Source organism: Molossus molossus, unplaced genomic scaffold, assembly GCF_014108415.1.
Source record: "Molossus molossus isolate mMolMol1 unplaced genomic scaffold, mMolMol1.p scaffold_m16_p_23, whole genome shotgun sequence".
NCBI classification, from domain to species: domain Eukaryota; kingdom Metazoa; phylum Chordata; class Mammalia; order Chiroptera; family Molossidae; genus Molossus; species Molossus molossus.
Window position 1 is genome coordinate 6,037,321 of NW_023425359.1, and position 576,716 is coordinate 6,614,036.

The 576,716-nt window shown below is 47.0% G+C and overlaps 2 protein-coding genes, 1 non-coding gene and 1 pseudogene across 3 annotated transcripts; 1 reads left to right on the top strand and 3 right to left on the bottom strand.

Moving 5' to 3' along the window:
* Positions 1–121,341: 121,341 nt before the first annotated feature.
* Positions 121,342–409,793, bottom strand: DISC1 (DISC1 scaffold protein). The gene is given in 14 exon segments (XM_036277622.1): positions 121,342–121,403; positions 121,406–121,480; positions 129,474–129,591; positions 147,866–148,142; positions 192,345–192,405; positions 292,515–292,703; positions 309,362–309,464; positions 314,053–314,107; positions 333,689–333,924; positions 337,263–337,377; positions 354,895–355,042; positions 390,559–390,628; positions 396,843–397,816; positions 409,712–409,793. Coding segments are annotated over 14 exon segments (2,496 nt in total). The 5' UTR covers positions 409,725–409,793.
* On the top strand, positions 186,108–186,759 carry LOC118640725 (annotated as a pseudogene).
* Positions 282,668–282,774, bottom strand: LOC118640788. The gene has a single exon (XR_004961443.1). It is a non-coding gene; the product is annotated as a U6 spliceosomal RNA (small nuclear RNA).
* A 75,575-nt stretch (positions 409,794–485,368) lies between the features above and the next one.
* Positions 485,369–517,120, bottom strand: TSNAX (translin associated factor X). The gene is made up of 6 exons (XM_036277623.1): positions 516,997–517,120; positions 516,469–516,573; positions 512,485–512,599; positions 511,237–511,367; positions 490,709–490,836; positions 485,369–487,146 (listed from the first exon to the last, which is right to left on the bottom strand). Exons 1-6 carry the CDS (start codon positions 517,010–517,012, stop codon positions 486,769–486,771), a joined length of 873 nt encoding a protein of 290 aa, XP_036133516.1. The 5' UTR covers positions 517,013–517,120; the 3' UTR covers positions 485,369–486,768.
* Positions 517,121–576,716: the final 59,596 nt, after the last annotated feature.

The window sequence follows — 576,716 nt, forward strand, 5'->3', positions numbered from 1 at the left end:
GGGGGCAGGGGGTGCCGGCTGGGGAACTTTTTGTACTGCAGCTAAATAAAACCTAAAATGTTATAGTATACATTTTTTCTAGTATCTACATTGTTTCCCTCACATACAATTTACTGATAGCTCGGGGGACTCAGATAAATGTTGCAAATGCTCTGTTTCACTGCCTGTGCAGGAAATTGGCTTCTTTGAAAGTCCCTAACTTTGCAGTATTATTTATTGGGTCATAGGTTGTCGTATTTCTATTTGGGGACAAGTGAATAATTTTACAAGCGTATATATGAGTCAGCCTATATTGAGACTATAATTTTAAAAAATAAGATGTTGCCGGGCCGAGCACTGGGCTTGCAAACAGGGGCTCTCCAGTAAGTGGGAGGGAGGGAGGTGGGCAGGCAGGGAGGAGGGGAAGGATGGGGAAGGGGACAGACAGACCCATAATAGCACTAGAGGAGGCTGGTTAATGGGATTCTTGGTGTTCCCTCTACTCATCACTGAGTCAGGGCTCAGATCTTTTCATCCATTCTAATTTCAAACGTGACAGTCAAGGCCATTGCCCACGGAGACCACGTCTGTGTATGAATTCAGTCTGGAACCATATGTTACTCCCAGAAGAAAACCACCTTTGACTGTGAGCCAATGAGCTGAGCAGGAGAAACCTATTTTTAGTCCATCTGTTTGCCCTGTGGCAGCATAAAGCAGATGGGAGGTGTTTAGAGATGAGATGCTCCAGCCTCAGTGCCCACCCCTAGCTTTTCTTCTCTTTGAGGACAGCCTAGGTCTCACCTCTACTCTCCCGCCATGAAATCTCATAGTGCTCCCTGACTGGGATCCCCAAGCTAGTGAATGACTTAATAAAGCTGTGTGTTACCCTCCTGGTATCTGTAAAACATCATCAAGAGAGTCAGTTATAGCTCTGCCACTTCCTAGCTGTGTGACTTTGCTCAAGATTCTTAACCTCTCTGAGCCTTGTTTTCATTATAAGAGGGGTCTGAGAAACCACCTTTGAAAGGTTTTCTGAGGATTAGATGAGGCATGGTTGGCTTTTTAAATAAAGATTGTTATTGTGGCTGCTATCATTTTTTAAATTAAATATACTCACAGAAAAGTAAATTTACCTGTGAAATAGGCACTTAGATTAAGATTATATAAATAAAACCAATGCCCCCAGGAGCCCCCCTTTCTTCCCAGGCACTAAGCACTATTCTGCCCTTCAATAGCAAGGATTAGCTTTTGAACTTTATAAAATGGAATGAAATCGGGCATTCTCGCTCTCACTCAGCAAAGCCTGTGAGATCAGCATGTGCTGCACACAGCTGTAGTGGCTCCTTCTCATGCCATATACCATTGTATGGTGCGATTCGCTGTTTAACTGGAACCAAGGTTCAGCTGTCTGCCGCCACAAAAGTCAAACTCATGAGACAGGTGCTAGTATAAAAAAAAGGAAAGAGGTTTATTCGAGTGCCAGCATCTCAAGAAGATGTGGAGTCTTGTTCAAAGGCCGTCTCAGCATCTCAGTGCAGGCAGGGCTTTTATAGGGAGGGAGGGGAGAAGCAGAACAACGAGCGCAGGGGGAGGGGTTGTGGACGTGCTGGTACAGATGTGGATATTTAATGTCAGCATACTGGAACTGGTCACTGCTAGCCAAATCTCTGCTGCTGGATGCTCTGCATCAACCAAAATCATGGTCAAGGCTATTTCTGGTACAAGCAGGAACCAAAACTGCTGATGTCTGTAACATGCTTATGTGAGTTCCTTTTATCAGTCTGTTAGCACATTTTATTCTAATTCCATCTCATGGTTAGTCAGAGTAGCAGGGGAAAGTTTTTATTTCCTGTTACACAATCTGTCCTTTCTACTTATGGACATTAGGATGGCTTTCATTGTGGGGATATGACTTGGTTCTACCACAAATATTCTTGTACAGGTATTTTAGTGAACACATGTTCAGCATATACTCAGAGGAGGAACAGCTGGGTGGCTGGACAGGTTCCTCTCAGTAAATGTGCTGTTAATATTAGCAGGCAGAAAACACTCCACTTCTCATGCATTACACACTCCAGCATTGATTTTGAGAAATTGTTTACTAATTGATCCAGATACTAAACAAAATGTGTGTTTCAGGAGCTAAGGAAAGAAGTGGATTTTAATAATTGGACTAGAAAATACACGCTTTACTCACGAGCCATCTCAGATGATGCAGTAGAAAAGAGTTTGGCAACTGAAGGCAACTGAAGGCCTGTGGGCCCAGTGCAGTGTGCTGGCTGCTGTTGTAAATAAAGTTTCATTGGAACCCAGCCACACCCATTGTAAATAAAGTTTTATTGGAACACAACCACACCCGTTCACTGGTGCACTGTCTGCGGCTGCTTTTTCTTTCTTTTTCTTTTTTTTTTAATTTTTTATTTATTAATTTGTTTTTGTTATAGATGTTTCTCATTTTTTCCCCATTGACACCCTCCTACCCTACCCTCCCCCACCTCATCCCCAGCTTTGTTATCTATGTTCATTGGTCATGCATATATGCATGTAAGTTCTGTGGTTTATCTCTTCCCCCACAAACCCCTCCCTCGTCTGAGGCTTGTCAGCCTCTACCCCACCTCCATGTCTCTTGGTTAATTTTGTTCAGCAGTTTCTTTAGTTCATTATATTCCACAAATAAGTGAGATCATGTGATATTTGTCATTCTCTGCTTGGCGTGTTTTGCTTAACATAATACTCTCCAGGTCCTTCCATGCTATCTCAAAGGATAAGAGATCTTTCTTTCTTTCTTACAGCTGCCTAGTACTCCATTGTGTACATGTACCACAGCTTTTAAATCCACTCATCTACTGATGGACACTTGGGTTGTTTCCAGATCTTAGCTATTGTAAATAGTGCTGCTATGGACATAGAGGTACATATATTCTTCCTGATTGGTGTTTCAGGTTTCTTAGGGTATATTCCTAGAAGTGGGATCACTGGGTCAAATGGCAGTTCAATTTTTAACTTTTTGAGGTAACACCATAGTGTTTTCCATAGTGGCTGCACCAGTCTGCATTCCCACCAGCAATGTACTAGAGTACATTTTCTCCACACCCTCACCAACACTTGTTGTTTGATGATTTGTTGATGGCAGCCATTCTGACAGGTGTGAGGTGATACCTCATAGTTGTTTTAATTTGGAACTCTCTGGTGATTAGTGATGTTGAGCATTTCTTCACATGTCTCTTGGCCATTTGTATGTCCTTTTTGGAGAGGTGTCTATTTAGTTCCTCTGCCCATTTTTTTAATTGGGTTCTTTGTCTTCCTTTTGTTGAGCTGTATGAGCACTCTATATATTTTGGAAATTAACCCCTTACCTGATGCATCATTGGTGATTATGGTCTCTCATATAGTGGGATCCCTTTCCGTTTTGATGGTTGTTTCTTTTGCTGTGCAGAAGTTTTTTAGTTTGATTTAGTCCCATGTGTTCATTTTCTCCTTTGTTTCTGTTGCCTTAGGTGTTGTATCAGTAAAATTCTGCTGCGTATGATGTCTGAGATTTTGTTGCGTACATTTTCTTACAAAATTTTTATGGATTCACGAGCTACATTTAAGTCTTTTATCCATTTTGAGTTTATTCTCATGTATGGTGTAAGTTGAGGTTCTAGCTTTATTTTTTTGCAGGTAGCTGTCCAGTTTTCCCAACATCATTTATTTAAGAGACTGTCTTGACTCCACTGTATGCTCTTGCCACCTTTGTCAAGTATTAATTGAGCATATTGTCTTGTGTCAATGTCTGGGTTCTCTATTCTGTTCCATTGATCTATCTGCCTGTTCTTGTGCCAGTACCAGGCTGTTTTGATTACAGTGGCTTTGTAGTATACCCTGAAATCTCATAATGTGATCCCACCTACTTTGTTCTTCTTTTTCAAGATTGCTGTGGCTATTTGGGGTCTTTTTTAGTTCCATACAAACTTTTGGAGTGTTTGTTCTAGTTCTGTGAAGTATGTTGTTCGTATTTTGATGGGGATTGCATTGAATCTATAAATTGCTTTGGGTAGTATGGACATTTTAATGATGTTAATTTTTCCAATCCATGAACAAAGTATATGCTTCCACTTTTTTATATCTTCCTCTATTTCTTTTTTCAATGACCTGTAGTTTTCTGTGAAGAGAATCTTTACTTCTTTGGTTAAGTTTATTCTTAGGTATCTTTTTTTTTTTTTCTGCAATGGTAAATGGGATTGTCTTTTTAGTTTCTCTTTCTGTGATTTCATCATTGGTGTATAAGAATGCTGTCAATTTCTTGATGTTAATTTTGTATCCTGCTACTTTGCCAAATTCATTTATTAAGTCTAGTAGATTTTTGATGAAGTCTTTAGGGTTTTCTATATACAATATCATGTTATCTGCAAATAATGAGTTTCACTCCCTCTTTTCCAGTTTTGATCCCCTTTATTTTTTCTTCCTGTCTAATTGCTGTGGCTAAGACTTCCAGTACTATGTTAAATAAGAGTGGCAAAAGTGGGCATCCTTGTCTTGTTCCTGTTCTTAAGGGGGAAGCTTTTAGTTTTTGCCCATTGAGCATGATGTTGGCTGTAGGTCTTTCTTATATGGCCTTTATTATGTCGAGATATGTTCCCTCTATTCCCACATTGCTGAGCGTTTTTATCAGAAATGGGTGCTGGATATTGTCAAATGCTTTTTTCAGCATCTATTGATATGATCATATGATTTTTATCTTTCCTTTTGTTTATGTGGTGTATCACACTTATTGATTTGCGAATATTGTACCATCTTTGCATCCCTGGGATGAAACCCACTTGGTCATGATGAATAATTTTTTTAATGTATTACTGGATCTGATTTGCTAATATTTTGTTAAGGATTTTGGCATCCGTGTTCATCAGGGATATTGGCCTGTAGTTTTCGTTCTTTGTAGTGTCTTTATCCGGTTTTAGAATTAGGGTTATTCTGGCCTCATAAAATGAGTTTGGAAGTGTTCCATCTTCTTGGATTTTTTGGAATAGTTTGAGGAGACTGGGTATTAGATTTTCTTTGAATGTTCGGTAAAACTCCCCTGTGAAGCCATCTGGGCCTGGGTTTTTGTTTGCTGGGAGTTTCTTTTTTCTTTTTTTAATCCTCACCTGAGGACATTTTTCCATTTTTTGTTCAGATAGAGTGGAAGGGAGGGAGGGGGGGAGAGAGAGAGAGAAAGAGAGAGAGAGAGAGAGAGAGAGAGAGAGAAACATCGATGTGAAAGGGACACATCAAGTGGCTACCACCCGCATGACCCAACCAGGGCCAGGGACAAACTGCAACAAAGGTACATGCCCTTAGCGGGAACTGAACCCAGGTCTCTCTGGACCATAGGCTGACGCTCCAGCCATTGAGCTAAACTGGCCAGGGCAAGTTTCTTGATTATATCTTCAATTTCCTTTGTTGTTATTGGTCTGTTCAAGTTTTCTGTCTCTTCCTGGTTCAGTTTTGGGAGGCTGTGTTTCTAGAAATTTGTCCATTTCTCCTAGATTGTCCAATTTGTTGGCGTATAAGTGTTCATAGTATGTTTCAATGATCCTTTGTATTTCTGTGGTGTCAGTTGTTACTTCTTCTCTTTCATTTCTGATTTTGTTTATTTGGTTTCTCTCTTTTTGTTTCTTGGTGAGTCTGGCTAAAGGTCCATCAATCTTGTTTATCTTTTCAAAGAATCAGCTTTGTGTTTCATTGATTTTTTAAATTGTTTTTTTAGTCTCTGTGTCGTTTATTTCTGCTCTGACCTCTACTATTTCTTTCCTCCTACTAGGTCTGGGTTTTGCTTTTTGTTTACATTCTAATTCTTTGAGTTGTAGGGTTAGAAAGTCAATTAGGAATTTTTCTTGTTTCTTGAGGTAGGCCTCTAGTGCTATGAACTTCCCTCTCAGGACTGCTTTCGCTGTGTCCTATAGATTTTGTGTTGTTGTGTGCTTGTTTTCATTGGTTTACAGGAAGTTTTTAATTTCTTCCTTAATCTTGTTAGTAATCCATTTGTTGTTTAATAACATGCTATTTAGCCTCTAAGTGTTTGAATGTTTTTGTGTGTTTTTATTGTAATTGAGTTCTAGTTTCATGCCACTGTGTTCTGAGAAGATGCTTGATATGATTTCAATTTTCTTGAATTTGTAGAGACTTGCTTTGTGTCCTAACATGTGGTCTATCTTTGAGAATGACCCATGTGCGCTTGAGAAGAATGTATATTCTGCAGCTTTGTGGTGAAATGTTCTGTAAATATCAATGAAGTCCAACTGATCTAGTTTGTCTTGTAAGGATTTTATATCCTTGTTAATTTTTTGTCTAGAAGATCTATCCAGTGGAGTCAGTGGTGTATTAAAGTCACTCCTCACCCACTATGATTGTGTAGCTATTGATCTCTCCCTTGAAGTCCTCCAGAAGTTTTTAAATATATTTTGGTGCTCCTGTATTTGGTGTGTATATGTTTATCAGGTTTATATCCTCTTGTTGGATTGCTCCTTTTAATATTATGTAGTGACCTTCTCTGTCTCTTATTATGGCCCTTGTTTTGAAGTCTATCTTGTCAGATATGAATATTGCTACACCAACTTTTTTTTCATTTCCATTTGCTTGGAAATTTTTTTTTCCATCCCTTTACTTTCATCCTGTGTGAGTCTTTTGTTGTGATGTGGGTCTCTTGTGGACATCATATATATTGGTCATGTTTTCTTATCCAATCAGCTACCCTATGTCTTTTGATTAAAGCATTTAAGCCATTTACATTTAAGGTAATTATTGACAGATAGTTATTAGTTGCCATTTTAATTTTATGCCTGTGCTTCTCTCTCTCTTTCTTTCTCTCTCTCTCTCTCTCTCTGTTTCTTCTTCTCTTACAAAAGTCCCTTCAGCATTTCTTGCAGTGCTGGTTTGGTGGTGGTAAATTTCTTTAGCTTTATTTTTAATCTGTGAAGCTCTTTATTTCTCCTTCAGTTTTGAATGATAGCCTTGCTGGATAGAGTAGTCTTGGGTTCAGAGCCATGCCTTGCATTACTTTGTACATTTCATGCCACTCCCTTTTGGCCTGCATCATTTCTATTGAGAAATCAGCTGACAGTCTAATGGGAGCTCCCTTGTAGATAACTTTTTGTCTCTCTCTTGCTTCTTTTAAGATTCTTTCTTTGGACGCGGAAAAGGGATACAGACTGACAATCCCCTAAATGGTAAATGGGGGGGGGGGGGGATAAACCACAGCACTTATATGCATGTATGCATGAACAGTGGACATGGACAACAAACTGGGGAAAGGGCAGGGAGGGAGGGGGAGGGGGGAATTAGTGGGGGAAAAAGGAGAAACATCTGTAACAAAAATTTATTAATGAAAAAAAAAGAGTCTTTCTTTGTCTTTAATGTTTGCCATTTTTATTATGATGTGTCTAGCTGTGGGTCTTCTGGGGTTCATCTTGCTTGGGACTCTCTGTGTTTCCTGAACTTGTGTGACTTTTTTCTTCACCAGTTTAGGGAAGTTTACTGTCATTATTTCTTCAAACAGGTTCTCTATTCCTCTCTCTGATTCTTCTCCTTCTGGTATCCCTATAATGCGAATGTTGTTATGTTTTGTATGTCCCACAGCTCCCTTAAACTTTCCTCCTGCTTTTTAATTTTGTTTTCCATTTGCTGCTCTATTTGAGTGTTTTTCTCTACCTTGTCTTCTAAGTCGCTGATTCAGTCTTCAGCTTCTTCTAATCTACTATTAAACCCTTCTAAGGTATTTTTCATAACAGCTATGTCATTCTTTATTTCCTCTTGATTTTTATGCATAGCTTCTACTTCTTTTTTTAAGCTGAAGTAATTCCCAGTGAGCTCTTCTTAATTCTTATTAAGTTGCTTGTAGTTCTCACCAAATTGTTTGAGCACCCTTTAAATCATTGCTTTGAATTCTTTATCTGACCAGTTGCTGTCTTCCATTTTCTGTAGTTCCTTTTCTGGTGATTCCCTTTTTTCTTTCCTTTGGGTGTTGTTTGTCTCCTCATGTCTCCCCGTGTATGCAGCTCAACGTATATCAAATAAGGCTACTGTGCCTCCCAGACTGTTTTGTTGTGTGTCGCCTCTTTTTTGCTGTGGATCCTGGAGAATTGACTACTGGGGGCTGGTATTGGTGTGTCCTGGTAGGGTCTGCTGCTGGATCACTTGGGCCCCTCTGGAGCTGTGTTCCTAGCTGGTAGCTGGTACCACCTGTAGCTGGATAGCTCAGGCCCTGTTGGAACCGCACTCCCTGCCCGTACCATGGGTAGCTGGATTGCACAGTCCCTTTGGAGACCCGGTTCTATGCCTATCTTGTGGGCTGTTGGGTCGCATAGGCCTCTCTGGTGCCTCAGCACCCCGCAGGTCCCAAGGGCAGCTGGATCGCACCGGGTCCTCTTAAGTCCTGGCTTCCCACCACTCTTGTGGGCCGCTGGGTCACACAGGCCTCTGTAGAGCCCCAGATCCTGCTGCTGGCAGCTGGGGAGTGCTGCTGCCCCGTGGGTTTTTGGGGATGGGTCTCAGCTGCTGGTCTGTGCTTCTGTTGCCTGGGATGAATGTCTGCTCCCCAGCTTCTGTTGTGGGGGTATATCTCAACTCTGATTGGGCTGCTACTGTGGGGGATGGTGCTGGGCTCCCAGCTGTCCGTGGCTTCTACAACCGGCACCTTGGGAGCTCCACTACTGTGCACCGGTCTGTGTTGACAGAGTGTCCACTTGTCCGATGGTGCCAGGTGCGCTAGTGGGCTCAGGTTGCTGGGCCCTGGCCGCTCCCACTGCCTCCTCCCAGGGAAGACCCGGGATCTTCCAAAATGGTGGGACCTTCCCGCGGCGCAGAGAGAAGCACCCTGAAGGGCCGCGGTAGCCGGCTGCTCCGTGCACAGCACAGGGACCTTCTGCTCCAAGGCTCTGCACTGCTCGGGTTTGGTCGTCCACCTTCGCGTCCACTCACACTCTCTCACACACTCACCCTCCCTCCGGTCCTGCCTGCTGCCATCTTTTTTTTTTCCGGCTGTTTTTTCACTACATGGGCAGAGCCAAGTCATTGTAATGGAAACTATGTGACCCACAGAGCCTAAATTATTTACTGTCTGGATATTTAAAGAAAAAGTTTGTTGAATCCTGATGTAAAGAATGTTTAAAGGCAGAAGGAAGGTCATATTGAACGCTCCCCATGCTCTGGTCAAAGTCCTTAAATCTGTGCCTACTCGTTATTTCTCACCATTAGGCAAGTGCTCTGTGCTTTGTCCAAAGGTACAATGATCATATATATCTCCCCCCCGACCCCGTGTTTTTGTTTTATTTTCCAGTTCTATTGAGATACAATTGACATACATCAAGTCTAAGGTGTCCAGCGCAATGGCTTGACCATTGACCAACATGGGAGATTAGGGGTGGCAACCCCTATGCAGTCGAAAATCTGCACATTACTCTCAACTTCCCCCGAACTTAGTTATCCCTTGGTATGCACAGGGAATTGGTTCCAGGACCCCCTTCAGATTCCAAAATTAGTGGATGCTCAAGTCCCTTTGAAGGAATAGTGTAGATCAATGCACACAGTCGGCCCTCTGCATCTGTAGACTCCCAACAGCAAATCAAAAACAGAGCAAGTATTTACTGGGGGAGAAAAATCTGCATCGAAGTGGACCCACATAGTTCAAACCCATATTGTTCCAGGATCAACTGTGTTGTAAAGTGATTACCGCAGTAAGTTTAGTTAGCATCCAATATCTCACACAATAAGAAGAGAAAGAAAAAAATTTCAACGTGATGAGAACTCAACAACTTTCACAGACCATATATATCTGTGCCAGAAAACAAGGTTAAACAGGACCAAAACATTGTTATAGAAAAATATATCCAATATGGCAGTCAGAAAGGGAGTTGGTCAGCTGTATGACTTTGAGCCAGAAAACAAGGCTGAGAGGTCCCTACTGGCAAGGTGCTGCCCTCTCCTTGCTGGGGGAGGGCAGCCTGGTCCAGGCACACAGGTGGCCCCTCTGCAGGTGGCATCCCCATGGGGGGAGGGTTGAGTCAGGCAGTCTCAGATCAGTGACTTTAGCATTTCAAGTCACCCAAACCCCCCTGCTCCTCAGAGTCCACACTCACAGCAAAATATTCTGATTTTAATTTGGTTTCCCATGTAAATTTGCCCAGAGGTTTAACTGAACAGAAAACATGAGTATCCAATTTGCCTGATAGATTTATTTCTCATTATGAATGAATAAATCAATGCTCTGTTTTCTACAAAATCATTGTCTACTGTAAATGAGAACCTTGGTTCTTGTTTTACATTCCATGAGACCAGGGCCAGTATAGGGCATACCCCTATCTTCTGGCCCAAACATCCTCATTTACTTGTTTGCATGCATGCCTACGGTCTGAGCGGTGGTTTTCATAACCACAGATATTGAACGCACCTTCCTTTTCCACCCTATCCTGTTCTTCCTCCTCTGTGTCTATTGAATCTAGGTCTTAAATAATCACCTGATGAAAAATGTACCTTCCCAAACTGTATTGCAGTCAAAATACTCACCGCAAATGGCCATTGTCCTTTCAACCGACTGCTTGGCAGGAGTGGCAGCCTCCACTTTACTGTCAGGTTTGTGCTCCAAATCCAGAGGGTAGTGGCATCGCATAACCCTTTTACCTTTGGAACGTCTGAGCTATATACATATAAAGTATGCACAGAATAGGACAAGCCAAAGTTTATTGTTTCTCAAAGTTTATTCTTGAAAATACCTTCTATATTTCCTGAAGAGGGTCATGTCACTCTTGATGGTGGCGTGTAATTCTACTTCATGCGTATAATTCAGACCCTTGACATGGTGTCATAGGCCAAGTTCCCTAGAAGCAGCACCTGAGACAGAAACGCAGGCCGTGATTTATTGAGGATGTGTCTGGGAAAGGCTGGGGAGAGCAGGACGGGCAGAGGAAGAAGTTAAGCAAGGATAGAGTCCTGGCTGGAGTCTGTCACCAGCCTGATCCCAAAGGCATCTCGGGAGCAGGAACTGCATCATAAGACTGATCCCACCTTGAGCAAGATGCTTGGTCTTCAGTGTCCTGCTCGTCCGTCAGTCCATCATCACCTCTGGGATGAGGGCAGAGTCAGGGGAGGAGGGTGTGATCTCCCAGGCTGGGGGTTCCCATCCGTCCAAAGCCCATTCTTTGCAGAAGGGGCAGCTTGGAGCCATTAGCAGGCAACTCTCAGAGCAGTTGCGGGATGGATACACAGTCAGTAAAGGGATGTGGATGGGGCCAAAACAGCTCCCCCTACAGGGGGGAACCATAATCTATGAGAGGGAATGTGGGTCAAGTCTGTGATAACATTTTGGAAGTCACACTATCATGTACTACAGAATAAAGAACCACAGCAACGAAAGGGCATTATCTCAGAGAGGTTTTGTTTTTAGAATAATTGAGAACTGATTGGTCACAAGCTGGATTGTATGTTTAGAATGGAAGGAAAAGTCTTTCAAGGAAACAAAATATATGTTTATACATATTTGTGTGTGTGTGCTCACGCGCACATAAAACAAAATCAAAAACAGAAAGAAACCTTTCCTTTGCTGCATTTAAATTTACTAAAAATGTGTCCTTGTTTTTCCAGTAAAATGTGCCTCTTGTAGACATGAGACTTGTACACAGGAGAATTAAACAAAGGCAGGGGGATTAAAATGATGTCCCACATCCATTTTGGGGGTGATGACCTATAAGAATTTATTAGGAGAACCAACTCTGGATCCACAGTGTCCATACCCATGGGCTGGGCTCATTTTTTGGTCAGGAATTTTATTAATGTTCTTAAGGAAAAAAATCAACATTGATATTATGCTTACATTAAAATTTTCTCTTTCACTATGTCTGTAAGCATTGCCGTTATAAGTACATAGACTTCTGCCTACTGTAGTAGCCACACCACATAGAGTGATTGAAATTGAAATAGAAATTAAAGTAAATTAAGAATTGGGGTGGTCAGTCATGTGAACTACATTTAAAGTGCTCACGAGTCACAGGTGGCCGGTGACCACCAGATTGGAGAGCTCAGAGGCAGGACATTTATACCATGGCAGAAAAACACTATTAAATGGTGCTGATATTAACACTCAAAGTCCTTTGATGGATAAAGATTTTAAAAGTATAACGTGTAGATAACTGTGCTTCCAAATGTCTTATCTTAAACATTTGGAGTTATTATGATTGTTGTTGCTGCTAGATTTGTTAAAAAGATAGATAGATAGGTAAATAAGAAGCGTATGGACTTTGAGCTGGGCAGCTCTGGGTTCAAATCAACTACTATCCATTGCCTGGGCAAGTTAGCTAACATCTCCAGGTCTCAATTTCTGCAACCATAAAGTAGGGAGAATACATTTACTTTGAAAGGACTTCGTGAGGATTCAATGAGTCAGTGCATCTAAGAAGTCCAGCCTGGTGTTCGGCACATAGAAGGGACCCTGTGGTAATTACTATTGTTTTATAATAAAAGTTTGCTCCCTCCAAACAAGTTTTTATAAAACTTCAAGCTGGCAACGTTCAACTGTCCTCGTTTATTTTGATAAACGTTTTAATGACCCCATTTGCACTTGTCTGAAGTTATTTTTAAGTGAATTGTTTTGGCAAAGGCAAAGGAATTGATTTCCTTCTTTATCCTTCTCTTCTTGGTTCAGCCTCTAAGATCCTTCACTGAAAAGGAATCAGAAGAAATTAAATGTACCCTAATTTTAGTATTCAGTATTGGGAGGCAGTATTAAAGACCCACAGCGGTTACAGACCTGGACCAGAGCCCACCCTATTACAGTGAAGAGACTAATTTCTCTCGGCGGGTCCTTGAGAATCATTGCTAGAAGAGGCTTTTGAGATGCTTTTTAAAAATCAGAAGAAAACTCATCCGCAAATGAGTTCACTCAGGAGTGCCAATTAGTCTCATGCTTAATCTGCACAAGCTGACAAGCATCTCGGCGCAGAGTGCACAGCCGCCCTGGGGTCCCACGCTCCTCTCTCCACGGGCCAAAGCCCAGGGACCGGCCCAGCTTCAGTTCCGGACTCTGCCTCCTTCGGCTGAAAACTCATTAAGGGCCATTGTGAAACAAAGGGACCTTATGACTTTGATTAAATTCAGCTTTAAATCCTAGCTCTATCTCTCTCCACGTACATATACCTCCCAGAGACCTCACCTTTCCTGGGATAATCAGCAGCCCCCGAGGCAGCAGGTGACCGTAGCCCAGACTTGACTGATGATCCCAGGTAGGACCTCTGCAGGCTACAGATAACATCTTGACTTAAGTTAGGTTTCAGCTCCTGAGCCCTAAGGAAGAATGAATCCAGACAGAGGGACACCAGAACAGACCTCAGAGCTGACCTCAAGACCTGAAGAGGTGATTTATTTATTTAATTTATTTTAAAAAATTATCCCTTTATTGATCTTAGAGAGAGAGGAAGGGAGATGGAGAGAGAGATAGAAACATCGATGAGAGAGAACATTGCCTGGACGCCTCCTGCATGCCCCCCACTGGGGATTGGCCCACAACCTGGGCACGTGCCCTGCCCGGGAATCGAATCAGTGACCTCTTGGTGCATGGGTCGACACTCAATCACTGAGCCACACCAGTCGGGCTGAAGAGATGATTTATTACCTTCACCTCACCTCCGACCAATCAGCTCCCAGCACAACCTCGAACCCCTAACCCAGGTGTCTTGTGACTTTTTCCTACATAACCTGTAACCTACACACATCAGGAAGTCAAGTTTTTAGCATTAGCTCCCTGTCTGCGGATTGGCCAGTTCAATATAAAACTATTTTTCTTTCTAGTCTGCAAACTTCTGCTCATACGTTTCTTTGGACCAGTGTACACAGCTGACCGCCTCGGAAACACTGGTGTCCCAGTAACCACTTCCTTAACTGTTCAAGATCCTGTGGGTGGAGTCAACGCAACTTGGAAAAGAGAACAAGGCAGGTCCCAGGAGGTGAATTTGATACCTTTGTGATTAACTAGTTATCACCCACGGGAAGGAGCCAAGGGAAGGCCAGACTTTACAGGCTTGTCCTTGGGCAGCCTCACCAGGAAGCTACAACTTTACACTCCCCAGGGGTCCAATAAAGGGAAGACAGATGCATGCCCAGTAAAGGTGGGCAACAGAGGGAAGGTGCTTGCTGTCAGTCACACCTGACAACAAAGGTCATTGGCCAGAATGGGTGTGGCCACTGCAAGGGCCTGCAGACCTGGGATGTTTATCCCTTGAACAAAGGAATCCCCTCTCTTGTGCTCAGGGGACCTTGGGGCTCTGTGGGCGCATGCTCTCTTGGTTCTCTTGCATTTTCCCCTGTGCCCACGGCCATGCGGACCCCACACTCAGACTAACCGTCTGCAGCTGGCCTGATGCTGAGCTGGACCTGACTCCAAAATGGGAAGGAAACTCTGGACACTGGCTTTGTTTCTAATTCTACCGAAGCCCCAGCTACACTTCTATGACTGGGCAAAGGGAAATGGGACTCTGGAAACCCAGGGATATAATTCCATGCAAAGGAAAATCACTCCTTCTCCCATGCAAGTCTCAGAAAATTCTTTTCCGTGAGATACCATAAGGACTCGGCCCCCAACACCCAGTGAGGAAAAGGACCCCCCACTTCATCTGATAACAAACATTTTGCACGTTTGCCAGGGATTGAAATGCTGTGATTTAGAGAACCAAACAAAATTCTCTTGGGGTACCAAGAAGCTTGGAAAGTGCCCTAATCCAGCTCTCCAGGAGCAACACGGAGAGCGCATCGCGTGCTACCAGTAAGGCAAGTCCAGCTCCTCCTCCTTCTTTTCCCTTGTTTCAGTGCATGAATCCAACTTGTCCTTACTGCTGCCCTGCCCCCACCCCCGCCCCAGTTTTGAATCAACAAATTTACACATAAGAGTTTTCCAACCTACAACCAGCCCACCCAACCTGAACACCTCAGAAAGACGTTCCTGGTCATCAAAAGGTGGTCTTTTGTCTTAACACATCATGCTAGAGGGTGACATGAGGACAAATTTGAACACATATACATGTGTGTGTAGGGGGCTTCCTTTTTCCTTTTTTTTTTTCTTTCTTTTTGTTTTTTGCCTGTGGGCAGAGCTGAGTTCAGCGCTCAGGAACGGAGATTTCCTTTCAGGGCAGAAAGTCCACTTTGGGCATTTCAGGTACAGATGCAGTCGCTCCCCCCCAGCGCTGGCCCTAGAGAAGAGGAGACCAGGTCCTCCCCACCGGAGAGATGGCCCCCACCAGGTGTGACAGCCCAGCAGCAGCTAGGCTGACCCTCCAGCAGCGAGCACCGAGTCTCAGAGCCTGCTGCTCCCTCCCTGGGCGATGGTATGCAGCAGAATAAGGAAGTGTGTGCGTGTGCGTGTGTGTGTGCACAGGTGACTTTATGTAGAGAGGCCAGGGCAGCCCCTCGGGAGGTAACATTTGAGGGGAGACCTGGAGAAGTGGCAGCCCTGCCACATTCCGGGGAAGGGCAGGAGGGGATGTGTGTGGGACCTGAGAGGGAGCCTGCTCAGTGGGGTCCAGAAGGGACAGGGGCGGTGACTAGTGTGAGGAAGCAAATCCTGCCAGGGCTCTGCAGCGTTGGTCCCCTTTAAGGCGACGGCAGAGCTACAGCAGTGGGGGTGGGGCACCGTGGCAACGCCAAAGGCATGAACTTACATCTGCCGTTAGCAAGCCCTCTCTGCACGCATACTTCATTTGTCACCGCAGCACCCCCTGCTCAGAGCAGTAAAGGTCATGCCATTTGTTCAAGGTCACATGGCCAGGATGTCATTGGATTTGAACTCATATCTGTGACCCCAGGACCAGTGCTCCTGGTGCAGATGCGGGCAGCCAGCCCAGGACACCGGAGGAGCTGGGCTGGGCCCCCATGTCCCCGCCTGCCGCATGCTCCTTGGCCGCTGCTGACAGTTGGCACACAGCTGGTGCTGGCTGGTGCCCTTGTTCGGCTCTGCCATCTGGCATTCCACCCTTCCTGCTCACCACCCTCTCTTCTGCCTGGTGGCTGTGCCTGCTGCTCCTGCTGGCAGGGCCCCGGTGGCCGAGGGTGGGCTTCCAGGTCCCGGGCACTGGCCCCGGCGGGCCGAGTGGTTCTGTTCTCCTGGCAGCCTGTCCTCCTCGGTCTTTGTCCCAAGGCCCCCACGGCCCTCCTGTCGCCGACTCCCGCTGCCAATCACAAAAGGAGTTCCTGCTGCCCAGGACAGTCACCCAGCGGGATATCAGGCCGTACACATGTGGGCATGCCCACTTCTCTGAGACCACTGACCACCCCTGCCTGCCACCTGCCATTGGCATCCCAACCACCACCCTCCACAGTTCCAGGAGCCAACCTAACCGGGTGTGAGCACATCTCCCGGAGTCCTTGACAGGGCATTAAATCCTGCATTCGGGGAGTGTTGCCATGTAGATAAACTCTCTCTAATCCAATTCTATATTCTCCCTTTGATTCAGAACCTTCAAAATCCAATCGTTGACCCACTGGTTCTGGGGAGCATGTCAGCCGTGTCCTAGAGCTGCTTTGAACAAAGTTCCTCCTTGTCTTAGCAGGACCAGCATTCCTGTGGGGTTACACTGTGACTTATCCCTAGTCATTGATCTGGTGGCCAGGAGGTGAGGTGGGGAAGATCCTGGGAGAGGACGTGTCGCCCGGCAAGAGGAGTGACCTACATCTGTCAGTCCAACAACCCAGGGAACTGGGGATTCAACATTTTCAAGTGCATCAGCCCAAATATCTTTATCCACCCACTGTCTCAGGGTGTAATCTTTCCCACTTAGTGTCCCGATTTTGGTAGAGTAGATCAGTCCAGCAAAAGTTAAACTTTCTCTGAACTTTCTATTCTTCGTATTAAAACCTGGAGGGGGTTCTAATCTGCTTGTACCCTGTAGCTACTGGAGATAATAGCCTCTTTCTGGGCTGTGGGCTTTCATTCATAGCCTTTAACTGATTAATCACTGTTGACCTTTTATGATCTTTCCTCAAAGTTTCAATTTATTGTTCTATAATTATTATTTCACCCCATATTTTTCAAACACTTAAAATATTATACTTGCCCTGGCCGGTTTGGCTCAGCGGTTAGAGCATTGGCCTGTGGTCCAGAGAGACCCGGTTTCAGTTCCTGCTAAGGGCATGTACCTTGGTTGTAGTTTGTCCCCGGCCCTGGTTGGGTTGTGTGGGTGGCAGCCACTCGATGTGTCCTGTTCACGTCGATGTTTCTCTCTCTCTCTCTCTCCCTCTATCTGAACAAAAAATGGAAAAATGTCCTCGGGTGAGGATATATAAAAAAAAAAAATAGTAAACTTGCTAATGTATTTTCTTCTGCTGATAGCTTATTTAACCAGCAATTAAATTTTTAATAATTGCACTGCCACCTTGGGCCAGGGGCTAATCACACTTCACCTACCAACAGTGATGGGGCCCTTCCTGTGAGCTGACCAGCATCCCACCTGAGCCTCTGCTTCCTCAAACCCTTGCCCTGGCTGCAGGTGGGTCCTCCAAGAAGCAGACTCTGAGATGTAAATTAATATGCAAAACCTTTCCTGGGAAGGGCCTTTTGGGTCAACACCTGTGGGAAAGTGAAGGAAGCAGGACTGGGCAGAGGGAGAAGTTGTTCTCTGAAACGCCCCAGGTGTTCTGAAATGCAAAACAGGGCTTTATCCAGCCGCGTGGAGATTTGCGAAATTGAACTGGCTCTTAATAACATCCTGAGTTGGGAGGAGTGAGCTGGATCTTTATATCCTTGCACTGATCAGTCATTGAATGTAGGCTGCTTTGAGAAGCAAACATGACCTTGGGCAAGGTGGTTGCCTTCAGCAGAGGATAGCTCATGAGGACAGCTGATAATATCTAAGAACTCTGAATTTCCAAGGACTCGGAGGATTTTCTGCTGACAACACTCTCAATAGCTGATATAAAAGTCCTTCAGTACTGAATGAAGATCTTGGGGGTGCAGCAAGCAGCCTCATGCGACCAACGAGAGATATTTGCGTGCAATTTCAAAGACGTAAAATACACCATTATTCTTCAGTAGCAGCTGCTGCACAGGCATGTAAGCACTGACAAATGGTAGATGTTAGTTTTGGCCAGTGGTCCTCGGAGGTTTCATGAGAATTGCCTAGTTGTTGCTGCGGGTAGCTAAGATCATCAAGGAAGACCTCCTATGACTGCTTCACCTCTGTAGTCACAGCAGGACCTTCTTGGACTTCACGTTTTCAAAAATTCCTACAATATGAGCCTCTAATTTCTCATACTAGGTGCCTCCTGCCGAAAATTTCTAAAATGATTCCTATTTTTCTGACCCAACACTTACTAGTACAGTTGTGTCATGAAGAATTATACCTAAAGTAAGAACATGGGAACTCTTCTTAGTAATCTCTCCAATAATCAATTAATAAAGATATTGAGCACCTAACATCTTTCTAACACCTCTGATAGGTACTGAGCACTAGGACCAGCTAAGAATGCATTTGGAGGGTTTTAAAAAGATAATCAAATAGAAGTACTGACAGTTGGTAAACCATCTTTGGGGTTAGGGGGTGGAGGATACTGGTGTCAGAGAATTGAAAACGTGTGAGTCAGAGAATTGAAAACGTGTGAGTCAGAGTGGCTATGGAACAGGTTCTTGCAATAGCTAAGGTTTGAAATTGTCCTGAAAGGAAAACAACTAACAGGAAAAAAAAAGTTTCAGCATCTTTGAATGTAGCACACGGGCCATTCATTACCTGGCCACTGCTCACCTCTGCGGCCTTTCCTTCTCCCGTGTCTCAATTTGATCATCCACTAGGACCAAGCTGCCCACGGTTCCCCTGCGTATGTCAACGGCTTCTCCTGTCTTTTTTCTTTGCCCACGCTGTCACCTCTGCTCGGTGACTTCTCTCTTCACTCATTAAAACTGAGTTTGGATAGCAGTGAAAATGGCAGAGTGAAGCCCCTTGAAAAGTCTCTCCTCCGTGAAATCAATGACAACACAAGCAAAATTCTAAGAATGACCATTTTCAGAACTCTTGAACTTAAACAATTGCAGCAACCCAGGGAGCATATAGCAGGGAAAATAGCTGACTCTCCGTGAGAACAGAGACTGCATGTCATTTTAATTTGCCCTAATCCCATCCTCTCTTCCCAGCTCCATAGTGGTCTTAAAACTAAAAAGCCACAACCAGGTGAAAAAACAAAACAAAACAGAAACCTCGAAGCCACTAGTGGGGACTGAATAGGGGAAGTTTAGAGATTAAGTAGCTTGTCAGCAGACGAGGCTAAAGATTTTGTTGGGGACCAGAATCTAAAAGACTTTACATGCTTTGTTATTAAATTTGCATTTTTATCCTGAAAGTAATGGAGAGTAATGCTAAGATTGTGGTCTTAAGGCTTTATTCCAAGATCATTGTTATTATTTGACCTGTCTTGTAGTTCCCTAGAGAGCCTAATGCAAACAGATTTTTTCCCCAGGGTCCAGGGTGGAGGGAAAAACATCTGCTGAAAACCATCAGAGGTAATTTTTTAGTGTTTTGGCTGCATAAGGCAGTGAATAACAGTTGGGGCAAATCATAGGTTAATCAAAAAGCTTAAAAAGAAAATGTGGGGAATGAGATGTTCGTAAAGGTTTTGAAGAGCTCAGATGTAGTCCTGGGACTCTAGTCCATGTCCATGTGCAGGGCTGTAAGCATGCCCCCAAAAGAACTGACAAGGTTCTACACTCTCAGCTCTGGCTGACCTGGACACTCTGTATAAGCAGGAAGTGAAGACTAAGACAGAGTTTTAAGATGTCTGGGTGAGGAAGGAATGAGCCAGCATACACACAGGATGCCCCAGTAAAATTTACTGATTCCATGCATTTGAGAAAATCTCTGTCCAATCATGAGCTAACCTCTAAGCTAACAGAGTAGAGACTTCAGGGTCTGCCCACAACAAAGAATGTAGACTTTACTGAATTACTTCAGAAAAATCACTAACAAACAGGAACACAGCAACAATCCTGAGAAGTGGGAAGAACCTGATTCCCAGAGTTGTCACATCTTATTTGAATGTCCTATTTCCCACAATGACAAAAATGCAAGACACTCAGAGAAACAAGAAAGTATGACCCATAAACAGCAGTCAATAAAACTGTCCATGAGGAAACCCAGACACTGAAATTACTAGACAAAGACTTTAAATATGTTCAAAAACCTAAAGAAACCATATCCATAGAACTAAAGGAAAGTATGAGAACAATGTCTCACCAAGTAGAAATTATCAATAAAGAAATGAAAATTATTTTAAAAAAATACTAAATAGAAATTCTCAAAGTGAAAAGTGTAATAACTGAAATGGAAAATTTACTAGAGAGCTTTAACAAGAGATTTGAGCAGCCATAAGAAATAGTCAGCAAACTTGAAGATAGAACAATTTAAATCATCCAGTCTGAGAAACAGAAAGACAAAAATGAAGAAATACACGTGAATAGTGCCTACAGACCCGTGAGATGCCATCAAGGGACAAACTCAGCATTGCCATAGTGATCCCACAATTCCATTTCCAGGTATATACCCAAATGAACTGAAAACAGGTACTCAAAAATGTTTGTGAAATGTCCAAAATAGGCAAATTAATACATGCAGAAAGGTAGATTAGTAGTTGCCAGGGCTGGTGAGAGTTGAAAATGGGGAATGTCCTGGACAGTTTGGCTCAGCAGTTAGAGTGTTGACCCACAGACCAATGAGTTGTGGGTTTGATTCCAGTCAAGAGCATGTACCTTGGCTGCGGTTTGTCCCCCGCCCAGGTCAGGCCATGCGAGAGGCACCCAGTCAATGTTTCCCTCTCTCCCTCTCTCTCTCTCTCTCTCCCTCCCTCCCTCCCACTGTATCGGATGATAAATGGAAAAATATACTCAGGTGAGGATTTAAAAAAAAAGGAAAGAAAAGGAAATGAGGAGTAACTGCTAATGGGTAAAGGGTTTCTGAGGGGTGATGAAATGTTCTGGTGGTGATGGTTGCACAACCTTGTAAATCTACGAAGTATCACTGACTTTTACATTACAAAAGGGTAAATATTATGGTATACAAATTATATTTCAATAACAATTGAAATTAGTTAAAAATTATATAATCATCACTTTTCCCGGAAATTTTCCTCCTTATCTTCCATCTGTCCAGGTTAAATTTAGTATCCTTTTCTGTGCTCTCACAATATCTTATAACTGATTTGATCATTATACACATTATTTTGACAAATCTTATTCTCCTGTAATAGATTATCAGCTTTTTGAGGGCAAAACATGGTTCTCATGTATCTTGTAATTGCCAAGAGTTACTACAGTGTCTAGAACATTACAGGAGGCCAGTAGATAACGAGAGGATAAACAAAGAGAATAAACTTTCAAAGAGCAAAGAATCCTGTCCTGAAGAATTCTTGCTTGTTTTAAATTGGGTTCCTTGGAAAAACAGACTCTGAGTGGGGATTTGCATAAGGGAAATTTTCTGGGGAGTGGCCTTAATTTGGATGGATGTGGGGAGCCCGGGAAGGAGAACTGTGGAGAGGTCGTGCACCCTCAGGGTAACTTCAGCAGAGCCTCAGCCAGTCCCTGGGGAACTGGCTGACTTTTCAGAGTTGCCTGGCCTTCGGGGCCAGTTGTCTGTGCCCTCCTGCTCCGGCCATCCCTTGGGAGGCCTGACCCTGGGCCAAGCAGTTCTGGCTGTCAGCCTCCAACCGTCCAGCAGCTCAGGGAATGAGCGAATGCCTCAGGTCTAAAGAGAGATCTGGGCACCCGAGTATCTGACACACTGCTCGGCCATGATACGGTGTGGCCCCCCATGCTGAGTCAGCGTGGGATCCCCAGAGGGAGGCAGGATGAGAGGCAGAGCACAAGAGGGGAGGAGACCAGCCATGAACCCCTCCTCCCAGCATGCTCCTGCTCATGCCCTGCGTGGCTCCGAGTTCATCTTCCCGAGGCCTGTGTCTTCTTCCTGGCAGCATGGTCTTTCTTTTTTTTTTCCTCACCCAAGGGCATTTTTCCATTTTTTGTTCAGGTAGAGTGGGAGGGAGAGAGAGGAACAGAGAGAGAGAGAGAAACATCGATGTGAAAGGGACACATCGAGTGGCTGCCACCCGCACAACCGACCAGGGCCGGGGACAAACTGCAACCGAGGTACGTGCCCTTAGCGGGAACCGAACCCGGGTCTCTCAGGACCGCAGGCCGACGCTCTAACCGCTGAGCCAAACCGGCCAGGGCTGGCAGCATGGTCTTTCTACCTAAACCCTGGACAAGTGCTCATGTGCTGGGATAGCGCGGGAATGAGGTCAAAGTTGAACACACTGTGGCCAGGAAGAAAACCGAGGACCTGTGTTTGCCTGGGAGCCCAGCCACACTGCTTCCGCCACCAAAGCCACCCAGGATCTCCTATACTTCTGTGGAAAAGTACAAAACAGGTCTAATTGCCTCTCCAAACTACCGAGAAACTGACCAACCGGATTTTGAGTTAGTTGGACCCTGATAATGGTTTCACATCAGGTGGACACTTTTGCTATTTTTTCTGATGGCAGTCAATGAGAAATCATGGAAGAAAAATAGGTTGTTTCTCACCATGTACCAAATGGGTTAAGTGGCTCTTCAGGAAGAAGAAGTGAGTCAGCCGTCGGCAGTCCATCACTGTGAATGCCGTGGAGAAACCGAGTCTCTGGGGGTGAGGGGATGGGTGCTAACCTCTGCATTCAAGTCAGTGGCTTCTCAGAGAGAAGCTGGAGGGGGCGCCCCCAGCATCACAGGGGAGGCAGGGCTCATGTAGTTTAAAAAAATCATATCATCCTTGCTCAGCGTGGAAGGTTTTGTATAGAATTCTTGTCTGTTGCTGATACACAGAAAATAGTATGAAAAAGTGTTAAGGGACAAAGAATATAAAGAACAGTTGGGAAGTCGCTTTGGGAACAAATGGCTGTCTGATGTTAGCTACTCATCAGACGTTTTTGTCTCTATCACCTACCTTCGGCATAAAAGTACGCTGGCTCTTTCAAAGGCCTTCCGTGAAGGAATGCAGCTACCTCCTGCTCTGCGTGAGAATCCCCAAACCACCGGGCACAGCAGGACGCAGCAGGCTCTGGAGGACGGCTGAGGTTTTCTCTTACGTTAAATCACCTGGATTTCAGTGACAACTGCCGTTGGACGTGGACATATCACCGAAGGACATGAATTCTTGTCATCTCAGACTCCAACGATGCCCCAACTTTTCTTTAAAACTCAGAGTAAGGAATGAAGTAAACAGCTCCTTTCACCAGGACAGATTCCCCTCGGGCAGGTAAAGAGATAACATCTTCTCAGGACTGTTATTTGATGTTTCTGTGACTCAATTACAGCTCACCCTGGGGATCAGCGCTGTGACTGACAGCCCCGCAAAGCCAGAGCTCACACTCGGGGAGGGAAGGGGTCCAGATGAAAGCAGATTCACTCAGACCTCCAGCAGCAGCTGAGACATGACAAAGCTCTATGAACAAGACCATCTTCTTGGGTCAGCCGCTGTGAGGAGGATGGATTTCAGGAGCAATTAATAGTCTGCAGGTTAACTCCTTACTTATGGACAAGGAACACTAAAATAATTTTCGTTGTCTATTTACTCAGTGTGTGCATGCTTATTTTTACATATGTATTAAGTATATATTATATATTACATATATATAATAAATAATATCTCTTAATGAAATAAATGTCTTTTGTCCACCAATAAGATGTTTCTTGCTAAGTTTTTGAGAAATGACCTTAGTAAATTTTATGCTACCAAATACACATTAAGATATTGATGAACAAAATAGGTTGAGAGGTTCCATGAAACCATGGAACAGACTGACAGATGTCAGAGGGAAGGGGGGAGGGGTCAGGAAGAGATTAACCGAAGAACTTAATGCACAGCCCAAGGACACAGACAACAGTGCAGCGAAGACCTGGAACCAGGTGGATGGGGCAAAGGGGGAAAATGGGGAACATCTATAATACTCTCAACAATTAAAAAAAAAAGATATTTATAACTAAAATGTTCTTTCCAAAAGCTGAGCTAGTATCTCCCAGGCTTGTCTGAAGGCCGAGAGCAGGGTCGGCGCCTGTGGACATTCTGAAACGTTTGAAGAAAAATCATGCTAGTTGTAGAAACATAACAAGGAATAGTACTAACTTCGTGTTCTGTTTAGAGGTAAAACGTTGTAAGACCCAACAGACACTGAAGATCCTTAGGTACTCAGAGGAGGGGTAACGAATTGACCACGTCAGCTCAGAAAGGCACAAAGCCCTAAAAGACAAAGTTATGTTGGGTATTATTCTTTTTAACCCTGAAATGTTTGGTGGAAGGAGATGATTGTGAAGAAAAAGGGACAGAGGCCCTCAACCAGAGCAATTCATTGCCAAAAAGCATATATAAGAGTTCTTTCTTTTAATGCTTTGAAAAAAACACACCCACTTAAATATGATTGCCTAATAGTTTAATTAAACTTTTTATCTTGAGATCATTATAGACTCACATACAGTTGGTAGAAATGTAATAGACAGATCATGTGTACCCTTCAACCAGTTTCGTACAATGGTGACAACTTGTGAAATAGTAGTATCATATCACAACCAGAATCCCGACACTGATACACCAGCTGCTCATATGCATATTCAGTTTCACATGTGTGTATTTATGTCTATGCAGTTGTATCAAGTGTAGGTTTGTATATCCACTGCCATAAGTAAGATACAGAAATGTTCAGTTGTCACAAGGGTCCCGCCTGTGGCCTGTTTATAATCCCACCTTCCTCCCACACCACCCGTATCCCTAGCCCAGGACAACCACTAATCTGTTTTCCATTTCTAAAATGTTGTCAATTCAAAAATGTTGCATAAGTAGTATGCAGAATGTAACGTTGTGGGGTTGGAGATTCAGCTAGGTTGTTGTGTATCCACAGTGCTTTTATTTTCTTTGCTGAGTAGTATTCCATGGTGTGGATTTCTAAATATTTAACTAGCCCTGCATACATGAAACAAATCCTACTTGATCATAGTGTATAATTCTTTTTATGCATGGTTGGAATCAATTGGCTAGTATTTTATTGTGGGTTTCAGCACCTATATTAATGAGAAATATTGATTGGTCTCTGGTTTGTTTGTTTGTTTGTACTTTTTAGTCTAGTATTTGTAGTAACACTAACCTCATAAATAAGTTAGGAAATTTACCCTCCTTTTCTCTTTTGTGGAATATATTGGGAAAAATTGGCATTAGTTATTCTTTATTCTTCTACCAGAATCTTTGGTAATATTCTCTAATGAAACCATCTGGGCCTGTAGATTTCTTTTTCAAGAGCTTTTCGATTAAAAATCCAATTTCTTGCCCTGGTCGGTTTGGCTCAGTGGTTAGAGCGTCGGCCTGCGGTCCTGAGAGACCTGGGTTCAGTTCCCGCTAAGGGCGTGTACCTCGGTTGCAGTTTGTCCCCGGCCCTGGTCGGTTGTGCCGGTGGCAGCCACTCGATGTGTTCCTTTCGCATCGATGTTTCTCTCTCTCTCTCTGTCCCTCTCTCTCCCTCCCACTCTACCTGAACAAAAAAAATGGAAAAATATCCTCGGGTGAGGATTAAAAAAAAAAAAAAAAAAAAATCCAATTTCTTTCATGGCCATGTAACTGTTTATTTTCTCACGGGTGAGATTTGATGGTATATGGTCATTGTGGAATTGATTCACTCCTTCTAAGTTGCTGAATCCACAAGTGTCAATTTGTCCCCAGAGTTTCCCTATTACACTCCCAATGGCTGCAGGATCTGTGGTGATATTCTATTCCATCCCATCCCAATATTAGTGTTGTGTACCTCCTCTCTTAATCTTTGTAAGTCTTAGTAACAGTTTATCAATTTTATCAATGTTTTCAAATAAGCAACATTTATTTTATTGAATTCCTCAGTAGAGGAAAACAATAATTTTTCTGTTATGAAGAACATTTATTTGCACTCTTACCCTCATTATTTCATTTCTTCCGTTTGTTTTGAGCTTATTTTGGTCTGCTTTTTCAATTTTCCTGAGGTAAGAACTTAGATTATTGATTTGAGACCTCTCCTTATTTCTAATATAAGCATTTAATGCTATAAATTTCCATCTTTGCACTGTTTTAATTGATTCCCACAAATTTGCTATATTGTATTTTCATTTTCATTTAATTATCTGTATTTGTTATTTCCTTTGCGAATACTTGCTTGGCCCCTGAATTGTAGAAGTATGTGTTGTTTCATTTCCGTATGTTTAAAGGTTTTTCTGTTGTCTTTCTCATATGATTTCTAGTTTGAATCCCTTATAATCAGAGAACAACTCTGTGATTTCAATGCTTTTAAATTTATTGAAGAGAAGTTTGTTGTATGGATCATTTTGGTAATTTTCTGTGGGTACTTGGAAAAAACATGTATTCTGCTGTTTGGGGGTAGAGTGTTCTATACATGTCAATCACATCCTGTTGGCTGATTATGGTGATTGGATCTATATCCTTGTTGATTTTCTAACTAATAGTTCTAATGCTTTCGAGAGGGCAGTGTTGAAGTCCCCAAGGATAATTGTCATTTGTCTGTTTCTCTTTTCAGCTGTATCGGTTTTTGCTGCATCTCTTTTGAGAATGTGTTGTTCGGGGCATACACGTTCAGCATCATTATGTCTTCCTAGTGGAGAGATCATTTTGTCCCTCTTTGTCTCCAGTAACTGTCTCTGAAGTGGAATGTATCTGATGTTAATCTAGGAGCTTTGGGTTTGTTTTGTTAATGTTTGCATGCTTTTTCCACCCCCCTACGGTCAGCCTGCCTACGCCATTGAAGTTGACCTCAGACAAGTCACTGAATACCTGTTTTAAAAAACAAGGCACAGCCCTGGCTGGTGTGACTCAGTGGTTAGAACGTCAGCCTGCACACCGAAGGGTCTTGGGCTCAATTCCCAGTCAAGGGCACGTACCTTGGTTGCAGGTTCGATCCCCAGCCCTGGTCGAGGCACGTGCAGGAGGCAACCAATCCATGTGTCTCTCTCACATCGATGTTTCTCTCTCTCCCTTCCTCTCTGTTCCCCTTCCTTCCCTCCCTCCACTCTCTCTAAAAATCAATGGAGAAAATATCCTCAGGTGAAGATTAATAAAAACAAGCAAACAAATGAAAAAAACAACAGGACCAAAACGGAGGTGCTTGAGTTAGCCCTACATCACCAATTATAGTTCTGGCTCCCCAGACATGGACTTTAACCATCAGTGAGAAATCCCCTCAGCCGGAGGCAGGTGATCTGCCGACAGACCTGCCATCCTCTAGAGGAAAGTCATCTTGCAACGAGCAACCCTCATGTGCATCTAGTGTAACTTCCTGTCCCGCCCTCTGGCTATGACAGTCAGTCATTTTGTCTGTCGTGTGGAGCCCTTTCCAGCTGCTAGATCTAATGCTGCCCATTCAAATAGTTTTGCTCAACTAAACTCTAAAAATGTTTAATATGCCTCATTTTATCTTTTAACACACCTCTAACCTCAGTTTCCTCATCCAAAAGAAGGATATGAACAGCATATGCCTTATAGGGCTGCTCTAAGGATTAAATGAGTAAAATGTATGTGAAGTCCTTAGAACAGTGCCTGGCCCCTAGTGGGCACTGCCAGTTATTATCATATTCTCTCTCTCTCTTGACTCTGGCTAATTTCTCATCATCTTCTCTACTACCCAGTCTGGTGTCCAAACATCCTTCTAAGGGTTCCATAACCTCTTTCACCTCCGTTCATGACACCACAATATCATCTCTCAATTTCAGCTCCTTCCTGGCTCTACTTTGTCTAAGAAGGGATCTGATACACAGCCGGTGGGAAGTAACCACCCTTGTTATGAGCCTTAATCATATTTCACATTTATCCAAGGTGCTGGGCACACTTCTGTTGTCTGATCTGCCAGATTTGGAGGCAAGGCTGTAGCCAGGTCTCCCCATGCTTCTCAGGTCCTGCCCCCAAGGATGTGTACATACTATGCAGTATGAATAAACCCACATGGTACTGGGACAGCTAATGGCAGGGGTCGCAACTCTGCTCACCTTCCTGGCACACTCACCACTGTTGCATGTGTGGCGTAGATGGCCTAGCCGATAGCTAGGACCTGTCACACGGGGCCTCTGACTGTGCTGGGGTCGTGAAACAAAAGAGGAACTCTGTCGGAGTGAGCAATCCCATCAGAAGGCTCTGTCGTTCCAAGGACATGACACAAACCCATCTTAAGCTGGTTGCTAGGGTCCAAAGTCCAGACCCGTTGCCAGACGTTCTTGGGGATCAAAGTTCAGTAGGGAAATTTAATGAAGCTCCAGGTAAGGTGTGACTCTTCTCGCGCCAGAATGCCCCCCGGGCCATGCTGCGGTAATCTGGGACTTTAGCAGGGGAGATGGTATTTGTTGGCAGGCTATAGGTTTTTTTCTGTGTTTAGGCATATTTTTTTCTGCAGCCAATGCCAATCCAAGAATGTTATCAGGCCATCAGTTTGACTTTGGTTGAGTGCAGTGTGAGCCAGGTGGTGGCGGGCTGCCGCGTTGTGCCATTACCCGGCCCAGGGGAGACTGGAGGAGGGCAGGGCTCACTTCGACACGGAGCTATGGGACTTTGCGCCCTCGAAACTGTGACTCATGCAGAGCCGAGACCAGCCTAAATACCAATAAAACGACCTCCCTTTAAACTCCAAGCTAAGTAGCTAACAAGCCCTCTTCGCCTTGTTGGTGATGTCAGAGTGTTTTCTTGCTCTCGTGAAAACTGCACCTAGAATATTCCATGTTAATGAAATTTCACTTCATTTTCCAGTATCCACATACTGACTGCCCATGTGCATGTCCCTTAGGGGCTTCTGATGGAAATGAACCACAAGGCTTCACCTGGAGGACCGCCGCAGAGGGAGCTGCTCCTTGACTGAGGTGCCCACAGGGGACCCCGCTTGTTCTCGGGGTCACCACGTTCCAAGTCTAGTGTCTCAATTCAGACAGAATTGACCAGTGAAGAGGGCCCAACACATTGCTATTGAAAGACCAGTTTATTAACGTGGGTGGGAGGTCAGCCTGGGCACTGATGCTGGTCACTCATCTGTGACTCACTGCCTTTCCGGGCAGGACACAAATTATGGGTCGAAAGTTGAAATATGTGCAAAGGAGTAAAAATACTTGGAAATTACCGAAGGAATATGTGTTCCAATGTCTGACACACATGTAACAGTTTTCCGTTTCTGTGTGTCTTTCCTGTTGTGCTGTGATACCCTCCGGCCCGGGGCTTGCTCAGCTCTGGTCCCTTGTGCCCCAAACAGAATAATCATTCACTGCAGAGCCGTGCCGTCCTGGAGAAGGGCACAGCTGTGTGGGTCAGTGGTCCCGGCCGACTAGTCCTGGCGAGCTCTCCTGCTGGGTATTTGTTTTCATTTTGGAAAATGTCAAGGTATTTAACTTGACCCATAATGATAAAATGCCTACAAAGTATCTTCCCCAGCACGCAGCCAGCACTGGCCAAGCTCCGCAACAGTGTGTAGAGACCTTCATCTGGTGCCGAGGTAGGTAGGTGTGGGCAGTGGTGAGGATGAGCTGGGAATGTGACCACAGTTATAAATGAGGTCTCCAGATGCATGGTCCAGGGTCCCCATCCCTCCTCCCGATGCTGTGTGGGCCCAAAGGGCCTGTTATTCTGTCTTCTTTTCCATTAAACCAACAAGAAAACTTAGTGATTGCAAAAGGGCGAAGAAGAGAGCTCATGGGGAGAGAACCCTTGACCACTCAGGTGCACCCTCAGACTGCTTGAGGTGTGGCAGGAATGATTGGTGTTACTCTTGGGATGGATCCGAACATCTCCTGTAAAGGAGTGTTAAAGGCATGAGAGAGCCACGGGGCAAGCTGACGCACCAACCGCAAGTTGCAGCTAAAATGAACCGTTCCTGGTAAGTCTGAGTCAGCAGGATGAATCAATGGGCCCTGGCACAGCCCTTCCACAGTGTCCCCCGGGCAGTGGAGGTGGCAGATGTGGGGACCACATCCAGAGCAAAACACCATCAGCAAGGCCTTAGGTCCACTGCGCGGGCAGTTCTGCCAGTATTCCCAGCACCGCGCCCACGGAGGAGACGGAATTCACCAGCGCACCCCTCATCTCGCGTGGGGGGCGAGCAGAGGGAAGAGGGACCACGACAGCATTAGGGAAGGCGTCACGAGGAGGGGTCGTGGAGGTCACGCGGACGTGGACTTGCACAGCAGGAGGAGTCCTGCGCGGCCACCCTGTCCGTCCTCTTCCGCTGGCCAACCCTTCATGTCCTACATGTCCGCGAGAGGCACAGACCCGAGATGAGCTTCCTGACCTTGACCCATGTCCCAACCAGATGTCCAGAAGTTAATGTGTTACATGCTGAGGGTGCCTTAGGCTGGGCACTAGGACTCGATTATTTTTTTCAGGAAACCCTATTTGAGAAATGTCTTCTTTTTCAAGTGTCAGGAATGTTAGGAACATTCATTTAAGGAAAAATCAACATCTCAGATCTCAGGGGCCCAGCAGGGATGGTGAGGTTGAAAGAAGCCATTTCAAACACACGCGTGTGGGCATTGGAATCCTGCAGACCTGAGTGGGGAGAGAGCAGCCTCTTGAGATGTGGAAGCAACAAGCTCAATGCCTCCGCCATCGCAGGGAAGCTGCCGCCCTCCCGGGATGTCGCCGTGGCAGATGCGCCTGGCCCGACTCACTGCATGCTGCCACCCAGTCCACCTCACGCAGCCCTCTACTCCTGCCCTGCTGTCAGCGGAAATGTGGGTCTCCTGGCCTACCTCCCTGGGCCGTGTGCAGCGCTGCACGCATGCCTCACGCAGAAGGTGAGCGCACTGGTGATGAAGCCTTGAGATGAAATGTGAGGCCTGGGGAGTCGTGAAGCAGCTTTGTCAATCACGTCTGCCATCCCCAGCCCCCCACGCCCGGGGCGCCCGGCCTGGCTGCACGCAGGATGCATCCGCTCAGCTCAGATGACGGCCCTCGAGGGAGTGCACCGCCGTCACGCCCTCCTTCTCCCGCAGGCGACACGAAGGACCTGAAGCAGCGATTTCTTCCCCAGCAACGCACCGTGGATAAAACCGTTCCTGTCTTTATGAGCCTCAAATCCAGTTGGAAAATATTTAATAACCAACACAGCAGCGTGGAAAGGGAAGAGGTCAGAGCTGGAATGTGGAGTCAGCCTCCCAGCTCCACCCTGACAAACCGGTGACCGTGAACGGGCCACTTACCCGTGTAGCTCCTGTAATGATGGGTCACACCACACACGCGGGGAGTCCTTGCTTGTTAAAGATGGGAAGTTATGTGTTTAAAATGATCAACACAGTGCTCACATCATAGCAGACAGCAGCAAATGCTAGAGGCATCTCGTCGGTTCTTCCAATGCCTAGCACACAGTGTGTGCATACAAGTGTTAGTCACCTTGCGGAACAATGTGAGTGCCACACAGAGCCATGAGCAGCGACACAAGATGGCGCAGAACGAGGTGGCCGAACCCTCCTCTCCTTCAGGAGCCAGCCTCCAAAATCAAAGCAGAAACACCCACAAAGGTTCGAGGGAGCCGGTCCGTGTCTCGGGTCCGTGGCGCACGCTAGCCCAGCATTGCTGTGACCTGGAGTGACTGTCCAGGGACCGTGCTGCACACGACCCTTTGTAAGTGGTTTGCGGGATGCCCGGGAAGGTCCGGGGCAGGAACCCAGTATTCCTCCCCATTTCTGCCCTCACCCTCACCTGGTCTTTCCTTCACAAGGGCTCGCTTTGGGCTTAGACTGATGGCGCCGGTTTCCTCACCAAGAGCTCTGACTCAGAAACCTCAGCCACTCAGAAGCGAAACAGGAGACAGCACTCACACCTCCGGAGGGACCATCGCAGTTGACTCTGATTCTGGCAACTCCGGACCTTCGCCCCATGAGGGGGGACTGGAAACTCTCCACCCCCCGTGTCCGAGAAGAGCTGGCGCCGACCTGGGCAGGGACGTGGCAGGAAGTGGGCCAGACAGGCCGTGTGGCTCCAGAGACCCTGGGCGGCGCTGGGGGCAAGTCCCAGCAGGCGGTCAGAATCGGGGGTTGTCGCCTGGTGCCAGGGACACCCGCAGACAGCAGGGCTCAATGCCAACGAGATCTCTCCCCGAGAGGCAAACCCTCGGTCCCCAGAGAGGAGGTGCAGGGAGACAGGAAGGTGAACTCCCAGGGTGGGCACACTGAGGAATGAGCAGATTATCAAGGAAGAAACCCGAGCACCAGAAACAAAGTGAGACCACGTCCCAGAGCCCTGGCCTGAGATGGGAACTAGCCATGGAAATAAAAGCGAAGACTTGTTGGTTGAACTAAGGTCCTGGTCAGAATAGGCCCAGAAGCAAAATGAAGGTAAGGCTGAGTCACCCCAGGAGCAGAACCAGTGAGGACGTGACCCCAGCCGCAGCTGGGAGAGGCGGGAGAGGCAGGGACCAGGCAGGCAGCCCCTGTGGCGGCTCTGGACACGCCCAGCGCATTGCACTGCCCCGCCCAGGAATCCAGCCGCAGCAGACCCACAGCCAGGGACGTCTGTGGGCTGCCGGTCACCTCTAGACTGGGGAGCAGGCGGAGAATCAAAGACTTCTCCCACAGGGGACAAGCCCAGAGGTTACGGGCGTGGCCGCCTTCGCCTGCAGGGGCTTCTTCTGTGGTCTGAGTGTCAGAAGGACCCTAAACCTGAACTTTGATCAAATTAACTGAACGTTTGAACCGGTGCCTCTTTCTCTCCTAACTGAAAGCCAGGAAACTCAGGGACTCTACCGGCTCTGGCAAGTGTGGCCTCGGGGCACGCCACCAGAGTCAACCTAGACAGGAACAGTCAGCCACCTGGCCTGAACCGGGAGCTCTGGGGTGGGGTTCCGGGAGCAACGTCTGAACCACGATCCAGGGGCTTCTAACCCGCGCTCAGGGCCGAGTTCTGCTCAGGGAGCAGGCAGATCTCAAGCCACAACCCTGGGTGGGTCTGTGTCTTCCTTTCCTCCACCCAGGCCTGGGCTCCGCAGGGCTGCCCCAGGGCTGAGCCTCAGGCAGGGGCGTGGCATTCTGCGTTTTTTCTGCTTTATCTGCCAAGAAGACCATCCCAGGAGCCTGCGAAGTACCCTCCTCCACCTCTGTTCCCTCCCACCTCTGCATCACCTGGGGAGCAGACGGGAGGAAATCATCCCAGCCTTACTCTGCGTTAAGTGCAGCTGAAAACATTTCCCCCAGATCCACCTGTGCACGCGAGGAGCATAAGTGCCACCGTTGCCACGTCCGCCCACTTCCCAGCTCACGTCCCCCTCGGGCTGCTGCCAGCACAGGTGTTAGAGATGAGGACCATGGCGCTGCACTGGGGAGGCCGATGTCCATGAGTTCGAGGGAGGTGCCCTGCTACTCCCTCATGCTTTAGGAACAAAACGAGCACAGAGAGAAAGCGGGCAGGGGTGTGACATCCTGTGTGTCATCCCTGTGTCCCGGCACCTGGCCCAATGCTTGGCACACGGGGAGTGGAGGCAGGGGGGCTCCATAACCGTGCCAGGTGGAGGAGGGGGAGCTGGGTCTGGATCCCACAGCCGCATTGGCGGGGTGTAGGTTACAAGGTGAACCTTCCGTCCAGGATCACAGCATGAGGAGTACTCCTACCAGCTACGGTCCGAGGGGATTCACTGGAGGCTGCAAGGGAGCCCACAGAAGCCTAGGGCAGGGCACACAGCAGGCCCCATAAGGGGATGGGTTCAGAACCAGGAGATTCGGGAACAGAGCTTTCTCAGCCCACCCTCTCCAGCGCGGCTGGGCTCATCTGCACAATCTGTCCCACCTTTGTGGCGTGTCTGTGTCCCTGCGAACAGAATGGCCTCACTTCTCTCCGTGTGGCTCAAACATGGCTGCCCCAGCCTCAACATTGTCCCTTCAGATTTAAGGCACCAGAGGGAATTATGAGAGTCCCTTGGTCTTAATTCCAAGTTCTAGGGAAGAATATGATAGGCCCGTCTTAGTGGGGGTGGGGAGTGCAGTGTCCAACCAGGTCTGACCACAGGCAGATTTCTTTTCCTCCATCCCTCCAGCTGGGGTGCAGAGGGCTCAGTGAAAGGGGGTGTGGTCGATTCTGTAAGAAGGGGGCCAGCAGTCAGAGGGGCCGCCTGCCTGAGGGAGTGAGCGGTGTCACATGGACGTGACTCTCAGTGCAGCCTCTAGCCCGGCTGTCACGGGCGCCACTCTGCAGATACACAGATATTATTAATGCAGATACATATATGGAATACGTTTTTACAAAGAAACTCGAATAATGTCTAAGAAATGCATGTGGTACCCTTACCAGGAGACCATCGATGACCAGTGAGTGCTGGTTTCTGCTGATTCCAGACCACTGGGGCAGCTGCCCGGCTTGCGTCCGCACGGCCAGAGCCCAGAGGTGGCCAGGCTGAGCCGGATGAGCGGGGAGTGGATGGAGGCTGGTTCCAGCCACCCTCCCCCACGCACAGCCGCGGTGGCCATGTGGTGTGCCCTCCACGCCCTCTGAGTTCCATGTTTTATGAATGACACCTTCCAAGACTCGCTGGTGCACCTGGGGCCGCCTGCCTCGCAGACACGCCGAGGAAGGGGCTGCACACTGAGCGGGTCCAGATGGCACTGGCTGCCCTCCACCGGCACCTGCTCCGTGCCAAGCCAGCAAGTGCGGGGGTCTGACGTCACGGCGGTAAGACTAGCGGGCGTCTCAGCTCCCCGTGGATCCCGACCCGGCCTTGCCCTCCATGATGCCACGTTCAGCGACAGGGCTAACGGGGCCCTGGCACCTACATTCCTGGGGCTCGCGGCCTTTACTCACCCCCGCCCCCGCCCCTTGCCCAGATTGGAAATTTCCACAGGAAAAGCATGACTTCTAGTGGGCGTGGGACTCTCAAGGCCTCTGAAGCCTCGGCGTCCGAACTGCGCGCTCGGCCCAGGTCCTGCTTCCTGTCGGCTCCACCGCAGGCGGGTTGTGTCAGGTGCTCAGCGCCAGGCCCTGCAGCCAGGTTCTGACCCCACAGACTTCAGAGCGTCCCTGTGCCCACTCTGTGCTTTGGCCACAACTTCCCAGTCATGAACAGACATGGAGCCTGTGGAGGCGGAGAGAGGAAGCACACCTGAGTGGTCCCGGTGACCCTGCGGAGCCCGGCAGACCTGATTTCCCACCGGTCTTCCTGCCCACTGGCCGCAGGATCTTGGCTAAGGCACCCCACTTCTCTGCTGTAGCTGGGATAATGCCAACTGCTGTAACACACAAACAGAACCTCGGTAGCTTGGCACAGCTACTTCTCACCTCCATGGGCACCCCACCGCAGTGCTCCTGGCTGGAGCACAGCGTCCCCCGCACCCTGATTTGGGGACGCAGCCACCATCCATCTTGTGGCCCCACCATCCTCTAGGCCAGGGCCTGAGTTCTCAGCGTCCGGTGAACAGATGGGGAGAGCGGAGGTGGTACGCGCCAATGCCAGGGCGTTGGGGATGTAGTCCCGGCCTGGCAGCCGCTTCTCAGCAACCGCAGAACTCTCCTGCAAGCTTTGGCGGCAGCCAGCGGTCTGCCACCCTCTCTGGGCCACAGTTTCTTCATTAGTAAACGGAGGATGATGGGAATGATACCTGACTCCCATGGTTGATGGTCACACAATGATATTAGCTGCTATTGTTAATATTAGCAACGAGACTTTGTTATTATTTACCAAAGTTGAAGGCTGCACCTCGGGCTGGGTTCTGGATTCAGAAGCAATTCAGGTGCAAAGCCCCAGGCAGGTCCTTCACCCTACTGCCCTGTTCCCTGCGTTTTCACCCACGTGTGCCGCTGCTCTGGTACCCCAAACCCTGCCAGCCTTACCTCTAAATCTGCCCAGACAGAGCACCGCCCTCGGGCCAGAGCCTGTACCACATGGGTAGCCAGTTCCTTGAACTGTCTGAACTCAACGTGAATTCAAATGTGAAATGTTTTGTTTTTCTAATCACTCCCTCCTACACTCCTTCCCATCACTTAATGCCATTTGGGGCCGACTGCATAACATTTGTGTCACTTTCCGGGACCAAAGCTGTCCACGCAGTTGAGTGATCCTTCCTCCCTCGGGGCTGCCGGCAGCCACCCTTGAGCAGGGGCACTGGTGCTGAGAGGGAACTGGGTCTAGTCTCCCCGCCTCCTCCTTTCTGGCTTCTGGGGCTCTCACCTTTGGGATTCATTCGGGAAGGAAGGATTTGGAAAGAGCCCAGTCTCCCTGTGTATCTGGCAGGTGCCACCTCTCTGGCTGGATGGCTTACCAGAGTGACAAGGGGGCAGGTGCTGGCTCTCTTGGGGACACTGGAGAGTGGACCAAACCAGCAGCTTTCTGCAGTAGCCACATGGCCCAAGGGACCCTCACCCTGACCACCCCACCCATGCCTCCTGTCTGCCCAGCCCGTTAGCCCTGTCTCCTCCCCACGTGCTCACCGGGGACTTCTGCTGCCTACTCAGTGTTCAGCCAGCTGGGGAAGGTCCACCTCCTCTTCTGCCACCCCCGTCTCCAGGAGGGGCTCCCTTGTGCACCCCTCCCTTGGTAGGAAGGAGGCAGATCACCGTGGGGAACTGGATGTCACAAAGGACATGGTTAGGTGAACCCCTCAGGGCAGGGCTACCTGGGACCCCGGAGCCACCCTGGAAAAGCACAGGAAGCAAAGCAAGTCCGTCCTGGCACCCAGCCCCCCTTGAAGCAGGCTTGGCTGCTGCCCAGAGCCTGACTTGGCCCTCGTTGACCTTTCCTGACCTTCCCTCTGGCCTCCCAGCCAGATTTGGGTACTGGTTCCAATTCTTATCTGAAACCAGGGCCAGACAGGCATGTGGGCACCCCAGGCGGGCTCATCATTTGGCCTCCCTTCAAGATAAAGCACTTTAAATATTTGTTCAATAAAAAATTGTAGGGCCGAGGAGAGAGCAATTTTCTGCTAATGATCATAGAAAAACAGATTTCCTCTGTCATTCACTTCTACTGGCCAAAGAAGTGATGTTCTGAAAAATAAAAAGCCAGATATCTGGTAAAACACATCTCATTGTTTCTGTTAATTCTCCTTTCCGGCTCTCCTGCAGTCTCTCAAAGGAGGTAATCCTTAGCAGGCGTGAACAAGAGTTTAAGATTTGGATTAGAAAACGAAACTCAAACGAAACTCATTCTTAATCCATAGATCACTGTGTTTTCTCCGTCTTCAAAGCGTCAGTGGACGGTGACTATCGGCTTGCGGGTGACCGTGAGCCCGCAGAGCGCAGCAGTCGGCCGGGGTAAGAGGTGTGTTTAGTTTCTTCTTTCTTTTCCTTTAATTTTGTTATTATTTTGTTTGCTTGTTGATTTTTTTTCTTTATTGATTTGAGAGAGCGGAAGGGAGCGGGAGATAGATAGAAACATCGATGAGAGAGAACATCAACAGGCTGCCTCCTGCATGCTCCCCACTGGGAATCAGGCCCACAACCTGGACATGTGCCCTGACCAGGAATCGAACCGGTAACCTCTCAGTGCATGGGTCGACGCTCAACCACTGAGCCACACCAGCCGGGCTGCTTGTTGATTTTCAAATGTCCAGTTTACCCCACTTTGGGCAGAGTGAGAGCCTCTTACACCTGCACAGCGAGGTGAGGTGAGGGGGGCTTGGGGGACCTGGGGCAGCCAGGTTGATTCTGGAGAGGGTTTTGCTCCTGGCTGCAGCTGCTCTACAGTGACCCGCCTCTGCTCCAGTGACCGCCTCCACCTCTGACTCTCTGGTCCCACCCGGGGCGCAGGGCTCTCTCTCCTCCAGTTCCTGGGCAGCTGCACACAGTCAGCCACACTTCCCCTGAAGAGTTCCTGAGCCAAATCCTGTCTCTTTAAGAGCTAAAGCAGAAACAGAGCTGTTCACCTGCATTCAAACTTGCTGAGTCCGGATTCAAGCCCAGCCCCTTACTGGCTGTGTGGCCTTGGCAAGGAACTGAGCCTCTCTGAGTCTTGCCAGCTGCCCTGGGGATGTGGCCCTGACCTGCCAGGTTGCCCAGAGGTCCCGTGAAGGGTCCGGCCCCGGGCTCTTTCCTGAGAGTGATCTCACAGTTCCTTACCTTGCATGTGAAGACCCAGGCTGGTCATTAACGTCTACAATGGGAAGGTCACCCAGATGTCAGTTCTGGTTTCTCCTTCCCATGTCGTGGTCCCTTTAGGTGGGATTGTTGATGGGGACCCTGTCCTGAGCGCTCCAACCAGAATCCCATCTCCTCCTGTGTCCGCATCACACCCAAACACCCTGGACTTCAGACACACACTCCTGAGCTTGAAGCAATGTCTGAACCCTATTGATCTCGGGCAAATTGCAGGAGTGTCGTCTATGGCACTGGGTTTTGTGGGGACCGGATGAGGGGCTGGATCTGGAGGACACCCAGGGAACCAAGCCAGGATCTCTGACCCTCAGGAGCAAACCAGGCCGCCCGGGCTTCTGTGCCAGAGAAACAGGAAGCTGCCCTGGAGCCAGTGCTGAGACATGGGGGTCGGGTGGGGTAGGGGGTGTGGGGGGGAGACTTGGAGGCAAGGGTGGCCCCTCCCTACCCTGAGAGGGCTGGAGGCTTGTGGTGAAGGAGGGGAGCAGCCCTGCAGGAAGCCCCTCCCAGCCGAGGAGCAGAGCTGAAGATACGGGGTCACTTGACTCCCTCCGTCTGCATCTGCGTCTGTGTCTGCGGTGTAAGTCTCTCCAGGGTGCCCCCGCTCTGTCTCCCTCCCCCGCTCTGTCTCCCTCCCCCGCTCTGTCTCCCTCCCCCGCTCTGTCTCCCTCCCCCGCTCTGTCTCCCTCCCCCGCTCTGTCTCCCTCCCCCGCTCTGTCTCCCTCCCCCGCTCTGTCTCCCTCCCCCCGCTCTGTCTCCCTCCCCCGCTCTGTCTCCCTCCCCCGCTCTGTCTCCCTCCCCCGCTCTGACTCCCTCCCCCGCTCTGACTCCCTCCCCCGCTCTGACTCCCTCCACCGCTCTGACTCCCTCCACCGCTCTGACTCCCTCCACCGCTCTGACTCCCTCCACCGCTCTGACTCCCTCCACCGCTCTGACTCCCTCCACCGCTCTGACTCCCTCCACCGCTCTGACTCCCTCCACCGCTCTGTCTCCCTCCACCGCTCTGTCTCCCTCCACCGCTCTGTCTCCCTCCACCGCTCTGTCTCCCTCCACCGCTCTGTCTCCCTCCACCGCTCTGTCTCCCTCCACCTCTGTCTCCCTCCACCGCTCTGTCTCCCTCCACCGCTCTGTCTCCCTCCACCGCTCTGTCTCCCTCCACCGCTCTGTCTCCCTCCACCGCTCTGTCTCCCTCCACCGCTCTGTCTCCCTCCACCGCTCTGTCTCCCTCCCCCGCTCTGTCTCCCTCCACCGCTCTGTCTCCCTCCCCTGCTCTGTCTCCCTCCACCGCTCTGTCTCCCTCCACCGCTCTGTCTCCCTCCACCGCTCTGTCTCCCTCCACCGCTCTGACTCCCTCCACCGCTCTGACTCCCTCCACCGCTCTGACTCCCTCCACCGCTCTGACTCCCTCCACCGCTCTGACTCCCTCCACCGCTCTGACTCCCTCCACCGCTCTGACTCCCTCCCCCGCTCTGACTCCCTCCCCCGCTCTGACTCCCTCCCCCGCTCCTCTTTGCAGTCACTTCCGTGTGAGAATCCTCTCCCTTCCCGGCTCCCCCGCCACATCTGGCCTCATACCGATGCTTGCTTTGTTTCTTTGAACTTATTTTATTAAGAAAATTAAGAATCCACTATCTGACTACAGCTATTCCGGGGAGGCAGGGGCACCATTATTTCTCTAAGAAGCATTTAAGGAAGCTCAGAGCCATTAGCAGCATCGCCATGGGCTTGTTAACCTGTTCTGGGAGCATCTAAGTTCACCTCCCTACACCGCCTCCACAGAGCAGTGGTGACAGAGTAGAGGGACGGCCCCTGAGGCACAGGGCCCCGGGAGGGCAGACCGGAGCAAGATGTCGTGTGGAAAGTCCTGAGGCCCGCAGGGGCCGAACCCGAGGGAAGGAGCAAAGGCTGAGGGCGGAGCTGATCTGTGTCCCTCAGTTTTGCTTTAGGGACACCCACAATGAAACTGGGCCTCGTCACCAGGCCTGGGCTAGAGGGCAGGACAGACCAGCGCCCATGCTGCCCAGGCTCGCTGACTCGCTGAAGAGGCGCGGTGAGGACATCTGGTCAACGCCACCTGCCATTTGTTCCAGGACCAGGCTGGGCTGACTCCCCTCTGCTGCCCCGAGACTGTGGCCTGGGGCCAACCACAGGTTCACCTTCCTCTCAACAGAACAGGTCGGAAGCAGGTATGTATGTACCAGATTTCAAACCAAAACAGAGCAACTCCACCTGTAAGAGAAGCCCAGACTGACGATGGAAATGATTGTGTCAAAACATCACAATTGTGCAGAGGAGAGAAAACGTCAAGACCCTCCAAATAAGCTGTGATGGGGAGCCGTTCCGTACAGGTCTCTGGTCCGGGAGGCCCGTGCTCGGAATTGAGGGACAGGAAGGAAATGGGAACAGAGCGATGTCCTGTGTGACTTGTAATGAAGCTGTGCAGATAATGCTCGGGAGAAGCCCAGAACGAGAGGCCCCCCCCGTGCACGAGGGGGCCGGGGGAGTGGAATGGCCGCTAATCCATCAGGCTGGGCACGAAATTCGTGCTGGGTCTGAGATGGCCAAGATATTGAACTCATTCCTCAAAACCGTCTTCAGCGGTACAGACGAAAGGAGAGGAGACGGTGGGGGAGGAGGGTGATGGAAACCTTTTGAAAATCACGACTGGCAGAAGCAGACACGGAGCCCTTGGGACATCTAAGGACCACGCTGGACAAGAGACAGGCTCTTTGGGGACGGTGGGGAATGGAGTGGCATCTCCTGGATTCTTTTAAACAGTGCCTTTAATAACAGTTGTTATTGTCCGTTTAAATAAATAAGGTCAGAGGAGTTCTGACAGTAGATGTCCCACGTTCTTGGTGGGAACACGATGAGGAGAGAGCAAGAGGGAGTCCAAAGAAACAGTGAGCCTGTTGGTCAAGTCTGACGTCAATTACCAGGGAAAATCACTACGCGGATTTTATCTAAACACTCAGAAGGCTAAAACACCTTTACATTTATTTGAATCAAGTTGTGATTAAAAAATTGGTTCCCCACTGCCCTCCCCACCCCTAATGCCAAATTGGTGCCCTCTGGATGTCCTTGGATTTTCGGTGTTCCTGTGTCCGCATGGTTCACAGACCACAGGTTAGAAGAACCCAGAACAGCCGTGCTGGACAGAACCAGGAGATAGGCCACGCCCCGTCCTAGACCTGCTCCGATCAATGCGAGAGAGACACACTGATGGGTTGCCTCCTGCATGACTCAGCCACGGGCCAGGGATAGAACCTGCATCCAGGTACGCACCCCTGACTGGGAATCAAACCCTCGACCCTTCAGTCTGCGGGCCAACGCTCAAACTGCTGAGCCAAACCCACCAGGGTCAAAGTCACGGTTTTATGGAGTTCCTTTCACCCCCTTGTCTTCCCTGTACGCAGCCATAGCCATTGCTCTGTGTCCCCCGCCCGGCCCCACCATGCACTCCCTTCACATCCCTGCACAGTCCCCTGGGCTGGGCCTCTCTCCAGCCTTGTCCTCCCGGGGCCAAGGTGCTGCGGGGACGAACTAAATTGTGCCACCTGTCAGGATTAGCAAGGCTGCTGAAGTGACAGGTTTCAATCGAGAGAAATCAATCGTTCCGGGTGCTAATCTCGGCTCTGCGGCGAGTTAATAAAGATGGTTTAGGGCCACCGCGCCTGCTGGTTGTCTCTGAAATCACGTAGAGACTATTGCCTATGAGAATGGTCGATCCTGTCCAGACGACAGTCATTCTGTAGCTGGAGCCAGGGCAAAGCTTGTGACTTTCTAGCAAGGGCCACGTGCGCATGTATCAGGGACACAAAGAGGAAACCTGACTTCGCATCTCTGTTAGGCCGACCATGAAGACCTCTGTTACGGTCTCAGTTATCTCATTGACCGATCTTTCAAAGGGAGAGGTATATTGAAATAATCTCATTGGTGTAAACCCTTACACATTATCACCCAGAATTACTGCGTTAGGTACGATATTCATTTGGCTATAAATTATGGAGTTAATTTTGCTAAAACAATTAGGTGTGCATGTAAAATCTATACAGGCAGTGTAGCTTATGTACTGATGAAAATGATTATATGTAAGGGATGTACTCTTAAAAAGTCTTATGTAAATATAAATGTGTGCACTTTTAAATACACTAAGGGATCCTGCTTTTTAAAGAAAACCTATATTAATGCCTATTTACAAGTAAGACTCCATAAAATGATTAAGCACTCCTAAATTTAAAATCTATTTATAGTAGTTTACTTGAACATGCACACACATGCCACAACTGTGTACATATGTGTGCAAACGTGTATGTAATTCATATGTGATAAGTACATATACTAAATCCACTGGTAAATTCCTCTGCTGGGTCTTGCTTTTCTAAAACCCCTGCCCTAACCTGCAGGTACGGGCTATGCGGTCCTGCTGAAGGCAGGGTAGGCCCAGAACCTTCCACCGGAACGATGCTCCCTGGGGCCCGTCATGCAAATACCTCAGCACTGCTCCCAAAAGCAGGTAATTACTAAGAAACAGGACCTTTTGGAAACTGAGTCTTTTTTCATTTTCTTCCCTACAAATTGGTTTTCTTATTTTGCTTCTGATTTCGTCTGGGACCAGAGGACCGGAGCAGAGCACTTCAGATGGAAATGTTTCTGGTCGGTAATCTCATAGATCTGACTGCAACTTCCTGCCCAGCTTCGGGAACGGGCCTTGCAGATCCTTTTAGTCCCGTTATTTATTTTCTGGGCTTATTGTGTTTGTAGGTCACCGACTGTTACTTTACTGCTGTTTTTATGAGCAAGTCCAAAAACTTCCAGTTTTAAAAATGTGAAACAATTACGTCTGTAACTCCTGGGCGGGCTGCAACTACCATATAAGAATGTGTTTTAGGAACATTCTTCACATAGAATTAAGGAGTTTAATTTACAGAAAATACTACATGAGAATCACAGAGTCAGTAACAGATGGGGGAGAATAGTTCCTTTTTCAATTTATTTCTTTTTTGACTTCTTGCTAATATCTTGACAACACTTTGGTTTTTCTCTGCACGAGGAGTCTCTGGGATCTTGAAAGATTCTGTCTTCCCACTAAATTAAATTACTCCCCCTGCATGTTATTTCTTGTTGATGACCACGAAAGGCCATCCTTGGTGACGCTGACCACTGCCTGCGACGTCTGCTAGCTCTCTGCCCTCTGCCTGCACACACCCTCCATACGGGTCATCACAACTTCTGACAGCCCACTTCCTAGAGCTGCCGATGATATGATACTCAGGAAGCTCTTATATTATATGCCCTGATTCAAGATCTGTAAAATATAATCCCGACGTTTGTAAGAAATGAAGCTCAAAGTTACAACGGAAGCAGGAGAGGCAGGAGCGCAGGGAAGAGGCGCGTAGCTACTGCTGTAACCACGGCGAGGTCAGCTTGCTCGGCACCTCTCTCTGCAGCTACATCAGAGAACGAGCACCGACAGCCGCCCCCCACAGGCCCCTTAAACCAGCCCTGGGACAAGCCTGGGTCACAGTCCCCGGAGCAGGAAGGGAACCGTTTCACCTCCTCACTCGGACACTGACAGAGGCCCCCCGACGGCTGCTAATCCAGCGCTCTGAATGCAGGGCAGAAAGCTCATCAGGTTTTTGCTCATTGTTATCGAGCTGGCGCGTTTATTTGTATGACAGTTAAAATGTTAATGATATACAAAACGGATGGCATTTGAGGAATTTATAAATCGTCTCATTTATATTTCATAGGCACTGAGTTTTGGTCCTTTCTCGCCAACCGCCCCCCTTGCTCTGATGATGTGGTAAGAAGACGGGGAGAAGCCCGCACGACCCGTTGTTCCTATTTTAGATACATTTACTGACTGTCCTCTGATGCGCATCGCACTGGCCCCAGGTTCTTGCACCAAAAAGATGGCTCAGGATGGAGAATGTGACAGGCTTAGAGAGAAAGCCGAGTTAGGAGGTGAGAGTCTCAGGTTCGAATCCTGGCCCTGCCATTAACTAGGTCTGTGACTCTGGACAAAGTCATCTCAGTTTCCCCCTTTAGCAAACGAGGGGACAGGACTCTCCAGTCTCCAAGCCCCCTTGCGGCTCTAACATTTTCTGTCCTCATGACATGGAGGTTCTAATAGCAGGTAAATGAAAGAACCAGTTGTGGCAAATGTCACCGATGTCATTCTGCAGGATCGGGGACAGCTGAGCAAGAGAGCCCTCTGGCCACAGTGGGAATAACTTGGGGACAAGTTAAATGAAGAAGACTCACAAATAGAGAAAAACTAGCATTATTCTCAAGGGAGCCAAGGTTTTGATGGGGACATCGGTACCGAGCAGCAAACCTAGACTGTGGCACAAGGGCCCAGCGGGCGACCGGGCAGCGCGAGCGGGTCGAGCAGGGGTTTTCAGGCTTGGGAGGCGACACCAGGAGCACAGACTGAACCCAAGATGGAGTGTGCAGGCCTCCCTCCTCTTACGCAGTCACAGGTTGGTGACATTGGCCCGGGCACTGCTTTTTCTCCCACTTATAGTTGATATGCAGTATTTTTTTTTCCTCACTGAGGACATTTTTTTTGATATTTTTGTTCAGATAGAGTAGGAGGGAAAGAGAGAGAAACATCGACGTGAAAGGGACACATCGAGTAGTTGCCACCCGCACAACCGACCAGGGCCGGGGACAAACTGCAACCGAGGTACACGCCCTTAGCGGGAACCGAACCCGGGTCTCTCAGGACTGCAGGCCGACACTCTAACCGCTGAGCCAAACCGGCCAGGGCGACATGCAGTATTATATTAGTTTTAGGTGTACAGCATCGTGATTAGACATTTATATAACTTACAAAGTGACCCCCCGGTAACTCTGGTACCCATGTGACACCCCGCATAGTTATTGCAGTATTATTGAGTGTATTCCCCACGCTGTACTTCACAGCCGTGTGGCTACCGCATCGCCTCAGAATAGAACGGCAGGTGCCCTACAGTAATGCCTTGTATTTCGATGTCTAACACGGCGGTGCACCAGGCCTTTCGGGACCATCTTCTGAGCAGTGTGGCAGCCTTGGTGGTGAGTCAGCTTCCCCATCTCACCCGGTCGTCCTTGATGGAGGGCACACATCCAGCAATTAGACTTTTGAGGGAAAGATCAATTATTCAATAAATCATGTTAAGATTTGGAAGAGAACAGGCTAAGCATTCGGGAAAGGTTAGATTTCCTACTTCATATCATATGCCCAAATAAATGTCACTTCTAGGCCTGCCCCTCTATGCCAGGCGCGTGACGCCCCCCTGGTCCCTTTCTCTCGGCTGCTGACCAGAGACAGAGGACCCAGCAGAGGACCTCAAGGCCCTGGGAAACCACAAGGTAGACAAGGTAGAAATAGTCAGAGTGGAACAAGCTCGCTGTCGCCACCCACGCGCCACTGTGTTCTCCTGAGGGATGAAACCTCGCGTGGAAGCGCTGAGCACCAGGCTGCTAGGTCTTCCGTGCGTGCCGTCCTTTGTGCTCGGAGAGCAGGAAGCAGGGATTGCTCAGTATGCAATTGTTGAGTGAATGCATTAACGGGAAAAGACAAACTGTGAAACAATACAGACTATAGAATTCTATTTTCCAAATACATACACAGTAGAAAACCTTGAGGGCATGTACCAAAATATTACAGCCTCTGGTTGGTTAAGATCATGTGTGCTTTTGACTTTATTATTTCGCTTATCTATATTTTCAACATTTTCTATCACAATCATGTATTTCTTTTCTAAAAGGACAGTTGACTTTTAAATGGGAGTCTGTGCATGAAGGCTCAAGGTCAGCTCACTTTCGAAGTAAAAGTAGTAACAATGGCCCCAGAATAGTGCTATGAGCTAACTTCATCTAGTGCGTGCCGTGTGCACCGGTGTGCTCCATGCGCTGGCGTGCCCCGTGCATCACTGTGCCCCGTGCGCCAGTGTGCCCCGTGTGTCAGCATGCCCCATGCATCGGTGTGCCCTGTGCATCACTGTGCCCCATGCATCACTGTGCTCCATGCGCCAGCGTGCCGCGTGCGTCAGCATTACCCATGTGTCAATGTGCCCCGTGTGTCGGCGTGCCTGTGCTCTGGCGTGCCCCATGCGTCAGTGTGCCCCGCATATCACTGTGCTCTGTGCACCAGCGTGCTGCGTGCGTCAGCATTCCCTGTGTGTCACTGTGCCCTGTGCGTCGGTATGCCCCGCGCATCACTGTGCTCTGTGCTCCGTGCGCCAACGTGCCGCGTGCGTCAGCATGCCCCATGCATCACTGTGCCCTCTGTGTCGGTGTGCCCCGTGCTTCACAGGTGGTGTTCCACGTAGGTGTCGCCACAGCCGATGTGGTGGCTACGACTGTTGTCTCCCTAGTGGTGCCTGAGGGCAACAACTCTGAGGTCACAGTCCTGGAATAACCTGCCTTCCCAGAATGGCACTGACTTGACCTCAGTCCGTGGCCTGGCGACTTTTTTGACTTTTTCTTTAATTGTGGTAAAATATACATAATAGAGAAATCTACCATTTAACCATTTAAAGTATATAATTCAGAAACAGCAAGTACACTCACATAGTTAACCATCACCACTGTCATCTCTGAAAATGTTTTCACCTTCCCAATCCGAGGCTCTGTCCCCACTAAGCACCGACTCCCCTCTCTTCCCTACCCACGGGCCGCCACCACTTACTGTCTCCATACACCTGACTCCTCTAGCTACTTCTCTGCAGTGGAATTGTACAGTATTTGTCCTTTAGTGTATGACCTGTTTAATTAACATAATGTCCTTAAATTTCATCCATGTACGGGGAATTTCCTTCCTTTTTAAGACTGAGTTACATTTCGTGGTATGGATACAGCAACGTGTGCAGTCACCCACCTGCCGGTGGACATGTCTACCTTTCGGCTCCTGTGAATAAAGTTGCTGTGAACATGGACGTGGAAATACCTCTTCGGGTCCCTGCTTTCTGTTCTTTTGAGGACATATCCAGAGCTGGTGTTGCTACGTTTAACGCGTTCAGGACCCCCTGCCGTTTCCCACCGTGGCTGCAGCGAGGCCCAGGGCTCAGAGAAAGCCAGTCGGTGCCTCTGCTTCCGTCCCTGCTCCGAGCCCCTGTCTTAACTCTTCGGTGCCCACTGCTTTCCTTCACCCTTGGCGAGGACAGGGGACACCGGGTATTAAGTAGCTGCAGGTGCTCAATGACAAATTTAAGGGAAGATGCTTTGTGATTCCTTCCCTTCCAACGTGAAGGGGCTGAGACCCTGTGGGTCCCTGAGATGCATGAGAAGGCAGTCAGGTCGGGATTCTAGCCGAGTCCATGGATCACCTAGGAAAAGTCACAAGCTCAGTTTCTTTTCTATAAAATGCCTTTTCTTTTTGGTTCCCAGGGCCAGGCTCCGAGTTGATTACTCTAGGCATAAGCATGCTTAGACAAGAACGAACTGTTATGCAGAAATAGTAGGTTTTGGTGGGACATATTGTGAGCAAGGAATAGCGTCTCACTGTTGGGGGAATACTCCTGAAGGCGGATTGAGGCCATTAGGGGACAGCTTGGGCGAGTCATGACATACCCGAGGCGACTTCTGTGCCCAAGTGCTGTCTCTCCTTCTGCAGGAGGGTCGTCCCTTTCTCTTGCACATTACCAGACTCTTTTGCTTAAAAGATTAAACCTTAGAGGTGACACTTGCAAAGTAGCTGAATCAGGAAAAACAACCACACAGGAATTAGGAACCAGGAAAACCCTGCCTCCATTGTGTCCACCGGGAGGCAGATTTCTTCTGGCCTCCTTTCCCGGCTTCTAAGAACAGCAGTTACACTCTGTCACCCAGGGACTGGCCATCCCGGGCACATGAGCGTCCAGGCAGCCTTTCTCCGCTGTTGGGGATGATGAATTTGCATGAGGTTAGGGGCTGGGCACCCCAATAACCTCAAAAAATAGACCCTGGAGACTCCCCGCAGACTTCCCAACCCCAGCCCCAAGGGACATGGCTGGGTTTAGGATTTCTCTTACAGATGTTTATTTTTCAGATTTACTCAAACCGATCGTTGGAATGTGCAGCTGCCTGAACTGTGAGCACCTTCCAGGCTGGATGCAAACCAGACCACGGCCTAATCCGCCACCTTGGGTCTCCACCAACAAAGACACGGACGGAGCAGTAGCCTGGCCCCGGGTCTTACAGCCTTCTCCGCATTGTTAGGATTTCCCACCTTTCTGTAAGTGACCTGCGGGCTCTTGCCCCGCCCCCAGCCGGCCTTCTCTCTGCTCCAGGAACAGAAGGGAGAAGTTGGCAGTAGGTGGAAGCTAATGACCTGCAGAAACCCGGCATTCCCAGTGACCTGCCTTGAACTCCTCACTCCTCTGCTGGAAACGTTCACCGACTTCTGATTTCTGTAGATGACAATGTCCTGAAGACTGAGCCTGGATTTGAGGCATTATTACTTTTGGGTTTTAATTGACATTTTAGCCACGCCCCCAGCCTCCCACCGCTTTCCTATTGGGCTTGACAATGAGGTTCTCCAGGGGAGAGTGCTCCTGCCTGCTCATCTTTGTAGCGTATAATAGATGCCAAGCAAGTGCTTGCTGGGAAAAGAAGCGAACCCTCCTCATGATCTCAAATTCAGTCCAGGTGGCTTTTGGAGAGCATCCGGAAGTGGACATGGAATGGTAAGCAGGGACTTAAGAAATCTGAGGACCCGCCTTCCTGAACCAGAATGACCCCCTTAGTTTTACTATGTGGAATAGAGGCCTGTGGTCTCAGGTGGTGATACTTTTGCACCAGCCAAGGAGGAGAGAATCTGGCTTCTACACGCTAATGAGTCCTCCCTTCAAGTCAGAGGCCCTTGCCCATCCTATTCAACTCCGCTGTTGCTTTGTTACCAAACAAAGAGGTTCATCTGTGCATGTGCTTCAGCGCCCAATCAGACTCCAACAGGAGTTTGCAGCCGAGAGAGTAAAGGTTCATTAAGGAAATTGTGCCACGCCCAGAGTCACAGGTGAGCTTGTGCTCAAAGGCTCCTGATGGCTTCCAAGGGACGGGTTATATAGGGGACCAAGGGAGTCAGGGTCAAGATTAGGGTCGTGGGCTCTATTGATTGGTCGGCACTCCATAGGCAGTAGTGGATCATCGCATCTGGTCCTGATGTAAGCCATGGCGTCTCTCTGTCTAGTTTTGCAAGCATGTAATCAGTGGGGTCTTTCTGCTTTTCTGGGTCTGGAGCTGAAACACAAGTGAGGCCTAGCTGTTATCTCTGGCTGGACTCTGTCTCTGTGATCCACAGATCCAAGGCTTTGTTCCTAAGATGCTGACCAGACCCTCATCATCCTGAGGGCCTAATGATAAGGGAGTGGATGTGCAAGGGAGAAGGAGGTGGGTGAGTCGGGGTGTTGGATGAGGCCGGTCTGAACCAAAGGAAAGAACTGAGAAAAGGTCAGATGACAGGAATGACGCTTTCATGCCATGACAGCTTCGCAGCGATGCGGCTCCCGTCTGCAGGTGGTCCTGCTGCAGACACAGCCGAGGCTGAGCCTTGAAATCCATTTCATTTTCTTTGCATCTCTCTGAGCTCAAGCGACTGAACACTGATGTCATTGCTGTGTATAGTTTATAATCTTGATGCCACGGATGGCATGCATGTTGTAAAACAGACCCATGTACCTGTAACAGTGCATCCATTTAATTTAGATGCTAAATGCAGAATGAATAATGTGATAAACATGGTGGTGAATGATTAACAGAAACCCCTAATTTCCTGCAATTGTTCAAGAAGGAAATTACAGGAAAATATTAATGCTTCTCATAATGATTGCATCACTTGGGGTAAGCAGAAAGCCACAATTTCCTCTTAGGATATCATTTGTCCCAATGCAATATAGTGAAATTGAAGTCCTATACTCTGAAAGCTATTACAGGCAAGAGACAGAAGCCCTATTCGTTATATAACTTGTCTGTGGCCTCAAAGGTAACTAGTGGGAGGACAGCGTTGACACATTTTAGAGAAAAATATTTAGAGAATAGATTTTCTCCACTGGTTCATATGTCAGGAAAGATCTTGGAAACGAAAAGAACAGTTTTTCTGACGGTCTTTAATGTGGTACCTCGCGGCACATCTCTCTTACCCGCCTCTCCCAGGCTGATTTCTTGTGTGACGCTACCAGCACGCTCTGTGTGACATCCTCAAAGAGTCTAGAACTAAGACCAGGGTTGCAGACTTTGTGGGAACTGTTCATTAGGAGGAAGAGAAAGATCAGGTACCTAGGAGAGCTTCCCAGTTTCTGTCCCATCGAGTGCCCTGTAGACTGTTTTCTGTGTCACACCGAGCTCTGCTGATGAGGCTGCTTCTAGATGGGGCTGCTGATTCTGTGGGTCCAGCTGCCCCAGGGTCCACCTGGCAACCCCAGGTGCTCAGCAAATCGATGCCTGAGCACACCGTACCTGTTCCTGAAACACCATCTGGATAGCGTGGGTCTATGTGAGGTTCGGCCAAGCAAAGTTCCCCAGCAAGGGGCCAGTTCTGAGGGTCACCTGAGACCCCGCTCCTTGAAGCACATGCGGTAGGAACATATTTCCTGTTCCCTCGTGTTCACCTTTAGTGATCAGAAATTGAATTAAGGCCTAAGCGTAATCTTTACTTCACCAGAGCTGAGCAGCTGAATAGCCTCTGAGGTCACATACAGAACACATTCTAGGCTGAGTAGATTTAAATATTTCATTATTCACAGTGACCTTGGGTATGTCTGAATGACAGCCAGGGGAGAGCACAAACAGTTAACCCTGTAGGGGAGACTTGTTCAAGGAGCTGCCACCAAAAGGCTTGTTTCATCCTCTTGGTCCCTCTGGCAAGCTATGTCTTTAAGCATTTTCTTTTAAAAAATTTTTTTTCTTTATTGATTTTAGAGAGAGAGGAAAGGAGAGGGAGAGGGAGATAGAAACATCGATGAAAGAGAACATCGACTGGCCGCCTCCTGCTTGGCCCCCTGGGGATTGGGCCCACAACCTGGGCATGTGCCCTGACCAGGAACCGAACTGGCGACCTTTTGGTGCGTGGGTCAATGCTCAACCACCGAGCCACACTGGCCGGGCTCTTCAAGCATTTTCATAGCTGAGTCTAGACAAAAGAGGCCAGGGAGGTATTGGGGATTTCCTCTGACCTGTCCTAAAAGAGACAGCATGGCCCACAGCCCCTAATAGGCGCTCTAGAAATGTAGCTTCCCTGCCTTCCTTTCTGTCTGTCTCTTTATATAGTTCATGTTTTTCCAGGAAAACGTGTCTCTGGTCTTAGGGTCCTTGGTGATCTGAGAAAGTGTGTAGCCATGAAATAGGTCAGGTGGGACAAGTAGGAAAAATTGTACATAAGAACTGAGACCTTGTTGAGGGCTCACTGCATGCAGTCTAGGGACTGCACATGCTCCTGAAAGGCTGTGACCCTGTACTCAGTCTCCACTCAGCTGCACCCTGTGTACACAGGTCAGAAGCTAAACCGTATGTGCCAACTTCCTTGCAGGCAGGGTGCTGCGTGTGAGCTGGGATCTAATTCGCAGATGCTCCAGGTGTGCCTAGGAAATGGCCCGGAGCGATGCATGCGAAGGTGTGGTGGAGCCCGCAGGCCTGCCAGGCTGGCGTGGTGGCGGCTGCTGTGCCCTGTGCAGGGCTGCGGCGGTGGGAGCTGACGGCAGCTGTTTCTGCAGGTCAGTCCTGCAGCACGATGGGCATTTCCCAGCCAAGCCTGGCTGTCTGGCACTCCCAGCAACGCTCAAAGCTAATAACAAACTGATTTACCATTTGCTTATGTTGGCTAAAGTTTACCTGGTTTTCTTCTGTTTAAAACCCTAATTAGCACTGTAATTCCTATCACAAGTGGTGGTAGGTGATAGAGCCTCGAGAAAATGGGGGCGCGGGCTTGGTTTTTCTGAGGGCGGAGCAGTGATACAGTGTCCATGGGTTACAGTGGTGTAATGTGTACTGAAATGCTTGACCTTGTTCATGGGAGATGAAGAGCCACTGAAGGCAGCCCCCGGCTCTGGACCAACGTGAAGGTCGTGAGAAGAATGTTAGAACCGTGAGACAGAGCTACTTCCGTTATGGTCCTCTGTTATTTTACCTCTATGAGTCTAGCAGACCGGGAGTAGAGGATGGGGGTGGGGGGGAGAGGGTAGGAGAAACAGGTGAAAAAACAGACGTTCTGAGAGTTTAAGAGATTTATCCACAGCCCAAAAAGTGTGTAAGTGATAGATACTAAGTTAAAACACAAATTTATAAATTCGAATCGTATGCTCTTTTCACTGCATCACAATTAATTTCTTGGTTGTGTCCATCTGAAATGAAGAGCTCATTGGAGGGAAGGATGTGCCATAGACTAGTCCACGGGCAAGAGGTAGCTCGGCGCTGGGATGATCTGGCCACACTGACTGTGTGACAGCTCATGAAAGAGTAATAAACTCAAGATTTTAAACTCTTAGTTCAAGGCATGGTTTGAGATCCAGAGACTCAAGAACGTTCTTTCTCCATCTAGGCATCAAATTGGTCATTAATCTTTAAAAATGATTTTGAAATTTATTTCAGAGAGAAGGGACAGAGAAAGAGAGACACATCGATGTGAGAGAGAGACATCAACCAGCTGCCTCCTGCACGCACCCCGACTGGGGACTGAATCCGAAACCTGGGTGTGTACCCTGACTGGGAACCAAATCCGCCACCTCTTGGTGTATAGGACGATGCTCTAACCAACTGAACCAAAATAACTGGCCAGTACTCTTGAAAAGTGCCGAGATCGTGACAAAGAGACTGAAGGACTACATTCCAGAGTAAAGGCAACTAAGGAAAAGCGACAACTGAATGCAATGCGTGATCAAATCCTAGATTAGAAAAATCTCGCAGGACAACTGGTGAAGTCTGAATAAATCTGTAGATTAGACGGCACTGTTGAGTCAAGTAAAATATTAACATTAGGGGAATCTAGGTGAAGGCTATACCAAAAATTCTTTTAACTATTTTGTCAACTTTTTTCCTGAATCTGAAATCATTTTAAATCAAAAGCTAAAATATTAACAATATTTTAAAGACATATCTAGAAAAGGCTACACGAGAGCAGCCGCACGCCTGGACGGGAAGCATGCTGTCGGCGTGGTGGATGGCTGCCCCACATGCCAGGGGCCATCCAGCTCAGAGCTGTGAGCCGCTGGGACTGACCCTCCCTGCTCCTGCCCTGCAGGCCCCGTGTATTAGCAGGGAAGGGTCAGGCCCTGAATGGTCACAGCAGGAGCCGAGGCGGGGCTTTCCAGAAGGTTCTTACATATCCCAAGGATACATGCGCCAGGGGGTACTTACATTAGAAAAGACAGTACTATTTTGTTCGAAATGTACTTTTCAAAGTTTTGTATGGCAGGCATTTTCGTACCATCTCCAGCTCCCAGAAAACTGCTCGTGGTATAATGTACGTTGAGGTTATAATGAAATACACAATCAATGTAGCTATTTTGATGAGTCATTAGCTGTTCATTTTTATTTTTTGCAGCTTGGCTGCTATGGTCTAAATGCTTGGTAATATCTGAAGTAAAGATATTTAGAAATCAGGCATAGGTTAGATTTACATTATGAAGAATAAGCACTTTTTTCAGCATGAGAAGATGTTTTCTGAGTTTAAACACCTGTAACAAAATGCAAAATTAGTGAAATGGTAAAGTCTTTATCAAACCCGTAAGTGGAAGGAAGTTTAAGGCCTCATAATCTGCCAATGAGATCCAGCACAGAGCCAGACTCATGATATATTTTCAAATAAATTAAAAATAATTTACTGTTTGTTTACTCTCAAAGTTCATTGGTTTTGGAATAGTTGCCTATACAATGACTTTTTATTGATGTTGCTTTTTGGTTTTACATCTGTCTTGGTTCGTACGTCCCTTTTGGAACAAATATGTAAGTCATCATCAGTAAGGGTCAGTCTTCAATGAACACTCACTTATTTTTAAATCTAAGAGCCCAACAGTCTAATCTTTTACTTTTGATAGTTTTCTGTTATGGGGACCTCCAGGAAGGGACCCATTGGGGAGGTCCTGCTTCTCTGACCTCTCCTTGAACTCTCCCGGAAGGGGCCAGGGTTCCAGACATCCCCTCTTCCTCCAGCATGTCTAAACATACTAAGACTATCATTTTTTACCTTGTAAAAAGGGGCCCTTTGCCACACTGAGTAGATTTAACAAGGTCTACAAGCCAACTATTAATCTGTAGGATATACACAGGATGTTTAAGCTATTTTTGTATATGATAAGCCATACAGCTGATATACCATGTGTATTTACTCATACAAATGTACACTACGCATGCAATTCTGGGTGTTTATATGCATACAAATAGAAATACAGCGGTGGAAGCTTGCAAGGGTGAAACAGACACTTCACTGCAATCACATCTTAGCTGATGTTATGAGTAGTCCAATCTCTGACATTCCTAAGCGCTTCACTTAGAACAAAGGTGCATAATACATTCGAGTGAATGATACATTTTACATGTTGGAGATTGGCACTGTGGAATAGCGGAATATTGGACTTGAATTTAAAATATACGAATGCTAATCTTAGCTCTACCACTTTGTGAGGAGTCATCTAACTTTTCTGAGACTCCATTTTCTTTCTTTATAAAGTGAACTAAATGTGCCTATCTTCCCAGTTTGAGTGGTTTAAGTAGGAGATGAATGTAGCCGCTCTCTGTAAATATTAAGTTGCTCTATTCAGGCGTTCCTCAAGCATGTTTTGAGTGTCTCTGCATGAAATGCTGGAGATACAGCTGGGAAAGGTCAGAAGTGGCCCTGCCCTGGTGAACTAGACCTCCTAGTGGAAGACAGATGTTGGACCACAAGCCTTCCCAAGTACACCTGGCTGGCCTGGGGTCAGAGGAAGCTTTCTTGGGTTGGAGCATACTGAGCTGAGTAGGAATTAGAGGTGGACGTGGGAGGAGGGAGAAAAGGATTGCGGGCCAGGGGAGCAGTTTGTCCAAGGGCCTGGTTGGTGCCTTGCCCTCCATGCTCATGGCAACAATAACACATTTATCCTAAATGCAATGGGAAGCCATTGAGTATTTGTAGGGGCAGGGGTTTTAGGTTAACAGAAAACTTGAGCAGAAAGTATGGACTTTCTATAACCCCCACAACACACACTCGTGGCCTTCCCCACTGCCCCACCCCCACCAGAGCAGTACATTTGTTACAGCTGATGAACTTACATCGACACATCATCACCCAAAGTCTACGGTGTACGGTAGGTGAGGGCTCACTCTTGCTGTTGTACATTCCATGGGCTTTGTATCCATGGCATGTATCCATCATTATAGCATCATGCAAAGTAGTTCCAGGGTCGTAAGAGTGGTTTAAATAAGGGGAGACACATGATCAAAGCCTCATTTTAACAAGATCTTTCCGATGGCAGGGTGGAGAGTGGAGAAGGCCAAGAGTCCATGTAGGAAGTTGATCTAAAACAGAGAAACTGGAAATGCATGTTTACAATGTTGGAGGTCCATGAACATGAGAAGAAATCAAGACGCATGAGAGTCAGGTGGGTACAGAGCCCCCGGGACGCAGGAGGCAGGCTCCCCTGGGAGGCATGGGGAGCCCCAGGCAGAGTTGGACCTTCCTCCACCCGAAGTTGCATGAGCACTGTGCCCACAAAGTTCACCCAGAGCTCACAGGCCACAGAACTTCTCCCAGGGACCAGCCCGCATGCCCAAGCACCGGGGCATCCGAGCCCCTCATGCCTACCAGGCCGTTCAGTGCTACGACTGCGTCTCGTCAACATGTCCTCTTGTGTTGACTTTTAAGGCGGATGAAGCATTTGGAAAGCCCCTCAGCTTTCCTTAGGTTTGACTTTCCCACCTCACCCCCCAGATGAAGAAAACCGCCTTAGGACTGTTTCCCTCTGTGTGCTGCAGCCCTCACAGAAAGCAAGGGGGCAGAGCCAACCTGAAGGACGTAGGTCACGTTCCGCCGAGGGGGGGAAGGATACAGTCCCAAGACTGCGATCATTTTCAGCTCAAATTTCAGATCCTGTAAGAAAACCCCCAAGTGGGGCAGATGGGAGCACGGAACAAACTCAGAGCCTCAGAATCATCGGAAGAGTCGCCAGAACGCCATGCCCGTTGCCGGGGTCTGTTCATCTCCAGAAATAACACATTCAGTTATTAATTGTGCAAAACTCGGCTTTTGACAAGTATGTTTGAGTGACGGCAAACCCTTTCTTCAGTCGACCCCTCATTAGCTTTCCAAAAACTTGAACAAATGCCCAACGGACCTTCCTTCCTTCCTCATTTTGGTTCTCCCTTCTGTCCATCTTTCTTTTCTTATGTTTTTTTAAACATAGGGTATTTAAATATATTTTTTTTTCCTACTTGAAAATATTCGGCTTCTATTTTCTCATCCAAAGTATTCCCAAAATGGGCTACAAGAGATTATGCAGAGACGCCAAGCGGTGAGGTCTAGAGAGCTTGAGGGCATCGTCGGGATGAAGACAATTTCTCCTCACCCCCCACTGCCACACTTCAGACTAAAAGATCTCTCTCTCTCTCTCTCTTTTTTTTTATATTGGGATAGAGGGGAGAAGAGAGAGAGAAACATCGATGTGAGAGAGACACATCGACTGACTGCCACCCACACGACCCCAACCGGGGCTGGGGACCAACTGCAACCATGGTACGTGCCCTTAGCAGGAACCAAACCCGGGACTCTGGTCCGCAGGCCGATGTTCTGACCTCTGAGCCAAACCAGCCAGGGCCAGACTGAAAGATTTCTAACTCTTCCTTTTTCTTCTTTAGGTGGTGATATTGGGAAGGGAGGTGGGGGCATTTTGAAATAGAGGAGCTAGAAAGGAAAGAAAATATTTTTAAAGATTTGCTTTAATAGCAAAATGTATAGGACACGAATTGCAGATAGGTTCTGGGGACCAACTGCTTGCTTCAAATCCTGCCTCCTCCAATTGTCAACCGTGTGATCCCAGGGACATCACTGACCTTCTCTGTGCCTCAGTTTACTCAAGACGGATAGTATTTCTGCCTCATCTGGTTACTGTGAGGATTGCTGAGGGTTCAATGAGGGTAGTGCAGGTAAAGTGCTTAGGACAGCGCCAGGCACATATAGAAAGAGCACCCTCGGTCCTGCTGGGAGGGGAGCTGGGCTGACCACCTGCGTGAACTGGCCGGGGTAGCAGAGGGCAGAATGGATCCGGGAGCTGTGTCCTCTGTCTCCAAATCCTGCATGAGAGGGACCCTCTCTGAGAGAGAAGCTTCAATTCAGAACCCTGCACATCTCCGCAACTTGGAACACCTTTTACACCCAAAATTGAAATGCGTTTTCTACCAAAGTTTCCTTTAATTAAAAATATCATACAGCACATTTCCCCAGCAGGTGACAAGTGATTTACTGTATTCATGGAGTCAGAAGATTATGTGGTTAAAACCTTTAAATGGCTTTGTAAGTGGAAAGCGACTACTCATTAGATGAGCAGATACATCACTTGTAACTCCTTCTCTGTAACTCACTCATTAACCACTGTTCCAGCAATCTCCAAGAATTATTTTTTAATTTGCATCTGGGAAACAATACACAGAGAAAAGAGGAAACCATGTTAACGTGCCAATGACTACAAAGAGTGTGACGCTAGACCACCCCGATGCAGTCACCAGCCGTGCGTGCGCCAGGGAGAGGCTGACAAGGTGCTCCCAAGAAACAATCGGTACAATCAATTTAACCTGACATTTATCTTGTCTTGATAATCATTGAGTCATTAATCTTCTCCGTGTCAAGGCATTGTCATTATTGGACCCAGTTCAATGAGTATCCATGGCAATAACTGGAGCAGAGTGCACGTGGGTGAGAAGACTTTGCAGCCAGACACAGCATCGCCCAACGAGCTCCCAGGAAATGTAGAGTGAAACCAGCGAGCAGAAGGGGAGACATGGGAAGCTGTGGTGCCCTATTCCCTTGAGTGCTCCCCACCTATCAGTCTTGGTTCTTGCTTTCTTTCTAAAGCTGTAAGATGAGGACGACCTTTGCTAAAACAAACACAGGCAGGCTGAGCAAGGCTTATAGCAAAGCAGGGACACCCAACATAGGAAATCAGTATTTTTGGAACAAAATCTGATTCAGGATATTCAAATATAAACCTCCTCAAAGTCTCAAATAGCCAGAATTGTGTTCAAATTCTTACACTGCGTTTTAATTACAGTGTGGGGGAGGGGATAGGGTGGTTTGTCACCCTATATATTTTTTTACTAGTATTTATTTTAAGAAAATTAAAACGTGCCAAAAAAGTTGCAAGAATATTTCAATGAAACCCATATAGTTTTTATCTAGAGTTACTCATTAGCACGTTGCCACATTTTCTTTATCGCTCTCTCTTATTACCATTGTCATCATTATTATTACTACAATTTTCTCTTGGTGGACCATTTGAAATAATTTGCAGATATCATGGTCTTTCACTTTAAATATTCAACATGTATTTCTTTTTTAAAATTTTTTATTGAATTTTAAGTTTAAAAAAATTTTTTATTTAAAAAAAGTTTTTCTTTTTTCTTTATTGACTTTAGAGAGAGAGGAAGTGAGAGAGGGAGAGAGAGATAAACATCCATGAGAGAGAACATTGATTGGCCACCTCCTGCATGTCCCCCACTGGGGATCAGGCCCACAACCTGGGCATGTGTCCTGACCAGGAATCAAACTGGCCACCTCTTGGTGCATGGGTCAACGCTCAACCGCTGAGCCACACCGGCCGGACTTTATTGAATTTATTAGGGTGATATTGGTTAGTAAATGTATAGGTTTTAGGGGTACAGTTTTATAATAGCTCATCTGTATGTTATCACCACCCAAAGTCAAGTCTCCTTCCATCACCATTTATTCCCCCTTTACCCTCTTCTACCTCCCCCCACCCCCTGCCCTTTGGCAATCACCATGCTGCTATTTGTACCCATGAGTTGTTGTTTTTTTTGCTTAATCCCTTCACCATTTTTACCCAGCCCCCCCAAACCTCCTCCCCTCTAACAGCTGTCAGTCTGTTTCCTGTATCTATGAGTCTGTTCATTGCAGCATTATTTACAATAATCAAGATTTGGAAGCAGCCCAACTGCCTACCAGTAAATGAGTGGATAAAAAAGCTGTGCTACATTTACTCGATGGAATACTGCTTGGCCATACAAAGGAAGGAAATCCTACCTCCTGTGATAGCAGCATGGATGGACCTGGAGAATATTATGCTAAGTGAAATAAGCCAGTCAGAGAAAGACAAATATCCTATGATCTCACTTATATGTGGAATCTTATGAACAAAATAACAAACAAACAAAATAGGAACAGCACCTTATTTTGGGAGGGTAGAACCCACGAAGGCTTAGCACGGCCCTGCAGAGAATAAAAGAACGCCAGAACGGACGGGGGAGGACCAAACGATGCCAAGGTTTAGGTGGTACTTCGGAGATTATTATTACTCCAAAAGGACATTAAGCATGCCTGAGCATACCTTAATAAACCTCCGATGGTATCACATTTAATGGGAAGATCCCACTGGATAATATTCTGGGTGATATTATAAGTTGGATCCTCTAGAGCAGTGGTTCTCAACCTTCCTGACGCCGTGACCCTTCAGTCCAGTTCCTCATGTTGTGCTGACCCCCAACCATAACATTATTTTTGTTGTTACTTCATAACTGTAATTTTGCTACTGTTATGAATCACCATCGGAAATTTGTGTTTTCCAATGGTCGTAGGTGACCCCTGTGAAAGGGTTGTTCGACCCCCAAAGGGGTCACGGCCCACAGGTTGAGAACCGCTGCTCGAAAGACTTGACATCTAATCAAAGGTCATCCCATCCTTCCCTTCTAGGCCCCCAGATGCTGCCTTTTACCCACAGGTACATGGCAGCTGGGCCATTCCTCCTGTCCTTGGGTCGCCCAAAGAGGTGAGTGTATTTCAGGGCACCCAGTCTAAAGCAGTGGGCACCCAACTTTTCTGATTATGCAGCCCTATTAGTAAAATATGTCTGAGCATGGGCCTCCCATGTACACATACAAACAAATATACTACATTATGCACATTTGCTCAAAAATAGACAATGTAACAATAAAATAAAGATCAAACGAACCATTTTCACTCACCCGCCGTTTGGGTTATGTTCCCGAGCTGGGCAGAGACTGTGGAGCCGCAGATTTGGGAGAGCTGTTGGGCTGGACCTGGGCTCTGCGGAGTCCCCGCGTGCTGGGCCAGGCTGCCTGAAGCCAGCCCTGGGGAAGCAGGGTCAGCACCGAGCGCTGGGACTGAGGGCAGGTGGCCACCAGTGGAGCAAGGCCTGAGACAGGGTGCATTTGATGGGGACTGGTGTCCTCACAGACAATGGCGGTGTGGAGGGGAGACACAATGCTCAGAAAGACGGTCACACCACTACAGGAAATCGCTGCTCACTGCTCACCCTGTACCACCAGTTGCTCTTGAAAAGCATTTCCTGTCTCCTGGCCAGCCTGTTGCCGCCACATTGTGTGTGGATGTGTGTGCCCATGTGCCTGTTCTGCTTTCAGTGACAGTGATGTCATTGCCAAATGTTCTCCCAATTTGGAACACTCATCTTTTTGTAAGTGAAAAATCTCAAATTCATCATTCAACTTTATAGCTCCAATGTGTTTGCCCTGGGATGACTTATGAACCACTAAGTGGTACAAATTTTTTTCATGGTCATTCCCCCATCTCATTACAAACCATTACAATGATTCTCTTTTGGAAAATACTATCTGTACGACTATGATGAAGATTCTCTCCTTGCCCAAACTCTAGCCAGGGTCCTCTGAGCCTTCTTCTCAGTTAGGCCTCAATCTTGGCCCATAAAGACATGAACAAACACCAGCACAGTTTCTAAGAGCTCAAGGCCACGTCCCTGGAATGACCTTCGCCCCCTGACAGTGCCGGCTGAGAAAATTCAAGGCTTCCAGAGAATTCACCGCTTGTTGCAGCTGACACACGAGGACAAGGCCCCAGCTCCCAGCCTCTGTGAGAAATGCCAGTTAGCAAACCCAGATGGTTCCAAACGGGCCAACTCCCCACCCCCACCCCTCTCTTGATTCTCCCCTGACTCTCCCAGCCCCCACTGTCGCCATCCTGTTCCCTCACTGAACACCAGTCACCTCTGCACAAATCTAAGCGGAGTTCAGGTCCCTCTTTCAATAGTGTATTACTGATTGAGTCTGTCCTTACTGTGTCCACTAGTGTCCAGCTTTGCTTCTCTTTGCCACTATTTAAACTAAAAAATAGATGAACTGCAGCAGATGACAAGACAGAAAAAAATAAGTAACCCGAGAGGTTGGTGTTATCAGTCCACAGGGGACTCCGGGGAAAGGTCACTGCCTCCTGGAGACCGCGTCAAGATGCCAATGTCCATCTACATATTAAACAGCAGTGAAGCTTAATTTCCTTCTTAATATCATTAGATAAAAAAATCAATGAGACGACCTTCTAGCATTTTCCTGCTGCACTCCGGGACACCTGCCCATCCCCCGCGCACCCTCCATACTTTCGGGACCACTTTTGTGCAGGGCGGCTGGGTTAACGTTCATGCCCCACGGCCCACACCGCACGGAGATGGGTTCCATATGGGGTGATTCAGACTTTCCCCATTCAGTCCAGCCCAGAAATGCCAGGCGTTCCCATGGGCAGGGCATCATTAGTACAGCTGGCGTTCCCATCTGACAAGCGAGGGTTTCTTGGGCCCACTGGCACTATGCCCAGGAGATGAAAAACACAAGAAAGGCAGATTCAAGCCACTCTTGTCTTCTTAAATTAAGCAATTCATATTTGTAGGAACTGAGAGCTATTTTTCATAGCACTGGTTAGGGGGCAGCTGTTTCCAAAATGGCCCCCACAATTCTAAGCAGCCGTGACTCATGCTCGGGGGACAAGGTCCTGGGCCTGGAAATTCCAGCAGGAGCCCTAATGTCACGCTCCATGCTCGGGGCTCACAGCGTCCCCTGTGAAGGCCAGAGGAGCTGGGCAAACTCCACAGAGGGAAACAGAGGCAGTATTCAGCTGGGTGCCGGTCAACACGCCTGTGTCCCTGGTGTCCTGTGCCCAGCCGAGTGACGGGAACCGCTGAGCTCATGGAGTGTGTCCCCTGTGGTCTGGGCAGAATCACGTCTCCAGGGGTTGTTTTCTGTCACGTATTTGTTTTCACATTGGTTTGTATTACTTTTTTCTTTTTTTCTTTCTATTATGTAAATATATTTTAAAGTCATAAAGCATATGTAAATTTTTTTGAAATTTTTATTGATTTTTTTTTTAGCAAGAGAGAAAGAGAAATATTGATGTGAGAGAAATATCAGCCAATTAATTGCCTTATGTACACACCCTGAACGGTGATCAAACCAGAAACCTAGGCTGTGCCCTGACCAGGTGCATGGGGTAGCTCTCCACCACTGAGCCACACTGGCCAGGGCAATTTTTTGTTTTTTTTTTTAATTTTTTTTTAAGTATTTTTTCTTGCTGTGGCCCATTTGGCTCAGCGGTTAGAGCGTCGGCCCGCAGACCGGAGAGTCCTCGGTTTGGTTCCCGCTAAGGGCATGTCCCTCGGTTGCAGTTTGTCCCTGTCCCTGGTTGGGGTCATGTGGGTGGCAACCACTCAATGTGTCTCTCTCACATCCATGTTTGTCTCTCTCTTCCTCCCTTTCTCCCTCCTGCTCTATCTGAAGATAAATGCAAAAATGTCCTCAGATGAGGGGGAAAAAATTATTTTTTCCTTTTCCTATTTCAGATAAAAAATGTTTAAATACTGAAAAAGCATGGAAAATGAAAAGTAAAGGTCTCCCAACTAACACCTTCCTCACTCACATTTTTCAGTTATTGCTTCTTTAGATTGTCTTATTTCACTTTTTATGTGAGTTCATTAGGCCCCAGTTAAGACAAATTGGGGTAGCTATTATCATTTTGTTAGATATGCTTCTAGAAGTGTCCCAAACATACACATGTAGACACATACATCCACATATTCTGGATTCAGTGGGGTGGTGCTCTGCACACGAATTTGCATTTTCTATTTTGCACACTTAACTTTGCGGATGGGCTCAGCTGCCTCTGTGGTCGCACAACCTTTGTTTCAGGGAAGCACCATCATTTATTTAATTGCCTCCCTGTTAATGGAAATTTCAGTTGCTCCAGGTTTTCACTATGACAATAAACATTCTCACACTTAGCAATCTGAGCAAACTAGTCAATTTCTAGCCATGAGATCATTAGTGTGTGAATTGCAAATTGACTGAATATCACCCAAATGCATTTGGAGAAAATTTCACTTTAAAAGTCCCTCCAATCATCATCCCTGTTAGGATTCAGAATTATGTGTAATGTACTTTTAAATTTTTTGAATTGTGGTTAAGTACACACAAAATTTGCCAACGTAACCATTTTTAATGTAGAGAGTTCTGTGGCATTAAGTACATTCCCCTTGCTGTGCTATCATCATCTCCATCCATCCCAGGAATCTTTTCATCTTTCAAAAATGAAACTGTTCCTCCAACACTAACTCCTCATCTTCCTCCCTCAGACCCTGGCACCCACCCTTGTACTTTTTGTCTCTGTGAATTTGACTCCTCCAGGAACTTCATATGTGTGGCAGTCCTTTTGTCACTGGCTTATTTCACTTAGCATGGTGTCTTCAAGGTTCATCCACATTGTGGCCTGTATCAGAGTTTCTTTTCTTTTTGAAGGCCGAGTAATATTCCGTTGTATGTATATACAACATTTGGTGTATCCATTCATCGTTTTGTGGACACTTGTTTAATATATTCTAAGACTTGCTTAGTTTTACATTTTCTGGTACCTCAACTTCACATTTTCTGATTTTAAATGGAGACATTTGAGATAAACATTTACAACATAAGCTTAGGTCTGTGGTCCCCTGTTCCCCCTGACAGGTGAGGAGACACCTGAGCTCTGCCTGTTCCCCATACAAATATCTTTGGAAAACACCTCAACATGAGAGATGCTGGCACCTCCGTCCTCACCAAACCAGAGGATTCCAGCTTCACCCCGGGCCCACATGGTGACACAGTGCCCATCACCTGTTAGAGGAGCCCATTGAGGCATTGCTAACATTCAAAAAGATGTCCTCAAACAGTGTAATTATTCTGGTATTGTATTTTTGTGCACTAATTTTTAATTTTCACAAACTGCCGAGAAATTTACGAAATGTAGTCAGAACATTTGCAATCAAATGTTGAGCCCATGGCCTGGCCTCCAAGATGCTGTGGCTTAAGCTTCCACATGGCTTTGTCAGGTTAGATTTGGGGAGCTCATCTTGTCGAAATTCCTGTGGGGTTTTGTCCGAATAACTTTAATTTTTTAAAATAAAACATTCCCTCCCAAATAGTTATAGGACCTAGAATCTTGACGGAAACCAATAGATTTAACTTTTAAATGAAGCAAATTTAATTGTTAGATGTAACGGAATAGACACGGAGCATGATTTGCAGGGCACTCGGGCCGAGAGCAGTGGGCCTGAGCGCAGCACAGGGCGGTCAGATGGGTGTGAACCCCCACGTCTCCCTTCACGAGCCTGGCACTCTCCAAGTCTTGACTTTAGATGCTCTCCCTCCAGTTCTTCCAACGTGCAGACTTCGGCTGCGTCTTAGCAAGAAGGAAGCAGTGTTTGTTGTCTTAAACCTCCAGCGTCCTGTGCTTGCTCGCGCTTGGATGCAGGTGTCTGCCCCGCTCTTTCATCTCAGACCTTGCTGAGGATGTGTGCTCGCCAGGGGACCAGGCACAACAGAGCCAAATGGAAGGACTTCTTCCAGGGGAGCACAAGGAAAACTGACCACGGTGGGGCTCTTCATTAGCCACCACTCCCAACGGCTGTAGCTAGAAATAGCCGATTTGGGAAGCAAGAGCCCAGGCAAGGGGAGAGGTGGGCCTGACGGTGCAGCAGGGCAGCCCGGTGACAGAGTCATGGCTGAGGTCCTGGGAGGGAGAGCGTGGCCGATCTAGGCTGCTGGCACAGTCGTCATCGCCTGCCTCCCCAACGTCCTTTCTCCCAAGAGAATAGAAGGGGATTGCATTCGGCCCATGCCCGCCCCCTTGGCACGCAGAGCCTTCCAGATGCTTGCCAGTCCACGGACTTGTGTTTGGCCAATTAGAGGGAAGGAAGGCTCCACATGGTGGGCTTTTCAGACCTGACCTTGCAGGAACTCACACCCACTGCAGGACAGAAGCACGTGGGCCTGCTGTAGTGACCGACCTGCTGGGACAATGTCCCTCATGTCCCTCTGTGTGGATGCTCAGAGACCAAGCGGCAGTAACAGACACCTGCTTCATGGTGATAATTTTTCCGTAAGTTGTTTTGCCGGGATTTTATATGCATCTCAGAAGAATATTGTATCATAGTTTGTATTCTGGTGCTTTGACACCTGGTGCCTGACGACTCTGACCGGACTGTCCCTCCCAGGGTTAGGTAATTCCTGGACCAAGCAACAAGTGGCCTGGGAGCAAGCCTTTCAAACCAAACCATCAATCCACATCCACACTCCAGCCACCTCCTTTACTGGGCCACAATTCCCTTGCTGTAATCACTCCGGGGCCAGGTACCAGACAACCTGGGACAACCCCTACACCCTGAGGCCTCGGAAATACCCACACCAGCCAATCCGGAGCCTGCTGACCCTGCCCGGTCTGTTTCTTCCCCAGGAAACCACAATAAGGCTCCCGCCCACGCTGTCCCCTTGCTCCTCGGCTTCATGACCGACCCTGGTGCTTCCCCATGTGGCCCCACATGTACAGCGTGTCCCCTCCTCCTGGGAACTCTGAGTAACACACTGTCTTTTCAATGGCAACCATCTCTAGATCTGCAACTTAAAGTTTATTAATACATCATATTCTAAAATAAATATCAGCCAAAGTATGTCCCTGAGGACCACGGAAGTGTTCCCACAGAGCTGGGTCGTCTCAGCACGCAGTAGGTTTAAAGTCTGGGCCTCCAGAGGCCAATGCTGGGAGAGGAAAACAGGCAATAAGCTGGGCCAGCACACAGAGGCCCAGGCCTAGCTGGTCTGCACATCGGCCTCCAGCCCTGTGAGGGGCGCTGTCCTTGCTTCAGGGCCTTGTGCTGTTCATGGGGTCCGACCTGCTCCCGATGGCCCTGGGCTCCCAAGCAAAATATTCTGAAAGGCACTGATTATTATTATTAATAAAAAGGCTGTATTATTATTTCCAAATTTATTTTTATGAGTTTGTTGTTTGGTTTACTATTATTGCTACAGGATCGTTAAGAGACCGTGGGCACCCTGTGATGTTTGCCACGGCTTCTTGCGTGGGACCTTCAGGCTGACAGCTCTTCAGAGATTGTCTTTCCTTCTGCCCTCTTTTACTGTTTCTAACATTTTTTAATTTTAAAAACTTTACAAATGTGAGTAAAGTACAGAAAATCCTAAAATAGACATATGTGTACCGGCTTCCCAAATTAGCAATTATTTGTCATGTTTGTTTAGTCGTTTTTTAAAAAGTAAAAGAAAAAAAACATATACAAGTAAAACTAGACTCCATTCCTCTTCCTAAAACGACCCAATGTTATCAATTTGATATATGTTTTTCTAGCCCACTTTTTATAGCTTTACATGTATATACATGAATCCCTGATCAAGGTAAATATTGTGCTTTAAACCTTTACACAAATGGGTTCATGCTCTAAGCAGTATCCTACAACTGGTTTAGTTTAGTTTTTTTTTTTTAATCCTCATCCGAGGATATTTTTCTATTTATCTTCAAATAGAGTGAAAGGGAGGGAGAGAGAGGGAGAAAGAGAGAGAAACATCTACATGAGAGGGACACATTGACTGGTTGCCTCTCGCACGACCTGACCAGGGCCGGGGACAAACCACAACAGTGGTATGTGCCCTTGACCGGAATCGAACCCGAGACTCATTGGTCTGCTGGCCGATGCTCTAACTGCTGAGCCAAACCAGCCAGAGCAACTAGTTTACTTTTTAAAGATCTACCCATCTATGCCCTGGCTGGGTGGCTGAGTTGGTTGCAGCATCGTCCCATACACCAAAAGGTTGCGGGTTTGATTCCTGGTCAGGGCACATACCTAGGTTGCGGGTTTGATCCCCAGTAGAGACATATACAGGAAGCTACTGATTGATGTTTCTCACATTGATGCCTCTCTCTCTTTCAAAGCAATAAACATATCCTCGGGTGAGGATAAAAAATTAAAATAAAATAAAAAGATCTACCTATATATATAATATTTTTCAGGGTTTTTAATGACTGTTTTGTCTTCCATCACATGGATTACCACATTTATTTAGACAATCCCCAGGGATTCTGCACTTGTGTCAGGCAGACCTGCCAGGGTTTCTCCTGGTGTATTCACAGAGCTAGAGGTTGCTGGGTCTGGAATTCTGCACATTTTACATTTACACAGATACCAGCAAATTTCTCTGCAAAGAGGTTGTGCTGACCATTTCTTTCTCCACAAATTTGCTGCAAATAAAGGCCTTTGTAGCCGTCTGTTAGGCTTCCAACGCTTTAAGAAAAGTAAGAGAAAAGCAGATGCATTTGTTAAACTCCAAAATTTTAAATAAAGACACAAAACATTGACAGGTTATTATCACAACCTTTGATTATGTAAGACTTATGTCAAGACACAGAGCCTGTAAGGTTTGACATTGTGTAAAAGCTTGGCACCCACACCACTGCCTCCAACTTTTATCCACAACCATTACTAAAGTTTCGTTTTCCATCATTTTTGCTTTAAGGGGAAATCTTTACTTTCCATCCCCTATGTCACATCTAGCACTTACAGGACACGCCTCTTGCAACTATACACAGCTCTTTGGACATTTACTCCTGGAAGATTCTGCCAGCACCTCATCTCATTGCGTCGGCCACTCTGGGCTCGGAGACAGGCCATCTGCCTCTGTCCTGCACAGCTGGGTCCACTCCTCGTCCCTCCCCTCAAATTGCCCTTTGAGTCTTTCTAGTTCATTCTTGTCCTCACGGTCAAGGCAAATTCTAAGGGAAACATGGGACTTTTGCCTATATAATTTTTTCACTCTTAAGTTAAATTATTTTTTCTCCTTATAGTGGAAGATTTCAAAATTTGAAGTAACCAAAATCTATACATTTTAAAAATAGGGCTTTTTTCACCTAAAAATTTTTAACAAATCATAATTTACCCACATTTGTTTGTCCTTTTTAGTCTTTAAGTGATCAATGAAAAAATTAATAGATTTGAAATTGTTCCAGTACCTACAACTTATTATATAGGAAATCCACTGAGCATTCTAACATGTATACTTGGCACAGCAGGCTCAAATGTGTGCTGAAAGACGCTGTGGGTATGGTATACCATGGCCAAGAAAAGGCATCCCAAAACAATAGTATTCGTTATTTTAGCTCCTGACTACTCAAGGAAACAGGCATAATATTTGGAGTAAATTAGACAATGACATTTTGGGATATATATGTCTACATCAATTATATGAAACCTGAGAGCTTATATTAAAAAGTAGATCTTTGGGAAACAGCCCAAGTGTCCATCAATAGATGAGTGGATAAAAAAGCTGTGGTACATGTACACAATGGAATACTATGCAGCTGTAAGAAAGTAAGATCTCTCATCCTTTGAGACAACATGGAGGGACCTGGAGAGTACTATGCTAAGTGAAATAAACCAATCAGAGAAAGACAAATATAACATGATCTCACTTATTTGTGCAATATAATGAATAAAATAAGGTGATGAACAAAATACATCCAGAGACATGGAAGTAGGGTTCAGACTGTCAAACTACAGAGGAGGGGACAGAGGAGGAGGGAAGAGGTAAACCAAATAACTTATGCATATAAGCATAACTAATGGACATAGACAACAATGCTGGTGGGGGAGTGGGGACAGGAGGAAGGTGTCAATGGGGGGAAAAGGAGAAACATCTGTAACAAAAATAAATTAATTAAAATTTTTTCAAAAAGTAGATCTTCATAACAAAGGCTAAAAGACTTTGAGCTATAAATCTCTCTTTTAAAAATAGTTTTCTTTTAATATATTTACAATTGGGATGATCAACTTTTTTGCTTTGCCAGGACTGAAGAGTTCTCGGGACACAGGATTTCTAGTTTTAAAACTGTGAAAGTTACAGGCAACCCAGGATGAATTGGTTAATCTATTTACATAATTAACAAATACAGTTTAAAATTTAACTGCTGCCAAGATCAGAGAAAGCTCAACCAGGAGGTAAGGGAAGAGATTAGCTGGTTATGGGGATCTCATGGAGACACTCAGCAGTCTAGTTGTAAGGCCTAAATCAAGATCAGAAAGAGGGGGCAGAATTAGTTAAGATGAAGAGGGAATGAGAATTGAGATCAGACATGAGCCAGGTGTGCCCAAGATGTTGGCAAGAATCTCAGTGGTCAAAGACAGCGTCAAACACTTCCATATCAAGACTTCTCTCTGTTTTTTCTTCTTCTTTCTTTCTTCTCTTTCTTAAGAACATACTCTCATCCAGCTTGAATGGTTAAACTAGGTGGACTGACATGGCAAAGAAAAATAGCTAGGCAATTATACACTAGAGTTAGGTTGATATGATGCATTATACTGGCTCATTCTTAGAAGTTGAGAACTTATTTCCTGTTGTTTTCTATAAGACTCTGACTAATTTTTCAAGATCTCAGATTTATTGTGGTAGGGATAGCCAAGAGCTTTAACAATAATTGGCAATTTCTTACATTTGCCTAACACTTTGAACTTTTCAAGCTACCTCTATTTTTTTTCTAGTATTTGTTCGAAAGCTCCAGGAATTACATACACTATTATCAATACTTCATTTTTGTAGGTGAAGAAAATAAAGAGGGATGATGATAAACCTATTAAAATCTCAGGGTTATAAAGAGAAGAGCCTGTGCAGAATCTACGTTTTCTAATTTCTCCTCCTAAATTAGTCTATGCACTTGTTAGAATACAGAAGAGATATTTTTCATCTGAGAAAACCTAGAGACTATTTATTTCAATGGTTTCAAACTTTTAAAGTTGCAGAATCGTATTGTCCTACATGGAACTTAAATATTTAAAACATTCAAAAGTGAAGCATCTCTGATGGGTACAGGGTGCCTGGAAATCCCTCCATTCCACCTTTCTGCTCATGAACTTCTTCCAACATCCTTGGACCTCAGTTTGGAAACCACTGATGAGGTCCATTTCATTTATTTGCCAGACAAGAAAACAACCAGAGAGAGGTCCCTAGGATGTGCCTCAGCTGACCCAGTTGGCTGAAGAAAGAACTGGAGTGAGGCTCTGTGGCTCTATCATAGCTGGAGTTTTTAATATTTTTCCATATCTAAGCAATAATAATGAACTGTGTTCTTGTTGTTTAAATTCTTTTATTTTCCTGGTTTCATTTGTTTATATTTCTGCTTTTTAAAAATTTTTGTAGAGTAAAGGTCAGAATGTCTAACCTTACAGAAATTAAAAGGATTTAAGTGAAAACTATGCACAAACATACACCAATAAATTAGATAACTTAGATGAAGTGGTCAGGATCTTAGAAACACATAAATTATCAAAACTGACCCAAGATAAAATAGAAAATCTGAACAGGCCAGAAACAAATACAGAGATTGAATTAGTAATAATAATAAAAACTTCCAACAAAGACAAGTTCATGACCAGATGGTTTCACTGGTGAACTCTACCAAGTATTTAAAGAAGAATTAACACCAATCCTTCTATAACTTTTCCAAGAAATGGAAGAGGAGGAAACACTTTCTGACTCATTCTCTGAAGCCAACATGAACCTGCTACCAAAGCCAGGAAAAGGAAATTATAGATATCTTTGGTGAATATCGATGCAAACTCTTCAACAAAATACTATCAAACCAAACCCAGCAGTGTATTAAAAGGATTATTCATCATGTCAAGAGGTGTTTATCCCAGGAATGCAAGGGTGGCTCAACCAAAGAAAACCAATCAATGTAATATAGCACATTAATAGAATAAAAGGAGGAAATATAGTTAATGCAGGGAAAAAAAGCAATTGATAAATCTAACAGTTATTCATCATAAAGACACTTATAAAATGAGGAATAGAAGGGAACTGTCTCAACATGATAAAAGGTATTTATGAAAAACCTACAGCTAACATCACATGCAATGTTTAATGACTAAAACTTTTCCCTCAAGACCAGGAACAAGACAATTTCTAAACAGAAAAATTAGGCAAGAAAAAAATAAATAAATACAAGACATCCAAATTGGAATGGAAAATAAATAAAACTATCTCTTTTTATAGATGACATAATCCTATATTTAGAAATTCCCAAAGAATACACGCATACACACACCAAAAAAAGCTACTGCAGCTAATAAATGAGTTCAGCATAGTTTCAGGACAAAACATCAACACACAAAAATCAGCTGTTTTTCTGTTTATCTGTAATGAATGATCTGAAAAGAAAATTAAGAAAAAATTGTATTTGTAATAGGTAGAAAAAGAATTACTACATCAAAATAAATTTAACCACGGAGGTGAAAGACATACAATGAAAACTACAAAATATTACTGAAATTTAAAAAGACCTAAATAAATAAAAGGATGTCCTGTGTTCATGAAAGCCTTAATATTTTCAAGATGTAATATTACACAAAGATGTCAATATTAGAGTCAATGCAATAATATCAAAATTCCAACTGCATTTTCCATGGAACTGGAAAAAATTATCCTCAAATTCATATGGAATTTAAAGGGGTTTGGATTAATCAAAACATTTTTGCAAAAGAACAAAATTGTAGAACTTACATTTCCTGGTTTCCAGACTTACTACAGAGAGTCCAGAAATAAACACATGTATCTATGACCATTTGTTTCTCAATAAGTGTGCCAAACCATTCAATGGTGACAAAGAATAATCTCTTCAACAATGATACTTGGACAACTGCTTATCTACATACAAGAGAGTGAATTTGAATTTCTGCCTTAGGCCATTTTTAACATCTTAACTGTAAATTGATCAATAACCTAAACATAAGAGCTAATACCACAAAGCTCTTAGAAGAAAACATATGGTTAAGTCTTCATGATATTGGATTTGGCAATGAATTCTTAAGTATGGCACCCAAAACATAACCTACAAAAGAAAAACTAGCTAAATTGAACTTTATTAAAATGAAAAACTTTTGTGACATCAAGAAAGTGAAAAGGCAACCTACGGAATGGGAGAAATTATTGCAAATCACTTATCTGATACGGGTTTAATATTCAGAATGTCTAAAGAACTCCTACAACTCAACAGCAAAAAGACAACCCAATTAAGAAAACAGACAATGGACTCAAGTAGACATTTTTCCAAAGAAAATATACAAACGGTTAATAAGTACACACACAAAAATATTCAACATTATTCATTGGATCTGCAACTCAAAACCACATTGAGGTTACCACATCATACCAGCTAGGATGACTATAGTAACAAATGGATAAATGGATGGATGGATGGATAGATAGATGATAGATAGATAGATAGATAGATAGATAGATAGATAGATAGATAGAAAATAATGAGTGTTGACAAAAATGTGGAGAAGTTGAAACCCTCATATATTGCTGATGGAAATATAAAATAGTGCAGCTGCTATGGAAAACAATTTGGTGTGTCCTCAAAAAGTTAAATATAGGATTACCATATGACTCCACAATTCCATCCCAAAGAATTGAAAACCGTTCCTTAAACAAGTACAACTTCAGCGTCCACATTTCACTGTCGATTTCTATTATAGAAGCCATTGAAAAGGAGGATCTAATTCTCAATTCAATCCAACTCCACTCTAATCCCATTCATAAATATTCACCGTGTGCTGACGATAGTTTGACATCACGTGGGATACAGACATAATAAGGAAAACGTCCCTACTCGAAAAGAACTCAAAGGCGCGTGCCCAGACAGTGAGTCAACATGAATAGCAACCTAGAAGACACAGGCAGAGACAGAGGCAGGATACACAGAAGAAAACTGTTGATTCAATCAGGAAAAGGAGGAATCCCAGAGAAGGCCCTTTCTGAGCTGGGTTTTTCGGGATAAGTCAGACTTCATGGAAGGACGAAGACACGGGGCTCACTGGGGGGAAGGGCGCGGTGAAAAGCCAGGACACAGGGCCGGAACACAGCAGGCCGTTCAGGAGACTCGGAGTAGTTCTGGAAAAGGTCTCGTTCACCTGGTTCAAACCCATCGCTGGCCCTCAGCTGTCACCTACCCTCCACTGTAGGTGTGTCTCCCTCCTTGGCATAGTTTACCCACAGCCATTCCCATCTATTCACGGTTCGGGACAAATACAGGCCCAGGGCTCCTGGTGTGGGGCTGGACAGACTGGGAAAAGCTTCACATTCTATTTTTGCGGCTAAGCCAAGATGAAAAGTGTTTCCCAGCAAGATACTATTATTATTCTTGGACAGCTGTCTATTTTTAAAATTTGGGCCAGATCATATCTCTTGCTTTGGAGTTAGGTCAAGTAAGATCATTCTACTTCCCACCACACTTTATTTTTAAAACCTCCGTCTGCATTGAATTTGAACTTGAGCAGGATCTGTGTCTGAGATTATCTTGTCACAGTTGGCAAGACTCTCGTGCCCTCGCTCTTGATGTTGGTTGGCCTGTAGGGTTTACTGGCAGGTTTAAAAGCGAACTTTTGGGCCTTTTCATCTTTATATGTTCTTGTCACAGCAACTCGATGTTTTGGGGAGAAAGAAGGGAGTTAAAAAAAAAAAGGTTCTGCAAAGAAAAAAAAGATGAACAGGCTATTCATCTCCATATGCTTAGCCTGATATTAAATAAATATCTATTTGGGGCAGGGGGAAGAATTACATTATGAACAGAAACATCTCAGCCATCTGTCTGAAGCCCTTCCAACTTAATTACGTCACACTGTGGCTGGAGGCTGGCTGTTGAGCCAAATATTTGGCAGAGAGGGTGATGCCCTCCTGGGATGTCACAGCCCATCCACAGCTTCCTGCCTCATTACCACTTACCAGTTTCATCTTGACGATCACGATAGTAGAGAAACCATTGCTTTCACGGGATAACAGTCTCTGACTTTGTACGTTAAATTAGCATTTGAGGATGTCTCCAACTCACAGCCTGTGTAGGTTCCAAGATATCTTTTTTAAGATAATGGGAACCAAATTCAACCTGAAAAAAAGACCCAGAAAAAGTTTAGAGAGATCTCCTACGACTGCAAATAGCCGTTAGACTAGGGGTTCTCGTCCTGCCGGCCCCAGGCAGCCCCAGCTGGTCCGTGAACGGGCCTTTCCCTCGGCCTGCCTGGGAGAAGAGTTGGCGTCTGGATTGTGTGGATTCCCATCCACCCGTTAGGACAGGAAGAGGGCCAGCCCCTTGGTGTTCTCCCCCGGAAGTGACATCCACTTTCTCTGTGCACCGTCCAGTTTCTGGTTACGCTTCCCCCCTTCTGTGTAGTCTGCTGGGCTAACCGGCCCCAGAAACTCAAAAAGGAGCATCCTCGGCCTTCATCAGAGTCACCGCTCCAGCCCGACAGGCAGGCCAGCCGAGGTCATCTATCTGATCATCTTCCCCTCCTTGAGGACAACTGAACATAGCTGAAGTGTGTCTCCCAGGTGACAGTTCTTGTTCTGGGTCGACAGAAGCATGGGGCAGAATTTCAGCCCCTGCGGAAGCCCCACAACCCAGACCATTAGGTCACCCTGGTATTAGTGCTTTTTCTCCCTTTCATGGGCACAGACCCAGCTGGTGTGGCGTGGATGACAGTGTCTTTCCTTCCCACACCCTTGCTAGGGTTCTGGCTCTTCGCCCACAGTGCTCTGCAGCAGACTGGAGTGTCTCATGGCTGGGACCAGGGGTGACAAATTGTTCAGATGGCCAAGTGGTGAGAGAGCCGGGGCGTGTCTGGACAGGGCTCCTCCTGTCCACTCCTCTGGGTCTCGGTGCCAACACCTGACTCCACGGGCAGCTGCAGCAGACCAGAGCCGGCATTCGCTGCAGATGGGTGACCACACTGACCCACTGCCGGGAGGAGGCGCAGTCCTGTGGGCACAGCTGGCCGGTGATGGCCAAGGGTAGTGGCATTCCCCTCTTAGGAGTGACGCCATGGCACTCAGGCCCGAGGGAAGAGGTCAGAGCTGCGGGCCGACCCCCACTCGAGGTGAGTTGGTGGGGTTGGGGCGGTGCTGAGTTTCACGCAGCCCTGTCTCCTTTCATGCTCTGAGCCCATGTGGGACCCAGATGTACGTGACCAAAGGGAGTTGCTCTCCTAGAGGCTTTGGGGAGACAGGAAATGACTTCAGATCGCAGCGTGGTGTTGGTACGCACCCTTCAGCGCCCATGACCGCGGGACGGCTGCCCTGGGACTCGACTCGGAGCAGAGGTCGTCAAGGAGCTGAGCTGGCGCCAGTCCGACAGGGAGCAGAGAGGAGAGACTGAGCCCATCCGAGGGCCTGATGGAGGGCACACAGGAGAAGTGGGAAAGAACCGAGGGCTGGACTGGCTGAGACCGTCGGTTTGGGCAGCTGTTTGTATGATCAACTCATTGGGAAGACAGAGAACTATTTTAATGTACTCGAGAGAACTCAGCTGGCACGCAGGCTCGCCGGTCATTTTCTCCCACTGTGAGCAGTGCCGACAATGGGAACTAAGACTCACGGCGACAAGCATTTCCTCAGAAACCCACTGCCACGGGGTCTGTTTCTACTGACTTCCACGTGCACCGTCTCGTTTCCTCTGCATCCAGCCCCACCCGGGGCGCACGAGATGCTCAGGCTGCTGGGAAAGGCACGGAGGGCAGGGGCTGAGAATCGGCGAGACCTGGCTTCAGACCTCCACTGGCCACTTAGGGCAAACTACTCACTCCTGACTGTCCTCAGTTTCCTCATCTGTGAAATGGGGAAAATCAACGTGGGCCCACGTTTTGGCAGCAAGGCTTAAAAGAGGCACGCATCAGCACCCAACGACCAGTGGCTGTTCGTTTCTAAGCCCGTTCACGCTGGAGGAAGTTTATCAGTGTCACCTACGGCTCTGTTCTCCAAGCTGAAGTTGCTTATTGAGATGTTGTCCTCAAGCCTGCGAGTTAAAACAGAACGTGCAGACGCTTCCGTGTGATGGAACGCACGGTGGCCTGGAGCGGAGAGACCTGACTGTCCCGGGGTGTTTATTGAATTAATTGAGATAATTCACACAGAGTGCTTCACACGACGTCTAGTACGTCAAACACACACTGTAAGTGTTATTTCCTTTTTCTCCACGTTCAGTGGTTAAAAGTCATCTGGCTCTGCCATCTCCATCCATATATATTCACAGGCGTGTGTATAGTCTCAGCATGCCCACTGCCACGTCTAATCTAAGACACACCTTCTCAGCCTGGATTGCTGACTGTAGCCTCCTAACCAGGGTGCCTGTTGGTTTCCTGACCCCCTAGGGTCTAAACCTCACTAAGCGATCAGCATTACACTTTATTTTTATTTTTTTTATCCTCACCCGAGGATATTTTTGTATTTTTTGTTCAGACAGAGCGGGAGGGAGAGAGAGGAACAGAGAGAGAGAGAGAGAAACATCGATGTGAAAGGAACACATCGAGTGGCTGCCACCCGCACGACCAACCAGGGCCGGGGACAAACTGTGACCGAAGTACGTGCCCTTAGCGGGAACCGAACCCGGGTCTCTCTGTACCGCAGGCCGACGCTCTAACCGCTGAGCCAAACCGGCCAGGGCTCAGCATTACACTTTAAAACCTAATTCTAACCATGCCATGCCTCTGTCTAGGGCATTTAAAGGTCCCCTCTTCACTGAGAGTAAAAGCAAATTTCCTGAAAATCTACAAGGTCCAGCCTAAATCCACCTCCTCCCCTCCACTCCCGTCTCCACCCAACACCCCTCTGTCTCTGGCCACACCTCCTGCCCCTCCCTCTGCTTACTCTGCCTGAACCCTGGCTCCGGGGGCTCCTCAGCCTGCTCCATGGCAGGACTCGGCATCCCCGACCCCTCTCCTGGTCACCTCTTACCCACATCTACCTGGCTCATTCCACACCTCCTTCATACCCTTGCTCAAATGTCACTTTGCGAAGAGCCCTACCTCACTACCCTCCTAGAATAGTACCTGCCTGAGCTTACAGCGCTCTGATCCCCCTTAACCTGCTCTGTCCCCACTGCGCTCACCGCTAACCTTCCATGTCATGTACTGACCACGTGTGTTGTGTGTCTCCCCGGTGAAATGTCGGCTCCACAGGACAGAGACTTTGTGGTGTTCACTGCTGTGTCCTAAGTGACTGAATACCACACAGGAGTCACCCTATACATATTTGTTGAGTAGATGAATACGTGGTCTTTGGAAAGTTTCAACCTTCGAGAGTCTAACATTCCTCCTTTTACACACAGGTGATGGGGAGGAACGTAAACTGTGACCCCACAGACGCCTTTCATCTCTGGAAGTCACTTAACATTCCTTTATGCATCAATTCATGCCTTTATTAAGGAAACATTAATTGAGCATATACTAAATGCAAAAAACGCCCCAAAAGTAAATGAAATAGATGCTCTAATATCGAGAAATTCCCAGTTTGGTGAGAAAAGCAGACTTGTAAACTAGTAAGTGAAGGACGTTGAAGTAGGTGTTATAGGATCCAGAGAAATGAGTCCCTAACCCTTTAAGAATGAGATATGGGTCCTGGCCAGTTTCGCTCAGTGGTTAGAGCATCGGCCTGTGGTCCAGAGAGACCTGGGTTCAGTTCCCACTAAGGGCATGTACCTCGGTTGCAGTTTGTCCCCGGCCCTGGCTGAGTTGTGCGGGTGGCAACCACTCGATGTGTCCCTTTCATGTCGATGTTTCTCTCTCTCTCTCCCTCCCACTCTATCTGAACAAAATATCAAAAAATGTCCTTGGGTGAGAATAAAAAAAATTAAAAAAAAGAATGAGATATGGGGGGTGAAAGGTCAGGGATGGGGTGAAGAGAAGAATCCATTTGAAAAGACTTAATAGAGGAAATTCATCAGTTGAGATTGGAAGGATGGGTTTGAATCCACAGAGTGACAAAGAGGGATGATGTTCTGGGCAAGGGTGGCAGAGAGGCCCCTGGAGGAGTGGGAAGGGGGGCACAGGGAAGGAGGGAGCTAAGGCCACTCCTGGGAGCCCCTGATTTGATTTTAAGCAGGTCAGTAATGTGATCACACTTAAACTGCCAACAACTGAGTGGAAACCACTCAGTGTACGTAAAGGTCTCAATTCTAATGGTCAAGCATCAAACGCTTCCCAAAGGTCACATGCTAAATATATCATTTTGTAACCTGCTTTTCTTTCAGTTAGTGTATTATAAATATTTTCTCATGTCAATCTGTATAGAAAAAGTCCATTCCCACGCTTAACGGTGGCACTGTATTCCATTCTCTGGCACACCTGATGGATTTAACAGATCCCCTAGGTCATATGAAGGCACCATGATTTTTTAAAGCATTTATATCTATATTTATCATTTTCACTATAATTGCATTGGAGTATAGTCTAAGACAGCCTGTAACTTGACAATAACTCCTTGTGGCATGTACCATTGACTCCACTTAATATGGGAAACCAAGGTTCAGTGGAGTAACTGCTCGCTTAAAGCAATATTGCTACCCAAGGCCAGGCCGACTGCACTCAGGCTCCGCCCGTCGGATTAACCTTGTGCGCACGTGCTCATGGGTCTTGTGGCTGGAAAGTGATTCACAGTCAAATAATTTATTCCCAGCCCAAAGTTCTAGCAGGTGGACAAGGCTCTTCATAAGTAAGGATTCAGACCTCTTGCCTCGGCCTCCTTGAGAGCAATTCTGCCCTAAACTCGGAGCCGGTGACGGGCCTAGAGCGCAGCCTCCCTGACCCGTCGCAGATGGCACTCCAGCCTGCACAGGCGTGGGAACCTCGTGGATTCCCTGCAGACTTTCCCCCCGTCCTGCCTGCTGCGCGGAGGTGTGTCTGAAAGTAGTGCCCACTGGTTGTCTGAAGCAGAAACTCAGAACTGGAAGCTTCATCTCAAGGAGAGCAGGAATGTATCAGCAGCCTGACCTCTGTCCCTGATCCTCTGGCCTGGGGAGACGGTGCGGGGTGCGGTCCTCCCAGCACGCCCCTCCACAGGACCCTGACTTCTGAGCGCCTTCCCCAGGCTCTGTGCCCTCTGCCTGCCCACCCCCTTACCACCCACAGAGTGCCTCCCAATGAATTATTCCGTCTGATCTCCATCAAAAGCATGGATTTAAAATCTGTCGCCAGATGACATCATACTTGAAATGTGGGAGGAAAAGGTCAATATTCATCTACTAAACGTCTAGCGACCAGCTTGACTGATCGTTTTCACTGACTTGACCAGATCGATAGGCTGTTAAGTCACCCCGTTGACACTGATTGAATCAATGTGGTTTGACTGAGGGGGACGAAGGCAGCTGACAGCAGCCACCCGGGGAAGCAGCCACACCCGAGTGCTCCTTGTGGTCCTGGAGTCCTGGTGCCACCTCAGCTAACCCTGGGGGGCAGGCACTTACTACCCCCACTCACCCACAAGGAAACAGGGTTCGAGAGCTATGCATCTTGTCCGAGATCGCTGAGATAGTGACAGGCCCGAATCTGAGCGAGTGCTGAACCCTATGCTCCGCTGCTATTGCCAATGGCCAGAGAAACACTGCGGGACCCGGCCCCTGGGAGGCACCTGGCTCCCTGTCCCCACCTGCCCTGCAGCTGAAGGGCCGACAGGAAGCCAGCGCCCACACCCGGCCCCTGTACCAGTCACCGAATCACCAGCCTCCCGGCCGGGCTGCACAGAGCTCCTTCCATTCCCTAGCGACAAAAGTGTCTGGAAGTCGCACACAAAGCGACAGTGGCGTATTATTTATTTATTTTTCTGCATTTTTATCCTTCAATGCTTTGAGGTGAGAGGTGGGGAAGAGAAGAGGCTAAGCCTCGGAAAACTCAATCCGCTGGGCGCCCCACGAGCAAGGCTCTGCCCGGCGTGTGCGTGCGGAGATACTTATTTCCTGGCCGGCGTCGGAATCATTTAAGCTCCGCGCTTTGCACTTGAAAGGATCTTCAAAGGGTGACATCCTCTCAGAAGGCCGGACTTCAAGCTCCTTTCCGCCTGCTGCTTCTCAGCATCACGAAGGGTCAGGTGGATTATCCTCGCTGCCCTGGCCGCCCTGCGTCGTGTGTTCAGCCCCTGCCCCACATCAAACCGTCTCCGCGTCTGGTAGGTTCCGCAGAAGGGGAAAAAAAGGTGTTGAAAATTCTAAGTGATTGAAAATTTTTATTTACTTCTTTTTGCTCGTTGCTTTTATTTCAATAGCCACAGCTGGAGTTTCCCTGCCAGGGCCGTTCCTCCTGGTCTCTAATGTCCCCAGACAGTTGTCTCTCTTCCATCCCCCACAAAGTGACCTTCGAGGAGGAGAAGGAAGGAGAACAACCACAAAGCAGCTGAGGGGGATCAAATCACTTTCTCGGGAAAAAAGGAGATCTAATGCCACTTCCAGTCACTGCGAAGTCAGCGACAGGCAAAGGGCCACGCCTCTTACGGTAAGGACGAGATCCAGAGCCTGGGAGGACTGTCCCTGGGCGTGTGCTTCGAAGTGTGACAGTGAAGGAAGAAAGGCCGCCCTGCCCCTTTACAGGACACGCTCGATGGGACGCCCTTGCCTTCAGCCCTGCGCCAGGACCAGGGCCGCGTGGAGGGCAGCCGGTGGGGGGTGCGGGGGGCTGTTAGCGCCCCCGAGAGAAGGGCGTGGACACAGCCCAGCGGGTGCTCAGCTGGCCCCTCGCCACCGGCGGAAAGTATTTGCAAGGCGAGAGGGCTCAAAGAATGTTAAGAGTTTGACAGGTGAAATCTCAAAAAATAAAAGAATCGACGTTACCACCATGGAAAAATAAACATTCTGTTGCCCTTGTTCGTGCTTATTGGGAGGCTCTGCTTTGCATCTGTTTACTTGTGTGCTGGGGCTGAGGGGGGCTGGGGGACATACAAGCCTTCCGATGCCTCACACAGCGAGAGGGCAGTCTCGCCTGGACTCTCCCGCGACCTGCCACCGCCGAGGGGCTCCGGGCAAGCCTGTCCCTCTCTCAGTCTCCGTTTGCTTCTTTGCTGTTGGACAGATTTGGTGGGGTCAGGGGGATGAGGTGGGGTGCAGATGAGCTTTAAACTTAAAAGTATGAGATCTCAGTTAGTGTTGCTTTTGTACGCTCCTCTGAGAAAGATTGCTGAGACACGCTGTAGACCGGTCAGAGAAAGAGCCATGTTCCAGGGACACAGCCAGTGGGAAACGTTTTCCTCTACAACCAGGAAACCATCTTAACTTCAGAAAGAGGAGGTTTGGTTGGAGTTTGGAGTCCACAGAAGCATCAGATGGGAACAGAATGGCTCTAACCTTAGAAGCAATTCCTAGAATCTCTTAACACTTCTCGTTAGAGGTGTGGGGATGGTATTTAAATGTTCCCAGCGCTGAGCCGACTTCATTGTAGTTTCAGGTCTAGAAAACAAAAGAACACTTGGAAAGAAAACACAGACCCACGGATGATTGTCTCAAGTACTGTGCTTACGGCCGGAGGCATTGCCTCGGAGGCTCTGGGTCCCACAGCTCCTGCACCAGAGAGGACGCCAATGACACGCAGCCCCCACCGCATCCCAGAGGGACCCTCTCCTCGTGGGCTGTATTCATATATCTTGTGCTGCAGACTGTGAAGTCTTCATCTCAAAAGATACATGATTTCCAGTATTTTACACACAATAGAAATGTATGCCACCCACTTCCTGCCCACATATTTAACCTTGGGGAAAAGTCATCCCACTATCCACACTCGTCCAGCAAGCCAAGGAGTCCGTACAACAGTCAAGAACCCACGAAGGGGCTCAGTACATGTCAGCTCTCTTTTGTTGTTATTTAAGCATTAATGAGAATAAAGTAAAACCGTGCTAGCTGCTGCCACTGGTCATAAAGCCCTTCGATGAACACAGGCCCTGTCGCAGTAGCAAGAAAGCCAGGGTCTTTCAGCCTGTGGTCCGCACTCACTGCCTCTCCGAACTGAGCGCTCCGCCGTGGACAGCCTGTGTCCCGACCTCCTCAGTCCGTCCTATTGTCCTGAAAGCTAGGATGTGCGGACACCAACGTCCCTCCGGCACAGGAGCACCGGCTACTGTGTTCGTCCATCCTGAGCAGAGTTTTCGTCTTTCAAGAGTTCCCCAAAGAAGGCACTGTTACTGCAGCTCCCAGTTCACACTGAAGGGGCGGATGCTGTCTGACTCATTCAAGGCCACAGGGTTACTATTTGTGGGGATGAATGTCCACCCTTTGTCTCTGCATCTCCACTGCTCTCTCCAAAATCTTTTTTTTTTATCCTCACCCGAGGATACTTTTTTCCCATTTATCTTTGGATAGAGTTGGGGAGAGTAACATTGATGTGAAAGAGACACATGATTGGTTGCCTCCTGCATGACCCTGAGCAGGACCAGGGATGAACCGCAACCCAGGTAGGTGCCCTTGACCAGAATCGAACCTGTGACTCTTTGGTCCGTGGGCCGACACTCTAACCGCTGAGCCAAACCTGCCAGGCTCTCCAAAATCCTGTATGCTCGCTTCTTAGTTCCTCCTCCCACCGATCGATCAGGCATCCCCCCGGCGCCTTGCGAGGAGGACGCAGAAAAAGGCAGGGTCCAGAGTCAGGCGCAGGGGCCCTGGAGCGGCCCTGCATGTGTCCTGGACATGACGTCACACAGAGGGGCTTCGCCGTTTATAGGTGCGGAACGAAGTTGTCCGTGAAGGTGCTGCGACACGTGGCTATCCACGTGAGCTGAACTAAATCAGATTTCCTACCACACACCACACCATTCCAGGTCCACTGCAGACCAAATATGACACCCGTGACTTGAGACTTTTGAAGAAGAGATTGGGATACAGAGCGAGATATTGTCTCGATGGCTTTTTTGTTCTTTTCCAGGCATGGCGGTGCAGGTCCCGGGAAGGACGACACTACCATGAATCCCACCAGTGGCCCACGCAGCCACGCCAGGGAGGCAGCAGGCATCTCCGCCAGGGCCCAGTTTTCTGGGACCTTCTTCCTGCTCCCTTGAGGTTTGCAGAATCTGGGAGCTGGACGGGCTCCCTTGCAGTTCACTCCCCTGGGGACGGAGGGCAGCGGACTCTGGGGATCACGGTCCGAATCCTGGTGGTAGTTTCTGCTTTGCCCTTGTGTTTTACAATGTGCTCTTAGATCTACAACATAAAAGTCAGCGGGACCCTCGGTGCCCCCGAGGAGCTGGATAACAGGGCCTCCCAGTGTTCTCGCCCTCTCCAGGGGCTTCCGTTCTCGTGGCTTCGCTGGGCTCTGCTTCCAGCACTGACTGCAGCAGGCATTTCTGCAGCTCAGGTCTGGAACCCTCGCTCCTGCTCCGTTTTCACAAGCGAGCCTCCTCGCTGGCCCGCCCAGAGCAGTCAGGCGTTGAGTCAGGAACTGAGGTTGGGAATGAAAAGAGGTTGGCATCACACAACAATACTTCAGAGAAAGTTCTCGGTGCCCTGGGCCCCCCCCCATCTCCGTGAGGTGCACACCCTCCTATCCAGTCCACATCTCCAATCGTCTTGCACACTCCTCACTTCCCACCTCCACCTCTCCTGCATTCAGTCCATCCATTCATTCAGAGGATTTTAAAAGAGCAATTTTAGGTTCACAGCAAAACTGAGCAAAAAGTACAGAGATTTCCCACACACCCCTTGCCCCCACGCATGCGCAGCCTCCCCTATTATCAACAGCCCCCTCCAGAGTGATCCACCTGTTACAGAGGATGGACCCACAGGGACACATCATTGTCACCCAGAGTCCATAGCTTCCCTCAGAGCACACTCTTGGCATCGCCCATTCTGTGTGTTTTTCGTTTTGTTTTTTTTTGGTACGTGCTCCCAGCCACTAGGGCCTAGTGGAAACTGAACCCGGGGCTCTCTGGTCCATAGGCAGACGCTCCAACCGCTGCGCCAAACTGGCCAGGGCCATTCTGTGTTTTGACCGGCAATGACACGTGTCCACCATTATCGTATCGTACGGAGTAGCTTCCCAGCCCCAGAAGTCCTCTGTGTCTCCTGCTCATGCCTCCCGTCCTCTAACCCCAGCCACCACCGACCTTTTTACTGTCCCCATTGCTTTGCCTTTTCAGAATTTCCTCGAGTTGGAATCACACAGTACGTAACCTTTTCAGACTGGCTTCTTTCATTTCGCAATATGTATTTAAGGTTCCTCCACGTCTTCTCATGGCTTGATGGCTCATTTCTTTATCACCAAATAACATTCCATTGTCTGACGGACCAGTGTATTGATCCGTTCACCCACGGAAGGACATCGTGGCTGCTCCCAAGTTGTGGCCGTTACAGATAAAAGCTGCTGCAAACATCCTTGTAGTTCACGTCCTCTCTAGAAGCACACTGTCAGGCGGCCCCCAGCCCTTGTGCACACACAGCCCCTCTCTCTGCCCCTGCTGGAGGGAGCCCACGTTGTGTCCTGAGAGTCCACTCCCTCCCTCAGGGTGGGCTCTTCAGTGAGTCCCCTCCCCTCCCCTGCGGTGGATGCTGAAGTCGTCGTTCAGACAATTCTCTGTCACCACGTCACACACTAGTCCTCACGAACCGCCCTCGTGCCTGGCTCATACGTGGGGAGACAAAGGCTCGGGGGCTGGAGAAAGGCCCTCTGACGACAGCGTGGGTTCTGGCACCTGGGGGCCTGCACAGACACCCCGGGGCGCTCCCTGCCCAGATTCCCTCGGATTCTCTGCACAGCTGCATGCTCCCAACCCGGCTTTTCTGCTCTGAAGCTCCAGCAGCGGTGACTTCAGGGGGCCCCACCGAACCCCAGCGCAGCCTTGACCTGCAGAGGCCTACGGCGCCGCGGGGGCTCAGGGTTTCCTCCCTGCCCAGCGCAGCCGTGGACGGGGACTCTGTGCAGAGTACTTTGATGAGGGAAAACGTCGAGGTGTCATTTACCGGCTGGAGCTCCCCAAGGGCTCAGGTGGAAGCCATCCGCGTCGGCTCTCCCCACCCTGCGATTTCTCCCGGGAACAGTTTGCTAATAAAGCGGCCCCATGGCGAAGTGTCGTCTGCAGGCCTGCTTCTGGAGGGTCTGGCCTAAGAAGAAAGGGCCCACTGTGTCCCTCCTGCCCGAGGCCCGGGCAGAGAAACAAGGCTGGCAGTGTGGGCAGCCGAGGGAAAGCCTTTGCATTTGGGCCCCTGGCCCCTGTGGGCATCGACAGGCCTGCCACACGGACAGAGCCGCTCGTCAGCAGGCCTCCTACGTCCCTCTTGAGACGGGCAGAAACACGGATGACTGGGACGCGAGCCAGCCAAGGAAAACCTGGGCGCTGTGGGGTCCGGCAGTCAGACAGACAGCAGCGAACCGGCTTTGGAAGAAATGGGCTCATAGGGGGAAGAGGTAATAACTTCAAGATAATATAATCCCTGGGGATTCAGTAAGTTACGACATCCATAAAATGAAGAAAGGGGTCTTAACATTTAACATAAAAATGACTGCTAAAATAAGAAAACTTCAGTACAAAATGTGGAAGATAGAGTCAAGTACTCTGCCAGAATGTACACCCAAAAGAAATGGGACAAGTTAGCGATGGAGAGATTTATAGATGGCCCAGCACTCTCTTGCTAGCAGTTCCAGAGAACAGTCACTGTCAAGAAAATAATACCAGGAAGTCCTTAAGCAGGAGAGATACACAGACCTCCCAAACAAAGCCCCACAAATGAAGACCCACCTCTGGAAACATCGTTGTGAAATTCCACTATGCAAGGGACAAAGATAAGATCACAGAAGCCTTGAGAAAGAGAGAGGGAAAAAATGTGTCCGCACTTGCAGGGAAATGGGAATCAAGTTGACATTTACTGCAAGGTATTGGACAGAATCCGATTGGCATTGAAAAGTACAGGAAAACAACAATAACAAACTGTATAAGAAAGACATGGTCCAACATGGTGTAACTGTCAGCACATCATGAACCACAGAGAAAGAGGGTCCATTTGAACACCCTTTGGCATTAGAAGGGCAGATGTGCACATGAAACTGCGTGAACACTTTCACAGAGCAACTGACATTCAGAAGCCCAGACCAATGTTCCAGGACAGAGTCTCTGCTACAAGAGGACTCAGGAGGCTGGAGAGCTGGGCTCTCATTGCAAGTGACTCATTATTCTGCAATTTCCTTACACAGGCCCCTCGTAGCATTTAAAACATACCCCGCTAGCTGCACTGCAGGGTTAAGGGTAGTACATATTTCACGCCTGGTGCTAAGAGCTAAGTGAAAGGCAGGTTTCCTGTCCTCTTCTGTGTCCAGCTTCTTGGGAACAACGATAAAGGAGATGTGTTGTCCTCCCCAAGGCCATCAGGATGGCGAAGAGCTAATGAGTAAGAGGTCGGGAGGGAAAGTGCATCTCAGGCTAGAAATGAGCTGCAGATCAGCTGCGCATCCCCACAAGGACATTCTCTTATCATCGTCAATCAGGAGAGTAGAGGTTTTCATGTTTTTAATTCATTCATTCCACCAAAATGTAACGAGCAGTTACTAGGTGCCAGCTTTGTTAATAGACACCGGATATTAAGTGATGAACAAGACAAAATCCATTGCTCTAGGGAGATTAAATGAGAAAAACAATATCATTATCTCAAGAATATGGCGAAAGTGTTAGAATTCAAAACTCATTCATTATAAAAATGCTTTGCAAACTAAAAAGAGAAGAGAACTGTCTCACCATGATAAAGTCTACCTATCAAAACCTATAAAAACATCATGCAGAACAGCTGGACTTTGGGCTCAGCAAGACAGGCCCCCTTTATCAATACTTCTGTCAAGCATGGTCCTTGGAAGTCTGCCTGCTACAGTTAGAAAAGAAAAAGAAATAGGAAGCACGAATTAAAAAGGTAGGAAAAAAATATTGTCCTTATGTTCAGGAAAATGTCTACATGATAATCTAAAGAAATATTAGCCAATTTATTGAAATTATTATAGGCGTGCAGTTACACAGTTAGATACAAATAGTCACCTGTCACAGAGCAGGGGACCCTAAAGCTGACTTAAACATACATTGAAACATGATGTAAGATAAAGGTGGCATTACAATTTAAGGGTAAAGAATGAGTTTTTCAAAAACGGTGTTAAGACAATTGGTTATCCATGTGGACAAAAATAAATTTAGATTTCCTGTCTCACACTATGTGATTCTAAATATATTAGAGACCAAATAGGAAACATAAAACTTTAAACTTTTGAAGAAAATACAGGAGACAGTTTTGTCGCTTCTGAGTAAGACAGTGTTTCTTAAAACAAAATAGAAAAAACAAAAATAGATATTTGATCACATTAAAGAGTTAAAATTTATTGACATTAAAAAGCTTCATAATTAAGGTGAAAAGATAAGTCAAACTCTGTAAGAAAACACTGCAAGTCATACAACTGGCAAATAATTCATATTTTAGATGCATATGCATGTCCATAGTATGCATATATATACACATAACTTAAAATACATACATAAAATTCAAGATATACAAAATATATTAGTATTTAAGACATAAAATCAGTTTAAGATGTGTGTGTGTGTGTGTGTGTGTGTGTGTGTGTGTGTATAATAAAAGATGAACAAACCTAATAGAAGAAAATCAAGTTCTTCTCACAGGAGGTAGAAACCAAGAATTCTCCGGAACACAGACCGACGCTCTAACCGCTGAGCCAAACTGGCCAGGGCGAAACCAAGAATTCTCATGCAAGTGGACCTGTAAGTTGGTGCAACCCTACTTTGGAGAATAATTTGGCAGTATCTAGCGCACCAGTCTGAGTTTCCTAGAGAGAGATAAGGAGAGAGGGAGGGAGGGACCAAGATTTACTCTGAAGAATTGGATCATGTGACTACAGAGGCTGAGAAGTTCAAGATCTGCAGTAGACAAGCTGAAGGCCCCAGAGAGTGATGGTTAGTTTTGGTCCAAGTCTGAAGGCCTTAAAATCAGAAAAGCTGATGATGTAAGTTCTAGACTGAAAGGAGAAGATTATACCCCAGCACAAAGACAGTCAGACACAGAGAGAATTCCTTCTTACCCAGTCCCCTGCTCCAGTCAGGCCTTCAGAGGAGTGGAGGGGCCCACCCACATCAAGGAGGGCATCTGCTCTCCTTGGTCCACTGGTTCAGATGTCAGTCTCCTGTGCAGACTTCCTCGCAGACACTCCCACAACCACGTTTGACCGAATATCCAAGCACCGCTGGCCGAATCAAGTTGACACGTAAAATCAACCACCACAAGTCAATCCTTTCTCTATTTGGTACCACACTTAATCTCCAAATAAATACAAGGTTATACTTCCACCTCACATGATACAACTGTCCTACATACAACTGGAATCATACTAACCCCTGTCTCAGAAGAGGAGGCAAAGACCTTGAGTGATTTTTACTTTCATCCTTGATATTCCATAACAAATACTATGACATAAAGTTAATGCATTTTATGTTACAAGATAACAGGTTAGGAGAGGAAAGAATAGAAAGACATTTGCTTATATATAGATACATACACGCACATATTCATAACAAAATAAGAAGGAAAACGCATGACAATTACAGTCCTCATTTCTGTGACATTGTCCGGTATTTATAACTAACTTCTTCCACTATCCATTCTGTATCTCTCTGCCTCCAGCAAGCACCTCAGCTGGTCCTAGTGACTTGCCTGGTGGCTGACCCAACCTTCCTTCCTGAAGGGTCTGGGCCATTAGTTACCTTGCCTGGGTTGAGTTGTTGTCGTTTCCATTGACCTTAACCACGGGGCACGTTAATGCTAAGAAACACCCTACAGGATCTCCTGTGTTCCAGACATACTCTTCCTCGCCTCTGTTGTGGAACTAGCAGTCCAATGTTCCCGTGGCAGTCAGGATCAGTCACCCCAGCCAGCACAGTAACCCCCTTCTTTACCTGTTGATTCAGATGCATAAGGACCCCAAAGTGGCCGGGTGACAGTCCTAACTTTCAGCTCAGAGGAACTGTGCCTCCTTGATGGATGCTTTCCTCCCTTTGGAGCTAAGACGTCCAACTCAGCAGGGCATGAGGTCATAGACAGGAAGCAGAAACATTTTGCTAGTGGGTCACAAGGGGTAATTGTGAATAATGCCCTTCCATTTCCAATCCTTGATTCTTGGACCCACAAATCTTGGCTATGGGAGAAATAACTATATATATTAGATACTAATTCAGAGACCCTAGAGCCTTCGGGAGGACCCTGCTTCCGCCTCGCCAGGTATTGCCACCTCACTAGCACCAAAACCGAGTCTCCAAAAGCCCATTCTTTCAAACCAGCTGCTTCAAGATGGTCAGGAACATGGTGAGACCAGTAAATTTCATGAGTATGGGCAAATTGCTGCAAACCTTTTGCCATGAATTGATTTTCTTAATCAGAAGCAGTGGTGTGTGGAATGCCATTAGAGAAGATAAGACATTCTGTAAGTCCATAGACGGTAGGACCGGCAGAAGCTCTGTGTGGAGGAAAGGCAAATCTGTCCTTGGGTAAGTGTCTATTTCAGTGAGAAAATGTTCTCCCTTTCGTGATAGAAGCAGTCCAATATTATCAACCTGCCATCAGGTAGCTGGCTGATCACCCTAGAGAATGATGCCACATTGAGGACTCGGTGTTGATCTCGGCTGCTGGCAGATTGGGCACTCAACAGTGGCTGCAGCCAGGTCTGTCTTGGTAAGTGGAAGTCCATATTACTGAGCCCACGGTGACCTCCATCCCTACCTGTAGTCACTTTGCTCATACTGAATTAGAACTCATCCTAATGACCTCATTTTAATTTAATCACCATCTGAAAGACTCTATCTCTAAATATGATCACATTCTGGGATATGTGAATTCAACATGAATCTGGGGGATGCAAGTCAGCTCACAACACCTGCTTAGACTGTGAACTCCTCAACCATGGAGACTGAATCCAGTCCGTGGGCCTGGCACACACAGAACTCACGGTACAGTCTCAGTAGATATCTGCTGAATTGAAATGTCATTAGACATTTCATACACTTTTACTTTGGGCAAAGTAACACTACTTCTTTTATCCTTCCCTGTTGCTTCTCTTTATCCATTCAGTTTCTCCGGATCAAGAGTCCAGTATCCTTACTTTGAGGGAGGGGATGCCAAAGCAGCAAACTCACACAGGAAAAATCCCAAAACACATGATTTGTACTTGTACTATTTTAGGGGAAATACAATATTACAGGATTAAAACATTAAATTATAAAGAATTTTCATAGTTTCACTTACTATAATTTTTTCAATAATAATTATAACTCAGCTGGAAAATGTTATAATGAGATTTGCTTTAATGAAAAGTACGAGTACAAGGTAATTAGCCTATCTCTGGTTTGTTTAAAGTTTTGGTTTTTTTTTAAGATTGTTCTCCTAATGCATAGGCATTTTTCTTAAACATGTAAATAGTATGTGCTTAACAAAGCTTGGCTTTGTCCTTAGAGCTTTAACTAGGACATTGCCAGTTATTTCATATCCGGACACACAGCGGGGTTAGAGACTCTGCCACGCAACACCCTGCAACAGAAATGACGATTACTGTAACACGGCGCAACCCCATTGAAGCAGGACCCCGGGTCCTACTTTGGGTGACATCCAGCAATGCTAGTCCTTACTGGTAGCCTGGGGCTTTGGAAGAGGATAGAAATAAAAGAGGGATGGACAGTACAAAGAGAACTGCAAATAGGATTGAATGAAAGAATGGCGTGAAAGAGACTTGGAGCGGAGACACGGAATGAAAGGAAAGAATGGAGAAAGTGGTGAGGAGAGAGGGCAGCAGGGGAGAAGCAGATAATTGAAAAACTTCGATAAAGGTGTCCAATTGTCTCCAGCACTAGGGCCTCGATCTGTCTCTTTGTGACGGAAATGACTCTGCAGAACGCTCTTTGTAGTGAAATCCCAACATAGCAGCCACTGCAATGCCCCACCAGAAATACTCTTTTGAGATAACAGTTTATTGGACTACAGAACCCGCTAATCCCCTCACATCTGGCGGAAAATGGCCTCAAAAGACAGTGCGCAGTCTGCCGTTTCCATGTGAGCTCGGTGCACGGAGCATCTCGCAAGGAGAGGATGCTGTGCGCCTGCGCTGTGCGGCCGCTCGCGGGGGGATTAGGCAGTGCCCGTCCCTTCAAGCCAGGCCAGCGGCTCTTCGGAGTTGCTGGCATTAGAAAAACAGCAAGACTGTCCCACAGATAATCCCCGAATCATGACAAATAATACATCTACCTGCTGACAGCTCTAAGAAAACCTCCCCTGGGGGAGAGGAAGGATGTGGGGTGCAGAGCCGGTGGGCACAGCCACCGATGCAAAACTGGTCTCGGATCCACTTTTGGTCTCTCCTTGGACCACGGGACTGTGCCCCGAGCCCTCTTTACCAGCGGGAACGTTTAAAGCAGCTGAAATCAGTACGTGGCTGGGCAGTTGCTACCTTTGAAAAATCTTGGAAGTAATAGGACATCAAAATGGTCTTTAAAATTTTATCTTCAGCATGAAGCTTCTGGTCAGGGTGGGGAATATAAAACGCCAACCGACTTGGTTGAGTAACGGAAATTGATGATCACTCGATGTCACCCTTAGGAACAATGGGTGCTGGCCCGCAGGTGGGAGAATGGACTCTGGGTCAACCAGATGCAGGCGACTTCCTGCGGCTTACTTAGCCCGGGAGTGACCAGGTGGGCACAGGGTGCTGGCTTATGCACACCAGACCTGAGTCCCGCCCTTCTGGGATTTCTCTGGAATCCCCTGACACAAGTTTGGGGTTGGAATGGGAAACTGGAAAGGGGTACTGTACATTTTTTTACCTTTCTGGATCTTCTTACGAATCGAATGTTTGTCATGAGGTCCTACAGGTAATTCTTACCTGTTTCCCTTCTTAAACAATTCTTATTTTTCTAAATGTTTCTTAGACTAAGTTTACAACTCTATCACAGCCATCTGCAAGTCTCTAATTCAAAGAAAAGGAAACTCCAACTTTTTTCCTTCAGGCGGAGTCCTCCTCCACTGCCCCCCCTTCTCTCCAAAGCACCCCAGACTTAAAGAGTCTCTTTAAGTCCTCTTTTCAAATATTTCTGTCATCAACCTCCTCGATCTGTCTCTTTGTGACAAAAATGACTCTGGTTGCCTGAAAAGGCGCCTTTGAAATATTTTCTGTTCGCAAAAAATTAAAACCTCCCCCCTCCTTTGAGTGGAGTGGAATCTCCCGGAGGATGAAGTATATTCAAGCAACTAATTTGATTTCATGGGCACACCGCAGACCCCCGCCTCTCTGTGCTGTGGTTTGAACCATGCAGATTTAGGCAACCCTCTGTTCCAAATGCTGCTCCGAGAGCGACTCCAAGTTCCAGGCAGCAATCAAAATCTCCAGTTTTCTGTAAAATTCTGGTAAATAAAAATTCCTTCAGTGAGGGAAATGAGAATCTCCGAAGTTTATAAATATTGTCAAGGCTGACAAACGCTGACCCTGGACCCCAGATATACGTGGTATACTCGTCCTGTGGGGAAACAGAAGAAAGTGATTGCTTTTATCTGTTATTTTATAATGTTCATTCACTCTTCCAAGACTATTATTTGCAAGTTATAAAAAGTTCCTGAACTTCCAATAAATATTATGAGCATTTTCTTACTTATTGGAAAAAATAATCTTACAGATTTCTCTGAAGTTGCCAATTTTTTGTATACACACATGAAGAACAGTATTGAAATTAAGTCCATGAAGGTGGATTTATGTAGCCCACCTCCCTGCACACAGAGGCGCTGCACAGCTATTCTCCTCTGTTATTCTCTGTTATGGCACAAGACAGGTGTGAATAGAGCCTTAACGTCTGCTGTGGATGTCAGGGGTCCGGAGAGTACATTGGTCAATCCTGGAAAATAGCCATAGAGCACCCGTCCTGGGAAGAGAGGGGAAGGATGTCTGCACCGGCGGCCTCTGGGCTCTCCTGGAAGGAATCCCTGTGCCTTTCATCTGGTTGCTCTCAGAAGCTGTCCCACGTGGGTGGTAGCCCAAGTCGGGGAGGGCACTGCGAGGCTTGCTTTGGTGCGAGAGCTGACGATGCTGAGAGTCTTCTGTGCCAACTGAGCCACGCAGGGTTGGGGCCCCTGGGAGGCAATAGCTCGCTGAGGGCCTCTTGTCCAGCAGTCTAGTCCAGGAGCAGGGAATGAAGAGACCTTGGAGTTTCCTGTGCCACCTGGCCTCCTGCCTTGGCTTAGCACTTGCCCAGGCAGTGTCTCCACAGACAGGGAGCCCTGCGGCCTTAAACCTGTGCGGCCGCATTTCAGGAAAGTCGTCAATGCTGTGTGTTGGAAGGGCAAGTACAGGGACGTGGTGGAGGCAGTGAGGAAGAAGGCAGGTGATGCGGAGGAGAGGCAGGGACAATGGCGAACGTGTGGACAGACCTGCTAACAGTCAGTCCCCACTTGTGGGCAGTCTAGGGCTCTGAGAACCCGGGAAACAGAGCCGGGCCTGCGGTAGACCCGGTTTTTGATGGCAAATGTGCAGGGGGGTGAAGTCACTGAAATAGGACGTGGCTGTATGAAATACAGTGCATCCCTTCAGCAGCACACCGTGCCAGCCTTGAAGATGGTGACAGCAGATATCTCCATTTATCGGCATGGGAACATTTTTCAGGATATATTGTTAAAAAGAAAGTTACAAAAACATGATCTTGCTTATGCTTAGCAAAAGCCTTCAAAGTATGTAGATGTTAAAATTTACTACTAAATAATGGATTTTTTTCATTTTGTTTATCACACTTTCCAATTTTCCTATTATGAACAAAGATTGATTTTGTACTTTAAAATATTTAAATTTACTTTAAAATATGGCATCTCCTTGTCATTACCTATAAGTTACTTATAAGACATTTAATAAGAATTATCCTACTATCAGATGCTTAAAAGAAAACTGGTTATGGATTGGCATAAAAATCTGAAATGTGGGAAAGAAAGATTGCTGAGAGGGGTATAAGACCCAATAGTGGGGTGAGAAACCTCTGCCCTCCACCCCTACCACTTGGCAGAAAAATGTGGCCCATGATTCTGAGTTGAGCTAATGTTAATAACTACTTAGACAATGAACTGCTTCTAAATAGTTACTTCATGCACGCACAATTTACGTAAATCCAACATTAATGCAAACTTACGAAGTTTCTTCCACAGTCTGTACTATTCTCTAAATAGCAAAGTTGCTTAACTCATGCTCTACAAAATTTGATTTGGAGCATTAATGCTGATCCCTGCATTGATTATTCTGCCTGTTTTCTTTAGGATCCATTGTCTTCCTGGAACTTTGTAATATTACCCATAACTGTACAACCTTTGTTAAAAGGCAGTGCTCTCCAGAGCCATTATTGGAAACAATAGTAGGGAATGATTAAATAATTCCGAGGGGTACTGAAAGCCACAGGGACTGGTAACGCAGAACACTGTGTATTTACATGGAAAGTAGCACAGAGCACTCTGGTGTGGGTGTGTGAATGTTTGCATTGAAATCGGGTGTTAAGAACAAATCTCGCTAACACATTTTTTCAGATTGCATGGTCCTATAAATGGGTTCCATCCAGCACCACCTTCCACTGAGCCTCACACACATGTTTTCCTCTTAGTCCCTGGCTGGTTTTAACTCCTAACATATTCTCTTCATTTCTTTTAAAAGAACAGTTTATTGATTTTGAGAGAGTAAGGAAGTGGGGAGAGAGAGAGAGAAACATCAATGTGAGGACACAACATCAATCTTCTGCCTCCTGCACGCACCCTACCAGGATCGAGCCTGCAGCCCAGGCATGCGCCCTTGACAGGGAATCAAACTGGCAACCTCCTAGTGTATGGGACAGTGCCCAACAAACTGAGCCACACTGACCAGGGCGCTCTAATATTCTTTAAGGATTTATATCTTCCTTTCTACATGCTTCCCTTTTCCCTACTTCCTTACTTTGAATTCTGAATAAAAAGAAAGCAAATAAATAAACACAACAGCAACAAATTTGCAGATGTGTGACTGGTCCCCGATAAATTCACATTCAGCAGTACACCTGGTCTCTATCTGGTATTTGTCCTTCTCAAAATCTCCTTGGTTTTAATGGTCCAACCTTAAATATCCACATGCTTTATTCTTAGGAGTGAAATTTTTTAATTCTTCCTTTTTATTACCTGACAATGTTTTTGAAAATTCAGAACCCTGAATCTCTTCAGTTCAAATGAGAGAAATATTTTTGTACCTTTGATAGACATTGCAAATTTTTTCTAAAATGATTGTAACGTAAGCCATAATGAGTAACTAAGAGAATATCCCTCATGTCATTTATAAATTTATAACTGAAAAATATATTGAAAAGCCTGTTTTTAGACATTGGACAACAGGCAGCACAGGTCTGTGATTTACTAGAAAGGGAAAACCTGAAGTGAACCCCACAATCACCTAAACTTTCTTCTGGGGGGCACTTTTCTAGACAGTGGTAAATAAGAAAAAGCCCAAAGAGAGTAGTGATTCACTGAGCTCTGAAGACAGACATTGGATTCGGGGCGCTGAGGCAGCTGGAATTTGCAGAGCAGAGAACAAGAGAGAAGGGAGTGGGGGAAAGAATGAGCTGCAGAAACCTGAAGCTTCGGCTAAGTACTGAACTTTCATGTACAGCGCAAGAAACTACTAGTTCTGGCAAATAACAACCTCTGAAGACAGGACAACTACTGGAGAAAGAGCATCTACCTGAAAGATACCTGAGTTTACACTCCGACCAGTGTAGACACCTCACTGAATACTCTGAACTTTCAATCGGGATCTATACAAGACAATGCTGTCAAATTAGCCTAGAGAAGAAACTAATTTAGACTCACACTAACAAAGTTTTTAAAACACTATTTTATACGATGAAGCTTATCTGCAAAATAAATTAACAGCCTTCCAGAACAAAAGCTAATAGTCTATTAAGGAATATAACTAAATCTAGAAACCAAACAACAAAGCCCCTATGATCTCCAAAATATAACAACAACAATAAAAATATGTATGTGAAAAATAAACAGAATAATTTGATAATGAAAATTATCCTGAAATGACAGAGATGATATGTGTGTGTATATACACACACACATATAAATACACACACACATGTATATGTAATTAGCTCTTATTTTAAAATCACCATTCCAAATATGTTAAAGGATTTAAATAAAAACAAAAGGACTTTCAATAGGAAAATGGAACCTATAAAAATGGAAATTTTAGGCCCTGGCCAGTTTGGCTCAGCAGTTGAGCATCGCCCTGCAGGCCAGAGAGTCCCAGGTTCGATTCCTGCTAGGGGCATGTACCACAGGGGAAAAAAAAATGGAAATTTTAGGCCTGGCCAGTGTGGCTCAGTTTGTTGGAATGTAATCCTGTATACAGAAAGGTTGTAGGTTCAATCCCTGGTCATCAGAGCACATATGGAAGGCAATCAATTGATGTTTCTTACAACGTTTCTCTCTCTTTCTCTTTCCCTCCCCCCTCTCTAAAATCAATAAGCACATCCTTTAGTGAGGATTTTCTTTAAAGGAAGTTTTATAACTGGATAATACAATATTTTTTTTTTGTTTGTTTGTTTGTTTTTTTTTATCCTCACCAGAGGACATTTTTCCATTTTTTGTTCAGGTAGAGTGGGAGGGAGAGAGAGGAACAGAGAGAGAGAGAGAAACATCGATGCGAAAGGAACACATCGAGTGGCTGCCACCCACACAACCGACCAGGGCCGGGGACAAACTGCAACCGAGGTACGCGCCCTTAGCGGGAACCGAACCCGGGTCTCTCAGGACCGCAGGCCGACGCTCTAACCGCTGAGCCAAACCGGCCAGGGCAATACAATATTTTTAAAAAAATTTTAAATCACTTTATGAGCCTAATAGCAGATTAGATACAGTGGAAGGAAAAAAAGAGTGAATTTAAATCCAGGACTAAGAAAACTATCCAAACTAAAGCACAATGTGGAAAAAAAAAAAAGTACATCACTAAATTGTAGGATAATAGAAATTGAGTTAAAATACAATTAGAGTGCAGAAATAGAGGAGAGAGACACGAGAGAAAAACTATTTGAAGAGGTAATGATTGTATATTTTCCAATTTTGATAGATTTAGAAGAAGGTTAAAAAAACCCAAGCAAGATAAAAATAAATCAACACTAAAGTACATCATAGTTAAGCTGATGAAAACCAATGATAAAAATAGTGCTAAAAGCAACCAGAGGGGGGAAAAGACACATTACACACATTTGAGAAACAATAAGAAATACTGCTGACTTTTCATCAGAAATAGAAGTCGGAAGACAATGGAATGAGCTATTTCCATCATAAGAAAAAAACTTTCAGCCTAGAAACCCAACATAAATAGCTTTAAATATTTTTCAAAAATGAAAGCAACCACACCAAGATGTAGTGGATGCATTTCTTTCACTAACTTTTCATGCACACACACGTGCACGTGCACTCACACACACACACACACATAAGGAAACTATGAAAGGTAGAGAAGAAAATAGATCAGCTAGAGAGACCTCAGGACCCAAGAAATGACATGAGGTGAGTTCTTGGTTTTCTTTTTGCCTTATATATTCCAGGTTGAAAAAGAAGTAATCAGTAGGAAAGACTATCTCAAGGTGAAGAGGTGGGGCAAAGGAAGATTCCAAGATTCCCTGGAGAAAGGAGGCTTTCTGCTATCAGTTAAAAGTAGGGAAGATTTGGGTTTTGTCAAGCTATGTCCATAAAGTTGCACATATATATATATGTACGTATGGATATAACTATGTGTGTATGTTTATGTGTATGTGTATTTACCTACACATAAGACAGAGAGAGAAAGAAAATATTTAGTTTCTCCATAGCTTCTTTATAAGTGTATCTACCAAAATGTTAAGAGTATCCCTGGATAATAGGAATTCAGGTTTGGCTTTGTCCTCCTTTTTTCCTCTGAATTTTTTAAAGACTATACAGTGAACAAGTATTACTTTAATAAGAAGGATACATAATTAGAATTTCAAAATTATTGATTGGAAAAATGAGCCTTCAGGGATGAGTATGTTTTAAGTCAGGAGACTGTTAGGAGTGAAGAGACGTTCCCTGTGTGGGAGGAGATCCAGCTTCTGTAGGAAAAAATCTCTACCTAGGAAAGCCCGGCAATGACACAGGACCAATAGCTCCATGTCAGCACATTATTTTATTTTACTTTTTCATTTTGACTCTGGCTGTAAGCCCTCAATTTATCGACTTCAGTGAAGATTCAGTCTCACAAATTTTTCAGGGACCCCTCCCACTTGTGCCTTCCCTGGGGTTTTATAAAAGCCTCATGGAAACTGGAGAAGGGCTTCTGGGTTCAGGCTTTGGAGACCACACTGCCAGTACTAGGTGGCAGGGTGATGCGAAGCTGAGAGGGGGACCCTCTGCTCATGCCCCGCCCCCACCTCGTGCGGCTTCCTGGCACCTACAGCAACCATTCACCTTGAAGCTCTCCCACCTCCAGGTGAGAGATCTTTCAGCATTTCCAAAGGAAACTGGGAATCTCTGATTCAGGGAAAATCTCCCCAATATCCTCAGGTTGGTGACAAACTTTTTACATGCACTGTGGCTGTCAACTTGCCCAGGGGGTGAGCTGGCCAGAACCCAGCTCCCTGGCCCAGCGACCCTTCCTGTGAGGGTGAAGTAGGCAATCCCACGTTCTCTCCTTTTTGCTGATAACTCAAAAACGCAAAAATGACTGCACAACTATTAATTTTTTAGTATCTCATCTTGTCGAAAAGAGTGTAGGAGCCCGCAGTGTTATTTGAGGTACCAGGGACCACAATATCATCTCTAATATGATACCTTACAGACTTTACAAGGTTGCTGTGAGGATCAAATGAGTTAAAAGATGCCAAAGAGCTCTCGGTTCACAAACACAATGTACAAAGTTGGGTCGTACCCGGTGGGAGAAGAGAACAGACCGGGACTGGCCAATGCTTTGCTGTCTTGGCTGCAGGCACTGCCATTGGTTAGAGCCACTCCTGGTTTCTTCTTATTGAAAACACTGCTTGTGACAGTGAGCACTGCCAGCTCATGTAGCTGGGCAGGAAAAAGACAGTCCCCTTCCATGTCAAGTAGCTGTGGAAGAATTGGAAGAACTGTACATAAATGGACACAAATCATAGGTTGCATTACCCAGAAAGAACGAACTAGCGTATGCAGCAGTATCATGCTTTGTGGATGAGAACGAAATCATATCTACCATTCTCGTGTCATTACAGGAAGGTCAGGCAGCCAGAGTCATCATCCTAGAGCGAAGTGCACGCGTGCAGAGAGGTGGCCTTGTATCCATATCTTAGCCCTCTGGTGCTTGGACAGGTAAAAGCAAAGGAACTGAAGATATCATGAGGAGAGATGCTGAGCGTCACATGCACAGACACTGTGTGTTTCCCAGCTCTTCTTTGCTGTTCTGCAAACATTATTTATTCATGATAACAGGTAATTAGCTTGTGCCCATCAGGGCCAGGGCAACAGATGTGAAATGAGGAAAATGTGACTGTGTGTGTGCGCGCACATGAAATATGGATGGGCGTCAATAAAAGCTTCACAAATCACATTGAGAGTACATTATGTGTTTTACAAAGCTTCAGTATTTTCTGAGCATTTTCTTATTTGTTCTTTCATAAATTTTGCATTTTGATGAGCAGCATAGGTCTGTGGGATTGAGCAAGAGGATACAGGTATCTGAGGTCTCAGGTCACAAGCACTACCTAAAGGAGTCGAGACTCTCTTGAAACAGACATCAGACCCGGGACCTCCCTCCTGTTGCTTCTCCCACAATCCATTGCAGCCCCATACCTCCCCGGAAGGGCTGGGCACCACTCTCTGAGACAGGCGGCCAAGGATGGACAGCATTCCAGAGGGCAAGGAGCAGGGCAGGCTGGATGAAGCCACTAACATCAGAAAAGGCATGAAGTGCCACATCGAACTTTCCAGAAGGGTGCAGGTGGCAGGTGCCAGCCCACCTCTTCAAGGACTAGCACTAATGGCACTTACTGGAAATCTGCCTATTGTACAAAAATCTGCTTTGTGCAAAACAGGCCAGCCGGAGTCACCTTACACCCTCCTCTTCACCTTGCCCCTTCCACAAACACAGCCAGACACACACAGACACACTCACAGAGATGCCCACGTGCAAACACCTTCAGGCCGTATGTCCTCCCCAAGATTCACCTGGTGTGGCCAGCTGGCCAGCTCTCAGGAGGGCGAGTCAGAATAGCACAGAGCAGATGCCAGCCCCAGGAAAAATGCTGAAGGAGAACACAGAAGGGCGTGCTGAGCCAGAGAGGGAGGAGGAAGGTGCCTCAGAAACTGCAGGAGCAATCACGAAGTGACACCTGCTCGGGTCCCACCCCAGCTCTCAGCCGGAGACCTCAGAGGGCTTTACCAGCACCACCGGAGGCGGGCCGCCACTTCCGCTGGGCCGTGGGAATGCATTAGGGAAAAGAGCTGGATGAGATAAACCACAGAACTTATGTGCATGTGTGCATGAACAATGGACAGGGACAACGAAGCTGGGGACAGGGCGGGGAGGGAGGGGGGAGTCAGTAGCAGGAAAAGGAAAAACATCTGTAACAAAAATAAATTAATTAATTATAAAGAAAGAAAAGAACCGGATGCAGTTGACGAAGGGCAATGAGTCATCCTGATGGGGAAAGGACCCAGAGCCCTTGCTCTGAGCCCTCTCCATTAGACTGGTTCAAACAGCTGGGGGGTCCAGACTGCACAGTGACCCCAAGTGTCCCTCCCCCAGTGACAGGTGGCAGGACCCTACCTTCCATTAGTAATGAATCACTTGCCATAGGAAGGGAGGTCTCTAGTCAGACTTTGTCCTCAGTCCTGTCCTGCTAATGATGTCTAACAATTTTATGAAAACAAAGGCAACCTGATTATTAAATTTGCAGCTACCAAAAGCTAGGGAAGAGGGCTCCTTTCTTGGATAACAAAATTGATGGACCCCAAAGCTAACATGATAAAACCTAAAAGGAATCAATAGACATCCTAGACTTGGTTTCAGCACATCAACTGCACTGGTGGATGACAGAAGAAACCAATAAATCAATCTCTGTGAAAGGACCTGGAGTGTTGAGTTGACTCCAAAGTTCATGAGAAAACTTCTAGGGAAGGTAATGCGACTAAAGGCACACTCATGGACATGTGTGGCATGTAGTCATAGAAAACTGCTGCAGTGACATTGGAAGTCCTCTGAGCCACCCTCTTCATTACATGATGAGACTGAAGTCTTTAGACGTTGCATGGAGTAGATAAAAGGGATATAAGATGTTTTGACATCTCCAGCATTAGATGCTGGTGGTCTTGGGTTCCAACTTGTATCAGTGGGAAGTCACTGCGTGAGAACTGATTCTGAGACGGATCTGAACCCTGTCCAGGCTGGGAGAAGGAGGACCGTGGTAGTGGAATGATTCTGCCATGGTCTGGAGAGGGAGCCACGGGGACTGAGGCAGACCGGTTACACCCACCCCTCCACCACGTGGCGCTCTCCTTTCCAGGAGTGCTGCGCAGTCTCCCGCTGTGAGCACCTGCCACCTCTGCCTCAGCAGCTCTGCCTGGTCCACACCCAGGGCAGCCTGAGTGCCTTCGAGTAAATCCCTCTGACAGATGGGAGCTGAATGGTAAGTATCTCCACCTTCTGCACCCCTCGGGGAGGAATATGCTGAGGTGGCTCCGCACTCTCTCCAGAGGTGGCCAGCAGGATCCAGTCTCAGTGGCCCACACAGTAACCTGCTCAGCAGTGCACCCTTGGCCAGATTCCTCTAATCTCCCACCTCCCCCCCACACCCCACCCTCCATCCCCGACAGGTGCTTCCTGGCATCACCTTCCAAATAAACAACTTGCTTTCAAATCCTCACCTCGGGATCTGCTTCTGGGGGAGCTGACCTTCTGGAAGTTTGCCGTCCTGACAGAACGAGGAAAGCAATATTCGCCCTGCACCAGCTCTGTGACCCAGGAAGTGCTGGGCACCAGCGCACTGGCAGACTAGGACGGACCTGAGGGCAGAGACCAGGATGGGGGGCCTGTTGTCTCTCAGCCAATAAGGAAGAGCTCAGATAAAAGGGTGTTGAATCTGAAAAATGGAGAGGGCAGGTCCTCCATGAGCTGGAGGTGGTTTGGCACTGGGTTATACCACCGACTCTGGTTTCACAGTCCTTGGCACACAGGTCGGGTCTGCCACCTACTTGATATGTGACCTCGGATAGGTTTTATTATGGGTTTGTTTGTTTTTTTTTTTTTTGCTTCTTTAAACCTCAGTATCCTTATCTATAATGTAAGAATTATATTACTGTCTACCTCTTTAGTGTGACTTTGTGAATTAAATGTGATAATGCCTGACTCACAGCAAGTATAAAATAAACACTAACTTTATATAAGAAAAATAAGATGTCCTTGTTGGTTCTTGAAGGCAATGCTAGAGCCAGTGTTACAATATTAAAGGCAGTCAGATTGTTAAGTAAATGATCAAGAGTGATCATCAATTTTAAATCATACTAATAATTTGTGTTGTCTGGTGATGAGATGGGCTTCTCTCTGAGTGGCCAGGAGGAGGTGAGGGTTGGTTTAGGATAGATGACCTCTACTGGCCAAGATTCTAACTGTCCCTGCCTGCTCCCACCCCTGACCCACGACCTTCCTTGTGCCGACTCTCTTTGTGACCTCCTCTTTTTTCCATTCACGGCTCTGAGTTGTTTTAAATCCCCAGGAACTCCTCTGTATTCCTTCCTTGTGAGCACATCTCTGCAAATGCCCGTCTCGAGAAGCTAACTTGGTGCCATCTGGAAACGCACTTCCTTCCTCGCCAGCCCGACACAAGTCGCTCAGCAGCACAGTTTCGGGAGAACATATGGCGGACGGAAGCCACCCCTGAGGGACTTGGAGAGGAGCTGAAAGAGGACTTTCTTTCTCCACTGATCTGGTCGGAAACAAAATGTTCATGAACAACTTTGTGGCTTGAACAAACCAGTGTCAGGTATCACCCCAGAGTGGGACCCAGCCCGTCAGGATTGTGTCATCAACAAGGAGTTGCCTCCCTTCCCTATCCTCCATGCAGTCTACCTTCATCACACACCCCACCCCCACCGCAGGAGGAAGGGGTTATATATCTTCAGCCTGGTTATCAATCTACGGAGACCAGTGAGGGACTATATCCTGCCAAGAGTTAATCCAGCTCGAGGTCATTGCAAAATTGCACCTGATCTATGTGTAGCCCAAGATTGGCCACTGTAGATGTCTCTGTGGTTGGAAAAGGCATTGCATTGGAAACCGTTTCTGGTGCATCAGGAGAACGTTGGCAGAGGCTGGAAGTAGAGAGTGGACAAGGCTGAATTGATATTCCTCTGCATGACCATTATCTCCATTGAGGGCAAGGGACTTTTGGAGGTGATGTTGCATTGAAGAAAATGCTTCTCTTTCTTACTGTGGATTTAAATTGTGGACTCTGAGATGTGAGCCTGTGTGTTTTGTCTAGTAGCTGGCCACTGGACGGTCACAGGAAAAATGAGACATGTGTGCACCTCACAGCAGGTAAGAGACCTCATCAGGAGGCAGAATTAAACTTGAAGTGACAAAGCCAAGTATTTTTCTGAACGTTTTGCCATCCCCACCACCGCCCATGGTTGTATATTCACTGAATAGTTCAAAACCTGAGAGTAGATTGCACTGTTATCCTGGGGGTGGAAGGCAGTGGAATCCTACTCCTGTGAGAAGGTAGAGGAATTTTTTCCAAAAGAGGGGTGCAATTTGTGATAGTTAAGAGCGAGGAAAGTGGCTATCTTTCTAAGAAAAGGAAAGAGGGAAGATTTTAATACAGAGGGCAGCCCCATAAAAATGGTAACTTTTTTATCTTCTCTCTTAGACTCCAGGAATAGTCATTATTAGCATCCAGGATAACTTTTAGCTGTCATTCCCACTTGTTATTCCTAACCCAACACTTGCACATGCTCAAACTTGCACAAGTGAAGTCACAGGACTTACTAAAGAGCAGTAAAGGAAAATGTGTCCTTCCCCATCAGCATGTGGCAGAGTTGGTCACCACTCCCAGAGCTCTGGTGATATCCAGTATTTCTATCCAGAAACACGGTATACTTTTCCAATTGTTTAACTCTATATCTATGTCTTTCAGGAGAGTTTCCAAGTTTTCTTCACATAAGTCTTAGACATTTCTTGTTAAAATGTATACATATTTTATGTCTTATCACTATTGTAAATGAAGTCTTTGTTTTCATTATATCTTCTAATTGGTGTTGTACTCTGTTCTATTCTATTCTATTCTATTCTATTCTATTCTATTCTATTCTATTCTATTCCTCTGTATCCTATTTCTGTATATAAAGACTATACAATTTCTCAGTTATTTTTATGTTTAGGAAGTATCTACTTCTATTTTTTAGGTTTTTAATCATAAATGAGTGTGAATTTTGTCAAATGTCTTTTCAGCATATATGGAGGTCATATAATTTTTCCTTCAGATCTTGCAATATGATGAATTACATTAATGGATTTAAAGATATTTAACCATCCTTGCATTCCAGGAATAAGTTCTACTTGCTAATAATGTATTATTATGTATTCTTAGAACTATTCTGTAGTCATATATTTTTATGGAAAGAAATATTAAAATTTTACTATGTGAATTTATCCAAACAGTAACATAATTAAAAAGAAAATTAATTAAATGATAATGCCCAGTATGTTTCTCTCTTTATGTGCTAAGCCTTTATAATTTCACAAGATTACTTCCAGTGGGTCTTGAGTAATTTCAGCCAGCCCTACAAGCAACCTAGAATTTAGATTATTAAATTTTGAAGATTTGAGCATATTCAATTAACCTGAGAAATCTTTAACTATATAGTTCCCTCATTGTATGGTAGCAATATAGCTGTTTTTTGACAAACACTGTTTAAGTTATTAATATCCAAGGGGGCCTTTGGAAACCTGTATTTTCAATCCCAAAAGTATTTCTTTTCCTTTGAGAAGAGTCTTTTATTTTAATCTTTTCATAAATCTAATGCATGAATTAGAATATTTCTATTTCTTTGTATGTCTCTTAGAAAATGCACTTTACTTTTTAATTTTTCTGTTATTATGTTGGTTCTTTAGCTGGTTTGTTTCCTTCTCCTCTTCTTCCTTCTTCATATGCTACTGTGGTTGGTTATTTTATATTTTACAAATATTTACTCCCCACTTTGCTGTATTTACTGCCCACCTCTATGGAATCTGTGTGCCTCTAATGAAAGGAGTAATCAACCCACCCACCGATGGGGGACTTGGCCTTGTGATGTACTATGTGACCAATGGGCTGCAAGCAGAAACTTTCAGAGTTGTTGCAAGTTTCTTAAGTTATACAACCACCCAAGTGGTGTTACCTTCTTAGGAAGCCTTTTACTTTTTCTAGTGATACTTCTATAATGCAAAACATTTTTAAAATTCCTCTTTTGGAATTGCCTTCAGAATCAGTTTTTAAAATCTTTAATAATGTCAGCTCTTCATTTTTTTTGGAGGCATACTTTCTCTTTGAGAAAATCTAAAGTCAACCACAGCCCAGTACATTTTAATGGTTAAGAGCATGAGCTTAGTTCAGAGTAAACATGTATTCAAATCACAGCTCTGCTCTTTAGTTTCTGGGGCAGCCCACTCAGAGCAGTCATTTGTGAGTGGGAGCAATAACGGTGCTGGGTATTTGTGGTAAGTAGTATCATTCCCATCTCTTTACTGTGTCACCAGAAAGAACTACATCTCCCAGGCTGCCTCCAGGCATCTTGAATGGAATAAAATGTTCCCATGTGAAATCTGGACAGGGAGGCTGAACCTATATTACTTCTCTGGTGGTGGGCAACAGCACACACACGTGTGTGCCCGGGCATTGTGAGGTTTTGCGGTGGTCTCCAGGTATTCCCTCTACAATCATTCACCTTTTGACGTAGGTTGTTTTGACATTAGGAGCTTTCCTGTAGTTTCCTAACATGAACAGTAGCAGCAATAGCGATTTCTTGATTCTCTGAACCATGGTGATGAACCTGAAAGCTAGTGGTGACCTTACATAAGTTTTTTTCCTCTAGCCCTTCTAATTGCTAATGTCTTATATTTAATCTCAAACGGCTTAGAATACTTAACAAGGTTCTGTTTTTCTGACTGAATGCTGATTCATCATAAAATTGCTGAGTAAATTAAATGATATGATGTATTTTAAATGCTTAAGATGTTGTCCCAAAAGATGCCAGAGGTATTACTATTAGGAAGGTGATATAAATGGGCACTATGCCGGTAAGTCAAAAAAAGGGGTGAATCTCTAGGTGAGTTAGTATCCTTACGTAGTATAGAAATTGGCTATGAAGACCATTCGAAAAGAAGAAATAGGCTCACTAAAGGAAGACTATCACTCCTGGAAATATGACCTTTTAAAGAACAAAAGTCACTTGGACGGATACATTGGTCGTTATCTACTTCATTACTTTTTAATCATGCTTCTGCTCAGATTTCCCTTCCATGCTACGGAGCATGAGGGCTGTGGACAGGGGCAGAAAAGTATCTCCTACCGCCACCATTCCTACCACTTTTTATCCTCTGCCTCAAGCCCAGGCACAGGGGAGAACTGCGTTGACCAGCATCATTTTATATCTTCCATGACAATCCCCTGAGACTCAACAGCACCAGACAAAATCCAACCATCACTTGCACTGTGGGAAAGAATATACCTGACTCATATCTGATGTGTATTCAGGCTTCTTAGACAGTGAGGAAAAGAACTGGGGGACAGAGCTGGCCCTATGAAGGGTAGATTAAGCTCTGTTATATCTATAAATAGGGAGCACCAGAGATGTCTGGGATTTACGAACTAAAGTGCCGAAAGGGAGGAGAAATATGTAGAATAAAGGAGGAACCTAATTATAAACTTCGAGGAGGCTATAACCTTGTTGAAGACGGATCCTGCTGCCCAGCGCCAGTTAAACACCCGCTCCTACTGTTCGAAGGGTTGCCTACAGTAATCTGGGCAGGTGAGTCACCAGCTGTTGATGTTCTGTTCCACCTAAATATTATCAATATGCAACAGGAAGAGATGATGATTTGCCTGTGCATAAGCTAAAAGTTGTTCTGCTTTCGTCATAAGACAACATGAAAAGAGAACAAAGGTTTCTCTTTTCTGCTAACAATGCTTTTTTTCTGGTATCTGGACAAGGAAATCCAGTATAGCCTCCTTATATATAGCGATCTAAAAGTTTAAGTTTTTGCCTGGCCTATGTGGCTCAGTGGTTGAGTGTCGAAACATGTACCAAGGGGTCACCGGTTTGATTCCCAGTCAGGGCACATGCCCAGGTTGTGGGCCAATTTCCCAATGGGGGGCATGCAGGAGGCAGCCAATCGAAGTTTCTCTAAAATCAATAAAGAAAAAAAGTTTTTTTAAATAAATAAATAAAAGTTTAAATTTTCACATCTGTAGAAATGGGATAACAGTAACTACCTTGCAAGGTTGTTGCTAGGATTAAGATTATTGATGCAAATCACTTGGGAGGTCACTGACCTTAAGTTCCGTGCCATGTTGCTACTGTTTTTCTCATTAAAAATCCTTGCAAGGGTTGGTATTTCCTGCAGTCTCCCATGACTTCTCTCTCTTTTAAATATTCCTCTATTACTTGGTTTCACACAGTTCTATGGCTTTAAATACCATCGATGACTCCCCAACCCAATTTAACCTCTTTCTGCCTACTCAACATCTCCACTTGCATGTCTAATAAACATCTCAACTCAACACGGTGAAGCTACTGATACCCTATCACCTTCCCCACATCCCTCCCCCAACACATACACGCACACATACCTGCACACACACACACCCCATACTCTCTCTCCCCCTAAGCCTTCTCTATCTCAGTAAATGACATTACCATTTACTCACTTGATCACGCCCAAAATTCAGGGTTCATGATTGCTTTACTCTCCTCAAACTCTTGACACATGAGTATAAGTTAGATGAGCGAGGACCAGGATTTAAGGCTAGGAGCACCGCCATGAGCAAAGGCCCATGTGAAAACAGATGGGAAGCGGGGAATGGTGAGTAACTGAAAGGGCAATTGGAAGAAGGTGGTTCCAAATGAATTTGGAAGGATAGTTTGGTTATAGACAATGATCATCCTTGTATAAAAACGTCATTCTTTGGGCAACAGCAAATTATTGAAGGAATTTGAGTGCAATCTAACCATTGGTTTAGGAAGATAACTTTGACCATGAATTTAAATTATGATAAATTAGAGAAAGAAAAACCAATTAGAAACCTATAGCAATAGTTCAAGTAGGTATGATGAGAATCTGAGCTAGACAGTAGAGAGAATATGAGAGATAAAAACTCACAATGCTGCCCAGCAGGTGTGGCTCAGTGGTTGAGCATCGACCTATGCACCAAGAGGTCACTGGTTCGATTTCAGGTCAGGGCAAAGCCCAGGTTGTGGGCACAATCCCCAGTGGGAGGTATGTAGGATGTTCTCAAGTGGGAGGCCAGTTGATGTTCTCTCTCATTGATGTTTCTCTCTCTCTCCCTCTCTCTCTCTAAAAAATCAATAAAGAGCCCTGGCCAGTTTGCTCAGTAGATAGAGCGTCGGCCCCCAGACCGGAGAGTCCTGAGTTCAGTTCCCATTAAGGGCATGTACCTCGGTTGCAGTTTGTCCCCGCCCCAGTTGGGGTCATATGGGTGGCAACCACTCGATGTGTCTCTCTCGCATCGATGTTTCTCTCTCTCTTCCTCCCTCTCTCCTTCCCACTCTATCTGAAGATAAATGCAAAAATGTCCTGGGTGAGGATTAAAAAATAATCAATAAAGAAAAGGAAAAAATAATTAATTAGTAAAAAAAACTCTCATTGCTAAAAGCAGTAAGACCCCTGATTGGATGTCAGATGAAGGAGAAGGAGGAACAGAAGGAAAATTCGAGGGTTCCAGGCAGTGTTTCTTGGAAGATGGAAATGCCAGGAGCTGAGGTCAAGACCAGTGGATGGGCCCTGGACAGTCTGGCTCAGCGGTAGAGTATCGGCCTGAGGACTAATGAGTTGTGGGTTCGATTCTGGTCAGGGTGACGTACTTCGGTTGCAGTTCATCCCCGGCCCTGGTCAGGGTCATGCAGGAGGCAACCAGTCGATGTGTCCCTCTCACGTTGATGTTTCTCTCCCTCCCTCCCCCACTCTATCTGAAGATAAAAATGGAAAAAGAGTATCCTTGGGTGAGGATGTAAAAAATTTAAAAAATACAAAATAAATAAAAAGAACAGTGAATGGTCAGCAGGTTTTTAGAAGGAAAAAAAAAATGAAGTTGTTTTTAGACATGTTGAATTTAAGATACTTGTAATGTAGGGATGGAAATTTCCAGCAGAATCTGCAGCCCAGAAGGAAGGGCAGAACCAGGAAATTATTCGAGGAAACTGACCATTTTGAGAAGTCGCGGTAAAGATTATGTTACATTTGTTGCAGCAGATGAAACTGCCCAGCGGGTAAGACCCGAGGACCAGGCCTTGTCGTACCGTCCTTTGATCCCAGAACAATCATGCAGAAAGGCTGATGGGAAAGACCACCAGGTGCACGGAACCCAAGAGAGAAGGCGGGTCAACCAGGAAGGGGCTCATTTCAGCACTGGACGCGGCTACCAAATGTAGAGGAGAATGAGGGCAGAGAAAATGCTGCTGGTTTTGGCAGATCGTCTGCGAGGAGAGTTTTCAGAATGGGGTGGGAACAGAAGCCACACCCCCAGGCTACATGAATGACAGGAGAGTGCGATGAAGACAAATGCTACAGCACTGAGTCCTTGTCAACCATCACAGGTGTGCCCACGGCCAGGTTTAGTGCTCTCATCGCTGTACGGGCACTGTGAGTGCCCCCCAGCCCGTCCCTGCGTACATCCACTTGTTACTGGCACATGCAATAGGCCCGTGATGACAGTTCTGTTCGGCTTCCCATCAAACCTAAGCATACATTTCACCCCACAGTGCTGCTCGGATGACAGCAGAATCACAAGGCTGTCCCAGGAAATGTCTGGGGAGCAAAAGCCTTCATTCTGTGTGCCTTGCAAAATGATTTTTCTAATTTGGAAATCTTTTTTGGTAGTTCAAGAAAATCCTTTACTTCCTGTACAGGAGAGAGGGGTCCCTGTCACTGAGGGAAAACATCACCATGGTGGAGTCAGTCAGTCTCTTGAAAGCATAACGACATGAAAAATAAGGACCAGGCCGGTTGAGAGAGATTGCTGCAATCTTCTTAGTGGCTAAGATTTCAGATTTGCCATAGCTATCATAAATGGATATTTTAACAAGAAAGAGGTTTAGCAAGCGAGAGAAAGGGAGGTGGGGGTGGGGAGAGTAAGTCAACGCTTGAGTGTAGGCCCCCATCTTCCCCAACTGAGTCATTTTCAATGTACCCGTGGCTACTCCAACATGGCCTCCGGGGCCACTTGCTTTAGGTCAATTCTTCCACCGGCCTGTGCCCCGCCCGCCTCTGGAACTCTGCGGTGGGCTCAGAACATAGCATGGGTTCTGGGAGGGGGCAGGGAGGCCTGATGCCACCACTGCCTTCCCCCCGGCCTGCCGCTTGCCACAGGGACAGAAACATGAAAGAGACACTGGACACTAAGTAAGCAACTTCACTGTGACTTCGTAGACGAGCTGAGACTCTCCCTCACAGCGTGTTTAGAGACATACCCGTGGCACATCTGTCTCGTCACATGAAAGGGCTCAGGACTTTCCCAGCATCAAATATCCAGATGCCTTTACCACGTTCCCTCGCACTTAAGCATTTCCCCAGGAATACCAGCTCCTCGAGCCTGGAAGAGACGCCCTGAAAAGTCGACACCCCACCTAGAAAGACACCACTTGGCACACGCTATGTTCCCAATTTTCCTTGAGTGAGAAGTAACACATCAGATGTGGCTTTCTGTGCGTAGGCGGGGCATGCCCCAGCACAGTTTTGATCATTTTCTTGTTCTTTCACAGGTTAAAACATATCAGGTGCTTCCCACTGGCTCCTGATTATTTTCCTGTTATCTCCTGTGCTTTGTAAGAGCGCATCGCTTCATCGTCATTATTTTTCTTTATTGATTTTGGAGAGAGAAGGAGAAGGAGAGAGAGACTGAAACATCGATGAGAGAGAACATCGATTGGCCGCCTCCTACATGCCCCCCACTGGGGATCGGGCCCACCACCTGGGCGTGTGCCCTGACGGGGAATCGAACTGGGACCTCCTGGTGCATGGGTCAACGCTCAGCCACAGCCACACAGGCCGGGCATCTTCATGTTTTTAAACATCCTGATACCCCCACAAGTGCCTCTGTCCACCGTGTTACCCACTCCTCTCCAGTCCTGCCCGTGTCCCTGTCTAGTTCCTACTCACCCTACTTGCAACACACAGAGCTCTCTGGACTGACACCAAGCGCCAGATGCTTCCATCACAGTGAAGAAAGGCTGCGCCGAGTTTTTTGTTTACAGAGAAGCAGAGGAACGTCTCCAGGCCCAGCTCCCAGCTTTGTGGGTGTTACCCTTGTGCTGGGAGCTGGCTTCCCCATTGGAAGTGAAGACAGGCCCAGTCCTGGCCTGGTCTCAACACCCGCACATGAGGGGCTTTAGAAGAACAGAGTTCACCTGAGCACTCCAGCGACCAGGGACTGTCTCTTTCCCTTTCTCCTCCACAGCTAAACGAGGAGAGAGAGAGAGAAAGAGAGAGAGAGAGAGAGAGAGAGAGAAACAATAAAGCCCCACGTGGAAAGTACTGGAATAAAATTAGGAGAGTAGGTCATTGAAGTTGGATGGAGGTGAAAGAGAAAGGCAAACCCAGGGACGGGACTGAAAGGCACCGCTGGGCTATGTTATTTAAGGGAACACACTCACAAGGTGTAGTAAGTCCCAGAAGGCCAGTGACGGTACACAGACAACGGTGATGTATTATAAGCCTCCAACTTGCTCACAGATTAGCGCCTAATGATTCCACCGCTAAAAGAAAGATCACCATGTCACATGATAGAAGTGGTCATTATCGCTAAACAGCAATCATATTACAACACATAAACCTATCAAATTAGCATGCACACCTTAATTTTACACAATGTTGTATGTCCAATATATTTCAATTTTAAAATGTTGAAATGCACCTCGGGAAGGGGACCAAAGCGGGGGGTAACCCATGGATCTGAAATCTACATTCCCACCTTGCTTAGGAGCTAAGGCTGTGAAATGGGTGGGTACCAATGTGGAGGGACTGCTCTGGTTAATAGTCATCTCAAGCCAAACTCAGGTTGGTGTGCAATTCTGCACATTGGGGAGGATGCAAGAAGAACCTTGGATGGTTATGAGTGTCTACCCCTCGGCTACACCGGCTGAGTGGATTAAATGCATGTTATGTAAAGCAGTTCCTATTTCCACCTCATATGTTCTCCCATGTGTCTGAGACCACCATGAAGTTCAGGGAAGAGGGTGATCCAAGCCATACATTGAAAACACTTTTTTTAATATACCACCACCACCAATTTCCAAGGACATCCCAGGAGTATTCTTTAGGATGGCACAGTGGTCCTGCCTGGTTACATCCCTCTCAGCTTGATTCTCTTCACTTCCTCTAACACCCCCCTCATTTTTCAATGCCTGCATATGTTGCTTTAGTTTTTTAAAGTCTTTCATATCCATTGACTTCTTTCGGCTCTTCCACAATCTGGAGAGGCAGGCTTTGCTATCCACTTCATTCTGCAGGTGTTCAAGGATCAAGGAGACAGATGGTCCACACACCCGACGAGTGGAAACAATTTCAGTTTAGATCTTGGTCTTTAAACCCTGATCTGCACGACCCCACGTTCTGGAGACAGGGCGGCATGGGCAGAGACCAAGAGACTAACGGCAGCAGTGTCGATGGAGCTCGCTGAATTACGGCTGCCGAGCCGACGCTGCTCCGCGTGAGCCGTGGGAGCGTCCACCTGTGAGTACCTGGCATGGTTACTGAGGATGCATTCCCGACGGGGACGGTCACCACGAAATCCATCAGGCGGTCAGGACCTGGGGGGACGTCCCCCCGCAGAGGAGCGGGCTACGTGCAGGGCTGGCTCCTGTCCTCAGTTCTCTCCCTAGCGGGTTCCATTTCAGCCGTGGCTGTTTCTTACCTTGGCTCTGCATCCTCGCGCCTGGGAGCTTGGCCTAGAGACAGAACTCAAGGGAAAGAAAACGCTGCCTACGTGAAGATGCCCTTGCAGCTTTCTCTCTAACAGGAAATACTGGAAGGATTTGATGCCCAGTTACAGAGCAATGTCTAAGTTACGTTCGATCAGTGTAATGGGTAAATATTATGCAGCAATAAATACAATGTAGCAGAATGGAAAATACCACAATATTAAACATAAATAGCAGAATAAAAAACATACTGGCTGTAGTTTCTGTTTTTTGTATGGTCAAAGGCTGGAAAAATTAAGGTAATGGGTTATACATGAATCTTCTTATAGTTTATTTTAAATGTTGTTCTCCCAAATAAGAATCATATAGGAAACACAAAATAATAAGTAACTATCGGTCAACATTAGCTGAACTGCTGTTGTGGGTCTGTGTGTATGTTTGTGTGTCTGTATATATGTTTGTACGTGTGCCTGTGTGTATGTTAGTGTTTGTGCATATGTGTGTTTGTGTGTGTGTGTCTGTGTGTGTGTTTGTGCACATCTCTGTGTGTTTGTGTGCATGCCTGTGTGTGTTTGTGTGTACATCTGTGTATGTCTGTGTGTGTTTGTGGGCATGTCTTTGTGTGCTTGTGTCTGTGTATGTCTGTACATGTCTTTGTGTGTTTGTGTGTGTCTGTGTGTGTTTGTGCCCATCTGTGTTTGTGTGCAAGTCTTTGTGTTTGTGCGTGTCTGTATACATCTGTGTGTGTGCGTGTCTGTGTGTGTGTACATATGTGCATGTGTATGTGTGTGTATAGTCTAATAACTCATCATGTAGGTTTAAAGAGTCCTGAGAGTCAACATGCAACATTCTCATCACTTGCTGAATGGCTCCACTATGCTCTGTGCTCACACCCAGCATCTGCAGGAAGAGCACTCTTCACAGCAGGACTTCCATCGACGTTTCCTGAGGGAACCAACAGAGACCATGGGAAGGGATCACATCTGACGGACAGGAGCTTTGTTTCAAACAGACACTTTTCATACTCATGAAAGGGGGCGGGAATGTCAGAAAGTTCCTTTGTGTTGTAGAAATAACAAGGGAGAGCTACTTTCTTTTCTTTATTTTTTTTATTAATTTTTTTGTTGTTGTTGTTACAGATGTTTCTCCTTTTTTACCCCATTGACACCCTCCTCCCCATCCCCCCCTGCCCCGTCCCCGGCTTGTTGTCCATGTCCATTGGTCATGCGTACATGCATATAAGTTCTGTGGTTTATCTCTTCCCACCCCCCCACCCCCTCTTCTGAGGGATGTCAGTCTGTGCCCTACTTCCATGTGTCTGGGTCTACTGTATTCCTCAGACTGTTATGTTCATTATATTTCGTATATAAGTGAGATCATGTGGTATTTGTCTTTTCTGTTTGGCTTGTGTCGCTTAGGATAATACTTTCCAGATCCCTCCATGTCGTCTCAAAGGATGAGAGATCTTTCTTTCTTACAGCTACATAGTACTCCATTGTGTAATATGTACCACAGCTTTTTTATCCATTCATCTACTGATGGACACTTGGGCTGTTTCCAGATCTTAGCGATTGTAAATAGTGCTGCTATGAACATGGGGGTACATATATTCTTCCTGATTGGTGTTTCAGGCTTCTTAAGGTATATTCCTAGAAGCGGGATCACTGGGTCAAATGGAAGTTCAATTTTTAATTTTTTGAGATAACACCATATTGTTTTCCACAGTGGCTGCACCAGTCTGCATTCCCACCAGCAGTGTACTAGAGTCCCCTTTTCTCCACACCCTCGCCAACACTTGTTTGATGATTTGTTGATGGCGGCCATTCTGACAGGTGTGAGGTGATACCTCATTGTTGTTTTAATTTGCATCTCTCTGATGATTAGTGATGTTGAGCATTTCTTCATATGTCTGGAAGAGCTACTTTCTGATCACCTTCACACTGCTGTCTGCCGTGCCTCCTGTCCCCAGTGTGAAGATGTGTGTCACGTGTACATTTAAAAGCATAATTAATTGAAGAGAACGCAGATTGCGTAAGTATTCCTAAGGGACAGTGGGGACAGGTGTGACTGCATTTCCCCACTCCCCACTCTGCCCACACAACCAACACAGGTGTCCCTTTGTTCTCGTGGTCGAAGGAAGGGGGCGTCCTCAGACTCCCTCCCCAGGGCAAGAACTGGGGTTCCAGAGAGGGCTGAATTTTGGTACTAAACCACTGGACATAATTGTTCAAGAAACATCTTTAAAATGATAATAATTACAATGACAATGGTAATTGCTTTCCTTCAAATCACTTGATCATAATATGTCCTCGTTGTCTAGGCCCCTCTGAGCCAGCACCGTGCTGGGCACGCGGTGGTGCTGGGCAGGGAATGGACCCTGCCTCGGCCGCCTGGACCCCTGGCCTCTGACTTGCCCGCCCCGGGCCCCACTCCCAGTTTCCATGATGGTGGTTTTCCTTAAAGAAATCAATTTATTTTATTTTTTGAATATGTAAATATAAGCACCTGATACAGAATTTTTAAAAGCGGCCGAGTGTTCAGGAAAAGCAGGTCTCCTTGCCAGCCCTGTCCCCTGGTCACCTGGGTCCCGTTCCAGTCCTCTCTGCAGCCACAAGCACGTGTGGGTAGAAAGACTTCCTAAGCAACCTCAAAGCATTCCATAGTGTAAATGTATCCTAGAAGTCGATTATTGATGGAAACTTAAATTGTTTCCCCTTTCTGCTCTTACAATGTTGAAACAATAAACGGAGGCATAGTATACATCTTAAGAGTTTATTTGAGCAAAAGTCCATTCAAACAAGGCAGAGCCAAACCAGAGGTGGTTGGGCGGGGCCACTGACAGAAGCCGGGGACTTTCCTAGAGAAAAGGCAGAAGCACAGCAAGGACACGACCGACTGGCTGTGGCTGGGAGCCTGGCCGGCCATTTGGGAGCAGCTGCCCTTAGGTTCCGACTTTGTCCCCTGGAGGCATTTTCAGGCTCAGCTTCTGCTTTGCTCCCTGGCGTTCGTACCACCCCAGTCGAAGGGCCTCCTTGTGTAATTAACTTAACAGGACAAACGCGCCTCAGCAGTTCTGCACACATGTGAGCACATCTGTGGTTCCCGTCACCAGACGAGGAATCGCTAGAAGGAATGAAGTGGAGAAAGGACACTGGACATATCGAGACATCTGTGACTCAGGGGGATCAGGTACTGTTTACACATTAACTGACAGAGACTTGACAGTTGACGATGACTTCCCATCCAAACACCTGATGTGTCTTTCTATTTATTAAACTCTTCTCTTATCTCCTTTATCTTAAATTTTTCTTCACCTAAGACTTATGCATTTTAAATTTAATTTTATTCCTAACGATTTTTATTTAAAATGGGGCCTTTTCTTATATTTTATCTTCTGGTTACTGTTTGTATATTAAAACCTGTTGATTTTGGTATACTAATTGTGTGAATTGGGTAAAGAATGCTGTTAATTCTCTTAGGTTTTCTAGCCCACAGGTATGTCACCTGTAAATACTAACGACCTCCTCCTTTCCAAATTGTAACCTTCATTTATTTTTCTTGCCTAACTGATTTAGCCCGTATCTCCAGTAAATATTTCCAGTGTTTAGTGGGCACCTTTGGCTTTTCCCCATATAACTGGTAATGTCATTTTCAATTTCCTCAATCAAGGGATCTGGAATAGAAAATTACATTGTTTTCTGATCGGTAGATATCTGAAAGAAAACGCATACGTCATTTTAAAGCATTGCTTTATTAGAGATGTTTGTGTGATATAAGTTACTGTACAATTAATCATCCTGTAACAAAAGATTAGAAGAATAAACCTGATAAATTTTTTTCTATTATGCTCCAGAAGACAATAAATGTCAGTGATGCACTAGGACTCTATAACCGTTTTAATTTCATGTAACAAAAGAGTCGACTTCGTGAAGTAATAAATCATCTGACAAAATCCAAAGATTAGGTAAGGTGAGGATATTCAAAATCAGAATATTAAATTGCATGTACAGGAAGGCACTGACCAAGGAGTACAGTGTCGCTGTCCTGAATGGTTTCTGGAACACATCAATTGGATGGGGATTTTCAAGAAAATCTGTCCAGCGTCAGGCCGGGGTGGCTGCTGCTGGCGTGGCTTGTGGTGGATGGAGATGAATGGTTAGGACGGCAGCGCGGAGGCTGATGGCTGAAGCCTGTCTGAGCCGAGACGCATGGCCCAGAGCAGCGGGGCCCACGGGGAGGTGGGAAGCCTCGGTTCCCCAGGCTCAGTTTCTCTGACTCCCGAGGCAGGCCCCAAGGTGGCCGTGCGTTAAGTAAACAAGTAAGCTCCGTGGTGTGCAGTCCCCAGAGACGCTGAAGGCACTTGATGAAGAGCACCGGCTAAGAGCATCTGTCACTCTTGCTCCGCCGCTGACCAGCTCTGTGTCTTGGGGAATGTCCATTGGTCTCCTAAGGCTCAGTTTCATCATCTACAAGCACTTACTTCCTAAGGTTGACATGAGAATTAAAGGACATAATGATTACCAAGGTCTCAGGACAATCCCCGGGCACACCTGTGAGCCCTTACACACTCCCCGGGCACACCTGTGAACCCTTACACACTCCTCACGCACAACTGTGAGCCCTTACACACTCCCCGGGCACACCTGTGAGCCCTTACACAATCCTCACGCACACCTGTGAGCCCTTACACACTCCCCGGGGACACCTGTGAGCCCTTACACACTCCCTGGGCACACCTGTGAACCCTTACACAATCCTCATGCACACCTGTGAGCCCTTACACACTCCTCGGGGACACCTGTGAGCCCTTACACAATCCTCATGCACACCTGTGAGCCCTTACACACTCCTCGGGCACACCTGTGAACCCTTACACAATCCTCCTGCACACCTGTGAGCATTTACACGTTCCTGTGGTGGGGAAACCAGCCTAACTATGGAGGAAGGAAAGTTTCCAATCTTGCAGACCTATTTGGTTTGGGGAAGGACCGTTTTCATCTTGCAATTTCAGGAAGTTGGCACGGACTGGGATCGCTGCAGGCTTAAATTTTTATTGTTCGTGTCTTATTGCTTTTATTTATTTATTTATTTATTTATTTATTTATTTATTTATTTATTTTTATCCTCACCAAGAACATTTTTCCATTTTTTGTTCAGATAGAGTGGGAGGGAGAGAGAGAGAGAGAAACATCAACGTGAAAGGGACACATCGAGTGGCTGGCACCCTCATGACCACCAGGGCCGGGGACAAACCACAACCAAGGTACATGCCCTTAGCGGGAACCGAACCCGGGTCTCTCTGGACCACAGGCCGACGCTCTAACCGCTGAGCCAAACTGGCCAGGGCTCTTGCTGCTTCTAAATGCAAGCACTTAGCCCAGCTGGTGTGGCTGAGCATCGACCCAGGCACCAAGAGGTCGCTGGTTTGAATCCCAGTTAGGGCACATGCCCAGGTGGGGGGCATGCAGGAGGCAGCCAATGGATGTTCTCTCTCATCGATGTTTCTCTCTTTCTCTCTCTAAAATCAATAAAGAAAAATTATAAATTCAAGCACTTATTTATTTTTGTTGTCCTGACAAAAACTCCTGTATATTTTGGGTTGGGATACATGTTCTTGGGTGCTCCAGGGTCACAATGGCCAAAGAGAGGGGGCTGGCCCTGAGAAGGCCGTGTGGCCAGAGGAATCCCCGGGCCTCAGCTGGCTCCGGGCTGACGTGTGACCAGCAAGACTGGAGACTGGTTGCAGCAAGTGGTTAAAGCAGCATCCGCCTGTGATGAGACTTGAAGGTGGTCAGGCCCCTCAGCAAGACAAGGAGCACACTGCCCGCCGGAGGGACCGGGCACGCTCAGGGCAGTCCAGCCTCAGAATGTTCGAATACTCATGACCTCACAGAGAGTCAGTGGCTTCTGAGTAATGCAGAACACTTGAGTTACGGACTGTTAAGCTGTGTCTGGGGGGCTTTTTAAAATGACACGTGTCGCCCTGGCCGGTTTTGCTCAGTAGTTAGAGCGTCAGCCTGTGGACCAGAGGGTCCTGGGTTTGGTTCCCGCTACGGGCGCGTACTTCAGTTGCAGTTTGTCCCCCGCCCCACTGGGGTCGTGTGGGTGGCAACCAGTCAATGTGTCTCTCTCTGTCCTCCTTCCTCTCTCTCTCCCACTTTATCTAAAGATAAATGCAAAAATGTCATCAAGTGAGGATAAAAAAATAAATTAAATAAAATAAAATGACATGTCAAAGTAAGAATTCATTGTTGGCAATGTGGTCAGTCCCAACTCTTCCCAAGTTCTGTTTCCCTGGAATGAGCTTGAGGAGTCAAGGACTCCTAGTGCCATGGGACTAGCACATAATAATTTTTAGATGTAATTATATACAATTCAGGAATTTGGTCCATCAGCTGGAAAACCAAGAATTCCTGGAATTAATTTTACTTATTAAAATGTGTAGAATATTTTCGCAAATGCCCAGGAAAACACTGTAGGCAACACAATGCACGAATTCACAGACTGTCCCTGGAGCCGGGCCAGCGGGGCTCTGCGGGCCTCGCCTGGCTGAGGACAGAGCGTGCCCAGCACGGAGGCCAACACAGGCCAGCGGCCTTCTGCAGATGACAGCAGGACTCAGGAAATGACGCACATGGCCTCGTGCCCATGGAGCCTCCTGAGGGCAGGGGCTCACACACCTGTGAGTATGAATGGGCACAGAAGAGTTAAAAGAACGATGCAGCGCTGGTCTCACCACGCAGTGGCAAGTGGTTACTACGTCTGTGTTCTGGAAAGTCTGAGTTTGGTCTGAGGGAGACCAGTACTGGGGCACGACCTCCAGAGTGCAGCTGCAACCCCTGGTCCATGGGGCTATTCGGGTTGAGAGGACAGAGACTCTATGCTATAAACTTGGGAAGTGTGCGGTCAAACAAAGTCAAGGGGTCTCCTCCCTGGGATCCCTCACAGGGGAAGATGCTAACTTGCTCTGTGCTATCCGAGCAGAAACCATGCAGCGGCACATTTCCCAAGTGTCCTCAGCCCGCAGAAGCGTCTGAGCACCCCACTGCCTCCCTGAGCACCCCACTGCCTCCCTGAGTAACCCACTGCCTCCCTGAGCACCCCACTGCCTCCCTGAGCACCCCACTGCCTCCCTGAGCACCTCACTGCCTCCCTGAGCACCCCTCTGCCTCCCTGAGCACCCCTCTGCCTCCCTGAGCACCCAACTGCCTCCCTGAGCACCCCACTGCCTCCCTGAGCACCCCGCTGCCTCCCTGAGCACCTCGCTGCCTTCCTGAGCACCCTGCTGCCTCCCTGAGCACCCCGCTGCCTCCCTGAGCACCTCGCTGCCTCCCTGAGCACCGCACTCTCAGACTGAGCACCGCACCACCTGAGTACAAATATTATACAGTCACCTGACCCAGTCACACTGCCTGCTCCCTTCCTGTCTCCTGTTGGAGGATTTGAGTGTCCCGACGAAATGTCAGGAGTCGGGTGCTGCCACACATCACTGATAGGCTGTTAGATGAAAAAAATTTTTTGGACTTTTTCACATGAATTCTGAGCTTTTCATGAATCACAGAAGAAGGTGAAAAGCTGTTAATTTCAGATTCTGGGGTAATTAGCTCCCTCACAGAATGCCCCAATGGGACAGGCTAGTCGCCATGGTGGGAGACATAGCCCTGTTTGGTTTTCTTTTCGTAGGGTCTTCAAGCAGGAGACATTTTAATTGCCACAGAAGGCAGGATGATAGAGGGAAAGAGCTGCTGTTCCAGGAGAATTCACCCCTCTCTGTCCAATGGGCGCTGAGATGAAAAGATTTTCAAATCGTATGCAGGATGCTCCCACTGACAACCCAGTCAAGGGGCCTCTGAGTGACATTTAGAAGGAAATTCAGCTGAAGCCCCCCCCCACCCACACACACACCCCCCCACCTGCGGACCTTGCCTCAGCCTCGGGAGAGCGGACGTGGCCCCGCTTCGGGCTGGCAGACCCGGAGGCTCTGTCTCCGTCACTGATGCGGGCGCGAGGTGAGAGCGCCCCGAGCACTCGTAGAGATGACGCGATCACTCACCCTCCTTCCCGGTGCTACTCGCCTCAGGCCTGTGCTCCCCGGACCCCAGCTGCCACACCGGAAGCTGACTCGGCTCGCTCTCCGCCTCCTTTGCTGGCTGGAGCTGCAGGATCATGGCCTGCAGAGTCCCCTTCACCATCTGGAGCTCCCTCCTGAGACACTGTGCACGTGGTTAAGGAGCATGAGGGGGAGGTGGCGGCCCTCTGCGGCCTCCAGGAGAGCATGCGTGCCTGCTGGGAGCAGATGGGCCTGTCATCTAATTGCAGTTTCAAGTTCTTCCAAATCAGAGGAATTAAATATTAATACAAATCTTACACTTCTTTTAAGAGCAAGTGCAATTTCTACAAGGCCTGGGGTTATTAACTATCTCAAGTGAGGTCTCCAAAAGGAAAAGGAAGAGTCAGCTCTTGGACCCAGACAGATGGCCAGCTGGGATGCTCCATGGCACGTGGTCTGTGAGACGCTGCTTCCTGCTAAGCCCAAGCCAGGGCAGGGAAACTGTCACAGCGAAGTGCTCTGACGGCACAGAGGCCAGAAGGCTGGGACCAGAGCCTCCTCAGTGTGGGGTTAGGGGGTTGGAAGATGGACGTTTTTCAACCTTGTGTTAAGCACTCTCAACCTTGTGTTAATGCATTCTCGGCATCCTAGCCTAAAGGGGGGACCTGGCCTGCCCAGGTGTATTGGGTGCTTCATTTGCATGTGAATAAGTGGTCGTTATCTTTTGGCTTCAAGGTCTCTTCCCATAAAAAGCAAGAGACAAAGCTAGGGTGTATGTCTGCAGTAATACCATCTCAAGGAAATAATTTACTTAAATCTACTTGTGACCTGGGGGTACCAATCTGCAGATAAATGGGACTGCGTCCAGAGAAATGGAGCATTTGCTACCTTGCAACAGCGTGTGCTTGTAGTTTCATTGCGTTGCACTGATCCCGGCAGGCCAAGGGACGGCACTCAAGAAATCCAGGATTTGGGGTCCAGACTCAATGTCACGAGTTACGGTCCCTGCTGGCCATCAGCCAGCCGTGTCAGCTTGTGTAAACCACTTTGAACCTCAGTTATCTCATGAAAAACTGACTTCTCAAGCCCTGTCACTTCCAATCTGCTGTCCTGTGTTCTTCAATTCCCAGGTGCTTGTACAGTAGCTGCTCAGACACTGGGGATTTCAGAGTGTGGGAGCTTGCTTTTTCTGGGTTTGTTTTCCTTAGACTGTTGGGTTCTTAGCTTCCTGCCCTGTAAAGTTGTTACTCACATAGAGAAAACAATTTCAGAGAACTTAGCAAAGAATTATGTAGAATAAATCAGTCAGTTATTCTCTTAAGAAATGGGCTGTCTTCTGGGTGTTTACCCCCAGGAACATTTAACCAGTGGGGGCTTTTCTGTCTACCCCTGGGGACCCTGTGCTCCTTCCTGATGTACCTCCAGTCAGAACAACTCCAAGATAAACATAGGACGAGAGATGGGTTGAGTCCTTTTCATTTAACTAGCAAACTAATTGAACCTCATCCAACAGGAAAAAAGGGAAAACAGAGAGATATGTTGACACCATTTAAACACCATTAAATCATCACATGAGGTCAGACCACTTGAATATTACCCGATCAGATAAGGAGAAAACACAAAGCTTGGGAAAGGTAGCTCGCAGAGCCCCTACCTCTCACAGGCTGTCTATGCCACCGTGTCCTTTTATTTAAAGAAAACGTCAATGCACTGTCGAGAGAAAAAGACAACCTCATGATGTACAAAGCTTTCTCTTTCTTAAAAATAATAAGAAGCAGTAGAGGATCCTGGGAATTATGCAAATGAATGTCTCCTAAGCAAAAAAAAATGCTGAACCCCCCTGAAAGGCATCTGGCAGCTTTCCATCTTCTCGGAGCTTCACCAGACTTCACCATTTGTGTAACTGACGTGCATTGACTATGACGGCTCACTCCTGACACTTGAACTTGAGGTGAATGAGGGTGGGGTTAAGGGGATGCAAGGAGAAATAATCTGATATTTTTTTAAAGTCCTCGTTTTCCCCCATTTCTCTGGACAGCTCTGCTACGCTTTAGTAAAAACACACATGACTGTGTATAAGCAAGAGCATAAGTGGTCCCAGACCAAACACCAGGCTGCAGTTTAATCACTAAGTTATGCTACATTTACACAGAGCGAGCACAGAGAAGCAGTTTATGACCCTGACGAACTCCTCTGATTTAATTACCTTTGATATGCAGCCTGGGACTACACACCCCTCTTTGTAATATGCTAAATGATGACAAAGATTTTGAGAGAGAGAAACTGAACCAAAATGAGATGCTTCTTAAAGAACTCGTCAAAATTCTGGTACCAGTAGAACACACTGCATAGATTTTTAAAAGGAGAAGCCACAAAACGAACAGGTTCAGTCAGGTCACTAGCATATCGCAGCCCCCACACAACAATCTCCACCGACACGCAGAGGAGTCGGAAGACGAAGATCCCAGGAACGGTCACCTGCTCTGCGAAGCTGCCAATCACTCACTGCTTTAATGGTCTCACTTGTAAAATGTGGAGACTTGCATCTTCATATAGGACTAGGGCTCAAAGCAATATCTTTCTCTTGTGAGCACACAGTGCCTTTTGTGAGGCCTGTGACGTGAGGTTAATTTACAAATGCAGCAGATTAGCCAGCACCTTCGGCTCTCACGCGGGCTAGACTTCAGAACTCCTGGAGACCTCCTTTAGTGAGCCTAGGAGGTAATAAGCATCAAAATGATGAAAATAACCAACCTGCCTTATGGGTCCTTACTAAGCTTGAGTTCCAAAACAGTTTGAATGTACTGAAATGGAAAAGAATCAGAATAAAATGGGGAAAGGGAGAAGACCAAAAAATGTTGCAAAACAATTTGTATGAAAAGGAACCCAATTATGCAAAGAAAAAAGAAAAGAAAAGAACTAAGCCATTCCTAGCCAGAAAAGCACCTTAGAAAAGCACAGAGGTGAGTTTGCGGTACTGACATCAGGAGGGAGACGTAGCCTTTTCCATACTTCTGTGATGTTCACATGCCTACTCTCGCGCTCAAGTCAACGTGTTTCTAAAAGAAACCACTCGAAACATTTTGCCACAAGTAATTGGGGAACGGAAAGCACAGACATCCTCATTCTTCCCTTCACTCGTTCAAGCATTCAAACATTATCTGAGCTCCGACGGTGTGCTGGGAGGTGATCAGGACGTGGGACCTGCCGTGGTGGGGCTTCGGGGCCAGTGAGCAGAAAGTGTGCACACAGCATGTACACAGACCGGGAGACAAGAGCCCGGGCGCACGGAGCAGGGCGCCACAGTCACTCGTCTGCTTTCTTCGTTAGGAGATTAAAGGGGCCACAGCGGAAGCATGGATTGGAGCGATGCTGTGGCGAGAATCTCACAAGGAAAGATCCGGGTTTGGCCCCCAGCAGTGGCAGGGGTGGTGGTGAGAGGGGTTTGGATTCTGGGTGTTTGGAAGACAGAGCCAACAGCACAGGTGACGGACTGGTTACAGAAGGGACAAGGAAAAGGCGTCGAGAACGACTCCCAGATTTTGTTCTAAGCAATGAACTGGAAAAACAGACTTGCAATTTATCTAGGAGAAGGAGGCGGGGCATGAGTCGGGTTTTTTGAGTGTGGGGAGGAATCTGATTTGGGACATGCCAGGCTGGAAAAGCCTACGTCAGCCAAGTGGAGATGTTGAGCGGGAAGCTGACATGAACCTGAGTTTGGGGAGAGATCCAGGCTCCAGAAAGGTGCTAGAGGTCATATGGAAAAATACAATTTGAAAAATATTTTCACACATTCTCCCTGTATCCCATTTGATACACTTTACCAAAATCCTAAGGCTATGAAGCAGTACAGTAGGACTGGAATTTCTGTTATTTCAATAAACTCATCATTGAAGCCTATTGACATACTTGGCCTTGATTTTTGTCAAGGAGCTGAGCAAATACAGTAGCTCCACATTGGAATTCTACGTGTACATGATAGAGGTGCTCACCACTTTCAAGAACAAGCACGGGTCTCAGAAGAGCCGACTGATCCCTGGTATCCCGTGCCATGGAAACCTCTCGAGCTGAGTATAATGTTCCCTGAAACAAATATGCCACCAGACGTCTGTGGCATCTGAGAAAATGGGCACGTCACCTACAGTAATGGTGCAAGGACTAGAATGCCAGCATCTTTAAAGCAACTTTGGAACCCAAGGCCGTTCTTCCCCACTGCAGGACAGACTAATGCAGTGATACTGTGCGAACTGTGTGTATAATTAGTTAAGGGGTAAGACAGCAAAATACGTCTTACGGGAATCTCCAGGAGCCTGGAGGTGAAGCGACGTTGTCATTTAGGGCAGCCATTTGCAAAGACCCTCAAATTCCTTCAAAGGGGTCTTTTGTTCATGTATGAAAACAACTGAGTGTTTTACTGTCAGCTGGGTTTTCAAGTAATTGTTTTAAGAGGTGAGTCAAAAGTAGGTCTTCAGTCCATCTGACCTGGTTTGTTTCAAAGAGAGATAAGAGCAGTCCTTCGAAACTGCTTCTTATTTGCTAAATTATTTCTTCATATCAACAGCGACTCCTCCTCAGCCACTGTGGCCTACAGTACTGGGACACTGACCTTCATGCAAAGCCAAAGGTGAGGTGCTCAGATGCTCAAGAGCAAAGACGGGCGCCTTGCCCACACACACCCCACTTCACGGGTTCGGTGCTTGCACAGGGCACTCTTTGTGGTCCACACCCTCCCCCAGCTTCCTCTTCTCCTCCGTTGTAGGGCTCCACCTCTTCCTCTCCCCGCCCCACTCTCTTCAGTGGGAGCCAAACAAGAGCCATGGCCCCCAGACCTGCACCAGCCCAGCGCTCACCTGCCTTAAACAACAACCTCCTAGGGTCTCGGTTTTCTCATCTACAAAACTGGAGCGTGGAGAGCCATTGTCCTTGTGATTGCTCTTCCAGCTCTCAGCTCTAGAAGCAGAAACATTCCCCAGGACACAGGGCAACTGCCCCAAACTGTTCTTTGGTCTGTTCAAGCTACAAATTAGAAAGTTGGACCAAACAAGGGTTCTGAGGAGGAGGCATGTCTGCGCGGGCTCCCGGATGCGTTCGCAGTAGTTGCCCGATACCAGGCATCACCACGGGTCCACTGGGCACTGCACCCTCCAAACAAGCAGAGAGAGCAGATCCCATGCGGGTTCCCCAGCGTGGCTGTGAATAGGGCTGCAAACAGAAGCAGTGAGTCCACCTCTTCTGTGACTCAGAAGCAGGCAGAGCTGCCCTGGGGGCCTTCAAACATTCCACAAGTGTCCCAGTCCTGGGTGGCTTCTTTTCCTTTGAAAGTGTGTTGTACAATCAAAGGCGAAACAGTGAGGGAAACCCCTGCTGAAAAATCCACCAAACCTGCGTGTTTCAGTTCAAGCGTTCTGAACACGATGGAACCATTACAGACACTCAAAATGTTTTTTGAAACCTAACTGCTGATTAGGACCCAAAATGACTGTGAAATTGTCCTGGAGACTCAGAGGGATGCTCCTGGAAATTGGGCTTGACAGGCAGCGAGGGCACGGCCCCCATCCTGTCCTCGGACACCAGGCGTGCGTCACCACCCCCACTCCAGCTCCTCCAGCTCGTGGTGCAGACTGTCTAGGCACTGGTCACGGCGGCTCACAGGCTGTGTCGCTATCTGGTCGGACTACATGTACTGTCCTGAGGCTGCCAGGATGATGGAGACATGGCCTGCTTCCCTGTCCTCTGTCTTCGTGACGGCCACCGCGTGTCTGGGCTCTGCCACAGCGCTCAGCAGCATCAGACACAAATGCTGCCCACTGCGTGGTCCTCTCCTGGGAATGGAAGCATTTCTTTCGAGCACCCTCAGCTCGGTGTCTGATCAGGAATGGATGCAAACCAGTCAGCATCTGGCCAGGGGATCCCAGCAGCCTCTCTGGATCTCTAGGTAAATTCTAATCTGAAACAAGTCCTGTCTCCGCGGAATCTCATAAATGCCTGTCTCAGGACATCCGTTCCCGTCGGGGTGCTGCTGAGTTCAGAGTTACCTCCCTTGTGTTTACTCTTGTCGGTGACGTGGGGCAAACCAGCGCTCCAGAGAAGAGTCCGGGTTGAAATCCAGACTATAGTCTAGATTTTATCGGGCGGGGATTGACTTCAGTACCTAAACCAGCCCTTCTCTGCTGGAAGACTCTGCCACCGGTTGGAAACGGCCTAGGACAGCCATGTAATTGCTACGCCTCAGTTTTCTCAACTGTCCGGTAGGAATAATAACCCCATCTATCCACATCATTTTAGCAGAATTAAATGGCTTTTTCATATGAGCCATTGTGCAGCTACTGATCAATTCTTTAAGCATGTGCTACAAAATAGTTGAATCGGTTTACCGTAAGACCCCTTATGGGATGTGGTGTGAGCTTGGACCTGGATGCTGAGAGGTGAGGCAGAATCGTTTTCTACCTAAAACCAAGCACTTACCACATATAACAACTATGTTAAACATACTTTCTGAATATAACCTCATTTAGCCCCATGGAAACCTCAGGGGTACACGTTATATCTGATATAACAGATGAAAGCTGATGCCCACAGGGGCCTAGAAATCATCGTGATCCTCCTGCTACTGGATCTGGACTGGACAGGCTGTGGGGAAGCGGAGAACTTTGTTTACACGCAGCTTTGTCCCCTCTCAGGCCCCACACCGCCACCCAACCCTGTTCAGGGGAAAACCCAATGCCTGGGAATCACACTAACCTTCTAGAGAATTTCTGAGAAAGAGAACAGCGCAGGTCCTGACTGCAGCTCTCAGGGCTGCCGCCTGACCCGTCAAGCCTGGGGGGCATCCCTCTGAGGAAAGTCCCCACCTGCTGGCATCCAGCCCTCCGCCCACCCTGGTGCCCCGCACGTGCTGACCCCAGATGCCCAGCCACAGACAGGCACTTGCTGAGGGCCATGCCCCCTTCAAAGTGCTCAAATCTCTGTTCCATGAACGTGGAATAAATAAAAATTACTCTACTGTTTCTTTGGCCAACTTGCTAATAATAGCTTAAATACCAGTTTGGAAGGGGCAGGAAATTACGAAGAATAAAATGTCTACTTTTAAAATCTACCTTGAACAATGTGAAAATAATAGCTGATTAAGTCAAAGGACTTTCCTGCTAAGTTTATTTAATAAGCAAGGTCAAACATGTAACGTTATAATGAGGAAGGAAACAGCGATGGATCCAACATTGAACTGTAGGTCTGAATACTTATGGTTAAGATTCATCCCTGGCAGTGCAAGGCTACTCACACACACACACACACACACACACACACTCAAGATAAAGCACGGTGAGAACTGGAACACTGAAGAGTAAGGTAGCGATGAGAAGCAAAGACCAAAATAATTACATTTCCCAAAAACACATCTCATAAAAGGCGTGTGCTGGATAGAAAGGATGAAAGAACAGAGAGGTGCTCGTCTGAGGGGTCAGCCTGTGAGCAGGTAACTGAAAAGACAGGGAAGGGCTACATGTCCCTTCATCCACCTGTGCACCAGCCTGCCCACCCTCAGAGGAACTAACAGCGACCAAAGGCACCCACAGACCCACACAGGACACATGCTTCACACGGGCACAGTCCTCGACCGACAGATGTCTCCTGCCATCTCGCCCACCGGCGGCTAACTCTGATGACAGTATCTGCAGATGTGACTATTTAGACTTGTGCAAGAAATTACCCAGAGACCATGCCAAATTCTGTGAGTTTACTACTCTGCTGCCTGTTACATGGAGAACCAAAGGGTAATCAGACCTGGATCTGGGTTTCTTGGCTTGGAAAAGCCCCTAGAAAATGGAGCCAGGAAGACCAGCAACCGCCTGAGCCCCATAAACCCAGCTTGACAACGCTGAATACTGCATTCTGCTCTGGTCTCAATGTGAGCACGTCTGAACTTTGTGGCTAATTTTCAGTGGTCAGGCTTAACAATCAAATGTGCGAAGTTACCTACCTCAAACCAGAGAGAGAGCATGGCAGGGTCTGATCTCAGACGCCTGAGGTGTGCTGAACTGTGCACGCCAGCAGCAGGCATCTGCTTCCAACTGCTGAGGCCTGGACCGCTGGCTGTTTGTTAAGACTCGCTTTTACCAACAACCTGGCAGGTGTTGGACCTGCACGACAGAAAGGATATGGATGAGATCCTCATCGTGACTGTGGATCGCCACGTGAAGCTGGTCTTCCAAGTACAGTAACTTCTTGCCTATGGCTTCGCATTTTTCTCCAAGTTCAGCAGAAAGGATGTAAGACTCCTGGCCAAAGGGGGAGTAAAAAAAAAGACAACATGTAAGCTACAGATTTTTTTTCAGGGCCACGAACGCATCTGTGATTCACCCAGTGGCACATAAAGGGAAGGCTTCCCAGCAGAGCGCCCGCAGCCTCTGCCCCACGAGAGCCGTACACAGCCTCTGTCTTCCCCGGAGGTCGTTGTTGGGAAAACATGGCTCCAGAGGGTACCCCTTATCTGGTCTTTTCTAAGTGCTGTTTCCAGTATGTCAATTCCTAAAGTGGATTTATCCTCAGGGATCCTGAGTCTTCCAGCTACATCCACAGGCAAACTGACAATATATCAGGAATTCTAACCAAAGGGGGCTGGGGCAAGTCACGGGGCAGCGAGCCTGTAAGAACAGAGACATTCCTGTAAGGGGACAGGAGTGTACTGGACGTTTGTTTACACACTGGTCACAGTCCCTGAAAGCTAGAACATTACAGAAACTTTCGATGCCATTGGGTATATATATATAGGTGTTAATTTTCTCTCCACTTCACTGGAGTGTAGCCCCCTAAGAGCCAGGATGATAACTGTCAAGCCCCGTAGAGCAGGGATGATGATGTCTTGCTCGCTGCTAGGTCCAGAGCTCCTGGCACAATGCCAGACACATGGCAGTCACGTGGTATTCAGTGATTCCATGAATGAAGAGCCAAGTCTTGGAATTCACTCCTTCTCCAATGTTTCCCCTTTAAATGCACATCCCAGACGTGAGCCAGAAGAGTGCCTTCTCTGGGTCAGCTTCCTGCAAAAGCCACCACAGAGCAGAGGCCCCTCCATGGGCTGGCACCAGGCCGCACACTTCAGTCATTTAAGTATTTAAGTGCAACCAAACCATGCCAGTTGGACTGACCACACTGTTCTCCGTCGCACTGTGCTTCCTGATGGTGCCCTTGCCTCCTTTCTTCTCTGAAACCCAGCCTCTCCTTCAGGGCCCCGGACTCCGCCTCCACCTTGCAGCGCAGCAATTCAGATGTGTGCCAGGTTCCCACGAGCGACCGTAAACCCCCTGTGGGCAGGGCCAAGGTCATTCATTTGTCCCAGGGCCTCGAGTATAAGGCCTGGCATACGGAAGGTCACAGATTTTTAAAAGAAAAGAATCAACAAGGTCAAGAAAATGAGGAAAGAACATAGGGACTCAGAATCAAGGGAAAGAAGAAAAGCACATTACGCTTAGGGAGAGCAGCCAGACAGAGACATATCATATGATGTCACTTGTATGTGAAATCTAAAAGAGCTGAACGTGTAGAATTAGAGTAAAGGGTGGTCAGCAGGGCAGGGGCGGGGGCGGATGTCACTGAAGGGAACAGACTTGCACCTGGGAAGTGAACAGCCCTGCAGCTCTAATGCACAGCACAGTGACTGTAGTCGACACGACTACATTATAAACTTCAAAAACACTAAGAAACCAGATCCAAGTGTTCTCACCAGAAAAAAACAAATGTAAGTATGTGTCATGATAGAGGTGCTAGCTGCAGCAGTGATCATATTGCAATATACCAGTGTATCACATCAACATGTTATACACCTTAAACTCATACAATGTTATATGTCAATTATATCGCAGTGAAAAATATGATAAATAATAAATAAATAAGCAGCAAAAAGTGAGCTCAGAATTTAAACTTAACCAAACATAAAAGCAGCATTTTCCTAACTAGTAGTCAAGACTGAGAAGCTACACTAAAAATAATTATGCATAAGGAAAATAATTAAGATATATGTTCACTCTGGCTGGGTGGTTTAGTTGGTTGGAACATCGTCCCATACACCAAAAGGTTGCAGGTTCAATTCCCAATCAGGGCACATACCTAGGTTATGGGTTTGATCCCCAGTTGGAGCGTGTATGGGAGGCAACCGATCAATGTTTCTCTCTCACATCAATGTTTCTGTCTCTCTCTCTCCCTTCCTCTCTCTCTCTCAAATCAACAGAAACATGTCCTCGGGTGAGAATTAAAAAACAGAGATATATAGTCAAATTATATTACAGAGTTACTGCAAAAGCTATAATTACTAGCCAACAATAACAACAAAACACCCAGCTGCAGTGATATTTACTGTTAAAAACTCCTTGGAGATCATAAGTTATATAATATTATAATTGGAGCCTATGAATAACCATTAAATCCAGATATATAATTTAACGTTCACTCCAGTAACTCCAGAATGCTTTAAAGTTTATATCCCAAATGACCAACCATATTAGAATAAAACAGTGCTAATGGGAACTATACATAAGTATGATAAATAATGGAGACATTTAATATACTGCAAGTAAATGTACATACAAGAGAAAAGAAATCTAGTTATAACACACAACTTCAAGGACAAGTAGACAGAATTAAACACGCAGGCGTGTGAAGCATGAAGGCTTGCTCATCACTGGCCACAGCGGTGATGATGAGAAGACAGCAAGCAGGTAAAGATCATGCATGCAGATACATGTTACTGATCCTAAAAGTAGTAACATTATCACTCAATGCTGAATTTGCAGAGTGGACAAATTATACAGAAGCTGAGACCATGCACAACGAGCAACACCACGGTCGTGCTTGGAATAACTGAGACACTCAGGAAAGAACATCTGGAGAGAAGTGATGGACAGTGGCGACACAAGTCACACATGAAGGAGAGAAATCCAGTACTAGTGGGAAAACACATACGACTGAGAATACACTTACAGACAGAAAAAACAGACTCAGAACACAGAACCACGAAATTTAAAACACTCTTAAATGGAATCAAATGACTCGATCCTCATTTTAAGGCAAAAACAAATATAAATCAAAGCTGAATTAAATCATTTAAAATATGGCTTTACATTTCTCCCCAAACATGCAATCCCTGCCTATTTTTCTTTTAAATTATGTACCAATTGTGTGAGTTTGGGAAAGTAATTTCAGAGTACATGGTCTGAATTTTAAATTTTAAATAGTTTATATCCTATGATTCAATAATTCTGCTTCCTGGAATAACTCAAAAAAAGTATATATTTAAATTGAAATAATTTTTATTAAGTCTTTTATTATAAAAAAAAGTTTACTATGTGCATTAAATAAAAATATAATATTTTAATAATACAAAAGTAATTGTATTAAAATTATTGGAAAGAGGAAATAAGTGTCCAGCAATAAAGAATATGGTTAAAATAAATTCTGGTATATGTGTTTCATATTCAGCCATTAAAATCATTTTTAATACAAGAATATTTAATAATGAGGAAATATTCAAATAGGCAAAGCACTAAAATATTAACAATTATTACTTTGAGTGACAGTATTATAGCAAATTTTTATTTTCTTCTCTATCCTTTGTTGTATTTTCCACATCTCTAAAGCATAATGAAGAAAAAGTTACTACAACAGTAACTCAAACCTTAATGAAAAAGTATGGAAAAAATACACCTGAGTATTTCTTAAAATAATATTAAAGGCTAATAGAAGTAGGGTTCAGACTGAAAAACCTCAGAGGGGTGGGAGGGGGCAGGGAGAGATAAACCAAAGCACTTACTTGCATGTGTGCCAACCATGGACACAGACAACAGTGCTGGGAGGGGGCGGGATAGGGAGGAGGGTGTCAATGGGGGAAAAAGGAGAAACATCTGTAACAAAAATAAATTAATTTTAAAAAATAATAAAAATAATATTAAAGGTTAAAAAGACACAGAGGCAGAGGACAGATGGAGGTCTGAGGTTCCATGACCAGTCAGAAGCCCCGACTGGTGTTCGCTCACAGGGGAATGTTCTCCGGGCTGAGGATGTCTGTCAGGCTCCTGAGCAAACCATGGCCTGACAGCTTCTGACCCTGCAGGAGGGGATCCTGGGGGTGGCCAGGGCATCATTCGAGGAGTTTGTGACTTTACCAAAAGGCTCCCACTAGGAATCCTGGGAACAGAACTGGTGTACAACCCAACCCGAGAAGTGACCGCTGCGGAGAGGGCAGATTTACAAGTTTCTGTGAGCCTGATGAAAACCGAGCAGAGGACAGGGTGGGACCGGAGTCAGGGTGATCACCTGGACAAAGCTGCAGAGGTCCTGCCTGTAACCCCCAAACTTGGAGAGCCAGGCGAAACTTCTTTGTCTACCTCCTTGCTGTGCCCAGGTATGGCAGAGGTTATGTGTGGCCTTCGGGGACCTTGCCTGTCTGCCTTCATCTTCTCTCTGCTGAACCTGGGTGTGCCTTTGGGGATCTTCAATGCACATGACACACAAACAACGAGCCTGACTTCCAAAGCCAGATCGTAACAGGTGTCTTCTCAGACCATGTTGTGAGGAAGCCTAAGCCACATAGGCAGGCCACATGTTGTGACTAGTTGTGAGCCCCAGCTAAAGCCCCAGCCAACAACCAGACTTGGGAGGGGCTGAGCTCCAGCTGACTGCAGGTTCCACCTTCAAGTCATCCCCCTAACACCCTGCCACTGCAGAGACAGCCCGCCTCACAGTGCCCCTCCAAGTCCCTTACCCACAGACCCACACATACAAGAAATGGTGGTTCAAATCACTAAGCTGGGGTGATTTGTTGTGTAGCTATAGTAGCTAAAACAGTGGGCTAAATGGTTCTGCCCTGCACAGGATGCTACAGGGTGGACAGGACTGTGGACAATGCTGGCTGGAAGTGCACCCTCACTGGTGCCTCCTACATACTGACTTCCAACACTGGCTAGTTGTTGATGCCCACTAAAGTGCTGATGCCCAGATCTGTCTCAGGGTGGGGAGCACCTGTGCATGCTGGGAACTGCAGCTGTGAGGCTGAGAGGTGCAAAAAACAGGCTTCCTTGAGCAGCCGCTCACACTGGTCGCCGGTCCCCAGCTCCCTGGCCCCTGGTGGAATGTGCAGGCTACTAAACAGTGCTGAGCAACATGCTTGCTCTCCATATGAGCAGCAGGGCCTCACTTCCTTCCAGCCTTGGGAGAAATGGCTCTTCCTACAGTGGCCACTCAGCACAGCGAGGTGCCCCCATCCCAAGGCAGAAGGGCAAGAGATGAGTGGATTTCTGCCTCAGGATCTCACACTCATCTTGGGGCACTCTCGTACATGGCACGAAGGACACATCGCTGCACTGGTAGGTGGTGTGTCCTCCCAGGAATGTGAGTGTGCAAGTGTTCCAGTCACCCCCACACACCCAGCGGGCTCCGCTGCCCAGTTTCTGTCTGTCTGGCTTGGAGAAGCTTTCTCAACGTGTGCTTTTAGGCAGGTGGGTTTTAGGTTTTACTCTGCAGAGATCCTGGGCTTTACTGTCAGCTCTGCCCCAGTTTCTAATTTTGTCCGTTTAATTTGTCTAAGACTTGGTGGGAAGTAACAGAAATAGCAGCTATTGAAGAGGTTTGGGTTGCTTGTTTGTCTTTTAAGAAAAGGAAGCTTCTTTGCAAAGTTGCCCTCAGCGGAGCTTTGGAAGCCCCGGCACTTTTGTTTAAGCCCCGGTAGTAACCTGAAGTCTGGTGTACGGTTCAAGGGCCCCGTTTGGGGTTAACTGCACGAGAAGTGGAGCCCCTCACCTTGACACCACCCTGCTGCCCAGGACATCGAAGGCAAGCATTTATAGAGTGCCATCTCAGTCAGGGCTGCTGAGAACAACACATGGTCTGCCCTGAGGATCTTAATACCTAGGAGCAGAGAGGGTTGGAGCTGGCAGGGGCTCAGGTACCATTTGGTTTAATTCCTCCATTTACACACATAGGATCTCAAAGAGTCCGGTGACTTGCCAGAGGTCACACAGTGAGAAACTGGCAGGCTGGGGTCTAAGATGCAGGTGTCCCCTCATCTGGGCAGTTCTTTCCTCTGGATCTGGGGGAACACAGAGAGGGACTTTGTTGGGAGGACCCAAGGTGGGGCGAGGGGACTACAAAGGGGTGACAAAGAAATCAGAAGCATGTTGCACCCGAAGACACCACCTCTCTTCCTTCCACCTTGGGAACCCTGCAAACTGGGCTCTGATTTCCGGAGGGCTCAGCCTCATTGTGGGAGGATCTCCCTCCAGGACTCAGATTGGGATCAACTGGAGATGGTGACATCAGCCAGGACAGCCTGGGATGTGATGGTGAGCTGGGGCCTTCTTTGGTCCACGTGTCCCTAAAACACAGGCTAGAAGCAGAGGGAAACAGGTGAGTCAGGGGGACAGGGAGAATTTCTTCTTCTGAATGAGAATCTGAGGACCGTGAAAATTCCAAAGGCACGTTCTCTGAACCACGTCCCGTGGCTCTTCAGGCTTTGGGCTCCTCTCAGTGTGAAATCTGTCATGTTTGCTTCCGTTTGTATTATTAAATTAAATGTGGCAAAAAAAGAACGAACCTGCATGACTGACACTTGATAATTAAAATACCACCCAGTACAAAGTCTCTGGCATTCCTGGCTGAAATAGGGTTTTGGGGGATTCGCATTTCTGAATGGATCAAATACAGGGTGGTTGGCATCTCAAAGTGTCTTTGCAGACAGGGCAGCCCATGTGGCATTGTTAGCAGCCCTGAGGTGGCACTCTGTAAATGCTTGCCTTCGATGTCCTGGGCAGCAGGGTGGTGTCAAGGTGAGGGGCTCCACTTCTCATGCAGTTAACCCCAAACGGGGCCCTTGAACCGTACACCAGACTTCAGGTCACTACCGGGGCTTAAACAAAAGTGCCGGGGCTTCCAAAGCTCCGCTGAGGACAACTTTGCAAACTCACCAGCGATTTGTCCCATCGGGCGGTCATTTCAGCAATTCAAATTATGATTTTTTTCTTTCTATACCTCCACCCCACCACTTAGCCCTAAGTGTCACTATTTTCTTCCTGGGTCTGAATGAAAGAAGCTGCTCCAGGTCATTGGCCTCATTGCTGAGCCTCTCCCCTGCTCGGCCTGCTCATTTCTCTTCACAACCCTACAGACTCCACTTCCTCCGGGAATGCTCAGGACCCCGGGTCTCCTGTCCCACCTACCTCCAGGTGAGAGCTGCTTCTGCAGCGCGCGTTCTCTGCAGCCTAGCACCTCCCAGGGGCCACCTCCCTGCTGGTCCCCCCACTGCACGGTGGCAGAAGGGTATCCTGCCCCCCTCTGCGCCAGTGACTAGCATGCTGCCCAGCTGTTACGAGGGGCTCAGTAATTGTTGAAATAATGAATGGAGAGCCTTCTTTGTCACCGAGTATTGAGGAAGCTGCGCTGTTTCTCAAACTGCATCACCCGAAGCTTCCTCTTCCAGGCTGCTCTACCCGAAGCTCCTCTTCTGGGCCGCACCACCCGGGGCTCCTCTTCCGGGCCGGGCCACCCGAGGCTCCTCTTCCGGGCTGCTCTACCCGAAGCTCCTCTTCTGGGCCGCACCACCCGAGGCTCCTCTTCCGGGCCGGGCCACCCGAGGCTCCTCTTCCAGGCTTGTCTACCCGAAGCTCCTCTTCCGGGCCGCGCCACCCGAGGCTCCTCTTCCGGGCCGCGCCGCCCTAGGCTCCTCTTCCGGGCCGCAAGACCCGAGGCTCCTCTTCCGGGCCGCGCCACCCGAGGCTCCTCTTCCGGGCCGGGCCACCCGAGGCTCCTCTTCCAGGCTTGTCTACCCGAAGCTCCTCTTCCGGGCCGCGCCGCCCGAGGCTCCTCTTCCGGGCCGCGCCGCCCGAGGCTCCTCTTCCGGGCCGCGCCGCCCGAGGCTCCTCTTCCGGGCCGCGCCGCCCGAGGCTCCTCTTCCGGGCCGCAAGACCCGAGGCTCCTCTTCCGGGCCGCAAGACCCGAGGCTCCTCTTCCGGGCCGCAAGACCCGAGGCTCCTCTTCCGGGCCGCGCCGCCCGAGGCTCCTCTTCCGGGCCGCAAGACCCGAGGCTCCTCTTCCGGGCCGCAAGACCCGAGGCTCCTCTTCCGGGCCGCGCCACCCGAGGCTCCTCTTCCGGGCCGCGCCACCCGAGGCTCCTCTTCCAGGCTTGTCTACCCGAAGCTCCTCTTCCGGGCCGCGCCGCCCGAGGCTCCTCTTCCGGGCCGCAATACCCGAGGCTCCTCTTCCGGGCCGCGCCGCCCGAGGCTCCTCTTCCGGGCCGCGCCGCCCGAGGCTCCTCTTCCGGGCCGCAAGACCCGAGGCTCCTCTTCCGGGCCGCGCCACCCGAGGCTCCTCTTCCGGGCCGCGCCACCCGAGGCTCCTCTTCCGGGCCGCGCCGCCCGAGGCTCCTCTTCCGGGCCGCAAGACCCGAGGCTCCTCTTCCGGGCCGCAAGACCCGAGGCTCCTCTTCCGGGCCGCGCCACCCGAGGCTCCTCTTCCGGGCCGCAAGACCCGAGGCTCCTCTTCCGGGCCGCAAGACCCGAGGCTCCTCTTCCGGGCCGCTCTACCCGAGGCTCCTCTTCCGGGCCGCGCCGCCCGAGGCTCCTCTTCCGGGCCGGGCCACCCGAGGCTCCTCTTCCGGGCCGCAAGACCCGAGGCTCCTCTTCCGGGCCGGGCCACCCGAGGCTCCTCTTCCGGGCTGCTCTACCCGAAGCTCCTCTTCTGGGCCGCAAGACCCGAGGCTCCTCTTCCGGGCCGCTCTACCCGAGGCTCCTCTTCCGGGCCGCGCCGCCCGAGGCTCCTCTTCCGGGCCGCGCCGCCCGGGGCTCCTCTTCCGGGCCGCGCCGCCCGGGGCTCCTCTTCCGGGCCGCGCCGCCCGGGGCTCCTCTTCCGGGCCGCGCCGCCCGAGGCTCCTCTTCCGGGCCGCGCCGCCCGAGGCTCCTCTTCCGGGCCGCGCCGCCCGAGGCTCCTCTTCCGAGCCGCTCCACCCGAGCTCCTCTTGCCAGAGTGAAGAGCCGGCGGAGAGAGCGGTCCTTTTCCTTCCGTGCCGATGGCAGAATGGCTTTGCCTGGGGTGATTCCCTGATTCCCTGCGCTGCACCGGCCACAGCACTTCCACACAAACACGCCCTTTATCAGTCTCAGGAAACCCCCATCTTCCCTCCTGTCCCTTCACGCGGTTGTGATACGGTAGCGCCAACTCGGCCGACAGTATTTCAAATATAATTTGCTTAACTCATTTCATGATCAAAACCTGTAGACTCGGCTGGCGGGGCAGACATTCCCAGCTGTGCTGAATTAGAGCTGATGTCGAATTTCTGTCCTACTCACCAGACCCGGGAAGCTTGATTTAAAACAGAAAGCGGGATTTCCTTTGTTGTGCAGGCTTTTCCCATTAAAATGACTTTCTAGAAACATTTATCTATAAAAGTTTATACTCAGATCAAAAACGCACTCAGTCACTTGCCGGAGCAGATCCTGAAAACTCGCGCTCTGGTGAAGACAGTCACAAACCCCGCAGCTGGCACCCAAGGACTTTCTACTTAGCGATCGTTCTCACGAACACGGCCTTGCCGATGGAATTCGGAAAATATCAACATTTAAAGTTTTAAAACTGGAGCTCACAATCAAAAGGGTAGGAAATACTATAATAAAAATAATTGTTTTGATACAAGCAAGCATCCAGTAGCACTATCTCATCAAATGATATATGAGTGATGAGAAAATCATATTAATAATTTTTTTCTGAATATAAAACACATTTGGAATAGGAGACTGTTTAGGTTAAACCGCTAGTTAACTGGTTACTGCTGTAGCCGCCAACTCAACTTAGGAAAGGCTTCCACACCCAACAGCGCGTGCATTTCAGAAATGTCATCATCGCCCAGTGGTGTGGCTCAGTGGACTGAGCATCGTCCCGTGGACTGAGAGGTCCGGGTCCGATTCCCGGTCAGGGCACATGCCTGGGTTATGGGCTAGATCCCCAGTAGGGGGCGTGCTGGAGGCAGCCAGTAGATGTTTCTCTCTCACATTGACATTTCTATCTCTCTCTTCCTTCCTCTCTCTCTAAAAAATCAATAAAAACATTTAAAAATTTAAAAAAGAAATGTCATCATCAGTGGTGACCTGCCACAGATCTGAGCAGATGGGCTACAGCTTGGGTTAAGTCACTGAATGAAGAATACGAAAGCCCTGCCCTGGCCAGTTTGGCTCAGCGGTTAGAGCGTCAGCCTGCGGTCCAGAGAGACCCGGGTTCGGTTCCCGCTAAGGGCACGTACTTCGGTTGCAGTTTGTCCCCGGCCCTGGTTGGTCGTGCGGGTGGCAGCCACTCGATGTGTCCCTTTCACATCGATGTTTCTCTCTCTCTCTCCCTCCCACTCTATCTGTACAAAAAATGGAAAAATATCCTCAGGTGAGGATAAAAAAAAAGAATACGAAAGCCCTGGCTGGTGTGGCTCAGTTGGTTGGGCATCGTCCTATACACTGAGAGGTCACAGGTTCCATTCCAGGTCAAGGCACATGCCCAGGTTGCAGGCTCGATCCCCAGTAGGGGGTGTGCAAAAGGCAGCCTATTGATGTTTCTCTCTCATCAATGTTTCTTTCTCGTGCGCTCTAAAATCAATAAAAACATATATGTGTGTGTGTGTGTGTGTGTGTATTAAAAGAATATTAAAATAGTTTATTTTTCAAATTCTGTCAAAAATATCTCTAAAGAGAGGCAGTATGACCTGTGAAATGGTATCAAGTAATAACACAGGAAAACCTCCTAACTGGGGAAGTGTTCCTTGCTATGATTTAAAATTACTCTGGAAGCCATGGCTGGTCCGGCTCAACAGTTAGAGCAATGGCCCATGGACCAACGAGCTGCAGGTTCGAGTCAGGTCAAGGGCACATCCTAGTCAGGGTCATGCAGGAGGCAACAATCAATGTGTCTCTCTCACATCGATTTTTTTTTTTTTTCTTTCTCTCCCTCCCACTCTATCTGAAGATAAACGGAAAAATATCCTTGGGTGAGGATTTAAAAAAAAATTACTCTGGGAAATCAAGTCCTCTGAGGCCTGCAGTTCCCATGGGAAGTGCACTGTGCCGGACGATGCTCTGAAGCCATCATTACCCCTACCCTTGCTGGGATCCGCAGGCGGGAGGAGCCCCACCTGGGAAACCCTGCCTTCCACTCTCTTACCCAGATCCCCATTTTCCTGGGCTATGTAACAAGGCATCAGAAATTGCTGCCTATACAAATGCTTAGCAGAGCCTGCAAAAGTCACGTAACAAAGTTACGTAGCAAAGAAAGCACAGGTGACAGAGCAGTCTTCCCTATGGTTGTCAAGCCGTCTGCATTTATGGATTGCTGAGCCACAGCAGTATTTAAGTTAAAAAAAACAAAAAGTCAAACCCCTGCACCGCAAACGTACAGTACTTACAAACCGAAAATGCAATTCAAACCTCATGATGTTTGTGCTGTTGTTACATTTCACTCCCTCCCCAGTAGCTTGAGGTAAACCAGATGTGATTACCGCCATCCGCGCGCTTAGCTGATGCATTAAATCAAGCCTGTGCTTAGTTCGGTATTAAAAGCACAGCCTTAAATATGTTCCTTTGGGCTGTTTTCCAAAGTATTTGCTTGGCAAATACATTCCAGGAATGCTATATGGTTTTCTTTTCTTTTCTTTTTTTTTTTATCTTCCACATAAGGACTATTTACCTCGGATAGAGTCCCGCCCATACCACAAAGAATATCTTTCAAATCTATTTGAAATAGATTTTATAAGGGCCAGCTCGCCACATGAACACTGAATTCTACAGTCATGTGTGAATACCAGCAAGCAGAGAGGCACAGATTAGGACACTAAAGGTACATCGTTATTACTCTATATAATGCAAGTATTCATCCAAACATCTAAATTACAGGGCTACACCCTGTGTAAGTGGTATTTCTTTTAAGAGCATCCAGATGTTATAAGTGGCAAGGAAAGCATCTGAACTATTCAGCCATCTTTAGGTTGGAGCGAACAGGGAACTGTCTCCAAGTGTCTGCAGGCTCATTTAGAGAAGGCACCATCAAGTTCTAAACAGAACCGCCAAAAATATGACAGCCCAGCCAGTGGTTGAGCACTGACCCATGCACCAAGAGGTCACTATTCGATTCCTGGTCAGGACACATACCCAGGTTGTGGGCCCAATCCCCAGTGGGGGATATGCAGGAGGTGGTCAATCAATGTTCTCGCTCATCGATGTTTCTCTCTCTCTCTCCCTCTTCCTTCCTCTCTCTCTCTAAAATCAATAAAGTAGAAAATATACATATGATAAAAAAGAAGCTGCCCAATAATTCACAGATGTTAACTGGCCTGTGGCTTCCAGCCGTACTTTATATGCCACGCTCATTGGCAAGAATTTGGACTGCTGTCCTTACTTCAGATGAAAATCAGAGCTGCATGAGGCCAAACTCTGTCGGAGCCTCTGAGGCCAAATCTGTTTGTAAGTGACATTCACGCATCAGCATGCGCCCTCATGTCCTCTACTTCACACACGGATTTTGAGTCCGGGGATGGCGACGTCACACCCTTTTGTAGGAGAAAATGGAAACAACACAGTGGCAGGTTCTGAGTAGGGGAATGTGCTCTGCCCACTGCCTGGCCCTAGAAAAGACTGAACTACAAGGAGTAATGAGAATCCAATGCCAACTTTCATCTGTGTTCATTTTAGATTTATTTTAAATTTCTAAATGATTTTTGTAAAGTATGCAACTACGAGACCACTAGAACTACTGTTGTTCAGTGCCGGCATTTGACCTGGCTCTGGGTGTGACCCTCTGCAGGCTGAGCCTGCTTTACACCCCCCATAGGAATGCCCAGAGCGCCAGGAAGTGCCAACGACCAGCCTGTGGGGCAGGAAGTTCCTGACCCAACGCCCTGGCCCCCTGAGGGGAGGAGGTCAGACGCAGCCTGTGTGTGACAAGGGGACAGGGTGGCAGTTCATTTTCCAGAAACTCGAAACCTGGATTAAAAGCCTCTCGCAGGAAACCACCCCACAGGCCTTAGACAAGCCTCCCATGTTACAAATGCCATCAGTTAGTCCTGCCACCGGGACCATCCTCCACGTGCATCAGTGAGTGACGAGGAATTTCCACAATGAAAGCGTCTCTCGGAGCCCAAGGCTGTTTTCTCCAGCACTGGCTTATTTTTAATTAATGGAAGAAAGTCGTTCCAGAATTTTCCAAAAGGAGGCAGGTCAGCGGAGCCGACTTCCTTTCCTTGAGCAGGTGAGGGACAAGCTGACTTTAATTAACAGAGGGAAGCAGCAGGAGGCGCTGAGAGTGGGAGCTACACCCACCCACCCCTGTCTTTGTCTCTGCTCCCACCCTGTGTCTCTGCTCCCGCCCTGACTCAAGGGCCAAGGCCAGGCAGGGCCAGGGACCTGTGAGCACTTCTGTTCCTATCCGATGAGCTGTGTTTGTTTCCAAATCCACTTCAGCCAGTTGTACTTAAAATCCTAATTACATAATTTAAATAAATGTAAAACAATGAAATATTAGTGTAAGAAGAGAATTCTTGTCTCCACATAAACTACATTGAACGCTTTGGAAAAACTTAAGAGAGGAACAGAAAGAGAGAGAGGATTGCTTTGAAAGTGCTCTTAAAAAGTCCAGTCCTGCCCTGGCCAGTGTGGCCCAGCGGTTAGAGCGTCGGCCTGCAGTCCAGAGAGACCCGGGTTCGGTTCCCACTAAGGGCATGTACCTCTGTTGCAGTTTGTCCCTGGCCCTGGTTGGGTCGTGCGGGAGGCGGTCACTCGATGTGTCCCTTTTATGTTGATGTTTCTCTCTCTCTTCCTCTCTCTCCCTCCCACTCTATCTAAAATAAATAAATAAATAAAAGTCCAGTCCTCCTAAAGAAACTGAACTGGAAATCATACGAGACACACCATTGCCGAGTCTGGCAGGAGGGCCTGCGGAGGCCAGCGCACCTCTGCGAACCAAGAGCCCCGGTCCTATAGCAAATGATTAGTAAACAATCGTGTGTCTTCAGTCTTAAGAAGTTTAAAATGCACATGTATCATTTTCTGTGATTCTCTGGTTTTTTAATTAATCAACCAATTACCAATCCTGGCTGCATCCTGATTGCTTCTGCTGGTTTACTCTTGTGCTTGCAATACAGTTGGGTTTGCCCACAAAACTCTAAATTGCAGGAAGGTAGAACTTCTCCTCTTGCCTGGGCCCTCTGCTTTCTCCCCAAAGGCATTTGATAAACGCAGCGGATAGGTAAGGGGGCACTTCCCCTGTCTCTCGAACTCGCACATCGTGTGGCTCAGGACCCGCTCTTATTACCCCCCCTCGCGGGTGGAGCGGAGCCGTGAGCGCTGAAGTGAGCAGGGCGTGGGGAAGAGAAGCAGCAAGGCTGCACCTGCCTTCGGACCAGCACAGGCGTTTCTGGGATGAGAAATCAGGCTCAGACGGTGACACACGTCTTCACCACAGACGCCTAGACACCGACAACGATTTGTGGAGACCTACGTGATATAATGAAAGAAAGAGACACTGCCTGGTTGTGTCTTGCTGCTAATTCTTTTCATTACAGACATCTTCCCACACTGGCTGCTCAGATACCCCAGGGATGGTTCCACATGGCCGCACCTAGTTTGGCCTCTTTCAGCCTCTTCGGTGGCAGTATGACTGGGAAAGGGGGCAGCTGGGTGACCAGTCAGAGCAGAGTGATGCTGTCCAGGGAACTCCGTGGAAGGGAGCCCACTCTGTAGTGCAAGCAGAAAGCACCCCAGCAGGCGGGCTGCAGACAGGAAGGAAAGGATGACGCAGGTATTATGGCCGCAGCTTCCAGCACAAAAGAGCAACTTCACAGCGGAGGAAGCTGGCCCCGTGCAGTCTGTAACGTCTGTCAGCCAGGGCCCACGGCTGCTGGTTGCTTCCAGAAGCCAGGAAAGGCTGCAAGTGAGCTTCAATGAAACCGAGAAAGAGGGGGCTCTAACAATCGAGGAGGCCCTGCTAAGACTGGCCCTTGGCTGATTTCCTCCATCACCAAGCCCAAAGCAAATGACTGCCTCAGTGTGCCCAGCTGTAAAATGGGGGAAATGGTGCCAAGCAGCCTGGCAGGACCAGAAACACAGAGGAAACTTTGATGAATGACAAAACACTTGTTCCAACAAAGTGCAAGCAAAATGAACCACGTGGGCCAGATAAGCACAGGGAAGGCTTCAGCAATCCATCTCCCTGGGGACCTCTGTAAGTCAGCAATTTTTCATGGAAGATTTGGGTTCAAAAGAAATTGACTGCCTTCAGGGCATCTTGCTTCAATAGAGAAAGCTGTGTGGGACCGCCAGACCCAGCGGGGATTCCACAGCAAAACCAACTCGGAGCGGCAAAGCAAACAGACACTTGCTCCACAGGCTAAGCACGCAAGTACCCAGCCTTCAGCGACTCCCTACCGAACCCAGGCAGGGAAACCAAATCCCTTCCTAGCAACCCCCGTGGTTGTCGTTTCTCTGTGCCTTCGGTGGCGTAAAATCCTCCGTCCAGATACAAACAAGATGTTTCCTTTATTAAACCTGTTTTCTCAGCTCCCTTCCACCACTGAATTGCCCATTCCTGCTTCCCGACCAAGGAGCCAGGACGTTTAATTTTAAAACGGTCTTAGAGATATTTGTGACGGCCAGAAAGTGATAAGCACAGTTTAACAGAACATCTTTTCACCTTCTAGCCTGTGTGTGGCTCCGGTTTAGATGCAATATGAGATCGTTTTCATTATCCTCATATTTGGTTTGTTTTCCGGTGTCTTTAGCAGCCGAGGAAATGCAGCTGCTGTGTGGCCCCGGCACCTGGGCTCCGTCCAGGTGTTTTACTGTCTTCTGAGAGCCCTGGGCAAAGTGCCACCGACTCAGAATCCACAGCCTTGCTTTGTTCCTGTTGTTAATCCTCACCCAAGATGTTTTTTCCATTGATTTTTAGAGAGTGGCAGGGAGGGAGAAAAGGAGAGAGAGAAAAAACAAACAAACATCTATATGAGAGAGACACATTGATCTGTTGCCTCCCTCATAACCCCAACCAGGGCCTGGGATTGAACCTGCAACCCAGAGACGTGCCCTTGACAGGAATCGAACCTTCGGTGCATGGGCCGAGGCTCCACCCACTGAGCGACACAGGCCAGGGCCACCGCCTTGCTTTTAAATAGACAGATGTTATTTTAAAGATTTCAGTCACTTCTTTGAAGTTATATGCAGTATATTAGACTGATGTAAAGTTACAGGTTTAGATCCATGGACAGTCAAGGTACAGAACAGTTCCATCACACGTGTTCCAAATTCCCTCCCCCAGCACCAGTTCCTGGCAACAACTGATCTGTTTTCTGTTCCCATATTTTGCCCTGCCCAGGAAATAGCTGCCATGTTAACATCCTCGCCACTCACACATACGAAGGATGCCACCTCTCGGAACGTAAGCCCAGGAGAGCACGGGGGCAGGCAGGGCACAGGGCGGGCGAAGGCTCTGAAAGCCAGCAAAAGCTTTCCGGTTCCCTCTGCCCTCTCTGCCCCCAAGAAAATAGCAAAACCTACAGAAAGTGCCCAGCATTCACGTGGTGCAGAGGAGCTGAGGGGCGGGGGAGGTCCCGGGGCTCTGAGAAGCAGCCATCAGGGCCTCCTCCTCACCAGAAACCTCAAGACAAGGCTCTACTGTTTATTCTCCTTGACTCTGAATGTCCTTCTTTTAGGCAAAACTAGCTCTGTTTTCTTATAGCCAGATTGGCAGGTGTGAATAATCTTGTGGGGGAAGAATAATCATCCTATACCTGGGGAAGTTATCTACCAGAGAGCCTGGAGGGACACATGAGAAAGGAAGGGGGAAGGAACAGAGGAGGGAGGGAGGGAGGAAGGAAGGAAGGAAGGAAGGAAGGAAGGAAGGAAGGAAGGAAGGGAGGGAGGGAGGGAGGGAGGGAGGGAGGGAGGGAGGGAACTCCTTCCACAAGGTCAAATCTGCTTAACCAATGCTGACCTCCAGAGAGGCCAAGGTCCCAACAGTCCCCCTCACGCACCTGGCCTGGCCCCTGCCTGTCCTGGCACAGAACCCCTGGGAGCCCACTTTAGAGAGTCAGTCTGCCTTCAAAGCCTCAGCCCCAGGGCCCACAGTTCCTTCCACCCAGGGCTCCCCTCCCCCTGCTCCCTCCACACCAGAATATGCTTTCCAGCCGGCCAACTGCAACAGATGGCAAAGTTTCAGCAACTACCGAGGGCTCTGGCGGCCGGGCTTGCAGGGAGGGCCCACCTGCAGGCCTGGCCCACAAAGGCTGAGATTATCTGGAGCTCAGCTCAGAGTCCGACTCTGAGGCCAGCGGGACCGCGGAGGGACAACAGCCGTCTTTCTCGTAAGTTATTCAGTTCAAGTAGATGGTCAGTGTGGGCTTTCCCAGCAGTCCAGAGGCCGCTGGAGCGGCTGCTCACAGAGGCCGGGGCCTGCACGCGGGACCGGAGGCCCGCGGGGGCGGGGCGCGCTCTCCCCACTGCACAGTGAGTCACGGAAAAGACCCAGTGAGAGGCCCATCCAGCATCAAATGAGAGGCGTAAACATGAAGTGACACGTCCCTCCAGCTTCACCACGCTTTAATTTCCTTTTAATATTCAGAACACCTGGGAACCTGGCCAGAAAAAAGAGCTCCAACACCTCCTGTCAGGGCACTGAAATTGGAAAAAATTCCTGGATCCCTTTTCATCAAAGGAATATTGTTAGGGTTAGAGGGGAAAGTGAGGGGGAGGGGACAGATGAACCAGGGAGGGCAGTGGAGTGACAGGGAGGGGGAGGGAAAGGAGGGAGAAGAGAGGAGGGAGGGGGAGGAGGGAGGGGGAGGGGGGAGGGAGAGGGGGGAGGGGGGAGGGAGAGGGGGGAGGGAGGGGAGGGAGAGGGGGGAGGGAGGGGAGGGAGGGGAGGGTTGCAAGCTCTTCTCTGTTAATCCCGGTCAGCCTTGGGGTAAAATGTTAAATAAATCCACAATTTAATTATATATATATAATAATATATATTATATATATATAGAAATACACAGTCATAAGCCAAGTAAGTATTAGAATTTTTTTAAATGAATAAAGCAGATTACCAATATCCATTATAATCCCTGTTTTGCGAAAAACAATTACTGGGGTATATACAAATATGTGAATGTTTGACTCTCATAAAAAATGATATGTTGTAAGACATAGATTCTAAAGACGTAATTAAATATAACACATACAGTACATATAATAGCTATATGTCACATATGACACATATAGTATATGTTACATATAGTAATTATATATTAGACTATATATTCTACCTGTGGCCATAAAAGTAAAATAAAATAGGACTAAATATGCCAAAAGTTTTTCTTTTGTTCTATATTTTAAATGTCTTCGAAATTCTACATTATTTTATAATCATATTCAAGAGTTATTGAAACTTTACAAAGTTTGTGTGGTTCTGTGGGAAGCCCTCCCAATATTTACTGCTGTCATTTGGGTGTGGTCGCAAAGCACCCCTCAGAGTGGAGCCCTGCTGAGGCTAGGGGGATGGACAGACCTCTTTCTGTTCGCTGCCAGAACAGTGCGGAGAGGGAGCCAGGTGAACCTTCCACTCTTCAAATGCCTGCAAAGGGGTCCTCCTCTCATCTTCACAATGGGGTCTGGGGGAGACACCTGGAGCAGTTGTACAGGCAGCGCCCCCCAAGTCATCCACCTGCTTCTCATCATCTGCAGACAGGCTGCTCCTCGCCTCCTGGAGCTGCAGGCTCTGGATAAGCAGCTGACAAGCCTCCAAGTCAGCTGCCCACACTTTTCCAAGCAGCGGACACTTACAGCTAAGACAAAAGGGAAACAAAGGCATAAACGTCAATTCAGTGATGTTTCATCATCCCAGGTCAATGGTTTGTTCACGTGGCTAAAGTTAGCTAGTCATCCTCCAGTTATCAACTGCATTTTACATGGTGATGGATTATTTCGACCAGAAATTTCAGAGGAGCCAAATTGGTATAGCATCAAGTATAAGACCTTCCTAGCTACTTGGTCTGCAAAGGCATCCAAGATCCTATGTATTTTTCCAGACTCCCAGAGGCTCAATACAAAACAGCCCCTGCTCACGTCTGCTTCAGCCCTGCTTACTTTCCTTGAGTCCCCAGACCTGCCCAACCCTCCCTGGCTAAGTACTTTTTAATGTATTGTTTCATCTGCCTAGATTGTGCCTCCCCCACTATTCTATCAACACACAATCACCCAGGTAATGTGAATGAATGAAGCAGTGCAGGGGTAATATAAACCATGACAACAGATATCCAGCCTCAGTGGCAGAAAGCAACAGAGAGGAGTAGACTCCAGCTACTAGGAAAGACTTATCTCTTTACTGGGAGCCATTCATCAGCTCAAGCCAATTAAACCTATGAGTAAGGAAAAATTTGATTTTCCATGGTAAGACAAAAATCTTGGATTTTAAGTGAAAATATGTATTTTTTTTCTTCCATCTATTCAGCTTCATGCTGGATATTTTCAATACATCTATCTTCCATTTAATAATCCTTTCCTCTACTGTGTCTAATCTGCTATTCAATTTATCGACTATGTTCTAAATTTTACTTTATTTTTCAGTTCTATAATTTTGTATATTCTTTTACATATTTCAATTTTCTGCTTAACTTATCCATCATATCCTCCATCTTCTTGAACATTTTTATCATCATTATTTTAAAGCCTGTGTCTATAATAATGAACTCAGAACGAAAAATAAAGAATGAGACAAACAATATTAGGGGAGATATTAGTTAAGAATTTTCAAATGTTGACAAGGGAAATCAAACTACATGTCCAGGAAGCATTGCAATCTCAAGGCAGAAAAATTCAAAGGAAAAAAACACACCGAGGTCTGTCACAGTGAAACTGCTCAACATCAAAGACAGATCACAACTCCTAAAGGCAGCCAGAAGAAAAAAGACATTTACTTTGAAGGAACAATAATATGGGTGGCATAGATAAAACATCTTTAAAATGCTGAAAGAAAATGACTGCTAATCTGTAAATTATACAATTACTTTTCATTTCCTTCTAAAGTAAAAATAAAGATAGATGAGTGAAAACTACAAGAATTCCTTGGCAGTGCATCCATATAGAAGATTCCAGCCGCAGGCTGAGATGGGAACAATGGGAAGAGTAAGTATGTGGGTAAACCTAAGGGAAGATCGATGCATAAAAATAACAGGAATGATCATTTCTTTGGTAGTCTAAAATGTATACAGAATTATGACAATCGGGACAAAGGGAAGGAAGGAAAGAAGAGAATTAAAACAGTCCCAGGTCCTTGTGTTGTCCAGAAAGCAGCAGAAGTACTAAGTTAGATTAGACTTTCAAAAAATTAGACTTATACTGAACCTTTATGGTAGTCAAAAAACAGAGATGTTCCTTAAAAGACTGTATAGCCCAGCCAGTGTGGCTCACTGGTTGAGCGCTGACCCATGCACCAAGAGGGGGCCAGTTCGATTCCCAGTCAGGGCACATGCCCAGGTTGGGGGCCCAATCCCTAGTAGGGGGCATGCAGGAGGTGTCTAGTCGATGTTCTCTCTCACTGATGTTTCTCTCTCTCTCTCCCTCTGCCTTCCTCTCTCTCTAAAATCAATAAAGAAAAAATATTTTAAAAGACTATATAACTGACAAGCTAATATGAGGGAAATTGTTTTTAAATTAAAAATGCTAAGTATTGCCCAGCCAATGTAGCTCAGTGGACTGAGCGTTGTCCCATGGACTGAGAGGTCCCGGTTCAATTCCCAGTCAGGGCACATACCCAGGACTGCAGGCTCAATCCCCAGTAGGGGGTGTGCAGGCAGTAACCAATCAATGTTTCTCTCTCTCACTGATGTTTTTATCTCTCCATTCCTCTCGCTAAAAAAATCAATAAAAATATATTTTAAAAAATAAAATAAAATAAAAATACTTAAGTATTGCTTTAATGAAAGGCATAAAAAAGTGGGAATAAACACAGACTGGGAAAACCGTAAAATAGAAATATTTATATCCAAATATATTAGGAATTATGTTAACTATACATAAATACTGTAAAGAGCAAAAATCTTAGACTAGAATAAAAACATCAAAATCAACTATATGTCGCTTATAACAGACATATATTAAATATATGGATACAAACGGGTTACAAGGAAAGAAATGGAAATAATACGTCATGAAAGCATTATGAGAAATAAAATGTAGTGGGAACTGACAGTCTTTTCAACATATGTACCATGTCAACTGGATACCACTGCAGGAAAAAGATAAAATCATGATTACTGGCTCACACTACACAAATATTAGTTTCAGGGGGATTGTAGAACAAAATATGAAAGATAAAACGTCCCGAAGATAAACAGGGTAATATCTTTAGACTCTGCAATGTGCAAAGATCTCTTAGGAAATAAAAAGTACTAAACTATAAAGGAAACAAATTATAAATTTGATTTCATTAATAGTAAAAATGTATACTCATCAAAAACCACCACCGAGGAGTAAAATGCTAAGCCACAAAGTGGGAGAAGTTGTTTGTCATACATGTAACCAACAAAGGACTGATCCCAGAATATAGACAGGACTCCTCTAAATCAGTGAGACAGAAAACCCAATTTTTAAAAAGGAGAAAGACTTGCGTAGGCATTTCACAAAAGGGGCATCTAAGTTGGCCAATAAGTAACTTATGAAAAGGTGCCCAACACCTTTAGTCATCACGAAAATGAATGTTAAGCCACAGTGGTGGGCACATCTACAAGATGACTAAAATCAAAAGCCTAACATACCAAGTGTTGGAAAAGATGCAAAGCTACTAGTGCTCTCATATCTCGCTGATAGCATGAACTAAAATGTCTTTGAAATCTCTGACAATTGTACTAACGTCAAAAATATGTCAATCCTATGATGCAGCAACGCGACTCCTAGGTATACACTCGGTGACATGCACATATAGTCAGTTCTCCTTATTCACGATGGTTGTGTCTAAAAGTCACCACGAGCCCTGGATGACCAAATACTGAACAATTGCTCCCAAGGAGAATACAGGATCTCCTCGAGGCCCTGGTCACAACATTTCATCAACCCATCAACATCCAGCCTGTTTTATGTGTGTTCTGTTTAAAGACACCAGAATCGTGTATATTGCTGAGTCATTAACACGGAGTTCATGGCCACAGGGCCATGCTCGCGCCTGAACCAGCGTCTCTAACACGCACGTTCCTCCTCCACGTGGCACGTCGCCGCCTCTTGCACTTAGGAGCAAGACAGCACTTCCGCACTACGTCTGGGAGATTTTAAGTCACAAAATCACCAAGAATAAAAAGCATTACAATGCAAAACACCCCACAAACCACGGCACATAGATAGCAAAAGGGCACTTGTTTACAGGGTGAGAACTATTGCAAGAAGGCAGGGCCTCGCCTCGTTCGACTTCAGCTGAGAACAGGCACATCAGGTGACAATTTTAGCCACTGCACACATCCATGAATGGCAAGGAGACCTCTGCAGGTGCTGACTTGGGGGTTACACACAAATCCTAGTGAGCAGGCAACTCCCAACAACAGAATCCACAAACAGTGACGATCGACTGCATATGTGATCACACAACCTTTTCCGTAACAGCCAATACCTGGGAGGGAAAACCAATCTCCAGAAACAGAAAGATGGGTGAATTATGACACAGTCATTCAGTGGAATATCACTCTGCAAAGATGAACGAATTAGTACCATCTACACCAATAGGGATGAAGCTCATAAACACATTTGGGCCCAGACAGAAAGACAAACAGGAGGCACTATAATTCCACTTATTTTATATTTTAAAATATTCAAAACTAGCCCTGGCCTGTGTGGCGCAGTTGGTTGGGCATCGTCCCATGCACCACAGAGTTGTCAGTTCGATTCCTGCTCAGGGCACATGCCCGGTTTCCAGCTCCACACCCCCGTCAGGGGCATGCAAGAGGCAGACCACTGATGTTTGGCTCTCACGTCAATGTTTCTCTCTTTCTCCCTCACCCTTCCTCTCTAAAAATAAATTTTAGCCCTGGCCAGTTTTGCTCAGTGGTTAGAGCATCGGCCTGAGGTCCAGAGAAACCTGGGTTCAGTTCCCACTAAGGGCATGTACCTCGGTTGCAGTTTGTCCCCGGCCCTGGTTGGTCGTGCGGGTGGCAGCCACTCGATGTGTCCCTTTCACATCGATGCTTCTCTCTCTCTCTCTCTTCCTCTCCCTCCCTCCCACTCTACCTGAACAAAAAAAAAAATGGAAAAATGTCCTCAGGTGAGCATAAAAAAAAAATCTATTTTAAAAATCTTTACAAATAAAATAAAATATGCAAAACTAATCCGTGTTGTTTGACATGAGGATAGTGGCTGCCTTGGGGGAAGGGAGGTGATGGCAGAGAGAGGCATAAGGAGGGCCGTGAATGGACTGGAAGTGTTTTATTTCTCAATGGTGGTGTTTGTGCCAATGCCCATTTTAGGAGAATTCATGGTGTGTGCGCTTTCTGGCTATGCTATATATCAGTTTAAAATAATGAGAAGAGAGAAAGAGAGGAGACAGGTTTTCAGAGCCATGTCCTGGGAGAGGGGTCAGGGGTGTGGGACTCATGAGAAGCGATCAATAGTCCTTAGGAAGACTGGCCTGGCCCTTTCCCAGCGTCCTCGTCTCAGCCAGTCTTGCTGTTGGCGTCTTGTCTGAGGTTGGGTTTCTCCAGCAGGATGCTTCACAGCTGCTCTGATGTTCTGTGAGATGTTTTCTTCAAACCCGCTCCTTGTCTATTCCTTTCGTAGGTTCCCCATCCTTATACTGACTTTTGTTGAAGGAAATATTTCATTGAAACTTCTGTATCTTTCATTTTCAGTCTACACAGTCTTCTATTTCTTCTTGTGTCCAATTTAACACTTTCTATCCTTTATAGAAATAAATCCATTTTCTCATGGCCTATGTATGTGTTGTAATGTTTGTTCATCATTTTTAAAATTATTTTTAAAAATCACCTGTGTCCACAGACATTCCTCCTTTTCATACTGTGTTTTATTTGTTTACCTCTTTTCTGATTTATCTTGTTCAGTCTTATCAGAAGTTTGCTGTCCTACTAATCTTTTCAAAGAACCAATATTTGCTTTGTTAATCTTTGATACTGATTTTTTTCTCTGTTTCCTTGATTTCTGATCTTACCTTTAGATGTCCTTTCTCCTCATTACTTTGGAATTATTATCTTTTTATTTACTTCTTTTGTTAAACACACTCATTTATTTTCTTTTATTTTGCTCTCTTGCTATTTTAATTTTCTGATACATGTATTTAAAACTCTAAATTTTTGTCAGAGTAATAGTTTAATCATGTCTAATATTTTTGTTTATTATAAAATGTTTGTTTTTAAATTACTAAATATTTTAAATATACAGAAAAACATTAAAAGTAATTTAACAAACACTTGTATACTTACCATCAAACTTACAAACTTTTAATCTTTTATAATTAAATCAGATTTATTTCCAGAACTTACAACATTATTGTCCCACAAATTTCATCTAGTGATGCTTTCGTTGTCTTTCCTCGTGATTACCTCTTTAACACAAAGGCTATTCGGTAGTGTTCTGCAATTTCTAGACAGAAGAGAGTTTTTCAGCTTTCTCTTTGTTAGGTTAATATCTAATTTTATTGCCTACTGGTTAAGAATATACTTTATAAAATTAATCGAGATGCCCTGCATCACCTAGTACTTGACTGATCTGGGTAAATGTTCCCCACGTGTCCAAAAGGAATGAGTGTCCGTTTGGAAAGTGATAGTGTATTGTTAACATTTTTATATTTGCTTTTTCTTGTCTGCTTCATCTACCAGTGTCTGAGATGAGTGTTTGAAATTTCCAGCTACAATTCCTAATTCATCTGTTTCCTCCCACAGTTCTATTGGTTCTTTTATGTATTTCCTTTTATCATGTTAGACACATACGCTCCAATCATTAAATTTTCTACTGTTCTTTGCAGTATATGATGATTATCTTGGCAGATATATTTTAGCCTTAAAATCTATTTTGTCTGATATTATAATTGCTATTCCAACATCCTTTTAGTTTAATTTTTCCTGGCTTTTATTTTTACCACCCTTTATGTTAAACTTTTTAAGATACTCTTTTGGAAAAATGAATCCAATACGAAACATTTGCTAAATTTTATTAAAGTCCTTTCTAGGATATTATCTTTGATATTGTTGGCTTTAACTCATGTATTTACAATTACTATAGCTATTGTCTAATTGGTACTATTTGTCTGGTTTATTACAACTAAGATTTTTAATCGTTGAACAGTTTTGTCTTTATTTTTTTCCTACCTTCCTTTTTCTTTTTATTAAATTCACATACAGTTGTGAGAAATAATACAGAGATTACATGTACCTTTTACCCAGTTTCCCATGATGGTAACATTTTGTAAAAATACAGTACATCACAACCAGAGACCTGACATGGATTCAATCCACTGATCTTATTCAAATTTCCCCTCTTGTGTGTGTGTGAGGGGTGGGCGAACCTATGCAATCTTATCATGTATCCGCCACCACACAAAATACAGCACAATTCCACCTCCATGAGGATCCCTAGGTCCCATTTTGTAACCACGCCCACCTACTTCCCACCTTGACCCAATTCCTAGCCTCTGGAAACCACTAAATCTGTTCTTCATTCTAAAATGTCATTTCAAAAATGTTATATAAATGAAATCATAAAGTATGCCCCTTGGGGGATTGGTTCTTTTCATTCCACATAGTTCCCGGGAGACTTACTTACCAACAGTCTGTCCCTTTGTATTGCTCACTAGTATTCCATACTACTGACCCCAGTTTGTTTCACCAGATGTCCACAGAAAGACATCTATGATGTTCCCTGTTTGGGGGTATTATGAATAAAGCTATGAACATTTGTGTGCAGGTTTTTGCATGAAATTAAATTTTTATTTCTCTGTAATGTCCAAGAGTACAATTGCTGGGATGTATGGTAATTGCACATTTAGTTTTGTAAGAAACTGCGGTACTGTTCTCCGAAGTAACCACACCATTTTATATTCCCACATCCAACGTATGAGTGACCCAGTTTCTTTACAAATATTTGTTGCTATTCCAAAATTGTTTAACCATTCTGGTAGTGGCGCAGTGATAGCTCATTGTGGTTTTAAGTCACTCTTCCCTCACGTGTAATAATGTTGATTATCTTTTCAAGTGCTTATTTGTCATCTGTATGTCCTCTTCAGTGAGAGGTCTGTTCATGTCTTTGGCCTATTTTCTAGTTGTATTTTTTCTTTACCATTTAGTTTTGAGAATTTTTCATATATTCTAGACCAGCAGTTCTCAACCTGTGGGTCGCAACCCCTTTGGGGGTTGAACGACCCTTTCACAGGGGTCGCCTAAGACATAACAGTAGCAAAATTACAGTTATGAAATAGCAACGAAAATAATTTTATGGTTGGAGGTCACCACAACATGAGGAACTGTATTAAAGGGTCGCAGCATTAGGAAGGTTGAGAACCACTGTCTAGACACTAGTCCTCTGTTGGATATGTGGTTTGCAAGTATTTTCTCCCAGTCCGTAGCTTGTCTTTTCATCCTCTTCACATGGGATTTTGCAGAGCGAAAAATTGTTTACTTTAATGAAGTACAATTTATCAATTGTTCTTTTTAATGAATCATGGTTTTTTGTCACGTCTTAGAAATCTTTGCATAGCTTTAGATATACTCCTATATTTATTGCTAAAGTTTTTTACTCTATGTTTTACATTTAAGTCCATGATCCATTTAAGTTAATTTTTGTATAAAGTGTGAGATTTAGGTTGAGATTGATTGTTTTTTGTCTATGAATGTTCAGCCACTCTAGCACTGTGTGTTAAAAACTCTATCCTTCCTCTACTGAATTGCTTTTACAACTTTGTCAAAAATCACTTGATACATTCATGAGGACCTATATTTTTAGGATTCTAATTTACTTATAATTTTTTGTATCATATCTCTTTGAATAGTTTTCATACTAGTTCTCTGTGTATTATAATGTGTATGTGTGATTTATTACAGTCTTTCGGCACCAACATTTTACTGCTTCAAGTATATGTGCAAACCTGACTTCCAGTTAGCTCTCTCTACCTCCCCCACTTTTAAATATCATTGTCTTACGTATCCAATGGTGTTTGTTTCTATCACCAAATGTTTTATAAAAATCACATGGAAAGGAATAGCCAACTACATTTCTGCTCTTTCCATTGTTCTGTCTTTCTTCCTGAAAGTCCAACATTCTTCCTTTAATCATTTCCTTTCTGTTTCAAGAACCTCCTCTAGCTAATCTTTAATCTACTGTTATCAAGTGCATTTTGTTCCCACCGCTTGAGAATATCTTTATTTCTCCTTCATTCTTGAAGGATAGTTTTGCTGGATATAGAATTCCAGGTTGATTGTTTTCTTTCATCACTTGAAAAATGTGCCACAACTTTTTCAGGCTTTCATGTTTTCAGACAACAAATTCACTAATATTAAAATTGATGTTCCCCAACAGGTAATCTATCATTTCTTTCTGAGTACTTTCAAGGCTTTTCTTTGTCTTTTACATTTTCATAAATGTTATTCTGGTATGTTTTAGTGTTAATTTTTTAAAATTTTATTCTAGTGGGGATTAGATAAACTTCTTGAATCTGTAGGTTGGTATCTTTCACCAAATTTGAAAGTTTTTAGCCATTATTTCTTCAAATAATCTTTCAATCCCACTCTCTCTTTTCCTTCTTGGACTCAACGATATGTGTTAGATCTTCTGTTATTGGCCTACAGGTCTCTGAGCCTCTGTTCACTTTTTTCAGTCTATTTTCTCTTGTTCAGATTGGGTAAATTCTATTCATCTGTTCTCAAGTTTATGATTCTACCCTCTGTCATCCTCACTCTACTACTGACTCCCACCAGTGACATTTTTATTTCTATTATTGTAATTTCAGTTCTATAATTTCAACTTGGTTCTTTTTTTATAACTTCTGTGTCTTATCTGACATTTTCTTAATTTTTTTTAATTTGTTTCAACAGAATTTTAATTGCTTACTGAAGTATTTTTATGATGGCTGCTTTAGAATTCTTGTCTCATTATTCCAACATCTGATTCTACTCCATGTTGGGATCAGTTGATTGCTTTTTCTCATTCCAGCTGTGGTTTCCTTGGTTTTTAGTATGATGAGTGATTCTCAGTTGTGTCCTGGACATTTCTGGCTATTACGTTAGAAGAGTCTGAGTCCTATTTAAATGTTTTATTTTAGAAGGCAATATCCTTGTTTTGATGTATCACATAGGTCCTGTACTACTTTTATGGACTATGGTTCCAATGACATTTTAATTGTAAAGCCTTTGAAGAGCATTTGTTTATTTGTTTGAAGTAGGGGATATTTTATTTGTTTGGTTTGGTTTTTGTCTGCTTGATATATGTGTTCCTATACGGGCATCTGCTGGTCCTAGCTAGACTGCCTGAGGGGCAAAGGAATTTCCCTAGGCCAGCCCTGTGGGTGTCTCTGGGAGAAGAGGGTAGTCTTGGGCCAGCAGGGAAGAACACTCCCCTGAGCGCTTGTTGTTAGCAGGTTACCTTTGTAGGTGGTGCCAGGCTCATCTGGAGCTGTCTGAATGACGCTCATTAGACCCTGGAGAGGAATGAGCCTACCTGGGCTGCACCTTAGCAAACTTTCGCCTCCCTATCTCACTACCCCCATCCTGCATCCAAGCTGATATGTTTGTATATATTTTGAGGCTCTATTTTAGTTCTGGATTTTTACTAACGTGTGTTTTTATTTTATTTGTAAGCTCTCTGTTTCATCAACAATAAAATTGATGGAGGCTCTTTCATGCACTGTCTCATAACCTGTCCTCCTAGACTTATTTTCATCTCATTGAACACTTCCTTTAAGAATGATTCAGAGAAGATCTGCATGGCAAGCCTTTTAAGAACTCATAGGTTTGAGAACATCTTTATTTCACACTCAAATACTAAATAATAGTTGAGCTTAATATTCTGGCTTTAAGACTTTGAAAATATAATTTCACGGACTTCTTGCATTCTGGTGTTATTTAAAAGTCGGAGATCAGTCTGATTCTTATACTTTTACAGTTGATCTTCTCTTAGTATTTTCTTTTCATCTTTGCTATATATAAGTTTTAATTGCAACCTATTAACCTCCTCGTTCCTAGCCTGTTTTGTAGTCTATTAAGCCTGTCTGTATAAGGTCATATATCTTTTCCTTTTTCTAGACAATTTTCAGCCAGTAGTCTCTTAAATATTTACTCTCTCTCCTCTGTTGTTTGCTTTCCTTCAGGATTCTTTTCATATGGACATCGATCAAATAACTCTGCTCTGCACAATGCTTCAGTTATCTTGTGTTTCCTTCTCTCTGTCCATTCCTGATGCCCTCAGAGTTTGTTTTTGTTTTTTGACATGATTTTGTGTCTCACTGGTTCTGCAGCTGAATCCATTTGGCTATTCAACCCATTTACTGAGACTTCTTTTTTTTTTTTTCATTTTTATATGTTGCATTCTCTGAATTTCCATTGTTTTACTTCATGTCTCCAATCCCCTCCCTATCATCAGGGAATATTTGATATGTTTATTAAACATCTTCTGTCTAACTCACTAATTATGCCTTATCGTGTATGAGTCCTTCAGCTTGTCCATGTTCTTTTATAGCAGTGGCCCTCCTAGGAAGTCTCTCTTATTTTCCGTGAGTTCATATTTCCTTAGGCATATTAAGTACTTTGGCTGATGAGGGGACTTTGGAGAAGGGATAATGTCAGGCCCTAACATGTGCCCACACTAATGGGTTTAGGTGGTGGGAGGTGGGGAACCATTTTGGGGAAGAGGTCTCTGGTGAAATCATCTGTATGTCTGTGCTGACAGGAATACACAGACTCCCTCAGTGGTAACGAGCTACCCCTCAGGGGACATCTGGGTGCCACCCCCTCCCACAGCAGTGCGCTTGTGATGCTGGTTTTTCAGTCCTGTCTCCCTGACTCACTGGCCAGCAGGTGCTTGTCTGTTTCCAAGAGCAATGTGGTGGACACTCACCCTCCCAGGCAAGGCAGGCAGAAGAAAGGGGCTCCACTTTGTCATCTCTTCCTTCCCAATGGGACCAAATCACCTTCCATTACCTGGGGGATTCCCCGCTGTCACACAGACCCATGAGCATCTCTCCGACTTCTAATGGTATGTGCAGGGCTGAATTCCAGGGCAACAGGCCACAGCCCAGCTCTCATAACTTTCCGAAGGAAAAAGAGTTTGCTGCTTCTGTAAACAATTCTCTACACTGCAGCGATCTGCAGCCTGTACCTTTGTGTCCATTCACTATTTGGCGAAAGATAGAATGTGTAGTCTGAGTGGGAGTCGGGTTTCTCCCAAAGTATCTCTTAGAATGCATGTGTCAGCATGTGGAAGCCAGTTTTAGAGACACCTGCTGAGTGGTGAGCAATCATGGAGGTGTGAAATTGCAATGCTTCATTGGTGGCCATAGATAATTTCATTACGCTTTAGACTTTTAAAACCTTGTTGAGTCCATTTGTACTAAAGAGAGTAGTGGTTAATTTCAAATCTTGAGAGGCTTTGTTTTTCTGCCCAGGACAATAATCAGGTCCTTAGTATCAATCCTTAAATGAATGCCTCACAGCTACTTGAGCATGTGAGACCTTTGGGGATGTTTACACAACCAGTCATGAGGCAATTTCAGTGTTTGGGGGAAAGTTCTTGAGTTGAGACTGAGATTCATCATCTCTGTTCCTCCTCCTAGCTAGAAGTAAAATGAGGTCTAAGAGATCATCAGACTGAGCTTGAACCTCATGGAACATGTGTGTTATTCACCGGGAATGATGGCGGGGGGCAGGGGTTGGGGAGGAAGTTTGGAGGCCAGCTTCCACCCACTTTAGGAATGAAAATACTAAATTCTAACTCAGCTACTATAATTTCAGCTCTTGTAAGAAAACGCTCTTCCCTGACTTATTAATATTTTCAGTTCAAGGGCATTAGCATTTTACCTCTCTCTTTAGAAACTTGGAAGAGAACCAGGTTCTTTTATAGAATCATGAGGGAGCAAAATATGAAACCAATATGTGAATGTCCAAAAGTGTTAAGCTTTTAACTGCGAATTGCTTAAATACCAATAGTCCTCTGTTTCTTAAATAGTTTCAGTCCTTGAGCAACAATGACTTAATCTCCAATTCAAAAAAAAAAGTGTTGATATTAGAAATAAATATGTTCCTTTGTCTTCTATTTTCCAGGAAATAAAAATGAACACAGTTCTCCACTGAGCAGAGCTCTGGACATTTTGGCCTCCTTTCCCAAGTGCCATCTGATGACACGACAAGAGGAAAGGTGGTATGGGAAACAGTGTCAGTCTAGGACCCTGTAGTAGACACTACTGTTTGCTGAGCCAGCATCCCTCCCTCTTCTTGTCCTTCCAAAGGATAGTATTCAAGAGGGACTCTCTTTGGGACCTACTGAATGGTTACTGCTCCCTAGCTCTCCAGGTAGATTGGGATTAGATGAGATCAACCAACCTGTGACACTTCACTGGACAAGCCTTTATAGTCCAGGACTGGCCACCCCAAATAGCTGGACTAAACTCAATCAGACCATGTCTTGTGGTCCATTCTGGGGTGGTGCTAGACAGGAGTAGTTTTTACTTTCTCCCAAAAGCAACAAAGAAACCACTGCATCTATCTTATGGCCCTAATGGAGCCAGCCTGCTGACAAAGCTGATGTATTTTGCACAGAAATGGCTGAAAAGAGAAATGGAAGGAATCTGGGTTTTTTATGACAAGTCTGAGTTGCTGAACCAACCAATTCAGGTGTCCATCCTACTGTTGATTAAGCCAGAGCTGGTATTCCTATTAATTGTGGCTGAACCAGGGCTGATTCAACCAATGTCAGATGACTTTGAATCTACTATAAAGATTGATGACCTCTGGAAAATACAGTAAGTCTTCATTTAACATCATGGTAGCTTCTAAGACTTGAAGTGAAACGACACCAGAGGCTAATTTATATAAACAAGGGTTAAGTTCCCACAGCATCTCATCAGCATTATAATAAAATGATGTTGAACAAAACAATGTTATTCAAGAACCTGCTGTACTTGATCTGAGTTTGAGATTCTACATTTGCAATGTAATATCCCTTATGTCTATCTCAGGGAATGAATTGTAAAAAGGAAGATATAAAATGATATGTATAAGATGTAAAAGAACAGTAGTAGAAAAAGTACATAACTCCTCAAATCTTAAGTAGTTGGAGGCGATAATAAAATGAAAATCAGTCTTAAATTGCATGTAGGCCATATTAGTAGATGATGTTCTTGTTATTACATAAGAAACACAGATTGGGTAAGACCAGTGACTGGTTGCATCCAAGATTCAATCTGCCAATGATAATAAAAGGTATTTTGCAGAAGGGTAATACAGTTCTTTCTCTTCCTCCAGTTCCTCCTCTTTCTCCTCCTCCTCATCCCAGTCACCACCACCGTCAACATCACTATCATTAACAGTTATTGGTCAGGAGCTGTTCTAAAAGTTATTAATCCCCAGAACAATCTTATGAAGTAGATAACGTTGCTACATTGTAGCAATTTTAAACATAAACCCAAATTCTTTGACATTCCTATAATCAAGAGGTGGCATCTAAGTCTCCACTTGAATCTGGGCTGGCTTAGAGACTCTCTTGTAACCAGTGGATGACAGAAGGAGCAACGCCCCATGACTTCCAAGGCCGGGTCAGACAAGGTCATGCAGCATCCACCAGGTGTTTGGGCATTTGCTCTGAGGGAAGCCAGCTGCTACACAAGAAGTCTGTCCATCCTGACATCATCATGCTGCAGAGACTACATGCAGTCACATGGCCAATGGCACCAGCTGCACTGAGCTGACAGCCACCAGCAGCTGCCAGCCATAGGATGACTCAAATTGCCCATCCAGCCCAGCTGAGCTGACACGACCACAACCTCAGCCTCATGACTGCAGCCCCAAGCAAGAACTGCTTACCCAGCCCTTCCAGAGATATGACCCACAAAACTGAAAAGGTGACTTTACTGGGACAGATTTCGATTTTACAGATGAGAAAATGAAAACGTCCTCCGAAACCGAAGGTGTGACCTGACCGTGAGCCTGCTCAGCTCCCCTTTTCCCCAAGGATCCGCCTGTCACCTCTGGTGGCAGAAGTCCTCTTCAGCTTGGCAGCCCAAGTCAAACTCTAAGGAACAAAGTACTTTTTCACCCCCTGCCTCACACAGGAGGAAACACACAGCTGAAGAACAGAGAAATAATTAGATAATTATCTGAAATAAGTATTGAACACTCAATTTTAGGACGCAAAGTCAAAGTCATCAAGGATCCCCATCAAACCGGTCCCTCTTCTTAATTTATCTGTCTTACATTCATGGCCTTTGTATCTGCCCCATCCCGATTTGTTTGGTGTTCTCGCCCCATTAGAATCCAGTCCTTGAGAGCAGGAGCCCTGTCATGCCAACCACTCTATTCCCAGCACTGAGCACAATGTGACACATTCCAGAGCCCTCAACATGAGTTCACTGAGTGAACTGAATGAAGGCCAGAAATTGTGGTCACTTTTACCATCTCTCTTTCCCTCCACCCTCACACCCAACCACGGATCATACATTGAGAATGATGTTCAGGTCTATGTTTCCCCTTTTCAGTTGGTACCTCAAATTAAACATTTCATTTCTTCACCCGTGAAAAGCCACAGTTAATGAAGGGCCTTTCTGCTCTCATGTATTTCACTTTTCCAAGCTATCCCACCCATTAATGCTCCAAAAATGTTAGGGGCTCCCAACACTTGTCAAATGGAAAGCAAAGTCCTTCAAGGCTTTTCCCAAGATGAACTCAGTCCTGCTCTGGACCCCTCCCCCATCGCTCTACTGTGTGTCCCAGATGCCAGAAAAGGGGACCACTCCATCTTCCAGGACAAACGCAAAATGTCTAATTACAGATAACTACTTCCCATCCTTTGCTTCTGCAAACCCCTACCCATTAAAAGCCAACCAGTTCATCAAGGCCCATCTCAAATGTCACTTTAATGAGAACTCTTCCCTGATCCCCACACCATAAAGGTCTCCTTCCTCTGAACCCACATGGCATTTTGTAGAGCTCTTAAAATAGTTATTACCTTCTGGTCATGTCTGGGTTTTGTCTTTCTTCTTCTATATGTACTTAATAAGGCTTGAAAATATTTCATACTCCTCTTTTAATCCTATGAAGATTATAGTCCTGCAAGTACTAACCATGAATAAGAGCTCCATGAGTATTTAGTTAACTGAATACATTTACAGGGAAGTTACATTTAAAGGACTCCTCCAATTTGAGGCAAAGAAAACAATTACGTTAAAAAGTATTCATCCTAATAAAGGTTAACAGAGGAAAGCTTTCCTGATAAGTGATCCCAGTGGACTGACCACATTAAAAATTAACGTCTCGGGGGAGGGGTGGTCTCACTCCGCCACGCTGCCCTGCTCCTAAGCTCGCCAATGACTAAAGGGGAATTTCAGATCATTGGACTGCATCATGAAGTGGGGAAAACCTTTCTCAGCAAGGCACGAAACCTGCACATCGAAAAGGGGGAAAAAGTGATAAATCTGGAGACACATAAACCTCCGCTTCCACATGGCTACTTGCTATAAATAAAAGTCAAAATCCAAACAACCTTTTAGGAAAAAATATTTCTAATATGCAGCATAGTTCACAAGTCAAATCCCTAAACCTGCCAAGAGTTTTAAAATTCAATTTAAAATAAAGAAAGAAAGCACGCATCCCATGATGGGCAGAAGAAGAGACACAAATGGCCTGTGAACATCTGGAGCGATACTGACCACATGCAAGGTAAAGATGTGCGAACTGGGCAGTGGAGTCTCCAAGGTTCGCGTACACTCAGCACCCTTTGTTAGGAGAGTCATTGGCATTCTTCGTCGGTACCGAAAACACCTGTGCTCCCTGAGTAGCTCCTCCACTTCCAAGCATTTACCCTACAGATCTCTTCAAGGAGGAAAAGAGATGTGAGAAAGAATGGTAATCGCATCATGAGAACAAGTGGGACCAGCCAAATGTACCATGATGTACCTACCATGCAACCAAATGCTACGGAAGGCTGAGCCACAGCTCTTAAGATGGAAAGACCTCCAAGAAAAATAAGTTTAAATTAAGGTGAAAAATAGAAAAAGCACAGAACAAATAAATATTCTATTGTGATTTCATTAATTTTTTTTAAAAAATCACAAAAGAGCAGGCATGTGTACCCACAGAAGCTCGTGCACAGCATTTCTGAAAGGGTGGACCTGACACTGTTTCCTCAGGGTGGGGGATGGACTACTGGCTTCTGCTGTACATTTTACCCCTTTCTGATGTTTTTTGTTTTATTGTTTTCACGAATAAACTCCATGAGTCCTTTACTTTTATAACAAGAAAGAAATTTTTTTAAAATGTAAATGTGTCCACTGCTTTTCCTTTTACCATTTTGTCAGAATTTTCAGTCCTTACCCTGTGTGCTAAACGCCCCCCTCCCCTCTGCACAAAGGCCTTGTCCCGGGTTGTGGGGCCTCTTTTTGATCAGTGCAACTGGAAGTCCGGAAACGGCTTCCTAATCCAAGCTCTTCAGAAGTACACGAGCGACATTAGCCCCGGGAGCTACAGGATAAATGGAAGCACGTGCCCACGTGGGGGAGGGGGGCAGCCAAGAATTTTAAGGAGGAGTGGGAAGACCACAGAGCACTCGCCCCGTAAATCCCCTCCCTGCTTATCTCCCGGGTGCATTCCAGCAGCTCAGCGCGGAATGAAAGGGCAGACCCATGGGTGAAACACATTATCTTGCTACCTCTCGGAACGCGTGGCTTTCAGGCGAGCTCGCTAAGCAAGACAGTGGGATGGAAGACAGACCTGCCGAAGAGCTCAGAGCCCAGGCATTTTATCTCACACGAGCGCCGGCCACAGAGTTACGGAGACAAGGATTCCGTGCAGCTAAGCAGACATGTATCTGGCTGTTGGGAAAAAATATATGTAGACAAGGCCCCAAACAACTTTGTGTTCTAGGGAGAAGAGTGAAAGCTGCTTAGGTAGAGGCCTGCTGGCCATCCGTGTGTACCAGCCCGTGAGGCCAGCTCAGGGTGGGAACCGCCAGGAATGAGGTGGGACCGGAGTCAGGGGGCAGCCACCGTGGAGTGCTGTCTTTTTAAGCATCTTAGATGTGCTTTCCCTGGGGCCTGGTATTTCCTACCCACAACCTGCGCAAGGGTAACATCACCTCCAAACGGACCATAATCATGGCTCAGGAGGCCTCTGTTTCTAACGTTAAAAAGGAGAGCCCGTCCTGGCCAGGTGGCTCAGTTGCGTCAAGTGTCGTCCCTGCACCAAACAGCTGTGGGTTCGATCCCTGGTCAGGGCCCATATGAGAGTCAACCAATTAATGTTTTTCTCTAACATCAATGTCTCTCTCTCTCTCTCTCTCTCTCTCTCTCTCTCCCTTCCTTGCTCTCTAAAAGATCAATAAAAACAAATCTTCAGGTAAGGATTAAAAAAATAAAATTAAAATAAAAGGAGGAGCCCAGCCAGGGACCTGCAGTGCCATCAGGCTGTGTCCTCTGCTGAGCTCCGAGGCCGAGGAATCTCCAGTGCCCAAAGCCAAGCCGTGACCCGCGTCCACCTCTGCACAGGGAGCTCAAACACAACTTCCTTACGTGTGACGGGCCACGGGGACGAGGAGAAGAAACCAGGGCTCTGCCCACTCGCCCACTGAGCTGGGGCGGCACGGGGCGGGGAGCGGGATGGCAGAGGTAGGGAGCAGTGCACACCAGCCACATCTGTCCCTGCCCGAGCAGCCCTGACCCTCATCCACCCGGCCCCAGCATTCCTGCGGTGTAGACGCCACCCCAGGTGGACAGTGGTTGGGAGGGGCGGGGGCACGGAGCGGCTACCGGGCTGCATGAGCACTTGGTCTCCGTCGCTGGTGACCAGGCTCTCTCTGTAATGAGTGGCAGGCCCCTCCCAGAGAGAAGGGGACACCTTGTGAGTGGTGTCATCAGATTCCCATAAAATGTGAGAGTAGAACCAGCCGAGAAAATGTCGGTTTCTCTTTCCCCCATGACCCAGCAGCCCCACGTTTTACACGCACAGTGACTGAGCACGGATACTGTTCACGGGTGAAGGAAAGATGGGGGACCAGTGTGGGGGGAAAAATAGGGCCTCCTGTCTCCTAGGCAGCTGGGTTGCCAGTTCTATCCTCCACCAGGAGTGGGGAACGTCCGGCCCGCGGGCCGTGTAAGGCCCTGGAAATCAACACCAGCCTCTCCAGATTAGCCTCACCAAACAGCAGGCTCATCTTTAAGTTGATAATTTTGTATGGCGCGAGAATGTTATAAATATCCAAATGGCCCCTGGCAGAAAAAAGGTTCCCCACCCCTGCCAGAGGGAGGCTTCACCGCCTGGAGCCTGACACAGGAGCCGGGGGGTGGGGCGGGGCCCAGCTCTGCTGTGCAACCCTGGGCAAGTGACTTAACCTCCCTGTGCACTGTCTCCTCGGACGAAGTCCTGATGGATGGCGAGGACTACAGACGTGCGACACCTGAGCTCGTAGCGCGGTGCCTGTCCCGCAGCAGCACCTGAGGGTGAGCCATTTTACTTCTACCCTTTCCTCACTTCTGATCAGGTAGTTTCAACTTGATCTTCCCAAGTCCACGGTCGGCCACAGTCGTCAGCCCCACAGCCCTGTCCCAGGCACTGTCCTGTTTATCTGGAAGCTCAGCTCCCCTTGACCCCCTGCAAAAGTTGGCTTCTCCTCCCTTGTGGCTCCACAGCACACTGTCCACCTGTTTTGACATGTGTCATTCACTGTAATCGTCCTATTGCTCCCTACCGAGGCAAGGACTCTTCAAGGTCAGAGCCTGCCCCGGGTAAGCCAGTCAGTGAGGGAGGGGATTCTAGGGTTTGCTTCAGCCTGCCTGCGGCTTCACCGAGGGTGGGAGGGGCAGGGCCGGGGTGAGCATCCAGCAGGCCGTGTGGATGGAGGGGGGAGGCAGAGAGCAGGACGAGCAGGTCCCCTCCTCTCATGAGCCCAGAGTGAGGGGGAAGAATCTGAGCACTGAGCAGCTGGCTGCTCTCTCCACAAGGTCGTTCAAAGTCACGTGGTCCCCCTGTCCCTAAACTGAGGAAGGAGGGAGTAATCAAGTGAGAAAAATGACAGCAAGGACTGGGAACCAGAGCGCAGAGATGACGGCGGAGAGGCTGGCAGGTGACTGTCCCCGAGGTTCATGCTCCCTAAATGTAAGAGATCCTGACATCAAAATGAATACGCGCCCTCTGAGTCCCGGTCTGAGGGGCTCACCGAAGTCCACAAAATCTTGTCTAGGTATATTTTCATGGGAATAGGTCCACAGATTTCATGAGACTCTAAAAAAGGCTTGTGATTTAAAAAAAGAAAAGACAAAAGTGATTAATGTGCACACGAGGCACTCGGGGATCTCGTTAACGTGCAGGCCTGGTTCCTCAGCCAGGTGGGGGCCTGGGACTGCACGTGGACCACATCCAGGTGTTGTCCATGCTGCCGGTCTCAAGTCCACCTGGGGCAGCAGGACCAGGCAGGCCCGAAACCCACAGCCTCTGTATGGCCAAGTCCCTGCACACACGGATTCAGGGTAACACAAATTGCAGGAATTTCTGTACATGTGACAAGTCACACACGACACGAGACAAGCTCAGGAAGGTGTTCCTGGCCCTTCTAAGATCACTCTGAAGTTTAGGGCCAACTCCTCACTAATAGGGAGACAGGGAGGACTGCCTCCCATCACTGCCACGAAGACAATCTGAGGCTCAGGTGTCTGGGCCCTTCCTGTTTGTTCAGAAGAATACTGAGCCAAGAAAGACTTGTGCCTCAACCTGGCTTTCACCCACCCCCTCTGGGGAACTGGCTGGAAAAGCAAGGGTAACCAAGTGAACGCACTCTGTGTACAGAGAATTTACATGGTGCTGAGAATTTATGGGATAGAAGATCAGATTAAACCTTCACAGCAAACGGAAGGCCTGGAGACAGCAGGCAGCGTATTCCGGGCACAGCGCATCCCAGCCGGGGTGTCTTCCCCCACGGGGCAGGGAGACGGGGCCGGTGTTCCTGGGTACACTGCGCACCCAGCCGGGGTGTCCTCCCCCATGGGGCAGGAAGACGGGGCCCGTGTTCCCGGGTACACTGCACACCCAGCCGGGGTGTCCTCCCCCACGGGGCGGTGAGACGGGGCCTGTGTTCCTGGGCACACTGCACACCCAGCCGGGGTGTCCTCCCCCACGGGGCAGGAAGATGGGGCCCGTGTTCCCGGGTACACTGCGCACCCAGCCAGGGTGTCCTCCCCCACGGGGCAGGTAGATGGGGCCCGTGTTCCCGGGTACACTGCGCACCCAGCTGGGGTGTCCTCCCCCACGGGGCGGTGAGACGGGGCCCGTGTTCCCGGGCACACTGCACACCCAGCCGGGGTGTCCTCCCCCACCGGGGCAGGGAGATTGAGCCCGTGTTCCGCACCCAGCCGGGGTGTCCTCCCCCAGGGGGCAGGGAGATGGGGCCGTGTTCCCGGGCACACTGCGCACCCAGCCGGGGTGTCCTCCCCCACGGGGCAGGAAGACGGGGCCCATGTTCCGGGCACACTGCACACCCAGCAGGGGTGTCCTCCCCCACCAGGGCAGGGAGATTGAGGCCCGTGTTCCGCCCCAGCCGGGTGTCTCCCCCAGGGGGCAGGGAGATTGAGCCCGTGTTCCCGGGCACACTGCGCACCCAGCCGGGGTGTCCTCCCCCACGGGCAGGAAGACGGGGCCCGTGTTCCCGGGTACACTGCGCACCCAGCCGGGGTGTCCTCCCCCACGGGGCAGGGAGACGGGGCCCGTGTTCCCGGGCACACTGCGCACCCAGCCGGGGTGTCCTCCCCCACGGGGCAGGAAGATGGGGCCCGTGTTCCCGGGTACACTGCGCACCCAGCCAGGGTGTCCTCCCCCACGGGGCAGGTAGATGGGGCCCGTGTTCCCGGGTACACTGCGCACCCAGCTGGGGTGTCCTCCCCCACGGGGCGGTGAGACGGGGCCCGTGTTCCCGGGCACACTGCACACCCAGCCGGGGTGTCCTCCCCCACCGGGGCAGGGAGATTGAGCCCGTGTTCCGCACCCAGCCGGGGTGTCCTCCCCCAGGGGGCAGGGAGATGGGGCCGTGTTCCCGGGCACACTGCGCACCCAGCCGGGGTGTCCTCCCCCACGGGGCAGGAAGACGGGGCCCATGTTCCCGGGCACACTGCACACCCAGCCGGGGTGTCCTCCCCCACCAGGGCAGGGAGATTGAGCCCGTGTTCCGCACCCAGCCGGGGTGTCCTCCCCCAGGGGGCAGGGAGATGGGGCCCATGTTCCCGGGCACACTGCGCACCCAGCCGGGGTGTCCTCCCCCACGGGCAGGAAGACGGGGCCCGTGTTCCCGGGTACACTGCGCACCCAGCCGGAGTGTCCTCCTCCACGGGGCAGGGAGACGGGGCCCGTGTTCCCGGGCACACTGCGCACCCAGCCGGGGTGTCCTCCCCCACGGGGCAGGAAGACAGGGCCCGTGTTCCCGGGCACACTGCGCACCCAGCCGGGGAGTCTTCCCCCATGGGGCAGGGAGATGGCTCCCCCATTCTGAAATCGGGTCCTGGGAGGGGGCGCCTGCAGCTGAATTGTGCCTCCACAGCTCTAGCCCCGACACAAAGTATCATGCAGGCTGAGATCCAAATTGAAGTCTAAAAATAGTGCAATAAAATGATTTCCTTCTTTCCCTCCCTGGAAGAGCAGCCCGGCTGACACGACATCCGCAGGGCACCGATGGCTTCTCCGAATGTCCGTGGAAAGAGCGATTACACAACTGTCCTTTCTCGCCAGCAAACTGTCTGCCCCAGAAACAAGCAGGGGAAGGCAATTACACTGTTGCTGAAAACCAATAATGGATATTTGATTATGATTATTAATGGGGAAAAAGAAGACAGACCGCTGAGCAGCAACCAACCACTCAGCGCATCTGCAGGAGGCTCCGAGAGGGGGATTAATTTTTTGTTTTCTTTTCTGCCCTCTGCCAGTCATTTGAATGTGACACAAAGTTCAAGCACAGCCTGTCACATCCTTATCAATATTCAATGCCGCTGCACCGTGGTCACATTATCTCCCCTGGAGGCCCCAGTGACAGGCTCCGTGCTGCGGAGTTGTTTTCCGTTGCCTCTAAATGGGAGGCGGACGTTGCAGGGAACTGACTTGTCAGTTGCAGAAAAAATTAACTAATTTTCAAGACATCAGGAAGACATCTTGTAGCAAATATTTACGTCCCTGTTTCTTTCCTGCTGAGAGTGAACAGCATCTGTAACCTGGAGAACGCTGGATTTACAATGCCTGAGAACAAAGGAATGTTGCAACTCGTTCTAAAGAAAACAACGCCATCAATTCCTCTTGCCCCTGGTGGAAACACTGCAGCTTGAAGCGCATTTGTCATAAAAGCATAAACAGGACCGCGAGGCATGTAGGTGGAGAGCAGAGAATGTGATTTCTCTGACTTTATTCCACACCCTGAAACCCAGTTCCTCCGTACTGCCTGCCCAGCCACTGAATTTCCCATGACTGTTTGCCAAGGTCCACATACCCAGGCGGCTTCACCAGGAGCGGGCTATTAGCGGCTGGAGAGCCCCAGAGGGGACGGCTGGGAGCCGGGGGGCTGAATTCAAAGATGCTGGGCAAAGAGAGTGGCGTGCGTCACCCTCTCTGTGCCCGGCAGGTTCTAGGTACTTTCACCCAGCGTTTTGTTCTGCTGTACCCGTCCCCTCTGCGGTGTGATCATTCTGAAGCTCTCCACCTGACAGAGGAGGACACTGGCTCCAGAGACTCCGGCGTTTACTCAGTGACCCAGCTAGCTAGCTGGTGGAACTGAGTTTGAATCCCACTCTGATGACAAAACCCCTGAGTTGATGGCACCAGATTTTCACTCATTTTATGAGAAATATTTAGTCGTCTTCTCCATTTGGGAAACACAATTTCCAATTCTATACTTAAACCAAACAAAACACTTAGGTTGACTGGTCCCAATACACAGCACGAGACCTCCAAAGCCATCCTTACCTGATCATTTTTTTTTTTTTTTTGGTAGGTCTTGTTCATTTTTGTGCAAATGTAGGAACATTTCTCTTGAGATGACAGAAACAACAGCAGTTGTTGTAAATGGTAACAGACGTTCATTATTAAGTGCAAAACTGAACATCTCCCTGGGCTGCCTGTTACAAAAACAGAGGTTACAACTGCACACACACACACACACACAAACACACACGCAGGCATGCACGAATATGTCATGACACACTTTATGGCTAATCTCTGTTATTCTTCCCAGGACTCTAATCTTCAGCCTTTTTCAATAACAACAACAATAACAGAAATAGTGGCAGCAAACATTTACTGAGCATGTGCCATGTCATTTAATCTACATAATGGCCCCTCACGGAGGGCACTATATTGTTTATGGACAGCAAAACTGAAATTTAGAGAGATTCAATCATTAGCCCAAGGTCACAATATTAGAAAGTACAGCCAAGGCCAGGCTTGGGTCATTGGACCCCAGAACCTACTCCCAGACTGCGTGTTTCATTTTCCTCCAATTCCCATCAGCCCAGGTCCTCCCCATAATTGGCTGGACTCTGACCTAGAAAGTCTTCTTTTCTCCTGCTGTCCTGTCATCCTGCGCAAATGTGACCTTGTCTCAACCAGAACTGGTTGCCACTTCCCACCTTGCCTCAGATACCCCAGAAGTAGTCACATCTCAGCCTTGAGACAGTGAGCTCCTCCCCCTTTACCCACAGTCCCCAGCTCCGTGTCCGGTGCTCGAACATGATCCATATAGAATGGCCAAAGCCCATCCACTTGGTCCATGTTTTTGTCCCCCCTCCAAAATAACCTTTGGGCCTAAAGCAACACTGTCCCCCAAGTAACCATTTGAAAAGATAATAAGAAGGTATGTATTATGACTACTGGACTGAAAATCAAAAACATTGTTAGATTGTTAAAATGGACGTCAGTATATTAGCGTATCTGCACCGATAGAAATGCCTTCCTTCTACGGGTGTCACGGTGCCCTTCCCTGTCTCTCCTGCTCTCTGCCTTGGTGCGCTCTCCAGAACATTCTAGGCTTCAGCCTGATCAGTGCCCCTTGCATAGCTACTCCTTTGATCTCCAATAAATGCTTGTCGCCTCTCTCTTTGGCCTTTGTTTTTTACATTCTCATCCATGTATTCTATTCTAATTTATGTTTCCTGGTACATTTGGACCTGATTTGAAAAGTAACTAAAATTTCTGAATTTATAACATATATGAAATAGAGGTGGCTGGCGTCATCACAGAAAGGTTGGCTGCAGCGTTCGTTTAAGCCCTTTAGTTTCCTGACAGCTGTATCTGTCTGTTCGAAGGTCAGCAATGACGTGGCAGAGCCCGGCAGGCAGATCAGTCAGACTGCCCCCGTTTGGGCCTTCACTGCGGCCAAGTGACTGCACTTCTCTCTGTCTCAGTTGCCTCGTCTGTAAAGTGGGGATAATGACAGTTTTCACCTCACTGGATTGTGAAAGTAAAATGAGTTCAAACACATAAGCGCTGAGAACAATGCCTGGACGTGATGGATGCCACTACCAGTACTTGTCCTCTCCCACCCCTCCCCTCCCGTACAAGGCCCTCTGGACCAGGGCCCTGTCTCTACATGCCCCTCAGCTCCAAACTTATCCCTCATTGCCTGCTCTGCAAAAATGTAGCTGGGCTCTTTCAATATTTTTCCTTTGCCAGTTGGCACAATGTTTCGTCAGTGGAGGAAGCTGGAGAGACACTGCCGGAGGAGGGTTTTCTTCCTGGTTCCAGGGCGCTACGTGCAGGCCACTGAAAAGCCGTGTCTTCTCCAGCTCCTGCCCCCCAGGATGCACAGCCTCCCCAGCACCCAGCTCCTGAAGCACGCGTGACTCCCAGAGCCCCCAACTCCTGCAGCAACCTGTGAATGTCACTTTAGATGGCAAAGGGGACTCTAGGGGTGATTAAGTTAAGGGCTTTGGGTTGGGGAGGTTACCTCGGCTTATCTGATGGGCCCAATGATGTAATCACAATAGTCCTTGTGAGAGGAAGGCGGATGGGTGAGAAGCAGAGAAAGCAATGTGATCACAGAAGCAGAGATCGGAAGGCCATGCTTTGAGGGTGGGGGAGGGGCCGCAAGCCGAGGAATGCAGGTGGCCACTAGCAGCTGAACTGGTATAAGCAGATTGTCCCCTCAGAGCCTCCAGGGGGACCCAGCCCTGCCAACTCCTTGCGGTTAGCCCAGTGACACGGATTATGGACTTCTGAGATGTCAGAAGGGAATGAATTTGTGTTGTTTCCACTGCTAAATTTGTGTCAATTGTTTCGGCAGCGCTAGGAAACCATTCTGCGGGGAAGTGGACAGGAGCCCAGCTGAAATCAGTTTGGCCATGTGTTGGAAATTGCTGAATTTGTGTGCTGTGTACCTGGGGTTCATTATAACTTCCCTGGTTTTGTATATGTTTGAAATTTTCCATCATAATTAGGGTTTTATTTCTTACGAGGGGGATTTAAATAAAAAATTCCATTTTTAAGATACAGTTTCAGGTTTCATACATCTGACCTAAACCCAACTCCAAAATGTTGTGCCAACGTTAGTCTCACAGAAGGGGCCTCTCAGGGAGGTGGAGGCGGACTAGCCCACCCAGAATACTCCCGTGGGACCTGGGGCAAGGTGCTGGATCCCGCTGAGCTCAGGTGCCTTTTATATTCCGGTTAATTCCACAGGCCTGCATCTCATGGGGTTGTCAGGCGGCTTAGTGAAATGACGCATGTGGTCAATGTTCTGACCCACAGTCTCTCTTAATAAAGGTTCGCTGGTGGTATTATCATTGCAGTCACTCCCAGCGTTCCAAGAAACATTTCAAAAAATCTCAAATCAGTCTCTACCGTGATTACTGCAGTTCTCTGAACTGTATTTGTGACAAGTATTTTGAATGTAGTTAGATCACCACTGTTCTGTTTTTAAAACGTCTTTTGTTTGATTGTTTTGTTTCGATGGTCTCCTGAGATCAGGGGCCACTGACAGGTATCGGGGGGGCTCTGGAGAAACCCTCTCCTGAAAAGGGCTGCTGGCCTCTCTGCTTCCAAATCCTCTGTGGCCCTTTGCCCACATGAGTGCCTAACATTTCTGGTTCATTCTGCAACATGGAGCTAAGAACCAGAACTCTCATTACCCTGCATACCTGAAGGGAGGCCTTCTATTCCTGTCCCGATGTCACATCGTCCTCTGAAGCAGCCGCAACAAAGGTCAGGCCTGCTCCTCCATGGACACGTTCTCAGTAGCCTGTCTGAGCCCAGCTCCTTTTCTGTCTTCTGCTAACTAGCGACAAGAGGCCCCTTCGGGGGCTTAAAGCCTGAGTCAAGACTGGCGCCCAGAGGCTATAAAATAATCAGCATTTTTTAAAAACACCCTTTTGCCTACACTGTGATGCCTCACGTTCATTTAGGGCCCTGAGTCACACATGCAGTTGGGACAGGACTCACAGGCCCATTTAAACACTTGGCACCAAAATAGTTAGGACATTTGCTCCAGAAACTGGAAAGAAGGAATCAGTGTCCCCCGTGGCTGGCCTCATCTCTCAGCGGTCAGAGAACTGATAGGGGCGCCCCGTGCAGAGCCAAGGACGGTTATTTAGAAACTTGATACGTACACTAATGAGTCAAAGCTAGAATATTTTTCAAGTTACTCCATAGGCTTTTGAATTTATTGAAGAAAATTACTACATAGATTGTTATTATTGGTTCATTTTATTATAATGCTAGACTAGACTTCCAGGACCTAGCAGAAAAATTACTGGTTGATAAAACAAAGTGTGACTATGAGTTTAAATCAATGTCACCACCTTTCGAGGTCCCTAGGTCCTCCTTGGGCTTCTTGTTATGGTTATGGAATTTAAGAGAACAGAACTGTTACTGGACACACAAAAAGATGCTCCCGGACAGCCCCCGAGTCGGAGAGAGAGCTGTCCCCTCCTCAGCTCTCGTCAGTCTCATAGGAAAGACTGCAAACAAGTGGCACCAGACAGCAGCGTTGTAGCAAAGAAAGCACATTTATTAAAGAAGCAAATTCATTAAAAATACACTTGGCATAAAGTACAAGCGGGCACCCAACTAGTTCGAGCACACACCCGGTGGGAGCTCAGGGGGTTTTATACCCTTCTGTCTATAGGTTTCAAGTTTCCTCTGCCAAGTGGCTTGGGTAGCAGATTAGGTTTCAAAGTCCCCGTTCACTTTGTTGTGGCTTACCTTGGAATGTTTGTACATACACCTGGTCATCTTGTTTGGCAAGTCCTAAGACACTGACTTCTTTGTTCAGTGGGTGAGATAAAACTCTCCCTTTTTTCCTTCTCCCTTCGCCCTCCTGCCTTAGCAGTTCCAGGGTGATTTAAGCTATGTATTCTCTGGCTGGGGAGGAGAGGTATTAACCATTTGCTCTCAAGTGTCCTTGGTTGGGGAAGATCTTACAATCTGCCGGCTGCAAGCTGCCCACACTATTTGGCCTTGTTCAATTTTCTTGTCTCAGTTTCTCTATTCCACTGGCCCAGAAATAATCTCAGCTTCTTACTATCATGTCACAGAAGCATCCACCAAACTGCAGATACAAGTCTCTCCCTAAAATTCACGTGGCTTTTAGGAGGCAGGTGAAGCAATGTCTGTTAGCAGGTCTTCATTAGGCTCATTTTTCACATCCTTTGAGGACCTGAACATAGGGATAATATTTATTTTCATGACTTAAGACAAAAGACCAATAGTCCTGGCCAGGTGGCTCAGTTGGTTGGAGTTGTCTTGTGCATCAAGAGGTGGCAGGTTCCATTCCCAGTCAGGGCACATACCTAAGTTGCTGGTTCAATCCCCAGTTAAGGTGCATACGGGAAGCAACTGCTCAGTGTTTTTCTCTCTCACATCAATGTTTCTCTCTTTCTCTCTCTCTCTTCCTCTCTCTAAAAAAATCAATAAAAACATATCCTTGGATGAGGGCTAAAAAAAAAAAAAAGACCAGTCCTGGCAGGTGCTCGGTGGTTAGAGCTTTGGCCTGCAGACTGAAGGGTCTTGGGTTCAATTCCTGGTCAAGGGTAAGTACCTGGGTTGTAGGTTCGACCCCAGCCCTGGTCAGAGTATGTGGGAGGCAACCAATCGATGTGTCTGCCTCACATCAATATTTCTCTCTCTCCCTCCCTCCCTTCCACTGTATCTAAAAAAATCAATGGAAAAATATCCTCGATGAGGATTAACCAAAAAAAGACCAATAAAATGGTCCAATAATCGATGACCAATAATGGTGATTTTACAGGCTGTTAAGTTTACGTGGCTGTCAGGGTTTCAGTGTCATCATATCGTTGCTGTTGAATCAAACTCTGATGACATGCAGAGGCTGAGCATACAGAGCTGCTGGCTTGGGCCACTCTGAGACCACGGAGGCCACCCAGGGACCCAGACACAGGGCCTCTGATCACGGGTCCTTCCTGCTGTCACTGCACCGGACCCTGCTTGCTCTGTGAGCTTGAGGGGTACAGCTGCAGAAAATGCCGCATTGCACATAGGAAGAAACGGTCGCTACTGGCTCAGAACCGCGGGAACAGCCACAGCTTCGAGGGCGGGAACGTCAGCCTGGGCGGGAGAGGCGGTGCCTACAGGAACTTGCCTGCCCAGGACTGCACAGCGGGCTGTCCCAGCGTTGAGCTGTTGAGCCCCGAAAGTACTGAGCATTGTCCAAGTGTCTCATGGTTCCTGTTATTCAGACAACTACTATTTTAAAACGGCTGCCTGGCATCGACCCGACTGTGACAGTCTGGTTGGTGAGAAAACGCTGCCTGAACTGTTCTGGGCACGGGGAGGGCAGCCGAAGGGCGGGAAAGTGTGCGTGAAAAACCATCAACACAGACCTGAACCCAGGACCTGAGGAGGCAGGGGGGCTGCCTGGGGGCTTGGGGGTTGTCGGGGATGCCCATAACAGCCTCCAAGATGCCGTCCCATGTGGAAACCGGGTCCGGGTCCCCATCCGGGCGATCTGAAGGGTCTGGAGGGCACGGGTAGCCATCCCTGGCTGAAATTACTCCCAGACCAGCAGCCCTGCACCAGGAATTGCTGCTTCTAGACCTCTGAATAAAGGCACGGCCATCCCCCAAGCGTTTGTTTATTCGTCCTTGAAACAGCAGGACACTGACCCCCAAAACTACACTTGAGCAGGACCCAACACGAGAGCGCTGGGGCAGGCTGAGGATGCCGAGGAGACGCACGAGGAAGGGACCGAGCCCAGCGTCAGGCCGACACAGGCGAGGGCCTGTAACCGACACATGTCCCCGAGCTCTGGGGCCGCTCCTCTGTCTGCCCCACACCTGCTGGGCAGTTTCATTCCCTTCCCACTCCTGGGCTCAGGCAGTGCTGACCTCAGCATGGACCGTGGGAGCCACAGGCGGGCACACCATGCTCTTCAGCCACCTTCACGGCCCTCCTGGCACGAGGTCCTGTCCCGTTACCAAGAGTCACACTTGGGGAGGAACCCTCGCTCGGTAGCCAGGTGACCATTCGCTTCCCCAAGGTCATGTCTCGGGATTTGAATCTCTGGATGCTGTCCCACTGAACCGAGCGGAGAAGCCTTCCTCTTAGACTCAAGGAGCTTGAGACAGAAACCAGCCTGCTACTGCCCCCTCTGCTACCCAGGGTCTAAAGGCTGACAACCCCGAGAACAAAGACGGGACCAAATTCCTGCTGAAATCGCGAAGCGACACCTGACGGAACCCTCTGGCAGAAGGGACTCAGTCACTTACAGGTGTACAGACATACTCCAGGCGGCCCCCTGCCCCTGGACAAGCAGGAGGGCAAGACAACGAGCAGAGGAAACCCCTCTGCCCTGCGTCCCCAGTTAGCCGTACAAACCAGCACCCTGGCTGAACACTCGGCATTCGGTGACTACAAGAGTTGACCAACACCATCATCAAGACAAACGCAAGTTCCACTGAACAGCAATAAATTAAGAACATTCTGGAGACAGAATGTCAATTAAGGGACAGGCGGGCGCTCACTTCCACAGTGAGATGCAGAGCACAGCTGCCGCCGAACCACGGCTTCGAACAGGGCGTTCCGCTCGCCACAGCCGTCACTCAGGCAACTGCTTCGCGTAATTGTCGCAGGTCACCATCTTCGTGATGCTCTCCTCCTCCTCAGTCCACTAGACAATTTTATTGTTTCTTCTGGGAACTTCATTTTCTAAGAAGCGAACTAAAAGGCCCTGTTTTTGTGATGAATGGGAGCAAGAGAATTATCTTTTGAGGCTTAGCATACAATACAATCCCAGAAAATTCTCCCAGCTCAAGAAATGTCACCTTTACATCAGCAGCAACAGAAGGAAAAAAACCTGTTTTCTGCCTGAGGCTACTGTGATAAGGGATTTAGAACCCATCCTGGTGGGGGCTGCCTTGTAGCTAATGCCCCACAGCTGGTGTGTGATTCAGGCAGGGGGGTGCGGGGCGGGGGGTGCAGGGCGGTGGGTGCGGAGTGGGGGTGGGGGGCCGAAGGAGCAAACCGAACCAGAGAAAATGCTGTGTGTAATATTTCGTCTGGCCTGTACTCGCCAAGGCTGCTGCAGAACCACCATCTCACTTTTCACGAGATGAGGACATTGAGCAGAGTCCTGAAAACGACGACTCACCGTAAGCGACTGTCTAAGTTCCATGAGGATTTTCACTTGTATTAACCCGGCATCGGAGGTTAACAGGTTCCTACCATGTTAGCAAATTAAACTATCATGCCATCTTGACAACACTTCCTTGAATTGTTGAAGCGTCTTCTCATTTTAATTAATGACAAATTGGATATCTACCTAGGGTTTCCATTGATACAGCAATTAATTTTTCTTTAAGATTTCTCGACTCCCTCCCAAAATGCATCAAAGACACTCAAGCAACATGGTTTCTCTTGAGTTTGTAAAAGTCATCTTGATACCGTTGTGATTTAATCCCGTTATTAATAACTGGAAAGGAGCAAAGGGAAGAATAGACACGTGCCCAGTAAAGTCTGAAAGAAACAGGGAATGTACTTGCCTGTCAATCACACCTGGGAACAGGTCGTTGGCCAGAGTAGGCGTGGCCACTGCAAGCACAGGAAAATTTGAGCTACTTAAACTCCTAAACAAAGGAGTTGTCTCTCTTGTGCGCTGGGCCCCTGGCTCTCTCATTGCAGGGGGCACTCTTCCCTGCATTTGCCCACATGGCTCACGGCCATGTGGACCCCACACAGTGGACTGATGGAATGGAACTAGCCCGATGCTGTGTCGGACCCAACTCCACCACGGAACGGAAACTCTGGACACTGGCTCTGCTTCTAGCTCTGCTGAGTCCCCAGCTGCACCTCTGCCAGGACTGGTTTAGAGCAAATGGAACTTTGCAAACCCGGGGATGTAATTCTGCACAAATAAAGCTTTCTACCACATCTCATCCTCCCGTGGAGGCCTCTGAAAATACGGATTCCAGCAGCACCCCAAGGACCCCACTCTCAGTAGCAACACAGAAGGGCAATTCGCGCAATTCTCCAATAACAATCTTAGTTTGGATGTTTCCTATTGACCAGTAATCTTTGCCTTTGTAGAAGTGTGGCAGGTGCCTTGAAATGCACACACCCTGAAGCACACAGGCACATGCAGGGACAGTGGGCACACGGGCTCATGGAGCATACCTCCGCCTGACTGCCCTTACTTAGTTCAGCCTCACCAAGTGGTCGCCACCGAACATCTTTGGGCCACTATGCTAAACAGAATAGAGAAAGAGAGGCCACTGGGCGTTTTCCCAAGACCCAGGCCCACTTAAATGGTGGCTGACTTCTTTATTGATCTTGGGGGACAGAATGATCATATCACAACTTTAAACAGACAAACCTGGGGTTGCACAAACCATGGTGGAGTCGGCTACCACAGCCTTCTCTTTGAAATGAGCTTCAATCTCCCGTCTGTTTTCTGTTCTGTTAACCAAAATCCTGGTCTTTTTTTTTTTTTATCTTTGTCAGGCTACCTTTGAAATACACCACCCATGTCCAACAAAGTGTTGAAGTATCAATGACAAAGAAAATGATGACAGGTGACTGAGACCTCCTGGTCGCATGTATTTTGACCTTTTAGTCCTGAGCCAGCGACCAGCACAATGTCTTCCCCCTGAATCACACGGCTGTGCCACCAGACTCTCCTGCTGCCCTTGATTCTGGGGAGAAGACCCCTCTCCTCTGGGAAGGGGCTCATCAGACAAGCCCGAAGGCTTTCCATCCAAGCCTCTTCTTCCCTCTGCCCACCCTTCTCTCCAGGGAACATTTTCTCTTTCTCAAAGGAAAATATCAGAGGGAGAGAAGCAAGTTTATTGGAACTACTTTCCCCAAAAAATGTTCTCTCTGAGACTGAAGTGATTTTATTCTGGGCTCCACAGAGGGTCCAGATGAGGGACCTCGGAGCTCCGTGAGTCACACACGAGATGATAAATCTTCCCAGCACCCGAGCTCAACAACTCCACAATCCGGCCAGATTGGTTCTGAAGCCAGAATTCGGCTCTCGGAACCCAGCCATTGGTCATAGAAACCACGGGAGGCTCTCCACCTTGTCACAGCCATTAACAAGAAGTCAATTACCTCATTTCTTCCCCTTCCCACCCTCTGCAGGGGTTGCTAACAGCTGGCCAAAGGGCAGGCAGCAGGACCCAAGTGTTTAGATAATCAACACAGTTTGCAGCCCCTAAATGGAGGCAAACATCTCTCCTCTTCCCCAAAAACCAGGAAGATGAGGGATTCTCTCTGGATTTGTAAAATAAAGGTGTTTTTCTAATGTAGATTTTTTTCTTTCGTAATGTTCATGGTTTCATAGCTGCTAAGGGAATAATGGCCAGCATTTATTAAGCCCTATTGTATATGAGAAACATTCTTTATCTTACTCTATTATTGGCCCATTTTAATGAAGGAAATTTCAGTCTTGACGAGATTTCTAAACCTGGTAACAGCCCACAGCTTGGAAGTGGCCAAACGCGAATCTAGACAACCTGATTCCGGGGCCTGCACTTTATTTTTATTTCTGTATTTATCCTCACCTGAGAATATGTTCCCATTAATTTTTAGATAGAGTGGAAGGGAGGGAATGGGAGAGAGAGAGAGAAAAATATTGATGTGAGAGAGACATATCAATCTGTTGCCTCCTGCACCACCCCGACAGGGCTAGGGATCGAACCTGCAACTCAGGTATGTGCCCTTGACCCAGAAGCAAACCAGCCCCTTCGGTGTACGGGCTGATGGTCTAGCCACGGAGCCACACCAGCCAGAGCCAGAGACCACACTTTAAATGTAAATGTCTCAGGTTCTCCACAATCATTAGGAGAGATATCAACTTTTTGTTTGAGGGTTGCTGGGTTTTTAATAGTAACACCCCAGGAGGAGGGGGACCCTTCATACTCATTCCTGCCTCTGGGTGCCACTGTTCAGATGTCCAGACAGTGGTGTAAATCAGATGTGGCGGCCAGGTGGGGCGGGATGGGGGGGGGGGGGGGGCAGCTTCTTTTCTTGCCCTGAAGGCAAACCTTGCATGATGGGGGCATCGGGGTTCTAGAAGCAAGATCTCTGTTTTCTCTTTCCCGAGAAATGAATGCAGGTCTTTTTAAATTATCTGAGTGCCCTGGACACTAAATTCATCATAACTGAACAATTCAGGGGAAAATGTTATTTCCGAGTAAATTTCATTACTGGAGTTCTTATAGAATGGAAAAAATCAGAATGAATTGTAGGGCAAATGTAAGCCTACAACATTTATTATAAATGAAATCATGTACGTACACATTTAAAAACGTTACTTAGGCCCTGGTCGGTTAGGTTCTGCGGTTAGAGCGTTGACCTGTGGTCCAGAGAGACCCAGGTTCGGTTCCCGCTAAGGGCATGTACCGCGGCTGCAGTTTGTCCCCGGCCCTGGTTGGGTCATGTAGGAGGCAGCCACTTGATGTGTCCCTTTCACGTCGACGTTTCTCTCTCTCTCTATCTCTTCCTCTCTCTCCCTCCCACTCTATCTGAACAAAAAATGAAAAAATGTCCTCAGGTGAGGAAAAAAAAAAACCCAAATGTTACTTAGTTTTATATATATCAAGTCCTCCTTGGTTCAGTGTCTAGAAGGGCACCCTGCTGTGGTGTGAGTCAGTCTCATAGAAATGTCACCAAGATTTTCCCTTCTTTTTACCTTGTTTTCCTTCTTTTTTCTACCCTTTTACAATCCATGCCATCTTGTTCCATTTTATGTATTATTTTCTGTATGTATGTGTATTTGTGTATTTAAGCATTCTGATTTTAAGTATACTTAAGGTTTTCTGGTTTGAGATGAAATAAGGTTAAAAATTAAATGGAATAAATCAATGATTACATATTAGATTAACGGTTATATAGATCATTGTAAAATTAAATGCTTTACATTTTCTTATCAGTTTGAAGTTCAGAATAACAAGGTAGTTTAGATCACTGTTTCTCCTGGAAAATTATACAATGTAGCCAAACTGCTTCGCTATTGGAAAGTGGGCAAACCTAACCATGGGTAGTTTCCTGAAAGCTTCCGTGTGTATGATGTGTAGACTAGACTTATTTGGTTTTAGAATGAAATGTGGGCTTGCTAAAAATAGCTCTATCTATCAGCCCACGGATGAAGTCACAAGTATTTCCCGTGTGTGAGGACTGAGCCCTGAGCAGACGCATGAAGTGAGAAGGCAGAACTCGGACAGATGAAAAGGAAACATGTCCCACGGCACATCAAAGGGCAGGAGAGGTGAACGGCAGACAAGACAGGAGCCGGCAGAGGGGAAATCACTGCGGGCCACATGACCTTCAGCGGACTGTGAAGGGCAGAGGGACCGTGAACCAGATAAGGGTGAGAACAGTCATGCATTTCTCAGTTTCTGTATCCTTCACGTCTCCTTCTGCCAGCGAGAGAGACAGAGACAGACAGACAGAGCTGCAGACAGACAGAGAGCAAACAGCCCCCAGCAGGGACGCAGGAGGGTTGCTCCAAATCAAGGAAGCGAAAGAAGCTGAGATCCTCTGTCCTTCTGAGAAGCAGAAGCAACACAAAAGGGTCAAGGCCATGAAGAAGCCGTGACAGGGGCACTGAGCGAGCGCTCCGTGCAGAAGTGAGGTCTCAGGGAGCAGAACGATGTTCGATCACATGATAAGGGAGAGGAGGAAGGCCTGTGTCAGCAACAAAGCAATATAGTAAAAACACGAAAAACGGATGGCATTGCCCACGTGCGGCCGCTCCCCTTGCCTTTGCGTTCCCACGACAGCCAGTCGCTCTGCTGGCCGCCACTTACATTCATTTCCCTCAACTGCTTTGAAACAGCTTCAGTGCGGGTTGCCAATGGACTGTTCCAGGTGCACAGGAACTTCAAAATCACCGTGCATAATTTGGAATAAAGAGCATGTGTGGGATCTCAAAGAATTCCAGGCACTGTTAGGGAGCAGGTGAGCAGCTCCACGCGACCGGGAAGCCAGCAGCACCCGTGAGCCTGGAACGCGCCCCTCGGATTCGGCTACTAAGGGCCATGCGCCTGAATAAGGCTCAGAATTCTTGCCTGAAGTCACCAGAAGCTACATTTTATTTTATTTATTTATTTTTTTTATCCTCACCCTAGGACATTTTTCCATTTTTTGTTCAGATAGAGTGGGAGGGGCAGAGAGGAACAGAGAGAGAGAGAAACGTCGATGTGAAGGGACACATCGAGTGGCTGCCACCCGCACGACCGACCAGGGCCGGGGACAAACTGCAACTGAGGTACGTGCCCTTAGCGGGAACCGAATCCGGGTCTCTCAGGACCGCAGGCTGACGCTCTAACTGCTGAGCCAAACCGGCCAGGGCCAGAAGCTACATTTTAAATTCCCCCTCCTCTGCCTTTTTTTTTTAGATTTTTTAATTGATTTTTAGAGAGAGAGGAAAGGAGAGGGAGGGAGAGAGAAACATGGATGTGAAAGTGAGACATTGATTGGCTGCCTCCTGGGGATGAAGCCCGCAAACCAGGCATGTGCCCTGACCGGGAATCGAACCAGCAACCCTTCGGTGCATCCGACGACGCCCAACCACCTGAGCCACACTGGCCAGGGCTCTCCGCTGCCTTTTGTAACCTTGTCCTTTCTGTCTCCGGGCTCTGCCTCTCTCTCACCTCCCAGGTGTAGTCCCAGTCGCAGAAGTAAACAGCCCCTTTTCACCTTTGTGGACGTGAAGACAAGGACAGCTGCTGGAGGAGTGGTCGTGCGCCCAGTGCGATATCTGATTGGCTTAGAGATCACTAGATGCGTGTTATGTCCAGCACGGTCTCCACTCTTCTGTTAACCACGTGTGCACTCACCAGTGAGAAAATTACGCGCATGCCCTCTAACAGTGATTTCATAAATTGTGTACAGTACTACTATGTACATACAAAACATTTCTAAAGACAAAATGTAAATGAGTGAAATGAAAAAGTAAAACAGAAATTCTAAAACGTTCTGCCGCTACCCTCGGGACCATCTGTGCACAGCTGCTTTGAGAACAAGTGCACCAGAAACCCCACTGCCACGGAGTTCCCAGCCTCACGACCCTGGGCAGCTGGTCATCAACACTTGTGTTTGGCCATGACTGGCGGCTCTGGGAGCCTGGGGTGAGGGTGCAGACCGCGGTCCCTCTCCGGGCCCTGTTCTGCGTGCAGAGCTGCCTGACCCTCAGCAGCAGGTCCTTGAGCACAGGGACATGGCCTTGGCCCTCTCTCTGTCCTCAGCTCTCACTGGGCACCTTAGACAGAAGGTCAGTACAACCTGCCCAGGGAGTCCTTGCCCTCCAGGCCGCAGGCTCATGTTCAGGGTTTGCCGACCTCTGCGGTGATGGCAGAGCTGTCCAGGCAGAGGGCGGAGGTTTCAGGGCACAGGCGGAAGCCGCAGGGTCCTGCCCTCCCCGCTCAGCCTGTTGCCACCCTGGGTGCCCACCAGCAGCAGCAGTGCCCCTTGCTACCATTTCCCATCAGACTACCCACACTGAAATTTCAAGATAATTAGAAACTAAACATTAATTATTTTTAAAAAGAATCAAATCACCTTTAGAAAAATATATCAGTTCCTAATTTCAAAGTAAATTTCAGCTAAAACCATTGATTTCTTGATAGTTCCTTCTAAAGCTAAGAAGGACCTCTAAGGAGCTAGCTACTTCCATATTTAAAACAGATTTTAATGATTTTTCTGTTTTCTGATTATTAAAGTATGAGGTACACTAAAAAACAAAAACAAAACACCTTCCCGGGCGATGTGGCTCAGTGGTTGGGCATTGATTCATACACCAAGAGGTCACCGGTTCGATTCCCAGTCAGGGCACATGCCCAGGTTGTGGGCCAAATTCCTAGTGGGGGGCATGCAGGAGGTGGCCAATCAATGCTGTCTCTGATCGATGTTTCTCTCTCTCTCCCCCCTCCCTTCCTCTCTCTCTAAAAAATAAATAAATAAATAAATAAAACCTTGAGAAACACAGAAGAGTACTAAGAAACAAAGATAACCTAGAATCCATTAAACTGCACCTACATATTGCAGCAAAGTTTTTATATTCAACTTCAGGGGGAGAGAAAGAAGAAGGGGTAGAATGAAAACATGCTAGAAAGAAGAGAACTGTTCCCATTAGTCATGCATACAAGAGATTCCATGCGTTTAAATGGAACCACCACAGCCTTAGGGTGAGGGGCTGGGCGCCCACATGAGTTTGCCATTGGACAACAATGAATGTCTGCTATGCAACATCTAGAGATATAAGATGTAACATATAATCAACAAGAAGTATAACCCCAAAACATCAGCCACGGTCCACATTAGTTATGGAAATCTAGCAAGAAAACAGACAAATCGGAGATTTGCAACAAGAGAACAAAGAATTACAGACATCCCTGAAAGAACATCAGTCTGCCTGGGAACTTGTAATGAGCGAGGGTCGTGAGCGAATGTTTAGATTGCTAATGGCTGGCAAAAGATGACCCGGATATAATAACGAAGTTCAAAGAGCAGCACTCCGAGGAATCACAAGCACGTGTTGACCAGACGCCTGAAATGGCAGCAGTAATGAGGAAAGTCATTGAAATTAATGAGCTACAGGGATGTAAGGAACAGGAAAGAATATCTCAACGTGAACAAGGAAACAAAGGCTTGAGAGAGATCCTTCAGATAACCTGAGAATCATTTTCAAACCTTAGAAAAGACGATGTCAGAAAGTACGTCTCTGTCGGCATTAGTGACCAGTAGAGACCTGAGTCTGAGGAAGAGAGGAAGAGTCTGTGAGCGATCCCTGGGGCTGGCCCCCTAAAGGGAATGAATGAACAGAAAAATCCATTCAAGCTTCCCTTTTTTCCTACGATAGGTACAGTGCACTGGCAATGACGACTTTAAGAGATAGCAACAAAAAGTTCATGATCATAGACGTTATTCCAAAATATAACTGAAAAGTGGAAACAAGACTGTTCATTGCTGAACAAACTGGAGATTTTCACCATGCCTGCTGAACACCTCGAGAACTTTCAGTGGTGGCGTTGGCTTTCGGACGATGCTTGGATAAACAGGAATACGCCCAGTGAATGTTTGAGAATTCATAAAATTATCCCCATTCTAAAATACAAATGTTGCCACAGTTTGGTGAGTAGAAGATAATCATACTAAATGTTATCCTCCCTCTTTGGTGTTTAAGTTAACACATAGTTTATGTTCCATGAGACTTTAGCTTTAATGGTTGCCTATCTACCTTCCCATTAATTTTTAAAAAGTATACTATTTACAAGGTGTATGAATATTTCTTTGACTTTTTCGAAAAGACAGCTAACAGAGAATATGTAGCAACTGAGAAAACAGAAATGAAAACAAGGTTCGGCCGTAAGGGAAAATGAGCCAGGCCAAAGTGTCACACCAACTATTACCTCTGGAAACAGTAAACCGAAGGGTAAGAAAGAGGGGAGAGCGACTTGTTTCCCGTTTTTCATGTACCCCAGACTGGGTGGCAAGACAAGTGGATTTCCGGGGCACTGCATCTTCTCAAGCAGCCTGGACTCTTTGAATATAATAGCTGCGAATAAAGTTTCAAGATACAATTGCTATTTGTCCATTCATTCTTGCATTAACTATAATCTCACTGACGGTTTACCACATGCCAAGCAGTGAGCCTGGAATACAAAGCAGGTAAGGCACGGAGCTCCCAGTCCAACGGGATCCGAGGGAACACAGGGCAACGAGTTGCCACCGGGGCCCCCACTGTGGTCCCACAAAGAGGCAGAGGGCTCGGAGGGAAGGCGCGTCGTGAGGACGAGCGCACCAGGGCCGGGTGGGCAAGGGCTCCACAAAGACCTGCTTGGGCGGGGAAGGGGCAACTGAAAGCATTGGCCAGGCTGGAGCACGGGCACTGGGTGAAGCTGGGCATTACAGCCATGGGGCTGGAGCATAGGTGGAGCCACCTGATGGAGAGCCCGGCGCCTCCCTGGAGAAAGACGGGCATTTACGCTGGACGCACAGGGAGACGGAAGGGGAGCGAGGCAGTAATCAGTCTCCCTGGTTGTAGAGGTGAGTGGGCTGAAATGGTGCGAGGCCAGAGGAGGCTGTTGATTGTGTAATGAGCCATAGCTAAGGGGCAGGAGGGATGCCCCGAAACAAGCAGGGGAAGGCCACAAACAATCTCTCTCCTCGGTAGAGGGCGAACAGGAACATACTACATTGCAGCTAACTTACAACTCCAATACCGTTATAAGCCCACTGTCTTCCTGAGAACAGGCGCCCCTGCCCGAGTTTTGCTGTTTCTCTGCCTCTCACTGCCCGAGAAGCGGTGAGCCAGATCCCCCAGTGGAGAGCGAGTGTCCCTCCTGCTGGGCCAGATGCCCCCAGTGGAGAGCGAGTGTCCCTCCTGCTGGGCCAGATCCCCCAGTGGAGAGCGAGTGTCCCTCCTGCTGGGCCAGATGCCCCCAGTGGAGAGCGAGTGTGCCTCCTGCTGGGCCAGATCCCCCCAGTGGAGAGCGAGTGTCCCTCCTGCTGGGCCAGATCCCCCCAGTGGAGAGCGAGTGTCCCTCCTTCTGGGCCAGATCCCCCCAGGGGAGAGCGGGTGTCCCTCCTTCTGGGCCAGATCCCCCCAGTGGAGAGCGAGTGTCCCTCCTTCTGGGCCAGATCCCCCCAGGGGAGAGCGAGTGTCCCTCCTTCTGGGCCATTCAGTTCACTGTTGCTAAGAGGGAATTTTCAAAATAAACAGAATAATTATGAAATATGTTTATTTTCAATTATGTTTGTGTATTTACACATGTGTATATATACCTGCATGTCTATATGTCTAGATTTATTCTCACACACATTTTATGAAATAAAGAGTTTATGGATGTAACTTATCAATTCATAATTTTGCTATTCATCTATTCAGTTATGCTTGACTGAACAGGTATCCTGAATATGTAAAATAATGTAACTGAGACACTTTTAAGTGCATCAAATATTTGACAGCTTTAACATTATTTGATAGCAAATAAAATCATGATTTTCAAAATACAGGTTTTGAAAGGAAAACACCTTTCTTCATTTTTATGATCATTCAGATTTAGAAGGGAATTTTTATAGATAGATATAAAATTCACATTATTAAAAGGCAAATCTATGTTGAAATATGTACTAAAAGCCCCCTTTCTATTTGCCCACCTTTCATTTTGTACTTTGCAGGACGTCCTTCGGAACGGCCGACAGCGTCAGGTGACTCTAACTCTTTCTTTTACTCTCCTGATGAAGAGTAGGGTGTGGAACCGCCCCGGCTTGTCTCGGAATCCGGGTCTGCAGGTCTCGGTGTACCGAGACAGTGGACTCTTCAGTTAGATTAGTCTCCACAGGCATGAGTGGCCCTGATGGCCCAGTGTGCCCTCTGCCGCATCCCGGCGGGGCCTGAGCAATCTGTTCCGCTCTCCAAACCCCTGTGAGGCCGAGAGATGCTATCACAGTCGAGTCAACTGCGGCGGTTTTCCTCAGCGCCCATCACCTTGCGCTAGTCAACGTCTTGCACTATTAACTGAGCAGCCGTGATGACGCACACGGTACCAGCTGCTAAAACAGTGTTTGTGTTTTGAGATGTTGATTCTCTTGGAAAGAACTGCGACCGTGATGGGGTCGCTCCTCAGGCCTGGTGGGGGGACGGACGGTCCCAGGAGGGAGTCCTGACTCTCACCACACTTTCCACAGCATCCGGGCTGGCCTCCTGCGCTGAGGACCCGGAGGACGACCTGCACACACCTGAGCTCACCTGCCCGCGGTCTGCTCTCTGCCTGCTGCCCGAGGGGTCACAGGGCCCGGCTGCGTTTTCTCCTCTCCATCCCGGCGTGCCTGCGATACTGGTCCACACCAAGCGGAGCCCGGCTGCCCTCACTTGGCCTAGCAATGCAGAGCCCTTGGGAAGAAGGCTGTAGGGTGGGCCAGCTACTGCCCTGATCACCCTGGTCTCTGAGACTGCTGAGGGCCCTCATAACAAGTGTCTACGAGTCGCGCATCCGTGTGGCTGGAGAGGCAGGAGGGAGGCAGGAAGTGCTGGCAGAGGAGACCGGGGACTATAAGTTAGTTGTGTTCACTCCTTCATTCACTCAAACATTCATTCTGCAAATACTCGTTGGGCATCCCAACACTGCCCTGCACTGTCAGACCACTGAGGCCACAGTCTGGACGGGACAGCCATCACCTTCAATGCCCGGCAGGAAGCCCTGGCAGAGCGAGAAGAACCATGCGCTGCAAGCACAGTCCTCAGTCTTGGGGAGTCGTGGAGGGCTTCAAGGAGGAGACATCCCAGACTTGAAGGAGGGAGAAGGCTGCTGAGAGGGAGGGGAGGGGAGAGAGAGCGCACGCAGGTGCATGCCAGTCATGGGGAAGGAGACCCTCCCGCAGGTTCCTTCAGATTTCCAAATAATGGGGTGAACCATGTGAAATTGCCATTTTTCTATGTCAACAACGGTCTAATATCGGAACTCTCACACGGTTCGACCTAACACTTTCCTGGGTAATCTCTCTTTCCCAGTTCCCCTTCTAAATTAGTTTCTCTCCAGGAGAAACACGTGGCGTGGGGAAACACAAGAGAAGAGGACCCCTGGTGCAGGCGGTGACGGACGGCACCGAAGGACACACAGAGGCCACAGGAAGAATGCCACGAGCCCAGGAAGGTGCTCAGGCTGCACCTCGGGGCGGCGGGGATGTGCAATGGCCAGGTTTGCATTCTAAGATGCTCACTGCAGACCACCTGGAGAAAGGGCCACCCTGGAGACAGAAAACCATGGAAAAGCGGCCGCTCCAGTTCCTCGGTGAGAGAAGACAGACCACACTGGCATGGCGGATGTAGGTGCGGGGACACCGAGAGGCCAGGTTGGCAGGACTCAGTAACTGACTCTAACCAGGATGAGGAAAGGGAATGGGTGTGTCCGTGGTGGAGGGTGGAGGACCAGGCACATGACGGCTGATCACGGGGCTGGACGCCCGGCAGCAGGAGCTGGGAGGGACGAGGATGAGTCCTCATCTTCACATCAGTTAAGATGACATGATAAGAACAGCGAGGACCAGAAGAAGCAGGAGGCCAAAGGAACCAATGTGGGCTGGCTGCCAACTATGCGCGTGATTCAAGGTCAATGTTTAATAAAACCCAAACACCGACCCTAAGGCTGTGCCCTTCCTTCACTCTTAGAGCAAAAGAAGCTGAAGGTGAACATTTACCTGAAGTTTGGCAGGTGTTAACACCCATGCTCTTAGAACGGCAACCTGCTGCCGCATAACCTGAAGGGACACAGGGATGTACTGTGCTTATGGCTCAAGACTGGCATTCACAGCAGCGATCAGGAGGGACATGCAGAAACCTGCCTTGGGACAGGAGCGGAGGAGGCAGACTCAGAGCAGCACACCTGACCAGGTGAGCATCCTACTTTCTAAGGAGGAGAGGCATCTCCTTAGAGGGTGCCGCTTACCCACAGGCCCTCCTGCCCCAACACTCTCTACTGCCCGCCTTCGGATAGCCTCCCCACGTCCGGGGCACTGGGGCAGGGGCTATCCGCCGGCCGTCAGAAGAACCTGCTCTCCAAGCGTCAGAGTAAACCCTATGGCACCGTGCTAGCCCTGCGGAGCAGAGCCACCTAGCAAGGCAGCCCCTCTGAGCATCTCTGCAGGGAGAAGCAGCACTTCAGCCCGGGGCGTCGTCTTAAAAAAGGTCTAAGGCGTAGCCTATTTAAAAGAGTTATTTAATAATCTCCAAAATAGTAGCAGAACGTCTCCATAAAGCGAGATGGGTCCCCGGGCAGCAGCACATTTTCCATGCTCAGACTTGTTTCCTTAATGAGGAACAGATCCTGGTGGCTGGGGTCTGTTTCACGAGTACACGTCCACAAAACCAGAAACATCTCGGCAGGCCTCAGTGTCCCTGACGCTTCTCAAATTTGAATCCCTAATTGGGTTAAAATGTTTCTGAAAAGCAACCCGGAATCTTCACGCTGGTTTTGAATCAGGATGCAAAACAGAACCTGAGATGTGCATTCTTTATGGTCGAAGCTGGGGCAAAACCCGCAACACACCCCTGCAAGTACGAAAAAGAGAACAACAGACCAAGGCCTGGGGCTTGAATCTGACAAACCAGAGAAGGGTCTTCTTTTCATGGAACATGAGAATGATCTGTGTTCTCCCCCACACTTTCAAGCACGCTAGCCTATTTACGCTTTACGAGAGGAGAAGCGGGGGGGATGGATGTCTGTGGGACACCCGCTTCTTCCGTCACAAGATTCAAAGGACCCCTTTCGCTGCGTTCCTTGGCTAGTTCATCACAGAGGCTGGCCGGCCTCTTTCTTCGCTCTCACCAGATGCCGTTTGGATACAGCATCCAGATGTGCACGGGCCATGAAACGGGGCCACTGGCCTTACCTGCGCAGCTTCTCCTCGAGCACATCCCTGTACTGCACGGCGTTCTCCCTCACACTGGTTTCTGCAAAACAAAAACCCGAAGTTGATGCAAAGACTGAACAAAACCCAGAACTACTCAACTGAAAGCCAAACGCCACCAGATCTTGGTCAAACCGCTAATAATAACAACATCCTGTGTTTGGAAAACACTTGAAGCCGTCGGAGCGGCTGCGTGAAGTGAAGCCCGAGGCCCCCGTGTCCCTGCAGGAGTCCAAGCTGGAGCAGGGTCTGCAGAGCAAGGCCGCCCCCCTTGCCCTGTGGTTCAGAAGGCAGCTCACCAGGGACGGCATGGACCCCCTATGCTCTATTCCTCTCCCCTTGCCCAGCGGGTGGCCAAGCACCTGGCTGTGGAGTACAGGAAGAGAACAGGAGCGAGGGACAACTCCCCTCCTACGGATGAACCAGAGGACCCTCTCCAGTGCAAACAAGGGGTCGATCGCAGACCCTCTCACTGGAAGACAGACAGGAACGGGTCCTGCCAGTGAGTGGACATCAACTCTCAGCCTCCGAAGCTGCGAGACCAGCTCCCACCGGAGAAGAGCTCAGTGCCTCGAAGTCACAGATGCTGAAGGAAGGAGCGGTTGTGACGAGACCAAAGAGGCCCTTCGCCAATCAGAGAAAACTTGGTGGGTTTCGGCAAGCTCAGATGCCCTGTTTCCTCCTCCTGGCAACAACGGGCTTCCCCTCCAGGTGATCACCAACGCATGGTCAGTGTGAGTGCCCAGGAGAGCCGGCGGCAGCAGAGAGGTCCCCATCAGGTCATTGCCATTACTGATGTTGTTGCCATTTCTGTAATTACTATTATCATTGCTATTATGTACTTATCATGACTTCTATCCCACTGATTCTCAAAGATAATTGATGCTGAAGGGCTCATTACCACTCTGAAGTTGGGGTACATAGCACAAGCCACGCTGCCCAGAGTCTCTGCCTGGGGGGCTCTCAGGACCCTATTTCAGTCAACAAGCGTGTGATGGGGTGTGAGACTCTCACACTGACTTCTCACTTTTGTGCACACATTTTCTATAAATCTTCATCATTACCAGTAATCCAAAAATGTCCCTATGAGTCTGGTGAAAAAGATTACCAAGCTACCAAGCAATACTGTTTTCAGTGCAAACACGGAAGACGGGAGAATGTCCTGTGGAAGCAGGTCTAACGAGGTCTCAGGGCCTCCTGTCCCTTGTTTGCATAATAAGAGGACAGCAGTGTTGTCAGGATGATCTTCCAGGGAATGCAGCTCCCAGGCAGACCGGGACTGAGTGAAGCCGTGGTCCCTGGGAACGTCAGCCCCACCATCCTCAGTGAATGAGGACCATGTCGTGATCCCTGGGAACGTCAGCCCCACCATCCTCAGTGAATGAGGACCATGTCGTGATCCCTGGGAACGTCAGTCCCACCATCCTCAGTGAATGAGGACCATGTCGTGATCCCTGGGAACATCAGCCCCACCATCCTCAGTGAATGAGGACCAAGCCGTGATCCCTGGGAACATCAGCCCCACCATCCTCAGTGAATGAGGACCAAGCCGTGATCCCTGGGAACGTCAGCCCCACCATCCTCAGTGAATGAGGACCAAGCCGTGATCCCTGGGAACGTCAGTCCCACCATCCTCAGTGAATGAGGACCAAGCTGTGAAGACGGACAGTAAGGTCTCAAGTTTGAAAATGGAAGCAAGGGGAACTCATCAGTTCAGCATTAATCACAAATTTTGTCAAACACTGGCCATTTTATTGTTATTTTCTAGAAAAAAAAGGTAAGTACCAAGTGAAGCCTGACCTCATTTTACAAATATGAGTCATCACGTTTCAAAGCTTATTATTCAGGAATCAACAGAGACAAAATTAACTCTCATTAGAAACCCTTTTGAGAAGAAAGATGTGAAAGACAAAGGAAAATTTTTAGGTTCCAAGAAATGTTTGAGCATGTGAAACATTATCCTTCTGTTTGTGTTCATGGAAGAACTTCTGCTCATTGGGTGACTGAACCATACACGGAGATGCCGTGGTCACACTGAGCTACCGAAGACGGGGGAAGTCAACAACACAGGACAATGGACTTGCCGTTGGATGGTCCTGACAGGTGGGACGGAATACGATTCTGTAGCGCTACAGAGTCGACTTTCACACTGAAGGTCAAGATGGAAACACCAGCGCGAGCCCCTGCTGGTTCCAAAAGGTCCTTGGCTGTCCCATTGGAAATCCAGTGTGAGGAAATGTATGATACCAAGAACGCGTCAATTCAGCTAGAAGTACCTATGAGTCAGGTATGTGCTAGACATCAAGTGTGCAGCAGCCCTATTATTGCCCCCATTTTACAGCTGGCAAAACAGAGGGTCGGCAAAGACACACAGCTAGCGAGGGCAGTGCCAGAGCCCACTGTGACACAACACGTAACTTCAATTTTAAACAACGTAACAGGAGCTCAGGTAACGCACACTGAATAAATGCACGTGAAATTTCAGCCAGCAACAGCATGTAGCAGGTGTTCGAGGACACGGAGTTCAGGAGACTGCAAACTGCACTGTAGAAAGTCAGAGTTACAAAGCGCTCTGGCAACTGCAAAGAGCAGCCACCAACAGATGAAAACCAAACTGTAGGGAAGCTGCAGGGAGGCATGCTAATAACATCAGCATAAGATAAACGACCACTGTGTAATAAATATATATACATCTCTCATGAATAGATATACACATATACCTAATATGTGTGTGTATAAAGGGTAAGGCCACGGTGATTTCAAAGCAGGATGCAATGAGAAAATGATTAATAATCTACGAAGGCTTATTTTCATATTGGTTCATTTCTAATAAGATGCCAAATTCACATGGTTTTACAAACATGTTTTTATGTGTATCTGTCATCTGTACATTTATTGCCAGCATTTTTCTGCTGCCACTATGTGTGGTGGTCATTTAGGTAGAATTCTCCAGAGAGGGTTCCCAAGTTCAACAGGACACAGTCCATCCCAGGCTTTAGACTCATCACTATAAATCCTCTGGGGTCGGAACCAAAACAATACACCATCACTGAATGAGCAATGAATCACTTCTCATTGGGGACATCATTCAGTGTGTGGCTCTGTCTTTCCCTCTGAGGTTGATAAGAGATTTTCAGAGAGAAGAAAAACGAGCAGATGTGGGTCCTGCATCCCTAATGAGATGAACAGTTACAAAGAGCAGGTTTCTCTTCAGGAGGGTCACTGATTCCCATGCTTACATTCATCTAACGTTTCTGAAATACCCACCATGTGCCAGGTTGTGCATGAGGGCCCTGGGGCCGCAGAGATGCCCTTAGCCTGGAGAAAACCAGGTTTGGTGACAGACAGCCACATAGACGAATGAGCAATCAGAGCGAGGAGGTCAGGTCAATGCTAGAACTTAAAGCAGCAGTCCTTCTGGGAACATTGTGGCAAGAGATTCGGCCCAGCTTGACGGGGTTAAAAAATGCCTCCCGAGGAAATGACTGAAGTGAAGATCTTAGAGGATTTTCCATGCTGGCTGAAGCCAGAGGAGGCATGGATAATCCAAAACAGCACTTGCACATAAAATCAGATTTGTGTTTTAGAATATCAGGCATTTAATGTCATCTCATTTTACCTTCCCAATAATTTCCAAATCATTTTTCCCTCAGCTTACGTGAAGATTATTCGATACAGGGTGTGATCCCACACCCTCATAAGACAGGGTCGCTGCAGGAAGCGGCTAATCCAACAGCACAGGCTCTGAGCTGCCATCACCACTCAGAAGTGGGGGTAGAGATTCACCCCTTCGTCCAGATGTTCTCCTCTGGGCCATGTGCACAAGAACGCTGCGCTACAGGAACTTCACGTTGTCACAGGCACAAAAGGGCAGGGAGCAGGAGAGCTTTTCAAAGGACTGTCCAGGAAGAAAGTAAAACTAATTATGCTGGACTACGTTTACACTCCCGCTTCCACCGTTTTGCCCTGCGTGACGGTGTGCGGCTGCGGCTGCCTCGGAGAGCCCGCCCCGTGGCCCTTGAACCCGGAGCACGTCTCAGGGACTTGTCGGTGCTGATCCCCCTTTCAGTGGAGACTGTGCTTGCTTAGCTGGGAAGAGAAAGTGGGCAGGAAGAAGGAAGGATCAATGAGCAGATAAGCTCCACCAGGTTTAAAAACGCTTAGTCTATCATGAGTGCTTCTGCTATGTAACAGATCCAGCCCAGGTTCCCTGCCACCTGCTGTGCTCGTCACCAGTTAATTGGGCAGCATCTGATACAGTGATTCTCACTTTCCCAGTCCAGACCTGCTCCTACATGCAATTTCCCTGTGCCCTTGAAGCATGCAGCCTAATAAATCAGCACTTTTGATGACAAAGAAAAACTGAGCACACGCGGTATGGAGAGCAGATGAGAAAAGAAGCCAACACAATTGGTTCCGCGCAGCCTCACACCACAGCCCCCCACTCACAGGTCCCGGCCAGCCAAGCGCTCCCACTGATTGTAAGCGGCTACCTGGCTACCTCTGCCGGCGCTCCCTGCTGACAGCGCGGAGCTGAGGTTTGCGTTTCTGCTTTCTAGCACATGTCACTGAAAGAGCTGTGATCCGGAGTTTCATTTACAATAGTTTAAAAATTCATAAAATGTCTATATGTCTTGCCTTGGAGTGTGCATTTGAGAATATACACTCTCTTTGATTTTTTCTCCTTACTTCCTCAAACACATTCATACACACATGCCCACATGTGTGCACCTGTCACGCACATGTACACATGGTACACATCAACATGCATGTACATGACACACATATACACATGCCACACCTGCACACGTGTATACATGTCACACATACTGCACCCTCATACACATGCACATGTGAGCCCACATGTACCCACATGCACACACCACATAATGCACATACCACACACAAGCACATATACACATATGTACATGCCACACACATGAAAACATACCACACATGCCCATCACACATGCACAACTGTACATATGCCACACATGAGCACACATACCCACAAGCACACATACCCACACCACATAATGCACATGTCACACACGTACATACATGCAAGTGCCACACACACATCATACATGCATGTCACACACCTGTGCATCTGTACACACAACACATGTCACACATGTACACACACCACACAGGCACGCATATGATATACATGCACATATGAGCACATGTACCCACCTACACACACCACATAACACACATACCACACATGAGCACACATACTTGTTGCGCACCCACACCACGTGCACATGTCACACATGTGCACACCTGGAAACACACCACACCTATACATATACCACACATGAACATATGTACACATGCACATGTACTATACACACATACATGACTTACTTCTCTTCATACTTTTTTATAGAACAGAAGTAGAATTTGGGGCTTCATTTTTAAAATGAATACTATTTTTGTAACCAATTTGTGTTAAAAAAAGAAAAAAGCTCAGGCTGGTGTGACTGAGTTGGTTGGAGCACAGTCCCATGCACTGAAGGGTTGTAAATTTGATTCCTGGTCAGCTTTAAAAAAAATCCCAAACCCACACTGACCTTCCTACGCTAAAGACAGTGCGCTCATAGCAGGAGCCACAGGGACTTGCACGCATGCGCATCACCTCATTCAGCCCTCGTGGTGACGCACCCAGCCCCTCTCGAGGACAGGAGGCAGAGGCTGAGGCTGCGGGAAGTGAGTTCAAGGTGGAGGGGAGCTTTAGACGCAGTTCCGTTTTATGCCAAAGTCTGTTTCCCCAAACACGCAGTTCTGCTGCCCAGTCGCTATGAAACACAATTCATGAATGTCACTGCAGAAACTCCATATTCCACAGAAGGAAAGAATGTATTTAGCCTCTAATGCAGCTCTGTGTAACTGTTAAGGTTTGAAACCGGAGTCCGCTGGTCTCAAAAGCATCGAGGCCTGACTGTCTGTCTGAGCGACTGCTCTTGGAAGAGAGATCTGGGAACACCGGCAGGAACAGGCAGAACCTGCTCAGGGTCAACCTTTTTAAGCTTCTCAAATGCCCAACGACATGGTGCTTTCGTACTGGAGGTGCCTTCCCCCCAGCAGCCTTAGGTAATAACTAAGCAGCCAGCCCAGCAAAGGACTGCTCCTTGCACCCCAGGTGGCCTTAGGGAGGGCACAGAAAGATGAGAACCTCACCAGCTGCCCCGCTGGCCAGTCCGACAGCACATCACACCTCCAGCAGAGGAGTCATCTGCCCAACAGCCTCGCTCTGGGGTGCTAACCCTCCCACCCTGCCCCTGTCCTCTGCCATCACATCCAGCCTTCATCTGAGCGGAGCCTGTTCTGCGCTCAGGGGCACGGATATGAGCAATCAGGCCCCTTGCCCTGGGGTCCTCCAATGTGCACACACAGGAGTCTCTTCCACCTCCAGCACCAACACTGGAAAATGAGGCCACGGTTCAGGCACAGTATGAGGATGAAGCTGACGTCAGAGGTCAACAGAAGAGAGGGAAGGAGAGAGTCCTGACAACTTCAGGGTCTCAGCCCGGAGTCACTGCCACCCACCCTGCCTCTGGGGTGTTGACTGGAGTCAATAAGTATCTTTTCAAGAGTCCTGGACATGCGCCCCTGCCTGGAACACCCACCTCAAAGGCCCTGCCTCTCCACCCACCGAGATGCTCCCTGGACAAGAGTCTGCTGTCTAGCCCTGTGCCCTGGCCCGTGGTGTTCTCTCCTCTTCTGCGTTCTCTCCTTACAGACCGTCTGGCAGCCGCCAAGGTCACGTAGGGCATGGCTTATCCTCTCTGCTGCATCATGGATTCTACCTTCTGAACCCTTAGCGCCCAGCACAATCCTGGGCTCAGAGAAGGTGGCCAGGCGCCCAATGCATCCTGCCACACCAGTCCCAGGCCAGGTACTACGCCAGCCTCCAGGGAAGCCACCATGAAGGAGACATGGTTTATGTTCTTAAGGAACTAGCAACCTAATGAGACAGAAATTAGAGCAGATTATCAGGACACCAAGTAACTGAGGTGGTGGTCTCCTGATCTGTTGGCACCCCCACACCTGAACAGTAATAAAATCTACATTTTAAAACCTCAAGTTAGGACAACAGGGCTTTCTAGGTTTAGCCATTTACCAGACTGATGTAGACCATTAAATAATCAGATACCGGTATCAGTGCCGTGAGCTGTGTGTCTGCCCAGCCCGCGTGTATTAGCGATGAGCCTGCTCTCTCCAGCTTTCACAGTTAATTCTACAACGGAAAGGGGAAGAGAAAGAGACAAGCCTTATCAGCTACGAACAGGACATCATCAAAGAGCTGGGTGTCAGCCTTATCAAAACAGCCGACAGGGAACACAATCCCTGATCTTTCACAGACGGGCAACAGTGTGTCAGGAGACTCGCAAAGGCGCCTTCCTGGGAGGAATGTCGGCGGGCGGAGGGGCGGCAGGTGCTCAGCACGAGGGGCAAATAGTTGGGGGCCCACCCTGGCTGCACCTCTGAGGGTCTGACACAGTCCCTGAGCCGAGGGTTGGCACGTCCGGCCACGGTCGTCTCTATGTCCACATAGCAGAGCTGGAGGTGCAGAAGGCTGAAGAGGGATGGAAGCTACTGCGGCTGTCTTCTCCAGGACACTCAGCGGCCCCCCAACAGGGAGGAGCCTGTGCCCCCCAACCTTTTCACTCTGGCTCTTCTCGTTGGCAAGAGAGCCCAAAACACCTGCTTCACACCTGCACTGGCCTCCCTTTGCCAGACCTCTCCACGAAGCTGCCGGTGCGGTGTGGCCATCGTCACTGGCCTCCACATCCATGGCCTCACTGTCACCATCAGCTCGTGCCCATCCTCTGCCCAGCACCCCGCTCCCCCACTCCTTGCTGGGCTGATTTCTTATCCAGTAAGCCCCAGCTCAAATGTTCCCTCCTCAGAGGGTGCTTACCCTACACCTATTGGCTGCCTGCCACCCGATTATTTTCTCTCTGATCTTTGCCTCTGCAGGCCTTATAGCATCTTGTAATTATCTTATTTGTGGGTTTATTCACCTGTTACTGCTGCTTTTTCTGCTTTTATTTTCCTGTCTCTCCCATTCAAATTCAAGTTTCAGGAGGATCGCACCCTGTGGTGGGTTTTCTGCAGCGCTCGTTAGATTATTTATCCACTTTCCTACAGACTGTGTCTGATTTTGCTTTTGCAGTCTCTCCCTGCAGAGAATGGCACGTGGGCAAACAGACTGGCCCTGAGCACAGGCGTGGGCACCTGGGCGTCCCAGGGGAGGTGTGAGGGCTAGCCACACACAGTGCGTCAGGGACACCGGGTCACTGGCGCCCTACTGGTTCATCTGTAGTGTGAACACTCTGCACCTCCCAGATGCAAGCAACCCTCCAACTCACACCCCAGGTGTGTGCTGCAGCTCCATGTGGCATCAGCAGGTTTTGTACCAACTAAGAGCAGAGATGCAGGACGGGGGGAGCCCCTCAGGGCCACCTGTGCACATGGGGGCCCGTGAGAGCAGTGTACGTAAGTCAGCTGATGCGTAAAACAGCCACACAGAGCTAACACCCGTGTCTTCGATTCCCACCTGCCATCTGCAGTGGGCACGGTGGAGACAGGGGCATGTCGGCTGGAGGCAGAAAGAAAAATGTGGAAACTCCCTACCATGACCCAGGGTGCAAGCTGGCCACGGCCCCTCGTGGCAGCTGAGAACGTATCCCCGCAGTGTGGAGGCTGACTCACGCTTTCGGTCTTCGGCTTGGAAATCGTATTTGGGGCAAAGGCAACGCGAACACTGAATGCACTGAACAAGGTGCAGTGTCTCCCCCAGCGCAGTGTCCTCCTCTGCCGCCCTCCCTCCCAAACACACCCTGACAGCACAAGATCCAGGAAAATTTAAAAATAGCCCAACATGGGTTTCAAATAGAGGAGCTAAATGAGTGCGATTTTCTATGCCTTTCATTTTAAATTAGGCGCTAAACGTCCAGAAGCGTAACATGCCAGTGTGGAGGATGGGACATTCAAAACCTAATTCTCAGAACTTGGGTCCTCAGGCAGAGCGGTGGAAATGCATTTGCACATATAATTGCACCTTCAAATCAATACTGGCAGAGCAGTGCCCCCCTGGCTGGTGAGATCGCCCGGCTGGGCTAACCAAGCTCAGAGTCAGCTCCCTCGCTGGTGGTACTGACGGAGTCCCTGCCAGGCCCCGGCTGGTGTGCCTGGCGCCACAGTGGACAATGCTCTCCAGGCCCGGGCCTCGGGAACCTGTGAGCCAGTGAGGGAAGGAGAGAGGCCAAGACCAGCAGCCAGGAGCACAAAGACAGGTGACCCACTCCACGGAGATGTCCTGGGGCCGGGGACAACCAAGCTGAAATGTGAATACCGGCTAGGGAGCAAGGTGTGAGCAGGCCGGGAACCACAGGCTCCGAAGGAGACTGAGCAAGGGGGAGGGGGGGCCGGACAGAGTCCCAGGAATGAAGCTTTGGGAAGATGGGCGAAGAAGGAGGAGGGCAACGCAGACAGACAGGCGGTGGTCAGAGCAGCAGGACCCCAGAAGGGCGGCGTCTATGGCAGCAAACGCAGAACTGTGTTCCCGAGTGGTCAGCAGGCCTGGGTGCCTGCAAGACGGAGGGATGGAAGGGTGCCTGGGTCTCGCAACAGAGAGGAACGTCCGTGATCTCCAACTGCCTACACGCGCACACACGCACACACACACACTCAGAAAGTCCTTCCACGTCCGTGATCTCCAACTGCCTACACACGCACACACACACACACACACACACACGCATACACTCAGTCCTTCCATGTCAGTGATCTCCAACTGCCCTCACACACACACACGCACACTCAGAAAGTCCTTCCACGTCAGTGATCTCCAACTGCCTACACACGCACACACACACACACACGCACACACTCAGTCCTTCCACGTCAGTGATCTCCAACTGCCCTCACACACACACACACACACACACTCAGAAAGTCCTTCTACGTCAGTGATCTCCAACTGCCTTCACACACACAACACACACACACACTCAGAAAGTCCTTCCACGTCAGTGATCTCGAACTGCCTACACACGCACACACACGCACACACACACTCAGGAAGTCCTTCCACGCAGCTCCTGCCAGGCTGCTGTGCTCCCGGGCCCCTCCCAGCTCCCCCAGCCTGTTGGCACCAGGTTCCCCTCTGGTCCCAAGGCCTCTTCTGCCCTCAGTCTCTCCTGACATGCTGCAGTCCCCCATCTCCGCCCAGAACCAGCCAGCAACGTTGTGTGGCCGATCGACTTTTCAACGTCATTGCTCTGGCTAAGGGTCAGGACCTCATCAATCGAACAGACACGAGCCTCGTTTTGAAATATCAGTGCCATTTTCATTCACACGCACAGTCTCTGTCCCGTGGAACAGGATGCTGGCTCCATGGGCAGACGCAGCAGAGGGGAGCCCTTCCCACCAAACCCGCCCCTGGTAGGTGAGCACCAAATGCAGACAGAAAGTCTATCCTCCAACAGCCCCAGTTTCTTGGTATTTGTTTTAAGTATTTAAAATGCATTAGGCTTGACAGTAAAATGGTTAATAACTTAATGTCCTTGACATTTAGGAGAAGGTAGGTATAAAATTATTGGCTTAAAAGGATCCCAGTGAAACCATTTCTCCTGACAAGATCATAAACTGCACTTTCCCAGCGAGGTGCGTCCCACCAGCTCAGCGCGTCCCACCCGCTCAGCGCGTCCCACCCGCTCAGCGCGGTAATGACCGGCTGAGGTCGATGGGAGACGAGCTGCGTGGCCGCGATCCCAGGGCGTCCCGTTGCTCGTGGCGACGTGTTCTGTCCTCAGATCCAGAGAGAATGAGCCCTTTCTCCTTATCACAGGCCGCGCTGGAAGGAGGACGGCCACCCCTTCGACCAAAACGGGAAAGACAAACTCGGAAGTCTAAGCCTTATTTCTGATTTTCTACATCAAGTCAGAAGTCTCCCTGACCATCTCGGGATCCCATTAAGAGTTTTACACAGAATTTGTTTTATGGGATTGTGAAAATACATTCATTTTGTTTAACTATCAGAAAATAATGTGGGTGGAACTTCTGTTGGCTTGTTGTCAGCTGTTGTGGTCCAGGGACCCCAGTGCCCCCCAGCGGCCGAGTTCTCTGAGCCGTCCGTCAGCCTCTGCAAGACCAGCCCTGCCAGTTTCTCACCAAACCGTTGGATTGTGCAATTCGTTTACCATCTACCTTCCGCCAATAAAACCACTGACACACTCACTCAAAGTGAGTCCTAAATGTCAAGGACATTAAGTTATTAACCATTTTACTGTGAAGCCTAATGCATTTTAAATACTTAAAACAAATACCAGGAAGCTGGGGCTGTTGGAGGATAGACTTTCTGTCTGCATTTGGTGCTCACCTACCAGGGGCGGGTTTGGTGGGAAGGGCTCCCCCTGCTGCGTCTGCACACGAAGCTGTCACCCACTGCTTTCCCTGGTGCAGCTAGTGGTCAGAGGACAAGATCTCCCCTTGTAACCAGGCGGCCTCCTGTGCCCAGACACGCGTCACTGGGCTCCCGGGCCGAGCCCTCTGCTCTCCCCCCGGGGTCCCTTCAGCAGTGAGTGGCAAGCCTCGCTCTGGGGGGCTGCAGAGCTGAGGTGTGGGCCAGAGTGGCCGGATGCTTCGAGGTCACGGGCAGTCTGAAAAGGGCCCGTCTGTGCCAAAGTGGAGCAGAGGGCGCTGGGCTGAGACCAACCTCGCAACTTCCATATGTTCAACTGGGCGTGTTCCATGTGATTCTTGTAGGCAATAAATGCTGGAAAATTCTATTTTGCATGCATGTTCCATTAAATGCTGTGCACTGTACACTTTAGACACACAAAATAGCAAAGAGATGTGTGCGTGTGTGTGTGTGTGAGAGAGAGAGAGAGAGAGACCTTGAGTACCTTTTAGTATGGGCAACTGAAGAGATTTTCAAGGGCAATTTTTAATGTGCGTGATTTCTGCTGTTAAGTGCTCCCTTTAGAACCCAACCTCCATGTGGTAAAAGTGGATCGACGAACAGCAGGCTACGGGGGTGCTCGCGGTCTGAGCGGCGCCTCGGTGGCTCCTCCCCGACGGGTCTCTGAAGTCCTCTCATCGAGCAACCCGCATCCACGCGAAGGGTGATGTGAGAGAGACATGCCCCGTCTTCAGGCTACACCCTCCTGCTTTGGAAAATCCGGGGTCTGAGTTTTGAGAACGACTTTAATAAAATGTAGTGCTCCCCCCCCCCCCCCGACCTCTCTTTATGCATTTATTTTCTTCGTATTCGTGACGCTGTTGAAAAACATCTGCATTAGAAAAGAAAGTCGGGGGAACCACCCAGCATTGTTCCCACATGGCCTGGCTCCCCCAGACAATGCCATTTGCACAGGAAACACCCAAGACCCGCTATGGTCCCCGAGGCCGGGCTCGGCGCACCCCACAAAGTGCAGAGCACAGGCTGGCTCATGTGCTGTATGAAGACGTCCTGAACTCTCTCCAACAGTCCTTCCTTGTCCCGTCTGGCTCGAGCTCCTCCCTGAGTGAGCACAGACCCAGCCACAGTGAATCCTGCAGCCGCTCCCACAGGAGCAGAGGCCGGGATGCATCCTTCCCGCGGGGGATGCGGGTCCCGGGCAGGGCCCCCCTCAGGCAGGGGAGGCCTGGGACCCCTCACTGCCGGGAACCCTGGGATCCCCTCCTCAGAAACCGAAGTCAAGCTTCAGTTGTGAAACTGACCCATTTTCCCTCTGAGCAAAATAAAGAACTTCGCGTTTTCAGCAACTTTACGAAAGAGATCATTCACATAAATTACCTAGCAATAATTTAGAAGCTTTTCACCTGATTGGGAAGCAACAAATCAAATACACATCTTACAACGATGAAGACGTGTATTTTCCGTTTAATTACCACTGACACTTTTTCACCTTATAATTTTAATATTACCTCTGGGATTTGTGTTACTTTTTAAAAAACCATTCTCTTTTTCTTTCATTTGTCTGCTATGCGGTGTCCGTGAAAACCCAGCAGACACTAGAGAGCTCTGGCCTTGGCCCCAAGGTGAGCACTGTCGCCATGAGCAGGGCCTCGGGCACTGGGCACACAGCTGAAAACTACCCCATAAAACCCAGTGCTGAGTGGCCGAGACTCCCACCACTTCTAACAGGGGTTTGTTTCCATCTCTAACCGAGCAAGGTCTCATTAGACGCTGCTGATAGGAGAGGAAGGGGATGGGGCAGATTGCGGTCCCTGGACCAGAGGGGTGCCCGACTGCCTGGGTGGCACTCACTGCTACTGCTACACACTGCGGCTCGTCCTCGCCCTCCTTCCTCTCCCCTTCCTCTCGTCCATCTCTGTCCTCCACGTTTCCTTCCAGAGATATGAAAAGATCCATCTCAGCCATGTCGAAGCTTGAACATGTGTGTGAACATTGGCTTCCTGCCTCCAGCCTCCTCCTCAAGTCTTTTCCCAACCAGAACACTGGGGTCCGGACAGCTGACCCTAGAGAGGGACGAGGGTGGCTCTTCCCGGTGGTGACGTCCCTGACCCACACGCACCCAGCTCTGGGGAGGGCTGCAGGCCAGGCCGAGGAGGGCACTCTGGCCAGAGAGAGAACTGCTTCATTTTGTCCCCAATTTTTTATTTGTAATGACATCCTACGTAATTTATGACATCAAGTTGTTGTCACTGTCTTAGTCCATTAGGGCTGCGGCGACAAAAATACGATAGACTGGGTGGTTTATGAACAACAGAAACTTCCCTCTCACAGTTCAGGAGTCTGGGGACATCAAGAAGCTGCAGGGTCAGTGTCTGACGAGGGCTCTCGTCCTGGTCCTTCCACTGTGGCCTCCTTTATAAGGGCACTAATGCCATTCACGGGGCTGCGCCCTCGGGCCCCCTCTCAATGCCATCACATTGGGCACTAGGATTTAACGTATGAATTGGGGGGGACACAAGCATTCAGTCTACAGCACCCGTCAATATGCTTAACGAAATGTATTTAATGCAAAAGAAGCCAGATTTAAAAGAGCTCGGAGAATTTTTTCTAGAAATTCATGAATTACCTTATAAAACTCAGAGATGCCAAAAACCATGAATGAGAATGAAATGTTCTAAGATAATGTCGCTGCCTTGTCATAGTCGGAACAGCAGATGCCTTTCCCAGGATGGCTTTCGAGACACAATAGAGGCTGGAATAATTTATTCTGTGCGGGGCCATTTTTAGCCTTATTATTGTAGTTACGTACATGTTTTTGCTCTCAAAGCAAGAACTCAAAGCCCTTCCTGTAATTGAAAGTGTAGTATACGTGGTTACAAGCAGGACTTTGAACTCAGGCTAACTTGGTGACTCTGCAACCCACCGGCTCAGTCAACCTGGGCAAGCGAATGAGGGCCTCCGCGTCACTTCCTGCTCTGAAATCCGGACAGTACTTGAACTTCCTTCGCAAGGTGGCTGTCAGGAGTCAGTAATTGTTAACTTTCGTCATTTCCTGAAATTGCCATTATCTATTATCATCACTTTCACCTTTCACATCATGATGGTGACAGAGGAGTGGCCAGGGACACTGGCCTCCATTTCACACATTGTTAAATTCAGTTTTCTGATACGAGTATAAATTGGGCTTAATGTTTAAAGAAGTGTCACAACTTGACTCTAGGATTGAGAATCAGAAGCATGTGACTTCACAGGTTGTGAGAAGAATAGAAACTTTGAATTATAATGTAATTATAGTAAATAAATATTAAATACATCTAGGACAGGATAAATTATTATTCACTTCAGGATTCCATCGCCTGTCGCCCACTGAGCTTAGGACGCTGAACAGACATAAGCGATAGTTTCCTGGAGAGAGTTGCCGTGCTAGAAACATGGCAACTATACATTTGATGGCTCCAGGACTCCGCGCAACGAGCTACAGTGTCAACGGTGCCACCGGATGGAGTGAGGTGGTGCCACCGAGGCCCCGAGAAAGAGCAGAGGCTTGAGATCAAAGTAGGATTCAAACCTAGCCCCTGCCATGGACTCAGGCATGTTCCTGAGTCTCACACCCACTTCCTAACATGTAAAAATGAGAAAAAAAATTATTTCTATATGTGAGGTTACTGTGAGAATTAGAAATAATAAACATGAAGGGCCTCGGAGTTCGTTCAACAGGTGCTCAATACAGAGCAGCTGCTCATGTCACCATAGCTAATGACTGTCATTCTATTAGTTCTAATACTAAATGTGGGGCAGACATTAGTCTTAGTTGAGATCCGTAGTTTCCAAGTGTTTTTAAATAATAGCCTTTCTTACAAGTATCTTTCCTCTTACCATCCGATAATGAGATGATCCTGATTATTCAGCTCTAAGAGAATACAAGAGGCTTGTTTTCATTTGGTAAGTTACTTTGCAAGGTTACCACTTCCCAGTAAGGTGACCACTCTGCGTAACTCCAAGGTCAACATCCTCTAACACCGTGCATGCCCCTGCCACTGGTGATTAATAGGCACTGTGCTTGCAATTCAGGACATCGCCTCCAGGTGTCGGTGTTGAGCAACAATCACAGGGTACGCCAGAGCCAGGAGCAATAGCGACACAGGTTGATGCTGAAACTGAGCCATACAGCTAGCTGGCCCCTGCTGGGCGGTAGGGTCACTCTGCGTCAGAACAGCACAGACATCCTGTTGCTCTGGAAACATTTCTTAGCAAACTTTGGTTCATTCATTCCTCACTGAATCAACAGATATTTATTGACTGTGCCAGGAACTGCTGGGTCAAGGTAGAGGTCTGTAAGCAAACCGTCCTAGTCACTATATCATGAGCTCGTCCCTAAGGCACCTTCTGCAGATCTGCATGCAACACAAATGCATCAGATCAGAGGACTGCGTGGCTCACCCACTCCACCTGAGACCGGGATGCTTCCTGAATGGCTCTGAACATCTTGCAGAATCCAGGCCGGTTCTGGCTCCGGTCACGTGAGGTGCCACTAGGAACGCAGGACTACCTTAAATTGGGCAGGGGTGGTCTGGCTCCACTCTGGCCAACAGAAAACAGCCTCAATGTCCTGGGGGTCCTCCCAGGACCAAACTTGACCCCAGGACCCAGCCAAAGTGGGTCTGAGGCATAGACTAGTTTGGGAACCAATATTCAAAGTAGACCAGAAGCAGAATAACTTAAAGGGGAAGCACCTTGCCTGACTCGAGTTTATCAGCTGAGAGGCAGAAGGTGAAGGCTGGCTGCTCCAGTGCACACAGGGAACTGAGAGTAGACCCCTGGAGTGGGGCCGGGTTCCTGGGCCTCCATCCAGACCTCTGCTCACCAGTGGGCACCAGCCCTGCAATCCCCTATGTCCAGTTCCCAAGGTGCCAGCAGTACGCATGACATCATCCTGTTTTCCTCTGGCCAAGCAACCGCGAGCAGCAGCCCCGAGTCCCCGAATCCATCAGCGCCTGTCTCTGCAGACGGGTCCCTTCTCTCTCCACAGCTCAAAAGACATTTTCCCAGGGATGTGCTGTTATAAATGGTGGTTAGGATCTCAGACCAGCTACCAAAACCTATTGAAGGGTGAGTGCTGATTCAGAGACTCAGCCTGGCTGAAATCCCAGCTGGGACTTCCCGGCTGTGGGATTCTGAGTGACAAATTGAGTCTCTCTGAGCCTCAGACTCATTGTCTAAAACAGCATCAGAATGACGGCAGCAGCCTCACGGCGTCGTGGTGAAGACTAAGCTTGCTGGACACCTGCAACCACTCGGCCCTGCCCTCAAACACCCAGATGTGTTAGAGCAGAACCACTGTGCAGCGGCCAGAGGGCGACGGGCCTGGGGCCCCGTGGGCTCCCACCCGTGACCGTGAGCAGCCACTCACCTTCTCTGGCCTCACGTCCCCAGTCTGGAAACTGGACCAATTAAATTGTGTGATCTCTGAGGTCCCTCCAATTCAAAACCACAGAAAATTTAGGAACACATGGTCGGTGTTTTTCTGAAACTAATCACTATGTTGTACATCTGAAACCAACACAATGTTGTACGTTAACTATAATTTTAAAATAAATTTTAAAAATTTTGTTTTCTTTTTCCATGATGGTCACGGTGAGAACTGTTGCTCTCTCATCCCCTGGCTTGTGCCCGTCCCAGGAGTTTCTGGACAACTCTCCCTCCAGGCTTCGTTCCAGAGCCTGCAGCTGGCCCACAGCCCCCGTCACCCGGACTCCTGGCACCCTGGTAGCAGCCAGCTCTGAGCCGCAGTGCCCGCCACCTCCTTACCAAGTGCCACTTACATATGATAAACCTGGGGGAGATCAGAAGCAACACTCCTTTAAGGGGGGAAAAAGGGTGGCATGCCCTCTTTAAAAAACACTTTCTCCTGCCATCTCAAGGGGAAACTAGGCTTCCCCTTCATTTGTTTCTTTCTTTCCATCTGGTTTGTAAGCCCCTGGAGGCCCCTTTTTGCTCCCCAGACTCCTGGAGCCCCACGGGGCTTCGTCTGGACTGTGGTCCAGATCACCGGAGGAGTCACCTGCAGGTTTGGGGGCGGCCCCGCCCTGAGCGAGGGGTCCGATGGCGTGCACACTGTAGCGCCCCCTTCTGGAAGCCGGTGGTGCTGCGCAGCGCTGGGCCACGGGGGCTCACTAAGCCTGGGAAATAGAACAACACAGCGCCAGACTACTAGACGACAGCATGAATGATTTAAGCCATTTTCGAAGTCTCGGGGTTAAAAATACATTCTTTTGGCTGTGAGATTGTGTATTGTGATCGAGACGACTTGGGGACAGGATTTCCATATTTTGTCAGGAGTGGGGGAGGCACCGGAGAGGAAGGACGGAGAGAACAATACCGCTCCTGGGGTTGGCTCTGTGAGCGGCTGCAGACCCAGGAGGGCAGGCCCTCCGTGCTGAGGACACCTACGCAGAGCGACCGCAGAATGTCTCCGAATGCCACCGTCCCTCACACTGTCTCCCGGAGGCTTTGTGTGGCCCTCACGCCCCGCTGTGCATGAGCTGCCCCTCGGCTTCCAGACCTGAGGGCAGGGTGGAGCCTCACTGTTCCCTCTCACAGCCTTCACTCAACAGGCGCTTCCCCGACTTACCCCAACAAGCACAGGGCGCAGTGCTAGTGAGATGACAGGAGACATTTCCTCGCAAGAACGTGCCCTAAACCAGACCACATGCTCCCGTGCAGGGCCGCTCGGTGCAGACCCACCAGGAAACCCCGCCAGGGAGGCCCTAGGTCCACGTAGGCAAGGCAGTCCCCGCGTCGGAGGTAAAGAACGGAGTGAGCTGGAAGGGGCAGGACCTGGAGCTCTACCCTCGAATGTCCATGAGACAGGAAACCAGACAGCAAGAAGCTTTGGGAGGAAGTACAGTCTCCTCAACAAAGCACATTGCCAAAGGCCCAGCCTGGAAACAAGGTCCTGGCTGCTTGGCCGTTCTTCCTGTTCCTGCAGAAATCCACCTCCACCACTCTCGCCACATTTCATTAGGGCTGCGCACTCTGTCATGTGTCCTCTGCATCGCTCACCCCCTTCGTATTGAGTGTTTGGTGCAGAATGGTTACCCCTCTACGGGGCCCAAGGAAGGGCAGCCTGGGAGCAGGCGTGTCGGCGATCAGGCAGGTGAGGGGACATTTCCAAGAAGCCTGGGGCAGAACTACAAGACACAGGACAGGGATGCCCAAGTGTGATGCGGATTTGATATCCAGAATGTGATAAGGTTCCAACTACCTCCACTACCCTGGGTAGGAAGCAGGTCACAGGAAGCTGAAGCGTCAGGTCACGCAGAGATACATCCACAGTGACAATGACCCAGCCATGCATTTGATTTTCCTGACCTGTGCGTGTGCACACCTGCCTCGTGCTCCGATCAGCTCTGGACTTGGACCTGTAGCCACAAAGGGCTACCAACAGAGACCATGTGGCCCATGGCAGTGGGCAGAAATCCAGACAGGCCTGAGCATGCTGAGCTTCCCATCCTCGGGAGTTGTCCCCTGCAGCTGGGAAACGGCTAGTAAGGACGCAGTCCACATGCGACCACGTCCCCGAAGGCTGTGTGCTTAAAGTTACAGAAACCACTGCAGCAAAACCATTCACCACTAATGATACTGGTAAAAGCGACGGTACTTCAAAACCATTGTCGGACTCACTGGAATTCCAGGTCCAACTTCCAGGAAACCCGTGTACTTCTGAGAAAGCACGTGAAGTGTGGAAGACAATGTTTTGCCCTCAGGAAAGCCTCCTCCTCAGAGCAGCCTTCCTTAAAGGAGGTCACGGAGGGAGCACGGGAACTGATTCACACGTGAACCCTCCCTTCGCCAAGCTCCCCATCCTTAGATTTAGGGAGGACGCATCTCTGTCCTGCCTTAACCCAGGAGCTTGCTCCGTCCTTTGTTCCCTCGGCGTCTCTCCAGCTGCATGTCAAAGTTCTTCTCCCTCCCGGCCCGATCTCTTCACACTTGGACCAAAAGGCAGCCCCTAAATCTGGGTCAAGTGCAATGTGCGAGCCTGAGACCGGTCACCACGTTGACCGAAGCTGTGCGGCACAACAGCCGCCTCTCCAGGCCCAGCTGACCTGGCCGGTCACCACGACCCAGCTGACCTGGCCGGTCACCACGACCCAGCTGACCTGCACCACGAGTACACAAGCTGTCGGGAGAAGGAATGCATGGCTAAGACATGTCCAGTAAGAGCCCCCGCCTGGTCATAACCGGTGCTCTGAGTCTTGATCCGACATTGTGAATTTCATTGTCCTGACTCTGTAGATGGATGATGGACCATAACCTACTTTTGATACGGGTTTGGGTTATGGAGACGTGCTGTTGATCCAAAGGTATGAAGCTGCCTATTCCTCATATTGCACCTGTTGTGGAGCCTGTCGCAAACAGGGCACGGAGAACAATTTCACTGTCCGTGAGTGAGGGGACAGCACCCCCAGGGCTGGAGTGCTCCTGGAAGGGGACCAGAGGACTCCCTGCAGGGACACACAGTCAGAGTGCTGTAGTCACCACAGTGGCTGCCGTGACAGCCAGCATTCACCGAGTCCCCGCAGGGGCAGGTGTGACCCCATGCCACAACCACAGGAATGCACCGCCTCACAGCTCCAGCAGCCAGAAGGTCCAATCAGCGTGGCAGGACTGGTCCCCTCTGGGGCCCTGAGGGGAGGCGGTCCCGTGCCTCTGTCCTAGCTTCCGTGGGAGCCAGCAGCCCCTGGCCCCGTGGCTGGCAGATGCATCTCTCCAATCTCTGCCTCCATCTTCCCACGGTGCTCTCCTCAGAGTCTCTGTGCCTCCAACCCTCCTCTCCTTTCTCCTTTCTCTTAAAAGAACACCAGTCATTGGATTCACAGCCCACCCTATAGTCAGGGTGAGCTCATGTCAAGATTCTTGAATTAATTATATTGCAAAGACCCTGGTTCCCAGTAGCGTGTTTTTGGGAGGGACATAAGTCACCCCTTACAGGTGTAATCGGAGGGACTTGCCTATGCTGTCTCACTGGTGGAGGAACCCTCGGAGGTCATCTTGTCCTCCACGCCCGTGCCCGGTGAACACTCGCCGCAGTATCCCCAACAGCAGCTGCTCAGTCCATGAGCGGGAACTCTCGACTCTGAGGGCGGCCATGCCGCTCCCGTGGTCCCAAAGATTTCCCTGGTGCACAAGGTCACCACGAGGTGGCAATTCCTATCATCAGCATTTTTTAGGTGAAGAAACTGAAGCCAGGGCAGCACGTGACTTGGCTAAGGTCACACGCATAGTGAGCCAGGCTCTAGGTCTCACATACTCGACTAGAACCACTCTGATTCTGCGTCGAGCGTGCTGTTCCCAACAGCTCTGAAGGCCCTCGGTATCCCACAAACATGACCTCACAGTGCCAGGGTAACCTTGCCATTCACGATGCCCTCCCTATCTCCCCTTGTCCCTAAGCCAAATGCTGGACCAACCGGTGCCAGGACAATACTCCAAGCAAAAGAATCATTAAAAAAATCGATTTTGCATGATAAACGGGATTCTCTGCAGGACCACACCACCTTCATTTCGCCTGCACAGGTGTGTGCACACCCAGTCCCTGCTCCCTGCTGAGCATCTCACCGACATTCAGCAATCTGCAGAGAAACACTTCCATCCTGTACCTGGTCTGCAGAGAAACACTTCCGTCCTGTACCTGGTCTGTAGAGAAACACTTCCCTCCTGTACCTGGTCTGCAGAGAAGCACTTCCGTCCTGCACCTGGTCTGCAGAGAAACACTTCCCTCCTGTACCTGGTCTGCAGAGAAACACTTCCGTCCTGCACCTGGTCTGCAGAGAAGCACTTCCGTCCTGTACCTGGTCTGCAGAGAAACACTTTCGTCCTGCACCTGGTCTGCAGAGAAACACTTCCGTCCTGCACCTGGTCTGCAGAGAAACACTTCCGTCCTGCACCTGGTCTGCAGAGAAACACTTCCGTCCTGCACCTGGTCTGCAGAGAAACACTTCCGTCCTGCACCTGGTCTGCAGAGAAACACTTCCGTCCTATACCTGTCTGCAGAGAAACACTTCCGTCCTACACCTGGTCTGCAGAGAAACACTTCCGTCCCGCACCCGGTCTGCAGAGAAACACTTCCGTCCTGTACCCGGTCTGCAGAGAAACACTTCTGTCCTGCACCTGGTCTGCAGAGAAACACTTCCGTCCTGTACCTGGTGGTCTGCAGAGAAACACTTCCATCCTGTACCTGGTCTGCAGAGAAACACTTCCGTCCTGTACCTGGTGGTCTGCAGAGAAACACTTCCGTCCTGTACCTGGTCTGCAGAGAAACACTTCCGTCCTGTACCTGGTCTGCAGAGAAACACTTCCGTCCTATACCTGTCTGCAGAGAAACACTTCCGTCCTGTACCTGGTCTGCAGAGAAACACTTCCGTCCTGCACCTGGTCTGCAGAGAAACACTTCCGTCCTATACCTGCAATGCTCAAATGCCCCTCCTTGGCAAGAAGGTTCCTTGCTTCCTGCCCCAATGTGTGAGCACACACGCAGCCTCCCAGTGTGTGCAGCTGTGGGCTCTGCCTCGGGGGTCGGACCACGTGTGGGTGGTCCTCCCTGGGACAGATAGACAGCAAGGGAGGCGGGACTTTCCTTCCCCCTTCTTCTCCTTTGACTATTGCCCTCACTCACTGGGGGGGGAAGTTCATCTTTTTCACTTTGCTGTATTGATGTGACGAGCTCCTTCAATTCATGATTAAACCATTACAGAGGTTTCAGGGGAAATAAAGAGACACTGGAATACGTGGCCCTTAAGCCCATAATACAGAGACACAGCAGGGCTGGTCCAATGAATACAAGCTTTATAACTTCAGGAACGAGGCGGGCACTGTGTTCCCACCGGCCTTCTCCCGTGGAAAGTGTTTGGCCGGAGGTGAAGCCATTCGGGGTAGAATTCCCTTTTCTAGTCTCAGGGAGTTGCGGTCTCCATCTGACACCCAGCAAAGCCACCACAGGAGGATCCTGGAAGCTAACTGCCAGCTTCCTTTCTGCAGAATGTAACCCTGGAAACGGGTTGACCAAAGCCACGCCCAGCAGAGATGCTGCTCCGGACAGGAGCCCCGAGAAGCGGCCTGGACGCGCTCCCTGAGTGAGTCTGAAGGGTGGGCACGTGTGGGAAGCGTTCAGCAGAGGGAAGCATCCAGGGCACTGGTGTCTGTTTGCAGCAGCCAGTGACTAACTGTTTCTTTCTAGGCCCCAAAGCAAAACGTTGTAGAAGAAAAAAAAAAGAGGGGGCTGCAATTCAACCCAGAGCTAAAAGTGGGACACCTCTGAACACCTGCTGAGCAGGTGAGCTGGGAGAAAGGTGTGCGTCCTCAGGACAGCAGATGTACACAACCCCAGGGCCACGTCCAAGGTCTCCCCACCTGCAGGGAAGTAAGAGGTCACCAGCTAAGTTCTTATTTGAGTTAGCACAGGTCAATTAAAACCATTTTGGCATACGTGAAAAACAAATACTGCATTTTCTCAAGTTGGGGATGGGAGGCTTGAGTCCTGGGTGCTGCTCAGACGAGATTCTTTGATTGGATTTCTGAGCTGGTGGGACACGCAGCGTCTGCCCTGGAGAAGCACCCTTCCTAGGGGCTGGCTCAGCAGAACCCAGGAGGGAGGGCCCGCCAGGGCCGTCCTGGCTGACCTGGCGGGCTCGGCAGGCACCACTTCCTGTCTCAGCGCCCCCCACGGGTCACTTCTGCACCTGAGTCCCACCCAGAAGCACCACCCACAGGCAGCCGTGTAGCCCAGTGGTTAGGATGACTACTCAGCCTGCAGTCAGGATGCCCCAACACCCATCCCGACTCTGCCACTCATGAGACTCACTTCCAGGTAAACTGAACTTCTCTGTGCCTCACGTGTACCACCTGTGACAGGGAATTATAACGGCAAAGCCTCGGGGCTCATTGTGAGAATTAAATACACTACGTGCAAAAACGTTAGGCTTGTACACAGAACACGGTAGCACTTAACAAACGATAGCAGGAAGCACAGCCTTCGTGCCGTCCAGTCCACACCCCAGCACCACAGAGGAGCTCCTGCCGTGCCCTGGGCGCCCCTGAACTACTTCCTTTACCTCTCGTTGACCCCACTGAGGAAGACATTTGTGTCACTCTTCCTCACAGAGGAGGAAGCAGGCTGAGGGTAAGTGACCCCCAGGAGGGTGGCAGAGCAGGGCTCACCGAGTCCCGTGTCTCGGGCGACGTTCTAGACAGCCACGTGTGACTGACCCCGTCAAGTAGCAGCAGTCTATCACATGGCTTTCTCTGGGTGGTAGAAAAAGCAAAACGGGAAAAAATAAATCATCTGAAATGGGAACAAGTGGCCAGTGAGGATCCCAACTTGTACCTTTAAGTCAACTTTTTGAAGACTCCAGTCATGATATTATTTTCTCCACAAACACCTTAATGAACATTAACTTACCAGAATAACATGGGAGAGAAGCAGATCAAAGATAGGTTGATGCCTCCATCACCTTTCCCAAATTAAGAACAAGTGGCCGTTGCCTCACACAGCTGGGGAATGTGGACATTACAGTGCCACATGGTCCTGTGTGGGCTTCACCGTGCTGGACGCCCCAGGACTTCACATGCATGTTGTGTGTGACCATCCCAGAGACCACCGCCGTTCATGCTGCCCAAGCCTAGAGCCCGACTCTCAGCCAGGCTACCCAATAAAATAAAATACAGGATGATTCCCAGTTAGTTTGAAAATCAGATAAACAATGAATAATGTTTAATATAAGTATAATCTAAAACTGCATGGGACATAACTTATACTAAAAAAAAAAAAAATCATTCACCCTGGCCGGTTTGGCTCAGTAGTTAGAGCGTCAGCTCACGAACCAAAGAGTCATGGGTTTGATTCCGGTCAAGGGCACATACACACCTCAATTGCGGTTCGGTCCCTGGCCCTGGTCAGGGTCAGGCAGGTGGCGACCAGTTGATGTGTCTTTCTTACATCGATGTTTCTCTCTCTCTCTCTCCCTCCCTCTCTCCTGCTCTATCTGAAGATAAGTGGGAAAATATCCTTGGGTGAGGATTAGGAAAAAAATCATTCATAAACCCAGACGTTCCCAGCAGCATTCATTACAATGCCCATAGTTGGAAACAACCCAAATGTCCATTGACAGATGAGTGGATAAACTGTGATATATCTAACAATGGAACATTATACAGTGCTTAAAAAGGAAGGAAATGCCGACACCTGCTACAACATGGGTGAACCTGGAGGACATTCTGCTGCGTGAAAAAGCCAGTCACAAAGGACAAATACTGTATGATTCCACTTACATGAGCCACCCAGAGTGGTCGAGTTCATGGAGCCTGAAAGGAGAACAGGGGCGCGGGGGCGGGGCAGGAGGACTGGCGGAGCGGGGAGCTGGGGTGTAAGAGTTTCAGTTCCAGAGGATGAAGAGGTTCTGAAGATGGGAGGTGGTGATGGTCGCACAGCGAATGTATTTCATGCCCCTGAGCCATATGCTTCAAAAAGGTTAAAATGGCAAATGCTGTTATGTATATTTAACCACAATAAAAACATGTACAGTTTGCCTACCCCTGTTCGACGGGGGGCCCTGCGGCTTTGTTTCCTGACTCTGGCAGCCCTACCCCTGGGGGCTTTCAGCACAGTCTGGGGTCTGGAGACATCTTTGATTGTCAAGACCAGGAAGGCTGGTGGTACTGCACCTAACAGGGGCAGGCCGGGGTGCCGACCAGCACCCTGCAGTGCACTGGACAGCCCCCAACCACAAACATGACCTGGTCCAAAAAGTCAACCAGCCAAGGCTGAGAAACCCAGCCCTAGAGGACTCGAGGAAATTTATACTTCAGCCATTGATCGTAGACAAGGATTCCTTCGGGACCATAAAAGCACACAAATCTCGTTTGTCTGAAGACACATCTAAAAATTATCTGTACTCATCTTGCACATTCTTCTGATACACAAGATTCTGTTTTGAGGGAGACTGCAATAGCTATTGCCCCTCGCCCAAACAGACACCCCCCTGCAGCGTTCCGACTCCTCCCGCGGAGGACGGAGATCTATCCCAGCAGCAAATGCTTGGTGAGGCGCTTTCGCCACAAAAATAAAACCAGGAGGTTAGCTAAGGATGAATTTAACCCAAATGCACATAGCTAAGTTCCATGCAGTAGCCAGAAAGACAGGCACTTGGACCACTGTGACAAAACCCCCAACTGAAGAGCTCTGTGCTGGGGAGCCTCGCTCTCCCCTTGGGACCTTAAACTCACTTGCTGAACCTTTTAAACTTAACAAGAGAAGGAAATCCACCGAGATCCTGAATACGAGCACGGGGAAGTCTTCACATTTTTCACCATCACCAATGTGAACGCGATGGATGGCGTTTTATTAATGCTGAATTCAGATCAAAGACAAAGTAGCAGCTTGTTGTCAAGCTGTCTTAAGAACAACAGCAGCACAAGATTAGTGCCACTTAGCTGTGTATAAATTACATTGATGATCCATCATGAAAATCAATTGGTGGGGGAACACATGGCATTTCCTGCTTCTTAAAGACCATGGAGATTCATCCATCAACCAAGACTTTCAGTGCGAGCAAAGGGTCAATCTGATGTCAGACACGTTGAGCACTCAGGAGTGGAAAACCACCAATTCTTTAAAATCGGGAGGCTTGGGGGAAGTTAGACGGAAAAAACTCTGCGTCAAGAAGGGAAGGTAGAAAACATAAGTCAGAAGGAAATCTACAACAAAAGTAGGTCCCGATGGGACGGCTGCAGACACGCTTCCGGAGGCAGCGCCAGGACCGGGCTCCGTGCGGACTTCGCTTGTTCCCTCCTCTCTGCGCCCATCTCTCTCCTTCCCCAGATTTCGCTTCCTTCCTGCGGGCCTGGGTCTCGCAGCCCTTGTGAAACCCATTACACATTCCAAGGAAACTTCAGCGCAAAGAGAAATATTTCTCCTAACTGAGGGTCTTAAAGGATACTTGTAGGTGAAATACGCACTCTAAAGCCATCCTCGATTTGAAGTGTTGAATTTCAAAATAACACCAGTCTGTACCAGTTACTCACATGTACACACCTGCACACACCTGCACGCACAGGAGCTCAGCTGGGGCGAGGATCCCACTGACCGGGAATTCTACCACCAACAAGCTCTGCGTACCTGGACCACCACCCGGGAGAAGCTCATCTGAAGGGTTTCCAGGGGCCCAGCAGGAGGTCAGAGCACTGACCTTTGTCCACAGGTCACCACTCAACCCAGAGGCCATTCTCTGTCACCACCCAGTTCTTCACGGTCTGAGCCTAGAGGCGAAAACACAGTAAAATAGGAAAGAGCTGAGATGGGCAGGAACGTCGCGAGGCAAACGCAGCCCGGAGCCTGGACAGGGAGAAGGGGACACGCAGAGAAGAGCAGCTCAGAGCACAGCAGTCCCGGCCACGTGCTCTCCACCGCCCAGGAGGATGCTGTGCAGACAAAGCCGCGAGTCTGCAGTCTGATGTCCCTGCTCCAATGCCATTTTCTGCCGATACAAGTTTAAGCACAAATAATTTACCCTCTGAATCTCAGCCTTTTTATCATAAAATGAAGATACTCACACTGCCCTTTCCTGACCTTCCTGTTGAGTCTGAAAACAGTCTAAGAATTAAAGTGATAATCTATACAGTCAATAGCATTCGTTACTAATAGTGCACATACTATAAACCTGAAATCATTAAGAAGAGGTCTGTGTCCGAGAGGCACAGTTTTTACAGCCATGCAGAAGGGAGAAGGGTCGGTCCCCTCTCCTCGAACATCGAGGGTTGACCTCTGTGCTCCTCGCCACCCCACCGCCACCCCACGCCAGCCCCTCCTGGCTTCCCCTGGCTCGCAGATGCGGGAGGAGAGAGCCTGCCTAGAAGATCGGACGAGGAAGGAACATACCCGTTCCTGGTTCTCTCACTTCCTGTGCAACCTCAGGAAAGCGAGCAGAGCTCCCACTTAGCCCCGGTTCTCCTCTCCACAAACGCCTGCGGACACGATCCTAAATGTGCAGCATCCTTGTGGGGCCCACGACGCTACACTCACCACCTTGGAAGCTCGGAAACACCCCCAAACGTGGGAGATCACTGTGACTCGTGGTCTCGAGCCGTAACAGCCACCCACACCTGGATGTTCTTTATGAAAAGTGCGATGTATTCAGCTCAGTAGAACAGAAGCCTTTAAACAAGCAGAATTGTCAGTGAAGCTTCCTGAAAAAGATGGGGTGATTGTTGATCAGGCAGATCGGAGAGAGTTCATGATGTGGAGGAACATGTGGACCCTAATATTTCCAACCCTTGGAGTTTTCTTAATCTTCGCTTTGACAATGTATTTGCATTTTAACATTAGGATAATTCCCTATGGCTTTTCCATTTCTATTTCTCTGTCACACCCAACAGAGGGTGTGGATAACACAGCTGAGCAAAGGCATCATTGGCACAATGGAATCAGTCTACAAAGACAAACCCTGTGGGGTGCCGGAGGGTGTACTCCCCTTGCAGAGAGCAGGTACACAGAAACTGGCCTACAGCCCAGTGCTCGCCAGGTAGGCGTCCCCTGGGAATCAACCTGTCTGGCGACATTCAGCCGCCAGAGCCAAGCTGAAATCATCCTCCACCGAATTTGCATCACTAATAAGACCGATGGATTAAATACAGCTCTGGCAGGTTTTCCAGACACAGACAAAGACTGTGGGTGTCCAGAGAAAAAAATGTAGTATCAGAGAAGAGGCCTCCGGTAGGTCACAGGAGACAGGCTGTGCAAACACTATTCAGGAGAAATGGTGGAGATCTGAGACCTAAGAACTCAGAATCTGGTAAGAAACCAGACCTGTTGATGTTGTGATGCCCCTTTGGAGAATCAGGTAATTTCCATTTAAGATATGGCTCCTCTTTTCTACCTCAGCTAATTTTGTATCTCCACAGAGGTTCTAAATTGTTTGGTGAAGAAGAACTATTCTTTTTTGTTGTTATTGTTAATCCTCACCTGAGGATATTTTCCTATTGATTTTTAGAATGAGTGAAAGGGAGGGAGGGAAGGAAGGAGAGAGGGAGAGGAGAGAGAGAGAGAGAAACATCGATGTGAGAGACACATTGATTGGTTGCCTCCTGAACGTACCCTGACGAGGGCTGGGGATTGTACCTGCAACCCAGGTACCTGCCCTTGACCGAGAATCAAACCCAAGACCCTTAGGTGCACTGGCTGACACTCTAACCACTGAGCACACCAGCCAGGGCAGAGAAAAGCTATTCTTGTTTGTTGTTGTTAATAATTTTTCTTTATTGATTTTTAGAGAGAGAGGAAGGGAGAGGGAGAGAGATAGAGACATTAATGAGAGAGAACATTGATTAGCCACCTCCTGCATGCCCCCACTGGGGATTGGGCCCAACCTGGGCACGTGCCCTGACCAGGAACCAAACCCGAGATATCTTGGCGCATGGGTCAATGCTCAGCCACTGAGCCACACCAGCTGAGCAAAAGAAGAGCTATTATTTATAACCCTAAGAAAACCACTGTTAATCCCTGCCCAGACTGTTTTCAGTGGTACAGTCCATCCATGGGCTGCTGGGAGGGGCCAGCGCAGAGTCACGCCAACCAGGTCCCCTGGGATCTGTGGCCTGGTGGTCCCTGCAGTGACCTTCAGATGGAGCAGCTGAGAGGAACTGTGCTTGGGCAGAGACTGCTAAGTGCCTCCCAATACCTATTCTCTTCTCCATCCACAGAACAGAAATTTGAACTGAGCTTCCTGGAACACAGCTGTTGGCCTCCCTTGCAGCTACATGTGGCCATGTGACCAAAACCTGGACAAAGGGCTATAAGTGGAAGTGTCATTGGGCAGCTTCCAGGAACCTTCCTTGAAGAACATCATGTGTGTGCCCCTTATGCTTGTCCCTACCTCCATCCTGCCACCTAAATCACCAAGTTCTCCCGGCCATGAGGTAGAAGCCAGCAGGCTGGGTCCCACGAGGCGCCAGCCTGGCATTGCCTCCCTGTGCTTTCATGTAAGAGAAAAGAAATCATGTCTACTTTAAGCAACTATAAGTAATGATTATCTGGGATTTTCTGTAACAGCCAAACCTAATGCTAACTAACAAAATGTCGAAAGCACATAGAATAGAAGAGACAGCTTGAGGTGGGTATTTTGTCAATGGAACACGTTGCCTCTTTAGGCAGGAGAATCTAACTAACCTTACTAGAGAGAACTAAGTGGTTTGCACCTGCCAACTCCCCGCTGCCTTACTGTGCCACCTCTCATTACCGGTCTTCTGCAGCCACACTAGGCTCCGCCCGCCGGGACAGCATACACAGCTCTCATGCTGCGGCCTTGGGTGGCATTTCTCTCCACCGGACAGGCCTCTCCTTTTGTCTCTGCCAGTACGCATACTGATCACTTCTTTAACTATCAGGATAGAGGGTAGTGCATCTGTAGTAACTTGTTTTCATCTACTACTGTCCCATCCTTGGGCAGACACCCCTCATCCTGTGGTAAGGCAGAAAAAACGAGCCTGCCTCCTGTCCCCTATAATCACAGGGGTGGGCATGCCACCAGAGACGAAGCAGAGTCCTCCCTGAGAGTGACATACAGGAACTGGAAGACGTGGTGGCGATGATGGCAGGGGATGCCAGTTGGAGGCTGCCACAGGCCGCCCTGATGGCCATTGTCCCTGTCACGTGGCATGCATGTCCGCAAAAGCAGCCAAGCAGAGACGTGACGAGGCTACCAGTTACCTGCCCAGTGGCTGTTCTCCCCATCATAGCCAAACTCTTGTTGGGGATGGCAATGTGCTTAGCTAAAATTAAATAAACTAAAAACAAAATGAAACAAAAGAGATAGTATCAAGCAGATTTCAGCTTCTCTGTCAAATGGGGTCACTGGAAGGCACAACAGTGGCCCAATGGGTCAGAAGCATGGAACTCATGCTTGTGACAAAGCTGCTTACTAGAGAAGTAGACTCATCTGGAGGCACATTTTGCCCATTGTCTTCTCTCTGCCTGGAACACAGATGTAATGCTGGAGCAAGGGCAGCCATATTGCGAACATGAGGAGACAAGCAATGCTAGGGATGGCTGAGAGGAAAGACAGAAGGATCTGGTCTTAGGAAGTCACCATGGCAGCCCTGGGCTGCCTGCTTTCAGGCTTCTTGCTGCAAGAGAAAATAAGTCCTCAAGTTCATTTGTACTCCTGTGTGGAGGTGTCTGTCATTTCTAGCTGTATGAAATTTGTAAGTGATAAAGAATTTGTTACCTGGAAGTAGGAGGTTACAAAAAAACAGAACCAAAATGAGAAACTGGCCAAGTAGAAAAGATGGAGCTATGTGTCGTGTGGCGGAAAAATGGTGACGAAACCTACTGTCCCCTGGAAAGGCTGCTTGTCAAAAGAAGCTGTGATACTGGGGAGCACAGCAGGAAAAATCAGAGTGCTGGTTCTCCGGCTCCTCCTTGACACACGGGAGATGAGCTCAGATGACTGCGGGCCAGGCCGAGGGCCAGGACACGGTGAGGAGCTGGGGCCTGAACTCCTACAGCCCTGAGAGGTCGCCTTCAAGTCCACGCCCAGAGGCCTTGCAGGCTCACGGGGTGCCCGGCCTGCCCCGCGGAGAAGGGAGGAAGGAAGCGCAGCCCACCGGCCGCCCTGCTGCGGGAGCCTACAGCACACTTGACTGACAGCCCATGACTTGACGGCTTTCATGGAGAACAGGCCAATTTTTCTCTGTCCCAAAGTGAAGCATTAATAAGCACTAGCCATTAAATGGGAGCCTCAACAAGACATAAAACCGGTGCCCCCCCCCCCCCAGCCAAGGGGGCAAGCTGCTGGCAAAGATGCGTACCACCCAGAGCGACAGACAAAGCACTGGATAAGAGGCTCTTCAGCGTCAAAACTCCGTCCGGACAAGGTGTGTGAAGGCAGGTGTCACTCAGGGACTGGAAGGAAAGCACATGCGGCCCTCTCGGTTTTCTCTTTCCATGCAGGGAGGCAGGCCCAGTTCATAAACATGACCCAGCATCTGCCCGAACATGACACAGCATCTGCACGAACATAACACAGCATCTCACCAAACATGACCCAGCATCTCCCCGAACATGACCCAGCATCTGCCCGAACATGACACAGCATCTGCCTGAACATGACACAGCATCTGCCCGAACATGACCCAGCATCTCCCCGAACATGACCCAGCATCTGCCCGAACATGACACAGCATCTGCCCGAACATGACACAGCATCTGTCCGAACATGACACAGCATCTCCCCGAACATGACACAGCATCTGCCAGAAGCCGGTAGAAAAGCAGCATCACGGGGGCGTCTGGCTCGAGCAGCCTTGAGAAGCCCCTGAACCCTTTAGGAAGCTTCAGGAGGCCCCGCCCACCCCAGGGCTCAACTCAGGCTCTGGGGTGGGGAGGAAAGGGGGGCCAGAGTCCTGTTTGCTTTGTCCTTTTTGTCTTGTTTACACAAGGTCCGCATGTTGGCATGATCTCACCCACACCCCACTTGGGAAAAGCACCAGGCGCCTGGACGCTGTGAGGTCTCAACACTCACGCACTAGTGAGAGGAGTTAGAAGTGGCCACAGTGCTAACCTCACAACAGGCCAAGTAACCGGGCGCTGTGCCTGTGTCTCCGTCCCTGCTTCCCAGACCAAGATGCATGCCCCTCAACACATTCCCCTGACACAACCACAAGTTTCAGAAAAGCTGTAACTATAACACAAAGAACTTTTCCCCTGAACCATTTGAGAGCTGCTGACCCGAGGCCCCTTCATTCCTGAACGCTACCATGATGTCTCCTGCAAACAAGGACCTAAGCTACCTACGCACAAGGCAGTGCCAAAGTCGTGAAATTAACACTGATCAGTTACTGCCATCCAAGTCTCAGGTTTCGCTATTTCCCTGAAAGTCCCAATAATGTCGCTCATAACAAAGGACTCCCACCCCTGGGAATCACAGGCTGCGCCGAGTCCCACGCCCCTTCGGTTTCCTTCCGAATGGAATGGCTCCTCCGTCTTCCTGGACTTTCAGACCTTGGCACTTGGGAGGACGACGGGCCATTGATCTCCTAGAACGTCCCTCCATTTGAGTGAGTCTCCTGTTTCCTCGTGGTAAATCAGGTCTGCGCCCTTGGTAGGCTTATCACAAATCTGAGGACATGCTCTGCTCACTGCTTCCTACCAGGTGGCACAGGATGTCCATCCAGGCGCGATGGCCATTCGCTTGGATCATGTGATTGTGCTGGGTCTGCCAGATTCTGCACCCAAAACTACTCTTTACATCTTTGCATTTCACCAGTATTCAGAGAAATGTGACTGAAACTACGTACCTATCCCATTCCTCATGAAATGTTCAGTGTATTGATTTGTGTATATGCACACTCACTCTTTTCTATTTTATTCGTGGGTTTTAATCGCCTGATACCATCTTCATTTATTTTGATGCTCAAATCATGCCCAGTTGGCCAGCAGAGCCTACCCAGGCTGACTTCTGGATCCTTCTGCGACGCCCCACCATTCTCAAACTCTCCCTTGCTTTCCGGCCCCAACGTGTTGTGCCTCCCCGGCCGTAGTCAGCAACTGCTCTGAACAGCCCTGGTCCGCTCAGGGTCAAGTGGCGCTGAGAAGCCAGGAGCTGGATCTGGTGTGGCTCTGGGTGTCCGTCTCCAGACTCCCTCAGTGGCAGAGCTGGAAGATGTACGCATGCACGGAAGCACATGTGCACACACATTTGCCTTGTATTTCTGCACCTATGTACACACTCAAATGATAACCCTGCTTTTACTCCACCACCATGAGGTTCCTTCTAGTTCTCGTCACTCTGAGAGACAAAATAAACATGGAACACCTAAGAACACTGTTAAAGCAATACACTGCCTGATTAAATGCACAGCAGTTTGGAAAATAACTGTGCGGTGACCAGGAGCAAAGGGACCCGGAGATGGTGGCATCATCACACTTGGGTCAGAAGGGCTGCTCGGTCAGTGTCTGCCGTGCGCCGCACAAACCTGATCCCACTTCAGGGCCACAGAGCTCTGCGGGCGGCAGGCTGTCCAGGCAGCAGGTCCTCCGCATGGAGAGCACTGAGGTTAGGGACTTGCCCCAGGGAGGCTATTAGGTAGTGGCAGCACTTCCTGGGAAGCAGGATCCTGGGCAGGATCCTGGGTCTAACCAGCTACAGCCCACACCTGTCCTGCATCGTCCTGCCACCTGAACAGATTTTAAGACCCTTATGGGCAAGCAAAATCAGTGAAATAGAGTTTTTTCCAAATTCAGTGTACTCAGTTGTGAAAAATGCCATGTACGTAGCACTTTCCATTCTACTAATCATCCACCTATACCAAAGCCAACCACATTCTGAAGTTAGATTTTATCCGATAGGCAGCTTGAGACCGGCCAGCCGTTTGCAGGAGCTGCTCACGGTATGAATTAATACGCTCCACTGTAGTAATAAAATGTGAGAACTATCTGTGGTAGTTACTGCCAGTTGGTTCACTCACACCGCCCCCATCGCCCCTGCAGCAGAGAGCTAAAGGGAAAAAGTACATTTTCCACATCCCGTCACCAGTGAGGTTCTGCCTGTGGGGACATCCACCCTGCCCCACACCTGTGTGAGGCTAAGAGGGTAGCCGCCCCCACTATCCCAGCAGAATGGCCTGAGGTGTCAGGTATTTCTGAAGCTGCTGGGGCCTAATATGCTCTGCCCCATGACAGGCTCTGTGAGGTTCAACCAGCAGGGGACAGCAGTGTTCTACCGGCCATTGCATGGGGAGCTTGGGCATTTGGATATGTCACTTCTGGTTGTGAAGTATCTATGTTTGGTTCTCGAGGTGCCAGAAATCTTGTAGCTAACCAATATCCTCTAAGAAACCTTTGTTAATGAGCTAGAGTACACTGTTGCCTGATCTAAGAAAATGTATCTATTTTTTAAATTCTGCAACTTACACACTTTGATAAATGAAACTAGAATTGCTCTGAATATCATCAATAATTACTGTAGACGTCCGAAAATGACCAGGTTCCTGGTCTAATCTCCCTGTCCTGCAACTCGCATCCCAAGAGACCAGGAAAAACACTCAGGAACTCTTTATTTATTTTTTTAATGAGTAATTACTTCATTTTTTAAATTCATCTTTATTGTTGAAGGTATTACAGATGTCTCCCCTTTTTTCCCCATTGACACCCTCCTCTCCAATCCCGCCTCCTTCCTAGCCTCCCCACACTATTGTCGGTGTCCACTGGTTATGCATATAACCAATGCATAGTTCTTTGGTTTATCTCATCCCGCCCTCCTTCCCCTCTTCCCTTTGAGGTTCATCAGTCTAACAACCAATTTCTACCTCTTTTTTTTTTTTTAATCCTCCCGAGGACAATTTTCCATTTTTTGTTCAGACAGAGTAGGAGGGAGGGAAGGAGGGTGGGAGGGAGGGGGGGAGAGAGAGAGAGAGAGAGAGAGAGAGAGAGAGAAACATCGACGTGAAAGGGACACATCGAGTGGCTGCCACCCGCACGACCAACCAGGGCTGGGGACAAACTACAACCGAGGTACGTGCCCTTAGCGGGAACCGAACCCGGGTCTCTCTGGACCGCAGGCCGACGTTCTAACCGCTGAGCCAAACCGGCCAGGGCCCAATTTCTACTTCTTAATTCCTTTATCTTTTTCACCCATCCCTCCAGCCCCCACCCATGTGGCAAGCAACAAAAAGTTCTCTGTATCTATGAGTCTATTTCTGTTCTGCTTGCTCATTTTGTTTGTAGATTTGATTGTTGATAGATATGTATTAACTGCCATTTTATTGTTCATATTTTTGTTCTTCTCCTTCAAAAAGACCCTTCAGCATTTCATATAATATGTGGTTTGGTGGTGATGAACTCCTTTAGCTTTTTCTTGTCTGGCAAACTCTTGATATGTCCATCGATTCTAAATGATAGCTTTGCAGGATAGAGTAATCTTGGTTGTAGGTTGTTGCTTTTCATCACCTTGAATATCTCTTGTAACTCCTTTCTGACCTGCAAAGTTTCTTTTGAGAAATCAGCTGACAGTCTTATAGGGGCTCCCTTGTAGGTAACTAACTGCTTTTTTCTTGCTGCTTTTAAGATTCTCTCTTTGTATTTAACCTTTGGCATTTTGATGATGATGTGTCTTGATGTGGACTTCTTTGGGTTCATCTTGTTTGGGATTCTCTGTGCTTCCTGGACTTGTATGTCTGTTTCCTTCACCAAATTAGGAAAGTTTTCTGTCATTGTTTCAAATAGGTTTTCAATTTCTTGTTCTTTCTTTTCTCCTTCTGGCACCCCTATGATGCAAATGTTGGTACACTTGAAGTTGTCCCAGAGGCTCTTTACACTATCCTCATTTTTTTGGATTCTTTTTTCTTTTTGCCGTTGGTTGGGTGTTTCCTGCTTCCTTATATTCCAAATCGATGGTTTGCTTCTTGGTTTTACCTACTCTACTATTGATTCCCTATAAATTATTCTTTATTTCAGTTAGTGCATCCTTCATTTCTGACTGGTCCTTTTTGATGTTGTTGATGTTCTCACTAAGTTCCTTGAACGTCTCACCAAGTTCCTTGAGCAACCTTATAATCAGTTTGAACTCTGCATCTGATTGATTGCTTTCTCCATTTTGTTTAAAACTTTTTCTGGAGTTTTGTTCTTTTCTTTCATTTGGGACATGTTTCTTTGTCTCCTCATTTTGGCTGCTTCCCTGTGATTGTTTCTATGTATTAGGTAGAGTTGCTGTGTCTCCTAGGCTTCTTAGGGTGGCCTATTATTGTAGGTGTCCTGTAGAATCCAGTGGCATAGCCTCCCCGATCACCTCAGCTGGGCCCTCGAGGTGCACCCCTAGTGTGGACTGTACACCCTTCTGTTGTAATTAAGTCTTGATTGCTGTTGGCATGTCAATGAGAGGGGTTTGCTCAGGCTGATCAGCTGTAAGGACTGGCTGTGCCCACTGACCACTGGCCTCTGACTCCCTTGGAGAATCAGCTGTGTAGGAGCCCACCACACAGAACAAGACTTGCTTCAGCAGGGCTCTGGTACCCACTGAGTCCGCTCATGGAGTGTGTCACTGGTGCGGGTGGTTGGGTGGTGCTATTTCAAGGTGGTCTGAAGCTGTCCACTGGGTGTGCTGGCTCTGGGGCAAGGTCAGCCATTGCCTGTGTCCTATTCAGGGCCACCAGCATAAGCTACAAAGTAATCTGCAGATGGCTGTTTCAAGAACTCTTTAAAAATGCACAAAATAAAGTCTGGCACAAACTATTTTTTCCATTTTTGGAGACAAGTGAGTGACTCATTGCAAAACTTAATGAATAAGCCATTGACTCCATTCCTAAGAAATTAGCAAAAAGATGTGGCTTTATTAGGAAAAGAATGAATCACAAAGCCATAATTCTTTACCTGGTCTTAGACCTTGGACAAGTCATTGGGCAAACGAATGTGTGTCTCTGAGGAGCTCCCAATCTTGTTTCTAAAGGACATAAATGAAAGGTCTTCCGTTACTGAAGCAATGAGCCAATTAAAAGTATTATTTGTAGCCTTCTGATGTTACCTGACTGCACCCTCTGGTGCTGGAGATAAGATTCAATTCCAGCAGACCAGCGAAGGTATTTTTCCTGAACAGGGAATGTGGGTCAGCCTGCCTATGGACAAACAGAATGCTAGCTGCTGATAGCCATCTCCTGTTGTAATAAATAAAATCATTTGATTTTCATTGCACAGCCTCAGAAACTTACTCTAGCAACAAAGTCTTTATCTGAGACATACTAAAATCACTTGTATATTTCTGTGTGAGTCACAAAAATCCAATAAATCTAGTCTTATGTATTATGTGTCTATTTTGGGAAGCAGGGGAATGGTAGAATGTATAAAATAACAGAACAGAAAGCTCTGTTTGGTGACCGTGTACAAACCTATTTAATACCACTACATGTACAAAAAGTAATTTTATCAGCAATTACTGGAAAATATGACAAATTCAACAGAAAATAATAATCAACTACTCATGCTTAGATGCTAAAAATACACAGGTGGCTGTGATTTCTACCTCTAATTTCAGCACTAATGATGATTAAAATATATGTATAAAGAAATCAAACCCAGGCTTTGACAGGGAAGGGAGCAAAGCTCTATTAAATACGATTGCTGAGAGAGGGTTTCATCCTCAGAAGGAGTCAGACCACCCAACACCAGATGCAGCAAAAGCTCCATTCGGTCAAAGAAACGACAGTGGCAGAAACTCGAGCATGGCTGACTTAATTCAAGACCCCCGTGCGGGGCAGAGAGCCCTCCGTGCCGCCCACAGCCTGCCTGGTGAATGCCAGTCCCCTCTAAGCTGTACATCCTCTCTGCAGTCATGCAGATCCCTCCGGCAGAACTGCGCCCTCCCCTTCCTGCCCCACGCCGTGTGCTGTGGCCTGCGGGTCTCCATCCACTCCAGTCAGTGAGGCCAGAAGGGTGGGGACCGCTTCTCAATCGCCCACAGAACCTGCCAGAAGGCCGACACCTCACGGTCAGTGCTCAGAAACTCTACTGAACTGCCAAACTGGACTGTAGACAGCACTTCAGCTCCCAGCCGAGAAACTTCACATAACTGATAAATTGCAGGTATGGTATTGACTGAACAGCTCGACGTGGGACGTGATGTCCGGGCTTCGCGCAGGGAGTTCTTCAATCCCTCGTGTCGCCTCGAGGAAGCAGCTCGGACATGGGGAACCACACACTGGGACCCAGCCGGGCTGGCCTGGGGCACGCCTGCGTCCCAGCTCTGCTGCAGGTCACGCGTGCCCAGGCCACTCACACGGCCTCTGTCCCTCCGTACAAGACCGGAATGACTATACTTACTGCGCCCGCCCACTTTCTACAAGGGCATCAGGAAGACGAATGAAATCCACCATTCTTTGAAGAAGAGAAAACAGTAAAATGCATAAAATAAAATGGAAAAAAAAAAACTAGCAGTTTTCTTTTCCAAGAGTTTTAGAAATGGCATGTAATTTGCATCTCCCGAAGGAAGATTTCTCAGTAGAAGCTGTACCCTGACCACTGAACAGGCAGCTTTAAAATAGACAGACTTCTCTACCAATTATTTAAACACTGTGTCTCTAATAGAAAAGTCTGTCCTGGACCTCAAATTCAGGAGAAATGTAGGGAATGTCTGCAATGCCGAAGTCATGACCATTCCCTAAATGTCCCCTGTCCAGTTAGACGCCAGATCACACCACACAAGTAAGTGCGTGAAAAGTGGTGGTGGGACGTAGCTGTTCATAGGCACCCCTGGTACAACAAACACACCACAGGAAGAAGGAATATAAAACAAAACTTTAAAAATTAGAAGAAAATATTTGTGTGATATTAAGGTAGAGAAGAAGTTATTAAACAAGAAATAGAAACAAACCCAAAAGAAAAAGATAAGGTCATCTCATTGAAGACTTAAAATTCTGTATGACAAAGACACTGATTGGAGCGGGGGAGCAGACTACCCACAAAGCAGGAAAGGGAACATTAGTATATTTGTAATATTTCCTTAATTAAAAAAAAAAACTGAAAAAATAAAAACAGGTTGACTTGAATCAAATGTGGTAAAATGTTAACATCTGCAATAAATGGTTGATGGCTGTATGACTTTCCATACCTTTCTATAGTTTTGAAATATTTCATATTAAAAGTTAAACAGTAGCCCTGGCTGGTTTTCTCGGTGGTTAGAACGTCAGCCCACAGACCAGAGAGACCCGGGTTCGGTTCCCGCTAAGGGCATGGACCTCGGTTGTAGTTTGTCCCCGGCCCCGGTTGGGGTCGTGTGAGTGGCAGCCACTCGATGTGTCTCTCTCACATTGATGTTTCTCTCTTCCTCCCTTCCTCCCTCCTGCTCTATCTGAAGATAAATGCAAAAAATGTCCTCAGATGAGGATTAAAAAAAAAAGTTAACCAGTAACTGTAATATTGGATACGCACACAATCATGGAGCGAGCTCTCTGAGCACTAGTACCTCTTTCCACAGTCCCTTTCCTGTCTGCACCCAGCACGTCCAGCTTTCCCTTTGTGACTTCACCATGCTCAAACTCGAACTCTCGCACTGGTGTGTACATACTTGCACGCACTTTCCAGCTCTTATCTCGTATCAGTTTCTCCTGGCATAAAGGTCCATGGGGGACGTCAGGTCTTCGTGGTATTTTTGGATCACATGTACCTTCGGTGGTAGGACGCATTCATTGTTCACACGTTTTCCTTCCCTCCTCCCTCACTCTTCTCCACAGGCAGAGTGTGGCCATCTCGCCTCTGAGCCAGGCCAGGAGACTTGTCCTTGCCAACGGAACACTAGTGGTCCTAACGGACACCGCAGCCCACCAGACGCTTTAAACGTGCGGGCACGATTTGACTTGCTCTCTGCCGCTTCTCTCCACTGTGAGAACAACACGCCCCAGGCAGCTGGTCTCCATGAAGAACTGTCAGGCGATCTGACCCACACGCACCTACTGAGCAGATCCACAGATAACCCCCGTGACCATGAGTAAGAAGTGTAAACAACCGAGATCTGAGGATTTTGTTATACTGCATCATCAAATCAATTGCTGACTGATACAATCTTTGTATTAAAGGATCGTTTCAAGATCATTGCATTTCCTCAACTCTGTTATTTTAGGTGGAGGATTTTAAGGATTGCAAGCTCAACTAAAATGGTCCTTTTCTTGTCCCATTTAAAGCTTTCTAGACTAGTGAACATTACTGCCACACACACGTGACACAAGGTCTTTCAAACCTGGGTTCAAGTTTTCATAAACTTACTGCTATGAACCTCCCGCAGTCTTCCCTATCTTGTGCTTTTAATTCCTGAGTGTGTCACACGCTTAAACATTAATGTAATTAGGCGTGTCAACCATTTACATGGGACATTCCCTGCTCAGAACTCTTTCTGCCTTTATCCAATCAAACTCCTTTATTTATTCATTAAGATCCGAATCAGATCTGATTTTTCATATGTGGTTTGTCCACCCTTATGGCCCAGAAAGCAAGATGATCCCTCCATTGGAGAAAACTCTCCCTGTGGTTCTCTAGTTACCTGTATTGATACCCAGTTACCCCAGAGGGCTCTGTGAGAATGGAAACTAAGTCTCACTTGTTTTAATACCCAGCACAGATTGCGTAGTAGATGACCATCATCACCGTCTTTTCGAACATCTGGAGTCCTAACCTTTTTTTTTTTTAATCCTCATCTGAGGACACTTTTCCACTTTTTGTTCAGATAGAGCGGGAGGGAGGGAGAGGAAGAGAGAGAGAGAGAGAGAGAGAGAGAGAGAGAGAGAGAAACATCGATGTGAAAGGGACACATCGAGTGGCTGCCTCCCCGGGGACAAACTGCAACTGAGGTACGTGCCCTTAGCGGGAACCGAACCCCGGTCTCTCTGGACCACAGGTTGATGCTCTAACCGCTGAGCCAAACCGGCCAGGGCCCTAATCTTTTTACAGATGTTCTCACAAGAAACCTCTGAGCTTAGTATCATTGCCTTTGCTTTACAGCACGGGGACCAAGGCACTGGAGAGTTAGCCGCTCACTCCCGGACACTGTCTGCAGGTGAGGGAGCCAGTGACCTCACGCCACACCCCATGCCTTGACCCCACACGTGCTGCCACCCACGGAAATGTCCTCAAATCTGTAGATGGACCGGCGAGTCTCTGTTTCATGTTTAACATGAGAAACCATTTCTAATGGAATTAATCTCATTGGGGAATCCTTTGGAAAAGAGGCAGAAAGTGACTACAAATGAAATCACTTTTGTTGAACCACGCGGCCCTGCTTCTTGTTTCTGACATCTGCCTCCTCCGCCCGGGGCATCGGCGCACCCACCCTTGCACGGTCATCCCCAGGTGTGTCCATCTCCCCCACGTCAGCCTTGCTTTCTGTGTGAAGGAACGAGGCCCAGATGCCCTGAGGAGAGGCGAGGGAAGGTCTCTCTCTACGGGGGGCTTCCCTGGGGACGCATTTGGAACCCGGAGCCAGAAACATTCATGCAGCTTAGCAACTCGCCTGCATGAACCGCCTGCAGGAAACCCTTTGGAAGATCCGTGTGAAGCCTCCGCGGAGCTGAGCCCGCACTGCAGAGGGGCGTCGTGACCTCTCTGCACAGTCCACGTGGCTCTGTGGTGCTCTACCGCCCAGAAGCGATGCCCTTCTGCTGGGAAGGGTGGCCTGGTGGATGTAACATCGTTTTGTGAAATGTTCTCTTGACCCATTTTTGAGGCCCTGGCTTGAGCAGCCAATGGCACCCACACCCCAAGCACCTCCTTCGTCAGACTCACACTCAGGGCACCCCCGGCTGCCCTCGCCACCCCAGGCCAGGTGCCAGCCAGACAAGCAGGCACAGCCCCTGTGTCCTACCGCCCTGAAACCACTCAGACGAAGCCTACTGGCCCTGCACTCCTGTTCTCCCCGCAGAAACCACAGCAAAGGCTCTGGGCCAGGTGTCCCCTCCCCCTCTGCCTCCCGGCTGACCCTGGTGCTCCTTGTGTGGCCCCTCCTGATCTGTCAATCTTCGTGAAGGCAGGCCCCGCCCCCAGGCAGTGGACAGGTACAGGGCGGTGCTGAGAACACCCATGCGCATCGCCCCCTTTGCCTCCCACAGACTCCGGGGCACCTGCCGAACAGACAACGAGAGACGGGCGGGGGCATGTACTCCCACCGTCTGTCGTGGGAGAGAAAGACGAGCTTTGCTTGCTATCAAAATAGTTTAAAACACTGAACACAGCACCCAAAGGAGAAAAGAACAAATGCACTCAGTGGAGAGAATACATGCGCCCCCAGGGGTGACAACAGATGGGAGATTTGTCTGAATTACAAAGATATAGCATCATTTTTCCGTCTTTTTTATTATGGTAAAATATACACAACATAAAATTTACCATTTTATCTACTTTTAGTGTGGGGCTCAGTAGCATTGAGTGAGTTTACATTGTTGCACAACCATCCCCACCATCATCTGCAGAACTTTTTCTCATGGCTTCAAACTGAAACTCGTGCCCATTAAACCCTGACTCCCCCTCCCGGCCAACACACATCAATCTACTGCCTGTCGCTGAGAACTTGGCCCTCCTAAGTACCTCATACAAGTGGAAGGATACACAGTGTCATTTATAAGGAACTCCAAGTACTCTGCGGTATTCCTTACAAAATAAAAGCTGACATGCCTTCTCTCTCTCGGCTTTTTTTTTTTTTTATCCTCGCCTGAGGTATAGTTTTATTTTGATTTTATAGAGTGGAAGGGAGAGGGAGAGAGAGAAAAAGAAGTATCGATGTGAGAGAGAAACTGACCAGTAATCGAACCTGCCAGCGTTCGGTGCACGGGACGATGCTGCAACCACTGAGCCACACCAGCCAGGGCTCTCTAGACTTTCCTTCTTGCTTTCTGGAGGAGAATCTGTGCCTGGTGAATACTGTGTAGACAGTTCCGTTCTTGTGTATGCTCAGTACGTAACTTCATGGGGACTTCACTGCAAAAGAAACCCCACCCGACGTGGCCGCATCGCCTCGCTTTCTGCTTCACTCACAGGTGCAGAGTTAGACACACTCAGCTTGCAGTCCAGCTCTGTGCAACAGAAAAGCAACCGTAAACGTGAGGCACACCTTGAAAAATCCACGAGAGGAAATCAAATTCTCAGCACATCAAGGAGGAAAACACTCCCTAAGCAAATTCTGGAGTCTAGGAGAAATAATGTCTCATGACAACAGTTCCAAAACTGTTTGTTCCAGAACAGCAAGTATGGAACAAACCACAGCTCGCTTAGTGACAACCAATCGCCTGCGAGCACAGCCTGGACTCGGGGCTACACATGATAGCAGCATAAGCAGCAGCGTTCTTCTAAAAAGCTCGTGGGAAAGTAATTTGCAAAAGGAGCGTCGATATTTCTGAGTCAAAGTCGTCCCTATGGCTCCTGTGCTGTCTTCTATGTGCCCCCCCCCCCCCCCAGCTGCAGAGAGACGTTAGGGTGCCAGCTGGGGAGAAAGTGGAAGAAGATGAGGGCGAAGGCCCGGAATGAAGCAGGTGCATGTGTGGTGGAGGAACCCCAGGGAGAACTCGGGGCTGTGGCTTCCTCGGGTGCTGAGCCCAGCCCCTTGGCCTCTGAGGGCCCCGCCTCCCAGCTGTGGGGCAGGGCGGTGCTTCCTAAGGTTCCAGGCACAGGGAGAGGGTCTCCTCCCCAACAAGGAAAGCTCATCACCGGTCAGCAAACACTGCCCAGGGCCCTTGAACCGGCAGTGAGCTTTGACGATTTACCACGAACGGGGACCTGGAAATGACACCCTACGTACAAAACACTTTGCTCTCTGGCTTCGGTTCCTCTCCCTGCCCCTCACTTGGTGCATTCCGCTGCGGCCACAAATGCTCTGTGCCACCCAAGCTTCCGCCTCGGTCTCTGCGGCAGGCCCCGTCCCACACACAGGTGGCTTGCCCTGCCCAGGTGCCCTGCTCAGGTGCCCACGCCGTCCCTGCACATGAGCACACAGAGGCTGGGAGAGACACAACGACCAGCAGAGGCCGGCCTGGAGCCTGGAGGCCTCCACTACGGGAGCCCACGAGGCTGCACCGACACTGCCCCTGCGGCAGGCGCGTGCTCAGTCACCAGGAGCAGGGCCCGCCCGAGCCAGGCAGAGTCTCACGCTCTGCAGCGTGGAGCTGCTCAGCCTCCCCGAGGACCCCACGCAGCAAACTGGTCGCCACTGGACTTGTTTTCTGAACCAAACTCATCACACAGCTGGACCAGGAGGAAAGAAAACATCCACAGCCCCTGAGTGGGCCCCAGGGCAGGGCTGTCAGCAGCTCAGTAGGTTGGGACACTGTGGGAGACACTCCTCCGGGACTCCCGGGCCAAGGCAAGGCTGGCTCTGCGAGGGCCGGCACCTCCCGTACAGAGGAGCCCCCCGATCTCTCGTCCTCGGCCCGGCACTCGCACCCCCCACACCCCGGCCGCCGTCCCATCTGCTGGCAGCCTCGGGAGCGCTCACCTTTCAGATACTTTGCTCTTCTGGACTCACCACCTCCTATCCACCCTCCACCTGGTTCATCGCCGCAGCCCGTCTCTTCCCTGTAAACGTCAGCACGGCGCTAGATATGAGTGATGCATGACATTGTGAAATGGACACCGTGGACCCGTCGTCCAGTTTATAAAACAAAAGTTTACTGAAACTGATGCAGCCCCTCCGTGTCCTACTGCCAGCCCGCAGGTGCCGTTCCAGGTGCCGTTCCCAGGTGACATTCCCAGGTGCTCACCATTCCCAGGTGCTGTCCCCGCTGATGTATGCATCCTTACCACACACGTTGTTCTGTGTTTTGTTTTGTTTTGATCCTCACCAGGGGGTATTTTTCCATTGAATTTTAGACAGAGTGGAAGGTGGAAGAGAGGGAGGGAGGGGAAGAGAGAGAAACATCGATGGGAGAGAGACACATCGATTGGTTGCCTCCCGCACGATCCCAACCAGGGCCAGGGACCGAACCTGCAACCCAAGTACGTGCCCTTGACCAGATAGAACTCTCAATCCTATGGTCCGAGGGTTGATGCTCTAACCACTGAGAAAACCAGCCAGGGCTTGTTTCGTGTTTTTAAACTAAAGAAGTGGTGTTGTGCTGTATGCGTTCTCCTGGGACTGGTTTTGCTCACTGACACTGTTGTCGATTGAGACTTATCCATGTTGATAAGTGTGGCTCTGGTCCTTCCCTTTCACAACGGTGCAGTATCTTGCTCTGCACTTCACCTATTCATAAAAGAAATACGCCAACAACAAAGCAAGGAGTAGTTCACCTTCACGCACAAAGGACCAAAAAAGTGGCATGGACAGACGGCGGCCAAGCCTGCTTCATTTTCCCCATTCCCTCACACTGATTCGAGATACATAATTCATTTAAATGCTAAGTAAATTCACTTGCATTTATTTCTAGAGCGATTACTTACAAATAACCCTATGTCTTAAATAACAGAAATGGGTCTTTGTAGTAGGACACAGAAAAACTGGTCTACTGCCAGGTAACAGCTACTCGCTCCCACAGGTTCGATGGCATGACTCGCAACATCCAAGTCGGCGAGGAAAGTTGTGGGGAGAAACGCATCCATGTAACGGGTGTTCCCGGGCCCAGATATTCCAGAACAGGAGCTGCCTAGGACTTAGCAAGTCCATCTGCCGTGAGACAGTGATCCAGCCCGCACCTTATGTCTGCCTCTCCATCATCTAGGGGAAGAGAAGTCACCCTAGATAGCCTGGTGCCAGGGGGAACTGAGGTTGGCGTGTGACAAAGTCAAGGCGCCGAGAGGCGGGGAACGAGCCGCGGAAGGAGCCAGCACTGCGAAGACAGCCGGCCATCTGTCCTCAGAAGCCGCCTCGGGAAGCCACCAGCTGTCTGACATTGGGGAAAGTAGAGTAGGAACTTGCATTTTAAATAAAATGATATTAGGAGGCGTATAGGTCTGTTCTGTTTTGCCTGTTTCCGAATCATGTCCAATATCTGGATCCTGTTCTACTGGCTTTTGGAGTGAAGCACTGGTATTTTAAATCACTGCAAAAATTTTAGCCAAGGGGAATAAATTGCCACTTGAGAAATCCATATTCTTTGTGTCCCATAAGGCACGTGTCTAGACGGGCACGAGCAAACGGGACTGGCCCAGCCGCGGCGCCGAGCGCCCAGGGAAGCGGGGGAGGGAAGCTGTCCTCGGGCTCGCGCTCTTCCCTCAAGACACGGACACGCAAGTTCTTTCCTGTAACCAACCTCACCTGGCACCTTTCACCTGCAGAAATCACCCAAGGGATCTGAAGACAGCCCACAAAGGGAGCTTTGCCAGCACTCACGAAGCAAAGTCGCTGAGGCGCCCTCACAGCCGCAGGGACAATGGCCCCGAGCGCGACAAGCTGGACTTTGTAGCCGAGCTCCCACAGCCCTACCCTGGTCTCTCCTCCTCCGCACCATAGACACGACTGAGGAGGAAATTCCTTCTCGGGGCCCGCTCGTTGATAAAATGCCTGTCCACAGACCGACACAGATGTCCTCGTTCAAGAAGGATCCGGAAAATGGTGAAACAGACCACATGCGTAATCCCCGGCCGTCCACACACAGAAGCACGAGAAGGCACTAGTTTAGGCTTTTGAAAGTGGGTGCCTCGAACCCGTCCTGCGACCCCTCGCCCCCCGCCGGCTGGGTGTGGACCGACCGGTCAGGCCCGGACGTCTGGCTTCACGTGCTCAGACAGACAGTGCCTATCACAGGACCGTGGCAGGAACTCACTCCCCACTCTACTTCTCCCCGCAATCGTTCAAATGTGCTAAAAATATAAACTGTAATTCAGCTGGTGAGACTTCTGTGGGCCTGTCACCGTGACAGGGCTGGACGGGAGGGGCAGAGAGAGCGCAGTTACCCCTTCCCCGGGGCAAACAACCCCATCACGAGCCTTCCTTCAGCCCCAGCAGACGTGAGGCATGAAAGAGCCCACCTGTCAGTTCTTCACAGGTTTCAGTAAAAGTCTCTGAGGCAGCATTTCTATTTTAACTCAGAGGTAAGCTTTATGAGACTTTTACAGCCAGCTGGTGTCAGACTGTTGGTTTGCTAACTAGGAGTCAACGAAGATGCTGTTTCAGGTGAGCTGCCAACTGTTCAAAGCCACTCCTGTGGCCCGGCTGCCATGGGCCAGACAGGCCACACAGGTGGGGACTCTGGCAGCGAGGGGAGCAGAGAGGGGCCTCCCTTCACACCCCTTCTCGAGCCCCACGTTCCTGTCTCAGGCACCCCCTCCCCAGCTTGATTCCTGCTGGAATCAGGACCCCGCAGGGACACATCCAAGAGCTGCATCCGATTTCTGTTACCGTATTTGTTACAATAGCATGACGCAGGTTGTCAGACACCGACAAGGGTCATGTTAGACACGAAGGGCCCTGGGAAACACAGGTTCTCTCACCTCGGAGGTTATTGACACGGAGCAGGGGTGTCAGACCCAGAGAAGCTGTCGTTTCAGGCATCGCCGCCTGCGCAGTGTCGGGCAGTGTCCGCGGACCGCAGCCTCCCAGCCCAGGGAGATGCTCCTCCCGTCGAACTTGGACGCGGAGTCCAGCACTGCCTGCCCTGGCCCTGCCAACCTTCCGAGACAGGGGACCTCAGGTGTTGCCACTCACCTGGCTGGGCCTCTGCTTGGCATCCTGAGCTGCATGATGACAGGGGCACGTGCTGGTGTCACCAAGCTTCCAGGCCTGGCGCTCAGGCAACCGCAGCCCAGGCCTGGAGACATGAGCCCCGGGTTCGAGCTCTGGGTCTACACACGGGTTTCCTTTCCTCACCGTGGAGATACCGGGAGCACCTCGTGCGCTGCCAGCGTCCATGCTGCTCATCAGTGCACTTGGGGAGCACCCAGTGCCCTCCCTGTGGCCTGGGTTCACCCCCCCTCCACAGTAAGAACAAGACCTGCCGAATTCTGGAGATCACACGCAAGGTGGCCAAGCCTGGACTCGTCACACTTCCCCAGGGTCTGACCTTTCCCTCTGTCCTACCCGAGTCCATGGTGCCATCACCAAGAAGAAAGCCAGAGAGCGGAGTCACCCCACCTGCCCCTCCCCACTGTGGAATCCGTCCTCAGAGCGTATGGAGTCTTCTTTCCCGGGGTCCCTTGCATGTGTGCACTTGCCTTTTCCCCTCCTTAGGTTGGGCCCCTCCGTTCCCATCAGGCCCCTGGCTTGTGTCATAAGGGGGCTCCCCTCCTGCAGCCTTGCCCCCTCTACCCTGCACGGGGCTGACTGCTCTGATTCTGATGACGTGACCCTTACCAAAACCAGCAGCAGCTCTTCAACCCTTCGGAACGACGTCCAAGTTCCCTGGCTTGGCGTACAGACTCATTTGGGACCTGGCCCTTGGCCCCTGCATGCCTCCCCCTCTGCCCACCCCATATCCACTCCACCAGCTCCCCCATGAGGCCCTGTGTGATGGCCCGTGCTGTCCCTGAACCAGGCCACGCTTTCCCTACTGGCTGCCTGGGCGCCACTCACCACCAGGACGTGAGCTCCCGAGGCAAGGGTGGAGTGGGATGTCTCTTTGGTCCATTGCTCTATGTCCCGTACCTAGAACAGTATCTACTTGTTAGCAGATAGCTCATGAGCATTGTTGAAAGAATGAACATATTAAGACTCAGTGTGAGCACCTTTTCCTCTTGGGAGCATTTGCTGGTTCCTCTTCTTATTCTCAAAACACAAATCTGTCTTCCTTCGTTCGTGTCTCCTTCTGCCGCCACCCTGCAAGTGCCTGTCGCAGAGCGCCTCTGTGCTGTGTCCGAACGCCACTTCCTGGGGGTCCTGTTTGCTCTGGGGCTTCCTGTCTTCGCCTCTCTCCCTCCCCCCCTCGTCCTCCTTCCTCCTGTCTCCTGCATGGCTGATACCAGCAGCCAGGTACTGGCCCTGCATCTGTGTGTGACAAGCGCCTCTGTGGCTTGTCATTAGCACAGTGACAAGCACATACCGGGTGCGCAACAGTAGCTTTGCAATTGTTCGTATGGAAAATAACACAATAAATAATGATACACAAATAAACTGTTTCGAGTACTCACAACTGTAAACCTACTTTCCCTACACCCTGTATACAAACTATCCATCATTGTAGGCCTTTCCACACTCGCACCTGGTTAAAGAATCTCTTTTCCTAGCTAATTCATGGGCCTAATGTTACCAAGGACATGTTTAAACACACACCAGCCAATCCAATTTGGTACAAATCTGATGAGGGACAGTGATTGAACCTTTGTCACCCAGAAGCATAAAGCCACCTCGCTGTGTAGACGACAAATGACATACAAATTACAACGCGCAGGATCTACAGCGAGACAGGATGTGTTCAATTACATTTCCTATTTAATATCTTTGGTTTATTCATCGATGCCTGAGGCGCTGTAAGGAGAACGTGAGACAGACGGACTGATGAGCTCAGTGCGGAGTAAACTGCTTGGAGTCGGAGAACGGACACCTCAAACACATCTTCTCTGAAAGGTACACACATTTAATTCCAGTCGAGTCCAACCGTGAATGAGTGAGACAGAATCAGGGAAATTCTGGGGATCACTTAGTTTGAGATGACAGGAAGCATCGAGTGTGCCGACCTGAAAGAAAGATGCTCCTTTATCTGGTCATTTCTCACGGATCCGGGAGTCTTTAGCAATTATCTCGTTCCCCAGCTGTGGGGACCCTGATGACCAGCCTGCAAATAAGTCTGAGACTGAGTTGGGGGGACGAGCACATTCACCCAAAAGGTAACTATTAAAAATTACTGCGCCAATATTTGCTCTGTCCGGATAAATTGAATATGTGAAATCGGAGAGAATAGTCCTGCTGTGTCCACCGTGGCCTGAGCCTGCAGCAGGAAGGGGACAGGCCAGCAGGTCGGGGCTTGCTGAGTCTGCTGACCATGTGACCTGAACATGTGTCCTGAGGCCCAGGTTGCTCATTGATTCAAGGAGGTAAAAATAACGCCTGCTTTCACGGGATGGTGGTGAGGGTTAAATGTGAATTTGCAAGGATGTGAGTTAAAGAACCTGGTACAAATAAATGGGGGCGATTATTATTGTCATGGTTTTGCTTCAAAGTTTCTGGTGTTGGGGGCTCATATGAGAAGAAAATTTTCACTGACTAGCTTGGTTGCCAGGATGAGACACAAAATGGGAAGCAGTTAGGGTCTGCTGGCCGTGTCCACAGGGGGGGACAGGGAAGCTATGCCCTGGAAGCGGGAGCCTGGCTGAGAGGGCGTTACAGGTCAGACTGAGTCCCCCTAGAAAGACATGTTGGAGTCCTTAACCCAGGACCTCAGAATGGGACCTTATAGGAGACAGGGTCTTTAAAGAGGTACTCAAGTTAAAACGAGGTCGTGCGGGTGGGCCCTGATCCCATAGGACTGGGGTCCTTATTAAAGGAGATGGGGACACAGACTCACATGATTGGGAAGAGCACGTGAGGACACGGGGAAATACGGCCATGACAAGCCAAGGACCGAGGCCTCGGAAGGAGCCCGCCCTGCTGACACATTGACCTCGGACTTCCAGCCTCCAGAATTTTGAGGCAAGAATTCCCGTCAGTGAAACCCCCACCCTCACCCCCACCCCATCCCCATCTGTGGAACTTTGTTAAGGTGGCCCCAGGAAACTAAAACGAGGGCAAACAGGTCTCCCACCAGGAAACTCCGCCCTGCCTGATGATCTTCAACTAGAAATAAAAGCAAGAGAGAAAATCACTTTTAACTACTCAAAACTTTCATTTGAACAAATGCTCTCAAACTGAGAAATAACAGAGTTGAATTGAGTCTTGCCCCCTCATCCCAGGTGCCTACCCTCCCCCACGCTGCTGCAACAACTCTCGAAGTTCCATGTCCCCGAGCCGGGCCCTGTGTCTAACTGGCTCCTTGATTCTCTAATGCGCCTCAGTCAATGTGCCCAAAACTAGAAAATCGGTCCACACCTCCCATCCAGGCCAATCACCAGAGTTCAAACACTGCCATGTCATGCTCCACGCTCCCTCACCCAATAAGTCCCCTGGGACTACCAACCCCCCCCCCCCATCTCTCCTGAATCCCCAGATTTCTGCCCATCCCAGCTGACTTCACCCTTTCCTTGGGAGCATGCAGTGAGTGGGAAGGGGCATGGGGGCTTCTGGGGTGCTAATAACATCCTGTTTGCCTAGCCGGTATAGCTCAGTGGTTAAGGGTTGACCCATGCACCAAGAGGTCGCAGGTTCGATTCCTGGTCAAGGCACATGCCCAGGTTGTGGGCCAAATCCCCAGTAGGGGGCATGCAGAAGGCAGTCAATAGATGTTCTAGCTCTCTCTCCCTTCCTCTCTCTCTAAAATCAATTAAAAAATAAAATAATAATAATAACGTCCTGTTGCCCTGGCCAGTTTGGCTCAGCGGTTAGAGCGTCGGCCTGCGGTCCAGAGAGACCCGGGTTCAGTTCCTGCTAAGGGCATGTTTGTCCCCGGTCCTGGCTGGTCGTGCGGGTGGCAGCCACTCGATGTGTCCCTTTCATATCGATGTTTCTCTCTCTCTGTTCCTCTCTCTCCCTCCCACTCTGTCTGAACAAAAAGTGGAAAAATGTCCTTGGGTGAGAATAAAAAATAAAATAATAAAATAATAACGTCCTGTTTATTGACCTGGGTGCTGGTCACATGGTGTGCGCACTGTAACAACCCATAAGCTGGCCGGTACGGGCACTTTTCTGTATGCATGTGTGATGGACTAAACATCTGTGTCTCTCCCAAATCTACACGTTGAAACTACCCCCTTTGAGATGGTGTTAGGAGGTGGGGCCTCTGGGAGGTGAGCGGGATGAGATGAGGTCATGAGAGCACAGCCTCCGTGAATGGACTAGCACGTTTATACGCGTGGAGGGAGCTTTAGCTGCTTACCGCCCTCTGCCCAGGGAGGACACACCATAAGTGGGCAGCCAGCAAGCAGGAAGGCCCTCACCACACCTGGGCGGAGCTGGCACCCGGAGCTCACTCAGACTCCCAGCCTCAAGAACAGTGAAAAGAGAAATGTCTGTAGTTTACAAGCCACCGGCTGCTACTCTGCACGGCCACTGGGTGGCGCTCCTGGGCGCGCGCTACACTTGAGCTGAAAAACTGTGAAGAACAAACAACGCTGATGACTTTCCACTGCTCTTTATACAAAGACCCGAGTTCTCAACCTGCTTCCAGGACCATCGTGCTTTGGTTCCTGCTGTTGAACCCAGGGCTCCCCATGCTCCCCCGCACCAGGCTCAGGGGTACTGGCCTCACTGATCTTGCCACCAAAGCCCACTGGCCCTGGGGTCTGGCACAGGCTGCTCATTCCATGGCCCCAGCTGCTCGGTCCTCCTTTTCCCTGTTATCCTCACTCATCCTTCAGATCTTAACTCGCCCTCCGTTCTCTGGAGAGATCTTCCCTGGGCCCCTGGCCTGGGCCCAGATGGGTCAGTGCCCGTGTACACTCTTGAACATCCCTTCATGTCACTGGTGACATTTTATAATTACATGTTTGCGTCTCCGGCTCACGTCTGTCTCCCCCACTAGACTTAAGCGCCACGCAGTCAGAGTGTGTATCTGTCTGAATCTGTAACACCAAGCCCCGCACCTGCCTTGGAGTATTATGCTCAATAAATATTTATGGGCTGGAGAATGAGCCATTTCTTTGCATCAGATATCTCAAAAGACAACGCTCCAAAGTTATTAAGAAGTTTCCTTCTTAACAGCTCATCCCTTCCTATTGCAATCTGAGTTCATTTCCTCTCATCTTGCCCTCATTGAATATGAATCAAAATACTCACCACTGAATTTCCAGTCTGACATCTCTGAAGTTGGCTATGAAGTCACTTCTGATTTCCATGTATTCAGCAGAAATAAGCTGATCATGCAGATCAGCCACTCGCTCCGACTCTCATTGTGTTTTTGGTCCAAAGGAAGCTCGGGGAAGTTATGAGGACGTTTCCCCAGTGACGGTGCACAGCTGTTCACAGAGCCATGGGAACACACCCGAAATTGCATTAATCTAACCTAACATCCACCAAACACCAACCAGGCGAGGAGCTGCCAGCCCAGAGCACTCGAGCAACGTGGTCAGAGCGACCCAGCTACCAAGAACCAGAGACAGAACTAAACACAAGAGGCCTCACTTGAGCATCTTAACCTTTATCTGTGAAAATGCAGTAATGCTTATCATCTTCCCTCCACCAGGAAATGAGCTGAAAAGTACAAAACTTCGGAAGGGCAGGGCGGACCCTGGGCGTGGCGTCCCCTCCAGGGCCCACACGCTGGCGGTCAGGCCCCTCCCCACCTCTTCCCACCATCTCTGTGCGAAACAAACTGGACTCACGAGGAAATGCCGGGAGACATCTTCATATGGGTGCTGGGAAATCACGCGCAACGGGAGATTGTTTTAGAATGTAAAAGGAAATATTAGAACCAAAATCATATGTCACAACTAATTTCGTAACTAATTGCTTATCTGGGGTACAAGCAGCTCGCCTCAGAATCTGCACTCATCTCAGACTACGCAGTGATCCCAACAATAGGCGGTCTGGGAAGCGAGCTGGGTAGGTGAGCACGTGAACGAGGAGTCTCCCCTGCAGGCCTCCGCAGCCTCGTCGAGACGGTGCTCCTGTCATCTGGATTGGTTTAAAATAAAACTCAGTCGGTTGTTGTGTTTTTTTTAAGAACAGATGGAAAGGAGAACACAAAGGCGAGCAGTGTGCAAACACCAGCAGAATTTCAAACAGTCGTGGGCAAAGAAATGGAAAATAAACATAAGTCCAGGAAATAGCTACAACTGCAGTCCCAGAAAGACGTCTCCAAACTATTATGCAGACATTTCACAATGAAGAGTCTCTGCTGCTCCATCTTCAGCCAACACATCAGACTGTGGGTCTGTCCGGGACCCAGACAGCAGGACATCAGGCGACAGGCAGGACCAGCACACAGAGCCAGGCTTGCGGGGGCTTTCCAAGAGCCAGCTCAACATAAGGGGCTAGGAGTGATAAGAAATTGTTCTCAAGCAAATGAAGAGAAATGACCTTACAGCCGGGACCAGCATGACACTTTTTTCTCCATTACTTAGGGGATTTTTTAAAAGAATGAAAGAAAGCCAGTGTTAACGAGAGTCAAATGCCTCCATAATTGAATAGAGTAGATGATCAAGTACCAGAGCAAAATTCTCATTTCTGAGACCTGGAGACTGATCTGCCCAACAATACCATCTGCATATGAGCCTCAGTGAGCTGTCTCCAGGGCCAGAGAAGGGCTGCCACCCCCTAACATCCCACATATGCCCGCACAGCTCAGGTGAGGGCCTCAGTGCCATCCCACAGGAAACCCAGAGGGAGCCTGGGTTTCCCCTCAGTGGAGAGACAGTGCATCCTGGACCTCTGAGAGGGACCTATTGCAATCAATCAGCGCCTCTCCTTTTGGGTGACAACAGGTGGCGAAGGAGAGGGAGATAGCAAAGAGAAGTTAGCAGACACTGGGCGCAAGGTTTGGCCAGAGTGCCAGGGAGCAGCCCTGGAAGCAATTCAGAGTTGCTCTCACTCCCCAGATCCCACACACCACACACCACACACATGCACACATGCAACACACATGCATGCATGTAACACACACCACACACGTGCAACGCACATACATGTGTGCAACGCATACGCCACACTCGTGCACACATGTGACATGCATGCACACCACACATACACATAAACACACCACACATAAACACATGCAACACACCACACACACATGCACACACCACACAAGCACACACCACAAATACACATACACACTACACACACATGCACATACCACACAAGCATATACACACCACACATACACATACACACACCATACACACATGCACACACCACACACATGCACATACCACACAAGCATACACACCACTCACATGTACACACCACACATACACACACCATACACACACCATACACGCATGCACACACCATGCACACATGCACATACCACACAAGCATACACACCACACATGTGCACACACCACACACGTGCACACACGCATACGCACACTCGCTTCACTTCCTCTTCCAGCCCTGCCCCTCTTCTCACTGCCTCATCATCTACTCTCGGTCTCTCTGGCCGTGCCCTTGTCTTCCCCGCCCCGCTGAACTCCAGCCTGTGGGCGACCGTCACAGGCCCCAGGGGTCCTGCTGTCACTCAGGTCTGAGGATGAACAAAGTCCCGCACTCCGAATGCAGAGCCAGTCTGAAAAGTTGTAGTCCAGGCTGCCCGCCGGGGCCAGGCCCCTCTGCCCTGTTCTCCGGGAAGGTGGACTCCCAAGGCTGACCCAGCTACACTAATAAGATGATATTTAAATAATTAGAAATGGAGATTCATTAAGACCAGGCCTGTGATTAATGGTAAAAAGTGAGTGGTCTGAGCGACAGAGAAGTCTTGCAAGGCTGTGCTCATGTGGTCTAGGTTCACGCACTTGACATTTAAAAAGCTGCTCCTAGGAAGAGGGTGGTTCAGGAGGGAGGCATCTTTCAACCATGAGCTGTTAGTAGCAAAAGTCCTGTGACTGTGTTGTAATTGGTACTCCTGGCTGAATGCTGGACTTCAGACCAGGAGTGACATGCAGGACAACGACAAGGTCAGATCCCCTGTAGCCCCAAATTTCAAGTCCAAGAAGCCACACGTACCCTCCGTTCAGGGCCGGCCAAGCCCGCGTGAACCTGGGTGGCGTTTGCTCTGCTAGGGCAGGGCTGGGCCCGCGAGCACAGACCTGCTCCGCCCGTGGCTGGTTAAGGTGCCAGGGTCACAGGACAAACACATCTGACCAACTGATACAGAAGAGGGTGGCATCTGGTGGCCAGTCCTGCAGCAAAGGTCTGGTATGAACCATGTGAAGAACTGGTCTCAGTAAAGGACAAATTAGGAAGCAGGCTCCCCTCTCCTGGACGCCACCCTGAGGGCAAAGGCTAGGGACCCAGTGGCGAAGCCGGGCAGAGGCAACCTGAGCCAGGCAGCAGGCTCCTCTCCAGCCTCACTCACTCCCTAGGCGAGAGCCCTTGACAGTGGCCGCCAGTACAGTGGTATGTGACATGCCTTGTTCAAGAGACCACAGTTGAGGTCTTTCCCACTCCCAGTGAGCACATGGTTGGGCCCCCAAAGCAAGGGACAGGAAGAGAAAAATCACCCCATAACAGTAAGAGACTGGTAGACTGCATGTCAGTGCTGATTTAGGCATCTGGGACCAGTTCACTAAGCACATGCCCCCAGAAATAGGACTATTTCAGACCCTGCCCCAGACAGAGAGAACACCAGGCCGATCCTCATGGCCGCGGGGCCTGGGCCAGAGCAAACTTCAGGCGCTGCGCGGGCTGGGGGCAGACAGGGACGGACTGATGACGGAAGGGACACTGCCGGCGTGCACTGAGTCACAAAGGCTACGACACGCCATTCTCCAGATCAGAGTCCTATTCTACACCAGCGTGCCCCAGGAGGCCAAGGCCACCTGCTACGGTTGCAGGTAGTACATGACACCAGTCAAGTTCTCGTCAGTCACCGAGTTAGCATTCAACCCCAACAACAAGGATTCAGAAATGAAACAAGAAAGCCAGGGCATCTGGGGGGAGACCAGCAAGAGGAGGAGGGGGTGGCCCCCAAGGGCTGTCAACGTGGGGTGTTGTCTAACCGGCTCATGAATCGTGGTGTACGGACATTCAATCTGGACTCGGAATGCTATGTCTGCATTACCTAAAAACAAACTCTCTGCAAAGCACACACAGCCCGATCCAAAGGGAGTCTGTGACTCTAGACCTGCAGGCGCCACCCAGCAAGACAGAGGGGATGGCAAGGCCCTGGGCCGGCTGGCCGGGGTCAGGTGGGTTCCGAGCCCTGAGGGGCAGCCCGGCCCCACCCAGCTCCCCACGTACCTCCCCAGCTGCAATCTTCTACACAGGGTAACCTCGCTCAACTTGAGGGTCAGCTTTATTCTTCGAAACTGGGTTAGAGCACAACTGAAGTCACAATATTCCAAAAGTAAGGTAACTTTGAGAAAAGCATGTATTTTTTATTTTTTTGTTTGTTTGTTTGTTTTTTGTTTTGTTTTTTTTGTTTTTTTTTTTATTTATTTATTTATTTATTTATTTATTTTGTTACAGATATTTTACCTTTTTACCCCATTGGCCCCCCCCTCCCCACCCCCACCCCAACTTCACCCTGTCCCCGGCTTAGTTGTCCATTTCCATTGGTCATGCATACATGCATATAAGTTCTGTGCTTTATCTCTTCCCACTCCCCCACCCCCCATCCCCTCTTTTGAGGGATGTCAGTCTGTGCCCTACTTCCATGTGTCTGGGTCTACTGTATTCCTCAGACTGTTATGTTCATTATATTCCGTATATAAGTGAGATCATGTGGTATTTGTCTTTTTCTGCTTGGCTTCTTTCACTTAGGATAATACTTTCCAGGTCCCTCCATGTCGTCTCAAAGGATAAGAGATCTTTCTTTCTTACCGCTGCATAGTATTCCATTGTGTATATGTACCACAACTTTTTGATCCATTCGTCTACTGGTGGACACTTGGGCTGTTTCCAGATCTTAGCTATTGTAAATAGTGCTGCTATGAACATGGGGGTACATATATTCTTCCTGATTGGTGTTTCAGGCTTCTTAGGGTATATTCCCAGCAGTGGGATCACTGGGTCGAATGGAAGTTCAATTTTTAATTTTTTGAGGTAGCACCATATTGTTTTCCATAGCGGCTGCACCAGTCTGCATTCCCACCAGCAGTGTATTAGAGTCCCCTTTTCTCCACACCCTCGCCAACACTTGTTGTTTGATGATTTGTTGATGGCGGCCATTCTGACAGGTGTGAGGTGATACCTCATAGTTGTTTTAATTTGCATCTCTCTGATGATTAGTGATGTTGAGCATTTCTTCATATGTCTCTTGGCCATTTGTATGTCCTGTTTGGAGAGGTGTCTATTCAGCTCCTCTGCCCATTTTTTAATTGGGTTCTTTGTCTTCCTTTTGTGGAGTTGTATGAGCACTCTGTATATACTGGAAATTAACCCCTTATCTGATACATCATTGGCAATGATGTTCTCCCATACAGTGGGTTGCCTTTCCATTTTGATGACTGTTTCTTTTGCTGTGCAGAAGCTTTTTAGTTTGATGTAGTCCCATGTGTTCATTTTCTCCTTTATTTCTGTTGCCTTAGGTGATGTATCAGTGAAAATTCTGCTCCGTATGATGTCCGAAATTTTGTTGCCTACATTTTCTTCTAGAATTTTTATGGATTCACGGGTCACATTTAAGTCTTTTATCCATTTCGAGTTTATTTTTGTGTATGGTGTAAGTTGATGGTCTAGTTTCATTTTTTTGCATGTAGCTGTCCAATTTTCCCAACACCATTTATTGAAGAGGCTGTCTTTACTCCACTGTATGCTCTTGCCACCTTTGTCAAATATTAATTGAGCGTATTGCCTTGGGTCCATTTCTGGGTTTTCCGTTCTGTTCCACTGGTCTATATGCCTGTTCTTGTGCCAGTACCAGGCTGTTTTGGTTACAGTCGCTTTGTAGTATAACCTGATATCTGGTATTGTGATCCCTCCAACTTTGTTCTTCTTTTTCAAGATTGCTGTGGCTATTCGGGGTCTTTTTTGGTTCCATATGAACTTTTGAAGTATTTGTTCTAGTTCTGTGAAATATGTCGTTGGTATTTTGATGGGGATTGCATTGAATCTATAGATTGCTTTGGGTAGTATGGACATTTTAATGATGTTAATTCTTCCAATCCATGAACAGGGTATGTGCTTCCACTTTTTTATATCTTCCTCTATTTCTTTTTTCAATGACCTGTAGTTTTCTGCAAATAGGTCCTTTACTTCTTTGGTTAAGTTTATTCCTAGGTATCGTAATTTTTTTGGAGCGATGGTAAATGGGATTGTTTTTCAGTTTCTCTTTCTGTGAGTTCATCATTGATGTACAAGAATGCCGTCGATTTCTTGACGTTAATTTTGTATCCTGCTACTTTGCCAAATTCACTTATTAAGTCTAATAGATTTTTGATGGAGTCTTTAGGGTTTTCTATGTACAATATCATGTCATCTGCAAATAATGACAGTTTCACTTCCTCCTTTCCAATTTGGATCCCTTTTATTTTTTCTTCATGTCTGATTGCTGTGGCTAAGACTTCCAGTACAATGTTAAATAAGAGTGGCGAAAGTGGACATCCCTGTCTTGTTCCTGTTCTTAATGGAAATGTTTTTAGTTTCTGTCCATTGAGTATGATGTTGGCTGTAGGTCTTTCATATATGGCCTTTATTATGTTGAGACATGATCCCTCTATTCCTACATTGCTGAGCGTTTTTATCAGAAATGGATGCTGGATTTTGTCGAATGCTTTTTCAGCATCTATTGATGTGATCATGTGGTTTTTATTCTTCATTTTGTTTATGTGGTGTATCACGTTTATTGATTTGCGAATATTGTACCAGCCTTGCATCCCTGGAATGAATCCCACTTGGTCATGGTGAATAATTTTTTTGATGTATTTCTGGATCCGATTTGCTAGTATTTTGTTCAGGATTTTGGCATCTATGTTCATCAGGGATATTGGCCTGTAGTTTTCTTTCTTCGTAGTGTCTTTTTCTGGTTTTGGAATTAGAATTATGCTGGCCTCATAGAACGTGTTTGGAAGTCTTCCTTCTTCTTGAATTTTTTGAAATAGTTTGAGGAGAATGGGTGTTAGTTCTTTTTTGAATGTTCGGTAAAACTCCCCCGTGAAACCATCTGGGCCTGGGCTTTTGTTTGCTGGGAGAGTCTTGATTACCTCTTCAATTTCCTTAGTTGTTATTGGTCTGTTCAAGTTTTCTATATCTTCCGGGAATAGTTTTGGGAGACTGTGTGTTTCTAGAAATTTGTCCATTTCGCTGAGATTGTCGAATTTGTTGCCATATAGTTGTTCATAGTAGTTGTTAACGATCTTTTGTATTTCCGTGGTGTTGGTTGTTACTTCTCCTCTTTCATTTCTGATTTTGTGTATTTGGGTTCTCTCTCTTTGTTTCTTGGTGAGTCTAGCTAAGGGTCCATCAATCTTGTTTATCTTTTCGAAAAACCAGCTCTTTGTTTCATTGATCCTTTGAATTGTTTTTTTGGTCTCTATGTCATTTATTTCTGCTCTGATCTTTACTATTTCCTTCCTTCTACTTGCTCTGGGGTTTTCTTTTTGTTTGCTTTCTAATTCTTTAAGTTGTGAGGTTAGACAGTCAATTAGAAATTTTTCTTGTTTTTTGAGGTAGGCCTGTAGTGCTATGAACTTCCCTCTCAGAACTGCTTTCGTTGCATCCCATAGATTTTGTGTTGTTGTGTGTTCATTTTCATTGGTTTCCAGGAAGTTTTTAATTTCTTCCTTGATCTCCTCGGTGACCCATTCATTGTTTAATAACATGCTATTTAGCCTCCATGTGTTGAAATGTCTTTGCATGTTCTTTGTGCAATTGATTTCTAGTTTCATGCCATTGTGATCTGAGAAGATGCTTGATATGATTTCAATCTTCTTGAACTTGTAGAGATTTAGTTTGTGTCCTATCATGTGGTCTATCTTGAGAATGTCCCATGTGCACTTGAGAAGAATGTGTATTCTGTAGTTTTGGGGTGTAATTCTCTGTAGATATCTATTAAATCCATTTGGTCTAGTGCTTCATTTAGAGTCTCTGTTTCCTTGCTAATTTTTTGCCTAGAGGATCTATCCAGTGCTGTCAACGGGGTGTTGAAGTCCCCTGCTATGATTGTATTGTTGTCGATTTCTCCTTGGAAGTCCTCCAGAAGATTTTTAATATATTTTGGTGCTCCTATATTGGGTGCATATATGTTTATCAAGGTTATATCTTCCTGTTGGATAGATCCTTTCAATATTATGTAGTGGCCGTCTTTGTCTCTAGTTATGGTCTTCATTTTGAAATCTATTTTATCAGATGTGAGAATTGCTACCCCAGCTTTTTTTTGCTTTCCATTTGCTTGGAAAATTTTTTTCCATCCCTTCACTTTCAACCTATGTGAGTCTTTTGTTGAGAGGTGGGTCTCTTGTAAACAACATATAGATGAGTCATGCTTTCTTATCCAATCAGCTACTCTGTGTCTCTTTATGGGAGCAATCAATCCATTTACGTTTAAGGTGATTATTGATATGTACTTATTTATTGCCATTTTTGTTTAGTGTGGTTCTATTTTTCTTCCCATTTCTACTGCTAATTACAGCAGTCCTTTTAACATTTCTTGCAGTGCTGGTTTGGTGCTAATGTATTCCCTTAGCTTTTTTTTGTCTGGGAAGCTCTTTATTTGATCTTCTATTTTGAATGATAGCCTTGCTGGGTAGAGTAGTCTTGGATTCAGATTCTTGTTTTTCATGACTTTGATTACTTCATGCCATTCTCTTCTGGCCTGTAGTGTTTCTTGTGAGAAGTCAGCTGAGAGCCTTATGGGGTTCCCTTTGTAGGTAACCTGTTGCTTATCTCTTGCTGCTTTTAGGATTCTCTCTTTGTCTTTAATTTGTGGCATTTTAATTACTATGTGTCTTGGTGTGGGCCTGTTTGGGTTCTTCTTACTTGGGACTCTCTGTGCTTCTTGAACTTGAATGCCTTCTTCCTTCACCAAATTAGGGAAGTTTTCTCTCACTATTTTTTTGAATATATTCTCTATCCCTTGCTCCTTTTCTTCTTCTTCGGGGACTCCTATGATGCGAATATTATTACGTTTCCAGTTGTCCCATAGTTCTCTTAAGCTGTCTTCCTGTTTTTAATAGTTTTTTCCTTTTGTTTTTCTGATTGGTTGATTTTTTCTACCCTGTCTTCTAATTCACTGATCCGGTCCTCAGCTTCCCCTACTCTGCTTTTTAAACCTTCCAATGTGTTTTTCATTTCGGATATGTCATTTTTTATCTCTTCTTGTTGGTTTTTAATTTCCATTTGGCTTATTTTCAGTGTCTCTATGTCCTTACTCATGCTGTTCAGCTTCCTCAAGATCATGGCTCTGAATTCTAGCTCTGTTAACATGCCTAATTGCTCCACATTGATCTCATCTTCGGTGGAGGTGTCTTGCTCTTTCATTTGGCTTCTGTTTCTGTGTTTCACCATTTTAGCTATCACTGTGGGCTTTGGAGCCTGTCAAGTTCTCCCTGTGGGTGTTGGTGTTCTGCTGTTTGTGGCTCCCTCTCCTGTGTTTAGATGAGCGAGGGAGGACCCGCGTTGAACACCACTGTCAAGTCTTACTTTCCCGGTTAAAGTTGCCAGCCCAGGAAAGATAGTGTTATCCTCTAGCTTTTTGCCTGGAGGCTAGCAGTCTAGGTTACTTGATGAGTTTTGGGTTGTCAGTTGATTGAAAAACTCCCTCTGGTGCTCAGCCAAGGGGCTTTCACGAGGGTGGGGTAGATGCTGGTCGTTAGTGAGCCTCAATTAACACTTCAATGGCCCACAGGGTCGGGTTGGATCTCCGAGGGAGGGGCTGCTGCCTCTCCTCAGAGCCCTGGGAAGGAGCAATGTGGCCACCGTCCTGAGTGGCTGCACTCAGCCAAAGCTCTGAGCGCCCTCCAAACCCCGAGTGTCCCGACACAGTTCCAGTCCAGTCTGCCCTCCCTCCGCCGGAGCCCAAGGTGAGTGGCTGTGGCTGTTTCAGCCTCTGTCCCGGCTGTGCTGTGGGGCCGCCTGGGAGTGTGACCCGAGGGCGCTGCTCCCAGCTGAGGCCGCTGCCGAGCTGCCGACCGTGGGCCCCCAGCCCCGTCTCGCGCCTTCGCAAGCCTACCGGGATGGAGTCGGTGTCCCTCGTTGTATGGTCCTCGCAAGCTGCTTTTCTGTTGCTTTTTCCCGTCGATTTGTCTGTGTTATAGTTGTAATTCCAGTTTGGTTCTGGGAGATGGTCTGTGTAGCTCCGTTCACTCCGCCGCCATTTTTCGGTTCTCAGCATGTATTTTTAAAAACAGAATCCAAACCAATGTTTACAATAAGTCATTTCACTGAAAACACATCCATCATTCTTCCCAAGTTTCTGCGGCCTTTGCAGGGAGCTGCCCATCCCCCAGCTTCGAACACACAAGCCCATCCTGGGAGCGGCCGAGCCCGAGTCATGTGGGACAGAGGGAGCCAGCACCCTGCACACGGGGTCAGGACAAATCACAGACACCGGGCCCTCGGGGCGTCAGGTCACACACCTGCACAGGGCGGCCAGCGACTGAGCACAGGCCAGTTAGACCCAATCCAGCGCCGAGAAGGTCACAGGATATATTACAGGGAAAAGAAGGGGAAACAGTGTCTGTAAGAACTTTCTGCCCAGCAGGTTGAACATTCTTTAACATTGTAATGGCCTGTCGCTGGTGCTGGGCAACACACTGGATGCCCAAGGAGCCCCACGCACTCATCAGCCTGGCTCCTGCCCGGGGAGGAAGAGGGCAGTCCGGCCCCCTTAGTGAGCATTGTGCACGTCTTTGCTGCCTTGGTGTCCCACCCTGGGAACGATGGTCCCACAGCAAACACTGCCCTGGCTCCAGGTGTTCAGACCTTCTCGGTGGCTGCTTCCTCACGCTCCTCTTGCTTCCTGCCACCTCTCAGAAACCCACTTGTCCCCGGGCTCCCAAAACCTCAGCCTCCTACACCCATTGCTCAGAAACTCAAGTGGCGCCCCCTAGAGCTGGCTCCTTTTCTAACTTCTCCTATTTGAAATTCAGCCTTGTGTTCAGCTCCTCCGACAGGGACGAAGACGCTGGCTCTTCCCCAGGGACAAAGGACAGTGAGCGCTTTTATCCAGAACAAAATGGTGATGGCTGAATAAGGCAGGACCCTTCTCAGAAACCAAGGTCCAAACCATTCCACTTCCAGATCATTTCGAGGAGACTCGAACACAGAAAACTTCCAGGCCTGTAGTTTCCATGACTGTCCAGGGCCAGCCTGATCTTTTTCACTCCACACTAGAGACAACTAGCGATTCTGCCTCTGGGTTAAGAAGTGTCTGTGGAAACGAGACAGACTCGCCTGTGCCGTGCCCAGGTGCAGCCATCTGTTTCCATCACGGTTTTCCACTCGCCCACTCACTCACCCATTCCTTCCAGAAACCCGGTACTTCTGAGTCTCCTGCATCCTAGACGGTATCTCGTCAAGACCAGCCCCTCTGCCAGCCTGAGGAGCTTCCCGTCACGGCCCCACAAGATCGCTCCCTCCTCCATTCGGAGCGTGGGCGGCGCACGGGGTCAGCCCTGGTTCCTACAAGCCCACCACACCACTTCCGTTTGCCAGTTTCGAACAATGTGTAACCACCGACTCTTTCTAAAGGCCCTGGGTTTGATGTCATGCTATTATCTTCTCCAACTCTCTTGCAAAGAACATTTTTTTTCAAAAAAATTCAAGTTCGATTAGGTCACCAGCTGCTTGGAGGATGCTTTTCCAAAGGCTGGCCTGAACCCCGCCCAGGAGCCCCCAGGAGTGTCAGCTGGGGGCTCGGTACTGCCCGACAGGACCCAGCAGCCCTGAGCAGGAATGAAGAAAGGGATAAACAAGGAAAAAAAGGAGGAGAAAGGGGATGCAAGAGGGAAAGAGGAATAAAGAAAATGATGGAAAAGGAGAGAGAGAAACGAGGGAGACGGCAGAGGCTCTTCAGAGAGAAGAGTTGAGTGGGGCCAGGACTACCTTGACCAACCCCAGGTCCCACACACACGCAGGTGGATTTTTCAAAAGTGGAGAGACTACTTTTTATTCCTCCACAGATAGGGTCCTCTCGGGTTTTCCCCTTGTCTGCCAGCCCGCTAAGTGGGAGCTTTCAAGTTCACTCAGTACCAGAACACTCGGTGCTCACAAGGGGGGTCAGCGGCAGCTGCGGGGGGACTGGAGGCGGCCGCTCCCCCCAGCACCGGGCTTTGGAGCGTTGTGCACTTTGCAGAGACCCGCTGAATGATTCGAGCCTTTGTGGATTAAAAGGTCTGTGTCCTTTCGTTAAGCCAAACACATGGCTCTGATTGTTTGCGACCATGATTTCCAGTTCATCCCTTTATAATCACTTGCAAAGCCTTAAATGTTATTTCCTAAACAAACAGAAGTGTATGGGAAGATGTTTCAACCTATGGCCACAGGATCGACGAACAGCAGGAGAGGGAAGCTGCTGGTCGATGGGAAACACCCAGTAACACCTGGTACTTTTTCAAGGCTCCAAGAAGAAGTCCTTCCGTCCTGCACACTCAGGAGGGACGGCCAGCAGCCCAGCCAATCAGAAGCATCGATCTAGCTGATGGGGACTCTCTGGCGGCTGGGGTAGGTGCTCTGGCTGCTCCTGGGTACTTCTGAGCACTGGCTACCCTATAGAGGGACCACTCTAATTATTTCTTAAACATAGTTCCAAAGGGCCCTTCACCACCTCAGCACGTAGCCACGGGGAGTCGGTCACGGGGAGTCGGCCACGGAGCAGCCCCAGCTCGTCTGTGCAGCTTATTGTCCCCTGAAGCAGAAGAGGTTGACCAGGTGACTATTAAACAATTACTTTCCTTAAATCTGTCTCCAGTCCCACAGGATGACAGCGTGACAGCTAACCATACATGTGGACAAGTAACTGAAAGATAAAGAAGATTTAAATGAAATAGTCCTCATTATCGCACTCAGTTCTCCCCACTGCTAAGAAGATAGCCATCGGAGCCTTCCGCAGGCGGGGGTTCAGAGCCCCCACACACACACACACACACACACACACCACCCGTCTAACAGCCGAGATTGAGGGCAGGCCTCAGACAGGTGCTGTTAAGAAAGAGTTTGGCCCTGGCCGGTTTGGCTTAGCGGTTAGAGCGTCGGCCTGCGGTCCTGAGAGACCCAGGTTCGGTTCCCGCTAAGAGCACGTACCTCGGTTGCAGTTTGTCCCCGGCCCTGGTCGGTTGTGCGGGTGGCAACCACTCGATGTGTCCCTTTCACATCGATGTTTCTCTCTCTCTCTCTGTTCCTCTCTCTCCCTCCCACTCTACCTGAACAAAAAATGAAAAAATGTCCTCGGGTGAGGATAAAATAAAAAATAAAAAATAAAAAATAAAAGAAAGAGTTTGACTGTGCTGGTTAACGTGTTATTTTTGCAGGAATGATGGCTGGCGGGCCCCAGTTGGCCCCAGGTGATAAATGAAGTCTCAGAAAGGCCGTGTTTCTCTGAAGTTCGGCCCAGGAAGTGGTGACCTCCTACGGCACAGAGGATGCGCAGACGGAAAGCTTTGCCAGGGCGCCCTCCAGTGTACAAAGCACCACAGTGACGCTCTTCCCTAACCCCTGCTGTTTTAGAAACCCTCTGATTACTTTAATTACCGGTTAGTTGCACCCTTCCATCAAGGTTAGAAGGAGAAGCCATGCAGTGTACCAGGGCAAAAGCATAGAGACATGCTGTTTGTCTTTTTCTTCCTAGTGTGACATCGTTTCTTTTTAATGTTCTTTCAACTTAGTAGTAGCTGAGACCTGGGCTCTGGAGTTAAACCCTCTGGGTTCAAGTCACAGTTTTCGGGCTGGCTGGCTGTCCTCGGGCCAGTCACGGACTTCTCTGTGTCCAGCACCCACCGTCCAAGGGGCCTGTGGTGGTAAATCCAAATGCCGGAACCTTGTCATAAACGTTAGCTGCTGGTCATTATTGTCATCGTTGGCACTATTTTTTTAAATCAGAGAATTTTTAATTTGTGCTTGAAATGGCACCAGAGATGACGAAATCCAACTTCCTCATGTGGCAGGTGGGAAAGCTTTAGTCTGAAAGAGCAAAGGGACCGGTGCACGGCAGGGCTGAGACAACACGCAGTTCTGGTTCGACAGATCCAAGTCCGTGGCTCCCTTGGCTCTGAGGAGCAGGGCACGGCCTCCGGGACGCTGAAGGGGCAGTAGGAGCCTCATGCAAATGCAGTGGGAGGGCTGGCACAGGAGCAATGGCAAATCCCCGTCCACTGTTATTAGGATGCTATCAAGGATGAAATCTCTAACCCTGGACTGAGAGAACAGGATGATGTGAACTAGTGAACCTAGAGATGCTGGCCAGCCTCCCACACTTCCCAGGAACCCTAAAATGACCACGCACAGAACAATGTAAATCTAGTGTTTACAAGTCTGTTTCCTGAGTGCCAGGTTCCCACCCCGCCACGTCTTCTGAGAGAGCATCCGCCTCCAGTGACCAGGGTTCTGGAGGGCCCGGTACACACATGGACGAGGGCACGCTGGCTGGCGGCTGGCAGCGCCAGTGAACGGCTCTGTTCCTCTTGCCTTTAAAGAAGAGCCTGCATCACAAAGCCCAGACGTTGTGTGATTCCATTGACACGGAGCACCTAGAATATGCAAACTCACCAGAGGCTGGGGATGTGTTCTTATTTCATGTAAATGTCCAATATTGCCAAGGAAATACATGCTAGTCCGCACACTGGTTAGTTCTTACACTTTTAACTCTCAAACTGCTGATTACTTTATTAGGCTGAAGATTATTTTATCTTCAAGTAAGACTCATAATACAACAAAAACTTAGGCAATGCTAACATATAAACAAACAAGTGTAAACACAATTACTGGTCAGTGTATCTGGTGATCGTGGGCAAATATAAAGGACAGTTGTTAATAAGTAATCCTAGAAAATTCTCTTCCAAAGCAAAGACAAGTGGACTTTGAGTATGAAATACTGGCATATGGCAATTACCAGATTCACCACATCAGCATGTTTGTACGAAAAAAGCTCTGGAGCCCTGGCGGGTTTGGCTCAGCGGTTAGAGCGTCGGCCTGCGGTCTGGAGAGACCCGGGTTCGGTTCCCGCTAAGGGCATGTACCTTGGCTGCAGTTTGTCCCCGGCCCTGGTTGGTTCGTGTGGGTGGCGGCCATTCGATGTGTCCCTTTCACATCGATGTTTCTCTCTCTTCCTCTCTCTCCTTCCCGCTCTATCTGAGTAAAAAATGGAAAAATGTCCTCAGATGAGGATAAAAAAAAAAAGAAAAAAGCTCTGGAGCCCAGCCCGTGTGGCTCAGTGGTTGAGCGTTGACCCATGCACCAAGAGGTTGCTGGTTCGATTTCTGATCAGGGCACATGCCCAAGTTGTGGGCCAAATCCCCATTGGATGGCCAATCAATGTTCTCTCTCATTGATGTTTCTATTTCTCCCTCTCTGAAAGAAAGAAAGAAAGAAAGAAAGAAAGAAAGAAGAAAGAAGAAAGAAAGAAAGAGCTTTGGAGTAGAGATGGAAGACCAGGTCCTCATCGCAGCTCACCCAGTGCCTGGCTGTAGGACCGTGGCAAGCAGCCTGACTTCTCTGGGCCTCAGCTTGCCCCTCCATACAATGGGCTTGCTCAGCGATCTCCCAAGGCTTTCAATCATCACTCCGTGATCTGGGCAAAAGCTGGTGCTGAGACTACCGAGGCCTGGTGCAGGGTACTATCCACAGCAACAGAATTGAAAAACTTCCAGAAAGGTACAGTTGTACCCAGTGAAAATAGTATGCACCAAATTTAAAACACTGCATGTTCTTTGGTGGAGTTATCTGAAATGCAGAATGAAAGGCTGAACATAGGGTTTCACGCATCAAAACAAGGAAGTGGGAGGAACAATGCACAAGGGGTTTTAGATATTCTTACCACCCACCGTTCTTTTTAGACACTCCTGCACACAGCCCAGCACCAAAGACAGTGTCACATCCCATCAGGTTTTCTGGTGACAACTCCCATGCTCAGAAAACAGAGGCAACTCTGACAGACTATCTAAATGGAAGACCAAGATTTTCCTAAAATCCAGACTAGACATAGGGGAGCCTAACCTGAGAGGAGAAATGAACACCTTCTCAAATTTCTTCCTGCTTTCATCTCCAAATTTCCCCTCAGAAGTGAGATTAATGAAAAATTACAAGTATCCCTTTTAAGTATGCTGAGTTGCATATTTTCTATTGTTAATTCTGCATAATGAAAACTCTGTTTAAGCTCAGATGTTCATAGGGTGTATGAAAAAGATCTTCATTAAAAGTATCTAGAGTGCCCTGGCCGGTTTGGCTCAGCAGTTAGAGCATCGGCCCACAGACCAAAGGGTCACAGGTTCGATTCCTGGTCAAGGGTACGTACCTGGGTTGTAGGTTCGATCCCCAGCCCCAGTCAGGGTCATGCAGGAGGCAACCAATCTATGTGTCTCTCTCACACTGATGTTTTTTTCTCTCTCTCTCTGCTTCCCCTCTTTCTACTCTATCTAGAAATCAATGGAAAAATATCCTCGGGTGAGGATTAACAAAAAAAATAAAATCTCCCTCGACAGTGTCAGCCACTTTGTATGGACAGGCACTGGGGAAGAACCCCCATGCAACAGCAAGGGGCATTTTCTCTTCCGGGGACACAGTGATTTCCACAAGGAAAGCCTGAACACCTCCTTTGATTCTGAGCCTCCCTTCGTGGGCTCCTGATCTAGAGTGCTCTGTCCCTCCCACCGCGCCTCGGGGGACTGGGGACAGACCAGACACTGGCAGCAGCAGCCTTTCATTCTTACAGAGAGTAGAAACAAGGGACTCATTACCCTACTTTCTTAAAAAGTTCAGGACAGAAAAAACAGATAACTAGTCTAAAGGGTCTGGTATTAGAAAGAAGCTGTGCTCTGTCTCTTGACAGGTTTATGAGTCTGATTTACACAAAGGGTCTGGAAAAAAACCACATCGTCTTATTAAAAGTAATGGTTCAGATTTATCTGAATTTGACATGAAACTATACTTTCTTTAAAAGGACATTTTAGAAACCATGTCAATCATAAGGGAATCATTAGTCCAATGCTCTCGTGGCAATGAGGCTGCCCGCCCGGAGGGGACATCATGACGAACTCCGTGCACTGCTACTCGGTGCCTCGGCACCAGCTAATGAAGACATGTTTGTCATCCGTTATCCCTCATCAAGACGGAGACCAGCTTCATCCTACGAAAACCATGTGTCTTCTGGAGTCAGTTCAAATACTCGCTGTCGCTCACCTACGATGAGAAGTGGGCAGGTTTCACCTGCACAGCCTCAGTTTCAGCAAAGTGAAAACATCAGTGCCTTCCTTCAAGGTGAGAAGCAAACTAAATAATAGGTATAAAGTACTCCCAACCGAGCTGGGCTCGCCCGGAGTCCCCAGTAAACGGCAGGGGCCCCCCTCACTGTCCACACTGCAAGCCATCTTGAATGATCGGTTCAGGATATGCAAATATTGCCACGCTCGATGTCGTTGCTTTTCTCCCTAAACTTGGTGTTTTTCCAAAGGCAACAAAGATGCCCAAATGCCTCCTGGGTCCCTTGAAGAGGCTCAGAGACATTTATTAAATCACTTATGAGAAAAGAGGAACGAAGTCCTCCTGGTGCTGCTCCGATACATCACCCCAGGGTTGCCTGAATACTGTCCGTAAGTGATAGAAGATTATCAAGCACTCTTACCCAAAACACTCTGTTTGAAAACAAAAACGATACCCAAAGATCAGAGGGGAAAATTCACCAAGCCTTTTTACAAGTAGGCTATTATCATTCTTGAAGGATAGTCTCAAATAAGTAAAAATGAATAATCTACTAAAACGAAGGAAAACCAAATAGTCGTGTCTTAAGGACACCTCTGGAGCTGGAGGACGCGCCGCTCAGGGATTCTCACGAGGGACGCAGCCGAACTGGGTGACAAGAGCGCGAGGAGCCTGAGCTCAGAGGCAGAAGCCCGGCCCGGCCCTGCCTAATGCTGTCGTCTGAGCTCTTCCTATTCCTTTCGATCTTTGGGTCTCTGATTCCTCCATGCACAACCACTTCCACTGCAGGCTTACTCTGTGAATCAGAAATTAAATCACTATTATAAAGCTTTTCATAATCTTTAAGGTCATATAAGTGTTACCAGCTATGGTGTTTGGAGCCAACTCGTCACCTAGCCAGAGAGCCAACGGACACATTGTCAAGAATGTTTCAAGCTATTTGTCGGCCGTCGGTAGCCCGAAACGCAGCGCGCCTGTCCCCGGGTCTTCCTGACACCTCCACTTGTCCCCAGAGTCAGCTAAGCCTTCCGCCCTGCGGCATCGCTTTTCTTTTAGCTCCATTTTATGCTGACTTCATCATTTTTTGTTTGTCATATCAAATTCTCTTTTGGCTCCTTCTGAAAGCCGATTCCTATGTACTCTTTCTTCCCTCTTTTGCATTTTTATTGAGTTTTTTTTTTTTTTCCTTTTTAAGAAAACATGAAACACTACGAGATGATGGAGAGCCCTGGGTCAGGAAGCCCGAGGTCTCCCAGCAACGGAGTCAGTCAACGACTGCGACGGGGGCGCGGCTGAGCTCCTCGTCGGGGCTCCCCTGCCTTCTGCCCGCCACGGTCTCAACAGTAAACGCGTCTCCCTCGGAGCTCGGAGCACGCGTGGGGCTGCCCGGCAGGACGCTGCCTGCTCCGCAGCCGCGGGGCCTGAGCGCAGGAGGCCAGGTCGGTGCTTCGTCCTGGTTTTGGGCAGACGTCGTACGTCTGTACCAGACACTAGGACATGGGAGGGGCAAAATGCAGCGGTGCCTTTAAGAATTTGTCAAAAACAACGACAGGAAAGATCCTTAAAGAACCCAACAATTCTAGGTCATTGTTTGCCCATGTTAGTCATTAATTCAGAGCCTCACAAAAGATACTGCCCAGGTCCTTGCAGAATATCTAGAACACACTGTTACTTTTGCTGGGAGGAAGCAGGCCCCGGAGTATTTGAACGGCAGGGCCCACACCCTCAGCTGGCGGGAGGCCTGGGACAAACCCATCATGATTCCCAGGCCGGCGGCCACCCCACAGGGCAGGGGGGTTGACACCTGGAGTCCCCTTTCCCAGAAGTGAATTCAATGACAATAATCCAAAGAATCAAATTTAAATTGTTTAAATCAGTTAAACAGATCTGAGTTTTCCCACAGTAGAACGGCCAGCATGACCGTTTTATTTGTTCAACAAATGACTTTGGAAATTGAGAAACGGTTAAGAGCAGCATTTTCATTTCTGAGCCGGACTTGTGCTTGACAAGCTGAGTGACAAGGAGTCTCTAGGTGACGAGGGGAAGGTCCAAGAGGACATGTGAAGGGAAACACCCCGTCTTCAGTTCCCCACGGAGCAGAACCTGCACCGTCTGTCACCGCGTCACCTCTGCACGAGGACCCCGCAGCCTTGGTGGGCAGGTGCTGCACCAGGCCATGCTCGGAGCTCAGGAGAATTAACCTGGGGCAGGAACGTGGGAAGACACCAAAGCCTGGAACAAACCGGGCTTGCAGGAGCTAAAAAACATATGGATACATTCGTTGTGAAAATAAGTAAGTCCGATTTCCACAAAGTTGTTTGAGCAACTTAGACTTCCAAGCGGCTTTTGCATTATCCGCTTCCTTTCCGTGGGTAGCCCCGAGAAGCAGAGGGGTGCAGAACAGAGAAAGACGATGTTAACTGTTCTCATGCCCCCAGAGCTGCCACCAGCTTCCTCCCCCTTCGCTGCACCCAGTGTCTGCCCTGCCTCTACCATCCCACGTGACAGTGTTCATTACGCTTCCACACACGGGGACACGTAAACACGCAACCCTGCTAGGGGCTCGTGAAGGTCGCCCACCTCCCAGCCGGGAACCCCAGCAGCTGATCACCTGCTTCAGCTCACATGGCTTGACACGCATCTGTATGAATTCACGATCCTCGACTCCTTCAGCACACGCGCCAAGCCAAAAACAAAGCTGTAGGTGCAACAGCAGCCTGTTGGGAGAACTTCAGCCGAAGCTTCACCCCCGTTACAGCCAGGGGTGAGGGGCGGGAGCAGGAGCAGGAAGAGCACTGAGAACCTGCCGCAGCAGTACTCTCTCCAAAATACATTCAGATGCACACTCTGTATGCCACATAGAGAAGTATGCATAGTAGTATATGTAATACACATGTAATTTACATATTATATTACACGCAGGAGTGTACATGGATTTAGTAGGTATATATGCTAAGATTTAGAAATATATTTCACAACTTATCAGGTATTTTAGTAAAAGTTTATGCATTTTATGTTAATACATCTATTATACACACACACACACACACACACACACACACATATTTTTTTTCTATCAATCCTCATCTGAGGATATTTTTCCACTGATTTTTTTTAGATAGATTGGGAGGGATGGAGAGAGAGAGAGAGAGAGAGGAACATCAATGTGAGAGAGACACATCAACTGATTGCCTCCTGCACGACCCCAACCCAGGCCAGGGATCAAACATGCAACCAAGGTACATACCCTTGACTGGGACTCGAACTCGAGGTTCTTTGGTCTGCAGTCTGACGCTCTAACCATTTAGCAGACCGGCCAGGGCTACATCTGTTATATTTTATATCATAATACACATTACCTCCGTTATCCCTCACAGTGACTCTACCAGGATCTGTCCTCATTTTATAACTGAGAAATCTGAGGCTCACAGAGAAAGCAGTTAAATGACTTTTACCCCGAGCCACCAGGAAGAGGCCAGTCAGGATTAACACTCAGTCCTGCAGAAGCTGGGCTCACTTTGTATGTTTACATCTAAGTCTGTGGGCTGGTTGCTGGCCCTCGGGTGACTGTCTCCTGTGAGCACCATTGCCCCAGGCCACCCCAACACGTGGGTCAGTGACTTGGCTTTTTCTGGGATGTTGCTACCCTCATCCCAGTCCTTTGCAATAGCAGATTATGTTGTCAATTTAACTGTAAAGGAGGTTGATGCGGGGCCTCACTGGGCTCCCCACACTTCAAGCCCAACCGTAAATTACGGGATTCAGGCATGAAGACAGAGCCGCTCCTGTATTTTGGCCCCAGCTCCAGGCCAGAGCCCCCTGGAGCCTGTACACAGCCCACCTGCCCTGAGTGACAAGTCCTTCGCACTCAGTCACCTTAAAATAAGAGGCGTGTGCCTGCTCCCTCACTCTCTCGGTCTAGAGGCCTTCCGATGCTAGTACTTGATTATGTTGTATCTGAGAAATAGTTTCCTCTCCAGTCCTGTAGCCAAGGACAGCAGTCTAAACGCCCAGAGAACGCTGAAGCCAGGTACCAGCAAAGATATCTGGCGCAGGCTTCACGACCCCCAAACGGCAATACTTGTAAAAGCAGAAAAGAACGGAGTTAATTTGTTTCTGTTTAAAAATCAAGCCCAGAGGGAAATCTCCACCCAACTGCAGCCTAACCTTTCAGAGTTGCTATAGGTCAAATGTTGGGCCCAAAACCAAAACTATCTGGCATAATCCCTTGTCATTTACCATGGGATTGCAGAGTAGAGAAACTTAAACGATTGAGTTACAGTTCTCTCTCCCTTTCACCCAGAAAGAGAAAGTCCCGGCTTCTTTCTACCCATCATCACGGACAGTCTGGCAAACAGCTTCGCTCCTGACTTCATCCCCCGCGGGAACCGGCGGCTGTTTCCGTGGTCACCAAGCTGGTGGGCTAGATGCGTCTGTTGCTAATGCCCGAGAGGCGAGAGGAAATCTACATTGAAACATACATCTACCTGGTTAAATGCTGAAGCCTGCGCAGTTAGCACAGGCAGCCGCTCTTGCCAGTCCTACCACTGACTTAGACCGTTTCCCCAGATGTCAGTCCTGGAATGCTTTACAAAATGTCAGAAAATGAATGAAGACACTGGCCGTCTTCTCATCAGAGCTAATGTGTACAAGGAAGGCGCGTGGGACAGCTACGTTTCCACGCTCGGTGCGCCCCTGCGGCATCATGCCTGGGCCCGGGTCTCCGACTTTCCCTTTACTTATGCCAAGGAAAGTGAACCCACCGGCTTCTGGAGGCTTCCAAATCCAAAACCTAAAAGAAAAAAGCTCAGAAATAAGGACTCGGAATAACTGAATAAATGATCAATCCCAAATGTAACCTTCGCTATTGTAAAATGAGATAGCCCTAGCCTATTACAGAAGAAAGACCAAATCATTGGAATATTTTTGGTCGGTCAAGCGTTGGGAGCTTCTAGCACTTTCTAAGCCTCGGTTTACACTGGTGTGAGCAGGACTGACCACCCTCCCTCTGAGCACACTGCTTCCACCCATGGAAGGTTCTGGGCAGCCACACACCCTAGAGCAGTGGTTCTCAACCCTCCTGATGCTGCGACCCTGTAATACAGCTCCTCATGCTGTGGCGACCCCCAACCATAACAAGGTTTTTGTTGCTACTTCATAACTGTAATTTTGCTGCTGTTATGTCTTAGCTGACCCCTGCGAAAGCGTTTGGGGGTCGCGGCCTGAGAGGGAGAGCGCCCTCCCCGCGCCCCCCTGACAAAGGGGAGCAGCCGCCCTGGGCCCTTCATAAGCCTGTCCTCTGCCCTTCCAACTGCCCTCTCCAGGCTTCTCCCGGGCTAGCACTTGGTTCTTCCCTCTTCAAAGGCCGTGTCTCGATTTTATATTCTCAGCCTTTTACAAACGGGGGCTCAGAGGACTGGGGGACTTCATGCGCCTCAAACCCTGGTCTAAAGGAGCCGTGACCCTCATGCCTGCCTGAGGGAGGCCAGCGCCCCCATGGGCACCCCCTTCCCCGCATCCTTTGAACCCTGTGAACGGGCATGACGCTCTCTCCTTTCAGGCTGAGCTCCCTCGGAGGAGCAACGGGGACATCCCCGCCCATTCCGAACGAGGTTCCCCAGGCCGGGCTGTGACACGGATGTCCCCAGCTGCCTGCTGCCCAGGGCTGACCGTCTCAGTCCGCTCCCCAGCGTGGGGACCTTCCTGGACGGTACAAGACGCTCAGGAGCCAAGCGTAGGGCCTGTGTGTTCAGTTTCTCAAAGACGTCGTGTGGGGGGAAAGAAGTGAATTGCCCACTCAGAAGACATGTGGGTGTAACAGTAGACAGCCAGCCGCACAAGTGGACTCTTAGGCACTTAAAGTCATCTTAGAAAAATACAGCTTGGAATATACTGAGAGGCTCCAGTAACCCAAAAGGCTGCAGAGAGGTGCGTATTCCCCGCAGACTACTAAGAGGACGGGCTGAACGCGTGGAAGGCACAGAGGGCGCCCCGTAAGTCACACCCTGTGGAAAGTGAGGGAGCACGCAGACCTCACCAGAGTGCCGGGGAGCAGTCCTGCCTTTGCCGTGGCCCCCACACACTGCCAGTGCTGTCCTCCCAGGAGGGTGTCTGAGATGACCAGGCAGCACAGACAGCTGAAGGACACCTACAATCAAAGCGATGAGCTATTTGTGGTTCCCACTCCTACTGATGACTGGTCAACACTCAGCAAAAAGCCAGGGCTTCAACTTCTCCCCCCAAAAAGGATATCAGAACAATTTCAAATAAAAAAATAAACCAAACATACTCCTTTTAATTAGAAATTTCCCTTGCCCGGCCGGTGTGGCTCACTGGTTGAGCATCAACCCATGCACCAAGAGGTCACTGGTTCAATTCCCAGACAGGGCACATGCCCAGGCTGTGGGCTCGATCCCCAGTGGGGGGCATGCAGGAGGCGGCCAATCGATGTTTCTATCTCTCTCTCCCTCTCCCTTCTTCTCTCTCTAAAATCAATAAATAAATTTTTTTTTAATTTTACAAAAAAATAAGTTTCCCTACTTTTGCCATGTTTAAAATCAGATATATTATTCTTTTGCAATTTCAAAAAAAATTCTCTGGTCTTTTTTAGCGCATTTCTTAGCAGTGACAATGTACTTTGCTTTCATATAATACCAAGATCTGCACCGTTTACTTTTCCACCCGACACGGTCCACACGGTTGTTTCGGACCAGCCCCTGTCAGGGTGAAAGCAGAGACTGTCCTGTACTCTGCACAGGCTGCGAGGCTTCACCCCCACAGGGACAGACGAGAGAAGTGTGTGGCTTACTGGAATCTGAAACAATGCGAGCCCCGACTTGTTTGGGGTGTGCTTCTCAGACAGGTGGTCTTTCAAAGGGAACAGGGTGACTCAATGGAAAGCTCTGGCATCTTTCCTGCCTCCCTAGGGGCTGTCTGTCATAGGGTCATTCCTGATGCCGCTGTCTCTCCCCTAGTTAGCCATCGGTGACGCCAGTGGGGACAGAAGAAACACAGCAGCAAGGAAGGCCCTCCGTTGCCTCAAAGCACCGGTGGTCATCCGGGTTCCTCTCCCCCTGGCCCTCCTGGACCCGTCCCGGCTGACTCCGCTCTTGGCACTCTGCCAGTCTGCCCCATGCTGGGCCTGCCCTACCCCCCCACACACACACACATACACACGGGCATTTGCTCTTTCGTAGAAAATATCACAAATCCAAATTCATCAAGATTGGGAGACTTTGATCAGAAGAGCCAGAGGTTTGGTGACCACCAAACACCATGAGCTCTGGGGTGGGTATTTTAGGTACAGCGCCTACCCCCTGCTTCCCCAATGCTTTTCAGTTCAAACCGCATCACCGAACAACGACTGTCATAGGAACTAGAACGGAACATAAGGCCTGCAGTCCGTGAGACCATGAAATCAGTACCCGAGACCAACGGGGCGTGGTGGTGAAACAGAACACTATGCTGAGGATCAAAAAGGTAACTGCAAGCTCCTCGTTAACTACATGCTTGACTTCACGCACACACATGCTCACACGCACACTCGTGCATACACACTCACACATACACACTCGCACACCTGCACACTCACACGCGTACACACACCAGATGAGCATCCTGGGCTTCTGTTTAACCTCTCCGAGCATTAGTCTCCTCTTCTGTAAAATCAGGACAATGACTCCAGACAAAGTAGAAGGAGCATCAAAGACCTGTAAGCAGTATGTGCTCAACAATAATACTTATTGATATTATTTAATAATATCCGATTTTAATAAAATATTAAAATAATAATAACAATACCCTGATAATATCAGTTGATACCTAGACTAGGTTCCTCAGGAGTCGTAACTAAAAGCCAAACGGGGTTAAGTCACCTGTTAAAAGTTACATGTGTCATTTTTGGACCAAGTAGGATATGAACCCCAGGTTTTTTGACGGCCAGTCAACTTACAAGATCATCTCTGATCCTGAGGCCGACCCCAGCACACATGCAAGGCCCCGGTCCGCAAAAGCAGGTGCCCGGGGGCTGGTGGAAACACCCGCGGGCCCAGATGCCCTCCTGGGCCCAGATGCCCTGCTGAGTCAGAAGCGGCATTTTAACAAGCTCACCAGCTGCTTCTCACACTGCAGTTTGAGAAGCTCTGACCTGGGGGACTTTCAAAAGATGTCAGCTCTTATCACTTAAATACTCACTCATTCGTTCATCCTCTCGCTCCGCAAACATTGCAGCAAGCCTGCCACAGGTAAGACCTGCGGGCGGCAGACAGGTATCCCTGCAACACGCAGTACCGCCCCCTGCCTGTCGGGATGCTGCCGATGTGTGACCTAGGACACCAGGCGTATATGTAAGGGACAGGGTTTGAGAAATGGGACACGTGTACATGTCTCCCAGTCACACCTACGTACAAAAATGCCCTCTGCTGGTTAAAATAATCGGGCTCGCAGAACGGCCACTTGGCTGAGGCAGGCCCGTCCAGGATGGGCCATGGGCCAGCTGCCTCCCCAGCTGAGACCCTCCGAGAAAAGAGCCTTGGACTCAGGACCCCCCGACTGTGCCCAGCTTTCTTAGACTCGTCCTAAGTTGCCTGACTGGATTCATTCATTCGGCGAATGTTTGAGTGACACTATCTGCCGGGAACAGCTTCTATTCTGGGACTACGTCGGTGACAAGGTACATGAGGCCCTATGAGCCAGCGACAAGCACTCTGCCCAGAACTGAGACGGTGATGTGATCCGGTGTCGGGAGGCGGTCGGGAGGCCTCTGGGAGGGAGGATTTAACCCGAGGCCCAAGTGGCACAATGACAGACCGTGTAAAACAGGGGAAACCATTTCCGAATGAGGGGAAGCCTGACAGTACGAACAGCTTGATGCATCCGGGCACGGGAGCCATAAAGAAGGTTCTGGGCAAGTGAGAGGGAGAGAGAAACACAGGGTGCAGTCTACAGCCTGGGCCGCCAAGGTAAGGACGTGGATTATTCCCGTATGTGACCGGAAGTTCCTGGAGTGTTAAGCAATGCTCTTATTTTAATTTCTCTTACTACAAAATGTAGTATTAAGTGATCTGTTGTGGCCTGAGTTATGCCCTCCATCCCCACTCATGTGTGAAATCCTAACCTCCATGCCTTGGAATGTGATTATATTTAGAGACAGGGTCTTCAAAGAGGAAATTAAGGTTAAATGAGGTCATTAGAGTGGGCCCTAATCCCATATGACTGGTGTCCTTATAAGAAGAGGAGAGAGGCCCTGGTCTGTTTGGCTCAGTAGTTGGAGCGTTGGCCTGCGGACCAAAGGGTTGTGGGTTCCATTCCCAGCCAAGGGCACGTAGCTGGGTTGCAGGTGTGATCCCTGGCCCCAGGGGGGTTGTGTGGGAGGCAACCAATCGATGCGTCTCTCTCACATGGATGCTTCTTTCCCTCTCTCTCTCTCTCTCTCTCTCTCTTTCTTTATCTCTCCCTCCCTCCCTCCTTTCCATTCTATCTAAAGAGCAATGAAAAAATATCCTCAGGTGAGGATTAAAAAAGAACAAGAGGAGGAGAGGGGCCAGGAGGCTCCCCGAGGACAGCTCCTGCGAGGGCACAGGGAGGAGGGGCCTCGGGGAAGCGGCCTGCCGACACCGCGACCTCACACTTCCAGCCTCCGGATCTGTCAGAAACCTGCCGTTCCTGTCATCTTGATTCTGATGGCCACCACCCACCCGGGCCAGACCGGGAACGTGACCTCCAGTGCCAACCCCTCCCTCCGTATCGCCCTGCCGCTCCCAGCTCTAAGTTCCACCTCCGCAGTCTCGCACCCCTCTCTGTCCTCACGACCGCTGTCCTGGTGCCGGCCCCCTCCTGTCTCTCCAGCCCGGACCCACTGTGGACTCTGCAGCCAGACCCGGGCAGTCTCTTTAATTTGTCCTGTTTTGTTTTCTTAATGCTGATCTGATCAAATCAGCCTCTGCTTACATCTGTTCAAGTGCCCTTACGATAATCCCCACACTCCTTACGGGGTGTACAAGTCCGTGTACCACGGGACGCCGGTGGGACTCTGGAGCTGGAGCTCCCGCCCCTCCAGCTCACGCAGCAGCAGCGGCAGGAACTCCTCACGGTGCCCACGGGCCCACGGGAAGCGAGCTCCTTCTCCCCTCCAAGCCTCGCTCTTCCTTCTGCCTCAGCTGTGCTTTCCACACGGCTGTCCGTTTGAACCCTTGCATGCCCTAAGTCGCCGTTTAGATACCGTTTATTCCAGAGCCTGCCCTGTCCAGAGCCCACCTCTGTTTTCTGATGGCATCACCCACAACTGCTCCATCTCAAGAGCTGGGCACACAGTGGCCCTCGAGGAAATCAGATGAAAGCAAAGGCAGATTGACTACGACTCTAACAACATGTGCCTCGGGGCCCCTCACCTCCATGGGCCCCTTCCAAGCCCTGTAACTGATTTTGACTCGGAATTTTATATGTGGTTTCTTAAGCAAGACCTACCTCCAGCTGTGTGAGCTTCGGCCCACACGACCTGACTGCCGCTGGTTACGAGAGCAAATGAAGCGGACCGAGTCACAGACACGAAGCCGCCCCATTCCAGTCCCACTTCGTGACGTGGCACAACCCGAATGCGGACGTGCGTGTGTCCGACCAGCCTACACACTGAGAATGTCCGCCCCTCACTGCAGGCCTCAGTTCCCCCACTCGGGAAGGAGGGCGTAGATTTCAGTGGATTTTATAAGGAAGAATTCGCACGGCATCTCTAAGAGCACCTGCCCTGGAGTCGGGACACGATGGTTCTGCAGTAGCACCGGTGGATGAATCAACTCTGAAACACACATCACCAGTGCCATCGGTTCCCAACTCAGCCCGTGGAGGTGGGTCTGACTCAGCCTTGTCCAAGGCCCTGCTCCACAAAGCAGACCCTGGGGGCAGCGCAGAGCACGACCTCCAAACGCTGACACAAAGGCTGAGAAACAGGTATTCAAACAATGTTCATCTTTTTGACGGTTTCTCAACAATTCCCTCTTTTTCTCTCTAGGGAGTCATCTCCTCCCCTCTGCTCAGCTACAGCGCTGCCTTGGGTTACACCCCAACGATGTCTAAGGAGCCTAAGGCAAAGCTGCACAGTGAACAAGGTTGTCTCTGGTGTCGCCATAAAAACCCTCTCGGGAGGCCACGGTTCTCTGAAAAGATGCCACATTTAACTAGCCAATAGCACAGGTTAAGACGCTGGGATAAAATATTCAATAGGCATCCCCCTCTCTGGGATGAAACACTCAGAAAGTCATTTAAAGGTTTGCCCGTTTGTAACATTTGAACAGCAGGACATAAAGAGCAACACACGCTGAGCAGTCCGCAGGATTACTGGGGTGCAGTCCCCCCTCCAACCTCTCAAGAGGCGGCGTGCACTGCTGTGCCAAGAGCCTCAAGAGGGACGCAAGCCTGGCTCGTGCCAGCCTCCACTGCTGGGTGCTATGGGGCCCTGGTCAAACCACATGAGTCCTCGTCATAGTAACCATAGCAAGTGATAACAGAACAACAGAGATAATAACAACATCAACCCCATGGGTTGTTGGAAGATTAAAAGAGATAAAACAGGTAACACAAGCAGTAAATGAACTATAAATTTTCGAGTTCTTTTAAACTTTTTAAAAATTTGCATATAGTAAAATTTACTGGCTTTTTTCCCCTTTTTGTGTACAATTCCACAGTTTTAACCTATGATGGACTGATTCTTGTTACCAACACCATAAACAGGTGGAATTCCAACAACCCCAAAAATTCCCTTGTGCTGCCCCTTTGTAGCCAGACGCTCCCCAGTCCTATAACCTGGTCCCCAGGGGTCTGTCTTCTCAGAGGGTCATATAAATGCATTCCTACAGAAGAAAGCCTTGGAGTCTGGCTTCTCTGAGTTCCACATAATGCGTTTGAGATGCGTCCAAGTTGTGTGTATTAACAGCTTGTTCCTTTTCATTGCTGAGTAGTGTTCCATAGTATGGATATACCACATTGGTCTGCTGAAAACATTGGGCTTTTCTTCCTATTTATCTAAGCACGGTGAACTTTTTTCTCTCCACTGGTATAGCAGGGCTATTAAAATGTTTTATTCCTCTCTTCCTATCACTCACTACTGAGAAAGACCATTTTTAATAGTAAAAATAATGAAAATCAATTCATTGGCACAGAAGGCACCTTAGGGGATGTGGACTCACTCTTTGCCTCTGGCAAATCTGACAAAATCATTGCGGACGCTGGTGACGGCTCAGCTTCCAGGCGGAGAAGGCCTGGGAAAGGCAGCTCCCCGCGTCTGCATTCCATCAGTATATGTGGACTGAACAGATCAATTTTTTAAAGTGAGGCTTTTAATAGCATCAAATGGCAACAATCAGATGTTTCATGGGCCACGGAATCTTCTCCAGTATTCTCTCAAGTAAAGAATTTGACAATATGGAGACCATGTGTGTGCACTGATGTATCCAAAACTTCATCTCTTCGCCATCCATTAATAAATGCTTATAAATTCTGAAAGCTTGAATAAAGGCGTTTTAAGCTCTCATAATTCAGAGCAAACGGCTTGGGGAACAAAAGAAAGAGCAAAAGAGACATGGGGGGGTGAGAAAGAAAGAAGAAAGGGGGGGAGGGAGAAAGGAAGGAAGGGAGGAAGGGAGGGAAAATGAAGGAGTATTCATACGTGGAAATATATTAGTATCTCAACTCTGCAACCTAATTTGCCATCCCCAAGCCAGATTAGGAATCATTTTCCGTCCAGCCAGTGTGGCTCAGTGGTTGAGCATCGATCCTTGCACCAAGAGGTTGATGGTTTGATTCCCCATCAGGGCACATGCCCAGGTTGTGGGCCAAATCCCCGGGGGAGGGAAATGTGCAGGAGGCAGCCAATTGATGTTCTCGCTCATTGAAGTTTCTACCTCTCTCTCCCTCTCTCCCTTCCTCTCTCTCTAAAATCAATAAAGAAAAAATATTTTAAAAAAGAATCTTTCCCCTAGCATCGGCTCCTGTGACCATTCCTCCAATGGCTTGCTTCAGGTTCCCAAGAATTACCTGCTGTTTCTAACGAAGACTGATCCCTCGATGAGCGCCACTGAAGCCCCATTATCCTGACTCGTGGCCACTTCTCCCCTTCTCCCCATCCTTCCATCAAGACCATATGTGGAGAATTAAATACAATACTGTTCCCATGCTTAAATTCAGACCATCATTTTTTTTTAACTAAGGCAGAAAAAAGATCACAAACTATGTCTTGATGTCAAATTTGTATATCCAATGTTTTAGGGACTCCATCACACCATGCTTCATGGGAGGAAAAATGACCTCACACAACTGAGTCACTGAGGACAACATGCTCTAGAAGTTTCCATTTCTATGTCGTATATCTCCTAAGGCTGAACAACAGGCATGTGCGTGTTTGGTCATTAGGTGTAAATAGCTACCCTTTGGGAGAAGAAATCTCATGTCTTCCCTTGTATTTGCACACAAGTGTCCCAATACACTTCACACTGACAGCCATGAGCTGGTTTCTATATCTAATGGAGCTTGGCAAGACAAGATGACCTTTCTAATTGTCATTATGAGAAGCACAATTGCAAGTGACTTTGAAACATATGGTAAACTTCATTATGCTAAAATATAATAGCTTCTACTTTGGGGCTCATGATGAATATTAATGGCAGGGCTTCTGAGAAAAATGTGCTCCAAATTTTATATTGTATAAAACCCTTTCAATACCAAAGAAAGCATGTATTTATAGTCTTCAGGCTTCTTCATAGATGCTGCTAAATATTCCATTAAACAAGGCAAAATGGAATGAATAATCATGGAACATTAAGAGAGGGAGAATGATCGCCTTCACGGTATCAAGCCAAGCTCCAGACAGGGCAAGAATAAAACTACATTAACTATAAACACGAGTACAAGGAGACGCAGAACGTTCGGACAGGAGTGTCCCTGGGGTCTGCGGCCAGAGGGCCCCTGACCTGGAGCTCAGGGGAAGCCACTCCTCAGAGGTGTGCGGGAGGCCGCACATCCTCCACCCAGAGCTCGTGGGGACCTGGGAAGTTTGGGGGTTGAGGGAGCGGGCAGGGCAAAGCTGGGAAGGAATGTAGGGAGGAGGCGCCAGCGTGACTAAGGGTGACATTCCAAAGGTGGAGGGAAAGAGCCAGAAAAGGACAAGGACGTGCAAGCTGATTGATAGGGAGCAGCAAGAAGCCTGGGAAGACACAGAGGGAGTGGTGAGAGGATCTCGTACCCAACAGCTGCAACGGACAAGGAGGTGCCTCCGGAGCCCGAATCACAGTGAGTATTGTGCAGACGCACCGTCAGTGGGAAGCGATCTTTGACTTAATACCCGGCGCTGCTCACTGTCTTGGAGAGAAGGGGTGGGGGAGGGGGGCAGGGGGGGCTGCGGCAAACCCAACTGCTCTCCAGGAAAAGCTGGTGACAGTTTATAAGGTCCTCAGGGCTGGCACTCTTCCAGGAGAGGGATGGCCTTTATCATGTTCTGTCATTTACTCTCTCCCCAAACTACAGCTTCGGGGTCACACACCTTCAACAGGGCAGCCACTGGCTTTGGGAGAAGAACATTCCTATGGGAATGTCTTCATGAGCTGTTCTCTAAAGGATCCATGGAAGAAAATTGGAAAAGTTTTTTTAAATGCTGAAGAGTGAAGTATTAAACATGCAGAAAAAGTAAAGCAATGGGCATGAAACTACACACCTCTCTCGGCTTCTGCACTTTAATGACTGTGAAAATGTAAATTACTACCTTCCGAGGTTCACTATTAAAGCTGGCTTCTTTTATTGCGGTCCCACCTGTCACGCATCCAAAGGCCAGGCCCACGGAGCAGTCACGCACAGAGTGGAAACAGGCTTCTACTCAAGACCTGTCCGTGCTGCTGTTTCTTAAGGCATTTGTACCCGAATGTATTAAGAAGTTTCAAAATTCACTCTGAACTGCTCTCAAAGTGTTATCATTATTTATAAAGACTCCTTTTTGTGGTCTACTATTAATCAGGATAATGGGTTAAGTTCACACACAAATAGGAAAAAAAGAGAATAATTATATTATATAAAGATGAAAAAATAATCAAGTTCTCCCCCCCCTCAAAAAAAAAATGAAAAAAGGCCCTGGCCGGTTTGGCTCAGCGGTTAGAGCGTCGGCCTGCGGTCCTGAGAGACCCGGGTTCGGTTCCCGCTAAGGGCATGTACCTCGGTTGCAGTTTGTCCCTGGCCCTGGTTGGGTTGTGTGGGTGGCAGCCACTCGATGTGTCCCTTTCACATCGATGTTTCTCTCTCTCTCTCTCCCTCCCACTCTATCTGAACAAAATATCAAAAAAAAAAAAAATGTCCTCGGTTGAGGATAAAAAAAAAATGAAAAAAGGACATGGGTAATACACAATGAAAAAAATTATAAAGGCACAAAACTTAGCAAATTCAACCTCACTATTAGTCAAATGCATGCAAAAGTGAGGCATGAATTAAAACCACGTTATTACTTTTATAATACTAATAATTTTGGAAGAAATACTATCGAGTATTAGAAAGGCTGGATTGGTAGTAGCAATTAAACTGGTGTAATCCTTTTGAAAATCAATTTACAGCACGTACCAAGCCACACAAATGATTATGCCCTTAGGCCCAGTAAATCCAATCTGCCTTTTTTTTCCCCCAGAAAGAAATTCATAAAATGGTCATTAAATACATCAAAATAAGGGGTTAGCTACATACCTTGTGGTACACTGACCCTGGGACTATGATAAAGATCATAGGTAAGAAGTTGGAACGCTGTGTTACAGGGAAGCTAAGCGCCTGCGTGCGTGTGGCCGGGGCCACACAGGTGTGAGTCACCGCCCAGCTCCCCGCGGCCCCTCTGCAGCTCACCGAGCCTGTTGCAGCCGCTGCAGAACGGGGAGGCTGAACCCATCCCAGCCGACAGCTGTGAGGACTGAGGGGTGCAACCCCTTCACTACTGCCACGTGGGGCAGAGAGGCAAGGTCCGGTTGTGCCCACACTCTGAGCACAAGTGTGGAAAAGTCCTCAGGGGCTCTAGGCGGAGAGGCACACTAAAAACAAAAGCAGGGGCTCTGGTCGAGAAGTGGCAGAGGACCTAAATAGTGGACTTTTTTAAAAAAATTTTTTAAATATTTGTTTTTGTTACAAATGTTTCTCATTTTTCCCCCATTGACACCCTCTTCCCCTTCCCCGCCGCCCCATCCCCAGCTTTGTTGTCTATGTTCATTGGTCATGCATACATGCTTATAAGTTCTGTGGTTTATCTCTTCCCCCACAAATCCCCCCCCCCCCCGGAGGTTTGTCAGCCTTTACCCCACCTCCATGTCTCTGGGTTAATTTTGTTCAGCAGTTTGTTTAGTTCATTATATTCCACAAATAAGTGAGATCATGTGACATTTGTCTTTCTCTGCTTGGTTTGTTTCACTTAGCATAATACTCTCCAGGTACTTTCATGCCATCTCAAAGGATAAGTGATCTTTCTTTCTTAGAGCTGCATAGTACTCCATTGTGTATATGTACCACAGCTTTTTAATCCACTCATCTACTGATGGACACTTGGGTTGTTTCCAGATCTTAGCTATTGTAAATAGTGCTGCTATCAACATAGGGGTACATATATTCTTTCTGATTGGTGTTTCAGGTTTCTTAGGCTATATTCCTAGAAGTCGGACCACTGCGTCAAATGGCAGTTCAATTTTTAACTTTTTGAGTCAACACCATAGTGTTTTCCATAGTGGCTGCACCAGTCTGCTTTCCCACCAGCAGTGTACTAGAGTCCCCTTTTCTCCACACCCTCGCCAACACTTGTTTGATGATTTGTTGATGGCGGCCATTCTGACAGGTGTGAGGTGATACCTCATAGTTGTTTTAATTTGCATCTCTCTGATGATTAGTGATGTTGAGCATTTCTTCATATGTCTTTTGGCCATTTGTATGTCCTTTTTGGAGAGGTGTCTAGTTAGGTCCTCTGCCCATTTTTTAATTGGGTTCTTTGTCTTCTTTTTGTTGAGCTGTGTGAGCACTCTATGTATTTTGGAAATTACCCCTTGTCTGATGCATCATTGGCGATTATGGTTCCCCATACAGTGGGATCCCTTTCCGTTTTGATGGTTGTTTCTTTTGCTTTGCAGAAGCTTTTTAGTTTGATGTAGTCCCATGTGTTCATTTTCATTTGTTTCTGTTGCCTTAGGTGTTGTATCAGTGAAAATTCTGGTGTGTATGATGTCTGAGATTTTGTTGCCTACATATTCTTCTAGAATTTTTATGGAATCACGAGTTACATTTAAGTCTTTTATCCATTTTGAGTTTATTCTCGTGTGTGGTGTAAGGTGGTGTTCTAGCTTCATTTTTTTGCATATAGCTGTCCAATTTTCCCAACACCATTTATTGAAGAGACTGTCTTGACTCCACTGTATGCTCTTGCCACCTTTGTCAAGTATTAATTGAGCATATTGTCTTGGGTCAATTTCTGGGTTCTCTGTTCTGTTCCATTGATCTATCTGCCTGTTCTTGTGCCAGTACCAGGCTGTGTTGATTACAGTGGCTTTGTAGTATACCATGAAATCTGGTATTGTGATCCCTCCTAGTTTGTTCTTCTTTTTCAAGATTGCTGTGGCTATTCGGGTTCTTTTTTTGGTTCCATATAAACTTTTGGAGTGTTTGTTCTAGTTCTGTGAAGTATGTCGTTGGTATTTTGATGGGGATTGCATTGAATCTATAGATTGCTTTGGGTAGTATGGACATTATAATGATGTTAATTCTTCCAATCCATGAACAAGGTATGCGCTTCTACTTTTTATATCTTCCTCTATTTCTTTTTTCAATGACCTGTAGTTTTCTGTGAAGAGGTCCTCTACTTCTTTGGTTAAGTTTATTCCTAGGTATCTTAATTTTTTTTTGCTGCAATGGTAAATGGGATTGTCTTTTTAGTTTCTCTTTCTGTGATTTCATCATTGGTGTATAAGAATGCTGTCGATTTCTTGACGTTAATTTTGTATCCTGCTACTTTGCCAAATTCATTTATTAAGTCCAGTAGATCTTTGATGAAGTCTTTAGGGTTTTCTATATACAATATCATGTCATCTGCAAATAATGACAGTTTCACTTCCTCCTTTCCAATTTGGATCCCCTTTATTTTATTTTATTTTTTTCACATCTAATTGCTGTGGCTAAGACTTCCAGCACTATGTTAAATAAGAGTGGCAAAAGTGGGCATCCCTGTCTTGTTCCCGTTCTTAAGGGGAATGCTTTTGGTTTTTGCCCATTGAGTATGATGTTGGCTGTAGGTTTTTCATATGTGGCCTTTATTATGTTGAGATATAATTCCTCTATTCGCACATTGCTGATGTTTTTATCAGAAATGAGTGCTGGATTTTGTCGAATGCTTTTTCAGCTTCTATTGATATGATCATATGGTTTTTATCTTTCCTTTTGTTTATGGTTTATGTGGTGTATCACATTTATTGATTTGCAAAATTGTACCATCCTTGCATGCCTGGGATGAAACCCACTTGGTCATGACAAATAATATTTTTGATGTATTGCTGGGTCCGATTTGCTAGTATTTTGTTAAGAATTTTGGCATCTGTTTTCATCAGGGATACTGGCCTGTAGTTTTCTTTCTTTGTAGTGTTTTCATCCGGTTTTGAAATTAGGATTATGCTGGCCTCATTAAATGAATTTGGAAGTGTTCTGTCTTCTTGGATTTTTTGGAATAGTTTGAGAAGAATGGGTATTAGATCTTCTTTGAATGTTTGGTAAAACTCCCCTGTGAAGCCATCTGGGCCTGGGCTTTTGTTTGCTGGGAATTTCTTGATTACATCTTTAATTTTCTTTGTTGTCATTGGTCTGTTCAAGTTTTCTATCTCTTCCTGGTTCAGTTTTGGGAGGTTGTGATTTTCTAGAAATTTGTCCATTTCTCCTAGATTGTCAAATTTGTTGGCGCATAAGTGTTCATAGTATGTTTTGATGATCCTTTGTATCTCTGTGGTGTCAGTTATTACTTCTCCCCTTTTATTTCTGATTTTGTTTATTTGGTTTCTCCCTTTTTGTTTCTTGGTGAGTCTGGCTAAAGGTCCATCGATCTTGTTTATCTTTTCAAAGAACCAGCTTTTTGTTTCACTGATCTTTTGAAATTTTTTTAGTCTCTATGTCATTTATTTCTACTCTGACCTTTATTTCCTTCCTCCTACTAGGTCTGGGTTTTTCTTTTTGTTTACTTTCTAGTTCTTTAAGTTGTAGGGTAAGATAGTCAATTAGGAATTCTTCTTTTTTCTTGAGGTAGGCCTGTAGTGTTATGAACTTCCCTCTCAGGACTGCTTTCACTGTGTCCCATAGATTTTGTGTTGTTGTGTGTTTGTTTTCATTGGTTTCCAGGAAGTTTTTAATTTCTTCCTTGATTTCATTAGTAACCCATTCATTGTTTAATAACATGCTATTTAGCCTCCAAGTGTTTGAATTTGTTGTGTGTTTTTATCGTAATTGAGTTCTAGTTTCATGCCACTGTGCTCTGAGAAGATGCTTGATATGACTTCAATTTTCATGAATTTGTAGAGACTTGCTTTGTGTCCTAACATGTGGTCTATCTTTGAGAATGACCCATGTGCACTTGAGATGAATGTATATTCTGTAGCTTTGGGGTGAAATGTTCTGTAAATATCAATTAGGTCCAACTGATCTAGTTTGTCTTGTAAGGATTTTATGTCCTTATCATGTCCTTATTAATTTTTTGTCTAGAAGATCTATCCAGCAATGTCAGTGGTGTGTTAAGGTCACCCACTATGATTGTGTTGCTATTGATCTCTCCTTTGAAGTTCTCCAGAAGTTTTTTAATATATTTTGGTGCTCCCGTATTTGGTGCATATATGTCTACCAGGGTTATATCCTCTTGTTGGATTGCTCCTTTTAATATTATGTAGTGACCTTCTCTGTCTCTTATTATGGCCCCTGTTTTGAAGTCTATCTTGTCAGATATGAGTATTGCTACACCAGCTTTTTTTCCATTTTCATTTGCTTGTAAAATTTTTTTCTATCCCTTTGCTTTCATCCTGTGTGAGTCTTTTGTTGTGAGGCAGGTCTCTAGTAGACAGCATATATATGAGTCATGTTTTCTTATCCAATAGCTACCCTATGTCTTTTGATTAGAGCATTTAAGCCATTTACATTTAAGGTAATTAATAGATATTTATTAGTTGCCATTTCAATTTTATGCCTGTGCTCCTCTCTCTCTCTCTCTCTCTCTCTCTCTCTCTCTCTCTCTCTCTCTGTCTCTCTCTCTCTTTCTCTTCTTCTTACAACAGTCCCTTCAGCATTTCCTGCAGTGCTGGTTTGGTGGTGGTAATTTCCTTTAGCTTTTTTTTATCCATGAAGCTCTTTATTTCTCCTTCAATTTTGAATGATAAAAAAATATGGAACGCTTCACAAAGGTGCGTGTCATCCTTGAGCAGGCACCATGCTAATCTTCTCTGTATTATTCCAATTTTAGTGTATGTGCTGCCGAAGCGAGCACTAGTGGACTTTTTTTTAATCCTCACCCAAGGATATTTGTCCATTTATCCTCAGATAGAGTGGGAGGGAAGGAGAGAGAGACAGAGAGAGACATTGATTGGATGCCTCCCACAAGACCCTACCAGGGCCAAGGACCGAGCTGTAGCCAAGGTATGTGCCCTTGACCGGAATCAAACCCGAGACTCTTTAGTCTTCAGGCCAATGCCAATGCTCTAACCATTGAGCAACACTGGCCAGGGCTCTAGTGAACATTTTTTGTTTTAAAAATGGGTTTTATTCTTGTGATAAATATGATCTCTTTTATGGAATAAATTAAAAATTGGGGGGAAAATACTAGAGCAAGTTTAGGAATTTTATAAGCTTCAACTTCAGAGGATTCTTGTATAATCTAAAGGAAACATCACTTTGCCTCCACAGGTTGACACGTTCTCAGGATCCCAGACCACTGGGGAATTCCAGTGTTTGGTGGGCTTCGAAGAGCAGACATGGAGGTTGGTATCCAGCTCCTACTATTCCTCAGTCTCTAAAAAATAAAATGAGGTGGCCCTGGCCCGTGTAGCTCAGCTGGTTGGGCATCGTCCCGTGCACCAAAAGGTTGCAGGTTTGATTCGCTGTCAGGGCACATGCCCAGGTTGTGGGATTGATCCCTGGTGGGAGGCGTGCCCGAGGCAGCCAATCATTGTTCTGTTCTCACATCAATCTTTCTCTTTCCCTCTCCCTTCCTCTCTCTCTAAAAACCAAAAAAGAAATGTTTTTAATTAAAAAATAAATGGGCCCTGGCAAGTTTGCTCAGCGGTTAGAGCATCTGCCGCAGTCCACAGAAATCTGGGTTCGGTTCCCGCTAAGGGCACGTACCTCGGTTGCAGTTTGTCCCCGGCCCTGGATGGGGTTGTGCAGGAGGCAGCCACTCGATGTGCCCCTTTCACGTCGATGTTTCTCTCTCTCTCTGTTCCTCTCTCTCCCTCCCACTCTATCTGAACAGAAAAGAAAAAATGTCCTCGGGTGAGGATAAAATTAAATTTAAATAAATAAATAAATAAATAAATAAATAAATAAATAAATAAATAAATGGGGTTGGGTGAAGGCCAAACTATAATTATCCATCTCGTCAATACAGTTGGGACATGTTGACCAAAGTCAAATGCTGGGACAGAGAGTTAAAAAGAAGCTCAAGATTTCAGTCACATTGTCTGAACTAAACCAGGGCTTCCTTTATTAAGTACTGTGTACCCTGAAATCATAAAATAATTGCATTAGTTCTTTCTTGAGGAAGAGTGATATAATATTTAGGGATACATGAAGTATAACACATAGGACAAGAGATATGGTCAAAATACGCTAAAATAACCAAAATTTTGGCAAATAAAAACAGAATAACAAATTTTGGGTTTAATTATATCTGAAAGCAAAGTACGCAGTCCTCTGTCAATGAATTACAAAGACTTCAAAAAGCATAATGTTAAAAGAAAAATAAAATGGCATTCTATAACTACGTGCGCACATCTAGTGTATGCATTTTTAATGATGTCAAGTCAGTAGATCTTGAGGCCACTCTTGATGCCATGCTACAAAGGTTAAATTGTTGTGCAGTGGCTTAGGATTGTCCACCCTACAGTGATCCAACCCTCCCCAATTATATAAAAATCTGGGGGAAAGTGGGCGGGGCAGGATGGCCGTCCCAAACGCAAAGGTACATGGACCCCAGGGTAGCAAAGCAGTCAGGACAGGAAAGCATTTACCATCATGCTCTCCCCCCCTCCACAAGAGTAAGAACCCCTGAAAAGTCAAATGAACAAATGATGATCTCTCAGAAAAGCAGTGTCTCTCTTGGGTTGCTAAACATATGGCAGCTTCAAAGAAGAGGAAGTGCACAGCGCACATGGCAGGAAGCCATAATTCACGGCAATGCCAAAGAGGAAACAAGGTATTTCTTACCAAATTAATCACTGGAAAACTGACAGCATAATAGATGTCATAGTTAGCACCAACAAAATGAACTCTGTGAAAACCTCACAAAATTGGACTCAGTTAAAAAAATCCATCTTCGTTCTTCAAAGCTCTGAATTATAGAATATTTTAAATGGTGTTTTATTTGAAGTTCAAAAATTCACTCAATAGAAGCTTAGAAAGGTGGCCATCACATTTTGCCAGTTGAATTTGTTGTAATCAATAGGATGACGTGTTAGTAAACTCTTACAGGCAAAAAGGGTTGCAGGAATCCGCTCCTAGAAACTGCAGAGTGTACCGGTCTGCTCGCTGATGGCTGTGCTTACAGGACCTCAGAGGAAATCATTGCATGTAAGCATTTCAGAACAGGAAGCATTATTATCAACGGGTCTTTGAAATAATATCAAAAAGTTATTTAAAGTTAACCAATAGATATCTAATTCAATCGCCATAGTTCAACTTTTTTCTCATGTGTTACAGTATGCTAAATCCCTCTTAGTCATCCTTCAACAATTAAAGATTTGGGTTTTAACAAAGAAAAACGTGCGATTATCATAAAGGTAATAGAACTTCCTACCAAATTAAATGATCTATCTGGTCTAATAAAATTGCAAATAGTGGATCTTCATTTCAGGCACCAAAATATAAAGAGTGTACTTAGAAATTTCAAAAATAAATAAAACCTGTGTTTTCAGGACACTCAACATCAATCAGAGATTAATTTTAGCAGGCTTCTGTTTCATACCCCTGGCTCTGTGAGCACCGTATTTAGGTTGGCGTGGTGAGGTGAAGGGATGGGTAGAGAAGCTCATGTTAGGACTCAAGTTCATAAAGAACATAAAACAATGGAAAGGGTAAAATTCCAGGGGAAAAAAAGATTCAAATCCTGACTCCAACCCCTCACGTCCATGTGACTTTGGACAAGGTGCCAATCCTCTCTAAGCCTCAGCATCCTCACCTGTAGAAAGGAGACACACAAAGTGTCCGAAGGATTTGGGCACTACAGGTATGGCCAGGCCTAGCTCCGTGCCTGGCTGGAGTGGGCGATTAAGAACAAACAGGAAAGCAGTCAACATCTGTTGCCGAAGAGAAAGTGACAGCGTGCAGGGATCCTTCCTTCCTTTCAAAGAACACATTCGGTCCATTATAGCCACAGCTGATCTTGGCGCACAGCAAGACGCCCGAGGATACATGCTCAATATATATAATAAAGAGCAAAGGGAGAAGAAATCTTAAAATAACTTTTTAAACCTATAAGGATCTATATAAAAGATAATATGAATAAGAGCATTAAGTTCTACTAATTCCAGTTAAGTTCTAATAATAATAACAATACATTTTCAAATAATAACATAGTGCTGAAGTTGTTAGCTGAGATGGTTCTGCTCTCATCCAGGAACATTTCAAAACAGAGGAGGGCCCTGGCCAGTTTGGCTCAGCGGTTAGAGCATCGGCCTGTGGACCAGAGACACCCAGGTTCGGTTCCCGCTAAGGGCTCGTACCTCAGTTGCAGTTTGTCCCCGGACCGGGGCTGGGGTCGTGTGAGTGGCAGCCAGTTGATGTGTCTCTCTCACATCAATGTTTCTCTCTCTCTCTTCCTCCCTCTCTCCCTCCCGCTCTATCCGAAGGTAAATGCAGAAATGTCCTCGTGTGAGGATAAAAAAAACCCCACAAAACAGGACCCAGCGTTGTTCTCGCTCTCCTCCCCTCCTCCTTTTCCCTCTTCTCTCTCTCCCTCTTCCTCTTCCTCTCTCCCTCTCCCACGCCTTTCTTTCCTCAAGGTGTATACCTTTCTCAAGGCATGTACCTTTGCTTGCTTTCTCCTAATCTCTAAGGGCCCTTCTTTCGCCTCTGTAACTTGCTTCCTGAGTCCACACAGCCCAGCTGGCTCACTTCTTCCAAGACTCACTTCTACCTCTGTGACTTTCTAAATAAACTTTTGCTTGTATTTGAATTCCTTGGCTATGAATTCTTTTCTTAGCCAAACTCAAGGACCGAGGTCTAACATCTGGCGCTGATCACTGTTGACACCAATATAGGCTTTTTACACTGTTGTGGAGATGTCTCCCAAAAGAACTGTCACAATTATTTAATAAAAGGGAAAGGAAAGTAATTGCAAATTTCAGGCTTAGGAATTCATAGGCAAAGTGGCTGAAGAAAAATAGCTATACTAGTGATGCAAGGGTACAACTGTAAAGAAGAAAGAAAAGAAAAAAAAAGGAGAGAAATTAAAAATGCAAATACATATTTAACTGAGATCCTAATAAAATAATAAATAAACTGATTAATAAATCAAAAATAAATGCTTAGAGATGTGAAAACCATGCCCATGGTAAAACCTGACAAAAAAGAATCTTGAAGTTTTTAAGAAGAAGTTTTCCTCCAAAAGTTTGTATTACATATATTTTTAATATGAACAAAGATTTCCAACTTAGGAAGGTAGACACAGATATTTCCCTATAACACTCTATGTTCCCCACAAACAGAACCTGGTTCTAAGACAAAGAGTTTGGTCCTGTGGTCAAGGGCAGCCAAGTTTTCCACAGTCAAAGCTCAGAGGAAGAGGGGACTTTGCTGATTCTGCAGCACATGACCTTGAGCCACTCCTTCCGGTTCGTCTTCTAATCGTTTCAGACCACCGGGCGTGAGCCCGAGTTCTTACCGATTCACGCCCACGGTGTGGCCCATGAACACACTGCTTCTGAAATGCTGGGAAAACTTGGAATGACTCTTTGGAGAGTCTGCTGAAAAGCTATTTTTTTGTGGAAAAAAACATGTACATACCTACAGATCTGAAATCTGTGTTCAGTCCGTCCATCATGAACCCTACTTCTGAAGGTATCCCCTAATTTTTTCTCCTAGAGACGGCTGGTAACAGCCATAGGAAAGGCACATCTGCAGGGTATGAGGACTTTCCACTGTACTCTCAAAAATAAAATAAAATAGCGTAAGAATTGAACACCACTCCACAGTCCTGAAAACCTGGTGCTTCCGGCTGCTTCCAAGGAGGACAGCTGATGCTCCAACTGCCTTTTCTGTTCTGGCTTCTGGGAAGCTCATCGTGACATCATATTCTCAACCAACATAATTAACACTTGTCCTCGGCATTTTCTTCTGTCTCAACTTTTTTTATTTGTTAAATTTGGTATTTTTAATATATATATTTCCAGTTCTTCATTTCCTCTACCCACAAAAAAAAAAAAAAAAAAAAAAAGACATGCAGAATTTATTCTTCTGGTCTAATTTTTTCATTTTTCTCGGAAATCACTTTTATTTATTGATTTTAGAGAGAGAGGAAGGGAGAGGGAGAGAGAGATAGAAACATCAATGAGAGAGAACACTGACTGGCCGCCTCCTGCATACCCCTCACTGGGGATCAGGCCCACAACCTGGGCATGTGTCCTGACCGGGAGTCGAACCAGTGACCTCCTAGTGCATGGGTCGATGCTCAACCACTGACCCACACCAGCTGGGCTTGGAAATCACTTTTAAATACATCTGATAAATGTGGAAAGAGAATTACTGCCTAGATATGCAGACTTGTAAAGCACAGGGTCTCTAAACCAAAAGCATTTTCTTACCAGTATGACATGAATTCATTTTTGAGAAGTTTCGCCTCTGCAATTCAGAATTCAAGACACTCATCTCTCTCTGGAGGACGCTTACTGTTATTAGCTATTTCAAGCTAAAAAATTATGAAGTCGTCCAAGTAAGAGCAGGATTGTATTCGTGTGGATCTATGGACTTTCTAATCTAAAGCAAGAGGTGGGAACGAGCCCCGAACCATAATTCACAAGTTGACTCCTCTCCAACTTGATTGCTCCTGAACCGCCCCTCTGCCTGCTGCTTCCTCCTCCCTCATCGAAAGGCAAATGAGTTTAAGCTGGACGCGGCCAGCCGTCACTCCCAGAAAAAACGAAATCCTGCCATTTGAGATTTGCACTGACAACCCCTTAATGTTTTTTAAGCCTCTTCCGCTCCGTTCCTGACAGCTCACTGGGCCAGAGCCCCAGCGGGTTTTGAGTACATCAACAGTATTTTTCTAGGAGGGCAGCTGGCAGAAAGTGGGAAAATGCATTGACATGCTAATGATGCCCTATTTAAAATTCTAGCCCTGATTATTCTGATTAAATCTCTCCCCTTGATGTTGCTTCCTGTATATCTGAGTTACAGTGTGAAATCCGCAATATTAATAAAGTACAATACGGAGTCCAACAGGGATGGGAAAACAGTCCTGTAAATCTCAGTTTGTCTTTTTTTCTGAAAAGCAGATGTAGCAAACTAAAAATGTTACTGACTCTTTTCATCCACCCTCCCTTAAAAGAAAAAAGTTGACATCCACAATAATTAAAGGCTCACAGTCAATTTCCCTCAGCATTCAGGGGCTGAAAGATAGATTCCGTTTTGCATTCCATCTCACTGCACCTAAAACCGCTCAGAATTCAAACGTGTCCCCCTGAAGTCGTAAGAACAGCTGGTAGGAATTAAAGCACCCCCTTTCTCCCCTCTTCACAGAGAAGGGTGTCCCTGGGACAGAAGTCAATGGATTCAATGACGATTTCTGTCTCCCTTTGCCCACAAGTACTTTGGCATATTTGGGTCCCTTTTCATCACACTGTTCTGTCTGCTGACACCCCAGTCTGAATATCTGCCTCAGATGACTCAAGCATCTTCCATGAAAGAATATCAAACTTGTCACTGCTCTTAATAAATTGGAAAATGAACTTTAAAAAAATTTTTTTAAAGAAGATCCGAGGTGTAGGTCTGTAACAAGAATAAAGGAATACTAGCCCCAGTAAATAAACAAATATTTATGGTATATTGACTGTTTCTAAAGACACCATGCTAGACATCGCAATGATGCCAATAAAACAGAGGAACAAAGCTTTGACCTCAATGAATGGACAAACTAACCAGAGACACAAGACTTAATATATTGTCAGAGATCCAGAAAGCAAGTTCATCGATGATGAGTCATTACAGGTACACTTCCTGTCACTAAGACTGCTTCCTTTGTACCTGAGCTACACCGAAAAATCCCCGAGACTGCAAATCACCCCTCTGCTACAGAAACATCCCTGTGACTGGGTCAGCCGTCTTGGACCGAACGTCACATGTCGAGGGGCACAGGTGAATGAAATAGAAGAGTCTGGGGCCCTGTCTGCCCCAGAGTGGCTCGTCTAACCCGGATGGCCTTTTTCTCCAGAAAGCTGCATTTTGCAGCCATTGCTGGAAATCAAAATCTGTTTTCAAGCATATCACATACACCTCATTTCTGAAAGTCTTTTTTAAAGATGCTTTACGTAAGAGTAAAAAGAGTCAGCTCGTGCTACATACGTGCATATGCATCTTCCTATGTGTTTCTCTACATTTCAACTTTTTAAAATGTATGTTTTTATTGATTTGTTTTTTTAGAGAGAGAGAGACAAACATTGATTGGCTGCCTCCTGCACGCCTTCTACTGGGGATCAACCTGGGCATATGCCTTGACCGGGAATTGAACCAGGACCTCTCAGTCCATTGGACGATGCTCAACCACTGAGTCACACTGGTTGGGCTACATTTCAACTTGACCATAGAGCTCCCTCCGAATTTTTCACTCTCAAAATCCAACAAATGACAGCATATGGACTTTGGCCCACTTCTATTGCTTTCCAATAGATACAAACTTTAACTAAGGAATTCATTAGACATTTATGTATTTGCCCCACACACTCTCACCCACCCAAGAGTATTACTTTGGTTCACCCACAGCCAAGTCACCTCAGACTGGTTAAAGATTAGCCTCGGGCCACGGCACAAGGAAGGGTAGCCGAACCAGCAAAATCTACGGCCGAGGCACAGAGCGCTCGAAACAGCGAGGAGCCATCTGCGACGCGGTACCACCCATGGTAACACCCTCTCGTTCCATTTGTTTATGTTTTATTCATCACTTTCAAAATACTCAGTGAAGTGACAATGATGAGATTCAAAAAGAACTGTAAGCTCTTTTTTTTTTTTTTAAAGAGATATTAATGGCTTTCATGAGCTCAACTGTTCAAATTAAGATGCTGCTGTATTAAATGTGTCTGATTTGGTCACATCTCTATTCTTAGATATAGTAGATTCCCCATTCTGTGCCAAAAATCGTGTGGGGACAATATGATACATTTTGTAGTTATCACTGTTTATTGACTTTTAAAAGTCGATTGCAAAAATTCACTTAAAACATACAATGTTTATTACCATGTAACCTAAACCACACGGAGCGGCTGCTGTTCCTCAGGACTGTCGTCATACACCAAGGCTCTCGTTACATATTTGGCAAAAACAGGGCTTGGGGAACAAAGCAGCGCGAAGTTGAGCCAATTCAGGGGTGTCCGTCGTTAAAAAGACACGGTGACAACTGAACATCTAACTCTGTGAAGAAACCTCTCTCTGTGCAATTTAGTCAGCCTTTAAAACAAATGTGTTCAGAAAACCACACACCTAATTTCTGCTAGCTGGTTTCAAATCTGCCTACCTAACAGCCCCAGTCTTTTCTCACTTCTTTTGAAATTAGCATACTTTGTAAATATGATCACTATCAGTATATGTGTCTCTCACTTTCCTAGAAAACAGGATTTATGTAGGGACCATGATGAGGCTATGTGTGACCTCTGCCCTTCCAAAACTTGGGAGTTCCTAGGGGAAGTGAATGGATGGACACACACACACACACACCCTTGATAAGTGACCTCATTTAATCTGTACCACTTTATCCTCCTATGAGATAGATATTATTCTTCTCGTTTTACTGGTAAAGAAACAGGTTCCAGCATCTAACATATTTAATTAATTTATTCATTTATTTTAATCCTCACCCGAGGATTTTTTTTTTCCCCATTTATCTTCCGATAGAGTGGGAGGGAGAAAGAGAGACACCGACTGGTTGCCTCCGCATGACCCCGACCAGAGCCAGGAACGGAACCGCAGCCGAGGAACGTGCCCTCGCCCGGAATCAAACCCATGACCCTTTGGTCAGCAGGCTGACACTCTAACCGTGAAGCCAAACTGGCCAGGGCTAATATATTTTAAATCTGAATTTACTTATGATTTTGTTCTGCATATTAGAAATGAATCATCTGCCCTGGCCAGTTTGGCTCTGCGGTTGGAGTGTCAGCCTGCAGACCAGAGTCCTGGGTTTGGTTCCTGCTAGGGGCATATACCGAAAAAAAAAAAAGAAAAGAAACTGAATCATCATAAATTCTTTACTTTTTCTAAGAAGTACGTTTTTCACTCTATCAGTTTGGAGTGAACTGGCATCTTCTGAGACTATCCCCAGGAGCAAACCTCAGGTGACCTCAGTTCATCTTGACGGGGGCGGGGAAGGGACAGAATCGAACCCCGGACAGGCAGCTACCGGGAAGCAGCGCTCAGAAAGGCTCACCGGGGGCACAGGAACCCCAGGTCTTCTCTCGGTTCCCCCAGCCGGCCTGCCCCTCTCTGACTGTCAAGCCAGGGAGCAGAGCCTGGGAACAAAAGGAAGACAACCGTGAGACAGAACGTTCTCGAGCCCGGTGCCAAGGGAGAGCTCGCGGGCCGTCATCACGAGGCCATTAGCAAGTCCGAGGAGGGAAGGGGGAGAGGACAGAAAAAGAAAGGACTTCACATGATCGCACAACACAGGCTGCCAAGTGGCCTGCCCTTTGCCCAGGCTCCTCCAGGGAGGCGCGGGCCCCAGGCCACCCTGCAGTGGCGCGACCCCAGGCGACCTCAGGGCCACACAGCCGTGCATCTCCCAAGTGCGCCCCAGGCCCCCGCGGGGCTCCTTACCGTGGGCCGCCTCCCCACGGCGCAGTTCCCGCCGCAGCCGGCCGTAGTCCTCTCGCACCCTCCCCAGCTTCGCCACGTTCCGGGAGCTCAGCGCCGCCAGCTGGTGCAGCAGCTCCTCCAGCCCCGCCCTCTCGCCGGCCAGCGAGCCCATCTCCGCTGAGAGCTCCTTGGCTGTTCCGAAGTGGTTTCCTGCAGCACATGGCGGAGAGAAGGAGGGAGACCAGCTTTAGTGTCCCCCCCTCACCCCAAGGAAGGTGTAACAGCAAAGGGGGCGCATGAACCCTGCGGTGAAGGGACCGACCCTGAGGTGAAGGGGACGACCCTGTGGTGAAGGGACCGACACTACGGTGAGGGGACCAACACTACAGTGAGGGGACGGACCCTGCGGTGAAGGGACCGGCCCTGCGGTGAAGAGGACGACCCTGCGGTGAAGGGACCGGCCCTGCGGTGAGGGGACCGACCCTGCGGTGAAGGGACCGGCCCTGCGGTGAAGAGGACGACCCTGCGGTGAAGGGACAGACCCTGCGGTGAAGGGGACGACCCTGCGGTGAAGGGACAAGACCCTGCGGTGAAGGGGACAACCCTGCGGTGAGGGGACCGACCCTGCGGTGAAGAGGACGACCCTGCGGTGAAGGGACCGGCCCTGCGGTGAGGGGACTGGCCCTGCGGTGAAGGGGACGACCCTGCGGTGAAGGGACCGGCCCTGCGGTGAAGGGACCGGCCCTGCGGTGAAGAGGACGACCCTGCGGTGAAGGGACCGGCCCTGCGGTGAGGGGACCGGCCCTGCGGTGAAGGGGACCGGCCCTGCGGTGAAGGGACCGACCCCGCGGTGAAGGGGATGAGTTCTGCAGCTGCGTCAGCGGCACTGCGTCTCCTGCGGAGGAAGCTGGAACACTGACCACCCTCCTTAAGCTGGAAAAACCACCAGTCTCTTCATAGCCTTATTCTTGTGACTGTTTTAAGGGTTCTCATGGCCAAGTCAAGTCCTTGTGGAACAGGATGACACAAAAATGTCCCAGTAAATTCCAGGGAAGCCACACGGTGTCAGGACATTCACATTCCCAAACATCAAGGAAGTGAAATACTGCTGTAGGGACTGGGCCCGGCAGTCAGGATAGACCTAATTCAAGTCCTGGTCCCCCTGTGACTCTGAATTACACACTGAATGACCTTGAGCAAAGAATGTATCGTATGTAATTTCTGGGCAAACGTCTTCTAAAATATGATTGCACCTGCTTCAAAAGTGGCTGCAAGAATAAACATGAAATTCTGTAAAGCACTGGCCCTGGTCGGTTTGGCTCAGTGGTTGGAGCGTTGGCTTGCAGACCAGAGAGTCCCGGTCAAGAAGGAAGGAAGGAAGGAAGGGAGGGAGGGAGGGAGGGAGGGAGGGAGGGAGGGAGGGATTCTGTAAAGCACTGAGCAAAATATATAGCACACTGAGCTTAGCAAAGTTGCAGAATACAAAGTCAATATACAGTAGTCAATTGTATTTCTAAATATCGGCAGCAAACACTTGGTAGATGAATTTTTTTACACATATGTATGAGATATGTTTAAAGTCAAAATACTTGGGGATAAATGTAAAGAAACATGTACCAGATGTCTACACAGAAAACCATTTTTAAAACTTCTGAGAGGAATTAAAGGAGACAAATAATTATGAAGATATACTATGTATGCCTACATTGGAAACTGACTATTGTTGAGATTTCCATTTTCCTCAAATTGATCTATTGATTCAATACAATTCTAATCAAAATCTCATGTGGGTCTTTTGTAGAAATTGACAAGCTTATTCTAAAATGTAAAAGAATATGCAAACACTTAGTTCAACCAAAACAGTCCTTGGAAGGTCGAACAAAGTTAAGGAACCTAAAACATTTGAATTCGAACTAACACTGAAGTTTCAGCAAGTCGGGACAGAATGGCGCTGGCATGTAGCTAGACAGACAAACAGGTCAATGGAAGAGAACGGACAGTCCAGAGGCAGACCACACTCACACGGTCGATTTTCCATCAAAGTGCCAAAGCAAGTCAATGAGGAACAGAAAGTATTTTCAACAAATGATTCTGGAACACGAGCTAGCTGAATGGGGGAAAACATCAACCTTCATCCACACCTCAAACCATACACAAAATTTAATTAGAGATGGGTCACAGACCTAACTGCAGAAGCAAAAACTATAAAGCTCCCGGGAGAAAATACAGAATACCTTTCTGACTTGGGAGTAGGCACAAATTTTGGACAGGGCACAGAAAACACTAACTGTAAAAGAAAAAAATGAATAAATGGACTTCATCAAAATTTTAAAACCTCGACTTATCAAAAAATACTATTAAAAAAATGAATAGGCAAGTCGGAGAAACCATCCGCAATACACATATCTGACAAAGGACTTGAATCCTACGACTCAATCAAAACACAAATAACCCTACTGGAAATGGGCAAATGATTTAACAGGCACTTTACAAAGTGAGATACACAAATGGCTGATAAGCATGTGAAAAAGTGTTGGTGATCAGTAGTCACCAGAAAATGCAAATTAAAACCGCAGAGTCCACCGCAAAACCGTTCAAATGGCTGGAATCCACTGGACTGAAACTGCGGGGCAAGGACGTGGTGCTCCCAGCTGTCACGTGGAGTGTCAACTGGTGCGACTTCGAGCAAAGCCCTGCAGCTGCTCTGAAGTGAAACACACCCCTATCCCGGGATCCATCCATTCCACGCCCGGTGTTTACTCCTGAGAAATGCAAACATGTCATCAGACGCTGTGCTCCACGTTCACAGCGGCTCCACTCACGACAGCTGCAAACCGGAAGCAGCCCCTGTGCCCAGCAAGATGAGTGCCCAGCAGTGACATCCACCCAGGGGCAGCTGCTCGGCGAGGAAAGGCACCACCTCTCAGACACACGGTGATTCGGAACCATCTCCAAAAAAGCGGCACAAAAGAGTGCACACCACACGATTCCGCTGGTACAAGTCCAAGAACAGGCAACGCTGACCCATGGGGAAGATACAGGCAGAGCTGATGGCGAAGGGTGGGGGTGGAGTGTGCTGAGTGGGAAGGGGGCACAGGGTGAGGTTTCTGGGGTAATGAAAATATCTCCATAGGATTGCTGATACCACAGGTGTCAAAATTCACAGACCTAGACACTCAAGATTTGGGCATTTTACCGAATGGAAACCACACCTCTATAAAAAAAAAAAAAAGGAAAAATACAGGGTTGGGCACAAGTATGGTTAAGTTATTTTATGGAAAATAATACAATAATTAATAAATAATAATACAAGAGTGAACTCTGTGTTTTGTGTACTCACAACTGTAAACCCACGCTTGCCCCGCCCTATATATTAGGGAAAATGTAAATGTGAAAATCATAGCATGCATGCATAAATACACCACACTAATGAGTGCTCCATTAGCAACAGTTACTGTTATGGGAGGGTTCCATCACGTTTCCTAGGAATTTATAACCATCATCACAATAACAGCTACAAACCTTTTTTCCTTTAAATCTCACCACAACCTGGGAGGGAGGTAATGCCTTATATTATCTATTCTAAGATGCACTTTTTTTTACACATGTTTACATCTCTGATCCGGGGCTGTGTCTTACAATCACTATTAGCCAGGAGGCAGTCCGGATGAACATGTCAGCATGTGACTGTCATTCTTGGTGGCCTGGCTGACCACGGCAAACCCCTGGTGTTTCCATATACAAACCACTTAAGGGCCATTCCAGTCCTGGGTGTTGCTGAAAACCTTCTCTTGGCACAGGCTTGTAAGGTCAGGGAAGCACAAGCATCTAAAACTTGAAGAACAGTGGCAGGGCCTTGGCAGAAAATCCTGCAGAAAACAGCAGTTTGTTCTTGGAGGGAAAATGGCATTACCAGCAGCTTCACGGGAGGGCGGGGACAAAACCTGGAGTCTCGACTACTTTGATTGGGAATGGATTTCACAACTCAGACTCTGAATAGAGAGACATTTCAGGGAACTTTACCCCGTTCACTTTCTTTGTATTTTCCTTTTGAAAGAGTGACGCTATGTGATTTTTTTAAAGCCTACATACATCTAAAAACGATTTCAGTAAGTATAAAACAGAAGTCTAAGCCACGGAGCGCGCTGTGTCCTGTGGACCTGACAGCACTCTCTTTCTTGGTAGGACATAAAATAACAGGGTGTGTTTTACAGGCACTGGACACATGTTGTCTCTACAGCTGAGAAAACTGAAATCTAGAGCATTAAATATCTTGCTGAAGCTTCCACAGGAATAAAACAGGGCAAGCTTCCAACTCAAGCAGGACTCCTGAACCCTCCGCCCCAGTGCTGAGCTGTGCCGTTCACCTCTTCACTGCGATGGTTTCATAGGCATCTTTCAACCTGATACAAACACGGGAAACGCTGCACATGTCTTCCCACTTCAAAGGTGCTCTGAACACCCAGCACACGTTGCTGTCACTGACACCCACCGTTTCCACTTCCAGGATAGATAAATATCTTTTGAGATGCTATTTATTGCCTATCACATTGTGGGAAAATACAGAAAAGAACAAGACACAGCCCAGCTCCCAGGAGGTTACCATTAAATAAAGAGGATGAAATTATTGTAAGAGCCCTGGCCAGTGGGCTCAATGGTTAGAGCATTGGCCTTAGCAACGAAGGGTCATGGGTTCAATTACCGGTCCAGGGCATGTACCTGGGTTGCAGGTTCGATCCCTGGCCCTGGTTGGGGTGTGTACAGAAGACAACAAATTGAATTGTCTCTCTCATCAATTTCTTTCCATCCCCACCCCCACTCCCTCCCGCCCTTCCACGCTTTCTAAAAACCAATGGAAAGATAGCCTCAGGTGAGGATTAACAAAAAAGGGGGGATTATTTTTATTTTAAGAAATAGGCAAATATGTACTAGGAGAGCTCAAGAAGAGAGAATGCTCCAGAAGGGGAGATGGAGGCAGGCTCCATGAGGAAAGAATGTAAGGTTTGCAACAGAGAAATGGGAAACCTGGTCAGAGAGCAAAGAGCCTTGTCTTCAGCAGATGGCAGGAGGCGTGTGACTGAGGCGGAGCCCACACTGGCAGAAGTGGAGCCCATGCCAGAGCGCCCCAGTGCCAGAGTGCCCCAGTGCCAGAGCGCCCCAGTGCCAGAGCACCCCAGTGCCAGAGCGCCCCAGTGCCAGAGCGCCCCAACGCCAGAGCGCCCCAGTGCCAGAGCGCCCCAGTGCCAGAGCGCCCCAACGCCAGAGCGCCCCAGTGCCAGAGCGCCCCAGTGCCAGAGCGCCCCAATGCCAAGCCGATAAGGACAGCAGACTGGACTTCCACAAGCTTCACACTGTAAATAGAAAGACAATCAAAACGTTCCCTGGATCTGCGACTTCTATCCTGAACATGACCAAGTTCGGCTCTGTGGGTGGAGCCCCCAGTGGAGGGACCCGCATGCTTTCAGGGAGCCTGTGGGGGGACCAGCCCCCGGGTGTGACTACCTCTGGGAAGAGCAGACACAGCATAATGTCCTGCCTTCAAATGTCCCTCTTCAGCCTCGGCCTTGCTGTTGGACCCCGTTTTCAAGCAAGAGATTTAACAAACAGTCAGGTGGGCATCAACCAGGCAAAATACACCAGTGTGCTATCTCCTCCTGAGACCGGTTCGGAGATGAAACACCTCTGTAAACAAATGGGAAGGCCCACACAGAGGCGAGCACAGAGGGTTTCTGGAAACACGTTCTCAGACCCATCTGCAGCTCCATGCAAGCCCTCGGGACCAGGGCCCTCAATCAGACACGAACGGCCATTAAATCCTGGGTCCCCTGCTGGAGCCTCAGGAATATGGCTTGGGAAACTGTACTGTGATACATGCAGAATGAATCAAATTCCCAAAAAGGCAGTTAATATCCAAATGCAAGCCATAGAAATGCTACACCACCCCCAGCTAATATTTCCTTTCATTCTGGCCTCAGTCCCAAGCCCATGAGGTGAAGCTCGCTGATTGCTGAAACTGGCCAAGAACTCTGTGATGGAAATTCAGAGAAGTGTAAATGCTGATTCCTGAAGAGAATCCATCAGTGACCCGGTGACCCCAATCTCTGTAACTCTAATGGGCCCTTCCCTGCATGCCACAGGGGACTGGTGTGGAGAGAGCGCCGTGCCTTCACCGCCACGCGACACAGATGCATCTCGGCAGCAGGGGGCGCACGCGGACGCCGCACAGCTGCTTTCAAAGCCCCTGTCAAAATATTTTATTCTACAAATAACACAATTAAAGAGCTCTAGGCATGTGCTGAAGTCGAAGCTGATTTTACCCACTCTGCTCATTCTAACTTTATCCTTAGCATGTCCGAGTTTAAATATTTACCCCACACACACACACACTTCATCATATCTAGAGTCATTTTATTGAGGACATTATTAGAGAGCCTTATTTTATAGATTACAGGGCTCTTAGTATATAAATTGTTTCACTTAGTCTTCGCAACAATCCAGGAAGAGGGTCTTCTAATGGCTGTTTGGTTTCCAGTTGAAGAAACTGAGACCCAGAAAGAGAGCACCCCAAGGTCACAGGCTTTGGAAATCCCGTGTGAAATTACACTTGAACTTGGTTCTTCCAACCTCGTGTTAGGTGCTTGTTCCGCCAAGTACAGCTCCGTAAATGACTTGGCCAAGTGGCCATGAGTCGTCTGGAAAGGGAGGGAGCACAAAGGGGCTTGGGGGTCCTGTGCTCAGATGGGCTGTTCCACCTGTCGTGCCCCGGTATCATTGTGCCTTCATATAGCGGGACCCCCCCAACACACACACACACACACACACACACACACACACACACACACGAGTACTTGCCTGGACCAAAAGACGTTTCTGTGTGTAATGATCCTCCTAAAATTATCCACTTTTACCTACCCAAATGTGAGCTACACTTCTTTACTGGGAGAAAAAATAAAATAAAGCTAGTACTGAAAATCGTCAAACACCAAAAATAATAATAGAGTCCTGCATCTTTTTTCCAGTTCATGACACCAGATTGTTAGGCACACCAAGCTCAAGTCTGTGTGGTTAGGCAAGAGGACCGGTCATCCAGAGCCTAAGGTAACAAATGAGCACCAGCCTCTGCCCACCCTCGCCTCACCCCACCCTCCACGGGACCTCCTGCCCTGGGGTTAGCCATTGCCTATCAGTTTTATGTCTTCTTTCAGTCACCACGATTTCCTGAGACAGCGAAAAGCATTTTCTGCGGGCAGAACCATGACTATTTTTGTAGAGAAAACATTTCAGACCATCACTTATTTCATAGAGAAGATAAGGGGGAATAATGCTGGGAACATGGGGTTATACATAAAACATAGACTGCTTCTCACCGCTTGAGAGAATGTGGTGCCTGGTGAGAGACTAAATATACAAACACAAATGTTTGTTTGTGTTTGATCATAGGCAGAAATAAGACTCTGACCCACAACCTGCCCAGGAAGCCAGCCTGCTGGACGTCAGACTTAGAGGAAGCCAGGCCGCTGTCTCCAGTAACAACCCAGGAAGCCAAACGTCACTTCGGTAACCATTGGTCCAAAACGGCCATGACTGATTAACAACCGACAGCTTCCCTAATTTTTGTCCCTGCTTCCAATTTAGGACCAATCAGAGAAAGTCAAACATGCTCCCCTAGCCAATCTCATAGGATGCTCTGGTCAGCCGCCTCCAGCTTCCCCAGGCCGACAGCCCCATCAGCACACCTGGGCCCTTCCGTTGGTCCACGGCAAACTTGCCCTCTCCTCTGCCTTAGTCTCCACTAAGATGCAAGTGACAACGGCTGGCTGCCTGCTGCTGAGGGTTCTGAATACCAGCCCTTGCTTCTTCTCGCGTGGTGGGTCTTCCTTTATTTCCTCATTGGATACACAGCATCTGTGAAAAAAATACTTACTGGGCCCTGGCCGGTTTGGCTCAGCGGTTAGAGCGTCGGCCTGCGGTCCGGAGAGACCCGGGTTCGGTTCCCGCTAAGGGCATGTACCTCGGTTGCAGTTTGTCCCCGGCCCTGGTTGGTCGTGCGGGTGGCGGCCACTCGATGTGTCCCTTTCGCATCGATGTTTCTCTCTCTCTCTCTCCCTCCTGCTCTATCTGAACAAAGAATGAAAAAGTGTCCTCGGGTGAGGATAAAAAAATAAATAAAAAAAATACTTACTGGGCCTCCAGCCATTGACCTAAATCATGGACCTTTTAAGAGAGAAGGAAACATTTTGTGCTATCTAAAAATATCTAGTTTATTTCTAGAATGTTCTTATTTCCCCCAAAATTATAAGCTAAAAAAGAAGATATCAAGCTGCCATTTAGACATTTGTCTGCAACTAATGCATTTTAGGTGTAAATAATTTTTATTCTCTATAAAGCAAAAGTCAAATTGGATAGAGCCATCTTTTTTAAAAATTTTCTTGGAGTGCCAAAGACGTCTTGATAATGTTATTTAAGAACGAATGGTTAATATGCATGTATGTGTAACCAATGGACATAGACAACAATGTGGGGGTGGGGGACGGGGAGGCGGGATTGGGAGGAGAGTGTCTAAGGAGGGAAAGTAGAAACATCTGTAACAAAAATTAATTAATAAAGAAAAAAGAATAAATGGTAACATAAATTCAATAAACAAAATGAAAAGACAACCTACTGAGTGAAACAAGATATTTGCCAATGACGCATCAGATAAGGGGTTAAGATCCAAAATATATAAAGAACTCCTACAACTTAACACCAAAAAACACACACACAAAATCCAATTAAAAATGGGGAGAGGAGCCAGGCCAGTGTGGCTCAGTGGTTGAGTGTCAACCCATGCACCAAGAGGTCGCCGGTTCGATTTTTGGTCAGAGCACATGCCCAGGTTGTGGGCCTGATCCCCAGTGGGGGGCATGCAGGAGGCAGCTAACTGATGTTCCCTCTCATCGATGTTTCTATCTCTCTCTGCCTCTCCCTTCCTCCTTCTCTCTTTCACTAAAATCAGTAAAGAAAAAAATAAAATAAAAATTTAAAATGTGGGCAGAGGACCTGAATAGACATTTCTCAAAAAAAGACATAGAGATGGCCAATAGATATATGTAAAGATGCTCAACATCACTAATCATCAGAGAAATGCAAATTAAAACCAGGATTAGATATCACCTCACACCTGTCAGAATGGCTATCATCAATAAATCAACAAACAGACTGACAACCCTCAGAAGAGGGGGTGGTGGGGGGAGGATAGAGATAAACCACAAAACTTATATGCATGTACGCATAACCAATGGACATGGACAACAAAGCCGGGTATGGGGTGGGGGGATGGGAAAGAGGGTGTCAATGGGGAAAAAAAGGAGAAACATCTGTAACAAAAATAAATTAATAAAACCATTATTTTTAAAAAGTAAATAAAAATAAATCAACAAACAAGTGTTGGCAAGGATGCGGAAAAAAGGGAGCCCCCGTGCACTGCCGGTGGGGCTGCAAATTCGTGTGGCCACTATGGAAAACAGTATGGCAGGTCCTCAAAAAATATAAATAGAACTACCTCATGACCCAACAATTCTACTTCTGAGTATTTATCTGAAGAAATCTAAAACACTAATCTAAAAAGATATATGCACCCTTGTGTTCACTGAAGCATTATTTACAATTGCCAAGATAAGGAAGCAACTAGGTGTCCACCAGCAGACAATCTGATACAGAAGAGGTGGGGCATATACACAATGGAATATTACTAGGCCATGAAAAGAATGAAATCTTACCATTTGCAACAACATGATGAACCTAGAGGGTATCATGCTAAGTGAAGTAAGTCAGACAGGGAAAGACAAATACCGTACAACTTCACTTATATGTGGAACCCAAAGAACAAAATAAATGAACAAACAAAATAGAAACAGACTCATAAATGCAGAGAACAAACTGATGGTTGCCGGACGTGAAGGGGCTTGGGGGCTGGGTGAAAGGGGTAGAAGCATTGAGAAGTCCAAATAGGCAGTTACGAAACAGTCGAAAGGATGTAAAGTACAACATAAGAAATACAGTCAATGCCCTGGCCGGTTTGGCTCAGCGGTTAGAGCGTCCGCCTGCGGTACAGAGAGACCCGGGTTCGGTTCCCGCTAAGGGCACGTACCTCGGTTGCAGTTTGTCCCCAGCCCTGGTTGGTCGTGAGGGTGGCAGCCACTCGATGTGTCCCTTCACATCGATGTTTCTCTCTCTCTCTCTTCCTCTCTCTCCCTCCTGCTCTATCTGAACAAAAAATGGAAAAATGTCCTCAGGTGCGGATAAAAAAAGAAAAGAAATACAGTCAATAATGTTGTCATAACTGTGTATGGTGCCAGGTGGGTGCTAGACTTGCTGGAGGGTCACTTCGTAAGTCTAACCATAAATGTCTAACCACTCAGTTGTACACCTGAAACTACTGTACTATTGAACGTCAACTGTAATTGAAAAATAAAAAAAAGAATAAATGATTATCTGAACGGTTTATTTTCTGAAAAGAGATAACAGGAGGCAGGTGGGAAAGCAAATGTACCACAAACTGAGGGGAATCCCAAAGGAAGTGTGGAAATAAATTCTGGGTATCAGCAACCTATTAATGAGGCCCCCTTAAGAATGTATTCTTATCGACTGTCTCCTGAGTGCCAGACATTAGGCAAAGCCCAAGAAAAACATAGCAGACTACTCAGCAGATGGACCGGATCAGTAACAGTGGTGATCCCGGCGGGGAAGAAGGGCTGAGCCGGAACGGCGGTGTCAGTACCAGCAACGCCAGACGCCGGCACCCAAGAGCCCACCCTGGGCCCGGGGGGCGGGTGGGTGGTCGGAGCACAGCAGGCCCCTTCCAGGCAAAGGCTGTGATACTGGTCAGGTTACAGAGCTCAGAGGGAGGTACAGCCCAGCCACGGGACTGGGGTCCCAGCCAGGACTGCATCTCAGCAACAGTCAAGACAGAATCCCAGACAGAAGGCCAGCGACAGGAGGAAGGGTGTGCTGCTGAGTCACAAGCGTGGGTGACCACCACGTAAATGTGTCCTGTTTCTTGGCAGGAAAAGTCCTGGGACTGGAGGAGGGCCGAGGAGGCCACAGCTGTGAGTGGGAGAACATGGCATGCAGAGAAGACAGCCAGACTGAGCTCGGCACACTCACCGCTAGAGGTCAGGCAAGGCTGGGCGGGGCCCAGGACAGTCCTAGAGGAGACAGGCCCATACTTCTGATGTTGACATCCTAACCACAAGCCCGTGTCAGCCATGCCCGCCACACACTCTCTGGAAGGTGCTGAGCACATCCCCTCACTCTGCCCCCAGAGGGCCACCAGCTTAGTGAGGGACAAAGCAATCACACCTGGGGCAGAGGGGAGAGCTTCCGGGGAGAGCAGCCAAGCGCTGAGGGGCCCTGTCGAGGCTGGGTTCCCCTGCATGGAGCACCTTTTGAGACCTTTGCTCTCACTACCTTTCCAGGCGGCCAGTTCACCAAGGTGGGCACGGGGCTGCCTTCTGTGAAAAAGGCCTCTAACCTCGACCCAGCAGAACTGCGCCCAGACCCGAGGGCCAGGGCCCGCTCCAGGCCTCCAGGAGACACTCTTCGCCTGGCTCATCGACTAGGCGGAATCCAGCCATGACAGTGACCAGGCCTCCGGGGCTAAAGTGAATAAGCGGCCTGGGGAGAGGACTCAGCAGGGCCCTATGCCTTTGAACTCGGCCCTGAAACCAGACAGCAGAGGCGTCCTCGCCGTCAAGGGGGCGTCCACTCCAGTGCAGGGGCAGCAGACTGCAGACGTGGGGACAAAGCCACCTTGTGATCAGGGATGTGGATGCCAAGCCCTTCTGCTGCAGGTACACTACCGGGAGCCTTCCGCAGTGACTGACAGCTGGCCAAGGTCCCCTCCTGGCCACATCTCCTACCACCCATTTCGAAAACTAAGTCCTAAGATGGCACGGCGGTTCCGTCCTGTTTGCTGTCACTCTCCGAACACGTGGTCTGGGGACATCAGCTGCTGTGTCATGAGTGGCCTGTGGCACGGTCCCTGTGAGGGGGGACAGGGGCCTCTGCCAACAGCACTGAAGGAGCTTGGAAGCAGACCATCCAGCCCTATCGAGCCTCCAGAGGATGGCAGCCCCGCCTGACCTGGTGGCAGTGGGCTCGCGAGACCCTGAGTAGAACCACCCTAAGCTGCCTCTGGACTCCTGACCCTCGGAAACGGTGTATGAATTTGGGTGTGACGGTCACACACGATCAGGGACGCATGCCAGTTTCTGAGTCTCAGCCTCCAGAAATAAGAAACTTCATGCCCGTCTCCTGGGGCGCGCACTCTCGGAACCTGGCTTCAAGGAAGGTGAGCTGCCACAGAGGCTCACAGGACAGGGACCAACGGACTGCCACCCTGCCGGTCACGTATGCAGGTGATCTAGGACGTGGATTGTCCAGCCCCAGTCGGGCCACCCTACCTGTCCCTGCCGAGGTGCACCTTCACCGGCAAAAGAAACGGCTGGTGATGTTCTGAGTCCCTGAGTCCTGGGCGGTCTGCTGGGCCGCAATCAGTGACGCGAACAGCTCTGGTGTCTGAGAGTGAAGTGCTGCTGCAACTGACCCTAAAATCCGAGGCACTGACGCCGGAACCCAGTAGAGACGCGACAGGCCTCAGCGTAGGCTGCAAGGGAAGCCAGAAAAATACCACTGGAGCTGGAAGAAAGAGGACCCTTGGATGGAGTGACAGCAAGTCCGTCCACCAGGTAACAGAGAAGAGTTCTTGATGAAGTTCATCGCAGCGCCAAGGAGATTCTGGGCAGAATACAGAAGGGCCCCGGCTTCTGCACTGCCTGTGACAGAGCGCAAGCCAAGAGAGGGGACTTAAGACTGCTGTGCTAATATAAGGAAGCTAGGGCTTGCAAAGCAAAACTGTTTCTTAGTCCTCGTCTCCGAGACAGCAAATGATTGTCAAAGCAAGAAAAGGCCTCAGTCCACTGACGGGAGACTTCGGGCCCTCTGCTGTCCTCCACCAGCCTCTCCGCTCACGGGGGCTTCCGAGGGGCTCCAGGGTGCTGCCTTCAGCATTCACAAGACAGCCCAGCACGGGAAAGGCTCCTCTGGAAAGGCCGGTCCCTGTGGCTGTGTCTAGCGCACTGAGGGTCTGCCGTTCTGAAGGTACTAAAACAGGCCCATCGGGGTCCCGAGAAGCACCCCCTCCTCCCACTGGCCCTCCCTGCTGCGGAGCGCACCTTGAAGGACAGAAATCATGTTATTTGCAGAAGTTGCCAAAAAATGATGAGGACCCTGCCATCACCCCAACCCCTGGGGACACAGCCACTGACTGGAAGGCCCGTTCACCAAGGGCCTAAACAGCAATCCGGAATCGGGGGTCCAGAGGGGAGTTCCCAGCCCAGTTATTCAGGCCTCACCCATTTTCTCAGCTGATCAACGAACTAAACTGAACACCCAGACCCCAGGTGCAACAACACTCCATCCTAAGAATGTTCCCTGGGATTCCAACATGGATTATTCACATCTGAAAGAGAGCTCGCTCTGCTGTCTGAGGACGCGTTTCCTCCCTGGGGCTTAACACAGACGCATCCACCTGGCTTCCCAGGAAAGACGTATTGATTAAGAAAGGCAAAGCCCCAACTCAGAAGCAAGACTGTTCACTCTGCTCTCTCTCAGCCGATGGGGCCATAACTCCAGGAAATGGCATTTGGAGCCGTTAGGAGCCCAGCCCCACGCTCCGTTCTGATGTTCTCCTGGTTGTAAATAATCCACGTGGCTGCGCCAGGAGCCAAATTGCTCGTTAGCTGCCGACATTACTTGTTTAATGATCTGAAGAGCAGAAGCTGCCAATTATTGTAGCCCTTCTTAAATCCATTTGAAACCCATACATGTAATTATTTATACCTTCTTGTTAAATTTTTATGATTCTTCTGAAGCTGATGAGCTATCCATATCTCACACCTGGACTCCATCCCGAACTGCCACCTCGGTAACAGAGTGAACTTGACCACAGGGCGTGCCCCAGGGCCTCTGCTCCCTATCTGTCCCTGAGACCCCAATCTCGCACCAACTCAACATAGCTGTTGTAAAAATAAAGTAAAGCCATACAGCGAAATGTTTAAAAGCACTATTCAAATGAGAGGGTGAGACACTGTATTCAGAAACATGTTTTCAACCTACTAATTAATGGAGTAATGTATCCCTAAATAACTACCAGATTAAGGAGGGATTGTGATCTACTGCGAATCTCCAAATATCTATAATCTATGACTAGATGGTTAAACTGGGTGCATCAGCTTGTTTCATATTATCGTTCCTCCGCCTACAGGAGGGGTTGATCACACCCAATAATCCTCACTGAGCGTCTGCAGGTATGCACTGCCATGGAAACACCGGCTGGAATGATGGTACAGAGCACGTCTAGTCTTCAACTCTTAAAGAATAGGAAGTGGGCTTCCGGTCAAGACAGCAGCATAGGTAAACGCGGTATCCATCCTCCCACAACCACATCAAAGTTACAACTAAACTATAGAACAACCATCATTCAAAACTGCCTGAAATCGAGCTGAATGGAAGTCCTACAACTACGGAATTAAAGCAGCAGCCACATCCAGACTGGTAGGAGGGCGGAAGCGAATGGGCTGGTCCCACACCCACGTGTGGTGGATAAAAATCAGGAGGACACCTCGGCTGGGAAGGTCCTCCCTGAGGACTCAGGGGTCCCCGTCCCACACCAGGTGCCCTGCTCAGGGTTCCAGTGCCGGGAAGAGAATCCCCATCACTTCTGGATAGAAAAACCAGCGGGAACTGAGGCTCAGGGAGGCTGAGTCTACTGGAGCCCCAGGCAACTCCTTAAAGGGCCCGCGCACGGACTTATCGGACTCTCTCCTTCTAAGCTTGGAGGGGAGGCAGCTCGAGGGGCACCAGAGACATACAGGGAAGAACTGAGCTGTTTGGCACTGGAGCGAGGGCTGGAGAGGGGGCTTTCTCCAGGACAAACTTGCTGTCAGAGGCCTTTGTTCCTTTGGTGAGCCCTTCCCTGGGGCGGAAGACAGCCGCCATATCTGGGACTCCAGCAACCTGGCTCACACTGGTTGCCCCGCCCTGGTGATTCCCTGAGGCCCTGCCCCACCCAACTTTCAGGCCCACCCAAGCTGTTGCCAGTTGCTTAACCATTGGATTGGCCTGTCTTGGATCCTGCTTCAGGTTTTTCCTAAATTCTTTCAAACAAGCAGCATCTGGTCTCAGCTAGCCCCATACCGCTCGTTAAGTAATACACAGAAATAAACACAGGGAGGCAGTCAAAATGAGGAGACAAAGAAACAGGTCCCAAATGAAAGAACAGAACAAAACCCCAGGAAAAGAACTAAGTGAAATGGAGATAAGCAACCTAACAGATGCTGAGTTCAAAATACTGCTTATAAGGATGCTCAATGAACTTAGTGAGAACCTCAGTGAACTTAGGGAGGGCCTCAAGAGCATAAAAAAGGACCAGTCAGAAATGATGGAGGCACAGTCAGAAATGAAGGAGGCACTAACTGAAATAAAGAATAATTTACACAGATTCAATAGTAGAGTAGGTAAAGCCAAGAAGCAAACCATTGATTTGGAATATAAGGAAGCAAAAAATGCCCAATCAGAACAGCAAAAAGAACAAAGAATCCCAAAAAATGAGGATAGTGTAAGGAGCCTCTGGGACAACTTCAAGCGTGCCAACATTCACATCTTGGGGGTGCCAGAAGGAGAAGAGAGAGAACAAGAAATCGAAAACCTGTTTGAAACAATAATGGCAGAAAACTTTCCTAACTTTCCTAACTTGGTGAAGGAAACAGACATATAAGTCCAGGAAGCACAGAGAGTCCCAAATAAGATGAACCCCAAGAGGTCCACACCAAGACACATCATCATCAAAATCCAAAAGGTTCAAGACAAAGAGAGAATCTTAAAAGCAGCAAGAGAAAAGCAGCTAGTTACCTACAAGAAAGTTCCCATAAGGCTGTCAGCTGATTTCTCAAAAGAAACTTTGCAGGCCAGAAGGGAGTGGCAAGAAATATTCAGAGTGTTGAAAAGCAAGAACCTACAACCAAGATTACTCTATCCTGCAAAGCTGTCATTTAGAATCGATGGCCATATAAAGAGTTTCCCAGACAAGAAAAAGCTAAAGGAGTTCATCACCACCAAACCATTATTATAGGAAATGATGAAGGGTCTTTTTGAAAAAAAATAAATAAAATATATGAACAAACAAAATGGCAATGAATACATATCTATCAACAATGGAATCTACAAACAAAATGAACAGGTAGAACAGAAACATTCTCATAGATACAGAGAACATTTTGTTGGTTGCCAGATCGGAGGGGGGTTGGGGGAATGGGTGGAAAAGGTGAAGGGATTAAGAAGCACAAACTCATTGCTAGACTGACAAACCTCAAAGGAAAAGGGGTTGGGGGGTGGGAAGAAATAAACCGAAGAACTTATATGCATAACCAATGGACACAGACAATAGTGTGAGAAAAGGCAGGAGGGGGGTGGGAGTGGGGAGGAGGGGGTCAATGGGGGAAAAACGAGGAACATCTGTAATACATTCTACATCTAACAATAAAGATTTTAAAAAAAAATTTTAAATAAATAAATAGGAAGTGGAAGTCCAAAATACGAACCTACACAAATAACTTGCTTTCCACCATGTGTGCACATGCATGTTCAGTCTTACCCATCCCTCCATAAGGAGACCATGCTGCCCATGTCACCCCATGGGTTTTAGCGAGACTCCCCAGAAAAGCTCTGCCATATGAGTGTGTGACCTCAGTCACAGGCAGAATGCCCATCCAGGATGGTGATTGTCATCGTCCACTTTTACCGCCTCCATGTCTCCTGTTTCCAGTTACCTGACACGGCAAGCATTTTGGCTTCAAGCAACGCCAGGAGCTGGGTTTCAATCTCGGTAACTTGCGTCCTCAGAGCGCTGCAGAGTCTCTCCGTCCTGCACACCTAGAGGGGGAGAAACAGCCCTGAATTGTTGGGTAAAAATCAGAAGCCAACAGAGTGGCCGCCAGAGACTTCTGGGTCTATAAGTAACTGAAGGGGGTGATGAAGAGTAACTGAAGGAGAGTTCTTAGGAAGGAAGGGAGGGAGGGGGGAGGGAGGAGGGGGAGGAAGGAAGGGAGGGAAGAAAGGAGGGAGGGAGAAAGGGAGGAAGGAAAAGGAGTGAGGGAGGGAAGGAGTGAGGGAGGGAGGGAGGAAGGGAAGGGAGGAAGGAAAGGGAGGGAGGGAAGGAGGGTAGGGAAAATAAAGCAAGCATTGGCATATTTTAAGCATTAAACCCCTATACCTTTCAGAACACCCTCACACAAAACTGACATGAGCTAACACAACAGTACAACCACAGATTAAAATACCGTCGCCACTCTGCCTAGCCCCTCCACAGGGCCTTTGCACCTACTCCCTCCTTCTGAAATACTCTCGTGAGGTGGCTCAGCCTACTCACAGCCTCAGGGCTCTGCTCAGGCACCCCCGGGAAGAAAACCCTGGCTGGTCACCTACATAAAGCAACACCTCCCCTCCTCCCTTTCTGCCTTTACCCTGCTTCATGTTTTTCCACAGCGTCCTCTCCAGCTGACACACTGTTTGTTCTTATTCCTTTGTTCTTCTATTGTCTCTCTCTGCTGGGATATAAGCTCTGTGTGAGCAGGGACTGTGTTCTGCGTCTGGCATGTCGCAGGCAGTAAAGGAAGGAGCCCAGCCTCGAGATCAAGGGCCGCGTGGCAGGCTGAACAGAACCCTGGTAGGCGCTGTCTGGTGAAGCTTGGAAGGCCAGCATTTGCTGGCAAGTCATATTTGAAAAACAGACAAGTAGATCTCAACGAGATTTGCAGGTTCGATCATTTATTTTTCAGGATACTCCAAACATTACTACGTTTTTCTTTGCTTTTTCAAAAACAGTAAAAATTTTAGATCTCAGCCTGCCTGGTCTGGTTGAGCATCGACCCATGCACCAAGAGGTCACCAGTTCAATTCCTGGTCAGGGCACATGCCGGGGTTGTGGGCCTGATCCCCAGTGGGGGGCGTGCAGGAGGCAGCCAATGGATGTTCTCTATCATTGATGTTTCTATCTCTCTCCCTCTCCCTTCCTCTCTCTCTAAAATCAATAAAGAAAAAAAAAAATCTGTTTTTAAATTTTAAATCTCAGGTTTTTTTTCCAAATGTCTTATCTTTTATTTTGTTTGAAACCAAAACATCGTAAATTTTTCTTTTCTATGTAATGCAAAAACTTCATGTGCAATTAATATCAATACTCAGATTAATGAGCTACTTAGAAAAACTTCCAGTTCAACAAAAGCATGCATAGTTGAATAACTGTGGACATTCAGGGGTGATCCACAAAGGTTGTTACCCGGAAGCATCCCTCTTTTCTTGCTAAAAATCTAAGATTCCATTGAACAATTAAAATTAACCCATTTTGGTTCAAAGAGCCCAGAGAAAATATAAAATCTAATTTCTCCAAAAGAATCTAGATCTTGCTAGATATCATCAACTTAAAAGGTTTCACTTGTCTCAGACTTAATTGAGATTGTTCTTAGAATCAAAGCAGACCTCGCCACCCGATCTAAAACATTACACCATTTATTCCATGATCTTAAACATGTTCTTCTTCCACTAAACAGCTGGAATCCCCCAAACTGCTTTATAAAACTCACTCTCTAGAAAGCGGCAGCGTAATAGCCTCTACAGCAAAGCTTATACCAGCAGTCTGAGCACCCACATGTCCAAAGTGATTACATCCAAGACCCTCTAAACTCTAGAGTCTACATAGTCCTGGGATTTGTTGGGATGTCAGAACTGGAGTTAAAAGAAAGATGCTCTGAGCGAAGTCTCGGGCTGCTCCACGCCCAGTGACTGGACCTCCCTTCCATTCATCTAACAAAGTCATCCAAGTCCGAGGGCGTTTCTGTTAACTCCGTAACACCAGCCATAATTCTTGTATCTCGTCCAATGTATGGCCAATATTTCTGAGTTTAGTTAACAGTATCTGTGAATCATAATTGGGTCAATTTGTCCTTTGTTGAGCAAATCTATCTTTCAAGCTGTCACTATTAATAAGAAATAACCTCTCTCAACCTTTCTCAATCGCAAACAACATTCTTTCAGGCACTGCTGGGTATAATCGAACAGCGACCCATCTCCAGATGTCCCATTTCTTTGCAACTGTTTCTTCCATCTCATTTATCCCTTAATTCCCTTTGCTTTGGGTAACACATAAGAGTCGAAGAAATGCAGAGAGTGGATGGAAGGTCGGTCTCTCTTTGCGAGAGGAATCAAAGTGTCAGATCCATGACTCTAATACACTAAGTCAAGAATACACTGCCAAACTATGCTTTTTACCTCAAGGTCACCAGTCAGTCAAAGAAAGTTTTGTGAGACTGGGTAGTTTTTTTTTTAATCATCACCTGAGGATATTTTTCCATTTTATTTTCAGATAGAGTGGGAGGGCGAGGGAGAGAGAGAGAGAAAAACATCGACTGGTTGCCTCCTACATGACCCCGACCAGGGCCAGGGCCAAACCGCAACCAAAGCATGTGCCCCAGACCAGAATCGAACCCAAGACTCATTGGTCTGTGGGTTGACGCTCTAATCACTGAGCCAAACCAGCCAAGGCTGGGTAGCTTTAATTCTCTGTAGACTAATATATGCTCCCCACCACACACAGATTTGCCCACATACATACCCACCTTCGCACACACACACACACCCAAAAAATATGCATCCCCCTTTTATTTCCAAATAAAATGGATCCTGAGGAACTCAGTATCAATGGAGCTTTTACATTTACATTTTTAAATATTAGACATGAGTTTCTTAATCTTGTGGTAAAGCAAAATCGACGTTTTCCATAGATGCACTGGAGAAGGTATGCAGACAAAGCCAACCACGTCTGGCATTGTGGCAAGTCCAGCAGCTTGAACAGGAGCTAGAGATTATCCCCAAATCCCAAAATCGTGTGCATATGTGCATATGTGTGTGTATACAATGTGTCATATGAAACACTTATAAACACCATCTGTGTTATGTCGTAGGCACACCTGCAAACTCACGTCTGAGGCCCAGACCCATTCGTCTCGCACACACACTGCTACTCAGCAAACCCGGACCGAGAGCCCTCCTTTTAATTCTACACAGAAATCCGAACACACTGACAGGTTCACATGTACGGCTGAGAATACAGGAGAAGGGATACTGCCACACCTCCCATCCTCACCTCCCTGGGACCCTCCTGGAGGTCACAGTGGCAGATTTGATAGGGCCATGCGTACTAGTGGGTGACCTCACAGTGACACGCGGCAGAACCTCAGGTCTGCCGTCTAGCACGTCCCCTCCTGCGTCACGTAACAACCTGGTGAAGCCAGTCAGCCTCCCTCAGGCCTGCAGAGGGGCCAGAAGGTCTCAGCCCCACTCAGTAGGGGAGCCGGAGTTCTGCCTGGGGACAGGTGGGCTCGCCTGCCCCCCTTGGGGCGCACATTCCAGGAAGTTCTCTGGAAGCCCAGCAGGTTCTCCCTGGGCCCCCACGCCCTCTTGTGGACAAAACACCCTGGCAGGGAGCTCTCCTTGCTGCATAATAGCTCATCAAACGGCTACTGTGTGGAGAGATTTTAGCAAAATCACTGAATGCTGTTCTCAGAAATGAATTAAACACAAAAACTGGGAGAAGGGCCAGAGTAACCGGAGATTTTTTCCAACAACACAGCTCCGATCTTGGCTTAGTGCGTGACCCACGAGACCCTTGGCAGGTCCTCCTGGGCTGTTGCCCTGGGCACTGGGAACAAGACCCCTTCCAGGCCAGTGGCTCTCTCTGCTTCTCTCTGCTCAGAAACCTGTTCTCTTCACATTTTGACCATCTTATAACCAGCCCTGGCTCCCAGACCCAACACGAATAATCCGTGGTTTACACCCAGTTCTGCCCATGCTGAGTGCTAATCTGCAGGGTAGTTGCTCCTACTTCAGTTTGTCGGGGTGTCACTGTCTCCACAGGGAAGGGCTCTGCTCTGTAAACCCGGCTTGTCCTACCAACCCGGACACAGCTATCGAAGTGACTTGACTACCTTTCCCAGGGCGTGGAGGACGACGGCCTGTCTCGGCACAAACCGAGCCGCATCTGAAGTATAAATGGAAGATAAACTAGGCAATATGACTGCAGCCGATTTGAAGTCAGGGGAGCAACCTGAACTCCGCCCTCCTGGGAGGGAACGGAATTCCCTGCCCAGTGAACCCCACCCCGACAGCCCTGCAGAGCAAGGGCAGGCATTGGCGGGGCAGGATGGGGGTCACTGTCCCTCTCCAGCAACGACCGACTGCTCCTCCTGAGGCGGAGGCCGAGGCGGCCCATTCAAGGACCAGGAGCCGGGCCGCACCCGCAGCCGGGCCTGCACCCCGCAGCCGCCCCCGGCTCCGCTGGCCCCGCGGCCGGGCCGGCTCTGCGAAGTCCGAGTTTCTCCCAGGACCCAGGCCCTCTGAGCCCAGAGAAATGAAGTCAAAAGAAAACGTCAGCGGTCTCTGTAGAAAGCGGGCATAGGAAGGCACTTACCTTCGCAGCGATTTCTTTAAGTGACAAGTTGAGGGGCTTTATCCTTTCCTGGAGGCTAGAAGAATTAGAGAGAGGACATTGGTCTTCTTGGTGTCACAGTTCAATCCCACCCCATATGAAAACTCCAGAGACCTGCCCTCCATCGGCCCAACGCTGAGGACAGCAGGGAAGACGATGCTAAATCAGGTCCCTTTGACTATGGACTTAATATGCTGCTGGGAAGCAGATTGTCCCTCCCTAATGATGCTCTACTTAGGCCAATATTCAAATCTGTTATCGTGTCCATGGGGCACATCCACTGACAGGGTGAAGAACAGCCCAGATGTGCTCCTGGCGACAGAGGATTAAAATTTACATTCCTGTAACTACTTCCAAAAACCAGGGTCTACACAGGCTGGCATTTCACAGGCAGGTAGTCAACTTGATCCATCTGGGTACCCTGTGCCATTCCACAAATTGGTACTGAGCACCTGCTGTGTTCAGCAGTGAGGTGGAGCACGCAGGAGGTATATGTATTTAAAGTGCATCTAAAATAGAATTCCCTTGCTCTTTAGGCTCCTCCCTGCCTCTGTTTTCCCTTAGCACTATTCACCTTGACACGTTCATTTATTCTTGTAATTTCCCCCCCTCCCCCATGGAATATAACTTCCACAATCGCAGCAACTGTCTGTTGTATTCATGCCTGTGTCCTCAGTGCTTAAAACGATGCCTGCAGCTCGGAAGCAGGCACTCAGCCAATATCTGCAGAATGAAGGAGTGAGTGAACGAGTGACTCGTATTCTCAGCATTATCTAGCGGAGAGGAGGACATGCAGATGATCAAGTATAACACAAAGCAAGATGAAAACATTACTATTAGGAAACAGAACCCGATGCTAGAATCAAACTGTTACACAATAACTGTCACAGGCAGAATATTGTTCCCAGATGAGCTATGGAGACAACTTGTATAGCAGTTTAGAAACGAGGGGGTTTGTGGGAAAGCTACTGAAAGAGTTGGAAGGAACTGGGCCTCAAAAAAAGGAGGAAGAATGACATTTCAGGGAGGAGAAGAATCTGACTGGACCGAATGGTGCACAGAGGTGAGTTGTGAGAGAGAGAGTGAAGAGGGATTGAGTGTTTCGCACAGAGAGGGAGGTGGAGGATAGGAATAAGAGGTCTTTATGCATCTGTAATGTTTATTAATCCAGGAAAATAAACGGGGAAATGCTAATGTTTGTTTAATCTCAGTGGGAGAGAAATGAGTATCTGCTATATTTCTCACTGTTTGGAATATTTACAATTAAAATCATTGTTAAAGGAACATCAGAAACAACCTATAGTTAGCACTGAAGGCCAGCTAAGGATTTCTGAGCTTCATGCACGGTCAGTGGGAAATCATTCCATTTCTGAGCAGGAGCGCCACAAGACAAAAATGGGTTTTTCTGGAAAATTAACTGGGCAGCACAGAGGGATGATTTAGGGAGGAAACACCCGTGCGACAAACCAGCAGGCGCCTTCAGCAAAAACCAGACTGTGAGGCCCAAGGGCCTGCAGACGCTGGAGGAAGTCAGGAAGGGAAGGAAGGAGGGCCTTTGATTACGATGATGCTGCAAAGCAGCGACGGCACCTGATCTGGGGCGTTCACTCATCCGTTCCTCCACCAGTTCAGTGATTCTTCCGATTTCTCCTGGGCACCTAGTAAGTTAGGGGCAGGGAGCATAAACACGTGGTTCTGGCCCTCCACAACTGCCAGGCGGGACTCAAAATGGGAAAAAAGTTACCGGTACTAGAAGAGCAGTGGTCACCTGCTCCAATGGTGAGCTGCAGAGGGGAGGTGGGGTTTTCTAGGGTAAGTGTGCGCGGTCAGCATATGGCAGGACCGCAAAGAACAGATTGCTGTTCTTCACCTGTAAGAACTGGTTTTGAATGTCAACACCTCCACCGATCTGTGATTTCTGCGCACAAGCAACCTCGTTTCCATTGCAAATCCCCCGGAACTGGTGTGGGTCCCTCTAGCCAACATGATCCTCGCTGTGGACGTACAGCCTACAGAGGAAGGTGGGTCCCTGTCGAACGAGGTCAGCCAGATGCAGGGGGAGGGAGCTGAGGAACAGCAGAGCAGGTGGCAGGAGATTTTTCTGAATTCAGGAGTCACAATGTGACAAAAGCCAGTGAGCTGGGACAGTGGGAACGGCAGGTGGAATCCCACCCGGAGAATTCTAGACGCCGGCTGGATGGAGACTGGATCTTTTGCAGGGACATAAGTCTGAATGGCTGCTAACAGGAGAGCAGGGTGCAGACCAAGCCACTTGAGATGTTGGGACCGAAGGACAGAGATGTCAAAGGTGGGCCTGGACCAGTCCTGCCTCTGATTCTAGCAGCAGCTCTGTGCTGCTGACATCTGTTCACCAGGCCCATGGGAGTCCATCCAACTAATAACCTCAGCAATGGGTCACCACAACAGTGATCCTGGGAGCATCTCATGCATCTTATAAATAGGTGCTCCCAGCCACACGCAAAGACTAGTTCTCCCATTAACAAGACAGATGGGTAGTGGGTCCATTTATGACCCTGGGAACTTAGCTGAGCAACACGGCAGCAGCTTTCGCTAATTCCCAACGGGCCAAGCACCACCCTCCGGGCTGAACGCAGCTCATGGGCCTTGGTTCAGCTCTGGCCTTTCCCAGGGAGAAAATCAGTCTCCTCTCAGAGATGCGTGGGGAAGCGGGAAGGCAGTGATGCAGATAATTGAATGTGTTGTTTTAGATTTGATCTGATTTATATTTAATTTATTTAATTTATGCTATATTACTTTTTGCAGTAGATTTACCTGCCTAATTATGTTTTGCTCAGGCTAATATTAACATTAGCTGCATCCCTGGGGTAGACACGGAATGAAAGCGACGGGGGGCAGAAGAATATGAATAATCGACACACCACGCTGGTGGTTTTCAAGCTATTTTTAGCAGCAGAACTCTTTTAAACAAAATTGTACACAGAACTGTAATGTATAAAATAGATAACAGGGGATCTGTTCTGACTGGTGTGGGGTGTCTGGCCTAGGGCAAAATGATGTCTGTCACGCGGGCCCCAAACACCCAGTTGCTACCTCCGTCACGCTGTGATCCCCGAACCATGATTCCAGGAGCAGAAATACAAATTGAAAACCACCAAATTAGACGAGTTAAATGTTTATACACAAGAGTTATATGTACTTCAATGATCAGAACTGATGCCTGTGTTTCTTTCAAGCCTGCATACTGTTATGACAAATAACTGTCATCTCAGATCAAATTACACTGTACCCTAGAAACACATAAATTGTCTCCCCAAATTAGCAGATAATGTTTCAACATATACACCAGACCTAATTGACTCAAATAAGCATCTTAATTCAAAGTAGCTACACTCAGAGTAATAGTGTCAAATATTTATTGAGCACTTACTATGTACCGGGCATGCTTCTACATTCCTTACACATTTTTAAAACTCTCATAACTATAAATATCTAGATTTTGAGACAAGAAAACTCAATCAAAGAGGAATTTAAGGCCTTGGCTGGGTGGCTCAGTTGGTTGGAGCACTGTCCTCTACACCAAAAGGTTTCAGGTTTTATTCCCAGTCAGGGCACATACCTACATTGCAGGTTCAATGCCCAGTCAGGACGCATATGAGAGGCAACTGATCAATGTTTCTCTCTCACATCAATGTTCCTCTCTCTCTCTCTCTAAGTTAATAAAAATAAAAAGATTTAAGTGACTTTCCCAGGGTTAACCAGTTGGTAAGTGGGTAAGTGATAACCAAGCAGTCTAGCTATCTGTTCTCTGAACACTAAACTAACCCACCTGTCCTGGAAACTGTGTACTTACCTGAAGTATCCTGTTGTCCAGACTAATTTTTTAAATTTTATTTTTAAATTATGTAAAGTTTATAATATAAGAAATATTACTTGTAAATGCACATTATTCTTTACTCACCAAATGGTGTTAAAATCATATGAACAAAATTCACCCTCAATAGACGAAGCCTGGGGCAAGTTGAGACAGTGGATGAGAACCTGCTGCGGGGACCAGGGGCGGCAGGTGGGCCCGGACTGGCAGCGGGGAGGGAACCGGCGCAGAGGGGTCCAGTCAAGGTCGCCTGTGCCCCCCTCAGCTCGCCGTGTTGGCGTCCTCAGAATGGGACCTTATTCGGAGATGACGGCTTTGTAGTAGCAATGTTGAACCGGTGAGCTACAAGAACTTTCAACACATGCAAAAACCTGACTATTTAGTCAGGGGCACTGACCTCTTTTCCTTTAGATTGTCAAGTAAGAAAATGACAGCAGCCAACACAACAATAGCTGTCCGGTGTGAACGAGTCAAAATTACACCTATGGTTTTGTCAGATGGCAAAAAAATCTAGTTTTTGATGTGCCGCAGAATTTTAGCAATCTGTGTATGTGCACCATGCAATGAAAACGATTGAAAATCACTGCTTTATAAAAGTATCAAGTTAAAGTGAGGTTACAGATGAGCCCTACTCCAATATGACCAGTGTCCTTATGAAAAGGGGGATATGGACACACATACAGGGAAGACGATCTGAAGAGTCTGAGGGGAGACAGCCGAGGAGGGGCCTGGAACAGACCCCTCCCTCACGGCCCCCAAAAGCAATCAGCCCCGCCCACACCTTGATCCTGGACTTCCAGCCTCCAGAGCTGTGAGGACATAAACTGTGATGCTGAAGTCACCCTGTCTGTGGCACTTGGCTAGAGCAGCCCTAAGCGAACTCACGTAGGTGGGATTTTCTGTTTTTAACAGAACGACTATTAAATTGTATGTGTTATTAAGATCCCACATGCTGACGCTCCAGGGTCCGAGAAACAGTGACTGCTCTCGGTGGCCGCCGCCAGACAACAAAGGACACGATGGCTCTTTTGTTTGCTCCAGAGGAACAGCTGGTTTCATCTTCAACCCCCAGGGGACACCGAGTGCTGCTGCAGCAACAGGTCCCTGCGGAACGGGAATGGTGTCGTCTGTCTCGAGCTAAGGATTCTGGGGGTGGTGATGAGAAAATGTCACGTGAGAATGGCTTTGATTTTTTTTTTTTTCCTAATGATTTGGGACCATTGGGTTAGCGCAGGAGTTCATGAATGCCTTAGCTTCGGGTTATGGAGGAAAAGGGACCCCCTTAATTATTCCTCAATATCACAGGAAGAATGCTACCACGGATGTCAAAAATATCAGCAATAAAAACTCAATTTAGGGAGGAACAGCTTGCCTTCCAGCAATAATTCCAAGTGAAAATGGACTGAAATCAATCAGTAACTAATCTGAAGAGGACAAGCCAAGACTTGGTCAAGAGCCAGACGAGACATTTACTAGGAGAATGTCAGCCAGACAATGGGGGTGCAGTGACTTGGGGTGAGAAAAGCTCTGAGGAGGAACAGCCCAACCAAGCAACCACCTCTCCACCAGGCTGGCCCAGGCCAGGGGCACCGTCCCCGGAAAACTGCCATGGCCTCTGCACGCCTGCTTTTGCTCTCACCCCTCGACAGTCTGCTCTCACCCTCGACGGTCTGCTCTCACCCCTCGACGGTCTGCTCTCACCCTCGACGGTCTGCTCTCACCCCCGACGGTCTGCTCTCACCCCCGACGGTCTGCTCTCACCCCTCGACAGTCTGCTCTCACCCTCGACGGTCTGCTCTCACCCCCGACGGTCTGCTCTCACCCCCGACGGTCTGCTCTCACCCCTCGACAGTCTGCTCTCACCCCCGACGGTCTGCTCTCACCCCTCGACCGAATGCTCTCACCCCCGACGGTCTGCTCTCAAGCGCATCTGGTAAAACGTCACCGCTCGGCTCTCCTAACACCCAAGTGAAGCCGAGTCCACAAGGGCCCGGGTGCCCATGTCCCACCACACCTCTGACCTCCTGTCCGAATGCCGTCCTCAACTCACCCACTCCGCCCTGCCACTGTGGCCGCCTGACAGCCCCTGGGTCTGCCTGGGTGCCGTCCCCTGGGACACTCTGGGCCAGCTCCTGCAAATCCTCGCTCTAAATTACCTCTTGGGGAGCCCAGCCTGACTGCTCCATTTAAAACTGCACATGTCTGCCCTGGCCGGTTTGGCTCAGCAGTTAGAGCGTCGGCCTGGGGTCCTGAGAGACCCGGGTTCGGTTCCTGCTAAGGGCACGTACCTCGGTTGCAGTTTGTCTCCGGCCCTGGTCGGTCGTGCAGGTGGCAGCCACTCGATGTGTCCCTTCACGTCGATGTTTCTCTCTCTCTCTCTCTCTCTGTTCCTCTCTCTCCCTCCCACTCTATCTGAACAAAAAATGGAAAAATGTCCTCAGATGAGGATAAAATAAATAAATAAATAAAACTGCACATGTCACATCCTCTCCTGTGTTCCCCCCCATAGCATTCACTACCTACTAACCTACCACCTAATTTACTCACTAGTTATGGTTACTGTCTAGTTCTGTCTCCTCCCCCTGGACGGAGAGCTCCAGGGGCAAGGATCTTCCATGGACAAGGCCCTGGTGCACAGTGGGCACTTAGTTAATATTTGACTGATGACTGATGCTCGCCTTCCTGTCTTCTTTCTAAGGAAGAGGTGGGGCAGAGTGGGAACATCCTCACCTCTATTCAAGACTCGCTCAAACCACAGGATGGAGAGAGGCTCCATCTCTGCTCCCGTGTCCCACCACTGCCCAGCACGGGTGGGGATTCAAGGCCACGGCTGCTCTTGACCATCACGCTATCGGTGGAGCTTCATGTGCGAGAGAGAAAGGTTAAACTCAGTCTGCTCAGTAAGATCTCCCCTCTTTTGAAAGTCCACCTCTTAGAAGTCTTCCTCCCTTTGCCTTATTTATTTTGAATGATTTCTTTCCGCAGACGGTGTATGGGTTGAACTGCGTCCCTATGAAATTCACACATTGAAGTCCTCGTCCACACATCTCAGAACGTGGCCTTATTTGGAAACAGGGTCGTTGCCAGTGTAATGGTTCAGACGAGGCTGTTAGAGTGGGCCCTGCTCCCCACTCTCAAGGTGAAGCATCTGTGGGGCCAGAGATGCATTCCCACCCAGAGCAAGTGCAGGCAGCCAAGGCAAAGTGCCTTCCCGAAGCGCTGCGAGCCTGCCTCCGGCCAGGGCGTCCCTCCCAAGGGTGGCACACTGCAGCAGGCACACCTCCAGGCCCAAGCAGTGGCCATTTTGCAGGCGTGGATATTTCTTGGACCAGGTGTCCACATGCAAAATCCATCACAGTGCAGGGCCGAGCCTGGATGGGAAGACAAGGGCAAGAGTCCACCTGGTCCTCTTCCTCTGGGCTACAAATAGGCCTGGATGTATTACACTGTGTTCCTGTCTTAGGAAACTACCTCTCCCTGCATGGCCGTCAGTGTCCTTGCACTTTCTCCTGTTACCACTCGCCCAGCCACAAGCACCCTCAGCACTAGCCCCGGCCCTCTGCATTAGACCCCCACAGGATGCCACACACCTGCCCAAAGATGAGCAAGCCTCCGAAGGGCAAATGAGCTCCGCTGCACAAGAATGTTAAGGACACTCAGAGGGTCCCCCCATCCCCCCACCAACTCTCTGCAAGACTTCGAACGAGTCACCTGCTGCAGCTGTGTCCTCACCTGCAAAGTGAGCAGGGTGGACCAGGTTATTTCGAAGAACCTTCCAGTCCTGCCATCCAAGGTTCATTTTCTAATATTAATTTACTTGTAGAGGTTTAGAGACTCTAAAAAACACATAGTTATAGAAAGTGCCAGATAATGTCAGTGACAGAGGCAGAAAGGCCAGATCGCTGTCACTTTTACTGGGCAAGGCGAGAGGTTTTCAGCCTCCAGGACCGAGTTGCGCAGAAGCCACATTCTGCTGGCAGCTGCTTCCGGCCTGTGTGTGCATGGCCTTATGCTAGAGTCCCTGTGTGTACATGGCCTTATGCTAAAGTCCCTGTGTGTACATGGCCTTATGCTAAAGTCCCTGTGTGTGCATGGCCTTATGCTAGAGTCCCTGTGTGTACATGGCCTTATGCTAAAGTCCCTGTGTGTGCATGGCCTTATGCTAAAGTCCCTGTGTGTGCATGGCCTTATGCTAAAGTCCCTGTGTGTGCATGGCCTTATGCTAAAGTCCCTGTGTGTACATGGCCTTATGCTAAAGTCCCTGTGTGTACATGGCCTTATGCTAAAGTCCCTGTGTGTACATGGCCTTATGCTAAAGTCCCATGGGGGGGGGGGGGGTATGGGAAAGGAAAGATACCAATTCCGTCTCCAAATAGCCTTCTCCTTGCCCTCCCTCCATTCCCAATTCCATCCTGTGTCTTGTTTAGTAAAAATAAGTTTAAGAATGAGAAACTGTTACTGCAGCAAAATAGAAATGACATAAAGGGCAAAATGACAGCTACCCGAGCAGAAGCACCACTTGGGTCTTGAATTAAAAAAAAATACAAGACTATGCTGACATTAACAACCTTGCCAATTACTGCTCAGTCCTCTAACCTTCTGTCCGGAGCAAGTAGTTAAGGAAATGACAGTAAAAACAGCTTTAGGAAATGCAAGATTTTAACTCCTTGGCTTTTTTCCTTCCTTGGACCCTTCTCTCCTCACAGCTGATAATGTCACATGTCACCAGTGGGACATACACGGGGCAGAGACAACAAAGACGCCAAGAACTCCTCCAGGCTTCGACGGCCCTGTAGAGGCTCCATAAGGCACATAGAGTCGTCAGGAGCGAGCACTCTGCAGGGCGGTAGGAGCCAGGGAGCTGGGGAGCTGAGACTTTACTCCTGGGACAGCAAAGCTCCAGCACCTCCGATGGCCGTCCTGGCCACCTCAGCCCGGCGTGGAATCTCGGTCCAGCTGGGTGGCGGGACAGGAGCTTAACAGCCTGACAAGCACACACACACACACATCTTGCTAGCTCCTCTTTTGAGGATCTTGGGGAGAACGAAGTGTAATGATTTAATAAATCATTCATACAGATATCCATACCTTTATCAGAGTAAGGAAATATTTTAGGGTAATCTGAAGCACAAGAATTTGTCACGAGGGTGAAGTAAATATATTTGACCTCTTCCTCGGGCCCAATCAAAGCAGATAAAATGAAGGAACCAAAGCAAAATGGGCCAGAGAAATACGGAGACTTCGCGTCTTTGAATCTTTCTCCGGATATGATCACATTAGTGATGCAGATCCCCACTGAGTCTGCCTCCGAATTTCAGGAAGCCTGGGTCTAAACTTAGGGTACCACATTTTCTTACTTTGCAGTCTGTGTAGGAAAGTCCAGTTTCTCCAACTAACTCAGCAAACTGAGGCTGACGTCGTATTTTGTAAGACCACAAACTGTTTTAAATGAACACATCTATGTAAGTCCTGTCAGTACTAAAGAGGATAGCAAAGAAAGCAAGGAAGGACAAAGAGACTTCCTGCGGAAGAGGTGCTGAAGATGCCGAACAGAGAGAAGAGCCACGATCCTGAATTTACAAGATTTGCAGAATTTTCCCAATTTCCTGATACACGTCAGAGCACAGGTGCACACACACGTGTACACACACACCCTCGCTCCACGCCATCTCTTGCCACTTCCCGTCCCCTCTGGGAAACCGCCTGATGGTCCAGTCACAGCGGATTCTGAAGTCCAGTCCCATCGAAAATCACAGGTCTGATTTCACGCGGGTGACCCGGCAATCGGCTTATTCCAACACTCCTCGTGTTCGTTCAGCCAGATCTTTCTCACTGCCTCTCAAATACTCTTACTCCAAACTGAAGCTATAATTTATATGCCAGAAACATTCTGACTTCAGACATTTGTTCTATAAGAGATTTTAGTTGCCAAATAAAGCAGTGAGCACAGGGGTCAAAGTATGGACGGCCTTGTGTTCAGGTCATACTCCTCCCCTGTCCTCCCCTCCCCCAGGTTATTTAATGAGACCTTTTTACAAACAATAAGAAATAAATTATTGACCTCTTATTTTTTAAAGACTGGCAAATAGCCCTGGCCAGTTTGGCTCACCGGTTAGAGAACGGGCCAAGAACCAAAGGGCCTCAGGTTCAATTCCCGGTCAGGGGGATGTACCTCAGTTGTGGGTTTGGTCCCAGCTTTGGTTGGGGTCAGGGTCATGCAGGAGGCAACAAATCGATATGTCTCTCTCACATTGATGTCTGTCCCTCTCTCTTCCTCCTTCCATCCCTCCCACTCTACCTGGAAAAATCAATGGAAAAATATCCTCGGGTGAAGATTAAAAAACAAAAAGACTGATGAACATAACCAAGTGAGCTCCGCATTCTCAATTACTGTCATAGGGAAATGTACTTAAACTTTCAAAGAAGATCTTGATTCTTGGGCTCCAGAGTTTCTCTCCACAAGACTTCTGTGAGTTCAATGCTGCAAATACTATAATCCAAGGAGTACATGTTCCTGCCTCTGGGTTTATTTTGCTAAGTGATCCAAAGGCAACTTCCCATTTCCTAATTCGGACAAGTAATGTCCCGTTGCTCCTAGGGTGCTTTAAAGAAATACCCTGAACCGCCTGCATTTCCATTTAATACTATGTTTTTTAATGTATGTTGTTTCTCCTAAATTTCTAAGCATGTGTGCTTTCCATAACTGAAGTTTACCCAAAGGTTTTTCTGTTCTGGGTTCACATGGTTTTCTTTTTTGGTTGCTGTTTGTTTGTTTGTTTGTTTGTTTTTTATCTTTATCGTTGACTATATTACAGATGTTCCTCATTTTCCCCCCATTGACTCCCTCCTCCCCACTCCCGGCCCCCTCCCGCCTTTTCCCACACTGTTGTCTCTGTCCATTGGTTATGCATATAAGTTCTTTGGTTTATTTCTTCCCTCCCCCCAACCCCCTTCCCTTTGAGGTTTGTCAGTCTAGAAACCAATTTGTACTTCTTAATCCCTTCACCTTTTTCACCCATTCCCCCAACTCCCCTCCCATCTGGCGACCAACAAAATGTTCTCTGTATCTATGAGAATGTTTCTGTTCTGCCTGTTAATTTTGTTTCTAGATTCAGTTGTCGATGGATATGTATTCATTGCCATTTTGTTTGTTCATATATTTTATCTTTTTCTTCAAAAAGACCCTTCATCATTTCATATACTAATGGTTTGGTGGTGATGAACTCCTTTAACTTTTCCTTGTCTGGGAAACTTTATATGGCCATCGATTCTAAATGACAGCTTTGCAGGATAGAGTAATCTTGGTTGTAGGTTCTTGCTTTTCATCACTCTGAATATTTCTTGCCACTCCCTTCTGGCCTGCAAAGTTTCTTTTGAGAAATCAGCTGACAGCCTTATGGGAACTCCCTTGTAGGTAACTAGCTGCTTTTCTCTTGCTGCTTTTAAGATTCTCTCTTTGTCTTGAACCTTTTGCATTTTGATGATGATGTGTCTTGGTGTGGACCTCTTGGGATTCATCTTATTTGGGACTCTCTGTGCTTCCTGGACTTGTATGTCTGTTTCCTTCACCAAGTCAGGGAAGTTTTCTGCCATTATTGTTTCAAATAGGTTTTCAATTTCTTGTTCTCACTCTTCTCCTTCTGGCACCCCCAAGATGTGAATGTTGGCACACTTGAAGTTTTCCCAGAGGCTCCTTACACTATCCTCATTTTTTGGGATTCTTTGTTCTTTTTGCTGTTCTGATTGGATGTTTTTTGCTTCCTTATATTCCAAATCGATGGTTTGCTTCTTGGCTTTACCTTCTCTACTATTGAATCTGTGTAAATTATTCTTTATTTCAGTTAGTGCCTCCTTCATTTCTGACTGTGCATTCTTCATTTCTGACTGGTCCTTTTTTATGCTCTTGAGGCCCTCACTAAGTTCACTGAGGTTCTCACTAAGTTCATTGAGCATCCTTATAAGCAGTATTTTGAACTCAGCATCTGTTAGGTTGCTTATCTCCATTTCACTTAGTTCTTTTCCTGGGATTTTATTTTGTTCTTTCATTTGGGACCTGTTTCTTTGTCTCCTCATTTTGACTGCCTCTCTGTGTTTCTGTTTATTACTTAATGAGAGGTATAAAGCTATCTGAAACCAGATGCTGCTTGTTTGAAAGAATTTAGGAAAACCTGAAGCAGGATCCAAGACAGGCCAATCCAATGGTTAAGCAACTGGCAACAGCTTGGGTGGGCCTGAAAGTTGGGTGGGGCGGGGCCTCAGGGAATCACCAGGGCGGGGCTACCAGTGTGAGCCAGGTTGCTGGAGTCCCAGATATGGCGGCTGTCTGCCGACCCAGGGAAGGGCTCGCCAAAGGAACAAAGGCCTCTGACAGCACGTCTGACCAGGAGAAATCTCCCTCTCCAGCCCTCGCTCCAGTGCCAAACAGCTCAGTTCTTCCCTGTGTGTCTCTGGCGCCCCTCGAGCTGCCTCCCCTCCAAGCTTAGAGGAAGTGAGTCCCATAAGTTTGTGCACGGGCCCTTTAAGAGGAGCTGCCTGGGGCTCCAGCCGCCTCAGCCTCCCTGAGCCTCAGTTCCCACTGGTTTTCCAGCCAGAAGTGATGGGGATTCTCTTCCTGGCAGTGCAACCCTGAGCGGGGCACCTGGTGTGGGACGGGGACCCCCTCAGTCCTCAGGGAGGACCTTCCCAGCCGAGGCGTCTCCTGATTTTTATCCACCACACGTGGGTGTGGGACCAGCCCGTCCCCCCCGCCCTCCTACCAGTCTCGATGCTGCTGCTCCTTTAATTCCATAGTCGTAGGACTTCCATTCAGCTCGATTTTGAATGATGGTTGTTCTGTAGTTTAATTGTAACTTTGATTTTCATATATATAATTTAAAATTTCCCAGTAGCAACATTAAAAAGTATAGAGAAATAGGTGACATTAATTTAAAGAACATATTTAATCTAATATACCCCTAATATTATTTCAGCAAGTAGTAGTATAAAAATTACTGACGAGACGGTTTGCATTTTTTCTCGACATCCAATGTGTTTCACATTCAGAGCCCATCTAACTCGCACTCGCCACCTTTCAAGGGCTCAGTTGTCACGTGCCGGCTCACCGCGTAGTGGAGGTTTTCCAAAGACTCGTAAGGGTTTCTGAAGCCCCGCTCACCACCCGCCGCGTGGCTGAGAACAAGCACATGCGCCGCCAGAGCAGAGCGGAGCCTCCCTCTCTCAGTCCCCTCCAAAATCCGCTGGCAAATCTGCAGTCAGATTCCTGCAACTGGGGAATGTTATCAATCCGTTTCCTAAAATGTTTCAATGAATAAAGATTTACGCATTTTATTGGATAAAGGTTGCAAAAATAGACCACTGGCGAACAACATAGATGAGCAGCAGGAAAAAATGCAGTTGACTGAACAAGTAACTGAATGAGGAATTCAAACACCAATATCCGTATGACTCAGAAAGGAGGTACACAGTCGTGAGGATGGTGGCAGCCACGATGAACACCTTTGCAAAAACAACCCTCCCGTAGAAGGCTGGGCGCCCCCTTGGAGCATCGAACCAGAGGTTCTGGCTCGGGTCAGCCAGCAGCCTGGGAATCAGCACAGGCGCAGGGGTCACCTGTTAACAGTGGGAAGAAGCTCACTCGGAACAGCTGACTCGCCAGCAAGCGGTGGGCTGGCACTTCCAACCTGGGGCTATTCCCTGCACCCCTTGAAAAGGGCCCCAGTGAGCAGAACTGAACTACCTTCTACTGGACCAGCTTTCGCCCTTGAGATCAAGGTCTGAAGAACTGTTTCGTCTGGTGTCTTAAATTAACATCTGAGAAGTTAAAGCAGGAGCAGTAACCTACAACCTGCAAACAGTAAACGTTCTTGGGATATGTCAGAATCAGAACATTTGATGAAAGGGAAGGAAGGCTTGTCGAAGATACCCAGATTACAGAGAAATTACGTGCAGAATACTTCTCAAGGTGATAATGATGGAAAATAAAAATTGAAACGGATCAGAAGAAAAATTAAAATAGGCCACATGCATTCATGGATGCCAAGAGCTGACGCAGCTGTGGTGTGAGAACAGCTACAATCATGTTAAGATGATTATCACCCATCTTTGAGAATCCATGGGGCTCTGGTTGAGAACAATTAATCTGATCCCTAAATTATGACAGAGGAATGGATGAGTCTACAATTTATAAGCCTCCCAAGAAAAACTACCTATATAATAATAATAGACCCATGTTGCAATCTCCTTGAAGAAAACAGAACAGAGAATTTGTAAAATATTAAAATACAGTATTTAAAAATGCATCGCCATTTTTTCACCCTCGTTTGTTCTGTATTTTTTATTAATTTTTTTTATCCTCACCCGAGGGCATTTTTCCATTTTTGTTCAGATAGAGGGGGAGGGAGAGAGAGGAAAAGAGAGAGAAACATCAACGTGAAAGGGACACATCGAGTGACTGCCACCCGCACGACCCAACCAGGGCCGGGACAAACTGCAACCAAGGTATGTGCCCTTAGCAGGAACCGAACCCGGGTCTCTCAGGACCACAGGCCGACGCTCTAACCGCTGAGCCTAACTTGCCAGGGCTGTTCTGTATTTTTTAAATCCTAGTAAATGTAAAACAAAATAAAGTTTTTATTCTGAATCTCTAAGTAAGATATTCCTCCCTTGAATTTCTCAGATACACTCAACAAAAAATAGAAGTCAGGGTTCTGTTTTCTTGGAGTGAGTGGTACCTGTGCCCAGACTGGTGGGAGCTTCTAATGCCTTCCTTCTTTTCCAGCCCCTCCCTTCTTTTACAGCCCCTCCCCTTCTTTTACAGCCCCTCCCCTTCTTTTACAGCCCCTCCCTTCTTTTACAGCCCCTCCCCTTCTTTTACAGCCCCGCCCTTCTTTTACAGCCCCTCCCTTCTTTTCCAGCCCCTCCCCTTCTTTTCCAGCCCCGCCCTTCTTTCCCAGGCTGTGGCTGGCAGACCCCTCTCTTTGCCTGCAGTGATGATTTTCCAGAGGGGAAGGAGGCAAATTGTGCAACAGTGAGTCGAGGTCCAAACTAGGCTCGGCAGCTGCATCTCGAGTTGCGGTCCAGCTCTGTGTCCTAGTGACATGCTAGCCACCAGCAATGACTCACTTAGAAAAGGAAGCCCTGTGCCACAGCCCCGGGTGGTCAGTCGGCCCAAGGAACTTTGCAGGGGAACTTATTTTGAGGCAATTAGGAACAGAATTACGATTATTTTCTCAAAGCAGTTTTATTTTAACCTGTTCTACAAAATCTGAAAATGCCGACTATTCTAGATCCAGAAGGGATCTTCAGCATCATCTAGTTCAAACCGTCACGTCATGAACTCCAGTTCCTCTGGCACTAGCCAAGCCCCTTCACTTTCTCCTCCTCCCGCATGCTTTCCGGGGAACCCTGGCGGACCTCTCTGACTCGAACCAGCTGCCTGCTTGGTCTCCCCAGGCTGCCTGTGTTTAGAGACCTGTTTGCTCTGAACCTCTCGAGCAGGCAATCTTGCACATCACTGAGCTGAGTAAATCAGCATCAGCTTCTCCCAGACAGCACCCTGCTTTGATAGCTGGCCTCTAGGAGTAATCGTGATGGGTGATGATAATAATAGTTATGATGTTGTGTGGTGTTGCTTCAGATTTTGTAATAATACTAGTCCCTGCAACCTGTCTTCATAAACTTCAAGTTTTTGCTGTTTCACAATTTGTCTGGATGCCTCCATCTGGCCTAAGAAGACACTATTCTGAAAACAGAAACAAAGGCAGCTACTGATGCACATGAGATACACTCTTCTGCGCGGGGCACCTGCGGGATATACGTCCCACATCAGCATTGTCAAAAAGCTATCCAATACCTCAAAGCAAAAACTGAGTTAATGGGATCATGTACAACGAGTTAAAAATATGAGACCAAGCAATCTCTTAGACTCCACATCAGCTTTTTTCAAATACTCCATTTCTCCAGTCCATGCCACAGCTGATCAGCTCGGAGAAGATGTGTCTTTCTTCTCGCATGAAAAACTCACATAACAGTGGTGGTTTTTCCAACTGATAACAGTGGCAGAGACCAGCACCGTGTCCCACCTCCCTACAAAGGAAGCTGACCAATTAAAACTTGCACCTACACACCTCAATCTGCCCCAAGGCAGGGAGGCACTTTCCTGTGTCACAAAGTAAAGGTCATGCCAAGGGTCACCTCTCGCAGGGTCACCCAGATCACAGGGATGCCTCGGGGTGCTCACTCTCCAGCCACTCGCAACTCCACTGGGTACTGGGAGAGCTCTGCGCACAGGGAGAATCCACGGGGAACGCACCTCAGCGACCTCACCACCAGGGGAAGGCCACACGTCGAACGAGCCATCTGATTGCCCATGGTTCTTTTTATCTTTGAACCACACCGATATTGTGCAACTCTTAATCCTTCTGCTCCTAAGACTTCTCCTGCACAAAGTACTCATGGGATCTGAGTTACTGGGACACCCCGGTTTGCCTAAGGTCATCTCAGCACAAAAGTGACAGCCTGCTCTTGACCTGGACTCTGTAATGTCACTAGGAGCATGTGGATTTAGGGATGAGGGTTCCTCCCCAGGGGGCCCCCAGACAGCATGGCCTCATGTTCAAGGGCCATCCTCAACATCCGATTTCCCTGACAGTATCATAAAATCTGATCTCCCCAAACTGACAAGTCTTTCAAGAGCCCATGAAATTGATTAGAGCACTGGATCACTGGGCGAAAGTCACACTTCATTCCTGCACCTCATCCTGCTGAAAGGTGAGCTGAAGAACACGGGCAGAATCGCAGACAGAGGTGAGGAGACCCGAGTGCAGGGCAGCGTCGCATGCGCCGAGCAGAAACAACGTCCCGGCTCTCTGGGTGGACACCGCCTTTTATTGGTTCAGACCCAAAGGCAACCGCAGACGACTACATGAAGGTCTCTCATAACCTGCCTCACCAGGGGAACTGCTGAGCTATTGTTTCCTCATCTATAAAATGAGAATAACAATAAAGTGCAGCTTAGGGAATAGAGTCAATAACATTGTAATAACTGTTTGCTGCCAGGTGGGTCCTGGAAATATCAAGGGATCACTTTGTAAAGTTCATAATTGTCTAACCGCGATGCTGTACAACTGAAACGAATACAAAGTAATATTGAATATAAACTGGAATTGGAAAAAATTTAAAAATTATGAAAGCTTAAAAAATAAAGTGAAAATAACAAAAAATGCCTGCCTGCACACTGGGCTGCTCTGCACGCCGGGGGCTCCCGTGGGAAAACACTCCTTCTGTTCCCTGCACCCTCCGCACAGGTACCGGCCACACCTGCAGGACGCCTCCCAGGGATGCAGCTCAACACCGCGGCTTTGAGAAACGCTGTGCGAGCTCCAAGCCAAGCAGGCCCTGAGGTCTCCCTCAGAGAGCTTGTGGGAGAGACTGGGGGGCGGGACTACAAAACTCTGGGCTATTAAAAGCATCAGGAAAGTTAAGTGGGGCACATCTGGATGGTGGGGCCAAAAAAGGGGGCTCTTCAAGCCTCATAGGTAAGTATTTGCATTTGTAAATACAAAAATAAATTTACATGTATATTTCATCTTATACATTATATATAATGTATAGCATAGTATAATGCATATATATTATCACATATATCATTTGTGGTGTGCATATTGCATAGATGTGTGTGCGTGTGTGTGCAGAATGACTTCCACAGGACCACAAGGGAAGTGGGGGTAGGAAAGATCCCCAGAGGCCAAGGCAATAGCACAAGTTCACAAGCATGCAGGAGGGCAGGACAAGCCAAGTTCAGTGGTTCATTTCCTTTGGCTGAAATTTGGCAACACCCCAATCTCTTCCTGTTCTCCAAAGGCAGGAGCCATGGAATTAGATTTCTGCAAGGAAGTCTTAGTGCTGGCAGGGGAATGGGAAGAAGTCCTAAGCAACTCCCCGGAACAGCATCTGTGGCTCGCTTTTATGGGCCAGGGAGGCTGTGATACATGGGGAGGAGGAAGCAGTTATCCATCAGTCTACAACACATTGGGACAAGCAGTGGGAAGGCCTTCAGGACACTGAAGTCCCCATAATAAAAATGACAAGCAGTGCCCTGGCCAGTTTGGCTCAGAGGTTAGAGCATCGACCTGCGGTCCAGAGAGACATGGGTTCGGTTCCTACCTCCGTCGCAGTTTGTCCCCGGCCCTGGTTGGGTTATGTGGGAGGTAGCCACTCGATGTGTCCCTTTCACGTCGATGTTTCTCTCTCTCTCTCTCTCTCTCTCTCTCTCTCTCTCTCTCTCTCCCCCCCCCCCCCCTCCCTCCCTCCCTCTCTTTCCCTCCTACTCTATCTGAACAAAAAATAGAATAATGTTCTCGGGTGAGGATTAAGAAAAAAAAGACAAGCAGTAAGCATAGCACAGTGCTAGCTATTATCCAGGCACTGTTATAACATGTTTATATATATATGAACTCGGTTCATCCACATTGCAGCCCTATAAGGTGGGTAGTAGTATCATCATCTCATATCCCAAATAGTAAGTGGCTCCAAGCTGATAAATAGTTGAAAGAGGATTCAAGCCTAGAGAGTCAGAGGGCAGAGTCCACGTTCCCAACCAGGACAGGTGGTGGGTCTGCTAAGTATTTCGGTCAGCATACTAACCAGCAGAACACTCCCCCTCTCCAGGCTCTGCAGCCACGCCCCTGCAGTCCTGACCCCCCACCCACCCCCCACCCCCACCCCACCTCGAGCACTTGGGCGTGGCTCACCTTCTGTCTACCACGTGTCAGTGTGGGTCTGTCTTTCCCCAAAATTAGATTATGATCTCCTGAATGGGAGGAGGTGGAAATGTATCTTGTAGCAGGCCCAGCACTCAGAACATAGGGGCAATTCTCACTCCATATTATGTGGACAAGAAACAAGGCTTCACATTAATGACCAGGAGTGTAAGTGTCAGTTTTGTCTCTTATTCATTGGGATTTGGGCAAAGTATTAATCTTCTTAAACTTCCTTTCCTCCATTTGTAAAATGGAGATGGTAATAGAAGCATTCATAGAGTAAAGCTTAGCACCGTGCCTGGCACACAGTGAGCCCCCAATAAATGTCAGCGCTCACTAATCGTCATGCATCCTTCCCGATGAAAGCGCTGTCATTGCTGGGTCTCCTCCTCCTATTTTTTTTTCAGTCCTCACCCGAGGATATTTTTCTATTTATCATCAGGTAGAGTGAGAGGGAGGGAGAGAGAAAGGGAGAGAGAGAAACATTGATGTGAGAGGGACACATTGACTGCCTCCCTCATGACCCGACCAGGGCCAGGGATGAACCACAACTAAGGTACATGCCCTTGACCAGAATCAAACCCATGACTCTGGTCCACAGGCCAATGCTCTAACCGCTGAGCCAAACCGGCCAGGTTGGGTCTCCTCCTCTTAATGGCTAGCCCCTCCCTGGGCAAGGAGACTGTTCGCCTCTCTCCAGAAGACTGTCCTCAGCAAAGTTGGCATCAGAATGTCTACCCAACTCAGCTCCACTAGAGCTCAAAGGCTTTGGAAATGGGAAGGTGTACATAATGCAATGGAGAGGGATACTAGCACTCAGTGGGCTGGGTGGCCAGGATGTAAAATATCTCGCATGCTCAGGACTGCCCCACACAATGAAGACTTTTCCTGCTCAAAATACTGATAGTGATTCCACTGAAAAAATATACGAGGGATTGCAGACAAAACTGAACCCATAAAGAGGTCAAGGTGAGCAGTTCAAAATCAGTTAGGAAATCGCCAGTACCTCCTTATGGTTTCGGGTGGTCCTGCAGGGAGAGGAATCTGGCTGGCTAAGGCCAGGGTGTCCTGCGCGGCCTCGCGGACCTCCTGCAGCTCGCCCAGGGACAGCCTGCCCATCAGGGGGCTCAGGTCACAGCCCTGCCACAGGAGGAGCTGCTGGTGCGCAGCTATCTCCCTTCTCAGCTGTTGATCCTTGGCCGCCAGCACAGACATCCTGGCTTGGAGGGCTTCGATTTCTTTCTGCAGAGAAAGGAGAGACCAGATTTCATAAATTAGTCTTGCTCGTGGCAGACGGCTCAGCTGAGCACGAGACCTTTAAATGCGAGTCGGGCCCTGGCCAGTTTGGCTCAGTGGTTAGAGCGTTGGCTTGCAGTCCGGAGAGACCCAGGTTCGGTTCCCGCTAAGGGCATGTACCTCGGTTGCAGTTTGTCCCCGGCCCTGGTTGGTCGTGCGGGTGGCAGCCACTCGATGTGTCCCTTTCACGTCGATGTTTCTCTCTCTCTCTCTCTCTCCCTCCCACTCTATCTGTACAAAAAATGGAAAAATGTCCTCGGGCGAGGATAATAAATAAATAAATAAATAAATAAATAAATAAATAAATAAATAAAAATAAAGGCGAGTCGGCCACCTGCGCGGGAGCTGGGGGGTCCCCTCCTGAAGCAGGCAGACTTGGGGGGGTTACTGAACTGGAAAAAGCATGCCAGCTTTATATTTCTGATTCATTGGCATGAAGAAAAGCATTCCCTCCCGAGCATTAAATAACCATGGAGGGTGAGCAACAATTTGACTTGGAAGAACCCAGCAAATCTATGATTTGCTTCAAGGGGAAGAGCCAGAACATAGGGCCGTGAACACTGTGTACTTGAAATACAAACTAAGCAGGTGCTCAAGTCACAAATCAAAAAAGAGAAGCAAACAACCTTGGTTGGTCTGTCCCCAACATGAAAATGCAGTGTGTAGAGAAAGAGGGAAAAACATGACTTCTTGAATCTACAGGATGGAAAGAGGGAGACGCTGCAGATAGTATTACACCATCTAAGGTTCATAAAAATATTAAATGCATTTAATTTCCACTAATATAGCGAACTAAAATGCAAAGCCTTCATAGAGTGCTATCCAATCTTGAGGTCAATGACTAAAATGAGCAGCAGGTAACTGAACTCACTGTGAGCCCAGTATGACCGCAGGTGACCATCTCCCTGCCCATGGGGTCTGAACTCCAAATAAGACCCATTTAATTCACATCCTCCCATGTTCCGTGCACTGATTACCAGCTGATAACAGCACAGCTCTAATCCTGGGCGGGGGGGTCTCCCCATCTCCCACCCATGTTCTCTCAACCCCAAGGTCAGATCACCTACACCTTCTACCTCCTGACCCTACTTCCCACGGTGGAGTGGGGAGACTGAGGAACTACGGAGGATCCACCACGGAGACGCACTAGGAAGAAAGTGACAGTACTATTGACGCCTCCCAGCGAACCTCCACTTCCACCTTTGACTACCTGTACCCTATTCTTTTCTTTCCCTTTTTCCATTTTATAAACTGTGGTGAAATACATGTAACATAAAATTTACCATCTTAACCATTTCTAAGTGTCCAGTTCAATACAATTCACATTGGTGCATAACCATCACCACCATCCACCCACAGGACTCTTTTTATCTTGCAAAACTGAAACTCTGTGCCCATTAACCACTAACTCCCCATTACCCCTCCTCCAACCCCTGGGAAGCACCATTCTACTTTTTCTCCACGAATCTGACCCCCTAGGGACCTCATATAATGGAATTATTAGACAGTACTGGTCTGTTTCTGACTGGCCTGCTTCACTTAGCAAAATGTCCTCAAGGTGCATCCATGTAGCATGCGTCAGAATGTCCTTCCCCCTAAGGCTGAGCAACCGTCCATTGCCATCGTCTATTATCCGTGTATCTGTCCATGGACACGTGGGTTGCTTCTGCCTTTGACTATCGTGAGCACTGCGGCTATGAACATGCCTCGTGGAGCCCCCGTTTGAATTCTTTGGGGTGTATACCGAGCTGCTGGCTCACATGGTGATTCTATTTTCCCTTTTTTGCAGAACCACAGACTGTTTTCATCAGTGCCCAACTCCCTATTCTTAACTCAGAAGTCAAAGTGGTTCCCCGTCCCATCAGAGAAAAGCCCAAGCCCCTACAAAGGCCCACAAGACCCGAGGAGGCCTCTTTATCTCTGAGCCCTCTATTCTCCCCACCTGGCCTCCTAGCTGCCATGACACGCCCGAGGCTCATGCCCACCGCAGCTTCCACGCGGGGTTCCCCTGCCGGGTACATGCTCACTGGGATTTCCGCAAGGCCTGTGCCTCTCCTCCTTCCCGCCTTGGCTGCAATCTTCTTTCTCAAAGAGCAGACCCCAGCCCTCCCCCACCCCATCACCTGGTCTGCACATTGTGGCTCCTGCTTCCTACAAAATGCTAGGTGTAAAAGTAGGCATTTATATGTTTGCATCTGGCACACAGTAGGCACACATCTGGCACACACTGAATGAATGCCTGCTGAGCAGTGCTGATCCACCTTCCCCCCGAGTTCTGCTGAGAACGCTCTCTTCAAACACTGAGTACCCTGGGCTAAAATTCCTTCTGGATACTCTGACAGCATCTGGAATTGTGCTGACCTGTCGCTGGCGAATAAACCAAACACCCAGATCCACACTGCCAGCTGCCCCAGCGTTGCAGTGATGCTCCCTGAGTGTGGAAGTGCTCAGGCTGTTGGGAATATTTCCTCATTGCGATGACTTCTGCTTCCTTTGCCCCCTTGCTATTGTAGGCACCTGGACGGGCAAACTCAGACCACAGGAATCCTCTGTGGTCCAGTAACTCAAACTCCCGTGAACTTGTGTAAGGTCATTCCGCTGCTTAGAGCCTAAGCCGGGGTTTGGAGCTCTTGCCAGAAGTCAGGTCGCCTCCAATCCACGTTTCCTCCCTGCTCCCTATTTCGGCCTCAAGGTCTCCGGGCTCCAGCAGGTGGAGACTCAGCTTCAAGCATCCTTGCCTCTGGGGGCACCTACCAACTTCCGGAGCTCCTGACTGCCCCCCACTTTAGCTCAGTACTATGGCTAGATCTCCAGCCCGTGGGTGATCCATCCATTGTTCGGGGCCACCCAGAGCTCCCGAGTGACACCAGCCGGTCATTCCCAGACGCACCTGCCTTGCCTGGTTCATACTTACAACTCCACCTCCTAACAACTGCTCCTCACAGTCCAACTCGACAGGAATTTCATAAATGATTTTGTTCTGCCTGGAAAAGAACCTTCTAAAGGTCAAAATGATAAGAGGTGACAAATTGGCCTGGCAGGCAGGGAAGCACATGCAAAGGTAATGAGGGGTATGAAGCGGGCACAAGGCTGCTGAGCGGCAACCCCTCGTTAGGACGGCGACTCCGACAAGCCCGGCTGTCACCTCCAGCGTGTCTCCTCCTCGTGCTCACGGCGGACAGCCACCGCCGATCACTCCTCACCCGAAGAACCACTTCGCTACATTTGGCCTAAATGGAGGAGAAAAAGGCTTCCTATTTCTCGAATAGTCTTCCCCTGCTTACCTGCAATTGCTGCTTTTCTTGCAGAAGCCAGTCTTGCCTGCCAAGGGACACGCGCAGGTGGTCCTGAGCAGTGGACTCCGTTCCGGGCAGGGCCTGGGTGTCCTCACTGCCCGCCCTTAAAAGAATTGAACAAGCATGTTGGTGCAGATACGGGGAAGCTGAAACCCTCAAGAATGTTAAGGGAGAGAAATTTCACAAAGTGGCCCCCATGTTCTCTGTGGCTGTGGCTGTTCTCATCCTTAGGAGGGTCAGAGGGGCGAGGGCCCCAATGTAAGTTTCTGTTCTAATTGCTGCGTGTTCTGTGTTTGCTTGTTCGCATGGGCTGCGTGCTCTCCCTGGGCCTGCGCCGCCCCTCGGCCGCCCCAGCCACAGGCTCTGTGCTGATGGTCCACAACACGCCGGATTTTAAGGATTTAGTAAGAAAACAAAGAGTGCAAAATATCTCATTGATGATATTTTTATGTTCATTACATGTTGGAATAACAATATTTTGACATATTGAGTTGAATTAAATATATTTTTAAATTCACTTTACAGGCTTTCTCTTTTTTTTTTTTTTAACTTAGCTACTAGATCATTTAAAACCATGTTTGTGGCCCGGCCAGTGTGGCTCAGTGGTTGGGAGTAGAATCATGCACCAAGCGGTCGCTGGTTCGATTCCTGGTCAGGGCACATGCCCAGGTTGTGGGCCAAATCCCCGGTGGGGGGCACGCAGGAGGCGGCCAATCATCGATGTTTCTCTCTCCTTCTCCGTTCCTCTCTAAAATCAATAAAGAAAAAAATTGTTTTTAATAAAATAAAATAAATCATGTTTGTGACTTGCATTATATATTACTGGACAGCCCTGCCCTGACCATCCAGACAGGGCCAGGTCCCAGGGCTGACCTGGGTGGTGGAGATTAAAAAGAGGCATGACTGATTTGCAGATGCTGGGGTCATAGCTTCTGACCTGTCAGAAAAACTGTCAAAGCCATTTAAAATCTGTTTGGCTCTTTCTCTTATTCTCTCAGGAGTTGGCACACCTTGCGAAAGCCACACTGTGAAGCGCGGTGCCCCTGCAGTCCAAGGCGGGAGATTTGCTTTGCAGAATTTCTGCAGGTAATTATCATCCAAGGATGACAAATTCATCCTTCGAATATTTGATTTCTAATTCCATGCAGCTGGACAAAAAAAATAAAAGAATCTGTACTCTAAACAAAACTATGTCAACAAGTCAAGGAAACCATGTGTAAGAAAACACCATAACTAAAGTTAAAAGGCAAACGCTAAGCTGGGAAAGTATTGTCACTAATGTGACAGAAAAAGAGAAATCTTGCTAATTTCAAGAGCTCTATCAAATCAAGAAGAAAGAGATGAGCACATCAGAAATTCAGATAAAGGAATTACTCTACAAAGGTTCATTTATAATCCTTTTTGTCATCAAAAATGGTTTTAAGTGTAAATTCAAGCAAAATAAAATATCATTTTTACCTAACAAACTCGCAAAAGTTTTCATAAACCATAACTCCTTGGTGAAGATAGAAAATAAGAATTAGACTTAAGCCCTGGTTGGTTTGGTTCAGCAGTTAGACCATCAGCCCTGAGACTGAAGAGTTGCTGGTTTGATTCGTAGTCAAGGGCACGTACCTCGGTTAGGGTCATGCAGGAGGCAACCAATCAATGTGTCTCTCTCATATCGATGTTTCTCTCTCTCCCTCTCCCTCCCTGCCTCCCACTCTACCAAAAAAAAAAATCAATGGAAAGCCCGGCTGGTGTGGCTCAGTGGTTGAGCATCGACCCATGCACCAAGAGGTCGCCGGTTCGATTCCCAATCAGGGCACATGCCCAGGTTGTGGGCCCAATCCCCAGTGGGGGGCATGCAGGAGGCGGCCAATCGATGTTCTCTCTCATCAATGTTTCTATCTCTCTCTCTCCCTCTCCCTTCCTCTTTCTCTAAAAATCAATAAATAAAGAAAAAAAATTTTTAAATAAAAAAAATCAACGGAAAAATATCCTCGGGTGAGTATTTAAAAAATAAAAAATAATAAAGAATTAGACTTAAAAGATAATACAATGTAAATAATCATAGATGGTCACAAAGATTAGATACAAAAATACCACATTTTTTTTTCGTAGTGGCCAGAAACTGAAAACTCTATGCTTTGGGCCCAAAATGAGGACGAGAGCAGTGAATCGTAGTACAGCCACCTGGAAGGGGGCAGCACAGGCTCTAAACTTGGGTCAAAGAAGTTATAAATGCATGGAAAATGCTCACTATATACTGTTATTTTTTAAAATATTTTAACTGATTTTTAGAGAGGAAGGGGGAGAGAGAGAGAAAAACGTCCATGTGAGAGGTGACCGTTGATTGCCGCCTCGCCCCCCACTGGGGATGGAGCCCCCAGCCCAGGCACGTGCCCTGACCAGGAATCGAGCCAGCAACCCTTCAGTGCACAGGACGACACCCAACCAACTGAGCCACACCAGCCAGAGCTATTTTTAAAGCAGGTGATATAGTAACGTGTATGTTATGAACCAACTATTATAAAAATAATATGTATATAAAATAAAAGATAGGAAAATCTCCACCAAGTCTATCAGTTCTTATCTCTGAGTGATGGGATGACTTCTTTTGGCCAACCTTTTATATTCTACGTCTTCTGAGCATGTACTGTTTTTATAACTAATAAAATTGTTTTCTACCCCAGATACTAAGTAGCTACAAGATTTACTTAAAGATACATAGGCAGCCTGTCTGTAGCTCTCAGATAAATAAACATGACTGTGTTGGAAATAAACCCCATCCATACGCCGATGGTCAAGGGCATCTTCTCTGCAGAGAAGCAGGTGTCTATAGCTTCTGACAGTCTGAGGCACGAGCTAAACCTGTGCCCTCCTCCCCCCCGAGCTCCGGCCACACTGCCAGACACCGGCTGCCACACACACATGGACCTCAGAGCTCAGCAGCAGACGCACTGCGCTGCACGCTCTCATTTGTACATTTGCAGGGTCTCACCACCTCCAAATTTCTTAGGGAAAAAATGAGAAACTGACCCTAATATAGGTTGTGCTTTGTTCATCTCCTTTCACTTCTAACCCATTTCCTTCATTCATTAAAAAAAAAGGAAACACGTTATTAAGTTCACCTACTATGTACCGTGGGCTGGGCGTGGGTGCTGGGGACACCGCCGTCAACAGGTGTGCGTCCTGCACGGAGCAGGGGACAAACACACCGACAGGAAGAGACGGCCGTGGATAACGCTGCACCAGGGCTCAAACCACCACTGCGGAGGCTGAGAGGTGGAAGCCCCCTCCCGTGCCCTTCGTCCTCGCGTGGCACTTAAACACCAGTGAGCCCACCACGCAGTGAAGCTGCCCTGGTATTTTCAGAAACCATCGTAGGAAATGTCATTTAGCTTTTCTGAAGTAGAACAGCGGCTACAGAAAAAGGAGCCTGGCTCATATTCCTGGGTTTCTCTGAATCATCTTTAAAAATGCTTACTAATTGTAACATACCACACAATTTAGAAATTTATTTTAAGACCCGTTACTCTGTTCCATATGCTTCAAGGCAAGTAATAATAGTACTAGTAAAATTTTAAACTGATGACCTCGCATGAACTGGAAATTTACTATACACCAGACGCTATCATTTTCTCACGCTCACTTCTCACGGCAGACCTCGGGGTGAGCTGTCACCCCCACAGTTACATTGGGGAGGCCGTGTCGGGGAGGCTCAGCACTTCTCACAGCAGACCTCGGGGTGAGCTGTCACCCCCACAGTTACACTGGGGAGGCCGTGTTGGGGAGGCTCAGCACTTCTCACAGCAGACCTCGGGGTGAGCTGTCACCCCTACAGTTATCACTGGGGAGGCCATGTCGGGGAGGCTCAGCACTTGTCACAGCAGACCTCGGGGTGAGCTGTCACCCCCACGGTTATCACTGGGGAGGCCGTGTCGGGGAGGCTCAGCACTTCTCACGGCAGACCTCGGGGTGAGCTGTCACCCCCACGGTTATCACTGGGGAGGCCGTGTCGGGGAGGCTCAGCACTTCTCACGGCAGACCTCGGGGTGAGCTGTCACCCCCACGGTTATCACTGGGGAGGCCGTGTCGGGGAGGCTCAGCACTTCTCACGGCAGACCTCGGGGTGAGCTGTCACCCCCACAGTTACACTGGGGAGGCCGTGTCGGGGAGGCTCAGCACTTCTCACGGCAGACCTCGGGGTGAGCTGTCACCCCCACAGTTATCACTGGGGAGGCCGTGTCGGGGAGACCCAGCACTTTTCACGGCAGACCTCGGGGTGAGCTGTCACCCCCGCAGTTACACTGGGGAGGCCGTGTCGGGGAGGCTCAGGACTTGCTCCAGGTCAGCAGGACAAGGTGAGGGGCAGTAATGCATTTGGCTGATCCCGCAGCCATTTAGGTCTCTGCAAGAGCATACACTTTCCTCCTGGCTTCAGTCGTGTACACCCACACCCGCGAAGTCCCTTGCTCTCTGTCCAACAGGGGCAGCTGAGATCCAGGCAGGGCCCGGCGCCCACCAGAGGCAGACAACCACAGCTCCAGCCGTCCTTCCCCCTCTTCGTCTGTGAGTCCTTGGACTTGCCAAACCCTCCCGATCCTCACCCGCCTCGTTTTGAAGATGACGATGAGGGTGATGATAATGGCTTCCCTGTATGGCTCATCGTGGGAATCAAACTTATTCAACAAATGACCACTGAACCCCTACTGTGTGCAGGCCCTGCTGTCACAGAACGCTTGCTGCCTACTGTCCCTCGTGTCTCAGTGTCTGCACCAGGACATGAGCACTGTGCTCATGGTCAGTGGACACACGGTCCTATGCAGGGTGACAAAAATTAAAATAAAAATGGACCTGCCTTATGTCCCAGAGATTCCACTTCTGGGTATTTGTCTGAAGAAATCCAAAACACAAATTTGCAAGGATAAATGCACCCCTAGGTTCATTGCAGCATTATGTACAATAGCTAAGCTAGGGAAGCAACCCAGTGCCCTTCAATAGACGAGTAGATTAAAAGGCTGTGGTATATTCATACAATGGAATATTGCTCAGTCATGAAAAAAGAATGAAACCGTACCATTTTCAAGAGCATGGTTGGACCTAGAGGGTACTATGCTAAGTGAAATAAGTCAGACAGAGAAACACAAACACCATATAATTTCACTTATATGTGGAATCTAAAAATAAAACAAAACAAAAGAACAAACTAAACAGAAACAACTCATAGATACAGACAGCAAGTGATGGTTGCCAGAGGGGAAGGGGTTGGAGGCTGGTTGAAAAGGTGAAGGGATAGCCCTGGCCAGTTTTGCTCAGTGGTTAGAGCGTCAGCCTGTGGTCCACAGAGGTCTGGGTTTGGTTCCTGCTAAGGGCATGTACCTTGGCTGCAGTTTGTCCCCGGCCCTGGTTGGGTCATGCAGGTGGCAGCCACTCGATGTGTCCCTTTCATGTCGATGTTTCTCTCTCTCCCTCCTGCTCTATCTGAACAAAAAATGGAAAAGTGTCCTCGGGTGAGGATAAAAAAAAAGAAAGAAAGAAAAGGTGAAGGGATAGAGAAGTACAAATTGGCCGTTACAAATAGTCATGGGGATGTCACGTGCAGCTTTGGAAATATAGGTAATAATACTGTAAAAACTATGCATGGTGCCAGGTGGGTACTGGAAACATGGGGGGATCACTCTGTAAAGTATATGACGGTCTCACCACATGCTATACACCTGAAACTAATACATAATAATATTGAATAAAAAATAAATATACTTTTGATTTTAAAAAAAGATGGACTGCCCTGGCCGGTTTGGCTCAGCGGTTAGAGCGTTGGCCCGTGGTCCAGAGAGACCTGGGTTCGGTTCCCGCTAAAAACACGTACCTCGGTTGCAGTTTGTCCCCAGCCCTGGTCGGTTGTGCAGGTGGCAGCCACTCGATGTGTTCCTTTCACATCGATGTTTCTCTCTCTCTCTCTCTCTCTCTCTGTTCCTCTCTCTCCCTCCCACTCTACCTGAACAAAGAATGGAAAAATGTCCTCCGGTGAAGATAAAAAAAAGATGGACTGGTTCTGCAGATCTTTAGGTGTATCAGGAGAGGACGTCTCTGGAACAGAACCATCATCATCTACTGACGTCCGTGGGAATTGGACGTCCTTCCTCCTCCGGGCCCCCGAGTCTCGCTTGTTCACACAGCCCCTCGCTCCAGACCATGAGCCTCGGAGGAGAGAGGCTGTGCCCTCTCACAGTGTCACCCCAGTGCCCAGCACTGAGGAGAGCCTCGGCAAATGTTTGTTGACTGATTTAATGAGTCCGTGTCCTAGAAAATCCAGAACGCGTTTATATTCAGCTCTCTGCTGCATGAGATCACTTCTTTGCAAGTTTATTTCCCAGTTTGCTCTGCTTATGCAAATATTAAGTTTCCTGAATTTCCTAAACAGATACCATCTGGGTCGGGATGGGAGCTATGAAGGAAATCAACATCTAATTGAAATTAGCTAAGAGGAGCTACAGGTGGGTAACTGGGAATTCTCCCTATTATGGTTAATCACATTCATTACTCAATCCATCAGGAAGGCCCCTGTGATTAACCGAAACTCCTCTCTCTGTCTCCCAGGCTTTGACTCGGGTACACAGCGCCGTGCACAGCCAGCTGAGCGACGCCTCAGGACACGCAGCAGCTCAGTAATGAGGCAAGGGACCAGTTTCCACCTTTCAGACCTCAGTCCTCTGAGCCACTCCTCTTCCTTCCACAGTGTTGTTCCCTTCACATTACTATTCTCCACGTGCAATCCCCAAGGTCAGTGCACATGAGCGCCACCCGCCGGGCCGCTGTAAGCTCATCAGTATGTAAAACAAGCACGTCCCTGGGGTGAAATTAAAGCAGGAGGGTGGGATGTTAGAAGCACTCAGGGCGTCAGGGACTCCGGGTGTCTCAGACCCCAGGTGGCACTCAGGCCCCCATCTGGGGCTGCCCACTGCTGAAAAAATCTTGGCCTTTCTACTTTTGTCTTCTCGCCCAATTACTTAAGGAAAGATAACACCTGTTTGTAAAACAAGGCGGGACACCCCAGAAAGTGGCTGAGCTCCAGACTGCACAGGGGGACGTGCTCCATCCCGGGACAGCACTCACCACGGGGCTTTTGCGAGCTCAGTAGCACCGAGAAAAGACTGAAACACCAACTGGGTGTCCGCGTTTCTTGAGCCCAGTGGTTAATGAGCATGCGCCTATAATGAACCCACACCGCCACCTCCTCCAGGGAGCCCTCCAGTGCCCATCCTTTGCTCAGAGGGCCACCTGTGGAAGCATCTGGAGAATGCCAACCGGGCAGAGCAGAGGCCAGATAATCCACCTGCCAGGACACCCAGGCAAAATGGCTCGTGGCATTTGCTGTGGTTGTTGTACAGTTGTGTGTAAGAGCAAGGGCCCTTTCCCAGACAAGAGCGCCGGGCTTCGCCGCGCGAGAAAAACTGCTGTGTGCGCCAAGGCCGGGCTGGTGGAATCCCGTCAAGGACCCAAGTGGCGAGGCCAGTGGCTCACATCACAGTGGAGCAAACCTCAGCTGGACGACTGTCCCGGCAGCAGGAGCTGAGAGCGGCCCGTCTGAACACCTGTGCTTGGCTGCTCCCTGCTGGTGGCCATTCTGCCGGGTTAATGTCACGTGCTCACGTGTGTCCACCTCTCCCTCCCTGGGAAGACGGTGATCAAGAAGCGGTTTGCGCTGGTCATACGATCACAAGCGTGTGCTTTACGTCTAGAAGCCGCTTCCTCATCCAACGGTCAGAAATCATGAGGCCACTCTGATAGCACAAATGAATACTGTAAAATTGCCAGGCATGATACAGGTCACTGTCTAGTTTTTCGTATATATATAGGATTGGGTCTAAAAAGTAAGGAGAATGGAATAAAGTCATATTCTTTAGGAGACTGAACATCATTGTTTTATACACAGAAGTGGCCCCGCTGCCAGGGGAACACACACATGTGTATTTGGGTCTGTAACAGCTACGCCCAGCCGTGTGGCTTCAGGACAGACTTCAGCTGAACTTGAGCAAAGGGTGTCACATGGAAGACTTTATCTGGAAACTTCTCTTTATAATCTCTTAATTCGAAAACAAGTCTGGAGGAGTCCTTGGGGTTCACCTCCGCTCATTTCTCTCCGTTTCTTTTCCTCCCTTTGCTTCTAGGGGTGACGACAAGGGTCAGCAGTGGGTCTCCGGGGACCAGGACACAGGACTCCTCACCGCAAGCTCCGAGTCAGAAACTTATCCAGGATGTTGGTAATAATGACCATTTTTATGCCGAATCGTAATACAGCCCTCTCGTTTTTATCTCTGGTAAAAATGTGTAACATTATTTTCTAGTCTTTATGCAGTGTACCTTCATTCCACCCGTGAACTTACAGCTGATTGCCACTATTCTGTGGGGTGATGCTCCCAACATGACAACCACATGGAAATGAGGAACCACATGTTTCGAAGGGAGTACAGGAAGAATCAATCAGAGAAAGAATGACTCAGTCCAAGAGCATCACAAGCTACAACATTTATCTCTTCTGTTCCCGTCGGAACGAAAGTATGTGCACAGAAATATCTGGACAGGCAAACCAGAGGTCCACTTGATAAGTCCCACTGGTCAACCCACTGGAAACCCGTGTACACCTTTGTTTTTAAACTAAGCGGTATTATGTTTACTTGTGTTTTAAGCTGTCCATTGGGAAAAGAGCTTTAATAAAGGACATTTTGCACACGCACGTGAACACACACAATTTAAGTTGTAAATATGACCAATGTTAGTGTATATATTGGTGAAGGTCCAATGGGAAAACACATAGGACATATAGTCAGAGAAATGCAAAGTATTAATGAGAACATTATAGTTGTATATGTAAAAGTAAGCCCAACGCCTCTCGGGAGAAAGGGAGAAATAACTGACTGTTGACCGGGGCAGGAGCCTCTCTGTTCTCGTCTGATCACTGCTGAGACGGGACAGCGAGGTGGGATCTTCCGGTTGCTCCAGAATTAGACACTAAAACTGAAGGACACGGGCCTAAATGCCCCCCGTTCCAGATCCCCAACTGTGGGGTAGGGGTGCACAAGCAGTGCTACCACAAAACACCCCCTCAACACTACACCCACACCCACACCCACTGGCCGTGCAGGAAATAGAATCTTCATGAGTGGTTTTCCCACCCCTTCCCCCAGCCCCACGGGGGGGGACGCGCAGAGAGGAAATCCACTCTCCATTCAAACCAAAAGAAAGAGCCTGCCGGTGTGGCTCAGTGGTTGAGCCTCAACCCAGGCACCAAGAGGTCGCCAGTTTGATGTCCAGTCAGGGCACATGCCCTGGTTGTGGGCCTGATCCCCAGAGGGGGGCATGCAGGAGGCGGTCAATCGATGTTCCTTCTCATCGATGTTTCTATCTCTCTCTCCCTCTCCCTTCCTTTCTCTCTAAAATCAATAAAGGGGAAAAAAAATTTTTTTAAGAAGAAGGAAGGAAGGGAGGGAGGGAGGGAAAGAAGGAAATCCACTAGACTTGGTCATGAAGACGGAGCGTGCCCTGCTAGACGAAGCTGGCATCTACGTTTGGGTTCTCCTCCTTTTTTTTTTATCCTCACCCGAGGATATTTTTCCATTTTTTGTACAGATAGAGTGGGAGGGGGAGAGAGAGAGAAACATTGACGTGAAGGGACACATCGAGTGGCTGCCACCCGCACGACCAACCAGGGCCGGGGACAAACCGCAACCAAAGTACGTGCCCTTAGTGGGAACCGAACCCGGTTCTCTCCGGACCGCAGGCCGACGCTTTAACCGCTGAGCCAAACTGGCCAGGGCTACATTTGGGTTCTCTTACTAGCAAGTCTGAGACAAGGCTCTGAGTTGGGGCTGTGTTTTGGAGACACGATTCCCACAAAACAAAGAGTCAGGAGTGAGAAACAGGAAAAGCCAATGGTGTATTACTGAAGGATCATCACCTGGTGCCTGGGGCTCCACCCTACTAGGAACCTTCTGGACAAAGGAATGGGAGAGCCAGGAAGGGCAGAGAGGGCTTGTCACAGGGCAGCTTGAATGCCCACCATTCACTGGGGCAAAGATATGTGTGCTTCCCATGAATCAAATGAACATCACAAAAGTCATCCTCACAACAAGTGTGCTGTTGGGCAAGGGGACCCACAGAAAGGGGCTGAGTCTGAGTTCAGTGTGAAAAGTGATGGCTGCCCAGGTGGGGCAGAGGAGGCTTCACTCTCGCCAGGATCTGGGCAGCAGGAGGCTCCGTGGTGCCAAATCAGGAATTTACTCATCAGTCCCAGAAGAGAACAGGTGTGTCAACACCCATGTACTGGCGGTTCCCAGCCTCCAGTAGCCAGGGTGACCAACAAGGAGAGAATTATAGACACTGGACAAGGAGAGATTTTTCTGTTGTTGTTAATCCTCACCCAAGGATATTTTTTTCCATTAATTTTTAAGAGAGAAAGGGAAGGGGGGAGAGAGAGAAACACTGATGTGAGAGAGACACATCAATTGGTTGCCTCCTGCACAACCCTAACTGGGGCTGGGGATTGAACCTGCAACACGGGTACGTGCTCTTGACCAGGAATCAACCCCAAGACCCTCTGGTTCACAGATGGATGCTCTAACCACAGAGAAACACCAGCCAGAGCAGGACAGGGAAAGATTTGCAATGAGTGTATCGATTATCCAAACTGGGCTGGATGAATGAACATCGTAACTGAAAACGACCCAGACATTTCTGTTATCCACCCAAGATATCATAAGAAGTGGGAGAGACGAATTCGACAGAACACGGAGACTAAAGAAGAGAAAAACCATGCTACATTTGACCCACTAGTCGAGGCACCCCAGTGACCCACTTACATTACTGAGAGTACCCGTATCTGCTATTAAAGGAGCCTGCTTAACCTCCGGAGGCAGCGGCTAAAACTCCCTGGGCTGCTGGGAGGACCTGAGAAAATCGGGTATGATTCACAATTCTCCACAAGCCTCAGAGAATTAAACTGTGCTTTTTAGAAAATTGAATTACCAGGAGACATATGAAAAAATGCTCAGCATCACTAATCATCAGAGAGATGCAAATTAAAATGACTACCTCACACCTGTCAGAATGGCTGCCATCAACAAATCATCAAACAAGTGGTGGCAGAGGTGTGGAGAAAAGGGGACTCTAGCACACTGCTGGTGGGAATGCAGACTGGTGCAGCCACTATGGAAAACAACGTGGTGTTTCCTCAAAAAATTAAAAATGAAACTGCCATTTGACCCAGTGACCCCACTTCTAGGAATATATCCTAAGAAGCCTGAAACACCAATCAGGAAGAATATATGTACCCCTATATAGTATATAGCAGCACTATATACAATAGCTAAGATCTGGAAACAACCCAAGTGCCCATCAGTGATGAGTGGATGAAAAAGCGGTGGTACATTTACACAATGGAACACTATGCAGCTGTAAGAAAGAAAGATCTCTTACCCTTTGAGACGACATGGAGGGACTTGGAGATTATTATGCTAAGTGAAATAAGTCAGTCAGAAAAAGACAAGTATCACATGATCTTACTTGTTTGTGGAACATAATGAACAAAATAAGCTGTCCACCAAGAGATCCAGAGTCATGGAAGTAGGGAACAGACTGACAGACCTCAGAGGGAAGGGGGTGGAAGGGGAGGGAAGAGATAAACACAAACCAATCGACAGGGACACTGGGCTGGGGAAGGCAGGAGGAGGGTGGCAGCAAGAATGAGGGGGTCATGGGGGAAAAGGGGGGGCATCTGTAATACTTTCAACAATAAAAAAAAGTTGGATTAAACAGGGATTATTACAAAAAAAGTGTCAGTAAAAATGAAAACTGAAGCACCTGATCATACCTGGGTGTTCACATTTCCTTCAATCTTATTCTAAACAAAGACCACTGAAGAGTGGGCAGATCTGCGCGTGCCCGAAACTGCATGAGCCCCAAAACTGCACGCAGCCGCCTATACGTTTATATACAGTGGCTTGGTGACAGATGTCTGCAGCTTCAACCAGGTTCTCAAATACTTGATCCCAGAAGGTTAGGAGACACTTATTTGTGTCATTAATTAGTTGAAAATTTTCCAAGTCGATACAACTATCTTATTTCCACAAAGAAAGAAGGTACCAATCATTGGAAAACATTGTTTCCCCCTTGACTCAGAGAAACCTTTCTGCTCAGACTCTGGGCTGATGTGAGCGCCAGCCCCGCACCATGCCCCCTTGCGGCCTCTTTGAAAACTGTAGCCACGGCCCCTGGTTTAGGGGAGACCTGAAAGTCCAGATAATCCTGTTGATGACAAATGTCACAGGCTAGATGGGTATTTGGCATATTGAAGACAATGTTTAAATTATTAATAACCATGTAATGTTAATGTGCATGAGAAAATTTAGGAAAGAAGTTGATTTCAGCTTATTATTTTCTAAGTGTGTTAAGAATAAGACAGGTGGATTTGCAAAAGCCAAGCTAATACATAAATAACTGGAGTTCGGCGAACAGTGAGCTAATTCAACCCTCTCGTTTTCTGATGAGGGGAATGGAGTGTGCAGACGTTAGGAACTACACCCGGTCATTATAGGGGCCAGTGGAAGAGATAAGCCCAGAACTCAGGTTTCCATACCTACAGTCCAGGGCTCTGTCTAGATGCTGTGACCCTGCTTCTTGCTGGGGGCGTCAGAAGAAAGGCTGAAGAAGCGTTTTCTCTCGGGCCACTGAACCACATTCGAGTGAAGCTTCTCTCTCTCTCAATGGACATTCACATACATCTTTGTCAGCCTATATATAGGTCCCGAGATATGTGTCGCACGCACTCATTCCATGGATATTCGTGGAATACTTTTTATGGGCCAGCCACTATCCTAGTCTCTAGGCAGAAAAAGGCAAATACAACACAGCCTTGCCCTCAAGGATCTTATAGTCTTTCAGAGCAGACAGATACTCGAGGAAAGAGGTTTGCTTAAGACCCAAGGCAGGGTGAGGTCATCCGAGGTGCTCCGATAACCCGCGGGGGAGGCGGTGTGACCTCTGGGCAGCGAGAGCAGCAGACCCTGCGCAAGATCAGAGAACCAGAAGCAGTCAGAGCCTTTAGGTCACAGCCGACGCGTCGATCTGTGTGGGCTGCAGGTGTTGAGTTAATTCCGCACTGCTGGGACGCTGGGCAGGAGCTGGACGGGAAGTTGTGGATGTCATGCTGAGCAGCATAGATTCTATCCTGAAATCAGCGAGCCAGTGCGGGTGGCATGTTGCTTCCACTGGGGGCACCGTGGAAGACGGTGAGAGGGAGGCATCTGGGAATCGGGAGTGCCAGGGAGGAGACCTCGCGATCTTCCAGACTACACGCTTTAGCGAACCAAGGCATTGCCACGAGGGTGAGCAAAGTGAGTGGCAATGAGACAGAGGCAGACAACAGAAGCAACAGGACGTGGTGACCAGTGAAGCCGGGGGCCGAGGCAGAGGGGAGCCAAGGATGCCACAGTGTTCTTGCTTGGGTAACTGGGTCTCGGGTGGCGCAAGTCACTGAGGTTGAGGATGTGGAAGAAGAGGCTGATTAGGGAGAAAGACAATGAATTGTAGTAAATAGTTTTAAATGATAGTAACTTTTCAGGGTAAAAAGAGAGTGAAGTTAGTAAGGGCCACGAAGATATTCAAGAGAGAGCTAAATTATAGGCCAGGACTCTGGAGACAAATAGGGGATAGGAATGTAAAAATGAGGGAAATCGGGACATTGGTGACACCTGGGGCATGGCAGTATCTGAGACACCCAGAAAGAGCACAGGAAGTGGGACGAGGACCGGCGGGAACCGAAGCAGAGGAACATCAGTACCAGGGAGAGAGGAACAGGAGCTCATGGGACTCAGAGGAATGGCCAGCAACACAGCAAGCCGACGGGAAAGGGTGCGTCACGAAAGCCAAGGGAGAGACAGTGAGTGATTGAAAGTTCCAGACAATGCAGTGATGCACAGAATAATTTTAAATGCCTTTTACTTGGAACAACTAGCAAATCATTGCTGACTCCGGTGGTGAGAGAGGGTACAGTCAGACCACGGTGGGCTCAAACAGTGAGTGGGAGTGAAACCCAGGGCCCAGGTCACTCCTGTGAGGACAGGAGGGAGGATAAGAGTGAACGAGGTAGGCCGACCGTGTCTATTGGCTCGTAAGTGGTTAATAAAGCCCTCTCTTTTTATGGGGACCCATTAGGTTGAACCCTACATTGCTGCTATCTTTATAGGGCACAAAATGTCAACAGAAGGAATGTCAGATGAGGTGACCTGATTGGGTGGGAATGCGTGATCTCGCCGTTACTTTAATCCGTCCTGTTCTGTGAGAAGCAGCCGAGACCATCACAAAGCATCTCTCCAACCGAATCACATGCAGGCTGCAGGGACCACTGACAAGCCCAGGACTCGAGCCACGCGGCCTGGCTTGGGCCCAGGCTCAGCACCACCGCTGGGGGTCTTCACAGGTCCCTTGACCCCTCTGGGCCTAGTTTCCTCATCTTTAAATACAAATATAGATATAGATGACAATAATGTAGCTCTCCATATACATACAGATAGCAATATATAAAAAGTACACCCCCTAGAATTGTCTTGAGGATTAAATGAGTTACTTCCTATTCACTGAGGGAAGACTGGATAAGTAAAATGTGGCCCATCCACATATTGGAACATTATTCAGCCTTAAGAAGAAAGGAAGGAAATCCTTATACAGTCGTCCCTCACCACTTCACGCTTCGACTTGCGCGGCTTCCCTCTATCGTGGTTTTTTCAAATATATTCATTAAAAAGTTGATCGAGCCCTGGCCGGTTTGGCTCAGCGGTTAGAGCGTCCGCCTGTGGTCCGGAGAGGCCCGGGTTCGGTTCCCGCTAAGGGCATGTACCTCTGTTGCAGTTTGTCCCCGACCCTGGTTGGTCGTGCGGGTGGCAGCCACTCGGTGTGTCCCTTTCACATCGATGTTTCCCTCTCTCTCTCTTCCTCTCTCTCCCTCCCACTCTGTCTGTACAAAAAATGGAAAAATGTCCTCGGATGAGGATTAAAAAAAAAAAAAAAAAGTTGATCGAGACAGTGAAAATGATACAGCGCGTGCTCGGTTGTCTGAGTCAATTGTACATCCCTGCATTACAATTAAAATGAAAATCACTGCGTGTATGGACTGTAGGCCTATGTATTCGAGCACCCCAGGAATCCCTCAGCGCCAAGGGCAACCGCTAGAGTCTGGAGCAGATTAACCGCGATAAACAAGGGACGACTGTACCTGCTATCACATGAGTGAACCTTGAGGACATGATGCTGAGTGAAGTCAGCCAGTCACAAAAGGACACATACTGTGTGACTCCACTTACAGGAGATACCTAGAGTTGTCCAATTCAGAGACAGAAGTAGATCGCTGTTGCCAACGGCTGGGGCCGGGAGGGAGAGTTAGTGTTTAATGAGGACGGTTCGGTTTGGGAAGTTCTGGAGATGTATGGTGGTGATGGCCAAACAACAATGAGGTACTTAATGCCACTGAACTCTACACTTAATATGGTTAAAATGGTAAATGGTATGTATATTTTATCACAATAAAAAATTTTAATTAGGTTACTGTTAAAAGCACTTAGTAACTGTTATATAATTTCCAAAATATATAGAGTACTCATACAACTCAACAAAAGGGAGACGGAATCTAATTAAAAAATGGGCAAAGGACCTAAGTAGACACCTCTCCAAACAGGACATACAAATGGCCAAGAGACATATGAAGAAATGCTCAATATCACTAATCATCAGAGAGATGCAAATGAAAACAACAATGAGGTACCGCCTCACACCAGCCAGAATGGCTGCCATTAACAAATCATCAAACAATAAGTGTTGGCGAGGGTGTGGAGAAAAGGAGACTCCAGTACACTGCCAGTGGGAATGCAGACTGGTGCAGCCACTATGGAAAACAGTATGGTGTTTCCTCAAAAAAATTAAAAATTGAATTGCCATTTGACCCAGTGATTCTATTTCTAGGAATATATCCTAAGAAGCCTGAAACACCAATCAGAAAGAATATATGTACCCATATGTTCATAGCAACTCTATTTACAGTTGCCAAGATCTGGAAACAGCTCAAGTGTCCATCAATAGATGAGTGGATAAAAAAGCTGTGGTATATATACACAACAGAATACTATGCAGCTGTAAAAAAGAAAGCTCTCTTATCCTTTGAGACAACATGAAGGGACCTCGGGTGTATTATGCTAAGTGAAATAAACCAATCAGAGAAAGACAAATACCACATGATCTCACTCATTTGTGGAATATAATGAACAAGGTACGCTGATGAACAAAATAGACCAGAGACATAGAAAGGAGTATGGTTCAGACTGACAAACCTCAGAGTAGGGGCGGGGGGGATGGATGAGATGAACCAAAGAACTTATATGCATATATGCATAATCAATGAACATAGGCAACAATGCTAGGGGGGTGGGGGAGGCAGAATGGGGAGGAGGGGCTCTGGAGGGGAGGAGAAACATCTGTAACACAAATAAATTAATAAAAATTGAAAAAAAAAAAAAAAAGAAAGAACCCAAAGAACAAATGAAAGAGGGAATTAAGCAGAGTCACACTGGGAAGGGCCCGGGGAGGAAGGGGGAGGAAGCAAGGTGGTACCTGCAGAGACATGAGAAGAGCAGAGCTGGGGCAGCGGAGCGCACCTGCTCTTCGCGAAGACCATGTAAAGGTTCGCCCAGCAGACATTTATAGGGAAGCACCTACCAGGTGCCACTCCCTCTGCTCCAGCAAAACTGCAGGGCAAGCCCGTGAGAAAACAACTGGCCTCACAGTGAAGACGGGCTACGGGGAGATGCCAAGATGCTCCAGACGTTGGACACCACGCACGCCCACTAGGAACGGCCCGTCTTGCGGTCGGCAGGGCCGACGGGAAATCTGGGATAAATGCAATTGCCGTGCCGTGCCCACCCCAAGCAGACGCTCGCCCGCACGGGGACTGGGCCACAGCACTCCTCGGCACAGCCTGTTCTCTGCAGCCTTCCCCAGGAAGGAGGACACGGGCGGCAATAAGAGAGCAGTTCCTCGGACTTTCCAACCAAGCCAGCGCCTGGGACCCCTGCCCGCGAGCGGCCCAGCCGCCTAGGGTGGAAACCAGGAGGTCGAACCTCGCCAGGGGGTTCAAGCGTGCAGCCAGGATGAGGGCCACTGGATCAGAAATGGCGACTGCTCTCTGCCACCGATCCCAGGAGACCCTCGGGGAGCAGGAGGAGAAGGGTGGTTTCCACTCCTGTCAGCGGGACTGTCCGTGGATGCTAACACATGACAGAAGGCTGAGCTGCCCTCGACCGGAGGAAACCTACCCCCACCTTCCCAGAAGGTTGGCTTCCGGGGAAGCTTAACCCCCAGGCCCAGCTGTGCACGTCCAGGGCCTCTCCCTGTCCATTAGCAGAAAGGGCTGCTTAGGGGACCAGGCCCCACGCGGGTCCCTCACTCTGGAAGGAACCTCCACCTGTCCAACCAACAAAAGGGTGCTTCCCCCAAAGGGCAGCTGAGGGTCTCTGCAGCTAAGCCCCTGCAGCTTTTCAGGACCTGGGAGCTGAGAGGGCGGGGCGGGGGGGAGGGCGTCCCCAGCACTCACCGCGGAGCAGCTTGGCGCAGCGCAGCCTCGGCCTGTGCTGCCACGTGCATCAGAAGGCTGCTGAGGGCCGGCTGCCTCGAAGGGAGCTGGAAGTGCAGGCTGCTTTGCTCTTCCTCCAGGTCTTCCAGCCTTTGCTTCAACGTCTCAGCTAGAAACCCAAAACGAGAGGGAGGAACACAGGACCATGAAACTCAGACATCCAGCCTCTCTTAGCTCCGCTCCCAGTCGAAGTCCACCGTGATAACGCCACACAACGGTCATACAAAGGTCATAGGTTGCTAGGCAAGAGATTTCATCTCTCAGTTGGTGCTTTAAGAATCTCCTATCTTGCCCAGCCGGTGTGTCTCAGTGGACTGAGTGTCATTTCATGGACTGAGAGGTTCGGTTCGATTCCCGGTCAGGGCACATGCCAGGGTTGCGCGTTCCATCCCCATAAGGGGCGTGCAGGAGGCAGCCGATCGATGTCTCTCTCTCACATCGATGTTTCTATCTCTAAAAAATCAATAAAGTTACATTTATTTTTAAAAAGAATCTCCTGTCTTTCTACTCACAATACAGCCCTCTTGCCTTTAATTTTTCTAACAATTAGAGGCTATCATTTATATCATGGTCATTATGATTATCATCACATAGAAGGATATTTAATATCAAATATTTTTAAAACCATGATGATTGTTTGGGAGAAAATCTGCTCATTTTAATGAGTTCTATATAATCAGCTGTTACGGAAAAATCAGTGCTCCAGTGTTGATTTTAAGAATGATTCCTTAGAAATTGCCCATCAAGATAAAACCTGTCAGCCCTGGCTGGTTTGGCTCAGCGGTTAGAGCGTCGGCCTGCAGTCCAGAGACCCGGGTTCAGTTCCCGCTAAGGGCACGTACCTCGGTTGCAGTTTGTCCCTGGTCCCGGATGGCGTCGTGTGGGTGGCAACTACTAGATGTGCCTCTTTCACATCGATGTTTCTCTCTCTCTCTTCCTCCCTCTCTCCCTCCCGCTCTATCTGAAGATGAATGCAAAAATGTCCTTGGTTGAGGGTAAAAAAAATAAAAAGATCCTTTAATAAAAAATAAAAAAAAGATAAAACCTGTCAGAGTTACTAGTCACAGAAACAGTGTTCAAATCCCATCATGTTACAGGCAACCATGCATCCTCTTCTATTATAAAGTAGGAAAGTCTCCTAGGACAAGGTATAAATACAGAATCACTGCAAAACAATTTCTCTTTTAAAAAATCAACTACAGAAATTGGAATCCCCTGAAATGAGAACTTAGCTTCATAATCAAACACCTGAAGAATTGGAAAGTTTCCCATAAAGCCATTTTGCAGAAATGTAAGGACTGTGTTTATAAATACCACCCATCAGAGCTTCCGTGCTGGTGGCCCTGGCCAGGAGGGGCTGTGAACCCCTGATACCTTGTGCCCTTGGGTAGTAGATGGGCCCTAGGACTGCCCAGGACCCCAGGCAGTCCCCTCTGGCTGTGAGCGCCTACTGCTCGCCCCGGGATGCAACGCAAACACTACCCTTCCCCTGTGTGCAGTCCCCTCTGGCTGTGAGCACCTACTGCTCGCCCCGGGATGCAACGCAAACACTACCCTTCCCCTGTGTGCAGTCCCCTCTGGCTGTGAGCACCTACTGCTCGCCCCGGGATGCAACGCAAACACTACCCTTCCCCTGTGTGCAGTCCCCTCTGGCTGTGAGCGCCTACTGCTCACCCGGGGATGCAACACAAACACTACCCTTCCCCTGTGAGCAGTCCCCTCTGGCTGTGAGCGCCTACTGCTGGCCCCGGGATGCAATGCAAACACTACCCTTCCCCTGTGTGCAGTCCCCTCTGGCTGTGAGCACTTACTGCTGGCCCCGGGATGCAGTGCAAACATTACCCTTCCCCTGTGTGCAGTCCCCTCTGGCTGTGAGCACTTACTGCTGGCCCCGGGATGCAATGCAAACACTACCCTTCCCCTGTGTGCAGTCCCCTCTGGCTGTGAGCGCCTACTGCTCGCCCCGGGATGCAACGCAAACACTACCCTTCCCCTGTGTGCAGTCCCCTCTGGCTGTGAGCGCCTACTGCTCGCCCCGGGATGCAACGCAAACACTACCCTTCCCCTGTGAGCAGTCCCCTCTGGCTGTGAGCGCCTACTGCTGGCCCCGGGATGCAACGCAAACACTACCCTTCCCCTGTGAGCAGTCCCCTCTGGCTGTGAGCGCCTACTGCTCGCCCCGGGATGCAATGCAAACACTACCCTTCCCCTGTGTGCAGTCCCCTCTGGCTGTGAGCGCCTACTGCTGGCCCCGGGATGCAGTGCAAACACTACCCTTCCCCTGTGTGCAGTCCCCTCTGGCTGTGAGCGCCTACTGCTGGCCCCGGGATGCAGTGCAAACACTACCCTTCCCCTGTGTGCAGTCCCCTCTGGCTGTGAGCACCTACTGCTGGCCCCGGGATGCAATGCAAACACTACCCTTCCCCTGTGTGCAGTCCCCTCTGGCTGTGAGCGCCTACTGCTGGCCCCGGGATGCAGTGCAAACATTACCCTTCCCCTGTGTGCAGTCCCCTCTGGCTGTGAGCACTTACTGCTGGCCCCAGGATGCAGTGCAAACATTACCCTTCCCCTGTGTGCAGTCCCCTCTGGCTGGGAGCGCCTACTGCTGGCCCCGGGATGCAACACAAACACTACCCTTCCCCTGTGTGCAGTCCCCTCTGGCTGTGAGCGCCTACTGCTGGCCCCGGGATGCAACGCAAACACTACCCTTCCCCTGTGTGCAGTCCCCTCTGGCTGTGAGCGCCTACTGCTGGCCCCAGGATGCAACGCAAACACTACCCTTCCCCTGTGTGCCTCAGTGAGAGGGTGTTTTGGAGGGTGTTTTGGAGGCTCCACCTACATCACGAAGACTCCTTTGTACTTCCGCAGCCCTGCAGCCATTGTCCAGGTAAGCCCTTTCTAGAAGACTCAATTTTGGATTAAAACACTGTTTTCAACAAGCTTATTATTTTGAAAACTCTTTGAACCAAGCCCTGTATCATATACCAGCAGAGGTCAATGCTAATCACAGTGACCCTTCTCTCGGGCTGGCCCATTCCCGAGACACACCCTTGGGCGAAGGAGAGGCTGTGCCCAGGTGTTGTGGGCAGCAAATCTGGGTCTCTGGAGATGTCACCTGAGAACCTCCCATTGATGCACCCTGTGTCTTGGGACTGATAGCCAAAACCTGCCAAGAGGCTGTGCTGATGCCGGAAAGGGGCGTGCACTTAACTACTGTTCGAGACCAAGTCACCGGTAACTGCAGACCCTCGGTCCCTGCTTCAGAGGGACAGCGGGCGAATTCAGACACCGCTCCTACAAAGCAGTGTCTGGCCTGACCGGGCTTCTACGGTGATGCCGAAAGGTTCCCTAACACCAAGCTTCAAAGGCTCTGTAAATTTTAATTAATTTAGGTATTTATTTATTTAATTGTTTAGTTACTTACCTCTTCCTTATTATATAACATCAAAAGATCAGTGCCCAGCAGTAAAGCCCTCACCTTGTGTGCGCTAAGATAAATGGATGCAGTCATAACGCAGTGATTAGGAGAAAACGGAGTCTGTACCTCAGCTCCGCCAGGTCCAGCCGTCTGACCTTCAAGTTAACCTTTCTAAGCTTCGGTTCCTGGTCTGGAGAAATGGGGCTGTCTATGGTGTCTACATCATAAGATTTTCTGAGGATTAAGTGAGATCATCTATGCAAAGCATTTAGCACCATGCCTGGCACCTAGCACGTGCCCAGGACGACTGGCTCTTACCAGGTGACCGTTAGCCCCTGGCCTGTGAGTGTTCACAGGGAAGTTACACCCAGCTGGCCTCCCTCTGCCACCGGCCACATTCCCAGCTACACCCTCCCACCGCCAGGGGAAAGTCCTCAGAGAACACAGCTGACCCAGCAAAACAAAACCCTGGACATGGAACGTCGTCTGCCACCAATCACAGTCACAGGAAACCCCAAGGGAAACCCACACTCTCCCAGGAAACACCTGCGACTACTACGTTCCAGGGGCCACACCTTGAAAAGTGCCACGACCTCCAGCTGTTTCTAGTTCGTGGTTAGAAAAGCGCACTTGGGTGGCCACCAGCGATGTCACAGCTCCCATCGCCCCTCGTTGTGAAGTGTCTCCTCCTCCAGCCTCCGGGATGACTGTCAGCGGCTGGGGCTCCACTCACGCCAGCATCACCCCTGGTTGGTACCTTCCACAGGTTCCCCAAGGTACACCCCATCACCAGGTAGGTGGTCCAGGCAGAGGGGAACCCCCGGAGCGTCTGAGCAGTGCAGAGACATGACAGACTCACGTCCAACAGGAAAACCCACCTGCCCTGCTGGGACCAGTCCCAGGTCACAGCAGTGCCCCGGCCACACCTAAGGGAGGCCACCCACAAGTGAAAGTGGGGGCGGGGTGAGGGGTGCTCTGGGTTGGGGTGCTCTGACAGAGTGGACACAGGGCACAAGAGAAGAGAGAAGTCGAGTGTGACTGCAGTGTTTTCTGCCTGAGCTCCCAGAAAAATGAAGTTAGCAGGAGCCGAGCTGGGACGCCTGCTGTTCCCTCTCCTGGAAACTCCCAGGCAAGTCCTACTCTTCCTTCAGATCAGGCCGCTCCTGGGGCCCTGCCCATCCTCCAGGGGTCCCTGGTCTCTAAGCCCCCTGAGCACACCTGGGCTTCTCCTTGCACAGGTGCCTCACGCTTGTGTCCACTTGTTCAAGGCCCCTGTGTCTGTGAGAGGGACAGTGTCTCCATGCCTGTCGCTGTTTAAGGACCTGCACAGGATGCCACCTGACTCAGAGTGAGCACGCACAGCATACTCTGAAGTTCAGATGCCCTCATTGTGTTTGTTTCGTTTCATAGGCCACTTTACATCTTTCTCATGAGCAACCCCATGAATATAAAAACACAGAACTCATCGAGATGAAATCAAATCTAAGCTGGAGGAGACTAAAGAGACATGGCGACAGTACCCGATGTGTGTTCCTGCACCGGAGAGGAGGTAAGGGCAGTGCTGGGGTGGACAATGATGTGCGCATGGCCTACAGCCCGGCTGGGGTGGGCAGTGACGTGCGCATGGCCTACAGCCCAGCTGGGGTGGCCAGTGACGTGCGCATGGCCTACAGCCCAGCTGGGGTGGCCAGTGACGTGCGCATGGCCTACAGCCCGGCTGGGGTGGGCAGTGACGTGCGCATGGCCTACAGCCCGGCTGGGGTGGCCAGTGACGTGCGCATGGCCTACAGCCCGGCTGGGGTGGCCAGTGACGTGCGCATGGTCTACAGCCCGGCTGGGGTGGCCAGTGACGTGCGCATGGCCTACAGCCCGGCTGGGGTGGGCAGTGACGTGCGCATGGTCTACAGCCCGGCTGGGGTGGGCAGTGACGTGCGCATGGCCTACAGCCCGGCTGGGGTGGTATCAATGTCCACGGCCTGCTGGGAGAGGGGCAGGTGGGGCCTGTGCGAGCGTCCTTGTTTGGGGACATGCACAGTGGGGTGCTTAGGGCTGGCGGGGCATCGGTCTGCAGCTGCTCTCAAGTGTCCAGAAAAGGGCTTAATGATAACACACATCTGTATCCAGTGGGAAATTATTTCAAAACAAATTGTTTTTAAAAGTTATAAGGAAATCAGCACAGCTATTAAGTGCTCTATTTTTGACATGTGGGTCCCTTTATTCTTGTGAATCCTATTGTTCTTTCTGGCCCAGGGGTTGAGAAAAACTTGCTTTCTCTGGCTTTTCCTGCCTCTCTCTCCTTTTTTTAAATAAGTTTTTATTGATTTCACAGAGACGAAGGCAGAGGGAGCAACAGATAAAGACTTCGATGAGCTGCCTCCCTCATGCCCCCACCGGGGATCGAGCCCAAAACCCAGGTGTGTGCCCTGGCGGGATTCGAACCAGGACCTCTCGGTGCACAAACCTCATCAAGCCCTCTGGGACACTATGAACCTGATTTCGGTTTACAGACAGAACTGCAGAGACAGCTGCATAGCACATCCTGAAGCAAGGTGGCTGGCTGCTCATTTGACTGAAGAACAGCAGTCATATTAGAAATTCTGATTGCATTTTGTAAACATAGTGATTAGTAAAAACAAACGAATAAACTCAAAGTTTAAAATGGAAGATATTACCAAGCACTAAGCATGATTATGAATTGGACAATACATTCTCACTATACTACATATTCAGTTTATGTATCCAATATGCTTTGCCTCTAGGACCCCAGCAATAAAAATGCTCATTCCATTTTAGATCAAGTAAGTGTATTTTTTTATTTTACTATTACACACTTATTAAAGTGTAATTAGAGGGTCAGTGCTCATCTGTTTTTCCTTAGCACATCAGTTCTGAGTGCCTGGTACTTGGGATACAACATAGAAACAATGGGAAAAAAAGCACTTTCTGCAGCTACGAATAAATAAGCATTTACAGAGCAGCAAGAAGTCTTCATACATAAAGACATCCTGCTAAATAGATTGGTTCCTGCCACCTTGCTCTGTCTGTGGGATGACAATAAATGGTGTGAACAGCCCGGCAGCGTGGCTCAGTAGATTGAGCATCATCCCATGGACTGACAGGGCCCAGTTCGATTCCCAGTTAGGGCACATGGCCGGGTTGTGGGCTCGGTCCCCAGTGGGGGCTGTGCAGGAGGCAGCCGATCGATGTTTCTCTCTCACATGGAAGCTTTTATCTCTCTCTCCCTTCCTTTGTCTCTAAATATATATATATATATATATATATATATATATATATATATATATATACACATATATATGTGTATATATATATAATATATACATATAAAATAATAAAAAAATTTTAAATAAATGGTGTGACCTGCATTCCCGGCCAGTCTGCATTCTAAGGAGGCCCTCTAATAGGAAGAAGCAATCAATGTCTTCGTAAGTCACTTTCCTTTGGTTTTTACATAATGGCCAAGATGTGCTATTCCCTGGGAGCTGAATATTCTAATAATTCCGCATTACTATGCACATCATGTGAAGATGACCAGTTTACAAAGAGTCAGTCTGCGATAAAATGTAGTTCAAACTAACGTGAGCACAACCGAGGCCACTTTGACATATCAGAACAGCGGACTTCGTCGGATGCATTACCATAAAAATCAGCCACTATTGAGATGCCGAAGGTGTCGAGCACAGTACTCATCTCTGAGCATCTGCGCGCCTGACACTATGTCTGCATTATTTCCGAGCTCCACAACCACATGTGGAGTGGGAATAAAAATGCAGAAACCAAAGGACAGAGAATTGAAATAATTTGCCCAAGGCCCCTGAATGAGTAAGGAGCAAAGTCAGAATCTGAACCTGCACTTTTTCGGGTGCCAGACTCTGGGCTTGTTCTGTGATGTTCCCCAGGAGCCCTCCCGCTGCCTTCTTCTCCCTATTCCTTTGGCTGGGCCCCTGGAGACTGTGGGGTCAGCCGGGCAGGCACTGAGCAGTATGTCCCTCTGCCTTGCCCATGTCTAGCCAGTGCTAGGCACGCAACAGGTACGGGGTAAATGCTGGCTAAAGAAGTGGATGACTGTTTCTGTTTGGATGAGGTACCCTGTAGACACCATTTCACGAGCCCTGCTATGTGCCAATCATTTTATCCTCCCAATGACCTCATGAGGGAGACACAGCTATGCCCACTTCGCAGATCAAAAGACTGAGGCCCATGGTAAGTTTAAGAGATTTTTCTAGGTTAGTCACACAGCTATGTGGAATCAGAAATAAACCAAGGTCTGTCTGACTCCAAAACCTGTGTCCTCCAAGGAAGATCACCTGGTGTACACCGTATCCTGAAACACACACAAGCCTATTGGTGCACGTGCCACTTCACCCACCTCCCCCTCACACAGCGCGCTCAGCAGCCAAAACAAACTCGCAGACGCTCGCAAAAGTGAAACGGCCTCTAATCCAATTCCAGGGCAATGGTTAAATAAATAAATGGTGATATAACCAAAGACAATTAGAAAAACTGTAGGGAAAGATTTTAATATGACAAGAAAAAAAAACAGAATATAAAATTATATGTAAATATTATCTGTACTTAATAGTTATAAATGTGTTTTGAAACAAGAACAAAGCCCTGGCTGGTGTGGTGCAGTAGATAGAGTGTCAGCCTGAACACTGAAGGGTTGCGGGTTCATTTACTGGTCAAGGGCACATACCTGGGCTGTAGGTTCAATCAAGCCCTGGCCCCAGTCGGGACACATGTGGGAGGCAACCAATTGATGTGTCTCTCTCACATTGATGTTTCTCTCTCTCTCTCTCTCTCTCTCTCTCTCTCTCTCTCTCTCTCTCTCTTCCTCCCTCCCTTCCACTCTCTCTAAAAAAAAAAAAAATCAATGAAAAAATATCCTCAAGTGAGGATTAACAAAAAGAAGAAAAAACAACCCAAGCAGAACTAAGAGTTTTGGTAACCGGTCACTGGGATTATGGGTGATGTTTCTCAATTTCTTGTCTTATAAAATTAGCTGTTAAATCTTGAGCTGTTTATTATTTAGAAACGTATTATATTTTTAAGTAGCATACTGGTTACTTATGCTACTCTTTGATTTCTGCATAATAATGGAGATTTAGTTTCCTCTAATTCTTAATGCTAAACTGCTTAGGGTAAGCTTGGTTTCCCTGGGTCCTGGAGATTTTCAGTGTACAACAAAGAGGATTTCTAGAAATGTCGTCTTTTAAGCTCACCAGTGTGCAGAAGGAAGACTGAGAAATCACTTCGGTTATGGTAGAAAAGGGAAAACAAACCCTGCGGAGGTAAAAACTCCATCAGACAAGCAGTAATATAATGATGATACTTGCCCTCTCAGCACACAGCCTATCACCTTGCTCTGTGTGTTTGCTGATTTTACTTTGAAATATTTCAGTAGAATATTTGCTCTGAAGCATCTGTTTGTTCTTCCTCAACATGAATTTACCAAGCAAAATAAATTGTGATTGATCAAAATAGTAAAAGTGATGAAATTTTCAGGTACCTCCCGAGGCCTTGGATGTGTCCTATGCCCAGCAAGCTGTGTGTGTGTGCGTGTGCGTGCGTGTGTGTGTGTGTGTGTGAGAGAGAGAGAGAGAGAGAGAGAGAGAGAGAGAGAGAGAGAGACTGTCCACACACGTGCTACCAATAGGCTTGCAAACAATGCATAAACTTGCAAAAAACATACACACCATAAAACACAAAATTCCTCAGAATCATGAGCTTCTGAAAGGATGATTAGTTATGAGTCATTCCAAAGTATTATTTGCAACGACTCTTAAAACTAAACTGGTAAGAAAATGTTTCTTTCATCAAATGTCAATCACCAAATATCCTAGGGAAGTAACTGGTCAACTTTGGCTACTTTTTAGAAAGGCCTTGGTGATCCATGGTCACTGTTCAGAATGTGGGGTGACTGAACCTCCACAGGCAACTAGAGGTTGTCCTCTTCTTTTCAAGGACCACGGATTGTGCCCTGCTGGCGCCTCTACCACTTCCAACATTACACCCAACACCACCCCACCCCCAGCACCACCACTGCCCCCACCACCACCAGCACAGCCTCCTCCCCACCAGCACCAACACCACCAGCTCCACCCAACACCTCCTCCACCACCAGCACCACCAGCACTACCAGCACCACCTCCTCCACCACCAGCACCACCTCCTCCATTACCAGGACCAACACAAGCACGACCTCCACCACCAGCACCACCACCACCACCCATGCCACCACCTCCGTCCCCACTGATATCACCCTACTCATTATATTAGGGTAGAGGGACCCACCCAGCTTTCCAGTTGAAAACACTTACCCAAGAAGGAGGAACATTCTTTAGATCATTTCCAAAGAGCTACAATTCAGAGAACCCAGAAGAAGGGACAAGAGAGGAAAAGCCACTCCACAGGACAGGAAAACATTCAGAGAGGGTACACACCAAAATGCCGACAGCGGCTATCTCTGCAGCATGAGAATAAAGGTGATTTTTCTCCTCTTTTATTTATATTTGTAAACTTTCTAAATGTTTTCACAATGATCATGTATTGCTTTAGTAATTAGTTAAACAAAAAGTCCATGTTTCGAAATAAAAGGACTTTTATTGGCCTGTACATTCAGGCAAGTAGTGGTCCTACCTGGGGTCAACCAGCACAGATTTTGAGTCAAACACAGGTGGGTGTGATTTTTTTATTTAAAAATGTATAAACTCTGAAAGGGAAACTTATTTAAAATGTAATGGCAGACCCTCCTACGTGAAACAATTTTGTATGCCATGTTCTTTGCTTTAATTGGATTTAGATATATGATCAGTCATAACAAAATGGGTTAATCAGTTGGGCAATTACTAACTCACTTAGCAATCCAGATGCATGGCTGACAAAAGGACCAGCTCCGTAGGCTGCGTGTGGAAGTGTATCAGGTGCAGTCCAGTTAAGAGAGAAATTAAAAGAACAATTCTTTCTAGCAGACTGCCTATACCAACAAGGCAACGGGACACTGCTGGCAAACAACAAGGTAACTTAAAGTGGTCCCTGGGCCTTTTCCACATCAGCAGGACCCGTGCAGAATGGCGCTACTGAACATCCATGGTGAGTTTCTCCTTCACGGACTCCCATCCTCTCTCCACGTATGGTGAGGGGGTGGGGCCACTCAGTAGATCGACGTGCCTTTCAGACATGGAACGCACGCTTGGCACTGAGGTATTGTTTAGAAACCATACAAATGGAAGAATCCCCACGCCTAGTCATTATTGCTCTCCGTTGGTAATAGTGCCACGCGGTTTTCACTATATAACCAGACATGCCTTCAATTAGGTCCCATGGATAGACTTTTCCTGAGTAATTTGCTCTACTGGTGTTTTCAGTAAAAATTAGCTGGACACATATGCTTGTCGGTGCTCAAAAACCACAGGCTCTCTCGTCCTCTCACTTTGTTTTATTTGTTGATCCTCACCCGAGGATGTTTGCCATTGGTTTTTAGAGAGAGTAGAAGGGAGGGAGGAAGGGGGAGAGAGAAACTGACAAGAGAAACACATCAACTGGTTGCCTCCCACAACAGGGGCCACGGATCAAATCTGCAACCCAGGTACATGCTCTTGACCAGGAATCGAACCCGAGACCCTTTGGTCCGAGAGCCGATGCTGTAACCACTGAGCCACACCGGCCAAGGCTCCCTCCCTCTTTCAATAGTCATCCCTGGGACCTGTGCTCTTTTACGACATGATTGTTCTGTAGAACATCTTTTAACATACAGAGTGGGGCAAAAATAGGTTTACAGTTCATATGGCAAATCATACAATAATTAATAAATAAGAACATAAGAATAAATTCTGTTTCACATACTCACAGTGATAAACCTACTTTCCCCCACCTCTGTATTCATCTCTAATGAAATTCGGGATCTTAGGAGTGCACTGTGAGCAACCACTATCATCGTTATTTTTTTAAATGTATAATGCGAACCTCATTGATGCATCTGTCCTTTTCTGCAATGGGCAGACAGGACCCACCAGTGGGGTGCTCAGTGCCAACAGTGGGTGATACTAAACTTGTCTCAGGCTAATGACATGGCACCATGAACAGCTTAAATTCTTTGGCATAAAGGGATCTCAGTAAAATTGCGTATTTCAAAAAACTAAGAAGATTAAGTAAATTATTTCCACTAGCCTGAGCCATTGCAATTAGGATGGAATCCAATCAGAAGAAATAAAGCATGCTAGAATATTGGTTCCTTGGAGCAAAGTAGAATGAAGCTGTTTGCTTTTGGCTGAAGCACCACAGCACAAATAAAACAGTGACCTTCAATTCAAAGGTGATGCTAATAGAGAGACATCACAAAACAGCAGCCATTGACATGAATGAGTGATAAGGAGCAAGGCCTCAGCATGCTGTGAACCCACCCGAGCACTGCCTCGCACACGGGTTTAGAAGGCTCTGCAGGACTAGTTTCAGAAGAATCTTCCCAGAGTCCTGAGATACCATGCAGAGTAGAGCAATCAAACTGGAGTGAGTGGGGGCATTTTCCCTGGGCAGGAATGCAACCGTAACAAAAAGCAATGCAAGACGCACCTCGAGTCCTTTGTGGAATCGAATGAATTCCCCATGCGGTTCCATGTGTCATGAAGTCACAGCCCGGCCATGGGGCCCTTCAGCGGTTAAGCAGAACTCCAAGGACAGAGTTCCAAACCCCTGAGCTGCAACAGGAGTGACCGCTTGGTGACCCTTACTGGGTAGAGCCGTCCAACTCCTAGACCCAGATGGGCACCCCAGCCGGGTGCTGTCCAGCAGCAGGGGCACAGCTGCAGGCTCCTAAAGGCAGAAGCCGGTGTCGCCTTGCTGATGGCTGTCTCCCCAGAGCCAGGGCGCGTCTGCGGTGAAAGGTGCGTAGGGCCATGTGCACACTCTCAAAAGAAGTCTCGGCTTTATAACCCTTAAAACCAGAATCTTAAAGAAAAACATCACAGATTGTATAAAATGTTATCCTGAAGACAAATATCTAAGAATGCATAAAGTAATCAAGCAGCCTGGCTGGTGGGGCTCAGTGGTTGAGCATCGACCCATGCACCAAGAGGTCACGGGTTCAATTCCCAGTCGGGGCACATGCCCAGGTTGTGGGCCCGATCCCCAGGGGGGGGCATGCAGGAGGCGGCCAATCAATGTTCTCTCTCATCAATGTTTCTATTTTTCTCTTCCTCTCCGTTGCTCTCTCTCTCTAAAAAGCAATTAAAAAAATTTTTTTTAATAATGTAAAAAAAAAAAATTTTTTTCTTTATTGGTTTTCCAGAGAGGAAATGAGAGCAGAGAGACAGAAACATTGATGAGAGAGAACACTGACTGGCCACCTCCTGCATGCCCCGACTGGGGATCGGACCCACAACCTGGGCAGGTGTCCTGACCGGGAATTGAACTGGCGACCTCTTGGGGCATGGGTCGACGCTCAACCATTGAGCCACACTGGCCGGACAAAAAAAACAATTTAAATAATAAGCAAACAATGTAAATGACGATGTTGGGATTCCTCTCTCTGTGTATGTAAGGTCCTCTAACATAAGAAGAAAATCACAGTTTTTTAAATGACTGGTTTGCTTAAGGATCAGGAGACGCAGATGTTAGTCCTGGATTCACCGGGACTGACTTCATAATCCTGGGACTGGCTAACGTCTCTAAGGCTCACTTTCCTCATCTAACAGATGAGAATAATGACACTAGTCCAGCGGTGCCACGGGACTGTGAAACGATAAGACAGTAAGTGGTCTTGAGAAACGCACGTGGCAGAATTGTGTTTATAAAAAGTAAACACGATTCAAAGAGGGTGCTGCGGCGGCCCTGGCGTGTTCATTCAGATTTAAGTCAACTCCGGGGCGTCTCTGAGTTCAGCACACAGTCCACAGGCCAGACACCTGGAGGGCTGTCGGATTCAGAGCCTGTGGCCAGTCTTCTCGGGGCCTCCTCGTCATCATGTAAAGTGTACAGCAGCGCCCTGTCCCACCTCCAGGCTCGCTCCCGGTGCTCCGATCGCTCGTGCAGGTGGCACAGGCCACCTCCGGTTTCCCAGGGACTGGTGGTGGTGGACCACCTGCACGTCATGAAGCCCTTTGAGAACACCACAGCGACTCTAGCACATTCCATCCCTGCAGCAATACCAGCACCAGAAACCCACAGGTGTGCAATACAAACCCACAGGGAACAGACCGCTGTTCCTGAAGAAAGGAACAAGGTGCCTTAAGACTCGGCAGGATGGAGACTGATTTCCACCACAATCTTTTGCTATGTGCTCACCCATTCTAACCATTACACTGTACACCTACAGCTAATAATATTGTATGCCAACGATAATTTTAACTCTTCTTAAAACCTCGGGTTTACACGGGAAGACCCCCAACAGAGGGCCCGGCAGTGTCCCTGCCGGGGGCAGGTATCTGGAGCCCACTGCGGCCACGGCCTAGAACCCATGCTCCAGCGCCAGTTTCACCAGGCACAGAGCTTCTACCTGCATCGCCACCTGCTTTGCCCCGGGTCCTCGCTCAGCTGGTTCATGACACGGAGAACCAGACACTACTTGGAGACGTGCCGTCTCAGGCCACAGGCACTCAGCACCACCTCCCCCTTCCGAGCCGGGCTGCTGGGGCCGGGCCCTGCCGGCCAGCCACCGTTCTGACTTTGCCACCGGCTGGGGCCAGGCTCTGCCAACAGAGGCCATGAAAGAGAGGCTGGTCCTTCCTGCTCCCCACTGGGGCCTCCCTGTCCTTCCTGCCGCATGCTGGCAATGGAGGCTGCAGCAGTTCATTCCAGCAGCCCCCCGACTCCAGCCCGCCCCCTTTCCAGCCTCATCCCCTCGAAGACACCAGCTCCGAGGCCAGTGCCACCTCCTCGGCAGTACGGACACAGGAATCCAGAGCTCAGGCTGTGCCAACCTGACTTTCCCCCACATGGGAAAATACCACGGTGATTCTCGGATGTGCTCTGTGGACGCAGAATCTGAGAATTACTGGGGTCAATAACCAAGAGAAAACCTCCGTCCCCTGGACCGCGGCCCCTCCACAGGGCCGATCCTGGGGACTTCCTTGTGGCTGGCACAGACCTGCGCTGGCTGCCATCCCATCTCTACACCACTGCAGCCCTCTCTGCGGTCACTCAGGAGCTGTGGTCACTCACCCAGCAGCAACCGGGGTGGGGGGCCCGGAGCCAAAACAGGCCATTAGAACATGACCCACTGCTTCCAGAAACAGAGGGTGACCCCAGAGGTAGTGAGGACTCTCTCTGTGGTGACCTGTGGTGAAGGACATTCATGAAGGAGGACCAATTCTGTGCAGAAAACCAACTGTATCCAGCGAAACAGCACTTGGCCGTTGCATTTGCACAAGAAAGCGATCGGCACTTGGCACGCGGCGACACCTTGACAACTAGCCTATCCCAGCGAGAGTGAGACTGGAGAGCACTAAACAACCATCACGCCTTTTCTTTCGGGGAGAGCTGGACGTGCTCAGATTGATGCCAGCAGTGCAGGGGCGAAGGCCACAGCTAAAACAAAAACAAGGGGTGGCTCCTCTGCTAGGCCACCTCTTGCAGCCAGCTACCCCGCCACAGGGAAGGGATCAGGGAAAGTCTACCTGCTGCCCGTGCACAGAAGACTAAAGAGGAGAGGAGGGAAGACGATCTTTGGGGGAAACAGAGCGCGAGGACGGCACGGCATGGACGCCTTCGGGGCGGGAGGCAGAGCATCGAAGCTGTTTCTCCCTCCCAGCCCAGTGCCTCGGGAGAACCGCCGGAACATGGAAATGTCTGCGAGAAGGGAACTGACTCTTGTCTGGGGGTAAGTGTTTGCAGAGTCCTAGAACCGACAGGCACTCTGGGGTCCCCTTCAATGTGGTCAGAATCCTCGGGGACACTCTCTCCTGCAGCCCAGCTATGTCCTGAAGACTCGGGGGGTTCTGGGTTTCCCATGGACCCGGGCGGGCAGGCAGGGGCCTGGCATCCCAGGACACAGCCCCATGCCCAGGGTGAGCCAGCAGAGCGTTCAAACCGTCTCAAGGACCAGAGCAGTATTTCCCAAGATGCTGTTCCAACCCGTCAGTAGGCACTAAAACCAATTTTTTTTTTTATCCTCATCCAAGGATATTTTTCCATATATCTTCAGGTAGAGTGGGAGGAAGAGAGGAAGAGAGAGACACATCGATTGGTTGCCTCCTGCATGACCCTGACCAAGGATGGGGACCAAACCGAAACCGAGGTATGTGCCCTTAATCAGAATCGAACCCACAACTCTTTGGCCCGTGGGCTGACGCTCTAACTGCTGAGCCAAACCAGCCAGGGCCACTAATACCAATTAAAGGATGGAGACCAACGCTCATTTCTCCTGAACTAGAATAGAAAGGACATGAGGTCAGAGCAGGCTGCATGTTCCATGTGTACACAGCAGCGATTTTCAACCTTTTTCATCGCACGACGCACAAATGACTAAAATTCTGTGGCACGCCAAAAAAATAGGTCATTTTTACTGATCTGACAAAGAAACAGGTATAAATTTGATTCATTCACACCGGACAACCATTGTTGTCTTAGCTGTTGTCATTTTTGTATTTGACCATCTAAGCCACAGCGGTTCTCAACCTGTGGGTCGCGATCTCTTTGGGGGTCAAATGACCCTTTCACAGGGGTCGCCTAAGACCATCGGAAAACACATACTTCCACTGGTCTTAGGAACCTGTATCCATCTCCAGGCGGGTCGCCCACACGCAGACACGCCCACAGACAACATGAGGAGCTGTGTTAAAGGGTCTGACATTAGGAAGGTTGAGAACCACTAAAGGGAAAAGTGGTCAGCGCCTCCGACTAAACAGGCAGCTGTCACGTGTTTTAGCAGTTCTTGCGAGACACCGGTGCAGGTCGCCGATGCATAGCTGTAGTATATTTTACTGTGGCCACTGTCAGGGACGTCAGTTGTCCAGACATTAGCACGGACTACTGCACACCCCCCACCAGGCACTTGAGGCTCCTCGGATGTCACCCACCCCACAACCCCCGAAAGAGGGAGGCATGAGGGCAGGAGAGCATGAAACAGCCCTTCTTGCCCTTCCCCAGCCCAGCAGGTCCCAGGGGAGGGCTGGAGTCCGACAAGAATGACTCTGAGCAATGTCTGATTGATGAGACAGAAATCCCCAGCGCACTATAAACTGTGAAGTAATAAACCAGAATGGGATCGATGTCTTTAAGTGTCTGCTCAGGACCGACGATCAGAGAAGTCTGATATAATAGACATGTTGTAAGAAATATAACCTTGGATATAAGTGTGAGACTGCACAGAAGGAATGACTCTCACGTCAACTGGGCCAGAAATACATTCCATAAAAAGACTAAGTCCACGGCCAGTGCGTCTGCTTCCTCGGAGCAGTTCGGGGCGAGAAGGGGAAGGCTGTCATCGGGTTACGAAGCTGAACTTGCAGGGCCGGCGACTTCCTGCCGGTGCTCCGCCTGCGGTCAGCACACTCTGCCACCAAGGGGGGAATTCATGCTTAGATGCCCCATCACTGACATTAATGCTAGCCTATTTTTCTATTCACTTCTGGGTGGGGTTTCTTCCCTACAAAAATCTAATTTTTCAAACACAGATGTTGAACAATATAGTGGGAGAAGTCTGAGGGTGGGCTCACGACAGCATCTGTTATCCTGAAAGAAGGGGGGGGGGATTTTGAGAGACAGAAGCAAGAAGCCACCCTTATCCTAAATGAGCATTTTCTTCCACCTGAATGGCTGGCTCTGCGCACATAAATTTAGGGCGATTCACTCACAGGAGTCTGGTTTGGGTGCTGCGGCTTGCACAGCGGACCCCGAGCAACTGGTTCCAGCTGCCAGGAAGACAGTGAGCACCTCTAAGTGCAATGGACGCAGAATAACAGCCCTGCCTGCAAAGCGCAGTGCAGCTCACGCTGCCAACCGCACACGCACAGGCTCATCAGGAGCGCGTGTGCCCTGCGGACGGCGAGAAGCATCTGTTTACAGCAGAGCACGCCTAGCGCTCCCGTCCTCCCTGGCCGTCCTCCCTGGCCGGGGCCCGATCCGAGTCAAACGCAGTGTCCTCAGAGCCTGAGCACCTCTAGCCACTGTGTTTTGGACACTCGAAAGTCAAGCTTCCATTAAATATGAAAAGGAAGCCTGGATTGAGACGAAATCTCTTCCTTCCTCTCCACAAAGTGTCAGCGTTTGAGAGGTTTCATTTTCAAGCCCCGATAGCGTGCTTTTCAAGTATTTTTGTTTCCTTCTTGGGTTCGTTTGATTTGCTTTGTTTTTTAGCGATGGCATCCTTTTTGAGACGTAGTCTCCAGGAGGACTAACACTAATAAAGGCCGAGGCTCCCTGGTTCTCCGCATGGTTCTCTTCCAGGCTCCCCGCGGCACCCCAAGACCCCGCGGAACACAGTCTGAAAATCAGTCTTCCAGCATTCTAAAGAAGATACACGCATTCAAACTGTTCAGGAGCCGAAGTATTGCCACCCCCAACTTGCCAAGTGTTTGTTGCTGTCCCAAGTTCACATGAAGTGCGTGAACATTTCATTGGTTAAGGTCTTCAAGAGAAACAGAAGGTTTATATCTCTATCCACTGTTTTGAGGGAGACAGATATTCAGAGATGCAAGTGAATTTCTCATTCCATAAATATTCATTTCAGCCAGATTTACTTGCTTATAACACTAAGCCGCCCAGCCAGTGTGGCTTAGTGGTTGAGCGTCGACCCATGAACCAAGAGGTCGTTGGTTCGATTCCCGGTCAGGGCACATGCCCAAGTTGTGGGCCCGAGTCCCGAGGGGGGCATGCAGGACGCGGCCAGTTGATGTTCTCTCTCATCGATGTTTCCCTCTCTCTCTCTCTCCCCCTCTTCCTTCCTTTCTCTTTCTCTAATATCAATAAAGAAAAGAAGGGGAAAAAAAGAACTCTATCAAGCCTCCTCATTTAACAAAAAAAAACCCACTAAGCCAAATCCTCAGCTATGGTCCCGGGGGTTCTATGAGATTTCTAACTTCCCAAAGCATTTCTTAAATTTCCTCCGAATTTTTTCTCTTAAAAACTTTTTTCTTTTCATTTTTTTCATTTGTATGGTAGAAAAGATTAAAAAGCAGAAACCATTATCCACACCCCCGCGCAGAGGGAGGCCCGGCAAACGGGCCGGCGTAGGTACGGACTGTTCCCTTTGCACCTCACACGGGCTGCAAGGCCGGCGGGCAGACCTTACTGTGCCCCCCTAGCAGATGAAGATGGGGTTTCTCACGTCACAACGCAGCTGGCTCCGGGAAAAGACCCAGAATGAAATGCACCCTTTCCCATGTTTAATTTTCCCGATCGGGACCAAGAGTTGCATCCACTCCAAACAACCCTGCCGATCTCTTCAGCTTCCTGCACCGGTGAGGCGGGCGCTGTGGCCATCTGTGCGGCTGGTCCCAACCTGGGCTGCAACCCGAGTCAGCTGATCCTCGGGAGCACGTTCCCCACCCACCCTGCCAAGCTGAACCCTCACTTACAACCCCCCCCTCCCAGAACCCCACTGCCCAGCTGCCTGGGGAAGGAGAACCCTTCGAAGCTCACAGTTAGCCTCGAGGGAAAACCACTGCAGGGTAAAACGGAAGGGAAGCAGGAACATCTCGGGAAAGGCGAAATGTCGCACCGGGAACACGGATGAAAGCATCTCGCGGTGTGCGGGCAGGAGAGGGACAGGGCCAGCAAAGACGGCACCCAGGAAGGACGCCGCGTTGTCCACGCAGAGTAACCGAGTTCATGCACTGAAAACTCATTACAAACAAATCTCACTGAGAAACTCACTCCCAGAGGAACTAATTACATTAAACGTTCCGGCAGTGACTTACGTCGTGGTCATTTCTAGGCCACCCTTGGGGACATGAAAGTCACCACATTCCACAGCTCAGGGGCTGCGCCAGAGCCTGTCTCCTCCCAGACAATAAGCGTCTGTCGGGTCAGTGTTCTATCAAGCCTGTCAATTGTAACTTATTTTGTGCTGGGAGACAAGCTGGCACACTGTAGAAAGGTCAAATGGAAAACGGTCCCTTCTGCTACATCACTGTCATCAACTAATAAAGGTCATTCCACCCAGTACATTGCCGTGACTGAAAATAACTTTGTTTGTCTACTGTGAAATATTAAAACGTCCCTCCGCTGTGAGCTTTCTGATTTCTATCCCCTCTCTAGAGGCATCAGACTGGCACGCCAAGGTATTCGAGCTGCTGCTATGACAACAATCTGTTTGTAAACAAATCTGAATAGAAAACACAAAGACAGCAGGTTTACAGGATTACTTACATAGACTCATAACAGCTCGGTGTTTTACTGGTGATGATCATTGTAGCACTGACGGTCAGCATTCTGTATAACAAACATTTCACATTCACCATCTCACTTCATTCTCAAAACAACTCTATTAGCCCATTTTATAGATGGGAAAATGGACGCTTGGAAAGAGTGAGTCATTTGTCCAAACTTAGACAACTAGTGAATGACAGAGCCAGACTTTGCCATCGAGGTTTTAACGAGGGGGACCTGAAAGGCATGAATACTGTAGGATTCTATTGTTAGTAGAATTACCAACAGTTAATAACATGGTAACAGTGATTAAGCATTCTCATTTGTAGATGAGATGTAGTTTGAAGTTTACTTGTTCATCCAAAACTATGCCTTGAGAGTGTGCTTTGGCCAGGAGCTATGCTGGGTGTTGGAGATACAGTTAAAATTAGACAGGGTCTCTTTCTTTCCTCTGAGCAGCCAACAGCTGTATTAAAACATAATATGGCCCGGCCAGTGTGGCTCAGTGGATTGAGCATCATCCCATGGACTGAGAGGTCCCGGTTCGACTCCCTGTCAGGGCACATGCCTGGGTATCGGGCTCCATCCCCAGCAGGGGGCGTGCAGGAGGCAGCTGATTAATGTTTCTCTCTCCCTCCCTTCCACTCTATCTAAAATCAGTGGGAAAATATCCTCAGCAAGGATTAACAACAACAACAAACATAATACGCATGAGGACAGGGAGACGTGTGTCCCCCATGGAAGGGACTCTGGAACCGTCCTGATGGCCAAGTAGGGTCTGAGGTGGAGAAGGAGGCAGTGAGCACAGGCAGAGGAGAAAACCGTACAGGAACGACATGCCGGCGCCGGGGACTTCAGAGGACTAGAGAGAAAGTTACTGGCTGGAAAAGAAGCGGCAAGAAATGAAGTTGGAAGTACGCACAGGACACAAGGACCGAAAGGCGTTCGTTCCATTGTAGGGTCCGGACACTTTCAGCAATTAGAAGAGAGGTGGTCTCTCTCCACTGCTTTATTTTACAACTGCACTCGGTCCCTGGGAATACGTGCCCCTTGACCTCCCCTCACTGACAAACAAGGCCAAAAGGCCAATGCAGGACCCACATCATGGCTCCGTGAGGCCAGGACAGCTGGGGAGCCGGCTCAAAACTATGTCAACACTCCTGGTCCCGACCGCAGCCACCAGGACCCAGGTAGAGTGAACAATTCCTCCTGTAACTTCTACCCACAACCCATGAGCTGCCCTTCGGTCCTGCAGGGTGTCTGCCTCCTTCCAATTGAAGACCTTGGTCAACCTGCAAATGTTTATATACAGCCAGGGTTTTTGTTTCCAAGTCTTACAGGAAACATTCAAATTTCCCTAGATAACTTTTTTTCAAACAGTGGGTCACGAGTCATCTCCCAAAGACAGGCCTGCAGAGGGGCTGCTGTAAAACACGGCGATCTCAGGGCAGGACAGTGGGCGGGGCGCCGCGGGGTGGGGGTGGGGGGGCAGTGCTTGTTAAATCTGGGAAAGCAGCCACTCGAGGTTTCCTCTGGGGTGACTCTCTGTCAACCAGAATGTGTTGGCAGTATATTCGCTGTCAATTTTTTATTAGACAGGATGCAAGATTTAATTAAGTGCCTGGACAGTTTATAAAAACAAATTAGCTGTCCAATGATGCATACCACACACAAGGAGCCCCGGAGCGGCAGCGGCACCGTGTCATTGCCATTACGCAGAGGAAGTGGCCACCACGTTTGTGAATGACAGTTTCGAATGGATGGATGAAACAGTTGTCTGGAAATGCACCTCCACCCTCTCTGCCCATGAGGGCACAGGCCACAGAGCAGCAGACACACACAGAAACATGACCAGAACAGAGAATCCACCTGCCCAATCTCTTTTTCTTTGCTCTTGTTTTTAGCATCCCATTTTTGTCTTGTTTTCTTCCTTTTCCATTTTTTCCCTCTACCCTCCAAATCAGGATAACCAATTCTTTCAGAGCCCAAGCAGAGTTTCCATTTCATTTGCTCAGTGCCATCCAATGTCATGCAACAGAGAAGGAGGCGGAGAACGAGAGGCTCAAGGTCATGACATTTAGACCACAGAGAAGACAAACAGCTTACCATAGGAAGAAGTGCAGCATAGCCAAGCTTCAAATGCTTCATTATAATTGTGCATGTTTTAATATATATTGCTTTACCTTATTTCTGAAATGTTTGCAGCTTGAAAGAAATCAGGCTACGTGCAAATGAGCATCCTACAAACAGGAGCCAGGACACTCAGGCTTATTTTCTGCGTGGTGACTGCTGGCGGGAGGTCGCCTAGAAGCAGCCGCACTTCACACAGCGCTTTCTAACGTGTGGTACTCAGGGTGGGGGAGGGTGGGGCTGGGCAAAGAAAGAAAAGGAAACAAAGAACACTTCACTACCTGTGCACAGGCACCACACAGACCCCACTCGCACAGTTCCCCTTCCTCCACACAGCAGGACAGATACTATTACCCCGTTTGTCTAGGAGCAGACTGGTGCTCAAGGACAGGTGACGGGACAGGAGGGCACCACCACACACGCGGTCTCCTCCCCACTCTGCCGGCTGGGCCGTCTCCACCCAGAGGTGCAGTGTTGGTTCGTAAACATGTCACAGCTCATCGTATGTAAATTGCACCTCAACCAACAACACAGAGAACATTAAAAGTAAATATGTAAACACTTGTCTGATTTTCCACAGCTCACAGAGGTGTTTTGAAGGACTGACTATACCAGGTTGAATAAGAGTTCATTATTTCTAATTGTCACTTCACGCAGACATAGAAGAGTTCGTCATCAATCGGTCAATTCGGGGACAGGACGCAGGCCGATCAGCACCACGTCTGCACGCACGATACGCAGCTGGTGCATGGGACTGTCCCAGTCTAGCACACAGGGCCGCCACACACTGCCACGTCGGGCAAACCCAGCATCCTTTGCTTCCTGGAAAGGACCAGCATGTCTCTGGAAGACTGCTCTGTGACAGCAGTCTGGGGAGGCTGAGTCCTAACTCACCTCGCTTCCCACTGTCGGCAGAGGGCCTAGACACAGCAGGTTTCGATCAGTGTCTCCCGACCAAATGAACTGTCTCGTGTTTTCACTGTAATCTTGTGTGTTGTTAACATCCCTGGTTTGCGCTCAGTCGTTCTTAACTACTTCCCGTGTGTGTTTCACTAGGCAGGAAGTGTGCCACCAGCGCCCCCTCCTCTCACAGCAGACGTGCTCCTCCACCTGGACACCCAGGGGAACGCGCCTGGCCAGTGACAGGCCCTGTGGTGCAGTAATTGGCCCAAGGAGCTAGCGTCGGACCCTAGCCCGCCATGAAATTCCCATGCTGGAGCCAAGGAGGGAGCCCCCTTCGTCTCTGGTTACAGTACTGTTAACACCAAAGTCCTGAATTGCCACGGTGATCATTGTGAAACATTCCTCCTTCAAAAAGTGATCTAATTCCTTTCCCCTTGAACGTGGACTTCGATGACTTGCTTCAAACAAATAGGATGTGGTAGCATTAACACTACCTAATTTTTGAGATGAGGTCATAAAAGACAAGTTTCCTCCAGCGTTCTTGTTCTCTCGTCCCTCTTCCCTCTCCTTTCGCTCTCTCGGGTCACCATCACCCTGTGAGGAGCCCGACCAGCCCGGGGACGGCCACACACATGTGTTGCAGAGCAGCCTCGGCTGAGCCCCAGCTGCAGCAGCCAGTGCTGCGTCCACACGAGACGAGCCTTCGGAGGACGCGGCCTCACTCCTGGAGCTGCCCCCACGGAGCAAAGAAGGGCTCTCTCTGCTGAGATGCCCCAGACCACAGATTTTCAAGCACAATAAACGAGTCATTTTGATAAGCCACTCAGCTCGAGGGTGGTTTGTTGCACAGCAGTGTGACAGGAAGACATTCTGGTGCCAGAGTGAGGTGCTGCCACGACAAAGCCCACCACGTGTGGCAGAGATCGTGGACGGGGCGGCACGTCGAAGTCGGAAGGGCCACAGAGACGATTAGGAGAAACACGACTGATCCTGGGGAGGGCGCAGGTGCAGACTCACAGGAAAGAGGAACTGTTATCAGAAGCTGAAAGAAAGGACCCATGTTCAGCAGCTAAAAGTCTGGAAACACTGTCACCCAAGATGACATGGAAAATAGAAAATGCACCTATGGACCTGGGGGTCTGGCTGAGACTTCCAGGCAGGGTACAGAGGGGGCCACCTCGCTTCTTCTCGCCACCCATAGGATAGTGCACGGAGACAGACACATGCTGAAGAAATCATGGTTACTATAAAGGAGCCAGGGCTGCTGGGCTGGAAGTTATAACTCTTCCCAGCCTCTCCAGACGACAAGTGATGCTGAGATTAAGAAACGGCTTCCCGGCAAAGATCCAGTCCAGAGCACTGGCAGGAAAATATGGTCAAAAGATGAAGCCAAGGACAAAGTTGCAAACCTGCTGTAAGATCTCGGATGGATCCCAGGCCCTTTCAGAGTCAGCCAGCACCGTGAGACGGAACACGGTCCTCCGCCTCCCCACGCCTTCCGGGGAGCCTGAGGAACAGCTCATCTTGAAGAGACTTGCAGGTATAGCTTTTGTGTGATGGACGCCATTATAAATCAATTCATATGAAACCCAATATGTTTTTCAAAGAATTATGCCAAATTGAAAAATAACACAGAAAATACAAAATGTAAAAAGGCATCTGGACCCCCAAACTCATATGGGTGAAAAGTAGGCTGACAATCGTACTTGGCTACGAACGGAGGCTTCTTATGGACAAGGAAGGATGACAGTGTGGAATCAAGAGCCCAGACAGCCGAGCTAAGTGCCACTAAAAGCATTTCCAGGCGCTAAAGCTAAGCGCTAACAAGCACCGGACAGTGGGCGCTCGGCCGCATTTCAGGATGTTGTGGACCCGTGGCTACAGCGTGCCTCCCGCTTCAACCTCTTTTTTTTTTTAATAATATTTTTTTTGTTATTGATCTTTAGAGAGAGAGATAGAAACATCGATTGGCCTTCATGTCCCCACTGGGGATCGGGCCTTCAACCCGGGCATGTGCCCTGACCGGGAATCGAACCAGCGACCTTTTGGTGCATGGTCGTCGCTCAACCACTGAGCCACACGGGCCGGGCCCACTTCCCCTCATTTTGAACAAGTATCTCTAGTAGTTATCCTAAACCTGTGTCACATCTTCTGTGGGGACTGTGGGTTGACAGCCTGCCGCTCTCGTACGCAGGTGTTCACATCAGAGAAACTACTCAAGAGGCTGTGCCCAAAGCATCCCACCTGAGGGCCTGGTCCGCACCTGACTCAGGCGGGACGTGCCCAGACGTAGGCCTGAGCGGGCGGCCACAACCAGAGGCTCCGAGGGGCTGGCGGGTGAGTATATTTGGCATGTGGGAAGAACGTAAAAACACATGAGAATAGAAAGCAGTCTGTGGTGGTTTTAAAAAATTCTCACAAATGTTTTAGACACTCCTCCTGTCAACAGACGGAGTCTAATTCCCCTGCACTTGCCTATGGGCACCTCACTCCTAACAAACAGAACACGGCAGGGGGACACGGCCTGGCTTCCAGCTCAGGCCTCAGTGAGTGGTCGTTTCTGCCTGGCTCGCTCTCAGGACGCCATCGCCTTACTCTGCAGAAGCCAAGCAGCCGCATGGAGAGGCCGCAGGTATGTCTTCCGGCCACGGTGCCAGCCCACGCCAGCCCAGCACCAGCCCGGTACCAGCCCAGCACCAGCCCGGTACCAGCCCAGTACCAGCAGACGGCATCAGCCACCAGACGCGTGAGTAAGTGACTGCAGGTGATTCCAACCCCGCCTCAAGCTGCCCCAGTTGATGCCTGGAGTGAGGATGAGCTGCACCCACGTGGCTCAGCCCAAATTTCAGGTTGATGAGCATAATACAGGTTGCCATTGTTTTTCTTGAACAGCTTTGTTGAGTATAATGTATATACCATACAATTTACCCATTTAAAGTGAGAGAAAAACATCAATCAGCTACCTCCTGCGCCCTATGGGGGATCAAGCCTGCAACCTGGACTTGTGCCCTGACTGGGAATTGAACTGGGACCTCTCAGTCCATGGGATGATGCTCAATCCACTGAACCACACTGGCCGGGTTACATTATAATTTTTAAATTTGTGGGAATATATATAACAAAATTTGCCATTTTGACAATCTTTAAGTGTACAATTTGATGGCATTAAATATACTCATAATGTGGTGCACTTTTCATTTCCAAACTTTTCATCTTCTCAAACAGAAACTGTGTGACCATTAGGCAATAACTCTCCATTCTCCCCTGCCTCCTGCCCCTATTCCTTCTAATCTACTTTCTGTTTCTGAATTTGCCTAATCTAGGTATTTCATATAACTGGAATCTCACAATATTTGTCCTGGTGTGTCTGGGTTATTTCACTTAATGTTCTCAAGATTTGTCCATGCTGTAGCAGGTATCAAAACTTCATTCCTTTTTATGGCTGAGTAATATTCCATTGTATGTGTATACCACAGTTCGTTTATCCATTCATCTACTGATGAACATTCATATTGTTTCCACCTTCTGGCTAATGTGAACAATGCTGCGATCTGCCATACAAACATCTGGGGCCCTGCTTTCAATTCCTTTGGAACATACTTAAAGGGAATACAGTCAATAATATTGTGATAAGTTTACATGGTGACAGATAATTACAAAATTTAGTGAGGTAATCAGATTGCAAGGTATAAAAATTTTGAATCATTCTATTGTACACCTGAAACTAATGTAACCAATATAAGATTGTACATCAACTATACTTAATAAAAATATAAATTTAATTTTAAAAAGTAAAATTGCTTGGTAATAAGGTTTAGCTTCTTAAGGAACTGCCAAATTGTTTTCTATAGCACTGTACCATTTTACACTCCTACAGCAAAAGGATCCTCACATCCAAAATAATAATGTTGCATCCTCACCATCACTTATTTTACAATTTTTGGTAAAAGCTATCCTATTGGGTGTGAAGTGGTATCTCATTATGCTTTTGATTTGCTTTTCCTCTATAACTAATGATGTTGAGCATCATTTCATGTGTTCATTGGCCATGTATATATCTTCTTTGGAGATATGTCTATTGAAGTCCTTTGTTCATTTTTAAATTGGTTTGTTCATCTTTTCCTCATTGAATTATATATTCTGGGTATTAAACCCTTATCAGATATATGAATTCCATGTACTTTCTCCCATTCTTTCAGTTGTCTTTTCACTTTCTTGGTAACGTCCTTTGATAGACAAAAGTTTTTAATTTTGATGAAGTACAATTTACCTATTTCTCTGTTTGTTACCTGGGTTTTTGGTGTCATATCTAAGAATCCATTGCCAGATCCAAAGCCATGAAAATTCACCCCCAGTGTTTTCTTCTAAGAGTTTTGTGGTTTTCACCAAAGTCATTAAAGCATTTTGAATTAATTTTTGTATATGATGTGAGGTAGGGATCCAACATTATTATTTTGGATGTGCACATCCAGCTGTCCCAGCACCACCTGTTGAAGTGACTCCTCTTTCCTCCATCGAATGGACTTGACACCCTGTCAGAAATCAAGGGGCCTTGAGCATATGGGTGTATTTCTGAACTCAGCTCTTCTGCTTTGGTCTATCGCTCCATCCTCATGCCAGTACCACATTGTTGTGATTGCTGGAGCTTTACAGTAAGTTTTTAAATCAGGAAGTGCTAGTCCTCCAATTTCTTTTTTTTCAAGATTGTTTTAGCTATTCTTACCCTTTGCAGTGTCATATGAATTTCAGGATCAGATTTTCTTTAAAAAAAAAATGGCATTGCAAATTTTGACAGTGATTGAGTTGAATTTGTAGATTGCTTTGGCAATAGTACTGACACTTATAATATCAAATCTTCCTGTTCATAAACACAGACTGTCTTTCCATTTACTTTGGGCTTCGTTAATTTCTTTCAGCAATGTTTTGTAATTTTCAGTGTAAAAAGTCCTCACTTACTTGGTTAAATGTATTCCCAATTATTTTACTATTTTAGATGCTACTGTAAATGAAATTGCTTTCTTAATTTTGTTTTTGGATTATTCATTGCAGGTGTATAGAAAGACCATTGATTTTTGTGTATTGATCTTATACCCTGAAATACTGTAGAATTTATTTATTAGCTCTCACAGTTTCTCATGGGTTCTTTGGGATTTTCTATATGTGAAATCATGTCATCTGCAAATACTGTAGGGATAATTTAGGAGGGGCCTACTTGCTCTGGCTAGAACTTCCAGTACAATATTGAATAGCAATGGTGAAAGTAGGCATCCTTGTCTCATTTATGATCGTAAGAGGAACAGATGATGTTAGCTATAGATTTTTCATAAATAGCCTTTATCATATTAAAAAGGTTCAATTCTACTCCTAGTTTTTGCAGTTTTTATTATGAAAGGTGTTGGAATCTTGTCAAATGGCTTTTCTGAATCAATTGAGATGATAATGTCTGGTTTTTTCCCTTCATTCTATTAATATGAAGCATTATATTGATTTATTTTCTTATACTGAACCACCTTGATATCAGGATAAATTTACTTGGTCATAAGACCCACTAGCTCATGATGTACAGTCCTTTTAATGTGCTGTTGAATAGGTTTCCTAGTATTTCGTTGGATATTTTTATATCTTTATTTATAAGGGATACCTGTCTATAATTTTCTTTCTTGTGATGTCTTCATCTAGCTTTGGTATCAGGATAATGCTAGCCTCACAGAATGAGTTAGGAAGTGTTCACTCCTTTTCCTTTTTATTGTAAGAGTTTGAGAAAAAAGTCATTAAATTCCTCTTAAATACTTGATAGGATTCACCTGTGAAGCCATCTGGTCCTGGACCTTCCTTTATTGGGAGGTTTTGATAACTAATTCTTTCTCTTGTTCTTGAGTGAGTTTAGGTGATTTGTGTTGTTCTAGAATTTCCCCACTTCATCTTGGTTATCTAATTTGTTGACATAAAATTGTTCATAGCATTCTTGTGCAATCATTTTTATTTCTGTTTGTAGTAATGTCCTCACTTTCATTTTTTATTATTTCCACCTTCTCTCCTTTTTGTCAAATTTGTTGATATTTTCAAAGAACTAAATTTTGGTTTTATTGAATCTCTATTGGTTTTCTATTCTCTACTTTATTTATCTCTGCTCTAATCTTTGTTATTCTCTTTCTTCTGCTAGTTTTGGGTCTAGTTTGTTCTTTTTTTCTAGTTCCTCAATGTGTGAATTTAGGTTATTGACTTGAGAACTTTCTTAATGTAGATACTTATAGCTATAAATTTCCCTCTGAGTCCTGCCTTTGCTGCATTCCACATGTTCTGAGATGTGTTTTCCTTTTCATTTATCTCTAAAATTTTCCTTGAATTACCAGGAGAAAAAATATATATATATTTTTTAAAAGCAAAAAAGAGGAAACACACAAAGACACCAAAAACAAGCAAGCAAACATACTTCTCTCCCAAGTCTTTGCAGACTGGTCATATGCTGGGGCAACTCCACACTTAGCCAGGCTGGCACTGAACCCACTGATCAGTCTGAGGTAAAAGCTGAGGGTCTTCTCTGCTCTTTTCTGAGCATATGTCTCACCTTGAGCATACAAGTAGTTTTCTGAATTTCATATACATGGGTGATTTTGAATGTCCTCATTTCTCAAAGAATCTCCGCAGTTTCAGCTCCAGGCTTTAGGCAGTCTGTTGTCTCTCTCCGCCAGTAACCTTTGCCCCAAGTGTCGCAGTGTGTTAGTTCACCTTGCAGTGTTCTCAAGCAATGCCTGCCCCTTTCCGGCCTATGTTCCGAGTTAGCCAAAACACAGACAAGTGCCTCGTGTCAGTAGCTCAGGAAGCCCCGACAAGTTAGAACAGACACACACAATAACTTGCACATAAGGTCCCCTCTACTTCTCCTGGAATCGGGAACCAAAGACACACTGTGAACGTGAGCTGCCTCTTCAAGATCACTGCTGTCCTCACAGGGAATATAGTTAGTAATATTGTAATGACCGTGACTGTGTCGGATGGCTACTACATTGATAGGGGTCATCACTTGTCAGGTATTTACAGTCCTCCCTGCCACTTCGTGCTTCGACTTTCGCGGCTTCACCCTATCACAGTTTTTTCAAGTACATTCATTAAAAAGTTGATTGAGACAGTGAAAATGATACAGTGCGTGCTCGGTTGTCTGAGTCAAATATACACCCCTGTATTACAATTAAAATTAAAATTACTGTACATATGGACTGTAGGCCTATGTATTTGAGCACTCTGGGAATTCTTTTTTTTATCCTCACCCAAGGACATTTTTCCATTTTTTGTTCAGACAGAGTGGGAGGGAGAGAGAGGAAGAGAGAGAGAAAGAGAAACATCGATGTGAAAGGACACATCGAGTGGCTGCTACCCGCACGACCACCCAGGGCCAGGGACAAACTGTAACTGAGATACTCGCCCTTAGCGGGAACCAAACCCGGGTCTCTCTGGACCACAGGCCGACACTCAAACCGCTGAGCCAAACCGGCCAGGGCACCCTGGGAATCCTTCAACACCAGGTGCAACCGCTAGAGTCTGGAACGGATTAACCACGATAAATGAGGGATGACTGTATATGTCTAATTACTAGGTTGTACACCTGAAACTAATATAATTGGTGTGTCAACTGTAATTAAAACGTAAATTTAAAAAAGAAAAAAAATTCACTGCTGTCCTAGGAAGAAAGTGGGACAAGGACAAATAAAAATGCCACAAAGCTCTCCTACCATTTCCAAGTTGCCTTTTTCTTGGTTCAGTGCTTGCTTGGTCGCTAAAAACCTTGAGCTGTTTTCCAGAATTCTGAAATTTTTGGTTCTGGCAAATTCTGCTAGTTTTTTCATATTTCCGCTGGGGAACAAATGATTGGAGTTGCTTACTCTGCAATTTTCCTGGTGTCACGCTGACATCGTTTTAAGTACTAAGCTTTGTGGTGGTTTGTTATGCAGCGTATTCGTTTACTGTGGCTGCTGTAACAAATAACAACGAACTTTGCGGCCTAAAACAACACACATTTATTCTCTCACAGTTTTGGAGGCGAGAAGTCTGAACTCAGTTTCATTGGGCTGAAATCAGGTGTTAGGAGGGCTCTACTCCCCCTGGGGGCTCTTGGGGAGACTCTGCCCCTTGCTTCTTCCAACTTCCCATGGCTGCCGGCTTTCCTTGGCATGTGGCCACAGTGCTCCATTTCTGCTTCTGGGGTCACATCACCTCCTCCTATTATTATCTAATCTCCCTCTGTCTCTCCCATAGGACACATGTGATGGCATTTAGCCCCCCCCCCCCCGATAATCAAGGATAATCTCATCTCAAGATCCTCAATTTAATCACATCTACAAAGACCCTTTTCCAAATAAGTTAATGTGTGCAAATTCCAGGGATTAGGATTTGGATATCTGGTGGGGGAGGGGAGCATTTTTGCAGCCTTCTGCATGCAGCAGTAGATAAGGGGAACATGTGGTTTGAGAGAACACATCAAACTACAGAGAGAAAAGTGAGGGTCCTGGCACTCTTGAGCCCCTGACTCCAGCTGCCCATCACCATCCCACCAAATAGTAAGACAGTAAGTCTTCTTTTCTCCTGGTACCAGTTTAAATTTCTCCCTCTTGAAAGTAGAGAGCCCTCATACCAAAAAAAAAAGAAAAAGAAAAAATCAATTCTAACGTTAACTGAAATTTCACGCCTTTATATTTTATCCCAAATAAACTAATATTCCTTGGGGGTGGGTTAGCTATCTTTTACACTTTTTTTTTTTTTTTTTTTAGTCCACCGTGGTATGGTAAACCTGGCAAAAATTCAATAAATACTTGGTCTTGTGAAAGGGTACCACGATGTGCTGGCCCAGAGCCGGGTTCTGCTCGGAAGTTGTGGGGTTGCAGACAAAACAAGGTGCTTTGCAGCCAGAATCGTCTGTGGGCAGAGAAAGGAGTGCTCAACACACTCGCTCAGGTTACAGAATGTGCCTTTTGCTCTGGCCAGTTTGGCTCAGCGGTTGAGCGTTGGCCTGCGGACCAGAGATTCCCGGGTTCCGTGAGTTCCCGCTAGGGGCACATACCACCAAAAAAAAAAAAAGAAAAAAAAGAAAAAAGTTTCTTTTACTTTCTACTTTTCTATCAGACATCTATAGGTGAGCACAGAGTGGTCAAGCCAGGTTCATCGACCCCCTGTGGACACACCTGCCCTGAAACCATCAGGCCTCTTGTCACGGGCTGTGGCAGCCCACAGGTCCATATGCAGAAGCCTCAGCTCCCGGTATCTCAGAACGTGACTGCATTTGGAGATGGGATCTTAAAGGAGTTATTAAGTTAAAACGAGGTCACAAGGGTGAGCCTTCATCCAATATAACTGGTGTCCTTATAAGAGGAGGTCAGGACACAGACAAATACAGAGAGGAGACCATGTGAAACACAGGAGAAGACAGCCGTCTACACGCCAAGGACAGAGCCTCAGAAGGAACCAACCCTGCTGATCTCCAACTTCCAGCCTCCAGAACTGTAAGGAAATGAATTTCTGTTGTTTGAGCCGCCCAGCGCATGGTGCCTGGTTACGGCAGCCCGAGTGACTAACGTGCCCCTCCTGGTAAGAGAAATCAACTGTTTGTACCAACGATAGATAGTTGGGACCTCAAATGATTATGGTTGGAAGATTCGATCCTGTTGAGGCTTTTGCTCCTGATCACAGACACACCCTTCCAGTTCCGTCATCTATTCCTCAATCTGTGGAAAGAGAAATCCTTGGGAACGTTTAAGAAAGCAAATGAAATTGGTGGTATTTCTAAAGTCCTGAGTGCCTTCCCAGAAAAGGTGATCATTCCACCCCCGTGAGCTGGCCCCAGACGACCTAAGTCACTGCTCTGTCCTGCATGGCCACCTGCAGGGCGGCTGGGCTCCTTCCCTCAGGTGGGCTCGCTCTCCTGGGGTCCCGGCCACTCAGCCACAACGAGAGGGCGCAGGAACGCACAAACCCGTGAGAACAGCTTCCGAATCAGTCTTCCGTGCACCAGAGGGCCTTCCTGCTCACCGCCCCGCCCTACCAGCCGGAGTGTGCCGCCGGAGAACCTGGCCACTCGCAGTGCACAGGCAGATACACGGAGAGCAGGACGCCACGTCCACCACGGGCTCGGCTACCTGCTGACCTCATCAGGAGGTGCATCTGAACTCCAACTATGCCCCGAGTTAGGGAGCAGGGGAGGAGAAAGAGGATGTCTGTCCTCGCCTAGGTGCCTGGTAGTCAGCAGCACATCTAACCCTGGAGCTGCCAGGTGTCCTCAGGAACAAGGCCCCCGACAGCACCCCGCACGATCCCCGCGTAACAGACCCATTTCCTCACAGCCATGGAAGGAACGCAGGGGAACTGACAGGGGAACACGCTGTGACATGGTCAAGGGGGGACATCCACTCAGCTATGCTCGTGCCTCCAACGCTCCAGGAGATTGAATCAGTCCTTGACCTTAATACCAAGATGGAGCTGAGGGGCACCCCGCTGGGAACACCAAGGCAAGGTGCCACTCCGAAGCCACGTTTTGTGCTACAGACCAAAGGGACGTATGTCACATGCAGATAAACATCTGAGCCCGTTCGCCAAGCTCCAGTCTGCGGTAGGGGACACCCCACCCTTGGCACTCTTTCCACAATGCTCGTTTGTATGTATCACTCATCTCCCAACTGTTCACTTTTTACCTCAAATAAGAGGAGGCAGACACAACTTTTATAAGAATAACGCCAAAGATTAAGATTGAATAGTACACACCCAGCCAGTGGGACTCAGTGGTTGAGCGTCCATCCATGCACCAGGAGGTCGCCGGTTTGATTCCCGGTCAGGGCACACGCCCAGGTTGTGGGTCAGATCCCCAGTGGGGGGCATGCAGGAGGCGACCAATCAATGTTCTCTCTCGTCGATGTTTCTATCTCTCCCTCTCCCTCTCTCTTTCTAAAAAAAAAAAAATCAATAAAGAAAAAAAATAAAATGAGTAAATAGTACAAGTGCTAATTTCCTAATACCCTACTTTTCAAGTGAAAGTGCCATCCATTCCCTCGGTGCACCTCAGTGCAGAGCCTTCATCCCTTCTTCTTCTGGTCGTTACATAAGCAAGAGTTTCCAGAATCCAGGAACTTCCTAGGTAGGTTCTGCCCCCAAGCCTCCTACAAAACTCAGGTTCCACACTGGGATACCAGGTGCTTTGGACCGAGTGAGAACAGAAGGCAAAGCAGGTGGATGGCCAGACCTCGTGGCAAAGAAAATGAATCTGTGTAATAGTGGAAAACTTTAAAACTAAGTTTAATTGTCTTTCAGCAGGTGCACCGTGGTCCAGGAATGGCTCATTTACTCTCTGTCTGTAGCTGTGCCAGGGCTGAGGGGGCACTTCTCCTGCCTGACTCGAATTTCTCTCACACCTCATCCTCCACCTAGCACCATCCGAACAAGACAGCTATAGAAAGAGTGGGAGAGTCAAAGAGTTCCACCTCCATTCCCACTCTCCCTCACCTTCCGCACACCCTGTCACTTTTCAAACCTCACCTCAGTGGGACATGTAATGAGAACACCAGACAGCATTGGGTCTGGGTATTTCTTAGAAGAGGATCTGCAACCTCCTCTTGGAAATCACTCACCCCCTTCAGTAGGGCCCCCACTGCAATGGTCTGTGAAGTATTCCTGGGGAATAGCAGAGTAGGGCTAACCCCAAGGCTAACCAGCTTCCAGAATAAGACTTAGTCTACATCCCATGTCTAGACCAATCTTGGGTGGGACAAACTTGGTTATCACAGGAATAGCTATTAAGGTCACAGTGTCTGGGGGAAACTGAAAGTTATTTTATGCTCTCTCTGTTCCCCTCATCCAGCAGAAATGGGAGTGAAATCTCACCATCAGCATCCAAAGTCCTAAGATTCTTCCCCAGCCAACCACACCTGAAATCCTTCCTTTGACCCAGTCTACCCTGTGCCTGTCCACCCTCATCTGTGTCCGCTCCGACTCCTATTTTGGTCCCTCACTATAACTGGTTTTTCTGCCTTCTCACCAACTTTTCCACATTCGAGTCTCGTGTTGTTAATTCTCCTTTCTAGCTTCGATGTTTGGGGCCATTTCATGGAAATGACAGATTTGCCCCTGCAGCACAGCCGGGCACTTGCAAACTCCCCCCATTCCCTGCCTCTGGTCCGGAGGGTCTGAGAGCTCAGTGAGGGATATATTACAGCATCATCAGGCCAGAGGCTCGCCTGCCTTGCCTTTCTATCCTTGCCACATTGCCTAGTGCAAAATAGGAGTTCAACAAATATGCTTTGGTGAATATATCACACCTTAGGCAGGCAGGTGATAACTTAAAATAACTTTTATTGTTCGAGTGCTCATGTTTCCAAACAATCAATAAAGTTACACTTATAACCCAAAGGATTAATGCTCAGAAAATGTTTTGGTTTTTTTTGGTTTTTTTAATCCTCACCCAGGGACATTTTTCCATTTTTGGTTCAGATAGAGTGGGAGGGAGAGAGAGAGAGAGAGAGAAAAACATTGATGTGAAAGGGACACATCGAGTGGTTGCCACCCGCACAACCCAGCCAGGGCCGGGGACAAACTGCAACCGAGGTACGTGCCCTTAGCGGGAACCAAACCCGAGTCTCTCTGGACCGTAGGCCGACGCTCTAACCGCTGAGCCAAACCGGCCAGGGCTCATAAAATGTTTTGAAATCCAAAATATAATAGTGCTGTAACCTAACCCACTGCCACCGAGAGATGATCAGGGAGGTGACTGCACTGTCCCTCTGTGGCAGAAGAAAGGTCTGAGCAAGGAGGGAGGGAGAAAGGGGACATAATGGGGAAAAGAAGAAACATTCCATAAAGAAAGTCAGACTCACCCTTATCATAATCATCATCCTCAACCGCTTTTTCTTGAAGTTTCTGAAGCTTTATTCTTAAGGAGTTTACCTGTGTTGTTTTGGAGGGGAAAAAATGAAAAGCAAATTACAATAGCATTCAAGCAAACTTATTCTTGTAAAGCTAAACGCATTCAGAAACTATTTCACAACTGAACTTCTTTATTCTCCTTTAAAAAGGAACCATAAATGTACATTTTGCCAATGCCAGATGAATTCGTTGCACACACACACACACACACACACACAGTTATATAAAGGGAAAGTGTAATTTGAGCATAAAAGCCACAGAGTTAAAATGTTATTTTAAACAACAACAAAAAAATCACACTGCACCCTTATCTACATGAAAAATGTATGATAAAAAGGAATACAAATGTCCTGACCTGACCTAACAGTCTCTGTTCTAAAAAAGCAGATTAAAATGAGGCGGGAAACACACCACAGCTGGAAGAGACGCCCAGAGAGCGTGGACTTGGACGCACCGCGGTGCTGCAGGCTGGCCGGCAGGGACAGCTAGGACCTCAGAGAGCCCTGCAGGGCGTCCTAAGACTCACAGGCATCCCATTAGAGAAAAGGGCATGGTCGCATTTAACCCGCATGGACTCAGTGATCCCATCAGTTGTCAGAGAATTACCAATAGTTCACGTGTAATTGTTTTCCTTCTCAACAGGAGGCCCGGAGACTTTTTTTGGAGATAGACTATTGGCCTATCAATGAACGGATTGGGGTTGGTTCCCTGAAAAACACCGTCTTCCCATCCTTTGCCCCGCGCACACTACATCTCAACACCTAGTTCAGGTGTGCCCCTCCAGCCCGCGGTGCATGTCCCTCTGTACTGCCACTGTGACCTGCGCTGGCCTCTGTGCAAAGACTCTGCTTAACAAATATTTACTGGGTGTCTCTCGGGTGTCAAGCACTGTTTGAGGTGCTGAGATACAGCACAAAATTCTCAGCCCTCCAGACTTAGATTCTCGTGTAGGACGACAAAACAACAAAGATAATTAGTAAGTTTCATGGAGCCTTAAAAAGTGATTCGTGCTATAAAAGAAGAAATATGTAGCCCCAAGGGGATCAGGAATGGTGGTAGACAGTGGGGCCGCGATTTTAAACAAGATCTCACTGAGAAGGTGACATTTGAGCAAGATTTAAACATGGAAAGGGAGCAAACCTTGAGGCTCTCCAGCAGAGCAAAGCCGGGGCACAGGCTCTGGGCAGAGCGGTCCTGGCACTGCCGGCTAAGAGCAGGAAGGCCCTGGGCCTCCCGGGGAGTGACTGACGGGGACAGTGTTGGGGGTGAGATAGGGAGGCGGTGAGAAATGCATCTGAAGAGACGTGAAGACCATTCAAACTTCTGACTTTACTCTGAGCGTCCCTGGGGGCTGACTTATGTTTGAACAACTTCCTTCTGGCTGCTGTGGTCAAGGGCAAAGGAGGGAGGGAGGAGGCCATGGGAATAACCCAGGAAGGAGGTGACGGAAGCTGACAATACAGCGGGAGCAGAGAAGTCGGTGAGAAGTGACCTGTTTCTGGTTATATTCAGAAAATGGCTGGTTGGTCTGGCTGGTGTGCTCAGTGGTTGAACGTCGTCCCTGCACCAAGAGGTCACTGGTTCGATTCCCGGTCAGGGCACGTGCCCAGGTTGTGGACCCGATCCCAGTTGGAGGGCATATAGGAGGCGGCCAGTCTATGTTCTCTCTCATCGATGTTTCTATCTCTTTCTCCCTCTCACTTCCTTTCTCTCTAAAATATCAATAAAGGGCCCTGGCCGGTTTGGCTCAGCGGTTAGAGCGTTGGCCTGCGGTCCACAGAGACCGGGTTCGGTTTCCGCTAAGGGCACGTACCTCGGTTGCAGTTTGTCCCCGGCCCTGGTTGGGTCATGTGGGTGGCAGCCACTCGATGTGTCCCTTTCACATCGATGCTTCTCTTGCTCTCTCTTTCTCTCCTACTCTATCTGAATAAAATGTGGGAAAATGTCCTCGGGTGAGGATTAAAAAAAAAATCAATAAAGGAAATAAAGAGTAAAAAAAGAAAGAAAGAAAATGGCTGGTTGAAGATAAAACCAACAGGATTTGCTAATTGATCACGTGGGAGTGAGAACGAGGCAGGAAGATGCCAGGTTTTTGGTGCCCTTGAGCATCTGGAGGGCAAGAACTATTTCTGTATCCACGCAGAAAAGGCAGCGCTCACGGTGACCTGGTTCTCCACTGCTCTGGACACACGGAGGGACTCACTCCCTTCCTGGGTCTGGTCAATGAGTGTGAGTGGAAGGGACAGAGGCCCCTTCTGCACTGAAGCATTTAATTGCTCTTATAGTACGCTTCGTGTTCTCCACCTTGGCTCAGTGACTGAGGGGCCATATGATCAGAGGGTGCAGGCTGGGTCTTGAGTGACTCGAGGGAGCAGAGCCCCCAACCACCTCTGCGGAACACGAAGCATAAGCAAGAAGCATGCTTCTGTGATGTTAAGCCTCTGATACTGTGTTGCTGTCTGTTACTAACCCACTCTGACTAACAATCTCCAAAGGCAGGCACAAGGTGTAGCAGTTGTCAGCACGTACATTCTAAATGAATGAAAGAATGATCACGTTGAGCCTTTGCCCTTGAAGCGCTCACATGACAAGTGCAAACCCTACCAGCCCCTCCGTCCTATATGTTAGTTGGAGGACAGGCCACGTTGGCCACACCTCATCCAAGTGACAGCATCACTGAACACTTGCCAGAGCTGGGACAAAAGAACCACAGGAAAGAAAAGCCAAAGAACATTTCATTTACAGCCAATGCCCACCTCACCTTCCCCCTCTCATCCAACTCTCTCTGTCGGACCTGAATTGATGCCCTGGGAAGCACAGCCACCGGCGGGCATGGCTTACCCAGTGACACAGCCCGTGGGAGGCAGCAGTTTCTCGCCTCTCCTCCAGCTGCCACAGCCCGAGGGGGCCCAACCTGCAGGGCACTGCCCACTTCCTCCTCCGCACACCCAGGTAGCATCCCCTTTCACTGCCGTTTTCTCAGCCCCACCCAAGCCCTGGCGGGGTCCCTGCGTGGCCATTTTTCAATCACATAAAATCACATATAAGTGACTCTCACTGGTAGTAGTTATGTTCCATAAAGTCACCAGGAACACTCGACTAGCAAATACCGAACCATCGCTTCCAGGGGGACGTGCAGGGTTAGGCTCCCGAGAGCCTGGAGTCACAACATTTCTGTCAACCGATCATATAGAGTACATCACTGTGTTTTATGCATGTTTCAGATTAAAGTTGTTTTATGGAACATACACAGCTGATTCACCAACACCACTCGCACGGCGACACGACGAGGCACACCTGGACACAGCCCCTCGTGTTTCCCCCACAGGGCACAGCACAGCCACTGTGACTTAGGGGCACTGTAAACAGCGGAGTCACCAACAAAACACACACAGCATATGAAAACACGGCACTAAGAGACCACAAAAAGGACCCCTGTTTACGGGATGAGAGCTGAAACAAGCCCGCAGAAGGTCACCTTTGAGACCTCGGCTGGGAGCGTGCACGCTGGGGAGACAGCATCAGGTCCCAAATTTTCAGCCATCTGGGCATGTCCACAGTGACCAGAAAAGCCTTCTGAGACAGACTTTGGAGTTACCATAAATTGTATCAAGTAAGCGAATTCGCAAATATAGAAACCGCGAACACTGAGGACTATTTTAAAAGATGCTAAAACTCAAATTCCTGAGATTTGCATTTTTACTTAAGGAGAAGGGAGAGGGGGTTAAGTAATATTCTAATATTCTAAAGAGTTAGAATATAATATCTAAAAGGCCCCCACACAGTAGAATCCCAGTAGATCCTTTTTCAAAGGATCCTTAGCCAACCCCTTTCCCCCCATCATGAAGGCCTCCCCAGGGGCCCAAATCAGCAACCTGGGGCCTCAGTGCCAACTAGTAAAAGCAGCACCTCCCAAGTGACTCCCCTCGCCATGGTCAGCTCCAGCTGCCAGAGGCTTCTTCCTCCTACAAGATCTATGCTCTGGACTGAGTTCTCCCATTACCCCATCACACTGAAGAAACTTCATTCCTCTTCATGCAACAGACATCAAATCATTGAAAATGTACCATGTTTTCCCTTGTCCAGGTATTCCATTATCACAAGCAAAGATACTTAAACTACAGATAAATTGTGTCCCGATCCCATCAAGTGGCATTCGACTGGCGTCTGAGTATGGGTTGGGCTGGGGGGAGGGGTGGTCTTGTGAGACCTTAGCCTGTGGGACCTGATGCTATCTCCAGGTGAACAGTGTCAGAACTGAATTAAGGTACAGGATGCCCAGGTGGTTCTGGGGAACTGCTGGTGTGGGGAACCCTGCCCCCACTTGTAACTGGTGACCGGACCCCCTTTAGTGCCTTTGTGCTTTGTGTGGCTGCCTTTCAGATTCTCTTCTTGTGCCTTAGTCAGTCAACCCCAAAAATCTGCCTGGTAGAATCTGTGGCCCATCTTATCAAGATGATCTACTTCATTGAAAACCGAATGAAGCCAGAGCCTGCTGAGGGCCAGGAAGCATGTGAGGCAACAAACCCAAAACCGTCTCAGGAGGTGGCCTGCAGGTCCGGAGCTCGTGGTCAAGTGCGAAACTTGGACCCACAAACAGAGTATTACTGGGTGTGGTGAGTGCGGTGATGGGGCACGTCCGACGTGCTTTGGGAACAAAATGGAAGGAGGGAGTCGTTTGGTCTGGAGCGGGGAGGAAATGTCGCACAAGGAAGCGGCTTTGGAGCCACACCAGACGGGACACATAGGAGCTTGGCAGGTGGGAAAGTGCAGGAAGGAAATTCCAGGCGGAGGGAAAACTGCGAGCAAAGGTCTGAGGCACAGCTGTCCCTGGAGTTTTTCGAACAGGAAGCAGCACCAGATGGGTGGCAGGAGGAAGGCCCCCGGGGCAGGCTGCGGGGCTGGGAAAGGCCTCCACTGTCAGATAAGGAACCCGTTCGCTATCCCGCTATCCCGCTATCCCGAGGAGCAACGAGCCACCGAAGGTTTTAAACCAAGGATAACACTGACCCACCACTGCGTGGGAAGATACCTCTGCTGGTCATGCAGAGGATGAACTGGAGGAAGGTAATAGTCAAGAATCTCTTGCAAAACCCAGGTGAAAGATAACAGGAGACTGAACCAGGGCCGTGGCCGTGGCCATGGCGAGGCCACGGGAGGTGCGGGAGCTGTAGGACTAAGAGGGCTTGGAGACGGACGCCATGTGGGGAGGGGTGAAGACAGCTACAGTTTCTCTAAGAAGCTGGATGGATGGAGTCTATTATTTCAAATCAACAAATATTTATTGAGGGGGGCCCTTTAAAACAGGTGCGGTGGGAAAGGCAATGACGTCCGTTTTGGACTCATCTAACTCAAGGATTCCACACATTACCTGGGGACAGAGACCTGCATGTCTGGCCTGGCTTTGCTCTCTCCCTGGGTTATAAACCAGAAGGCTGGGCTGAGGTCCCCGAGGGCCAGAGCATCAGGCCACAGGTAAAGAATTGAAAGTAAATGAGGTACTTCCACCAAATACCTGATGAGTGGGTGCCCTACTTCCCTGCTCACGTGTACATATGCACACACACGCACACACACGCACACACAGACGTATGCATACAGCACAGTCTTGCTAGGGTAAGCCACACAGCCCAGGGGTCAGCCACCAGCACCTCTGCCTGGGTTTCCCTGGGACTCCGGGTGGGAGCACCCTGCCTGCTGGCAGCGGCTCTCAGGCACCTGGGTGGACAGCACCAGCGCGGTCACGACGCGGGGCCTCGCAGCACGCACTCTCACCACAGAACGATCCTGTGCAGTGCTGTCATCTTTCCTAAGGGACCTGAGGGCCCGAGGGGTCTGGTGACCGGAAACAACCCTGGCAGGGGTTCCCTGCAGGAGGCCGGGGCCCAGCACAGGCCCCGCACCGCCAGCTCCGGCCCTTCCGCCTGTTTCCCGGTTCCAAGCAGAGCCGGCTGCACTAACCAGGCACCTAGGCCGGAACAGCGGGGGAGCCCGCAGCCCAAAGGGGAGCAAATCTGAGCATCTAAATGACAGGGCAGATGAAGGGAGAACAGACTGTGCTCAAACGGGAGGAGGAGAAGCCGAAGCGCAGCAACGTCCTCCTGCAGCCGGCCACCGAGGGGCTGCTGAGCTCGGGGGAAGTCGGTCAACCCCAGAACCACTGTCTCCTGCCCTCCGCCCAGAGCTAATCTGAGCCTGGGGCACTGGGGGGCCCAGAGGTGGGGGAGACACCGACCTCCAGCTGCCTGCGGTTGCTGAGCAGACAGTCCTGCAGCAGGGGCTCACATTTCCTGAGCAGCAGGTCCCAGTGGAGCGCAGCCCCCTCGAACCTTGAGGGGTCCGAGGAGCAGGAGGAGGCAGCGTCTGTGTCCAACCCGGAAAGCGGCTCACACTCCAGCCCGGGGCTGGCCCCTGCGGTCTGGGCAGAGTCGGCAGGGCCCTGAGCGGCCTGGAGACTGAAGGAGGTAGAGAAAAGTCTGGGGTCCTGGAGGGGCCTGTCCAAGCCGGCAGCTTTGGCCTCCATGGCCTCCGGCTCTCTGGATGGCGGGCAGCCTTCGGCTTCTCCACGTTCCCCGGCAGAGCTGAGTGAGAGCTGGATGAAGCTGAAGCTGGAGGTAACGGCCTCCTGAGAGCTGGCAGGGGCGGAGGGGACCTTGGGGCCACTTCCAGGGCTGCAGCTGGTGCCGCTCACCTCCTCTGGGGCCAGACAGCGCTTCGTCCAGGTGGCCTTGGCTCCTTCAGTGCAGGTGGCCTCCTGCCGAGGGCCCGGGGCCTCCGAACTGTCCATGGGTGGGAGCTCCCCCTGACACCCAGTGTCCCCAGGGCTGCACCACCTGGTCAGCCTGTTGGGCGGTTTGCTGCCAGCTCTGAACTGAACCCCACAGAACCCCGAGGTCCCTCTGGCCGAGGTCAGAGCTGAGCCTAGGTGGCCCACACAGGTTAGAGCCGAGGCTGCCGTGCTCCTGGGAGGAGGGCTGCCAACCGAGGGGCCTCGCCACTGGCCTCCGGGGTCAAGGCCACGCTGTCCAGCCCTGGACCCAGAGTGGCGGGACTCGGCACCACATGCCCCTCCCTGGGCCCAGAACGAAGTGCCCACAGCGGGGGAGGGGAACCTGATCTCGGGCCCGGCTTCGCTTCTCATGTAGCCGGGTTTCCGTGCCAGCCGCCTCCTCCGAAAAGACACTGCAGGTGGCAAGCAATCCTGGCTGCCTGGGAAGGAAGAAAACAGCACATTAAACACTCAGATCTCACGGGCTCAGCGGGAACTGTGTCTGGAGAACATCCCTAGGTTTAGAGGTCATCTCTGGGCGCATCGGAGATGCTGGCTCAGGAGTCAGGGGTCACCCCAGTACAGAAACTTGGATGATGCCTGGGAAGCAGTAGAAACAGCACAGCGCTCAGCTCTGTTCAGCCGAGCAGCTGGCGCTGCCGTGAGTCATGCCAACACGTCAGCTTGCACACGGGAGCCACAACCTTGGTAGGTCCTCGGGACCCTGCAGCATCTTGCCCGTTGGTCTTTCAGGCACATCAGCACTTTCAGCCGGCGTCAGCCCAGAAAGCAAATGGCTGGAGACCAAACGCCAGCACACTCCTCGGAACGAGAGCCAACCACTCACCCAGCTACTCGGTGAACAATACGGGAGTGTTCGCTGCCTGAGCCGGCCACGTCCGTGCGTGCCAGGGGACCATGGACAGCTGGCGGGGACACGGGTTATGCCCATCAGTTCATCTCACACTGTAGACGACAGGAGGGCTGCTTGAGGCATCCCCCTCCCGGGTGTGCAACAGGAATAGAAACAATAAAAAAGGCTCACACCTCACAGAAGCAGGATGGTATAGTGCCCTGGCAGTGCCATTGCTGGCTGTGTGACCTTCCACAAGCCACTTAACCTCTCTGTGCCTCAGTTTGCTTACCAGTAAAATGGAGATAGTAACAGTACCTCTCTCATAGGGTGGTTGTGAGCATTAAATTAAATGAAGTACTATACATTGATGGAGTGCCTGGCACATGTAATAAGTGTGATAAAAATGCTGGTTATTCTTTTTACATTGCATAGCCATGTTACTCACAACATGTTTTCATCCACATGTATTTATTTTGGTCCCCACCGAAATCATGTGAATCAACCAGACCAGGAAAATAACTTCCCTTTTATAGTTAAGGGAACTGAGGCTCAGAGAAACTGACATTCAGAAACACCTGCGCCTGGCCAAGGGACAAGTGCCCAAGTCTCCCGAGTGCACTGGTCCCGGGGCACGCTCCCCGTGGGCCCTGCCGCACCTCCAATCGGACGGGATGGAAGGCGTAAGACTAGGCAGGCCAAGAAGTGGGACAAAGCTTTGCTCCAGGCCCACACACCTTGCTCTGCCTCCCGGAGCACCGCTGCTCCCAGGACCTTTGTCATGGTAACCAGAGCGCTAGGCATTTAGGATCCCACTGGGTTACCATCATGGCACACACCAGTCTCTGTGGAATGCGTGTCACTGATAATCCCTGCGGGAATGAGCACCATGACCCATGGGTCACCTATTCCCTCATTCTGAGCATCTGAAGACGAGAGTCTAAGACATGTTCACCCAACTGAGCATGTTCTTGCCGACTGAGCATGCCAACTGCAGCGATGCCAGGAAGGGCTAATGCCACTAGTGCACAGAGTTCCAGCAGCGAAGGATGGAATGAAGGATGGGCTACAAGGAGGCAGAAGAGGAAGTCAGGGTGAAGGGAGGGATGGAGGCATTCACACTACAACCCCAGGAGCTGGTACCATTTTCATTTTTTAAATAATAAAATTAAAGTTCAGAAGGTTTTAATTTTCCCCAGAACTCCCAGGTCATAGATGGCCAAAACATGTTTTGCTCGTCACTGAACAGTGAACCAGCACAATACCCTGCATTTAAGTTGCTTGATAAATGGTGAATGAATGCATGGAAGCTTGGGTGAATGATGGAAAGATGCCTGGATGGATGGATGGATGGACGGATGGATGGATGGATGGGTGGATGGGTGGATGGGTGGATGGTGGATGGGCGGATGGGCAGATGGGTGGATGGGTGGATGGGTGAGTGGATGGGTGGATGGGTGGATGGGTGGATGGGTGGGTGGATGAGTAGATGGGTGGATGGGTGGATGGGTGGAAGGGAAGGAGGGAGGGAGAAAGGAAGGACAACTGAGGCCTGTCTGATTCCAAATCACCTACTCTTTCTATAGCCTTTGCCTCCAAGTATATCACTTAGGAAATAACTTGAAGTGACAAGAAGTGAGAAGAAAGTTTTATTTTTATTTTTTCTTCAGGACAGAGGCCACAAAGAGCTCGAATCAGTAGAAAAGGACATGATGAACATGTACAGAAGGAATCATTAATAGGCCAAATTGGACCACCCATTAGGATGGCTACTATCAAAACAAAACAAAACAAAAAATGGTCCATCCCTGCCTCGTGGGTGTGTTTAAAATCCAAGCCTTAAAGAGGAAGGACATTCTGACACCTGCTGCAACGTGGACCTTAGGCTAAATATATTAAGCCAAATGCTGTATGATTCCACTCGTATGAGTTCCCTAGAGGAGTCCGATGCACAGAGACACAAACCTAGTAGAGGGTGGTTGCCGGGGTGATGGGTCATGGGTACGGAGTGCAGTTTGGGGAGACGAGGCCCTGCAGACGGACGTGGCGATGGCTGCACAGCAGTGTGAATGTGCTCACTGTCTCTGAGCTGTCCACTTAGACATGGTGAAGACATGGTCAAGTCTATGTTATATGTATTTTACCACAGTTAAAACTTTTAAAAATTTTAAGAGACCAAACTGGGTCACCACGTTCTCCACCGTTTCCCTCGGAGGTTACTGTCTGAGGATGTCCCCTGTATGGTAGATCCTGGCCACAGGACAGTCTACACAGGGCAGGGGCTCAGGGGGGGGGAGGGGACCAGTCCAAGGACTAACTCTCATTTGCCCTGTAAAACTGGCAAAATAATTTTAAAGAACAATAATCCAAAAGGAAGTAGAAAGAATATTCAATTCTGACTTCTATTACCAAAGGAAAATAATCAGCAATATTGCATCCTGAGAAAGGGGTCCTGTGAAATCTACATTATCTTTTGGCTTAAAAAGACTTTAATTAACTATTTTTTAAAGCAAGTGCCAGTTGTTCAAATAAACCTTCCAGAGCTGAGAGAGCAATGCTAAGTGGAAAATGCCTGGGGGTGGGGGGAGCACTTGGGCCTGAGCACCTCTTCCAAAGTCCGTCGATCAAGGGTTCTGAACACCCCGCGCTGGGTTCCAGCTGCTGCCTGAGGCCGTCTCCATGGACCATGTTCTTCCCCGGGTTCGGATAAGATGCCTCCAGGCGGGAGCTGCATGAGAGGGCTCCGCTCCGCACCCACTTGGGGCTCAGACCTCCTGCACCCTGGCGTGGGCCTCCCCAGACGGTGGCCTGAGAAGCAGAGATGCCCCCACTCTCAGTCCTGACCCCCAGGGGAGGGCAGAGGGGCTCACAGAGCCAGATCTGGAGGGCACTTCCGGAATGAGCTAGAAGGATTAGATGAAACCCATGTTGGACAGACGGCCACTCTGAAACCTCTAGGAAGGACCCCTTTTTTCATTTTTTTTTCATTTTTATTTTTTGACGAAGTTTATGATGTCCCCTCTGACCAGAATCAATGCTCACTTATATATCCTGCCTGAAACCCTGACTCGTGGGCGTGTTTAAAATCCAAGTCCTGCCAGGGCCCCTGCAGTTAAGAAAGGGTTTGAGCCCTGGCCGGTTTTTTTTGGTACCAAAAAAAAAAGGGGGTTTGATCAGCCAGACTTTGAGAAGATCCCCTCCTGTCACCTAAGGCTCAGGGCAGGAAGTAGATGGTGGCAAAGCCGGGGAGCCAGCTGTGCCCTCTGTTCTCTGTGGTTCTCTCTGCCCATCTGGCCCCAGAACGTCTGCCCAGAGAGAGACCCTCTGGTGGTGTTCTCTCCCCACCACAGCCTCCTCCACCACGGCCCCCCTCCACCACGCCTCCCCATCCACCACGGCCCCACCACGGCCCCCCCTCCACCACGGCCCCCCCTCCACCACGGCCCCCCTCCACCACGGCCCCCCCTCCACCACGGCCCCCCTCCACCACGGCCCCCCCTCCACCACGGCCCCCCTCCACCACGGCCCCCCACCACAGCCCCCTCCACCACGGCCCCCCCTCCACACCTCCCTCTCACAACACCCCCACCACGGCCCCTCCATAGCCCCCCCTCCACCATGGCCCCCCTCCACCATGGCCCCCCTCCACCACGGCCCCCCACCACCACGGCCCCCCTCCACTACGGCCCCCCTCCACCACAGCCCCCTCCACCACGGCCCCCCCTCCACACCTCCCTCTCACCACACCCCCACCACGGCCCCTCCATGGCCCCCCCTCCACCACGGCCCCCCTCCACCACGGCCCCCCTCTACCACAGATTCTAGGAAGGGAGCACTTCCTCTCCACCTCAGAGACCTTCTGGTCCCTGGTATGGAGGATCCTCATCTCCACCATCTGGCCCATGAGTTCTGAGATTAAAGGATAGTGAGAGAAAGATCTCAGAATAGACCCAGACGTCAGAGTGAGGCAGGGAACGGGAGGGAAGGGTAGACAATCGGAGCCAAACAACCTGAGCAACTTATAGTCACTAGTCCATCCAGATCTTATCTTCCTACCCAAGGACACTCGAGAGCAAATGGTTCACACCTCTCCTCCCCAACCAGAGATCAAATAGCGTAAATCACCCTGGTCAGGGAGACAAATAACAGAGACCCAGTTGGTGCCATCTGTGCCAGCCAAACCCAAGGACAGATGGAGTCAGGGGGACAAGTGACAACAAACCCGGTTGGAACCAAACGAACCCAAGCTGGAGGGAAAGGTGAGCAGCAACTGCACCTGGCCCCTGTCCGTGCTCACTTGGAGCATCGGTACCTGAAGAGCACACCTGGGAGCTGATGCCGCTGTGCTGAGACCTGCCCGGGCCTCCCCTGGGGCTCCTGCCTGCAGAAAAGAGAACCCTCGAAACGAGGCGCCAGCACACGCTCCCTGGAGCAGGCCCATGCTCTCCTCTTCCCGGTGCGGACCTTTCTCCGAAACTCCAAGGGTCCCCGCAAGACTTGCACCCAGCGGAGCAGTGGCGGCTGGTCCCGGGCTAGCCCTGAACCTCCCTCCGAGGCCCCCTTTGCGCGGACCTCAGGAGCTGAAAGCAGCCCCACCTCGGCCCCCTCTGTCGCTGGGACGCCTGCTTCCCAGGGACTCGCTCCTTCCCGTGATGTTTCTAGAGCCGAAACCGCTCTCCTAGGTGCTCTACTGCTGCTTCTTCCACCCAAGCCCTTCCTTCGCTTCACTGTCCTCAGCCTTGATAGACGCTCTCTCAAGCCATCTAAGTCTTCCCTGCACCAAGTAGAGAACCCACACACCACAGGCCGGCCTGAGTCAGACCCACTCGGGCTGGTCCCTTTCCGGTAACAAAAGGGCCCCTGTATACAGTCTGGAGAGGTTGCCCGGAATATCTGCTCACTGCACTTACAGGGAAAATTGGGGGAAACAATGTGAACCAGCCAGGTCAGCAAGAATCCTGTCTGCCCTGCCGGTCAAGCTCCCCCTTCATCCACCCAAATCCTTCCCGTCCTTCGGCCCCAGGTCCCCTCCCAGCAGCTGCCTGGTCCTGGTCACCAGTCCACGGGCTTCGCTGATCATCCTCGTCACTCCTTTCCCTCTATTTACTGACACCAGCACTGCTAGTTATTTCCTTTGGTGTATAGAATTGTTCCCAACTTATGCTCTAAATAAGCTTCCTCGGCTCCTTTATAATCCCCCCAAAATTTCTAGTATACAGAGAAGGCATTGCAATACACATTGGCCAAATAATACTCATACTACACATGCTCAGATGGGAGATCTAAAACATGCAATTTAGCCTGGCTGGTGTGGGTCAGTGTCGACCCTGCACCAAGAGGTCGCCAGTTCGATTCCGGGTCAGGGCACATGCCCAGGTTGTGGGCCCAGTCCCCAGTGGGGGGCGTGCAGGAGGCAACCAGTCGATGTTCTCTCTCATCAATGTTTCTCTCTCTCTCTCCCTCTCCCTTCCTCTCTCTTTCTAAAAATCAATAAAGAAAACAATTTTTTTAATTAAAAATAACTAAATAAATGAAATATACAATTTAAGAAAACATGCTACTCGTGGATTTACTTGGACGATCTTAAAACTAGACCCAAAGTGAAAATCTACACAAAATGCCCCGTGGACGTGGCTGCCCTGTGCCCCAAGGGCTCTGACACTCGGAGAAAAGCAGGTGGGCGTCCTTAAGGGGGCTCAGGGCCACTGCGGAGAACGTGGGGCGCAGGCAGGGCAGGTCACGTACAAAGCCCTCACGAACACGCCAGTATAAACCTACAGTGATGCATAAGTGAGTCTACTCTTCATGGAAGGAGTTTTAATCCTATCTGTCAGGGCCGGGGCATAAGACTTTTAGAAAACGTTCAGGTTTGCCAAAGCTTCCGAATCATGAAGAAACCACCCATCCCAGTGGATTTTCTCAGAGTCTCAGGTGCTGCCCTGAGCACGGATGCTCCTCGCCCGCTGTCGTCTCCCATCCTCCCGGAGAGCACCCGAGGCCTGGGAAGTGCCTTTGGGCCCTGGGACCGCAGCTCGTGAGCAGGGCAAGTGCTCGTGGGGAAGAATCAACCTTTACTGTGTTTCCATGTTAACTGTGCAATCCATTTCAATAAAGCAACTCCTCACTGAACACCAGCTGCTGCGGGGGCTGCAGACACGAGCAAGACACCACCCCTGCCCCCAACACTGCTTATTTGCAGGGGACGTAAGTCATGCACATAAAAACTGTCACAAGGTGGGAGATACCACTTCAATCACAGAGGAGGAGGAGTTCAACCTGAAATTAAACTAATGGGGTAAGCCAGTCAGCTGGTTGGTTAACCTGCCGGCTCTCTGCCCAGCAGAGCTGAAGACTCCATGAGGACTCCCCAGCTGATGTACCACCCCCAACACCACCTCATGGATTGAGGGGAAGAAGGGTGGTAACTCGGGGCCATTCTCTGGAACACGGGACAATGCTAACAAGTCATTTTGGCTCAAGAACTCCCCATCAGGCCCACACTTTCTTTGGTCTGCACTGTATTCTGAGACCCCGTCCTGCACAGCTCCCCTGTCTGTTTCTGTCCCCCATTTGTCCCTCACAATTTCGCTCCGTCAGCCTCTTCCGTGTCTCATTTGGCCTTGGCGTCTGCCTCTCCGAAGACCCAACCCCTGTCCTGGACAGAGCAGTGAGCCAGCACAGGTGGCCCTGCCACCCGGGGGTTGACCTTCTTTGGGAGAGCAGAGACAGTAATCAAGACAGAAATACTGATGGGGTGATGAAGGACAGATTCGTGGGACCAAGCCACATATGATGGGGCACCCTTCTTTGTTCATCAGGTCTGGGAGTGACTTTCTGCTGAGATCCCACAGGTGAGTGGGAGTTATAAAAGGTCACGAGGGAAGTTGGTGGGAAGAACCTGAGAGAGGAAGGAACAAGGCCAGCTGGAGGAGCAGCTTGGAGGACACGGGGGATGGGCAGGGGACAGGATGCAGCCAGACCCTGCAGTCACACTACATGCAGCCCAGACCAGCACCACTCTAAAGTGTGTGAACGGTTGTCACCCACTGTCCTCAGCTTAGCTCTCCAGCTGAGATGGTGAGGCTGGACCAGTGATTCCCAAAGCTGGCTGCACATTACAGTCACTGGGGTGTCTTCTAAAATTCTGAAGTCCAGCCCTGCCGGAGAGGCTCAGTAGACTGAGCATCGTCCCATGGATTGAGAGGTCCCGGTTCAATTCCTGGTCAGGGCACGTGCCCAGGTTGCAGGCTCAATCCCCAGTAGGGGGCGTGCAGGAGGCAGCTGATCGATGTTTCTCTCTTACATCAATGTTTCTATCTCTCTCTCCCTTCCTCTCTCTCTCTAAAAAATCAATAAAATCTTATTTAAAATTCCAAAGTCCAGGTCACACCCCAGACAGGTGAAATCACAATGTTGGGGCACAGGATTCAGGCCCAGGGGCCTCTTGAAGCTCCCCAAGTGGTCCCGGTGGACAGCCAGGGCTGGAAAGAATCAACCTCCGCAGTGTCTTGGAATTCAAAGGATCATAAACTCGCCCTGGCTGGTGTGGGTCAATGGTTAGAGCATCAGCCTGTGCACCGAAGGGCCATAGGTTTGATTCCTGGTCAAGCCTGGGTGCATGCAGGAGGCAACCAATCGATGTATCTCTCACATCAAAGTTTCTCTTTCTCCCCCAACCCCCTTCCTCCCTTCCACTCTCTCTAAAAATCAATGGAAAAAACATCCTCGGGTGAGGATTAACAAAAAACTAAACTAAACAAAAAAAACATCACAAACTTGACGCTCAAGACACTGCAGAGGTTGATTCTCTGCAGAATCTTTCTCCTTAACTTTTTTTGTTTCTTGAAATGTGGTTTTAGCTCTTAACTGCTACACGTGGACACAATGTGGTCTGTATCTAAAATTCATCCCCATACATCTGTTCTAGATCTTCTCCCCAAAACTGGGTTTCCACGTTCAACCGGACACGGAGTCCTGGGCCCCACAGTGTGACCTCCCAGGAGGCAGGCAGGAGGCCAGCAATGCTGTGCTTGGTCTCACTTCCCTGATCCATGGGAAGGAGAACTCAGCCCACGTGGCTCGACATGCAGCCCACTGTGCTATGACTTGCAGTGTGGGGTCCTGGGACAAAGAAGGAACGAACACTGGAGAAATCCAAGTACGATCTGCAGTTTGGTTCATTGCACCAATGCTGTTAGCACTAGCAGAGCTGGGTGAAGGGAAAGAACTCCGTTACCTTTGCCACTTTTCCATAAATCTTAAGCATTCCAAAATGGAAGTTTACTTTAAAAATGTGTACACACACAGGTGCACACACGATTTATGGACCTGTACTTTGCAGCAGGAACAGGTACAGGCTCCGGAAACAGAATGCCTGAGTTTAAAAGTTAGCTCTGCTACTTTGAGTGAACGCTGGGGACTTGGGTGTCTCTCTGCTGCCTGCATTGTCCGCTCTGTAAAACGGGACCCCACCGCATGGAACTGCGGGGAGGCCAGACAACGGGATGGATTTCACCGCTCTGTCCCACGCCTGGCACAGAGCAACCATTCAAAACTGTTTTTATTTTCAATTCAGGAATAAAGACAAGACTATCATCCTGAAGCAAAGGCACCTGGATACGGCCCAGAGTTCAAGGCGAAGGTAACCCAGAGCCGCCCCAGCTGAGACTGGAAGCAGTTTTCTGTACTGAGACTTCTGGGAGCCAGTGGGGATCTACACACACACACACACACACACACACACAGCACACAGGCACACACACACATATACACATATCACACATACACGCACAGCACATATGCACACATACATACACACAGCACACAGGCACACATATACACACAGCACTCATGCAAACAGAGCATCCAGCGCCGTGTCACATGACACTCTACCTATGCTCTCTTGTTGACCAATCCCCGAGCAACTCTCTCTGCTCCAAGATTCTGTTCTCTGTCCTTTTCATGCCTGAAGCTCCTTCCTGCAGTTGAAGCAAGTAGTTGAGGAGTTTGGCAGCAAGAGATTCATAAACCACAGGAAAGGATTTGCTCATAAATCACTAAACAGCCTCTCTCCACTGTGCTATTAATTCTCATAAATGATTGTCTTTCGCTTTCCATGTAAAGAGCTACTCGAAAATCGGATCGCCATCTGAACACCCCCCAAGAGTGCTGCTAGCTACAGATGGGTGTCTCTAATGAATTTTTTAACTGCTGCCCTAATAAAATATGGATGAACCAGAAGGAGCCCTCTCTGTAGCTGTTATTTCCAAACAACCAAACAACTTAAGTTTCTGCCCTCGTTTTTACAGCAAAGAGCTGCCAGCGCTCACATCCCCCCACAAAAGACAGCTTTGCTCATGCCCATCCGTCTGCAAAGTTCACAGCTACCTTTTTAATGCCATGTTTTATGCACGGGCTTATTTCCTGCTTTCTAGAGGCCTTGCTTTGCATGCCAAAATGAGACGTGTTTGTTAAAAAAAAAAGAAAAAACTGATCCCAAATTGTCAGCACTTCGCACGTAAGTAGTACCCTAGAGACTGGAGCATCTCTCAGGAAGCCCCGACTCTGCACTAAATTTTTATAGTCCTCAGAATTTAAGCCCACATCAAAGGTTTGCGCCACTCGAAACGACTGACTTTAAAAATGAAACAATTACAGCGTTGCAAATGTCGTGCCCGGTGGCCCTACTAGAAAACAAGAAGAAATGCGCTATTTCCTTCCACATTTCAGTATTGGAACTTGGTGCACTGCTGTGAGGGAATAAGAAAGAACTCGTACATAATTCCTGTACTCGCTGCTGTGTGCACGGGGGTGGGAGCCGGGCGTGGCCTGTAACTTAACTGGGTCTGACATGTAAGGAAACAGTTTATAAGAGGTTACAATTGTCTTCTGTCTACCCTTGAGGTTTCTTCTTCCATAAAACCTCTCCGGTATCACTTCACATTGAGACACCACATAGCTGCCAAGTTTCAAGACGGCATGTCTGCATCCAGCAAGCTCAAACCTTTCTGACTGACTCAAACACCATTAGCATTGGGAGCTGGTGATAACGAGGCAGGGGCTGGACTGAAGTTAACCTTTGCACTACCTCCGAATAAAGGATTTGTTTAAGCATGAATGCTTGATGAAGTGTACAGTGGGGAGTACTTCGGATGTTTTAAGAGAGCAAACTGTATTCAAGTCTCCATTTACATTCGAACAGCGCAGACTGTTTACAAAGACCCGGTCTCTCCTCCCGGACAGTGTCCCGTCACGGGGAGTCTCCTGGACAAGACAGGGCACCGTCGGCTGAGACGTGCCCCCGGAGCTCTGGTGCGCGCCCATCGGAGGTGCACTCTGCGAGTGTCAGTGTTACCACGCGGTGGAAAGCAACGAAGCCCCTTTTGAACGCTTTAGTTCCCAAAGCGGCATCTTTTATGATTTTTAAATTATTTAAATGAGGTGCCACCATCTCCACCAGGCACTACTACCAGATGAGTCTTGTGTACTCTCTCACATCAGGGCCATCTGCCAGAGCAGGCAACCAGCCAGAGGTGCTGGCTGCTGCCCTGAGGGCTAGAATTCAGACGGTGGTGGTGACACATTCTTAGATGTCACTGCCGGGCACAGACCAGCGCTGAGCTAGGTCACCCACCCACCAGGGGGATGTCGCCCACGCTGCTCCCTGCCATGCTCACCAGGGAGGTGAGTGAGCAGCACTGAGGGATAGCATCCCCCAGGGGGCAGCACCGGACAGTAAGCTGTGACACTGCCTGGCTTCACAGAGCTCGAGTCACCCATGTGAACGGGTCTCCACAGCCACCCATCCGTTAGAAAAGACACTGGTGCTCACATCCCAGGGTGTAAACCTGCCTCCGCCCACTTTGAGGTCAAGTGCACTTTCTCTGAGCTGTGGTTCCCTCAGCCGGGAATGTTAATGACCCTTCCTTGCAAGGTGGTCCCTGGAAAGCCTGTGCTCTGAGCCCTTGTCCACACCGCCTGCTCTCGGCAGTGCCACCGTCTCCTAGCTGCCGACAGGCTGACGCCAGCCAGTCCCAGAGCAAACGTGTCCACAACGAAGAGCACCTGCCGGGCGAGCAAGCTGGAGCTCCCCCGCCGCTCACCCCCTTTCCTGGGCCAAGGACAGTGTACAGTAGACAGCCTCCTCCTATCTGAGCTCCAGGCTGGCCAGCCCTCTCCTTCCAGTCCTGCCTTCCTGAGTGACACCGAAGTCACCCTGGAGCACAGGATGTTCGCAGACAAGCCCCGAGTTACCCGTACAGATGACTCATCTCATCTGCCACGTGAGGTTTACCAGTTCAACATTCAGGGGCAGGGTCTGGTCACAAAACGAAGGGCTGGATCTTGATTCTGTCCACCCCGTCCAAGCGATCCTGAGCAAGTGACGGCCTGTCCGTGCATCCGTCTGCGCACGTAAACAACAGGCATGATCCCCATACCCTGAAGAACTGTTCTCAGGACACACTAAACCACCCACATGTACCTTCAAAAGCCATCAGAGCTTGTGACAAGTGGTGATATGGTCTCAGCAAATGTATGCTTCTTTCCCCAGGTCCTTCCGGGCACCTGAGTCATCACTGTGTTCTGACAGCATCTTGGGATTTTCTGGACAGTCTTTAACAAGAGGGCGGAGCTGTTCACCGTCTCCCTTCCTCTCTCTGTGTACGGGGGCGGGGCGGGGGGTCTGATAATCTATTATAGTAACATTATTCAACAGTCAGCTTCAGAGTCGGTTTTATTTGGGGTTTTTCTACTTTCCTAAGAAGACAGAAGACAATAAAGAGAAATTAAATGGGGGTGGGGAGGACATAAAGGCAAAGAAGTCTAGGGAAATTTCCAAACTATCAGAAAAAATATCAACCTGTAAGCAGTTTCTGACAAATGTAAGAAACTCGTGAAAATTTTAGCAGCTCTCTAGTTCCCTAGGGCGACAGACATCCTCTCCGTGTGGCTGCCTGGACCAGGACTGCTTCCCTCGTGAGCACTTGTTCTAGGTGAGCAGTCAAGGGAAAAGGAACATGAATTTCACATCCTCTGAAAACTCACAATCAGGGTCCACCCCTCTCCATTTACCTTTTCTTTCTTTAGCTATTTTTCTCACATTCCAGTAACAGCCAGAGGCCTATTTATTCTTTAAAGATTTGTAATAGCTACAATAGACTAGGTAAGTCTGTTTCTGCTGGGATGGGCTTTGAAACGTTGAGTTAGCTCTGGCTAACAGAACAGCACTTCCTTTGTACATGGCCTGTTTCGAAATAAACGAGACCGTCCTGGGTAACAAGTTGGCTTTAACTCACTTATTATATGGAGAAATGACTGGGGAATTGCTGTGTGGCCTCTGAGGAGTCTGGGAGAACAGGAGTCACGTCCACAAACTGGAAACGCACCGCCACCCTCCCACGTGGTACAAACGGAAGCTGGTCGCTCCTGCAAGCTGACGTCAGGGGCTGCACACCAGCCACCATGACTCGGACAGCAGTCGGGCTTCGGACGATACATCACAGGGCTATTTGTGAACACGACAAACGGAAGAGCCTAAGTGGGTTTACTGAAAATAAATCATGTCAAATTAACTTTAACTTAAACGGGAAATAAAAAAAGGGAGAAGGACAATAGCATTTACTGAGAACTCTACTCTGTGGCCGGCATGGGTAAGTCAGGGGGAAGGTGGTGGAGAGAATGTCTGGACCTCAGCCCTGGCCGGTCTGGCTCAGTGGTTAGAGTGCCGGCCTGAGGACCAAAGGGTCTTGCATTCAATTAGTGGTCAAGGGCACATACCTGGGTTGCAGGTTTGATCCCCCACCCTGGCCGGGCACATTCAGGAGGCAACCAATCAATGTGTCTCTCTCACATTGATATTTCTCTCTCTCTCTCTCTCCCCCTCCCTCCCTTCCACTCTCTCTATAGAAAAAATCCACTCTCTCAATGGAAAAAATATCACCAAGTGAGGATTAACAACAAAAGAAAAGAATATCCGGACTTCACCTGAAGGATCTGAGGAGGCCTCTCCCCACCACCTCGTGTGCAAATAGAGGTGGACACCGGTCAAGCAGGACAAACAGGTGGGTTTGCAGCAGGCGAATGGCACACAGCGTCAGGCCAACGTCCTGAACCTTGAATGCATGGCTGACTGGAGGGAGGGTCCCAGCCCCCCAACCAGGGCTCCTTCCTTGTCCTGGGCACTTCAGTATAATAGATGACAGTATCCAAACCTCAAAATATCCCCAAAGGGATGAGACTCATATACAACTGTGAAACATTATGACCAAGGAAAAATAATCCAACGAAACAATGGGAAGAAGAGGGAGAGGCCTCTACGTACCTCAGGCAACTACCAGGATCGGGGAAACCCAGAGTCACACTGAGGGCAAGGGGTCCAGGGAGGGCCCTTCAGGATGAAGATAAGACAAAGGCAGAGCAAGACCTGAGCCAAGATCTCTGCAGGATGCGGGCGGGCACAGGCCCCAGGGCAGATCTCCACACAGCATCCTGCAGGGAGACCTACAGCTGAGCGAATAAGCATGCCTGCACGGAGGAAAACGTGTAAAGAGCACACATGTCTGAGTATAAGATGAACTATTTTCTTGGGGTCAAAAACCAGCCTACAACCATTTTCACATGAAATTCTCCTTCGCACCCAGACCCCCATCTCTGGAAACGAGCTCAGCACGGCAGAGGCCTCAGAGCAAAGCCACACTGAGCATGCGCCCGGACAAGGCTGGGAGACGCAGCAGGGGGGGGACCCCAAGACCCAGCAGTCATCCCAGGGGCAACAGACGTGTCATTTTCACACCAAGACTGTGCCACGCTGCGTGGTCCCAGTGGCCTAGTGACCAATAAGCAGGACGCACAGATGCACGACTCCACGGGAGCCCACAGCTGTGTGCAGGGTGGCACAGGCTCAGCTTTCCTCACCAATAGCATCTTTCAAAGAGCGGCAGGCTTTTCCCATACTTACAATTAGAAATCCCTAGTCAGCTTTGCTTTAAATCCACCAATCCAGAGATTATGCTCGTGGGCACATTTTCAATTATACAACTAATCTTGGGAGAGGGCCACACAGGCTTAAAATCAGGAATGAGTTTGGAAGGGGGCTGTGGAAACAAGGGGACATGAGGGCCACCACACAAATGCTCCGTCTAAAGGTGAGTTTCTAGGTTAGTTTTGGTCTGCTTTCTGTCATCAGCCTTTGTTAGAATACTGGCTATAAGTTCATCGAACTGCGTTCCCAAGCAGAACTACATGCACGTGGCCACAACGGGACAAGGTAATTCCTTCGGAGCTGAGCACAGGGCTGGGTACGCTCCAGCCCCAGGAAGCTCCCCAGTGCACTGCGAGATCTGCTCTGAGGACGCACAGACCACGGATCTGAGGTGCACCTGCTCTGACCCAGCTGATGAGGGAACGTAACCATCACTCGTGGGCTGCCACTCAGGTAGCTGTGCTGGAGTGTGGTCTGGGGATGGCCTGCAGCCAAATCTCCCAGGAGGCCTATGAAGTGCAGATTTCTGAGCCCTTCCCCAGCCCTCCCAAACCAGAACTCCTGTGGCAGGAAGACAGAGAACACTGCTCTTCACAAGGGCCCTGAATTCGCGCAGCAAGTACTTCTGAGATGCCAAGGGAGGTGGTCTGAAAGGCAGAAATTTCCAAAGGACATGTACACAGATAAACAGAAGGAAAATTACACAGACTGAGTGCAAAGAGGTCCCAAAGCAACAAGGAAAATGTCAAAAGGACTATAGGCCAGAACACACCTGGGCGAGAACATCAGGCTAGACGAGACTGACCAGTCAGGGCACAGGGCTAAGAGATAAGAGAGAAGGAGAGGCAGAATACCACAGCTCAAATTTTCAGCCTTCACCTCTGTTAAAGAAAATGATCTTCAGGTTGGAAAGGATAGTGGTAGCATAACTTAGGAGAAACTGAAGCCCCGAGAGGCAAAAAGATAGAACGAGAACACCTAGCCACTTCAACTAAGTTTGTGTCCCCAAATGAGGTCTGATAAATTATGATCCAGGACTGAAGGAACTCGGGGACAGAATCACAAAAATGCACTCAGTGAGCTTTGAGAAAACAGGGACCTTCCAAAGACCAGAGATTGGCACGTGTCCTGGTTTCAAGAAGAGGAAAAGTAGTCAGCCAGAGATATACGCTGGATACAATCCTAAATGAACGCTTAGACCAACATGTTATAAGCAACGGCAGACATCTCCAAGGCAGGCAAACTCTGGGGCAAGAGAATAAAGGCAAGTTAGCCACACTTCTGTGACGCTGCTGAAATGGACAAGCTAAGAAGGTGGGGAGGGAACCACAGACGATGCCCGACGGCACGCCACCTAGATCTAACAGGCCGTTATAACATGCCTGTTTATTATTTGTGCCCGGCACTGTTCTCAACATTTTACAATGATTAGTTTGTGTCCTTCTCAGAACAGCCCTATGGCCAGCCTCTTTCTACAGATGAGGATAACTAGGTCATCGAGGAGCTGAGTAGCTTGCAACCTCACATGGCTGCTAACGGGCAAAGCAGGAATTAAAATCCAGGCGGTGTGCTCCGGAGCCATGCTTTTAACACTACACCGCTTCTCAAAACTACAGGGAATATCTGCCCGATACAGGGTGCTGTGGATGAAATTACAGCAACACCAAAATCAATACGTCGCCCGCTGCCCCTCGTCTTGAGAGGGAAAGAAGTGTTCTTCCAAAGTACCTCGCTCAGAAGAATGCAGAGCGCACATGAGTTAGGAGGAAGGTGGCTGTGGCCAACTGCTAACCTGAGGAACATTTTCGGAAAACAATTGCCTAGGAAGATTTCCCACAGGCCAGCTAGTGCCTGCCTGGGTCTTGATTCAGTTCATTCATAAAACGAAGCCATCTCAGAAGCAGCAAGTACAGCTCCAGCTGAGAAAAATGACCAAATGCAAGGGAAAAGGGAAAGGAAAAACAGTTAAGGAGATGATGATATACATTCAGGGCAACAAACACAGGGACAATAGGTGTCCCTCAAGAAGAAGAAAGAAATAGGGAACCAAAGATAGAAGAAAACATCTATGGAACGAAAATTTTTTAAAAATCTAAACCTACGGATAAAAGGTACACACACCATCCAGGAAAACACTTGAAATACTACGACCAACACCAGGATGTCCTGGTAAAATCAGTGAGCTCCAAAGAAGAAGAACGAATCCTATGGAATCTTAGAGAAACCCAGGTCACACACACAAAGGGCACGGTTCAAGCTGTCTTCCAAAGTGCATTCAGTGCCAAGTGACAATGCCTGTACAGTTTGGGAGTGGAGGTGAGGGCACTCAAGAATTTCATACCCAGCCAAGTCGTCAAACATTATGATGATAACAAACAGTCATTATCTAACACTCGTTCACTTGGAGACTTTAACAACCACGGGCCTTCATGACATAAACCAAGCGATAAATCAAGGCCCAGGACTCAGGAACGTCAAGGCCCTTACGAAAGGACTCCGGGGAGGCAGGGGATCTTCCAAGTAATGCACTAAGGCTAAACAACCCTGAAAATCATAAATACACACTAGAATAGACATGTTCTCAGGATGACTGTATAAAATAGTAGTATAGCTAATGGGAACAATCCTTTTGGACATTTGTAAAGCACCTTCCTGGCTTTTCAATGCCTTTTCCCAGCAATCTCTCTTCTAATCAACCAACCTCAGAGATGAGAAGCCTTCCGGCGCAGAGGAGCAAGCCGCAAAGACCTCTTGCAGACCTTCCAACGAGAATCTTAAAACTCGTTCTAGCGTCACCACCGGATATGAATGGTTCCATTTCGTTTTGCTGACATGTGCAGCTAAGGGCATAAATCACTCCCGAAGCTCGACCCAGTTGCTCCTCCGAACAATGCCAGGCATCACCCTCCCTGTGGGTCCTCTTTCTATGTCGTCCCTAGTAATCTCCTTTGGTCCTGACTTCTCTTTCTCATCTGATTTGGGGAATCAGAACCAGGACTGCTTCTGAACACAAAGTGTGCAGGGAGCTTCCCCAGGAGAGAAACCAACGGACCCGCCCAGGGGCCGCACACGCCGAACACAGGAGCCATGGGGAGGGAGAGGCTTGAAGAAGGAAAAGCTTAAGGGGAACAGGAGCATTGTTTGCAGATATTGAAAAATCTGCCATGGGAAAATGGTATGATCTCTGCCATCAAGGGCTGCACTCTGATCACTGGCCCATCTCTCAAGGGCCGTGGACAGCCATGTGTCCCAACCATCAGCCAGCCCCCCCCCCCCCCACCTCATGGTGCTTGCTACAGCAGAGCACCACCTGTAATAACATTTTCTTCATACTTTTGCTTAAGCCGGGCTTGATCTTTTTTTAATTAATTTATTTTTTAATTTTTTTAAATTGATTTTTAGAGAGAGAGGAAGGGAAAGGGAGAGATAAATAGAAACATCAATGACAGAGAAACATTGATCGGCTGCCTCCTGCATGCCCCCTACCGGGGATCAAGCCTGCAACCTAGGCATGTGCCCTGACCTGGAATTGAACCAGCGACCTTGCGGTGCATGAGTCGATGTTCAGCCACTGAGCCACACAGGAGGTGCAGCAATTTGCTCTAACTCAGCAAGGAGGAAGCACTGCCCAGGGAAGTTAAAATGGCAATTACCCTGCACGTTAACACAACAGTGGATCATACGAGCAGAATAAGTTCCCAGTAGCACATCAGACACAGGAGGGATGAGAAAAGGTCACTGAAGCCCTGATTCTGACATTTAAAGACAGGTACAGTCCAAAGGGGTCAGGCTGCAAAGCTCAAGTGTGCAAATTAACAATTTCTTCCCACACCCCTTGGCAACCTTTGGACTGTCCCAGATTTATGCAAACCAGAATGAGACCTCAGTGGTCCTCTTGGGTACCTTAAAGTTAATGGAAATAATCTCACCAACTGCTTTCCTCCTCCTTTGGGGGAGGCACTAAGTCCCACTTGTTCCGCAAGGACTTCCTCCCGGATATGAGCTGTGCCAGGCCATCAGGGCAGGGAGCCAGCTGTTCTACCCACTTGGGGGGACTGCATTTAGCTGCACGATTTGAAATATTTGCCTGGAAATGTGTAAAGAACGAAATACAAATGCCAGGAAGCCCAGAGGGTTGGGGCGCAGCCGTTTTGAATTTGGAAGAACGATTCCATCCCTGAGAAGTCGCTCTAAGCTCAGCCCCTCCTCCTCGGAAGCGAGCCCCGAGCGCTCCTCTCCTGATGCTCAGGTTCCCAGGCATCCCTGGGAGCCCGTGGGAACTGAGCTGGGATGAAAGCCTTGCACTTCCCCTAAGAGCATTTGACTTTACCCTTCAAAGCAGTGTCACCGTGTCATGGATTCAAATGGTCGAAAGACCTTATGCCAGCTGAAGATTATGTAGGGAGGGGGTGGGCACAGAGAATGGGCAGAGGCCTACCCTGTGTCTTTTACATTACACTAATTGTAAAAAAATAAAATAAAATAAAAAGTATAATTTCTATGTAATGCTAAGAAAATGAGGTTAGACATTTGCTAAGAGTTTCTTAGCTGACACTGACTGGCATATTTTATTTATGCACCAATGAAAAGTTTCCTTAGCCCTTTAATTAGATTAGCTCTAGAATTTGCCATCTATCTCGCAGAATTCCATCTGTCTCCCCTTATTAGCCCAGTCTTTAAATCTTTCCCTGGAGAGATTAATCCAGTACGTTTTTTTCCTCTCGGAGCCAAAAACTACATGATCCAAGATGGCAGACATTCTACAAACTATAAGAACAATTCATAATGTCTTTTGCTTTCATATGATGTGAAAAGCTTAGAGGTTGCAGTTAGCAATGAACTCAACCTGAGTGGCCTGTATGATCTGGGCACTAAAAATATGAGCATTATTGCCCTGGCTGGTTTGGCTCAGCGGTTGGAGCATCAGCCTTAGGACCAAAGAGTCCCGGGTTCAATTCCGGCCAAGGGTAAGTACCTCGGTTGCAGTTCGTCCCCGGCCCTGGTTGTGGTCCTGTGGGAGGCAGCCAATCAATGTGTCTCTCTCACATCAATGTTTCTCTCTCTCTCTTTCCCACTCTATCTGAAGATAAATGGGGGGAAAGTATCCTCAGGTGAGGATTAAAAAAAAAAAATTGAGCATTATCTTGGCTTGCACTGAAGAGACCTGACATTAAGACTGAGGGAGGGAGGAGATTCTGCTCCCTGTTCTAAGACCACACAGTAGACACCCTTTCCTTCCTGGCACCGCCTCTTAGAGAGAACAGGCAGGAAGGCCATTATCATGGCCTCCAATGTCGTGCTAAGCAGAAGCCAGAATCTTCCCTGCCCACAAAGAGTGACCACCCGACTGGTGACGCAGAGCCCTGGAAATGACTTGGAATGACGACAGAGGGAGGAGACATGTGAAGGGAAGAGGGATTTTCGAGAACTAGCTCAGAAATCATCAAGAGGGTAAGGATAGCAGAAAACTTCTCTATTGCTTCCGTAACAACCTACCACAAACGTAATAACCTACTGCAGCGCACATTTATTATCTTACAGTTCCGGACGTCAGGAGTCCCAAACGGGGGTCACTGGGCTAGAATCAAGGTTTCAGCCGCGTTACTTTCCTTATGGAGGCTCTATGGGACAATCTGTTTTCTTGATTTTTCCAGCTTTTAGAAACTGCCCAAATTTCTTCCTCCACCTTCAAAACCAGCAGCTTTGATCTTCAGGTCTCTCTCTGACTGACCTCTGCCCCCCCTCTTTACCTATAAGGACCCTGTGTGGACACGGCCCATTGGTAAAATCCAAGACAGCCTCCTCACTGCAAGAGCCTTAACTTAAGCACCTTTGCCAAGTCCCTTTGCCACGTGAGGGTGCACAGCACAGGCGCCAGGGACTGGGAGGGGCCCCCGTCGAAGGGCCACTCTTCTGCCTGGTACACTATCGTTGGGGTCGGGGAGAAACACCAAGATCGCAGGCAAAATGAAGACGTTACAAGATTGAACAGTTAGCATTTGTGGATCCTTAAAATAATAATAAGCAGTGGAGCCAGGGGTTCAAATTCCAGCTCTCCCACTCATAAAGTGGGTCCCTTTCACAAGTTATCTAGTATCTCTGAGCCTGTTTCTCATCAGAAAAAATAAGGATAAGAATAGACACACACACACACGCACACACACGCCCTTAGGCTGCTGTGATGGTGAAGAGAGAACAGCAGCACAGGACCTGACTCTCAGTAGAGGCACAGTTAAAGGACCCCAGATCTAAAAAAAAAAAAAAAAGGAAACCAAGGCTCACAAAATTAAGTAACTTAGCCACGTCTGCCCAACATAACTGATGCTTCCATTGGCTAATCCTTAGGGTTAAGATCACTGTTTGGACCTAATTTAAAGAGCTATCTATTGGTTCAGTAGAAAAATAAAATTTGACATCCAGGTTACAGTGACTGAGAGGAGCATTAGCCCCCAAGGAACTCAAGATCTGGTTGGAGAAATCAAACAAATAGACAAAATAAACAATACGTGTGACGTGCGAAATGGGTAGCACAGACGATACATGCAACAGGCCAAGGGTAAGTGACGCGAGTCATTAATCTGGGCTCGTTAAAGAAAGGCTTCCAAGAGGGGACCGATTTGAAGGAAAGAGGCTTTTCAGGCAGGAGGGGAGGAGTTGATACAACCAAGGGAAGGATGCTCATCACCACATTGTAGGGGAGCGTAGGGGAGAATTCCCATGCAGCGTAGGGACTTGAATGCCAGCAGGTGTCCACATCGAGTGACGTGGGAATCAGGAAGGAGGCTGGACCAGCCTGCACACTACCTTACACAGGCATTTCATTGTTTCTCCATCAGTGTTGGCTTCATATATTTTGGCTTCTGGTATTTGGTACCTATATGTTTATAATTGTCATATCTTCTTGGACAGCTGAAGTTTTATCAATATATACTGTCCCTGTTTCTTGAAACAGTTTTTTATTTAAAGTCTATTTTGTCTGATATTAGTATACCTACCAGCTCTCTCTTTGGGCTACTATTTGCGTGGAATGTCTTTCTCCACCTTTTCACTTTCAGCCTATGTGTGTCCTTTAGAGTTAAAGCTTTTTTAAAAAAACATTTTTCTAAACAATTTTATTCATCTTCAGACAGAGTGAGAGGGAAAGAGGGAGGAAGACAGAGAGAGAAACATTGATGTGAGAGAGACACATCGAGTGGTTGCCACCCACACAACCCCAACCAGGATCAGGGACAAACTGCCACCGAGGTACGTGCCCTTAGCGGGAACTGAACCCAGGACTCTCTGGTCTGCGGGCTGACACTCTAACCGCTGAGCCAAACCGGCCAGGGCTAAAGTAAGTCTCTTATGACAGCATGTAGTTGGATCATGTTTTTGTTGTTGTTGTTGTTGTTTTTCATCTATTCTGCCAATCTATGCCTTTTGATTGAGAATTTTAATCCCTTTACATTTATAGTAATTACTGATAGAGAAAGACTTACTTCTGCCATTGCACTGTTTATTTTCTGCATGTCATAGCTTTACTGTCCCTCATTTCCTCCTCTATTGCCTTCCTTTGTAGCTAGTTTATTTTTTTTTATAGTGGCACATTTGGTTCCTTCCCATTTCCTTCTGTGTATATTTTAGATATTTTTTGTGGCTACCATGAAGTTTACATGTAATATCCTGCATACACAGCTAAGTGACAGTTCCCAGCCTCCTTTGCAGCTTGTGTGACTAATCCTGGCCAATGGAGTGTGGGCAGGAGCGGTGTCTGCCACTTCCAGTTCTGACCCATGAAAACCCTCCACGGAATCCTCTCTGTTCTCCACTTTCTGCTGGCTAAGGCCAGGGCACGTGTAGGAGGCACATGCTTAAAGTGGCAGGACCTTTGTCCATCTGAGTCCCCGAGTGGCCATGTGAGGCTGAGCACCTGCACTTCAAGGTAACCACCAGGAAATGGGGGTTGAGTCTGAACTCTATTTTCCTAGGAAAGTAATCAAATTCTAAGGTTATAAGCCACTGATATCTCAGAATATCTGTTAAAGCATTAACACCACCTTAAATACAAGAACTTAATAAAAATTAACAAGATCTAAAGGGTGACAGCTATAATCCTGCCAACCAATATAACAGGATGAGTAAATCGTGGTACAAGCATGGGGTTCTCTGCAACCATTAGAAATATTGATGTAGCCCGGCCGGTGTGGCTCAGTGGTTGAGCATCGACCCAGGCACCAAGAGGTCACTGGTTCAATTCCCAGTCAGGGCACATGCCCAGGCTGTGGGCCCGATCCCCAGTGGGGGACATGCAGAAGGTGGCCAATTGATGTTCTCTCTCATTGATGTTTCAATCTCTCTCTCCCTCTCCTTTCCTCTCTAAAAAGAAAAAAAAAAAAGAAATATTGATGTAGAACAGCATTGGATGACTTGAAAACACTTCTGTGCTATACTAATGAGTAGGAAAAATCAGCTTAGACAACAAGATGCAACATAATCCCACAACTGCGTAACACAGACTCTGAGAACCTGCTGGAAGGCTCTCACCACAGAATTAATGTGAGGAACTGGGACTCTAGTGATCGTTTCTTCTTCAACCATGTATTTTTCAGGGTTGATTTTTTAAATAATGACTGTGTTTTGTTTTTATATAAAATCAAAAACTATATTGGAACATTAACTGTATTATTTATCCTCCAGTTGACCCTGTAATGTCCCTGTCATTTCCCTTAAGAGATCCTCTGTATTGCCTCCTTCGAGATGGAATTTCCACTCTTCTCCAGGCCTATAGCTTGTCTGCATTTTTCGCCGTACATGTATTTCCATCAGTTTACAAGAGGCGACCAGATGGAACTTCCCAGTCTCCGCCCTCCCCAATCCCAGGACATGGGCCAGCCTGGTAAGCTCACCGCTGTCCCCAGGAGAGGTGGGGCCAGTGTAGCGCTGGGCCTGGCCTACAGGCCCGGGGTTGACTCGAACCAGGAATAAAACAGCAAGGAAGCGAAGCCGGGCTGGGAAATCTTTCTCACGCCCACATGTCCACTGGTGTGTCTGTCACTGAGCTAATGACCTTCTTCCCTGCCTGGGGTGAAGAATGACCCTCGGCCTACACTGACCTCTCGCGATTAGGATCGTGGAAGAGGCATCCATGCTGATTCTCACCACAGGGGTTTAGGTCATGGGGGACACTGCCTTTGTTAAATGGCTGCCATAAAAAATACAGGGCTTTGAGTCGAGGTGTGAGCCAGGTGAACTAGATTTTTAGGAAAATTAATCTGACCACAAAGTCCACTGCAATTAGAAAGAGGCTAGAACCTGAACATCCATCTTAAAGTCTACCACAGCCGTCCTGAGGCGTGTGATGAAGGTGGGAACTGAAGGGACAGAGCCATGCACTCTGGGACCCTGGGGAGCCTCCCCAGCCCCTGAGCACCCACAAGATCCACAGACTCCACACACGAAGTGCAGGAAGACTGAGACCACTCCAGGTACAAGAAACACTGGACACTGAACACAGGAGTTGGGCTGTGAGCTGCAGCCCCTCCGAGGAGGTCAGTGTGCTCACCGTCTCCGTGAAGATGGTCTCGGCCAAGGCGCACCTGGTGCGGTCGCCCCTTGGGCGTGCCCTCCCGCGGCGGGTGTACAGTGGCCTCGGACCCCTGCAGCAGCGCCGCCAGGCTCAGGTCTGCCCGCTGCTCCGCACTGGGCAGCCGCCGCTGTGGCAGGGTGAGCTGTGACTGTGTGGCTTTGCTGGGGGCTTTTTTTTGTACAGAAATGTTTATTTTACTTTATTTTGTTAATCCTCACCCGAGGATATTTTTTCTACTGATTTTTAGAGAGAGTGGAAAGGAGGGAATGGGGGGGAGAGAAAGAAACATCAATGTGAGAGAGACACATCAACCGGTTGCCTCCTGTACACACCCCAGCCGGAGCCGGGGATTGAACCTGCAACCCCAGTATGTGCCTTTGACCGGAAATCGAACCTGCGACCCTTCAGTGTGTGGGCCATAGCTCCGTCCCGAGCCACCCGGCCGGGGCTGTGGTGGGGTCTTGGCTGTGGCCTGACACACTGCCGTGGCCCCTCTGGACCTAGGGGGATGCATACGCTGTGGACCCCAGAAGTACAGGGCTCGTCGAATGGATTCACCATTGCACTGAAGAGTGAGCGTTCGTGGTTTGGCTAAAGGTTGGGCTCCAACTTTCATTGGCTACTCTACGCAAGGGGTCTGCAAGTTTGGTTTCATGATGTCTTCAAAGTCTTGTGGAGCAACGTGCTCGGAGGGGACGGTGTGGGCACGCGTCGCTGTGCTTGGCCACCTTGCCCGTGTGGACTTCCTTGCTGGCATCGCCCTGGCGCCTATGGAAGCTGCCAAGGTTCAGGTCCAAACCCAACCAGGTTAGGCCAAGACTCTGAGGGATGCAGCTCCCGAAATGTGTAAGGAAGAGGCATGAAAGCATCCTACAGGGGAACGCTCCCCTCTGGGCGAGACAGCGCGTGCAGCGTGCTGAAGCGCGCGGGCTTTGAACACGCTGTGGAAGCGTCGCAAGGAGTGTGTTCCTGGGTCCCCAGGTGGATGCTCAAGGGCCGGGCAGCTGGTTGTGACACTGCGGCAGGTTACAGACTGGAGCATGGTCCCTGCCCTGCTGACTCTGGTGTCTGAGCTGAACAGAGAGCAAGGTCCTCCAGAGACTGCTCTGCAGGGGTTCCCCTGAGACTCCGGGAAGGTCTGCTGGGGCTCCCTCGCCACCCCTGCCCGAGATGCCAGTCTCTAAGGAGAAGCCTGGGTGAACTCAGTAGCTAGATCCAAGCAAACATGGCCTGAATGTGCTTGTTGGTCAGTGTTGAGGACAGTGGTAAAGGGACTCTTCTGTGTCTCAGTGTAGGAAACAGTCTCTCCTGACATAACTGCTGTAGTACTGTTGCCTAAGGCATGCGTTTCGAATTTGCTGTTGAAATAAACCCAACCGTTCATGAAAAGAAAACCAGGAGATGGTCACAAAGGCATAGAGAGAAGTGGCGAGAACAAAGGCAGAGGAGAGGGAGGAGCTCAGGGGAAAGGGGAGAACAGCGAGGGGCGGTGTGAACGCAGAGTCCCCGAGTCCCACCGTGGGCTGCTCAGCGGGAGAGCCGTGTGCGCTGGTCCTGGAACCCGGAAAGGGCCACCGGTCAGAGCTGCTGCAGTCCCCACATCGCCCACCCTCGCCTGCAGCTGCCCCACAGTAAAACCCAGAACCAGGGGCTCTCCTCCTCCTCCCCCGCCAGGACTCCTACTGGCGTAATCTAACAGGGAGGGAGCTGGCAGGGAGCCGGGCTGTGTCATTTTCAGACTCCCAGCCCCAGCAGTAAAGAGCAAACACAGAGGTGGGTGAGGACCAAGAGCCCATGCCCAGCACCCAGCCCACCCTCTTATCCTGTGCTAACAAATGTCCCCTCCGGAGCACATGTGCAGGGCAGTGGTGAGGAGGGGGCCTGGAAGGCAGGGAGTAGAGCCCTCGGCCGCAAGGCAAATCCTAGAGAAAATGTAGAACTGAGCAAATAGTATAATCACTCCTCGGCTCATATCGGCGAAATGCCGAGCGGCAGCCAGGTAAAGGGAGCCACTCACTCGGTCCAGAAGGCTCTGTCTGCTGCACTAATAACAGCACCTTCCTCTCGTTGACAGGGTGTTGCTAGGACATATGGTGCAGCTGGGCAAAGCTGTTTTTAATTGTTGAAAGTATTACAGATGTCCTCCCTTCCTCCCCCTTGACCCCCCGTCTCCCCACTCCCACTCCCTCCTTAGGCAAAGTTTTTAAAGGCATCCCCTTCTGGGGTGATGAACTATGAAAAGACGTGCCCTAGGAAAGGTAAATTAGAAAAGGCGACCCCTGTGAGCTGATAAGTTAGAGGTATGCGTTCCTCAGTGCCAGGACCCAGCCTGACGTCAGCCCTACTCACCCTTGGCCGGTTCTCTCAGCGGGACACCACCTGTTTTAATACACTACTATTTTCTAAGCCCTTTGCAGTAGTATCTCATGTAATCCGCACAACAGTCCCATGAAGTAAGATTACTGCCTAGCTTAGAGAGAAACCGAATGGCTCTCTGCTTGTCATATACCTAACAAGTGACAGAATTTCCGGTAGAGACGTGAAATCTAGTTACAGCCCCTCAGTAATCACGCCGAGCGCCTACGACCAGGCAGGTGCTACACCTTTACTCATATGACCAGTCGGTTCAGAGAGTCGCAGCCATTATTCCCTTTAACTCCCGAGGCAAGTGGGCACCAGGGCCCAGGGGGAGCGCCCAGCCTGCGTGCCAGTACACAGGGCATTAACTTGGCCCCAGCCCCGTGACCACACCCTTTCTTCTCTTCCTGTTGGAGTTCCTGCCTCTCTCCCGGGAGGCCAGCACGGTCAGAGCCGCTGGGACAATGAGACCGCACAGGCCTATTTGAAGCTGGGGTTCCCTGGGGTTTGCTGCTGAGACAAAAAGCCTCTTTGACTCTGGCTCCTTTGGGCTCCAGGGAACAAGTGGGCATTATCTTTGCACGGAAGGGGCTCTGACTCCCACACTCACTGCAGACAATGTAGAAAGAACACCCAAAGGATTAGCCAGCTGGCCTGCCAAGTCCCCAGCCTCACAGTTCTCCCTCCGTGAAAACAGCTCGCAAGTGACAGCTCCAAACATGCCCGGGGAGCCTGAGGTGCGGCGGGCAAGCGGGCGGCCGGGTCCCCTCGGACCCAGTGTGCACGCGGGTTGGCTTCACTTTATCGTGGTTTTATTAAGTCGCTGTGAACAGTGACTATTTCCTCCCGGCAGCCAAAGTACCTGAGAAGCCGAGAGACAAGCCTCTGCTGAGCACGGATGACAGGCTGCCGCCTTCTCCCGAGCTTAGAATGCCCCCTTCGGGCGCGAGTGATACCAGCAGGAGCGGCGGATCCTTTCCTGCGACAGAGGCAGGCTCAGAGGAGAGACAGAGACAGAGCTGAGCAGTGTCGCGCTGGCTGTCATGGGCCCTGAGTGTCCTAGTGCTGCTGGTGCTGAGAGCTAAGAGCTTACCTTTCACACAGATGAAAATTAATGAAGACAGAGCCAAAGTTCAATCGCGCCGTGGAAAGGCAAAGACTGTCTTGGTCTAGACCAGAACCGCCTTCACAGACCCACGCTCTGCTATGCGACCTTCAGGCTCCGAGGTCCAGGTGACATCAGCCCTCAGCCTGAGGCGCTCTCAGCACCAGCAGCACTAGGACACTCAGGGCCCAGACAGCAACACCTGTGCCAAAGGAGTCACTCACCTTGACTGCGGTGGTGGACACTTAGTATGGCACCTAGGCAGTTCCAGCCCTCTCCCCTGCAGGGAGCAATGACCTCACGCTCCCTCCAGACCAGCAGTGTCCCTGGCGCCCCGGAAGGGTGCAGGGCAGGGAGTCATTTGCCTTCAGGCTGCAAAATGTGACAAAGGATTAATCCAAGAGAAGCATCAAAACCAGTGAGAGGGAGTCTACACCCTTGGCCCTCCCAAAGGGCTCAGCAAAGCACGTGTCAGATCAACAATCAAAAACCAGGGAGCCCTGGCCGGTTTGGCTCAGCGGTTAGAGCGTCGGCCTGCGGTCCAGAGAGAGCCGGGTTCAGTTCCCGCTAAGGGCACGTACCTCGGTTGTGGTTTGTCCCCGGCCCTGGTTGGGTCGTGTGGGTGGCAGCCACACGATGTGTCTCTTTCACATCCATGTTTCTCTCTCTCTCTCTCTTCCTCTCTCTCCTTCCCACTCTATCTGAACAAAAAATGGAAAAAATGTCCTCGGATGAGGATTAAAAAAAAAAGAAAACCAGGGAGGCCCGACTGGTGTGGCTCAGTGGTTGAGCACTGACTCATGCACCAAGAAGTCACTGGTTCCATTCCTGGTCAGGGCACGTGCACAGGTTGTGGGCCTGATCCCCCGTGGGAGGCATGCAGGAGGCAGCCAATCGATGTTCTCTCTCATCGACGTTTCTGCAGAGGAGCCAGGCTGCACACCTGCTCCAGATGTGCTGAAGCTGGACTAACACTTCTTGTGTCCTTCTGCTCAACCCTTACACAGCACTGGGCTTGGTGGCAACAGCCAATCTTAGAAACGGCAGAGACAACACAATAGCAATGAGGCTAGGACTTGGAAATGGAGGAGGAGGAAAAGAGGGGAAAGGGGAGGAAAGGCAAAACAACACGTTTGATTAAGTACAAGTCTGCAATGCATCACATGATTCCCAAATCCCAAAGCCTGTCTGAGAACCACAGCCCTCCGGCAGTCTGCCCCCACTGAACCTCACGTATACGGAAGCAAACGACTGGGGCTGTTTATCTCGCTGAGTCACAGGAAAGAGCATCTCTTTGGCTGCAGAAACACTAGGGTGATTCAGATCAGGGATCACAGTCCTGGATTAGGGTGTGAGGGACAAACTATCTGGCAAACTGAGATTGTAGGCCAAACTGATGTTAGAGACAGTATCAGCAAGTTTGTAATAAAAGCAACTCTTTACACATAAATATTATAAATTATGATGAGCTCTTACATAAATGCTTGTATTAGACAATTGACCACAATTCCACATTGAGGGCTGACGTGATCATCCCTGTTTCCACAAGGAGGATACTGAGGTCCAGAGAGACTAAAAGACTTGCCCAATGTCCTGACCCCCAGTCCAATGTCCTATCCATCTGGCCACTCAGCCAATCATGGTTAGCCATCATTTATCCACAACAATGACATGTAAACTGAAGTATTTTTATCACAATTCAAATGAAATTTTCCTTTGCAATGTATCAAAAAATGCAACGAAGAACTAACCCACTAGAAGCATCTGTCTGGTGTTTTAGGCACTCACATCACATCATGCTAAGAGACGATGTCATGGGTAACAGAATGTGGGAGGTGCTGGTGACAGTGTCAAGGGTTGGCCTGGGGGTGCTGCAGCCCCCCACCTCCTTCACCGTCCTCTAAAGCCACTCCAAATTGAAATCGTGACAATGTGCCCTGATATGGACAGCTAACATTTTTCTCTTATGAAACGTGTGACTGGCAGTTCCACCAGGAAATGTGCCACCTACGTCGACCTTGAACATGCAGTCTATGTAGAGAGCCTGCCTGCCTTCGAACGCTGCTGTGAGCCCAGGGCCCAGCCTCCCTCTTCTAACCCGGCTGCGGCCTGAGCTGCTCCAGGGAGCGTTTCAGGAGCCACCGAGGGAGGGAAGCCGTTCTCCTTCGTGCTTGTGGCTATATCACACACTATTTTAGCTATTTACTTTTCTAATATATCTTTATTGTTGAAAGTATTACAGATGTCCCCTCTTTTTTCCCCCACTGACCCTCTCCTCCCTGCTCCCCCTCCTGCCTTCCCCACACTATTGTCTGTGTCCGTTGGTAATGCACATACACATATAAGCTATTTGGTTTATCTCTCACCAGCCACCCCCTCCTTCCCTCAGAGGTTTGTCAGTCAGTCTAAAACCAATTTATACTTCACCTTTTTCGTCCAACCCCCCTCCCATCTGTCAACCAACAAAACGTGCTCTGTATCTATGAGAATGTTTCTCTTCTGCTTGTTCGTTTTGTTTGTAGATTCCATCATTGATGGATATGTATTCATTGCCATTTTATTGTTCATATTTTTGATCTGCTGCTTCTTCAATCCTTCAACATTTCATATAATAACGGTTTGGTAGTAATGAACTCCTTTAGCTTTTTCTTGTCTGGGAAACTCTTCATATGACCATCGATTCTAAATGACAGCTTTGCAGGATAGAGTAATCTTGGTTGTAGGTCCTTACTTTTCATCACTTTGAATATTTCTTGCCACTCCCTTCTGGCCTGCAGTTTCTTTTGAGAAATCAGCTGACAGTCTTATGGGAACTCCCTTGTAGGTAACTAACTGCTTTTCTCTTGCTGCTTTTAAGATTCTCTCTTTGTCTTTAACCTTTTGCATTTTAATTATGATGTGTCTTGGTGTGGGCCTCTTTGGGTTCATCTTGTTTGGGACTCTCTGTGCTTCCTAGACTTGTATGTCTTTTTCCTTCATCAAGTTAAGGAAGTTTCCTGTCATTATTTTTTTCAAGTAGGTTTTCCATTTCTCATTGACTCTCTTCTCCTTCTGGTACTCCCATGATGTGAATGTTGGTACGTTTGAAGTTGTCCCACAGGCTCCTTACACTGTCCTCATCTTTTTGGATTCTTTTTCCCTTTTGCTGTTCAGATTGGTTGTTTTCTGCTTCCTTATATTCCAAATAGATGGTTTGCTTCTCAGCTTCATCTACCCTACTATTCATTCCCTATAAATTATTCTTTATTTCAGTTAGTGCTTCCTTCATTTCTGACTGGTCCTTTTTTATGCTCTTGAGGTCCTAAGTTCCTTGAGCATCCTTATAACCAGTGTTTTGCACCCTGCATCTAGTAGATTGTTTATCTCCATTTTGTTTAGTTCTTTTCCTAGAGTTGTGTTGGTTCTTTTATTTGGGACATGTGTCTTTGTCACCTCATTTTGGCTGCCTCCCTGTGTGTTTCTATGTATTATGTAGAGCTACTACATCTCCTAGGCTTTGTAGGGTGGTCTATTGTAATTGTGTCCTGTAGTGTCCAGTGGCACAGCCGCCATGGTCACCCCAGTGGGGCACTCGAGGTGCACCCCCTGTGTGGACTGTACACCTTTCTGTTATAGAGTCTCGATTGCTGTTGGCACGTCAATGGGAGGGATTCACTCAGGCTGATCAGCTGCAAGGACTGGCTCTGACCACCTTAGAAGATCAGCTGTGCAGGGGCCCACCACACAGGGCAAGATTTACTACACAGGGCTCTGGTACCCACTGAGTCCACTCTTTGTGAAGGTGTCACTTGTGGAGGTGGTTGGGTGGTAGTGCTTTAATGTGGTCTGAAGCTGTCCACTGGGTGTGCTGGCTCTGGGTCAAGGTCAGCCACTGCCTGTGTTCTACCCCAGGGCCACCAGGCATAAGCTACAATGCTGTCTGCCAATGGCTGCTTCTTGTGCTGAGCTTAAAGGTATCCAGGCAAGGCCAAGCTATGAACCAAGGCTGGCTGCTGCTAATGCTGGGCCTGTGGCCACTTAGCAAGAGGTAAGGGTCTTGCTGAGGCCACATGCTGCTTATCTGAGAGATTTTAGGAAGATCTGAAGCATGAGCCCAGAGAGGCCATTCCTATGGTAAAGCCACTGGAAACAGCTTGGGTAGGCCCGAAAGTTGGGTGGTGCAGGGCCTCAGGAAATCACCAGGGCAGGGCAAACAGTGGGAGCCAGGTTGCTGGAGTCCCAGATATGGTGCCTTTCTGCCAGCCCTGTAAGGAAGGGCTCACCAAAGAAACAATGGCCTCCGCCAGCACGTCTGTCTGGGAGAAAGTTGCCTCTCCAGCTCTCGCCCTGATTCCAAACAATTCATTTCTTCCCCATATGTCTCTGGTGCCTTTCAAGCTGCCTCCCCTAAGCTGAAGCCCAGAGGGAGCGGGAGTAAGTCCACGTGCCGGCCCTTTAAGAGGAGCTGCCTGGGGCTCCTGCAGCCTCAGCCTCAGTTCCCGCTGGTTTTATAGCCAGAAGTTATGGGGATTCTCTTCCAGGCCCTGGAACCCTGAGCTGGGGGGCCTGATGTGGGAAGGAGATTCCTTGCTCCTCAGGGAGGACCTTCATAGCCGAGGTGTCCTCCTGATTTTATCTGCACACGTGGGTATGGGACCAGCCCGTCCGCACCTCTGCCCCTCCACGTGGCTGCTTCTTTAATTCTGTAGTTGCAGGACTTCCATTCAGCTCAATTTCAGGCGGTTCTGAATGATGGTTGTTCTATAGTTTAGTTGTCATTTTGATGTGGTTGTGGGAGGAGGCCAGTACCATGTCATTTATTTTTAATTGATTTTTCCCTTTTTTTTGTTTGTTTGTTTGTTTTTAGGGAGAGGGAAACATTGATGTGAGAGAAACAGTCTTTCCAACCAACAGAACCACACGGGCCAGGACTATTACACGTTATTTTAAACCGGTGCAATTCAATAAGTCTTATTCCTGCTGCGGGCCTAACACAAATGAGGAGAAGATAAACAAGACAAGGCCTGACCTCAAGAAATTCAGCCCAGACGAAGGCGAAGGCATATCCAGAACAGGGTGCTTCTCTCCACTGAATCTGTCTGACTCACCCCTTTCCTGGCTCTGTAATGATTAATAATTATTCATTTTATGGGGAAATTCTCCTAATTTGGATAGGATATTGGTTTTGTAATTTGTTTGTTGTTGTTTTTTAAAGGATCTTTTGTTCATTAAAAAGCAGAATGCAATTTTAAAAGCAGTATCAATATAAATGTATCCCAAGATCAGCCTGAGCAAAGTAACCCCTTAGGACATCTCATTTTATTTCCAATGAGCCTTATCTGCCTCAGCAAATGGGGAAAACAGGGGTACTAATACCTTTTCTTATATATCACCTTGTGCTTTTCAAAAAAAAAGTTTTAAAAGCATTTATATGCAATGAATATTTGAATGAATGTTCAATCCCAAATCATAAAGTCAAGAAAATACAACAGTTGCATTAAAATACTAAAATTTGTCAATTTTCCCATTTAAATTACTATTTAAGTGAAGAAAGACTCACAAAAGCTGCCTGGTTGGGGAGCAGTTCCAAACTCATACTACAAGAACTCATACCCCAAGGCTGACTAGCTGGCTGGGTAGAGAATGAGGTCATGAGTGTTGATCAGTGTCCAAAGCTCCCCTTGGTCACAGCCCAGACAGCTGCAGGGCCCCTCCCCCGCCTGGGAACCGAGCACCCTGAACTGCAGAGCTGCCTGGAAGAGAATGTTGGTGAAATTAAGCAAATACACCACCACAGCCAGGAAACTGACCCGAGTGTCTACAGGTGCAGAACTAGTATCTCTCCTCCTGGGTGAGGAGCAGCATGTTTTATGTACAAGCGTGGAAATCAATACTTGAATAAATTATCTTGAAAGTTAGTATACCTAGGAGTCAACACTGAAGTATAAATTATAAGTTAAAGAATTACTTTTTTCTTCTTCTACCTATCCACCCATCCATCCTATAAAATATTCACAGAGCACCTACTGGGTGCGAGTTCCTTCTAAATGATCTTGGTGTGTCCCCGGGGGCCAATCTTTCTAATGAAACAACATCCCAGAACTTCGTAAGAGTTCATTCTCTTTTCTCCACTGAACTACGGCTTCCAGGAGATATAGATAACATTACACATTTTTTTTAAATCTTAAAAAGCTACCGCAGTATCTGGCAACGCGTGCATCTCAATGAACATTTGAACTAACATGAACTTATAGAACTCTTTGGTTTCAAAAGACATAAAAATAACAGATGTGGTTAATCTACCCACTGGATTACTCAATCTAAAATATAATGAAGAGTTTAGTTTAACTTGTTGACAGTGGAGTAAACCAAGAGTCTACGACACAGATGAGGGTCAGGAGACAGCTTCCCTGAGCTGAAGGTGTTTATACAGGAGGGAAATTGGTTAAATGCATAACCAACTGTCACAGAAGAAGAGGGAAAGAAGAGAGGATTGCAGAGGGGCCAGGGAAGCTGGGCGGTCATACTGGCCAGGTCTTAAATGAAGGATGACATTCTGACGTGTAGAGATGGGGCAAAGAAGACAGAGGCCACCCTTCTTGGTGGACAGAATGACGTGTGCATTCACGAGCCAGCGTGTCCCCTGTAGGGAATTAGGGTTCAGTTTAGGGAAGGCTGGAAAGGAATGCTAAGAATGTGCTTGCAGGACAAGGCCCTGCACACAGGACCAGTGACCTCGTCAGATCTGAGCTCTGAGAACTGTCCTGGAGCCAGCGGCTGGCCTGGCTGGACGGAGGCACCGAGCAGAGAAATACTGGCACAATGCACATCGGAGCCGGAAGGACAGGAAAGCCTGGTGCCTTCTGAGAAGCGTCCTAGGAGTGGCTGTCAAGCTCTCAGACCACTTGGAAGGAACGTCAGCCTCTGTTAGCTCTTCCGGGTAGGCCAGATGGTCCATGAGGACAACCCAGTCCATCTTTCAACACCCTGCTGTGCGCACCACAGTGCCGTGTATACAGTAGGCGCTAAAAAATGTTCTTTTTTTTTTTATCCTCACCTGAGAATATTTTTACATTTATCTTCAGACAGAGTGGGAGGGAGAGAGAAAAACATCGATGTGAGAAAGACACACTGATTGGTTGCCTCTCGCACGACCCCAACCAGGGCCGGGGCCAAACCGCCACCAAGGTACATGCCCTTGGCCAGAATCGAACCTGGGACTCTTTGGTCTGCAGGCCGACGCTCTAACTGCTGAGCCAAACTGGCCAGGGCTAAAAAATGTTCTTGAACAAAAGGAATAAATAGAATGGAATGATTAAATGGATAAGTTTGATGTTTCTAAAAGAGAATTCTTGAACCAAAGAGAAGCAAAATGATTCATAAGAGTCAAGGTAACTTAGGCCCCAAATCTACTGTTTGAATTGAATGCAAATTGTCGTCTACCCAAGGACTGTCCTCTGCCAAGGACAGCGTCACCCATCGCTAGGCCTGGCCTAGGACTGTAATGAAAAGCATTAGGGAAAGATTAAGAACATACTGAGTTGTTCAGAGAGTAGATCTTAAACGTGCTCATCTGAAGTAAACTTTTTGTAACTATGTAAAGTGACAGATGTTAACTAGACTTCTGGTGACCATTTCACAATATATTCGAATATGAATCATTATGTTAAACAACTGGAATTAATATAATGGTACTGTCAAGTACACCTCAATTTTAAAAATCGTACTAAAGTACAAGAACTCTTTTCATCAAAGGATCTGTAATCACAAAATAGCTTCCCCAATTCTAAGTTTCCGATGTATTAGAAACAAGAACCCCACTTATATTTACTCCTGTTCTCATTCGACCACGGTGAAGTAGCCCTCCTTTTCCCGTCAGTATTTGAATAAGATGTCATTTATAAGTGCTTCTCCTATGTCAAAAATAACATATGCCAAACAATTATGCCAAATCATCCTGTTAACCCATTCACAAATTAGGAGACAACAGGTATGTAAAGGAAAGTTAGGTTGTGGTGCATGTCCCAAAACTAAATTTAAACTCAGATTTCACATTCAGAACACCATCCACTCACGAAAACTCGGTATCTCACCTCTCAGCCTGTGAAAGCAATTAGTCTCCATGCAGGGCCACCTGTCAAAGGCACGTGTCTGTTCCTGGCCGATTTGTTCGCCTGGGTGAACGTGATCATGTGATCCTGTTAATGATTAATATCAACCCTTGATATGTGTGACCCGGGAGTTCAAGTACCTGCTGCATTCGGCAGCTGACACCCTGGCTAAAACAGGGTGCTCTTGAAACAGAACCACCTGGGTCGGGGGAGGCGGCACAGTGTGAAGCCCCAGTGAGCAGGGTCAGGACATTTACATAGTAGCTCAGATCCTGGACAATGCCAGCCCTCCAGGACAGACATCACAGAATCCCAGAAGGGGTCCCACACCGGGTCCAGTGCAGCCCCCACGCAAACTCCCCCACTGCGTCCTCACAGGATCACCCCACGCTAACTTAAATGCTCCCAATGACAAAAAAAAAACTCGCTGCTTTTCAAGGAGGCCTAGTCGACTGATGGACAAGTTTTCTTTTCAGCAAGTTTTTCTCTGAGTTACATCAAAAATTGATAAGTACCAGTGCGCGGCTCTAATTCGGGCAGCGGGCACTCCATAAATGTTGACCCAGTGAACAGGGACCGACTGAACAAACGGACTCTCAGAGATCAACTGGCCACCTGACAAAAGTAACTGCTTGAAATTTAAAATTTTTAAGAGCCATGATGGCTCCAAACAATATTATTCAAATTCACTTTGTTTCTTAAGCAGGATGAGTCATTCAGAACCGTGGGCAGCTCCAAGAGGAGAGGACGCAGGTCCCCGCGCGCACTCGGCTCCCACACCTGGAAAACAAGTGGCCAGACCCGGGCTCCCGCTGCCATTCATGCTGAGGACGTGCGCGCTCCTCGAGTCTGCTGCACCTCAAGTTTACCGTCTTAATTGCATTTCTTTGAAAATTCAAACCCACCTGCAAGTAAAGGGTAAAAGTCCTACCATGGCAGGAGAATGTTGGGGCTGAACATATTTGCCCGCCTATATTCGGGATGGGCACAGAGCGACGTGGCTGGGAAATTAACCTGAAGTTGCCACGGGAAAGGTAATCTTTTTATTTTAATTACTTCATTTGGGACCCGTTCTCCTGCACCTATGCCTACCGTTACATGAACCAAATACACCCAGACCTCCGAGGTTTTGCGGGTTCAGTTCCAGACCACCGCAATAAAGCGAGTCATAGTTGCAATCTTTCTGCTGGCCGAGGGTCTTGCCTCCAGTTTGTGAAAAACGCGCCACCTCTGAAGAGCAACAAGGCCCAGCACTGTGGACCAGGTGTACGGGCATGCAGTGCTCAGCGGCTGCACCTGATGGGCACACTCGATGCCTTGGCTGCCAGCGGATCTACCGAAGCCGAATCCAGCAACAAGGTCTGTGGTTCTGTTTATAACACCCGACCAGACCAGCGGCCGGAAAGATAAGAGGAAGCCCCGCTATCTCCACCATCTATTTCTGAGCAATGACAGCACACAAGTGGCCACAAGGAAGGAGGGTGGGGTAAAGGAAGTGGATACAAAACCAGTGGTGATGTCAGCAGTTGACCACCCCCTGTGGGCTCCTGACTGCCTTCCAAAGCCAAATATCAATACTGTCATTCAATGGGCAGACACAGTCTTCCTTCCCCGCTTCCGCTTGGTGTGAAAAAACAGAAGCTGATTTGCAAGGTCTGTGCTCAAATAAGTAGCTGCTAAACTCTGGTTTCAAAAGAAAAAGGCTCTGGCTGGTTTGGTTCAGTGGCTAGAGCATCGGCCTGTGGACCAAATAGTCGCAGGTTCAATTCCAGTCAAGGGCACGTACCTTAGTTGTGGTTCATCCCCGGCCCTGTTTAGAGTCATGCAGGAGGCAACCAATCGATGTGTCTCTCTCACATCAATGTCTCTTTCTCTCTCTCTCTCTCCCCACTCCCTCCCACTCTATCTGAAGATAAAGGATGGTCCAAGCATCTGTGGCAGATATCTAAAAAATGGCATAAGTGTTGCATAAAAGTTTTTACCGCCAAGTCATCAAAGTCAAGAACAAACTACTGAAGACCCCCAAAGGCTAAGTCTTGCATTACTAAACGGTGCTGGCTGAACAATGGCTGGTCTGGTGTCCCGGGCATCTCTGGCTTGATTTGCGTGAGCACTCAGCATATAAACTGAATTATTAATAATCATTATAAAAAGAATGATTCTCATTCTGGTCTAATGACCCTAATCTAAAATGTTACCTGTTTTTATACTCAAATCTTTGTTCTGTGCTGGTCTTTAGATCTTATATCTCCCTTGTACCCTCTTTGCTCTGAAGGTACTTCATTAAACTTTGACTAAAACCACAATAAAATTCAAACATCAATAATGTACTCTCTAATCCTCCTCCAATTAAACTTTTAAGATTTGTTTTAAAAAGGAAAAGTTTTAATGAACATAATAAGACTTTTTGCTTCTTTTCCTCTAAATCAATGCACTGATGTTTGAGCAATGAGCAAGTATTAGTTTTGACATTTAACAAAAACAAGAATAGTCTGCATCCCATTTCTGAAATGAGAACACACCTGTGACAGGCACCCACACTAGAGTTCTGATCCTGGCTCTACCCTGGAACTCAGAAAAGAAAGGTAACCCTGAACCTCAGCTCTGTACAGGGACAATGGCTTATATATGCCTACCTCACAAAGGTTTGGGGAGAATGTCATCAAAGGATTCACAACAGAGTGGCTGGCACCTTGTGAGCTCTAAAAAATTACCTATGTTAATATTCCCTCCAGTGGCCAGTCCTGGTGTCTGAGTGAGTCCCAGGGCCCAGCAAAGGGACCAAGTTTCCAGAGCCCTGACGACAAGGATTAACACCCCAAAATATGGACTCATTCTGCACTGCGCCTTCACTGGCCGCGCAGCTGCCCAGAAGGAAGGCGGCATCTCAGACACCTGGCAAACAAACGTAGTACTGCCTCGGGCACTGAGTGCTTCTCTACAAGTGAGTTGGGGAGCAGCTTCATGAGCCAGCGGGAGGCGGCGGTCCCTCTCTGAGAGATTCCGGGAAAGAATCTGGAGGCCATGAAGGAGGCCTTGGTCCCGGCAGAGGAAGCAGCTGCAGAGCGCACTCGGAAGCTGGAGGAACAGCAGAAGCAACGCTTGAAGAAGAGAAAGGAACGCTGGCTGCAACTGCTCTCCCGTCTTCCGAGGACAGCAGCGCCCGGCGGAGTGTGAGGACGCAAGTGAAAGACCCACAGAGGACCAAGCAAAGCTCCCGGAGGCTCCTCGGAATGAAAGACCTGCTTGTCTCTATCCAAACCCAAGAGAAAGAATTTTTCCAAGGAGGGGCTGGTCGGTAGTGATCTTGAAGAGACGGCTGGCAGTGGACGTCTTCCCACGAGGAAATCTTTCCCCAAAGAGGAACCAGTTAGTGACCGTGAAGAGGCAGGAAACAGGAGTATCCCCCAAAAAGAGGAAATTCCCTTCCCAGCTGTGGACCCAAAGAGGCTGCTGGCAGCGAGAACAGCAGCTCCAAGGAACAGAAAAGGCTTCAAAAGCCGCCCAGGAAGGTTGGAATGGCAGTGCCCTGGTGGCAGAACCACCCACAGGACATTTCCCGATCCCTCCCACATATCCCAACAAAAACAAATTCACAAGAGAAAAATATATATTCCCTGCAGGTAGCAGTGAGGTCTCAGATCTTCTTCAAGGTGCTTTCGCAGCTTTTACTTCTTTTGATCCTCAGGCAGCTCGATGAGCATTTCAAGCATAATGACTGTTCCTTTTTTCTTGTATCTGTTTTGTTCATCGATGAGGAAACTGCGGCTCAAGGTCACAGAGCTCAGAAAGCAGACCCTGCCTCTTCTGCTCAGTGACACACATTCTCGGCTGAACCTCAAAAGACTTCCTGAATGCAATAAAATGAAACCTCTTTCAAAATACTCTGCTATTCATACGTTAATCAAAGCAAACTAGTATTTGCACATCGCTCCAAATTATTTAGGTTTTGCTTGCTAAAAATAGCAACTAAGGTTATTTAGAGCTCACGGTCTCTCTCAGGTGCTGGACATCCATGAACACATTTAAATCCTGTAACGACCCTATGAAACAGGAACTGCCATTGTCCCCATCTAACAAATGCGGAAACTGGGGGAGGACTAAGTCCAGGATTGAGATTGCAGGCAGACCGCCCCAAGCCCCTATCTTAGGAATCTGGCATTATCCAAATCGCATTTGTACAGCCCGCCATTCGTTCTGCCAAGCGCTTCTAGGCACAGCAGATCTGTGGCACAGGGAGGCCGGCGAGCCGTGTTCTCCGGTACACAGAGGACACCGAGGCCCGACGGCAAGGGGTGTGTCTAAAGTCGCCGGCAAGAGCAGGACTGGAGGGGCAGGGCCGCAGGAGCGTGAGCATTCCCTCGCCCCACAGCCATTCTCCGCCCAAAGTCTCAAATTCTTTGCATGTATTTTAAGTGCGAGATGGTAAGAGACGCCCTCGTCCTTCTGAAAACCGACCGCCAATTCATGGCCTCAAGTGTCAACACTGAGGGTCCTGGGTGTGACCCGGGCTCTGTCTGTCTGTGCTCGGCGGCGGGCGTCACTGTCGCCAAGTCGGAAGCCTGGGGTGAACCTGTGTGCACAGCAGCCCCTTGGGGAGGTGGCAGCACCCCTTCCTCACCCACCGCAACCCCCTCCCACCAGGCCGTGGCGGGGTGGAACCCGGGCCTCGGCGACAAGGGCGAGGCGCGTGTCCCTGCCCCGCGAATGGAGAGCGGGGCGCACGGCGACGGCTGGGGACCGGCCCGCACCCCGGCACGCCCCTGCCGCCCTCGTGCCCCCGGGACGGCCATGGGGGCGGGTCGGACGTCCGCTGTTTCGAAATCGGCCGCTCGCCCGGTCTCAGCTCGGTCCTCGGGGAAGGACCGGCCCGGCCGGGCGAGCGCTGGCCGCCCCAGCCCCGACTCCTGTCCCTGCCCGGCGCGCCAAGCGTCCTGCCTCAGTTTCCCTCGCCTCCGGAGGGCGCACGGAGCCCGACTAGTTAGCGGCGCAGCCCCGACCTCCACGGTTTCCTGCAGCCCCGCGGACAGCGCCCCTACCTGCGCGGGGGCCCCCGCCGCCACCGGCCGGAGCGCCCTGGGGCCCCCCGCCCTGCATGCGCCTCGCCGGCTCCTGCAGCTGTGCGGCGGTGGGCGGCTCCAGCCCCAGGCCCGCGCGGGGGAGCACGCGCGAGCGGGACGGGAAGTGGGGAGGGGGCTGCGGGGCGGGCTCCTTCCGGCGCCCCGGCCGGGCTGGCGGCTTCCTCTCCAGCCCTGGCCCCTCGCACACGCACACGCGCGCACTCGCACACACACGCACACGCGTGCACACACATACACACGCGCACACGCGCGGCAGGGGCGGGGCCGGCGGGCCTACAGCCTGCTTCCGACCTTTGAAAGTTTGCTTTTCACTCTGGCTCGTTTCTGGAGGGTGCGGGAGGGGAAGCGTGGTGGGAACCGGTGCTCGGGGCAGGAGGCTGGGCGGCCTTCCGGACAGTTCCCCAGGGTGCCTCCCAGATGTGTGGTTGGGGAGGTGACCAGAGGGTGGGTGGAGATGGAGGGGAGGAGAGGGACTTTAGTCAGGTGGGAGAAACTGGGGACAACACTGGGAAAGAGATGGGCGGGTGCATTTCAAAAGTGAAACAGGAACCCAACTTGCTGAACCTCTGGCATCACCGAACTGGTCCCAGAGTCCCCTCCCCACGTAGGGGAGCTGTCCCGGGTCGCAGCCTGTGCTCCATCCTTAGCTCCTAGGCTGCTGACTCTCCTTCACCCCTTCTCTTTGGTTCATGCAAGAAGGTTACTGGAGCACCCGCATGTAGCACCTGATAAACACGTGCATATAAAACTTCACAACAGCCCTGGCTGGTTTGGCTCAGCAGTTAGAGCGTCGGTCTGAGGTCCTGAGAGACCCGGGTTCGGTTCCCGCTAAGGGCATGTACCTCGGTTGCAGTTTGTCCCCGGCCCTGGTCGGTTGTACGGGTGGCAGCCACTCGATGTGTCCCTTTCACATCGATGTTTCTCTCTCTCTCTCTGTTCCTCTCTCCCCCCCCCCTTACTCTACCTGAACAAAAAATGGAAAAATGTCCTCGGGTGAGGATAAAAAATAAATAAATAAAAATACACATATTTAAAAAAAACAAAAAAAAAAAACTTCACAACAACATACAGTAGACCCAGAGGCTCGGCACAAAACACGTGCAGAGTTCAGGGGGTTGTGAGGAAGAAAAGTCAGGAAGACTTTCTAGACGAACGGGAAGAATCTTGCTGGCACTAGAGGAGGACGAGGGTCCTTCAAAGGATGAGAACCTTGTAAGTGAAAACACACAGATGTGTTTAAGTCAGTGTGGCACCCTGGCCAGTTTGGCTCAGTGGTCAACGGAACCTCGGTTGCGGTTCGTCCTGGCCCTGGTCAAGCGGGAAGCAACCAGTAGACACATCAATGTTTTCTCTCTCTCCCTCCCTCCCTATCTAAAGATGAATGGAAAAATATCCTCAGATGAGGATGAAAAATAAAATAAAAGTCAGTGTGTCGTGGGACAAAGTGAACATGAACATGGATATTAATGATGTGGTAAATGGCAGAAGGAACATAAAATGGGTCAGGCTGGTATTGACCACTAAGCAGAGGTGTGGATTCAGTGCTGTGGTCTGGAGATTAGAAAGAGCTCCTACCAGTGTTTGGTCGGTTGATTGAAACATGGAGCAAAAGGTGACCTACAAGACCTGGAGAGTATCACATTAATCGAAATCAGTCAGTCAGAGCAAGACAGGTATCGCATGAGCTCACTTATTTGTGGAATATAAATGAGCAAAAGAAGCTGACAAGCCCAGCCGGTGTGGCTCACTGGACGGGGCATGGCCACATGGACTGAGAGATCCAGGTTCGATTCCCGGTCAGGGCACATGCCTGGGCTGTAGGCTTGATCCCGGGGGGGGGGGGGGGGGGGGGGGGGGGAGACAGTGCAGGAGGCAACTGATGGATGTTTCTCTCTCACATCGATGTTTCTATCTCTCTCTTCCTTCCTCTCTAAAAAATCAATAACAACATTTTTAAAAAGAAAAGAAGAAGAAGAAGCTGACAAACAAAATAGATCCAGAGACATGGAAGTAGGGAATAGACTGATGAAACTCAGAGGGATGGGAGATGGGGGGGCGGGGAGATAAACCAAAGAACTTACATGCATATATGCACAACCACTGGACACAGACAACAGGGCAGGGGGGGGCAGGGAGGAAGGGGTCAATGGAGGAAAAAGGAGGGACATCTTTAACACTTTCAACAATAAAGAAAATAAAATGAAGACAAAGGAAAAAATAAAAGAGGTCACCGGCCCTAATGAAGTGGAAATGGCAGACCGCGGTGGTACACTGTACAGGAAGCATCAGAGGCTTGGGGAGACGGGAACATTACGGTGGATGCATCGTGTGAGGCCTTTCTACCCCCTCCAGGAGGCCCAGAGCACACACTGTTCATCGTGACTCTGAGAAATAACTTTGTGGCCAGCATTTTCGTCACTCTTCTCTGTAGGTCAGAAATCACAGCGGGAACTGTGACCACTGGGATCCTTAAATGTAATAGGGATAATTGGTTCCCAGGGAGACAGGAGCCAAATGGTGGCAATGAATGGCCAGCGGCAAGGTGGGGGTGGTTTCTGTAATGGATGACAGAGTCAAAGCAGACAGATTAGTGACTTCCGCAGACCTACAGCATTGGCTACTTAATCACTGTGTTCCTAGAAGTCAAATAGATGGAAAGTCTACTAAATTCTTACTTGATCTGTGTAAGCAGAGAAGTTCTAGGTTGAGTGAACAAAAGCCTAACTTGAATTACCGACACAGAGACTCAGCCCTGTAATCAATTTCCAGTCTTAAGTCAGTTTACAGACCAAGAATTCTTTAAATGAAGGAGATGTTGGTCTCCCCAAGGAGAGACACAGCCAAAAATGTACACCGTTAATCTTTCTTCCAGAGGGATAACTGGCCTTTTACTTAGTAATGGGGATTGTGCATTACTGAACACTAGGAATTACTGGACACTAGCTCTGAACTGACATGAATTCCAAGAGATGCAAAACATCACTGTGGTCCACTAGGAGTCAGAGTAGGGGCTTGTGGAGGTCAGGTGATCATTGATCATCAGAATTTTAACTCAGATCATCTCTCAGCGGGTTCCTGCATCCATCCTGTGGTTATTTCCCCAGTTCCAGAATTCATAGTCAGGTAGACATACCCAGCACCTGGCAGAGTCCCCACCATGGTTCCCTGACCTGTGGAGTGAGAGCTATTGTGGTGGGACAGCCCAGTGGAGGCCACTACCACTGTCCCCACCTAGGAAAAGAGGTGACCAAAGCAGTGCTGCATTCCAGGAGGCACCGAAGAGATTGGTGCTACTGGCAAGCATTTGAAAGACGCAGAGTGGTGGTTCCCAGCACATCCCACCCAGCTTGCCTGTGTGGCCTACGCGGAAAACAGATGGATCTCCGAGGAGGACAGTGGATTAGCATAAACTTGACCAGATGGTAATTCCAACTGCAGCCGCAGTACCAGGTGTAGTTTCATTGTTTAAGCAAATTGACACCTCCCCGAGTACCCAATACGCAGCTATTGATCCGGCAAATGATTTTCTCCATCCCTGTCAGTAAAGACCAACAAAAGCAGCAAGACCAGCAAGACACCTTCACTGTCCTATATCAAGGGCACATCCACTCTTCAGCCTTACATCATATTCTAGTCAAGCAAGACCTGTTGCCACCTTCCCTTCCAGTGGTCCAACGCATTAATGACATTATGCTGATTTGAACTGGTCGGCAGGGAGTAGTAATTACTCCAGATTCATTGATGAGACAATTGATGTCAGAGGGTGGGAAATAAACCTGACAAAAATTTAGGGGCCTTCCATGTCCGTGGATCTCCCAGAGGTTGAGTGGTGTGGGCAGCCCTTCCAAGGGGACAGATAAGCCCTTGTGTTTGTCCTTTCCTGCAGCCGAAAGAGGGGGCACAGCACCTAATCGTCCTCCTTGGGTTTTCGCAGCAACACATTCCTCATCTGGGTGTACTGCTCTCCCACATGCCAGGTGACCTGGAAAGCTGCTGGTTGGGGTAGTGCCCAGAACAAGAGAAGGCTCTGCAACAAGTCCAGGCCGCCTGCAAACTGCCCGGCCGCCTGGGCCATATGACCCAGCAGGCCAATGGTGCCTGAAGGTCGGGGCAGGAGAGGCGCTGAGAGAGGCTTTGTCCGGCCCTACAGTGAATCACATCACAGGCCCTTAATATTCTGGAGCAAAACCCCTGTGGGCAACTACTCTCACATTGAGAAACAGCTTTAACTTACTATTGGGACTTGTAAAGACTGAACAAACCTTTTTTTTTTAAATCCTCACCTGCGGATATTTTTCCATTTATCTTTAGATAGAGTGGGAGGGAGGGAGAGAGACAGAGAAACATCGATGTGAGAGAGACATCAATCGGTTGCCTCCCACATGACCTTGACCGAGGCCAGGGACCGAGCAACAACCGAGGTACGTGCCCCTGACTGGAATCAAACCCAAGACTCTGGTTCGCGGGCCGACGCTCTAACCGCTGAGCCATACCAGCCAGGGCCTGAATGAACCTTCAACCATGAGCCACCGATTACCACGCAACCTGAGCTGCCCATCACGAACTGGGTGCGTCTGACCCACAGCCGAAATGTTAGGTATGCATTTTGTTCTTACTGGAATTCCACGGCTGATACAGATTTCCCTCCACTACATACAGTGCGTCTGGTGAAACTGCCATCCACGGACTCACAATGTTCTTATCCACGCACAGCGCTTCTGATCAGGGAACTCATTTCACAGTGAATGAAGTGTGGGAGTGGACCCATGCTCACAGAACTCTCTGGTCTTACCCTGTTCCCTACTAGCCTGAAGCAACTGGCTTGACAGAACAATGGAGCAGCCTTCTGCGGACTCAGTTACAGGGCCAGCCAGGGGGCAATACCTCGCAGGGCTGGGCCAAGGCTCAGGAGGCGCCACGTGCATTCTCTGAATCACTGTGCAGTCTATGGGGTTGTTTCTCCCATAGTCAGGATTCACGGGTCCAGGAACCGAGGGACGGAAATGGGAGTGGACCACTCATTATTAGCCCTCGTGATCCACCAGCAAAACTTTTCCTTCCTGTTCCCACAATTTTATGTTCCACTGGCCTACAGGTGTTAGTTCCCGAGGGAGGAATACTTCCACCAAGAAACACAACAATGATCTCATTTAACCAGAAGCTCAGATGCACCCCACAGAGGAAGTAGACAGCACGAGGCATCCACCGTCCACAGAATTCTCCGCCAGCCTCTTTCGGAGTCCTACTCCACCCACCGGGCGTGCGCAGCCTCCAGGCTTCCTGCAAACCCAGCGGATCCGCTCAGCCTTTCTGGTTAAAGACCCTTCTCGGATTCTTCCGCTCCCCTTCGTAGACTTTTGCTTCTCCAGCATCCCCCACAATAGTGTAAGGTCTGATTTTTATAATATATTCCTAATTCCACAACACTCATAGTGGTTCTGCTGTTCCGATTGAACCCTCACTTACAAACCTGATTCCAAATCTCTATGAGTAAAACAGAAGTCTTCCTTTAATTCTATGGCAACTTCCTCATTCCAACACAATGCAGTATTAATTAGGATACTTTTCATTGCAGCTAAGTAAAACCAATATACTTTAACTTTAGTAAAAATCATTTTACCCTGGCCGGTTTAGCTCAGTGGTTAGAGCGTCGACCTGCGGTCCTGAGAGACCCGGGTTCGGTTCCCGCTAAGGGCATGTACCTCGGTTGCAGTTTGTCCCCGGCCCTGGTCGGTTGTGCGGGTGGCAGCCACTCGATGTGTCCCTTTTTTTTTTTTTTTTTTTTTTTTTTTTTTAATCCTCACCCGAGGACATTTTTCCATTTTTTGCACAGATAGAGTGGGAGGGAGAGAGCGGGAGAGAGAGAGAGGGAAACATCGACGTGAAAGGGACACATCGAGTGGCTGCCACCCGCACGACCAACCAGGGCCGGGGACAAACTGCAACCGAAGTACGTGCCCTTAGCAGGAACCGAACCCGGGTCTCTCCGGACCGCAGGCGGATGCTCTAACCGCTGAGCCAAACCGGCCAGGGCTCGATGTGTCCCTTTCACATCGATGTTTCTCTCTCTCTCTCTCTCTCTCTGTTCCTCTCTCTGCCCCCCACTCTACCTGAACGAAGAATGGAAAAATGTCCTCGGGTGAGGATAAAAAAAAAAAATCATTTTGGTGAGGATACAGGGGAAATTTCATGAAGTCTAAAGGCATCATCGAGCTGGCCCTCTGGAAATATAGGAGCCAACTCCTGAAAAGCCAGCAGGACCTTGGCGATTCCTCTCCTCCCTGCCTCTTTCTGCACATCTGCTCCCACCTGCTCCCAAGTTCACACATGTCTAAGTCAGCCACCAGGAGAGCCTCCTGCAGCAATTCTAACTCCCCAGGAGGGAGACCCTGATTGGCCCAGAGTCGATCAGGAGCCCGCCTCTCATGCTATCAAGTGTAGCCAGGGCAGCGGGGCCATATAGTGCATAGGAGAAACACAGCCCCCTGGAAACCACCCCTGAACACCGGAGTGAGGGGCAGTCAGTGGACCACTGCAAGCTGGACCGCCACCCCCAGATATGTCTGCTTTAAATGTCATGGTGAGGGTTGGGCACCAAGTACTCTGCTACTTATGAGCCAAAAACTGACACCTTAGCTCCCCTCTGCTTTTAATATCATTTCTCTCCTGGCTGTTACCCAGAAGTGTTGGCCATGGACTTCATTTCTGAATATTGCAATGTGTAAAAGGTGCCTACAGGAAAGATAACAGAGTCAATGGAGCAGAGATCATTGTTCTAGGAATATTGTTTTACTTAAATTTTTGGCAAGCTCTTCCTTGTGATGCTTCCAAAATCTTCATGAGAGCAGACATGGGCAACGTCACGGAGGCTGGTGCATCGAGGCCATAGCCTGGGATCCCTCGTCACCAGCAGACTCAGCAGTAGGTCTGCGACATTGAAATCATGTGTATCTACAGATGGCACCTACGTAGAGGATAAACATTAAGTAACGTGGATGTCCATGTGCAGCTAGGAGCTCAGAGGAAAAAATGTATAATTCTGGTGAATACCAAAAATTATGTTGGAGAATATGAGAATCTCTTAGAGGTTTAGTAATATTAGCTAATGTTTACTGGGCACTTAGTACAAGGTCAGACATCATTTTATACAATTTAAACTTGTTAAACATTTCACTTTTGCAACAACCCATTATCTCACCCCTTTTTAGACTGGATAACCGAGGCACAGAGAGGTTAGAACCTAGCCAAGTGGCAGAGGAGGGATTTGAGCCAGGCAATCTGGTTAGAGCCCACATTTCTAACCACAATGATATAGAGCCCACATTTCTAACCACAATGATATACAGTCTGTCATTAGACCAAAAAAAAAAAGGCGTTTTCCGATGCCTGGCTACAAACTATCTCTCCCTTCACATAATGAGACTTACGCTTGGTAAGAAGTCATTCATACTACTGCATTTCCACACATAATATTCCCCCACACCTTCCATTAGTGTCAAGTAAGAGAAAACAGAATATGACCATCATGCCTTCTATACAATTAACGTAACTTTGCATCTCCCCTTCCAAGTTGTATGCTCTTTGAGAGCAAATGTCATGCCTTGTTCATCCCTGCATCCTCGGCCCGAGATTTATCAGAATGAATGTTCTAAACTGGGACTCCAATCCTTGACAGGCTACTTGATTTATTTCTCAATTCTGCAAAGTCATGGCAATGATAGCTAGGCACGAGAATTCCCATCACGTTACATAGCTAGAGCTAAAAAGGAAATATTCTCATTGAGAACAATAACAAGGCTTAAACAATTCTGGGAAATTTAATTGTCTGAAGATCTTTTCTTTTAACAAAATAAACTTGAATGAATTGGAGAAAAGAAATCTGTCTTAAACCCAGGAAATAACATTAGACAACATGAAGACTCTCATTTGTTAATGCCTGGAAATAGGAAGCTGGTTCAGGTTCAAATACCATCAGATAATGGTCATGCCAACGGATGTTATCATAGTTTTAAGCTAAATATATATTAGAAACAACCTTCCTTTTGCAGTGAAGATACTGTCTGAAGGCTCGAATGGTGAGATAATACACGGGAATGTGTGGGCCTTCATCCCAGACATGCGAGCCGGAGCTCATCTTTACCTGCCGATGGCCAGTGCCAGCCAGAGATTTGGCACTCAGAGGAGTTTACAGCCTCAAATGCTCAAAGCCATTGAAGAAGCGTGCCTTAAGTTTATTCTGCATTAAGATCCATCACTCGGCTCTTGCTGAGTAGCTCAGTTGGTTAGATCATTGTCCTGATACGCCAAGGTTGAGGGTTCGATCCCCGGTCAGGGCACATACAAGAATCAACCAGTGAATGCATAAATAAATGGAACAATAGATCTCTCTCTCTCTCTCTCTCTCCCTCCCTCTCTCAAGTCAATAAAAAAAGGCTCACCGCTCAATGTATGTTTTGACCGTTCTTGCCTGGGTCTGCCCCAGCAATGTAGGGATGCTAATCCCACTGAGAAGAATTTCTTCACCCAGAGATTCAGTCACAGTTACATTTTTCACTGTGGGAGAGCCAATACGTGTTCCTCCCACTGCTGCTTGCTGCTTTGAAAAAACAGGCTTTGTTCTCCATAGAAAGTCAGTATTTACACTCATCCCAACGTCAGCAAGAAAGAGACACGTGTTCCCTCTCACAGACTCGCGTTAGTCCAGTGGTTTCACCCTTCCGCCTTATCACCTTCCCCTCATCTCTCCGTCTTTCATGTTGACTGTCTCCTGTGACCCTGGCAGATAACACTTTGCTGTTCTCACTGTCCTCATCATACACCTGAGCCACCATTAATCACCATAACAATAAGGGACAACCTTATTTGTCATTGAAAAGCTCAGCACCCTCGGGTCTCCTCTTCTGATTGTCAGTGAGGAAGAGAACTCTGGCCAACCTCCGCGACGCCGTCCTGCTCCGATGCTCTTACAGCTGACTTCCCTGTTGTCTGAGCCGCGTACGTCCCTGGCTCACCTCTCCCTACTGGGAGAAAGGTGGCCCCCCAAACTGACACACATGCCACCAGCAGGGACTTGTAAACACCCCCGTTGAACAGAGTCACATTTGTGGAGAACGCAGCTCAGCAAAGGTCAGGGAGCCATGTGGGCAGTTCCAGTGGACAAGGTCACGAGGAGTCTCAGGAATAAGTCCCTGGAGGTCAGCCACCCCCAAAATGTTTTCCCAGGTAACCCTTCCTCTCCGTGTGCTTCAGAGTCGAGAAAATGTGTTCTTTAATCTGCCCTGCCAACACTATCAGGGGTCACATCTCCGTAAGACTGCTCCTGGGGCCCTGGCCGGTTTTGCTCAGTGGTTAGAGTGTCGGCCCGAGGACCAAAGAGTCGTGGGTTTGATTCCGGTCAAGGGCATGTACATCGGTTGCAGTCGTCCCGGCCCTGGTCAGGGTTGTGCGGGAGGCAACCAGTCGATGTGTCCCTCTCGCATCGATGTTTTTCTCTCTCCCTCTCTCTCTCCTTCCCTCTCTTTCTCCCTCCCTTCCTCCACTCTATCTGAAAATAAATGGAAAAATATCCTCTGGTGAGGATTTTTTTTTTTTATCCTCACCCGAGGATATTTTTCCATTTTTTGTACAGATAGAGTGGGAGGGAGAGAGAGGAAGGGAGAGAGAGAGAGAAACATCGATGTGAAGGGACACATCGAGTGGCTGCCACCCGCACGACCAACCAGGGCTGGGGACAAACTGCAACCGAAGTACGTGCCCTTAGCGGGAACCAAACCCGGGTCTCTCTGTACCGCAGGCCGACGCTCTAACCGCTGAGCCAAACTGGCCAGGGCTCTGGTGAGGATTTAAAAAAAAAAAAAAAAAAAAGACTGCTCCTCAGGAAGAAAGACTCACCATTTAACCAGTTTGAAATTTGAACCCGAAAGTCAATTGAAGAGTCTTTTTCCACTAATATGGGTGTATTTTGGGGTGTAGACTTTTATTTCCTAGTTCTTTCTTTAAAAACAAGAAGGAAAACAGATGAGTGGTTTTGGAATGTCAGATTTCACAAACTGTTGGTAAAAAAAAAAATTTTAAATAAGAGGGTCAGATATACAATATGACTAACATTTCATTTTGCCAAGTAAATTTAATATTTTTAAACTTTCACCAACATGTTTCACCACTTTTTCATAAAGTAAAGCCTTTTAACCTCAAAACATAGAAAAGATATGATATCAGAATAAAGACCATGCCCTTAAACAAAATGAAATTTTGCTTTTGAAAATTCATCGCTTTGTTCTTTTTGTTTGTTTTTCCTCATTTTGCCTTGACTCAGTGAAACTCCCAGGGTAGGTAGGACGGTGGGCTCTCCGGGCCACCAGACAGCCTCTGGGCCCTGGAAGGCAGCCGGGCTTGTGTGCGTGTGTGTGTGTGTGTGTGTGTGCATGTGTGTGTGTGCATGTGTATGTGTGCATGTGTATGTGTGTGTGTGTGTGTGTGTGTGTGTGTGCGTGCGTGTGTGTGTGTGTGCAGCAGTTTGCAGCCATCGACCCCCGAAAACAGTTAGGCTTCATGTTATGAAACTGTCTGCCCATTTGCCAGGTATAGACCTGTTCGTAAGGTTTTGAACTTTGATCTGGGCTTTCAGAGGGCAAGACTGGAACACAGCTGGGAATTAGAACGAACCTACTAGTAGCATGGAGCAGTCACCACAGACTTCTAGGCCGCCACACCCCAGGCCCGCGTGGGGGTGCCCTGCGCGCCCTCTGAAGCTGGGCGTGGCCATGGGACTTGCCCTGGAGGTGGACTGTGCGCAGAGGGATGTGTGTCCGCTGTGTCGCATCCAGGTAGAAGCTCTGGAAATCTGATCCGTGACTTTTCTGTGATGCCACGCTGGTACATGTCTTGAGATGGAGCTCCTGTCGGCCTTGACCAAGGGGAGACCCCTGAGTAACTCTGTGACTAGAGTCCCCCTGTAAACCACCATAGAACATAAAGCACGAGCAAAAAATAAAGAGACGTCCATGCATAAAGCTGTTGAGACTTGGATATCATTTGTTGCCAGGGGCCAGCCTATCTCATAGCGATGAGTGCACCGAGGTGCCCCCAGTCCTGAAAACCCGTTACCTAGATGGAAACACCGCGTCTCAGATCGTGGGTTTCAGAACTGAGAGCTCTCTCCAGACGGTCCCCACAGTGCTCACGTTCTTCAACTGTGCGGGTTCCCCAAGTTCTCACCAAACTTGTTCTAATATCTGCAAGCCATTTCTCCAGGGATGTAAGCGAAGGTGTGGTCATCACAAGAGCCCTGGCCACATTGGCTCAGCAGTCAGAGAGTCAGCCTGCGGTCCAGAGAGACCCCGGCTTCGGTTCCCGCTAAGGGCATGCGCTTCGGTTGCAGTTTGTCCCCCCGGGCTCTGGTTGGGTCATGTGGGTGGCAACCACTCAATGTGTCCCTTTCACATCAATGTTTCTCTCTCTCTCTCTCCCTCCCACTCTATCTGAACAAAACATGGAAAAATGTCCTCGGGTGAGGATATTAAAAAAAAAAGAGCTCACAAGAATGGTCTCATGACAGCGTTGGGAGGGGCAGGTTTCACAGGGCAGAGCCTCCCAGGCCCTCCTTGCTCTGGGTTGGAATGAGAGGGTTAACATAACTTCCGGTCTGGTATCACTGTTTTATGGGACTTCACGCAGATGGCCTAGAAAAGGTAGGGAAGGCCTTTTTTCTTTCATCATCCCGCTTCCTGGATAGAGGACGTGCCTGGAGAAGCTGCCTTGGACCCTGAAGACGAGTCATGGCTCAGGAACGGCAGAGCAGGGCAGTGGGACTCGGCTGGTTCCAGACTGTTCTCCTCGGGCATCAGGTCTTCTCTCTCTTGCACAGGGCTAGGAGAGGTGGCTGAGCACATTCCCTTCGGTCTCTCCGGGGGAGCTTGAGGACATGGTTACCCACCCCTCTCTTCCCAGGGGGTTGGCATATCCAAGTCTCCCTCCTGCCACCACCGAGGGTGTGATTCCCCCCCCCCCACCTTCAGAGCAGAAAGAAAAGTCCATCCTGTTAATCTCACCCTGACTCCAGTTAGCTTTTTGTGCTTTCTCAAAGGCCAACTAGTCGTTCAAGTCCCGCAGGCTTCTAGGCGAGACCCAGAGCTGGAAAGAAAGCGTGTGTAGTGAGTACATGTGGTCCGTAGGGAGGCTTAGAGGTCTGAAAATCGCCCAAATGAAATTAAAACCTTGGGGCAACCCTGGCCAGTTTGGTTCAGCAGTTAGAGCATTGGCCCGCGGACCAGAGTCTCGGGGTCAATTCCGGTCAAGGACACATTCGGTTGCAGTTCAGTCCCTGGCCCTGGTCAGGATCCTGCAGGAGGCAACCCATCGATGTATCTCTCTCATGTCGATATTTCTCTGTCTCTCTCTCTCTCTCTAACCCTCCCTCTCACTCTATCTGAAAATAAATGGAATATCCTCGGGTGAGGATTTAAAAAATAATAATAATAAAAACTTGAGGCAATATTAAGCAACTTCCAGTTTTAATCTGTTAGGACTGATTTAGCCTCTGGGCTCTTAACCCTTCAAAACATAATTCGACTGGCAAGCACACCTTCCCGAGGGCTGGAGGTGCGGAGGCTCTCGCAAGGACTTCCCTGGGGGAGGGGCTGAGGAGGGGAGGGACTCTGAGGCCACCTTATGGTGCAACTGTCCTGGGGACCCGCAGTGTGGACCAAGTCCCCAGGAGGAGAAGCACGGTGACTATAGACTAGTGATGATCGCTGGGAATAGCTTCCAGTTTCGCCAAAGATTTTCCCTGCTCCTGAGTGACCCTCCCCACCCATCAGTGGGGTGTACCTTGGAGACTGACAGTCAGCTTTATAACTACCCTAGTGCACACAGAACTGCCAACTCTGCAGCTGCCTGCACCCTATAAAAACAACTGAGTGTGCATTCCACAGCCAGGTGGACACAAATGACTGTGTGAAAGACTCCTTCCATGCATGCATATGTGCATGCCTCCTACACAATTTATCTGACGTGCTTGACAGGTGGTAGCCGTCAATCATTGCCAGTTTCTACTTTCCCTTTGCCTGTTCTGCTGCTATTCATTCCACTACCCGAACCTTGAAATAAGATGGTCCAGTGGAAGTTTACATAAAGAGTTATAAGGAGACTTCACCATTATCAGCAAAACATTTCAACCCATTCGTTCTCCAAAGGGAGTCATCCCTAAAAATCAAAACCATCCATGGTCTGCAAGTGACTTACCAGGAAATGACACTGAACGGGCCAGTGCGGTTGGAGGCTGGAGGGCTGTGGCTAGATTTTACTGCTGCTTTTTTTTTTTTAGAGAGAGTATCACTTCATTCCTGTAGCATCTGCCAGGAGCCACTCGAGGGCCCTGTGCACCTGCAGAAGCCTGAACAAAGTGCAGGCTCATTGACAGTCCCAGCTGCTCCTCTGGCCCACGGCCAAGGCCAGGGGCTCCTGTGCCAGTTTCCTCCTGGGCCCTTGAAACAGCAAAGCAGCACACCATGACCAAACCACAGGCCTCCCAGGAGACGCTGACTAAAGCACTTGACTCACCGGGAAGATTAGTCCTAATCCAGAGGCTTCCCGCCTCCCTCCTCCTAAAAGGCTGGCTGAGAATCGCCCATGATTTCCTGGCGAAGCGGTGCCTCAGCACACCCCACCGACGCTAAATCCACGGTCCCTTCATCTCTGGGTCCCGTGGCCATCAGCCAGTTACCATGTAGGTGTTTAGCACCGCCTGGATTCACAGCCCAGAGCCAGGCGCTGGGGGGCATCACAACTATCCAGCTGCTGGCGGGGGGGGGGGGGGGATGAACAGGTGGAGCACAGGGCAGCAACTCTGTCCCGTATGATGCTGTACATGGCATTACCCATTGTCTAAACGCACAGAATGTGCAGCACCAAGAGTGAACCTTAATGTTAACTACTGACTTCAGTTAATAATAATGTATCGATATTGCCTCACCAATTATAACAAATATCCACACCAATACAACATGTAAAATAGGCAAACTATTGGGGTGGGGGAACTATACGGGAACTCTACTTTCTGTTCAATTCTTCTGCAAACATAAAACTGCTCTAGAAAATGAAATGCATTAATTTAAAATGTTTTCACAGGCTGTTTGAAGAGACAACATTGACCCACACGAAGCAGCACGTGGGACAAGGCCGCAGGTAAGTAGGTTTATGCAGAGACCAGGTTCAGGACAAAGTGTAATCATTTCTTCCACTTTTTGCCATTCTTTGCATTTTATTTTTATTATTTTTAATCCTCATCCGAGGATATATTTTTTGATTTTAGAAAGGGAGAGAAACATCAATGTGAGAGAGAAACATCGACCGGTTGTCTCCTGCATGCACCCCAACCGAGTCTACATCCTAGGTGTGTGCCTTGACCGGGAATCAAACCCACAACCTTTCTGTGCACAGAACGACGCACCAACCAACCTGCCACCCTGCCAGGGCCATTCTTTGCATTTTAAATTCCAGGACTATGAGTCATAGCAGTGAGGATCAACTAAGAATAAGCCTATAAAATTGACTTGCAAGCGATCAAGCAGACATACAGGTAAGTCAGTTTGTCATTTTGGCCCTAAATTGGGGGAAATGAGAGACGTAAGAGGGAGGTACGTCTGCCAGCCTGAGAAAAGCCCTCGACAACAGCAGCCGTTTGGCAGTGCTGACAGCACAGTGAGGCTGGATCCCTGCACCCGCTGGCGCCCTGGAGGGGCCAGAAAAGGCGCGAGGGTAAGCGGTTCTCACAGGGCCAGCCAGGGAAGAGAGCCGTCCTGGTCACGTGTGGCCGAGCACCTGTGGTGCACGCCTCGGAAGCGAGCTGAGTCCGAGCATGAGCCAGACGCCTTGACAGATGGCAAGACCCTGCTCCTCCCGGGCACCCAGGCGTCTGAGCAGCGCGGCAGAAGGAGCCCAGCCTGTGTGCCCAGCTGGTAATCTTCTTATGCCCTGGGGCTTAAGGAGCAATAGCCCTTTGCCATTGTTCTTTCCAGGCAAAGCTGAAAGCTGAGTCGTCTGGTTCACACCTGACTATTTATAGCAAGAAAGAGACATGGATGGACAGACAGACAGATGAGGGGCCATGGAGGGATTTGAAATGATAATGAACAATAGCTGATATCTACATGCCCCTGGGATTTCAGAGCATCTTCTCATACTTCAGCTCTTTCAACGACTACAACAACCATATGAGAGAGTAGGAAGGAATCATCCAATTTTATTTTTAAAATAAAAAATAATAATAAAAAGAAGTGGTGTACAGAGAGTTGTCCACAACTGTGGCTGGTAAACGGTGGAGCACCCACGAGTCCTGAGTGCCCCAAAACACCTTTTGCAGCCAGATAAGGTCCAGGCTCTGTCTGCAGGGTCTTAGCTCTCTAGAGTATGTCAGTGACACATAGATAAAGTGGGCGAGAAGTTCAGGGGGACAGAAAAGCGCTGTGCGCTCAGGTGGCTGGGGAAGTCTTCCTAAAAGAGGGGAGAGGACAGGGGGTTCCCAGGCCAAGGGAAGAGGGAGCAAAGCCCGGCCGCTGTTGACTCGAACCACCTGGAGTTGAGAGCTCACGTCGTGAGGATTCCGGGCAGCAGCTTCGAGACAGAGGTACGGCCAGATTGTGAAGGGCCTTGAACGCCAGGACTAGGACTTCTTTTCTTTTCCTGTTGGCAAGAAGGAGCCATTAAAGATTTTGGAGCAAAGAGTGACCTGTACTCTGGGGAGATCTGGGGAAAGGATGGACCTGAACGGAAAAGAGAAGCCCAGGCAGGAGGGGAGGGTTGAAGTCAAGGAGCTGGAAGGAGTTGATAGGAAAAGACCGAGAACAAGACAGGAGGAGAGACATGGGAGCACTGACGTCGCGTTTCACGGAGAGGTGGACATGGTCCGAAACCCGAGCAGGAGGAAGGCGAGGGCAGAGTCAGCTGTGCAGATAAGACCACGGAAGCATGAGGAGTGAACGAGGTAGGAGGAGGATGCAACACTAAAACGTGGGCTCCACCACCTTCACGAGGGGTCAGGGAGCAGAGCAAGGACCGCCAGATGGACCAGATGAAATGCAGCAGCAGAGGGAGGGCATCGCTTCCAGGAGGCTCCGGTCCTCCCCCGCCCGGCCTGCCCCTCTCCAAGCAGCTCTAGCAGGTGGGTAGTGGCACCTCACTGTTGTTTTAATTTGCATTTCCCTGATGACGTGTGACGGGGAACGCCTTTTATAAGCTCATTTCCCACCTGTATATTTTCTTTAGTGAGGTGTCTGGTAAGGTCTTTGGCCCAGTTTTCAACTGGGTTGTTTGCTTATTGTTGAGTTTTCAGATAGATAGATAGATAGATAGATAGATAGATAGATAGATAGATGATAGATAGATCGATCGATAGATAGATTATTTTTCTTTGTTGATTTTAGAGAAAGAGGAAGGGAAAGGTAGAGATAGAAACATCAATGACAAAGAACATTGATTGGCCGCCCTCTGCACACCCCCCACTGGGGATCAGCCCACAACCTGGACATGTGCTCTGACTGGGAATCGAACCAGGGACCTCTTGGTGCATGGGTCGACGCTCAACCACTGAACCATACTGGCCAAGCACTATTTATATTTTCAGTATAAAATCTTAGAATACAGTAGTATACTTAAAGTATCACACACACGACTATAAAAATCCAAATAGTATAGAAGGGGACAAACTAAAATGTAAGTGCGTCTTTGAGTGTCTCTGAGTTTTAGTGCTTGAAGTGATTACTTCTCTTCATGATACTGTTATTTTGTTCTTAAACATTTTAAAGGAAAACATGGATTGACAGGTAAAAATGTCTTTGCACTCATTAAATACTTTTTTAAATAAGGGGAAAGGAGCTTCTCAAAGACGACCAGTAGGTGGCAGAACTCCACTAAAAATGCTCTATGAGCTCCGCTGTCACAATCGCTCTAACTTTCCCTTTAGGGAGAGTTCCCGGGAGGAGGGTAGTTCGGGTCCTCTCCTGGTGTGCCCAGCACCCCCTCCTGCAGACCCCTTGCTGGGCTGCCCCGTGGCCGGTTCAGACTGAACACAAATGGAGATGAGAGGAGCAGCACCCCCTCACCTGCCAGCAGGACAGAGGCCTGCGCTCTGCTGACTTTCAGGGACACCCTGCGTCACACTGCTTCCCACCCCCGTCCCACATGGTAAAGGTGCCACCTGGAAGCGACTAGCTCTTGATGAGGGCCACCTAGGGCCCAGGAAGGAGGACACTTCTGAAAGCACAGCCTCTGGACTGGTGGAGACAGTGTGTTAATTCATTCAAGTCAGAATTTCCAGACTGTCCTTTGCACTTTGCTCTGTGTTCATTGGACACAGTAGATGCTCAATAAAGACCTGTTGTTTCTGCCTAATCTCAGCCACATTCCTCAGGCACTGACGGAGTAACTCCATGCATCGCTGTTCCTGCAGCCAACAGCACAGCCTCAGCAACAGGAAAAGAGGTCTGAACGATCCATGGATGAGAACATTCTCTATACTTTTCTTTATGACCAAACTATTTCATGGTTTTAAAATTCTGAGAACAGACACAGTCAAGCAAGTTAAGGGGGAGGGGGAGAGTTCAAATAAGAAAAATAAATAAAAACGAAACATCCTTTAATCCAAGAATTTTAGTCCCAGAAATTTATCCTAAGGAAATATTTCAATAGAGGCAAAACAAAAACTATAAAAGGAAAAGAAAAAAATGGAAATACAAACTTAAATATCCAATGATTGATAGTTAATGATATTAATTTACTAGATAGTGATGGAGAGAATTATTTTGAAGACTATGAAAAACGGTAAAGGTTTACAGCTTTGGGGGGAATGAATATACGTAATTAGGTTCAGTACAAGGCAGAGCCTACTGAGCAAGACAACGAGTCTCCATTACAGTCGCCAACAGTGACACCCAGAGGCCGCCCAAAGCTCTGCTTTCACAGTGAGAACATCTCTACGGCATCGCCTAGCGACGTGTGATAGTGCCACCCTACTGTTATCTTCTACTCGGTGTCATGTTTTCCAGTTTCCATAGCAGCACATTTTATTTTAATAAAATTATTACATTTTCCTTTATTAATTGAAGTATATTTTTATTGGGTTTTGAAACCATAGTGACATAAGTTGACTCCTGGCTAAGCTACCACAATGTTTACATTTTGCTTCCAACTTTCAGTCTGTAATAAAATGTCCACAAACATCTGGGTGAGGGAAGGAGCTGGTTTACCTACAACAAGGCCCAGGGGCTGCCAGCAGTCCCAGGGTGCAGCACGCTCCCCTGAGGAGAAAATAAGGTATTTATGCCAATATTTATATGGGAGAATGAGCGACACTCGAATTCATACTTTCAAAAAAGGAAAATGTTATTTGCACGGGTTTTGACCAGGAAGCTGAGCTTCCTGGCTGGGTCCAGGACCTGCAGTCCCAGGACCTCCACAAAGACCAAAGGGCAGCAGGGGTTGATTAAGCCCAGCAGAGTTCTGCTTCCTGGCGGGTTCACAGATGGTCTCTGGATCCTGCAGTCTCCCCGTGTGACAGAGGACTCGGAGGAGAACTCAGCAAATAATCCTGAGAGGTCCTCCGCACCTTCCCCTCAGGGCAGAGGGCAGAAGTCACTAGATCAGGAACCTAAAAGGTTCTTTCACTTGGGTCTGTTCATTTCCCCCTAAAAACCGTCCACTCTAAAAGAGAAAGTACCGCAGAGGGCATGTCTCACTAATACTGTAATAACTGTATGGTGCTAGTCCACCAAGGGGATCGCTTCGTGAGCTCTGTAAATGTCTAACCACTGTGCTACACCCGAGACTGATAAAATACTGAATGTCAACTGTAATTGAAATAATATAAAATAGATTTTTAAAATAATAAAATATAAAGAAAAGTATATAATGTGTGTGGCTCAGTGGATTTCTTCATATATATGCCATATAATATATATATTCCTCAAATATCTCCGTGTGTGTGTGTGTGTATTTATAAAAAGCTATTTGCTTTAAAAAATGAGACTGTCCACCAGAAGCTCTGTGATTGCAATAGGATGAGGTGAAACTGAGTGAAATTTTGCCCATCCAGGGTAGTGGACAATCACTGGTCATCTTAAAACTCACTTTTAGCCCGGCTGGTGTGGCTCAGTGGTTGAGCATCAATTCCTGCACCAGGAGGGCGCTGGTTTGATTCCCAGTCAGGGCACATACCCAAGTTTCGGGCTGATCCCCAGTGGGGGGGAATGCAGGAGGCAGCCAACTGATGTTCTCTCTCATTGATGTTCCTATTTCTCTCCCTCTCCCTTCCTCTCTTTCTAAAATCAATAAATAAAAATATTTTTAAAGCTTATTTTTAATTATTAATTTTCCATCTCTACCTGTATCAAAATAACATATTTTTAAGTACAATGAAAAAGACAATAGTGTAGAAAAGTATGTGTATGTATGCAAGCTAGGCAGGAAATTGAAGCTTTGTAATAAATACATTGACTTGGAGGAAAATATGAACTCAAAAAATAATACATATTATTATAACACATTTCTCTCTTACAAAGCCTAGAAATAAATTAAGGACATATATAGTGTTTAAAACATTATATTGATCATGTATACACTATTGGAAGAAATATTTGTACAGTATTTTAAAGCTTATTTGAGATGACAAATTCTTTGCAAATAGGAATCAGAAGCCAGGTGCCTATTTCAGGAAAGAGATTTCTCAACTGAAAAAAACAAAGGACTTATGTGCAAATAAATAATCACTGATGTTAAATCGAAGGGTCAGAGACCAGTTTGGCAACTGGAACAAAGAAAAATTTGTCATCCAAACTCTTTGGCTCCGCTTTTCCTAAAGTAAATTTGGAGCTAATTAGCTTTCAAGACTTTTCCGGGATTTTTTTCCACAGTGACAAGACAAAGAAACACAGTTAAGATAAAAACCAGATGTGGAAGTTTACTGGTCATTTGCTCATGTCCATTATATATTTATTTGTGACTGTTAAAGCCGGGCCTGGCCCAGGTCCAGCGGTTAGGTGAGCCGCCTTGGCGGGGTTCCCTGGGGTCTGACGCTGGGCGGCGTGGCTGTGCCCTTCCCGGGCAACATGCGTCTGCCTGTTGTTTGAGGCTCCTGATGCGGGGCCTGGGGTGCTCTGGGAAGATTTCCAAAAATCACAGGGACCCGAGAAATTGTATCAGGTCTTTCACACTGGCTTGGGGCCTTCCCACATTCATCACACCATCTCTTTCCTATCAAATCGTGAATTCTGGTTTCTCCATACTTGGCTATGAGACCCCAAGAAGAGGAAAATAAGGCGCTGGTTCCCCTACAGATGTCAGGGAACACCCAGCAGAGGGAGAGAGGACAAGGTGAGCAGGGAAATGCAAGTTCTTTGAGGACCTCTGACTGATTTCTTCAGGACCCAGAACCATGTTTATTTTTGGTTAATAATAATACAGTTTGTCGTCCCTGACAACAGACAAATGCATTAGAACAAAAGGTCCTGGTGCAACTATGGGCCCGGGTCAGCCGTTGATCAAGACCCGAAAGCCCAGAGAGGCCCACGAAGGGTTGTGGGATGGAAGGGAGGGGCCGAGACAGAACATTTCTAGGCGACATACACCTGAATAAATGAATTTGTGTTTGAACACATGTATTTATGAAAGGTTCTAGAACTTTCCTCACTCAAAGTTTTAAATGAGGTGGGACTAAAGTCATCATAGGCCATTTCTCCTGTTAAATCGTTTGTACCTCCAAGTTTATATGCAAATAGTTCTTCCCTTTAAAAGCTGATTAGGTTCCTGGCCGGTTTGGCTCAGTGGTTACAGCGTTGGCCTGTGGACCAGAGTCTCGGGTTCAATTCCGGTCAAGGGCATGTACCTTGGTTGCGGTTCGTCCTCGGCCCGGACCCGGAGGGAAGCAGCCAATGTCTGTGTGTGTCTCTCTCCCTTCCTCCCACTCTATCTGAAGATAATTGGGGCGGGGGGGATCCTCAAGTGAGGATTTAAAAAAAATAAAAGCTGATTAGGCTTCTGCGTGTTTCTGGGGATAAATGCGGTAGGTGCCCCATAGAATCTGACTTGCATATCATGGAGTCATTTAGAATACAGTTTTTTTATTTTTTGTCCAGTTCTCTGTCTTCTCATAGAAACCTAGTGTCCCAAACTTTATGAGATCTGCAAAAATTAAATGCAGTTTGCTCAACTGGCATCCATTCTCCTCATGGTCTTCAGGAGAACAGACTCTGTAATTCCCTTCTGTGGTTTCTCTAAACGTTGCAGAAGACTCCCAGGCGATGAGCCCGTTGTAATGAGCTAGTTTTTAATATAGGAAAGGAGCAAAGGGAAGGCCAGACATTACAGGCGTGTCATTTAGAAGCTTCATCAGGAAGCTACAACTTTACGCTCCCCAGGGGTCCAACACAGGAAGACAGATGCACGCCCAGTAAAGTCGGGATGACTAGGAAAGGTGCTTGCCTGTCAATCACACCTGGGGACAGAGAGAGTTGGCCAGAATGGGCATGGCCACTGCAAGGGGGCGGAAATTTGGGGTATTTAATCCCCTGAACAGAGGAGTTTGCTCTCTTGTGCTTTCGGGACCCTTGGGGCTCTCGTTGCTTGGGGAGTGCCCTCTTGCATTAGCCCACATGGCCCATGGCCATGTGGGCCCCACGCACAGTGGACTAATGGACAGCAGCTGGCCTGATGCTGGACTGGGCTCCGACATGGAAAAGGAAACTCTGGACACTGGCTCTGACTTTAGCTCAGCTGAAACCACAGCTACGCTTCTTCAATGGGACTTTGGAAACTCGGGGGTGTAACTCCACTCAAATAAAAATCACTTGTTCTCCCGTGCAAGCCTCAGAAAATTATTTTTCTCAGGATATTGCAAGGACCTCACTCCCAGCACCCAGGGGGGGAAGCACCCCCTTTGTCCGATAACAGCAATGCATTCTTGAGCATGTGCAGGCTATAACTCACATACTAAACGTCTAGCTCGTGGTTCTAGATAAAGGAGAGAGAGAGGAATCGTAAGACCTTTCTTTCCGGTTGCCTTCGCTGTTACTGGAGGCTATTCACACAGATCGTGTCAGGGCTGGTGGGTGGGCAGGACTGTTGTACCTGGAGGCTCACTTCCAACCAGCTGACATGCCCTCAAAGTCCGTCCAGTGGCCTTTCTCTGGGGTGTGTCCCCACCACTGGCTGGCTGGGCTCCTGGAAGCTCTGTCTGTGTGGGGGACCTGCCTCCTGGACCCCAGTTCTCTCTGTGAGAATAGGGGGCTGTGAATCTCTGTGTGTGGCCGAACGAAGGTGTGTGGTCTCGGAAGGGAAGAATGAAGCAGGTGAGGGCTGGGATGGTCTCCGCCCTCGCGAATCCACCATCCTTCCCAACAGTCTTCTACCGATTCCCTTTTTGGATGAAAACATGTCCAGATGGTTTCTGCTTTTTGAACCTTGACTGATAAAGACTACATTTGTGCCTTTGTATTCAGTGACCCATTTTTTAAACGATTTCATGTCCAATACAAATAAAGAAAGCAGAGGAGGTTAGAACATTAAGATTAGAACTGTAATTTAACAATTTTTAGAAGTATGAACATAGCATTTACTCCTTCCGCCTCCCCTAGAAAACAGCCCTCGGCCGCTTTTGTTGTTTAATGTTACCGGGACGAGGCAAGAGACGCTTTTTCTTCCCTGATAAGAAGACTGAGACTGTGAGCCAGACTAGAATCCAATCCTGAGTCCTGCTTACTTCACGGAGACAACTTAAACCATGTACACGGCTATACTCCAGGTCTTTACAGAGACATGGGAGCAAATGGCCACATATAGAAAACATATGTGAAGATACATTTGGAAGAAAAACAAGTGATACTGATGAAACAGGATGTGTAGCAGAATCAACCTACACCTTGGGTTTGTTTGTTCGCTTGCCTCCCACGGCGCCTTCCACACATACCTGTGGCGGTGACTTGCCCAGTCCAGGCATGGACACTTGGGCGATCTCATGACTTCTCGGCTCCTTCTTCCATAATACGTGGTCCGACATTGCTACCTCACAAAACCAGCACTGGCTCAGTAATGTGTGTGTGTCCAGGGTATTAAGAAACCTCAAAGTCCTGCCCTCTCCCTCGCTAAATAACAAGGCCTTGCCATTGGGGAAGGTGTGACCATGTCCCCTCTCTGTCCCCCCTCACCCCCTAGCTGCAGGTCAGAGCTCGGCCTGGGAGGGGAATGGATTTTACTTGGCTTCTGTTTTAAGCACCAGATAGCTGAAACCACTCACCTAATGCTCAGGCTTCCAACAAGGTATCTCCCAGGCTGTGCCCCACCCCCCAGCCCCACCCACCCCAGCCCCACCCTGTTCACTCCCCGAAGTTCTGTGATGTTGCAGACCCCCTATCCAGGTGGTTCTCCTGGGCAGGACTTAAATATGGCTCTAGACAGCTCTCTCCATGTGGGGCCCACTCTGGTCAACAGGAAATATTTAGGGATACTGGGCCTTGATGTTCCCAAGACAGCAGCACACCCTGACTCCACCGCTGATTGGTGAACCTGCCTCTGCTCCTCTGCATTTCCTAGGAAGTGTCAGACCCCATTGCAAATGTGCCCCAACTTTTGCAAACATATATCCAGCTCTCAGAGTGACGCCGTCTAAGCTCCTTTCCCCAGCCTTGGGGGAGGGGGCGACAGGTGTGGAGACAGGTATGGCATGAATTTCTCCTCCTCTAGCTACACTCTGAGCTCCCCTTTTCCATTAAAAATTATTGTCATATACATAACATAAAAATTGCCATTTTTAGGTATGCAGTTCAGTTGCACTAAGTGCATTCGCACTGCTGTGCAACCAGATCTACCATCGATCTCCGGAACATGTTCATCTTCCCAAACTGCAATTCCGTGCCCATTAAACAACTCCTCATCCCCCGCACTCAGCCCCCGGCAACCACCGCCCCATTCCCTGTTTCTATGAATGTGATTCCTCCAGGTACCTCTTCTTAGTGGAATCACACAGGGTTTGTCTTTGTGTGTCAGGCCTGTTCACTGAGCTAAGTCCTCCAGGTGCATCCACGTTGCAGCAGGTGTCAGAATGCCCTTCCTTTCTGAGGCTGAGAAACGTTCCATTGCATGGATGGGCCATTCATCCGCTGAGGGACACTTGGGTTGCTTTGGGAAGAAACCCATCTTAACATTCCGTCACAGTAAGACCTAAAGGTAACCTTACGCTTTATCCAAAGACCTGCCACTTTAGACATCATACCAGACAGGTATTACGTTTCAGAGGTGGTTTTCTTCCAATTTCCTGACCCCACTTTCTAGTGGAGATTTTCAGTACAGACTGGTCCCAGCCGCTCCTCAAAACTGCAATCCAGATGTTCACATGGAGCTTTCCATGACTCAGCAGTTCCACTCCGGCAGACACCTGGGAGAAACCTGGAGACCAAGGGTCACGGCGGCATTATCCACAATCGCCTGACGGCTGACGAACAAATAGAAAAATGTGGCCTGTCCAGTCAATGAAATACTATTCAGCAAAAACAATGAAGTGTTGATACAAGCTATGATATAAATGAACTTCAAAAACATGATACTAAGTGAAAGAAGCCAAACACAGAAGCCCACATACTGTGTGATTCCATTCATATGAAATGTCCAGAAAAGGCAAATCCATGGAGACAGAAAGCAGATTAGTGGTTGCCCGGATTGGGCGGTGAGAAGGACGTTCTGTCTGGGATGATAAAAACGTTCTAAAACTAGATTATGGTGATGATTGCTCAACTCTATAATTTTACTAAAAATACTTTACTGAAAATGGGTGAATTTTATGATATATCAATTATACCTCAAGAAAGCTGTTCTTTAAAAATATAATTCAAATATTTAACATGTATAGTTCATGACATTAAAACACAATCTTGCCCTGGCCGGTGCAGCTCAGCAGTTAGAGCATCAACCCTCAGACCAGAGAGTCTCGGGTTCACTTCCCAGTCAAGGGCACGTACCTGGATTGCAAGTTCAAACCCCAGCCCCAGTCAGGATTGTTTGGGAGGCAACCAATCAATGTCTCTCTCTCACATCGATATTTCTCTCCCCGCCCCTTTCCACTTTATCTAAAAAAAAATCAGTAGAAAAATATCCTCAGATGAGAATTTAAAAAATAAAATAAAATAAAATAAAACGACGCAATCTTAATTAATTATTGCATAGAATTAAAGGCTGGAACTTTCTATGACCAAATGTTCATAGTGACTATCTCTGGCAATTAGACTATAGGATTTTTACCTTTGTATTTATATGTATTTTGTAAACTTTCTTCATTGATCATATGACTATCCTAACAACAAAAGTTGTGTGTGTTTCACATAAAAAGCATGGGTGATTGATTGATTGCACTGCACAGTGGGGATGCCTTTGAAAACAAGACAGAAAACCCATAACCCCAAAGGCACTCTGCCAAATTTGCCATATAAAATGTGAAAGTTTCTCTGTCGGAAAAACCACACCAAACCAAAACAAAACAATAACTAAACACAAAGTTAAAACACAGGCAACAAATTGAGGAAAACATTTGCAAAACACAATGATAAACAAAGGCTAATTTCCTTATTTATAAAACCCAGCCAAATCAGAAAGAAGAATGTTGAACCCAGTGGAAAAGTGAGCAAAGGATATGCATAAGCAGTTTACATAAAAAGAAATATTAAATACCATTTGACATATAAAAAGATAGTCAACCTCATTCTCATTTTGATGAGGGTATAAATTTGTGCGATTCCTTTTGTTTTTCAAATTTTTTTAAATTGATTTTTTAGAGAGAGGAAAGGGAGAGGAGAGAGAGAGAGAGAGAAACATCAGAGAGAAAGAGAAGCATCAACATCGATCGGCTGCCTCCTGCACACCCCCTACCAGGGATCGAGCCTGCAACCCAGGCATGTGCCCTGACCAGGAATGGAACCAGTGACCTCTTGGTACATGGGACGATGCTCAACCACTGAGCCACACCAGCCAGGCTATGTAATTCCTTTTTCAAGTGTGGTTCTATCCTGCATAACTTAGCACTTCCACCCCTAAGATTACCATATAGGTGATTCCAGCAAGGAATATTCCCAGACGGATATGAGTGTACGTTCATTACAAAGTTGTGGTGGTGATATATTACTAGAGACCTAAATGCACATGACTAGGGAATAAGCTAAATAAATTATGGCGCTTTATTCATGGACCCCTATGAACCCTTAAAAAGTTATAGGTCTAGCCCTGGCCGGTTTGGCTCAGCAGTTAGATCCTTGGCCTGTGGTCCAGAGAGACCCGGGTTCGGTTCCCGCTAAGGGCACGTACCTTGGTTGCAGTTTGTCCCCCGCCCTGGTTGGGTTGTGTGGGTGGCAGCCACTCGATGTGTCCCTTTCACATCGATGTTTCTCTCTCTCTTCCTTCCACTCTATCTCAACAAAATATTAAAAAATGTCCCCGGGTGAGGATTAAAAAAAAAAAGTTATAGGTCTAGATGTGTCAATGTGGGAGTATCCCTAAGAAACGAACGGAAGAATGAATAGTAAAAATCTATATAGTACTTATACACACACTATTTTGAAGGAACATAATGGTTATCTTCGGAAAGAGGGACGGCTGGGAAGGAAGGCTATCTACTTTTCTCTCTGAACCTTTCTCTGCTTTTTTGTATGTTTTAATTTTTTTTAATGTCCACAGAGGTGTTAGCTAAGCTGGGGGATTCGGAATCATTTTTGTTTTCATTTTTACTTTTCCATATTTAAAAATAACTTAATGGATTTGTTATTTAAGCAGGTTATTATTTTCTGCTTGACCTCCCGGCATGGAGATGCCAGATGTGGTCAAAGAGGATACCAGATGTACCAGGGCTGCGGCCTCGGCACGTAGGTGGGAGCCGCCTGAGCCGCTGTCCCCACCCGCTCACCAGGTCACCCCAGTGCAACCCCAGTGCTCCCGAGCCCCGAGATCCAGGGTCTGCAGCCCAGCTGACTGCAAATGCACGAGGTGGGAAATGCTCAGCACTTGAGGAAGCAGCGTCTCATGGAGCCTGGGTGCGGCTCCTCTACAAACTCCTTTATCCTTTTCCAATAATCTGCCTTCCGGAGCCAGGACTGCTTTCTTACCTAAACCAAATCTCCAAGGGGCACCTCCTCCCATAAGCAATAACCCTGGAGCAGTGACTGTGGGGCCTTTTGACTTTCCTATACATTGCAAAGTTCCTCCAGGGAACATGCATTATTTTTCACTGTCATAAAAATCTGTTTAAAACGATAAATCATGGGTATAGGACTATCTATGTTAAGGCATGAGGTCCACAGGATTCTAGAGAGAATTCAGTCCGTGGAACCCACACTCTGTGCGTGGACAGAACAACAGAAGAAGGGGACACACCGGGCAGAGAGGAAGAAAGAGGGGAGGCCTCAGAGGACAGGAAGGAGAAGAGCTGGGGCCACTTAACCACCTTCGCCAGTCCCCCTTCCTCACTCTGTGGGACTCGCCACGGGGCCGCCTCCCCCGCCTGTTCTGCTGGTTCCGTGTTTTCTCACACTGAGCGAATCCACACAGCTTGACAAAGGGAGCGGAGGGTGGGGGCGGACGCCTCTCCTGCAGGCACTAGATGGCAGAAGCTCCCAGGAAATCGGCAGTCACACCCCGTCTCCACAAACACCCAAGAGGGAACACGGGGGACTGCGGCCACCCTGGCTCAAATGTCTAAAACCATATCACGAGTCCCTCTCCTACCAAAGGGCGGTCTCGTGGCAGGAAAGTGAAGTGTGACTTGTCTTCACGAGGCTGACAGCACGGGGTGTTCACACGACTTGATCCCCGCGTGTTCCCTCGAGGCCTCGCCCCCGTCGGGTGGTCCTGTGCCCGCTGAGTACTGTTTGCTTCTCCCAGGATGAATGCCGTCCACTGTAGCTGAGAACAAGGGTTCGCTCAGTCAGGATGGAGGGCGTGTACCAGGAGGGGGAGCTGGGGCCCAGACGGGAAACGGGTCCCCGTTCTTCAGCTTACTCCCCATTCTGCCTCCTCTTAACACAAGGCCAGCGTTCCTGGAGATGGCAGAGGGGCCGTGCTGAGGTTTGACTTCCTGGTTTCAGGCTGAACTCTGTTGCCTTTATCAGTATAAAGGGACAGCCTCCCCGGTGCTTTGCTCTTCTTTGTCCCCATCCGCAGCGTCCCTGGTCCTGGCTGTGCCAACTCCCCAGACATCTCCCGGAGTCTCTCCTAAAGGTACTAGGCACCCACAATGTCTGTCCTCATTATATTGTTCAGCATGTCAACCTTCTCAGGTGGCCCCCTTTAACAGAGCTCTCCCTTGGGTCATGCCTTCGGGGGGTGAAACAGTCGGGCCTCTCTTGAGGGACACCCCGAGCCTCGGCGACGAAGAGGAAACCCTAGGCTTCCCGGCGTGTGTAGTTAGCAGCCACCCGCTAAGTTCTTGTTGGGGCAGAACAAGACCAGCAAGATTCTCGCTTTCCAAAAGAATAGCACTTGGAACAACTAAAGAATAATTCAGAGTGGCATTTTAGGGCAATAATTTTAAAATAAAGCATAATTGAATAAGCATGTTTGAAAGAAGGCTACTGTGGTACATCTTAGCTAAAAGCTGCACAGAAATAAAGACCCTTAAGTGAGCAGGTCCTTCGTTCACAGAGATCAAGGTACCATGAATATTGGATGAAGCACTGGAACAGGACAATCGACCATGGGGACCATCGACCACTGGGCCCCGGTTAACCAGCAGGCACCTGCGTGTCCAGGAGACCAAGGTCAGTGGTTTCAGGGTTTCTGCTGGGACTCGGCCTGAACAGTCCCCCGCTGAGCTCAGTGACGGAATGAGACCTCCTGCAGCAGCAGTTTCTCCGGAAGAGCTGGGGTTCCCAGGCCGTGCTGTGTAGTGAGGGTGGAGAGGGCGCGTCCACTTTTATGACAGCGCTCAGGATCGCCAGCTTCCCTGGGCCTCAGCAGCATTTCCAGCGAACCACACAGAATGTCATACATCCCATGAGCAAAATGCAAATGAAGTAGGAAGAAAACTCAAAAGAAGGAATATGGGTTGAACTGTGGTTCCCACATCAAGACTTATATGGTGCAGTTCTAACCCCTAGAACCTCAGGATGTGATCTTGTTTGGAAATGGGGTCCTTATGATGTAATTGGTGAGGCCTCCCGGATAGGGTGGGCTCTAATCCAATAGGACTGGCGTCCTCATGAGAAGGAGGAATTTGGAGACAGACACGCGTGCAAGGAGAATCACCCTGCGGAGATGAAGGCAGAGTGGGTGACGCATCCACAAGCCAAGGAACACGGGAATGAGCAGGTCCTTCCTCTCGGCCTCCGGAAGAGCCAGCCCTGCCCACACCTTGCTCTCGAACCTGGACTGAGACGATCCATTTCCGTTGTTCAAGCCTCTCAGGCTGTGGTACTTCGTGGCGTCCCTAGGAAGGAGGGGCACTTGTTTTGGGAGGCTGTTAAGGAAGATTTCATTGAAAGTGGAGAAGGTAAAATTCAAGCGTGGCTTTAAAGAAAGAGCTTTCGAAGCCAGGGAAAGGACATTGGGTAAAGAGAAGGCTGCAGAAGCACAGGGTACTGGGGGACTGGGATTAGCTCAGAGCCCAGAGGGGGTCAAGAGCAGTGGGCAGAGAGAGCACCAGAGGTAGGTGGCAGTCATGTGTCGGTCATGTGTGTACCAGCTTTGAAGATATACATCTCTCGAATTAGGAAACTATTTCTGTAATTCTAGACATAAGGCACCAGCTATGCATGTCTTGTAAGTAAAATCTCATTTCTCATGCAGATTATAACACAGCTGCGGAACCCAGCTTCAAACATTTTACTACTGAATGTTAACCCCGAGCATTCACAATTTCACAGCCTCTGGATGAAATTTGTGATGTCAGAATAAAACCTAGGCTTTCATTTTAAAAAATGAGGTGGTTTCAGAACAATTTCCCTACACACATTTCGGTGATATTGATAACTTTTAATTCTGCTTTAAATTCTTCTTTTTTTTTATCCTCACCCGAAGACAATTTTCTATGTTTTTTTCACATAGAGTGAAAGGGAGAGAGAGGAAGAGACAGAGAGAGAGAAACATCGACATGAAAGGGACACATTGAGTAGCTGCCTCCCGCACAACCCACTTGATGTGTCTCTTTCACGTCGATGTTTCTCTCTCTCTCTTCCTCTCTCTCCCTCCCACTCTATCGCAACAAAAAATGAAAAAATGTCCCCGGGTGAGGATAAAAAGCAAAAAAAAAACCAACAAAAAAAACATAGTGAGGCAAGTGAGGTGAGATAAAAAGACGCTTATGCAGGGAAATATATACAGGGCGGGCAAACGTAGGTCTACAGTTGTTAAAGTGGAAAAAATACAATAATTGATCAATAACAATACAAAAATAAACTCTATTTCGAGTACTCACATCTGTAAACCTACTCCTGCCCACCCTGTCAGTTTCACGCGACTGTGCAATAGTTGAAAAGGGAAGACTATATGATCTCTGATAGTCCCTCCAGTATTAACATCCTAACCAATGAAAATAAAAGAACTGAAACCCAGACACAGACTTACAGCCATGGAAACTGCACGCATGTGTGTGGATATCTGCGCACGCACAGATGTACGCGTTTGTGTGCGTGGCATCTGTGTGTAGACACAACCGTACCTGTGTCTGTGCCGTTACACAGCAGCAGGAAGCTCACTCATAACAACGCAGGCGCCAGCCACGTTTCTTCCTTTGTAAGGGGGGTTTTGTTGGCTTTTCCCCCTAACTCAGCCACTCAACAGGCTTCTCATTCTTTCTCAATCTCTCCTCTCTCTTTCCCTCTACCTTAAACCACCTTTTTAAAAGATATATTATTAATTTTTTTTTTTTTTAGAGAGAGAGGAAAGGAGAGAGATAGACAATCGAAATGAGAAACGATCGAGGGCCTCCTGCACGCCCCCTACTGAAGACCGAGCCCATGACCCAGACGTGTGCCCTGACCAGGAACCGAACCGGGACCTCTCAGTCCATGGGACAATCCTCAATCCACTGAGCAACACCGTCTAGGCAAGAAACCACCTTTTGTAAATTATGAAAAATGTCAAATGTTCAAATGTCAAGTGAAGTCCGGCTAGTGTGGCTCAGTGGTTGAGCAACAACCCATGCACCAAGAAGTCGCCAGTTCGATTCCCGGTCAGGACACATGCCCAGGTTGTGGGCCGGGTCCCCAGTGGGGGGCATGCAGGAGGCAGTCAATCGATGTTCTCTCTCATCGATGTTTCTCTCTCTCCCTCTCACTTCCTCTCTCTCTAAAATCAATAAAGGAAAAAGTAAATTAAAAAAAAAAAAAAACTTAAAAAAAGTCGAGTGAAGAGTACAACGAGCCCTTTAAACCATCACACAAATTCAAAGTTTTGCTGTACTTGCTTCAACTATCGACCTGTCCTTCTCTCCTTCCCTTGACCCCTCACTCCTGAATTCAGAGCTAGCCCCAGACTCACTGTTGTTTAAACCCTACATGATTTGATATGCATATCTAGAAAAATATGTGCTTATTCTCACATAATCATAATGCCGATATGAAACTTAACAAAATCAATGATAATTTCTTAGAATCATATCATGTCTCTTTTCAATGTTTTAAGCAAGAATAATGGTAATATTTTACATAATTTATCATTTAACAAAGGAATGCTTGAATAGTAAACCAATTCCACTTTGGAGGTGTCTGACACGGCGTTCTGCTGTTCAAAGGGCTTTAGACAAGCAGAGAGCCTGCAAGTGGAGACTGGAAGACCCGAGGAATATTTTCCCATAGACTTTAGTCCATCTCACCCCTGCTCTGCGCTTCAGTTCTAGTAGCGCCAGAAGGATGCCGTTACCTGACAGCCCTCGAATGAAGGGTAAAGAAATAGCATCTGCTGATCTCATTAAGTTTATTGAGGCAGGATGGGGCTGGGTGCTGGTAAATGAAGCAGATAAATATGAGGCATATACACTTTCTTTTTCATGTTGAAAAGTAATCATAGAGCCCTTTCTCCTCCGACGCACGTACTGATGCTTCAGAGCACGCGTGACACATGGAATTCCTATTAACTGTGCGGGGTGGAGTTAGGTGGGAAGTCGTGCCAGAGGCCACCCCTTAGTAACCACGGCAGAAAATGAGAGATGCCTGCAGCTTTGGGAAGAGACACATACAAATATATGACCGTGTGGTTTAGATCTTAGAAACCTGGGAACCGAGAATTTAAGAAGGGAGTCTGGTTGGTAACTGTTAGAAGAAAATAACTCAATTTGTCAATAAATAATAAAAACATTCATATTACTCAGCTATTCTACTTTCAGCAATTTATCCTAAAGAAATAAACACAGATGCAGGAAAACATGCAGTTATCGGGTCATTTGTGTCAGTTTTGTTCATAATCACAAGCATTTTAAGATAGCTCTTAAAATAAAATATTTTTAAAATTTAAAAATAAAATATCTCTTAAATACTCAACAGAAATGGTTGAGTATGTTCATTATAGCACCATGATGGGAAACTTTGTAGCCATTAAAAAGTCCCTGAGAGTCCAGCCAGTGTGGCTCAGTGGTTGAGCATTGACCCATGCACCAAGAGGTCATGGGTTCGATTCCCACTTGGGGTCCATGCCCAGGTTGTGACCCGTCCAATCCTCGGGGGGCGGGGGGGTGCAGGAGGCAGCCAATCGATGTTCTCTCTCATCAATGTTTCTATCTCTCTCTTCCTCTCCCTCTCTCTCTAAAATCAATAAAGGAAAAAAAAAATTTTGTTTAAAGAGCCAGATAGTTAACTATTTAGAAAGAAAAGAAGGAAGGGAGGAAGGGAGGCAGGGAGAGAGGGAGAGAGGGAGAGAGAGAGAGAGGAAGAGAGGAAGAGAGGAAGAAAGGAAGAAAGGAAGAAAGGAAGAAAGAATCCCTGAGAGGAAGTATTGACAAAAGTGCTTTGAGAAAATAAGTCCTGAATTTTCCCTGACACTTAGTTAGGTAGATAAAGAAAAGGTTAATAAAAACTTACAGGCTTGTGATTTAAAAAATTGAAGTTTAATCTGTATTACTCTAATACCTTGATACCAGAAAGTCACCATGAGTTTTCCTGTAATGAATTTAACTGTTCCAGGGGCTACTGATTTGTAATTCTGCTTGAAACATGCCTCTAGTTATAAGACAATTATAGTGTTTGCTTAGAAAATGGACTACTAAAAGTTGTAAATGTTTTTTGTCACAGGAGGTTGATGTTTCCCTGCCAACTCTGGTGATAATTAATTCACTAGGATTCCACAAAGCTCATCTAAGTCAACCTGCATAAAAGGAACACAGCTAGAGATATTTTCCTTATGAAAAGGTATATGTCAAGCAAAATAAAGTGACTAGCAGATTAACTAAAACACAATGCAGCCCGGCCGGTTTGGCTCCGTGGACTGAGAAGTCCCAGTTCAATTCCCAGCCAGGCGCATGCCGGGGTTTCAGGCTTGATCCCCAGTAGGGGGCGTGCAGGAGGCAGATGATTGATGTTTCTCCCTCTCTAAAAATTCAAAACATAATTTTTAAAAAAGAAAATGTTTAAAAACCACAATGCAGAATTCTATCAAGTATTGTAAGAAATAATACAAGAACTTGAAGGCTATTTTGAAGAAAAACAAGGTGGGAGTACGTGTCCTCTCATTTATCAAAACTCAGTATAAATGTATAGTAATTAACAAGTGTGTTATTGGAACAGAGACAGGCAAACACATTAATGAGACAGAAAAGAGGGAGCCTAGAAATCCATGTTTCTATCAGGATTTAGGATAATAAAGATGACATTACAAATTGATGGGGAAAGGATAAAGTTTTCAGTCCCCATGAAAAAATAAGATAATTATTCCATACCACATACTACACACTGGAATAAAAAAAAATTAAATTAAAAATTTTAAATCCAGATTGATTCCAAACCTAAACGGAAAAGGCAAAACTTGTAAATACAGAATAATATATTTATGACCTCAGGGTATGGATAAAGTTATTAAAATAAGACAATAGAAACAGAAATCATACAAGACTGACCAACCTGATGACATTAAAATAAAACATTTTGGTGTGAGAAAAGACAGCACACTCCAACCACAGACCAGGAGAAGGTATTTATAAAGAAGGCGAGAGGCCGCAAGTGGTTTTGGGGAAGACAATCCAGTATAAAAATGTCAAAATATATGAACAAGTACTTTACAAAAGAAGAGATACAAATTGTAAAGAGTTTTAATTGTAGAGATATTTGCTCTTAGATTAAACGACATTAAATTGCCAATAGTGACTAGTTTTGGGTTTATAAACATGCAATTTCATACAGGTAAAACTAGTAGCAGTTAGGGATATAAAAATAGAGAAATACTATTTAAAACCCATCAGATTGGTCATCAGGATTGGCAAAATTACATGGAAACACAAACTCTTATACAACTGCAAAAGGAAGCATAGATCGGTACAAGCACTTGGGTGACATGCAATGAAATCAAACATGCACATACTCTAAAAACAAGTAATTCCACTCCTTCATAGTCTAATAAATTCTTACACACGGTCACAAGGACATAAGCTAAGAATATTGTATGAGACAGGGTTTTACAGAGAAACAAAACTAATAGGGTGTATGTGTAGGTGTGTTTCTGTTTGTATGTATAAAGAGATTTATTATATCCACTCTACAAATATTCACTGAGTACCCATTACATGCCAGAGATGGTTCAATATGTTTGAGATACATTGTGAGTAAAAGAGACAAACACTTCTATCATTGGGGAGCTCATCTATTAGTTAAAGGAGACAAATAATAAGCATAATACATGGAAAGATATATTCCTTATGTAATAAGGGAACACAACTTTCCACAATTTCAAGGACACTATTCATATCGTATTCCATGAAATGCCACCCTCTGAAAATGCATAAGGCAGCAGTTTTGGGTTGAGAGTAGGTCGCAAATGGCGATTCAACGTAGATCGAGGTAGGCATCATTAGGAAGGTGGCATATTAGCACAACCTTAGAAGCACTACGGGAATTAACGTGCAGATATCTGGGGAAAAGAGCAAACCAGGCACAAGAAGTAGACCGTGTAAAGATCCAGGAGCTGGAGGCCAGCAAGGCTGGAGTGAAGGAAGACAGAGAGGATCCGATTAAGATGAAGGGGGCAGCAGACTGTGTAGCCTTGTGGGGCCACCACAAGGACGTGGGGGTTAGGCAGAGAAGCGAGGTGATCTGTCTGCATGTTGAAAGATCACTCTGGCTACTCTGCAGGGAAGCAGAGAGCTATTGCAGTGATCCAAGGCAGATGGTGATGGCGTGGGCCAGGATGACAAAAAATGTCAGCTCTGGACATATTCAAAACATGGAGCCTGCAGAAGTCCTGACATGTGATGTGGCATGTGAGTCAAGGAGAAGGGTGAAGGTGACCGTTACGACGCCCGATCACCTGGAAGGGTGATGCTGTGTCAACCGAGAAGCAGCAGACCACAGGTGGGGCAGGTTTGAGGACCTCGGAGAAGTACAGTTCTGGGCACGTTACCTTCGACAGGAGTGTTAGAAACTCAGTGGAGATGTCGGGTGCGCGCTGGACACGTGCATCTGGAGTTCAGAAGAGAGGTCTGGGCTGGGACTGACGGCACGGAGCCGGATTCGGATCCATGAGACTGCACGAGATCGCTAAGGAAATGCCTGTAGCGCAAGAGGTTCGAGGGTCGAACCTTCTTCAGCCACCAATGTCGGAGGCTGAGGTGATGAGAAGGAACCGATGAGGAGACTGAGGAGCAGCTCGTGAAGCAGGAGGGAGACCAGGAGGAGCGTGTCTGGGAGCAAGTGGAGAAAAGTGGACGAGGAGAGACGCTCACTCTGTCAAAGCTGCTGGGAGGTGGAGGGCGGCGGGGAAGAGCAGTCCTGGTGGAATGTTAGGGACAAAGGTCTGAGTGGGTTCAAGAGAGAATGGAAGGAGGGAACTGGATTCATTTTACACACACATATTCATATATATATATATATACACACACATATATATATCCTTCAGGAGGTGGGGATTAAGAGTTTCTTAAGATGAAAAATAAAAGTATGTTTGGATGCAACGAGCTGTGATAATGCTTCATGTGTATTTTGTCAAATTCAGGATCAAATCGTGATTCTAGCAGCTATTCTCACTAAAAATGAAGTTTCTGGCTTGTCTGGTCTACCGTCCACAAACCCACCTCTTTTTACACCGCAGACCTTAGAGAAGACCGAACCAAAGTTAATAAAGACAAGGTAACACCAACGTGGCTTGGTAGTGAGCGCTCTGCATCAGAGAGCCCAGAGGTGCCTTCTGTTTTCTCAGCCTCGCTCACTGAGTCACGTCTGAACCAGGACACTCCCTGCTGCCACTGGGGGGTTTTTTAGAAACATTCTGGGCAGTAAGAAAACATCCAGACGCATCTTTTCGCCTTTTCACACAGCAGTGGCGTATTTGCATTTTTCTATGTTCAGAAAACATCTTGGACGGCCCTGGCCGGTTTGGCTCAGCGGTTAGAGCGTCGGCCTGCGGTCCAAAGAGTCCCGGGTTCGGTTCCCGCTAAGGGCACGTACCTCGGTTGCAGTTTGTCCTTGGCCCTGGTTGGGTCGTGCGGGTGGCAAACACTCAATGTGTCCCTTACACATCGATGTTTCTCTCTCTCTCTTCCTCTCTCTCCCTCCCACTCTATCTGAACAAAAAATGAAAAAATATCCTTGGGTGAGGATAAAAAAACAAAACAAAACAAAAAACCATCTTGCACATCTTCACCTGCAGCACACGCCGAGCTCATTCTTACAGCTTCACAGCCTTAATGGTTGCGCCATAACTTATTTAACTGTCCTCCTTGGAAAGACTCATGTTTCAAACTTTTTTATAGTCAAAGCAATACTATAGTGAGTATTTTTTAACATGTAATTTCACAAGTGTATGAATAAACTTGAGCTATTGCCAAAATGCCCCATAGAGCTCAATAATTTCATAGATCAATATCAATTTCCACTGTCACAGCCACGTGGGTGCCCATTTCTTCCACATCGTGTTATCAGTCTTCAAATCTCAGCCCATCTCATAAGTGAAAAGTGGTAACTTGTAGGTGAAGCATGCATTTCCCTCCTCATGAGAGCGAGCAAACATCCTTCCTATGCTTAAAAACTGTGTGCATTTCATACCTTCAAACTGTCTCGGTTAGCATTCGGTAAGGAAAACAGAAAGCACACGAGGTATTACACGCAGGAAAGAAATGAATACAGGTGCTTCCAAAACCGTGAAGGGCCTGGGTGAAAGGAAGGTCAGGGAAAGCTGCCAGTGAATTCAGGGAATCAAGAAGTCACAGGAATGACAGGAAACCACAGCTGACGAACTCGCTGCTTGCTGCCCTGAAGCAGGTGATTATGCGGACCACGCAGAAGTTCCTGCAAAACCTCACGTAAGCATCTGAACAAGCCCTCACACCTGCCTTCTGATGCTCAGGGAACAATGGCCTCTATTCTCGATTGTTTTTCAAGTAGGACACGTAGGCTCTGTGGGTAGCTTGCAAATAAAATCCACTTAGCAAGAGAGTCAGGAGGTGTGGCTTCAGGCTTCCTACAGGAGAGTGAGCATGAGAAGGCAGGTCTAGCACCGAGTATCAACAGGCAATGCCGGCCTCATCCACGCCTGTGGGAACTCAGACTCACTCACACCCTTCCAGCTAGGTTTGAACTTCCACATGACATCATGCTTCTGCCTAACACGATCCAACTATCCTTCATGCAATCCAGGTGTTCCACCTTCTTCCTACAGGGGAGGGACGAAGTCCGTCACTATCCATCTCTGGTGTCCATTCCTCTTCTAGTCCAACACAACTTGCCTTTGCCATCCTGTAGCCTGAAGACTAAATTAAAAGGTTAACCACCACCAACACATGCTGTATAAAATAACCAAGTAAAAGCAGAGGAAGAAAAAAAGACACAGATTGATGTATAGAATGCACCCATTACAAAGCAAGGAGAGAAATATATGCATTGTCACTGACGTCCTTGGGTCTGCAATTGCTCCTGAGGTGACAGCTGATGTTTGTAATTTTCTTCTTCTACTCATTCTGTTCCCTGCAGCCAAAACCTCAGATAATTGTGATTCTTTACCTGGTGGGTGGCCCAAATTTTCATTCCTCAAGGACCAGCGTATTGGGAGTCTGCCTGTTTGATGTTGCTCTAGCCTTCTGTCCATTTTCACCTCCACACACAGAGGTACTGAGAGGTGTTCCAGGGACACGACTGTGGGTATGTGTGTGTATTATGTTAGGTAGACAAGACAGGTCTGCAGTCTTTTATTTGCATTAAGAATATGGAAAAGGATCTGGACTTTGAGTGTGTCTCTGTGTTGCTTGGATACTGCTCTGCCATGTGTCTTAAAGCAGCACTCAGTGAATGCAATTGCTTATCCTACTCAAAAGATCACTGAGACAGGTTACAAAAAGGGTTTTTCCAGAAAAAGTAAGAAAGAAACACTTTTGACAGCAAAAGCAATCAACAAAAGTAAAAACAAGTGGGACGACATCAAGCTAAAAAGATTCTGCACAGCCAAAGAAACCATGAACAGATGAAAAGGCAATCTACCGCGTGGGAGAAAGTATCTACAAATCAAATAAATGATAAGGCGCTAATACCCAAAATGCATACAGAAATCATACAACTGAATAGCAAAAACAAAAACAAACAAACAAACAAAAAAACACAAAACCCTAACAACCTAATTTTAAAATGGGCACAGGAACTGGACAGTTTTCCAAAGAGGACATACAGGTGGCCAACAGGTATGTGAAAAGGTGGCAACATTACTAATCATCAGGGAGATGCAAATCAAAACCGCAATCAGATATCACCTCACACCTGCTAGAATGGCTATCACCTAAAAGACATGAGATAAGTGTTGGTAAGCCAATAGAAGCGAATCAGGCACCCAAATGGGAGAAGGGACCCTAAGATCTCTAAAAATAAGAGATCAAGGTGGATCAATCCAGGGCTATAAAGAAAGTAAACTAGTCAACACAGTATCTTAGTAAGCACTACATAAACAGCTATTGAAAGAAAACCAATGTTTAAGATTCAGTGAAAAAAGTTTAAAAGGAACTAAACAAAAACATTTATATATGTATGTATGTATATCAGAACAAACCCAAAGAAAGTAAAAGAAAATAATAAAAACAGTATAAATCAATGAAATAAGGAAACAGACTATCAAAAACCAAAGCCAAATAAAGCAAAAATTATTTTATTTTTTAAATTAATTATTTGAAAAGATTAACATAATGGAGAAACATCTGGCAAAATTGACTAAAAAACTATACACACACACACACACACACATACAGAGAGAAATGACACAAATATATAGTATTATGAATACGGATATAGCCAGAATATAAATATAATAATATTAGCCTGGCCAGTGTGGCTCAGTGGTTGATGATCAACCCATGCACCAAGAGGTCGCTAGTTGGATTCCCGGTCAGGGCACATGCCCAGGTTGTGGGCCAAATCTCCAGTGGGGGGTGGGCAGGAGGTAGCCAATCGATATTCTCTCTCATCGATGTTTCTATCTCTCTCTCCCTCTCCCTTCCTTTCTCTCTAAAATCAATAAAGACATGTATCTTTAAACAACAATTTTAAAAATAATTTGAAAATGGACTAATCCTAAAAAAAAAAAAAATTTACCATTAAGAAATTTTCGGAAGCCCGGCCAGTATGGCTCAGTTGGTTGAGCATCACCCCATGGACCAAGAAGTTGCTGGTTCAATTCCTCGGCAGGGCACATGCCTGGGTTGCGGGTTCCATCTCCAGCAGAGGGGTGTGCAGGAGGCAGCCGATCAATGTTTCTCTCTCACATCGATGTTTCTCTCTCTCTCCCCCCCTCCCTTCCTTTCTCTCTAAAATCAATGAAGACATGTATTTTTAAAAAAGAAATTTTGGAAAGCTTGAATAGTCCTACACAATTAAGGAAACTGAGCAGAAAGTTGGATGTTGTTTTGTTTGTTGTTTGTTTATTTGTTTTTATTGATTTGAGAGGGGGAGGGGTGAGAGAGATCAATTTGTTGTTCCACTTACACTTATTCATTGATTCTTGTATGTGCCATGACCTGGGATCTAACCCACAACCTTGGTGTATCAGGACCATACTCCAACCAACTGAGCAAGCTACCTGGACAGGGCCTTGAACAGATTGGTTTTGGGGCTTGGGTTTTGTTTTTTTTTTATCTTCACAAGCAAAACACCAGGCCCAAATGGTTTCACAGGCAATTTCTAGCAAAATATCATGGAACAAATCAATACACTTTTGAAAAAATATTTAACAATTATTATAGAACTGGATAGTTCCATTGGTTAGAGTGTCTTCCTGGTACATCAAGGTTGTGGATTCAATCCCCAGTCAGGGCACATACAAGAATCAACCAAATGCATAATGCATAAATAAGTAGAACAACATATCAATGTTTCTCTCTCTCTCTCTCTCTCTCCCTTCCTATCTCTCTAAAATCAATCAATACATAAAAATTATTTTACAGATATAATTCCCATAACATAAAGTTCACCATTGTATAAAATTCAGTGGTTTTTAGTATAATTCACAAGATTGTACAACTATTCCCATCAATTCCAGAGCATTTCCATCACTTAACAATAAACCTCATACTTTTTAGCAGTCACCCTACCCCCAGTTCCAGATATCTCATATCATTGAAATCATATAATATGTGGTCTTTTTTTTTTTTAACTAGTTTCTTTTACTTAGCATGTTTTCTAGGTTCATCCATGATGCAAATATCAGTATTTAATTTTTTTTATGGTCGAATATTTCATTGTAGGGGTATAACACATTTTGTTTATCCAATTCATGAGTTGATGGACATTCGGATTGTTTCTACTTTGTGGCTCTTATAAGTAATGCTGCTGCAAACATTCACGTAGGAGTTTTTAGTCACTTATGTATACGTCTCTCCCCCTCCCTCTTCTTCCTTGCTTTCTTTCTTTTCCCTCTTTCCTTTCTCTCCTCCCTCTGTCTATTATAGTCATCCTAGTGGGTGTAAAGTGATATCTCATCATTATTTGGATTTCCCAAATGGCTAATGATGTTGAACATCTTTTCATGTCCTTATTGACCATTTGTATGTCATCTACACAGAGCTCTCTATTCAAATCCTTTGCCTGCTTTTAAACTAGGTTGGATTTTTACTGTTAAAACTATGAGTTCTTTATGTAGTCTAGACAGTTATCAGTTACGTGATCTACAAATATTCTCCCTTGTAAGTTGTCTTTTCACTTTCTTTTTAAAAAAAATGTTTTTTCCTTTCTTGATTTGAGAGAGGAAGTGAGAGGGAGAGAGAGAAACATCGATGAGAGAGAACACTGATTGGTCGCCTCCTGCATGCCCCCCACTGGGGATCAGCCCACAGCCTGGGCATGTGCCCTGACCGGGAATCGAACCGGCGGCCTCTTGGTGCATGGGTCGACGCTCAACCACTAAGCCACACCGGCTGGACTCTTTTCACTTTCTTAATAGTGTCCTTTGATGCATACATTTTTCATTTTGATGATGGAAGTTTCAATTTATTTATTTTTCCCTTTGACTGTTTGTGCTTTGGTGTCATACCTAGGAAACCACTGCTTAATCTAAGGTCAAGAAAATAAACACCTGTTTCTAAGGATTTTATTGTTGTAGTTCTTATATTTGCCTTTGATCCATTTTTAGTTGACTTTTGTATGATTTAAAATAGGGTTCTAACTTTATTCTTTTGCATGTGGATATCCAGCTGTTTTGGCACCATTTGTTCAAAGACTATTCTTTCCCCCTTGACTGGTCTTGGCACCTTTGCCCAAAATCATTTAACAAAAGATATATGGGTTTCTTTGTAGAATTTCAATTTGATTGGATTGATCTATATATTTATCCTCATGCCAGTACCACACTTCGATTACCGTAGCTTTGTCATAAGACCTGAAATCAGAACATGTGAGACCTCCAACTGTGTTCTGTTTCAAAGGCTGTATTGTCTATTCTGTGTCCTTTGAATTTTCAAATGAATTTTAGGATCAGATTACTCATTTTTGAAAAATAAAGTTGCAATTTTGATAGAGATTGCATTGGCTCTATAAATCAATTTGCAGAGTATCGCTTTCTTTTTTTTAGAGAGAGGGAAAGAACATTGATTGGTCACCTCCCATATACACCCTGACCAGGAATAGAACCTGCAACCCAGGCATGTATGTGCTCTAACTGGGAAACAAACTCACAACCTTTTTAGTGCACCAGACTATGCTCCAACCAACTGAGCCACCTGGCCAGGGTAAATATTACCATCTTAACAGTCTCTTATCTTTTAGTCCATGAGAACAGGATGCCTCATTTATTTATTTAGGTCTTAATTTCTACAATACAGCTTTGTGTACAATTTGCACTTGTTGGGGTGTTTATTCCTATATAACTTATTCTCTTTAATGCTATAATGGAATTGTCTTGATCTTTTCAGATTTTTCATTGCTAATGTATAGAAATACAAATGATTTTGTATAATTTCCTTGTATCCTGCAACCCCACTTAATTCATACATTAGTTCTATTTTTTTTTTAGAACTCTAAGGGGTTCCTATCTATAAGCTTATTTTCCTCCCTTGTTCTTGACCTTAGGAAAGCTTTCCGATCTTCCACCATGAAGAATGGTGCTAGTTGTGTGTTTTTCAGATGCCCCTTATCAGCATGAGAAATGCCCCTTCTATTCTGACTTTGTTGAGTGTTTATATAATGAAAAGGTGTTGGATTTTTTTGTCACATGACTTTTGTTTCTATTGAGATGAACCATGTTTATTTCTCTTCATGCTATTAATATGGTATATTACATTGACTGATTTTCATATGTTGAACCAAACATATACTCCTGACATAAGATTCCACCTGGTCATGGTGTAGAATCATTTTTGGAAGTGATCATTTTTTTACATCTACGTATATTCATGAGGGATACTGGTCTATAGTTCTCTTTCTTTGCCTTTGGTGTGAAGCTAATAGTAGCCTCAAAGAATGAGTTAGGAAATGTTACCTCTTTGTTTTAAAAAATATGAGGACAAAAAAAAAAAAAAAATGAAAGAAAAAATATGAGGACTGGTATTAATCCTGTAAAATGTTTGGTGAAATCCAATGGTGAAACCATCTGGTCCTGGGGTTTTTCTTCACTGGGAACTTCATTATTAATTTTATTTGTTATAGCTCTACTTAGATTTTCAATGTTTTCTTTTCTTTTTTTTTTTTTTTTATCCTCACCCGAGGATATTTTTCCATTTTTTGTACAGATAGAGTGGGAGGAAGAGAGAGGAAGGGAGAGAGAGAGAGAAACATCGACGTGAAAGGGACACATCGAGTGGCTGCCACCCACACGACCAACCAGGGCTGGGGACAAACTGCAACCGAAGTACGTGCCCTTAGCGGGAACCGAACCCGGGTCTCTCCGGACCGCAGGCCGACGCTCTAACCGCTGAGCCAAACTGGCCAGGGCTTTTTATTTTTTATTTTTTTATTTTTATTTTTTTTTATTTTCAATGTTTTCTTAACTCAGCTTGGTAGTCTGTGAATTCCTAGGAATTTGTCCATTTCATTTAGGTTTTGTAATTTGTTAGTAGTCAAACACTTGTTCATTACCTTTAAAAACTTTATTTCTGCTGGGTTGGTATGTCTCCTAGTTCCCTCATGATCTTAATAATTTGAGTCAACTCTTTTTTTAAAAGTCCATTTAGTCAAGGTTTGTTAATTTTGGTCATCTTTTCAAAACAAGCAACTTTATTCTGATATTGTCTATTGTTCTTCTATTCGATATTTCATTTATTTCTGTTCCAATCTTTATGTCCTTTCTTCTGCTTGCTTTGCGGTTTAGTTTGCTATTATTTTTCCAGTTTCTTAAGGAGAAAGTTTAGGTTATTAATTTGAAATACATTTTAAATTATTTATCCTCACCCAAGGAGATGTTTATTGATTTTAGAGAGACAGGGGCGGGTGGAGCAGTGATTTAAGAACATCAATCGGTTGCCTCCTGTACGTGCCCAACCAGGGATTGAACCCAAACTCGGGTATGTGCCCTGACTAGGAATCAAACCCCCGACCCTTCAGTGCACAGGATGACCCTCCAACCAGCTGAGCCGCACCAGCCAAGCTGAAGTAACTCTTCACACGTAGGGACTTAGGGCTCCGAAGTTCGCTCTGAACACTGCCCCAGCGTACCCAGTCATATGCTGAGTCCTTTTCACTCTCTCAAAGTATTTTCTAATTTCCCTGTGATTTCATCTTTGACCCACTGGTCACTTAGAAGTATGTTGCTTCATTTCCACATATTTGGGAATTTTCCAATTTACTACTCTTATTTCTTTCTTTATTGATTTGAGAGAAAGATGAAGGGAAGAGAGACAGAAACATCGATGAGAGAGAACATCCATTGGCTGCCTCCTGCATGCCTGCCACTGGGGATCTGGCCCACAACCTGGGCATGTGCCCTGCCACTCCAGTTGGGCAAAAGACTTCATTCACAAATAGATTAAAGGTAAAAGAATGGAAAAAGATATTCCATGCAAACAATAACCAAAAGAGAGCTAGATAAAGTAGACTTTAGGTCTAACTTCTTTTTCTTTTGTTGAGACAAAGGACAAACCTGTAATGTAAAAGGTTTCTAATGTTGTGTTTATATTTGTTGTATTAACAATAGACCCTCACCCTGGCCGGTTTGGTTCAGCGGTTAAAGCGTCGGCCCGCGGACCAGGGAGTCCCAGGTTTGGTTCCCACTAAGGACACGTAACTCGGTTGCAGTTTGTCCCCGGCCCCAGTTGGGGTCGTGAGGGTGGCAACCATCAATGTGTCCCTCTCACATCGATGTTTCTCTCTTACTCCCTCTCCCTCCCACTCTATCTGAAGATAAATGAAAAAAAAAAAAAAAGAGCCCCAAAATACATGAAGCGAAATCTGACAGAATTGAAGAGAGAAATAGACAATTCAACAGTAATAGTGGGAGACTTCAACACCCCAATTTTAGTTATGAACAGAAGAACAAGACTGTAGTAAGGAAACAGAGGGCTTGAACAACATTATAGACTAGTTGAATCTAACATCGATACAGAACACTCCACCCGACAGAAGACACGTTTTTCTCAAGTGCACTTAGGACATTATCCACGAAATGTCAGGACACAAAACAAGTTGCAGTACATTTTAAAAGATTGAAATCATACATGTATGTTCTGTGACCACAAATAAAATGAAATTAGAAAGAAGAGCACTAGCCCAGCCAGTGTGGCTTAGCGGTGGACCGTTGACCCATGCACCAAGAGGTCACCGCTTCGATTCCCAATCAGGACACATGCCCAGGTTGTGGGCCTGATCCCCAGTGCGGGGCATGCAGGAGGCAGCCGATCGATGTTCTCGCTCATCTATCGATGTTCTCTCTCATAGATGTTTCTCTCTCTCCCTCTCCCTTCCTCTCTCTCTAAAATCAATAAATAAAATAAAGTGAAGTCTTTTGTAGACAGCAAAGAGTCTGGACCATGTTTCTAAATCCATTCTGCCAATCTTATTTTATTATTTTTTAGACATTTATTATTATTTATTCTTGGTATTTTCCTCTGATGCACCTTCAAAAAGCCCTAAGGCTTTGCAATGTGTATTTTGAAAACCCACTGATTTAATACATGCCGGAGTTACTTATGAAGGACATAAACCAATTTTATTTCAGAATTCTGTCAGCAACTTGCCATGTGACCTAGAATCAGCTTCTTGTTATAATAAAGTTAAAAAAACACTGTAACAGATAATGCTATCCGAATAGTCATTTTCTTATTTTTATTTATTTTTTTAATTTATTTTTGTTACAGATGTTTCTTTCCCCCTCCCCTGACACCCTCTTCCCTATCCCGCCCCCCAAGCATTGTTGTCTATGTCCACTGGTTACGCACACATGCATATAACTTCTTTGGCTTATCTCATCCCTTCCCCCGGCCCCTTCCTCTGAGGTTTGTCAGTCTGAACCATACTCCTTTCTGTGTCTCTGGGTCTATTTTGTTCATCAGCTTATTTTGTTCATTATATTCCACAAATAAGAGAGATCATGTGATATTTGTCTTTCTCTGATTGGCTTATTTCGTTTAATATAATACTCTGCAAGTCCCTCCACATATTTTATTTTTCTTTATTGATTTTGAGAGAGAAAAGGATAGGGAGAGATAGAAACATCGATTGGCTGCCTCCTGCATGCCCCCCACTGGGGATTCAGCCCACAACCTAGGCATGTGCCCTGACTGAGAATCGAACTGGGGACCTCTCAGTCCATGGGATGACGCTCAATCCACTGAGCTACACCCGCCGGGCCAGAACAGCCATTTTCAAACAGAGACCTGCAGGGCATACTTAGGGACCCTAAGTATCTATCATTCTGGTCCAACACCCACTGTACTGGTGGAACATGCAATGTGGGAATGTGTCAACAGCAACGGCACCCACCCACCTGTAGCAGTCACTGTTAACTGACTGCTCAAAGGTCCTTCCCCCTCCTCCTATGATGGCAACACCTCAACCTGATTTCTTTGTTTGCCCTTCTCCTCTCAAGTAGGGTGCCCAGGTCAGTAAGTGAACTAATTTCCTTTCCACTCACTGGGTTAGAGGAAGGAGAATGTGACCCAGGTTGGGCGAATGAGATGTGAAGAATGTCTTTCCTGAAACTCTCCCTACCTCTGGACCTAGTTTAAGAAATAATCAATCTCCTTATTAAGGCTGTATCAGATTTCCTGTTTGAGCTAAAAATTATATACAACACTTTAAGTGTTCTCAATATAACAAAAAAATAAGATTAACTTTATGTTTTAATATTTTATTCAAAGACTTCAGTTTTAAACATCTGTAAGATATTAATCGATTCATAATTTTACTTTTAACATAAACTTCAAGTGGCAGAAGAAACAAAAATATGTAATGAGACTACATTTCAGCAATATATCTTTGAATAGGGAAACAAAAAAAACCTCACTACCACCAAACCAAACAAACAAACCTAATGTATTAGTCATGCCTATGTTTTATTTTCCTTCAGGTAATTTTTTTGGAGGTGAAAATTACACTTTCAAAGAATCAGACTTTACCAACAGAGCAGCTAATCTTTCAAAAAGTAAAATCCAGTATCCAGATTCTCGAAACTCATAGAACCAAATGGAAATGCCTGGCTGCCTGCCAATAGTGTCATGTTCAGGTCAGTTTCACATCACAGGAAATTATAACTAATTTCAGTAGGCAAATTCCAATTCTAAATATCACTATGACTATCATTGTTATTCCTAACTGTGTTGACAATTGTCTTATTGCTGAATTGTACAAGATAAATTTTCTTTGGCAACTTTTTATACTATCAATGAACACAACTAGAAAACTATAAAGGTTCAGATTAACTTAGTATTTCAAAAATTTCAAAACTTCATCATAATTACTTAAATGTAATTCCTTATAGACACTAGAATTAGAAAGCCTCCAACATGCCTAATGTTAATATAAGAGATAACAAAAAAATTGCTAAATAATCACTACTAAAAAGCTTCTTAGTTGTATGTACAGGTATATAATCAACTCAAACACTAGTGAAAATATTAGAATATTAGCTCCAATTCTCTATTGGACTTTCTGTGCTAAAGGACAAAAGTTAAATGTAGAAACTAACAACTAGGTATGTCAATTTTTCTGAAAGGCTGTTTCATATGGATTCAAAATGGCCTAAACTAGCCAGAATATAATGTGAATTCTTACCACAATGCCACATAAAATTAAAGTATATTGAAAACTTAGTAATGTTTAATTCTGGTCTATAGAATAAGCCTATTTTGGAGACTTGACACAATATTATCAAGAAATTTAAACAAAAAGCTCAAGTCCAGATGTATAACTAAGAGATCTTTTCTATATGTAACAAAACCACCAACTTAAATCATAAATGGCTTCCACTAATTATTACCACTCAAAATTCCCACAAAGTAAAGTAAAACAGGTGCAGAAAGCACACTCTAAAGCATGTTCACATTACAAAGATAAGTCGTGAGATTCGGCTGAGAAAAATTCCAATAGGCACATACACAAACATCTGTATGCAGACTTTCATGAGTAAGATATAGAAAATGATTCATTTTGATAATTTTATGTACAGCTTGTATATAATTTAAAACAAGTAAAACTGAAAATTTCCTATGTAAATGCCACAATAAAGTCAAATAAAATACTAAATAACAGTCTTACAAACTGGTCTCTCTTAGGAGTTCAAGAGAATAATATCTGAGTAATGTTACTCTAAGAAATGCCCTCTTCTTGATCAATCATTTCTGTTTTAACTGAAAAGACATCTGCCAGCATATGTTTGGGAATTTCTGAACCTCTGACCTTCAAGGCATAACAAGCATTCTCCACTTTGGCCAGACTCTGTTTCAAGGTATACAGCTTCTTAGAAACCTCATAAGGTCCAGTATTGCCAATGAATGAAAATCCATCATAAACCTGACGTAAAAATTGGCTCACTTCAAAGGGGGTGTCAATGTCCCCATTCCCCACACTGTTAATACACATCCGCATCAACTCTCCAGTTAAATCAGCCACTCCCAGAAGGTAATCAACAGGTGTGATTTTCAGTCTCCACGTACCAAACTCTTTATCGTGGGCATCAGAAGAGGGCTGGTAAAAAATAAAAAATAAAAAAGACACACACACACACAGAAAATATACCATGAAAAAGAGTGAAGATGCATGTATCACATTTATTATAAAGTACAAAAACAAGAGCAGATCAACTATGCTAATCTTCTCTAAATAAAATGATCTACGTATTTTGTTTAATGACTATTTGTGAGGTTACAAGAGGAATTCATGCCTTGGGTAGGGAGTTTAATTAAATTAGATAGTTTTGAAATCTAATACTCTATCATTATAAAATCAACTATTTCCAACTTCACTTGACATACAAAATAAAATTAAAACATTCTTCAACAAGGCCCAATTACTTTACTGCATGACAATCCCTTACTTATTTAAATAGCAGCTCTCAAAGCCCTCCAAGTTTGTGGCAATTCGTGTTTTCCTAAGCTACCCTTTCTTGCCTTTCCTCTATCCCTACTCAGCAGTGCCCATTATTTATCACTCTCCTGCTCCATCCTCCTCGGTTCCTTTAGACTCCTATTCTTCTACTGCACCCAGCAAAAACAAACCCTGAATCAATATTAAAACCTACTTTTGTTTGTCCTTTATTCAAGTGGTTGAGTACCACTGAGCTGAAAAATAATGATAATTACATCTATATTTGTAGTTTGTACCACTACAAACGACTCACCAATCCTTTCACTTATTCTTAGATGGTTCTCTCTCCAGTCTCCGTAAACACTATTCCAAACCTTCATCACTCTCCTGGGCCCCCTACTCAATCCCAAACCTCACTAGACAATCTTGCCTACTTTCAATGGCCTGCTCATTTGCCAGATCACCTTGGCACAAGCTCTTTCAATTACCTTATGCCTACAAAAAATAAACTTATGTCCACATCCATCTTTACCTTCTATCCTCCAGTCTCAGATGATGAGTTGTCCCTCCTCTTGTTTGAGGTTAACTCTTCCAAATGACCTTGACCCATCTCCTCCCACCTCTTCCAGGACCTTGCTTCATAAGGTGTATGCCCTTGGGCAAGTTATTTCATCTCTCTAAACCTCAGTTTCCTCATCTGTAAAATGGGATAACAGTACCTACCTCAGAGGTTTATTTCAAGGATGAGATAACATTTACCAAGTTCTTGGCATCGTGCCCAACACAAAGTAAATACTCAATAAATGTTAGCTGCTATCAATCACCATTACCATTATCATGTAAATCTCCTCTCTCCACATCAATTTCTTTCTATAGACTGGATTCTTTCTGAAAGAGGTGATGCTTAAGTTGTTATTAAAAGTCTGTGTGAGGTCCTGACCTATTTTGCTCAGCGGTTAGAGCATCAGCCCGTGGACCAGAGAGACCCGGGTTCAGTTCCCACTAAGGACACGTACCTCAGTTGCAGTTTGTCCCCGGCCCTGGTTGGGGTCGTGTGGTTGGCAACCACTCGATGTGTCTCTCTCACATCAATGTTTCTCTCTCTCTTCCTCCCTCTCTCCCTCACGCTCTATCTGAAGATAAATGCAAAAATGTACTCGGGTGAAAATAAAAAAAAAATGTCTGTGTGAGGCTTAGGTGAAGTTGCAATTTCAGGCAGAAGGAGCTAGCTGGAAAGGCATGCAGGTAAGAACGGTGTTGCATGGCTGAGAAACTAGTGAGGTATTTCCTTTGAGTCAAGTTTAAAGTAAGAAGTAATACAGGATGAGTCTAGAAAGACAAGGATATAAAGTCACATTTAGGAACTTAAACTGTATCTATAGATAATAGAGTCATTGAGAATGAAGCAAGGAAATGAGTCAAATTTAGGTAGTATTAAGATCTCTCAATACTGCTGGACTACTTACTCTTCAGAGACCATCTGGTCCAATCCTCTCAATGAAAGAATGAGAGATGAGGTCCAAGAAACACCAGAGGTAATATACCTAGTTAATGGCAACTGGATAAGTATCCAATTATTCTGGTGCCTCTGAAACCACATCATGACATAAAAGTACCTGCTATGTTTCATTTCTATTAACTGTTAGAGAACCAGTATATTTTTAGAAATGGTAGATTGTAATAGGGGAAAGAGAGTTGCATTTCATAGGTCATTTATAAAAATAATTTGCTGAAGAAAGTATTAATGTTCTTATTTCTATCATCAGACAGAAGGCGTTCCCTTCTGTCTAGATGTTGATTTTAGAGAAAAAAGCACGGTAAAATTTAATGAAATTCAACAAATGTAAAGGAAATAAATTCTGCTTTACTGGCTGATAATGGGAACTAGGAAAAAGAAAACAACTTAAAATGTAGACTTTTCAAGATGGAGCTGAAGTATTTAGGGAGGAAAAATCATGACACCTGTAATTTAAAGTGGCTTAGCAAAAAATATTTAGCAAATATAGCTAAATGTTAACAATGATTGAATCCAGGTAGTTGGTATACAGGTGTTCTTGTGTTACTGTTTTCTCTACTGTTCTCTATGTTTGAAATTTTTCATAATAAAGTTTATTTTTTTATCCTCACCCGAGGACATTTTTGCATTTATCTTCAGATAGGGAGGGAGAGAGAGAGAGAGAGAAACATGGACTTGAGAGAAACACTTCGAGTGGCTGCCACCCGCACAACCTCAACCAGGGCCCGGATGAACTGCAACGGAGATACGCGCCCTTAGCAGGAATTGAACACAGGACTCTCTGGTCTGCAGGCTGAGACTAACTGCTGAGCAAAACCAGCCAGGGCAAAATTTTACTTCTCAAAATATTTCCTTCTTAATAAACTTCACATAATTTTAAAAATTGAGAAAATACATAGCTTCCTTAAAGCAAGTTTATATCTATCATGCCAAATTAAGTCTCACACTTTTCAGTATTAACATTTTAGTTAATATTCAAGAAAGCACTATTTCTGCCCTGGCCGGTTTGGCTCAGCAGTTGGAACGTCGGCCTGCGGACCAGAGAGTCCCGGGTTCGGTTCCTGCTAGGGGCATGTACCAAAAAAAAAAAGAAAACACTATTTCGTACAGCTTCTTCCATCTTTTGAGTAATTTTTAAATAATACAACAGAAAAAAATATGAAAAAAACTTTAATTTTATCTGTAAATATACTAATATCTCAGGAACTATCAAATATTCAAAATCTCATCTCAAGGCATACTGGTTTGCATTCAAGACACCTGGTTCCAAAGCTTAGTTGTCACCCTTATCAGTTGTGTGGCTTCTGATAAGATACTTGAACTCTCTAAAAGCCTATTTTCTTCTTTGTAAAATGTGGGGGATAATTCTTACCTCATAAGGTTAATAAAAGGATGAAATGAGATAGTGTTTATAAAGGGTACATAGTAAGTACACAGTAAAACCAAAACTAAACTTACAATCACTCAATAATGCTTTAGGTAAAGGGTATTATTCATTCTCCCTCAACATACCCACAGCTGGTCTTGTTCTATCCACTAACTAAAATATTCAAAAGGGTCATTTCCCTGATTGGGAACCTATGAGACCACACTTTGGAAAGAACATTGCCATCTCAATATACCTACCACTCTAGCCAGTACATCTACAATTGTCATACTGCTATATAAATGATGTAATGAACGTGAAATATGGTTTTAAATTCTTACAGTCTTATTTTCTGTCCCATTGTCTTCTGTTGTAAATACCAATTGTTTATTGATTTCATCCATACTGATAAGTGATCGTGTTTTGATAAAGTGTTGAAAAGAGACGGCTTCCACATATTCCTGTAGTCCTGAAAAACCAACCAAGAAAATGACTAAGGAACAACCATTAAACTAATAAGAATGTCACAATAAAAACTTCAAATGGAGCATCACCTAAACAAAAGTTTACCTACCGCAGCGCTAGCACCAGGTTTGATCCTTAGATCCCAAGGACCCCTGAGAAGGAATGGGGACTCGCAGTGAATAGAGCGAACATTTCTGTGACTGAACCATATAGAAGACTCGATATAAATGTATTCAATTACTTCTTTTTAGTTCATGAGTCATTAATTAGTTTTAGGAAAAAAAAATTTTAAGCATTTTAGAAAGGGCTTTTAAAACTTCTGATAGGCTTTAATAGAAACTATTCAGGAGACTGTTTTTTCTCCCATAACCGGCAAAATCAACAATCAAATGAGACCAAATTAAAGATCATTTTGATCTTTCTTAAAATTCTATTAAGTAATAAACATTTCAAATAATGTAGATTAAAGTGTAAAAGTAAAAAATCATTTTTCTCCTCATACTTCAAAATGGATCTAAAAATAGATAACTCCTTTCCGCTTTAGCAGTTTGTTAAAAAAAAAAAACAAAAAAAAAAACAGCTAATGAGCACTACAATTCTGTACAAGAAGAAAATTCTATTTGGGTGGTGAACACTCAATTATAGAAGTCTACACCTGAAGCCTATATAATTTTATTAACCAATGTCACCCAATAAATGCAATAAAAATAATTAAAAGAAAACTCTACAAAATTCACATTGAATTAAAAATAAATTTGATAAAGATCAAAAATAGAACTATAAATACTTTTTCAAGTATTTTAAAACAACTAAATTCTATAGCCATAATTTTCTATATTATTTTCTTACATTGCAACCTATAAGGTGATACAAGAAAAAGTATTTTTAAAATGATTATCATTTTTGTCAGGTAAAGAAACTGACTTAGTCTTCTTTGTGATGGCTTTATTGTAAACACAAGAAGAGAAGAATGAATTCTGATTGTGGAAAGAAAACCCAGAACTTAACACAGAATCATCAGTAGCACTTCAGCTAGTCACACACTAAAAACCAGGTAGGGCAGCACTTGAGGAGGCTGACCACTGTGGTATCATCACATCAAATGCCACACAGGGTCAAAGGCAAATGCCACACAGGGTCAAAGGGAAAAATGGATGACCTGGTTTTGATAGCAAAGAGAGGAAACAAGTCAATGAAAATGAAAATGATTCATTTTGAGCTATAAATGATGTTAAAGGTCAGAAAAATGGTGCCTTCAGCTGACAGTATAGGACATGATAGAAAAGAATAAACCACACCATGCTGAGAAATGAAACAATAGAGTTGAGTTTACCAAGACAGATAATATTTATCATATTTACAATAAAAATATTTGAAATTTTAGTTTTATGACTAGGTGACCACCCAGTTCCCTTCCCTAAAGACAATCTATATTTCTCATTTCTTTCCAGAAATACTTCAGGCATACAAAAAAACAAACAGTAAAAATCAAGAACCACTCACCACATCTCTAAATATGCTCTAATCCGTCCAGGTCTTATGAACGCGCTAAACAAGATGTGTGCACAAAGACTATGTACAAAGATGTTCACCATTTCAATCATTAAAGCAAAAACTGGAAAAAACTTAAAGGATCAATAATAAATGTGACACCCAGCCGGTGTGGCTCAGTGGATTGAGCATCATTCCATGGACTGAGGGGTCCTGGTTAGATTCCCAATCAGGGTATATGCCAGGGTTGCGGGCTCAATCCCCAGTGGGGGGCATGCAGGAGGCAGCCTATCGATGTGTCTCTCTCACATCCAAATTTCTCTCTGTCCCTTTCTTTCTCTCTAAAAAAATCAATAAAAATATATTTAAAAAAATAAATAAATGTGACATTTGTCAATTTAATGTGTCTCAACTCCACTATTTCAATAATGAAGGTGGACCCTAAAAAATTCTTCCTTGCCAGCTGGCACAGTATCACTTTGTTGGTAGAGGGCACTGGAAGGCCAGCAGAGGAGGAAAAGTTTCTTCCTGGTTCTGGTGTGTCCCTCCTAGCAGCCTTCAAGTGTGGGGCAACCAGCAGCTCAAAGTGGCACATGGTCATCTCCCGGGGGAGAGGAGCAACTTCCCGTTGAACTCCAGAGAGCAGCTCCCCAGGGAGCCACCTCATGGACAAGGAGTTTCATGGCATGGCACCTGCCCAGGGACAGCTTCCCAGAGAATTCCAACAGTTTAACACCTCCACAAACATATCTGCCACCCAGCGGGTGAGGGAGGGTGGGGGTGAAGGGTGGTCTCTTCCAGATCCGTTCCTTCCTTGGATGTTCTGCCTCAGTCCTTGGGTAGTGGCTGCTCCCTTAGCTGATACTCCTACACTCTTTAAATCAGAGTTCACTTTCCTCTTATCAGGTAATCTCCTACACAGTTAATTCTTTATGATCTTCCCCTTTACAAATTCCTGTGCAGTTTGTTTCCTGTTTGGGCGCTGATGAATACAATAGGGAATCAGGAAAATTTTAAAATGGTATGATTTCCCCTTCACCCCTATTACTATCACATGAGAGGCCAGTCACTACACCTAGGCTCAGAATCAGGATACAACCCCAGAAGGAGGCTTCGCCTGGATTCTCCCTTCAGCACACTGGGTACTCCACTTTCCGTTCTCTCCAGGAGGCCACTGCCAACATCTCAGCATGCTCAGGTCTCACCCGCCACTGGCCCGCTCACTCCTCCCAACTACTGCCCCATCTCTCCGCCACTTCAGAGCTAAACTTCTTGCAGTAGCTGGCTACACTTCCTCAACACCCTCATCTCACACTTCTCAGCCTGCTGCACTGTAGCCTGAGCCCATCTTTACACCGAAACAGCTCTAAGATTATCATACAAAATAAGTCTAAAAGACATTTTTTTTCAGTCTTAATCTTCAGCATTCAGTATTTTGACCACTCCACCCCCCTTTTTGAGTAACTGATTTTAGAAAGGGAGAACATTAATTTGTTGTGCCACCTATCTATGCACTCATTGGTTGATTCCTGCTTATGCCTTGACCAGGGATCACACCCACAACCCTAGGACACTGGGATGATGCCTCAACCAACTGAGCTACCTGGCCAGGGCCACTTTTTTCCTTTGAACAAGTTTCACTGTAGTTCCTTTAATAGCATCATCTCCTGGTTTCCCTTTTCTACCTCTCTGGCCACGTCTTTGTAGCCTCTACCTCTGTTAGTATTAGACTCTCTCAAATACATCTCCATTGGGCTTCAGTTAACCCTACCATCCCTCAACTTTACAACTCTGGCTCAGAGTCACATATATCCAAATGCATATTTGATCATTCCCAACAGAGGGACCTCAAAATCAACAAGTCCAACAACGAATTCACAATCTTCCTTCCAAACCTGGGCCTCTTTGTTTTGCCAATTCTAAGAGGCTCCTGGCCTTCCCTTACCCATTTTGTTACATCTCTTCTCATCCATTCTCAGACCATAGACTGTTTGCCTTTTTAGTATAGAACTATCACCACAGCACACTCCCCTTTAAAGTCCAAATAGCTTCTCACTGCCCTTAGAATATAGAGCAAAATCATTAACATGGCTTTTGAGACCCTGCTTAAATTTACCCCCACCTACATCATCAGCCTCAACTCATGCTGTAGTGAAGTTATATCTCACAAAGAGTTCCATTTCACAGACCAGTACATGAACTCATATTTGTATGTCAGAATTGTCCCTAAATCCTTTATATCCACAAAAGTACAAAACTTGTATGTATTCTACAATATAAATTTTTCCTAGTTCTTATAAATCACTACTTCTTCAATATTTCTAGGCATAATCCTGTCCCCAAATCCTTGTGGTTGTCTTACTTTTCAGGGCCCTGTTAAACACAAACAGCGGTGCTTTAACTGGCAGACTCAAGCACAACTGGCAAGGTTCCTGTCACGCTCGTGGGAACTGACATGGGGAGGAGAAAGCATAAGTGTGCATCTGCTGAAGGTGGTGCACACCCGCCTTCCTGAGCCTTCACACTAGGCTCCATGACACTGCCAAGCAAGAAATCTCTCGATTTAAAGGGTGTAAGTCAGTATAAGCTTGATGATGGAGAAGGATCATATCTATACACCTATAATCTCGAGCTGACGTGAAGATCAGGGCACAAATTCCAATGTGTAGTTCAGAAATCAGTCAGAAGTGAGGGTATCACTTAAGCTAAACCAGTCTATTCTCTCAGCAATACTGTATGTGATGGTTAATTTCACGTATCAATTTGGCTCGCTGTGATGCCCAGCTCTTTGGTCAAATACCAGTGTAGATGAGGCTATGAAAGTAATTTTTATATGTGATTAACATATTTTAAAATATTTTTTTCCTTTACTGATTTTAGAGAAAGCGAAGGGAGAGGGAGAGAGAGACAGAAACATCGATGAGAGAGAACATCGATTGGCAACCTCTTGCACGCCCCCCACTGGGGTTCAGGCCCATAACCTGGGCATGTGCACTGACCAAGAATCAAACTGGCGACCTCTTGGGTCGACACTCAACCACTGACCCACCCCGGCTGGGCTGTGATTAACATTTAAATCAACAGACTGAGTAAAACACATTACCCCCCATAACCAGGGTGGGGAGGACCTCATCCAATCAGTTGAAGGTCTTAAGAGCAAAGAATGAGGCTTACCAAAGAAGCAATTCTGCCAATTCCTTAAAACTAAATGAACCAATCACCCTGGCCGGTGTGGCTCAGTTGGTTGAGCATTGTCCCAGGCACCAAGAGGTCACCATTTTGATTCCAGTCAGGGCACATGCCTAGGTTGTAGGACTGATCCCTGGTAGGCGGCATGCAGGAGGCAGCTGAAAGATGGTTGTCTCTCTCTCCCCCTTATTTTCCCTCTCTAAATTCAATTTTTAAAACAATCAATCGATCAAAATCTTAGTATCTCTCTTTGTATATTACATACACACACACACACACACACAGAGAAAGGGGGAGAGGGAGAGAGAGAGAGAGAATTGTTTCTTCAGAGAATCCTGACTGTGAAATAATGGAATGGCATATCTGGAAAGACAGACTGCTTTAGATGAATTCACTACTTAATGTGTATTTAATGCAAAACTTCTGTAATCTCTCTTTCTTTTTCACTTTCCGAGCTTCGGCTTCTCCAGTTCCTCACCCACACTGTGCCGTCTTGCTCAGGGGCTTTGCACGCTGCTCCCTCAGCTTCCACCCCATGCCCTCCGCACTCCTCCGCCCGACTCACCAACCCTTCGGATCAGCACTCCATTAAATATCCCCTTCTGAGAAACCGTCTGGCACCACCCCTACTGCTTGTTCTCCTGGTATCACATGCCTTTCCTTTACAACACTAATCAAAGTTGTATTCAAATAACACAGAATTCCTTATCTGATGTCTAGTGCTATTCTGGGCTAGACAGGCAATACCATGGCTACTATATCTGGTTTGATCAGATGGCTACCTCCATCACTGCTATATCCCTGGTGCCTAATACAACACCTTGCACAAAAACCTATGATTAACTAGATATATTTTTGAAGATCTATTTAAAATTGTTTTACAAGAATATTTAATAAGTAGTAAAATGCCCATTAAGAGACACAAGAGAAAGAAACAAAAAATTAAAATACACATCCACAACATGAAGTTCTCAGGGCTGCCAACCTTAAGTTGAGTAGTAGTATATTTCTCTTACATAAAAAAGAAAAAAAATTAAAATACAATATAATTATAAATAAAAGGACAGTGGGAAATGGGGAAACCTGCTACTTAAAACAACATCAAAAAGGATTTCTAACCACCTCAGCATTCTAAGCAAAGTGGCTTAAATCATCCCAGTGGAACAAACATTATTACAGTGCACTACTCTGCTTATAGAGATCAGTGGGGGAAAATCATGTCTAAAAATCTAACCTTGTTCAAGAAAAAATGAAATTCCAGAACCTACTGCATCATGGTTAGAGATCACATTCCAGAGAAGAGGTCCCTCTGTTTAACAGAGTCTACTTCAAAAAGTGTTTGGACACGCAAGGGTGGAAATGGAGCTAAATTTAGGGCAGGGAATTTAGAGTTCAAATGTCTTGAATAATAAAAGAGAAATAGTTTTAAGTTTCAAAGTTCAGCAATGGAAGACAGGTAAGAATCAAACACTAAAATGAGCGCTGGCTGGTGTGGATCAATGGTTAGTGTGCACCAAAGGGTCACAGGTTCAATTCCTGGTCAAGGACATGTACCTGGGTTGCAGGCTCATCCCCAGCCCTGCTCTGAACATGTGCAGGAGGCAACCAATCAATGTGCCTCTCTCTCATTAAAATGTTTCTCGCTCTCGCTCTCCCTCTCCCTCTCTCTACTCTCTAAAAATCAATGGAAAAAATATCCTCAGGTGAGGATTAACAAAAAAAATAAAAGGAAAACGAGCAGTGAAAAAACAACCCAGTATTTTTAAAACAATCCTTCACCCCAAAAAATTTAATTTAAAAAATAATTTTTTAAAAATTCCTGATTCTAAATGAACTTTACTTAACAAAAATGCTAACCAGAATTCCTTTGTGCAAAACATCATTCCTTTGTGCACGGAAAAAATGTGGCTTAATTCATTCGTTGAAGAATTGTTTTATTCACATAAGCCAATTCAAAGCATGAAAATGGTTTTAAACAATATATTTTTAAAAAATAATTTGTAGTTGATAAAACCAACTAAGTACAACTAACCTCCAGGCCTATGTCTCTAAGCATCATGATCTCTATGGTGGATTTCACATTTAAAATGGTGTAAACTATTCTTCCGATGGAAATGTGAAAGGAAAATCCATCTTAATGAAAGCATGGCAACCAAACAGGAATGCGGTTTGCTTCTGCAACAGAGCACTGCTGAGCGATATCTAAAAAATTATCTTGTTGCTAAAATGTCCGTAGTCTTATAAACAAATGTATATGAAATAAAACTATTTTCACCAAATAGGATAAACAACATAAAATTTACCGTTTTAGGCATTTTTAAGTGTACAATTGATTGGCAGTAAGTACATTCACACTGTTGTGCAACCATCACCACCACCTACCTCCAGAACATTTTATTTTATAAAACTGAAATTCTGTACTCATTAAATAACTCCTCATTCCCTTTCCTCCAGCCCTTAACCACCGCCATTCTAATCATCTGTCTCTGAATTTGACTACTCCAGATATTTTATACAAGCAGACTCATTCAGTATTTGTCCTTTATTAGACTGGCTTGTTTCACTTAGCATAATGTCATCAAGGTCCATCCATGTTGTAGCCTATGATAGAATTCCCTTCCTTTAAAAGGCTGAATATATTCCACTGTGTGAATATACATACAATATTTTGTTTATCCCTTCATCCACTGATGGACACTTAGTTTGCTTCTACCTTTTGGGTATTGTAAATAATGCTTATATGAACATGGGTATATAACTTCTCAAGTCCTTGCTTTCAATTCTTTTGGGTATATAACCAGAAGCCTCCAACAAGACTTTTTAAAATTATAAATAAAATATCAGTAGTAGCTTACTAAGTCTTGAGTGTCAGTTATATGTAAGATAATGTACTTCTCAGCCATTTTTTTTAATGCTCTTTATAACATAGCATGGCTGTATTACTATCCTTTTTTTGGTTAATCCTCACTCGAGGATATTTTTCCATTGATTCTTTTAGATAGAGTGGGAGAGAAAGAGGAAGAGAGGGAGAAAGAGAGAGAGCGACAGATAGAGAAACACCAATGTGAGAAAGAGATATCAATTGGCTGCCTCCCACACAATTCCAACTGTGGCCGGGGATCAAACCAGAGATCCTTTGGTCCACAGGCTGATGCTCTAACTGCTGAGCCAAACTAGCCAGGGCTTACTATCCTTTCTTTATGGATGAAGAGGATTGAGACTCAAAAGTTAAGAAATTAGGAAATTCATCCAAGTCACATAGTGAGTAATGAAAAAAACTGTAATTCAAAAGCTCATACACTCCCCACCTCATCTCTGTCTTTACACTCAACTCCATATAAAACATACTCACTTTTCTCATTTATCCCTGGTAAATCCCAATTCAGCTTTTCTCCATGCTTTATTTAACCTTATTCTAGTTTCTCATACTATATATTTTCATGATTTCATGCTATTCTATGCCTACGCTGCCCTCTCTCAAATCTTGTTCTATCAGTAGAAAGAGCTGAACTGTTTCGATAAGGCCCCGTTCAGGCAGCTCATTTCTTCATAGCCGCTATGCAGAACTTAGACTTCAGTTACATGTTTCAGTTGGCTTTGTATTATAAACAGCTGTATGATCGCTTATTTCGCACCCTAGAACTTTAAGGGCATGGATGTCTTCACAAGTTTGCTTCTTTCCCCATCCCCAAAGGTAGCACTCCATACGTAGAAAAGACTCAGGTGTTTAGTCAATTGCTTATAATCATCTCTCCCTGTTCCTCCTCACTAACTTTATGAAATTGTAAGTACCTTGAAAAAAATATTTTAAAATTTGTTATTCAAATGTTCAGAACTATTTCATTTTACTAAATTTATAGTACTTTGGATTTAAGTGTACTATGGAAGAAATAATTCTTACAAGCTTAAAGATTAAACTGATGACGCTCAGAATTAGAGGTTTCTGATTTGCTTTTTATAGGGGAAGAAAAAAAGGATGAGGAACACGAGCCCTCAAAATTCATCTGTGGGCCCTGGCCAGTTTGGCTCAGCAGTTGGAGCGTCCGCCTGCAGTCCCAGGAGACCCGGGTTCGGTTCCCGCTGAGGGCGCGTACCTCGGTTGCAGTTTGTCCCCGGCTCTGGTTGGGTTGTGCGGGTGGCGGCCACTCGATGTGTCCCTTTCGCGTCGATGTTTCTCTCTCTCTCTCTCTCCCTCCCACTCTATCTGAACAAAATATCAAAAAACAAAAATATCCTCGGGTGAGAATTAAAAAAAAATTCAACTGTGGTTATCAATCTCTATTAATTTGGGTGGCTATCACATACTATAGTATCAAATAATATAGCATCAAACACCGTATTTTCAAACATATATAAAGTCATTATTTAAGTTATCCTTGGGATGTGTTTGATTCAAGTTACTTTAGAGACAAGGTGGCCATTTCTACTCCATAGGTTTTGTGATACACCATACAGAAAGTTCAAGGACATCTGGCCACAAACACTGAAAAGCAATTTTGGGTCACATGTAGGTAAAAGGATGTTTAAACAAGTTATGTTTCAACTTGATGAAAAGGACATCCGCTATTTTCAGTGAATAATCCCCAAGGTGAAAAGTTTCAACCTACTGCCATATCCCATCAAACAATGCCTTCCCCTCAGCTTTTGCCTTGGATGAAATCCAATTAGAATTATTTACAGAAACAGCTGCCAGTAAGACAGAAGCCTGTAGGTTGCTTTTATGTAATTTGTTATTTTTCTCCTCGTTCTTCTATTAGAACACATACAAGGAAACCCAGTTAAAGACTTCTGGCTATTTTTACTTATTCTTGTAATACTTAAACAATATACATCTAGTCCAAATCTCCATGAAAAATCATATATAAAGGTGAACACACAAGACAAGAGGTTTCATAATAAATTCAAATTTCATGTCTCCACTTTCTTCCCAGGCTTTTAGAGTTTCAAAAAATTGTTTGCCATATGCCCTAGCAATTCCACTCTTAGGTGTATACCCAAGAGAACTGAAAGCATATTGTTTATACATAGACTTGTGGGTGAATGTTCATTCATGGCAGCCAAAAAGTAGAACTAACCCAAATGTCCACCAACTAATGAATGTATAAACAAAATGTGGTGTATATGTACAATGGAATAGTATACAGCCATTAAAAAGGAATAAAGTACTGATATATGCTATGCGATAGATGAATGTTGAAAATATTATGCTAAGTGAAAGAAGCAAGGCACAAAAGGCCACATATTGCATGATCCTATTTATATGAGATATTCAGAATAGGGAACTCCACGGAAACAGAAAGTAGGTTAGTGGTTGCCTAGGGTTAGGAGTTTGGAAAGAGATAAGAAGTGACTGCTAATGGATAAGGGGTTTCTTTGGGTGATGAAAAATTCTGGAATAAGATAGTGGTGATAGCTAGGTATCAAGAATAACAACCTTGCCCCGACCAGTTTGGCTTAGCGGTTAGAGCATCGGCCCACGACCAGAGTCCCGGGTTCAGTTCTCGCTAAGGGCACGTACCTCGGTTGCAGTTTGTCCCCGGCCTCAGTTGGGGTCGTGTGGGTGGTAGCCAGTCGATGTGTCTCTCTCACATCAATGTCTCTCTCTCTCTCTTCCTCCCTCTCTCCCTCCCTCTCTATCTGAAGATAAATGCAAAACACAAAACAAAGAATAACTGGCCAGTGTGGCTCAGTGGTTGAGCATCAACCCATGCACCAAGAGGTTGCTGATTCAAATCCCAATCAGGGCACATGCCCTGGTTGCAGGCCTAATCCCTAGTGTGGGGCATGCAGGATGCAACCAATCGATGTTCTCTCTCATAGATGTTTCTATCTCTCTCTCCCTCTCCCTTCTTCTCTCTCCAAAATCAATAAAGGGGAAAAAAAAAAGAATAACAACCTTGTGGTTAAAATTAAAACCACTGAATTACATAATACAAAAGGGTTAATTTTATGCTACATAAATTATCTCAGTTTTTAAAAATTGCATGTATAACGATTTGTAAGAATACCATCTGATATTTTTCAAAAGTAAGCTTTACCAGGTCACTGAAATGTTAAAGTAAAATAAGATTTAGAACTTCCGGTCAAGATGGTGGCGTAGGTAAACGGGTTATCGCCTTCTCCCACAACCACATCAAAGTTACAACTACAGAACAGCCATCATTAAAAACCACCTGACATCAAGCTGAATGGACGTCCTACAACTACGAAATTAAAGAAGCAGCCGCATTGAGACTGGTACAAGGACGAGGGCGTGATGGGCTGGCCCCACACCTACATGTGGCGGATAAAAATCAGGAGGACACCTCAGCTGGGAAGGTCCCCCCTGAGGACTGAGGGGTCCCCGTCCCACACCAGGTGCCCCGCTCAGTGTCCCAGTGCCAGGAAGAGAATCCCCATCACTTCTCGCTGGAAAACCAGCGGGAACTGAGGCTCAGGGAGGCTGAGGCGGCCTCTAAATCTCTCCCCCACCCCCAGATGACTCCAAATACCAAAGAATCACATCCTCTGCCTATCTCACTTCTTCACTATAGTAACCCCTTAAACAAGTCTTGTCAGCATTGTCAACTCCCTTGCCCCTTGGAGAAAGTCAAATATTTTTAACAGGAATGTGAGTTATTATATAAGTCAATAGAAACTCCAATTTTTAATTATTTCTTTTCTTCTCTTACATTAAGTTACAACTATTATAAAACTGCTTACCAAGTAACATAAGATATAGCATACATTCTTCATCAATTCATTCTGAAAACTCCAATCATTTCTTGGTTTTTAGATGCTGCTGAAGAGATCTTTTGTTTGACTTGTATTTCTCCAGCTACATGATGCCCTTGTCTTAGCCATGTCTTGGTACTGGGACCATCATCAAACTCTTCCCAAGACTTCCTCCACTAAAATGCCAGGTGACTGGGGATCCTGCCTATGTTGGTATTCACAGGCCTATTTCCATTTCAGCTTCCAACACGCCCCACCATTCATCAAAGATCTGTTCCTCTCTTCCTTTCTCCTCTAACTTTTGGGGGATAAAGACAGTTAAAGAAGAGGAGGTCTGTGATGTCACTTGTTGGGGTTGTGCACTGTCCTCTGGTTATTCAATAAGCCCCAGGACAGATCCCTTTCCCCTGACTGCTTCCCTGTGTGCAGAGACCACTGCTGCCTGTGCACCGGGGGTGTGTCTCAAATAAGGCAAAGCTCCGTGAACCCACCTCAAAGCCTGTAATTGCAACCTGAGGGAACATGCCCTGCATGAAACACCTGGTTTTTTCTGTTTTATTTTTCTTTATTTTCCAATAGTTAACACGATATTATATTAGTTTCAGGTGTAAAACATAGTAACTAGACATCTATATATCTTAAAGTGATCACTCCAATAAACCTAGTATCGTACACAGTTATTACAATATTACTGACTATATTCCCTATGCCGTACTTCACATCCCCATGACTGTTGGCTAACTACCAATTTGTACTTCTCAATCCCTTCACCTTTTTCTCCCATCCCCTCAACCTCCCTCCCCTCTGGCGACCATCATTTTGTTCTCTGTCATCAATGAGATCAATAAACACCTGTTTTAATCTCTGGTTCCCAATAAACTTCCCAAATACTATACATGTTTTTCCCTTAGGGCATTTCTTTAGAAGTTTATAGTAGAGGGCCACAACTTAGCTGCATAATACAAATTTCCCCACTCCACCCCAGGACTTAACTGAAAGCAACTCTCCTATCTCCCCAACAAAAATTACATTGTTTCTGCAGCTTCCCTTTAGCTGCCAATACACACCAAAAAGAATGTTACAGGCTGAATTATGTTCCCCCCAAATTCATGTTGAAGCCCTAACCTCTAGTACTCATAATGTGACTATATCTGGAGATAGGACCTTTAATGGTGATTAAGTTAAAATGAGGCCATTAGGGCGGGCCCTAATCCAACCTGACTGGTGTCTTTGTAACAGGAGATTAGGGCACGCAGAGAGACCACAGGGGAGACACAGAAAGAGTGTGCCCATGCCCAGAGGGGAGGACCATGTGGAGACACAGAAAGGGTGTGGCCATCTTTAAGACAGAGAAAGGCCTCAGAAAAAAAACAACCCTGCCAACACTTTGATCTTGGACTTTCAGCCTCAAGATCCATGAAAAATTAAAATTCTGCTGTTCAAGCACCAGTCTGGTATTTTATTATGGCAGTGCTAGCAAACTAATACAGTATCTTGGAATCACAGTACCTGTTTGGCTTCTGAGATAAGCCAGATATGCTGAAATTTGTATTATTAACTTTACTACTCATCACGGCTAATAATATACTACTTACCAACAGACACAGAAGTATCTTTTTATTTTAACCACAACAACAGCGCACTAAGCTGAATGCTGCCCTGCTTCTCCCATTGCCATCCGGGAGCAACTAAATAGCAAAATACTAACCATGAATTAACCTACCTTCCTACCACTATACATTCCTACTTCTATACAGAAAAGATCACATTGACTGATCAGGCTAGTTATTAATGATAACTAACTAAACATCCCTGGTTAAATTCCCACCCTCCTTACCCTGGGAATCATTCTTCTATCTCCAGTGTCCCACCAATTCCAAACCACTGCCACCTCCTTCCCTCACCAGCATGTGGAAAAGAGAGTTACTGCGCAAGAATTTCCTCAGCTGCCTGCCTCTGTTCCACCCTTACCGGCCCATCTCAGGAGAGGTGGCTTTCCTCTCACACAAGGCTTCTGATCTGCCTAAGCTCTGGACTCCATCCTCTGTGCTGCAGGGCACCTCTTCCATCAAATACTCTATTCCGCTTCCTTTAGTTCAGGTCCACAGGACCCAGTCCTGGACTTTTCTCTCTCTCTACAGCCTCCTTGGACAATCTTATCCAAGGTTATAAATCCAACTACAGCTTTTAAGTTCTCTTCCTATTTTCTCCCCTTAAGAAGTAATATCCCTATTTCTACCAGTGGACTGAACCAAAACCCAAAAGACTTTCCTAGACTATTCCCCTTTCCCCTGCATTAAACCAACAAAACCCCCATATCCTAACAGCACGCCCTTTCCTCTCCACCCCACCGCTAACACCGAACTGGAGCCCCTGTTCATTTCACACCCAGAATGACCGCCTCGGCCGTCTTACTCAGCCCCCTGCCTCTAGGCTTTCTCCAAATATGATGGCAGAGCAGGAAGCACAGACTTAAAACCAGGATGTCCTAGGTTCAGAAGCTGATTCAGTCTCTTACTTAGCTCTATGAACTAAGGCCAGTTGGTCAACTTCACTGCACTTCGATGTTCTCATTTGTCAAGTACAAGCACCAATCTACTCTGTAGTATTTACACAGAATAATCTATCAGGGTACAAGGGCCCTCCTCTAACAGTTGAATGACACTGAGATGAGAATTAAAATAAGAATGACAAGTATGCCCTGGCTGGTTTGGCTCAGCGGTTAGAGCGTTGGCCTGCGGTCCAGAGACACCAGAGTTCGGTTCCTCCTAAGGGCATGTACCGCAGTTGCAGTTTGTCCCTGGCCCTGGTTGGGTTGTGCAGGTGGCAGCCACTCGATGTGTTCCTTTCATGTCGATGTTTCTCTCTCTCTCTTCCACTCTATCTGAACCAAAAAAAAAGAAGAAAAAATAAATAAATAAAAGAAGCCTTTACTGCCCAGATGGTGCTGCTCAGTCGACTGAGCATCGTACCATGGACTGAGAGGTCCCGGTTCGATTTCGGTCAAGGGCAGGTACCTGGGTTGCAGGTTTAATCCCTGGCCCCTGTTGGGGTCATTCAGGAGGCAACCAATTAATGTGTCTCTCTCACATCGATATTTCTCTCTGTTTCTTTACCTCCCTTCCTCCCTCCCTTTCACTCTATCTAAAAATCACTGGGAAAAGATATCCTCCCCCAGCCAGTGTGGCTCAGTGGTTGAGTGTCGACCCATGCACCAAGAGGTCACCGTTCGATTCCTGGTCAGGGCCCGATCCCCAGTGGGGGGCGTGCAGGAGGCAGCCAATCAATGTTCTCTCTCATCAATGCTTCTCTCTCTCTCTCCCTCTCCTTTCCTCTCTCTATAAAAAAAATCAATAAAGAAAAAAAAACCTTTAATAAATAAAATCAATATTAAGAAAAATATTTTGAAAAAAATATGTCCCCAGATGAGGATTAAAAAACAAATTCACACCAGCAAATCATCAGATAAAAGATCTGCTTGAACAAAAAAAGAAAAGCTTTTTATAATAGTTCATCTTCATTCTGTCAACATTTATAAAATACCTACTAAATGTCTGGGATATATCAGTGAGAGAGAGACTTATAAAAGATCACCAAGTATGTCAAAAGTTGTTAAGTGCTATGGAAAAAAAAGAGCAACATAAGAGCTATAATGTGGGTGGGTTTATAAGGAAAACCTTAACATTTGGGGGAGGAGAGTTTAAACAAGATAAAGCCTTTACGAGGGGTTAGGTTCTGAAGTAAATAGGTAAATCAAATCCATATGGTAAGAAATCAATGGTACCACTTACTAGCTCATAACCTTTGGCAAGTTGTTTAACTCCTGTAAGCTTCAGTTTCCCCACTTATGAAGTGGTAAAAATTATACCTTCATCTTATGGATATTACAAAAGTCATGAATGTAAAGAATGATGGTTTTAAAAATATTTCTCACTTAATCCATCATTTGCATGCTTGGGTAAGAGAATTAAAAATCAGAGTCTGAAATTAGTTTTGTACACCAAAATGTGTGAAAAGTAAATGACAATTTTTAACATTCTCACAGTGATAAAAACTAAAATACACACACACGTGTGTGTGTGTGTGTATAATTCTTTTTTTCACACAGAGAACATTTTCCTCCAACTGTTAATTTTTCAACAAGAGACAAAAACAAAACAAAAACATGACAGGGCACAAAAAAATTTTAAGTGACTTATTTCAAGCAACTAATGATTCGTTCATTTGTTTAGCCATCCCTCGGGACAATCTGTAATCTACTCTGATAAGAAATGTGTAGAAAACAGACCTAACTTTTTGTTGTTGTTCAATTATTAGGAGGATACTCAATGTTTGAGCTCACACAAGTATCCCTTAGGGAAATGCTCTGCGTGCCATTAGCACTATTCTTAATGAGGAAAAGCACAGACTCCTTTAGTTCAGTGCCAGAATTGTTTTATCTTCAAGTCAAAAGAACAACTATTTGGAGTAACACCAAAACAAGCACTTAACAATTACAAGCAGCAAGCTATTCATAAGCATCATATTGTTAATACTACTCTAATTATAAAAAACCATTTTTTTATCATATGAAATATCTGTCAGCAAATTTTTAAGTCCCAGATACTTCTTCATTTAACTGATTTATTCCTTAACTTTAAGAAAAAAATCCTTATTGCTTCAATTAAAAGAAACGTATTTTATTTTAAAGACTTGTTATGAAAGCCCAGCCAGAGTAGCTTAGTAGGTTGAGCATTGTCCTGTACGCCAAAAAGTTGCCGGTTCGATTCCTGGTCAGGGCATATACCTGGGTTGTGGGTTTGATCCCTGGTCAGGACACAAGGCAGACAAAAGGCAGCTGATTGATGTTTCTCTCTAGCATCAATGTTCCTCTCTCTAAGCATGTCCTTGGGTGAGGACTAAAAAAAAAAATGTAAAAAAAAGAAAACAAGACTTGTTATGAGATATAGGGAATCTTCAAATTTTTAACCCATGAGTAGGTAATCTTCAAAGAAAACTTACAAATAATAAACAAAGGCCTGAAACAGAGTACGGGGCTTATAAAACTCCTCAATGATACAGTGGAAGTGGGAAAATCTGAAGACTGCTCCCATTCTATGAATGCCCCACATCAACTCTTCCCAAGAGTGCAGCACTTCCTTCCTGATGTAAGACTACCATCAAGAGAATTATTATTGATGTAATCTCCCAATACAAAGAACTGCATCCAGCTACTGTGGCTCAGTGGTTGAATGTTGACCCATGCACCAAGAGGTCAGCAGTTCAATTCCTGGTCAGGGCACATGCCCAGGTTGTGGGCTGAATCCTCAGTGGGGGCATGCAGGAGGTGGCCAATTGATATTCTCTCTCATCAATGTTTCTGTCTCTCTACCTCTCCCTTTTTCTCTCTAAATTCGATAAAGAAGGAAAAAAAAACAAAAAAACTGCTCTGTAAAAGGAGTGAAGAACTCATTAGTCAATAGTGACTTTTCTTCGTTTAAAAAAATGAGTTATAACCCAGCTGGTGTGGCTCAGTGGATTGAGCATCATCCCATGGACTGAGAGGTCCCAGTTTGATTCCCAGTTAGGGCACATGCCCAGGTTGCAGGCTCAATCCCCAGTAGGGGGTGCGCAAGAGGCAGCTGACTAATGTCTCTTTCACATCCATGTTTCTCTCTCTAAAAAAAAAAAAATCATATTCTAAGAGTTATAAATTACAAACAGTAAAGTGTATCATCTTAAATGTCTAATTCAACTTCTTTTTACTTATGTGTAAACCTAAGTACCTCCACCTAGATAAATATATAAACTATTTCTAACACACCAGAAAGTTCCCTCATGCCTCTAGTCAGTACCTCCTGCCCCAACCTCCCCCACAAGGATACCGCAATCCTGCCTTTTATCTCCCTAGATTAACTTTGCCTCTTTGTGAACTTCACATAAATGGAATTATCTGCAGATACCCTTTTGTCTGTTAATTTTGCCCCACAGAATGTATGTGAGATTCATATTTGCTGCTGTTGCATATGTTTATCATTTTTTATTGCTATGTAGTATTACCTTGTACAACTATACCAAAATTTATCCAATCTCCTTTTGATAGGCATCTGGGTCACTTTTCAGTTTTAGGATATTATGACTATAGCTGTTATGAGCTTTCTCACACATCTTTTGGTAACATAAGCCACACGTCCCTTGGGTACATACCCAGAAGTGATCATAAAGTAGGCACATACTTTTAGCTAGACACTGTTGGTTTTTGGTTTTTTTTATCCTCATCTGAGGACATTTTTCCATTTATCTTCAGACAGAGTGGGAGGGAGAGAGGGAGGAAGAGAGAGAAACATCGATGTGAGAGAGACACATCGACTGGCTGCTACCCACACGACCCTAACCAGGGCCGGGGACAAACTGCAACTGAGGTACATGCCCTTAGCGGGAACCGAACCTGGGCCTCTCTGGTCCATCGGCCAACGCTCTAACTGGCCAAGGTGACACTGTTGGTTTTTTAAAGTGGTATTTATAATTTACTCATGCTGGTGAATGAACAGTATTTCACTGTGAATTATTCTAGTGATTAATGATATACTGACCACCTTTTCATGTGCTTATTAGCCATCTGAATATTTTACTTTTTTAAAGCCTCTGTTCAAGTTTTTGTCCATTTTTAAGTTGCCTTCTTTTTGATTTGTAGGAATTCTTCATATATTCTGCACGAGTGCTTTATCCAACATATGTATTTAATGTCTTCTTTCAGACTTCAGCTTGCCTTTTTACTTAATGATCTCTTTTGATAAACAGTATTTCTTCATTTTAATGAAACTCAATTGATCGTATTTCTTTTAGCAGTTAATGCGTATTTGTGTCAGTTAAAAAAATCTTTCCTAGCACAAGTTCATGAAGGTATTTTCATGTTTTCTTCTAGAAGCTTATTTGAGCTTTCATTTTACCCATCTTCCCACCAATGCCTTTGACCCTCTCTCCTAACCCTGCCAGACTCTCCTACTCAAGGTTGTGCCACTTGACAACACAAACTGAATCCACTGAATCTTTTTTAATGTGCGCTATAATTTAAAAAAACTAAATAAATCCCTGTTAAAAATTATAAATTGTGGCCCTGGCCGGTTTGGCTCAGCGGTTAGAGCGTCCGCCTGCGGTCTGGAGAGACCCGGGTTCGGTTCCCGCTAAGGGCATGTACCTCGGTTGCAGTTTGTCCCCGGCCCTGGTTGGTCGTGCGGGTGGCAGCCACTCGATGTGTCCCTTTCACATCGATGTTTCCCTCTCTCTCTCCCTCCCACTCTATCTGTACAAAAAATGGAAAAATGTCCTCGGGTGAGGATAAAAAAAAAAAAAATTATAAATTGTGAAAATGGGAACGTATCTCCTTTGGGAATATACCATAATGACTCCTCATAGAACTGTTTCAGTTATGACTTCAGGTTCTAGTAACACCCCCAGCTTTAGTTAATGTAGACAGGTATTCTCTTACTGGTATTGAAAGACATTTCAAGTGGTTGCCAGAGGCAGGGGGTGGGAAGTGGTCAAAATGGGTGAAGAGATTCAAAAGGTATAAAACTTCCAGCGATAAATAAATCACAGGGATCTAATGTATAGTATGGTGACTACAGTTAATAATACTATATTGCATATTTGAAAGTTGCTAAGAGAGTAGATCTTAAAAGTTCTTCACAAGAAAAAAATTCTGTAACTATTCATGGTGATGGATGCTAACTAGATTTATTGTGGGGATTGTTTCACAATATATACGAAAATCAAATCATTATATTATGCACTTGAAACTAATATAATGTTGTATGTCCATATACCTCAATTAAATATAATTACTGAACAACAAAAAAAGACATTTCAACACACAAGTCGTATTTCTGAAAAGCAAGTGCTGAAATTATACATGTTTAAACTAAAATTGGACACGTATTGAACAAATACAAAATGAAGTTGTTTCCCACTGACCTCACTTCATTGAAACTGACCCGAGCTCAGTGGAATTGGCATTTGATAGAAAGAAACAGAACTTTCATATACTTCTGTAAATATCAACCTACCTTTGACTTTGTCTCTACACATTTTGAGGTAGGTCTGAATTATACAGTATCTCTCCTGTCAGTGAACTCACATTAAAACAGCAATAAAGAAGAAAGAATCAAGCACTTTAAACATTTATGCAACTACAGTGGACCCTTGAACAGCACAGGTTTAAACTGTGCAGGTCCACTTATAGGTGGGATTTTTTTAAAAATAAATATGTGCAGTACTATAAATGTATTTTCTCTTCCTTATGATTTTCTTAATATATTCTTTTCTCTAGCACACTTTATTGTAAGCATAAAGCATATAATACATATAACACATAAAATATGTGTTAATCAACTGTTTATGCTGCCGGTAAGTCTTCCAGTGGACAGGAGATAATCAGTAGTTAAGTTCTAGCAAAGTTATGTGTGGATTTTTTGCTGCTAGGGATGCAGGTGTTGGTTGGCACCTCTAACCTCTGTGCTGTTCAAGGATCAACTATAATTTGCAAATGGTGACAATCGCCAAGATCCAGTAATCCCTAGAACTCTTAAAATGAATATAAACTCAGTGCTGTCCTAAAATTCCCACTATGAAGCCACACTATGAGATGTTTGGGTCCACCCAGCCAGGTGATGTATTTTCCTTTATGAACCTACTAAAGCAGAAACCTAGAGCCAGCAGTGAGATATATCCATGTTGGGAAGTCAGATGTACTTCGTCTGAACTTACCCTACACACTCAAGAATAAAGTAATTGAGAAAACAGTTACTAGCAAACAGACTTCATTAAAATCTATCAATGACTGTAACTGCATGATTAGAAAAATAAAGCCAATTATATGTTTTTGGATTCTCTTTATGTTATTGTTCAGCAGTTCGATTTTGTAAAGCCAATAATATTTCACCTAGTATCAATTAAAATTCACGCAACTCACACATAAATCATGTCACACACTTTAAAAGTAATGTTAGCACTGAAGACAAGCTAGACCTACCTGTCGTAATGGCTCTGTGGAACTGATGCATGTCTTCTCCTGAGAGCTCCTGGGCCACCTGCAGTATCTTTTGTCTGACACCATCCAATTTAATTTCTGATTCAGTCAATATTTCTTCCATATCAGGAGCACTACAGTCAAGATATTAGGAATCTTTAAAATATCACTCAGATGCTTTATAGTGAAAAACTGAAATAATCTAATTGTTAATTAACAGAGGCCTAAATAAACATTGTACATATTTGGATATTAACTCAAAACTACAACTGATTTTATTAAAACTGTGAAAACACATGGAAATGCTATAACATACTTTTAAGTGAAAAAAAGTATACAAAGTTGTATGTTATAATCCTAACTATAAAAATTATGTTCATAAAAATATGACATCTAGATATGTCTGCTTCCAGTCAGGATGGAGTAACATGGGCAGAAACTGTCCTTCCACCAAAAACAACTAAAAAGAAAAAAAATACATACAAAACTATGGTTTTCAGACATTGGACAACAGGCAGCGTGGGACAGTGATCCCTGAGAGAGGTGAAAAAAAGGACATGCGCTCTATGGATTGTCCTATCTTACTGTCTGGAAACTTTCCAAGTGACAGTATAGGAGTGAGAAACCTACACGGAGCCTAGTAGTCTCCCTGAGAAAGTATTTTGAACTGAACAAAAATGAAAAAAACATCAAAATTCATGGAATGCAGCTAAAGGGTACTTAGAGACTTAAAAGGGAAATTTATAGCACTAAATGTCTATATTAGAAAAGAGGTTTCTCCTTTGATCTCACCTTCCACCTTAAGAAACTAGAAAAGAGGAACAAATGAATTCAAAGCAAACATACAAAGGGAAAAAAACAACAGTGTAACTAAGTAGGAAAATACATTGGCCCTTTAAGAGCAATAAAATTGAGCCAGAGAGATTAGGAAAAAGAAACACAAATTACCAACACCAGGAATGAGAGGAGATGTCACTCCAGATCCTACAGAAATAAAAGATGTAAAAATTCCTCGAAAGACACAAGCTACCAAAGCTCACTCACTCTCTCTAAAATCAATTAAAAACATACTAAAAAAGAAAGCAAATGTTTATTCTTAAAATCCGCCTGCTGCTAACTTCCTCTGATCCCAATGTTGACAAAATAAGCCACAGAATATTCTAGTTACTGTCCAGTGAAGTATAAAGTATTACAATATATATAATACAGATGAAATTATATCCAACTGTAATAATATTTAAAGACACTTACCTTGTAATCCTATGGAGCAGAAAAATTGTCCTTTTACTTTCTACAGTTATATCCCGACTAAGTTTTACAAGTCTCTCATACTTGTCATGTCTTGCATCAAGTTCCTGCTGAAATGCTAAAATACATTATTATGACCATAAGCATGTATATTCTATAATTAAAGCCTATCAAACAGTATTGTTACTATTCATGATAAAGCAACTACTATTTACTCTATAAAAAGGACAAAAATCGCCCTGGCTGGTTTTGCTCAGTGGTTAGAGCATTGGCCCACAGACCAATGAGTCTCAGGTTCAAGTCCAGTCAAGGGCATGTGCCTGGGTTGTGGGATTTGTCCCCAGCCCTGGATGGGTCGTGGCAGAGACAACCAGTCAATGTGGCTCTATCACATTGATGTTTCTCTCTCTCTGTCTCTCTCTCTCCCTCCCTCCCACTCTGATAATAAGTAGAAAAATATCCTCGGGTAGGAAATTAAAATTTCCTAAAAAGAGGACAAAAATCATCTTATTTATTTTTAAAGTACTTGGAAATCAAAGACTCTGCTAGTAACCAAAATATTCTTTCTTTAAACAGAGGTATGCCTTAACTGGGTTTTACCACTCAGTCTTATAATGAGATGTATATTATTGTAAAAATGATGTGGTCTAGAATGGAAAAAAAAGCTGTGGTACATATACACAATGGAGAACTATGCAGTTGTAAGAAAGAAAGATCTCTTATCCTTTGAGACGACATGGAGGGACCTGGAAAGTATTATCCTAAGCGAAACAAGCCAAACAGAGAAAGACAAGTATCATATGATCTCACTTATCTGTGGAATATAATGAACATAACAGTGTGAGGAATGGGGTAGTCCCAGAGAAGTGGAAGTGGGGTACAGAATGACAATCCCCAGAAGAGGGGGTGAAGGGGGAGAGATAAACTACAGAACTTATATGCATGTGTGCATGAACAATGGACATGGACAACAAAGCTGGGGACAGGGCAGGGAGGGAGGGGGAGGAGGGAATCAGTGGGGGGGAAGGAGAAACATCTATAACAAAAATAAATAAATTTAAAAAATTATGTGGTCTAGTAAATATAAAATTATCACATACAATTTCTTTTAAAAATTACTTCCAACTACCTCCCTAAGTTACGCGAAGTTTTTTTGTTTTTGTTTTTTTGTTAATCCTCACCTGAGAATATTTTTCACATTGATTTTGAGAGCAAGGGGGAAAGGGGAAAGGGAGATATATCAATTTGTTGTTTCATTTATTTATGCATTCATTGGTTGATTCCTGTATGTGCCCCAACCAGGGATCAAACCCACAAACTTGGCTCCAACCAACTGAGCAACCTGGCCAGGGCAAAACTGGGATTTCTTTAAATTAAAAGTTTATAGCCCTGGCCGGTTTGGCTCAGCGGTTAGAGTGTTGGCCCGTGGAACAGAAAGTCCAGGGTTTGATTCCCACTAGGGGCACGTACCTCGGTTGGGGTTTGATCCCTGCCCCAGTTGGGGTCATGTGGTGGCAACCACTCAATGTCTCTCTCTCACATCGATATTTCTCTCTCTTTCTTCCTCTCTCCCTCCTACTCTATCTGAAGATAAATGCAAAAATGTCCTCGGGTGAGGATAAAAAAATATATATATGTATATTTTTTTAAAGTTTATAGCTTTGAATAATATCAACTTTCTGAATTTTCAAGCCCTAGTCATTGAAATATCTGTAAACCACTGAAGTCTTCATAACCATTTTATTTCAGATACACTGTCACTCCAAGGACCTAGCAGAATGTCTGTCCTATAAGGAGTACCCAGTACGTACATTATGCATGAATAAAAAAAAAAAAACCAGTCCAGTAGGTATGGCTCAGTGGTTGAACGTCGACCCATGCACCAAGAGGTTGCCAGTTTAATTCCTGGCCAGGACACATGCCCAGGTTGTGGGCCTGATCCCCAGTGGGGGGCATGCAGGAGGCAGCCAATCGATGTTCTCTCTCATCGATGTTTCTATCTCTCTCCCCCTCTTCCTTCCTTCCTCTCTCTCTCTCTCTCTCTCTCTCTCTCTCATCAATAAAGGAAAAAAAAAAAATCCAGAACTTGAATAAACTACTAACAAAATTCATAGATGACAAGGACCTAAATACATCTGTTTTTTTATTATTGAGATAATAATAAGGCTAGGTTTTTGCCTACTATTTCAAGACAATCAAACATATTTATTTATTACGAATACATTAATGACCACTGTGAACTAGACAATATAAATACAAAGTTAAAAAAGACAATTCCTATCCTCAAGGAGCTTAGTCAGTATAAGACACAGAAACAATCAAATACAATGTGACCATCCTATAACATATGTAAAGGTTCAGTAAAGCAGGAACCACATTTTTCTTGTTCACTACTAAACATGCTAGAACATAATAGATGCTCAATAAATATTTCATGACTGAATGGATGAATAATGGAATGAATGAATGCAATGTTTGTAACCAACTTTGCTGGAGATTAATCAGAAAAGTTTCAAAGGGAAGAAGCTAATTGAGCTAGGTCTTGAACAAAACCATAGTTCACCAGCTGAACAGTGAGTGAACCACATTAGAAGCAATTCCAAGCTTTAAAAAACTATGTGCAAAAGGATGGCAGAACCAAAACAGCAAAATATGCTTGTACACAAGCAGCCCCGTATAGGGTGTGTCAGAGTATCAGCATAGGAATACTTGGCTCATTGCAGTTTTTCCAGAGTAAGTAGCTATGATTAATATGCCCTCTACTCAATTACAACTAGTCTTACATCTCAAGATGTCTGAAAGTGCGGTAGTCATTTTAAAATACAGCCATGAATTATGTGACTCCTCCCTTCAAAAAGTGGAACCTAGCCTGGCTGGTGTTGCTCAGTGAACTGAGCATCATCCCATGGACTGAGAGGTCCTGGTTCGATTCCTGGTCGAGGCACATGCCAACTGCAGGCTCAATCCCCAGTAGGGGGCATGCAAAAGGCAGCCGATCAATGTCTCCCTCTTATATCTATGCTTCTCTCTCTCCGCTTCCTCTCTAAAAAATCAAAAACATATTAAAAAAAAAAAGCGGAACCTGACCCGTGTGGCTTAGTGGTTAAACATCGACCCATGCACCAAGAGGTCACCAGTTCAATTCCAAGTCAGGGCACATGCCCAGGTTGTGGGCTCAATCCCCAGTAGGGAGCATGCAGGAGGCAGCCAATTGATGTTCTCTCTCATCAATGTTTCTATCTCTCTCTCCCTTTCCCTTCCTCTTTAGCTAAAATCGATAAAGAAGAAAAAATTAAGTTTAAAAAAATTAAATAGATGTATATATACACCTAATATTTGTATATATATGTGCATGTGTATGTATACATACACACACACACACACCCCCCTGATACATCCAGTTACGTGCCACATAATGACATTCTGGTCAACAATGGACCTCACATACATGGGTGGTCCCACAAGATTATAATGAAGATTATAATGAAGATGAAAAATTCCTATTGCCTAGTGATGTCATGACCATCGTACCTTTGTAACACAACACATTACTGTTTACAGTGTTGGTGTAAACAAACCTACTGCACTGCAAACAGTACAGGAGTACAGCTCATACGTTTACAGTATTGGCCGTACCACCTGGGTGTTAAGTGATCGCACAGCCACGAAATCACCTAGTGATGTATTTCTCCAAGTCATTGAGCAGTACAAGCGAGTGTTTTTCTGGTTATATGGCAACATCTCATGTCAATTAACCAATGTTTACCTGTGGAACAGTAATGGGGGAAAAAAAAAACCCAAGACTTTGGTAATCTTGACCTTCATCGCAGACCTAGCACCATCCCAAACTAGAAAAAGTAAAATATTCACATATGCACATCTGAATTTCTTAGAGGCTGTTATTTTGTGCACAACAATGGCTCAACATTGCTTGTTACAACCTCTTTAGTTCTCTTCTTTCGCCAACTTACATTACAGAGAACTTACATTTGAAGGCCAACATCACAGGTGAAGAGGAATTAACATCCTTCCCTTCTCTTCTCTGGTTATGTGGGAAATTGTCATGCTTCCTTTTCCTGAACCCTCCTGATCCTTACGTAGAGAAGGAGAAAAAAGTTGGATAGGTTCTCCCGTCACCAAGAGGTGGCAAAACATAACGTAGGCAGGCAAACCCCTTCCTTCCTGTAAAGCTAGATGCCCAAGGGCCCTCGCCCTAGAGGCTTCCCTGGCTCCTTCCCCAAACCTTTAGCTCGCTCAGCCGGGCCGCCACCAGTGGGTTCCTTGATCTGGCACAAGGTGGAGTAATTACCCAAATAAGGTTTTTTAAAAAACAGCTCGTGCATTTAAGAAAATGAGAGGTGTTCAACAGGGTGTGTGTGGCCGGGGAAGCCACCAGGGCCGCCGCCCCCAGCCTGTGCGGGGCGAAGGCATCCCTCGGGGAGAAAGGAAAATCCGACAGGACGGGAGATCCTCCCCCTTTGAATAAATAACGCCCAGCGCTGCGGAGGACGCCACCTTCTTTGTTGCTCATGTCGTCACGGCCTACGGTAAGGCGAGCGGAGACGGGGTCTTCGAGCTGGCGGGGTACGCGAGGCCGCGGCGGGAGGGCCTGCCGAGGAGCCCTTTGCAGCCGGCCGTCGTCGACGCGCGAGTCGGAAGCGCGCGGCGGCAGCCACTCCAGCCTCCGCCTTCGCCTTCGCTCTCGCACACTTCCGGCCTGCGCAGCAGCCTCGCCGCCACTGGCTCCGCCCCGCGCGTGGCCCGGTGGGGGGTGTCCTCGAGTCCGCGTGCGGTCCTCGTGCCTGCCCTCAGCCGTGCCTGACGTCAGAAGCGACTCTACCCGCTTCACTGCGTGTGCTGCTAATAAATGAGACGATCTGTCCTCCTGGAGGTGAGATCCGTGGGAAGGTGAAACAGCGGCGGAAAACGTGCGTGTGTTTTACTTAAGGCGCCTTTAGAACACCCTCGCATTCCCTCAACGAGGACCCAGCCTCCCGCGCGGTGCATGGTGGGGTTTGTAGTTCGTCAGCGGAGCCGGTCCTGGTGGGCTCGAGCCAGGCTGGGAAAAAGGAATGACACCCACCCCTCCACCCTCCCACCCCTACCCCCGAGCGCCTGTGCGGAGGTCTTCCTAGGATTGAAGTCAAACATTATCGAGTTAGTTTTCAAACTTTCCATTCCTGGCGGTGACTCCAGGATCTAAAGTGATGGAAATATGCAAATCAGTGAGTGGATGGCGTAACTAGCATTTTCTGAGAAGGTAAAAGCCGCCCTTCTGTTCCCCTCTCCCTGGGCCCTCTTCCCGTTCCTCCACTCCACCCCACCTCCCTAAAAAAAATAAAAAGAGAGAGAGAGACGTTAGTAGTAATAACAGGTGTGCAGTAAACTGAGCTTTTTCTTATGGGCAGGTACTGCCGTGTCTTATCAAACTTATTAGACTCGTGCCCACCTCACCCCAATACTGTCTTAGCACAGTGCCCTTGTAAGCCTTCATAAGTTGAATGACATTCCCGTAACCACATACACAGACACTCTTTGATTAGAGATGACTAGACCATGGGGGGTGGAGGTGGGAGGGACCACTCTGATATAAGCATAATCATTTTAATGTGACTCTCTAGTTCCAAGGAAGCCAGTAGGTTATGAACATTTTTAGTCAATATTTATTTTACCATAGTCTGGGGAAAGGGCATTTTTCTTAACTCTACTGGAATAGCTGTTCCCAAGACCTCAACTTTCCAAATCCTGGATCAGCCATATTTCTTTTCTTTCTCCTGCCACCACTCCGATTCAGTTGTTCTACAGCTGTGTTACTTGCACTGCTTTTCACTGCTCCCTTAAATGTAATAATTAGAATACCAAGTTTTGTAACTCATAATGACTTCTCAGAGTACTTAATGGAGGTGAATCCCAGGAACACTTTCCCAGCACTTATTTGCATATGCATTTACCCCAGATGTCCCAACTGTAGCTGCTCTGTTGTCAGGAAACACCTTTCAACCTTTGTGAAAACCTGCAAACGGTAATTCCACCTTGACTGTCTCCTTGTTTTCTTGTTTCAGATGCATACACAGTTTTGGTATTTGGCAAAACATGTTTTTGGTTATTTTTAAAGGAAAACTATCATTCCAAGCCAGGGAGAGGAAAGTAAAGATTTTCAGTAAGACTTTACTCCTGGAATGGTGTTCTTCCCCCCTGCTGTTGTTACATTCCAGTTGCCCACATTTGACTCTGACTAAATCTCTAAGCTTTTGAGACGCACCTGATTTTTTGTTAGTTCGGGGGGTTGGTTGGTTGGGGTTTTTTGTTTGTTTGTTTGTTTGGTGAGAAGGAAAATGGTTTATTCAATGCTGACAACTTGAGAAGATGGAGGACTTATGTCCTCAAAAACCCATCTTAACATCTCAGTGAAGGCAGAGGTTTTTATAAGGAGAGAGGGGGAAAGCAGAACAAAGAGATCAAAGGAAGAGCTGTGGACATGCAGGTGGTGTCCTTCCTGGTCCTGATATGGATTTTCATGGTCAGTGTCCTTGAGTTGGCCATTTGGATTCCTGTATCTGGGCAGTCAGCATTAGGTAGGGCCTTGAAGGACAGGCAGCTCCTTAGGTTCATACAGGAACTGAAACTGCTGATTGTAGTAAAGTACACTGATGTCACTGGAACCTTGATGCTTTCCAAGGCACGGACTCCTCACCCATTCCAGGGCTCCCTGACCTTTTCCCTGTGGCTCCTTCCAGCTTCTCTGGACCAGCTGTGCTGCTGCACTGGATACCTCCTGGCACCCATTTCTGCTGCTCCAGATTCAGGTTTCTGAACAACTGTCATCACCCCATTGGCTGTGCAGGTTGGGGAAGTGTCCTTTCTCTTTCGGAGCTAAAGAGAGCTCAGTCTCTCATTTAACCAGGAAAGATTTTGTTCATACTCTCAGCAAGCAATCTAGTTAAAAAGCCAAAATTTAAAGCAGCAACCCCTTTTTTTTCCTTTTCCCTGGATTATCTCAACCCTTATCTATCTCAAGGATTTTTAAGAACAGCTCAAGTTAAGTCCCAGTTACACCTTTTTTATTCCATTTATAAATATGTTTACAGGGAAACAAAAATCACATATCAAAATTGGTTTGTGGGCCCTGGCTACTGTGGCTCAGATAGTTGGGCATTGTTTCATGCACCTAAAGGTTGCTGGTTCAGTTCCCAGTCAGGGCACATGTCCAGGTTGCAGGCTCAATCCCCAGTAGGGGGCATGCAGGAGGCAGCTGATTGATGTTTCATTCTCACATCTATGTTTCTCCCTCTCTCTCTCTAAAAATAAAAAATATTTTTAAAATTTTGATTTGGGGTATTGAAAAATATATAACAAAATTAGAGAAGAAATATAGGCCCTCAAGAGATTGTTTTAATATTTACCTTATTATGTACTTATTACATAAACTCTGGAGGGGGTGGGGCAGTGTTGTCACGGGATAGTATAATATTTAAAAGATACCTATAGGGCCCTGGTCAGTTTGGCTCAGCAGTTAGAGCATTGGCCCGTGGACCAGAGAGATCCAGGTTCTGTTCCCACTAAGGGCATGTACCTCAGTTGCAGTTTGTCCCGGCCCTGGTTGGGGTTGTGTGGGTGGCAGCCAGTCAATGTGTCTCTCTCACATCGATGTTTCTCTCTCTCTCTTCTTCCCTCTCTCCCTCCCACTCTATCTGAAGATAATGCAAAAATGTCCTCAGGTGAGGATAAAAAAATAAAAGATACCTATAGGGCCCTGACTGGTGTAGATCAGTTGGTTGAGCATCGTCCCATGCACCAAAAGGTTGCCAGTTCGATTCCTGGTTAGGCACATGCCCAGGTTGTGGGCTCGATCCCCAGTTGGAGTGCAGGCAAGAGGCAACTGATTGATGTTTCACTCTCATGTTGATGTTTCTCCCTCTCCCTTCTGCTCTAAAAATCAATAAAAACATCTTTTTAAAAATAAAAATATATTTAAATAAATAAAATAAAAGATACCTGTAGGTTCCGAAGTGGTATTGTGAAGTGTACATACTCCAGTTCACAGCTCTATTTTTCAAGCAATGCCAGGACACCGTAGGAGAAAATGATGTTCGATTCTTTACTGGAGAGGAAAGATGGCAAAACCACAATGAGATAGCACTGCTCGTCCACTAGGGTGGCAGTAATAAAAACAATAATAGTGTTAGTGGGGATATGGAGAAATTGGAACTCTCATGCATTGCTGGTACTAATGTAAAATCTTGCAGCCACTGTTAGAGGACAGTTTGGCCATCTCAAAGGTTTAAATCTAGAATTACCATATGACCAGTGATCCCACTCGTAGGTCTATACCTTGTACACAAATGTTCATAGCAGCACTATTCACAATAATCAAAAAAGATAGAAACCACCCAAATGTCTATCTATCAATGGATGAATGGTTAAAATATGGTATGTTCAGCTCAGCTGGTGTGGCTCAATGGAATGAGTGTCATCCTATATAGACTGAGAGGTCCCCGTTTGATTCCCATTCTGGGCACATGCCCAGGTTGCGGGCTCAATCCCCAGTAGGGGGCATACAGGAGGCAGCCGATCCATGTTTCTCACATCAATGTTTCTATCTCTCCCTTCCTCTCTAAAAAAAAAGTCAAAAAATAAAATAAAATATGGTGTGTTCATATAGTGGAATATTATGCAGCAATAAAAAGGAATGAAACACTATGTGTGCTACAATATGGGTCAACCTTGGAAACATACTAAGTTAAAGAAGCCATTCACAAAATAACACATTTTATATAATTCTGTTTGTTTGAAATGTTTAGAACTGGCAAATGTATCGAAACAGAAAGATTCATAGTTGCTTAGGGTTGAGGAGCATGGGAGAGGGGACAGAAGGGTGATAGCTAAAGGACCCAGGGTTTCTTTTTGAGGTGATAAAGATGTTCTAAAATTGTGATGATAGTTGCTGTATCTGAGTATATTAATAACTATTGGATTCAGAGTCCAGAGTGCTAACCATTACACAATGGAACCCTTAAAATCTATTTGATTGGTTACTTTAAATGGATGAATTGTAAATAAGTGAATTATATTTCAATAAACCTGTTAAAAAATTTTTTATATTTTTACTGATTCTTAGAGAGAGAAGAAGGGAGAAAGAGAGAGAAACATCAGCATGAGAGTGGAACATCAATTGGCTGCCTCCTGCACGCCCCCCACCTCATTCAGCAACTGTTGATGGGGCACCTGCCATGTACAGGTACTGCTCCAAGGAGGAGGAGGATGCCTGTTCACGTGAAGTTTATTTTCTAGTGAGAGGAGGCTCAAAGGACAAAATAAATAAGCATGTAGCATTAGAAAGTGATCATTGCTAGAGAGAAAAATGAAGGAAAGAAAAAGAGATGAAGAACAGGGTTTCCTAGGGTAGAGGATGGTCAGAAAAGACCTCACTGGAAAGGGGACATGTGGACATGGATCTGAAGGAGGTGAACAAGTGAGCAGTGCAAATATCTGGGGTATTTTCCCTTCTCTGTGTGCCAGCAATGCTTTCCTTTCCTACACTTTTTTTTTTCTTTTGCTCTCTTCTGCATCATTCCCATCACCATACAAAAATGCTGTCATATCGTCCATCTGAAAATACATCTGACTCCAGTTCTGTCTCCAGCTTACACAGTTTCTCTGCTCCTCTTTGCAGTAAACCCCTACACTAGCTCCCATCCTTCCTTGGTCCATCTCAGATCAGACTATCGCTCCTCAGGTAGCGCTCTTGTCGAGACCACTTATGACTATGACTTCCACATTGTTTGTTGTTTGTTTGTTTTCTTGTTAATCCTCACCGAGGATATTTTTCCGTTGGTTTTAGATACAGTGGAAGGCAGGGAGAGAGAGAAACATCAATATGAGAGAAAGACACATGGATTGATTGCCTCACACACAGCCCTGACCAGGGCCAGGGATTGAACCTGCCACACAGGTATGTGCCCTTGACTGGGAATCGAACCCGTGATCCTTTAGTCCATGGGCCAACGCTCTAACTGCTGAACCAAACCAGCCAGAGTGACTTCCACATTGTTAAGTCTGGTGATCAGTACTCCTCATCTCGCCCAACTGGTGTGGCTCCGTGGTTGAGCTTCGACCCACGCACCAAGAGGTCATCCCTTCAATTCCCAGTCAGGACACATGCCCAGGTTCTTGGCCACATCACCAGTGGGGGGCATGCAGGAGGCAGCCCATCGATGTTCTCTCTCATTGATGTTTCTATCTATCTCCCTCTCCCTTCCTCTCTTTCTCTAAAATCAATAAAGAAAAACATTTTTAAGAAAAAATTACTCCTCATTTCACTTGCCCTATCAGCAACATTTAGCACAGTTGTCATTTTCTTCTTTTTTTGTCGATCATCAACTGACTATATTGACAAGATACTGGGTTACATGTTGAAGAAAATATACAATACAAAATACAGAAAAAGTTGGGTCCATTCCCTCCCTCTCCCTCCATTAGCCACCCACCCCCAGATAGCACAGTTGTCATTTTCTTTTTTGTTTGTTTTGTTTTTATCCTCACCCGAGGACATTTTTCCATTGTTTTGTTCAGATAGAGTGGGGAGTGAGAGAGAGAAACATCAGTGTGAAAGGGACCCATCGAGTGGTTGCCACCCGCACGACCCAACCAGGGCCGGGGACAAACTGCAACCAAGGTACATGCCCTTAGCGGGAACCGATCCCGGGTCTCTCTGGACCGCAGGCCGATGCTCTACTGCTGAGCCAAACCGGCCAGGGCACAGTTGTCATTTTCTATGCCACTTTCAGTCACCAAATTCTCCTGGCTTTCCTTGTGCCTCACTAACCCATTCTCAGTCCTTCGTGGTTCCTCTTCATCTCCTCAATCTCTTCAACATTGATTTGCTCCAGAAGACCTCCTGTACTATTACACTTACTCTCTGATTGATCCCATTCTCATGGTTTTAAATGCTATCTATAAGCTAATAACCACTCCCCCGACTTTATATCTCCAGTCCTGAAAACTCACATCCAGTCCAAACTCATATCACATTACCCATTCACAATCTCCTCTTAAGTGTCTAATATGTATCTCAAATTAACATGTCCAAAATTAAACATAATCTCCCAAAACCCATCTTTCAGCATTGTTCCCTATTTCAGTTAATGTAAATCTCTTTTTCCAATTGATCAGACTAAAACAACTAGTCATTCTTGACCCCTCTTTCTTTCACATTCCATAATCTATTTGCTGTGGACTGAGTTGTATCCCCCAAAATTCATATATTGAAGCCCTAACCCTCCATTTGACTGCATTTGAAGACAGGGCTTTTAACAGGTAAGTAAAGTTAGTAATGTCATAAAGATGGGGCCATAATCCAGTGGGACTAATGTCCTCGTAAGAAGAGGATGAGAGCAATCTCTGACTCCAAGGACACACATCAGCAAAGGCCATGCAAGGACATAGCAAGCAGGTGACCCCCTGCAAGCCAAGAAGAAAGGTCTCACCAAAACCTGACATACTAGCACCCTGCTCTTGAACTTCCATTCTCCAGACTGAGAAAGTAAATTTTTTGTTGAAGCCACCCAGTCTATGGTATTTTGTCATGGCACCCCCACGCTGACTAAAACACTATTTATTACCAAATCCTATTGGCTCTACCTTCAACATATATTCAGAATACAACCAGTCTCCCCAAAATTTACTATTACCCTCTTAGCCCAAACTACTATCATCTCTCACCTGAAACACTGCAGTACCCTTCGAATTGAATACAGTTGTCAATCTTCATTAAGAGGTGGAGTCAATTTCCCCTCCCCTCAAAACTGAGTTGGCCTTTGACTTGCTTTGACTAATTGAGTGTGGGAGAAGTGGTACTGGGCCAGTTCCAGACCTAGCCCTTAAGAGCTTCCCCTTTAGCTCCTTTAGAACCTGGAGCCCCCATGTAAGAAGTCTGACCAGTCTTCATTCCTCACAACCAACCCAGCTGAGGCACCAGACACATGAGTGAAGCTATCTTGAATATTGCAGGCCCAGTAAACTATAGCCTCAATGTAACAGCATGGTGACCCAGCAGTCACCACCCTAAGAATGTTACTATTGTTAGCTGGTTATCCTAAGGAAGAGAGCAAGGGAAGTCAGAAATTGTTGGACATGGTCTACTGGGAAGAAGAGGCCTGTTTGCTTCACCAGGAAGCTACAGCTTCACACTCCCTCCAGGATCCACCAGTCCATTCCCTGCAGATCACTGGGGGAAGGGACAGAACAAAGGGGCAGGTAAACACATGCACATCAAAGTCAAAATGGTGCAGGGGGTGGTACTTGACCATAGAGGACTGTCAGTCTAACCTGGGAAAAAGATCACTGGCTGGGATGAACCCAAAACAAACCCACAAAATCTTAGGAAGCTCACTGATTATTTTGAAAAAGCTCCTGGTTAAAACCCCAGAAGTACACAGCTCTTACTCACTGCTTGGCGACCGCACTAGCCCCATGTGCCCATTCTCTGTCCATGGCCCTGTGGCCTTAGCAGCTGCGTAGCTTACAACCACACAGACTCAGAACACAGACTACAGGCGGGAGCATGGATGCAACACAGCAAGAAGCCCCTAGAGGCTGGAAAATGTAAGGAAACAGATTCTCCTCTAGCGCGTCAGGAAGGAATACAACCCTGCTGGCACTTGGTTTTAACCCAGTAAGACCCACTTCAGACTTCTGACCTCAGAACTGTAAGATAATAAATTTGTGTTAATTTAATAGCACCAATAGAAAACATACATCTTTCTAGCAATCCTATCTAAAATGGCCATTCAGCCCTGGCTGGTTTGGCTCAGCGGTTGGAGCGTTGGCCTGCGGACCAGAGAGTCCAGGGTTTGGTTCCCGCTAGGGGCATGTACCAAAAAAAAAAATTTAAATGGCCATTCAGCCCAGCCGGTGTGGCTCAGTGGTTGAGCATCCATCCATGCACCAGGAGGTCGCCAGTTCAATTCCCGGTCAGGACACATGCCCAGGTTGTGGGCCTGATCCCTGGTGGGGGGCCTGCAGGAGGCAGCCAATTGAGGTTTCTTTCTCATTAATGTTTCTATCTCTCTCCCTCTCCCTTCCTTTCTCTCTAAAAAAAAAAAAAAAAAAAAAATCAATAAAAACATTTAAAATGGTAATTCATGTCCTTCCTGTCTGCCTTCCATGTTTATAACATACATGTTTTACCATTTATTTTCTTTATGGTCTTGTTCCTTCCACTGCAATGTAAGCTCCACGTGGGCAGGGGTTTGTATTTGTTTTGTCCTCTGTGAATCCCCATGGCCTAGTATAGCATAGGATCTGGCACGTAATGTACATTCCACACATAATTGTTGAATGAAAGAATGAACAGATGCTATGAAAAGATGTTATCCCTAGTCTTCCCATATGTTTTTATTGAACTATATTTGACATGTAACATTGTGTAAATTTAAGGTGTACATGTTAATTACATTGTAATGTGATTGCCATTTTAGTAGTAATATCCCAAGAAAAGGAGTTTTCTGAAATTCGCACAGGAGTATGAGATATAGTAGAAAGCTTTATTTCTATGGAATTATACCCCTGGGTTTCCAAAGTCCCGTTTCTTTTAGTCCAATCATAGAAGAAGTGTAGATGGGCTTTAATAGACCTAAAATCGGAGCCAGTGTCCAGAGTTTCCTTTTCATTTTGGAGCCAGGTCCAGTCCAACATCAGGCTAGTTTAATTTGTGTTTCCCCACTGAAGCCCACCAGTCCTTTGCAGGTGGGATCTGCAGGTCATGTGGCTATGGAGGAAACGCAAGTGAATGCAAGGACGCCAAGAGAGAGCCAAGAGCATAAGAGCGACAAGAGGGAGAATTTCTTTGTTTAAGGGATTATGTATTCCCAACTTTTTGTGGGCTTGCAGTGGCCTTGGCCATTCTGGCCAATAATCTTTGTTCCCAGATGTGATTGACGGGCAAGTACTCTGCCTATGTCACGGACTTTACTGGGCATGCATCTATCTTCCTTTTGTTTGCTTTTTAAATAGGTTTTTACTGATTTTTTTTTTTAAGAGCAAGAGGGGAAGCAAGAGAGAGAGAGAGAGAGAGAGAAACATCAATGGCAGAGAAACATTGATTGGCTGCCTCCTGCACATCCCCTAATGGGGATCAAGCCTGCACATGGGGCATGTGCCCTGTCCGGGGAATCGAACCTGCCACCTCTTGGTTCATGGGTCGATGCTCAGTCACTGGGCCACACCAGCTGGGCTCTATCTTCTCTTTGTTGGATCCCTTCCCGCAGTGTTTTGCAGGGAATAGGCCGGTGGTTCCCTTGGGAGTACAAAGTTAAAGCTTCATCATGAAGCTGCCCAAATGACATGCGTATAATGGCTGGCTTCCCCCTTTGCCCCTTACCTATTATTAATAACTAGCTAATTATAAAAGTATCAGTTGAAATATAGACCATTTTGTTTTTTTTAATGATGGGCGGGAAATCTCAAACTTATAACAGTGATTATCAGAGTGAGTCAGAATTATAGGAAACATTTGCTTATGTAGCATAGATTTCTTTCTTTCTTTCTTTTTTTTAATCCTCACCCAAGGATATTTTTTCACTGCCATTTAGATAGAGTGGAAGGAAGGGTGAAAGAAACATCTATGTGAGAACATCTACATGAGAAAGACATTGACTGGTTGCCTCTCACATGACCCTGACAGGGCCGGGAATCAAACCTGCACCCAAGGTACGGTGCCCTTGACCAGGAATAAAACCTGTCTACAGGTCAATGCTCTAACCACTGAGCCAAAGTGGCCAGGGCTGCATATATTTATGCAATGTAATCAGCATGTATTATGTTTGTAATTAGAAAAAAATACTTTTTGGTGGAAGTCTTTGAATTTATTATGGCGGAAATAATATAGGATATTAAAATGCTTTAAAATAAAATTTGCAGAGCCCTGGCTGGTTTGACTCAGCAGTTAGAGTATCGGCCCTCAAACCAAAGGGTCTCAGGTTTGATTCGCAGTTAAGGGCATGTACCTGGGTTGCAGGTTTGATCCTGGTCAGGGTCATGAGGGAGGCAACCAATAGATGTGTCTCTCTCATATCCATGTTTCTCTCTCTTTCTCTCTCTCTCTCCTTCCCTATCTTCCACTCTATCTAAAAAATCAATGGGAAAATATCCTTGGGCGAGGATTAACAACAAACAACAAAAATTTGTAGAGTAATCTGGCATGTTGTAAGGAGAAATATTTGTATCTCAGTAAAAGCTGCAAACACTTTACACAGATGGCTTGATTCAACACCAATGACAATTTGGAGATGGTCCTCAAGTGACTCATAATCAGGAATCTTCTATCAGATCCAACACAAAGCATTTGGTGTCCTTTACATTTCCAAAGAAGAATCTATCTAATTAATTATTTAAATTGAAAGTTGACATAAGAAATGTCCAAATCTGTAAGAGTATTTATGAATTTATTTGAGCCATCTGACAAGTTGTTGGGAAGCAAAATCTCAAAGGATTGGGAAAGTGTTCCAGAGAATGGCGGTTTTGCATCTTACTTTATTTAATTTATTCATTTATTTTTTCCTTTATTGGTTTTAGAGAGAGAAGAAGGGAGAAGGAGAGAGAGATAGAAACATTGATGAGAGAGAACATTGATTGGCCGCCTCCTGCATGCCCCCCACTGGGGATCGGGCCCACAACCTGGGCATGTGCCCTGACCAGGGATCAAACCGGCGACCTCTTGGTGCATGGGTTGATGCTTAACCACTGAGCCACACCAGCTGGGCTTGCATCTTATTTTATACATTACAACCAAAGGAGGAGGCATAAAGGGGTAACGTGAAATCCATTGGTGATAGATTAGGGAAGCCGGAGAAAGCATAGCCTATGGGGGGAATCTCTGGGACTAGATAAAAAGTAAAATGAAGAGACACCTCTTTACCTAGGTGGGTACAGGATAGCTAAAAGTTAACAATTAACATGAAAACAGTAACAATGAGGGGCTCTGTAGTCTCTTGCTCTGATGGAGATTATTGTGCCCTGAGGGGTCTAGGGGAAAAAAAACAAAAAAAACCACAAAATTGCCCTGACATTCCAAAGGTAGGTTATCACAGATGCAAAAAAACACTAGACAGATTCAGCTAAGGTTAAGATTGACCTTTGTCAAGAAAGATACCGCCCTAGGACAAGACTACCCACCAGGGCTGGCTTCTAACTAGAAAGTTTTCATTTCAGACCATCCTATGTAGTTTCTTTAGAGCCTCCCCTGAGTTTGTCAGGTTTAGTATGTGGCGGTCCCTTTTTTGCACACAGTTTGTATTTCTTTTCCTTCTTTCTTTTTTTTAGGAAAAACAAAAATCTTTTAACTTAAATTTTTTTTTCTTTTTTTTTTAGTGGTACGTGCCCCTAGCAGGAACTGAACTTGGGACTCTCTGGTGCGCAGGTTGACGCTCAACCACTGAGCCAAACTGGCCAGGATTTAACTTAAAATTTTTAATCAGCCCTGGCCGGTTTTGCTCAGTGGTTAGAGCATCGGCCCTTGGACCAATGAGTCTCGGGTTCAATTCCGGTCAAGGGCACATATCTCGGTAGCAGTTCATCCCCAGCCCAGGTCAGGTCATGTGGGAAGCAACCAGTTGATATGTTTTTCTCACATAGATGTTTCTCTGTCTCTCTCCTTCCCTCCTACTCTATCTGATGATAAATAGAAAAATATCCTCAGGTGAGGATTTAAAAAAATATATTTTTTTTAATGAAAGTATGAACACAAGCAAGATTTAAGGTTGTTTATATTTGAAATTTTAATCTGTTGTGTACATCTGAATTGCTTTAAATTATCCATAGCATTTTTTAATTAGTTGAGGAAAATATTTAGAAAAATAATGACAGTCAATATTTTTGGTTACTAGAACATAGTAGGGTCCCATTCTTCCATTTTCTGGATTTTTCATATTTTAAAAAATGGAATTGTATTTGATGTTTTTTCTTTTTAATTTTATTTATTGATTTTAGAGAGGACGGGAGAGAGAGAGAGAAACGTTTGATTTGCTGTTCCACTTACGCATTCATTGGTTGATTCTTGTATGTGCTCTGACTGGGGATCAAACCCACAACCTTGGGGTATTGGAGGACATTCTACCAGGGATAGGGAATCTTTTCTGCCAAGTGCCATTGGATATTTATAACATCATTCTCATGCCATACAAAATTATTAACTAAAAAATGAGCCTGCTGTCCGGCCAGTGTGGCTCAGTGGTTGAGCATAGACCCATGCACCAAGAGGTTGCCGGTTCGATTCCCGGTCAGAGCACATGCCCAGGTTGTGGGCCTCATCCTCAATGGGGGACATGCAGAAGGCTGCCAATCGATGTTCTCTCTCATCGATGTTTCTCTCTCTCTCTCCCTCTCTTTCTAAAATCAATAAAGGGGAAAAAAATTTTTTTTTAATGAGCCTGCTATATTTGGTCAGGCTAATTTGTGAGGTGTGTGATCTTAGCTGGTATTGATTTCAAGGGCCTTATATGGCCTGCAGGCCAGACGTTCCCCATTCCTGCACCAACTGAGCTACCCAGCCAGGGCTGGGCTTGTATTTGTATCAGTAAGTTATTATATGATTGCATTATACAGTATGTTATTTTACCCTGCCCAGTATCACTTCCTGTAGGCACTCCTACAGCAATGTATTATCTTTGCCAGAATTTGACTTTGAAAGACACACCCTGGAAGGAAAGGTGATCTAGCCGAGTGATTTGCAAGGCCATGGCTTCCCCAGGATAAGATCCCTGAAACTGTATTAGTTTCTGTCCTCTCCAAGGATTCATTGTTCATCTTTTACTTTGATGCTGGCTGTTCCTCAGAATCTCAAATAAATCCTTTCAGATTGCTTAAATTAGCCAGGGTCAGTTTCCATTACTTTCTACATACACGGGACAAGCGGAATAGGAAAACTGAGACAGATATGTGACATTCTTTGTTACAAGAAAGGGGACCTGGCCCTAAGTGAGTCTGCCTCGGGCCAGCCGATAGTGTGTGAGTTCTTGGCCTCGTGCAGGAAAGATTTCATAATTTGAGTCCAGGTGATTTTGAGAGTATGTTTATTAAAGCTGGAGACAGTGAAACAAAGGAAGGGCTTAGGATAGAAGAAGCAATAGGAGAGAGATAAGGCGGTGCTGCTTTTGCTCTCTACAAATGTAGGAAAGAAGTGAGCCACACTGGGCTGCATGGACTCTGAGAAACGAAAATCACAGTGAAAGAAGTGAGCCAACGTGGGGCTGCTTCTAGCTGACTGAAAAGTCTAGGATGGAAGCAGCAACGGGAGAGAGCATAGGCAGTGCTCTGCCCTGGCCCTCTAGAAACATTATAGGAAAGAAGTGAGCCATGGTGAGGCTGCTGTTGGCTCACTGAAAAGTCAGAGAAAAGGGGCCTAGGTTCTGGGGGTAAGCCCAGGACAAGCTGCCACTGCCCATTGCTCCCCTGGTTGCAAGTCCCATAGGAACCCTTAGAGTTTAGGAGAGAAAAGTAAAGATGTATGTACACCTGAGAAGGCAGAGAGGTGCATGCATTCCCTAGAAAGAGCTTGTGCTGGGTCTTTGTCTTTCTAAACATGGGAATTTTCAGAGGTCTTAGGGGAGAATCTCAATAGAATATTCATCAGCTTTGTGCAGTTGCGCCAAAATGAGATTTATTCCCCTGACTTCATCTGTCTTTAGGTGCGGTTGGCACAAATAGCACTAACTGGGTTTCAGTAATCTATCTCCCTGAGTAGGATGACTTAAGCTATTTACCCTCTGGTTGGGGAGGAAAAGTGTACACCATTTACTCTTAAGTGTCCTTGGTTAGGGAAGATAAGATTTACTGGATGGCTGTAAACTACTTGGTAGTTTAAGTACCTGTCTCAGTTTCCCTGTTCTACTTGTTCTGGCTTGCTAACCTGTTTCAAAAAAATACTGTAATAACTCTGCAGTGCCAGAAGGGCACTTGAAATATCAGGGTAACACTTAGGGGTTTTTTTTTTGTATTTGTTTTCATTTATTTTTTCTTTATTGATTTTACAGAAAGAGGGAGAGGGAGAGAGAGAGCTAGAAACATCAATGAGATAGAAGATCGATTGGCTACCTCCTGCATGCCCCCCACTAGGGATCGGGCCCACAACCTGGTCATGTCCCTGACCAGGAATCGAACCAGCGACTTCTTGGTGCATGGGTCAACGCTCAACCACTAAGACAGACTGGCTGGGCCGGGGTAACACTTTGTAAAGTATATGATTGCCTAACCACATGCTGTATGCCTGGAACTAATATAAAGTAATATTAAATGTAAACTCTAATTGAAAAATAAGAAAGGAAGGGAGGGAGGGAAGGAAGAAAGGGAGAAAGGAAGAAAGAGAGAGAGAGAGAGAAAGAAAGAGAGAGAGAAAGAAAGAGAGGAAGGAAGGGAGGGAGGGAGGGAGGGAGGGAAAGAAAGAAAGAAAGAAAAAAGAAAGAAAGAAGAAAGAAAGAAAGAAAGAAAGAAAGAAAGAAAGAAAGAAAGAAAGAAAGAAAGAAAGAGAGAAAGAGAGAAAGAAAAAGAGAAAGAAAAAGAGAAAGAGAGAAAGAAAGAGACTGCAGACTTCTGGCTAAGATACTGGGTAGGTAAACGTGGTATCACCTTCTCCCACAACCACATGACAATTACAACTAAACTACAACACAACCATCATTCAGAACCGCCTGACATCGAGCTGAATGGAAGTCCTACGACTATGGAATTAAAGCAGCAGCCACATGGAGACTGATAGGAGGGCGAAGGCGGACAGGCTGGTCCCACACCCACATGCAGCGGATAAAATCAGGAGGACACCTCAGCTGGGAAGGTTCTCCCTGAGGAGTCTTCGTGTCACACCAGGTGCCCAGCTCAGAGTTCCAGTACCAGGAAGAGAATCACCATCACTTCTGTCTGTAAAACCAGCGGGAACTGAGGCTGAGGGAGGCTGAGGCTGAGGGAAGCTGAGGCTTCTGGAGCCCCAAGCAGCTCCTCTTAAAGGGCCCGCACATGGACTTACTCGGACTCACTCCCTCTAAGGAATGGAGGCAGCTTGAGGGGCGTCAGAGACATACAGGGAAGAACTGAGCCCTGGCCGGTTTGGCTCAGCAGTTAGAGCATTGGCCCGCGGACCAGAAAGTCCTGGGTTTGGTTCCCGCTAAGGGCACGTACCTCAGTTGCAGTTTGTCCCTGGCCCCAGTTGGGGTCGTGTGGGTGGCAGCCACTCGATGTGTCTCTCTCATGTCGATGTTTCTCTCTCTCTCTCTTCTTCCCTCTCTCCCTCCTGCTCTATCTCAAGATAAGTGCAAAAATTCCTATCTCAAGATAAGTGCAAAAATTCCTATCTCAAGATAAGTGCAAAAATTCCTTGGGTGAGGATTAAAAAAAAATAAAAAAGAACTGAGCTGTTTGGCCTTGGGTCGAGGACTGGAGAGGCAGCTTTCCCCTGGAGAGACATGTTGGTGGAGGCTGATGTTCCTTTGGTGAGCCCTTCCCTGGGGCGGCAGACAGCCGCCATATCTGGGACTCCAGCAACCTGGCTCATACTGTTTGCCCCACCCTGGTGATTCCCTGAGTCCCTGTTCCACCCAACTTTCGGGCCCACCTGAGCCGTTTCCAAAGTCTTTACCATAAGATTGGCCTGTCTTGGATCCTGCTTCAGCGTTTCCCAAAATCTCTCAAACAAGCAGTATCTGAGCCCCATACCTCTCGTTAAATGACCCCAGGCCTGGCACTAGAAGCAGCCAGCCTTGGTTCACAACTTGGCTTTTCCTGGGCACCTCCAAGCCCAGCACAAGAAGTAGCCATCAGCAGATAGCTTTGTAGCTTATGCCAGGTGGCCCCAGATACAACACAGGCAGTGGCTGACCCAGCCCCAGAGCCAGCACACCGAGTGGACGGCTTCAGAACACATCGAAACACACCACCCAACGACCTCCACAAGTGACACACTCAATGAGCAGACTCAGTGGGTACCAGAGCCCTGATGAAGTAAGTCTTGCTCTTGGTGTTGGGTCCCTACACAGCTGATCCTCCTACAGAGTCAGAGGCCAGTGGCGAGTGGGCACAGCCAGTCCTTGCTGCCGATCCGCCTGAGTAAATCCCTCCCATCGACGTTCCAACAGCAATCAAGACTCAATTACAACAGGGATGCAACTCGAGGGCCCAGCTGGGGTGATCAGGGAGGCTCTACTACTGGACCCTATAGGACACCTACAACAATAGGCCACCCTAAGAAGCCTAAGAGACATAGTAAGTCTACCTAATCCATAGAAACAATCACAGGGAAGCAGCCAAAATGAGGAGACAAAGAAACATGTCCCAAATGAAAGAAAAGAACAAAACTCCAGGAAAAGTACTAAACAAAATGGAGATAAGCAATAAATCCAATGCAGAGTTCAAAACACAGGTTATAAGGTTGCTCAAGGAACTTGGTGAGACATTCAAGGGACTTAGTGAAACCTTCAAAGAACTTAAGGAGACCTCCAAGAAACTTAGTGAGAATATCAACAACATAAAAAAGGACCAGTCAGAAATGAAGGATGCACTAACTGAAATAAAGAATAATTTACAGGGAATCAATAGTAGAGTACATGCCCTTAGCAGGAACTGAACCCTGGACTCTCCAGTCCACAGGCCAACGCTCTAACTGCTGAGCCAAACCGGCCAGGGCTCCTTCGTTTTCTTTTAAAATCCTCACCCTAGAATATTTTCCATTTATTTTCAGACAGGGTGGGAGGGAGACAGAGAGAAACATCCACGTGAGAGAGACACATCGATTGGTTGCCTCCTGCACAACCCCAGCCAGGGCCAGGGACCTAACCGCAACCAAGGTACATGCCCTTGGCCGGAATTGAACCCGAGGCTCTTTGGTTCGTGGGCTGACGCTCTAACCAATGAGCCAAATTAGCCAGGGCACAATATTTTTTCTGATATATCTCTTTGGGCAAGGGAAACAAAATAAAAAATAAAAAAGTGAGACTACATCAAACTTAAACATTTTTGTACAACAGCCCTGGCAGGTTTGGCTCAGCAGTTAGAGCATTGGCATGCGGTCCAGAGAGACCCGGGTTCGGTTCCCGCTAAGGATACATACCTTGGTTGCAGTTTGTCTCCGGCCCTGGTTGGTCATGCAGGTGGCAGCCACTCGATGTGTCCCTTTCACGTCGATGTTTCTCACTCTCTCTCTCTCTCTCTCTCTCCCTCCCACTCTATCTGAACAAAAAATGGAAAAATGTCCTCGGGTGAGGATTAAAATAAATAAATAAATAAATGAATAAATAAAACAAATAATCTTATTAAGAACGTGCAAAGGGCCCGGCCAGTGGCTGAGCATCGACCCATGCACCAAGAGGTCACTGGTTCAATTCCCGATCAGGGCACTTGCCCAGGTTGTGGCCCCAATCCCCAGTGCAGGGTATGCAGGAGGCGGCCAGTTGATGTTCTCTCTCATGGATATTTCTCTCTCCCCTTCTCCCTTCCTCTCTCTCTAAAAATCAATCAAGAAAAAAGATTTAAAATAATAATAATAATAATAATAATAATGGGCAAAGGGCCCTGGCCAGTGTGGCTTAGTTAGTTTGGTGTCTTCCTGGGCACTGAAAAGTTGCCAGTTTGATTCCCAGTCAGGGCACATGGCTAGGTTTTGAGCTCAATCCCTGGTATTGGGCATGTAGGAGGCAGCCAAGTGATATTTTGCCCTCGTGTCAATATTTCTCTCTTTCCCTCTCCCTTCCTCTCCTCTTAAAAATAAAATATATTTTTTAAATGGGCAAAGGACCTGAATAGATACTTTTCCAGAGAGGACATATAGATGGCCAACAGACAAAGGAAAAGAGTTCAATGTCACAGATCATCAGAGAAATGAAAATTAAAGCCGCACCTGGCAGAATGGCTATCGTCAGTAAATTAACAAACAAGTGTTGGCAAGGATGTGGAGAGAAGGGAACCCTCATGCATTGTTGGTAGAAATGTAAACTGGTGCAGCCAATATGAAAACAGTATGGAGTATCCTCAAAAAATTAAAAATGGAACTGCCTTATGACCCAGCCATTCCAGTTCTGGGAATATATCCGAAGAAACCTGAAACACTGATTTGAAAAAGTATATGCACCACTATGTTCATTGCAGCACTATTTACAAAAGCCAAGATTTGGAGGCAACTCAAGTTCCCATCAATAGATGAGTGGATAAAAAAGTGGTGGTACATTTACACAATGGAATACAACTGAGCCCTAAAAGAGGAAATCTTACCTTTTGCAATAGCGTGGATGGACCTAGAGAGTAGTATGCTAAGTGAAATAAGCCAGAGAGACAAATACCGTATGATTTCACTTATATGTGGAAGTTAATGAACAAAATAAATGAAACAGAAACAGATTTATAGGTACAGAGAACAGACTCACAGCTGTCAGAGGGGAGGAATGTTGGGCAGCTGTTTGAAATAAGTGAAAGGGCCCCAGCCCGGTGGCTTAGTTGGTTGAAGTGTCGTCCAATACACCAAAAGGTTGCTGGTTCAGTCCCCAGTCACAGCACATACCTAGGTAGCAGGTTCGATCCCCAGTTGTGGTACACACAGGAGGCAACCCATCAATGTTTCCTCTCACATAAATGTTTCTCTCCCTCTCTCTCTAAAATCAATACAGACATATCCTCAGGTGAGGATTAAAAAAAAAAAAGAAAGAAAAAAATAGGTGAAAGTATTAAGCAAAAAACCCTCATCGACACAGACAACAGTATGGTGATTTCCGGTGCAGGGGTGGGGGGGGGGGGACAGCAGGCAGAAGAGGGGAAACGGGAGATAAACGGTTATGGAAGAAGACTAGACTTTGGGTGGTGAATACACAATAGAATATACAGATGATGTATTATAGATTAATTTTAGGACAGTTATTGGTGGGGTACCCTCTGTGTTCCCACCTATTACTGGCGGAAGTGGAGTTCTTGGGGTGCCATGAGGAAAAAAATTTCCTGAGGCCCCCAAGGGAGAATGAATGATATTTGTTTGTGTGGAATTAAAACCCCTGGGTATCCAAGGTCCCATTTCCCTCCATCTTGCCATGGAAAAAGTCCAGCCTTGTCTTCAGCAGGACTAGAATGAAGGCCACTGCCCAGAGTTTCCACTCCATATATATATTTTTTTATCTTCACCTGAGGATATTTTTCTCTTTACCTTCAGATAGAGTGGGAGGGAGGGAGGGAGAGAGAGAGAGAGAGAAACATCGACTTGAGAGCGACACATCCACTGGTTGCCTCCCAAACGACTCGACCAGGGCCAGGGATCAACCGCAACCGAGGTATGTGCCCTTGACTGGAATCGAACCTGCGACTCATTGGTCTGCTGGCCGATGTTCTAACCACTGAGCAAACCCAGCCAGAGCAAGATTCCGCTCCATATTAAAGCACAGTCCACGTGGGCTCCTGTGGCTATGGCACCCCCCTAGCAGCCCAGGGTCCCCCGTGGCTGAGCTGAGGGCCCCCAGCAGCTCGGCTGCCTTGCACCTGCCACGTATCAGTACTTGTGAGAGGTGAACGCCACATGCCCGGGCCCTGCACAGCAGCCACCCACGCCCGCCAAAAAAATAAAAAAATAAAGCACAGTCCAGTCCGGTATAGTTGGGTTTCTAGCTGCAGTCCACTTTGTGTGGGGTCCACTGCCAAGGCCACATAGCAGGCTAGTACACGGGGAGAGTGTGGGTCCTGGACCAGGGGAGTCAAGGGAACAGGAGCAAAAGAGCAAAAGAGAGAGAATCCTTTGGGGATTTTTTTTTTATCCACACCAAGAATATTCTTCCATTTATCTTTCAGGTAGAGTGGGAGGGAGGAGAGAGAGAGACCCCCATGTGAGAGAGACACATGGACTGGTTGCCTTCTGCACGACCCAACCGGGGCCGGGGATGAACCACAACCAAGGTCCGCACCCTTAACCAGGATCAAACCCAAGACTCATTGGACTGCAGGCTGATGCTCTAACCGTGGAGCCAAACCAGCCAGGGCTGTTTGGGGATTTTAATCTTCCAAGACTTTGCATGCTTGCGGTGGTTCCACGCCCTAGCCCATAATCTTTTTCCCAGGCTGGACTGCCAAGCACCTTCCCTGCATCATCCTAACTGCACTGCACACGTGCCCATTTCCTCCTCTTTTGATCCCTTTCCCCAGTGATTTGCATGGAGTGGACCAGTGGTTCCCTGAGAAGCATGAGTTGCAGCTTCCTGGTGAAGCTGCCCAGATGACCATGCTTATAATGTCTGACCTTTCTCTTGCTCTCTTTCTATTATTAACTTTAATAACTAGCCTGGCTGGAGTGGCTCAGTTGGTTGAGTGCTGTCCTGTGAACCAAAGGGTTGCTCATTTGATTCCCCATCAGCACACATACCTGGGTTGCTGGTTCAATCCCTGGTGGGGCATTGCTAAAGACAAGGGATCAATGTCACTCCCACATCAGGTTTCTCCTCCCCCTCCCTTCCTCTTTCTAAGCTTGTCCTCGGGTGAGGATTAAATATATATATAGTATAGCCCTGGCCGGTTTGGCTCAGCGGTTAGAGCGTCCGCCTGCGGTACGGAGAGACCCGGGTTCGGTTCCCGCTAAGGGCACGTACCTCAGTTGCAGTTTGTCCCTGGCCCTGGTTGGTCGTGCGGGTGGCAGCCACTCGATGTGTCCCTTTCACATCGATGTTTCCCTCTCTCTCTCTTCCTCTCTCTCCCTCCCACTCTGTACAAAAAATGGAAAAATGTCCTTGGATGAGGATAAAAATATAGATAGATAGATAGATAGATAGATAGATAGATAGATAGATAGATAGATAGATAGATAAAATTATAAAATTCAGGTGAGGAATTTGCCCATTTAGCCAGATTTCTAACTATTTAGCACACAATTCTTCCTGCTTATCTGCTTAATGTCTATAGGATATTTAGTGATTTCCCCTTTTTCATTTCTGATATTGGTTATTGAGCTCTTTGGTTTTTTTTGTTTATCCTCATCCGAGGACATTTTTGGATACTTTGTTCAGATAGAGTGGGAGGGAGAGAGAGAGAGAGGGAAACATCAATATGAAAGGGACACATCGAGTAAGCCACTCGCACAACCCAACCAGGGCCCGGGACAAACTGCAACTGAGGTGCGTGCCCTCAGCAGGAACCGAACCCGGGTCTCTCGGGACCGCAGGCCGTCACTCTAACTGCTGAGCCAAACCGGCCAGGGCTCTTTTGGTTCTTGATCACTCTTACTTGGCGATTATTAACCTGTTAACCAAGTGGGACGTATAAATACATCAGACGTTGTATACAGTAAAAAGGGAATTCCCCGGTTAACAGGTTAAATTTATTAGCCTTTCCTTTTGATTTGAGGTGTTTTTTGGTTTTTTTAACCTTTCTTGAAATAAATGTTCAGATCATTTATTTTTAGCCTTTTTTCTTTAAAAAAATATTCAGGATCCTCACCCAAGGATATATTTATTGATTTTAGAGAGAGGAAGATGGGGGTGGGAAGAGACATTGATGGGTTGCCTCCCGCACACACCTCAACCAGGGTGGAAACTGCAGCATAGGTATGTGCCTGACCAGGAATCAAATTGGCAACCTTTTAGTGTATGGTATGATGTTCCAACCAACTGAGCCATTAGGGCAGGGCTAGCCTTTATATAACATATAATTTTTGTTAACATTCCTTGTCCTTTTTTAAAGAATCTGTGTTTTATAATTAAGTACAATGGTTTATACACATAAATTAAGTCAAGTTTGTTCATTGTGTTGTTCTAATCGTCTATGTCCTTATTGACTTTTTTTTTGGTCTGCTTATTTTATCAGTTACTGAGAGAAGTATATGGAAATTTCTTTTTCATATTGTGGATTTGTCTATTTCTCTTTATAATTCTGAGAGATGTTTGTTGTGAAAGGCAGTCTGTCAACCGTCCCCCAACACCCCTCCCTGCTGGGCTGCCCAAGAAAGGGCCTTGGGCCTGGAACATTTCCTTACTAGGAGATAAGAACTCACAGCCTGTGCTTTGTGAGGTGGTATCTTTCCCTGTTCTGGGCTTGATGTATACTCCTTTGTTCTGCTCAAGCATGTGTGTCCCTGGCCCTCAGGCCCCTCCCCAGATTCCTGTATTTAGACCCTGTGTGGGAGGAGGGTCAGGGTCCTTTCTATGCCGCATGAAGTGAGATGCATGCAGTTGCCTGATTGGCTGCAGAACGCAGGGGGCCATGGGGGCCAATGCATTGCAAGCGGCTGGATCTTGTGCACAGGGCTTCTCCCTCTCCTCTTGCAGTAAATAAACACTGGACCACTTGAGCATCTGTTTGTGTTATCTGTTCTCCAGACCTTGAATCATACACTGATTTTTCTTTCTTGGGTGGCACTTATCTGCTTTTTAACCTTTGCCATACCCACATTATAGTCTATCCTGACAGCCTAATCACCCAGCAGTGAAACTACATATATAGTTCCATACAAATTATATGTATTTGTATACAAATTATACACACACAAGTGCCTGTGTATTCCTGTTAAGTTGAACCATTTTTCATTAAGAAGTGAACTTCTCTATCTTCAGTGACAGTTTTCGTTTTAAAATCCACTTTTTATATATTAATATAGCAGTGAGCAGCTTTCTTTGGGTTAGGGTTTGTTCTACATATCTTTTTCCATTTTTTTACTTTTCTGTACCACCTCTCTATTTGCTGTTTATTTGTTTAATCTGCTGTGTCCCTGCTTTTTTCCTTGCCTGCATTCTTTTGGATTGACTTCATTTTTTAAAATTCTTTCTCCTCCAGCTCTTCTTCCATTTCTCAGCCTTCTAGTTATATCCTGGTTTATTGTTAGTGGTTCCCTAAAGATTGCAGCATGCGCCCTGGTCGGTTTGGTTCATTGGTTAGAGCGTCGGCCCGTGGACCAGAGAGGTCCGGGTTCGGTTCCTGCTAAGGGCACGTACCTCGGTTGCAGTTTGTCCCCGGCCCCGGTTGGAGTCGAGTGGGTGGCAGCCAGTCGATGTGTCTCTCTCACATCAATGTTTCTCTCTCTCTCTCTTTCTCCCTCTCTATCTAAAGATAAATGCAAAAAAAAAAAGCCCTGCCCGGTTTGGCTTAGCGGTTAGAGCGTTGACCTGTGGTCTGGAGAGACCCAGGTTCGGTTCCTGCTAAGGGCATGTACCTCGCTTGCAGTTTGTCCTCAGCCCTGGTTGGGTCATGCGGTGGCAGCCACTCGATGTGTCCCTTTCACGTCGATGTTTCTCTCTCTCTCCCTCTCTCTCCCTCCCACTCTATCTGAACAAAAAATGGAAAAATGTCCTCTGGTGAGGATAAAAAAAAAGATTGCAGCATACATCCTAGACTTATCAAAACCTATAACTTGGTATTTTTACCCTCCTCATAAACAATGCAGCTACCATTTTCCTCCTTTAGATATGTATGGTATTGTCATGTTTAAAATTTTTCTATATATTTAAATTCCACAAGATGTGATTTTTTTTAGTTTAGGTAATCAATATTGACTGGTTTAACTCTAATATTTACCATTTTCATTGCTCTTTATTCCTTCTTGCATTTTCAGTCTTCCATCAAGATTATATTTTCTCCTGCCTGAATAATACAATTTAGTACTTCCTTCAGTTCAGTTAAGTCTATTCATAGTCAAGTCTCTCCATTTTTGGTGGTCTAAAGAAAGTAATGATAACTTTTTTCTTTGCTCTTTTATGTTGAAGAATATTTTTTTCTGGGCATAGAATTCTAAGCTGGTAGTTGTTTTCTTTCCGCTGTTTTGCAATATTCCATCATATTCTGGCTTGCATTCTTTTGTCTAGTTACCAGTCCATCTAATTGTGGCTCTTTATTATCTTTATTAACAAATATTAGTGTCTTTTTACTTTGGTTTGGTTTTTCTTTTCTTTTTTGAACATATAATAGAAAAATAATATAACAAGCATGTTTATTTACCAGTCTCTCTGTAAGCCACTGGTCTATGCTAATAATTAGCTTTTAGGAAAAGGAGGCAGGGAAAACATTTTTGAAAATGTTGAGCTATTTTAAAAATGTATTGCTTATTATTTGAAATTGTCTTCATGTGTAGTAATTAATACTGTCAAGCAGAAATATCTCTCTTGGTCATATTTCAAAAACTATAAGAGTTGTGCCCGGCCAGTGTGGCTCAGTGGTTGAGTGTCGACCCATGCACCAAGAGGTCACCAGTTCAATTCCTGGCCAGGGCACATGCCCAGATTGTGAGCCAAATCCCCAGTGGGGGAGGGGGGCATGCAGGAAACAGCCAACCGATGTTCTTTCTAACCAATATTTCTCTCTCCCTCTCTCTTCCTTTCTCTATAAAATCAATAAAGGAAAAAAAATTTTTTTAAGCTATAAGAGGTGTTCTTTATTTGTGAATCTCTATTATTTATTTATTTATTAATTAGTTTTATTTTCACCCAAGGACATTTTTCCATCTTTGTTCAGATAGAGTGGGAGGGAGAGAGAGAGAGAGAGAAATATCGAGGTGAAAGGGACACATTGAGTGGTTGCCACCCACAACCCAACCAGGGCCGGGGACAAATTGCAACCGAGGAACGTGCCCCTAGCAGGAACTGAACCCGGTCTCTCTGGACAGCAGGCCAACGCTCTAACCACTGAGAAAAACCAGCCAGGGCTCTATTAGTTTTTTATTTGATGAAAAACTCAATTATTTGTGCAAAGGAGTTTCTGTAGTCAGGAATTTGCTGATTGTGCATCCATGACGTGGTTTTTTTGTTTTTGTTTTGTTTTTTTCTTATGTTTTATTGATTTTTTAGAGAAAGAGGAAGGGAGAAAGAGAGAGAGAAACATTGATGTGACAAACATCAATCAGCTGCCTCCTGCACGCCCTCTATAGGGGATCAAGCCTACAACCCAGGCATGTGCCCTGACCAAGAATGGAACCAGGACCTCTCAGTCCATGGGACAACATTCAACCCACTGAGCCACACTGGCCTGGCCATGGTGTGGTTTTAACTATGTTCCTCTCACCTCATATGTTCTGTGCATTGGTAATTTCTGAGATTCAGGTTTAATTCTTTGGCAAGACTACTTCATCAGGAAGCACATAATGTCTAATTGTTTCTTTTTGTGTAATGTTAGCAGTCATTCATGATCAATGGTAAGATCCATTAATTTATTGCAAATGAATGATATTTAATTTAATTATTTCCTCTTTATTATCTGAAATACCTCTCTAAAATATAACTTCCTCTCACCTACTATTTTTTCAATAGCCAAGTGTGTATAGGACAGGCAGAACAAATACCTGATTCTTTCCCTTTATTTACAAGTTTTCCAAATGATAAATTGGTTTACTAGTATTCTCTAACAGTGACCTACAAAAAGGTTTTTTTGGAGGGAGGGGTATAATTATGAACTTGTGTGTTTAAATATATTTGGTGTTGTCAGAGACCAGGGGTTGCAAGGAGGGTTTCGGCGGTGAGATACCCAAGGTAAAGAAAGCAGGTGGAGCCGGCATCATGAGGGTTCAACAAACCGCAGCAACCACAGGGGCGCAGCACAGCAGCGGCATTCAATGCCTCTAACAGCCTTTAGACTCGCGCAATGGGATGCTCTGCACAGGTGGCGCGCATGCGTCCTAGACTTGTGCTGTCATGCTTACGTAAGAAAGCAGGGTCTGCACCTGCGCAGCCAGTTCCAGGGTCATGTCCTGAACCACAGCCTGTATCAACAACAGGCCAAGTTCCCAGGCCCCATTACTCCACCCCCTAGAAGCTGTGGTGTCGGTACTTGACCCATAAAGCATTTCCCTGTGCACAGAGCCCACAGGAGCAGTAAGGGTGCAACACATAACTAAGGAACTTCCAGTGAGGCCTGCAAGGGCTTATGCCCTGCTAGTGGTAGATCAGGGCTCCTCCTTTCAGGCCCATTCCCACAGGTCCTGCTACATATCTTTCACCCACTGGGATTGATGGACTATAAGCCATTCTTGGGCCGCCCAGCGAGGCAGCCATAGAGTTAGGCCTCTGTACACCGCCCAACTGTCGGTGTACATATGCACACAGCCAGACTCTCATTAACACTATCCACATAGCTCTCAGTTTGGCCCGCTGGCTCGAACGTGCCCCGGTATCGTACCAAAAGGTATCGTAGCTGATTGCAGGGCCACAGCCGCCCACGTCAGCGGTTGGCCTTGGCAAGAACCATCAGTATACCAAGGAAGAACCATCAGTATACCAAGCATCTGCCGGAGGGGGAGACTTTCCTTCCTCAAAAGAGCTGGGGCTTTCTTCTGCTTCTGCAGAGGGCTCTTCCCATTCTGCTCTACACTGTATAGGTCCCAGCAAGGAGTGCAGCTCCTGCATCCAGGGGCTGATAGAGAACCGAGCCCTCTGTTCCAAGTAAGCTCTCCTTTGTCAAAGTGGGAGTCTGGGCCACCCCGTGCGTGACCGAGTAGCCCAAGACCATAACCAGCCCTCTACTGGGTAAGTGGTTTGCACTGTGACAGGACAAGGACCAGTGACACTCACTGGCTAACAGGGCTGTGTACACTGCCGACAACTGCTTCTCAAGGAGGGAGTGACGACTTTCAGCTCCTTTCCACAACTGGGACCAACACCCAGTAGGACTCTTCTGAGTTCCTTGTTTTTGCTGGAGACCCCAGCCAAACCCGAGTGTCCACCTGTACAGTCAGGAGGAACGGCAAAGCGGGATCCACAACTCGCCTGGGCTACCGCCCGTTTCATGGTCAGAAACACTTGCTCCACCTCAGGGGAACACTTGAAATGTCCATTGCCTTCCTTCCCAGGTCAAGGCAAACTGTTCTTGGCTCTCAGAGTCAATGTCTATGGAGAAAAAGGCATGAGCCAAGTCCACAACATAGTGAAACCGCCCCAATTCCTGTGACACACGGTCCATCAGTTCAGTAATATTCAGTGCTGCAGCATGTAAGGGTGGTGACCTTGTTCCCAGTAGTCCACAGTCATCCTCCATGAGCCACATGAGCCGTCAGGCTTCCTCCTGGCCCCCCCGGGGAATAATGGGGGCTATGCGTTGGGCAAATAACCCCTGCTTCTTCTAGTTTCAGAACAGTTTGCCCAGCCGTGGCCGGTTTGGCTCAGTGGTAGGGCGTGGCCTGCAGACCAAAGAGCCACAGTTAGATTCCGGTCAAGGGCACGTACCTCGCTGCCATTAACCCCGGCCCTGGTCCGGGCCTGCCCAAAGCAACCAGTCATGTCATTCTCATGTCGATGTTTCTCTCTCTCTCCCTCTCCCCCGCCCCCACTCGAGGAAAAATAGAAAAATAAATAAATAAAAAAGAATAGTTTGCCCAATTTCTTCGTGGCCTGCGGGTAGTCAGTCCTGTTTCACATTGACTACCCGTGTTGCTTGCGAGAGCGGCAAGGGAGCGGGGTGTGGGTATCCCCTGATCACTGTCTTTACCACACGCACAGTAGGGGGAATTCTGTCCGCGCAGTTTGGACTGCCAGACTTTGTACGGCATCCATCCCCAGTATATATTCAGCAATCGGCGAAGTATACACCTCACAGTGGGTTGGTATCACCCAGCGTAAAGGTGACTGGGGGACTCAGATGTGCCTTCCACCACCCCCTCTGTCCTAGCGCCAGGGCCCTGAAATCGGTCTGGATTCCCATAAACCAGGGCCGAGTCTGCCCCCCTTTTCAGAAGGGCCAAAACGAGTTGAACATTGGGGGGGGGGGCAGTAAACAGTCACTTCTACATATAGCCTCCTGTCATCTGGTTCCCCACCAACGGGGTGCCTGGGTCTGCTTCTTAATCAGGCAGGTAGTCGGCCAACCGCACCTCCCTTGTCTCAGCCCCAGGACGCAGGGGACTGTATTGTTCAGGGCGCAGCTTCCACCCCAGGGCGCAGGGGACTGTACTGTTCAGGGCGCAGCTTCCACCCCAGGGCGCAGGGGACTGTACTGTTCAGGGCGCAGCTTCCACCCCAGGGCGCAGGGGACTGTACTGTTCAGGGCGCAGCTTCCACCCCAGGGCGCAGGGGACTGTATTGTTCAGGGCGCAGCTTCCGCCACTGGGCCCACAGCAGCTCTCGTGGCTGCCCATCTATCTTCTACTTGGCCAGCCCAGCTGCTAGGCGGCCACACCACCATTGACACGGGCTTACTTTCACCGGCCAGTTCTCGGGTCGCATCGGGTCCCCTTGCCCACGGCACTCGCAGCCGGCGGGCCTGAGAACACTTAGCCTTGCCCTCTGTAAGCTCCAGTACCCGTGTCACCCAGCCTTGTATTCGAGACGACTCGGCTCCAGCGTCTCCAAAGCCTTCCATGCTTCGTCAGGCCGGGTACATACAGCGTACCAATCTTCCAGCAGAGTCCAGGCCATCAGGTACGCTGCCACCGGACACCAGAGGGATTCAGGGGGCCACATCCCGTCCGCCCGGGCTGCTCCTCAATGAGGGTGGTTTGGGTACTCACCTCATCCTGTCAACTACGCCAAGTGTCGAAGACCAAGGGTTGCAAGAGGAATTTCAGCGGTGAGATAACCAAGGTAAAGCAAGCACGCAGAGCCGACAGGAGGGAGCAGCAGCGGGAGCAGCAGCAGCAGCACTCAAGACCTCTGACACTTTATAGACTCGTGCAATGGGATGATCTGCACCGGGCGGCGCGAGGCGCATGCATCCCGGGCTTGTGCTGTGTCATGCTTATGTAAGAAAGCAGGGCCTGCGCCTGCGCAGCAGTTCCGGGCTCCTGTCCTGAACCACGGCCTATCGACAGCAGGCCACGTTCCCAGCCCCAACAGGTGTGTTTCAGTCTGTTGCAGTAATCCTTGTTTTCGAATGGTCCCAACTTCGTCTTGTTCTATTTCTTAACATTCTGTTCTTTGTCCGTTCTGAAACAATTTTCTTTTAGCATTGCTTAGTTCTTTACACTCTCTGAATGGATGTCCCCCCACCCCCACTCCGGCTGTATTTTTAAGCCCAGATATTTTCCCAGAGAGATTCTGATTCTATTTTGGTTCCTTAAAATATTTGCTTGTTTGATCAGCTATTGGTAATCGAAAATCTTCTAAACTTTTTTTTTCAAATTATTTTAAAATTTGCAGTCACTATTATTTAGTCACTTGATGGGAAAGGAAAATTCCTCAAAGAAAATGGCAAATGAACCAACTGTAAATAAGGTGGTCCAAATTTGAGCATTTCGTGAAAATCAGGCCTGGACTTAAGGTCCTCATATAGTTAATTAGCATCTCAGTGTATATTTCCATGAATTCTTTTACTCTAAGAACATCCCTCTCCACAGCTGGTAGGTTTGCTAATCCCACCCTATTTCTCTCTTCAGCTGGTCTTCCCTGTCTAAAGCATGTCTTCTGTTGTAGTATTCCTTGTGGCAAAATTTTTCACAATGTTCACTTATTTCAGCAATTTTCAAACTTCTTCATCTCATGGAACACATAAACTAATTACTAAAATTCTATGACACACACAAAATATATTTTTTGCCCATCTGACAAAAACAAAATATAATTTTGATTCATTCACACCAATGGCTATTGTTGTGTTATTTTTTTATTTGACAATCTACAGGAAAAGAGGCCAGTGCCCCTGACTAAATGGTTTTGCATGTTTTAAACATTCTCATGGCACACTGGTTGGAAGTCACTGACTCATTTGGATACATCTGGGATGGGCAGATCATCTGAGGCCCTGATGTTTCTGATCTTACATGGGTTGGAGGAGCCTACATCTTTGGAAATGTCTGTACCTTCTTCAGGATTTTCATTCTAAATTACTTCCTCCTTCTCTGGAAGCTTTTTTTCCTCAGAACTTCTGCTGGAAAATTATCCTCGCGTATCCACCTGTGCTTGACACCGATTTTACTTTCTTGTTGTTTCACGTCTCATAGTACTTTCATTTGCTATGTCAGCGTGGCTTGTGGAGTACCCTCCTCCTTGAAGAACGTGCAGAGGAAAACGGAGCAGGTTTTGAGTACCACACCGCACAGCAGCCTCTTTTACAGTTGCTCTGAATTAGGTTCATTCTCCATCCTTGAATTTTGACCATGTGAGAATGAAACTTAGTCTCTACCACATCTAGAAAATGGAGTTTCCAGAAATACCAGCTCAGGATCTCCTGTGTCAGCTCCCATGTGGATTCTATGGTGTGTAATGAACATTCCCTCTGAAGGATATGCTGAGATCTGAAGTTCTTGAATTTTTGTACAAGGCAACTGTTTCATGACAACTATTCCCTCCCTCCACAGAACAACTTTTCATGGAATCAGAATGACCAGGTTGTCTTCAGGTGGTTTAGTTCTAGATGTTTGTTTTCTGTATCTGTGAATTTCTGAACATCTTCACAATATTGGGAGAATTTACTACCACAAGTTTCTCTTTTTGTTTTCCATAGTATCCCCTATTTCATTATTCAAAACTCTTAAGAAGGTCTTGAAAATGAATGTTTTGATTATTAAGTATACAAGTTAGAATCAGTTTCAATTGTAAATGACAGAAACCCTCCAAACAGTGGCTTAAACAAGATATAAATGTACACACACATAAATAAAATATGATGTGAGAGGCTGTCTTTAGTGAGTTTATCCCAGCATTGTTTATATTATAATATTATATGACAACTAATTTTCCAACCTATTTCATACTTTCCATGAACAGTACTTTGTTTCCTTTTTTTCTCCTTTTCTACATTCCATTGGCTAGATCAAATTGTCTTCTGTTACTTTTCCATTCTATATTTTTTAATCTTATGATAGGTGTCCTTATTTTAAGAACCAAACTGAATTGATTTCTTAGGCAAATTCATTTCTATATTTTCCCATGATTTCTTAGGCAAATTCATTTCTATATTTTCCCACATACTTTTAACACATTCCCACATCTCTGCCAACCCCATGTTGATATAAACATGATTTTAGTTATGAGGGTTTTTTTTAATACTCTTCTTCTTTTAAAAAGTTTTTGTCTACTAATTTGTTTTATCATATTTATTTTCTATACCTATTGCAGCATCCTCTTGAAGTTTTCTCTTAAGTGCTTCTCCATAGTATTTTTGTTATTATTGATTTCAGAGAGAGGAAGGGGAAAGGGAGAAAGAAACAGAGAGAGAGAGAGAGAAATAAATGTAAGAGAGAAACACTGATTGGTTGCCTCCCACACACTCTGGAGGATCGAGTCTGCAACCTATATATTTGCTCTGACTGGGAAGCAACCTGAAACCTTTTGGTATATGGGACAGTGCTCCAAATAACTGAACCACACTGGCTGAAATACTCTGTAGTATTTTTTTAATTGATTTTTAGAGAGAGAGAGGAAGGGAAAGTGAAAGAGAGATAGAAACATCGATGAGAGAGAACATGGATTGGCCGCCTCCTGCACGCCCCCCACTGGGGATCAGGCCCACAGCCTAGGCATGTGCCCTGACTGGGAATCGAACCAGCGACCTTTTGGTGCATAGGTCGATGCTCAACCACTGAGCCACACCAGCCGGGCTGCTAGTCTTAAATTTTATTACGGTATGTCTAGGTGTATGTTTTTCCTATTTGGCATTCTCTCGGCCCTTTAAATCTAGAATCATTCATCTTTAATCTTGCAGAATTTATCACCATTCTCTTCAGATGTTTCCTCCCCTCTGTTTTTTCCTCTCCTTCATAGAGACAGCGGTACTCCAGCCTTCATTTCACTCTCCTTTATCCTCTTCTGTTTGAACTTCTTTCCTAGTTCCTGAATCGGCTGCATTCAGTTGCTGTTTGTTTCATGGAGCCAGACTATGTGTTTAAATCCTGCCTGCACTACCTGGCCGGTGTGGCTCAGTGGTTGAGCATCGACCCATGCACCAGGAGGTCGCCGGTTTGATTCCCAGTCAGGACACATGTCCAGCTTGTGGGCCTGATCCCCAGTGGGGGGCATGCAGGAGGCAGACGATCAATGTTCTCTCATTGATATTTCTGTCTCTCTCTCCCTCTCCTTTCCTCTCTCTCTAAAATCAATAAAGAAGAGAAAAGAAAAAGAAAAATAAATCCTGCCTCCACCTTGGGCAATTCATTTAACCTTCTTGTCCCTCAGTTCCTTCATCTGTAAACTAGAAATAACAGTGATACCTTCCTCAGAGAGTTGTGGCGGGAACTGTGTTAATATATAACATATACATATAGTATTGCCTGCTACGAAGTAAATAGTGTATACATTCTAGCTGTTATTATTGTTACCTATTTTGTTTTTCATTATATTTTCAAATCTGTTGTTTTTATTTTTTATCTCTTGTGCCGGCTTCAAATTACTAATATCACTGTGAGAATATTTGTTGCAATAAAAATAATATTTGTTGCTTATTTTAACTGAATGGTCCTTCTGTACCAATAATTCTGCTTTCAGAATTCAGGTGGTGCATGTTGCTGTTCTAGTTAGCTATAGTATTAGGGAAGAGCCAGCGTCCAGGCCTAGTTTGTTTTCCTCTTGGGACTCGAATATAATAGAGGAGATGACCCTCAGGACAGAGAGCTCCATGTACAAGGGTCAGCCCACAGCCCAGTACCCCCATCACCCCCCCCCCACACACACACACACACACACACTGGGAAACTACTTTGTTAAGGGATTTGCTTTTTAAAATCTCAGCAAGACAACGCAGTACTGGGAAGAGTTCTTTTAGAATGCACAAGTCCAGTGTTAGGAATGGGAGTGGGTGAGTACTAAAGTAAGTCCCGTCACTCAGCACCTCCCCTGACCCAGCAGGGCTCCTGGGCTGCACTGATACTGTCCCAAGACACCAGCCGGTCTGGCTATTGGTGATCTGCCCAAGGCAGTGTGGGGGAGAAGCTAAGTTAGAATGTATAAGCTCTGGTCTGGCTCTCTTGGCCCTAGACGGAGGCCCCGCTGGCCATGCCCTCAGGCGAAGTCTATTCCTTCACACACATACCTATGAATGCTCCCGTCTATACCCTGGTCTTTCACAGTCTAAAGGGGGGTCCTCAGACCCTTGCTTGCTATCACTGCTGATTTGAGGAGATAGAGCCAGCAGCCTATACTGGTTGCCTTCTTATCAGAAGCCAGGGGTCTCCTGTCCACTTGTTCTCTTCTCCAGCTTTAAAGATAAACTTGATTGTTAAACATAGTGAATTTCTTCGGTGGACAGAACTTTGAAGGATGCAGTCGCTTGGAAGCTCAATCTTGGGCTTTTTGAAACAGGGCTTCCTGGAAAGAAGACCAAATACCTCCACTCCTCACTCTGAACGAGATACTTCCTTTTCTTTTGTTCTTTGGTTCCCCATACACACACTTTATTTGCTCTTCTTTGCTTTTAAGCACAGTGCCTTGCACATCATAAACACTTGATAAATACATATGGAGTTGATTTAGATCTATATCTAACTCTTGTTATGAGATATTTTTAAGTGAACTGATTAAACTATCTGTAATGGAAAGTGTTGCCTTTCTTAATTTTAAGTCTGAGTAACCCAAAGTTCTGATGAAGGGTGTGTTCAATTATAGAACAGATTCCTTATGTGATTAGTCAAGCTACACGACTTCAAACAAGTTTTATTTTTGTCTGTGTTACTGGTAAACTGCATGGCCTACTTCTGCTTGGCTCATCAAGTTTGATCAACATGTTTGGCTAGGGTAAATTAGTAAATCCCTAAATAAATCAACTTGTTTGGGCAAAACAAATGAATATATTATGACACAAGCCAAGCAGAAACTTCCCCTGCAACTTTTCCTATGACTAAGACGCATGTTCAGTGCCTAAAGGTTTCTCCCACTACTGCAGGGAGCAGAGTTATACCTGCCTCAGTGCACGTTCGAGGTTATGCACCTCGGAGATTATGCAAGTTTAAGAGCCTGTGATATGCTGATGATTTGACTCAGAACTGAATGATGGACAGATTAATGTTACCTGGAGAACATTTTATCTTAATCTCAAATCTGCCTCTGGTTCTGGTGAGACTACTTGGTGAAACTCTGAGATGGAAAACAGCAATGCTCTCTTAACTGACATGTGAGAGAGAAATGAATATGTACCTTTCATTTTTAACAGCACTCTTTTGAAAGTGCCTAGATTAGCCCATGAAAAGAGGAATTTCTGCTACATGCATGTTGCTTTCAAGTTTATTGAAAACACAGTTTCTCTCACCTGGTATTTCATAATGCATTATTTTGGTTTTCAGTGAAGAGCAGGTATCTGAATAACAAGAATATTGTGGCTCTTGATGGTTCACATGTAGCCTCAGACATCTATACCCAGTTATTGATATTTAAGATGATTACTGGCCACCAAAGTATGTTCTTGGCTTGCAGTAGGACTGTATTTAGAGGAGCACTGTGGAGCAAATAACACAGTTTTGGAGTTAAATGGGCCTGTGTTTGAGCACTGGCTCTGCCAATGCATTAAAGCTTCATGCTTTCAACCGTATAACTTCATCTGTTTCCTGATCTGTATATGATGGTAACTGAGGCAATGTATGGAAAGTGTCTGATACATAAGAGATGCTTAAATGATAGTTGTGACATTCACTTAAAAGGCATTTATTTATTAATACTGTGTGCTGGTTTTCAGGGAAGGATAAAATACAAATATTTTCTCTGTCTCTCAAACATGTATATCTCCATAGAGAGAAAATTTGTTACATATATACATATTGGATTAATATATATGAGTAAATATGTCACATACCTCCCACATAACTCTGAAAATTAGAAATTGGAGAGTCAACAGAATGGCATTCCACCTTTTTTTTTTTTGGTCAGAGTTTAAATTGTCCCATATCCTTGGAATGACAATAATATGTAATTGAATATAAATTGAATTATTATATACCTACACATTCTGAATTTATCACATTTACTTGTTCAGGAATGCATCTTATTTCATATCTTTTTTTTCTTTATTGATTTTAGAGAGAGAAGAAGAGAGAGGGAGAGATAGAAACATCGATGCGAGAGAACATTGATTGGCCACCTCCTACACACCCCCCACTGGGGATTTGGCCCACAACCTGGGCATGTGCCCCGACCAGGAATCGAACTGGCGACCTCTTGGTGCCTGGGTTGAAGCTCAACCACTGAGCCACACCTGCTGGGCCAATTTGTATTTCTTAATCCCTTCACCTTTTTCACCCATCCCTCCAACCCCTGTCCCATGTAGCAACCATCAAAAGTTCTCTGTATGTATGTTTCTTTCTGTTCTGCTTGTTCATTTGGTTTGTAGATTCAATTATTGATAGTTATGTATTTATTGCTATTTTATGGTTCTTTTTTTTAGAGAGAAAGAAACATCAGTGTGAGAGGTGAGAGATACACTGATCAGCTGCCTCCTGCATGCCCCCTATTGAGGATTGAGCTCGCAACCTGGGCATAAGCCCTGACCGGGAATCAAACCAGGACCTCTCAGACCATGAGACGATGCTCAATCGATCCATTGAGCCACACCAGCAGGGCTGGTTCATACTTTTTGTCTTCTTCTTCTTCAAGAGGACCCTTCAGCATTTCATATAGTACTGGTTTGGTGGTGATTAACTCCTTTAGCTTTTTCTTGTCTGGGAAGATCTTTATTTGTCCATCAATTCTATTGTTTTTTGTTTTTGTCTGTTGGTTTTTTATCCTCACCCAAGGACATTTTTGTATTCATCTTTAGATAGAGAGAGAAGGAGAGAGGGAGGAAGAGAGAGAAAGAAACATTGACGTTAAGAGAGTCACATCGACTGGTTGCCACCCACACGACCCCAACTGGGGCCAGGGACAAACTGCAACAGAGGTATGTGCCCTTAGCGGGAACTGAACCCGTATCTCCCTGGACCTCGGGCTGATGCTCTAACAACTGAGTCAAACTGGACAGGGTTGTCCATCGATTCTAAATGATAGCTTTGCAGGATAAAGTAATCTTGGTTGTAGGTCCTTGCTTTTCATCACTTTGAACATTCTTGCCACTCCCTTCTAGCCTGCAAAGTTTCTTTCGAGAAATCAGCTGACAGTCTTATGGGAGCTCCCTTGTAGGTAACAACCTACTTTTCTCTTGCTGCTTTTAAGATTCTCTCTTTGTCTTTAACCTTTTCATTTTAATTATGATGTGTCTTGGTGTGGGCCTCTTGGGGTTCATCTTGTTTGGGACTCTCTGTGCTTCCTGGAGTTGTATGTCTGTTTTCCTCATCATGTTAGGAAGTTTCCTGTCATTATTTTTTCAAATAGGTTTTCAATTTCTTGCCCTCTCTCTTTTCCTTCCAGCATCCCCCATGATGTGAATGTTGATATGCTTGAAGTTGTCCCAGAGGCTCCTTACAACATCCTCATTTTTTTTTTTTTTTGGCTTCTTTTTTTTTCTGCTGTTCTGATTGGGTGTTTTTTGCTTCCTTATATTCCAAATTGATGGTTTGATTCTCAGCTTCACCTACTCTACTGTTGGTATCCTATAAATTATTCTTTATTTCCTTTTTTTATTTTTTTTATTTTGTTCAGATAGAGTGGGAGGGAGGGAGGGGGGGAGAAAGAGAGAGAGAGAGAGAGAGAGAGAGAAATCGACATGAAAGGGACACATCGAGTAGTTGCCACCTGCACAACCCAACCAGGGTCAGGGACAAACTGCATCTGAGGTACGTGCCCTTAGCGGGAACCGAACCCAGGTCTCTCGGGACCGCAGGCCGACGCTCTAACCGCTGAGCCAAATCGGCCAGGGCAAATTATTCTTTATTTCTTTTAGAGCATCTTTCATTCTGACTGGCACTTTTTATGCTCTTGAAGTCTTCACTAGGTTTCTTGAGCATCCTTATACCAGCGTTTTGAACTCTGCATCTGTTAGATTACTTATCTCCATTTTGTTTAATTCTTTTCCTGGAGTTTTATTCTTTTCTTTAATTTGGGACATGTTTCTTTGTCTCCTCATTTTGGATGCCTCCCTGTGTTTGTTTCCATGTATTAGGTAGAGTTGCTATGTCTCCTAGGCTTAATAGGGTAGCCTATTATAGTAGGTGTCCCATAGGGTCCAGTGGCACAACTTCCCTGATCACCACAGCTGAGCACTCAAGGTGCATCCCTACTGTGGACTGTACACCATTCTGTTGTAATTGAGTCTTGATTGCTGTTGGCATGTCAATGAGAGGGTTTTACTCAGGCTGATAAGCTGCAAGGACTGGCTGTGCCCACTGATCACCGACCTCTGACTACCTTGGGTGATCAGTTGTGCAGGGACCCACCACACAGAGCAAAACTTACTTCATCAGGGCTCTGGTACCCACTGAGTCCACCTTTTGAATATGTCACTTATGGAGGTGGTTGCGTCATAGTGCTTTGACATCATCTAAAGCAACCTGTTGAGTGTGCTGGCTCTGGGACTTCCCAGAAGGTGCAGGCCAAGGACAGCCACCACCTGTGTTCTACCTAAGGCCACCAGGCATAAGCTGCAAAGCGATCTGCGGATGGCTGCTTCTTGTGCTGGGCTTTGAGGTGCCCAGGAGAGGCCAAACTGTGAACCAAGGCTGGCTGCTGCTTGTGCCAGGCCTGGGGCCACTTAGTGAGAGGCATGGGGCTTGCTGAGGCCAGATGCTGCTTGTTTGAGAGATTTTAGTAAAATCCAAAGCATGTGCCGGGACGGGCCATTCCTATGATACAGCCATTGGGAACAGCTTGGGTGGGCCCGAAAGTTGGGTGGGGCAGGGTCTCAGGGAATCACCAGGGTGGGGCAAACAGTGTGAGCCAGGTTGCTGAAGTCCCAGATATGTCACCTGTATGCCAGCTCCATGGAGGAAGGGCTCACCAAAGGAACAACAGCCTCTGCCAGCATGTCTGTCTGAGAGAAAGCTGCCTCTCCAGCTCTCACCCTGATGCCTAACAACAAAGTTCTTCCTCGTATGTCTCTGGTGCTTTTCAAGCTGCCTCCCCAACGCTGGATCCCAGAAGGAACAAATCCATGTAAGTCCGTGTGTGGGCCCTTTAAGAGGAGCTGCCTGGGACTCTAGCAGCCTCAGCCTCCCTCAGCCGCATCTCCCACTGGTTTTTATACCAGAAGTTATGGGGATTCTCTCCCTGGCACTGGAACCCTGAGCTGGCTTGCCTGATGTGGGGCTGGTACCCCTTGATCTTCAGGGAGGAACTGCACAGCTGAAGTATCCTCCTGATTTTTATCTACCACACGTGGGTGTGGGACCAGCCCTTCCTTACCTCTGCTTCTCCCACTTGTCTCGATGTGGCTTCTTCTTTAATTTTGTGGTTGTAGGACTTCCATTTGGCTCAGTTTCAGGCGGTTGTGAGTGATGGTTGTAATATTGATATCATTGTGGGAGGAGGCAAGTACACCACCATCTTGACCAGAAGTCAAAAGTATTCTTATTATTTAAATTCCTTGGATGAAACGTGAAAGTATTTTCTCTTAACATCTACTGTTTTACTATAATAATAATCATCAGCTGTTAATAATGACCACAATGTTCATCTTTTCTTCCTTAATCTCCATTAAAATAAATGTAATAAAATATGAATAAATGAATTTTTAATTCCCATAAGCTTATAGGAATAAAGAGGCTGGAAAGGGAGATGGTAGCAGATACGTGAGTTCAGCACATTTTTGGAATCTGCAAGTGAGTGTCAGAGTGTAACTGATTCAGCATGGCAGAGAAGGACACAGTGTGGGCAGAGGCAGTAGTAACAAGCTGAGAGCTTAACTCATTTTCACATCCGTGGAGAGGCTCAGGTTGGTTTTGGTTTTTTCCAAACTATAAGAAAAAGGTTATTTACAAAGTCACAGAGGTAGAAGTGAGTCATAGAAGAAATGGGCTCAGGAAATGAGTTACGGAGGCAAAAGAAAGGCTCTTGGAATTTAGTGGGGGGGTGCATCTTGAGAGAGGAAAGGCGTGGGTGTGTCCTGGAAACAGAAGGAGAGCCCAGAGGCTCGGGTCTTAAAGGCAAATGTAAGAGTGAGTTGTGGAGCTGAAGAGAGAAAGGTGGCTTCAAAGTATATGAGAGATCAGTCAATTCTCTCATTTTCCCTACTCTTCAACTCATATACAACCGTGGAGAATTTCTTGGAGGAGCACAGAAGGTTTATTCTCTGTGGAATTTGAATAGGAAGGATACCAGATAAAGTGGACAGTGGAGTTACAATAATAGCATACTGAATTTCATTCTAGCCATGGCTAGATCATGCCTTAGAGTCCAGATGAATTGAATGTAAAGAATGTATCTCCAATTGATTTCTCTAATAATATATTAACTAGTAGGGGAGATAATGAGCATCCTGGTTATGTAACTGATACTAGCGGAAACATTTCTAGCATTTTCCCATTAAATAAGGTATCGACTAAATAAATAGGCCATGTATTTAAAAGTATCCCTCAATTCCTATTTTTTTGAGGTTTTTTTTTTTTTTTTTTAATTTATCATGAATGGGTGTTGGCTTTTGTCAAAGTCTTCTTTGGCATTAGTAGAGATAATTATGTTTTCCCCCTTGGGTTTAGTAATGTGATGTGTAGTATTAATGGACTTGCTAACATTGAACTAAACTGTCATTCCTGAAATAAATCCCACTTGGCCATGTTGTATTATTTTCTTAGTGTGGTATTATATTCTGTTTGCTAATAATCTGTTTACTAATTTTTGCCATCAATATTCATGCATGATACAGATCTGTAGGATTAAAAACATTTTGTTTTTCTTCATTGATTTTAGAGAGAGGAAAGGAGAGGGAGAGAGAGAACATCGATGAGAAAGAACAGCGATTGGCTGCCTCCTGCATGCCCCCCACTGGGGATTGGGCCCGCAAGCTGGGCATGTGCCCTGACCAGGAAACGAATCAGTGACCTCTTGGTGCATGGGTCGATGCTCAACCACTGAGCCACACCAGCTGGGCTGTAGGATTTCTTTTTTTTTATTTTTTAACTGTCTTTATTGGGTAAGATATCAGTGTTATACTTGCTTCATAAAAAGTATTTGGAAGATTTCCTTTACTTTCAAGGCTCTGGAATAATTTATAAAATATTAGGACTATCTTTGAAGACTTGGTAGAATTCACCTGTGGAACCATCTGGTCTTCGTGCATTTTGTTGTGTGATTTCTTGATAACTGTCTCCATTTCTTCTGTGGAAATTAAGTTTTCTAACTCTAAGCGGGTAAATTTCATGTTTCCCTTGGAAGTCATTGATTTCATCTAGGTCTTCCAATCTGTTTACCTAGAAGTCAGCAAAGTAATCTCTTATGACTTTAAATTTCTTCTGTTTGAAAGATTATTTCCCCCTGGTCATTTCTTATTCTATATATTTGTACATTTAAAAAAAAAATGTTTTTATTGATTTGAGAAAGAGAGGAAGGGAGGAGGAGGGAGGGAGAGAGAGAGAGAGAAAAAAACATCAATCAGTTGCTTCCCAGACACACTGTGACCCAGGATTGAACCCATAACCCCAGTATGTGCCCTTACTGGGAATCAAATCCACAACCTTCTGGTGCACAGGACGACACTCCAACCAACGGAGCCACACTGGTCACTGGTCAGGGCACTCTCCTCCTCCTCCTCCTTCTTCTTCTTCTTCTTCTTCTTCTTCTTCTTCTTCTTCTTCTTCTTCTTCTTCTTCTTCTTCTTCTTCTTCTTCTTCTTTCTTCTTCTTTTTGTATAGTTAGTGATTTTTCTGTTTCATTAATTTTTCCACAAAAAACTCAACAGCATTTTGATATATTAATTAGAACTATTCTTTTCTGTTCTGTTTCATTAATTTCTGCTTTTACCCTTAATATTTTCTTCCTTGTGCTTTGTTTTGTTTTTCACTGTCCTTTCTCTAGGCATTTGAACTGCAAGTTTAAATAACAAGAATCAAGGCAGCTTTATATAAGGGGATGTAAAGAAAAGTTGAGTTCGCTGACTTTTAAAGACAAGGCAAAAATGCACCCAAATCGGCGAACACTGCACTAAGCAATCCTAAAACAGAGCAAGCCTACAGTGGGATGGAGGCCTGGGGAAGCATTTGGGAGGAGGTGCATGACCCAGCCGTGTTTGTGGACTTCGCACTCGGCACACAATGGGAAAATCACGTGTGGACCAGTGCTTCTGCACTTATGGATCACCTTTCCTTGTTTACTAATTCAGATGGGCTGGTTCGCCCATCTGTTACAGAAACAGACACGCAGCAGAGCAGACTGTGTTTATTCCCACTATACAGAACAGAGACCTAGAGAAGATGAGAGACTTAGCTAAGGCCTCATAGTTGATGAGTCGCCAGGGTGATTGTGGAAGAGATGCCAAGCTGTTTACCATCCCATGGTGTGGAGCTGTTGCTGGGAAGTGGCTGCCTCTCCAGAAACAGCCTGTGCCAGGATCCTTTGCAGCTCAGTGGAGCCACGTGACTGAGTTCTTTCTAAAGAATGTACAGAAGGGCTGCACACCTCTGCCAGAAATGACCCACAGAGAACCCCTCCGGCTCCTCCACGTATCTTCTCTTTCATAATCTGCTGGCTGAAGGCAGAGAATGCTGAGGAGCCAGAGGAGGGCGGGAACCGTCATGAGTTGGAACAGAGGTCCCTGCTGACCATATGGAAAGCTGTCTAACCAGAACATTCGACCGTGAAGTGAGCAAGAAGCAATTTTTATTGTTGTAAAACCTCTGAAAAATTGAGATTGACCTGCAATAAGAGCTAACATTACTCGAACAAGTATACTGGTACTGGTCCTCGAAGCTGTGTCAGACTGACACAAAAGTCCATCCTTTCAGCTACAGTCCCATACTGTTCAGCCAACAACCAAAAAAAGTGGAGTTAAACACTTGATCTGATTCACTTAGACAATAAGATGACACAGCAACGGGTTTCACCTTTACTCAACTAGACTCTCCGTGGAAGTCTGAAAGTGTGCGCATTTATTCCTGCCATTCTCTACATCCTGGGAGTGGGAACTGTAGGCCCCTACTTGCCTAAGAAGTAGCAACATCCAAGATCCTCCTGCTCACGTTTGATCCTGTGGTCACAGGCTGAAGCCCAACTCCTAGACTCTGGCTTCACACCATCTGCTCTGGACATTCTGGGTAAGAATCCATGGGGGTGACGCCCTGAGAAACTCAAGCTCCCGCTCCCTTATCACTCAACCCCTGCAAGCAGCAGCCCAGGTAATAACTGGTTTGCAGTTCCAGTATGATCACATTTCTTGAGTCACACTGTGAACCATTCTCAAACCTGCCCTCGGGGGCTGTTCCATTGGGAACATAAGCCTGTTCCATGTGTTTTACTCAAGTAAGCTGCCGTGAAGAGGTTTTCTTTTTGTGGATGCCTCAAATGATTAAAAACTTCTCTGGCTTGATCCAGTTACTGGGTTAAAAGTAAACCCTAAATCTTGATAATGAAAATTACAGTGCCCTGGCTGGTTTTGCTTAGTGGTTTGAGCATCAGCCCACGGACCAAAGAGTCTTGGGTTGGATTCTCATCAAGGGCACAAATCTCAGTTGCGGTTCAGTCCCCGGCCCTGATTGAGGCTGGATGGGAGGCAATGTCTCTTTCACATCAATGTTTCTCTCTCTCCCTCCCTCCCACTCTGTCTGAAAATAAATGGAAAAATATCTTCGGGTGAGGATTTAAAAAAAAAAGAAAGAAAGAAAATGACGGTAATATATTATTTCCAGCAATTCCATTTTCTCCACGTTTTTCTCATTCATAAATGTGCGTTAACCCTGACATTTCAAGAATGGGAAGCCATACAAAGTGGGGGAAAGCCACCAGCCAGGATTCAAACCTTCTGCAATCTAATCTTGCTTTTGCTCTAAACAGTGATGTTATCTTGGGAAAATCACATAAGCTGCAAATTCCTCACCTGTATAAGACTAAATAAGCTCTCTGTGGAGTAAGATTGTATGGAAGATAAAATGAGAGATCCTGGTAAATCCTAAAGTACATACACCATTTGGGCCTGGGGCCCACACAGGGGTAAGTCTCTTTTGGTCGCCATGCCCATCATTGATCATGGCACAAGGCAGATTAGAAAAGATTTGGTTAAATAAATATAGCAATTTACAAAGTTTTAATAGAATTTATGACTACCACGTTCTAACTTGTTTAAATGCCTTGTTTTTCTTTTGCTGTGATAGTAGGGAATCAGCTACAGAATTTATAAAGCCCAGTGTAACACAGAAGTTCAGGGTTCCTTGTTTAAAAATTATGAAAATTATGAGATGGCAACAGCGGAGCAGTAAACTCAGTGCAGATCTTTCTAAACGTAGGGCCTGCTGACTGCAGAGATCTCAGGCCCGTGAGGCTGGCCCTGAGCAAAATGAGGAGAACAGGCTCTGCAGACAGATTGCTGCAAATTCCAGCTCTCTGGCTTTTTAGTTGCATGATCTTGTGCAACCTATTTAACTACTTCCTGCCTCAGTTTCCTTATCTGCTGAAAAAGTAATTAGAATACCCATCTCATAAGGTTATTGTGAATTAAATGAATTCTTTTTATAAAGTGCTTAAAATTGATCCATGGAGAGTACCCAGTCACTGGTAACAATAATGACATAATTTTTATTTTTGTACTGAGCCCTATAAGATAGGTGTTATTATTATTCCACTGAAGACTAGGGACCATGTGTGTCTTGTTCACTGATGTGTCCCCGGGGCCTAGCACATGAGCTGGTGCTTTTATTGTTTTAAGCCACATGAAGCCGTGTCAGATGGACTCCCAAGTCTGTTCTCTAAGCTAATAGGCTACCCTCTTTCCAACATGAAAAACCCAAAGTAAAAGGTTATAAAGAAAATGTATGAGAATCACTTAGCCAAGAAGATTATATAGCAGCACGTTTCACATTTAACTTAAATATACTCTCCCCGGAATATTTAAACTGTGAGTGTCCACACTGTGAATGTCTGTCACTATATTCTGGGACTCTAGCTAGACACTTCCGTTTGCCTAAGAAAAAGTGACTTCACCCAAGACCTTCTGGTTCACAGTAAACCCTCACCCATGTTGGTTAAGTAAATAAATAAATCCTTATTTTACTTATGAGGAAACAAGCTCTATAGCTTGCCTAAATCCACAAACAGTCATTGGTCAAGCCAGGATTTGAACGGTAACGTCTCAGAGCCTGCTGCCTTTCCACTCTATTATATAGCTTCCCAAACACATTCTCTCCCCTCTGTTGCTTCAACAGGCCGAGAGCGTTTTGAACTCTAGCAAAAGCATAATTCCAGGCATGGAGATAAGACCAGTTTCTAGCATCCCCCCTACTCCCCCACCCCCACACACACACACCACATTTAACTCCATATGACTATTATCAGACATGGAATTTAGATACTCACTTTGGAACGTGGTTAAAAAAAATAAAGACCGTGTATTGCTTGCTCTTGTTTGGAAGGCTCGATTGTTGGAATAATTCAATCCGACTGTGTGATACAAATATATTTAATCATTTGAAAGTAGCCACCTTAATGAAGAATTGAATTATAGTTTTGGAAAGGGGTGGCACAATGTGTATAGGTCCCAATGGAATTTTCTATAAGGAAAAGATTTGTTTATACTTTATTTATAGGATGAATGTTTTGGAAACTTCTCTGACCCTGTAATAGACATGGCAGCTCTCACAGCTTTGTCCATGAAGTTACCAATCTAAGTTACCAATCTAGCATAATAATAGCTACATCGCATTTATAGAGTTTGAATTCTGCTGTGATGCTTCTCACTAGTTTTAGAAACACAGAGAATATGGAGATATCTAGTTTCTTAGTTTCACTGGTATGATAAAATTTGACAGTGTGATAGAATTAATCCTAAATTTATTCCTGTGTAAGACTACTTTTATTTATTTATTTATTTTTTATCCTCACCTGAGGATATTTTTTCATTTTTTGTACAGATAGAGTGGGAGGGAGAGAGAGGAAGGGAGAGAGAGAGAAACATCGACGTGAAGGGACACATCGAGTGGCTGCCACCCGCACTACCAACCAGGGCCGGGGACAAACTGCAACCGAAGTACGTGCCCTTAGCGGGAACCGAACCCTGGTCTCTCCGGACCGCAGGCCGACGCTCTAACCGCTGAGCCAAACCGGCCAGGGCTAAGACTACTTTTCAAGGAAAGCCTGACATTGGTAGTCATCAGCAAGCCATTAGGTTCTGATGGGGGCTGTGGTGAGGGGATGGATGTTGTGAATAGCTTTTCTGATCAAAGCAATGGTGACACATCTGTTCGGACACCACAGTGACTCTGTCTTACTATATGATGAGGTAACAAGTGACTTGCAGTCCTCACCGCCCCCTTCAGAAGGTTTTGAAAATAGAAATATTAGACTTTTGTTAACTGACCAGTTTATCTTTTTTTAAATCCTTACCTGAGGATATATTTATTGATTTTAGAGAGAATGGAAGGGAGAGAGAGAATTATCGATGTGAGAGAGAAACATTGACTGGTTGGTTGCCTCCTGTACGTGTGCCGACTGGTGATTGAACCCACAAGCTAGGTATGTGTTCTGGCTGGAAATCGAACCTACAACTTTTTTTTTGGTGGTGTACAAGATGACACTCTACCCAACTGAGCCACCGGCCAGAGCAACTGACTACTTTAATAAGTATGAAATCATACCTGTTCAGAAACAGTAAAGATAAGGGAAACTTAATATGAAGTTTTGTTTTCTCTTAAAACATACTGAAAAACTTTTGTGATTTATTTTTCACAGAGATATCATACATTTTATTAGTGGGGAGAAAAATATCACAGCTGGTAATCAGTGATATGTTCAGAGTGACTATCAAATTAGTTCTGAGTAAATTGTGGAGAAGAACCTAATATTCTTTTTTGGTTGTTTGATTCACAATCCATAACTACGCTGAACTATGATATGCTACTAATTCATTATAAGAATATACAAGTCTTCTACATGAAAATTTAAAACTTCTGTGCATCAAAGGACATAATCGACAGAGTGAAAAAGCAATCTATAAAATGGAAGAAAATATTTGCAAATCATAAACCTAATAAAGGGTTAATATCCAGAATATATAAAGAACTATAACTCAACAATAAAAAAACAACAAATTAAAAAGCAATCAGAGGACTTGAATATACACAATATACACAAATGGCCAATAAGCATATGAAAAGATACTTAATATCGCCTATCATTAGGGATATGCAGATCAAAACCACAATGAGATCACTTCATACACATTAGGATGACTACTATCAAAGATAGAAGACAGAGGAGGAAAACACATGGCAGCGGGCAGGACCTGAGTGTGAGTGAATGAGTGAGTGAGAGGGCAAGCGTGTAGATGTGCGTGGGTGTGTGTGTGTGTGTGTGAGAGTCAGTCTGACCGTACGGGGACTGGGTGGGGGGGTTGTGTTCTCATGGCCAAAGAGCTGCCACCACTGCCACAGCCGCTTGACCAGTGCTTCTCACAGCTGGGGCCTGGAGACCGGGCCAACTTGGAGGACTTACGAGGAACTCCTTGGGAGAAGGCCGCAGGGAGCACCTGCAGCCGGGTGCCCAGCCTCACTGCCACGTGGACTTGCTGCGTCCCCCCCCTCCCTTCCCCGGGCACTGCTGGAACTGAGGACCAGCGGGAGACTGATGAGGCTGCACATCTGTGGGGGAAACGGAAGTGCCTAGATTGGAGAGCGGCGGCCTGGAGGGCGTGCAGTGGCGGAAGCCTGGGGCTGGAACTCCTGGAGGAGCAGCGCTAGCGCCCCGCCATTGTCCAGCCTGGGAAGTTCGCCCTGATCTGCATCCTGCGGGAAGGGCCACGCAGTGGGGCTCAGTGCCATCCTCCAGTAGAGGGGACCTAACCACACACCCAGCACTGAATCTGGATTGGTGAGCAGGACAGAGACTGGACGGTAGGACCAGGAAGGAGGATCTCCACCTGGAGCGCAAGGGAGGTGCCCTCTCCCCCACCCCCACCGCCAGAATAGCTGCGGTGACCCGAGGCAAGGGGGAACAGCTCTGGGCTGGAAATCTGTGCCCCTGCAGGTGGCAGCAAGGAGGTGCCAGCAAGCCCGGCAGAGCTGAGGCATTAGAAGTGTCCAGCCTCACTCCTGCAAACTACAGGCAACTCCCCCAGCAGGAGTCTGATCGAACCATCCTGGCCAAGACCAGGACAACCAGGCAGAGCCCAGTTCTGTGGAGCAAGGGAGAACAGTTCAGAACAGGGCCACTCAAGGTGCCAGACCCTAGACACACCCAGCCGCTGGGCTAAGGAGGCCCCTCCCACTCGACTACTTGGAGCTCCAACCTATCTGGCCTTGGGTTGCTCAGGGCCAGGCAAGGACAATGACTCACACTGGCCTGCACCAGAGAAGCTCCCAGGAGGCCAAGGTTAGACACACCAAGGGACCAGATTCAACATCAGAGTAAAATCCAGCAAGCTCCACACATAGCAGATCCAAACGATTTTTTGTGTATGTGTTTTGTGTTTTCTTTTCTTTTTTTTTCCTTCTCTTTTTTCTTACCTATCTCTAATTTCTCTCTTCCCTTTTATTCTATTCTCTTTTTGTCTCTTTCTCTTGTCTTCTTTTTATTGTTATTATTATTTTATTTTATTTTTCTCTTCTTTTTTCTTTTCCCATTTATATTTCAATATATTCATTATTATTACTTTTAAAAATCATTATTATTATTTCATTTATTTTCTGTTTCCTATTTGTTTTTATTCCTGTTCTTATTCTTTTAGTTTTCTTCTTTACTTCCATATTCTCTTTTAGTCTTCTTTTACCTTTTTTCTTTCCTCTTTATATCCCCTCTAAGTCTTTGGTCTTGTGTCTTTTAGTATTCTTTTTATTTTTTTCTTTGCTTTGCTTTCTTTTCTTTCTCCTCTTTTTAGTTTTTCTTGTTGTTGCTTTGCTTAGTTTGTTTTTCCTGCTGTGTGTTGTTTTGTTCTGTCAGCATCTGTATAACAGCTGGCATGATGAGGTCGGGGTTGAACCTCACAGTAAGTCAGAGGGGGAGATTCCACCCATGAACAGCATATCAACAATCAAGTCCCAGTTACAGCAGGAGAGCTCAAATAATGCACACAAGGGACATCCCTGCATCATTCAGCTCAGAAGATCAAAGAGACTGCACTGCACAACTGGGCCCCTCAAGACACTTTCTACATAAGGCCATCCCATGAAGACTGGGAGGCATAACAGTTCTATCTAATACAAAGACACATACAAAGAGACAGCTAAAATAGGGAGACAAAGAAATGACTCCCAAATGAAAGAAAAGGAGGAATCTCCAGAAAATGAACTAAATGAAATGGTGGTAAGCAACCTATCAGACATAGAGTTCAAAGTAATGGTTATAAAGATGTTAAAGGAATTTAGAACTACAAGGAACTCAATGGGAACTACAACAGCATAGAAAAAGAAATAGAAACCATGAACAAGAACCAGTCAGAAATGAAGAATAACATATCTGACGTCAGAATACACTGGAAGGAATTAAAAGTAGATTGGATTAAGCAGAAGATTGAATTAGCAATTTGGAAGACAAGGTAGAAATAAAAACCCAATTAGAGAAGCAAATAGAAAAAAGAATTAAAAAGCAGAAGAATAGCAGGAACAGAGAACCTGTTTGAAGAAATAATGAGAGAAAACTTTCCTAACCTGGTGAAGGAAAAATTCGCACAAGTTCAGGCGGTACAGAGAGTCCCAAACAAGATGAACCCAAAGAGGCCCACAACTAGACACATCATAATTAAAATGGCAAACATTAAAAACAAAGAAAAAATTTAAAGGCAGCAAGAGAAAGATAGAAAATTACCTATAAGGGAATTACAATTAACATGTCAGCTGGTTTCACAATAGACACACTTCAGGCCAGGAGGGAGTGACATGAAGTATTCAAAGAAATGAAAAGCAAGGGCCTTAATCCAAGACTACTGTATCCAGCAAGGCTATCATTTAAAATTGAAGATCAAGTAAAGAGTTTCCCAGGCTAAAAAAAAAAAGAACTAAAGGAGTACATTACCACCAAATCAGCATTGCAAGAAATGTTAAAGGGACGGCTTTAAGAAGAAAATGAGAGAGTGCAACATAGGCATAGAGAAAACAAAAATGGTAATAAATACGTACCTGTCAATAATAACCTTAAATGTAAATGGAAAGACATAGAGTGACTAAATGGATAAGAAAACATGACCCATATATGTGCTGCTTATAAGAGTCCCACCTCAGAACAAAACATTCACACTAACTAAAAGTCAAGGGATGGAAAAAGTTCCATGCAAATGGAAATGAAAAAAAAGCAGGGGTAGAAATACTCATATCTGACAAAATAGACTTCAAAACAAAGGGCATAACAAGAAACAAAGAAAACCACTACATAAAAGTAAAAGGATAGATCCAACAAGAAAATATAACCCTTGTAAACACATATGCACCTAATACAGGAGCACCCAAATATATAAAAAAGCTCTTGATGGACTTTAAGGGAGAGATCAACAGCAATATAGTCATAGTAGGGAACTTGAACATCCCCTGACATCACTGGATAGATCTTCCAGAGAAAAAATCAATAAGGAAACTTGTTGTAAATGACATACTAGACCAGATGGATCTAACTGATAGTTACAGAACATATCATACCAAAGAGTCAGAATATACATTCTTCTGATGAGTACATGAAACATTCTCAAAGATAGACCACATGTTAGGACACAAAACAAGTCTATATAAATTCAAGAAGATTGGTATCAAACCAAGAATCTTCACAGTGGCCAGTTTGAAGTCCTTCAAGCATGATATTTTAGCACCTGCTATAAGTTGTTCTGCTATTAAATATTGCCTCATGTCTTGTGAGCCCTGCATTCTATAAGTCATGTTAAAAATGAATTTTGGCCCTGGCCTGTTTGTCTCAGCGGTCCAGAGAGACTTGGGTTCGGTTCCCACTAAGGGCATGTACCTCGGTTGCAGTTTGTCCCCAGCCCTGGGTGGTCGTGCAGATGGCAGCCACTCGATGTGTCCCTTTCACGTCGAAGTTTCTCTCTCTCTCTCTCTTTCTCTCTCTCTCTCTCTCCCCCCTCTCTCTTCCTCTCTTTCTCTCCCACTCTATCTGAACAAAAAATGGAAAAAAAATATATCCTCGGGTGAGGATAAAAAAAAATGAGTTTTGGTTTATTTAGTTAGAAGAAAAAATACATCGCAAAACTTTGAAAATTTGTTTCCTTTTAATGACCTTAAGCTCTTTGAGGAGAGAAGAAAATAACTCCCTCTTTGTCATCATAGGTACTAAGTATATATTCATACATGTTCATTTACATGTGTAGTATGATCTGTCCATTTTATTCAGATGGACAGAAAAAAAAATGTTAATTTTTCTCTGAACCTGATTTTGTCTTCCTGGCAAGCCCCATTGTTTAAATAGAATGGCATAATATGTAAATGTTTGCCTAATATGTTAATCTTTGCTTAATGCAGTAATTTAGAGTCCCTTTCCATAGATCTTTCTCTCTTCAAGATAAAAATCACCAGACTCATATTTCCTCTCGACCCTTTCCTTGCTTCTCTCCAGAAGGAAAAAGTGTGGCTTGCTCTGTGGCCTTGTGGCCACAAGGGAAAAGCTTCCTCAGAAATGTGTCCTTCCCTCTGGCCTCTGCAGTGCCAACGACATCCTCCTGGTCACATTTGTTCTCCACAGCACCCTGGGATGAGGTCTCCTGCCAGAGTAATTTGTAACTGGGGCTCTCAGATTTGGGAGGCTAGAGGAGCTCCCCGTGTAATTCAGCCTTACTGCTAATGAAGATCCTTCTGCAAGTTTGCTCAGCCTTCTTCATGTTCTGGCCCAGGTGGTCCACCACTCGGCTATGACTGGTTTTCAGATATTAGCCTCCCCTACCTCCCATCTCAGCTGCCTGCCATGTACTCTTGCTGGAGCTCCTGGGTCCTTCCCACGCTATCTAGGAACTAAGGAGAACCAAGGAACGTTAAAGGGTTGCCCTTAATCTGCCTTACCAAACTGCCCACCAGTGTTCATCTAGTGTGGTCCTGAGCACTTGGATAGGCAAGAGGGACATCAGGACCTATCAGCGCCCAACTTCCAGCTCTCTCCTTTTCTCCACGTCCCAAGACCATCCTAAAACTCTGCTGTTTCTTTCCCTCGGGGCTGGGTCTAGATATGCCCAGAGGAAAAATGGAAGTATTAAAAACTCCTTCATTTTGACAAAGCTTATCTTGCAAGACTATTTGCCTGTGCGTGAAATCTCATCGTAAATGCCACAAGCTGAATATTAGCTCTTTCTTTCCTTTTATCTTCCTCTGTAGCTCTCCTAACTGACATTCCTGATTTCCTGCAGACTGCCTTCCTGAACTAAGGAGAGGGTCATGGATGCAGAAATAGAGGAGAAAAAGCGCATTAATATATTCCATGCTATTTTCTCTATTAATGATTGTACTAACATCGAAGTTAATATAATATACTACTATAAATAATACTGTAAAATATAAAATATAAATATTTAATTGTAAAATAAGATAGAGTTCTAAATCTGAGGTGGTTGATGCAGACTGCAGAAAACATTCTACATGCTAATCCATGTGTGTTGCACAGTGCCACATGAGGCAATGCACCTGGACTGAATAGCACTTTTTAGAGAACAGGTAAAACTATGTCTGACAGTCTTACAGGTGTTATCCTAGATCAATTCTTTTTAATAGTAAAAAATATGGGATATCAGTAATAAGGAATAACTAAGGCCAAAAAATGCAAAAGAAGAAATTCTTGAATTCAATAAAAAATATTAACTGAGCCCTGGCTGGTCTGGCTCAGCAGTTAGAGCGTCAGCCTGCAGTCCAGAGAGACCCGGGTTCAGTTCCCGCTAAGGGCACGTACCTCAGTTGCAGTTTGTCCCCGGCCCTGGTTGGTCATGCGGGTGGCAGCCACTCGATGTGTCCCTTTCACGTCCATGTTTCTCTCTTTCTTCCTCTCTCTCCCTCCCACTCTATCTGAACAAAAAATGGAAAAATGTCCTCAGGTGAGGATAAAAAAATAAAAATAAAAATAAATTAACTGACAATGTGCAATTGATTCTTTTTTCTGAGTGGATTTTCACTTGGTGGATGGTCTGAGTAAACCTAGGGGAACTTCTTGTTATGACTTTCTCCCATCCGTGCTGTTAGTTGGCTATACCCTCCCATATCTAGCTTATAATTTTAAAAATATTGAGAGTTAGCCCTGGCCGGTTTGGCTCAGCAGTTAGAGCATTGGCCTGCGGTCCGGAGAGACCCGGGTTCAGTTCCCGCTAAGGGCACGTACTTCGGTTGCAGTTTGTCCCCAGCCCTGGTTGGTCCGTGCGGGTGGCAGCCACTCGATGTGTCCCTTTCACATCGATGTTTCTCTCTCTCTCTCTCTCCCTCCCACTCTATCTGTACAAAAATTGGAAAAATGTCCTCAGGTGAGGATAAAAAAAAAATATTGAGAGTTAGATAAAGCCAAGACCGTGGTTTTAATCTGACACAAAGAAAAATGTGTTTGCATGGTGGATGAAGGGGGTAGGGGGCATATCTGCCAACATTTCAAAACCAGATATTAACTATTTAATATTAATTAACTAATGGATCTTTCCATTCTTCATTGAACAGATATTTTTTATTGTTGACACTGTTGCAGATGTCGAACAAACATTTTAAAACATCTGTCATGTACTAAGTAAGCAAGAACACACAGTCTGGTGGGAAAGACAAATTTCTAATCTAAATTTATAAACTTTTAGAAAGATGATTCTGGTAAAATACATGGGAAGATGCCTGGGCTAAAGAGGGGTATTATAATAACCCAAGTCAGAAGTCATGATGATGTCCACTAGAGCACTAGGACTAATAACAGGGAGAATTGATTTGAGAGAACATTCTGGGGTAGAACCAGAACTGGACTAAGATGCAGACCAGCAGGGAAGCTGCCCAGGTCCCCTTCCATAAAAAGTTGTTAAAACACCATTAGAAAAAATTAGAACTGCTGTGTCAATCCTCCAGGTCTCTTCAAGCAGTTTCTTATATAATTGTCAAAATATAAATTAATATTGCTCTTATCAAAGTTGATGGTCTCCTAGAGAAAAAAAAAATTTTAAGGTTTTTGGCCTGTGCTAGCCTAGGCCTAGCCTATTGAGTATCTCTCCGGACCGCAGGCCAACGCTCTAACCGCTGAGCCAAACCGGCCAGGGCGAGTATCTCCACAATAAGCTCATGCCAAACTATGACGGTGGGATGGGCTGCTATTTCCAAGACCGTCCACCTGATGGTCACGTGAACTTGGCAGTCACAATCACGAGAAATCCTGGATTAACATTAACATGAGCGATGAAAAACACATTGCTCTCAAGCATACATGAAACATTCTTCAAAATAGATCAAATGTTACATCACAGAACAAGTATTAATACATTTAAGAAGATTGAAATCAAATCAAGCATCTTTCCCAATGAGATGATATGAAACTAGAAGTCAATTTCTAGAAAACTGAAAAGTTCACAATATGGGGAAGTTAAACAACATGCTACTGAATAATTAATTGATCAGAAATGAAATCAAACCAGAAATTTAAAAAAATATCTGAACCAGACCAGAATGGCTCAGTGATTGAGCGTCGACCCATGCACCAGGAGGTCGCCGGTTTGATTCCCAGTCAGGGCACATGCCCAGGTTGTGGGCCCAATCTCCAGTGGGGGGCATGCAGGAGGCGGCCAATCGATGTTCTCTCTCATCGATGTTTCTATCTCTCTCTCCCTCTCCCTTCCTCTCTCTCTAAAATCAATAAAGAAAAAAAAAATCTTAAGACAAACGAAAATTGGAAATACAATATACCAAAATTTATGGGATGCAGCAAAAGCAAATTTAAGTAGGAAGTCCACAGTGTTAAATACCTACAGGATTAAACAACAACAACAACAAAAAGACTCATGGACACAGACAACAGAATGGCGACTGTCAGAGGGAAAGGGGGTGGGGGGAGGTAAGGGAGTGTAAAGTGGGGATAGATGGTGATGGAAGGATACTGACTTGGGGTGGTGAACATGCAGTGCAATATACAGATAATGTATTGTAGAATTGTATATCTGAAACCTATGTAATTTTATTAACCAATGTCACTCCAATAAATTCAATAAAAAATAAATTATTAAAAAAAAAAAAAACAAGAAAGATATCAAATAACCTATATGTTAAGGTACTAGAAAAAGGAGAACAAACGAAGCTCAAAGTTAGTAAAAGGAAGGAAATAACAAAGATAAGAACAGACATGAGTGAAACAGAGACTAAAAACACAATAGTAAATATAAATGAAACTGAGAGCTTGCTTTTTGAAAACTTAAGACAGGCAAACCTTTAGCAAGAGTCACCAAGAAAAAAGAGAGAGGAATTAAATAAAATCAGAAATGAAAGAAGAAATGTCACAACTGATACCACAGAAATAGAAGGGTCATGAGAGACTACTATGAGCAATTATTTGCCAACAAATTGGACAATCTAGAAGAAATGGATAAATTCCTAGAAACAATTCAACCAAGACTAAATCATGAAGAAATAAAACATTTGATCTATTACTAGTAAGGAGATTGAATCAGTAATCAAAATTACCCAACAAAAATATTCAAGTACAAGATAGCTCCATTAATGAATTCGAACAAACATTTAATGAACGAATGTTGCCCTGGCTGGTTTGGCTCAGCGGTTAGAGCATCAGCCCGCAGACCAGAGAGTCTGGGGTTCGGTTCTGCTAAGGGCACGTACCTCGGTTGCAGTTTGTCCTCAGCCCTGGTTGGGGTTGTGTGGGTGGCAACCATTCGATGTGTCTCTCTCACATCGATGTTTCTCTCTGTCTCTTCTTCTTTCCCTCCTGCTCTATCTGATGATAAATGCAACAAAATTTTTGAAAAAATAAAGAACGAATGCCAATCCTTAAACTCTTCCAAAAAATAGAAGAGGAAAGAACACTTGCAAACTCATTTTATGAAACCAGCTTTATACCCTGATGTCAAAACCAGATTGTCACTACAAGAAAGGAAATTACAGGCATATATCCCTGATGTACATAGATGCAAACATCTTCTACAAAATATTAACAAACCAAATTCAACAATACACTAAAAAGATCATATACCATTATCAAGTGGGATTTATTCCAGGGATGCAAGAATGGTTCAACATTCACCAAGAAAATTCATGTGATACACCACATCAACAAAATGAAGGATAAAAATCAGATGATCAGCCCTGGCCAGTTTGGCTCAGCGGTTAGAGCGTTGGCCTGCGGTCCGGAGAGACCTGGGTTCGGTTCCCGCTAAGGGCACGTACTTCAGTTGCAGTTTGTCCCCGGCCCTGGTTGGTCGTGTGGGTGGCAGCCACTCAATGTGTCCCTTCACATCGATGTTTCTCTCTCTCTCTCCCTCCCACTCTATCTGTATAAAAAATGGAAAAATATCCTCGGGTGAGGATAAAAAAAAAAAAAAAAAAAAAAATCAGATGATCATCTCAATTTGTGCAGAGAAAGCATTTGACAAAATTCAATGTCCATTCCTGAGAAAAATTCTCAATAAAATGGGTGTAGGGAGACCATCCCTCAATATAATAAAGGCCACGTATGACCAGCCTACAGCTACCTTCATACTCAATGGTGAAGAGCTGGAAGCATTTCCTCTAAGATCAAAAACAAGACAAGGATGCCCATTCTCAGCAATTTATTCAACATAGTATTGGAAATCCTAGCCAGAGCATTTAGGCAGGAAAAGAAATAAAATTCCTCTAATCAGAAAGGAACAAGCAAAACTGTCTCTATTTTCAGATGACATGATATATATATAGAAAACCCTAAAGACTCCACCTAAAAACTGTTATAAATCATAAACACATTCAATAAATTTGTAGGATATGAAGTGACTATCTCAAAATGAGTTGTGTTCCTAAATACAAATAACGAACTATCAGGAGAAATGTTCTTGTTTCATAAGAATGTGAGAAAATGGGAAAATGAGTATGCAGATTAGAGCTAAATTGAGGCTCACAAAATTCATACAAATTTTAAAAAATGTAGAAATTGGGTAAGTGTCACAGGTTTATAAATGTTCTACAAGTCTCTTTCAAAAGCAGAAATTTAGGTAGGAGTGATGAAGGTGATGACATTTGTCTCTCAGAAGGTAAAATGCTTTTGTTTTCTTTCTTTTCTTTTTTTTAAAAATTTTTTCCCTTTAGTGATTTTAGAGAGAGAAGAAGGGAGAAAGAGAGGGATAGAAACATCAATGAGAGAGAATATTGATGGGCTGCCTCCTGCATACCCCCCACTGGGGATCAGGCCCACAACTTGGGCATGTGCCCTGACCAGGAATCAAACCGGTGACCTCTTGGTGCATGAGTTGATGCTCAACCACTGAGCCACACTGGCTGGGCAATGCTTTTACTTTCTTACAGCTACTAACTAAGGCATTTTAAGACAAATTTACACGTGGCTGGTGCATTGGTTTTATAGAGCTTTGTAATAAAGTAGCACAAATACAGTGGCCTAAAACAACAGAAATTTATTCTCTTAACTGTTTTGGAATCCAGAAATCTGAAATCAAGGTGTGGGCTGGACCATACTCCCCTTGAAGGTTTAAGGGAAGAATCCTCCCTTGCCTCTTTCTTGGTTTCTGGCGCCTGGTGATAATCCTTGGTGTCCCTTGGCTTCAAACTACATTACTCAAATCTTTGCCTCTATTGTCGCCTGGCCTTCCTTTCCTGTGTCTTCACTTCATGTTAGGACACCAATCATTGGATTTAGGGCCCACCTTAATCCAAAATTACTTCATTTACACTAATTACATTTGTGAAGATTCTATTTCTAAATAATGTCATCTTTCGAGATTCCAGATGGGGCAAAAAAAAATTCTAGAACCAAATAATGCATAAACGAATCCTGTTAATTAGGAATAAGAGATTTATTTCATCTAAGTTTTAAATGTTTTTATCTGCCTCCCAAGATGTTATTTGTTTTTGAGAAGTTATATATAAAATGCATATATTTTCCTCCCACCACACCTAACAAATGTTGAGTAATTATTTTTTAGAAGTAGAGAATAATACTAATTATTATCACTATTGTCATTAGCATTCTTTTTAAAAAATTTTTATCTTTATTGTTGAAAGTATTACAGATGACCTCCCTTCTCCTCCCCTTTATACCCCCTCCACCCTACTCCTGCCACCCCGCCCCCCCTGCCAGGCCTTCACTGCACTATTGTCTTTGTCCATGGGTTATGTATATATGCACATAAACTCTTTGGTTAATTTCTTTCCACCCCTCCCCCATTCATCAGTCAGATCTATGGATCTATTTTGTTTGTCAGTTTATTTTGTTCATTAGATTTCACATACATGTGAGATCATGTGATACTTGTCCTTCTCTAACTGGCTTATTTCAGTCATTAGCATTCTTAATACATCAGTATTACAATAATAGACTGTTATTATATTATCACTACTATCTTTACCTCAATTGACCTTATTATCATCATTGCCATCTCTGGAACTTCTGGGAACAAAGTTTAATCTGATACTGTCTCTTCACTGCTGGCCGGTGAGCTCATACAACCTGGTGGGGCAGAAGCAAAGCTGCAGAGGTGACCAGGTCTTGCACTTAGTCTCTTGCATTTTATTGCCTTTGTTTAGAAACACCCTCATGCGGTCACCCTGTGGCTGAAGGACTAAAGGATGTCTGCATTCCATGTGAGCTGCTGAGCAAGGGTGACATCTGGAGAGTCCATGTGATGACCACCACAGGCCAGGTGCAGGACTAATCTAATCGATTTCTTTCATCTTTAGAGTTGATATGACCATTCAAGAAAACCAACATCTGAACTGTGCCCACATGTCCTTCCTTAGCTGCCTGATGAAGTGCTGTGAGGTGGGTTGATGTTGCTATCACATCTACATCAGTGTTGAGTTCAGAGACCACGAATCGTATGGCTTCATTCTGCCCAGTGACTACTGCCCTGTGTATAGCCTGGGCACCATGGAATCCAGAGCAGAAATGCAAGCCTTAGGTTTTTCAAGGAGCAGCCTGGCTATGTTGAGGTGCCCACCCTGAATTGCATCCATCAAGGGTATGAGGCCATGCTTGTCTCTGCAGTCTGGTTCATACTGACACCTTCTTCCTGGACCTACCTTCTTCTCAGTCCCGCTTATTTCATGGTCTTACCTTCCTTTTGGTCCCACCTCTCACCTGTCAAATAATTCTTAAATAATAGTTAATGCTTAACTTGCCGACTTCCATTCAACAGTTGAATGGGCAGCAAATTATTAGACTGAGACCCCCCACATGTCTTAATTTAGTCCTAAGAAGAATCAATGGGCCTTGGAGACTGAGCACATGGAGAAAGGGAAAAGTTGGAAGAAGATTTAAGATGACACATAGTTTTGCCTTGACTGTATACAGTTGTAAATCAGCTGATGAAGAGTGTAGCTTCCAACCTAGACTAAGTGCTAATTTATGCTATCTCCTTAAAAAATACTGTTCCATACTTTCAATGTTTAAATATACTTTCATTATTTTTTCTTCTTCTTCAAAATGCATAGAAATGTTTAATTAAGTAGATTTGGCTATCATCTTTCTTTCCAAAAGAGCTTAAAATAAGGTCCATCAAACCCTGGCCAGTGTGTGGCTTGTTTGGTTGGAGTGTCCTCCTGTACACTGAAAGGTTTCAGGTTCAATTCCCGGTCAGGACACATACCTGAATTTTGGCCCAATCCCTGGTTGAGGTGTGTGCAGGAGACAACCAATCGATGTTTCACTCACAAGTCCTTGTTTCTCTCTCTCTCTCTCTCTCTCTCTCTCTCTCTCTCTCTCTCTCTCTCTCTCCTTTCCTCTTTCTAAAATTATTAAGCATGTCCTCTGGTGAGGATTTTTTTAAAGGAAAAGGTAAATAAGGTCCATCAAAACATGATTTTAATGTGATCAACTGCCTTTTGAAGTCAAATCTCTCCAACTTCAGCAAAGCATGGGGTTGAGGCAATTATCTGAATTATTCAGGAAGCAGAATTTTGGCCTAAATCATCACATTCCAAAGATTATTCTGCTGTAAATTTCTGGTGCCAAAATGGAACTTTCTGAAGAATGGTTCAGTCTTTTCTCAGTTTTCCAGTAATATTTCAGTTTAGCTAGCTCCATTCTCCACTCATAGCTTCTCACCTAAAAACTACCCTGTCCCTCCCAGAGGTATGGAATCCTGCTTCCTTGTGTGCTCCTCTATACTGAGCAGGGTTGATTTGGGGGCGGGGAAGGTCTGCTTGGACTTCATTGCCCTCTGGTTTCAGGTGGGTTCTGCCAATGGGAAGCCACAACAGGAGGAAGGAAGCAGGAGGGAGAGACAAGCTATCTCCCTGTCTGCTGGGCTGTGGCTCAGCA

Coding starts and splice junctions, on each gene's coding strand:
- TSNAX (XM_036277623.1), bottom strand. Junction 490,837..511,236: donor CCACAGAGCCATTACGACAG/GTAGGTCTAGCT, acceptor TTGGTTTTTCAG/GACTACAGGAATATGTGGAA. Junction 487,147..490,708: donor ATGGGACAGAAAATAAGACT/GTAAGAATTTAA, acceptor ATTTTTTACCAG/CCCTCTTCTGATGCCCACGA.